This window comes from Eublepharis macularius, chromosome 13 (assembly GCF_028583425.1).
Source record: "Eublepharis macularius isolate TG4126 chromosome 13, MPM_Emac_v1.0, whole genome shotgun sequence".
Classification (NCBI taxonomy): domain Eukaryota; kingdom Metazoa; phylum Chordata; class Lepidosauria; order Squamata; family Eublepharidae; genus Eublepharis; species Eublepharis macularius.
The window spans coordinates 36,140,412-36,717,127 of NC_072802.1; the positions used below are offsets into that span (position 1 = coordinate 36,140,412).

Below are 576,716 nucleotides of genomic sequence, written 5' to 3' on the forward strand. Positions count from 1 at the left end.
ATTCTCAGTAATGGGGCAATGACTGTTATATCGCACAGATAAATATCAGAAAGGAGGAGATGAACATCTGAACTGTCCATATGAGAGTAATAAAGCAATGCAAATCTTCTGAAAAGGAATGATTAAGAGCTTTATTATTTAACGGTCAGGACTTCATATCCCTCGGGTACTGCCTACCGCTGAAGGTCCATTTTCTGAAATGATGTAAAACAAAAATGGTGCATGTTGGGGACGGAGGGGAGAGCCTTTTTAAAAAAAATTGTATCAATAATATTTTATTTTAGTTAATTCCTTGCATGCTGCATTCTTTATGTATGTATGTGTCAAGAAACCCAGTGTAGTATAACTGAGCGAGTGAACTTTGGCTAATGGCACACGCTCAGCCTGTTCTACCTCACAGGGTTACTGTGAGAATAAAGTGGAGGAGGGGAGAACAATGTTCACTTCCCTCAAGTCATTGTACAAAAGGTTAGATAAAAATGTGTTTGAAAAGAAACATATAAACTAAACAAGGATCTTAGTTTTTTTTAAAAAGAAAAATCTGTAACACAGCTTGATCTCATATTTCAGACCATTCTTTATTTTTAAAAAATATTTATTTAAAAATACTTCTATGCCTTCACATGCTGGCTACAGCTGAACTCCCCCTCCCTAGTAATGTCAATTGTCATGCAAAGCCAAGTGCCCCGTGACGAACCAGAAGTCGGGGCAATAGGCACCATCACACCCCAACTCAGAGTTGCCCTTTCACTTGCCACCTCTCCAGGGTTGCCTGGTTCCCCTAAGGACAACCCATGCAACAGGGGGCTGTGGTGGGATGGGGGTACTCACCCCCATACATGCACCTCATGTGTGCAGACTCCCACATTACTGGAAAATGACATCATTTCCAGTGCGATACAGAAACAACGGGTCATGCCAGGGCCAAGTGTCGGAAACATTTTGGTATGTTTGGGGGTGAGTTTCAGAGACTTGGCCCCGGTATGGCTAATTGCTTCCACATATCACCAAAAATGATGTCATTTTCTGGCAATTCAGAAGTGCACACCCCCATTTCAGCCACATGCCACCTGGGCATAGTGCCTATGGGTCACAGTTCCTGTGTTAGCCAGTTGAACAGTGGCAGGGAGCAGTGGCTGTGTGAGCAGGGGAATCTCTTGCCCCTAGCAGGGAGCTGCCAATCTTATCCCTCTCCTGTGTTCAGGGGTTACAGAATTCTTTAGGAGGCCATTTTTATCAAAAGTCTAAATAATTCAGGAGGGCACTTCTTTAATAAAGGAAAAGGAATGTAGTTTAGTCCAGTATCTATCCTGCTCTTACTGCACTGTCTTCTACTTCTGTAATTCCATTTTCTGCATTGTTCCTGATATATCATGTCCAATACCATTCTCTTTTTGTACAGCAGCCAAGGGATGCTCATCGCCAGAGAATGCCTGCTGCCAGCAAGTCCTTAAAATACCAGATACTTATATGTTCAGTATTTTTCTCAATTTTCCCCCCAGATAGCTAGTGGAAATACCAGACTATCTAGTCAATAGCACCCTAGCCTTGGCTTTTGTACATGTATGTTCCTCCATTTTTCACCAGCAGATAAGCTGGCTGGATCCATCCCTTTTGCTTTTTATAAATGGTGCAAACTTCTTCAGGGAATGTGGTCAAAAATTCAAGTTGCCATCCATAAACAATATACCACTTTTCTGTGAAGCCCATGCAAAGGATTTCACTGCTTGGAAGCAAGATTAGCGCAGTAACTGGAAGAAGTGGTGAAGCAATTGGAAGGGAAACTATGCCAGTAAGATGTGTATTAGGGGTGAACAACTGAGAGAAGCATTCCAGATCTTGTCCCCTGAAGATGGAGAACCTGATTGTCCCAAACCAGAGACAAAAGCAAATGCCATTTGTATCAACAGAAACTTTTCTGCAGGCCATGTTGTGGGGTAGACTTAGGGCCTTGGCTCTTCGTGCCTGATTTCATTCTCCACATAATTATCCAGGAACAGAAAATAACATAGCTAACAGCCATTTTAAAATCCCCCCCCCAACCTTAGCTATCTAATTCTGGAAATCTGTTTCCAACAGGATATCTTCCACCTGAATGTCTATTTTAAAACAGCATCTGTTTTAATGCTCATGGAAGCAAAGTGAGGCATAAATTAATTGATTAATAGCTATAAGTGTGTGAAACCAATCATTTTACTGAGTGCGTTCCTTAGGCATTGGGTTGCTGCTCTGCCAGAGCTGCTATGTGGCTTGTGTCTGGAGAAGGTAACCAGCCATAGGTAATTAGCTAAATGCTATCTTCAGCTACCCAACAGCTAAGGCAAGGAGGAGAGAAAGCTAAGACCCAGAGCAAGTTGCATTGCTTCCAGACTACTTAGTAGACAGGTAAATGAATAAGGTTGTTTACAGAGGTGGCCAGGACGGTCTCCTATCAAAAACTCTATCTGCTGCAAGAAAAATTCAGGGAACTGCTGTGAATTGCCCAGCATATCCATGTCTTTTTTAGAAGAAGCAGCACAAACTAATCCTTCCTGTATGCCATTTGTAGACACTGGAGTGACTTGTGGGTCCCCCCACTGTATTGTAAAAGTGAGGCACAGGAGGAAGCAGCTGTCAGTTAGGCAACATCAGTTCTGTTTGCCACTATTTATTTTTAAAGCCTTGCGAAAAGGATCTTAAAGGGCATTTAAAGATTTATAACATAATCTCCCTATAAATGGCTAATCAGACCCTGCTTTTGCATGAAAACAAATTTTCAGTAGCTGCTGGCAACGGCAGATCCCCGGCCAGAGAGCGCTCAGAAGGAAATGGCAGCCCTGGCTGCAGTATCACATTTTCACCAGCAGATGGGGCTACCCTCACTTTTAAGAAGCCCCAAACAAAACCCAGACATCTGTTTGGAACTTGTGAGGTCCTTTAGGTTGTCCACACATTTCTTTCAAGACTGGCTGTCAAAAATGTTACAGTGTAGAGAGTGTCCCCTGCAGATCGCTCAAAACCCCTCCTTTTGTGCAAGGAGAAAGTTTTGCAGCCCCAGAAAGCAATGCTGAGCTATGGCACTAATCATGGTACAGGGAGGTTGACAAGTATGAATTACAACCCCTTTATTTTTTTAAAAAAAGATCCTTAGAAAATGGTCTTGACAAAGGGCATCTAGTTCTGGACTGGTGCCTCACAGAGGAATACAAAAGCTTTAATGTGTCAAAATGAAAATGCCCCCCCCCCCCTTCAGACTTGTTGGATCAACAGCAAATAGCAAAGGTTATGAGTAGGACTTCTCATGCTCTTGCAATAATTGAGAATCTTCTCCAAAACAGAATTTCCCAAATCCTCCTCATTTTTCATTGGGCACAGGAGAAACCAGTAGAGAGATGCCTTTCTACAATTGCCTTCATCACTCAAATATGTTAAAAATAATTTATAAAGTTATTATTTGTTACAATTTATTATTTACTGTGTATTCTCACCTGCATGGCTATTAGTCCACATGGGTTCTGTGACCTCAGAATAAACATTCCCAGGGTTGGAAACGACTATGGGGAGGAGAGGTGCAACCATCAGCACCTTTTGCTGCCTGCCTGCCTGCCTGCCTGCCTGCCTGCGTTCATGACCACTGCCTCTCTCAGAGGGATCTGTGAGTCTCTCTACACAATACTTTTGACACGTGTTCTTCACATGTCGGGTGATGCAATGTTAGCTGGGAAGTGTAGTTTTAAATGACAGAGCCAGTGGAGATCGCTCAGGAGGGGACGGATTCTCTCACAGCCCTCACCGGCTCTGGCACCTCCTCTTCCGGAGTCTTTGCCCTACAGAGGCTTGGTTAATTCAAAGTTTTAAGCAGTGATGTTTAATTATTTCCCCTATATATTTTGCCACAGAAAGAATAACGGAATCATTTGTATCTAATAGTAACTATGTCACCTGGTCTCTCATATTAGGTAGTTCCATATTTTTAAGTAGAGGGATGATTAAGCTAGCCCTCAGCTCATTAAATATGGGACACTCTATAATCATATGTTCAATGGTTTCAATTTTATCATCTGGGCACCTGCACGTTCTGTTAGCATATGGTACTTTCTTGTAGATACTCTCTAAAACGGTCAAGGGAAGAGCATTCATTCTTGCCAGTGTAAAAGCTCTTCTGAGCTTTGGGACTGTTAGATGATAAAAATACTTCGGCAGTTGAATCAGGGGGGCAATACCTAAGTAAAGAGTTGAACGTACCCTCCGTGCCCTAACAGACATTCTAGTAACGTCCAACTTCCTGACACACATTTTTATTTGCCTAATTATATCTTTGGTCTCTGTAGTCTTGACCAGGGCTCATTCAGAGGGGGAATGCGCAGGAATGGCGTTCGTGTAGATCTGAAAAGAGGTCACGTGGGTTTTGGCCCCACCCACATGATTCCTTTTCCTCCCCACTGTCTTCCCTGCTGCTTTAAATTCATTCTGCTGCTTTATTTTCATTCATGACTTGTGAGTGAGTGAGTGAGTGAGTGAGTGAGTGAGTGCAAGCTGGGCTACTGGGCCTGGATCTCCAAAGGAGGGTAAGCTGCTGCTTTGAATTCATTCTGCTGCTTTATTTTCATTCGTGACTCATGAGTGAGTGCGTGCGTGCAAGCAGGGCTGCTGGGGCTGGCTCTCCAGAGGAGGGTAAGCGGCTTTGAGTTCATTCTGCTTTATTTTCAGGAAATACCTGGAGATTTTGGGGGAAAGGGGCCTGAGGGGTGGGTGTTGCCTTCTGACACACTTCCAGTGATCTCAGAGGGTGCGGCACATGCTAATGAGATATGCTAATGAGTTATGCTAATGAGTTCCTGCAGTTCTTTTTCTACGAAATGACCCCTGCCATATTGTTTGTTATTCCATTTCAAACTCACCAACTCTGAGAAACTGTCAACTCACAGTGTCACTTGATTGCAACAAAAATTACAACAAAAAGCAGGCCATTCTGTGATTTTTTTTGCACAATAAACATGTTTGTTTTGTAATTTATTGTGTACTGCTATTGTCTTTGGTATTCAAGTTTCTAGCTCCGTTGAAGCTTTAAACGGCCTTGGTAAATACTGCTTTGCGTTCTGGAAACATCATTTCTGTTTACTACTGGAATGGGAATGAACTGTCTCCCAAACACAGAATAGTTAAAGTTTGCAAAAGGCAAAAAATCCCCTGGCTGAGCTGGATATTAATAGCAAATCAGTGAGGCCTAAATGTCTTTCTGTACTCTCTCTCTATATATATACACACACACACACACCAAATGAATCCCACATTACTTAGTTTTCAGAGGAAAACGATGTATTCAAATGTAATCTACAACAAGGTTGGTAGAAGTCAATAGGGTTTAAACTCATTGAGATTAAAATCCATTTGACTTAACAACCAAATTAAGTCATTCTTTCCCTCCAACTCGAGAGTCCTTGGCAGAACAACATTACTTTCAAATTCTAGTTGAACTTTTGAACCCCGCCCCCCCCCAAACCTGAATTTTGATGTAGACAGACTCTTCCTCTGTGGCAAAGGTGAAGACGTGTGACTGAAGTTTTTTGGGAGTCTCTGTCTCAGAAACAAAGGCAGGAACCAAAGCCAGGATCCAAATGCAACTTCTTGCATGCTTGCCCAAGGCCTGGGTCGTCCCGAGTGGAGTTATTTGACTTTTTCTCTGTGAAAGGCAGGCCCCTACTTATTTACTGATTGATTCCATTTGTATCTTACTAAGTCCTTTAATAAAAAAAGAGAAGAGCCTCAGGGTGTCTAGCAACACTTCACCGTCAAATTAATGCAATGTGATAAAATTAATTAAAAACAAAACCTAAAAGCCAGCATAAACAACAATTACAAATTCATAACAGCAGTAGATACTGGGTGCAGTGAATTCACTGCAGGAGAACACTGACTGGGTCTCCGACTATGGTTTTCCCTCACAGGACACCTGATGGAAATCAAGGACTTTGAGACAAGAATGTTAAAGCTTCACAGAGGCTGCAGATGTTTGCAGGATGGATGAGGTCCCATAAATTGCTTCTCTCTGCTGGGGTTGATGGGAAAATCTGGGGTTGCATGTAGGGATCACATTCCCCTGGTGGGGGATACCCCACTCCCCCCTTTCTCCCCCCTGCAACCACTTACCTGGCTGGGGGGGGAAAGGTGGGTAACGGGCCTCACTGACGTCATCACGCCACCCCAAGAGAATGCCCGTGCTTTGCAGTGAGCTGATTTGGGCCTCATTTGGGCCCCAAATTGGCCAGCTGTGATGCATGTACACCTCCTCCACCTTGCACAATGGGCCGTGCACAAAAGGACAATGGTAGGAAGGAAAAAGTCGTAGGCGCCAAGTCCCCCACTCCTGCCAGGAGGGTAAGGGGACCTGGCAACCTTAGTTATGTGTTGACATGACAACCCTGTTATCAGTAAAGTCTACTTCATATTGTTGGTACTGCTACAACCAGGCCAGTGCTCCGAATGGCCATTCTGGAGTCCAGGCTCAGAGTCTATGTTTTCTGGCAAAGGTCCCTTCAATGGCTGAAGCCAGAGCAGGTAGAAAGATCTGCTTCACTCAGCCAGGGAAAAGCAGAAGGCTCGGTAACTAGCACTGAAATCAAGCCTGGCCAGTCCAGGAGCTTCATATTGTCTGTCAACAAGGTAGATTTTACACGCTGCTCTTCCACCTGAATGGAATGAGAGCAAAATTATATATTCAGGTATATTCCGCTTGAATATACCTGAAAACGGCTCTGAGGCCTAAGCCTATTTAAAATCTTGGGTTGCTGTTGAGTGGGTCCTAGACTTGGGCTGTGAGGTGCAAGCGTTGGACTCCTTAACAGATAATCTCTGGTGTCTGTCTTTTCATCGTCGTTGTCATCATCATCATCGTTGTTGTCATTGTCATCATTGTTATTGTTGTCATCCTCCTCCTCAACAACAACAACAAATACAGCGTGCCTTAAGCAATCAACTTTTCCCATATACTACTTTGCCATTTAAGATAGCTCTTCCGGTGTGTTGTTTTTTTCCCTTTTGAATTTTCTTCTGCCGCAATATTCAAGCCCATAGGGGGAGTCCCTGCTGGAAACAAAGGACAGATGGATTGTTCTGAATAGACTCCCGAACCTCCCTGAGGCCAGCAGTGTGATGTTAATGATTGCACCACAGTAACATGTAACACGTACCTTTGTGTGGCTCAGTGTAAACAGCACTCAATATTATGATGTAAATGAGAAATCAGCAAGATGCAAAGTGTGAATGGAAACACAGCAAGGCACTGAAGGAACGCAAACTCAGTGAGGTACAACACGAAAGGAAATAAGGATTCGTCTACCTTCCAATGGCATATGTCAAATTCGGCACAGCAGATCAAGAAAGCTGTGATGTTCAAACTGCTGGGTATTGCCAGCTGGAGAAGATGATGTTGGAGTAGAAGGATGACTGACTCAGTGTAAGGTGGCTTCATACTGTTCAAATAGGAAATAGGGGAAATGGCATTGCTATGCTACAGAGTCCTTGGGGTCATGGCCTGCCCATTCACAGAGGCAGACGAAACACTCTCAAATCCCAGAGCTGCCTATCTCAACTAGAAAAATGTCTTGGAAAAAGAACCTTTACCTGTATTTTGAGTGACCACAGGGGGACCATCCCATCTTTTTCACCATGGAAAATCTGGTTGGGATTCTGGCGTCCTTTCCCCACTCCTCGTAAATAGCTTTAGATGAGAGGGAAAGGGGTTGTTTCACCAAGGGTCATCCACCTTCTCTCCTTCACTGGGTGCCCAGACAATTGTGGCTAGTCTTGCCAGCCTCCAGGTGATAGCTGGAGATCTCCCAGGATTACAACTGATCTCCAGGTGACAGAGATTAGTTCCCCTGGTGAAAATGGCTACTTTGAAGGGTGAACTCTGTGGAACTATACCCCACTGAGGACCCTCTGCTCCCCAAACCCCACTCTCCTCAAGCTCCACCCCCCAAATCTCCAGGAATTTCCCAACCTGGACCTGGCAACCCTAGTTGCGGCAACTTCCTTGGCCTGGCCAAGTGAGCTTTCACTTGCTTGTGCTTCTGACCTACCCACCTGCATAGTTCTCTCTGTCTCTGTCTCTGTCTCTCTGTCTCTCTCTTCCTCCAGTTGTCACTGCAATGGCGGCCATTTTGCTCTCATCCAGTTTGCCTGGCAAGTGTTGAGTCCTACTGGGGTCATTCTTTCCTGGCCTGCAGGAAGGCCAGGGCTTATTGGATAGCTGCTTCCATATTGCCAGTAATTGGAGTTCCCTGGTGGGTTTCTTGCTGCGTTATTGCACTGCCCTCTGGCCTTCCCAGTATGGATGGAGTCTTTCCCTTCAGGAAATCCTACTCCAGTCTCTGGACAGGCAGTTGAGCAGCTTGTTCATATCCAGAAATACATACAAAGGCCGTCCTGATCTCCATTGGCTTCTCAACATTATGGACACAGTTGTAAAGGGGAGGAAGGGAAGAAACAGGTGAAAATGAGAAAACCACTTCCCGGACATCCTTTGACCATTTAATGTGCTATTACTACCCAGCTCCACATACACTGGGGCCATGGCTCATGCCAGAGCATCTGCCTTGCATGCGGACAGCTCAGTCCCCATCATCTCTGGTTAACAGGGTCCAGTAGTGGGAAATGAAGAGTGTCTGCCAGTCAGAGTAAGCAATACAAAGTTTGATACATCAATGGACCAATTTTGTATAAGGCAGCTTCATGTGTTCAGAAGAGACGGAGAGCAAAATTTTAATTTCCCCAGAGTATTAAAGGAAAAAAAAACCTTCCTGGGTCAACCTTGCACCCATCTGGATGATTTTAAACCATTCTCATTTACATTGTCAATGTCAACAGGCTGGTGCAGGAAGTGAAAGAAGAAGCCAAAAACATGTTGCGTTAGTTTCTCTACTCTCCATCTTCCCAGGGAAGGCTTTGCCTGGTGACTGTTTCTGACTTTTGATTGACACCATCAATGTCACTGACTAAATGGAATCCTTGATCAAATGTGAATTCTCCTCTCAGTCAAAGCTGTGTAATTTTTGACTGATGTAAGGGAGATAAACTGTGTGATCCTAGTTTGTTCGTGTTTTTGTGGGGTGGGGGAAAGAGTATTCAGATTATCAGATGTTCAGATAAAGAAGAACAGTGTTTACACTGATAAAGCATTGCAAGCGGGCCACGTACTGGAGTCTTGAATAAAACATTAAGAACACCGAGATTTGGAAAAGGACTGAGGCTTGTTTTATGAAGTAATATATCGTGCAAAGAATGAAGGATGGTAGAGCCAAAAAGTTCCAGGGGCAGCCTGTTACTTTGAGGCGAGAGAGATTTTATGGCATCTTTGGTAATAATTGGCTGGGAAGGCAGCATGGTATAGCCCGATCTCGTCAGATCTCAGAAGCTACACAGGACTGGTACTTGGACGGGGGACTGCCCAGGAAGGCTCTGCAGCTCCGCTTCTCACTTGCCTAGAAAACCTCTTGCTGTGGTCAGCACAAGTCAGTTGCAACTTGATGGCGCCTACATGCATTGGTAATAATCTATCTGTTTAGAAATGTACTGGCTAAGCAGATGAGGAATCAATTTGCAAGAGCAAAGGAAGGTCTATATCTCAGTAGAAGATCACAACCTTTATATGCCCAGGAGCAAAGGTTCCATCTTGACCCGATAGGATCTCAGATAACAGATAACAGAGCATGAAAAGCTCTGCCTGAGGCCTCAAACAACCAATAATAATCTGAGCTGGCATTATTGAGGGAGATGAACCAGTACACTGACAATAAAAATCAGCTCCATAATTTCCATTTATCATATTTATTGACTTCCAATATTACAAACTGCTTTTCTGCCAGAAGAGCACCAAAAGTTGCATGGTAGCCACCCAACAACCACAGTCCGGTGCCCTCAGACTGCAAAAAAGAGTTTTCCATTTCTACTAGCTGGAAAACTCATAGCAACCTTTTTCTAAACTCAGGCAAACTTTCCTCCAGTTCTTCCCTTCATTCAAAGAAGAAACAATGTCTTTAATCCCTAGCCAGCCAAATGGGATGTGATACATACACTTTTGTGGTTTGGAGTACTACTGACCATTACGGGCCATCAGGACCCTGTGAGTCATCACCAAGTGCCAATAAAGAGTGACACTTTTGCGTAATCACAGAGCATGTTACTGCACTTGGGCAGGGTGTTAAAGGCAACACATAAAGTTCTTAGGAGTAATCATTTTGAGTTTTCTTTATTTACTTCATTTATACCCAATGGGGACCCAAAGTAGCTTACATTCTTCTCCTCTCCTCTATTTCAGCCTCACAACAACCACGAGAGGCAGGTTAGGCTGAGAATGTGTGACTTATCCAAGGTCACTCAGTAAGTTTCCACAGCAAGAGACGGGATTCGAATCCAGTTTTCTCAGATCCTAGTCTAATCATTGTAGCACTTTCATATACCAGAATTTTGCAGATAGAAAAATATCTCTTAATTTCTTAATTGCACGTGGGATAGACAAAGATCAGTGAACAAAACCATCCCTTTTTCCTGTGCTGGATTCCTGGGTACTGCTTTTATGACTGTAGAAGTTCACTCTTCTTTGCAGCATTGCAGATGGGAATCTAATGCCTTTCACAGCACCAGAGCCATCACCTCTTTTGGTTTTATACCTCATCCCACTGCTAATATTTTGCTTACCCTTTGAATAACAGCTGCAACCCAGGCTGATGATTTCAATGATTCCCCCCCCCTACCCCCCACACCAAATTGTTTCCTTAATCTCTCCACTGAATGCCTCCTCTGTTCAGTTGATATTCCCCAGGTCCCTCCCAGCTTGTTTGCACATTAATTATTCTACATCTGTCCATATTTCCATCTATCAGAGGTTCAAGACTTGTAAATCTTACGGAATTTGATTCACTCTGCTGATATCCACAGCAGATCCAAGTGTCTGTTATTGAGACGTTAGTGGAATTATTGCGGAATTATGCAATAATAGCAGATAGTATCTCTTTGAATAACAGACACCAGAGAAAGGGCTATTACATTCATGCCTTGCTGGTGGTTTTTTCCTGGAGTCATCTGGGTGGCCAGTGTTGGAAATAGTGCTGGATGCTGGTCTAGATGGACTGACCTTTGGTTCGATCCAGACTTCTTATGCTATTAAACTTTAAGGTTTAGACTTGATGTTATACATGGAGAGTGCCCTCAAGTCAAAGCTGATTTATGGTGACCCCTAGTGGAGTTTTCAAGGCAGGAGACTAACAGGTGGTTTGCCATTGTCTGCCTTTGCAACTCTGGTCTTTGTTGGAGGTCTCCCCTCCAATTACTAATCAAGGCCAACCTTGCTTCGCTTCTGGGGGCCAAGCTACACATGACGAATGACACTTGAACAGCAAGTGTATTTCTCCCTGTTCACTTGCCCTCCACTCAATCCACTTGCCGTTCAAGTGTCATTCGTCATGTGTAGCTTGGCCCTGAGATCTGACGAGGCTAGACAAGTCAGGCTGGTGTTACACATAAATGGGTGTAAAACTTCCAAAATGGGGCAGCACATTGGGAACTTCTCTTGTCAGTTAAATGGCCAGTCTGTCCCTGCTGCAAATCAACCCTGTGCTCCTTTCCATCCTGAGGGGTTTATGTTCTCATCTGCTCATGGTTGCCCCCTCTGAATGCAGTTTTTACTTACAGAGCAAAACAGAGGGCCAAGCTACACATGACGAATGACACTTGAACGGCAAGTGGATTGAGTGGAGGGCAAGTGAACAGGGAGAAATACACTTGCTGTTCAAGTGTCATTCGTCATGTGTAGCTTGGCCCAGAGGGAGAGATATTTCACATGAATCTGCCTTATACTGAATGAGATGGACCAGTGGTCCGTCAGTCACTATTGTCTACTCAGTGACTTGCCAGGGTGGAGATCTTTCTTATCCTCTGGTCCTTTTAATTGGAAATGCTGGGGATTGAACCTGGGACCTTCTGCCTGCCAAGCAGATGCTCTACCACTGAGGGTCAAGCTGAGGGTCTGGGGTTGTTCGGGTTCCCCAGACCCAACTCCAGTTCCCTGCAGCCACACAGCAGCTGGGGGGAATGGCTGTTAAGGAAAATAAAGGAGAGCCCAAACAGCTGCAGAATGTCTTTATTGTTAACCCATGTCAAAATAGCATGGGAGGGAGGTTTCCCCCCTGTTTTTTCTGCTCCTTGTGGATTATTCTGTGCACGTGGAGCAGCAAAAATCAGGGCCGGCAGGGCCGGGGCGGGGGGAGTCCTCCATGCTATTATGACACAGGAAAATGGCGTGAAGGGGAAGAGAGGAGGCCATCCTCACCTCTTGGAGGCATTCTGAGGCCATTTGGGTTATCCTTTATTTTTTAATAGCCATTCTCCAAAGCTGCTATGTGGTTGCAGAGAATTCTCAGATTGGGTCTGGGGAATCCAGACCCAATTCTTTTAAAAATCTGCATATCTAGCTTGACCCTGAGCCACAGCCCCTCCCACCACTGTCCTTCAGTAAAAAATTTAAAAACTTGGTATCTTAAAGCAATGGGAGATATTCTCAATTGGGGAGAAAACCATTGGCTCTCGGTCCTTGTTGAATACATGCTGTTTTTGGAGTTTTGTCCTTAGCCTCTGCTGTTCCAATTTCTTCTTCCATTTCTTTCTTGTATATTAATCTCTGCAGTAAAGCTTCCTGAAATATCATTTTAAAAGATACGCTAAGCACACTTGCCAAATTTCCCTTATCTCACACAACACAAACTGAAATCAGTCACCCTTGCAGCTGTTACCCCTTTGGGATACCACCCTCCCCCAAACCATTCTCCTCATCAGCCTTATGAAAAATTCAGGCACCTTTGCTGTATTTCATTTTGCCCAATCTATCTCTTAACACCCACACGACTTCACCGTTTCAAGCAAGAGAAAATGTGTGTATCTAATAGCCTAGACCTCAAATCACCTCTCATTTATCTGCAGTGGCACAAGTTTTGATCTGCGTGTAAAATGTTAGATGTGAAAAATCCTCAGCTTACAACTCAACTTCCTCTTCCTAGACACAAGCGTATCTCTTTCCCATTTACTATTTGCAATCTCTAGAGAACTTTGGCAAATACTGTCAGAAATAATACAACCATTCAACAGATTACAATTAATGGTCAAACAAGTACAGTGAATTTATTTGCTAATGATAAAGCATTCATGTTGACCAGTCCAAAAACTGCGTTCCAAGAACTTAATAAAGGAAAAATATCAATGTCGTGGGCTTTCAAATTAATCAAGATAAATCAGTTTTGCTATGTGTTAACATGCCACAATCAGATAACTGCTGAATAGGGTACTGCAGATTTATTATGCAAACTGTGGTGTTTTCTTCTGGTACAAGGCTTCCCTGATGCAAGAGACTCCTCCTGCCTAAGGAAATGGTTCCTTGCACTGGGAGAAATCAGCAGAATGGATCCATGGGATTCAACTACAGCTGTCAATCCTTTGCCCCCAGGTCTCGTTTCCTGTCACCACTTGGAATGGCAGTGAGAGAGGGAAAAAAGACCATTGGGCAAACAACATCGTGTCAAATCTGGGGAAAACGTGGAAGTGTTGTCAGATCTCTCTAGGAATTGCTGGAAACTCAAAAGTTTTTACTTTAGAGTTTCTGGCAATTCCTAGAGAGGTGTTATGTAATTTCTGTTTTTTCCCCCAAAGTGACATCATGCTGTCACTGATGGTACCCCACTTCCCCTTTCCCTGGATCTCCGTCTGGTTGCCAAGCCGTGTCTGGCAACCTTCGTCGGCCATGAACTTGCTTAGTCCTCATCAGGTCGGCTTTTCTTTTTAATTTTCAAATGAATATTTTCCTGTATATCTGGAGAGTTCCATAAACAGAACCCCCCATTGTGTCTGTGGGTGGCCTGGTGGTGGTGCCGCTGCTGCGACTGGCACGAGCCACTTATTTAGCTGTTGTACAACAACAACCCCAGCCATAATAACCTGATTAGAACTTGCTTGGCCACGGACATCTGTTGGTTTTTTGGATAAGAATCTGTGGTACAAATAAATACAGGAATTGGAGCCCATGGCAAAACTAATATAGCCATTAAAATGATCTGGACAGCTGGTAAAACCAGACGCTTCTAAAATAAAATGGTACACATTTATTGTGTCTGTGAATGAAGAGCCTTACATCATTAGACCTCATTTACATTATAAATTCTTTTGGTTAGATTTGTTGATTATGTTAAGATTTCACTGAGCTCTGTTTGTTAGTCATAATTTATTGTTTTTTATTATGATGTTTCATTTCATTTTGATATCACTGTATAATGTCGTTATGCATCTATGTATGTTCCCCCATTCCTGTTACCCTTGTACTTCGGAACTGAAATCGCCTCTTAAAAAACAAATGAGCCGACTGTTAACTTTAAGCCTGCCAATTAAAATTTTCTTTCTCCAATTAAAACTGGCCATCTGCCGATTAATCAATTAAAGCTTTAAGCTGATTAAATCAATTAAAGTTTATAGCCTTCATTCAAACAACTCTCCTATTTGTCAAGAATTGTCACAGCCCTGCTACTTCTTCCTTCTCTCTTGAGGCATGGCACACTTTATGATAGTGCTGGGGGAGCGTGTGGTGAAATATTAAAATAACTCCTTTGCCAAAGAGGCTGTCTGCTGCATCTCTGCATGAGCCACTGTTCTGGTACCTTCTTCTTCAAAGGTAGGCCTAGAACTGTGCCTCATTCATAGACACATGGGGTAGGCTCCTCAGAGGGTGAGGGTTTTTTTTTTGGTTTTTCATACTACAAAAACCCCCCAAACTTTCTTTGCGCATTAAGGTAACATGTGCTTCCAATTTTAATTCTAGGAAAAGTGTCCCCGAGAACCAGGAGTGGGAATTGCAGATACGTAATCTTGTCATAAAAGACAGCAGCTTCCTGGATTAGGACTGTAGCATTAGGGAAGGGGCGGGGGGTTAACTCTTCCTCCCAGTTGGAAATGCTTCTCCGCCAGGGCCCTTATAAGCCCTGGTAGTGAAAAGAGACAGGAGAGGTAAATCAACCTTCGTTCCGTATAAAGCACAGCCTGGGGAAAGGACATGGCTCACTGCCAGAGCATGTGCTTTGCACGCAGAAGGTTCCAGATTCAATCCCTGGACGGTTTCTCCTGTTAAAAGGATAAGGAAGTAGATAATATGAAAGACCCGGAGGAGCCCCTGAGAGCCGCTGCTACCAGCCAGAGTAGCTAATACCAACCTTGACTCAGTGTAAGGCAGCTTCATGTGTGTTTATTTTTGATCAGGGAAATGATGCCGGGGCAGTTAAGCTCTTCTTTTCCACTACCATGGCCCTGATCCAGGTTGCTTCCCATGCAGCTGCTTTTTAGGTATACATTACACATCTGGAGTTCCAATTACAGTACTCCAGCATCATGTGTCGTTTGACCCTCAGTTATCAGAAATCTGGGAAACAATCCTTTGTGAAGAGCCCAAATCCAGTTGCCAAGTAAGGAACATTAACCAGGCAAACGATCAAGGCCTAACAGAACAATCACGGTCCTCCTCAGATGAGACTTCTGAGTGTTTCAATTCTCCCAGGAGGGACTCCATTGTTAATTCAGCCCTGAAGTGAACGTACAGAAACTTTAAATTGCTAATATATTTCACAGTGCAGAAAGATACCGGAGCAGCTCTGAAGAGCTGACAGAACCTTAAGGTATTCTCTAACAGCTTTTGATGCACTGATGCAAGGCCTTTCTCCATATTCTTCCTTTAAACATATTATGGATGCAAAGTATCAGCATTTCTTAAATGCAAGCAGCAGCCTCATGACATAAGGAAATTTCTTACTGGCCCTTTCAGGGCTGGGAACATATAAAATTGCTTCTTGAAGCCTGCCCAGAAACTCAAACTTAATTTATACAGTATTGAAAACATTACAAAGCATAAATCAGTTCAATTTTTAAAGTCCCTGTACGATATTTTCAGAATGGCCAAGTTCCTTCATTTCACATGGACTGCCTCCAAAATTCTGCCAGCACTCCTGGAAATCTTAATAACTTTGGAAAAAGAACAGGTTTTCTGTTGAGGCTCAGATTACCCGGTCCCCCTTCCTTCCCAGCAGACAGGCCTCTGATAAACACGCAGGAGAGAGGTAGGGAAATTACTTCATTTTTTGGTGTCCTTATCAATTACCAACATCTCGATGGCCAGTGTTTTTGCCAGCAACACCCCATACTCTCTCACTTACAAAGTCTGGTGCTCTTAAAAGCAACCTAAACACATCACATTTTTGATCATCGAGACAAAAGCAATGGAAAGGGTGAACGTATTAATGAAAATATGCTAGGGGTTGGCTCTTGACCCATTTGTTCCACATTAGGAACCGTGCCAGTGCTCCATTTCACAGATGTAATATCTTGGCTCTGATTCTGTGCATGTGAATGCCCCAAATCCCCCACCCTTGGATGACCTCCCAGCACAGCATAGGAGAGAGGAAGGAAAACTCCAGAGATTTAGATATTTTCTTTGGTTGGCTTTAGAATGGAGAATTTCAGCTGTTTAAATCTCCATTTTCTCTAATTGGGTTCTGATCTAAACATGATAAGTGTGGGACAAAAGACTTTGCACACCCCCAACAGCTTGTTTAAACTGGGTCCTCATCTACTGCATATGCAAAGTTAGTGTACTAGAGATCCATACCCAGGAACAGGATGGCATGCAATGACTACATGTGTAACAGGCTCATTTTAAAGTAGATGACAGGCACCTGTTCTACCAGTGTCTCTTTTAAATCAGGCCATATTCAGAGTATTTGGGTGTCTGTGGGAGCAATCCTAAGCAGGTGTAATCAGAAGTAAGCCCCATGTTATTCAATGAGGCTTACTCCCAGTAAAGTGTCCTCAGGACTGCAGCCTGTATGTACAAAAAACAGGGGCTAATGAAATGCCCTGTGGCGCAGAGTGGTAAGCTGTAGTACTGCAGCCCAACTTCTGCTCATGACCGGAGTTCGATCCTGGCGGAAGCTGGGTTCAGATAGCCGGCTCAAGGTTGACTCAGCCTTCCATCCTTCTGAGGTCGGTAAAATGAGTATCCAGTTTCCTGGAGGTAAAGTGTAGATGACTGGGGAAGGCAATGGCAAACCACCCTGTAAAAAAAGTCTGCCAAGAAAATGTGATGTGATGTCCCCGCATGGGTCAGTAACGACTCAGTGCTTGCACAGGGGACTACCTTTACTTTAATGAAAGGTATTGCTAATAGCAGCAAAATAAAAACGGTATTCTGATGAATTGCTTATTCAGCTGCCTTAATAGTCCACAATATATAAGATCAAATGTTGTTTGTGTGTGTGTGTGTGGGGGGGGGATCACCTATACTTTTCAGACCCAGATTTGCATAATTCAGTCCTCTACCCTGTACTGGAGTTAGACATGTGGTGTTTCTTGGCAGATGAGTCAATATGAAAAAGTTCCCTTAAACTCAGAACATTTGAGAACCAGTACTGTTCAGCAGTTAGGGCAGGGTCCCCAACATGGAGCCTGTGTGTTCCATGGCACCTGCCAAGTGTTTTTAGAAAGTGGGCAGAGCCAGTTGGGGCTTTTGCCAGCAAGACTTCTGATTGGCCATTGGAGATTTAATTGGCTGTGCAGATATTTTTAAGTGTCACATTGGCAGCAGCTGCCATCAAAGCACAAGGATCTTCACTGTGTGACTGAAGATAAGCAATGGTTGCCATTTTATGGCTGGCTCCCCCTCCTGGAGCAGCCGTTTTGTGGCTGAGCCCACCACACCGCATCAGAATTCCAAAGGTACCCACTATCTCAAAAACCTTGAGTGTTGCATTAGTACTGGAGAGACACAAGTTATCATTTCTCTGATTTCAACTAGAGATGGGCATGAACAGCATTACGAACAAAAAAAAGCCACGTACAACCCAATCTGCTGTTTGCGAACAAGCTGTTCGTGAGGCCCATTCTAAATGAACAGGTGGTTGTTGCAAGCCTCGTTCGTTGCATTCATCAGCTGTTTGTCAAGCCAGACAGTCTGGCACCTGCAATCAATTTCCTTGGCAATGTAGGCAGGGATTGTCTGAACTCTGTCTGAACTCCTGCTGTTGCCCTGGAAACCCCAATTTAGGGACTCACGAACAACCACGAACATGACCCTGTTCATGAACATGTTCGTGGTTGGATGTTTGTGGGGGCTAGCAGGCTCTCCTCCAGCCATCATCCAAGTTTGGTCAAGATCCCTACCGCACTACTCCTAGAAACCTGACCTGAGCTGGTACCAGGAAAGGTATCCCAACTTAGCCTGATAGGCAGGTCTTCCAAGTGTGGAGCTCCAAATTTGTTACAAGGGAGCAAAGACCAGGGGGGAGGGGGGCTCCCAGTTCTGACTTTCTTTGCAGACAGTGGAGAGGGAAAGACAGCTGCTGTTGGCATTTTGATAGAGAGACAGGGTGAGTGCATTGGAGCTTGAATTTTCTTTGTATGTGGTGGGATAGGGATCTACCCCTTCAGTTTCCAGGGATGCTGTCAGGCTCTGAGACCAAGCTATTATTTATTATTGGTACCTTTCCTGCTGCCTGCTCAGGTAGGGTTTCTGGGAGTGGTGCAGTAGGGATCTACCCCTTCAGGTTCCAGGGCTGCTGCCAGGCTCTGGGGCCAAGCTATTATTTATTATTGGTACCTTTCCTGGTGCCTGCTCAGGTCAGGTTTCTAGGAGTAGTGCGGTAGGGATCTTGACCAAACTTGGATGATGGCTGGAGGAGAGCCTGCTAGCCCCCACGAACATCCAACCACGAACATGTTTGTGAACAGGGTCATGTTCGTGGTTGTTCGTGAGTCCCTGTTCGTGGATAGCAACAAGCAGCAAACATCATGTTCATTTTTTTTTCTGCTCGTGCCCATCTCTAATTTCAACACACACATTGCAAACTCATGAATCATGAAAAAAGTATGTCTGAAATGTAGTTGATAGATCATATCATGGAATTGGGCTTTCAGTATAGGTTGGGCGCCTGAGAGTTCCAGGTCCTAGGAAAAGGTGTACCCATTTCCCCCCTACTCCCCCATGCTCAGGTCTTACCTGAGTTCAAGTTCCTTGTCAATGTATTGGTTAATATGAAGCCAACCACGCATTCTCAACTTAACCAATCTCATTTGGTAAGTGTGAAGATACAATGGTAGGGGGAAAGCTATATACGGCACTCTGAGCTCTTTGGAGGAAAGATGGAATAAAGATCTAATAAAATAAAATGAAGTAATGCCTCAATAAAAACTTCTATCATATCACTTTTGTGTGTCACAGAATGCAGTGAACGAGTCAAGTCAGGAATGCGAGTCACAGTTGGCTAACCTGTGGCAAAGGAAAATTTCATACATTTCCCCACTTCTGTAATATAACCCATATGCATGCATGCATCAACTTTTTTAGAGCCTATGGAAAGTATTAACCAGTATATGCTGGAATGCACGATAGAGTCCACTGTTAACAATATTAGAAAATACACTGCACATTATTATTTGTTTAAAGGTGAAAGAGCAGCTCTGCACTTCCCCTCCCTGTCACCGTTTTTCAATGAGCACCTTTTACCCCGCAAAGTATCCAATTCAGCCATGAGGCCCACACGATCAGTTACCAGTGACTTCCTTTGGCATCATAAAGGTAGGATTTCCCCATAGGTGTTTAGGGCTCTTCATTGCTGAATGGCTTTTTACAAGGCTGTTATTAACATTACACATTTCATGGGTGACTGAAGTCACTCAATCCCCTCCATTGATGTTTTACAACACATGAGGGTCGATTATTAATAGCCTAGTAAAATAATACACAGCCTGTAGTTATCTTAATTCAATAGCCAGTAACAGACCAACCTACAGTAGGATAGTTTAGACTTGTAGGTTTCCTAAGGTCTTTGGAATGCAATGCACATTCATGTTAGGTGAATAACGCTGAATGCAGCTGCAATATAAGCAATAATGCAGCCTTGTATAACCAAATGGAAAACTATTTTCCCACTAAGTGTAAAGAAAAGAGTACCCAGAGTGTGGGGTGCGAAAACAGCACACATCCAAAAGCGAAAGTTTGTTTTCGTAACACGGAGCAATACTCCAAATTGTATTACTCAAAGCTATTGAAGAAGAGGCAAATAAATAAGCCATAAAATTATAATAAAACTTTTTTTACAAGTAATATTCAAACTGTGTGGCAACCTTTTCTTTTTCTCCCTTTGCCACTGTTAAAATCATTATTTAACACAGTCCGTTATAGCTGCAGAATGTCATGAGTGTATTCAATATCTTTTATGTGCTTTACAAGGTTATTAGAGAATTTATTTTCTCTTTCCCTTACAGATCGGAAGGGTGGGCAGTGATATATGAGCGCTCCCATTTTATTTATTCGTCAAACTGTTCCAGATGTGATCCCATCACTTATCCAATGACACATCGAACCTGCTGGACGACCTTTACGGTGACCTCTTTACAACATTTGCCTTTATGCGCTTAAAGTTATAACAGCTTGCCACAGGCTGGGTTTTGCTGGGAGACAAGAGAATTGATTTCTCCCCCGTACTTCTTTTTGCCTGTATCACTTAAAAAAATAATAAAACAGGAATTCCTCAGCTGCAGTACAAAAACCAAATCCAGGTGGAAATCTAACCCTTGGTAGTATCCTTCCTCCTTGAAAGATCTTCCAAATATTAGTCCACCGAAAACAATCCTGGAATGTGACATCCCCAGTTGTCCACATTTAGTAAATAATAAATCTTGCCCCCACCCCCGCCACCATTGGCTGAGTTCTTTAGCTGAAAAGGTGTATCCAGATGCCACAATGTCTAGTTTTCTATAACCTAGGTCAGAGTTACTACGAAAATTTCACATGAAATGAATTTTGAATCAAATTGGTAGTAGAGCTTCCCCTTTTGGCAGAACACTTGAGGAATTTGGAGAGAAACCAAGAAAGGAGGAAAATTTTATTCCCCCGCCCCGCCCCCAGGGGCACACATCCTTAGGTTGTCATCAGACATCCCCTTGAGTGAAAATTGAAGTGACATGTAGGTTCACAACAAGTGAGAAGTTTTCATTAAGAACAGCAAAATTTCTTAGGTGAGTCCCACAGGTCCATATGTCAGGATCGGCCAGTAGATATGTTAACACTTTACAAGTCTACTAGGACATGACAGGAGAGGTGGTCTAATTTCACCTCCAACAGCCTCACATCACAAAGCCTTCTAGTGGCTTTTGTTTGCATGTTCAGCCGCCAGACATCAGGTGCCGAGTAGCCAACTGATCACAGGGTCAAATAACGGACCTGCATGTGTGAGCTGGTTTAAACTGAATCAGCTGTTCTAGAAGTTCTTTTTGTGGTGATTAATTTTCAATGGTTCATTTGCACATGGTAGTCATTATCTGAGTCCTGGCCTACCGAATGCAGACTGACTGGGACAGAGTCACCTGTCTACTCGCTAGCCTGCTATGGATCAGCAACAAGCTGAGAGTGCGGATACTTGAGTGAGGCAGGCACCCAACATCGTTCTGCCCACACTCCTTGGCTGCAGTTCATGGATATCCTTTGGATAAGGGTTGCCACAGGCAGCCATTTGCAGCGGCTGAGGTGATGAGCCTCAATAACTCTTGCTGTTAGAAATGGCTGCTGCCTTTTCCCCCAGTGCCTTTCATTTCTTTTAATCCAACCTAATCAGCACCCAATGCAGGCCCAGTTCCTTTCTGAGCGTCGCCAGCAAACCCACCTCAAAAATAAATCCTTCTAATGGAAAGTGTTAGGCAACCTTCATGCCAGGTGTCATGACCAATTCTGCCTCAAGCTCCAACCCCTCCCCTTCTTGTCATCTTTAAGAAATCATCTTTCATTTTCTTCTTTCGTACAACATGCTGCTTGCCAGGCATGACAACTTTTTGAAATTCAGTTCAGCCCCTGTCCTTGCAGGGAACGAACAGATTGACAGATGATGCAGAAAGCTGAAAATGGTGGGGGGGGGGCAGGGGGTGGAGGAGAAACAAATGTACAAGGAAAGAAATAACTCATGATAAACACTGCAGAAAATAAACTCTTAAAAGAAAGCTGGTGCTGCCTTTGGAGAAAGCCAAGTCCTTTCCATAGTACAAAAGTCCCAGTATAGTGTAAAAGTCCCAGAGAAACCTAAAAAGAGCCCTAGTGCATCAGACCCAGGTTCCATCTATACCAGTATTCCGATTCCAAAACTAGACGCTCCTGGGAATCCTGCAAGCAAGAAAAGAAGGCAATAGCCTGTCCCCTGTGCCATCCCCCCTGCAGCAACTTGGCGACACAGTGGCTCAGTGGCACAGCACCATCTAAACATGGAATTTCCATTTTGCCAATATGACTAATGACCATGGTTTAGACTGATCTCCCATGAGCTGTTTTCAGTGGGGGTTATGTGCATTGTGATTCAGGGAAAAGGAAATGTACTCCTGAGGTAAAACCTCAGATGACAACTCTCTTGAGTTGAACACTCTACATGATCATATTGATAATATGTTTGCAAATTGAAACAAGCCATATTTTGCGAGTTTCCACCTGCAAATTTGGCAGCGTTCATCACCCTGTAGGTAGCAACTAGTAGCCACTACGGGTGCATTCTCAGAAATAACTGGATTGCTGAGCTTGATGAAAACTATATTTTTCTAAGAATAATGTTGGAAAGGGGAGAGAGAAGAGATCTTACCATTTAGGGGGAATGTAATTACAATCTAAGCTAGCATAATATTTAGGGGAATCTTACATAGAATATATGGGATAATGAGAATGGTTAAATAGATATATTATTACTATATATGTATATTATTACTACTATATATCATAGGTATGTTATATACAATATAAAACGATGGGTTAATGGATCAGATTTAATATAATATCAGGTTTTTGTGTTATACTATGTTGTGTGCTGTGTTACATTGGTGGCATAGCATACAATATATGTTTTATAATATATACTATATTGATAGTATATTTGATGGAGTATATGTTTAAAAGAAATAGAACATGTTTAAAGTAAGAGACACTGTGATCCTTGCTACATACTAGGTCATATGGTTATGCTATATTGACACAATATATATCATATGGATAGTATGCTTGATAGAGTCTATGTAAAAGAATCAGAATGTGCTTAGAGTAAGAGATATTATGATTTATAAGAAAATGTAAATGAAATAGATTTAAGCAATAAGAAGGGTTAAGGGTTGGAAAGCTGTTGGAAGTCAATAGGGAGGGGGTAGGAAAAGGGTGGGGGATAGAGGGGGGGGAAATGAGATTAAAAGAAAACTATAGTTTTCTCAGACTCGGTTTGGGAAGCTGCAAAACCCCTGGCATGAAGAACTGCTGGGGAAAGTTGGGGCCTATTCCCTGTTTCAAGAGTCACCCCCTACAGGAAATTATCCCCCCCCCCTTTGGAAAGATAAGGTTTGTACTCTGGGAAGCAGGGGATGGCAGAGAGTGTGAGAACTGAGGCACATGTGTATTTTAAGACGGTTTAATTGAAAAAATCACAAATAATTTCCCACAGATTTATACTCACAAAAATGCAGATCGTTTTGGGGGGTTTGGTAGGGTGTTTGGTAGGCATGAAAAGAAATGATGCTGCTTTCTCAGACCCTGCCTGCCAACTCCCTTTTCATGCCTTCTGAGAACATCACAATCTTTACAGACCTTCAGCTCTGCCTCCCGTATGACAGTCTCTTCTCCCTGTCCCTGGGATGTAGTTTTCCACTTGAGCAGCAGGGGGAGCAGCACATCAAATCATGGAGGTGGGCCCTGAAGAGGCGTGGTTTGTCCCCTTTTGGGAGATATTACCTATTTCCAGCAATGTTACCTATTTCCTGATAGTCTTTTGAGGTGGCAGCTGGTTGACCTTTCTAACTTTCCCTGTCCCAAGGTAACACGCTTAACTGTCACTACCTCATGACTAATTACATAATAATATATTGTGTGCAGCGGAATAATTGAATTGTTGGCTGGGAGACTCCACATGGCTTTCACAACACCATCAGTACTGAGCATGGTATTCTGCATCAGTATTCAGCCTCCCCCATTTAGAAGTGCTATCCAATATCTTACGAGATTCTCCATCAAAGTTGCCTCTCTCTTCAGATTCTTAACTCTTTCAAATTACCACCAGGAAGACCTCCTAGTTCATCCATGATGGCCTTCTTTAATTTAAAGTCATTGCCTCTTCCAGCGTACTGAACTTGGCCAACCTCAAATAAGTCTTCCTTTTTTATTATTTCCTCTTGAGTATTAATTGCCATCTCTCCCATTCCTTTTCTCTATTTTGCCAAGCTATTTAGTTTAACTTGCTTTAACCTTTCTTCTGACCCTCTTATCGAAAGGTGGCCCTCAGCTGACATAATGGCTTGGAAATGTTAACAGTAGCTGAAGGCGTTTCCTATAGAGTGCTCTTTCGGAGAACAGAGCTGGCTAGGTGCACATGATCCATTTCTTCGTGAACTCCATAGAACATAACAGTCACATCGCCATTCGCCAACAGTCAAGAATATGATTCTTTGAGGGCAGCTGCAGGACGTTCAATGCTGAACTCCTGCTCAGAAAGGGAAGTTGGGATTAATACACACACATATATCTCTGATTAGAAGGTTACTCTAATCTTAATCTTCAAGAACAGGAGAAACGGTTGATCTTCAGTGAATACCTTTAGCAGATGGTTCCTTTACTTGCATCCACAGATTCAACGGTAGTTCACCTGAGCATTCTTTGTGTGGTCTTCTGACTAGTATTTCATTGTGCTAGTGGGTTGTCTGAATAAATCATCATGAGTACAAAATATGCTTTGGTTCGTGACCCCCACAAATTTACAATTTGGATCAAGTAAGGCATATAAAAAATTGTTCCAGCAGCCTGTATCAGGGCTATATCAGCCTATTGGCAAAGTAACTGAGTGGGTGATATTGCTAGATGGGTGGGCATGGCTATTTTGAGAGGAGGCTTGTCTTCCCTCAAGAAGTAAATTGTTCAGACTGAGGAGCCAAGCCACAGTCTGAAGCAGAGCCCTATTGGACCTCCTTGTGTCCCCTGATAACTAGAAGTGACAGAAACACCTTTTGGTCAGCTGTCATGAATGATCATGTCTAAGGCCATCCAAGAGCATTCATTGATCAAGCAGTGGAATCTAGATTTTTTTTTTAAAAGGTTGCAGTATACATAGAACGTTTAGGTGAGCTGGTGCTCTAGATCACTTAATAAGGACTGAGCAAGGTTCGAGTCCAGCAGGATTAGCCACCTCTTAATCACAGTTCTAGTGTTTGCATCCATCACAGAAACTCAGCCAAGAAGCTGATGGATCCCATGTGGTCTAACCATCCTTATTACTTTTGTTGCCAGAGCACTGATAGTATTATATGAGGTAACATTTGAGCATCTCCCCATTGCTTTTTGCATGGCTTTTGGAAGGCAACCTGTCCTAAAGCAATTGTGAATTTTTAAAAACGTGCTGATTCACAACTGCATGTTCATCATTTGATGACTGCAACATCTACTGGAGGACATGATGGATACAATACCACAGGCTGACCTTTCATTTGTGCCTCCTATCCCTTCACATTTAATGCTTTTCAATGGAGTCAGGTCACATGTTCAGCTGTCTGTCCACAGTCCCAAGCTTAGTCATGCATGTTCTTTGTTTGTTGACTGCATCATCAAGAGATGACATGCACGTGTGAATGGGCCATCCTTGGAAAAGTCTACAGACAGATCTTTTCAGTTCCATCTGGTACATTAGTAGGAATTCAAGTGCACAGCAAGAAATCTAATACTGAGAAATTAAGTGATGTACATTTATTCATTTAACTTCGCACATATTTATCCTGCCCTTCCTCCAAAGAGCTCAGGGGGCATTGTCCCCACCTCCATTTAGTTCTCACAATAACCCTGTGAGGGAGGTCACTCAGTAAGCTTCAGGGCAGGGTGGGAATTTGAACCTGGGTGTCCCAGCTCCTAGTCTCACACTTCAACCACTGTACCACCTTGGCTGTCTATCAAGCTTTTGTGTCTTTCTGTGTCATAGCAAAGTGGGTTTTGTTGTTGTTCTTGTTAAATTCGGTTTCTTTTGTGGCATTAAATGCAGCTGGACTAGCTCATGTCTGATCTGAACACCTGCTTTCTTTGTTGAGGGGGATTTTCAGATGTGTCAGTAGCATGTCTGTGTGTGCCAAGTGTTACTTACAAATTCATCATTCACAGATGCTTATTGTTTCGTTTTTGAGAAATTGGATTTGACTAATCAAAGAGAAATGTATTCTGAAATTAAAGTTTGTTTCTAAAATGTTTTGCGCGCTCATCATTCAGCGGAAGGAGACTGTGGATTCCAGGCAGCACGAGTTATCTTAAAAAGTGCAATGCCCCCTCTCAAAATTGCCCAGATAAAATCAATGGTAAAACAAGTACTCATAAATCAATACACCATGTAAAACCAGAACAGATTTCCAGTTTTAAAATAAAACCTGCTGTGAGTAAACAAAAGGACTTCTTAAAAAGAACTTTCTTATGGGACTTCTTAAGTGACAGTAAGGCAGCCCAGCGGCTGACCTCTGCTGGAAGGCTGATCCAGAAATAGGAGGCCACGCCTGGGAAGGCCCAAGAGTGGTCTGTGACTGTTCTAACTAACCTGAGGCATCACAAGAAACTGCTTATCAGAGGAGGGGGACTGGAGTGATTACTTGGGAACTTGCACATCCAGTTCAGTCTAGTCCAGACCTTCCTTTCTCCCCATGTACAGTTGCTATCTATGTTCTCAGACACTCAGCCTGTTCAGGAAAGTCATACACAACACTACATCCCCTGTTTGCACTGGAACAGTCACATGACAGATGGTTGCAGCATTCATACCCATCACACAACACCATATTGGTCAAGTCTTTTACTTTACCCTGCTGATCCTGTGGCCCAGCATATCTGGTATTTTCTTGAAGAAGAAAATCAGTGCTAGCGAACAAGTGTTCCTGAAAGACCCACTTGTTGACAGGTCCAGTAGTGCAATGCACAGTCATATGCCTCAGTGCCCAACAGGATGAATCTGTTCAGTCAACATAGCTAGGAAGTCTGAAGGCAAATGGGAGGTATAATAATAACTGTTCATATATACTGCTCTTCTAGACACATCAGTGGCCCACTCAGATTGGTGAACAAATTCAGTGTTATTATTATCCCCACACTACATCTAGGGAGCTGGGGCTGAGAGGAGTAACTTACCCATGGCTTACCTACTGAGCTCATGGCAGTAGTGGGATTTGAACCAGCAGAGTGCTGATTCACAACCCAACCAGTTAACCACTATGTTACAGCAGTTCACAGCAGGTAGCTGGATTGTGATGGCTGACCCCATTTCAAATCCATCCAGTAGCTCGCATGCACAGGGATTGCTTTGAAAGTTCTGGAACCTAGATTTCTCCACTCGTGTGTTCTATGCAGCCATTCAACTGAACGTTCGTAGTTGTCAACTGGGTAACTTTGCTCACCGTAGATAAGCTATCTGCCCTGATCTGGATAGTTCAAGCAAGCCCAATCTCATCAGATCTCAGAACAGAAGCTAAGCAGGGTCAGTCTTGGTTAGTAATTGGATAGGAGACCTGCAATGAAGATGCAGAGGTAGGCAATGGCAAACCACCTCTGTTAATCTCTTGCCATGAAAACTCCACCAGTGGTTGCCGTAAGTCAGCTATGACTTGACTGTACTCTCCACCACCACCACCACCACCACCACCAGATAGGCAATCTAACAGGTCTACAGCCTGGCATAAACCAAGTCTGAACCCTGCAACGTGCTCCAAATCCTCCGTCAGGCATATGGATGCTAGGAAAGACCCCTTGAGGTTCTTTGCCAGACAAATTGAGAAGAAAACAGGGGGTGGGGGTCGTCTTTGGAGGCAGAAAGTGTGAATGCTGGTGCTCTGACCTTACAGAAACCAGAAGCTTCATATCACAGCCGGCATTTTGTCTCAAGTATTTCCCCATAAGTTTTCCAGTCTCCCTGCCATAATGTCACAGCATCGTTGTCTCCTGCCGTGGAGAACAACCGTAGTTCATTAGACTCATAAATCCAGGAGGAAGGAAGCCTTTTCGAGAGCCATGAAACAGCCTATAACATACACAGCAGTGGGAGCACCTGCAAATTAGTAAGCCTGTGCTTTCCTAAGCAATTTTTGCATCTGTTGGAGGGAATTATTATAAAGAGCAATGACTGCGTTAAGCGTAAACCAAGCCAAAAAAAGAAAAAAAAACCCTGTCCAGGTTTCCTTTCATAGAATAGTTTAAGCAGCAAAACTGAAGTGAGAATTCTTGGCAGTCTCCAATTAGTTTCCCTTCTGCCAAGACTGTCTTCATTTTAGGAGTGTCTTCATGGCCGTTTTGAAAGAGGCTTATTTATTTGTAATTTTCTGTTTAGAATGCTTGCAAACCTACACCTGCCATTGATTGATTTCTCAAGGAGGCTAATAAATACATATTATTGCATAATAACAGTAAATATCATAAATCAATAAATAGCCAAATGATTAAAACATTAAATGACACAACAATAAAAACCGGCAGCAATAAAATTTCAAAAAATCAGCCAGACTTCATAAAAATATAAAACTAATTTGTAGAATAAACCAATACAAAAGCAGCATGAAGATCAAAAAATCAATGGGTGGTGGTGGTGCTGTGGTTCAACGGTTTAGCATGTTTTGTACAGGGAAGGTTCTAGGTTCAATCTCCAGTTAAAATAATCATTTGATTTTATTATCCCAGAGAGCTGTTGACAACTATAGTAGACAATACTGTCCTTGATCTGAATCAGTAGAAGACAGTTGTTCATATATTCATTTACAGTGGGGAAAAGACAACAAAAAGCAGAATCAATATTACAAAGTATGGCCAATAAGTCGCAAAATATGGCCAATGTAAAAATTAAAAACTATGTAGAGAACACAACCAATTCAAGAAAATACCCAGTGCAAATAACTCAACAAACTTGGTGCCAGATACAACAGATGGCTGTGTCAGGAGCATTCAAGAATGAGATGTCACAAGAGAAAAGGCTCTGTGCTTTGTGGCCAGCCACCCATTTCATTTCAGACCAAGAGGGCAAACAGAGAAGAGTACTCAAAGATCACCTTAATTGACAGACCTTTAGTTCACAGATCAATTGTTAGACACAGTCAGCTTTTGGAAACTTCTCAAGGGTTCCTCAACAAATAAGTCTTTAACCTTGCCTTAATGGTAGCTTGCCCACAACTGACCTTCCCCAGCAAAGCACATTACAGGGGTGCATTTGATCACATTTTCTGATTTACACACAAGCTAAGTAAGCTCCAATTTAGGGCATCAAATTATGAGGGAACTCTAACAGTTCAATCCTAAATAGAATTACTCCAGTCTAAGCCCATTGAAATCAATGGCCTTAGACTGGAGTAACTCTGCTTAGGATTGCACTGTAAATATTTTAAAATGGTAAATTTTATTGTTAGAGTAATACTTTTTAAAAGTAATGCTGTGGGGCCTGAGAGTGGGGCTTTACACAGCCTTGCTACTACCTGCATGAACTGATACATATGCAACATACATGGCTTCCTCATCAGGCGAGTTGTTGTGGGATGTGTTCCCTAAAAACAGAAAATTAAAAAATTACTTTCTGGATCGCTTACATCCTAGTTCCTAAATTAGGTTTATAGATTAATTACTAGAAGATAGTTGTCTGGTCTCTTTATGTTAAACTGGAAGAAAAGATAATGATATTAATGTCAGGGATATTAAATATTAATATATTTAATATTTGTAACAACATTTCCTTACAAAGTGCTCAGTCATGAAATGAACAGAGATCTAACAGACTTTTACTAAATCTATTAGCAAGATGTCACCAATTTACAAAATATAGACAGCTAGCTGACAAATATTACTAGGATGATTTGGGGATGCGGGAAAATCAAATCTCATAAGACAATTTAGAAAGCTGAACCTGCAGTAATGAATCAATTCAGAAATTGGAAAGAGTAATGCGCTAGTACCTAACTCATTTACATAATATCAAGCAGAATACATTGACCAGAGGATGGAGAGGTTCTTGTGCTGGCAGTAGTATTCTTTCATATGTGGTGGGAGTGCTCCACATGTGTAAATTTCTTTCTTTATTTATCATTTCTAGTCCACCTTTCTCACTGAGACTCAAGGCGGATTACATAGTGTGAGATAAGTACAATCCGTAGCAAGGACAAGGGCAGGCATTTCCATACAGTGTCGAGGACATTTCCATAAACAGTGTCATAAGGTAGATGAATACAAGTTTACAGAGGCATAGCATTAGCAAGGATCCAATACAGGTGTATTGTCGAAGGCTTTCACGGCCGGAGAACAATGGTTGTTGTGGGTTTTCCGGGCTGTATTGCCGTGGTCTTGGCATTGTAGTTCCTGACGTTTCGCCAGCAGCTGTGGCTGGCATCTTCAGAGGTGTAGCACCAAAAGACAGAGATCTCTCAGTGTCACAGTGTGGGAAAGATCTTTCCCACACTGTGACACTGAGAGATCTCTGTCTTTTGGTGCTACACCTCTGAAGATGCCAGCCACAGCTGCTGGCGAAACGTCAGGAACTACAATGCCAAGACCACGGCAATACAGCCCGGAAAACCCACAACAACCATCCAATACAGGGTTGAAGGATTGCTGAAACAGAACATAATCCATTCTAGGATTGACATTAGACAACATGACGCACAAGCAGTATATACGAGTACATATTCAAAGTAACAGATAATATGTAAAGCAACATAATGGTGGAGCCCATGGTTCCCAACTCATTGGCGAAACATCCGAGACCTGCTCCATTACAATACTGCCCTTCTATCTGAGTAAAAAAGCCTTTTTGAATAATTCAGTTTTGCATTGTTTGCAGAAAGCCAAGAGTGTGGGAGCTCATCCTGACCTCCTCAGGCAGGCTGTTCCATAGGGTTGGGGCCACCACAGAGAAGGCCCGTGTATGGGCTGCAGTTGATTTTGCCCATGTGCAGGCTGGCACCTGCAAGAGCCCCTGTTCAGATGAACGAAGCTGCCATGGAGGGACATAGGGAGGGAGGCGGTCCCGTAGGTATGTCGGGCCAAGGCCATGAAGAGCTTTGTATGTAATAACCAGGACCTTGAATTGAGCACAGTAGCTGATAGGTAGCCAATGAAGTGACTGCAAGATGGGAGTAATGTTCATGCTCCTGCTTGCACCTGCTAACAGTCAAGCTGCAGGCATTTTGCACCAATTGGAGCCTCGTAGTTAACTTAGATGGAAGACCAATATATAGTGCATTACAATAGTCAAGTTTTGATGTTACCATTGCTTGGATCCAGGTGGCCAGGTCAACCATGTCGAAGTAAGAAGCCATCTTCCAGGCTACAGTGAGAATGTAGAAAGCATTTTTTGCAGCTGCCTTAACTTGTTTTTCTAGTAGTAGCGCTGGATCCAGTATAGTAGTAAATAACATCGTACAGTGTGCTTATGCCAGATGGTGGATACTAAACTACCATATGCCTCCTGTCATGAAATGCTTTACACCCCAAAATTACATCAAAGAGCACTATCATTAGATTTGAACTTTGTACAGGCTCCCAGTCTATAAGGGATTCCTTTCTGGTTAGCAAAGGAAAGACACAGGAGGATGAGTCACTTCTCCAGTACAGAGGGCTTCATTGCCATGGAGATGCAGATGGTTTTGGCCAGAGGAGAACAAAGAGCTACGAGGTCATACCTCAGCCAGACAGTCACACCCAGGATACTGAGCATGAGATGGTAGAAAGTACCTCTTCCTTCAGGACAGGAAGAGACAAAGGGTGGGCAGAAGGCCAGTAGCAATACAACCCCTAGACATGAGAAAGAAGCATCCATTTTTGGTGTGGTATCTTGTCTGGCTCTTCCAAGCAGCCAACATCCATCTTGGTGTAGGACAGTAACCATGACCATGCATTGCTGAACTAACCAGTGGAACCCCAAACAAAGGAACCAAGGTAATGGATCAATTCTGTAAGCTTGCAACTCCAAGTATCAACAGCCTATCCTTATCATTATTTTGGGTACGTGAATGGCAGGGGAAAAGGATTTGTGGCTTATTCCCAATTCCTTTTATCCTTGTTCAGTTTGTTGCTCTTCTCTTCTTTTCATTATGAACTCAATCTGAATGGTCTCTGTGATTCACAAGGTCCTGATCAAACATGTTTACTAAGAAAGAGAAGGGGAGGGAGCAGCTGTGATCCTATCCTGACTGAATGAGCAAGGAATTCCAAGGAACTCTGAGTAGCATATGTGGTTTCATGAACTAGGTTAGGCTGAGAGCCAAGCTACAAGTGACGCCTTACACAGGTTGGACTCTTGTCAGCTTACCTCAGGTTTTGATGGGAAATGTAGGCATCCTGGTTTTACAGCTTGGCTCTCCGTTACAGCTGCAAGACCAGAATGCCTGCATTTCCCATCAAAACTTGAGGGAAGCTGACAAGTGTCCAACCTGTGTCAGGCATCGTAGCTTGGCTCTGAGAGAGAGTGCGTTTTGCAAATTAGGCCACCCAGTGAGGCTGAGGTGACATTTGAATGCAGGTCTTCCCAGCCGTAGTCAAACATATTCCCACCACACAGATAGCAGGATACTGATTTTAAAATGTCCTCCTGATAAAGATGGCTTGACAAATATATGCAACACAATCATCTCCCAGTTTTACAAGGCCCTTTGGTGCTCTGTAGCAACCAGCCCATGAATGTGTTTACATGCGGGCATGCAATTCTGCCACGGTTGTGATTTATTGCCAGTGATGCTAAGATCCAGCCCTGTAAATTTTTACAACAAGCATACTTGAATTATGGGTTGAGTCACCATACTGGATATTTTAAAAAAAAAACCTTCTCAAAAACTCTCTGCAAAGATTTAAACATGCACGCTTTCCAAGACTTGGAAATATTGCTGTAATGTGCCTATGTGATGCTTTACAGATTGCAAGTTCAAATCCATTAATCAGCACGTGTCTAATGAATCTGACAGGGGCATCCTACATTAAGGATAAGGAGGAAAAAACCCCCGGCAAGCCCAGTTATGTAGTTAGAGGAGAATTTAATGAACAAATAAGTGACCTTTGCATTGAAGACGGATAAAGATTTCATGCCAGATTTGGCATAATATACACTTCAAATTAATGGAGTATTTATTAAGGAATCCCTCCTTTCACTCCTCCTTGGAATGAGGGACCCGTTTATATTAGCAGTTATCTGATTAGCAAGGATGCAGCTTGGACCACGGCCATCGGTCTCTTGCTAGCAAATCAGGGATAGCATGTCAGAAGCAAAATTGGGACTTCAAGCAGTCAGTCAGGTAATAATTAGTGAGTATGTATGAGAGAGAGGAATCTGGGCTGGTGAAAGCTGTCACCACCACCCAGCCATGATTCAAGTTCGAGGATTCTTCACTGAATATTACTGAATGACAAACAGGGATATGCCACTAAGCCATTCCTTGTACCTGTCATTCAAACTTGCATATTCTTAGTTTGAAAAGGAGGATCAGCATTTCCCATTTGACATGGACTATAACAGCAGGCAGTCACTCCTCTGAGCAATGCTCCAGAAGTGTGCATAATGAAATAAGAGACAACCAGCTCCCGACCTGAGCATTCAGGGATAAGTGAATGTTTCCTGTCTTTTTTGGCTTTTTAAAAATTTCTGCTTCTGTTTTGATTGATGGTTTCAGTTCTTAGTTTTTTCACTGTTGGTTTTGCAGATTTCGTTGGATTTTGTACTTGGGTCGCATGATCTTTCATTGATGACTTATATGCACAGGGGACATTGTACAGACAAAGCATAATGCTGATTTATTCATGCACAAATAACACTGAAAAAATGCATACATTTTCCAGGAATGACTCAGTGTAAGAAAAGAGAAAGTAGCATGACAATAAGGAATCCACAGAGCCAATTTGCCCGAAGAGGAAGCAAAAAAAAAAAAAGACTGGAGATTTTTGGGTCAAAACAGAAAGGATGATAACTTCAAAATCCTCCTTTTCCAAGTGCACATGATGAAGCTACAATGGTAAGTCTAAGCACTTCTCTGCCTGGTCAATGGCTCAGATATGAGATCTCCTGGGGATCTTGTATGAGCTTTAAATAGGTGGAAGGAAAAACAGAACATCAATGTCACTGAATATAAAGAACATTTTAAAATGTTTTATTTATTATATTTTATTTATACCCCACCTTTCTCCCCATTGGGGACCATTTTGTCCTTGCAACAGCCATATGAGGTAGGTTAAACTGAGTGCATGTGATTGGCCCAACATCATCCGGCAAGCTTCTATGACATAGTGGGAATTCGAATCTAGATCTTCCAGATCCTAGTTTGACACTAACCACTACACCTGCCGGATCAATGCGTCATCTCATCCAGCAAAATAACCAGCCAGATGCTTCTGGGAACCTCACAGACAAGACAGGCAGGCAAGAGCATCTCCTGTTGTATATTCCCATGCAATTGTTATTCAGTGGCACTCTGCCAAGGCTGAACAGAAAGAGTCCTTTTAGCTGTCATAGTTCATAATCACTGATAATAATAATCTGTCTTCCATGAATTTGTCAAATCCTCTTTTAAAGCCACCCATGCCATTGGACATCATGCAGCAGTGACTCCATTACTGAATTATGCATTTTGTACAAAAGAGTTCTCTTCTGTCTTTCCTGAAACTATGGCTGAATCAATTTCATGGGGAGGTGCCCGACTCTACTGTTATGAGAAAAAGAGAATGTTAATTTCTTTGCTTTCTCCACATCACCCATTACCTCCATTACATCCCCCTATATTTGCAATACATTGAGGGTAATGCAAATAATGCATTTCTCAAATGGAAGGTTGTTATGGCAATGATTGGCAATAGGCAGACCAGGGCACAAATCCTGACCTATGTTTTGTAGACTTCTGTGCTCCACTTAACGGCTCTGCTGATTATGAAACAATAAAGAGGCCAATTTTTACACAGTGCTTAAAGAAAAAAAAATCTGTTCTAAAAGCTTTTCCAATTCTGCAATATTCAAAGCAGAATTCTGCAACATGAACAGATTGTACAAATCAAGCACAGATCACGCATGACGATTACTCTGTTTTTACAGTCTGTTCTGCAGTTCTTAATGCATTTTATTCTGCAGCTGCTGGTCATTGAAAGGACGTGACGCTCTTCAGTGCACTGTAGTGTCAAACTCTGAACCCTGAAAATAATCTTCAGCTACTTTCCTGAGATTTCACCAGGCATTGGTCACATGCTTCCCAGTATCTCCCTGGAAACCTGGAGGCTAAAATGTTGGTTTGAAAATGAAAGTGGAGATTCTTAGGAAATGGAATTCTACAGCGGGTACCTCTTTCCTACATTCCTGTGGATTAGGAGCACAAATGGCCTTTGATGGGAAACAAATCTTATAATAGGCAATTGTAGGGAAATTATGGTATGGCTAACCTGCTGGATGAAATGCCTAATTTTGAGCAGGGTGGTACCGGGGTTTAGGTAGACCCAGAATTCATTGCCTAGGTCTGGATGTCCAGTAGCATAGGAGAAACCACAGTAAATACCTGTTTGAAAAACCTTTGTTGTTGGAATTTGCCAACCAAGGAAACATCTACTGCTAAATATCAGGCGCTCTGAATCAGCAACTAAGACTGCAATCATATAAGGACATTTTCTAAGAAGTAAGCATCACTGACTATTAGCATCTGACTTACTCCTGAGAAAACATGATTAGGCATGCTCCCTAACATTATCTGAGTTATTTTGAGGATGGTCTAGATATTCCCATGCTAGTGTAACCCCTATGACAGGGGTGGGCAAATTGCGGCCCGCGGGCCACATGCGGCCCGCTACAGAGTTTTTTGTGGCCCGCCAAGACAGTAGAAAAGTGTGATAGGGTACATTTGTCTCATTAAACTGATTCTAAAATTAAATGTGGTTGCAGCTATAGATGATATGAAATTAGCACAATAAATAAATAGAATAAAACTACCACTATTTTCTTTAATTTATATTTATTGATTTTTATGATACAATTTGTACCTTTTCTGAAATGCAAAGTTAACTAATGAATGCAATCATTTTAAAAGGTGTGGCCCTCCGCTAACCTCCACTCCCACAAAGTGGCCCCCGAGCCAAAACAATTGCCCACCCCTGCCCTATGAGGTTATTGGTTTAGCCCAGTAGGGTGGAGTCAGTAGCTACAGCCAGGCAGCTGAGAAAGAAGCTAGTGGCTGGGGTGCAGAATTCAGAATTATTCTGAATAATATTTAATATGCTCTTATCACCTTGAATAAGGTAATCAAATGTTGTATGTGAACAGTATGACTTAAAGTGGTGCTTCTGTATTGTGTTTGGTGGGTGTTGCTGGGATTGTATTATTTTTGCAGGGCTGTAATTCCCCAAGAAGAGGACAGAAACCTGGGCTACAGTTGCTTCGAATTGGAAGGATAGTGAAAAAGGACTCTGTTGCTTAGTGGAATCAGGCAAGTCGAAATGTTTACCTTTTCGAAGACATTGTTGGTTTAAGCCAGTTTGGTGTAGTGGTTAAGAGCGCGGAACTCTAATCTGGAGAACCGGGTTTGATTCCCCACTCTTCCACTTGAAGCCAGCTGGGTGACCTTGGGTCAATCACAGCTCTCTCAGAGCTCTCTCAGCACCACCCACCTCACGGGGTGTTTTATTGTGGGGATAATAATAACATACTTTGTGAACTGCTCTGAGTGGGTGTTAAGTCATCCTGAAGGGTGGGATATAAATTGAATGTTATTATTATTATATTATTATTAAATTTTCTGTATGGTTGCAGTTACGAGTTTAGAAAAAAATAGTTGCATTGTATTAATTGTTAAAAGGTTTTAAAAAGAAGTTTTTCTTAACTTAAAATTGTGTTCTTAACTTAAAAGTCTGCTCCCTAAGCCCTATAGAACCCATACAAGGAGAAGTCACACTAGCGTCCTCTTTCCAAAAGCAGAGACCCATCAAATTCCATGTCGACAGCAACTACTTGATCTTTCATTTTATTTATACCTTTCAAATGTTCTATCCAGCCATGTAGTTTATTTAGCCTCTTGGACTGGCTTATATCTAGGAACCAGAGAATAAAATAAGCATAATGCCAAATAAAAAAGTGCTCTATCCACCCAGAAAGGGCAGGTAGCATCCTGGGGTGGGGGGTGGGGGCAGAGGATCTGACCCATAAGCAGTTAGTTTCCGATTCCTGAAAAAGTGGTTTCTGCAGAATTCATGCTTCAAGACATTTAGAATGGAGGGTTCAGTCACGCACGTTGCCCTTCCATGCATATTCTGTAGAACAATCTCCTGTCCTGAAAAGAGCAGCTGTCTATTGAGGACATATTGGTGATTTTATGAACTCTTCCGACTAAAATCAGGGCAGCCGGCAGCCTTTGTCGAGCAAGATCGAAACCATTTCTTCGCTAATTACATTACATTGCGAGGAAATTCAGCTGCCCCTGCCCAATCCAGTAATGCCTTCTGCGAAAAATGATATTTCCATCTACCTTTATCGCTCCATTTACAAGCCACAGATCTGTGTACAAAAGCTTTACTTTAGCAGAGTCCCGCACCTTATAAAAAAGGAGCAGGGCTGGTTTGCAAATGGGTTTATAGTACTCTGCATTTCCCTGGAGGAGCCATCTCCTTCCTCTTGGCCAGACACAGCACCTTGAAACGACTGCCAACTTTTTAAGAGTTCCTTTTTGGCTATATTCTTCTTTTCATAGCAGTATTTGTGGCTCCAGACCAGGTTCATAAGGAACAAAGTGTAAAATTAATCAATGGATTGATGCACTGTTTAGAATAAAAACATTCAGCCTCTGGCTCCGTTTTCTGCCCTTCCAGCCAAATGAATGCATGAGCCTGTATGAAATGTAATTTAGTTTGTTCCTTTGCTGCCTGTTGATTTTTCTCTAATTCATTTTCCTCTTTGCCTCTTATTAAGTCTCCTTCTGTCTGGCTAGTCTTAACCCTCTAGTTCCATGGCAGTGCAGAGACCAAGAGCTGCTGTAAGGGACTTTAAAACTGCTCTGAGTGAGCAAAAATATTGCTAAATAAGCATTTAGCAAACCTAACAACTCTGTATAAGAAACAAACCACTGTTAGCTTAAGGGTTTGATAATAACAAACAGGTTTCTTTATTAGTCAGAGAAGCAAACAAAGAAGCCTGCTCCCCTCTCCAAGTCCTTATAGGCGCCAAGGAGCATCCGCTGACCTGACAGCCTATCAGTGCAATAAGGATCCCTTGGCTGAAGCAACTGTTCTCCTAGCAGTGATGGTACAAAGCAGTCCTAAATAGGTCTACTCAGAATCTAACTCAGGTCTACTCAGTGGGGCTTACTCCTGGAAAAATGTTCTCACGATTGCCCTATAAGTTCCTTAATTACCGTTCTTTTGAAACCCAGTTCAAGCCCAACTTCCAGCTCTGTTCCAGATGCTGCCCCCACTAATTTGAGTTAAAAGGTGGGGAAAAGCTGCTCCACCATTTCATTAACAAGGAGGGAACAAACCAACTAAGGAACCTTTTGGAAATTATCCCTTTGCAGCACAGCTTCTTTCCATGCTTTGTAACAGGAGTCCATACCATAGCTCCTTCATACGCTGATGTTGCCCCTCCTGGGAAAGGGGGTGGTTGTGTCTTACGGGTTTTTAGCACTTGCTTTATGACAGCTTTGCAGCAGTTTTGCTGCTCTGTAACCCAGCAACATACACATTGCTCTCAAGCAGCAGCCAACACTATTTTCATCATCTTCAGAACACAGGGTTGCTAAATCCAGGTTGGGAAATTCCTGGCACTTTTGGGAGTGGATTTTGGAGAGGGTGGGATTTGGGCGGAAGAGGGACCTCAGCAGGGCTTAATGCCACAGTCCACCCTTCAAAGCCACCATTTCCTCCAAGGGGACTGATCTCTGTGACCTGGAGATCAGTTTTAATTCTGGGAGCTCTCCAGCCATCATTGGAGTTTGGCAACCCTAAGGACACAGCAATATGGGAAGGAGCCATCTGTAGCAGCTCATAGCCAACTAAATATGATGCTGCACGGGCCCCAAAACAGTTTATCCGGTATACTGAGCACCATGGTGTTTGCATTGCCTGCCAGCTAATGTGCATGCCCTAGCATTTTGCAGAATTGGACCCTATACCCCTAATACAAATGCAGAATAATTCATAGATAATATGTCACCTGCTTAGCTAAATGTGCAGAAATCAATGCATATGGTAGCAACGATGGCTTCTCTTAGCTGTAGTTCATTAGGAAATCATATTTTAATTCCTGTTTAATTACAATTCAATTACTCCCATTTATTACAAGTAATCCTAAGTGAGGTAAAAAGAAGAGCTGTATTGGAAATTAATGAAAACGCTACCAAGGTTCATTTGGAAATCACACAATAATTCCAATTTAATTATATTGCAATTACCTCCACTTATTGTAAAAGGAAGTATGAGAACAGTCTAGGTCATTGTAGAAAATTCCTTCTTAGGAGTGACTGAAGGCGTCTGGATTTCTTTTTATTGATTAACCACCCCAATGCTCTTGCTTTCATTATAGAGGGCATTAAAATAACAACGAGCCATTGCACAAATTAGCGGAACTCAGCTGCAAGGTACTAGAAGCAAATGGGACCCCAAAAATATTGCAGCATGCATAAGGACAACTTCTGGCTAATCCCATAAAAGTCCCTAAATAAATGACATTTTCAGGGCTTCATCTTAACTAACAGCACCATCTTAAGCAGTGTTACACTCTTCTAAGCCCATTGACTTGGACTTAGAAGAGTGCAATTTTGCTTCACGGCACTGTAAGTATTGTCCGTTTTTTAAAAAGATGTATTGTCAGGCTTGAACCCACAACTCTGCAGGCCAGTCATGAATTCTGCACCACCGGGGCTTTTGGCCAACAGATGGCACTATCCAGATATCAGAGACCAGAATGGTCTTGAGCCTAGGAACCAGCTGATTCAGAAAAGCCAGTTCTATGATTTCCAATAGTTCTGGAGAAAAATTTCCTTTTAACCAAAGCTTAATATATGGAAATGGGCAGCTGAAGCTTTTCATGGCATGGCAGTAAATAACATCACCTGGGCTGCTTCCAGAAGATTTCCCCCTGGGTGAAAAACAGCATGCCCCCACTTTACTGGGGAGTTTTCATACCACACATCACGCTCTTTTCAAGCTTAGTTTCTGGGACTTCTGGAGCTGCCTCTTTGAAGCCAGAGAAAAGAAAAAACCTCCTTTGCTCCAACTTAAAGGGAAAATGGAGTGCCAGCTGCAGGCAGAGCCTCCATGTGAATGCTCTATCTGCAGCCAATTGGTGGAAAGGACGAACTTCCGGTTTGGGATTCATGGAGGTCTAACGCAGCTCCATTCGCGGAGCTGACCGGACTGCCGTTTTAACCGGCCGGAGGGGTGAAAATAGCCCGCGGCCGACTGCTCTCAGGCGGGGAGCAGGCAAAGAACGCTCAAGACCCTAGGGTGAGCTAGATCTCGGACGAGGGGGGGCTCTACCCAACGAGTCTCCCCCCGATCCTTGAGGTCCCACCTTGCGACGGGTCGGCTATAATCTCTGCGGCAGTTTTGGGGCCAATTCGGCTGGCATAAGACCTACATACCCAAGCTTCGATTGGGGAAGGAAGCTGAGAGGAGAATCTAAGATCGAAACAGCGATTACAACCCGAGAAAGGTGAAGAGAAGGTAAAGATCGCTATCTTTTGAAACGGGACAGATTGACAAAAACAGAGAGGAAAGAAAGTAGATTTTTAAACTGCAGCAGACTAGTGAAAAGGAGGTGAAGACTCGGCAGGAGTTGTATTTTAAAAGAGACTAAGTTTAAAGAAGTTATTACAGAAATCGGACTATTGTTTTGAATACCTGTGGTTTTGGAGCTGTGGGAAAAAGACACCATCGCGAGACCTGCTGTGGGAAGACGGGAGACAGGAAGTGCGTAACAACAATAGAGTGGCTGGAGAGAAGCGGCCCTTGCCGAAGGACAGGAAGTAGGGAATCGCCATTTTTGAAAGGGGAAGGGTCGCGGCTTCAGCGGAAGAGGAAGTAGGCCATTTTGGATTACAACAACATAGAGAAACCATAGAGAAAAGACGCCCGACATTTTGGACACTTTAAAATTTAATTTTGGCAAAGACCGGGACATTTGAAAAAAGAAAAACGTTTAATTATACGCCACGGAGTTAAGGAAGAGAGCAGATTCGTGGGAGCGAGCTAAAGCAAGCCCCACGATGTCGAAAAAAGAGTGGCAATCGGCAATAGAAAATCTGGATAAAAATTTGGACAAAAAACTTGTAGACATGATTAAAGAACTTAAGGACACGAAATTGGAGCTTATTAAGGAGGTTAAAGAGGTTACACAGACAGTAAAGTCGGAGCTGTCAGAAGTGAAAAAAGGTATGGAAATGATTAGTAGTGAATTACAAGGAACGCAGCAGAGAGTTAAAACAGTAGAAGACGCGATGGAGAACTTAATAGACACGCAACAAACGGAGATGAGACTGGTGAAGGGGAGGATGTCAGTTGCAGAAACTAAACACATGGAGAAGCAGCTTCGTTTTCGTGGGCTGCCAGAAGTGGAAGGGAAGTCAGCGCAAGAACAGATGACTGAGGTGTTGGCTGAATACCTGGGGAAGGAGGAGGAGGAAGTTGTGGCTATCCTAGATGTGGCGTACCGTGTGAACTCGAGAATTGCAACCCAGAGGAAATTACCAAGGGATGTGATTGTGCAGTTTACAACTAGAAACATGAAAGAGAGGATTGTGACAAAACAGTTTCAAGATCCATTGGAGATTGATGGCAAGACGATCATCATAATGAAGGAACTGCCCAGATCAGTGTTATTGGACCGGAAAAAATATAAAGTGCTAATTCAGACTTTGAAGGACATGAATATCAGGTACAGATGGGAGCTACCGGAAGGAGTGTCCTTTGAGTTTGGAGGGGCAAAAAAACGCATCAGATCTGAGCGGGAGATGGAGCGATTTATTAAGGACAATGAAAAAGACTTACCAACAAAACTATGAATATGGAGTGTAAAGTATTATCTTGGAATGTAAATGGACTAAACTCACCGAATAAGAGGAAAAATATTTTTCATTGGCTACTAAAACAAAAATGTGATATTGTTTGTTTGCAAGAGACCCATATCAGAAAACAGGATGTAAAATACTTAAAATCTGGAAAATTGGGCAAAGAATTTGTAGCGGCCTCCAACAAGAAAAAAAGAGGAGTGGTGTTGTACATAAAAGAGGAGCTGCAGCCAAAATTTGTTATGAGAGATGTGGAAGCTAGATTTGTAGCAGTGGAATGCAATTGGAATTTAAAGAGAGTGTTGGTAGTCGGACTTTATGCACCTAACGGTGCAAAGGAAAGTTTCTTTGAGGATTTAAGGAAGCATCTAGACGATCTTGCATATGACCAGATAATTCTTGCTGGAGACTTCAATGGAGTGACAGATTTGGAACTAGACAAAAAGACTACAACAGCACAAAAGAAAAGAGGACTATTGCCAAAGCTCTTTTTTGAGTTGATTCAACAAGAGACTCTCGAAGATGTATGGAGGAGAGAATATCCTAAAACCAGACAGTTTACTTTTTATTCTGCAAGGCATTTTACACTATCAAGAATTGATATGATCTGGGCCTCAAAAGACTTAGCGTTATGGACTAAGGAGGTAGAAATAATGCCGATGGTAGGCTCAGATCACAACCCAATTATGTGGAAATTTGGAAAAAGGAGAAGAAGGAAAGCCTGGAGAATAAATGAGGACTTGTTACAGGAAAGAGAGAATATGGAAATACTGAGAAGAGAGACAAAGTTTTTCATACAATACAACGTGAATAAAGAAGTACCAACCAACAAAGTTTGGGATGCGTACAAGGCGGTTGTAAGGGGCATACTAATGGACTTAAATGGCAGAGCAAGAAAAAAGAAAGAGGAGAAAAGACAAGAGATTGAGGAGAAAATAAAAGCCAAAGAAGCACAGTTAAAAAAGAGACCAGGAAAAAAGAAAATATACCAGGAAATCAAAATTCTTCAAGAACAGCTAACAGCAATGAGTAATAAAGAATTGGAGTGGAACCTTAAAAGACTGAATCAAAAAGCGTTTGAGGGTGCTAACAAACCTGGGAAATATTTGGCATGGCAATTGAAGAAGAAAAGGGAAAAGAAAATAATAAATAAAATCTGTGAAGAAAATAAAACGTATTTGGAGCAGACTACCATTAGTAGAGCCTTTTATAAATTCTATGCTAAGCTGTATAATAAAAAAGAAGTAAACAAAGAATCAATAGCATCATATCTGGAGAAAACCAAACTTCCAGAAATCTCGGAAGCTTGGAGAAATAAGTTGAACAGTGAAGTAACTGACGAGGAAATAAGCAAGGCAATACAATCCGCAAATCTAGGAAAGGCGCCAGGGCCAGATGGACTTACGGCTAAATTTTATAAGACAATGGCCAATGAACTGGCACCATTCCTAAAAGAGGTGATGAATGGAGTTTTTAGGGATCAAAGGATTCCAGATACTTGGAGTGAAGCGAATATATCATTGATCCCAAAAGAGGGCCAAGACCTGACCAACGTGAAAAATTACAGACCTATATCACTACTTAACAATGACTATAAAATTTTTGCGAAGATATTGGCGGAGAGATTGAAGGGGTGGCTCTCGGAAGTCATAGAGGAGGAACAAGCAGGCTTTTTGCCAGACAGACAAATAAGAGACAATTTAAGGACAGTGATCAATGCTATTGAATATTATGACAAGCGTTGTGACAAAGAGGTTGGTTTCTTCTTTGTAGACGCTGAAAAAGCGTTTGACAATTTAAACTGGGACTTTATGTTTGCCACTATGGAAAAGCTACAACTGGGAGAAAGATTTGTCAGAGCAATTAAGGAAATTTATAGAGACCAGACTGCAGCAATTGTAGTGAATGATGAACTGACTAAGAAATTGACGATTAGTAAAGGAACAAGACAAGGTTGCCCGTTATCTCCATTGTTGTTCATTTTAGTATTGGAGATTCTGATGATACAAATACGACAAGATGAGGAAATACGAGGAATAAAAATAAAGGACTATTCATATAAGGTCAGAGCATTTGCAGATGACATAATGTTAATTGTAGAAGACCCACTGGAGAACATGCCAAAAGTGATAGATAAGATCAAGGAGTTTGGAGACTTGGCAGGTTTTTTCATTAACAAAAAGAAGTCAAAGATATTATGTAAAAACATGACTAAGCAGAAACAACAATTGTTAATGGAAACAACGGATTGTGAAGTAACTAGTAAGGTGAAATACCTGGGAGTTGAGCTGACTGCAAAAAATATAGATTTGTTCAAGAATAATTATGAAAAATTATGGACTGAGATAGAGAGAGACTTGATCAAATGGAATAGACTGAACTTGTCATGGTTGGGCAGGATTGCAGCAGTTAAGATGAATGTGTTACCAAGAGTAATGTTTTTGCTACAGACAATACCAATCATCAGAGACTCTAAACAATTTGAAAAATGGCAGAGGAAAATATCAGATTTTGTTTGGGCAGGCAAGAAGCCTCGAGTGAAAGTAAAAGTTTTACAAGATGCAAAGGAAAGAGGCGGAATGCAGCTGCCCAACCTGAGACTTTATCATGACGCAATCTGCCTAGTTTGGTTAAAAGAGTGGATGACATTAAAGAATAAGAAACTATTAGCCCTAGAGGGATATAAAAAATTTTTTGGATGGCACGCATACCTATGGCATGACAAAGTAAAGGTCAACTCGATGTTCCTGCATCATTTTGTAAGGAGAAGTTTATATACAATCTGGAAGAAGTATAGAATTTACCTACAAGAAGGAACCCCCTTGTGGGTGGTTCCATATGAGGTGATAGATCCGAGAGCTGTTGATAATGAACAACAATGTTTAACGTATAAAGAAATAACTAAAATTGAAGTATCTAAACTTAGAATAAAGACGCAAGAGGAACTATCACCTAACTATGATTGGTTCCAGTATAGACAGATTAGAGACTTATACAATTCGGACTCTGCAAAGGGGGGCATACGAACAGAGAACTCGGAACTAGAGCAGACCCTTCTTAAAGAAGACAAGAAAAGAATATCCAAGGTATACCAAGTACTGTTGAAATGGTATACTGAGGATGAGATAGTTAAAACACAGATGGTGAAATGGGCTATAAATTTCAATAAAGAAATAACAATGGAGGCATGGGAATACTTGTGGAAAACTACAATGAAGATAACGACATGTACTAATATTAAAGAGAACATTTACAAAATGATTTATCGTTGGTACATGACACCAAAGAAGATTGCGCTAGGGAACTTGAATACTTCTAATAAATGCTGGAAATGTAAGAAACATGAGGGCTCCCTCTATCACATGTGGTGGTCGTGTGAGGTAGCTAGGCAGTACTGGGGGGAAATAATAAGAGAAATGAGTGAAATTTTACAGTTTCAAATAAATAAGAACCCAGAACTCCTGCTACTAAACTTGGGAATGGAGGGAATTCCAGCCCATCATAGGACGTTGATATTTTATATGACAGCAGCAGCTAGACTTTTGTATGCGCAAAAATGGAAAGTACAAGAAGTGCCAACTATTGAAGATTGGATCTACAAATTGCTGTATATGGCTGAAATGGACAAGATGACAAGAAAGCTGAGAGATCTGGACTCAGGGCAGTTTAACACAGACTGGGAGAAGCTGAAACAATATCTGGAGAAGAAATGGGAGGTGGGAGGAAAACTGTGGCAGTTTGAGAACTACTGAAGTATAATAAAAGTATAAAAGAGAGGGGTGACTTTACCGGGGGAGGAAGAGAAATGTGAATTTATAAGCAGTTAGATTAATAGATTGATATATATATAGATATGTATAGGTTAACTGATAGAATATTGATAGAGAATAATTAATGATAAGGTTTAAACATGAGGATTGAGTAACTAACAATATTTTGTATTGTCGAAGGCTTTCACGGCCGGAGAACGATGGTTGTTGGGGGTTTTCCGGGCTGTATTGCCGTGGTCTTGGCATTGTAGTTCCTGACGTTTCGCCAGCAGCTGTGGCTGGCATCTTCAGAGGTGTAGCACCAAAAGACAGAGATCTCTCAGTGTCACAGTGTGGAAAAGATGTAGGTCATTTGTATCTACTCAGGAGGGGTGGGGTTGAGCTGAGTCATTCTGTAAGAGTTTCCCAGGGTGTGGAATGCTAATGGAGGGAGGCTTCACTGTAACCTGAGGAGGTTCTTTTGCATATGGATTGGTGCTTGATGTGCTAATCTTCTCTGCAGGGCTATTGTCGGGTGTGGAGTGTTTTGTTGGCCTGGTGTTTTTCAGAACTGGAGCCCATGCTCTGTTCATTCTTAAGGTTTCTTCTTTCCTGTTGAAGTTTTGCTTATGCTTGTGAATTTCAATGGCTTCCCTGTGCAGTCTGACAAAGTAGTTGGAAGTGTTGTCCAGTATTTTGGTGTCCTGGAATAAGATACTGTGCCCTGTTTGAGTTAGGCTATGTTCAGCCACTGCTGATTTTTCAGGCTGTCCAAGTCTGCAGTGTCTTTCATGTTCTTTTATTCTTGTCTGGATGCTACGCTTTGTGGTCCCGATGTAAACTTGTCCACAGCTGCAGGGTATACGGTATACTCCTGCAGAGGTGAGGGGGTCTCTGCTGTCTTTTGCTGATCGTAGCATCTGTTGTATTTTTCGGGTGGGTCTGAATATTGCTTGAAGGTTATGCTTTTCCATAAGCTTTCCCATCTGATCAGTAATTCCTTTGATATATGGCAAAAACACTTTTCCTGTAGGTGACTGTTTTTCCTTGGTTGTTTGATTCATCCTGGGTTTGATTGCTCTTCGGATTTCATTTCTGGAGTAGCCATTTGCCTGAAGTGCGTGGTTTAGATGATTAATTTCCTCATTGAGAAAGCGCGGCTCACATATCCGTCTTGCACGATCCACTAATGTTTTCATTATGCCTCTTTTCTGTCGGGGGTGGTGATTGGAGTTTTTGTGTAGGTACCGATCAGTGTGAGTTGGTTTCCTGTAGACCTTGTGACCTAACTGAAAGTTTGCTTTGCGGATGACCAAGGTATCCAGGAATGAGAGTTTTCCCTCACTTTCTTTCTCCATTGTGAATTGTATGTTCAGGTGGATGTTGTTGAGATGATTCAAATGTCTTTTGGTGCTACACCTCTGAAGATGCCAGCCACAGCTGCTGGCGAAACGTCAGGAACTACAATGCCAAGACCACGGCAATACAGCCCGGAAAACCCCCAACAACCATAACAATATTTTCTTTCTTTGATAAGATTTATATGCACCAAACTGAATGTACAGAAAAGTCAAATTGATTGATTATGTGATGAGTAATAGAATTACCATAAAAAGATGAAATGAGTAATATATAGAGAACAAATCAAATTGTTTGATTTGTTTGATTTAAATGTGGGAAATTCTTATGGTTTATGATATATAGGTTTATGATATATAGAAATATTCAAAACTGGAAAATGGGATAAATTGTTTACCTAAAGACGTACAGTTTGGGTGTATAATAAGAAAAGTAGTTAAAGATGTACTGCTTAATATAATGGAGAATGTATATCTGTTTTAGACAGAGGAATTTAATAGAAGTAAGGGAATAGGGACAGAGGGTGGGAAAGCTGTTGGAAGTCAACAAAAGGGGGGGAAAGGGAGGGGGTTAGAAATGAAAAATTTGGGGAAAATTGAATGTAATGTAAAAATAATAATATTCTAACCCAATAAAAATTTTTCTAAAAAAAAAAAACAATTGGTGGAAAGGACAAAATTTAGTGCCGGGCCTGCCGGCTTCAAAATGCCAGTGCTGAGCTCTGATGTACCTTGCTTTAGGCCTATTATGGAATTTTTCTCCCTTTAAAAACTGAGCCAGAACTCAGCTGTTGGGGAAGGGGAGATTGCCAGCCTACAGGGGAGCCTAGATGGGTCAACTCTTTTGCACTGATGTGACAAGGAGGAAGGTAGTGGGGGGTGGGGAGGCACCAGTAGTGAGCGAAGCAGGGATGGGGTGTGTGGATGCTGTCTCCCTGCACCTCCATCTAACTTGCTACTGCTTACACAGGGGGGTTTCCCTCACTCCCATGCAGAACCTAAGTTTGCCAGCTCCAGGTTGGGAAATTCCTGGACATTTTTGGGATGGAACCTGGCGAGGGAGGCATTTGGGGAGGTACTTCAGCAGGTATAGTGCCATTTAGTCCACCCTCCAAAGCTGCCATTTTCTCCAGGGAAACTGATTTCTGTGGCCTGGAGATCATCTGTAATTCCAGGAGATCTCCAGCCACCACCTGGAGGTTGGCAAGCCAAGAGGAACCAGCCTTGGTAAATATAATCCAATCAAACTTCTATTAAAAGTACAGGACATTTTTCCTTCAGGCAGTGGGCAACATTAGTCCGTTGCCACTGCCTACTTAGACAGAGATGTCCCTGAGTAACTGGTCAAAGCTGGATGCGCTAAAAACCATTGTTTATAGATGAGGAAAGGGCTTAGGCCTGGGCGCAGCCTTGCTGTTGCTAAGGGCACCTTTGTTCAGTCATCACTTTCTCATGAGTGATCCTCCTACTGGGACTTGTCTGACCTGGCTACACTGATCCATGCTTCTATAACCTCTACACTGATTGTATTAAAACATGCTATGTGGGACTGCCCTTAAAGAAAACTAGGGAAATTCAGTTCATGCAAAATACACCAGTTATTGTCTGAGGGCCAAGCTACACATGACGAATGACACTTGAACAGCAAGTGTATTTCTCCCTGTTCACTTGCCCTCCACTCAATCCACTTGCCGTTCAAGTGTCATTCGTCATGTGTAGCTTGGCCCTGAGATCAGCTCATGTTTGGCAACATCTCTATAGTCGGCTTATTTCCTTCCGGGTTCCATTGAAGATACCAGTTCTTTCCTTTAACCTGGGCACAACCTGGTCTATCTAATGGACGCCCCTCTCCCATCACGAACCTGTGTATCAGCTACACTTCTCCGATCACCCTCTTCTCTCCGTGCCTTCTTGCAGTCGGGTCTTTTCCTTCTCAGCTCATTTTAGGCCATTCGTGGTCATTAGGCCAATGCTGTGGAACAGCCTTCCTGAGGAGGTTCAGAGTCGGAGTCCTTGCCCTCCATTTTGAGGAAGGTTTGTAAATGTGGTTTGAGAAGACTTTTATTGGAGTCTTATTTTAATTATCATTAGGAAGGTTGAGTGGCTGTTTTATTACAGTTTGTAGGCTAGCTTATTGTTTGTTAATATTATTTTCATTGGTTTTATGGTATATTGCATCTGTTAGCCACATGCACAGTTTGGTGTAGTGGTTAAGAGCGGCAGGACTCCAGATTACTGGAGAACTGGGTTTGATTCCCCACTCTGCCACTTGAAGCCAGCTGGGTGACCTCCAGGCAGTCACAACAACTCCCACCCAAATCAGTCATAGCTCTTCCAGAGCTCTCTCAGCCCCATCCACCTCACAGGGTGATTGCTGTGGAGATAATAATGACATACATTGTAAACCGCTCTGAGTGGGTGTTAAGTTGTCCTGAAGCACGGTATATAAATCGAATTTGTTGTTATTATTATAATAAACACACTGCATAGCTGGCTGCACATAGTCTTAGCAGATGGTTCTAGGGTGTTGACTTGGTGGTTCCATCCAGACCGTTTTCCCTTTGTTATCTTGAACTAGCGTGGCATAGTGGTTAGAGTGTTGGACTAGGATCTGGGGGGCCCAGATTCAAACTCCCACTCTGCCACGAAAGCTTGCTGGATGATCTTGGACCAGTCACACCCTCTTAGCCAAATCTACCTTACAGGGTTGTTGTGAGAATAAAATGGAGGACAGGAGAACAATATGAGCCACTTTGGGTTCCCATTGGGGTATAAATAAAGTAAGTAAATAAATAATAAATATCTTCAGTTCCGTCCTGACGAGTATCCCACCCCAACAGTGTGATGTGTTCATCATTCAGGAATGGTGGGGGGGGGGTTGGCTTGGGGTTCTGATTTGGCCAGCCAAAGATCCAATTTTCCAAACTCTCACCCAAACCAGTTGACGCTACAGATTCTTTGGTGCAAGTCTTTCTCAGTCTCTCTATATAAGTATGTATGTCAAAAAAAGAAAATAGTTAGATAATTAGTACCCCATTCTTATTTTATTCTGTATTTCTCAACATGAGATAACTGTACATCTCCGAACTGAATGCTCAGGATTTTTTTTTAAAAGATGCCTATTATTTGGAAGAAGGCAGGTGCGCAGAATGAAAAAAAAGAGATCATAATTGCTACCTTTCTGTAAGACTTCTGATGCTTAATCTTTGATGTTTCATAGAATAAGCTTTTTATCTCCCGTGCTATGATTATAGGGGACTTTGCTCTCTGCCTCCTACAGAATCCATTGTTGATGGATACTCAACCTGGGATATCAATGAAAGTTTCTTTAGCCTCCTAGAAATTTGAATTAGGATTATGCCTGATTTCTTTCAGAAGGAAGGCTTGTTGTGAGGGCTGCCATTAATATTAATCACTACTATGTCATATACGATTGCAGAAATGGAATGGAGTACAGTTTTACCATAGCAACCTGTGGGCTGCAGTAACTTAATTTCTCTCATTTAAACAGCCGAAGTTAAGCAAGAAAACATTAGGCTGTTTCTAGATTGTCATGGCATTCTCGGTGGTCTTCATGGCAACACATCAAACTGATTTATATTCTATATGCAATTTTGTGGTTCTAGATATATTCATACATGCTCATACATGCATTCTCAGGATTTGCTGTCTTTTAGTTTTAATGCTGTTTTTCAATAGTGTAATACTTTCTATAGATACGCTTATAGATGCCCCTGAAGAAGCATCGGTGAAACATATAGGGGCAGTATATTTGAATAAAACAATGCCTTTCCCCACTGCACCATCATTTTTTATTTTATACTGAATCAGACCATTGGCCCATCAAGGTCAGTACTGGCTACTGGAGATGCCAGGGATTGAACCTAAGACCTCCTGCGTGCCAAGCAGATGCTCTTCCACTGAGCCATGAGCCCACTCCTAAATATGTAGGTAAATATAGGTAATAAGTCTATCTCTCCAGGCTATGCCTGTGATCTACACTACTCAGGAAAAAACTGAACAATTCTGACTACCATAAGGAAGGAAGAAAGCATGATTGAATGCTAGTCCCCTTAGGAACATTGTCTGCACACAGGGGTCAAGAAGAAGAGCTATGAACTGGTCTTCTCCTTGACATACTGGAGGGAGCTGAGCATGAAGTTTTCACATTAAGCCCCCCCCCACACACACACTCCTGTACTTGTGGCTCTAAACAGAAGCATGATAAGAAACCTCTTTGGAGAGAGCAGAGCCCAGATCTCTTGCTCTCTGCTTCTTCAAATGCTGCCAAGCTTTTCTCCCCTTGGAAAACTAGATATTGACCTAACAACTCCCAACAGTAGCTGAACTCTCAGTCAGGGTTAGGTTGCCAACCTACAGGTGGTGGCTGGAGATCTCCTGGAATTACAACTGATCTCCGGGTCACAGAGCTTAGTTCCCCTGGACAAAATGGCTGTTTTGGAGAGTGAACTCTATGGCATTATACCCTGCTGAGATCCCTCCCCTCCTGAACCCAACCCTCTCCACGCTCCAACCTCAAAATCTCCAGGAATTTCACAAACCAATGCTGGCAAGTCTAGTTAGGGTATTTGCCTTGACAAGTGTCCAAACATACCGACCCCTTAAAGCTGGCCCTGGGAAGACTGTTTGAATATATAATTCCCCCTTCCCTATGCACACTCGCAATACTTATGCGTTTACCTTGATTTCAGCCTGTTAGCAGAAGGCCCCATAAAACCAGCAAGATGAGAACCAGAGCCAGGTTCTTATTTGGGGAGGGAGGGGGGTTATGAAGGCAATTGGCTCTTCACTCTGTCATAGAGAAAGATACAGAGAAGTCCAGAACTTGGGGCGTACAGAAGGGAAAGAGAACTGTAGTTTCACAAGGAGGAAAGCATGTTAGAATGCATAAATTTAATTAATAATCACATATGCAAAGAGAAGTCATATTTTACACTGAGTTTATAAGCAAGCTATAATTTCACTTAAAGCAATAGCAACATAGAGTAGTTATTACTGCTATTATTGATTTGGTTAATTTAATATCAAATTATAGTCCTTGTTAGTTTGGTTTTCTCTCTCCCTCTCTCAGTGTTTTGAGAAAGATGTAATTTTACAAGTGTGTTTAATAGGGCTCCTGGTGTGTGCATGTGTCTTTGTGTGTTTATTACTGTATTCATTGTTTCACCTCACTGTGGCAAAAGAAAGCAGAACTGCCACTATCAAATTACTTCAGCAGTATGCAGATATGAATAATCCAGGAATACGTAGATTTACAAGGAGGGCTAAGGGATTGTGGCCACTGGTCCCGCCCCTGCCTTCTCGATTGTGTCTCTCTGTTCTTTGTTGAGGTCAGAGAAAAACAGAAGACACCACCCCAACTATGTATATTACAGAAACTGTACAAGATAGTTTGTTGCATATAATACACGTATTTTTATGAACAGTGTATTTTGTGTACTCAAATATATGTGTCAGATGGGGCTATGTTAAGTATTGATGGTTGTTGGGGGTTTTCCGGGCTGTATTGCCGTGGTCTTGGCATTGTAGTTCCTGACGTTTCGCCAGCAGCTGTGGCTGGCATGTTAAGTATTGCTTGTTTTTTTTCTGTTTTTTTTCTGTCGGTAGTTCTTTGGAAGTATGGTTTGTGGGTCCCAACTCCCACTTTTTGGGTACTTGCACCTCTTCCCTTTCTTTTTTGGTGTCAATCACTGCTCTAGCAAAGGCCAGGAAATTTTGAAGGTGGTGTCTGGGAAGGGTGTGATGTCACTTCTGGGTGGGGTTGCCAGCTCCAAGTTGGAAAATTCCTGGGGATTTGGGGGGTAAAACCTGGAGAAGGCAGGGCTTGGGGAGGGACAAGACCTCAACATGATATAATTCTGTGAAATCTATCTGCCAAAGCAGCCATTTTCTCCAGGTAAAATGATCTCTGTGGCCGAGAGATCAGTTGCAATTCCGGGAGATCTCCAGCTACCACCTGGAGGCTGGTAACCCAATGGGTGATGCGCTAGGAGTTTTCCCTAATATCTATGGTAAAGACTATAGAGGCATGGAGATATCCCTTGAGCATCATTATGGAGGCCATTTTTCTCCTGCTCCTCATTTCTTGATGGCAGGGAACAGGGGCCAAGTGTGAAGGATTTGTGTGCTACAGGCAGCCAAATGGTAATCCCGGTTAGTCAGGATTCTGCCACAGTATGGTCTCAGGGCCAAGCTACACATGACGAATGACACTTGAACAGCAAGTGTATTTCTCCCTGTTCATTTGCCCTCCACTCAATCCACTTGCCGTTCAAGTGTCATTCGTCATGTGTAGCTTGGCCCTCAGTCCTAGCCTAAACCATTATGTGATAAAACTGAACTTCAGTGAAACTTCATCTCAGACTTCCAGAGTTCTCAGGTTTTGTTTGAAGCTTTTGCCTAGACAAGATGAGACTTCCATCTAAGCCTCCTTCTGCAGCTCAGCCAAGAACAGGAGGATCAAACATAGCTGTCAATATGCAGAAGCAGATAAAGAGAAAATGAAAAGAGAGCTGCCCAGACTAGCGCTCCTAGCATTGTTCAAACAGATATCTTAATCAAGGGGAAATAAACAATAGCAGTTTTTGAAATCTGCTCGCTAGAGCTGCATTCTGCAGGAATCTCAAATAAACTAAGCCTTGTTGAGCAGGTTTTTGAAGAAGTTTTAAGGACAGTTCCCTTTATTCATATTGGAATGCATTGGGGATACCAGTCCTTGCAACTTGCTCTGTTTTTCTTCTAATTCCCTATTTCTTTCCCCCAAGCATTTCCCACAAGAGCATTTTGGTGAGTCAGACCACTGAAAGGGGAAAAGGGGAGTGCAAGGTAGCAGAAAATCTACCTGGAGTGAAAGGGAAGGTGGTGGTGCCCAGGGTTTCCTAAAAGCACATTCAAGACCTCTTACACACTCACTGATCCCCTAGCCTCTCGAAGACACATAGCATAGGAGGGTGGGAGGGAGGAGAGAAGGATCATGATACAGAACTGCAGTTCACATTTCCCCATTTTAGGCATACCCATTTCTGCTGTCCCACCTAAGAGCCAAACTTCCTGAGCAGGGAAACAACCCATAGTCTAAACCAGTGATGGCGAACCTTTTTGAGCACGAGTGCCCAAACTGCAACACAAAACCAACTTATTTATTTCAAAGTTCCAGCACTGCAATTAAACCTGAATACTGAGGTTTTAGTTAAGAAAAAACAACTCATACAGTTGTCCCAACTAATTAACATCTCTCTCTCTCTCTCTCTCTCTCTCTCTCTCTCTTTTACTCACTCACTCAGGAGCTACAAATGAAAATAAAGCAAGTTAAATCAAAGCAGTTTGCCCTTCTTTAGACCAGCAGCCCTGCTTGCAAGCACTCTCCCCCTCTCTCTTTCACTCACTCAAGAGCCACGACTGAAAGTAAAGCAAGTTAAATCAAAGCAGCTTACTCTTCTTTAGAAAGCCAGCCCCAGCAGCCTTGCTGCTGCCTCCGCTTCCTGCTGCTAAAGAGACGGGCAGCAGAGAGGCAGCCTTGAGGAAAAGGAATCACGTGGGCAGGGCCAAAACCCACGTGATCTCTGCTCAGAGCTACTCCAAATGAGCCCTGGACCTAGTGATGGGCGACTTGGCCCGCGTGCCTACAGAGAGGGCTTTGTGTGCCAGCTGTGGCACGCGTGCCATAGGTTTGCCATCGCTGGTCTAAACTAATAAGGAGGAGGAGACACAGAACTATGCTATGTCTTGTACAAAGTCAGTGGGCTTCAAAGGGTGAACTCTAGTACACTTGGGCTCCTAAGGATATGCAAGTAGAATTCTCCTTTGCACAATAAAACTCTTTTGGTTTGGGCAACAATGGGGGCAAAACAGAAAAGCCACCCTCTCTCCATCCACTTAGCATATTTTTCTCCTTATCCTCTTGCTTCAGATTTGCTGGCCATGCTAGCAGTGCTGCATTCAAAGGCAGATTACATACTATGCAGTAGATCCATGACTCTATCTCCTAATATTTTACTTTTTAATGAAATGCAGCTTTAGGAAGCTTCCAAAGTTATTGGAGCAGCTTGTGTGCATGCACAGGTATGTGTGTAAATATGCACTTAAACCTTTTCTTTATGGGCCAATTTCCAAATCAAGATATCCCCATGCTGCCCCTTTTAGCTACCTGACTCTTGCCCCCTCATAAGAAAATGGTGACCAGTAATTGGGGTGGGGTGGGGATATTTGAACTGGGAAATTAACTAGGAGAAAAGTTATTCTCCTGGGCTCTGTTGCATCCATCAGATTGGAATCTCCTTTACATTTTGTTGCAAAAAGAAAGTACTTCTCACCCAATTATGAATGTTACAATAGATAGAATTTGGCCCTTAGCAATTCTGAATTTAAATATCCTATCAACCCCCCCAGCAATTTGAGTCTTCGTGAATTCAGTGGGCCTGCATAAGGTTATAACCTTAATTTAGAAGGGAAACCCCTTGGAATATAGAATTCTTTCTTTCTTAAATATTACAGGAAAGATTGCTGGCCACATAAATAATTAGTAAAAGTCATAATTGGTCTCATGGAGGAAACTTGTCAAGCAAAAGACTGATTCTGTAAACAAATAAAGAAGCTTAAGACACCTACTTGCATCTAGGCATATGCTGATGGAGGAAGAAAATCACTTGACAGGCATAAAACAGGGTTACAACCTCAACATCAAAAATAGCTAAGGTGGTTATGCAAAGCATTGTTTTATATTGTATGGAGAGATTGCAAGCTGCCAAATTGCTCAGTATTCAAGCTGTTAAAAATCTAATTCTGGTATTTACTCAAATAATTTCTGAACAGTCTGCAACAAGACTTTCTCTAACTTACTCAAAAGTTGAGCTCAGGAGTAGAGATGGGCACAAACCGGGAAAAAACTGAACCATGCGGTTCGTGGTTCGTCAAATTTCACAAACCACAAACCACCAACTTTCACAAACCTGCCCCTGGTTCGCAAACCAGTTCGTTTGGTTCATGAAAACGTCACATCCAGGACAGAAAATCACCACTTCCGGGCCAGCAGAAGGTCTGCAGGAAGTCCATCCCCTGTTGCCTGGGAAACTGATTGATTGGCACCAGGCTGTCTGCAGTCATGAACCAAAAAATGAACAAAACGAACCAGCCTAAAGTTCGTGGCGGTTTGTCAGAAATGGGATCTGACGAACTGTGGTTTGCGAACCATGAACTGGCCTGGTTCGTGCTTAATTTTGGTTCATATTTCAGTTCGTGCCCATCTCTACTCAGGAGTGGGTTATCAGCATAATTTAGCAAATATATATGTAACCAAGAAGCCAGTTGTTTGGCTCAACCTAAGAAATATTCAAGGACTTGAGATTTAGTGTGGCTGTAGCAGCTACAAAGTTGTTAGGTCTTTGGAACATAAGCTTTCATTTAAAGAGACTTAACAGCTGCTCTTCATCTCTTTCCTTCCTGTACCATTCACGGTTGTGCAAAAGAAAAGGAAGCTGGCAAGAAGGTTGCCAGCTCCAAGTTGGAAAATTCCTGGAGATTTGGGGGGGTGAAACCTGGAGAAGGCAGGGCTTGGGGAGGGAAAGGACTCCAGCATGGTGTGATTCCATAGAATCTACCTGCCACAGCAGCCATTTTCTCCAGGTGAACTGATCTCTGTGGTCTGGAGATCAGTTGCAATTCTGGGAGATCTCCAGCTACCACCTGGAGGCTGGTAACCCTATGCAGAAGTGAAAGAAACTGCACCTGCAGACATTCCTCTTTTGCGCAAATATTAAAAAGTATAGGAGACCCTCCTCATCTTCCTTTGAATCTGGCCACCGCATTTAAGCATAGGGAAAAGAGGACTGTTTCACCACATTTTCACTTAATGTTTTTACTCATATGACAAAATTAAGGAGACACAGAAAATGAACATTTCCTTCTGATGCTCATGAACTAGTCACAGTCTATAATAAAGTGTAGGTTTGCTTATTTTTAAATTGGTCTCTCTAGCTGTCCCTTTAATATCAGCTGCATCAGTTATCATGTGCTGTTATTTAGCTCCATGCCAGGAAAACCTTCAGCTGCACATTTTCACATATTAAACCTCTTTTAAAGGGATAGGGCATTTTTCCTGGCCAGTTGGCAACCTTAGTCAAGCCCTAAATGACCCCCCCAGCCCTTTTTTCCTTCTGATCATTATTTATTACAATCCCACCCTTTCTCCAAAGATCTCAAAGCAGCATACATAGCTCTTTCCTCTTTGGTATTATTTTTCAACAATCCTGCGAGGTAGGTTAGGTACCCTCAGAGGTAGTAAATTGCTTAAGAGCATCTAGTGAGCTTCTGTGGTTGAGGTCAAGCTCTGAAGGCTGTTCATTCCATGATCTTATTGTCCCCAGGGAATGGCTTGCCAAAGAGCACCCAGCGAGTTTCATGGCAAAATAGGAGTACAAACCGAGACCTCCCTGCTTGTCTAGTACCCAAGGCACTGGACACTGGGCCTTTTGTTCTCCTTAGAAAACAGGAAAGTCATACTTCTTCCAGGCCATTCACTCCATGGTCTTAATTCTTCCCCTTTCCAATATTTTACAAATGCTATTATTATATTGTTGAAGGCTTTCACAGCCAGAGAACGTTAGTTGTTGTAGATTTTCCGGGCTGTATGGCCATGGACCACAATGCCAAGACCACAGCCATACAGCCTGGAAAATCTACAACAAATAAATTCTATTATTGTTACTGTGCTCATGTAAAATAAAGATGCTCAGATATTTATATAGTGGGCTCTTCAGATTAGATCCTTTATTGTGACTTCTTAACTGTGAAGCAAAAAAAAAGAATCTTATTCAATGAGTTTGTTCAGTTTACCTGAGACCTTGGAGAGCCCCTGCCAGTCTGAGTAGAAAGTATTGGCCTTGATAGACCAAGATTGTGACTTGGTATCTTGGGTTCTGGGTTCCCATTTCTGACATGAAGCATTGTGAATGATTTTGGGTTACTCAGCACCACTCAGCTTAACCTACTTCACAGTGTTTTTATGAGGATAATATGAGGGGGTGAGAGGAAAGCCTGAGAATTATTCAAGTGTCAAAATGGACAAAATACAAACAAAAATCTCTCATGAGCTGGATCTTGTCAATTGTGAGTGGGACTTTGTACACTGAACAAGGTTTTGCAATGCTTCCCCACTGTAACCCTCCGTCTCAGAATCTACTCCTGCAGATAGGGGGGAGGGGTGTCCTTTGAAATAGTGCTCAGTACATTGTATGCGGGCTGCAGCTAGAAGGGGGTTGGAAAAAATAGGGCCTCCCACCTTACAGAACTGCCTGCCTTGTACCCTTTGGATGCAATCAAATACACTACAAACAAGCTTTGAATACCTGGAGACCAGTGATGGAGTACGTCATGGAAAAATTTGACCCTCTTGTATAGACTTGGATGATTTGAAACTGAATAATTAAACATTTGTTTCCATGATGTGTATCAGCGGATCTTAATTAGACATGGGCATGAACAGGAAAAAAAAACACGAACATGGTGTTCATTGTTCGTTGCCATCCATGAACAACGAACATTGAGAAACACGTCCTGTTCACGAACATGTTCATTGTTTGTTATTCGTGGGGGCCAGCAGGCTCTCCTCCAATCATCAAGATCCCTACCGCACCACTCCCAGAAACCCTACCTGAGCAGGCTTAGGAAAGGTACCAGTAATAAATAATAGCTTGGCCCAGAGCCTGGCAGCAGCCCTAGAACTTGAAGAAGTAGATCCCTATCCCACCACACACAAAGAAAATTCAAGCTCCCATGCACTCTCCCTGTCTCTCTCTCAAAATGACAACAGGAACTGTCTCTCCCTCACTGTCTGCAAAACCAGAGCTGGGAGCCTCCCTCCCCCCTGCTCTTTGCTTCCTTGTAACAAATTTGGAGCTCCACACTTGAAAGGAAGACCTGCCTATCAAGCTAAATTGGGCTTAGATTGGGGTTTCCAGGGCAACAGCAGGAGTTCAGACAGAGTTCAGGCAGTCCCTGCCTCCAGTTTCCAAGGGAATTGATTGCAGGTGCCAGCTTGTCTGGCTTGACGAACAGCAACGGAGGAGGCTTGCAACGACCACCTGTTCGTATAGAATGGGTCCTCACAACAGCTTGTTCGCAAACAGCTGATTGGGCTGTTCGTGGCTTTTTTTAGTTTATTGCTGTTCGTTCCCATCTCTAATCTTAATATTATGTGTTCATGTATATAAAATAGGATTTTTTTAAAAAAAACTTGTCCTTGGTGTGATTGTGTCCCCATTTTTATTAGAAATAGGCAGTCTTTTCCCTTCTGAATGTAATGATGGTACATATTAGCCAAACTACGTTGATTGCAGATTGGTTCTATTTTTGCTGGCTTCTCTCCTGGTGGTTTGGTCAGTTTGTGTGAAACATAATAGATCCTTTCAGAAAACTCATAAATAATAGATATAGGCAAATCTTCTTTGTTTTAAGACACAGCTTGTTTGCCACAGCTGCCATTTTGCAAATGCCAAGGCACAGAATTCACTGGCTTGCTTAGCAGTTAACGGGGTTGCCAACTTCTCAACCAACCTCTGCAGCTGCAGCTTCAAGAATGGCTTGTTGTGCCCACATTTGCAGGTAATAATGCTTATCATGCTGTGAAAAGCTGCCCCCGCTGATGTCTGCAGATCATGCTGTTTGTTAAAAGAGGGAGAGCAGGCCAAGCCAATAGCAACCTGAAAAGGGCAGTTTGGCACACCCCAGCCAAGGGAATTGTCCCAAAATATCAGAACGGTGCCAGTGTCTTTCTTAATGGCCCCTGCAATTTCCACATCCTCTTTACGACAACCCAACAGTGAACCTTTCTGCAGAGACAAGCTATTTCAGATGGTAATTGGGCTGCCTGTTCCCTATGCATACAGCGATACTAATTTAATATGTAACAAGAACTTAAAAGCTAATCAATAATGAAACACAGTTCTCTATCAGTGGAGGTGCTTGTTGGCTCTGGCAAAGCAAATTTTGCAACCCAGCTTGTCTCTGGTGACAGCCTTATATTTATTTTAAAACACAGTGCTGAAACATTATCTGCCTCTGGGTTGCCACTTTGGGGACAAAAGTATGGAATAGTGGGGGAGCAGAGAATGTACGACGCTCAATTGAAAAGCACATTCATATTTGATAAAGAATGACAGAATTCAGAAGGTTGCTTACCGAGACCCAGGGAGTGCCATCCCTGCTCATAGACATTTACTTATTTACTTTATTTGTACCCCACTTTTCTCCTCCGTGCGGACTTAAAGTGGCTCATGTCATTCTCCTTTCCTCTGTTTTATCCTCAGCCCTGTGAGGTAGGTTAGGCTGAGAGTGTGTTACTGGCCCGATGTCAACCAGTGAGCTTCCATGGCAGGCTGGAGGTTTGAATCTGGGTGTCCCAGATCATAGTCCAACACTCTAACCACTATTGCTTAAAATTTAATTTGAATTTGCCTAGCTTCATGCATCAGATAAAACTATACTTTTTTAATACTGAGAGAGAGGAGATTCCTACAATGTTGTATTCCTTACCTAGAATGAGTAGTTTCTTCACCTAGACTATTGCGGAATTTGTGGGGAGAGCGGAGCTGTGCATGTGGCGGCGTGTGTATGTTGGCGGAAACAGGTTTAGTTAACAAAAAATTCTCAGACCCATCACCAAACTACAATTTCCAAGATTCTTTGGGCAAAGACAGATGTACATTTGCAATTGTGTTATTTGCCCTGTTTCAGAGCTGAACTAAATAGTTTGAGCCGGACAGCTTCATATGTTTAGATGGTGTGTGAGAGCATCTGGCTTGGATTTGATGAGCTCAGGAGGAGCCTCCACCATACATGGTTGAATGAGCTGGCTGGCAATGGATCTGACTAATACAGAGGCAAGCAGGATAGCTGTGGTGCTTAACTCAGCTGCAATAGTTCCAAAGGCTGGAGGAAGAAGGCACGGTCAAAGGCAGACAGGTTGTTAAGTCAGATTATATAGAGGCAGCCAAGGCAGAGGTCATAGCTGTGAGCAGGCTGAGGATCAAGTCCACAACAGTAACAGACCCAAGAAACAGACAGAGCAGCACTAGATCCTTCATTAATAAAAAAAATTCCAGAACCGAAGAGCCACCTCAGAGGCAGAGCTTATACAGCCCCAGCCCTGCTCTTATTGGCTGATGTTCCCAGGGGGTGGGGGGTTCTGGGAAAACAGGGTGGCGGAACCCTCAAGAGGGAAATGAGGAAGAAACACACAGGATTCTTTGAAATAATATTATTTTCAAGCACTATTGCTGAGTATTTTCAAGAGGTGCCGGAACTCTGTTCCACCGCATTCCCCCTGAAAAAAATCCCTGGATGTTCCTAGAGTGGCCACTTGCAGAATGAGGTGGTGCCCCCCTTCAGACTCAAATGGAGTGCTGCGCTGGTGGCTGTGATCATGCAGGGAGTAAGGCACTGGGCTCTAGCTCCCAAGGTCTTGGGTTTGAGGCCATGGCACTTTCCAATGTGTGAACACTTTAGCATTTAGCATCTTCACACACATGATCTCAATAATCCTTACAACAGCCCTGTAAGGTAGAGAAGTATTATTATGCCTATATTGCAGATTGAGGTGGGAAGGTGTGGCCACTCCATAAGTTTATGGCAGAGGCAGGATTTGAAGCAGGAACCTTGTGGACCACATCTCCTTTGCCTAGCTATTACGCTAGCCAACGGAGTCCATCATACCATTTTCAAGTCTCTGAGAAAAAATAGCCTGTGCAAAGCTAAGAGTCGCACAGCTTATATTAAGCTAAACAATTATGGGCCATTTCCACACAGGGATTTTTCCCACCATGGAACAAATGTGAACTTCCATACATCATGCTCATTTGGAATGTGGCCTGTGGGCTTTCTGGTGCTCTCCTTTAAATTGGGGCAAAAGAAAGCCTACTTTGATCTAATTCAAAGGAGGAACTGTAGGATGGCTGCAGGCGGAGAGTCTATGAGAATACCCCATCTACAGCCAATATGCGGAGAGGGAGAATCTAGACTTTGCCTTCAAGATAATAACTGCGTTTATATACCGCTCATCTAGACAGATTAGTGCCCCACACAGAGCGGTGAATAAAGTCAGTATCATTATTATCCCCGCAATACAGGTGAGGGGCTAAGACTGAGAAGAGTGGCTTACCTAAGGCCACCTGCTGAGCTCATGGCAGTAGTGGGATTTGAACTAGCAGAGAGCTGATTCACAGTCCAACCACTTAACCATTATGGTGCAGCCGTTCTCTGGATGAGCTAAGCTTTGCCTTTTCTCCCCCGTTTTGGCTATTTAAAGCCCCCCCCCCAATCACTACGTAGCTTTACAGTGTGGCTCAGCTGGGAAAACAAAGGAAAGGGTTTGGGTTTTTTTTGCAAGCCCCGTGTGGTGGTGATGTGGTGATGGCGATCTTCTGCACAGATGCAACAGAAAGAAAGGGGGAGAGGGAGGGCAGGGTGTCTGCAGCAGGGAGTGGTGTGGCAATGGGGCATATGAATGCTGTTGCAACATTGTTTGGAAGAAACTATTATCTGTGCATAGCCTAATTTGTCCCATCACAGTTCTGCTGACGTTTTGTGGCTTCTTGCTGCAGCGTTATTTCCTATCCCATATTCTGTGGTTTCCCTCTAACTTTTTTTTTTTTTGAAAAATTTTTATTGGGTTAGAATCCATTATTTCCACATTTACATTCAATTTTCCCCAATTTTTTCATCTCTAACCCCCTCCCTTTCCCCCCCCCTTTTTGTTGACTTCCAACAGCTTTCCAACCCTTTATCCCCTTTCCCTTACTTTTATTAGCTTCCTCTATCTAAAACAAATATATATTCTCCATTATTCTAAGCAGTACATCCTTAACTATTTTTAACATTATATGCCCAAACTGTAAGCCTTTGTTTCCATCTTAGATAAACAATTTATCCCAATTTTTCAATTTCAGGTATTTCTATATATCATAAACCATATAGATCATACATTCGTTTATATCAAACAATTTGACTTATTCTCTATATATATTACTCATTCTATCTTTTTATAATAGTTCTATATATCTCTCCTCACGTAGTCAATCAATTTGACCCATCTATATCTTCAGACATTCAGTTTGGTACAAAACTTGTCAGAAAAAAAAGAAAATATTGTTAGTTAATCGCTCCTTATATTTAGTCCTTATAATTAATTATTTTCTCTATGTTCTGTTTGTTAACCTATATATATCTCTATATATGTCAATCTATTAATCTGACTGCTTATTAATTCACATTTATCTCTTCTCCCCCCGGTAAAGTCTCCCCCCTCTACTTCAATACTTCAGTAGTTCTCAAACTGCCACAGTTTTCCTCCCACCTCCCATTTCTTCTCCAGGTATTGTTTCAGCTTCTCCCAGTCTGTGTTGAACTGCCCTGAGTCCAGATCTCTCAATTTTCTTGTCATCTTGTCCATTTCAGCCATATACAGCAATTTGTAAGTCCAATCTTCAATAGTTGGCACTTCTTGTACTTTCCATTTTTGCGCATACAAAAGTCTAGCTGCTGCTGTCATATAAAATATCAACGTCCTGTGTTGGGCTGGAATTCCCTCCATTCCCAAGTTCAGTAGCAGGAGTTCTGGGTTCTTATTAATTTGAAATTGTAAAATTTCACTCATTTCTCTTATTATTTCCCCCCAGTACTGCCTGGCTACCTCACACGACCACCACATATGATAGAGGGAGCCCTCATGCTTCTTACATTTCCAGCATTTATTAGAAGTATTCAAATTCCCTAGCGCAATCTTCTTTGGTGTCATGTACCAACGATAGATCATTTTATAAATGTTCTCTTTGATATTAATACATGTCGTTGTCTTCATTGTAGTTTTCCACAAGTATTCCCATGCCTCCATTGTTATTTCTTTATTAAAGTTTATAGCCCATTTCACCATTTGTGTTTTAACTATCTCATCCTCGGTATACCACTTCAACAGTACTTGGTATACCTTGGATATTCTTTTCTTATCTTCTTTAAGAAGGGTCTGCTCTAGTTCCGAATTCTCTATTCGTATACCTCCCTTTACAGAGTCCGAATTATATAAGTCTCTGATCTGTCTATACTGGAACCAATCGTAGTTAGGTGATAGTTCCTCTTGTGTCTTTATTCTAAGTTTGGATGCTTCAGTTTTAGTTATTTCTTTATACGTTAAACATTGTTGTTCATTATCAACAGCTCTCGGGTCTATCACCTCATATGGAACCACCCACAAAGGGGTTCCTTCTTGTAGATAAATTCTGTACTTCTTCCAGATTATGTATAGACTTCTCCGAACAAAGTGATGCAGGAACATCGAGTTGACCTTTACTTTGTCATGCCATAAATATGCATGCCATCCAAATATTTTTTTATATCCCTCTAGGGCTAATAGTTTCTTGTTCTTTAATGTCATCCATTCTTTCAACCAAACTAGGCAGATTGCATCATGATAAAGTCTCAGATTGGGCAGTTGCATTCCGCCTCTTTCCTTTGCATCTTGTAAAACTTTCACTTTCACTCGAGGCTTCTTGCCTGCCCAAACAAAATCTGATATTTTCCTCTGCCATTTTTCAAATTGTTTGGAGTCTCTGATGATTGGTATTGTCTGTAGCAAAAACATTACTCTTGGTAACACATTCATCTTAACTGCTGCAATCCTGCCCAACCATGACAAATTCAATCTATTCCATTTAATCAAGTCTCTCTCTATCTGAGTCCATAGTTTTTCATAATTGTTTTTGAATAGATCTATGTTCTTTGCAGTTAATTCGACTCCCAAATATTTCACTTTACTTGTTACTTCACAATCCGTTGTTTCCATTAACAATTGTTGTTTCTGCTTAGTCATATTTTTGCATAATATCTTTGACTTCTTTTTGTTAATGAAGAAACCTGCCAAGTCTCCAAACTCCTTGATCTTATCTATCACTCTTGGCATGTTCTCCAATGGGTCCTCTACAATTAACATTATGTCATCCGCAAATGCTCTGACCTTATATGAATAGTCCTTTATTTTTATTCCACGAATTTCATCATCTTGACGTATTTGTATCATCAGAATCTCCAATACTAAAATGAACAACAATGGAGATAACGGGCAACCTTGTCTTGTTCCTTTACTTATCGTCAATTTCTTGGTCAATTCATCGTTCACCACAATTGCTGCAGTCTGGTCTCTATAAATTTCCTTAATTGCTCTGATGAATCTTTCTCCCAATTGTAGCTTTTCCATAGTGGCAAACATAAAGTCCCAGTTTAAATTGTCAAACGCTTTTTCAGCGTCAACAAAGAAGAAACCAACCTCTTTGTCACAACGCTTGTCATAATATTCAATAGCATTGATCACTGTCCTTAAGTTGTCTCTTATTTGTCTGTCTGGCAAAAAGCCTGCTTGTTCCTCCTCTATGACTTCCGAGAGCCACCCCTTCAATCTCTCCGCCAATATCTTCGCAAAAATTTTATAGTCATTGTTGAGTAGCGATATAGGTCTATAATTTTTCACGTTAGTCAGGTCTTGGCCCTCTTTTGGGATCAATGATATATTCGCTTCGGTTTCCCTCTAACTTGACGTCTTTAGGCTTGCCTGTATTTCCAGCTGTGGAGGGCAACGACGGCCGCTGCTGTTAAAATCCCTGCCTTTTTTCTCAAGTCAGCCATCCATACGCATTACAATTTTCTGAGATCTTTCCCATTGCACTTTCAGCTGGCAGGATTTCCTGTCTTGTTGATCTCCAGCGCTCAGCATGGATGACATTTCAAAAATGTCCAGCCCAGTCTTGGGGATAAGTGGTGTGTCTTTTGGTTGATTTGTTCTTCTAGACAAGTTGCGTCACTATCAGTCATACTCAGAACGATGCTTCACTTTTATCATTCACTGACTGCATGACTTCCGACTCAGCGCCTTTTCACTCAACAATATTTTCCACAGTGTTAATTCATCTGGATCGTTCCTGCGAGAGTTTACGTCTGGAGATGTATTCTTCTAAGTGTTGGTAAAGCATGTGATGCAGGGATAGGTAACTAGGGATGATTTCAAAGTTCTCCCCCCTGTTGGTTCAATTTAAAAATACGTACTTCTTTCTTGGGCAAGTCAAATCTGCACATATTTTTCACACCATTTTCTGTTTCCTGTGTTAAAAAATTCCCGTTTCAATGTTATGCATTTCCACAGCATTCCTTGGGCATCGTTTTTTTTATATAAACAGCATATAACATATTCATGATGTAAAATGACATAAAAGAAACAAATGCGTTGGGAACTCCAGCAGCAGCAGCAACAACAACAACAAAATGAGTAGAACAAAAAGTATCTTGGCAATAACATACTCCTCACTCTTCCCCAGTATCAAAAGCAGCCCAGGAATTACCTAAGATTTTTTCTTATAGTTTCAGTTGCTTATTTTTGTGTGTAAGCAAAATCAAGGCAAAGGATAATATAATGGTTTGTAATTGCTCCTCCTCACAAATCATAATTTGTTCACAAATGGCGAATTTCATACTCAAGCTCTTTGTATTTTTCTATGTTCTTTTAAATGGGGACACAAATACTTTATGGATGAGCATTTTTGCATTGCTACTTGGCAGCTTATATGCAAGAGAAGGCACAAGTCCAGAAGGAAGCTAGGAGGTCTCTTCCTACCTGCCCAATCCACTTAGAAGAGTGTCAAAAAAGAGGTTCTTTACTCCTGTAGCAGCTGCTTTCTTGCCCACCACCTTGCTTGGCTGTGTTTGGGTCTTGCCCAGAGTCAAGCAACTAGCCTTCCTAGTTGTTTTGCCTGGTTTGCCACCTGAATCCTGATAGTGGTGGGGTGGGGAGCTGAGTGTTCTTCTGAATACAAATATGTGTGTATGTATGTTGTCACACTGCTGCTGGGGAACTGTGGCTTGTGTACAGGGAAGGGCATTGCATTGCTTAGGCAACATTGCACAGCTCCAAGTATGTCACATGCCATGATGTCTTGTCCCATGATCCCAATTTTAAGTGCCTACTGCTCATGCTGAATTTCAAACAAACTCAAACTCTTGAGTCAATCACATCTGACTCTAGTAGTGGAGTCTGAGGTGCTTGACTCAAGAGCAGGCTTGCCATTTGTCTGCTGGCTGCAGGTAAAAGCCTTGTTCCTGCCCTCACCTGTCCCACTCTCAATGATTTGAGGAGTGGTAGAAAAATGAGTGGAGGATACCATTGATGGTGATGCCTTAAGAATTTCCACAAGCTCTATGATAAAGACTGTAGAGGTTGGCGGGACTCTACCATGTTACCCAGAAGTGACATCACACACCCCTCATACCCACTCCACATGGAAGTAATGTCACATATTCCATGATGCTCCAGGAATTTTCCCACTTTCTATGGTCTTTACCATAGAGTTTGTGGAAATTCCTAGAGCACCACGGAATATGTGCCATTATATCTTCTCCAACTCTCTCCTCCCCAGGTACAACTCCCAAAATCTCCCTGGAGTTGCTGGCACAAGGCTGGTAACCCTACTCAAGAGTAAATGACCATTGTAAACAAGGTAAGTTCAATTTTTGTGCATGTTAAGAGCAAGGACTGTACCATCATGAGAAATGAACAGCTGAGACTGAGAGAGGCCTTACTTCCTATGATATACTCACATTTCTTTTGTCTCATTCTTGCCTATGATCAAATAGCTTTGGTAGTTTTTTGAAATACAAAAACTTTCAAACCCTGCTTAGCAGATGCAAACGTGGGGTACTCTTCCAATTGGCCTTCACCGTTTCATCTCTGAAAAACTATTCTGTCTGCAGCCTTACTGTTGTCTTTTTGTTCCCATCTGACTGGGAATTCAGCAATCTATCTCCACCCCCCGCCCCATCTTATTCGAGATGTGTTTTCTCTGCCCAAAATCCATTTGTAGCTTCCTCAAATTGTGCAACAGCTTTGCTAACCTGAACAACGTACAATCAGCATATTCTTCAATAGCTTGTCAGCTTCTCACAGCAAATCATTACTAATAAATATACTCCTAATAGAACACCCTTGGCACCTTAAAATGAACTTATCTGCATCCCACTGAGCAGCAACTTGCATTGACTGCATCCTCTCTCTTCACTGCTTGTTACCATGACTGAGTGCTTACCCACTGGCAATGTTGTTTTCCATAATTCCGTAACTAATCAATGCCCACCCACAGAACCAAAAGCAGGAACCTCTGCTGCCGTTTTGTACAAAACTCTCCATAACTTCCTAGTAACAACCAGGGTCATGCTTTTATCTTGCAACTTCAAAAAGGATTCAATAGGCTCTACAACCTCATTCCTCAACAAGCAGAGTTGCTAGTCTTGCACCTGTGAATCCTGGGAGTTATGGGGAATGATCAGTCACTGATGTCACTGCCAGGTGATCACTCAGACACCACAATCCCTGTGACACTCTAGGATTTCCCTGAATCTCTATGGTCAAGAACATTGGTGTGGCATTTTGCTGCCTTTTTATGATGCATGTATTGATGCCCCCTTGATTCCCATAGTGTTCTCTTATATTTTCGCTGCCACCAAAGGTTTTTGCCTTGATTTTTTATCAAGGTTGACTTACTGTAAAAGGTAAAGGTAGTCCCCTGTGCAAGCACCGAGTCATTACTGACCCATGGGGGGACGTCACATCATGACGTTTTCTTGGCAGACTTTTTACGGGGCAGTTTGCCATTGCCTTCCCCAGTCATCTACACTTTACCCCCAGGAAACTCGGTACTCATTTTGGCGACCTTGGAAGGATGGAAGGCTGAGTCATCCTTGAGCCAGCTACCTGAACCCGGCTTCCGCCAGGATTGAACTCAGCTCGTGAGCAGAGCTTGGACTGCAGTACTGCAGCTTACCACTCTGCGCCACAGGGCTCTTACTGTACTTACTGTATATACTTACTATATACTTACTGTATCGGGCAGGATTTTAGTCCAGTGGCACCTTAGAGACCAACAAGATTTTCTGAGTGCAAGCTTTTGAGAATCAGAGCTCCCTTCTTCAGACACTCTTGAAAGCCTGAAAATCTCTAAAGTGCCTCTAGACAAAAATACTGCTTTCTACTTCAGATAAAAACAGCTATCCACCCAGCTATCCACCCAACTATAGGAAATCTTAGCTATAGAGACTAGTATGACAGAACCATCAGTGCGTGGGGGTGGCTGTGAGGTAAAAAACAAATCCTTTATGCTAGATGAAGCAGGTGTTTTGCTTGATCAGAAATAGAGTTTATTTATAAGTATAAATGCGTAATGGTTGTAGGGTATTTGTAAGTGTAATGGTTTCAGAATAAGTTCATAAGATTTTTGGTTTCGAAATATAGTATAGATCCTTTTTTTTTCACAGATCCAGTCACAAAGAATAATTTTCCTCAACGTTACCACTTAGGCTAAAAATAATAAACAAAGACGTGTATCTCTCAGTTCTTCACTCACAGGACAACAGATCAACTCTCTCCTCTCACCTCACAGACTTCTATACAGATTGACTGAAACTGACAGGCTCACTGAACTAGACTGAATCAGTAAACTAGACTCTTCGACAGACAGACCACTTTCCCTCAGCGCTCTGACTAAAACTGCACTTCACTCTGCCCTCTAGGATACAGCTACCAGCCCATCATAGCATGCTTCACTCACCATTCCCTCCTTTTTGCTTTAGAGGCTTGCATTTTAAACTACAATAACAAATATTCACACTCCCTACATTAACCAGCAGAAACAAAACACAAACTATTTATATGGCAAAACATTATGATCAGGGCTCATTTGGAGGCGGAACATGCCGGAACAGCATTCCAGTAGATCTGAAAAGATGTCATGTGGGTTTTGGCCCAGCCCATGTGATTCCTTTTCCTCCGGGCTGTCCTTGTCTGTAGCAGCAGGCAGCAGCAACTGCAGCTCCACCACTACCACCTCGTGGTTTCCCTGCTAGGAACCGGGGTGGGGCGGGGGCGGGGGCATGGGCCATCCTTGAGGCCTGTAAGCGGTGAGGGCTCTCCAAAGGAGCGTTAGCTGCTTTGAATTCATTCTGCTGTGCTGCTTTATTTTCATTTGTGACTCGTGGGAGAGAGAGAGAAAATGAGTGAGTGAGTGAGTGAGTGCAAGTCAAGTGGGGCTGGGCTCCAAAGGAACTTAAGCTGTTTTGAATTCATTCTGCTCTGCTGCTTTATTTTCACTTGTGACTCGTGAGAGAGAGGGAGAGAAAGAGGGAGAGAGAGAGAGAAAATGAGTGAGTGAGTGAGTGAGTGAGTGAGTGCAAGCTGGGTGGGGCTGGACTCCAAAGGAAGGTAAGCTGCTTTGAATTCATTCTGCTGCTTTATTTTCATTTGTGACTTGTGAGAGTGAGTGAGTGAGTGAGTGAGAGAGAGTGTGAGTGAATGCGTGCATGCAGGGCTGGCTCTCCAGAGGAGAGTAAGCTGCTTTGAGATCATTCTGCTTTATGGAAATACCTGGAGATTTTTGGAGAAAGGAGCCTGAGGGGTGGATGTTGCTTTCTGACACACTTCCGGTGATGTCAGCGGGTGTGGCATATCCTAATGAGATATGCTAATGAGTTATGCTAATGAGTTCCTGCAGTTCTTTTTCTAGGAAATGACCCCTGATTATGTTAGAAATTGGGGGGATTCCTAGAGTGTCATAGGGTGTGTCTTACTGCTCAATCGATTGAGGACAGGCAATTTATTGTAAGCCTGTCAATAAGTAGTCTTTGGTTTAGACTGGACGTACAAAAGGACAAGACTTTTTTGCCATTCCTCACCAAGAATGCCCAGGGATAGCAGCTGTTGGATTCTACTCATGCTGGCCAGACAGGAAGTAATTATAGTTGCCATAGCCAATCCAGAGGCTTCATACTGCTTGTCATTTACAGGGCCAGTTCTATACTCCTTTCTTCCCTTAAAAAAGACTCTGAGCTCAGAGCCCAGGGCAGCTAATATGGTTACTAATTTCAAAGTGGGGCCTGAAGTACTCTCAGAATTACAACTCATCCTCAGATTACACATAACATTTCGGATGGAGAAAATAGGATCTTTGGAGGGCAGAATCCATAGCCTGGGAGAACCAGAAGTCCTAGAGTGTCTACAGAAGGTGGATGCTCTAGGAGTTCCACTTTCCCTATTGTATACTATACAGGAACTGGCATACTAGGAGAAACTGGTTGATTGATTGAGAAATTTCAAAGACACTAAAGGCCAGAGGTCAACTGGGGACTGAGAGAGGGATGGGACTGCTGTTGGCTGGCATCATCCTATAGGTCCTCAGAGTGATTTTTCCTCCTTAACACTTAGAAAAGCCTAAAGAGGGTTTTTAAAAGGCTGAGTGGAACATAACTGGATAGCAGCCAGTTATCTCAGAACAGATATTGAAGATTGAATGGTTAGTATATGACACACAGAATACATTCGTGCAGAAGTCTACAAGGGATGTTAGGTGAGAGAAAAAGGTACAGGGGGAAGTGATAGGATGTGGGAGATTTAAATGTTGAATTATGGTAGGAGGACATGATTGTATAGGAAGGGAAGGAACTGTAGACTTTTCTTATTATTTATTATTATTTATGTCATTTATAGTCTGCCTTTCTCACTGAGACTCAAGGCGGATTACACAGTGCAAGATTAGTACAGTTAGACATAGAGCTGCCACTTACCTAGTTCTGCTGGGGGGGGGGGACCTAGCGACACTCCCTGTCCCTCATCCTTGGTCAATAGAGTGGTGGAGGGAATGGGCGGGGCGGGGGGGGATCGCATTGATCATTCATCATTGGTTTTACCATGGAGATTCTGACATTCCTAGAGTGTCATCTTTACTTCTGATCAATCTCAAGTGCTATCTCACAATTCTCCATGCCCCCGTGCTTCCAGATATTGTCAGCCAAAGACATGCAACCCTAGCTGGACACAGTACCACAGAATATGACATCACAGCACATTATGGTACAGCACATGACATCACAGCACAGCATATGATATCTCTGCTGACCTTGCTCCTCTCCCCAAGTCTAGGTACACCCCCAAATCTCCAAGAATTTTCCATGCCAGAGTTGGCAGCCCTCCTGATTAAGCTAATTCTTAAGCCCAAATGCTACAGTTCGTGCCACTGGCATGTAGTAGAGGCAGGACCCTCTAAGTGGTGGTGCTTTGTCACTGGAGTGCCCTCCCCAATTGGCACTGTTGCTTTTATTCTTCTAGCCTCGTGTTTAAGTAGTTTTAATCTCCTGAGCTGTTTCTTTCATGCTGTTGATAAGTTTTGCCCATAGCTGCTGTTGGTTTCTTTGTGCTGTTTTAAATGGATTTTTAAAAGAAGGCTGATGAACAGCCATGGATGGTAGAAATTTTTCTTAACAAGCTACATGTATGTGGGTGTGTATGGGTCAGGACTCAGGAGTTAGATAGCCAGAATGGATCTGAGAGGCATATCACTAGAGCAGTAATACTGCAGTTGGAGATGGAGGAAAAGCAAGAAATCCTACAAGATAAATCGTTGAAGATAAGGACAGATTTCCCCTTTTGTCATGGAAGACTTTTGTCTTGTTAAAACTTGGTGCTATCTCCGATCTCTGAAACGCTTAACACTCGCTTGGGAATTAATATGAGTTTTTCATGTAGTGGCGGTTGTGAACCGTAATGAGCTCTTTAACAGTGTAAATAAAAAGATCTAAAGATTCAATAAACTATCATGCTACAAAATGACAATCATCTCGGGCAAGAGGGGTTCGGTATTCGAAAGCATCTCGCAGCTGGAGACAAATGATTCTGGATAACATTGTAAATAACCTCTAAGCTGCCTCCTAATTAAACGGATGCTTCCTTTTCTCCTGGGCATTGAATATATGAACCAATTAAGAAAAAGATTATTTCTTCTTTTGGAAACCTATGCCAGCCCTCCTTAAAGAGAATGAAGGAGGGGGGAGGGAGATTTCTGCGATGGAGACCAAAGTGATGTGTTGGGTCTACAATAATGAAGCATTTCAGCTTTAAGCAAATTTTGCACCTGTAACCTGGAGAAATATAGCCGTAGCACTTGAAAAATTACTCCGATGCTGCAGAGTGCCATGAAAATTTATCTTGGAGATGATTTTATTGCATGGTTACCCCAGCCAATTAAATCAATAAATCTTGACTGTCAGGGAGGTTGGCCCCATGCCAGGAAGAAATGAAATGCACAGAATCAGTAAATAAAAGGTTTCTGACAACTCATTCCAGGAATTATTTAGCAGCAGAGTCTTTAAGTTGTTGATTTTTATTTCCTCCCCCTTTTCTTTTTCTTCCTTTAAAAATTCAAGTTGCTTCTGTCTCCGACATTTATCGACATTCTTTCAGAAGAATGATTATGTTAACCAACACAGAGGAACTTATTAAAAAAAAAAGAGAGTGGGAAAGAGGAATTTTCAGTCTGATATATTACTCATCTACAAATGCAGGATCAGAAGGACTCCCTTGCCTCAGGAGCCAGATGCAGTAAGTTCTTTGGAATTATCTAGGTCTAGGTCAGAGTTTGTGAGATGGTGTGGAAGCCAGGAAAAAAACATTGCTGTCAGATTCTCCCGAGGTCCCAAATTACTGTGGTGTGGGAGATTTAGAGCACTATACCAAGGCTGGCTGGAGCTGTAGGAAGTCATGCCTGAGTCTCGACCAGGATGCTTTTTAGGTCAGAGTCCTTGAGGTCAGTCAGTGTTGCAGAAGCTGGAAAACTTCTTCGTTGCAAAGGCAAGGCTCCTACTACTTACACCTGTCTTGGACAATCCAGAAGTATCATACTGCCTGTCGGTCTCAGGGGCTGCTGTTGTATGTCCCTGCGTGAAGAGGGCATTGAGGTTTGACCATGGCCGAATCCACACTTCCTTTTTGTTTCCGCATCTTTTTCGCAACCACGGCGCTGTTCAAGCAGATACTCACACACTTTCCCATTCCACGTGTTCCCCGCCATCACCATGCCACAACTGTGCCTCCTTTCCGTACCATGTGATAATGGCGGAAATCTGTTTTTGCCTGGCCCTTTTTTTTTAAAAAAAGGTGCATACCATAGCGCAAAGAAAGGTCAGCATTCTTTCATAGCGAAAGAAAGGTCAGCATACCACAAAACCTACTTTAGTGAACAGCGGTTTGCGCAGGAAAAGAAACAGATGATGGTCCTTTATCTTACCATCAGTTACTTTCCGCTCTCGGCTTTGAATGGAACCTGGTTCCCCCTATAAATACTCTGGCTTTTCCCTGGCTCTGCCTACATAAGAGTCGGAATATCGGTATAGCGCAAAATAAAAAAAAGGGAAGTGAGGTGCGCCGTCAACGCTGATGATGGAGGAGGGAACCGCCCACTATAACGCTTTACTCAGTGGCATGTGGAGAACTGATTGCGCCACGAAGATGCACTGGGAGGGTGAATGTGATGAAGCACAGCATGGTAGCGGAATGAACCCAACTGCCATGACTGCGCAAGATAAGCAGATGGTGAGTACGTGTGGATTTGGCCCATGTATATAAAAACATATAGTTTGAACATTTATGTACTTGGGGATCAGATCCTGCAAATCCTTTCCGGTACTGGTGGCTCTTTCCTTTAGCACAAGGAGCCTTCTCCAGATAACAATAATAATAACATTCGATTTATATACTGCCCTTCATGACAACTTAATGCTTGCTCAGAGTGGTTTACGAAGTGTGTTATTATCCTCATGACAATCACATCCTGTGAGGTAGGTGGGGCTGAGAGAGCTCTGAAGAGTTGTGACTGACCCAAGGTCACCCAGCTGGCTTCAAGAGGAGGAGCAGGGAATCAAACCCAATTCTTTAGATCAGAGTTCTGCCACTTTTAACCACTACACCAAACTGGTATACCAGAGGCCTATTGTGTTAGTAGAAGGCCCCTTCCACATGAGCAAAGGGCTTTCACTTGTCAGACAGGTCCATAGGAGCCAACTCATTGCTTTTCAAGCATTCAAAGTAGTTTATCATAGTGTTAACAAAACACACAAAATCAGAATAAATCCACAATTTAAAACAGTTTAAGAGACCACCCAACTGTTAAAAAAATGCTTCATGGACTGATTCACTGAAGACCCAGCAAAGTAAACCAGTCTTTCAGACTTTTCAAAAAAATAGAGGAGAACCAGCCCTCCTTACCTCTTCAGAAAGGTGGTTCTATAAAACAGAACCGTCACTGAGAAAGCCTGCATCCAAACTGCCATATAATGGATAGGTTGAAGGATCTACTATGTCTGGAACAGGCCCTGGAAATGCCACTGCCAGACAGCTGAGCTGCATGAAGGGGCTGTGAATAGCAAGCCCATGTGGGGCTCAGGTATTCAGGCTGTTGGCAGATGAGATGCATGGATGTCAACTTCCAGGTGGGGCCTGGAGATCTCCCAGAAACAGATCTCCAGACCAGTTCCCTCAAGAAAATGGCTGCTTCAGAGAGTAGACTCTGTGGCATTATATCCTGTGGAGATCTCTCCTCTTCTCAAATGCTTCCCTCCCCAGGCTGTACCTCAAAATCTCCAGGAATTTCCCAAATTGGCAACCCCATGTCGATAACTAGATTGTGGCTTTAGTTATTGGGCCAACTCTCATGGAAACAAAGGATGGTCAAGATCTGGGGTTTTTGTGGAGATATAAACCTATGTAGTTAGTGGCCAAGAATGAAATTTCAGACTGATACTTCTAGAGACAGCAAGAGCAGACTGAAGGGAGGAGAATGATTAGGGTGAAAGGATCACCCTTCCCTCCCTGAGTGATTCGTCTAAAGAGGAACAGAAAGATGATGGGTAAGTAAGGCTGCATCTCTGTCTCAAGCCTCACACACATTAACCAGCCCTCCTTTTTTTCACCTCAGTGGGCTTAGAGGGCCCTCCAGCCATGGTTTGAACTCTGAAATTCATTGCAACCACGTAGCTTGTCTTCAGGAACTAACCTGAATTATCTAGAACTCAAGGTCAGCATCCAGTACTGGAATATTTGGTGGTGGTGGAGAGTGCCCTCAAGTTATTACTGACTTTTGGTGACCCCTGGTGGGGTTTTCATAGCAAGAGGCTAACAGAGGTGGTTTGCTATTGCCTGCCTCCACCACCCTGGCCAAGACCACGGCAATACAGCCCGGAAAACCCACAACAACCATCGTTCTCCGGCCGTGAAAGCCTTCGACAATACACCCTGGTCTTCGTTGGAGGTCTCCCATCCAATTACTAACCAAGTCAGACCCTGCTTAGCTTCTGAGATCTATCAGGTTCACCTGGCCTATCCAGGTCAGGGACTAGAATATTTAGCATCATCATATTTTTAAAACACAAAGAGTGTCTCTGAGTGTGTGCAGAATTTATTTCCTATAGAAATCAGGAGGTCAGGATTCTGGCTAAGAATCTCTATCCACCAGTATCTACAAATCTGTATTGTTCAGAAATTCCTTTTTTTCCTGTTTCCTAGTGGGGAAGGACCATAACTCAACACATGCATAGGAACCCAGATTCAGATCCTGGATTCCTTGAGAGCCACCACCAATTACTAGGTTGGACGGGACTTGAAAGGCCAGTAATTTGGAACAAGGCAGTTTCCTATGTTCAGATTTGCTGACCCAAAGGATCAATGGTAGTTATGCAGGCTTGATTATGCTGCTGCCCAAACAATTTTTGATGTAGAAAAAGGGACATGTGGAAAAATGAAATTTGCTTCCTGCTTGCAGCCTAAAAATAACAGGTGCAACTGGCAAGGGCTAACCCCCTTAGCGACAGACACTCTGCTCATCCAGAGGACTGTAACTGTGATTTCCACCCTCATACCATTGATTTGCATTTCTGGCTAAACCCATTCAGCTTTTTAAAACATTTGTTGGCAAGCAACTTCCCATTGCAGATAATTCCCTGTCAGCCCATCAAGAACACACAGGGTGATTACTGTAAAATTAATGGGTTGCAGCTCAGTAAGATCCTTTTTATTGAGTTCTGGCTTGACAGGCAGAGAATGCAGCATTGGCGGGGAGCTGGTGCAGTCTCCTCTCTCGAACAATTATAGGGAGGGTGGAAATTCACAACTTTGGCTTATGCCAGGACCTGTATGTTACTCAACCCAGAGAAGGGGCCCTTAGTTCTGTAGGTGTGTGGAGAATTTTAAAAAATATATATCATAAGCAAAACAGATGTCATTATGGTGAGAGTTGGTTGGGGGAGAGGGGTATGCAAAAGAATTACTGGAAGATGCAAAGCATCTTTTCTAGGGATGGTTTTGAGTTTCTCATCCCTATTATTTTCTTGCTGAAAATCCTTGTTTTGATTTTGTTATTCCCACTTCTGTATTGAACCTGTTATTCTGGATTTGCTTATCATTCATTTCTGATTTTCCGTACAATACCCCCCATACTCCAAAAAACTATGCACTTTTCCTATGTTACTTGTATATTATATGGTACGATACCTTATAATATATTATATGCCTTAATGATATACATTATATGTATAAATTGCACAATGTAAAAAAAATCTATAAAACCAGCTGTAAAAAGAAATGAAACTACTGACAAAAGAAGGTACCAAACACAAGATTTGCTTATTCCTGGATTCTTTGCATGGAGATGTAGTACAACTCTCTCCCTCCTCTACCCCTGGTCTCTAACTAGGCCATCCAGAGATGAAGTGGAAAGTTTTCACTGGATCCTACAAGATGAGTCTCTCTACGTAAGACGCCTTGCTGCATGCTTGTCAAGTGTAGGGAGACACAAAGTTAGCCAGGAAGATTAGTTTTAAAAGACAGAGCAGGTGGAGATCACTCCTCAGAGGGTTTGTTAATTTCGTCACCTCTCCAAAGGCTCTGTCAATTTCACCTCTCTACACCAGGGTAGTTTAAAAAGAGGGAGCCAGCAGAATTGTTCCTTAAAGCATTTGTTATTTTCATCTTCACCTCCCCAAAGGCTCAGTCAATTTCACCTCTCCAGTCTAAAAGTGTGTGAGATCGAAACCAGAGGGCAGTTAGGAATGGAAATGGGCTGGAGCTGCCTTCCAGAGTCGGGCTTGGACCTGAACAGGTTCTAATAGGCTGAAGTTTCCCTTCTGGCATTTCACAGCCCCTTCACACAGCTCCAGTGCCTTTGCCTTGCCGCCGGCTCTGTCTTTTTACACTATTCTGGCTACCATTGCACCTCCTGACATGTGCTCTTCCCGTGTCAGATGTCTCATGTAGAGAGACTTAATGGCAGTCCTTTCAACTGTAGATTTGTAACTGAAGATATACTTTAAGTGTCATGGGCTGTTTTCATCCCAAATTCTTTGCTTTTCATATTGACGAATGGCTACTTTTTTGGGAACAAATCCAGAAACTGAAATATTCGTTTTTGAAGCAATCTCCTCCCTTAGAGCTGTTTGCTCAAAATACAGAGCGTAACTCCTACTGGAGAAGCCATGGGGAAGAGAGCATGGATGGATGGATGGATGGATGGATGGAGAAAATTTTGGCACTGCGTCTCCAGAGTGCCTGCTCAAGGTGGCTTTCAAAAAACACAAACAGCATAATAAAAAGTTAACTATTAAAACATTTAGAATTAAAAACCCTACTAGGGCATTAAAACAGCACAAAACAATGAGCAGCTTTTAAAAAGCCTCAGAACTGGATGCTCAACCTGCTGCTTTCCCTCTTCAACTTCCAGCCCAGGTTCCAGATCTGGATTTCAGTCCCGAACAACCAATTGGGGATCTGGGTAGGGGAAGGGGAAAAGCAGGTGGCAAGGGAGTGGGTAGGGGAGAGCAGTGGATCTGGGAAGGATTAAGCCTGCTTCTCTCATTGATGATGTCTAGAAATCTCATCTTCCCAGCACCATTTTACAGCAGAAAAGAGACAGTAAGGATTTAAAAGGGTGGAGGATGACTCAGAAATTGTGTTCTGAGCCACTGTTTTTCCAGGAAAAATAAAGACCCCCCAACTAGGTCACAACCAGAGTAACCGCACAGTATTTTTTTAAAAAAACTTTGTAACAACTTATAGTTTCTCTGCTGGGCGTGCAAATATACAGATGCCACCCTGAGGGCTGTTTTACCTGCTACAGGTGTGTGGCTTTTGAAAGCTAGCTCCATGTGAATTTGAACCATGGGAGTTAATGGACTATGTTTGACTAATGTAATTTCATTCACTGTGTGTTTGGGTGGATATTTTCCAGCCTCCTGCTATCATTGCTTGGGTTGTTCAGTGGCACAAACAAAGCAACAAAACGTAAGGCTAATGCGAGCCATTCATCATTCATTCACAAGTATCTCAGAAGACCTCACGGTCAATTACAGATCTGCGAATGCAGAGAATGACAGAAACCGATGATGCCAAGCTGCTTCTCTTTCTTCCTTTATGTGTGGCTTTAAAAACGACAGTGGCTACATTTAAAAAAAAGTTAATAGCAAGATATTGATTGGGAGGCCTGAGTTCTAATCCTAGCACCTCCTGAACAGGCTTACATTTCTTGCGACAGCCGATTACAGAGGCAGTGAGAGGCAGGTGAAGTGACATTCCCCTAAGGCATCACTGAGAACTACAGAATAAGGTACATTTTCATAAAAATTTTATTTTCCTTTTTTTTTAAATAATTCAATGCGCTGGCAGTATAATTAATCCCTCTATGAGAGACACAAATGTACCAGTTCAACCAATATTATTTTATACAGAGACAATTGTGTTTAAAAACAACAAACAACACTGAAAATGTTTGTACAGAGTATTACTTTAAAAAAAAGAAAATGTAAACAAAAATGCATAATTGTGCAACACATTGGGAATACAAAGGAAACAGGCAGGATACATACATTTTTTTACATAGAGAAAAAAAGAAATCAAACCGTTGGAACTATACAACATTTCAGTAATTGCTTGACATTTTAACAGTTACTGTACCTTGATCTGTACAAAAACATCTTAACTTATACTTAAAACTTTTACAAGGATAACATGCTTTGTTCCAAACAAAAGACACCTTGTGGAGTTGCAAAGATTATGGAGCTGATGGTTTTCACACACAAAAAGGGGCTGTTTGGTTGGACTGTGAGCTAAAAGGGGTTGGGATTCCCCTCCCCTTCTGATCAATTATCATCTAATTTCAATGGTTAGATAATCCAATGTGGGAAAAAAATCTGACTTTGGTTGGTTGGAGGGCTATGAGGCCATGGTGGCATTGCTTCCTTTCCCGTAACCAGAACACAGAATATACAACCCATCCAGATAGTGCTGAATTTACTTCTACATACATATGCACATATAAGCAAAACAATCCTTCACCCAACATCTGAGCCTTGTTTTTGGCAGTCATGGAAAACAGGAGCAAAAGTCTCGCATGGAGCTACAAACATCTCAACAACTCTAGAGGAAAAAATAGAGTCGTTCCAAAGAGCAATGTCTTTTTAATTCACCTTCATTGCTGTTTCAGTCCCCCGCCCAATTTAAAACATGGTGGAATTTGCACCACTGGGTGCTTCTCATTGAACTGATCCTCCACCTCCACATAGGCCAATGTAAAATGACTTTCAGTTGACATCAACATGAATCAAGTGACAGAATGTGGTACAGTCCTCTTGTGTGATTCCATCACATCAGAATTCATAATAATGCTAGAGCTTATAGGTCATGTAGAACTCTTGTAGGAGCATTATTGAACAGGTCCTTTCCTGACATCACTGTTGAGATTATGTAAACCCTGTTCTGATGTCTACAAATGAAGGAGTTGGGGGGCCGTGCTAACCAGACCCACTCTGACTTCGGTGCATTTAACTGTCCTGTATGCACAGAACCTCAAGTGTTCAGTGCACACACCCCAATGCATGTAGGCTCCTTAAGATGTGATCTGAACACTGGACCAATGGAGAGCATAGATTGTGCATTCAGAAGCCAATGTACGTATATGAGACTCTCAAAAACAATGGCAGGTGTATCCCCTCTGTGCATTCATTTGCATCCCTTTGTACATATGAACAGGGCTATAGAAGTATGAGAGGACTATATCACACCAATATCTGTACCTCTGTATTGATTCTAAGAAGCTTTGTAGACAAAAAGCTTGACAAAGGGCAAGAGTTAAACACATGAAGGTGACTTATACCAAGTCCCATGTTATTTACTCTGAGTGGCAGCAGCTCTTCAGGTTGAGGTCTTTCAGATCACCACTACATTGTTCTTTTAAATGGAGATGCCAGGGATTGAACCTGGGACCTTCTGCACAAAAAGCAAATGCTCTAGCATCAAACCACAGCCCCCCCCCCTGCCTATACCACTGTAGCCAGCATATGGAGAACTGTGTGAATGACTATCCTCTTCCATACATAAAAAAGAACTTCCTGAACATGGAAAATTTTGGTCGGGGTAAAGGGTTATAATGTACCCTGCTCTTTGACATGCTGATTTTATACACATACGATCCTTCCCTTATTATGGGGGGTGCAGTGAGTTGTCCAGCCCTCCCATCTGTACTTGAAGCTTTATCAAGTTTTAATAAGCTGATTTATTTGCCTAGTGAAAGTCCTGGAAAGGCGAACCAGTGTTTTTAGTTATTTCAAACTTCACAAAACTACCCCCAAACTTTGGGCTTTGAGAACACATCTCCCACTCTGACAGTCTTTTGGAACAAGAGCCATGACTTTCTCTGCAGAGGGAGACCATTTCCAAGAGAATGGATTTAGATTATCCACTTTTTGCTGCAACACAATGGGATGTTCAAAAACAAGGTTATCAAAAGGCGGTGGTCCTTTTTAGCTATTCTAAACAACCCACCAGAAAGCCTGAGAGTGCAGAGATATTTCATTGCAGCAGTTCATTTTAGCAGAGGTCACATGTGAATCTATGAACTTCAAGAAACAGCTTGGGCCATTTCACACAGCACAGGTTCACAGAGCAGGACACAAGGGATTGAAAGCAAAGGAGAAACTAACTAATGAAGTTTTCCTAGTTTGAACCTATGGTTTGCTTTTATTACCCCCCCTTCTGTAATTCTTTAGATTTGTAACTGGGACCACCGAATGCTTCTCTGGTTATCTGTTTAGTCCTGACATTATGAGACCTAAACTCAAGTGATCACATCTGGCAACTAAAGTTTGTATTATGTTGTACCCTGGTTATTGACTTTGCCTAGTATGACAGGACAGGCCTCTTCATGCACTATGGGCCCTGGGGGGAAACTGACTTGTGAAATTTGCAAAAAATCCTTGAAGTACCCTTTGCATATAGATTCTTCTTGCACAGATCCCAACGAAATGAACAGAAGGTAACACAGCGGCATCACTCAGTGACTCCAGCATGGACTTTAGTGAAAGGAAGGGTCCAGCCTGAAGCACACTGCCTCAGAAGTGAGTCCCTTTAAGATCAAGTTAATTTGCTCCAAAGTAAATTTACTAGGATTGGGGTTGATTGATGATTTGCACGGTAGAGGAAGCTTAAATTTGGGCTTATCAATCAATCAGTCTTAAATTCACAAAAACATGTTAATCACTTTGTTGACTGCAACATCAAGTATTGACCTTCTTGCAAGAAACAGTCAATCGCAGTCCAAATGACCACCCAAACAGAGATTTCATATCACCTCAAAATCATAATGGGTTGAAGTCCTACAACTCTCTGAGATATGAGAGTTCTTGTTCCGGGGGACAAAGGTTTCATCTTGGAGAAAAGGACCTGTTCTTTTCGAGCAAGATCCCTCACTTAGCAGAACGATGTCATAGGATCCGATCCATTTGTTTTTTTCCATGGAGGCAGTTCACACAGCAATGATAAAACACTGAATGGAGAAAATGATGCTCTCACAGGCAGTCCTTAAGAAATCCTATCTTTTACTGAACTTACTTCTGGTTCAAAATGCAGCAATTTGCAAGCTTTTGAATTACACAGGCCATGTCATTAGCAGATAAATAGTTCCAATGAACAACCTGCTGTAAATTCCAAAGCTCGCAAACATGGACACTATTAAAAAAACAGCCCTGGAAAATACTATGCAGGTTTTGTATGGCAACTGTTTCAGATGGTTTGATTGTAGTTCATGGGCCAAACACAAGCTGTAACTTCGCAGTGTAATATATCAACCAACTAAGGAGAAAGGGAATCAGTAGGCAGAGAGAGGAAGGAGGGAGAGCCTGAGGCTCATTTACAGAGTACTAAATCATGGTTTTGTGTTATGTCTGAAGCAAGTTTGTGCCCGGTCTCCCTGTTTCTTACAGTCCCGATTAAACAAAGATTGTTGTCTCACACCAGATTCTAAAACTCCCACCAAAGGTATCTGATCTCTAACCCATCAGTGCAGAGCACTTAGAAGCACTTTCTTTGGAAATGCAGAATTATTTCCTTCTACCACATTCCAATTTCATTGACATGGTCTAGGGATAAGCATTTTGCACACTAATAAAGTTTGGGACATTTGCCTTCAATAAGATAAAGCTGCCAGGAAAAGGGGACTGCGCTGCTTTGGGCTGTTTTTCTCCCCCTGGAGGCATATATTGGCAAAGCTTCAAAGTGAGGGCTATATACTGTGACTGATTTACTCTTTCACAATTGACAGAAAGTGCCATTCATCCTCAGAAAAAAAGGCAGAGGGGTGAAATCCACTTGGTTTAACAGGGCAATAATTCAAAGGAGTAACCTTGGTCAATACTCCCAATGAGGTTTTCAGGAAAGTGAATGAGAACTTTTCCTAGAGCTTGGGTGAATTGCAACCACATTTCTCCCCCAACATGTTCTTGGCTCTTGGACCTGTGATGCATCCTGCCCTGCAGAAACTGAACAAAATAAGAGTGTCTACCTGGGAAGAAAACAAAGACTTAATCGTACTAACCATGGATGGAACCCAACCCAGAGTCTGACTGTCCAAAGTGACCATGGTTTCAAGCTTCCTGGCTGCATCTGTTTTCTGCCTGCTCAGCACTCTCATCTCTCAAAGCTGTGGTCTCCAGAGAGAAAGAGAGTCAGCATTGGCCATCTTTCTTGTTTAACAATTCAGCCAGGATGCCAGACCGTTGTTAGTACAAACCATAGTTTGCCAACTCACTTCCAACCATAGCTTCCAATTCTGGTTTGCTATTGAGCTTTACTGATGAATTTGCCCCGTCACTAACATTCAGCTTGCCTGGCATCAGGTGAATGAACAAGTACAGAGAAAACAAGCGATGAACATGCATATGTGAACCAGAATAAGGTCACGAGCTGTCAAAAAACAAGATATGCTCCCCTAATCTGCCTAGGTAACAGATATGTGAAAGCAAGCTAAATTTGGAGACAGGCATCCATTTACTGAGCATTACATGGAAGAAAACCAACACCCTCCAATCCTGCTGAGTGGTTGCGGATAATGCTTTGAGGAAAAAAATGTCATCTCTTCAGATAGTATTTCAAGTTGCAAATATCCTTTGTCAAGTACACAGTGGTTTAGGATTTCCACTTGCATTAAACTAACAAGGAAGAACAATGCACTTAACTGGACCCAACAGGCAAGTGTTTGTCAACTGGCAGGGCCAGAAAGAGGATGGAAAACTTTGGTTACTGCAACCCCTATCAGTACTTCAGTTGTAGTACTAAAATAAAAGAGAGGTCTGTATGTTCAGGAAAAAAAATCCTTTATACCAAACATTGTTCTTGCAATGAAATGAATTTGCTGCGACTCCAAGTCAGATTTCTGAACTCCTTAAAGTACAAAGAACGTTAGGTGGGCTAGATAATCCTGGATTGCAGAAGTTCTCAAGAAACCCCAGATAATCAGCAGGGGCAGAAGGGAATTCCTCCACTGAGTTCTTCCTCCAATTGGGGGGGGGGTCACAGAGAGGGGTGGGAAAACAGGCAAAAGCACAGTAGCATATCTGTGGATCGGGTGAAAAACAGGCGAGCAACTGTGCCTGATTGGGGTATAGATGACCGGTCCTTCCTCACTGCAGCCAAGGAAGGCATACAGCGTATGTGTATGAGAAATCTACCTCTGAAAACTGGTTTCTGCACAAAAATTACTACTCCCTGGCTCTGGATGTCTGGCAGCAGACTGGTGCAATGGAATAATTATTGCAGAGTGCATTTTTCATTTTGGGGACATTCCTATGATTTTCCTGTGGCATGAATACAAAGGAACATTTTAAAAATTGGAACAGGGATCAAGTATTAAATATGCACAAATGCAAGACTTAGGTTCAAATCCTGGCCGTGTGAGCCTTTGAAATGGTAGTTACCAAGCAGTAGAAAATACAGGATTAGCTACAATTGACTCTCCTCTTAATTGTTATCTACCACATACGGAACATTATGCCAGAGAGATGCAACACAGAATGGTATTTACATTGTCATGAAATCAGATTTTCCCCCCAAGTGAAATTCACAGTTAAATTGCTAAATTGCAAGGACACTGCAGCAGAATGGTATCAAGTTTATTGACCAGGACAACAAATTAATTTTGTTTTTAGACCCTGTGCTGTTTGTACTAAAAATGATGGAGCCTATATTCATTGCATTATTTTTAAAAAGAGGGGGGAAATATTGGGGGTGGTTGATGTATTCACTTTCGGTATGAAGAGGTATGGGGCATCTTGGTCCAAATTCATGAGAATTATGAATGGGGTCTGATTCTGAGAGAAAAGGCTGCCCCTCCTTTCCTGCTGCAGCCTGCTCAAAAGGCATTAATTGTGGCACAGGTAGCTGGAGTGGGAGTCAGTGGTAATCAGAGATCTCTCCCCTTGCATAAATCAAGCTGATGCTCAACACTCTCTGGATCCAAACGCTCAGTGACAGGACTATGTGGACACCCAGTCCCCTCACCTGGAAGCCCTATCCTGATCCATGAAGGATGGAAACTCTTCGTGGTAAAGGAAATGCAGTCTGCAGAGGGGGAACTGCCCTTGTTATTGCTTCAGGCTTGCCTCTGGAAACAACAGTGGGAGTTGTAGACCAGTCATACTCTCCCTGCATGTAAAGCTCTGATGAAAATATGCCTTGTAGTCAAGTAGAAGCGCCAAAGTATTTAGCTTGCACAAGGAGGGTTTTTCCTGGATTGTGCATGGAAGGACAGGGGGAAGTGTCTCTCTGTGTGTGTGTGTGCGTGTGGGTGTGGAGCATGAGCTCATGAAGCTCTATATTTTATGTCTGGCTATGGAAGCCCCATACAGGCATCTCCTGCCACTCAGAGCACTGGAAGCAGGGACTGCATTATTCCATTAGCATCCTAATGTATTCCTTTGCAAAGGTGTGCCAGTGGCAGCATCCCACACTGAGTTGCATTCAACCAGGAACTGTCCCCAAAACAACTACTTACCATAGAAACACAACTGTAGTGAGTGCAGGAAGCTGGTCATGTAGGGAAATGGGATTTGGCTGAGAGGGGAAGAGGGAGGCAGCTTGAGTACTACTGGTACCACCCTGGTGCACATGTGTACTAATCAGATTTTCAGGGTATGATCTATTGAGAGGCAGTTCCTTTCTTCAAGTATCTGAAGTAGAGGTGGGCACGAACCAAAGAAAAAAATGAACCATGTGGTTCGTGGTTCATGGCGTTTCCACAAACCAGGAACCACGAACTTCCATGAACTGGGGCAAGTTCACGAACCAGTTCGAGGTCCGTGGGGTTTAAATGCCCCTTTCCGGCCGCTTTGCAGCAGCATGGAAAGGGGCACTGGTGTTTAAAACAAACCAAATGAACCAGGAGACCAGTTAGTGGAAATTAGCTTCCACGAACCACGAACTGGGCCGGTTCGTGAGTTTTTTTGGTTCGTATTCCGGTTCGTGCCCATCTCTAATCTGAAGAAGGGAGCTCTGATTCTTGAAAGTGTATACCCTGAAAATCTTGTTGGTCTCTAAAGTGCCACTGGACTCCAATCCTGCTGTTCTATTGCAGACCAACATGTCTCCCCACCTAAAACTTTGTGCACTAATGTGTATTGCATTTATATTCTACTTTTGCTTTAGGGAGCTCAGGGCAGTGTACACAGAGGTCCCATGTAGTCTTCCACCTGTTCCTTGGCTAGACCCAAACTTGAATAGCTTTAGCAGAGTTGCTGTATCAGATGCTCAGATACAGTGGTAGACTTCCCAGTGGCTCCTTCAACACTGCAGTGCCCAGCAGTCAAGTGCCCATATAGATCCTTGACTGCCATGTGGTGGAGAACAATCTGGACTGCAAGCCGCAGAACCGACTCCTTCCAGTCATCTCAGATTAGAGTTATGTAGATAAACCCGAAAGCATGGCAAGCCAGGTGCTTTTGTATTCAAAATATGGAATGAACAGGAGCTGCAGTTGGCTTAAAAATGGCGTTGTGGTGTTGTGCTACAAATCTAAGTCAAGTCAACAGAACAGAACCACAAAATCCCATTGCTTAGGAACTGATATGACAATCTACCAAAGCCCCTAGCGCTATACACTGCAGGGGTAGAACCATGCAAGATGTTTGTTGTTCTGGTTTTTAAAGACAGAATTTCTGAAATCTTAAGAACGACCTGCGTCAAATGATAGGTCTAGGGTTAAGCAGTGAATGACATGGTCTGTGTCCAAAGGGCAATTTCCAATAGGACAGGCTGAACTTCTAGTTATTTGTTTTCCGAGGGGACTTTTCATAAGTGCCCTCAAAGATTTAAGACATTTTGCTCAAGAATCTGTATCTTCAACAAAGTGCAATACTGCAGGGAATCTGCCCTTCCATAAAGCACATTATGGATGGCAAGAATGGCAGGATCCAGGAGACACAAGGCAAAGAATAAGAGTCCAAAACTGATTCAACGGTACAAACATGTACCCTGCTCTGGAGCCATATTTTCCGTTTATGGTGAGTTCCACTTCTGACAGAGGAGGATATTTTCTTTCTTTTTTTGTTTTTAAGGAGCAATAAAAGCAGTAAAAATCAAGCTCTATGAATAAAATTCCAGAAAACAGTGGCATTCCACCAGTGGTCACCTGGGCGCCGGTGGAGGTAAGAGGATGGAGCTGTGATGAATGGGATGGCAGTCACTACAACAAATGCGCTTCAATGCGAAGCCAATGGAGTCCTTGCCGAACATAACGGACCAAGTTGGTCATACTGCTGTGTTGTGTTAATGGACCCATCACGGAGTCCAGGTCTGTGAAGAACTCTGCAAAATAAGAAGGGCAGTCATTTTCTACCACTTTTGGGAAGAGAGTATAAAAAAAAAACATTAGCCAAGTATAACAACATGAACAATGCGTTCCTTAAACTTATTTGTTTTTCATGCTTAAGCACTAAGCAGGCTTAAAGGTATTTCAAAGTATCATCAACAATACATTCTAAAAACAGTGCTAAAATCTCTGTTAAGTCATAGTATATAGCTGGGTGACCTTGGGTCACTTACAGCTCTTCAGAGCTCTCTCAGCCTCACCCACCGCACAGGGGGATTGTCATGAGGATAATAATAACCCACTTTGTAAACCAATCTGAGTGGGCCTTAAGTTGCCCTAAAGGGTGGTAAATAAATCAAATGTTATTATTATTAAGGGTAGGAAAACAAAATGGTACAGCATGATACAATAAATGTTGACTTCAAAATAAGTGTCATTTCAGTGGGATTTACGGGGAAGGAAGTGTGCACAGATCTGCAGCTTCCAGAATGTATACATGCAAAGTAAATTGTTATCAATATAAAGATTACCCTCTCTCTTTTTAAAAATAAGGGCATAATCGTAATACTGGGATGCCTTGTCAGACAGATTTCTTCCTTTTCAAACCAGTTTTATGTTTGTGTGTTTGTAGATTCATAACTGCTCTGGAGATCAGACAGAGGGAAGACGTGTCATTGATGCCACACGCTAACCAACAGGTGTCCACCACTGCTATAAAGCAATTATCATCACTTTCCCTTTCAAAGGAGGAATCTGTGTTTCCTGTTTTCAATCTGAAACACACCTGAACTCAGCAGAATGGCTTTTTTTCAGCTTGTTCCCCAGGAGGGCAGGTTTTCCTTTAAGGATCCCCATGCCTGGTATTATTTGAGCAAAAAAATAAGGAGGGGAATGACGGGAAAGGAAAAATGTAAATTGGAATTGCAGCTGCTGATTCTCTCTGCACTTAAGTTTCAGAACAATAATAGCTGGGTGCGTTTTCCGTCTGCTGGCAGAGCACATGAATTGCTCTGGTTCAGCGCTAAGCAGAACATTTAACGACTCTGCCATCGGGTCACAAGGCTATCTCCATTTGTAGTCAAATAGCATTCTTTTGTATGTTTTATTAAGAGCCTCCTGTAAAATATGCTTTACTGGTGTCCCTAATTGTTTTTCTTTGAATCAATTTTCTTCTTTATTGGTCTGATCCAGCAATATCGAATGACTGGGTTGGATCCAAGGTTTCCAACTGCTGAAACATTTTTGATCACTTTTGACTGGTGACAAAGGGAGAAGCAGGGACCTCTTTGACCACCGAGAAGGCGATGTTGGCCATAATGGGACCTGCCTTGACAAAAACCATGTAGTACAGGGCAGCAGTAAAGAGAATTGGGCAAACCTGAGTTTAAAAGCTGGTGGGAGCTAAGCCAGTATCTTGTTCATCAAAGATATGCAAACGTATATAATTTAGAATTATATGGAGGGGGAGGGGAAATTAAATTCTGTTTTTTAAATTATCAAATATATTTAAAAGTTTTTAAAAAATAAGCACTCTATAATTTTTCTATAAGAACACCATTCTGAACTGCTATTGGTTAGATGCTTCAGAAATAATTTACTTTCAAATGTTTGAAAAACAATGCATGAAGAAGGAAAAGGCACAATATAAGTAGTATGTTGCTGGATCAGGCCAACGATCCATTTATTTCAGCACCTTACATCTTGCAGCGACCAACCAGATGCCCCCAGAAGGTTCATAAGCAGGTCATGGAGGCAGCTGGTATTCAGAGATACACTGCTTATAAACATGGAGGTTCTACTGAGTCATCATGGCTAATTGTCACTGATGAATCCATCCTCTAGGATTATACGCATTTCTTATTATCCTTATCCTCCATTAATTCCATATTATTCAGAGCAAACATTATTTTCTTTACTATATGGATCACATGGAAGGAAGCTGGCAGCTAATTCCAACTTTTGGGCAAGTGTACCCAAATTAAAAACAAATGGCCCATCCCCTCCTTTGTGCACACTGCGGTGTGTGAGAGACGATCACCGTGGGGATTCTTTTAAGTCTTTTCCTATACTATATCACCAGGGCTCAGAGAGGGGCAGGGCCTTGATATTGACATCTGAAATGCAGACTGGCTTTTAAGGGTTAGTAATGGCCAGATGTGTTGCATTGCTCCCCACACAGTGGTGGCAATCTGGCTGAGAAATGGAGGAGGGTTCTCTGTTGAACACCTGTGAGAATCTCTATAGAGCAAATGGGAGGAGACAGGTTGTGCTTGCACTTTTATCATTCAAACATGCACCTTTTCAGGGTAAAGGTATAATACAGAGTGTTGTACCCACTCACTCCTCTTAGCAATGGAGTTGTGATCTTTTGATGGAAGAAGTCTTTCTTCCTCTTCTGTGGAAAAATAGCCTCTTGTGGCAGAAGAAGATCCCTTGCTTTTGAACAAGGCAATGAGGTTAGCTGAGCAGAGTGGTAGGACATGACCCATTTTTATTCAATTAAAAGTGGGTCCTGCCCAGGTGGGTCCCCCCATGGGTCAGTAATGACTTGGTGCTTGCACCTTTAAAGAGAGCCCCATGGCTCAGAGTGCAGTCCTGCAGCCCAAACTCTGCTCATGACCTGAGTTCAATCCTGGCCGGGTTCAAGTAGCCAGCTCAAGGTTGACTCAGCCTTCCAAGTCTGCCCCCATGGGTCAGTAATGACTCGGTGCTTGCTCAGGGGACTACCTTTACCTTTAAAGGAAAGGTAATCAAAATCCCCCCCAACTTTGCTTCTAATCACTCACATAATGTTCAACTTGTTTCCACAGCCTCATTTGGAGGACTCCTCCTTTATTACATGATTTGTTTTTTGAATAATGACATAATTTTGTGGCACCTTAAAGACTAGCAAATTTATCGTGGCAGAAGTTTTTGTGAGGCTCTCCCCCCCCCCCCCATCAGATACATGAAGTGTTACGTTCAGTTGGCAGCAAATAGGAGAATGATGGTGAGTGTTCTTACAAAGGGGGCCCAGTATGCCAAGGGTCTAAAATGTAAAGTGTGTTACAATATATTGAAGAACATCAATGAAAAAATCTAGTCCAAAGAATAAACGTTCCACTCAAAGTGAGTGTGGATTACTATCAACTTTTGGTATATTAGCAAAGTAGGATGAATACAGATAGCGTAAGAAGGAAAATTACTTTTCATACAACACAATCCTAAGAAGAGTCACAGTGGGTAGTGTACTGATTGTTAGCGATCCACTCCCAGCTGGAATGGAGAGTCTCTCTACACGAAATACCTTGGTGCTTGTTCGTCAAGTGTAAGAAGATGCAATATTATTTTATATATTTATTTATTTATTTATTTACCTTATAGGCCACTCTCCTGGTGAGCAGGCTCAGAATGGATGACAACAAAGTTTAAATCTACATCAAAATTTCCTTTTAAAAACCATAAAAAATATACAATTCAGCAGTAAAAAACAGTATTAAGCAGCAGACCATATTACTCAGCCAGGAAGTATAGTTTAAAAAGACAGAGCAGGCATAAATTGCTCCTCAGAGGGTTTGTTAATTTTATTTTGGCCTCCCAGAAGGCTCTGTTAATTTCACCTCTCCAGTCTAAAACTGTGTGGGATCACATCTAGAGGGTAGCGAGGAATGGAAATGGGCTGAAGCTGCCTTCCAGAGCTGGGTTTAGACCTGGAGAGGTTATAATGGGCTGAAATTTCCCTTCTGGCATTTCACACCCCCTTCACACAGCTATAGTGTATAGCAAAGCCTTTGCCCTGCTGCCAGCTCTGTCTTCCTGGCTACCATTGCATCTCCTGACACGTATTCTTCAGATGTCAGATGTCTCATGTAGAGACACTCTGAGTCCAACACTAATAGGGTCAAATTTACATCAGATGTCCAAAGGAATGATTTCTCACTGGGCTCTTCCTTTAATTTGCCTTTAAGATGACACAAGACTCTCTGTTCCTTTGGTGGCAGCAGACTCCCTGTCTGGAATTTTTCAACTTGGGAATCCAATCCCAGTTAGAAAACATACAGTATCATTTATGAATGTACACACTGTGACTTTTCTAGAAAGGGGGGCGGGGAAGCAGCTTGATTTTATATGGCTATTGTTTGTATACGTTTTACCTGTGTCCCATTCATAAAAAAATACAGTTTTTATGTTGTTTCATACTTGGAAAAGGGGGAAGGAGATAAAGGTATATAGGTATGATTAGCAAACAGGGATATTCTCCTAAATTGCAGCAGTTGAGGCAGACATCCAACTAGCCCCTCCCAGTGGAGGTAGGATATGTGCCCAACCTTACACTAATTGCATTTTAACCACCCTGCCATGTGGGCTCGAGGTGCTGAGATGTAGGGTGCAATACAAACTGCCTTTTAAGTTTAATGTTGTACCATATGATTGCTCAGGGCTTTTTTTCTGGGAAAAGAGGTGGTGGAACTCAGTGGGTTGCCCTCGGAGAAAATTATCACATGGCTGGTGGCCCCGCCCCCCTGATCTCCAGACAGAGGGGAGTTTAGACTGCCCTCCGCGCCGCCAAGCAGTGCGGAGGGCAATCTAAACTCCTCTCTGTCTGGAGATCAGGGGGCAGGGCCACCAGCCATGTGACCATTTTCAAGAGGTTCCAGAACTCCGTTCCACCGCGTTCCCCCTGAAACAAAGCCCTGTGATTGCTACCAATGTTTTTAATTGTTCTTAATTGTTTTTATGTATTTATGATGTAAATCGTCTCTGAGCCCGCTTGCTGGGAGAGCAGACTATAAACTAACTAACTAACTAAATAAACTGTGGAGACCAGCCACACCCTTGATGATCATCCTCACTTGGGATTATCACCTTGGGAATGATTGTACTAAGCCACAAGGATGCAGAATTGAAAACTAGCATCTCCTCTCCAATCACAAGATGGGAAGTGTCATCCCTGGGTTATAATCGGACAGTGGACTATTCAATTCAACTCTAAAGCAGAAGAAGAGTGAAAGGGGCACCTTTATTCTCTTTTGTCAGCTTGTCGGCCATGTCCCAGTGCTCGTAGCTCCGCAGTACATTGTTGGTGATGTTGACATGGCTGGCTGCCATGTGATGGATGCGCTGGGGAATGGTTATGGTCCCTGCAGAAGAGGACCCTGCGGTGGCGGTGGCAGTCCCAAGAGAGCTGATGGGTGACGGGCTCAAGGATGCAGGGGATGGCGTTTCTGTGCTCCTGGGGAAAGGAAGAGAAGGTCCAATTCAGTATTAGGGAAGGCATCCCTTCCTTCAGGAATGTGGCATGCCACTTCTTCAGACCTGCTTGAGGCAGCTCACAATGAGACAAAAACAATCAAGACAGTAAAACAAGGCAGTAAAACAAATCGTGCGATAAAACAAGCCAAGCCAGGAGAATAAAAACAGATCAATAAACACATGCCCATAAAAAAGAAGCCAGCCGATTAAAAAACCCAAGGCATAAAAGCACATTCAACAAATGTAGCAGTCTAAAAAGATATTAATAAGACAAGCCTCACACTAAGTGCAGGCTATAAAGCAACTAAAAAGAAACCATATTGTTAAAAGCCGGAGCCGTGAGAAACTTTTTGCCTTGTGCCTAAAGTAAAGCAAAGTAGGGACCAAGTGCGCCTCAAGTGGGAGGGCATGTCAAAGGCAACCACATGGTTTGCTTATGATACTGGTGGCGGTGGTCTCAGTGCCACATTTTTAAGAACTGGGTTGAGTTTCCCCTAGAAGCAGATTATGAAGATGGCTGAATGTGGGCACCTGGGCAGACTTCCAGCCTCTAAAGCAGACACAGACACACAAACAAGGCACTCATCATCTTCCTGTCATCCCATATACTTGACACCACAGCTCAAGGAATATGCAATATCAGCACTGGCCAGTACAAAATATGTGCGACCAGATCTGAATTTGCCTTGTTGCCATGGGAACCTCCAAGAAGATTTTTTTTACCCAAGGGGCCTTCCCACACCTTTTGCTTAGCCATATAGCACTGAGCCAGTTGCAAGGAGAGGCAAAAGGCAGACATGTCGTTGGCTGTAAATCCTCCTGCATCAAGACAAGGAGGCAGGAACAAAATCCAAGTGTCTGACAATATCTCTATTCTAGATTAAAACAGCAATTTTCTTTCTTTTAAGAAGAGTTAGGGACTTCAAACAGAAATCCTAGGGCTCTCACCAAATTACAGATCCTAGGACTTTGGGGAGTAGCTATGACAGTTGAAACTGGGGGTAAAACTAGTGTAAGTTTGGAGCATTTCTGATGTTTCCGCAGCTGCTTTCAGCAAAACATGGAACGTGCTGTGCTCTGCTTTCTCACATGATCAGTCTCATCAAACTGAATGCCGCCTTGAATACATACAAATACACAAAGCTGATTTCGCCTAGTCCCGTCTACTTGACTGGCAGTTGTTCTCCAGAGGTTCAGGCAGGGGTCTTTCCAGAGAGAGAACTTTGATAACTCAAAATGATAATAAAAAAGCCCTCTTCAAATTTTCTCTTCTCCCTCTGAACATTATTTTCAGACGGCTAAATTAAAAAAGAATCCAGCAACGTGATACTTTTTCAGTCCCCAAGATTCCCAATGGAAGCCCATCACGAGCCCTAAGGCTGTGGCTAATTTGCATATTTTATTAACATCATTACAAGGCTTGACAATTAATCTGCTGGATATTGTGACAAGTTCAGTTCTGACAGCTGGATTCTCCCCACCCCCACTCCAAAGTGCATACTTTTTTGTGTGTGTGCTTAAGATTCAAAAATGATGATCTTTTTTAAGGTAGTTGTGAAACTAAGGAGGAAAAAAAATCTCGAAGAAAAATGCGCACGCTAAAAACACTGTAAATTATTAATAGTAATGTAAGTAGAAGTAGAAATGTAACTGCAACTGGTACACAACAGTATGGTTCAGGTGGAATGACAAAAACCCTGGATTTCTGCTTCAGGAACAGGCATGGAGAATCCTTAGACTTGCATACTCTTTCCTCCCCCTCTCTTCTCTTGACGGATCCAGCCAGCTAGTCAGTTATTCCTGACTTTGAAGAACACTCAGGGCCAAGCTACACATGACGAATGACACTTGAACGGCAAGTGGATTGAGTGGAGGGCAAGTGAACAGGGAGAAATACACTTGCCGTTCAAGTGTCATTCGTCATGTGTAGCTTGGCCCTCAGTTTTCCAGTACATCTGAAACCATAAACTACGCATTGCTCATCTCAGACACTGTCTGGTATGGGAGGAGACCGTGGGGGAGTCTGCACCTATCACTGCTCATTGGGTCCAAGCCAGTTAAGCTGTCGATGTTCTTGTTATAAGTTGCAGATGCTGTGTGCCAAGAAAAACAGTGATATAATTTTGGATCTGGGCTTTGGGGCACGGAGGATTTTTATCATTCCTGGCGATTTCTGAATAGGACATTACTGATTCAGGATTCAAATCCGTGTCATTTTTTGGATTTTGCAGTTTGGTCAAGCAGATTGAAAAAGGAGTTTGATTTTACATGCCCCAAAGGAGGTACCTCTCTGTGTAGACATATTTCTCTTGAATGATTCCTAAAATGGTGGCTAAGTTGCAGCCTACCAGAAGAGTGCTGTCCAGCCATTGGTATTAAAAAAACAACAACCCCTATCTAAATTCATTTCATTTTCCTACTCCTACAGTGACTGACAATATATATTTTTTTACTTTCCACTGGAAAATCTGCATTTGCCATCCTTCTTTGTTGTGGTCTGTTGTTGGTTTCCTTTCACATAGTGAGGAAGGCTTTCTTTGCAGAAAAACCTCCCTGTCCCATCCAACTGCAGCCCTACCATTATTCCCCAAAAGGGACATTTTCAAGGGGGCTAGAGTGGCTATTTTTCAACCAAACGACACCACAACTATAGAGAAGCTAGTGCTTAGTGCTGCCTGTCCACTAAAGACCACCTCTCCAAGTTTCAACTGAATTGGACCAATGGGTCCAATTCTTTGGGCTTCTGACCAAGGTGCCTCCAGCCATCCTACATACAGAGGGAAAAACAGCCCTCTCTCCCCCCAAAGCAGCGAGGTAAGGAGAAGGAGCCAGCCAGACTCACACCTCCATCGGGCTCTGCATCTTGTCTGCGCAGGCTGGGAGCTGCCTTCACATTAAGAGTAATTCAGCAATGGAATCAGCTGCCTAGGGGTGTGGTGGGTCCCCCTCATTGGCAGTATTCAAGGAGCAGCTGGGCAAATACTAGTCAGGGATGCTTTAGGCTGTTCCTGCATTGGGTGTGGGGTGTTGGACTAGGTGGTCTGTAATGCCCCTTCCAACTCTATGATTCCTTGGGCCACTGCTGGGGAAATTTGTAGAATCAAAGAAAAACAAGACACTTGCTGAAGGTAAGAACCTGAACACAAAAAGCAACACAGATTTTTCAGGGTGGGTTCATATTTCCAAAGAATCCTGGATTTGTGTTACTGTTCCAGAAAATTTTCATGTGTTTTTCAGCTCAGGAATTTTGTAATGCAGACCACTAGTTTCCATCCTGGGTTTGGGATCCTGGTTGGTGAGGAAAGTGCACACTAGAGGTGGATGGTTCCATTGTAAAAATAGTTTGGCCAAAGCCTGGAAATAAGCAGTTATCATGCCATGAGTGAGGGGAGGAGGAAGGGGGGGATCACACAAGCCTGAATATCCCCCAGGCGTGTTTGTGTCATGGAAAGCCATGTGTTACCATTATACCTGGACCATGCAAGTGAGAAACAGGAACGGGTATTTGTTTTGGTCTGGAATTAATCATTTGTACCTGAGTGGTGTTTGGATTCAAGTTACTAGCGAAAATCTTTGTGTCAGAATTATAACCCCTTTGTAAAAGGTCTCATAGTGGTAATGATTTTCCTAATGGCTGTAAGGGAAACACTCAGTCTGTATTATTGGCTTATCCTCAACATAATCAGCACGAAGAGCAATGACAGTCTGCTATGCAACACAGCCCACCCCCCGATGCACAAGGCGCCACTGTGGAAAGGGCACAAGGAGTGACACATACAAGCAACGGAATCAGAAATATTTCTAAGGGACCCTTGAAGAACCATTGATGAGATTCGTTTCCATCTGGTGCCAGTTTATCCGGGCAACGATTTAGAAAAAGCTGAGTTTTAAGTTACCTGTTTGTTGCAAAGCGAATGCTCTCATATGGATTTCCTTTTATTTCTAACACCAGCAATTAAGAAACATTTGCTGACTAGGATAGCTCTGTACAGCTGCCCACTAAGGTCATGCACATTTAAGGAAAAGTCAATGAAAACTTTTCTTTGGCAACAAGATTTCACAAACTCTTCTCTTAAATGTGTGCAGCCGATGCAAAATCCCACATGCCACTGTCCAGTAACATGACTCCAGGGTTATCTATGCTATCAATACAATTAGTTTTATACCCCTTTAATTGTTATCCCTTGCCAGAAAATATCCCGGGATGTGTAGTTTGATGAGGCTACTAGAAAACTGCACCCTACCCTGGATGGACAAGCAAGTTCATCCTCATCAGAACTCAGAAACTAAGGAAGGACAGCCCTGGTTAATACTTGGATGGGAGATCACCAAGGAAGTCCAGGGTTACTACACAGAGGCAGTCAACAGCAGATCACCTCTGCTCATTTTGGTCTCTTGCCTTGAAAACCCTGTGGGGTTGTCATGACTTAGCTATGACTTGACAGCACTTTACACATACACACTACACATGCACACAAAAGATCAGCAGCTCTCCTAAACAGAACTACAATTTCCAGAGTTCCAAGGAAGACTGTTAAGCGTAGATTTGAAATGGCCCTATCTTGTTTTGTGAGGAACATGGGTATGTCCTCTTCCAAGGGCAGTGAGCTTGGGCACAAGTTACATTTGCCAAAGAGATGTCCCCAGATATGGCCTCTTCCTGTCCATTTACTACATGTCCCATTGTGACATTTGGAAATGACTAGGGTGGGACCATCATGCTGGCTGGGAATCTCCAAGCTTCAACTCCACATTTGTGATGTTTGTAGCGGAGTTGTGGAGACTGATAATGTGATCGCCTATAAACACTTCCAGCCGAGATGGCCATCAATCACCAAAGGGAGGGCGCTTCTGACATCTTCATGGCAAAAGTAACAGTTGCTCCAATCCTCATGCGCTGCAGCTACCACAAGATTGGTTCAGACCATTGTATGATTCGCTGAGAACTTACAAATATGCGGAGCTGGAGTTGCAAGACATTTGTGATGAATCAAAGTCTTCTAAAAGGTGGACAGAACTTGGTCATGGTGAGTTGTGATTGTCTTTTGAGGAATTCCCCACGGGGCAGTTTTAGGTATTAAAAAACAGCACTGAAAAGGTGTGATGAACAGGCTGCTTTCCACCATACAAACAAAAGTTTTATGAATTGATCCACAGTGGAGACCCTAAGAATTTTCTGATCCTTGCTCTCCAGACATGCTAAGGCTTCTTTATCCTATGAAAATCTACTGATGGATCTTAGGGCTAATATAAGACCAGGTTTGGCAATATAGCATTCAGGATAGTCTTTACAGCAATGTAGGTAAAGATGAAAGGGAGAACAATTTGCACAAGGTGCTGCAGTGAGTGAGCGGGGATTCGAATTCTGTACCCGAGGCTGCACCTTCTGAAATGCTCCAGCTGAGCACTATGTTCATCCAGCGGCAAAGAAGTCAGCAATTAGTTTGTTCTTCTTGCTCAAAATCAGCCCCCGTCCAGAGCACGCCTACACAAATTGCGATGCACCAAGCCAAACACAGACTTCGCCTCCCCGATACACAACATACTTTGTACATTGTATGATAACCTATCCTGTTTCCACAGTCCAAAGTAGCACCAAAAGAAGTTTTACTGATCCCCGATTAAGCCATTATAGATGGACGCTTGGCTGTAGTGAGCATGGTGATTCACATGTTGGGAAGACCTGGTCCATGGTAAATGAACACAAAACGTGTGTCAGTGGTGTGGGGTGAAGGATGCACATGCATGGCTGATTGACGCTTGAATATGATTCCAGGTTTGAGATGGGAATATTTTAGCGTTAATATAAGGGTTCGGATAATTGGTTGACTAAGTGCCTTCATGTTATTCACCACGATTACGCCTCCGGTTTTATTAAACAGCACTTACCATATATCAATGAAATATTCATTGGTCTTTCATTACTGAACAAATCATTGAAAAAAAAATCATTGCCCTGGAGATTAACTGTACTTTGGCGTCCTGGAACGACACTGTACTTTCTATCCAATTAACTGCTATTTTTATGGCCCTCGTTTGGCTTTAAAAACCAACCTGATGAAGAATTTGGGATCAATCAATCCACATGAACCTTTTCCCATTCTGCACAGCAAAGTGTAACTTGAAGATTATTGTGCTGTAATACAATAGTTTATTACACATATATATATTTAAAAATCACCATATAAGCCATTAACTACTCATTTCCATGAACAGGGAATACTCACTTTCCATTGCCTCCCCAAGGAGAAGGGGCCTGTGAAACTTTGGAAGAATTCTGTAAGAAAAACCAAGATTAGAAATAAAGAGAGAGTTCTTTGTTCCCTCCGCAGCAGACACAAAGGAAGATTTAAATTGCATTAATATTGATTACCACAAGACAAGGAAGGTACTTGCCATTTCAATAGCAAAGCTGAATGTTATATATAGAACTATCTCAGAATAATAATCCCTTTTAAGCTAAAAAGGAAAAAACAACAACCCATGGATGGATAATTAGCAGGCTCTAACCAGAAGTATAGAAGGCGATGAAAGGCACAATATACCAGAACTCCAGCATAAATCAGATGCCTTTTGCGAAGAAGTGGTTTAATTATCCTTATCTGAAATTCCTTCTGCAATGTGTGCTTTTCACCTTGCGGGGGAATTGGCAAACTTTTAGTTAGAACACAAAACCTGAGAAAGTTAACTTCAAACAAGGGGACACTGCATCCCATAGGTGACAACTCCCAGTAAACTTGCACCACGGGTGGTGGCAGACCTTGCCGAGGTGGCTAAATTTGGAGTCTCTTAGTTTGAGATACACAACAGCAGATGTCCCAGCTGCATTTAAAAGACTTGCATCCCATCTCTCAGCATAAAGGTTTCCAAAGCAGCTAATGACAATAACTTGTTAAATGGTTAATTTTTAAAAAAAAACTACAAAGAATTATACATTAATAATTTAACAAACCAGTCAGCCAGTCCATCAGAACAGCCATATATAGAGGATGAAGAAGGAAATCAATGAAATTCAAAAGTCTGTGTGAACAGAAACAATACAGTCTGACACTGAAAGCTCCATAGGCTAGGCACTAGTCACATGGCTGTGAGGACATTCCACAAGGGAGGTGCCACTACAGAGAAGGCCCTGTTTGTAATGGCCACTCACCTTACTTCTAAACTTATTGGGTTGAATCCAGGCAGATTTTCCATTAGTGAAAAGGGGAGGAAGGGTCCCTTTGACCCTTTTGACCACTGAAAAGGCTTTTTGGGGATCGTGGGACCTGCATGGGCAAAATGCATGTGGAATGCAGCCTATGATGAGGAGAATTAGGTGAGGGTGAATGGAAAGCTCCCTGGATTGAGTCTGCTGTTATCACCTTTTGCCCACTTGTAAAAAACTCCATATAGACTTTTCTCCTTCATAAAATAAAATTTAAGAATCCATTATAACTTAACACTCAGCAACTCATTTTTTTAACCCTATCTAGCATCTCTGAGCAACAGATTGTTTTGCTTGGCCACACTTTGTAGATTATGTACAGAGGCAAACCTAAATTTACAATCAAGCTTCATACAGCCTCCTCTCCCAGCTTGCCTTTGTCTTTCTTCCTGGTTCTGGTAACCTGGTTGCGAGAGAGTCCTGGCCTAGAGTATGAGAACCCCTGCTGTTAAGACGTACATGCATAGCCACACCTAACTGGTCCTCATACTTAGGGCTGGGTGGCCCCTTAAGTTCACAGCAGCCATGTGATCAGCTGATCTTTCCCTGGGGCTGGGTGTTACAAGCAACCAACTCTCTATGTGGCCAAGAGTTTAGGTAAGCAATTGCCTCTGCAAAAACTGTTGTCTATACGGAGGCCTTGTAGGCTGCCTGCATTATTTGGGTGATGTTGTGGTGTGGGGATGGAGCAGAACAGACATCATTCTACATTAAGAGAAATGAAGTAAGATTTTGTTCACCTTGAAGTATTCCATCAGTGATCTGGAGTACTTCATAGCATGGTCCTTCTTTAGTTTAAACATTCTCAGGTAGAGAAGAGACAAGCATCGGTAGCTGTGTGATTGAAAAAACAAAATTACATTAGTTACACTCATTAATGAAACTGCAAATTCTAGGCATAACAAAATTCTAGGCACAGCCAAAGTTAAGCATCATTTTGGGTTGGTGCAGCTATTAAAACCAGTGTTCTCCTGCAGAGCCGTCCTAAGCAGTTATAGCCTTCTAAGTCCATTGAAGTCAATGGGCGTAGCTCTGCTTAGGGTTGCACTGATAGCCACAATCAATTCCCAACAGCCAATTAATAATTAATTCCCAGTCCCCAGCATCAAAATAGATCTGCAGAACCACTCACTTTCATATACTTTCCAGAATTAATGTCTCTTGATCAGGCTATACATTACCTTGGCATGAATATTACTCCGGTTCCCCTTTACTTTTGAATTCCAAGCAGCTTCAAAGCCGTTGTTCAGGAAGCCTCAAAAGGTAGCCCTACATCTGGTCTAAGTTCCACTGATTTCAGTAATGAAGACTTCACAATCTATTTAACTTTTCCATGGAAATAAATGCATTGAAATGCGTAACACAGGCTGGCTCATATAGTATATTCTCGAGTCATTATAGCATCAGTATATTGGGCCCTTAAAATGCTATTTAAAATGCTGATCTTAAACTAGACTACATCTCCAATGCAATCCTACGCAGAGTCACTCCAGTCTAAGCTTATTGAAATCCACGGGCTTAGATTGGAGTAACTCTGTGTAGCATTGCACTGTTAGTCCAGGATTCTGCAGTATCCAACCAGATGCCTTTAGAAAGATTACAAGCATTGCACGAAGACATTAGCCCTCTTTCATTATTCCCACCTAGCACCTGCTACTTGGAGGAAGACCGCCTCTGGACCTGGAGGTTCAATTAATCTATCATGAGTAGATAAGACCAAAGTATAGCAACCTGTTTCCCACAGTAGCTAACCACACTGGCAAGCTTATAAATAAAGCATGAAAGCAATGACCTTCACCTTCTGCTCCCAGCCAAAGGCCTACGGAGGCACACTGATGTGGAGTTACGAATTTTTTTTAATCTGACCTTTCTGCTGTAAAGACACTTAAGGCAGTTATCCATCAGAAGTTTAAACTATTAGAATAATAGATCTAGTTAAAACTAATATGACATTCTAGCAACAAAACCATAAAACTGTTAAAAAGAAATGGTTACATATTATCTATAAGTGTGATTAAAAACATAGATACTCTTTATCTTTAGAGCAAGATTCAGGTCCATTAGCACCTTAAAGTCCAACTAGATTTCTGGGGTATGAGCTTTTGGGAGTCAAAGCTCCCTTTGCCAGATATGAGGACTGGAAAAAGGAAGTAGTGTTGATAACCCAAGCAGGGGGTAGGAGGAGTATTGTAAATTCGAGTGCTAGGAAGCTAGCTATAATACATGTTGCAATTAGCTCTATAGAGCTGGGGTGAAATGCAGGCAATTAGCATCTGTAATGGGAGAAATATCCTATGTCCCAATTCAACCCTGAGGGATCTATTGTTCCAAATTTGCAAATAAACTCAATTTCAGCAATCTCGTGCTGTTATTTTCTTTTGAAGTCGAATCTCCAGGAATTTCCCAACTCAGATTTGGCAAGTTTACTAGTTGACAATGGTTCGTATAAAAGCAAGCAGTCTTTAAGATACCTTTAATCCTACATGGTTCATGTCCCCTTCTAAAGACTGAAAATGTTAGCTAGTTTTTCTACAGAAATGACAGGGATGGGGTGGAGAATAAAAATTTAGTTAGTCACTATAAGGTATCTATTGGTTAGATATCCTTTGCTAGTATCATAGTGAAACAAACCATTTCAGGAAAGCTGCTTTAACCATTCAGGAATTTATAAGGCTCCTCACCATAAAACTGCTAGCTTCTTGTCTCCTTCTGTAGCAGAAGAGCCTGTGAAGTTTTTCAGCCTCATCGCATACCTTTAAAGAGAGAGTGGGGAGAGAAATATTGAACATTTTAAATGATGCTTTGAAGAACACAGGTGACAGAAAGAACTCCTTTTAAAAACCTAGTATGTTCTCTGAGTGCTGGGATCCACCTTAAGAATCCTGGAAGATCAACATTGACCACGAGCTCATTTGATGGGCCAGAAGAGCCCAGAAAAAGATGTTTGAGCCTGTTAGTGTTGGCAAAATCTCAGCTAGCTGGATAAAAATATTGCTTACCATTTACATAATGTCGAACGGTTTCAGAACTTTTTGCGTACATCAGCACAGCAATTCTTACAGCAACCCTGCAAGGTAGGTCAGTAGCACCGTTCCCATATTGCAAATAAAGGAGAGCAGTTTGGCTAAGACTGCCTTTGGAGTATGTGGCTGATGTATGGTTTGGACTGGCAACCTGACAGAGTATCCATGTAGCCATGAAGCTTGCAGAGTAATCCTGGGTCAATCGCTTTCTCTCAGCCTAACCTACCTCACACAGTTGATGAAAAGATAAAATAACAACAACAAAATTTGATTTATATACTGCCCTTCAGGATGACTTAACACCCACTCAGAGCGGTTTACTAAGTATATCATTATTATCCCCTCAACAACAATCACCCTGTGAGGTGGGTGGGGCTGAGAGAGTTCTGAGAGAGCTGTGATTGGCCCAAAGTCACCCAGCTGGCTTCAAGTGGAGGAGTGAGGAATCAAACTCGGCTGAATGAAGAAGGGAGAGTCATGTCCGCATCTCTGATATCCTTGGAAGGAGATAAAAGTGTGCTATATATATTATGTATACCAGCTAGATCCCTAAGGGAATTACTGAGTTGGTGTACAGTAATTGGTAGAAGGAAACACCAAGACTCATTCCAGTTTGCCTATGCAGGGAATTTTTTCCGCATCCAAACCCGCTTCCATGCTTCCCCTCAGGGTGCAGGGAGGAGGAGCCAGTAGGTTTGGGGACGGACTGTGGCTCGGTGGCAGAGCACAAATATTATGAGCTGGAAGAAGGCAGGTACATACAACATGTTCATTGTTTTCAAAAACCTAAAGGCAACTAGGAGTGTGCAATCTTGGATGCCAGTTCACATTGGAGAGTGCCAGACTGGACCCAGGAAGTTGGACTTCGATAGGCCGGATTATTCAGCCGCAGGCAAGCCCCACACTGCAGCAGGAGAACGGCGTGAGGCCAGCAGAGGATAGGAGGCAGCAGGCAGAGAGGATTCCCATACTGCCCATCCACCCCTGCCTGAGCTCCAAAAGACCCCTCCAGACTGTGATTCTGAAAAGCAGGCAGCTGCAGCAGAGGAGGCAGGAGAGGAGAAGAAATGAAAGGTGCTCCTGCTTCCTGGCCACCACCTCTTTCTCCTTCAGGGTGGGGAGCAGACCAGCATTTCCTCCTCTGTCTTCAGCTGCAATGGCTGAGATGCTACAGCTCCCTTCTTAAGGGCTGTCATTGGGGACAAGGAGATGAGCCCGGGGTGTGTGTGTGAACAGGGTCCTCACAGTTTTCTGATGTGCCTGATTGGGACTGCAGGCCGTGGAAGAGCAGGCAGTGTAGATTCCCATCCCCACCCTCCACCGTTGCCTGAGCTCCAAAACACCCCTTCAACCTGCCACTGGCAGCCTTTTAAACTTTGTAGCTCCAGCAAGCCTCACTGCTTCTGCCACTTCAGTTTGGGAGGATTCTCTGGTTTGATATTGAGGTTTTCTAATTCAACACTGGGATCCTCTGGGTTGACACTGAGGTTCTCTGGTTCTGTTGCTGTAGTGTGGTTAGACTGGGCTTCATTAGTTCATCTTGCATCGGGAGTGGGGCTTGCATTTGGGACTAGCTCTTGCCCAGAGATTACCTTTGATTAAGGTTTTCCCTTTGTTGGGAAAGCCCTGGAAATGTTTCCCCAGTAGGAAACAATGGAGAGTGGCTAGGTGCACCTTGTTCAGGGACTCAAAGAATTGGACCCCCAAGGTCTAATTTTTCTCAAACTTAGGGGGGGGGGGTGCCTTAGTGGGACAATTAGGAGCAGGCTCTGCAAATTTGGTGGAGTTTTCTCGAAAATTTCCCCCACAGTCCCCCATATAGTTTTCTCCATAAGGAATAACGGCTGGATAAATTCGAGAGTAGAGAATCTGACCTGGATTTCAGGGATACTGAATTTTCCAGCTCAACCAGTTTTGAGGGGGAGGATGCACACCCCTAAAGGCAACATTTTTAAGCCCATACTTTTAAATTGTTTGCATATTTTTCTTTTAGGGACACCATATGGCACCTTATACCTAGTTGGGTCACTGATCCATTTACCCTGGTAGAGAAGGCTGCCAGCTCTGGGCCAGGTCTTTCCTAGCCCTGATCCCTAAGAGCCTTTTTGATTGGAGACGCCAGGGATTGGCCCTGGTCCCTTCTGCATGCAAAGCAAATGCTCTTCCCATGAGCTACAGACTCCATTCTGTGCAACTGCTCCCATCCTGCTCCTGAATGGTAAAAGTTTCCCTCCACCCCACTCCTCTGACGAAGGTGCATGCCCCCCTCACTCCCGTTCTGTGCATTTCGCCTCCTGAAAATCAAATCGTCACATAAAAACCATTGTTCTGAGCCTTAATACAATTTCACAGGTACTTGTGTTAGAATAAGTAATAGAGTTCAGTGTTGCGTAAGAAAGTTTTAAGGTGTCCAGGCAGTCTCATTTACAAGGGGCTAATGGAGTGCAAGCAAATGGCACCGCTTTTGCCACACCACAGCACAACCACCCCTGTCATCCCCTTCATTATGCACTTTATAGATAAGTCGCCTTTCGTTCAGAGCCTCCTTCTCTCTCATGCACGCTATGATTGCTCCCGTCATACCTCGTGGGTCAGGCCAAATAACAAAGATTTGCATCCCTTGAGGATGTGCAATCTTAAAACGGAAGGGATTTAAAGATACAATTAGTCTAAACAGCCTTGGCAGTCATATTTTTGGCATCCTGAGTTACTGCGATGAGTCGCTCATTTTCACAAATCAATGTCATTTGTATGCTTCCAACCCTCTGGGAGATCTATAATTAACAAAATGGATAAAAAAAAGGTCCGCTTCGGTCAGTGCAATGGAAGGAGACAGCAACACGGCTCCCTCGTGCCGAATATTCCAGCCTGGAAAACATGACATGCTGAGCATGATCCAGGCCAGGACTGAACTAGACGTGTCATTTGCAACACACTCCTAAGTAGAGTTATGCCTTTCTGAGCCTACAGAAGTCAATGGGCTGAGAAGGGTGTAATTCTGGCTAGGACTGCACTGCTAATGCTCACTGTCTAGGATTCTCTACACCTACGTGGTGCTCTGTGCCTTTACACCAATGCCCTCTTTCTTCCTTCACATCCCTACCCCATACCATGAAGCCTTTGACTTAACCTTGATAATCCTCATCCACTTCTGAAACTAATCCTTTGGCGTTGTATATGATCATTCTGTTGCACTACAAACTTCTTTGTAGTCTCTTCTTTCGGTTTAAACCAGAGCTGCATGCAAATACACAATCTAAAATATTTACAAGGCATATTATTTCCCCAAAGATAACAGCTTCCTTTCAAATCCGGTACATTTCTGCTATGTAAACAAATGCTCATTCATAATGCAAAGCATGAACTATTTCCTGACTGATGCTTCTTGGTACTCTCATGCATTGCAGTCTTTCACGCTCAAAAGCTATGTCGCGAAAAGAGTATCCCAAAGAAACTGGGGGCCGATTCATTCATGCACTCACATCCCTTGATTCTATATGCTTGTGGTGGTTAATACCTATATGAGCACTTCACAGCCGCCATATCAAGTGATTACATTCATGTATGAATGAGCCATTACAGATATAATACCAAAGACAAAACATATATCACTTTGAAAACCCAACAGATTTCAATGGAATCAAGCAGGGGTCATTTCGTAGAAAAAGAGCTGCAGGAACTCATTAGCATAACTCATTAGCATATGCCACTTTCCTTGCCATCACCGGAAGTGTGTCATTCACGTAATTGATTTGCATATCCCACACCTCCTGACATCACCTATCCTGGCTGTTTTGGACCCAATCGTGGCCATTATGGGCCAAAATTGGGCCCAAAATGGCAAAAGGGGCTGAAAATGGCCGAAAAGGGGCCCAAAATGGTGAGGATCGGGCTGCTGCTGAGCAGGAGAGTGATCCAGTATCCATCAGAGGCCCGATCTGGGCTGTTTCAGCTCCAATCCAGGCCGAAATGGGCCCCAAATGGCCAAAAATCAGTTGGGCGGGGCCACCTGACACGTGACCTCTTGGGAAAACTACCAGAACTGCATTCCTGCGCGTTCCCCCTCAAAATGAGCCCTGGAATCAAACTGGGTACCCATTTTACCGACCTCAGAAGGATAGAAGACTGAGTCAACCTTGAGCTGGCTACTTGAACCCGGCTTCCGCCAGGATCGATCTCTGGTCGTGGGCAGAGCTTGGGCTGCAGTACTGCAGATTACCACTCTGCACCATGGTACTGTAGCTTACCATTCTGCATGGTGGCACATAGTGTTAAGATGCAGTACTGCAGCCCAAGCTCTGCTCACGACCTGAGTTCGATCCTGGTGGAAGCTGGGTTCAGGTAGCCGGCTCAAAGTTGACTCAGCTTTCCATCCTTCTGAGGTCGGTAAAATGAGTACCCAGTTTCCTGGGGGTAAAGTGTAAATGACTGGGGAAGGCAATGGCAAACCACTCCATAACAAAAAGTCTGCCAAGAAAACGTTGTGATGCGACGTCCCCCCATGGGTGAGTAATGACTCGGTGCTTGCACAGGCAACTACCTCTACCTGTATACATAAACCCACCCCTTAATGACTATGTCTGATAAATGTGTGAAAAGCAAAACAGTGCAATCCTAAGAAGAGTTAATCCAGTTGAAGCCCATTGATTTCATTGGGCTTACTCCAGTCTAAACCCGTTGATTTCAATGGGCTTAGACTGGAGTAACTCTTCTTAGGATTTAACTGAAAGAATTTGAACTGAGGTGATATGAAAGGTTTGTCTTTGGGGGCCCATTCACACATGCAAGAAGCTGCTTGATACTGCAGTTGACAAGCGGTGAATGTGCATTTGTGAATCAGGTCCAAGTCAGATTTGATTTTACACCTCTGTGTAGTAATATCAGTGTAATCATTTCCATTGGTTCGAAATTCTAACAGGGGCCACCACTTGTTCACAGTGGTCATGGAAAATACCTTCTTATACATCACCAGAAATATTCCTATTTTAAAATTTATTTGTATTTAAATGTATTTTTATACTTTCCATACTTCCTTTTCATTCTTGCTAGTGCCCACAGTGGTGTATAGTCATACAAAAATTAACAACCATCATTATTATGAATGTCTGAATTATTTCTGAAGTCATGCAATATCTAATTTACTAAAATATAACAATGGAGTATTTAAAAAATAGTAACTCTGTGTTAAAACTTACAGCTTAAAAGCTCACAAACAGAATCCTTGGTAGAAGAGTACTGTCTTAGATTGCTGTCTACAAGTATCTAAAGACTTCAGTTGATGGGCATCTCTTAGTAATTTCAGAGAGGTAGTGTTACTATCATCTCTGGAGCACCATTGTGAATTGAAACAGTATACTAGCTAAGACATTTTATTTATTTAGGTGATTTCAGCCTGCTTTTATTTGCTCCATGAGGACTCCAAGTGGTTTAGAATGTAAAACAATGAAAAACCCTTAACAAAACATGTTACATTGATCTTAAACAGTAGGAAAATTCATTCATCTGTCCATCTGTCTATCTGTGTGTTGAGGTAATCACTAAGGGTCCTATTTCATATCACTTCTATTTGAGAAGTTAGAACACCCAAAAAAGGAATAGCGCCTTCTTGGTGGTGGCCTTAATATTATGGGATGATCTCCTTCCTGGAATTGTGTTCATGTTCTTCCCTCCTGAAGTTCAGGTGCTTATGTAAGGCCTTTGGATAAGCAGAGGGACCAAATCTGAAAAACAAGCTACTGGAGCTATTGGTTCAGAATTTCTATCAGTAGCTTGTGATACTGTTATTACTGCTTCTACCTTATTTTTATATAGAATATATTGCATATATTTTAAAAATAATAATAGGTGAGCCACTTTGGGCATTTGTGAAAATGTGGGATAAAAATATAAGTGCGTAGACAAGTGACAGCACTCTTTAGCTGTCCTGATATTGCTGCTTTTAAACATGGTTGCCCATCTTAAGTGAACATTGATCCAGTACAGGTTCTGTGATTAACTTCATGAGTGTCTCTTATTTATGAATATTTACACAGAAATGAGTTTCCCAGTCAATAGATCTATCTTTACATCTGTCAAGCTGGAGACTGTAGTGTACATCCAGCACAGGAAAGATTCTGAAAAGTCATCTTAAAATCAGGAGAGAACATGAACATCTGGTATCAAATATTCCTTCCAGTACAAATGGTGGCTATCCTCACAGGCTCTCACTGAGTGGTTCACACACACGTTAGGGAAGCAGGATGCACTTCTGAATGTGGATGTCCTGTATTAGCTTTCATCTGATGAGTGTTCAGAGCTTCAACCTGATCCCAACCTCATTCTGCCCCAATTATGCTGTTGGATCCAGGTCAAAAACTGGCAGATAGGGAAACTGATAGAGCAGTGAAGCAAAATACGGAGCACTGGCCCAACTGTCAAGGCAACAGGGATATATTTCCACCAGCACTACTCCGATTCAGTAGCCCTGTTCACAAGTTACAGTGAACACATGTAGAATCCATATACAGTATACACTTGATTTTTATACGTATGTAGAGTAATTCTCTAGTTACATGCAATGCATGCATAGCTGAATGAGTGACAAACCCCATATTTATCCAGGTGCTGGTCCCCAGTTTATAAAGTGAACGCATGCTGGCTCTTTCTTACAGATGCATGCATGTACAGGCAGGATGTATGTGTATTCACCATAACATGTGAACAGGGCTAGTGAGGGCAACTGAGAAGACTTTGTTTGCCGTCAGTGAAATCATGATGTAGCCAAGTCTGACTGGCTGCTTGGATTGTGTGATTTCAATAATTTTCACTATGTAACATCTAATTAGCTGGGATCATGCAGTGAAGAAGTTCAAAGAATAAAAAGTGTTGAAGTAGCAGCGGGGTGGGGGTGGGGTGGGGGGCAGGAATGGTTGCGAAGAGCCACCAAAAATTCACAAAAGCACAGAATACAGTGATATTTTCACAACCTTTTTGCCACCTGCAAAATGGTAACTTTCACTTCAAAAATCAGACCTTATGAAAATACGGCATAGTATGAATTTCTAAGCGACAGCTAGAAACATGAATCTATGTTTCCAGAAGGCAAACTGAATTTACTTGAGTGTGTGCATATATGAGCAAAATGAGTGCACATATGCTGTGACCTTACCTGCAAAATTTCATCCTGGTATAATATTTTTACATCCAAATTATAAACCTCTGGGAAACAGGTTTTATAACCAAGATCCCAGTGGACTCCCTTTAATGTTTGGAATGATAAAACTAGCCCTTTCAAAAGACAAGTGCCATGGTCAAATGGAGAAATTACTATGCTTTCCTTCCACCCACTACATTTCAATTTTAATTTTATGAATATTGCAAATTATATAACACACACATTATAACCTCTAACGGGGCTCATTTATAAGAGCAGTGTCCATCAATTATAAATTTTCCATGACATTAATAAAATGGCAAGAAGAACTAATTATGATGACTTCTGAGACGAAAGATGCCTTGGACTAATCATTAATGGGGTCGAAATGATACTTTTAAAAAACGCAGCAAGTTCTAATTACGAGTGAAATGAGATTATGAAAATGATCACAGAAAAGACATTAACCTGATGAGTTCCACAGTCTCCGAGTACATGGTGTACGGAGATTTCGCCTCTAATGGATCACGCTCCATAGCATTCCCACACTCAATGAAGGAAAGGGCAGCGTCAGCATAATTCACAGCTTTGCCAAACTTTTCCAGCTGAAAAGAGAAAGAAGGAACCAGTTCATAGTAAGCTCCAGCTTTCATTTCAAGACAGGCATAAAACCAGGATCAGCACAAAGGCTCATTGAAGCTGGACTGTGGTTTTGTCCAATGCAGCTCTTGCTATTTTTGATGTGCATCTATGTGAGAATATTCTTCCTCTTTGTGAAGCTTGCTGTGGGAAGGAGGCATGAAGAGCTGTCTGCTGCATTCCTAAATCCAGAATGAAAATGAGATCTATTTACGTGCATGACTTTTCCTATGTTGGAACTAGATAGGAACAGGGTGTTGCAGCAATCTTTAATGGGCGTAGAGGGCCTTGGCAAGTGTGATGGCAGGGATGGAGTTAAGAATCAGGTTAAGTAAAGAACTGTCCCTTCTAACAAAGAATATTTGGAAGGTTTGCTGTGGTCATTCAATGCTGCCAACAAGTTGTCATTCAGCAGTGCCTGCCCTGGCATTCCAATAAGAGAGCAGAGGATGTCAAACAACATGCGACAGGAATGAGCTGCCTGCAGGCACCGACATGATGCACGATGCCTTTTTGCATTAGTGCTGCATGAGAAACAGCCTGGATTCTGCTAGGCACAGACAAAGGTAACAAGATGGAAGGCTCGTCGACATGCTGAGTGAATCAGGCAGTGTGGGCACAGTGCCGGTGAGGGGAGCGAATTGACACAGTGTAAGGAGGCTGTCATGAGCCCGGGCCAGCAAATATTTGCTAGAAAAGAGAAGGCAGCAGGATGGTGCCCACATAACTTGTGTGTGCCTTTAAAGGTCAGTCAGCCACAGGAGGTGTTATCCACCTGCTTCCGTGAGCCTTCTCAACGGGTAACATTCTTAAGGAGTAAGCTCTTAAAGAGTCAGCAGTCAGCCTGGGCAACCTTTTTGAAGCAGGCATGTCAAGAGAAATGAATGTTCAGCAACAAGCAGAGGATGTGGTCCGAATCCAGAGCAGGAACCTTAGGGCCACAGTCAATCAAGGGAGAACAGACAGACTCAGGCACACCCAGGCCTGGCCCATGGGCCTGGGCTGAATAACAGGCCACAGTTTGATTACAGCACAATAGTCTTAAAGAAGAGTGAGAGTTTGGTGGGCAGAAGCCAAAATTTGGTAGGCCTGATATGGACGGTATTATTACCTCAGGAAAAGAGGCCGCCACCCACCTAAAAACCTTGTCCCCATGCTAGCTACTATTCTGTCTGACTCCCTTATTCATGCATTTATTTACTTTAGGGATTTTTTTTTGTTTAGCCTACATGTGGCAATACATTAAAGCAAAGCAGACAAAACAATAAATCAATGAAGATCCAACTAGCAATAAGAAACATTGCAAGTGTCAGAAACATTACTAAGTTTATGTGTTGTAAAGCTGGAGTGAATGGGGCAGGTTTCATTTGGGGCCCAAACTATGATAATGAAAATGCCTGGTTATGCTGGAGGGAGCATTTCCATAATCAGGATGGCACCACAGAAAAGGGCCTTCCTCTGATAAATGCCCATCTAACTTGATGGTGAGGGAATCTGAGGGGAGGGGGCCTTGACAAGTGATATTAAAGGAGCAAGTACTCCTGGGGGGCTTCTAGTCTATATATATATAAAGACAAGTGTCCTGACTGACTCATCAATGCCCAGCCCAAACCCCTGTACCTAGAAACATGAAATTTGGGGAGAACATTCTTTCATGATATAAACACTCACTAAGAAGGGATTTAAAGAAATTTGCCCCCTAAGGGGGTAAAAAGGGGTCAAATGTGTTTCCCCAAAGGGATACAGCTTCCCTTTGTGGCTGGCAGGCTGCTGCCTGTTTGCACCCTTACCCGCTGCCAGCTTGGCCACTCTTCCCTGATTGGGCCAGCCTTTCAAGGTTATTTGCATATGTGGGCTGATTGGGGTTCACAACATTCTACACCTCATCCATTCCCCACCCCCGAGACAGTTGGAACACAGAGGTCATTTGCATATGCAGACTGATTGGTCCTCACCCCCAAAGTATGCAGTTGCTATTGGGAGTCAGTGAATGTGTCGTGAGGTGTGTCTCCCCTTCACCCCACCCCCACCCACACAAGTATCAAGCTAGTCATCTATAAGACAATGCCAACAATGCCAAGACTTTGAACTGTGCTTGGAAATGAATGGGAAGCCTGTGGCTTTTCTCCCCAAGAGAACGTCACAAACTTTAAAAAAAATCCCCAGAAATCTTGATCCAGCAGCGATTTCCTTTTCTCTACCTCACCCTTACATCTTCTCTCATCATCCTCTCTTTCTGCTGTTCCTCCTTGACCAGTATGCTTTCTTGGAAGAGATGTCTTCCCCCCGTTTTTTATTACGTTTAAAATGGTATTTAGAATTCTGTTGGCATTAAATATTAACAACCATTTGGTTTGGATTGATGCTGTCAGCCTGCAACTACCATGAGGGTTTGAGTCTGTTCCAGAGTTTGATCTCTTTTGCAAGTTCTGTGGGCGCATTCGAACATGACCTCAAACCGGAACTCAGATTAGAGCTATGCACAAAAAGAGCACTCTGAATCTTTAGTCTTTCCTATTTAAATCAAAATGTACAAGCTGCAAAATAAACTGGATTGTTGGGAATGGAAGAAACCTGCCTAGCCCAGCCCCAGGGACTTTCATAATGTTTAGACACTCTACCTACCTAGACCTCCCATTGTCCTGCCTGGGTTGGGGAACTACCCACCCTCAATGCCAATTTCTTGCTACCGAGGAACTGAGGAGCAGAAGAAAAAAAAAGACTTCCCAAAGTGATACTTAGTGTCACCTGGAAGTGACATCACATCTTCCCAAACTCCTCCCTCCCCAGACCCACCCCCATCTCCCAGCACTTGCAGAGGCAGTGCTGGGAACCCTATTTCCACTCTGGCTATCATCTACCCTGTCTATCAGAATGATAAACAAGTTTATAGATAAATCCAACTTGGAACCTTCTGACTGTTGCTACTTATTGAGAAGACATGCCTGGGAACACCCTGCATTGCTGCAGATCTGGTGCAAATATAGTTAATGAATTAGGAGAATAAATACTATACTTTATTAACGCATGCAGATTAGAAGTGGCCCTCTCTGGTTTATTGTGATACTTTGCAAGGTGCAGTGCAGTGTTAAGCTGATTGCCATGCTGCCAAAAAAAGCAACTTGGACACTTACCAGGGCATCTGCTTTGTGCTTTAGCTTCTTGGCCTCTTGCATGTAGTAATCTGCATTGTGGAGCCTAATCAAACAACAACAGTATGAACAGTAATCAGCTGACAAGGTTTGAGTTTCCATATTGGCTAAAGCCAAATAGAACACTGTGTTATTGCTAACCTTGGTTTATTACTCTACCTTGGTTAAGATCACATACAGTGAAACTATGGCTTGGGGCATATACAGGGAAACATCAGTGAGACCTAAAGACATCAGAGAGACTTTGAGGAAATTGCCTAATAATGGTTCAATCAATGCAAGATTTAATGCTTAACCATGGTTTCACTTCAAACTCTGGTTTCCCTTTCTGGTTAGTAGACAACCCTGAACTACTATTTAGGTCTTTCATTCCAGATCTTAATGCTGAGTCATGGCTAACGAAAACAAGCCATGGTTTAGCATGATGCCTGCAGACGGCCCATGGTTGTCAAATAGCTGATAAAAAGCGCTGACTGGTTTCCAGGACAAACTGGCCCCATTTATTTTTGTTTCCCTTCTGTCTTATCAGCGCAAAGCTGCAGGATGCAAAGCTGTGATTGATGATCTGGCAGCAAAATGGCTAATAGTGGAAACCCGAAGCCCAAAGGGGCCTATTAAACTTTGCTGAACAGAAGGAAAAGAGAAACGATTCACAGTGATTAACCATAACCAGCTTCTATTAGAAAAGCTAAAATACAAAATAAAAAAAAATATGTATGTATTGAGGGCAGGGATGGGAGAGAAGGAATTTGTCAACATTATCCACAAAAGATGCTTAATTATAAATGATACAAAATGTTGCTTTCAATAGGAAGAAAGCCCATTGTCTGAGATGATGGTCCCCTAGAATCATACAGACAGGCATACCTGAGAGGCAATTGCTCTGTGACAAAGTGCATGTTTTGCACTGCACAGGGTCTTTCTTACAATACTTTACACCATCAGTTCATAAGATTTCTGGTGGCCAAGCTGAGAAAGACATCTACAGGGGAGAGAAGTGCCTTCAGTGTAAGTAGAAAATACTGAATGAGACAGATCAATGGGAGTGGGATCCACACTTTATGTGGCAGACACAACTTCTACAGGTACATCTTCTGCAGTAAACATACAGTCCTTAAATACCTGTGTACTGGTGCCTGGGAACACAAACTGTATGTGGGTGTTTAAAGATCTGTCATAAATGATGCACAGACTCCCCAGGTCTGACTCATTGTAAAACAATGTCAGAATACCATTTCAGTGAACTTGTTTGTGACATTATTAGAACTAACAGCAGAGCTGCAGGAGTGGTGGTTGCTTTTTGGCCAGGATAATGCTAGAAGGACAGAAAAGACTAGAGTTAAACTGCCTTGTGCAAATGGCTTTGGTCACGGGCCCTTCCTCTCCCATCTCTGACTGCGAGCATCTTCCATCTTTCCCCAGTCTATCCTAACATCCATTAACTGACTGCCATCTCTTGATTTTTTTAAACTTTTTCTCCTCCCCACTCAAACACTAGGAATTGTGAGCATCCAATAGAAGTTGAAGGGCAGTTAGTTTGGGACAGACAAAATGAAGTCCTTTTTAATACAGTGCATTATTATGAGATTCTCTGCCATAAGATGTAGTGAAGGCTACTAGCTTTAATGGAAAATAAAATTCATGGCCTATAGGTCTATAAACAGCTATTAGCCATGGTGGCTAGCAGGAGCCTCCATGTCCAGAGGCAGCATACCTCTGAACAGCAGTTCCTAGGAAGCAATGAGAGGGGAAGGTTATGACCATGTCCACTTGTGGACCTTCCAGGATACTGGAGCGGCCACTGAGGGGAACAGGATGGTGTAGCAGATGGACTTTTGGTGTGATCCCTGGAGTTAAGGACCATAGATTTCACCACAATATTGCCTTACGTACTACCTGTTTTCTTAAATACGTGCTCCTATGAGCTACTTGTGCTTCATGTGGTCTAATGTCAGCCTGAGAATTGCTTATGTTCTGTCCCACCTAGAGATGGGGACAAAATGAACCACGGAACAGAATTCCATACGGAATGGCTGGTTTATGGAACAAATGAATTTTTCCAGCCATTCTGTGGCCAGGTTCGGAGTTTCACAGACCCCATGACAGTTTCAGCGGCTGAACCCAGTGCAAGGTCTATGAAACTGACAGCCCCTGCACCCAAGAAAGGGGCTGTCAGTTTCACAGACACTGCACCGGGTTCAGCTGATGGGCTGAAACCAGCGCAGGGTCTGTGAAACTGACAGCCCGTTTCTCCTGCTGCCCGAGCTGTCCGTTTTACAGACCCACAGCATGGGGTCTGTGAAACGGACAGCCTGGGCAGCAGGAGAAACGGGCTGTCAGTTTCACAGACCCCGCGCTGTAACCAGTGCGGGGTCTGTGAAATGACAGCTTCTTTCTCCCACTGCTCTGGCAGCAGAAGAAAGAAGCTGTCATTTCACAGACCCCGCGCCGATTCCAGCATGGGGACTGTGAGACTGACAGCCCATTTCTCCTGCTGCCCGGGCTGTCCGTTTTACAGACTCACAGTGCAGGGGTCTGTGAAACGGATAACCCGGGCAGCAGGAGAAATGGGCTGTCTGTTTCACGGACTCCGCACTGGAACCAGCGGGGGGTCTGTGAAACTGGCAGCCTCTTTCTCCTGCTGCCCGGGCTGTCAGTTTGTCAGTTTCACAGACTCCGCACTGGAACAGTGCAGGGTCTGTAAAACTGACAGCCCCGGCAGCAGGAGAAAGCTGTCATTTCACAGACCCCCTGCCAGTTCCAGCACGGGGGTCTGTGAAATGACAGCTTCTTTCTTCTGCTGCCAGGCAGCAGAAAAAAGGGGCTGTCTGTTTCAAACGCCCTGCACCACCTTCAGTGGTCAGTGCAGGGCGATTGAAATACCACGGAACAACAAAGCATGAACAGGGAAAAGGTTGCAAGTTTGTGGCTTCATTTTCCGTGGAATGCTACGAACCACGTGGTTCGGGGTTTTTTTTGTTCTTTGCCCATCTCTAGTCCCAGCATTTCTTCTGTATTGGATTCTTGTTAATGCTATGTCTTTGTAAAATTGTGTTTATTTACCCTATGGCATTGTTTATGGAAATGTCCCTGAAACTGACTGTACTAATCTCACACTGTGTAATCCGCCTTGAGTCTCAATGAGAAAGGCAGACTATAAATGACATAAATAAAAATAAATAAAATAAAAACCCTTACATTCTTATGTTCTTAATATTTTGCTCTTATCACTATTTCCCAACAATTACATTTATTTGCCTTCTAGAATGGCAAACTTTTCTAAACTTTAAAAACCACATCCTGTAATATGTACAGCGAGATTTATGTAAGTATGAAGACACTCTTTAATTTGCACAGTGTGGCAAAGGGTTCTTTCCCCCACTCTCCCTTGGAGAATTTGCATGGCCACGTAATCGAATTTAGACCTTGTTAGATGACAGGGCCCTAGCAATTTAAAGTCTGAACCAGAGATGACTGCAAGGCTTGACTCTCACTACCTACATGTCATCAAATGTGATTTTAGGTCTTCTTGGCTCAGAATCCCCATTGGCAAAGGCAGGTGCGGCAGACCAGATATCATTGTCTAGATGGCTGGAGTCAAGCAGAGTGTTTGAGGGCCTGCTGTGGGAGTCTTCCTCCTGTGGGAAAGCAATTTTAATTAGCAGCTTTGGCTTTCATGCTAATAATACCTTCATATGTCACATAATGCAAGTTGGTGCGCCTCTAAATTAAAATCCAGGCACATATTTTGCATCTTGCGGACTCCATGTCATAAGTCAAGCTCAGTAGATTAATTAACCGCCGCAGTTACAGATTGCTCACACACATGGCATCATTAACACCCACTTCCAAAAAGGTGTAATGTCAGCATGGGTGCCTTGTAGCATTGCTTGCTTATTAAAACGGAAGAAGATGAACAATGAGCGAAAATTCATAGTATCCGATGATTAGTACTGGAGCTGGGTACAAATGGTGGGACTGCCACGGAATATAATTCAATATTCTCCACCCCCTTCCCCTAAGTCACATCAGTTATATCACATTTTAATTCTATTAAACCATTACATAAAAAGAGGTGGGTATATCAAATAAAGATGTAGTTAAACATACACACCCACAAGAATCAAGGGAAAAATGACTTTTTTAATTCTGCAAACCACATTATGTTGCTATTCACTGGAATTGCACAGTTTGTGAAACCCACCAGGAAGAGTTGCCAACAGCCCTGTAGAAAAAGAAGTCCTGTCACTTTAATATTTATTTTTTTATTTTATTCAATTTGTATTCCGCCCTCCCCACACCAGTAGGCTCAGGGCGGATAGAGCCTTAATGTGTAGAAATGTGCAGTTGAAGCTTTTCAAGGCGCAGAGATAAATAATATCCCAGTAAGCCTTTATGAAAGGAACAGTTTTTCTACAGACCTGTTAGTAACTCTACCACACAGCCTGATGCTGCCCGTCAACTTTCTAGCTTTGCTGCCTGCCTGGGATTGTGGGAGGAGTGTGACCTGGTAGTAGAACACCTGCTTTGCAGACAGATTACCCCTGATTTAGTCCCCAGCATCTCCAGTGTAAAGGATATTGGATAGCAAGCATCATGAATGACTCTTGAGAACTGCTCCCAGTCAGAACTGGCAATGTAGAGCTAGTCTGACCAAAGACTGCAAGATTTGAGTCTAGCGGCACCTTAGAGACCAACAAGATTTTCGGAGTGTACGTTTTTGAGAGTCAAAGCTCCCTTCTTCAGACACAAGTGGGAATTGTCTTGGAAAATTAAAATGCTTTGAGTTCTGGTTTTTGAGTTTCATGATTTATAATTTCAAAGACGGTGTGTACAATCATGAAACCATGTGGTATCAAAGAGAATTAAGAATATTAAACTACAGAGTAGTACAACTATGCCAAATTTGGAAACATATTAAAGGTCTTTCCAAGAATTTTGTCTCCCAGTGGTGGATTATTTTGCTGAACAAGAAGTGGTTCCAGCAAATTCATACTTTCGAGATCTGATTTTTTTTGTTGTTGTTTGGGAATTCCCTAAATGCTTGCCCAATGTTTATTTAGCAACGATGAGAATCTGAAGGGATTCAGTAGGTTATACAGGTTGCATATTTTGTTATTGTCAGTTTTTGTATCAAGCAGTTAGTGTTGACTCCATGCTGTACAATTATTATTAATAAATCCTTTAACATAAAAGGCAAACCATGTTGCCGATGATGCACATTTTATCCTGGTGCACCTACACAGGAGCACCAGGATAAAAAATGCATCGTGGCCAATATGGACTCCAGAGGGCATCACAGTGGCGGGAGGGGCGGGCAAGCCGGCTTGCCCCTCTGGAGGGCGACACAGCCACGGGAAGTCCAGGTGAGCCGGTCCACTCCTCCATAGCCACGCGGTTTTCTGGGGCCCGTTTTTTTAAAAAGGCTCTGTTGATAGTTAATAGGCACTCCCGGTGCGCGTGCGCGCGCGCGCTTACCCGGGTGCCTGGCTTTGCCCTCATGCACGGAGGGAGAGCGGCTGGCTTTCCCGGGCATCCGGGAGCCTGACGTGGGCGTGGTTTTAGAGCCGTTATTGGCTCTGCCCGCCTTCCCCCTCCGTGCAGTTGCTGGCTGGCTCGTGGGGGAGAGGACGTGCGGCCGCGTCTGCTGCGCTGCGCTGAGGCCGCACGCCGGGACGGACTTCGGCCGACGAGCCTTTGCCGAGGCTTTCCTGTTGAGGGAGAGGGCTGTCGGCTGTGAATCCGGTCGCGGGGACTGAGCGTTCGTTGCTCTAGCCCCCTCCCCCCCCGTTTTTCTCCCAGGGCTCCGGGTTCTGGGCGGGTTGGGGGCGGTGGGGGTGGTTGTTCCCCCCCCTTTACCTGGTTCCGTTTTTCGGCGCCGTTTGCCCTCAGGGCCTGTTTCTGTGGTCCTGCAGGGAAGGGCCGGTCCCGCCGCCCTTCTTGCTGCGCCGCTGCAGTTGGGACCAGCGGCTCCTTGCCCTACAGGGTGGCTGCCCTCTGGGGTGGTCTGGTTGGCACCCTACCTCTTGCCCCACCCCCACCCCTTTCCCTCTGGTGGCCCTAGGGTGGCCTTTGCCTTTTCTTCTCTCCAATATAGTATTTAAAAAAAAAAAAAAAGAGAGAGAGAGAGAGAGAGAGAGAGGGAGGGAGACTGAGAGTGTGGGGGTGAGTGTGGGGGAGAGGCTAGGTTGGGAGGAGGTTTAATCGGCTGTATCTAGTAGCATACGCTGGGAATTTTATCCGGCCGTGACCTTAGGGCACGATTTGCATTACTGGCCCTGGTATTATTTGTGTTGCTGGTGAGGGCCTAGTGCCTGGTGTGTCGGTTGGCATCTGCCCCCCCCCTTGTCATCATGCCTCCAAAAAAAGGGGTAGGCAACAGCAAAGGCAAGCAGCCTGCTAAGCGCCCCAAAGTCAGCGGGCCTCCCCCTGATTCGTCCTCTGATGAGGAGGATTCAGGGTCTCTCCGGCAGGAAATTTTGGCCAAGTTGGCCTTATTGGAACGGGCAAAAGGGGTTTCTTCTGGTCAGGTAGTTCCCGGCAGGGCCGGTAGGGCTTCTAAGAAGGTTTCCCGGGCCACTTTTCAGCGCGATGTCCTCACGCGTCTTTCTGTTCTGGAAAGTTCTACAGGTGGTGAGATGAGCGGTGCGGGCGTGCTTCAGGAAGATCTGGACCGAGCTGGGCCTTCGGCACGGGCAGAGGATGACACAGCCGAGGTGTCGGAGGTTCCTCCAGTAGCGGTGGCAGTGGATCAGGTGGAGCCCGAGGGTAAGTCCGCTTTGACACAGACATCTCAGACATGGCCATGGGGGCCTGTAGGGTCATCATGTGGTCCCACTAGCTGGGGATCTCAGTTGCCACATTCTTCCTATTCTAGTCATCCGGCTTGGCCAGGTATTCCCGGGCAGCTGCAACCTGTAGGTGTTGGGCCATGGCAGCCTTGGGGTCATGCGCCTGTCCCGGCTCAGCAAGGGCTGGGGGGACTTGGTCCGGTCCCTGTTACGCCTGGTTCCATACCCGCCGCGCCGGCTTCTTCAGCCACTGCGGGGGGTAGCCCACAACCGTTTGGGCAACCGGCAGCTTTCTGGCCTCCCTATCTAGGGGGTCTTTATTATCAGCCCACCGCCTTGGGGTCGTTGCCCTACCGGGCCATGCCGTTTGGTGACGCGGCCCTCCCTTTGGGAGACCACCTGACCCCTGCCACCAGGGACAAGATATTGCGTGGTGAGTTCGTCGACGTCTTTACTCTTCTTTTCCGGGAACTGGAAAAGAAGGATAAAGAGGACATGGATGAACGCGATAAGGAGAGGATGAAGAGGCGTAAGGTGGATCGTTCCTGGTCCAATTGGCTGCCGGGTATGTTGATCTATGCCGGGGTTCTTGCCCGCGCGCAGCCTCACAGGGCTGCCCCCCTGTTTCAATATATTGATATTATATACAGGGGATATACGGATTTCGTTGGTGCTGCTTGGATGCAGTACGACGAAGAGTTCCGTATGCGTGCAGCTTCTGATCCTACCTTGCCGTGGGACCGTATACATCAGCAGCTTTGGCTGCAGTTGATGGCCCCCGCCAAACCCAATTTGGGCGATAGGGCTGACAGTGGGCATTTGTTGCATAGGCCTGCCTCCACCTCTGGTACCCGCGCCTCAGCGGGGCAGCCGGTTCAGCCCCGGCTGCTTTGTTGGGACTTTGCCTATCAGGGCGTGTGTTCCAGAAAAGGGTGCGGGTTTAAGCATGAGTGCCCACGATGTAAGGGCCCCCATTCATTTCCGGCCTGCCCCCGCCCCAAGCCTCGGGGTGGCGGGTATAGGCGCCCAGTAGGCGGCTCCGGACAAGTTGCTCCTGACAAAGGGTCCTTCTCCCATAAAGCTGAGGGCTCTGGCTGAGGCCTTGCGGAATTATCCTGACAGAGTTTCTGCACGGTTTTTGTTAGACGGCTTCACTTATGGTTTTAAAATTCCGTTTCAGGGCCCTCGGGCCCCTTTCATGTCCCAAAATTTGCGTTCAGTTAAGGGTTTGGAGGGCGTAGTTAGGCGTAAGATAGACAAGGAATGTGCTGAAGGGCGCGTCTTGGGCCCATTTGCCGCCCCTCCGGTGCCCAATTTGAGGGTTTCCCCCCTGGGAGTTGTGCCTAAGAAGGCAGCGGGTGAGTATCGGCTGATACATCACTTGTCTTTCCCCAAGGGGGATTCCGTTAATGACGCCATTCCGGAGCATTTGTGTTCCGTTAGGTATACGTCATTTGACGAGGCGGTTAGTATGGTTAGGAGGAATGGTTGGGGTGCGGAAATGGCGAAATGCGACATAAAGTCAGCATTTCGCCTTCTCCCTGTGCACCCGGGGGACTTTGAGTTGTTGGGGTTCTCCTTTGATGGCCAGATTTACATGGACAGGGCGCTCCCAATGGGTTGCTCTGTGTCCTGTGCGGCCTTTGAGAAGTTTAGTTCCTTTTTGGAGTGGGCCTTGCGTCAGAGGCTGCGAAGCCGTGACTCCGCCCACTACCTTGATGATTTTATTTTTTGTGGTCCCCGGGGGTCTGGACAATGTGCCCGCCTGTTGGTGGGTTTTATGGCGTTGGCGGAGGAACTCGGTGTTCCGCTGGCGCATGAGAAGACCGAGGGGCCCACGCAGGTGTTGACTTACCTAGGGATCGAGATTGATACGGTGGCGCAGACATTTCGTCTCCCAGCAGCCAAAGTGGCCGATTTGCGTGAGCGGTTGATTGCCATGCGTGGTAAACACAAGGTTACGCTACGTGAGCTGCAACAGCTCGTGGGTCACCTGAATTTCGCTTGCAAGGCTGTGGCACCTGGGCGCGCCTTTTTGCGACGCCTGTGTGAGGTTATGGCAGGTTTGCGTTTGCCCCATCATAAGGTTAGGTTGTCTGTAGGTGTTAGGGAGGACCTTCAGGTGTGGGAGGACTTTCTTGCCTCATTCAATGGAGTGACTTTATGGCGGGAGGAATTGCTCCTGGAGGCTGAATTGCGGGTGGCTTCAGACGCTTCCGGGGCTTGGGGCTTCGGTGTCTTTTTTAGGGGACACTGGTGCGCGGAGCCTTGGCCAGCTGGTTGGCGCACTACAGGCGTCACTAGGGATCTCACGTTTTTGGAATTTTTTCCAATCCTGGTTGCGCTTTGGTTGTGGGGGGATGAGCTCGCCAACCATGTTGTCCACTTTTGGTGCGACAACATGGCAGTGGTGCACGTGATCAATTCCCTCTCTGCCAGATCTCCCAGGGTCATGGGGTTGGTCAGGCCATTTACGCTCCGATGCCTTCGCCTGAACATTTTGTTCAGGGCTAGGCACGTCCCTGGTATTGACAATGGGGTGGCGGACGCTCTGTCTCGCCAGCAGATGGAGCGCTTTCGCCTGCTTGCACCCGGCGCAGACCCCTCGCCATCTCTGATGCCTGTGGAGTTGTGGAGTCTTGGAGGGACGAAGTGCACAGAGCCATCCGTCTAGCCATCGCACCCAGCACGAGGAGAGCGTATGATCGCGCTGTGCGGCAGTTCATGAGCTTCCGTATTGAGGCTGGTTTGGAGCAGTGCTGGCCCATTCCGGCTGAGCACCTTATGCAATTCTGTGTTGCGAGACGGGCTGGCGGCCTATCCGTTAAGTCCATTCGGGGGCTCTTGGCTGCCCTGGCCTTTATTAGCAAGGCTAGGGGAGTTCCGGAGATGACCGGCGACTTCAGGATTCGTAAGATGCTTGAGGGTTGGTCCCGGGAGGCTGGCGCGCGGCAGGATGCCAGGCAACCTATTTCGCCAGCCATACTGAAAGGATTGGTGGGCGCCTGGCAGTCGGTTTGCCTATCGGGCTACGAAGCGGCGCTCTTCCACGCGGCGGCGCTTACGGCCTTCTTTGGGGCTCTCAGGGTTGGTGAGTTGGTGGCTCAGTCTCGCTTGGACCTCTCTCAGCGGGCGTTGCTACTTCAGGATGTACGGTTTGTGGGAGAGAAAGTCTCTTTAAGGATCCGGTCGTCCAAGACTGACCAGCATCGTAAAGGGTCGACAGTTTGGTTGGGCTCTTGCGCTGACGCTGAGTTGTGCCCGGTTAGGGGCTTGCGGGCGTATCTCGAGAAGAGGGGAGATGGCGAGGGTCTTCTCTTTCGCCATTGCGATGAGTCCCCTCTCACCAGGTATCAGTTCTGGTCTGTCACTGGGCGGGCCTTGGCTAAGTTGGGCCTGGAGGGCTTCAAGTTTGGTACCCATTCTTTCAGAATTGGGGCGGCTTCTACCGCCGCTGCCATGGGATACACTGATGCGGCTATTCGCAGGGTTGGGCGGTGGCGTTCGGCGGCTTACCGGGGGTATGTCCGCCCTCTGCCTGCCCCGAAGTGAGCTGTGTTGACTGTTCTTTCTTTTAGGTGCTGTGGTTCGCCGTGGGAGGTGTCGGATCCTCATCTGCGGGCACAGCATGGTCTTCTGGGCCGCCCATCAGGCCAAGAGGACCCACCTCGGATCCCAGCTTGGCCTCAGCCGTTGGGCCCAGATCGAGTGGCAGGGCCGTCGGGGCCTGCGTTGGCCGGGCCTGTTGCCTCTCCTGTTTGAGGGAAGGTCTGCCCCTCCGCCTCATTTTTTAGTTATACATTTAGGAGGTAATGACTTAGGTTGGGTCAAGGGGAAGGCTCTTACGCTGCAAGCGCAAGCTGACCTTCGGTTTATTTTGAGCCGGTGGCCGGGCGTTCTTATTATCTATTCGGCCATCCTCCCCCGGCGTGTATGGAAGGAGGCTTTGGATCATGATGCTGTCGAACGGACTAGGCGTAAGGCCAATAAGGCCATGTTTAAGGCTTTGGGTGAGGGCCTGGGGGTTTATTTACCCCATCCTCAAATTAGGGACACGTACGCCGACCTCTTTCGGGGGGATGGTGTTCACCTGTCCTTTAAAGGTAATGAGATCTTTCTTACGGATTTGCGGCAAGGGTTGAGGTTGGCCCTGCAGGAGATGTGGGGCGTTAGGGCCTAAGCAGAGGCTTGGCCCTAACGGTGGCAGGTTAGCTGGGGTAGGCAGAGCGGGCTGGTGAGCACCCGGTGGCACATCCCCATTGGTGGGGAATGGGGGTCTGTCTCGGATCGGCTGGCGGGCCTTACGGTTGCCAGCTGAGAGGGCAGACTGCCCTTGGGACCCCCCGGAAAAGGCATTACCTCGGGCCTTACGGCTGGGGTGTATGGCGCTTTAAAGGGGGGAACCATTAGCCTGGTCGGCTGGGTTATAGCCATGCAGTGGATGGCTTGCGCCTAGGGCAGGGGGTGCTCGCCCATGCAGTACGAGGAGCTGGTCACAGTGACCCCCTTGCTCGAACTGTACCGCTAGTTTCACCCTTGCCGTTAGTTAAGTCCCAGTTCAAGTGTTCAGGTTGAATTGGTCAATAAAAGGCCCTGTTTCACCCAAGCCTTGTGTCCGTCTCTTCTTTCCGAATATGTGGGCAAATAGGCACTCCCGGTGCGCGTGCGCGCGCGCGCTTACCCGGGTGCCTGGCTTTGCCCTCATGCACGGAGGGAGAGCGGCTGGCTTTCCCGGGCATCCGGGAGCCTGACGTGGGCGTGGTTTTAGAGCCGTTATTGGCTCTGCCCGCCTTCCCCCTCCGTGCAGTTGCTGGCTGGCTCGTCCCACCCTCCTCACCCTTGGATTGGCAGTACAGGTACAGCCGGTCGCCGTTTTGGGGCCAGGTAGGAATTTTTTCACCCCTCACTGGATTGGCAGTTTGTGGGGGGTGTTTTTCGCCTACCTTGTACTGCCTGGGTTTAGGTGTAGTTTTTGTTGTTGGCAGGTTAGCTGGGGTAGGCAGAGCGGGCTGGTGAGCACCCGGTGGCACATCCCCATTGGTGGGGAATGGGGGTCTGTCTCGGATCGGCTGGCGGGCCTTACGGTTGCCAGCTGAGAGGGCAGACTGCCCTTGGGACCCCCCGGAAAAGGCATTACCTCGGGCCTTACGGCTGGGGTGTATGGCGCTTTAAAGGGGGGAACCATTAGCCTGGTCGGCTGGGTTATAGCCATGCAGTGGATGGCTTGCGCCTAGGGCAGGGGGTGCTCGCCCATGCAGTACGAGGAGCTGGTCACAGTGACCCCCTTGCTCGAACTGTACCGCTAGTTTCACCCTTGCCGTTAGTTAAGTCCCAGTTCAAGTGTTCAGGTTGAATTGGTCAATAAAAGGCCCTGTTTCACCCAAGCCTTGTGTCCGTCTCTTCTTTCCGAATATGTGGGCAAATAATTTTTTTTTTAAAAAAAGAATATTAAACTGCAGGAATTATATGTATTCTTCTGTAAGTTTGTGTACTTTGTTTTAAATGGCAATGTTCTCAGTAGTCACTGAAAGTCTGTAACCCAGGACTAAGACCAAATTTGGTCTACCCAATAGCATATACCAGAGGCATAGATCTATAGCAGGTCTAGCAGTTTCTCATTTGTTATTTATATGAATGTTTGTATAAAGGTCTTCAATGGTAGTAAGCAGAAGCAATGTTCCCTGGAGTCCATGCTGCATCTTCTGCCAGAAGAATACAGAGACTCTACGATTCCTGCCTTCAACAAATGCTATGGATTATCTGGAGCCAGGATACTAGCTAGGCCAAGTAAAAGGGAGATGGGACTATTTTTGATCTTTTCTTTCTTTGATTGCAATTCTCTTCAGAGTGTTGTATTAATGAACAAGTCCTTGGTAGAGTGAATTGGAATGTTTTGATCTGGGAGGATTCTACCTAAACCCATCCTACCCTGTATTATTTTCCTGGTGCTTTCAGTTAAGTTATTTAGGATTTGCAGGAAAAGTCTTGTAAGGATATTGAAAATCAGTATCTGGCAGAGTGCTTCCTTGGTATCCCACTTGGATCTCTCCCTGCATAAGAGTCCCGATGCTCTACAAATGAGGGGGTGGAACAAGCTATTGGTTCTGTATGGATTGTGGGGTGGATTTAGACCCAGTAGTAAAGTTGAGGTACCTTGACTGGGGTGTCTGGGTAGGGAAAGAGGAAAGGACTCTCTGAAGAACTCCAGCTCATCATCAGTGTGTTGTCAAGTTCAGGACTTGATATTTCACTCACCAAACAGCAGTTCCTTATGCCAGAATTTGCTCTGGGTTTCCTTTTAACGTTACTTACACATATTTCTTTTGGGTTGGAAGAAGATTTGTTCTCGTTTTTCCTGTGTTTGGAGCAGCTATTGGCCTGCAAGGGGTTTGCCAGGTTGTTCTCTTGGTTGAAGGAGCTGCTGTCGTTCCGTCTGGATGCCGTCTCATCTAGCAAAGGCGATAACGGTGGTGGCAGCAGCTTCTCTTCTCTCTTCTTAGTCACCTTTTTGACTGTATTGTTGCTGCCAAGAAAAAAAAGAAAACTCTTTTACAACTAGGACTCATTTGACATAGACACATGCAAAGAAGAGCCTCCTGACAGGTCACAAGTTACTTACATCTGCAGTGTCAAGAGGACTGTTTTTTTTTTTAATTGTAGCATGAGTCAGAAGATGCAACATTCTTGCCCTTTCAGGCATTACTACTTTTCGTGTGTGTGTGTGTGTGTGTGTGTGTGTGTGTGTGTTCTTCCTAATTGAACCACTCCAAGTGAAAGCTCTGAAACTGAAAGCAAATGCTACAAAATGCAAAAGGGCCAAGAAGATCGTGATCGCTTAAAAAAGACAGCCATACATAGTGACATCTTGGAGCCTTTTAGCGATGGTCAAACTCCTGTTGGCTTGCTCCATGCGTGCTACGTGTACAAGGCAACGACCCCAGAGTGCAGCAAGGTAGGTACCAGGCTCCCAATCTCCCGCCGAGTCATAGCTCACCTTTCTTTATGGCTCAAGGGGGCTTACAATTTCAAAATAAGAAATATACAAAAAATACATCAGCCTCCTCCTCCACAACATAATTCCCCAAACTTAAAGCTCATCAAAAGCAGTCACAAATAAAACAGCCTTACAATGCCTCCTACAAAGGCCACTATCATGTCCTCAGGCGACCTGTTCCACAAGATGGGAGCCAGCCATTACAGAGAAGAAGAGGGCTCTAGCAGATGTCAACAAGGCCACTTTAAGTGGGGGAAGAAGTAGAAAGCAGCAGTTAGAAGATTGCCAGTGAAATCCTAAGCAGAGTTACTCCACTCTAAACCCATTGATTTCAATGGGCTTAGACTGGTGTAACTGTTTAAGATTTCACTGTGTGGTTGGTGCAAGAGGACACATGGGGACCAGACAGTTCTTTACATTTGTGGGTCCTAGGACATAAAGGGGTTTAAATGTTATAACCAGCACTTTGAATTGAACTTTGCCCCCTGAAAGAAGAATAACCAGGTGAACATACACATGCACAGGCTAAGAGAGGGTGGGAGGATCAAGTTTAGCTTGCTCTATTGCTGCTGAAGGCTTCCTAGAAAGGGATGGATCTCTAGTTTACAGAGCCATGCGCTCAATGAGTTGCCTACTACAGTGACTGCCATGGATCCTCAATCTACTCTTCCTTGTCACCCGAGACCCAGAATCACAGCAGGGAGGGTAGACTGGGGATCACCCTGGGTCTAAGGTTTGGTGTGATTGGTCATTAAAACATCCATGAACTCAAGCAGATGTTTGGTGTCTGCTCAGCCATGATATAGGACATGAACATTCCTGCTGTGACCTCAGGTCAGACATATTCTTACCTCTATATGGCATTGTCCCCAGAGTCCCTCCTTTGGTGCCTGTGTTTTCCTGAGCTAGAGAAGATGTGCACCCAAAGTGGCCCTGAGGAGAAGACATCTCTTCTACAAGCTTCTACAGCTACAGTGCTGCTCCCTTTGGAGAGCCGCCCTCATGTATCTTTGTAGTAAGACGGGTGCCATGTATCCTTGGAAAACATATGTTTTCCCCCACTAAAAAAACATGACTGCTGTTTCATCCTTTGCTGTCAAAAAAAAAGCCAAATAGATCTACCTGGCTCCTTAACATGTTAATTTGGCCATGGATTTTTTAAAATATATTTTAGTTACTGTCCTAGTCCAGTCAATGAAGATTACTTGAATTTTAATCTTGCCTTAGACAACTAATATTGCATTCTACAGTCATTTACTTTTCATGATTATTGACTCAAATTTTCAATAGCAAATTAAGTCAACAAGAATTTATGTCTTCCTCTTAGTCAATTTAAGTCAGTGTCAGGCATTTATAGATTTACAATACCTCAAAGCAACAAATCAAAGAGGAACAACCAAAGCAAAGCAGCTTGATTTCTCGATCGGGGGAAATTCAATAGCCTCACCTGGCTGTATGTTGCATCACTCCACCAGTTTTAATGATAATGACGTCCATTTCAGTTACTGCCTAATAGCAGCCATTATCAAATAAAAACCATTGCTGTCAAATAGGCATTTTATTACCATTGTCTCTAATACGATACATCCCTTTATCTATCTGTCTGCCAAAGATACAAACCCAAGATCTTTAAATGAAGATATGTTACATTTAATCATATTAAAGAATTTGGGAAAAGATGCAAAATTGCAGCATTATAACAATACACATGGATGAACTCCATCCTGAAACATGATTTCAAATACAACGAACACTGTTCATCTCTCAATATGTGTGTCCAGTTATGCCAACTTTACTTCTAATATGATATATTCATCTGTACATAGACACAATATTTTAGATTTTACCAGGTATTTATCTCACCTTCTTTCCAACAAGCTGTTGTACGTATTTTGGCTGCCACAGATAATGCTTTATTATTTCTAAATCAGTGCAATCAATTATTTCTTCAAGATAGCACAGAAGAATTTCTTTAGGACTGAATTTTAAATGGCACTCCTGTCATTCCATTAATTCATCTGAGTATCTTATCCCAGAATATCTGGTGTAAGTCACCCAGCAAGCTCCATGGCATTCAAACTGGGTCCTCTAGATCTTAGTCTGACACTCTTAACTACTATAGCAACTCAGGTCATCCAGTAAGGTTCGTGGTTAATTGGAATTTGAATTCCTCTCTTCCCCCATTATGAAAGGCCACTGGTTTGCACTAGTGATTCACATTTTACTGGTACTACGAAGCAGCATTTCCTTTGGGCTCAATCCTTCACTGTTCCAGTAATAGTAACAGAATCTCACAGGAAATGTACTCCATCGGTGCTGTACTTCCCTGGGGGTTGGTAGCATGGATGTGGGCTTTCCCACGCCTAGGTGATGATGCTATATCATTATAAGGCATGATGATATCTGAGAATCAGAGTGGTGTAGTAATTAGAGCGTTGGATTGGTGAGACCCAGGCTCAAATCAGTGATGAGGCTCACTGGGTGATATTTGGCTGGTCACTCTCTCTCCGTCTAACCCTCCTCACAGGATTGCTTTGATGATAAAATGGCGGAGTTGATAACCAAGGGCTAGATGCAGACAACTTCTTTTGCCAATTCCTCTCTTTACTATATTCCCCATCTCACATGGCCTTTGTTATGTGCCATCAAGTCACTTCCAAGTTATGGTGTGCAGTACTAGAGCTTAACTGGGGAAATTGGAGTTCAAATTTCTGACCAATCATGAAGTTGGGAACCTTGAGCCAGCAACTGCCTAAGCTACCTCACAGGATTGTGTTGAATAGGAAAGCCCATGGCAGGCCACTCGCACTGGAGGGAGGGTATAGAATAAACCATACAAGTGTCAGGGAAATCTCCATTTTACTTCCTGGTGCTACAGTTGCTTTCAATCCAGTCTGATGCATCTTCAACCCAAGATGGTTTTTAAGAAATATGTAACTGCTATTTTTTATGCCTGTGCCAAAGGTACTCACTTTTTATGGGAAACATTTCAGCTGTGTCAAAAAATTCTCCTTCCTTTGACAACTTTTCAGCAATTGTATAAGTGTTCCTGTATTCATTTATACAACACTCTCTTAGAGTGGAACTACAAGTGACAAAAGGCACAGGCTGGACACTTGTCAGCTTCCCTCAAGTTTTGATGGGAAATGTAGGTATTCTAGTTCTGCAGTTTGGCTCTCTGACTGCTGTCCAATGGACTTTTCAACTGTCATTTGTCCAACATTCCGCCAAGCTGCCTACATTTCCAATCAAAACTTGAGGGAAGCTGACAAGTGTCCAATCTGTGCCTTTTGTCACTTGTAGTTCCGCTCTTGGGGCCAAGCTACACATGACGAATGACACTTGAACGGCAAGTGGATTGAGTGGAGGGCAAGTGAATAGGGAGAAATACACTTGCTGTTCAAGTGTCATTCGTCATGTGTAGCTTGGCCCTTAGTCCTCTGAAATGGCATCTCCGCACAGGCAACTCTGATTGGCTATGCAGTGTTGTGACCTCATCACATTTCATTATGGGATCTCTGATTGGCTGGGCTCACCCATTTGGTTAATCCAGGAAGAACAAAGAGCAACAAGGAGATAAACATAAGCACTAAAGCTGTAGCAGCTAGGGGAAACTACAGCACTGAAGAGGATATGGTGAAATATTTTTGTCCCTTTAACAATGACTATTTTTGGTGAGAAAATCAATGCGGGAGAAAATTCAGCATAGTCCTAATTATATAACTTCAATGAAGTCACTTGTTACTAGCAATTATCTTTATTGTTTCTTTGCTCTTGGCTTTTATACACTGGCTACTGTTCTTGGTTTTACCCTTTCCAGAAATTTTCATGATTTGCATTTGATTGCATGCTCCCCAGGTATCCCCCAAATTATCAAACAATTGGATTGGGTTAACTATGAACTCAAAGGATATTAATAGCAATCTGTAATGTGATCATGGTCTCAATTCAACATAACAGATAAGGAAGTCGAAATTTTTTGCTTGGCAACTGGAAGCATCTGGGACCAGGGGAAAGAAAAACTAGCATAGGGGAAATAACTATTGATGAACACAATTATATTTTAACAGAGGATACCAATGGTTGCAGAGCCCTAAGGAATTAAATTAATGACCTAGAAAACAAGCTCAAATTAAGAAACATCAGGTTGGGGGTAGATCCCTAGGGCTTGATGAAGGCAGGAAATAAAAGGGTTTTTTAATAGATTGTGTTGAAGGATAAACTTATAGTATTTCAAGGAATGTCACAAAAGAAATTTCCAGCATACTTGGTAAATTCATCTAACCCCATGCAAACTATCTGTCCCTATTCATATATGAGAAACAGAGGATTTAAACAGGGTAAATCTGGATTAATTCATTTGCATTAAGAGGAGTTAGCAATTACAGAATTATAAAAGAGATTAGGAACCGCCTGATTTTGGTTCACAATGGGTTATAAACCATCAATTATATGTTAATTTCAGGATTACTTAATAAACATAAATATTGCTACTGCAATCAAGATTCCAGAAGAATTGGTGATTTCTCAGCTCATGAGAGCATCAGTCAAAAGTAAATCCTTTCAAATCAAGAAAGGGATAAAAGGGGGGAGGAGGAATCTGGTCCTTTATGGATGATGTCTATAGAATTAGCTAGATGAATAGACTTGAGGGAAATGACAACAGAGAAAACTGAAAATGAGGAATATTGTTATCTAAGCCATTTACGAATTTTTAGTTCATTTTGATATAAGGGAAGAGATCTGATGGATCAGACCAAGAACCTATATATTTTCACAGTGGCTAGGAAGATGTCTTTGAGAATATGAGAACCACAGGTCATAAAGGCAAGAACTCTTCCATCTATTTGGTTCCAGCAGCAAGTAGTCTTTAGATGTATGCTGCCTCTGTCGACAGAAGGTTAATTTAGCTTACCATGGCCTACAGTGCCATCTTAAGCAGTTACAGCCTTCTATGCCCACTAGCTTCAATGGACAGAAGTGTGTAACTCTGCATAGGGTTGCACTACAAAAGACTTATACTTCATGTTTAATCCTTTGAGAAAAAATCCCTCTAGTATAACTGCTGTTACCGTATCCTGTGGTATACATTGTATGAAATGCTTTGTTTTGTCTGTCCTAGAGGCTCAATGGCAAAGCATGTAGTTTGCATGTAGAAAGTCCTAGGTTCAATTCCTGGCCTCTCCAGGTAAAAAGTAACAGATGCTGGGAGACCTCTCTGGTCCTGAGACTTTAAAGTGCTCTTACCAATCAGAGTACATAGTACAGAGCTATATGGACCAATGTTCTGACTCAGTATAAGGTAGCTGCCTATTAGGGTTGCCAGGTCCCCCGTCCCCGCCTGGCAGGAGATCTGGGGCTCAGCTCTTACCTTGAGCTCTTCCTTTTTGCATGTTCCCAGCTTGTGCGATGATGTCACTTCTGGGAAGTGACATCATCGAGCGGGTCACGGGCCATCCTGGGAGTACTCCTTACTGCCAGTCAGATAAGTGGGGGCAGGGAGTGAAGGGTGAGAGTGGGGGATCCCCCACCCCCAGTGGGGGACTGGCATCCCTACTGCCTAGTTCATACTTTCCATCACTTTATTGAATACCTCCAAATGCTTTATCCACATATCTAAGCTTCCTCACCAGAGAACCTGCTTGAGGCAGCATTCATGGTTCTCCCTTCCTCGTTTTATTCTTACAACAACCCTGTGAAGTCTGTTATACTATGAGAGAATGGTTAGCCCAACAGCATGATCCAAACACTATCAAAATAACTTTTATCCTGTTTGTAATTATTTGCAGAATTCCCATTAATTACTACACAGATGATCGCCAATACTGGTAAAAATGGATTCTATGGGATATTTATTTATTTATGTTGTTGTTTATAGTCTGCCTTTCTCACTGAGACTCAAGGTGAAGTACATAGTATGAGACAATGTCTCAAACATACACTAACAATGCAATACGGTATTGACTGCAGAAATCTGAATGCACCCAGAAATCTGACATAGATCTGAAACAAAGCATTATATATTTATATGAGCTTCTTCCTTTCTGGTTAGCATGACAAATGTCTACCTGCATGAACAAAAGTACCTGTTACCAATAAAGCATGAAAATTGTATTTTTTTTAATATAAAGAGACCCTAGTCCACTACATCCACATAAGGGAGCCAAATATTCCTTTAAAAAGAGGAAAGAGTCAATGGGTAAAGACAAGCCTCTCTCTATCATGTGATTCTGAAGAGCCTTATTATAAAGTATCATCTTAAAATCAAGGAAAAACTTACTCTTTTGCGTTGGTTATTCTGTGATTGGGTATCGGGGAGATGCAGGGCGGAAGCAGACAAGACATAGATGACTCCTCCAGGCGCTGTTTCTTGTTTTCTCCAAACGCGTCCAAATTTTCAGACTGCTTCAACAACAACAGACAGCAGAAAATTATGGCTCTAAAAACTTTGTCTCACTTCGCCAGCTTTCCCTCCCATTGCAGATGATAAAAACAATCACAGTGTATGCCCCTCCAAATAACTGCAGCTAGGGTTGAGCCAAAATTAGCCAACTAGATTCAACTTTGTTTTTGTTCAGGTTGAAAGACTTCTGTTTTTGAACATGGTATTTCAGTAACTCTTTTGAATGTTTCTCACAAAAGGTGCTTGCAGCTTGACACTTAAACAGGTAGCTCATTCAGTGTACCTTTGAACCGCAATCTGGAGAGGCAATGAATAATCACAGGATTGTTTGATGCTAAGCTAGCCTCTGCTTAGAGTGGTTGCTTCTACACAGGGCCAATTCCCTATTTTGCTCTCATTGCCACTGTGAATACAAAGGCATTCGCAGAAGTGGAGCCTCCATATAGGATTTCCTGTTTGACCCCTTACCTCAGGCAGCCTTTTTGTTTCTCTCTTTTTAAAAAAAATGGTAGTAGGATATATAAAGTACTGGTTTAAAAAGTAGCCAGCAAAAGAGATGGGGAATGTGGATGTGCACAGGGAGGTGCGGAAGTCTGAACTTCCCTGATTATACTCTCCTCAAACCGGCGTTGAATATGATGTTTCAGAAAAGTCTGGATCAAAGCAGGTTTGGGAAACTGCAGTGCAGAGCTGGGGAAGGCTGCAATGTGCAGAAGACCCAAAAAACTCCACTGCAGGACATCTGGGGTGGTGGGGGTTGAATGCAGAGCAAGTGGAAGTAATGACTGTTGATTCAACCTATATCATCATCAGCCCAGCCTGGTTCTTGGAAACAGGTGAACTACATATGAATTGTTTTTATTTTTCAAAAAACAAAATGCAAATGTGGGAGCTTGACATTTAAAGCAATAAAATAATGTAGGGGGAAAGAGGCCATTTAACTTTCTCACGTTTTTTTCTTGAAGAAAATCACTCCCTCCACAGCTGGGCACACTTATTGGTACTGGTGAAAAATATGTATATCCAGAAATTTGTAGGGGGGAAGAGCTCCAAGAAAGAATCAAGGGTGGAAAGGGGTTAGGGTTGCCAGGTCCAGGTTGGGAAATTCCTGGAGATTTTGGAGGAGGAGCCTGGAGAGGGTGGGGTTTGGGGAGTGGAGGGGCCTCAGTGGGGTATAATGCCATAGAGTTCACCCTTCATACCAGCCGCTTTCTCCAGGGGAACTGATCTCTGTGGCCTGGAGATCAGTTATAATTCCGGGAGATCTCCAGCTACCACCTGGAGGCTGGTAACCCTAAAAGGGGTTCTAGTTCTTCTCCCATGGTATCAGTCCCTCTTTTCAAACCGAAGCTCCTGCAGCTGCATTCTGTTAAAACCATCAGGATGAATACTCAGAGAACTATACATAATGTGTAACTTTGCTCTTTGAAGGTTGTCTATAAGATTCCTCCAGTTCCACAGGGGCTATATCTCCATTTAGGCTGGATTCACTCTGTTGTTTCTGGCACTAAAGCCAGCACTTTCAGTGCACAGTTGGTTCCAATGGCAAATGTTGCATTTGTTGAGATAGATAACATCTTTTTAAAAAAAATAATAATCCTGAAACCATTTTTACTCAACAAGACCAGAAGTACAGCCATTTCCCATTCAGGAAAAAGTCTCACTCAGGTGCAGCCAATATTCATTTTTGATATAAAACCTCTGTTACCTTTCTAAAAAAACACATTTTAGTTTGAAGCATGCAGTCGTATCCCACAAGATAAGGTTCCCCATGGGCATAAATAACATAAAATACATGATAAAGCATCGTCTCTCTCGAGTCACAGTAGATTCTGCATTATAGGTAGCTGTTGCAAAGAGAGGATGGGTAGCTACTGAATGGCATTTTGATAAATCACATTTGTTTATGTAACCAAACCCACATTTCCCAATGTATATTAAAAGGCAGAACTTAGTAACTGCAAGGAACAAGAACAGTCTGTTGATTTTAATGGAGGCATGCCGGCTCTTGCAGTAAATCTGGACTTAATGCTCCAGACAGTGAACAACAGGTCATCAAACAAAGATACAGCAACAACTTCAACCCAGAAGGGCAACGGTCTCTTCAGTTACCTTCTAAATCCACTCTCTTGTTATGTTCCTCTCTGACCTCCCATAGTCAGGGTTTACAAACTTAGAGAGCTGTCCAGGTTTTCTAGGCTGCATAGCCTAGGCATGAAAAGGGAGACCATTTCTCACCAGCAACACCTAAGGGCTAAACTAAGCATTTTTTTTTTAACAAGTTGGGATTGGGTTTCCCCTGACCCAACTAGCTGGCCCCTTGGTCGCACAGCAGCTGCAAGGAACTTCACTTTTTAAAACCTACAGGAGCTTATTTGAATCAGGACAGTGGTGTGAGAGGAGAAGGGGTCTCCTGCTTTTCCTATCTTTTCCCTGAGTTAATAGGTCCTGATAGGACCTGTTAATAGGTCCTGCTTGCAAAACTTGTCAAGGCCTAAACAGGGAGACAACAGGTGGGTTGGAAACACCCTCTGCCATCTTCTCAACTCCCTTGATTCCAGCAGAAGCTGAACGCTCTGCATAAAGTTGTCTACAAGCTGTCAGAGAATTCCTGGCAGCAGAAGGCAGTATACCATTACGAGAAACTATCTAGTGAGTTTTATTAATTAGGATACCTCTTGATGATACCTTTCTGCATGGGCATGCACTTTTATCATGCTCCCTGTAGTCACATGACATCAAAATTGGTGAAATAACTCCGAGTGGTTTCCCACTGCAGAGGAGGTAGGAGCCTTTCTGAGCCTGTTTGGGTTCCCCTTTAAAAAAAAAATAGAAGCAGTTCCCCGCAGCTGCTGTGTGGCTGCAGGGAGAACATTAAAACAAGTGCATGCTTGTGCAGAACAATATTGTCTAGAGGTTTCCTTAGATGGACTGAAAGGAAGCAAATAGTCTGCCACTTGCTTCCTTTTAGCTTGAGTTCTAAACCAGGGGTGTGGGGAGGAGTATTGAGTGTGAAGGATTTGAGTCCCTGTGCTTCCTTTAGGCCTGTGTCCATTCCCCAAGTGATGGCGGGGGGGGGGGGGGCTCTCCCTTTGCATCTGAAATTAGCCTGGAGGAGAAGGGGGAATTCGTCTTTAAGGATGTGCATGGTCTGGTTTAGGGACCCTCAAAGTGGCATCTGCTGACACTTTTCTTGGTTTTTAGAAAGTGGGCAGGGCCTGGTGGGGAGCTTGTCCAGATGGGCTGTTGGTTGGCCACTGGAGATCTGATTGGATTTGCAAATTTTTAAAAATTTGTTTCAGCAGCAGCAGCAGCCACCACCACAGCATAAGGTCCTTCATTATGTGGCTGAAGGCAAGCTGAATGTACGCAAGTAAATATTTTAAAAAATATATTAATTTTAAAAGGCATCCTGTTAAACATTCCTGCTTGGAATGTTGAAGAGTTATTATTAAGATTTATTCATGAACTCACTCCCTGATATTTTGTGGTTGGAACTACCTTTTGTGACGGCCATTTTGTAGTCAGTTACACCTCCTGTGGTAGCCAAGTTGTAGTTGTGTAGTTGTATCAGAATTTCAAAAGTGCTTTCAGCCTTAAAAAGGTTGGGGTCTCCTACTCTGGATCATATCTTAGAAGTCAAATTTACCTCCCCCCACCGCTAAAGCCCCTATTAAGTTGTGAGGAGAACTACTAATACTGGATTAAAGGATCACTAAATATGGGGAACTAGTTTCAGAGGACCAATTTTCTTCAGTTTCACCTGTGAAACTTTTGTGAGTTGCAGCTTGTTTTCCTGATGCACAGTTTTCCAGTCATAGAGCACTACCTGTTATTAGAGCCATTTTATATGGCCACCTTCACTCCTACCATGGTAGAGCCATGGTTGGGAAGCTGAATAAACTATACAGTGTAAGGATTGTGCACCCCTGGTTCTTACAGGCCAGTTGTGATGCTGGGTACTTTTTGAACTCCTGTCATCTTACTAAGTATTGGGAAACAGTTACAACTGGCAAATAAATGGAACATAGACAATGACCAAATGTTCTTAATGTTTCTTAAAACACATGATAATTATCTTTAGCAAATACAAAAAATAATAAGAATATAAAACTTTTTTTAAAACTTTGCTTCTGGTATTGCAATTTCTCTTCTTACTGACTTTTTTTTTTTTACATAATAGTGTTACCAAAAAATTCGGAGGCATTAAAACTGAATATAAATGGGCAGGATTCCCTCTCGCAGCTGAAAAGGTTTATTGGTAGAATGTAGGAGGCATTTATGTGTCCTCAGAGGAGCTCATCACCAGTGGCTGAGTCACCTTCTGATTGGAAGCAGTGGCTCATGCAGAGGTACAGCGGACACTGAGAGTGCATACGATCTCATTACACATAAAGAGGGATGTACATATACACCCTTCTTTTTGTCCCGCCCTTTCTCATTTCTGGTGTCCTGATTCATTTGTTACCCTTATGTCATTTTTACATCATTTAGAAGTTATATTCCATTTTTATGCAGCTGATGCAAAAATAATGTTAAAACCATGTTGATTTTCATGGAGAAAAATTGGTGTAAGGGAGCAGAAAATGACAACAAAATAAAGAATCACTGGTTCAATTTACATAACTGAGAAGCAAAACTGCAACAAGGCTGTCCGAATCAAAACAGAGGGGTTACAAAATTCAATCGCATCCCTATACTAGAGATGCAGCAAAATTAAATGCTCCTGAGTGGTCGAATGAGAAAAAAGACAACATAATTCAGAGACACAGTGGGCAGCCTCCTTGGTGAGTGGGTACCTTTGGACTGAAAGCAAGATTTGAGTCCAGGAGCACCTTAAAGACGAACAAGATTTTCAGGGTATAAGCTTTCAAGAGTCAAAGGGCCAAGCTACACATGACGAATGACACTTGAACGGCAAGTGGATTGAGTGGAGGGCAAGTGAACAGGGAGAAATACACTTGCCATTCAAGTGTCATTCGTCATGTGTAGCTTGGCTCAAAATCTGCTTCATCAGAGCTCTGACTCTCAAAAGTTTATACCCTGAAAATCTTGTCAGTCTTTACGGTGCCACTGGACTCAAATCTTGCTGTTCTATTGCAGATCAACATGGCTACCAACCTGAATCGATTTGGATGAAAAGGATGCTTTAATTTTGTAAAGAATTTATCTCATATGCCATACAATTAGTTCATTTCCACAGATTAGTGTGCCCCAGCCCAGTTTGGGAATTACTGATTTCGTGCCGTCAGTATACATCATTCATCTGTACAGGAAAAGCTTTCCAGAAGTAGACTCAAATAATAAGCGAGCAAAGGTTAGCTGTCCTAAAACCCTCCCTTTCTTGAGAGATAGCAACCACACATTCTCCCATCTGCTATAAAGAGATGGATTACCTTGTGTTTCCTTTTTGATTTAGTGGAGAGTTTTTCGGCAGCTGGTGTTGGGGACTCTCGTGACTGTCGCCTGTGCTTCATGTTAACTTCGCGGGGTTCTGTTTTTCCAGATGTGCTCTCAAAGGGGTCTTGTCCAGGGACCCGAGAGAGTAAACTCAGGTCTATCTTCACCCAAAGGTATTTGAGCTCTTCAAACTCTTTGAGAGGGGAAAGGGGTTCATTCTGCACAATCGGGATAGGCGAGAAAAGCTGCTCCTCTAAATCGTTGCCATTTTGGTCTATGGAGGTACTGCTACTGTTGCTTGTTAAGCTACTTACGCTGAGGATGTTACTGCTGGAGTCCTTGGCTTTAATGCTATTATCAGGGCCACTGCAGGCCTGTATGTTTTTTGCCTGCAGGCCCTCTTCTTGGTCAGTGTTTGAATCAGAGGTGGAGGAATCTGTTTCCACAAATTCCCGTGACTTAGGAACAGTTTTGCTGGGGCCTCGGTACTTCTTCTTCTCAGGTGCCGGCCCCACGCTCGTCCTCGGCTCTTTCCTTGGAGCGGTCTTCCCGGTGGTTACCTTGGTGCGAACTTTTGGCTGTTCTTGGGAGTCTTGTGTTTCCTTCTCTTTGGGTGTGCTGCTGGTATTATTTGGTTTGGGCCAGTTGTAGTCTTCTGCACTGGAAGTCCTTTCTACCTTTTTGGGTTGTTTTTTCCCAGTAGTCCTTTGGGAGGTGGGTTCATTGTGAGCTGGCGATTTCTGCTTTGAACTTTTTGCTTCTGCTGGAACTTTCTGGGCAACCCGGGGTTTGGCTTTCTCACGAATGGGACTACGTAGCGCCCGATCTTTGGAATCGGTCAGGGCCAGGCTGCTGCTCAGCTTCCCTTTGTTTTGTCCTTCGATTGTTGGGTTGCTCTGAGGTTGCGAGCTATTCTCACCGTGGCTTTCATGCTGGTTGCTGATGATGGTCTTATTGTGGGGATTGACTTTGTTCAACCATTTGTCCAGCTGCCATTTGTTAGCAGAGGGGGGTTCAGGCTGCAAAAGGAGAAATGATGAACAAGCAACTTTTAAAAAGTTAAATGAACACTGCATTCCCAGCAATGACTTCTACTGCAGTCAGGCAATGGCTATTGCTTACCACCAGGGCTTTTTTTCTGGGAAAAGAGATGGTGGAACTCAAAACCGCACAATGACATCACTTTGGGTGGAACAAGGGGGGAGTTTTTTAAAGTTTAAATCACCCTTGGAGAAAATAGTCACATGGCTGGTGGCCCCGCCACCTGATCTCCAGACAGAGGGGAGTTTAGATTGCCCTCCGCACAGCAGCACGGAGGGCAATCTAAACTCCCCTCTGTCTGGAGATCAGAGGACGGGGTCACCGGCCATGTGACCATTTTCAAGAGGTGCTGGAACTCTGTTCCACCATGTTCCTGCTGGGAAAAAAGCCCTGCTTACCACATTGCACTATAGAAGGATAGCAAACTTTAAAAAATTATATTTTTCCTAAGGTTATTACAAGCCAGTGTAAACGAAGAAATCTGAACAAAATTCATAGTGAACAATGGATAAGGGTTTAGATCATCCTGAAACCTACAGGGCCTTAGTCTCATGTACCTGATTGCACATCTTCTTCTAAGTGTCTTATTTCCTATAGATATGATGGAAAAACCCTGCTTCTTTGGTACAAATGTAATATATTGGGGCAGAGTAGAGCATTTTCAGTGGTGGTCCCCTCACCATGGAAATACCTAGTAAGGCTCAATTGGCAGCATCTCGGTCTTCTTTTAGGTATCAGGTGTGTGCCATTTTTTGTACCAAAACACTTTTTAAGCAAGAACTGTTTAATGTGATTTTATTATAATTGTGCCTTTACTTGAGATATTTCTGCTATATATAATAATAAAGTAGTAAGAACTCTGCAATTACGTATCGTAACAATAAAGCTGATGCTCTATTATTGTGCTGAAGAAAGATGATGAGAAAGCTGGGATATAAATACCTTACATTTATGCTGCAAACTGTGTTAGGTACACTGCAAAGAATGCTAACATAAACGTTATGAATAAATAAATAAATATCATGCCAAAGCATGATCAATAATGATTACCATTCTACAGCATGATAATCCATAAAGCCTTCCTTCCCTAACTCTCATGTAATAGGCTGAGATTATCATCAAAGTAGCAATTTCCCAAACTCTATAAACCACTCTTGAGTGGAATAATTTCAGTCTTAAAGAAATTATTTAAAGTGATACCTAGACCTGTACAAATGTAAGAATATTAATGTCTTGGGTGATGTGATAATTGTTGGTGATACAACAAAATGTTGCTTGTATAGCTTCTGCAGAAAGTTCGCCTCTGCAGCCATATGGAACGAATGACTAGCTGGGTGATTCTTAAATATCCACTCCAGATATTGAATGGATATTTATGAGATGACCAGAATGATTAAATGCAGCGTTCCACTGTGTACTGATTGTGAATCAAGATGGTCATCTCGCGACAGAAGAAAGTAATGGAAGTCATGCTCTGTATAAAAATAACCATGAGAAGTCTGGCCACCCTTTTTCGGAAATGGTGAACCTATGTGCTCATTTAGGGTTGTTGACTCCTGAAACAAAAAATGGGTCAAGGTCTCAGAGTCCCAGGATGGAGTGATGTGGGTACAGTCCAGTGGCCTTCATTCAGCAAACTAGGGAGAAGAATACAAATTTTAATAATTCTTTTTTCCTAAGGGAAACAAAACCAGCCTTGCCTCTGGTTTTTCTACCAACTGGGCTGAATGGACACTAGTCAAACTAATTTTTTTTTGCTCTCTGATCAGGTGGCAAGCTTAAACGATTGCATTAGTTCTTCACACTCAGGTTTTGCATTTACAAAAGCCAGAGTCCTTTGTAATAACCATTACTACCTGCAGGAATGAACTTCAGAGTGGATTGTATGACAGAGCCTTTAGTGAGAGAGACTAGCTCAGCACTGTCTGACTAGCAAGTGCCTTCCAGGCTCTAAGGCAATGAAAGTCTCTCAGTACCAGTATGAGTGCCTTTACATGGAGATGCTCAGGACTGAACTTGGCAGCTTCTGCAATCAAAGCACATACTCCTTCACAGAGACAAAGCCCTTCCCCTAAAGGGAGGGGGGGGTAACATTTGGTTTTACCTCTGGAGTTCCACTGCGGGACTCTTCATTGCATTCACTGTCACTGGAGCTGGTTTCGCTGTCTGAATCAGACTCGGAGCTGCTCTCAGATTCACTGGAGCTCCCAGAGCCTCCACTGGAATGTACTAAGATGGCGCTATGTGTTGTCGGCAATGGAAGGCCACTGTATAGGAGAAAAAACAAGCCTCTCTTAGATCCATCTGTTCACCCAAATTTGGTCTTCAAGCATTTAACCACATTTCAGTCCATGATCTTGAACAAGTTCTCGGTCAGTTGTGACACCCAACTGTCATCCCTTTACAAATGGGTAGAATCCAGACTGGTCCCCTTCACCTCTATTCTGTTTCTCTACCACCCCATATGAGGGGCAGCTATGCTTAATCAAACCCATTTGTTCTTTCTTGGACTGCACTTGCTCATCACTGGATACTGTGCTATCTTTGTACAACAACAACTTATCCCGTGCGGGCAAGCCATCCAGTTGCTAATGATTGCTGTAAAGCAATGACAGTGCAGTATCCACCAAAGTGCAGATGCAGATTTTCTTTCTTTCCCAATATCTTAGGCCAGCCTGTGGTTTGTGAGCAGGATGTGTCCCCTGAAGCAATATTTGTCCCATGGCATCCCTTCCAAAATTTGAATCAAGCTGTGGTAAAAAGGTCTGCTTGTAGCTTCACTCATACAGAGAGAACATCTATTTTCACATTTCAGAAGACAAGGCAAACTTTAATGTTATAAGCTGTTTTTTTGCAACTACAGTATCCCCCTGACATAGAGAGAAAGATTATTGGAAAGGTCAGAATGACACCCAGGGACAGCTTGCTACAAGACAAGCCCAAAGAAAATAACAACAGAACACCATTGGTGGACACCTACAGCCCACAACTCAAGCCAGTCCAATGCATTATGAATGACCTACAATCTATGCTGGATTGTGACACTTTCCTCACACAGGCATTGGGGGGCTGATCTTTTCTTGCTTACAGACAGCCTGCTAACCTGAAACAACTACTCACCCACAATGAGAAACTACTTAACACTAACATGGACTCTGGTAGCAAGGCCTGCAAAAACCCAGATACCAACTTTGTTCTCCGATTCGAGCAACACCATCAGTGGACCCAACAACATCAGCCATACCATCCTGGGTTCATACCCCTGCTCATCCTCCAATGTCACGTGTCAGCAATGCCCCTCCACTCTCTACATTGGACAAACTGGCCAGTCTCTTCGACAAAGAATAAGTTTGACATCAGAAACCAAAACATTCAAAAACCAGTAGGGCAACATTTTAACCTTCCAGGACATTCAGTTGCTGACGTAAAAGTAGCAGTTATCCTGCAGAAGAATTTCAAAGGGAGATTAGAAAGAGAGACTGCTGAATTGCAACTGATAATGAAGCTCAAGACAATGCATCCACCTGGAATGAATCAAGACATAGGCTTCCTGTCTCATTACCAATGCTAATTTTTCCACACCCATTACCTCTCTGCATACTCCACCCTATTCAATCACCCTTGCCATTGTCATTCACTGGCTATTATCATCTGGCTTCTGCAATCACTCCACTCTCCAAGATATAAGGACAGATGGACTCACATTCTAGCTGTATTTGAAGAAGTGAGCTGTGGCTCTTGAAAGCTCATACCCTACCACAAATTTTGTTAGTCTTATAGGTGCTACTGAGCTCTTGCTCTTTTCTACTGCTACAGACAGACTAATACAGCTACCCATCTTGATCTATCTACTTTTAATTGATTTATTTGAATAGAACAGCTGTTTTTAATACTCCATTTTAATACTCCATTTAATACTTAATATATTCTAGGGCATGTTGTGCTGGCCTTTGGACCTTGGCAATATTAAGAGAGCAGCATGTAATTGTTTTAAATAAATTAAAATAAATAAATAATCAAATGGGAGAAGCGGGTTCAACACGCATACCCCAGTGCATCTGCATACAGTGAATGTGTGTCAAAAACACTTTCACCCCACTTTGCAATCTCTGTCCACATCCTTGGCCTGTTTCAAAAGTGTAGGGTACTACATGGAATCCTTAATCACTTTCCTCTGAGAAATCTGGTTTAAAGCACTGGAGAAGGCATCAGATTCCGTGGGAATGAGGATTTGGAAGCTCTGATATTTCAAATGGTCTGTGATGCTGGCATTGTTTTTCTTTTAAAAAACAAACCCAGAGATTATGAGCAAATGGACCAATAATATGTAATTTATTGTCACATCCAAACCTGTTAGTCTGTAGCTTGCAAAAACAAATAACGATCATCTAAATAATTTACCAATTGAAATGCACAATCTTCATTTTTATTTATTTATTTATTTTTGGCCAACACATTTATAATTCATGTTCAAATGAAGGACATTAGGCAGCTCTAATATTTGAATGTAAACACTTTAAAAATTAATTTTAACGAAGGCTATGGGTTACTTCCCCCCCCCCCCCACACACACACAAAAGCAGGCTGTACAAAAGAGCTATAGGCACATTACAATTCTCTTGAGATGTCCTGGGGATTCTTTATTTGGAGCTATTTTTTCATTCATGGTTTCGCTAACTCAATACCAAAATAAAGCTCCTCCATATCACCGTTTCAAACTCTAACCCATCTTTTATGCATCTCTTCCCAGCAAGCCACTGCTATTTCTGGAATAAAAGCATGGTTTAAATAATTGGATTTCTATAGCAGTAGGTCATTGCTTGCCGCAGTCACTCCCTATTGACTTCCAGTCTGCATTCAAGGTATGGGTGTTAAGCTATCAAGTCCCAAATGGCCTAGACTCAGTATACCTTTTAAAAAAAGATGGTGATAAGTAAACCATCTCTGCATCAAGTTAAGATTGCAAGGCCATACCAGAGATGGCTTCTTATTGGTTGAGGGGAAATATTTTTCCCTTGGAGACTCACCAAAGCTAGTGCTCAAGTCTTTTGAAAGTGGCATAGCACATTTTTATTCAAACTGGATTTAGTGAAAGGTGTAATACCATTAAAATATTGTAACCTGAAGTTTTTTTGTCCCATTAAATAACAAACAGATGACTCTGGTTCCATTAAGCTCTAGCCAAATGCTCATATTTATATTATCAAGGGTATGTCTCAAGGGAAAGCCTGCATATTTCATGACTGTTGTAATAAGGAGCATGTAATGAGTTTCTCTGCATTGTGCACTCTTCTAACCAGACTTTAGTCATGCAAAAGGTATGCAGCAAAAGGTGTTCATATTTTTATCTTAGAAACAGAATATATGTTTTTGTATCCATTCACCTACTAAAAAAAGGAATACCTGATGATGGATTTTAAATTTGCAAAGCTGACACAGCCGAATATTAGAAAGCTGGCATCATTTGTTAGTACTCCATTATGGGATATTCAATACTCTGCCCTACTCAATATCATGGGATGTACGTGTCCAGTTTCAAATCATCACCACCAATCCTTGGAACTGTTTGTGAATTCTTTTATCCCTTTATCAAGCTTTCTCAATCCTTCTCTTTCAGAAAAAAGTCAAACATTTCATCACTTTTTCAGATTTTTAAGCAAACAATGGCACGATAATGATTCAAACTTCTAGTGCTCAAAACAATCAAGGCACAATATAAGAGGGATGTCCATAAGAATTCATAGGAATCAGGGGTGGATTAGGATGTTAAAAGCCCTGGAGCAAGCTAATACGAGTAGTCCTTGTGGTGCTGGCTCAGAGGCGAGTAGTGACAAGTGTAGATCTGCTCTGCTTGGCTCAGCTTAGTCTCATCCACCAGTGGCCCCGCAGAACTGTAGCTTACCCAGAACTTTCTTGGGAAGTTCAAGAGCCAACCCACCCCTGTGCACTATTTTCTTGTCTGCTGACATCAATGAACCCTTTCCTGTTGTCTCCAGCAGCAACGTTTCAAACCTTTTGTGTTCTTTGTTGAAGTGATGAGCGGCACAGTAATTGTCACAGGGTTTAAATGTGACAGCAGTACTACCCCATCACACAAGGCCTTTTCTGTCATTTTTTGGAGTATCTCACTGAAAGAACCAGAAACACTATTTGCAATCTGCTAACTCCCAATGCCATTTTGTTTTTGAAGCAGAACATCTGCACAGGGTCCCGTTCAGAGGAAATGCTGACTTAGTGTTGGGAAGATAGTTGGTTGTGCATGCTTCTGGTATGCGTGGTTGAATACCCTCCAAAGTAATGAATGAAAAGGGCTACAGAAACGGCATCCTTTGGAGTGATTCTAGTAATAGCTAATAGAACTAACTATGCTGTCCATGACTATTCCCCCTGGCCCCTTGATGCTTGGTGATGTTTCTTTCGGTTGGAAAAATAACAGGCAGGTTCTTCTTTTCAAGGCCAAACTCAATTGCTCCCCCCCCCCCAGTTTACTCTTCCCCAATCCTGCCCAACGTGCTGCGCTCATGTACAGGGAAGGGGACAAGCGAATGCCCATCCCTTCAGTACAAGCACAGAAACAGCCATGATGACTCTAGAAGCTGGAAAGTTACACAGCCAGCGTGGTGTAGTGGTTAGAGTGTTGGACTAGGATCTGGGAGCCCCAGGTTCGAACCTCCACTCTGCCATGAAAGCTTTCTGGGTGATCTTGGGCCAGTTACACCCTCTTAGCCTAACGTATGTCACAGGGTTGTTGTGAAGATAAAATGTGGGAGAGGAGAACAATGGGAGCTGCTTTGAATTCCCACTGAGGAGAAAGGTGGGATATAAATAAAGGAAGTAAATAAATAAATGCAGATTCATGATCTACTAGACCACCATCAAACAACCTCAGTAGGACTTGTGAAGCACCATTTTCCTCCAGAAAATATAACCGGACTCCCTTTCCTGGTATGTTTGCTTTCATACCTGTCCAGTCCCAGTCTTGTTTCCTGGCATGTTTACCAATCATGCAAGTAACACTCAACCCTTTGTGGGATGCTGAGGCTGCATACACACTCTTTCTCTGCTGGAGTTCTCCAGTAGTCAGTCTGCTGTCATGTTTGGAAGTTATGTTGTCGAAGCTACCAGAGTCACCTGTATGTTGGCTACAGAACAGGTCTCAGTAGTTCATTGAAAGCAATGCAGGTGACCAGGGCTTTCTTTCTGGGAAAAGAGGTGGCGGAACTCAGTGGGTTGCCCTCGGAGAAAATGGTCACATGGCTGGTGGCCCCACCCCCTGATCTCCAGATAGAGGGGAGTTTAGATTGCCCTCCGCGCCACTGAACGGCGCGGAGGGCAATCTAAACTCCCCTCTGCCTGGAGATCAGGGGGCGGGGCCACCAGCCATGTGACCATTTTTAAGAGGTTCCGGAACTCCGTTCCACTGTGTTCCTGCTGGAAGAAAGCCCTGCAGGTGACAAATATATCAGGAAGATAAACCATGTGGACTTTGGATTGTCTTGAGATTCATGAAGGAACAACTGGGGAGACAATGGCAATCATTCTAGGAAATGTCTAAAGGGGATCATAGTCTTTAATTTTTTGACAAAGACGAGATCAAAACAGTGGAACTAGACCTAACATGGCCTTAATTTTTTTTGTGGTAACACCACAAGCTACTCTATGCCAAACCATATTGCTAAATCTACTTCAGATCATCAATAATGCTTTTCTGTCCACACAAAATACAGCAAATTCATATTTGACTTTGTTCTTGGATGACCAAATTATGACTTTGACTACATCATGACATTTCATGCGGAAGACCCTACTGCCGCTAAACAAAATCTTTTAAATCAGAGCCCCCCCCCCCGCCCTTTTCTGTCACTTAAATTGTGAGCTAAAGAGCAGCTCTGCCACGCAATCAGCTAAGATGAGAAATACCCTTTTTTCTCAATGCCATGCAGAAAGAAAGATAAAGGGCATCCTGCAAACAGAATGATGTATGAGTGATGAAGAATGAAGGAGGTTTGTACACAGAATGTTCACAGAGAATAAGCTACAGAAGTGGGAAATCTTCATTTTGAAGATAAATTGAAATGGAGAGATTACGGTCTTTTAGGAGGGGGAAAATCTATCACTCAAAGGAAAGTACAGGTTGAACTGAACTTTCTCCTGGAGGCAGTTTTCAGCCACATACTTGAAAATGATTTCCTATGAAGATCAAGGGTTCAAGTATTATCTAACAGAAGTGCTGCTTTCTCTTTCTCACATACATGAGAGTCAGGCAGGATCTGTTAAAAGAGGAGGGACTCTAGGTCAATGGTAGAGCACATGCCATCCAAGAAGAAGATCCCAGATTCAACCCCTCTACCTCTAACTACAAGGATACCAGTGAAGTTTTTTTTTCAAGTGAAAAGGAAGAAGAGGTGCTCGCAGCATCTGTATGTAGTTTGGAAGGTGTTAAGGGACTGAGGCCTTTGGAAATCAGACTCTCCATTGTAGAGTCTGATCCTGCCCATAGAAATCTCTCTCTGCCAGCCGTGCCCAGAAAGAACTACTACAGTCAACTGCAATGGCTCTCAACATGTCTGAGTGTTGGAGTCAGTGATCTGACGTCAGTGGTCTGGACTCTGGAGTTGCAGGAGTTCTTACTTAGAGCAGAACCACAAGTGACAAAAGGCACAGATTGGACACTTGTCAGCTTCCCTCAAGTTTTGATGGGAAATGTAGGCAGCTTGGCAGAATGTTGGACAAGTGACAGTTGAAAAGTCCATTGGACAGCAGTCAGAGAGTCAAGCTGCAAGACTAGGATGCCTACATTTCCCATCAAAACTTGAGGGAAGCTGACAAGTGTCCAATCTGTGCCTTTTGTCACTTGTGGTTCTGCTCTAAGTAGCAATTTCTCAAACAACTGGCGATTCTCCAGGAGTCCCCACTTCATTACACTGCACACCACATGCACACTATTTGCATGCAAAATTGTTTACAGAGGTTTAAACGTGCAACCCATTTCTGAAAGGAAGTTCAAAACCCTGGTTGAGTTCAACTTATAACTATTGAGACTGTTTGAACATGGGTCACTACACCAACTATGGTTAGTTACAGCCAAGCTACAGATGTTTTTGTTTTTGACAAGTTGGGCCTATTTTCCCGGACCCAACTTGCTTCCCCTGTAGGCACACAGCACTGATTTGGTTAGGGGTGATGGGAGGGGAGGAAGAGAGGCTCAGTCTTCCCCACTGCCTTCTTCCTGAGCCCAAATGACAGGGAATGATTTATGCATCTTTGGAGTTGCACACGGAGTACTGGTGTGTGGACCTGAAATGTACAGTAGCACAACATGTAAAACTGCAAACCATCTGTGCTGTTTATGCAGTGTAAAAATGTACAGCTAAAATGTACAATTTCTGTGCTGTTTGGAGCATAAGTAAGATTGTAAGTGATCTTCTATGAAACAGAGCCAGTGGGATGCTAGAGTACTGGGTGAGGATCTGAGAGACCCGCCTTCACATCCTCCCTCTACCAGGGATCTGCGGGCAGGTCATTCTTTCTCAGTCCAACCTACCTCACAGGCTTGTTGTTGTGAGGATAAAATGGCGGATGGGAGAATGATATTGTAAGCTGCTTTGGGACCCTTTTGGGGACAAAAGCAGGGTATAAAAAATAAAATTTTCAGAATAATTTACATTGGGAAACATGGCATAGTATAGTAGATACTCAAGAGACTGGGTTCAAATCCTTATTCAGCCATGGACGTTGTTGAGTGGTCAAGTAGGAGGACCAGTCCTTACTCCCAGCCTCTGCCCCCACTGCTATTCACCTGGCTGGTGGAGGGGAAAGGACCCAGGGAATGGACTAGGAGGCAAGAGACCTTCCAGGCCAGCGTGCAGCAGGTGTGCTCCCCACAGGTGTGATGACATAACATCTGGGAGTGATGTCATTGCATCCAGTGGTGGGCATGCTCCCGCCCTTCACAGGGGCCAAAATTGTGAAGAGTGGGAGCATGCCTGGCACCGGGCTTGATGATATCACTCCCAGAAGTGATGTCATCGCACCAGGGGGAGTGTGCATGTGTGCAAGAGAGGGGTCTAAAAAATGAGTGCTGGGGCCCCCACTTTCCTGCTGGAAAGGTAAGGGGCTTGACAACCCTCAGTCAAAGTAAGGCAAATGAGTTACTATCTGAGATTTTCCCATGACACATGGTGGTTGTGAAGTAAAACGGGTAATCCTCATGTACACTGAGCTTCTTGGAGGACAGGTAGAATGGATGAAGTAATGAAAAACTCCACTAATGTCACCTTGCCTCAGATATACACCACAGGTTGGGCAATTCAGAGCAAAACTCTTACATCTGAGTAGCTTACTCCCCTCTCCTCCTGCCTTTCTAGATGGCCTATTTTATTAAACATTGTTTTTACATTATATTTTATTGCTCTCTCAGGAAGACCATTACACTATGGAAAACAGTAGCAGAACAGTCAGGAATCAATCTAGTTTATAATACCAAGAAGCAGAATACACAGCAAGACAGTTTTCATCCAACAACTGCGCAATGAAGTTAACAAACACAAGCCACCTCCCAAGTCTGTCCATAAAGTAAATTCACAATGAATAAATAAAACAATTTCCAGGCACTGTCAAGTTTAATTCTCCTTCTCTTGTTCTGAATAGGTCCCAGAAGATCTGCATGATGCTACTTCTCTCACTTTCTTCAAATCCCTCCTCAAAAACGACCTTTTCTGTGAAACATTTGGCACTACCCCTTAGCCCCTCTCCTATACTGAAACTAAGCACATAATGCCTGACTATTCTTCTATTTATTCTGGCCTTAAGCAAACTCTGTTGCTTCCCCTGAGGGACTTTTTAAATTGTAAGCTCCTTGGAGTAGGGACTTGTACTCTATAAAGAACCATATAACATGGGTCTTTACATACATAGCATGAAGTATAACCAGTATAGCATGGAAACTATATTAATAAAGCCTGCCAGAACTGTAGTACTCCTGTTTAGTTAAACGTAATCACACTAGAAATTTCTCTGCTTTTGGCCTGAACTTTTGCAGCAATTGATTGGTTGGATAGCTTAATACTCATCGTCACATTTGTGGAGTCTAATCCTATGTAGAGCTGCTCCAGTCTAAGCCCACTGATTTTTAGGGCCAGTCTAGAGGGGATGGTGCCCATAGGACTGACCTCTGCATGTCATCACCATTTTAAAGCAATTTAAAAATGTTATGAGGGTCTCATACTGGTTGACCCGTAGCACAGCAGGCTGAGCTGCTCTTGTTCCCCCCTTTTACTTTTCAAGTGCCAAAACAGCTGGGGGTGGGTGGGTGGGTGAAGCGGTGGAGAGCACCTCAGCACGTTGTGCACTTTTAAATCCCTTTAGGTCCCTGCTGGATTTTTACAACTCTTTCAAATGGCAGCAGCATACATGGGTCAGACTGTGGACACTATTGGGTCTCGTTTGGCCTCAATGGACTTAAATAACACTGCATAGGGACTGACGTTTAAAGGCTACAATGCCAAATGCCTATACTAAAGGAAGACACTACCATTAAAACAACTGGGTAGAGATTTGTTCAAAATTAGTCATAAGAATACATGAACCGCCATGCTGGGTCCAGCATCTATCTAGTTCTGCATTCTGTTCTACACAGTGGCCAGACAGATGATTCTAGAGACCTACAAATAGGGCATGGAGGCCAAAACCTCCCTGGTTGTTGCACTGCAGCACTGTATTTAGAGGTATACTGCCTCTGAACAGGGAAGTTCCATTTAGTCATCACTAACACCATTGATAGATCTATCTTCTATGAATTCACAACCCCTTTTAAAGCCATCTAATGATGCCATCCTAAGCAGAATTCCACCTTTTTAACCCCACTAACTTCAATAGATTTAGACGGGTATAACACTGTTTAGGATGGCACTGTAGTTCAATGGCAGTAATGATATCCTGTGGCAATGAATTCCATATGTTCATTGCCTCCATTTTATTATACCATCTCATATGCTTTAATGAGCATGCAAGCAAATTCCGTTGCCATGGATGTCAATGTCTCTTCACCTCACATGTAGCTCAGATGCACAACAAAAGGCCAGGTGGCACAGCCCAAGAGATTTGGCTCAAGTTGCTGACCCTACACTTTTTGCTTTCAGAGCTGAAACTCCACTTCATTGTTGATCGCAGCAAACATTTTACAAATACCAGTAGCAACCCCACCCCCTTCAAACAATCATGTAATTTAAAGGAATAAATTATCAACATATTTTCAAGCCTCCGCTTTTGCTTCGTGAATTTCCTTGTTAGAGATTCATTTTCCAAATATCTCTTAAATGATTATGGAGATTCTGTGTGCATGACTTATTTTTCAGCACCATAAATGAAGAATGAATGTGCAATTTACGCATTGCTTGTTTCCCCCGCTTGCTGCCGAAACTGTTATTACATTATTTTCAACACATCATTTGCTCTTAATATTTTAATAAACTACTTTAAAGGTGAAACAGAATAGTTGCAACAAAGAGAATTCACGTCACTAAAAATTATTAATCTCCCGAATAAACGTAGTCAAATCTAAGCACTGTAAATATATATGGTAATCAAAAATGTCACTTAGACAAGGGCTATCAACTGATTAAGAAAATTTTCTCTCTGCCGTAATTTCCTTTTGACCCAATTAAGCGATTGATTAGATGGAAACACATTTGCGTCTTACCAAGGCTCCATGTAGGCGTTTTTTTAAATAATGAATGGGGAGTAAAAAAGTTTACAGTTTTACAGTGTTACCTTGAATACATTTGCACCTGTCTGCTAAACCCATTGAAGTCAATAGGCTTAGAAGCATATAACTACTTAGGATTGCTCTGTTAATGTACAAAACCTACTATTCTTTGCTATAAGGAAAGGCATTCGCGTTTTCTTTTCCACATCCAGTTTTATGATATTTATAGAAAGAGTCAAACTACATCACTGGCTAGGACATTTGCATCTCGCTGTTTCTCCAAAGAGTTCAGAGTGTTGTGCACGATTCTCGCTTCCTCTTTTTATCCTCACGAAAGCCTTTGTGAAGTAGTTTAGGCTGAGCATGTGTGACTTGCCCATCAATAGGATCTCCAACCTCCAGCTGGGGCCTGGAAATCTCCTGGAATTACACATGATCTGCAGACTACAGAGACCAGCTTCCCTGGAGAAAATGGCTGCTTTGGAGCATGGACTACATGGCATTATATCCCACCATGGTCCCTCTCCTCTCCAAACCTTGCCCTCCCCAGGCTCCACCCCTTAATTTCCAGGAATTTCCTAATCCAGATTTGGCAACCAGCTCATAGGCTTGAGCTTCATGGCAGAGTGCAGCTTTGAACCTAGGACTCCCAAAATCCCAGTCTGACACTAAGCACTATACCACACAGTCTGTTAAGGACATAGGATTTCCAAAGTGTAATTGAGCTGCAAAAAAGCAAACATTGCAAGAGGATGAAATGGATTTGCAGCCAGAACAATGGAGAATGGAATGGAGATTTATACTCTTCCCCTGACGTCTCTTAAAAAATGGCCCTTTCTGGGTTGCAGCAAAAGTCATGACAGGTATGATGTGGGTACTCACCTTTATTTCTTGTGAGGTCTTAAAGAAAGGGTGCTGGCAATTGGGAAAATGGAGTGGGAAGGGTGAAAATTAAACCTCCTCTCAAACAGCAGTCCCAATCCATCTCTTCCCCAACATCTTTGGGTAGATGTTTTACATGTTGGGCAGTCTGATCATGGATCTCCTATGTTCTGTGTAGTTTGACCTTAATACATGGGAACAAATAAACTGGTAGGTGCTACCAGATCTGAATCTTGCTCTTTTACAGCAGACCAACCTGGATACCCACCTGAAACTGTCTGGTATGTCAATTCGCTGATCAAAATTGGACCCCACAAATCAACCAGTACAATTTGTTATTGATCAATTACAACTAGACATGGGCACGAACAGCAATACGAACGAAAAAAACCCATGAACAGCCTGTTCATCTGTTTGCGAATGGGCCGTTTGTGAGTCCCCATTCCAAACGAACAGGTGGTCGTCGCAAGCCTCGTTCGTTGCGTTTGGTCGCTGTTCGGGAAGCCAGACACTCAGGTGCCTTCAATCAATTCCCCTGGCAACGGCAAGGAATGAACTCTGTCTGAACTCCTTCTGGCTTTCCCCCTTCAGCTTCCAGCAGACAGTCCAGTTTTTGCCACTCAAAAGAGAAAGAGGCAGCTTTATTGCTTTATTTATTTCGGTCCACGACCAGCTTTAAACTAGTAAAATAAGACATTCCCTTATTTGTTAAGAATTATACAATTTAAACTTCAGTTAAAAAAGTACAAATATAAATATTATAAAATCTAATTAGCATATATCACATATCTTACAACAATTATCATAAATATAAATATAGCCCCGCATAAACACTTAAAAATTAGAAAGCAGAGATCTTAAACAGCCACCATCTGGTAACCTCCTAAAGTGGTCTGAATTAAAGCCCAGATACGCCTAGTTGGTGTTTGTTGCGTAATTTGATCACTATTTGAAATAGACAGCAAAGGGGGGGACACATGGATCATACCTTTCCCGGGCTGCAATCTCTCTGAAACTTGGGGGTTCTTCAGAGGACAGTGAGGACTATGTCCCCTGCAAATCTGGTGGGTATTGGACATTGGGAAGGTCAGTTTTGTAACCCCTCAAAGTAGCTCCCAACAGGCAGTACAGTTTTTGCCACTGTGAAGAGAAAATGACAGCAAAGGGGGTGGTGCCGGCTCTCCCGGTGCGAGAGGGATGGAGAGAATCTCCACTGGCACCAGGAAGGAGCAGCCCCGCAGTGCCGGCTCTGTTTGCAGACAGAGGGACAAGGAGATTCTCTTCATCTCTCTGACAGCAGGCAGAAGTGGCCCCGCGACACCGCCCGCTCTGCCCACTGTCAGAGGGACCAGGGGAGTCTCTCCTTGTCCCTCTGACAGCGGGCAGAAGCAGCCCCACAGCGACACAGGCTCTGCCCGTTGTCAGAGGGACGAGGTGAGCCTCTTCGTCCCTCTGACAGTGGGCAGAAGCGGCCTGCGGTGCCAGCTCTGCCTGCTGTCAGAGGGATGGAGAGAATCTCTCCATCCCTCTTGCACCCGGCAGCAGCAGCCCAGTGGCGCTGGAGTGGGGCAGGGGGGTGGGGGCTGTGGGGGCCATGTGGCAGGAAAGGGCCCTTTAAACTATCAGCTGGCAGGTGGCAAGGGGCAATCCCCCCCTTCCACCTGCCAGCTGATAGTTTAAAGGGATCTTTAAAGGGCCACGAACACGAACACCAAACATGTTCGTTAAGGTGACATGTTCGGTTCTGTCCGTTGTTCGTGGATGGCAACGAACAATGAACAGGGTGTTCGGAATTTTTTTTCCTGTTCGTGCCTATGTCTAATTACAACCAATCACACCATGAAACCCTGATCTAAATCACAGTGATAATTATCATCTAAAAATACCTACAATTCTATTTATATATTTGTTTATTTATTTACATTATTTATAATTTGTCATTCTCACTGAGACTCAAGGTGGATTGCACTGTGTAACTCAGTATAATCAATGGCTGGGACATTCAATTAAAAATACATTCAATAAACAATACAATAGAAATTTGAAAGCAAGCAGAAATCTGTTACAAAGCCGAAACAATGTTGAAACAATTTCCTGGGATACCTGAGTAAAAAAGTCATCCAAGCAAACTCAGTTGTAGGATATATATAGCAGGATATGTGGAACTGCAGTCCTTGAGATTCTATTTGTTCTTTTATTTATTTCTTTTGGTTCGCAGCATGTGCAAGAATCAAGGTAAAGCACGTTCATATGAATAACAAAAATGCTGATTGCTGTAAAAATTATACATTATTCCAATAAAAAGCTATCCTTCCTTTTACATTAAATGCAAAATGCAAAAACACTCAACAGTCATATGAAAAAAAGAAAGATCTTTTAAAGTTCTCTTTGCATTTCAACATTAGCTTCTGATCACTATTTATTTAGGTTAATATGCCCTCGTAACAACTGGCTTTCCAGGGTACAAGAGGCCACCTGATTGGTAAAAAGAAAATATAGTCTAATTTGGATTAAATACTATCTTGAAGGATCGGGTACCAAAAGACAGAACTAAATCTCCCCCCCACCCAACTAGAATATCTTGTTAATTATGACATTCATAACACATTAAGAACAAGAAGGTGTTTCTGCTGAAGATAAATGGATTTGAAAATCCTTCTCAGCATTCCCTATTAATCAAAACGGACCATTAATAAACAGTTGCAGTGGGGTGGAGGGGAGGAAATGACAGAAATTACAAGAATCTGCTCCCATGCTTTGCCAACTATTATCAGTGTCGTGTTTAAGGCCAACATCTTAAATCTTTGGCACGAAAGCCCTCCAAGTCAAAAAGGCTCCGTTCTTCTCTAAAGAGACTTCCCAACCCTTGTTACTTTGAATGACAGTAAAAGAAACAGCAGAAATCCTCTAAATCTATTTGATAGACAAGTATGCCTTCCAGCCTGTATCCACTGCCATCGTTGTCACCAGCACCACGTCAAGGACCCAACTGGGAAAAGAACTGAGCACCGACATCCACATCAGCATTTCCCAGATGGGATATTCTTGTGCTTTTATATCCCCTCTGTTCTTACATAGTGGCCTGAGTGTGGCACACTCCTTAAGGCCTCTGTCCACAAGCATCCAGTATTCCTTTTCATGGTTAAGACTGTAGTAGAAAAAAAAATTGTCCTAAAATACAGTTCAAAACCTACAGTTCAAAATGAACTTTATCAGATAAAATGGTATCAGGGCCAGATTATGACATGTATAAGGTCCTAAATTCTGTCAAATTTAAGCACCAAAAAATTACCCAACATAATCTAAGGCTATAAACTGTGGCTTAATTCGTTTGTGTATGAATCCAGGGCTGAATGGAAGGCTAGGCACCACATAGACTCCTTTGCTGCACCCGGCACTTTTTGCCATGGTGTGATAGCTGCGCCCTTTCCTTGAAAAGATCTGGTTCTCAATACAAGGGGGTTCCAGATCCCTGGGAGCACTGGGGAGATGGGAACTGTGGAAATCAGCATCACATGACACTGTGATGTCACTTCCGGGTTCATATCCAGAAGTGATGTCATGGTGTCATGCAGTGCCCTAGGAATTCTCCATAGGAATTAAAGAAATTCCTAGAGAATTGCATAATGCTGGTTCTTTCTCCTCCCATTTTGCTCCCGCTACTCTGTTGCGCAGCAGTGGGAGCCCAGAAGTGGGCAAGCTGGCAATGCTAATCGATATCCGTGTTCTGTTCACACCTGGTTTAAACGGCTGTAATACAGTTTGCATGGATCTGCCTCTGCAGACTCTGGAAATTTAACTGGTTCAGAATTCAACAGTGAGATTGTTGGCAGGCATCACAGAATGCATGTCTGTCTAGTTTCAAAATGAACTATGCTGCCTGCCAATTTGTTTCTGCACCCAATTAATAATTTTGGTTCTTAAACAGACTGGGATTAGGGCATCCGAGGGGCCACCTACTCCCATATGAACTATCAGTTACCACCTTCCACAAAGTGCATTATTAAGAGCCGGTGATGGGCCACCACAGACAGGGTCAGTTCTGTAGTGATGCCTCAGCTTTAAAACACCCTCCACACAGTTGTTTGCCTGGCACGTAGCTTGCTATGCTTCAGATGCAAATTAAAAACCCTTGGATTCCCCCCCCCCCTCAGACATAGGGTTGAATGAATGTGCAGGATCCCCCCCCCGCCCTTACCCCAATTGCTTCTCTCTCTCTCTGTGTATTCTCTTCAGTCTCTAACTTTCCACTGGTTTATTAATGCTACTGATATCACTCCGAGATCCCAGCAGTTTCTTGAACTTTTTATCTGCTGTAGGGGGGGGGGTCCACATTAGGTTCACACTACACATTACGTCCACGTTATGTCCTAAGCAACCACAAAGCTGTCCCATTAATCTTTTAAATAACTCTTCCCCATTCTCCTTTATGGGAGAATGACTGGAAGACCTATATGTGGTACTACCTCTCTTTCTTCAATTTCCTCCATTCCTGCATCTTTATTCCTAACCGAGATATAGTTTTTAGCATACTGTGCCCACATAGGCCTGATTCTTTTTGCTGTGTTGTCCCCCATATCCAGATTTGGGACTACAGTCTCCTTGCAGTATATGCCTGCCTTGTTTTATTTATTGCTGTAAAGCAATATGGATAGTTATGGATTTGTTCCATGTTTTGCCTTCCTAAATTGCATGCAATGCAGCTGCAATCTGGGAATATTACCATAACATATAGCAAAGAAGCATGCATTTATGTACAAGGAACAGTCATTTTCTTGCAGGGTTGTTGTGAGGATAAAATGAGAAAGGTTCCAGGAGTACCCTGGAAGAAGGGTAGGATATAATAACATGTTAAGAAATAATCGTTGCCTGGAAAGCAATCAAATCTCATCTCTGCCAAGAACTCACTACGTGGCCTTAAGCAAACCACTTTCTCTTGGCCTCCATCCCACATGATCTGCAACATGGGGATTATAATTCTCTTGACAGAGTTGTTGTAATGATGACTGTGAGAATAACACTTTGGATAAACGAATGAATAATGTGCCATCAAGTTGCAACTGCGTTTCCCCATCCATGGGGTGTTCAAGGCAACAGATGAGCAGAGGTGCTTTGCCACTGCCTTCCTCCGCACAGCAATCCAAGCCCTCCTTGGTGGTCTCCCATCCAAGTATTGAGCATGGCTGACTCTACTTAGCTTCCAAACTCTAACGAGTTTATTAGGTGAAACTGGGCTATTTGAGCTGCAATAAATGCTAGCTATTATTATAATGTTCATCACTGATTGATAACAATGACAAACAAAACCTGTGAGTAAAACTGTAGCTATTCAATACCTGAAGGAAGGCTGCCATACGTATGAGCCCAGCTATGTGGCATGACCAGCATCATCATCCTCTTGTAACTTCTCAGAAAAGGGAAAAAAGAGACATGGTAACACGTGGTGACCTCATAGTCAAAGGCCACAGGCATCTGCTTCGCATGTATCCTGCCATGCAATCACATAGGGCAGAGATGGGGCTACTGGTAAAAATGGGATCCCTGTGTCTATGTCTCCCCTCCTCCATCTTATAATTCTAGTAAAATTCATCATCAGGCATTGTCAGAGGCAACCAATGAGGTGCAGTGGAGAGGGGAAACTCACAGCATGTTGATGTCACTTCACGGAAATGAGGCGAGGATGAGATGCGGGGATGCTAGTTTTGGTGGCAGCCTCACGTCTGCCATGTTGGATTTATTTCAGGCACGCACAAGCTACATGTTCTTCCAAATGGCATTGCAATCTCATTCTGCACTCAAGGAGAATTGGCATACAGCAGTTGGCATGCTGCTTTTGTAGGGCTTGACCATTTCAGACTGCAGGCGATGTATCAATCGAAAAGACAGAGGGAAAACTCCTTGCACGTGGAAGACTAGAAAGTCATGGAGAAAGGTTCTAATATAAAGATTAGGCTGACTTTACAACTTTCTATGTTCAGAGAAGTTTCTTTAATCCATGGAGAGCACACAAACATGTGGATTCTCTAACTGCAGTGGCACAGTCTGGCCAGAGCCACATCACATGATTCTGCTGACTGTGCAGTTCGGGTCTTAGTTTGTAAATGATTTCATTGCAAAGGCTGAGAGCAGAATGGTTCACTACTTCACAGAATTGGACTGTATCCAGAAGCAAAGTATAGATGAGTGCCTTGCAGATAGGGTTACCAACTCCCGAAATAATAAAATATTGTAGCATCTGAAGAAAGTCAGGAGTTGAGTCTGGAGTTTTTTTGCCATCTTCTGGGCATGGAGCAGGGGTCACTGGGGGTGTGGGGGGAGATAGTTGTGAATGTCTTGCATTATGCAGGGGATTGGACTAGATTATCTTGGAGGTCCCTTCCAACTCTATGATTCTATGAGTCCCAATACAGAGCCTAAAGTCAATGTTTTTTTGTGTACTCAGGAGGTAGAAGCTAGCAGCTTCTGGTTCGTCTGGGGCTGAGCTTGGAGATTTCTAGTAATTTTCTGAGGTGGGATCTAGAGTTTAACACAAATGTTACTGATTCACACATGGTATATATCTTTTAAAAGCATGGCTAACCACCAAGTGGGAAAAACCAAGGCTTGTCCCTTATTTTCTGGTAAGTAGTCTAAAAGCAAGAATACTGGTCAGGCAGATTTTTTTTTTTGCCTGGTTGGTAGGCAACCTCACTTGTAAGGGTATTTTTATTTCCATTTTTATAGTGTTTTCTTGGTATACTGTAACCTGCTGTCAAGAACTCTTTGCAAAAGTGCACAGTGCGTGACTCATCCAAATCCTCTGTATGACTCATTTATATGGGATAGACCTCCTGAGGAGTTTTAACATTAAATAAAAAAGGGGGATAAAGAAAGAAGGAAATGAAACACTGGCTCTACAGGATAATAACTTGTTCCAATGGCATGAATAATTATCGAGGCCATATAAGATGAAAGTGCAAATTCAAAGGGATTTCAGCATGTTGCTGCATCATGACTCTGTTCGCAAATGATGAATAGCAACCTAGCTCTACCCTTCACTATGAAGCTGCCACAGTCCTTGCTATGGATTCCAGCAGTCCTCCATTAAGCACAGAAGCAGTGTGGGAAAAATCAAACTGATTTGGAGGATGAGTTTTAAACGTTAGGAAAATATTACCCTCTCTCTTCCCTTTGAGCTACTGAGAGCCAAGCTACAAGTGACGCCTTACACAGGTTGGATACTTGTCAGCTTACCTCAGGTTTTGATGGGAAATGTAGGTGTCCTGGTTTTACAGCTTGGCTCTACATTACAGCTGCAAGACCAGGATGCCTACATTTCCCATCAAAACTTGAGGGAAGCTGACAAGTGTCCAACCAGTGTCAGCCATCACTTGTAGCTTGGCTCTCAGTCCTAATTATGTTTGCCCAGATGGAAGTCATACTGGGGTGAATCCAACGATCCTCCAAGTCAGCTTTCTCCAATTTAAGGGGCTCTTCTTCCAACAGAAGAGTTACTTGGGAGGAAAGCTCCTTGGGCTGGAGGAAGGCTTCAAACTTGAACCAAAAGGAAAAGTGGGGTATAAATATTTAATAAACAAACAACTTTGCTCAGGATCCACACCAGTGAGTTAAATGGAATCTTCACAGCAATCCTAAGCCTTCGATGTGCATTTACTTGGGATTCAGTGAGATTTCTGAGCAAGCATGCACAGGATTATGTTGCCTGGCTGCCATCCTCAACAGGACTTAACTCTGATGTAAGGATGCTGTGCGGTGCATTCGCTACAGTGCCAGTCTAGGATCTGGGAGACCTGTATTCCCCCCACTGCCATAAAACTCTCTAGGTGATCTTGGACCAGTCACACTCTCCCAGCCAGGATAATATGGGGAATGGAGAACACGCAGGCTTTCCTTATTTCTTTGGTGGAAGGCCAATATAAAAATATGATAGATAGATAGATTATGCATAAGGTAATCAGGTGCAACAAAGATGAAGTTTCTCAATGTGAAAAACAGGAACTAAAATCAGGGCTGACTGTGAAGCCCGCCAGGAGGATTCTCTGCAGTGTGTGTGTGTGTGTGTGTGTGTGTGTGTGTTGGTCTGAACTGTAAATCGTGCACCACTATTTCACTATGCATAGTGTGTATTCTCTGTTTTCTCCACCTCACTTCACTGCATTGTTTTCTATTTATGCAATACATTTTCCTGCATTTTTTAACGTTTCATGTTTAATATTTTTGCTTGTTTCAAATTTCTGTAATCCTAGTCCTACCACATTGCTTATTAGATGTCTTAGCATACTGATTGCATTGACTTACACTGTGTAATCTTCCTTGAGTCTCAATGAGAAAGGCGGACTAGAAATAAAGTGAGTAACAATAACAGTAATACCTCCTTTCTTCACACTTACCCAGGAGAGTGGCAGCGACTATTCTTTCCATAGAGAGGGGAAAAAACACCACCACAGGTACTCGTATAAGAAAATCCATTGTTTGGTTTATATTAAAGGCTGTTGATAATTGGCAGACCGGGAGGATTTGGTATTTTTTGCTGCCAACTGGATGCTGATGTACATACTTATGCATGACTTGGATTTTTATGCTGTCACAAGCCCTCTAGGAGTTCTTGCTTGAATAAATCTGGGGGGGATGGACTAGCAGTGGAGAGGGGCTGTTGGGGAGGCAACTGGACCCAGTCACATTCCTAATGATAAGAGAATATAAGGGGCACAATTTGGGCTGGAACTCAGTTGAACCAAGCCTTTTTAAAATATCCCTAGAACAATTCATTTACTCAAACCTGGAGTAAAATAGGATGGGGAAGGGGGAGAGTGTGCACATGACTGCAAAGAAATTTTTGTTTGGTGATCTGATTAGGGAGGAAACGGTGTTGGGTTTTTTTTGCCATTTACTCATTGCGGCTTATTAATTTGTTGGTTCGATGGTTTTTATAAGCTCTAATTCAGTCCAGGTCTCCCTCCAGTATCGTATTTTATGCCGATATGGGAATGAAATAGAAGGATGATGCAATTATAGCTTGCATAATATGCAAGGAAATACGGTAAATACGACAACCAGCCCAAAAGCTGCTTAGCAAAATGATTTTAATATACTAGGCAGTGTGAAAATGTAAAAAAGAATCTGTAATGACAACAAAGATTAGCCATTTGCTCTCTAACCTTATTTACAGAAGCAATCAGAGGTATTCAGGTCGAGTTAATGACCCTGTCTCCAATTAATTCAATTGTCTACAAACAACAGTGAAGCAGCGGCTGTATCAGGGACAATTGCAGAGGGAATACACACAGCTCCATTAAAAGTGACAATAAGAATGCATTTATTACTAGGATGGAAAAAAGTACCCAGCACTATTGTATCATAAATTCCTGATGTTAAATTATACTCCATGCTTTAACAGAAATTCAATTAGTGTAATAATAATAACTACAATGACAAAAAATAAAGGAAAGGAGAAAACAAAACAGAAAGAAGGAAAAAGAGAAAGGGCGTCGCTGTGCCAAAAAATCCTCCGACTAGAAATTTGGCTGCTTAGTTACAAGCAGTTGGCGGCTTCGGCAGTTTCTCCTGTGCAGAGCTGCTCTTTTGAAACTGTGCCAGCTTCTCCCTCCCTCCCCATACATTTTATGAACAAGTTGCAAAATGAAATCTGAAGCTTTTGAATCCAATTATGAAAGGCATATCGGAATCTATCATTGGTTTAAAAAGCCCCTTCTTTGCCGCAGCGCTCGGATTTGTATAGTAATTGAGGTAAGCCCAGGTGCTGTTCATTATCGGCCATTGTGTACCATCTGAATTCTGGGAACGGCAGAATTAAGACGGTTTAAAACTCTGTGTGAATAACAAACAAGCATGATTTGGAGGTTGTTTATACAAGCCCGGACATCGCTCATCTGGGGCTCCTAAGACACCTGCTTACCCTTTTGGAAACCAAAACACTGTCATTGGCGTTCGGGCTGTTATTTTTTTTCTCCCAAAGATCTTTTTTTTTTTGCAGAAGCAATACATTCCTACCCTCCCCTCAGGCTGTTATTGACGACAGAACTACCAACAAAAGAAAAAACAAGGATATAACAATTATCCAATGTAACGGGGAGAGCTGAAAGCTTTAAAGCCATGCTTTTGCTTGAGAGGATTCGGGCGCAGGCTGCCTTTGGAGCAAAATAAGGAATTGCTTTTCACTCGGGTTGTTATTTCCAACTCAGAATCAGTTCTAGATGCAGAGTATCATGTCGAGAAGCTTATTCCTTTCCTACCACTTTCCCTGACCTTTGCATTTATGACTCACAGATACAGAACTAAATCCCACTTGCAGTACTGAATGTTTCCAATGATATTTGGCCCTGTAAATGATGGTTGGAGAAACTCAGACCCAAGGAACGATTCCAGTCCACTTGCTTTTTTCTGTCTGAACTTTTAAAATCCCCCTTTTGGTCCTAAGTAATTTGTTTAAATGGATCTGGTCCATTCCTAGCAGAGCCTGGAAATACTTAGTGGTTTTCTTATGTAGGGCATAACATCAACAACACTCCTGTATTGATATTCAGGGGCATACTGCTTCTGAACACGGAGGTTCTATTTAGCTATCAGGGCTAGTAGCAATTGACTGAGCTCTCCTCTGTGACTCTGTTCAGCAGATACCTCAAAACTTTCTATATCGGCAGCCATCATTACATCCTGCAGCAGCAAATCCCATATGTGAATTCTGCCCTGTGTGAAAAAGACTATTATCTTATGCCAAATCGCATGGAAAAATCCATTGGAGAGGGGGTATGAATTTCCCCTAATGTTTTCCAAAATACAGATGACGGTGTGGTGTGAATGAATTTCAATGGCTCTTGAGCAGAACATCCCAACAGACTGTGCCACTGAAAAATACTTAATGATTGTTATATCATTCAATCACAAAATGTAAATGGAGAAGTATATTTGCTCCTTCAGGCAACACTGCCCTTTACTTCTCATTGTTCTTGTAACTCCGTAAAATAACTCCTTTGCTCGTCTTCTTCAAAAATCACCTTTCTGTGGAAATTTTTGCACACCCTCTCTTAAGTGCCCACTTCCCTATCACAACTTAGCCAGTGTGGTGTGATGATTACATGGCTGGACTAGGACTTCAGAGACTCAGTTCAAATCCCTACTCAGTCATAAAGTTTATTGGGTGATTTTGGGTCAGCCACACTCTCTCACCTACCTTATACAGTTATTGTGAGGCTGAAATGGAAGAGGGCAGAACCATGTGTGATGCTCTGAGATTCTTAGAGGAATGGTGGGATAAAAATGGAACAGATATACATAACTAGAATGAGCTTGCTGTCTACTTTATGTTGAATTTTAATCTGTAAACTCCTCAGGGAAGGGACCTTTTATCGTCTAGTCTACACACTGGTGATGCAAGATTAACCTACATCTCTAACATTTGCATGTGCCCACTGTGAAATTTAAAAAATGCGTATAACTCATCAGGGCTTTTTTTCTGGGAAAAGAGGTGGAACTCTGGGTTGCCCTCGGAGAAAATGGTCACATGGCTGGTGGCCCCACCCCCTGATCTCCAGACAGAGGGGAGTTTAGATTGCCCTCTGCGCCGCTCCAGCTCCAGCTCCAGCGGCGCAGAAGGCAATCTAAACTCCCCTCTGTCTGGAGATCAGGGGCGGGGCCACCAGCCATGTGACCATTTTCAAGAGGTTCCGGAACTCCGTTCCACCGTGTTCCAGCTGAAAAAAAGCCCTGTAACTCATGTCTCGGATAGAGGTTTCTACAATTCTAGGGAAAACCCAAAGTTTGTAGGAAAACACTTTATTTATTTATTTAATTTTTATCCTGCCTTTCTGTACAGTGAGGACCCTCAAGATGGTGAACAGTTAAAAAGACATCCATCTATCCATCCATCCATCCACATATATATGCATGTGCTGTATGTCAGTATGTATGGATAGGCAGAGAGACAGACATAGATATGGGAAAATGGAGCCCTTGCAAGGGGTAAAATGGCAATCAGTGAGGGAAGGAGTGGGATATCTCCTCTCTGGGAGGCCAGGTCTTCCTGCCATTCCCTGCTACTATTCAGCAGGCTGGCAAGTAGGGCTCCAGGCCTTCCACTATGACAGGAAGTCTCCTGCTGGCAGCTTTAGTGGCCCGCTGCAGCTGTGAATGGTGGTGATGCTGTAGAGGTGATGTCTGCTGCCTTCACTGCATTACCTTTGGGCTTTCTCGAAGTGATGTAGTGGCACAGTCAACATCACACCCCTAGGTCTCTGCTCCCAGCCCTCCTACCCTACCAGTAAAGGAAAAATGAAGGGGTGGGCTCTTCAGTATTGTGTTACTGCTTGACATCACTTCTGGCATGAAACTACAAGTGATATCATTGCATCAATGCAACACTGAAGAGCTTGTCCCTGCACCCCCCCACCCAATTCTTCTGCCAGGGTACCAGCTATGGCGGGCAACCCTACCCCTATTCTAATAATGATAAAAGTGGTACCAGCAATAACAGCAATAACAAACTGCAGTACATCTAATTATTCAGAGATATTCTATATTGTACGGAATGTACAGTACTGCCAAACATGACAGCTGTTAATAAAGCCAATAAGAACAGAAAATTTAAGCTTCTGTAAGTTGTTCATTTAATAAAACTAATGTTGTTTTATAGGACTTCATGGAAGGTACAGTGGACTCTCTCTCTTCTTCCATATCATTATCACTGTCAGAGAAACGTAAAACACTGCAGGAATATAAATAAATTGAAAAGGCTCGTAGACAATATTCTACTGTGGGCCTCATTTGCACTTTAAAAAAGATGCCCTACAGACCTTATGTACTTTTAAGATTCATCTGAAAGATACATGAAGAAGTCTTCCAGTCAAAAAATGTACATATTTAATGGAATTAGATCTCTAGGCTAGAAAAATGTCAGAAGAAAAGGAGAAATATTAAAGTGAATGCAGGGCGCACCTTTCTAGTGCTTTTCTGCTTTGATAAATATCTTTTGGGATGTCATTTGCTAGAAAGTCATGATTTAATGAAACAAAAAAAAAAGCAAGCCCCTACAGTATATAATGTAGTCAGTGTACCTCAGAAGTAACTTGATGTTTTAATATTTGGCACCCGTCTTATTTTGCCAGTCAGAGCCATTCACATTTGCTTTTTCTGTTGCCCCCCTCCCCAAATACAAAAGTAGAGATTTGCGTGAGGTGCGTTGAAAGAGTATATGACTAGGAATGAAGAGATCTGGGTTCCATTCCCTGCTCAGCTACAAAACTTTGGGCCAACCAGTCTCAGCCGTATCTCCTTCACAGGGTTGCTGTGAGGCTAAAATGGAGACAACTGTGCGTCCTGCCTGAACTCTTTGGGAAAAGGATGGGATGAAAATGTAGTGAATAAATGAAATATGCCGATTCGGTTTCGTTTTCACAGCCATGTCGGACGCTCCTCTCGGCAGGTCCGAGAGGAAGCGGCCGAGCCGCCTGGCCGGGCGGCTGATCTGCAAAGGTTAGCCCCCAGACTCTCAGGCAGGGAGTCTGAGTCCGGGACGCGGCGGGAAGAGCCCTCTGAAATCGCCTGTTTGTCCCTATGGAGGCCGGCAGACGAGCGCGGCACCCAGTGTGCTGCCGGGCTATGGAAAACGGCAAGGAGCAGGATTAGGCGAAAGCCTGCAAGTAAGCGAATCCCTTCTGTTACTACAAGCGCATGTGAGGAGTGGTGGGGTCTGAAGGTTAGAAGACTCGGATTTTTCCCCCCTCATAGAGTCTCGGAAGATTGGCGGTTCCCCCCCCCCCTAAAATGGCAGCGAAAAAGCAGAGTCCTTCTCTTGGCAAGTCAGTTACGGCGGCCTTGCAGAGGGGCGAGACGCTCGAGGAACTGGTTAAAAGAGCGGTTATGGAAGCCATAAAACCCTTTGTTGACAAGCTGAATGAAACAGATCAAAGGGTGGGCTTAATTGAAAGTGATGTGAAAGCCATTAAAGAAGCAGCGGGGGGGGCAGAGAAGTCTGCCCGGGAAAGTGCGAGAGCAGCGAACAGGGAATTAAAGTTGGTGGAAAATCAGCTGATCGGATTGCAAGTGGAGCGAACACAAACCATTTTGCGTCTCCAGAATGTTAAAGAGGAGGAAAAAGAGGATTTATGGGATCTCGCCTCGGAACTTTTAGCGACACCCGCGAGGGCAACTAAAGAAGAAGTGAAAAGCGCCATTTTGGGAGTCCGTCGGGCATCTTCAAAATATGCAATGAAGCGGCAGCTGCCTCGCGAGATTGTTATCGAGTTTTCATCTAGGAGGGTCCGGGACAGTATCCTATATAATTCATACAATGCGGAATTGGACTTTCTGGGAAATAAAGTCAAGATATTGAAGGACGTTCCATTTTTAGTGCGGAAGAAAAGATTTAAGTACAAGATGTTGGCAGCTCTCTTGAGGGAACGGGATATAAAGTACAAATGGCTACTCCCGGAAGGAATCGGGTTTAGTTATAAAGATAAAGCTTACAAGATTAATTCGGAAGATCAGCTAAGGGATTTTGTGGATAAAAATTCAGAATTTGGAGCAGACACCAAGCAAAGAGAAGAGGATCCGAAGCCTGAAGGGAGGGGGGAGGCAATGAGCGCTCCAGCGGTAGCTGCGCAGAGGGAATTGCACCCGAGGCCCAGGGGAGGGAAAAAGTTAATTTGAACTGTAATTTGTAATTCGTATGATCAACCACTCCGTCACTATTTTATTAAGCTATTTTTTACTATGGCAGTATGAAGGGAAAGCATTGAAATGTAGTGTTTAGTGTTTGTAGGTCACCTTCCCCTTTTTTCCACCCCTCCTTCCCTTTCTCTTTTTTTCCCCCTTCTTTCCCATCCCTTGTGCTATTGTAGTCTTTTGTAGTTACTGTCTTGTAGGTTATGTATGTATGCAGTAGTTTTGTATGTTAGATATTGAAAAATAAAAAATATTATAAAAAAAAAATAAATGAAATATGCCAGCTGGAGGAGTATTCTAGGGGAGGTGGTGGCAAGGGGAAAGTGGTGAGCAGAAAGGTTAACCATTCGCCCCACCCTGTCCAGACCCCGATCTGGCCCAGATCTGGCCATAAAATCACATTTGGGGTCTGAAAGAGTGAAGCAGAAACATGCTACTGGATTCCATCAGCCTCTTCTCTCTAGCATCCCCGACACCCAAAAAGGAAAAGAGGGGGGGGGAAAGGGTGAAGTCATCCCGCAATGTTCCCAAGTGGATCACAGTGCATTAGCTTTCCACATTCGTAACACACTGTGGCAGTCTCTCTCCTGTGGCACAAGTACATTGGTGTCGCAAAAGGGTAAAGCCACGTCAAGTCTGCAGCCACTGCTATGCCATGACCTTAAAAGAATTCCACAATATCAATTCTCCTAATGGTATTAAAGCAGGCAGGATTACTTTTCATCTGTCCGTAGCAAACTGATTGAGTGTAACGTAGCCAGGATTTCATTTCCCAGATATTTATTAAAGCAGCACTGCTCTTTGAAGAGAAATAGTAGCAGAAGAGAAATCGGGAACTATTTTATTGCCTACATTTTTTAAAAGAAGGGAACTCGCTTCGTATTAGCCCCAATCAACCATTCATCATAGAGATCTTTTTAAAAAGATGCCCAAATGAAATCTAATTGGTTAATCCAATCACTCATTGCTTAGATCAACCATCCCAAAAAGTGGATTGATATATTATTGAGAAAAGAATATGCAACAGTATGGATAACAATCATGGTGGCTGAATGGAGCCTCCATGTACACAAGCAGTATGTCTCAGAATACTAGATTCTGGGCAAACAGCTGTGCTAGAGCATCACTTTCATGCCTTATTTTGTGAAAGCCCAAATCATCTGACTAGCCCCTTTTTTTTGGCTGAGATAGACCATGGTCTGATCCTGCAAGGCAATTCTTATGTTATCCTGTCTGCTTTTCAGAGTTGTGTATTGGTTGGAGGCAAAGTCAGGAACAACTTCAAACAGTATGCTTGAATGTCCCCTCTCCCCATGTAAAAATCTTCGCATGTAGAAATTTAGTGCATATACCTTTTTGTCTTGATATGTTATGTTTCCATGTAATGGGTTTTTTAAAAACTCAGGGAAGTGTTGGACTTAGGGGATCTGAGTGAAAATCTCTACTCCGAATGAAGCTCAGATGGGGTTTTGGGATCAATCACTCATCCTAACCAACCTCCTAGGGTCGTTGTCAGGATTAAATGGGACAACTACATACATGCTGTCCTGAGTTCCTGGGCAGTCAGGAGATAATGAATGAATAGAGAGTCTTCATTCATAAATACAGGCTGGCAAATATTGCTTAATGTTCCATTAGAAATCTTCATATCATTGCTAATACTGCTGGCATGAAACCTTTTTGTTTGGTAATAAATGACCCTGAGAAGTACTAATTGTTCCGGAGGTACTTTATTGACTTCCAATAACTGGCGTTTCTTCAGCTGCTCTGATTATAGTTATCACTTGCTAGTTGAGGAATGCAAAATGGCACAAGTTCCTACCTTTAACAAGTTTTAAATCCCCACAGAATTGTCAGCAACAGCCATAACCACAAATTGGTTTGCAATTTCCCTCTCTCTCCCTTCCCGGCAAGTCCTGCATAGTTACATGATGAACCTTGCTTCAAACAAACTGCTTCTGACTTTTATGATCCTTTTGTGATCTAAATGGCTATCTCGTAAGTTATTCCATTGAAGCGGCTGCTTTTTTTTTTTTTTTTTTACCCCCAATTGCTTTTCAGTGTGAAATGGAATTCTGAAGATTTCTGGGGACCGTTTCACACACTTACGGTATTGATTTGCTAAACCTGATGAGAGGTTTCTGCTTAATATACAGTCTGCTATAAGAACAGAGGCAAAAGCTTTTCTTTTTTTAAACACTCAGATCCAGTACTTTCTATAAGCTAGTCTCACTGACAGTAGCTGTTGCCTCTGGAGCGGGTTACTTTTAATACAGTTTTAGAGCAGAGTCTTGCAAATATCATCAAAAAATATAATCTCTAAATCCTTTGTGTACACCTAAATAGAAAAACATAAGTGATTCTGATCAGTCCTGTCCTGCAAGCTGGAATATAGCAGAGGAAGCAGCCAAATGCCTCTCCATCACGCCTGGATATAGCTGCAGAGGAAAGCTCTACTCCTCCCAGTAACTAAGCAATGTCACACTGAGAAGAGGCAACAGCTAGGCATTCTCTTATCACGCCCGGAATTTGCTGGGGATGAAAGCTCCACTCCTTCCAGAAACTATCTGCCATAAGCCAGGCAAGAGGCAGAAGAGGCAGCAGCTAGGCATTCTCCCATCAAGCCTGAATCCTGCTGTGGACGAAAGCACCACTCCTTCCCAGCAACCAATTGCCATTGATAATAGCAGAGCCATCAAGAATCTTCCTGCATCTGCTGATAGACGGTCAGCTGGACACCACTCTGGATGATCTGACCAGCACCTTGGAGGCTATGACTGGATGATTAAAGCAGAGCAGACTGAAGTTGAAGATGGAGGGCCTGTACCTAGGCTGTGGACTGGTGGGCTTGGGGATCCGTCCCCTATCCCTCGATGGGGTGCCGCTTGTGCCCACTTCATCAGTAAGGAGTCTGGGTGTAGTCTTAGATGCTTCCCTATTGATGGAGGCCCAGATCACAGTGGTTGCCAGGTCAGCATTTTACTATCTTTGTCAGATCAGGCAGCTTGCCCCCTACCTTTTGTCCTGCGACCTGGCACCAGTGATCCATGCAACAGTCACCTCCAGATTGGACTACTGATCCAGAGGAGTTAGCCATGTTCATCTGTAATAGCAAAATAGTAAAGAGTCCAGTAGCACCTTAAGAACTAACCAATTTTACTATAGCATAAGCGTTCGAGAATCACAGTTCTCTTCATCAGATGCATCTGACGAAGAGAACTGTGGTTCTTGAAAGCTTATGCTACATTAAAGTTGGTTAGTCTTTAAAGTGCTACTGGACTCTTTACTAGATTCGACTTTATAACTCACTCTATGCTGGGCTGCCCTTGGGCCTGCTCTGGAAGTTACAACTGGTCCAGAATGCAGAGATGTGGGTTTGGACAGGGACTCCATTTCGGTTGCATGTGACACCTGTCCTGCACCAGCTACACTGGTTCCCAATGGAATTCCGGATCAGGTTCAAGGTTCTAACCATTAAAGCCCTTAGTGGACTGGGACCAACATATCTGTGGGACGGCCTCTCACCCTATACTCCTCAGAGGGTGCTCTGCTCAGCAGACAAACATCTACTGGTGGTCCCTGGCTCCAAGAAGGTCTGTTTTGCCTTGACCAGGGCTTGGGCCTTTTCAGCTTTGGCCCCAGCCTGATGGAACTCTCTGTCTATGACAATTTGGGCCCAGAGGGATTCGCTATCATTCTTCTGGGCCTGTAAGACAGAGATGTTCCACCTGGCATTTGGTGGCTGAGGCAAACGGGTCTCCTATTCAGCCTCCGACCGGGGGTGGGGTGTCCCCTCCTGGTTCTTGCTTCTCTCACCTGTTGATTGCTACTGGCCACCATGGGTCCAAAATAGGGTTGCTAGCTCCAAGTTGGGAAATTTCTGGAGATCTAGGGGGTGAAACCTGGAGAAACCTGGAGAAATTGGGGCTCGGGGAGGGAAAGGACCTTGGCATGGCATAATTCCATAGAGTCCACCCCCCAAAGTAGCCATTTTCTCCAGGTGAACTGATCTCTGTGGCCTGGAGACCAGTTGTAATTCTGGGAGAGCTCCAGCCACTACCTGGAGGCTGGCAATCTTAGCCCAAAACAACTGTATGCAAGACTGCAATGTGCGCTGCTGAGGGTGAGTTGTGAAACTGCATCTGCTCTTTTTGTGCTACCAGTTTTTAACTGTTTATTTTTGTGGCTTTTAAATGGATGCGATCTGCTCTGAGTCTGCTTACGGGGAGAGCAGACTACAAATTTAATAAAATAAATAAATCAGGCCTGGAGCAAAACCTGACTGAGAATCTACTCACCAAACAACTTACAAAATTATCTTTTAAGTTATATTTATATGATGGTTAACATTTTTGTAAACTGTTTTGAGAGCCTTTTTTTTTTTTTTAGAATTGTACGTCTATTGAAGACTTGGAGATAAATTGATCTAGTCACATGACCTCAGCCAGCTGAGGGGAGAGCTAGAGGTCAGGAATGAGTCAAAGTTGTTGGATCTTTGGTGGTGGGCAAATCAATGTCCTCCTTTGAATAAGATTTGAGGACTGCCAGTTGATGAAACTGGAAAGTCTAATCTCCCCAAACAGAACGATCTAGAAGATACTCAGACTTTGAATGTCAAGAGAAAGAGTGTACAGGTGTGAAGCCACAGAGAACCCCTCTCTGCCAGTTTGGTGTAGCAGTTAAGAGTGCAGGACTCTAATCTGGAGAGCTGGGTTTGATTCCCCACTCCTCCACTAGAAGCCAGCTGGGTGACCTTGGGCGAGTCACAGCTCTCTGGAGCTCTCTCAGCCCCACCCACCTCACAGGGTGTTTGTTGCGGGGATAATAATGGCATACTTTGTAAACCGCTCGGAGTGGGCATTAAGTTGTCCTGAAGGGTGGCATATAAATTGAATGTTGTTATTATTATTATTCTATTTGCTTCCACAGGCCTTTTATTACAAGGGTAGGATTGCTGACGTTTGTGTAGATCTGTCAAGCTCAAACTTCCCTTGATGTTTTGGATCTGTGATTGGGCTTCCAGATGTGTAATTTAACTACAAAAAGCAGCTTTGGGGAGAAGGATATTAATCAGAGTTTTTCCTACTCCCCATGCCCCATCTCAATCAAAAACAGTCCTCCTGGGCTGCTTTAAATGTTGGGAGGGAATAAGTACCTGTATTGCTCCTGCCTTTTTTCTCCACTAGGGCTAAAGCAACCAGGGGGAGGATATTTCTTATTGGGAAAACAGTACAGGGGAGGACGAATACCCCACTTCCCTAGCATCTCATGCCCAAAGCATATCAGATCCTCTGTGGTTGCTTTTTGTAGATATATTAAGTCTAGGAATCTAACACAGATCTGTAGCATCTCCTGTCATTTGACTATAAAGTTCTAGGGTGAGTAGAAGCATCACTGGCTGACCTTCCCATCTGAATGTGGTGCTACCATGCTTCATTCACCCTTCTCTTCCTTTCTAAGCTCTATTTTTCCACTTGTGCAAATACAGAAAATGGAGTATCATAGCAAAGGAGCAGGAGGAATATGCTTCCTTCCCCTTATGAGTCCTAAAGGGCATTAATATCTACGAAGGATGGGATCCAGCAGTCCAATCATCCAGCATCTAAACAGCACAGGAAAATAGTCTGCTAAACCCGTTGCTCAAAACCACACCTCCCTCCCTATTCATTTCCATTACCCCAGTGAATGAAAAAGAGATTGAGAACCACAAACAAGCATAATGCTGGTGGCTCAGCATTCAGCCGTGCAAAAATGAGCCAAAAATTGCCTGTCTCCCCAACCCCGAACTGCCTCTCTAATCCCAACAAGATGCCAAGATTGTCTCTCTCGGCTGCTGATCTGATATCATGCCAGTCCTGTTTCAGAGACCCGCTTGATCTCTAGAGCCCCTTTCCTCTAGGCACAAGAGCTTTGCCCTTGCTTGATCTTGGAAAGCATCTCTCAGGCCACAAGAGTTCATTCTTTCACATCCATATGAATGTTTCTTTACGCAAAAGAGAATATTTGCCTGCCAGGCTCTAGGCAGAACTTTTAAAACTCATATCCTCATACAGGACAAAACTGCCATGACAACATCCAATGCCAACTATTAAAAGATTGGCAAAGAACTTCATTAGCTTTTGTTGTCTGGCAAAGAAGGATATACATGTTGTAAATAAAACAACTTGCATGTGGTTCTGCTAATCAAAACCAATTCTCCCGGTGTGAGTAGAGGGGTTTCAATAGACACAACTCGTTTGGAGATGGTGGTTGAAAATTGACAGGAGACATGAGAGTTAATTGCTTTCTTCACATGACCACATACCAGGCAAGAGAACTGTGAATTTTCTGCATTGTGCAGGGGGCTAGATTAGATGACCCTTGGGATCCCTTTCCAACTCTTATGTTTCTATACACCTGAAATGTATTTTTAAAAAGGCCTTGAGAGGTCTGTGGTATTGTCTGATTAACCCTGAGAGTTGTAACGCATATATGAACCTGTAAATTACACATTATTAAATGTTCTAAAACTATTCCTTGAATCCTGCAGTCCATGCGGCTCATATTTTTATCTGTATGTATATGGTTTGCTTTATTTAGAATTGTGTGGGAAGGTTTTGGAACATTTGCCAGGATATTGATGTGATTGCCTATGACAGCTGAGTGAAGTCTAGACAAATTGTTTGTTGATATTAAATAAGTGAAGAAGTTCCCTAAGCAATATCTAGTCCTTGGGACAAATGTGCAAGCCAGAAATGGCCAGAAAAACATTTAGTTTGCACAATTATTTTAATAATAATATTGTGGCCAGCTATGATTTGGCTGATGTGAAATTATCACCTATTATATTTTTATCCCCCTGCCCCTTTCTCCAAAAGTTCAGGGCAGCAATGACATACCTTTCCCTTATTTCATCTCCACAACCACCCTGTAAAGTAGGTCAGATTGAGTTACTAACCCAATATTTTTAGGTGCGTGGCCATGTTGATCTACAGTAGAAGAGAATGATTTGAGTCCTGCTAGCCCAATTTTACCCTATGAGCTTCTTGACAGAGCAGATATTTAACCTGGGATCTCTCCAGTCCTAATCAAACACACTACGCATTACACCACCACACCAAATGCCCAGTATATTTGCTTGTGATGAATCCAATCTCCCCCTCAGCTTTTAAGGAATGGCACCCCTTCTTCTAATTTTGCAAAGAACTCTTTCACTTGATAAGATTTTGTAGGGGTATGTTAAACAAAGCCATGGAGTATGGTGTCAAGACATGGGCACAGGGTTTACTACATTTGTACATATGGTTTGCATGCTTGTGTATGCGAATGAGAGTACATGCTTGTATACGCACGGCAATTTCTTGAGAATAAATAAAATCCTTATGAGTTTTGAAAATATGCACTCAGCTATGAGAACTGAATAGACAGAGAGGATACCTCCACATGCAAAATGCTGGAGGGAAACACTGGGGAAGGGCAGACAGTCCCCATGCTTTACTTATAGGCTTTTGGCTGTCATCTAGCAGGTCCCTGTTTTACACAGAATGTTGTAGGGTTCTGGATAAAACATCTGGTAATGTCTATTAAGCATGGTCATTTAATGGAACCTCCAAGTTTAAAGGCAGTCTACCTCTGAATAGCAGGTGCTGGGGACAAAGAACAGGCCAGGGTTGTTGCCTTCTCTCTGGGCTTCTCAAGAGTATCTGGCTAGCTATTGTAGGAAACAGAATGCTGGATTAATGTGGAAACCTTGTAGATGCAGCTGTGCTCTTCTCATTTTTTTAAAAGGTGGGCATATAAGAGAGTCAAGGATGTCACTTTCTGCAGTGATATATGCTAACGAACCAAGGAGTCAAACAATAAATCTCTATTTATCATCCAGTTTGGAGAGCAAATACTTTCATAAAGTGTTTTTGTTAAAAATAACCTCACATGAAAATAGTTCTGTAGCCACCTGCTACTGCCCTGTCATCACCTGAGCTGCTGATTCTGCCTTATACCGCCAAGCCATCAGTTTGTCTAGGCCAGTCCTGTCAACTCTGATTTGCAGTCGCTCTTCAGGAAGATCTCAGGTGGAAGCCTTTTTCCAGCACCTGATCTCCTCTCCAGTGGAAGTGCCACAGACTGAACCTGGTGGTTTGGGATGTGCAACATGTACTGTACCAATGAGCTATGTTGCCTCCAATATTCCAGTGGAGTACTCATTTCACGCACCTCTATGCTTTTTCTAGGGAGCTCAGCATACATGTGATGTGCCAACTCAAAACTACATATGTTGTGTAGCTGAAGCTTTTTTTAAAAAAAATTGAAAAACAGCTGGGGTGAGAACCTGAAGGACCAGGGTGGGGAGGAGACAGCGCTCCAACTTTTCCCATCAGGCTGTTTTCTTGCCCCAAACCACCAATTAGCTGCTTTTTTCCCTTGGGGAGGAAAAGATTGAAGAGAAAGGCCCCCTGCTTCACTCAGGCAACAAATCTTCACTACGTGCCTTCAGAACATACTCTGGGCCAGGGATTCCGTTTGAATAAATTGGATCATCCCTCTTGGCTCTTCATTTCATTCATGCAGGTCCCTTGCCAGTTTAAAATTGGCAGTGCAGCCTCCAGACTGGGAAAGGTTCCCCACCTCTGGTTTGGGCAAGCCCACTCGAGGAAGCCTGGGCAACCCGAAGCGTCAAACAACTTGTTTTTCTATGGCTGTTCTGGACAAACTTTAAACACGCAGTGAATCCACTTTTAAATTCCGCTATCCAGATCAAAAGCTTGGAAAATCTTTAAAAAGAAGCAAGACCATCTGTGTCTTCCTGCAGCTGCCAGATTCTAAATTGTGGTCCCTTCCCTTCTAATTCCACAATTTCTGGACAGATTAATGGACACCTTTCCTCCAAAATAAATAAATGTGAGAAGCCAGTTTTCCTTTCCCTTCAAGTCCATTCCCTAGATTTTCACCTCACGAATGAGCACATTAATTCAGGAATGAGTTCAGCGGTGATCCCATTTGATGGAGAGGGACTGCCTGGATATGCCAATTTTCTTCTTCATGCTAAAAGCCCTTGAAATTGTTTTTTTTTTCCTTAAGTGAGAGAATTCTAAAGTGCAAACAGCCTATATAAATCTTAAAAGCTAAAGGGCTTTGCTACACCTCCCTTGATTTATACGCAACCTGCACGGGGAAATGCATGTTGATATTTTATCCACCCTAGTCATTCGTCACAGCGTGTATTCATCTGCTTATTTCCTGAGAGAGTAGCTTGAGGTGCATATTTAGATTTTTCACCTTGCTAATTTATGCCAGCTGACGTTTAAATTACCAGCTTCAGAAGAGAGCTGAAAAAGCAAATGTTTATATGGTTATTTGGAGCAAAATTTTTGATGGTACCTACAAGATGTAATGCCCATAAAAAGTAGCTGTTTTGAATTTGCACCCATTATAGCTTCAGGCTTGGCAAGGCTCATGCCAGGAATGTTGTGGGTCAAGCACAAATTCCTGCTGCCCACTTATACCACCATGATTACTGGTCTGAGGGAACTGAGGAGGTAACTGCTGGCATATGGAGCTGGGATACTTAAACAACAGCCCAGAATTCTCCTGGCCTGGAAAATCAGGTGACACCAGAAGGCCAATCCCATGCCACTGACTCACAGACTAAACTCACTCTGAATCTAAGCATTGTTAAAAGAGCCTGTCAGGGTTGTCCTCTGTGCTACTGCACTACCGGTCTTTCTGCTTCCTGACTACTACCTGGCTTGCTTGCCTTCATACTGACAGCAGTCAGTATAACAACAAAAACAACAATATTATATACCGCCTTTCAGGACAACTTAACACCCACTCAGAGCAGCTTACAAAGTGTGTTATTATTATCCTCACAACAATCACCCTGTGAGGTGGGTGGAGCTGAGAGAGCTCTGAGAAAGCTGTGACTGACCCAAGGTCACCCAGCCGGCTCCAAGCGGAGGAATGAGGAATCAAACCGGTTCTCCAGAAGTTTGCCTGGCCTTGAATGCCTAAAATCTATGCATGGTTTAGACGAGAAGTTAATAAAATTTGCTAGTTTCTGACATTAGACTGATGTTATCATTATTTTTTTTTAGATGCAGGACATTCTAACAATGAAATGATGTATACTGAGAAGATGGGTGCATGACAAAGATCTGGCAAACTATCTGCTCTGCTACAGTACAAAAACCTTTTAAAGGGGCAAACGTTTCAGGTCCCTTCATTTCCCTTAAAATCCCTGCAGATGTTTTGCTGGAGTATAGCAGGAGCCAGTTTTGTTTAGTAGTCAAGTAAGGCGGGGAAAGGGAGTTCTGCTCTCCTACGTTTCAAATCACATGTGATTATTTCTCAAGAGCACCTATATTTTTGGCTGGCTTGCTGGTTCTCCACACTGTGTTCTTATAAACAATCCCATGTTGTTGTTGTTTTTTACTATCAACACATAGCAACGTCACAAATCCCTTTGCTGAAAAAAAGCCAATCGATCAAACTGTGTTGAAAACATTGCTACAGTTATTATGAAGCCAGAAAAAGTAACCAAAGTCAGAGCTCTTCAAATGGATTTTTAAAGAAATTTAATTTTGAATAGTTCCAAGAATGGAGATTTAAATCTTGCTGAGTTTCTGCCCTACTCCGTCATAACCCCTCCCTAAATTTCATACGGCATATCTGAGTTTAATTCCTTTAAAAAAATGTCAAGAGACTGAGGAAATACTGGGGGAGAACTAAACTCTGGAAAATGGAAGGAATCCATAGAAGTTGATCTTTCCTGTGGCTCTTGAACAGCCACTGCTAAGGATCAATGGATCTTCTTGCACATTGTACCATACAGCACAGTGGAGCAGAGGGGGAACTGGGTGAAATTGGTCCCCCTGCTCTTATATGTGCAGCAAGCATGGTTCTAAGTTTACACTATGCATGTAGGAACGTGGGGAGGGGGATACTTTCTCTGTTCGGCTTCCTTTTTGTGACCTCTGTTGATACATAGCCTATGGTTTAAGTGGGTCTCACAAACAGCTATGCCAGGTACCCACCAGTAATGGGCAGACTCCTGGCATTTGCCTTTCTGTCCAAACGGGCCAAAATTGGCCTGCTGTGGAGCAGTGGAGTGCTCGCAGGGATGGCATATGACCTTCTAGGAAGAGATGTCATCATGTAGCCTGGAAGCATGTGCACATGCTTCACGCATGCACGAGGATATCTTAAAGGTGAGTGCCAGGGGACTTGGCAACCTTACTTCTGGAGTAACCGGTAGTGCCGTCATCGCACAGGGTGCAGAAGCATACACGTATGAGAGCAACATGATGTAAATATTCTGTTTTCCCTATTCCTGCCCTTCTGATGGTTGCCAGAGGTACCTGGGAACCCTACCCACACACCTTAAAGAGTTGCTGTTGGTTAGGACAAGCTCTGCTTCTGTGCACTTCCATTCATAGGACCTAATCCAACATAAGCAGTCTATAGATACCAGTGTGGACAGATTCTCTGGGCTCACAGACACACAGAGAAAATATTGTTAGATGGGACAAGAACCAAACAGAGTCAGATCCTATACATATTTAGATCTCCCATCCAAATTAACTAGGAGGCTCCAATTGGTGCAAAATGCTGCAGCGTGACTGCTATTAGGAGCTAGCAGGAGCATGAACATCACCTTCATTCTACAGTCACTCTATTGGCTACCTATCAGCTACCGTGCTAAGTTCAAGGTATTGGTTATCCCATACAAAGCTCTTCATGGCCTTGGCCCGGCATATCCATGGGACTGCCTTCCTCCCTATGTTCCTCCACACCAGCTTTGCTCATCTGAACAGGGTCTCCTGCAGGTGCCACCCTGCACATGGGTGAAATCAACTGCAGCCTGTACACAGGCTTTCTCTATGATGGCCCTGCCCTGTGGAACGGCCTGGGTAAGGAGGTCAGGAGATTCCCCCATTCTCCTAGCTTTCCGCAAATGATGCAAAACCAAATTATTCAAAAACCAAATAATTCAAAAATTATTGTAGGGAGGGGCTCTCAGATGCTTCACTAATGAGTTAAGGACCATAGACTTCACCACTGTTACCTTATGTACTGCCTGGTGTCTTAAATATGTGCTTCTATGAGCTACTTGTGCTTCATGTGGTCTAATATCAGCCCTAGAATTGCTTATGTTCTGTTTCAGCATTTCTTCAACTCTGTATTGGATTCTTACTAATGCTATATCTTTGTAAAATTTTGTTTATTTACCCTATGGCATTGTTTATGGAAATGTCCTTGATACTGTATGGAAATGTACTTGATACTGATTGTACTAATTCTACACTGTGTAATCCACCTTGAGTCTCAGTGAGAAAGGCAGACTATAAATGACATAAATAAATAAATAAATAAATAAATAAATAAATAAATAAATAAATAAATAAATAAAATATTCACTCAGAATTCTGTTTTCTTGATTTTGACAGGGCTTATCCTTAGGTAAATTGAGTCTAGTTAAATCTCTAGGCCAAAGGAGGGAAGACTATTAAGGGATAAAAAAGAAATCCCACAGAAACATTTTTTTTTTTTAAAAAAGGGTGGTGGTGGGGTTTTAAAAAAAACAAAGTTGAAGCATACCAGTGACAGTTAATCCAAGATTTTATACAGAAAAGTATTTTGACTTCTTTGAGCCAACACATTTATAGCTGCTGCAATGAAATTTTAATTTTGTGCTCTAATGAACACAAATCGATCCGTACTCTGTGTTGGCAAAACTTATGATGGCTGCATAATTGAGAGAACTCAGCTGAGTTTTAAAAAACCCACAGAATTGTTGCCAAGTGCCAAAAGATTAAAATGTAGGATGGACAGCCATTGCAGAAAGCTGCAGCTCTCGCTACGGTTGGCTAACAGGAGGCGTTCTAAACTCTCATGGACAAGTTTGCTGTCATCTTTTTTTTCATTTTGGGTAATTGCAGACAGTTGATAGTTAGGAAGAAAGCTCATCATTTTTCCCCCCAAAAAGCAATATTTAAGATATTATTGTAGCTGCTGCAGTTTGCTTAGAGGGAAAGATATTTACACTTTTCTGGTCTACTCTCTCATAAATGTAATTGCATTTGCTTCATTGTAAAGTCTCTACTTTAGCAGGGAAGTGATATACACCTGCACATTTAAGGACTAAGGAAATACCTTGCTCTCTCTCTGTGGATGCAGCCTACAACACAAATGGCAAATTGCTGGTAATCTGTGGGTTCTACAAAGCTTTATGGTACTGGAACTTTGGGGCCGGTTCATACATCCAGTGGCCCCTGGATATAACTAGCCCTGGGAGCACTCAGGGCTGTTACTGGGCTTACTATTCAGATAGACTCTTATAAAGGTAACTAACAACTGTGTGAACTGGAGGCACCACTAGGTTGAAAGCATGAAGTCACCAATAATCTGATATCATGATTCTAGTGAATGCAATCATGCAAGTTATGGAAGGTTTATCCTATACTGAATTACTGATTCATGCAGTCAGTGTATGAAACCCTAGCTGAGTTGCAAAGTTTCCAATGGCCCTGTGAGAAGCATAACTACATGCATCAGCACTGAGAGAGAGGATAAATGGTACACTTTACCAGAGCCTTGTTCAGGGAGGTTTAGCCAACACAGCAAACCCACAGTCTATTTTTGACATTTCAGAATATAATATAAAAAACAGGGTTGCGCTTACTTGTAACTGTTGTTCATCTAGGTCTTCGTGCAGGCACACATTAGGAACTGCACTTGCGCAGGCCAGCCACTCGGAACAGGATCTTTCCTAGCTTTTAGGCTATTAAAGGGGGGCGATCTCCCCCGCAGCCGCTCCAAGCCAGTTTTCCCCGCTCAAACAGCCACGTGATCCGGGAGGTCGCCCCTCCTGTCCCCAGTTCTCCTGAGCTGACGCAACCCTCAATTATGTACAAGAGTTCAGCAGCGGGGTGGGGGTGGGGGGGAATGTGTGCCTGCATGAAGACCTAGATGAACAACAGTTACAAGTAAGTGCAACCCTGTTTTCATCTACGGTCTGCAGTGCAGTCCCACATTGGGAGAACAGCAAGCTACTCACCCAGTGGTGGGATGAACTCTCAGCTGAATAAGGATTGAAGGACTGCTTGTCCCACTGCTGCCTCATTTTGGGAATTGACATCTACAGTATAATGTTTCACAACTGTATCACCAGATGTCCAAGTCACAGCCTGGCAAAAATCCGCAATTGGAACACCTTGGAGAAAGGCAGCTGATGTTGCCTGAGCCCTCATGGAATGAGCCCGAAGAGTAAATGGATAGGGTACGTCAGCAGCTCTATAGCATTGTCTTATTGCTGACACCACCCATCTCAAAACTGTTTGAGAAGTTGCAGCCTTCTCCTTGTTAGGACCAGAATAGCACACAAAAAATGCTGATTCTTTGAGAAAGGCTTGAGTCCTGTTCTTGTAAAACAGGATGGCCCGTTGAACACCTAGCGCATGCAGGGTACGCTCCTGGGGGGTGGTGGGATTGGGAAAGAACACAGGAAGTGTCATCACTTGTGATGCATGGAATATGGAGACTATCTTGAGCAGACACTGAAGACTAGTCTGAATCACCACCCTGTCTGGGTATACCTGGAGAAAGAGGGACTTGCTTTCAACTAAAGTCACACATGCTATGGAACGGACCAAAGTCGAAGTCTCTCACGACCGGGAACGCTTCTGTTGTTGACCCTGATGAGACTCAGTCAGATCCGAAAGTAGATTTCCTTTTGGGTTTGATCTCGACGCCAACTCCCAGGTTGGTTTGGATAAGGTTCTAGTCAAGCGCTCTGCTGGGGCAGATACCTTAACAGCTGGGCTTCTGGAACTGGACCTTGCTTTCTGCCAGAGCATTGCCTTCAAATGGGAGGTGCGATCGCCTCTCACATTGGGAGTAAAGAGTTGATAAAACTTGCATTTCTCCACAATATGTCCTTCCCCAAGGCATGCTAAACAGAGCGAGTGGCCATCTGTTTTTGTCATTTTAGTACCACATTCCAAACATTTTTAAAACAGAGATTTGTCCACCATCTCTCCTCAGCAACAAAAGGCGTGCAAGTCAAACAAAATGAGATCCAAGCCAAAGGCTTCGCCGATCCAACAGGAAGCGCCCAAACCACGCTCTCTACCTCTTCTCTCGTCTTTTTTTAAAAAAGCAAATACTAACAACTAACTACTAAATGAATTACGAAATTCTAAACTACACAACTATATAACTACACTAACTACAAACAGGAACTATAGAACAAAGCCTGAACGCAGAGGAAGAGCAATCCAAGGTGTCTATTTCTTGCGGCGGCAGAAAACGAACTGGGGAAAGGAGGGGTTGACCTCCACGATCACATGGCTGTTTGGGCAGGAAAAACCGGCTCGGAGCGGCTGCGGGGAGGTTGCCCCCCCCTTTAGTAGCCTAAAAGCGAGTAAAGATCCTGTTCCGAGGGGCTGGCCTGTGCAAGCGCAGTTCCCAATGTGGGACTGCACTGAAGACCGTAGATGAATCATCTGTTGTGTCATGAAATGATCTGGACAAAAATGTTACAAGTCTCTGTCAGGACCAGAGAAACAAAGTTTAACATAAATTATCAATCAGCCTACAGTCTACTATATAAAAGCAAATGCTCACATGGAAAGTATCTAGGCAAATTTATTTACTTCATTTATACACCACTGTTCTCCCCAAAGGAGATGCAAAGTGGCATACAACATTTCCCTTTCTCCATTTTATCCTCACATCAATCCTGTGATGTAGGTTAGGTTGAGACTGGGTTTGATATTATTTTGGACCACATCTGGCAATCCTATCCAGTCCAAAAGAGGGGCCAATGGAAAGTTCCCCTAGTCTGACACCCCAGTACTTCCCTTCTGCATCCCTGCACACCCAGTGGATCCAAAAATCAAGTAGAAGTGGAACCAGTAAGCAGGAACTATAACACCATCTCACTCTTTAGTAATTCCACTATTTGACTTCACTGAGAGCAGAACCACAAGTGACAAAAGGCACAGATTGGACACTTGTCAGCTTCCCTCAAGTTTTGAAGGGAAATGTAGGCAGCTTGGCAGAATGTTGGACAAGTGACAGTTGAAAAGTCCATTGGACAGCAGTCAGAGAGCGAAGCTGCGAGACCAGGATGCCTACATTTCCCATCAAAACTTGAGGGAAGCTGACAAGTGTCCAATCTGTGCCTTTTGTCACTTGTGGTTCTGCTCTGAGAGAAGCAAGGCAGAGCTTGTAACTTCCAGGTATAGATCCCGGAACTTTTCAAAAGAGGCTAACCAAGTAGATCAGTGTTCTGAGAGAGGAAAATCTCACTGGTAGAAATGGAAAACGTTAAGTCATGATTGACTACTAACTTTCAATGTGAGAAGGAGGCCTACAGCACTTTTCTGATGATAATGAATAAACACCAGGGTTATGGAGGGCCCGCTGTTTTCACTGTGGACCATTTCATTCACTGCGATTGCCACAGAGACCCATGCTCTTGGAGTCCTGCCCCTTCTGATGTTAGGTGGGTGCCTTCTGGAGGATGGGCCCTTTCTGGCACCCCAACTCTGGAACACTTTCTCCAAAGAGGTCTCTCTGGAGCCTTTAGAAGTCAGGTAAAAATTGTTCTCTCAGGAACTTTATAGTTGTCTCTGAATGTTACTGCTACAGATTTTTTTTTTAAAAAAACATTGCTCGTTTTTTTAATGACTTCAATTTTTTTAAAATCCAGTTAATGTATTTTAAGTTAAAATATTTTAATGTATTTTGATGATTTTTAAACGGCTATTGTCAGCTGCCTCAGAAAGGTGGGATATCAAATATATTCTATCAATCAATAATATTGTGCTTGCTTATAAAGATCATATTTCAATCATAACCTTCCACACCTTAACACTATAATGACTATAGTGTGTTGCTAAGCTCTTGTAAGGAATACTAATTTCATAAGTGGTATACAATCTGCTTTCTAGGTTTTCTTTTACATTTACTCTCCCCGCCCCTTGGAAAACATCTGAATTTCAGAAGTCTTTGCCTGATGCGCTTTTGATTTAAAGACAAATCTGATTCCAGTACAAAGTCGCTTCATATCACTACACTGGTTATTGGAAATTGAAATTAACTGAGGGCCAAGCTACACATGACGAATGACACTTGAACAGCAAGTGTATTTCTCCCTGTTCACTTGCCCTCCACTCAATCCACTTGCCGTTCAAGTGTCATTCGTCATGTGTAGCTTGGCCCTGAGAGGAGCTCCCACTAACTTGTATGAGATGCTGCTGCCTTTGACTGACACAAGGAACTTGATAAAGATAATCATCTCACTGACACCCACTGGGAACTCAGCTGTGACTCTACCGCAAAATGCAGAAATCTGTTTCCGAGACCCAAAAGAATATTAAGGTACATCCTGATTATTTAGGTATATACAGAGCTCTGGCTTGTATGCACACATTACATTATTGCAGCATTTATTGCAGAGGAACCAGGTCCTTCCACATTACATGTGGCATGTCCTAACAATATTCTAGTGGTAGTTTGTAATTAACTTCTGGTTGATTCTTGTTTATTCTTCTTAAAGATAACTCTGGGATGACTTTAAGGCATGCAAAATAGTTGGAAATCAAGAATGGAGCAAATCATGGGGTGAACATAACAGGCATGATCCAAACACAGAGCTAGCTTCCTTCTCCTCTTTGTCACAGAATAGTCAGTGCATGCAATGCAAAATTCCTGTCATTAGGGCAGCACATTCTCTAAATCCAAGAGATGAATGGGGTTGCAGCTCATGGAACGTATTAGAGCTAGCTGTTCCCCAGAGCTATCAAATACGCCTACTCAGAACAAGAGAAAAAACAAAGCCACTAGGAAGAAACAAATATTGTCAATCATTCAGTTGATTGATTAACAGACAGCTTCTGTCACATCAATAGATGGATCAACTGGCTGAAAGAAATATTGTGGTTTCTCATTACAGAAGCTATTTTGAGTTATAATCAATGCATATGCATACATTGGACAAAATATATAGATATCTATAAAGGCTTATTCCAAGGGGAAACAATGATGCCAGGGTCCAGCAACAGAAATCTGTGGCTACAGCTGATGCAAATGCATCCAGATGCACACTAAAGTGCTCACTCAGTTTCCTTGAAATGCTGTCTAATTCATTTATTTAAAGAGTATTACTCTGCTTTCTTCCACGTTTAAGGCGGATTGCAAATTAAATTAAAAAGATTCATTGTGCAAGAAATAAAAGTAACTCAATAAAACTAACTAGCAGCAATAAAAATAACAACAATGTAATTAATATAGAAGTTTTACTTCTAAAAAGCAGCTTGAAGAGATATATCCAGAAGGCAACCCAAATCATAACCAACATATGATCACAACAGAAATGTTACCCTAGAGATGTAATGAAATTTAAGAGAACTCTGGTTCAACTCAAACATTGGACAAACACATGAAGTTGCTTTACAATGAATCAGACCAAGAGTCCAGGATTTCAAGCAGACGTCTTTCATATTGCCTACAGCCTAATAATTTTAACTGGAGATGCTACTGACTGAACCCAGGACTTTTTGCATGCCAAGTCCATGCTCTATCGCTGAGCTACAGCTCTCAAGTTCAAGGTTCTTTTATAGATTCTCCATGCTCCTTTTCCCTGTCCATATTAATAACATTCATCAGAAATATGTCCATCAAAATTGACATATACACGGCATATAAATAGTACATACATGGCCTGACATGTGAATTAAAGGAAGGAAGGAAGGAATGGTGGGATAACACACATTATTAACTTGCAATGAATGAATCAATCAACTAATTGCACCTGCTAATGATTTTACTTCTGAAATTAAAAACAACAAAAATAATTACTTTGCTACCCTAGTTGGAAATAAGAGGCAGACACAGGCTTGGGTACTAAGGACCACTTTATTAAAGCAACAACATAACAAATAACTGTGGCAACAAGGGGACTAACTAGCAGTACATGTCAAGCCAGCGGTCGCCATAGGACCTCCTTGTACCTGTCTGGGCGAGACCCACTGCCTCGGATGCAAGCCATCCATGAGACATGGTTTGGGCCTGGCCAGCCAGGCAAATGCTTTCCCCCATAAAGCTCCAAACACCCCAAGCCATGGAGCCTGAGGGAAGGACTTGTCCGGGAGGTCCCATCAGCCAGTCTGCCCTCGCAGCTGGGCCGTGGAGCCACAGCCACTCCTGACAGTCCCCATTCCCCACCAATGGGGATATGCCAAGGGTGCTCACCAGCCTGCTCTCCTTTTCCCAACTCTAACCTGCCACCACCAAGGCCAAGCCTCTGCTTAGGCCTTGGTGCCCCACAGGTGGCGTAAAGCCTCCAGAAGCCCAGCCGCAAATCAGTTAGAAAAATGTTGTTGCCCTTGTAGGAGAGATGAACTCCATTGTCCACAAACTCAGCCCTTATACCCGGATGGGGCAAATAAACCCCCAATCCAGTCCCCAAAGCCTTATTCAAAGTCTTATTGGCCTTGTAGCTTGCACCCTCTATCCCTTTAGGGTCTAAGGCCTCCTGCCAAACCCTCCTGGGAAGTATATCGGACCACGTGATCAAGACACCAGGCCATTTTACTTCTGGATTTAAAAACAACAAAAATAATTACTTTGTCATTTGTCCTTTGGAACATTAAAGTTCCAATTGTTAGCCCGTTTATTTATATATCATATTATTCTCTACTTTTATATATTGTTTAGGACTTTTCATTTTTATCATTATTGTATCATAAATCTGGTTTTCAAGAATACCCTTACCTCAGAAATCAAAACATCCACACAATGGGGCCATCCAGCACTAGATCAGATGTTTCTGCGAAGCTGGGAAGTTTGTAGAAAAATGTAAAAACTTTAGAAAAAATAGGAGGATGAAACTTTGGGTGGCATTTTGGGCGGCATTTTGGGATGGCAAATGAGGAGAGAAACAGAGGAAGGGACAGGAGGGGGAAAACAGCAACTGTTGGGGATGTGACGGAGAAGATGGGCAGCCCCAGCCAACGAAAGTGGAGACAGAGTGAGTGGAGTGAACAGCCAAGTGGCTGGCCAAGAGAACTGGGAAATTAAAAAAGATTGGAAGGGTGAATGGTGGATAAAGTGGCACCAAAAGTGGAGAAAGAGCAGGGGGAGGTGCAGCGGGGAAGACCACTGGGTAGGCAGTTGGGCAAGGGGATGAGAAAATAGACAAAAAAGATCAGGAGGGTGGGTGATGGGGGAGGAAAGAGTGTAGGGGGGAGTAGACAAAGGGGAGATGGAGTAGACGGAGGGCAGATACGAGGGCAAGTATGGTAAGCAGGGTCCAGTGGAAGAGCAAATGAGATTTCCCTTCTCTGTGAGGCCTTGCAGGCCCCCAGCTTGTATTTTACATTATTTTTTTAAAGTTAGCTAGTCAAGAACTTAAGTTAGTTCTTGAATGGATCTAATTGTACTACTCACTATAGTATAAAATGTCTTGAATGTTTGACATGCTGAGGACACAGGGCAAGAGTATCAAATTTCTCATAGAATTTTCTATATATGAACTTCCCTCTCCCCAATGTAACTGGAAATTTTCACTGGCACCCCCGAATCTCCTACCTGGCCTTTCTGAATTAGCCCTGTCAGAGTACTCCTCCAGCCCTGTCACTTCACAGTCACTGAAGACGAAGAAACAGGAGAAGTAACATCTATGTGTCTTTCCTACCCAGCCAGAGGCCAAAGGCCCCCTGTCTGACAATATGCATTCCTTCCTCTTGACATGGACCAGTAATCTATGCGCATGTCTGAATGTAGGTCCCTTAGTTAATGCACAGCACTGTCAAGATAGCCCACTCCTATAATTAAAAAGCTTGCCAGCCAGCCAGCCCTGATGGATGAGCCAATACTTGAATAAGCATTACATCAGTAAGGTGAGAATTAAATGACTCAACAAGACTTTGATGTGCGACAGGGAATAAAAACACAGCTACAACAAGGGTGTCACAAAACCTTCATTTCCTAAACCTGTAATCCCTTCTGTTTTCTTTCTTTCTCTTTGCAAATTGTATAATACTGGCTGTTCTCACACTGGGATTTTTTTCCAGGGTGGCATATATCATGGCCCCACGTTATTTGGGAGCTTCCACACAATGCCACACCCTTTCCATACATGGCTTGTGGGGCTCCTGAGGGCGTCACTTTTAAGACAAAGCAAAGAAAAAACTTCCTTTGCTCCAACTTAAAGGGGAACCAGCACGTCAGCAACAGGCACAGCCTCTGTTGGAAAGCTCTGCCTGCAACCAGTTGTGGAGCAGAGCTTAGCATTGCCTTCAAAATTGTGTCCCTTCCCTTTCTGTCCTGTCACAGAAGTCTAAAAACCACCTCAGCCAAGGCTCAGCTTTAAGTTGCAGCATAGCTGTGTGTGTGGTGGGGTGGGTGCTGGGCTGCAGGGGGCTGGCAATATTGTTGTCAGTTTGGTGGTTCTGTGCTATGACATGATGAGCAGGAAAGAGTGGGGAGAAATGGTACTATCAATGAATGGCATAAGGACAGGGCATGTGAATGCTGTTTCCATCCCAGGGGTTTCCACATGTTATTCCCCATCAGTTGTGGTTCTCCTGAGTTCTGCATGCATTTTTTTGCCTTTAGGTTTTGCTTCAAGTTTTTTGCATCTCCCCCCCACCCAAATTTTTTTCTGGTCTGTTTGAGACCACTTTTACCTCAATCTTTTTTCCTTGTGTGTACTGTTGTCCAACCCATTCTCACCCACCTCCAACCCACTTTTTGATGACTGGATATTCATCATAGTTGAACCTGCCTCTGCCTTCCTTTGCCCACTTCCTGGTTTTGTTTTAATCTTTTAAATCATCAATTTCATATCATATCAACCTACTATTATAATACTAGATGCAGCAGGTTCTCTGAGTTCCCAGATTTCATTTAAAAAAAGTAAGTTTCTAGCCTATTTCATTACAGAGATATGCCTTTTCCCTTATATCTCCATAAGGGAAGTGGCTAGAGACTTTAAGAACATGAAAGCTGGGAATTCAGAATATTCTTTAAAAATTGCAAAAGCCCTGGTGGTCCAGGGGAGAGGTGTGTCCATTTGTAGCACAAGAAAAAGCAACGTGGTTTGAAAGCACACAGCCACCTGCACAAATAAAATCTGCCATTTTCCTGCCACTATTAATAATAGTAACAAGAACAACAACAAAATAAACCACTCTTGTCAGGAAGCTGAGTTAAATTACTGAAGTCTTATCTGACAAGTTCTGAGGGGAAAAAAAATAAAAACAACTCAAAAGCAAATGTTCCAAATATGGCTGTTCTTCTATCCCGCCAGAAGGGTTGCTAATGAATTTATTGCATGAATGCTCAGACAGATTGGGAACTATAGCTATGCCGGCCAGCCCAACATGGCCCTGGCACCAAAAAGCCTATTTGTACCATACAATGTTTCCTCTAGAGTATGATTCTCATCCAGAGGTGATTTTCCAATAAAATCAGCCTCAATTATTGCAAGCACAGGAGCAGCCCTGGAGGGAGGATAAGAGGCAATTCAATTGTTGGAAATGCTGCATGAAGCAGAATTAACCTTGCAGCGCTATTATCCTCTGAAACATTTAGCTACTTTCTCCTCTTTCTTTCATATTAATTGACCCTAAACAGAAAGACTACATGTATTTTTATCTTCATTTATGAAAAAAAACATCAAAAGTTGCTTAACATTTCCATGCAATTTTTTTTAAAAGACCCACGATTTGAAATTGCCTTTCATTATATATGTTGCATATGCAGGAGAGCAAAGATGCTATTGCCGTTTCAGATGTGATTCAATGTGCTTTCAGAATGACAAACTGCACAATAAGAGCTGGGAGCCCAAACTTGACACTGCAACAGACACGTGGTTGCTGCTGAAATCAGCAGTTGTGTATCTAACTCCCCACTCTATGGTGTCTGGTTAACACTTACTGTGTCTTGATGTCACATTATTGCACGTTCCTCATCCCAATAGCTGGGATGGCCAAGTAGCCCACTTTGGCAGGCAACTTTTGCCCTTGGCCTCAGTCTCATGCTGGTGCTCAATATGGCAGTGGAGGGTAAATGGGAGGGTGGTGCATTTCTGACTGCATAAGGATGCGTAATAATCCTCAAACAATGCAAAAACGAATTATTCAAAAAGACTTTTGTATTGTTGGGAGGGGGTCTCAGATGGTTCACTAAAGAGTTAAGGACCGTAGACTTCACCACTATGTTGTCTTATGTACTATTTGTTGTTTTAAATATGTGCTCCTATGAGCTACCTGTGCTTCATGTTGTCTAATGTCAGCCCTAGAATTGCCTATGTTCTGTTTCAGCATTTCTTCAACTCTTGCTAATGCTATATCTGTGTAAACTTGTGTTTATTTACCCTATGGATTGTTTATGGAAATGTCTTTGAAACTGACTGTACTAATCTCACACTGTGTAATCTGCCTTGAGACTCAGTGAGAAAGGCAGACTATAAATGACATAAATAAATAAAAATAAAAAACAACCAGAAGTCACCATAGAGTTTGGGGGAAATCCGAGAATTTCCTGTGACAAAGTGATGTTACTTCTGGTTATGCAGCTTGAAGTGATGTCATGATGTTATAGGATGCCTTTTAGGTAAATCTCCACCCCCACCCCCCCAGTCTATCAACAGCTGATACCATGGCACAGACTTTATATGATGTTAGAAATAATGTAAAGCAACATAGTCACAAAGTTTCATAACATCCTTATTCAGTGTCAGGTCTTGTTGGATTAGGCAGTCTACATGCAACTTAGCTGCTTCAGAGCCAGGCCAGCATCAGCAGCTTTACAGGACGTCATTGGTTTCTTATGTCACCTGATCCTGGTGGGCTGACAGTTGCAGTAACACCCTCCAACCACCTGCAGCAGTGACACCACATTGAAGCACAGATCAGCTTTTGCTTGCAAGCTGTTACAGTGAAGCAAGGAGTACTTAATCTCCATCACCAGTAACCACATTTGAGCTCCCTGATGCCTTTTGATCACACAGTTGTTCTGAATGTCTCTCTTTTGGCCAGATTGTGATATAGGTTAACAGGCTGAATTTCTGGTTGGTATTTCTCTCCAAACTGTAAAACAATTCATGGTCTTTTAAAAACTACAGGTAGACATTTCTAGCCACTGTGTGCAATAAAACTGAAAACTGCACAAACTATTTCATGTTTCAGTTCATCACCACTGGCATGTATCTGGGTAGTTTAAAGTGTAGCCGAAGTGGAAGCCATTTAAATTAGAACTTTACTGCACAGGCTGTGCACATTTTGATACCCAATAGGGTAAGCATAGGCTGATTTATCAGTTCGGACTCCGCTAACAATGATGGCTTTCCATTGGTTATCTCCAAGGCTGATAAAAAAGTACCTAGCAAAATATGCTGAGAGGGTAAATCCCCAAAATAAAGGCGAAGGAGAAAGAGAGTTAATATTCTATGCCTAAAGTAGTACATCTGTAAGCAGCTGCATCGACTCTGGACTAAATCAGAAAGGAATGGCAAAGAAGGGAGAGAGATCTAAAGAGACAATCAAGCACAAATAAAACCACATGGGGATAGCTGAATTGTAGGAGCTTTGCAGAAGTCAAAATTTACATTAGTATTGAGGGATTAGAACAATAAAATCAAAAGGGATTTAGAATGTATGTTTCTTTGCAAACAGTTTATAAAAACAAGTATCTTATAATTCCTTCCCACCTTTAACATGTCAGAGTAATAGAATCATATTCAGATTTTCCAAGAACCCCAAAGAAACAATAGCATGATAAAAGTGCAATTGGTTCTTGTGATGCATTATATTGATTACCAAGACAACTCCATGCTGCTGCAAATATGTGCGTACATGGAGAAGCTCTATTTTCAGGCCAGAACAACTGAATATATGAAACACAGAGTTGCTACTCAAATCAGCAGACCTGTCTGTAGCTCCTTCCTACCCCTTTGTAACATATAACTGATTTACCAGTGCATTTCCCTGTCAACATGATACTCATAGAATTAAATGGTCTGGAACAAGGATACTTAAAGTACCTCCAGCTATAACACGTGCCTCAGGCCATGTGACCCTCACTTCTGAGTTCAGGTAGTGACTAGAGATGGGCATGAACCACAAAACCCCCGAACCATGAGGTTCATGGTTCGTGGATTTTCATGAACCAGGAACCACGAACTGGCACGAACTGGGGCCAGTTTACAAACCAGTTCATGGTTCGTGGGGTTTATATGCCCCTTTCTGGCTGCTTAGCAGTGGCAGGGAAAGGGACATTTGACAGTTTAAAGGGCCCTTTCCTGCCTTGCAAGCGGCAGGGCCCTTTAAACTACCCAAACCCCAGCCCCCAGCTCCCCAGCCCCATACTTACCTTGCCCTGCGGGCCCGCGGCATCCTCCCTCTCCTCCTGCAAGGGGTGGGAAGGCCATTTTTGGCCTCTTCTGCTGCTGCGTGGGCTCGCAGGACGGCGGAAACGGCCTCCTCACCCCTCAAATGGCTCCACGTCCACCATTTGAGGGGCAGGGAGGCCATTTTCTGCAGCCATTTGAGGGGCGGGAAGGCTGTTTTCAGCCTCCTCCACCACCCTGTACACCCACGCAGCAGCAGAAAAGGCCAAAAACAGCCTTTCCACCCCTCGTGGGAGGAGAGGGAGGACGTTGCAGGCCCATAGCCCAAGGTAAGTGTGGGGTTGGGGCTGGGGGGTGGGGGCTGGGGTTTGGGCAGTTTAAAGGGACCTGCCGCTTGCAAGCCACAGGAAAAGTTTATATGGCCATTTCCCTGGGGAAATGACCATTTAAACTGCCTGTTTACAACCCAAACAAACCAGTAGACCAGTTCGTGGAAGTTCGTGGAAACAAGCTTCCATGAACCACTGGTTTGTGAACCATGAACCGGCCTGGTTTGTACGTTTTTTGGGTCATAATTCGATTCGTGCCCATCTCTAGTAGTGACTAGTGAAGAAACTGGCTCCTCATCTTTGGAAAGCCCCTGCCTCAGATGTCAATCAATCGATCAATCAATCGATCGATCGATCGATCGATCGATCAATCAATCAATCAATCAATCAAGTACCTTTAATGGCATACAAAGATCTAAGACAGCAAACAAGTCACTATAAAATTACATACATTTCAGAAGTCAATATATTTATACAAAACTTGTATGAATCTTAAACACACCCACTAAAAACTCTGCAACCACTTTAGAAATCACTGTATCATTATCCTTTAACAGAAAACGACAAAAGGATAGATTGTTATGGTGTTTAATATGTTTTGGCAACCTATCAAACAGCATTCTCCGCAACTTACCATATAAATGGCATTCCAAAATTATATGCTGGATGGTATCTGGGCAGTTGGCTCCACACAAACAATGTCTTTCAGAAAAGGGGATGTCTTATGTCTCATCAGTTTTAGACACTGGAATAAATTATATTTATTTATTTATCCAGGCATCCTGTTGGTATGCTTTGTTTGAATTTGGTTTCTGCCCCTGTGCAATGAGAGTACAGTTTGAGCTCTGTCTTACAGGTTTCATTATAGTTGGTTTCACCATGCTGTTGTAGTTATCAATGATTATAGTTTATTTTTAGTTTTTACCTATTGTTGATTTTATTCCATTGTAAGATTTTGTATTTATTGATCTCTGTCCCGGAAACTTGAAGTTGGGGGAGGGGGGGAGGCAGCATAGAAATCCCTTAAATATCTCTGATGAGTTATTCCAGTATGACTAGAGTAACTTTGCATATAAGAGGATTGTAATGCAAATCATATGAGCACCAGCCAATTCAAATAGGAACAAGGAAATATCCGGAGTAATGACATAAGAACACAAGGTCAACTGTATTATGCATTACAGAAGGAAAGGAGCCACCTTGATACAGGGCTACAATTGTCAGCAGCAGCCCTGTTTTTTTTTATAACTACTTCTGTCTTCAGGATCTTAAAGTCTCATCCTTGTTTTCTTTTTTCGTTGCTTAATTCCAGTTAAATCAGCAAGCAGCTCCTAATGCCCACTGCACGGTAACACATCTTCAAAAACTTTAACATAAATCAATTGTAAATTGACTGAAGCTAAAACCAAATTAGTAGAGGGAACCTAGCTATGTTGGCCTCCGAGAACGAGGGCCAGCGATATTGCATTGATTATTGACAATCCTTGTACTTCTTCCGTGAATCTTACAGTACAAGAGAGTTCTGCCTACAGCCATGAAAATACAAGACGATCTATTTTCTTTTATTTCTTTGCTAGTGGGAGGAGATGAGGAAAAGGCAACACATGACTTGTGTCTGGCATTAGCCTTGCGTCTTCCATAGCATCCGGTGCCACCCTGAAGTTATGTTTTACTTTGAACTTTCTTTACTGTTGCACACATACATGTGCACGTGCAAACACACACAAAAAGGAAGGCAAGAATGCCTTTTTAGTACATAAAGTGCTCTTTGGCTGGCTGAAGCAGATAATGGAAGTTGCTGATTCACCAAGACTGGTTTCACAGGGATATGAAGACCTATTTATATTTAACAAGACATTTTAAATAGAAATATCTGTTAACTGAATCATTCTGGTTCCCTGCCCTTTGGGCCACTGAATCATTTGGAAAAGCTACCATCTTTTCATTGTCCCCTAAGGCACTGTATTTGGCATGCAAGGGTGAGGCACACATGATTCTCCTCCAGTGTAGGCAGGCATGTCTCAAGTGGATTCGATTATGGGATCCCATGACGGATTAATCCATTTCATGTGTACAACATTCAGAAACGGCAGCAATCTAAACAGCAACTTAAGGCGTTATCTCAAAATAACGGATTGCACAAACAAATCCCTGTGGCTATTTTTCTCGGTATGTTAACATTAAAATATAAACCTGATAAGGAAGTGAGAAAAGTCGATCATTTTGGTATCAATTCTAAGGCCTCAGCTTCAAAGAACTTTCATTTCATCAATGCAAAACATCCTGCTTTTGATCTCTAAGGTTCAACCCCCACGCTAAACGATTCCTCAACATTGAATGAAATTTGATTCTAGTCGACAGCCACAATGTCAGCAAAGTGTAAAGGCAAAGAATATTTTTACACTAATGACAACTGAGAACCTTTTTTTCGTTCCCCCCTCCCTTTTCATATCGTAACAGATGTCAACTGCAGTTAGATTCAATTCAACTTATTAGTGCATGGCTTTTAGCCAAAAGCCATTCACATTTGCAGAAGTGTACTATCACATATGTCTTAATAACAGAATCATGTTTTTAAAAATGTATGTGATAAGTCACATATGCTAAGAGGAATCTGTGCATCTTTCACTTGTGGTGACAATGGGAGCCGATAAACATTAACAGGGGATCTTCCATGACATTTGAAACCACAACAAAAGTGACAGCATTCAATTCCGACTTCTTAAAAAAAACCCTCTTCAGTGCTTGGCCAAGAACAATTGCCTCTTTTTGGATACACAAACTTCAGTGTTTTATCATCTTTGTTTTCAATTTATTTTTTATTGCAGAGAATTCTTTCCACATCAACTCACCCACCATGAAACCCCTGAGTGTGGAAGAGGATTCTGGGGGGCACATTCTAGGGTGCTTACTTGGTTCTTGTGAGAAACTGACCTGGTCTGTTGGGCTTCATGGTGTGAACTGAGAAGGAGGCATAGAATATTCTCTGCTCCTTGTTCCTTTAGCCTGGAACTACTACCCTGAACATGTGCATGATGAAAATTCACTCATTTCCTTCAAATCTCTCCTGAAAATACACCTTTTCTGTGAAACTTTAGCAATCTTATAGTTTTCATCCTCTACTGAAACTAAGTCTTAAGACTGTGCAGCTGAAATGAATACACATGTTCCCTCTGTTTATGCCAGTCTCTTCCTCTCTCGTCTCCCTTTGTAGTTTTCAGTGTCTTAAGTCTTAATTAATCTTTGTGATAGATACCTGTTGTAAAGCACCATATACTTTGATCACATATTATTGTTGTTATTATTAATTATGGTAATCATAATCAGTATCATTATTAGTTTCACATCACAAGGAGGACCAAAAATGGGTAGGCAGACCAGGGCTGGAAAGGACTGTTTGCCATTGTCCCTGTTCTCACCAAGAAACCCTCTCATACATTTCTGAGGATTCTCAGGGTTCTTTAGGGCACAGTTCACAATAGGCTTAGCAGTAGAGAAGGGCACGAACTGGGGGAAAAAACTAACTGTGTTGTTCATGGTTAATTGAGTTTCACAAACCACGAACTTCTACGAACTTGCCCCGGTTTGCGAATCAGTTCATTTGGTTTGTGAAAATGTCACTTCCGGGATAACAGAAGGTCACTTCCAGGGCTGCAGAAAGCCCATCCCCCCATTGCCTAGGAAACTGATTGATCAGCGCCAGGCTGTCTGCAGTGACAAACCAAAAAAACGAACCAAATGAACTGGCCTAAAAATTTGTGGCGGTTTGTCAGATATGGGCTCTGATGAACTGCTGGTTCGTGAACCACGAACTGGCCCTGTTCCTGATCAATTCTGATTCGTGTTTCGGTTTGTGCCAACCTCTACTTAGCAGGCCTCCCTCCTCTGGGCTCTGTCCTCTTGCTGTCCCTTCAGGTCACTTAACCGGAAATCACATGTCACCATGATGCTCTAATAATTAATCCCAACTAGATTGCTTGAGTGCTGCAACATCCTCATTTCCAGCTGGAAGTAATGTTATGATGATACACGATGCCTAGTCCTGTCCCCCAAGCTCTCGGCTTGAGACCTGACCTTTTTACTTGAACAGATGCCCATTTTTCTTGTCCCAGACCTTATTCTAAGGAGCACTGGCATTACAGGGAAGGGTAAAAGGTAATAAAACAGCTTCATTATGAGAGGGAGAGAAACCTAGTTATCCTCAAGTAAATCAAAGAAAAGGAAAAGATTGGTTGCTCAGCAGATGGCACACGCCTAGTTTTGGGGACAGATAAAGACATATGGTCCTACCATGCTTTTTACTATCTGGTTTGGAGCAATCAAGGAAGCAAAATAAAATCTTAGTGGTACCATCCTAGGGTTGCCAGCTCCAAGTTGGGAAATTCCTGGAGATCTAGGGGGTGAAACCTGGAGAAAGAGGGGTTTGGGGAGGGAAAGGACCTTGGCATGGCATAATTCCATACAGTCCACCCCCCAAAGTAGCCATTTTCTCCAGGTGAACTGATCTCTGTGGTATGGAGACTAGTTGAAATTCCAGGGGATCTCCAGCTACTACCTGGAGGCTGGCAACCCTATACCATCCACCAGGAATTTCTCCTGAACAAATCCCACCAAAGCTATGGGAAGCAGCCCCAAAGTGCAGATCAGCTTCCTGCTGGATCGTCTCCCACAAAAACTAGAAGGCTGTCTCAATATCCAAGTGAGCAATCCAATTAACTGCCATGAAGAAGGTACACACAAACTGGACCAGAGAGGGGGGAGGTGATTATGATAACTGCTAGAAACAACCTCATTAAGGAGGCTTTTCTGTGCACTTTGTGGACCTTGGCTTTAAAGGGAAAGTTCAAGTTGGCCCAGGTGGATAAACTAATAAAATATATAGAAATACTGAGCAGAATGTAATTAATATGCCTAATTTAGTCCCATGGGAACTAATTGAAGCAAAATCCATGAGCACATTCCAAAAGAACTCAAACTGAAAGGCAACAGAGTATATAAATTATACATGGACTTGGGGAGATCTGACTGGCCAGCTGCCTCATTCCTTTTTCTGAAATCTCAGGCTTCATTTGTGTGACCATTTTCAGCAAAGACAACAACCCCAACGAAATGCCACAAAATTTATAATTGTGTGTTAGGCCCAGTTTAGAAGTGATGTGTATCTCATAAAAACATACTTGGATGGGGCTACAGGGGGTTGAGGTGATGCTTAAATCAACACGTCAGCTCCTATTCATGGAGCTTAAGCACACGGTTGCAGGATGCAACTGTTGTACTACACAGGTGCAAACAGGCAGTCTGGTATAAACATGACACTGACTGAGTGTAATCCTTCCAAAGTTATTTCTAAACTGGGTCTTATAAACTTGGTAGTTTGAAAACAAAACCACATGTCCAAAGAACTGCCAAGAATATTACACTCCTATAATGCAGAGTGTACGTAGTGCAATCTTATGTAGAATTCCTCCAGTAGGACCCATATGACATTAGGTATTACCAGACAGGAAAGCACAGGAGGTGAATAGGTCTGCCAGGTCCCCTGCTCCCAGTCTCCACCAGTCCCCACCCCTGCCACTGCTCACCTGTCTGGGGTGGGGAGGCATCCAGAAATGGGGGAAGCAGGCTGGCATGCATGCACCTAAAGCATGCCCACAGCATCCCTTGGCAATGACATCATTCCTGGTGCAACCTGGATGTTATACTGGTCAATGACTGTAATAAAGACCGATTGAGGTCGCACCAGGGCCACTTTTTAAAAAATCATCTGAAAGCCTTTGGGGTTGGTTTTTAATGCTTGGTGGTGCCTCATGTGATCCATTGCTTCCATGTAATGCTAGAAATGACACCATTGTCACGGACCATTCACAAGTGAGTTCCTTGCATCCCCTGATGCCCCATTCCCCCAACCCCCCCCCTCCTGGTTTGGAGAAGAGGGGACCTGGCAACTCTAGGGGTGAATGATTATGACATTGCAATATCTAACAACATGTGGATCCAGCCATGGCAATAGTCTTGCTACCCCGTCTCTGAATGCACTCCTTTGGAATGCACTCCTTTGGAAGTCCTAAGGGTGTTCAGTCTACACCTCCATGGTGCCACCCCCAGTTCCTTCACATCCCTATTCAAAATCTACCTTTTCATGACCTGAAGACTTTAGTTTTAACACTTAGTGTCTTCCTCACAACAGAAATGAGACCCAGACACTCCTGCCTGCTTTGATTCACGTGTTTCCTCTAAGTCTTGCGTGCCTTTCCCACTCTGTGTGGTTTGTTACTCTGGACTCTCCCTTCCCTCCCTCTGTCAAAATGCAGACTGTAAGCTCCTTGAGGCAAGGATCTGCCTTTCTCACTTACCTTCCTCCATGGAAATGCCAAGTACATTTATGGCGATGCATTTACAACAACCAAAACTGCAATGTACACTGCCACAACCATCTGGGAAGAAGTAACCAAAAGCCATGTGAAGGGCCTGTGAAGCAGGTGTTGGGTAGATTGCTTTAATCTGCGGGTAGAGGGCTCTGAAAGCACATGGAAGCATTCTCCATATGTACAAGCATTTTGCAGCAACAGGCTAATAAGGTGCTAGCACACTGGTGCAAAATATTATTCCCGCGTGTCTCACATCATCCTCTCTGTTATTTCCCCTCTGTCAGACCTTCCCAGAGATTGCAATTAAAAAACATAATCTTTTTAGCATGGGCGCACTCCCCCTCAAGGCGAGAAGAACTCTGCTCTGAATGTGATTATAATATCATTTAGCAGCTATTCATAGATGGCACATATTAATTTATGTAAACCAGGGACAACTTGGGGCATTCAGCCATCAGGGAGCCATGAGAAATCGAAATCCTGTCCTTGCTGATCAGGGACTTTTTAAAATCGCTATGACTACAGAGTAACCTGAGTCCTGATGTCTGTTTTTATTGCCCTGATACAGTTTTTTTTTAATCCCCCCTTTTCTTGAAGTTCATGAAACCTGATTTTTTTTCCAATGGACATTCAAGTAACTTACTTTACAGGAATGTTTCGGGGCTTTGTCTTCTCTGCAGCCTGTAAATAAAGAAAGGAAAGGGAAAGAATTGTTAGCTGACCTTAGCAAATGTGACCTTTCACAGAAAATGCCAGATGAATGGGGGAAGGGGAGCCAGAAAGCTGCATTTCTGAGAACTGAAAATGAGCACAACAATACAGGCTTCCATAATTAAGGAGAAAGCTCAGCAGGGGAAGCTACAGTTTATCAATTTTAATGGGTTTGTGCTGAAGTAAAAAAAAATTTGCAATGCGACTGAACCTCACAGATGAAAATGATAAACATATGAAATAATCAGTTGGGTGTTAACTGTCTAGCTTAACTAAAGCCTCAGTTATGTTTACACCTGGCCATGTGGGAGCTGCTGCTGCACAATGCAATCCCATATATGCACATGAACAGCATGAATAGGGTCCACCGTGTGGGTCCTCCCATGCAACCGATACCCTTCTCAGAATATAAGTAACAATTAAAGTTTAGTAAACGCTTCTTTTTTGTTTCTTTTTATATATATATATACCGCCCATCCCCAGGGGCTCTGGGCGGTGAACAGTTAAAATCGATAAAAACAAGAACTAAAATCAATATACAAACAATAAAACAAATTAACAAAGTGCAATGGTGGGGAGAACCCTCCCCCACCCCAAAGGTGGGAGGCCGACATGGCACCGCCCCCTTCAATCATCGAATGCCTGGCGGAACAGCTCTGTCTTACAGGCCCGGCGGAACCATAATATGTCCCGCTGGGCCTGGGTTTCCATTGACAGAGCGTTCTACCAGGCTGGGGCCAGGACTGAAAAGGCTCTGGCCCTGGTTGAAGCGAGGCGGGCTTCCTTAGGGCTGGGGACCACAAGTAAATATTTATTCGCTGATCAAAGCGATCTCTGGGGAATGTACAGGGAGAAGTGGTCCCGAAGATATGCCGGTCCAAACCCGCTCAGGGTTTTAAAGGTAAGAACCAACACTTTGAACCTGATTCGGAATTCAACCAGAAGCCAGTGCAGCTGGCGCAGGACAGGTGTGATGTGTGACTGGTAAGGTATACCAGTCAGGACCCGTGCCGCCGCATTCTGGACCAGTTGTAGTTTCCGGATCAGGCCCAGGGGTAGCCCAGCGTAGAGTGAGTTACAGTAATCTAGCCTGGAGGTGACCGTTGCATGCATCACTGTAGCCAGGACCTGGGGCGTCAGGTAGGGGGCAAGTTGCCTGATCGGACGAAGATGGAAAAATACAGACTTGGCAACCGCCGTGACCTGGGCCTCCATCAATAGGGAGGCATCCAGGAGCACACCCAGACTCTTTACCACTGGCAAAGTTGCCAGTGGTGTCCCATCCAGGGCAGGGAGCTGGGTCCCAACATCTGGCAGCCCCCGTCCCAGCTGCAGGACCTCTGTCTTCACTGGGTTCAATTTCAGCCTGCTCTGTTTCAACCATGCCGTCACAGCCTCCAAAGCTCTGGCCAGATTGTCTGGGGCCGTGTCTGGCCGGCCGTCCATCAACAGAAAAAGTTGGGTGTCATCCGCATATTGATGACAACCCAGCCCAAACCTCCGCACCAACTGGGTGAGGGGGCGCATATAGATGTTAAAGAACATCGGGGAGAGTATCGCCCCTTGGGGAACCCCGCACACCAAAGGGTGACGGGGCGATAGATCTCCCCCAAGCGCCACCCTCTGTCCCCAACCCTGGAGAAAGGAAACCAGCCACTGTGAGGCTGTCCCCCTAATCCCCACGTCGGCAAGGCGGCTGGCCAACAAATCATAGTCAACCGTGTCAAACGCTGCTGTGAGATTGAGTAACACAAGCAGCGCTGACCCGCCTTGATCCAGATGCCTGCGAAGGTCATCTGTGAGGGCAACCAAGGCTGTCTCCGTCCCATGGCCAGGACGGAAGCCAGACTGGAATGGGTCCAGGACTAGAGCATCATTCAGGAATTCCTGCAGCTGTACCGCCACCGCCCGCTCAATCACCTTGCCCAGGAACGGGAGGTTCGACACTGGGCGGTAACTGGATGGGTCGGTGGGGTCCAAAGATGTTTTTTTCAGGAGGGGCCACACTACCGCCTTCTTTAATGCTCCTGGAAAAACCCCAGAGCTCAGGGAGATGTTAACAATGGCCTCCAAATGGTCCCGTAGCCCCTCCGAGCTGGCCTTCACCAGCCAGGATGGGCAGGGGTCCAGAGGACAGGTGGTTGTCCTCATCCCCTGCAGGATCCTGTCAACATCATCCTGAGAGAGCAGCCTGAAATGGTCTAATACGGACCCAGAAGACGGCCAAGGGGTCTCCAGTTCCCTTACTGTATCAACAGTGGGTGGCAGGCCACGGCGAAGGGACAAGGTTTTGCCCGCAAAATAGCTCGCAAAAGCCTCGCAGCCAATAGTTGAATTAAGAATTTGGTGGTCTCCCTGAGAGAGGGAGACCAAGGACCGAACTGTTCAAAATAATTGAGCCGGGCATGAGCCAGCGGACGCAATGGAAGCAGCAAAGAAATCCCTCTTTGCTGCTTTCACTGCCACCTCATAGGCTTTCATAAACGTCCTATAAGATGTTCTTGCCTCTTCGTCGCGCCCCCGCCTCCACACTCGCTCTAGTCGTCTCAGAGACCGCTTCATCTGGCGAAGCTCCTCGGTAAACCAAGGAGCTACCCGTTTGCGGGCTCGGAGAGGATGGCAGGGGGCAATAGCGTCGATGGCTTCAGAAAGACGGCCATGCCATGTATTGTATGTACACAAGTTAGAGAGCCTGTGCCAAGGGATTTTGTTTTACCATAGAGTCTCCAAAAATTCCTAGAAGGGTGTGATATCATGTCTGGATTTTCCTGGAAGTGACATCACACTGTCACCAATGGCTTCTCCCCCATGTCCTGGCCCTCACTGGTTGCCAAGTATGGCAACCCTATATACGAGGGAGAGAGCAAGTGAGTGATTTTGTGGTGTAAGTCAAAGTTGAATGTTGTATGTGGAAAATAGATTAAGTATTAAGGAGTTTCGTGAATTCCCTCCTCTAATATTTGTAAGAACTCTTTTCCCAGGACTCCACTGGTTTCATTTTTAAGAACCACCAATCCTTAGGAAATCCAGAGAAACAGATAGGATTTTTATTGTCTTGATGTCTTGTTAGTTATTGTAATGTTTATTTTTATAGTTTTACTTTTCAAAATTTTGTAACCTCAGGATAAGGAGGTATACAAATCCAAGCAGACAAATTCATTTGTAATCATTGCTGTGGTTGAGATATTAATTTTAACTTGTCCACTGTCATTCCTGAACAACCACCTCAGGAAAATTATATCTATCATGGTAGAACAGACTCGGTCTCCAAAGTCATTTTTATTAGACAGCAACAGAAAAGGGCATGGGATGACCAAATGTTCAGATCAATTTCCTCTTGTGAAACCTTTGAGAAAACACACTCCAAATCTTCTAAATGAGCAACTATTCGGGCCTCTCAGCCTGCACCGCCTCAGATACACAACCTGGTTCCAGTTTATTGCTGTACCCATTGATCTGTATACAGTCCATTTATCATTCATGAAAAGAGCCGGTGATCTTCACAGTATATTAGAAGAAACAACTCAGATCATCTGTCAACGGCCCTCTTATTTCTGTTTCCCTCTCTGCAGGGATTTCATCTCCTTCCATTCTTCTTGAATTAAAATGTTGCTAAGCAACACAGCTGGGGGCATGGATGGCAGAATGGCTATAGTCTATCAAGCTGTTTAAGCTGCTGGAGATTTCAGTGGTGATGTCTTTTGTATATAGTTTATATACATACTTCCATGGCATAATCTGGAACAAACACATGTGGCTTCTGAATTCTGCGGCCCATGTAAATCTATCCCTGGTGCCTTTCCATATGTTTGCATGTTTCTGTCTTCTTTCTTTCCCTGAACTGCTCTGTCAGCAGGGATGGCAGAGATACCATCAGAAAGAGAAGAGAAGCTAATAGGATGTCTCTGTGTGTGTGTGTGTGTGGTGGGGATCCTGCAGCATTTGATAAAGAATCCCCCTCTCCAATGTCCCTTCTCCCCCTAGTCAGTGGGCAAATGCAGAGCAAGGATAGCAGAATTAGCAGGCCTTACAGTCTTTGTGACATCACCAGACACCAGCCTAATCTTTTCCCTCCACCCAAACCTATCTGTTGGATTACACAACTCTTTATGTCAAATTGGCAACACAGAAGTGAAGGGAAACCATCAAAGAGGCAGCAAGGATAAACAGGAGGACCGAGAGAAGGCAGAATGGAAGAACCAGCATTCCTAAAACAAGAGAACTGGAAAGGAAGGTAGGAGCAGGAATTTGCCAGTTTCCAGGCAGTGGCAGGCAATCCGCCACTGGTGCTCCAAATTGCCTACTGCTGATCTATGTGGCAGCAGGAGGAAAACAACGGTATAATGTGATTGGTATGACCCTGCACGGAGTTTCATTAGGAACTGACATCATGGTGTCAGTGACACTGATGTTTTCTTCCTGTCACCACATTGCAAGAGCCTGGCAAACCCTACCTGTCAAATGAACTATAATCAATCTTCAGGCTTACATACCCATAACTTGGTGGGCATTTCACTAATAAATAAAGAGTTTCTTCCCTGTTGCCGCTTTTGCTTACAGTTTGCTGTTATTTTTCTATGGACCACAATGACAACCTACAATCTTTGCCTTTTCTCTTCCTTCTCTTCCATGCATAAGTTGGATTCTTATGATGGTTTCTCATTTGCTGGCAGAGATCTTTGCATATGGCATTAGCAGGCATATATTGTGAAAAGATCTGGCACTTGTTTGGATCCTTTGGGGTTTAAGGCTGAGTGGAGGTAAGGCTTATGGTGAGGGACCAGCCCTTTTTGGTGATGGCACCCTTGCTGGGCCAGGGACATTTTAAAAAGTCAGTGAAATCCTCATTCTGGAAGGTGTTTGTCTTACCAGTCAACTCTGCTGTGGAGAAAATAAAATGTCTTAAAAACAGAGAGATTTTTTGTGGTAGAAGGGTCTGTGGACAAGAGACCCTTGTGAAGCGTCACTTTGTGAAGGTGATGAAGTGAGCTCTAGTCAACAAAAGCTTAAGCCATGGCAAAGATGTCTGCTGAAATAATTCTATAATAATAATAACAATATTTAATTTATATGTTGCCCCTCAGGATGACTTAACATCCACTCAGAGAGGTTTACAAAGTATGCCACTATTATCCCCACAATAACAAACACCCTGTGAGGTGGGTGGGGTTGAGAGAGTTCTGAGAGAGCTGTGACTGACCCAAGGTCACCCAGGTGGCTTCAAGTGGAGGAGTGGGGAATCAAACCCGGCTCTCCAGATTAGAGTCCCGCCGCTCTTAACCACTACACCAAACTGGCTCTCACTACACCACCCCCCACAGACTTTGAGGGGCCACCAGACCTCTTTTGTGTTTTTTGCTGCAACAGATACTTTCTTTGAAATGTATTAGCTGCCAGGTGGTTTATTTTGAGAAGCCCCCCCCCATTTTAATATATTGAGTTAATTTTACATGTTTTTCAGAACTGGTTGTTTGTGGACTTAACAGCCTTTGGAGGTGACTGGTGAGATGACCATTATTCAGTTACATGTTCCTCCCCCCCACACCACAATGAAATCAAAGTAAGATTGGGGAAGGGTCCAAATTATGCTTTAATGCAGAAATGTATTGTATGAAAATACACCATGTGTAGGAGGTCTATCAATTACAACTAGTTATTCTTCTCTGATCAGGAAGAACACATTATTTTTGTTCCTCTTTCTTTTGTAGCTGCGATTCTTTGAAATATATATCTTCTGTATAACTTCATTATAAGAAAATACTATCTCCAAATTACTTTTCTTTTCCTCCCTGGGATGGTTAGCTATTGACTCAAATTGTCTGTGTTGAGTAGTTCGCTCTGCTTTGATAATTAACTTTTGATCATTACTGACTTTAATGGCTCTAGTCTAATATTGTCATAGGCATCCTGCTCAATTACTTTAGCACTCATCACCTTTAATCTTTGAACAAAATGATCTCACTGAACCTCCATCAGCCTGACTACAGAGTTAATAATTTCTGTTTCTCATCTTCATGGGCTAAGTTTGATTTCTTCGAGACATGATGTGAACTTTTGATTATTAATTTAAAGGATTTCAGACACCTTCTTTCCTTCTTATTCAAAAAAATAAGATATCTGTGCAATCTATGCCAGAGTAGGCTCTACAAATATATTTTTGAAATCTAAAAAAACTGTGCCTTATTAGGAATTTTAAACGATAGGAAAGAGTGTCATCCTAAACTGAGTTATACCCTTTTAAGGCCTCTTCCGCATGGTGAACTTTACATTGAGCTTTCTGCGTATTCAGCGCATGAGAATCGGATCTGCTTTATTCATTGGTTCTGGCCCCATACTGCTTCAATTCTTCAATTCCACACTTTGAGGAAGTTGAACCAAAGTGGTGTCTGTTTTTTATTTCTGCACTAGAAAAATGCCCAGATTCTGCTGGGGGGCTTGAGGACTTGTAAATTTCCTCAGTTGGTTGCTAAAGAAACTTACAAAGGATTTTTTTGGGGTCTCTTTTTTACGGCACCAATGATGCAATGTTGCCATTTAATTTTTTAAAAACAGGAAAAAAACTTGATTTGTTGCCGTTCAACCAATCAGGATGTAGGAGAAGGGGAGGGCAAAAGGTTGGACCAGGGCCAGGCCTCAAGCTGAAGAAAGTATTCTGTACTTCAAAAAGGCTTTTTTGACTTTGCTGGGGGAAAAAAAATCAGGGTATGTGTGCAGGGAGAAAAGCTGCAGAAAAGCCGAGGAAAGATTGATCCTGTGGCAGTGCAGAATGCAAAAAAGTCTGGGTAGCAGTTGGGAGATTGAATAGGGGTATTTTGACCATGCATGCGGAAGTCTGGAGAGAAATCGATGCACTATGGAGCCAAAACCAATGAAGAATGCCCATGTTGAAAAGACCTAAGTTGCGGTTGTCAGCTCAAGGATGATAACTAGCAGGAGACTCACTTCTGAGTGGGAGCCCTCTCTGGCAATGCCATCACTTCTAGCATGACCCAAAAGTGACATCATCACATTGCTGATGAAGATCTAGCATTTAGTCAAAACTCTATGGTTTAACCATATGGTTTAATTTTATGGTTAAATTCTATGGTTTAACCATAGAAATTTTGGTAAATGCCAGACTGATACTTGATGTGATGAAGTCATTTTCCGATTGCACTGAAAGGGATGCCATGGTGTTGCCAGAGAGGCTGACTGCACCCCCACTTTTCCCTACAGGTTTTCCCCAGCCACCCAGCTGAGCAGTGGCAGGTAGAACCAGTGAGAGGCAGGAGGTATCTCCTGGCCTCCCTGCCCCCTGCACTCAGTCTACGTCTAAGGATTGCATTGTTAGCGACCGGGTTCTCGGGGCCACAGGGCATATGATGTCGGGGGATTTGTGATCAGATGTCTGATGTGCGATTTAACCTCAATAACAGTAACATGGCTCTGATTCTATTAAGCCCCCCCCCCTGCATTTTGAGGCTAAATTACCCGTCAGAGGATTTGATTGTGGAGCCCCAATGCCACATATAGACTGGCCCTCAGTGAGATGGTAAGCCTAGACCACTATTACAGGCTTGGATGACTGCAGAACAAAAAAAATTCCCGGTATAGATAGAAAACTGGCATGTTGTGTAAAATGTGTCCAGACTACCCTTCTCCTTGGCTTGCTTGTTTTTAATGTGCTGGAATATTTTTGTGTGTTTTCATGTGTGTGTGTGGAGGCAGGGGAGTGTTCCCATCGTGAGAGCTGCAATCAGAAACTGTACAGCCCAGACACAACTTTACCACCCCAGTGAAAACTAGATGTAAATGGGAGATTCCACTGTGAAGGACAGGAACGGAACTGAAACAGCCTAAAGTGCACCCTTGGGATATTAAGAGGGTTACATCATGTATCTGCTGTTAATTTTTGAGTTGGAAAATGTACATTAAGATAATTAACGGTAATTGGAAAATGGAAAGCAGATCGACACAGACAGTTTTGCCACTTTATTTTATAATAGCCCTATGATTTTGTTTCTACAGTTATGTCCCAGTAATATGACATATGACTGAAACATCGCAGGTATCCACATCTTAATTAGAAGCCATTGTGTTGGTGTGGTTGAAAGTTTTGGTCTAGGGCCTGTGAGACTCAAGTTCCATTTCCCACACAGCCATTAAATGTCCTGGGTAACTTTAGGCTGGTAATTCTCTTGCAGTCTTGCCTACCTCACAGGAGAAGAGGCTAAATGCTGCCCTGAGCTCCTTGGAGAAAAAGTGGAATTAAAATGTGGCAGATTCGCTGGAGTTAAGACATTTTTATACAGTGGAGTGTGTGTCTGTGAGTGTACTTCAGTACAAAGGTCTGTTTCAGCTTTCCTTTGGCCCTTTCGGTAAACAACAGAGAGAACTTTGGAGTCAACGTCAGAAATACCTTCATGGATTAGAACAGCGGCCAATCTAGGGCAGCATTCAGCTTCAAACTGGAGCCAACTTATTGCTTTTGAAGGGCCAAAAAACAAGCTGCCCTTGATGCTGCCACTCAGCACTAGTATTCAGAGTTTCACCAACACTGCATATTTACTTGCTTACTTACTTACTTAGTAGGGGTGGAGAGTGTTGTCAAGTCATAGCTGACTTATGGCAACCCTTGGTGGGGTTTTCATGGCAAGAGACTAACAGAGGTGGCTTGCCATTGCCTGCCTCTGCAATCCTGGTCTTCGTTGGAGGTCTCCCATCTAATTACTAACCAAGGCCGACCCTGCTAAGCTTCCAAGATCTGACAAGATTGGGCTTGCCTGGGTTATCCAGGTCAGGGCACTTACTTACTTCATTTATACCCCATCATTCTCTCCAATGGGGGCCCAAAGTGGCTTAGACCTTTAGTTACCAGGGCCAGTAGCTATTGGTGGACCCATTGTCCATGAATGTGTCCAATCCCCTTTTAAAGCCCTCTATTCTAACAGCTATAACTATACCCATTGTAAGATCATGATACTGTGTGGATTAATGATACCCTTGGTTGGCATCCCAGCTAGTTTCACACCAGTGCACTTCTTGGCCCATCCCTTTTGAAGGGGATGGGGTTCAGTGGCATAGTCTATGCCTTGTATAAGGTCCCATATTCAATCACTGGCATTTCCAGCTTCAGTGATCAGAGGTAGCAGGTAATAGGAGAAGATCTGTCTTTGCAGAGACCCTGGACAGCCACTACCAATCAGACTAGACAATCCTGGGCTAGATTGTTATAAAAACAACAACAACAACAAAATTCAATTTATATACTACCCTTCAGGACAACTTAATGCTCACTCAGAGCGGTTTACAAAGTATGTCATTATTATCCCCACAACAAAACACCTTGTGGGGTGGGTGGGGCTGAGAGAGCTCCAGAGAGCTGTGACTAGCCCAAGGTCACCAAGCTGGCTTCACGTGGTGGAGTGGGGAATCAAACCCAGCTCTCCAGATTAGAGTCCCACGCTCATAACCACTACAGCAAACTGACACAGTGGAAGGCAACTTCTTATGTTCGTGACTCTGCACCACTGATGTATAACTGAGCTTCATCCCCCTTCACTAGTATGATCTTATTTTGCTTTGCATTTATTGTTCATAACCATCTTTTTAAAAAGAGAAGCTTAGCTGAGTAAGAGAGGGTCCTACCCAACAACTTGGGTTTGAACCTAGATATCCCCAGTACAAGTCCAAAGCTTGATTGAAAAGCTCATGGAAGCCAAGGTGGCATACCGATTTTCATGACACTAATATTAGGCTCTTCACAGCTAAAGCAACAAGAATCTGCCCTTCATGCCCTTTGAGGTACAGGGAAGCTGGTACATCTGCAATGATTCTAAGTGGCTACGAATAGATGGGTCTCTCCGGCTCGGTGCGTTGTTTCCTGAGGGGCTGTGCCAGGAGAATCTTCTGCCTTTTGCTAATCTCCTGTGACATGAAGCTGGCAACTCTGCACTGGGGAGTCTGAGTGTCGCAGTTTAGGTCAGCCTTACCCTGAGGATGGTGCAAAGGCTGGTTACTGAAAGGCCGCATGTGCAGCAACAGCTCTCATTTTCCAATTGCATAGCATGTCTTAGATATTCTGCATTCACATGAAGCCTACATTTTCCTTCTGGAAGGCAAATAGCAAAGTTGGTCTAATTGGGATGACTTTTCTAGCACAGTTAGCAACTGGATACATGGTGAGCTCCCAATCCATGGTTAAGCAGTTACCATCTGAATAAATCCACACCACCACCACCAACAACAACTGTGCTTTTATACTGCTCTACTCAGATCAGTGAACAAAGCTAGTGGTATTATCCCTACAATACAGCTGGGCTGAGAGCTTACACAAGACCACCTGCTGGGCTCATGGCAGTAGTGGGAATCAAACCAGGGCCGTTTCCAGATGGCTTACCTGCACCCGGTACGTCGTGCCACGTTGCAGGGAAAACGCGAAATATCACGTTTTCTCGCGCGAGTTTTGCGTGACATCATGCAAAACTTGCGCAAGAAAACGCGATATTTCGCGTTTTCCCCGCAACGTGGCGTGACGTACCGGGTGCAGGTAAGCCATCTGGAAACAGCCCAGCAGAGTGCTGATTCGTAGCTCAACCTCTTAACCACTATGCTATATTGTACTTAATCATAGGAACACAAGGATTGATGGCCCATTAAAAAAACAATTTGTCTACTCAGGTGTCTCTAGGAGCTCACAAATAGACAAAAAGCAGATAGCATTTCCTGGTTGTTTCTGCAGAGCATCTGGTGCTCAGAGGTAGACTGCCTCTGTCCATGGAGCTTCCATTTCATGGTCATGGCCAAGCTATTGTTCAACACAGTTTGAGAAGTGTTGCAGTACACAGCCAGCTTGATGTAGTGGTTAAAGTTCTGGACTGGGATCTGGGACACCATCTATGATCCTTTAACTGGAGATGCCCTGGATTCAACTGGGTACCTTCTGCACATGAAATAAAACACAGCCACTGAGTGAGAGCACATCACCTACATTGCCCCTATGAGAAAATATGACGTCATGTTTAAAATGCTAAAACTATGCTGTTTGAAGATAAATTTGGATGCATTCTTCATGGCCTTTCCTTCTCAGATAGAGAAGGTCTCCAAATTCATGAAGGATTATTTGTACCACTTCAAGCTGTCCCAAGTCCTCATTTTCTCTAAATTTTCAAAGACTGACATTAGAGAGCTTCTCTTTTGGAGGGATTTTTATCTCCGAGCGAAGCAGCATCCATGTTGGAAATCATCGGTGGGTTTAAGCCTGAACTCTTCTCGATAAGGAACAGATAACTAATTCTGACTTCTACAAGGAGCCTCGATGCAAGGTGACATCCCCGGGGGTGCGAGGGGGAGAATCTTCACATTTGCCTTTTCCACAACTGGCTCCGTTTTGTGTTGCCATTCTGATTGTGTCGAAGAAAGCCCACATGGGTTAAATTCCTTTTGCCTCACTGAGAGACGTATCAGAAAGGCATGCTCTTGCCCTCTCTTTGCTTGCAGCTGTTGCCCTTAGATTCTCCTTTATGATGGTCTTCTTTATCTCGGTCCTCAGGGAATCCATAGCAGCCCCTCATCTCTCTCCTTCTCTCAATCAATGAATAACTCTCCATGAAGAAAAGGCAAAGGCAAAGGAGAACAGCAGCAACATTGCTGAGAGACAGAGAAAGAGAGAGATGCAAGGCCTTGCTGCCATTGTTGAGTAAGCCTCAACTGTAGACTTCGTATGCAGGACTGAGGAGCTTAAAAGCAATTAAATACATTACAATCCATTATAAAGAGACACCAGGGCAGCAAATGCAGCTCTGCTGATTGTGTTTTTCCCGGGTTTCTCCTTATTTCTTGCATTTTTCACCTACAGGATTAAAGATACATTTGCCAAGGGCAAATAATCTTCTGTGCACAATTACTTCCGAATTCTACAATAATCTGTTAATTGTAAAATTGTACATTTTATTGGTTTAATGGATACATTGACCAACCTAACTCTTTATTTAATTAATTGTTGGCAGAAGAGGCATTTTGAGATACTGCGGGCAAATTTTAACCAACACGGGTTGAGAGTTAAGGTCAGATCTATACATCTGTGAGCTTATTTTCATGTAACAGGGAACAGAAAGGAAAATATTTAAAGATGGCCAATTGGCCATTCCTTATAATATTATATTTTGTTTCATCGCTCTCTGTGTTGATTACCTCCTATGCATGCCGCTAGATCTTAAGACTATCTTTCTTTTTGCTAATTACTAGAGTTGTCACCAACTTTTGCCTAAAACAATATTTCAAGGAAAAATTGGAGGCTTTTAGCTGGGCAAAAGATCTGAGGAATTTGAAACAGAGCTTTGATAAGGCAGGCAAAAAAATTCTCAACAGAGTATAGCACATCACATTGCTATTAGTGACCGATTGCAATTATCTGCTTCAGATGATTAAAGAAAAAGAGTAAAACCCCTCATTCGCCTATATTTTTCTTTGAAAAATACTTTAACCACCAGCTCTTTATTTGTTATGGCGACATCATTCTGCCAGGACTACAATGAAACTCGAAGGCAGATAAACAGTTTACATTCAAATACTTTATCAAAGTTATTTGTAGCTAGGCTCATCCTAATCCATCTGATTTTTCTATAACTTTGACAAGATGACCTTGCTCCCTGTGTGTGTGTGTGTGTGTGTGTGTGTGTGTGCGTGCGTGTGCAGTATTGATGCCATTATTGTGAAATGGCTCTTCAGCCTTTCTGCTGATAACAAAATAAATAGAAGCGGTGGGGTTTTCTCAGGGAGGTAAACAAGTTGCTCAGAATCCAGCTTAAAAATGAAGGAGGAGAAGTGGGACCAAGAAATGGATGGGAAAGGAGGAGCTGTTGTCAAAAGAGTTTTGTCTGCCATATCTGTTTACAACAGCATTGCTGTAGCGTCTGAATTGGTGCCCTTTTCAGGAATGTATTTAAAAAAGGGGAGGGAAGGTGACACAGTATAGCCCAGTTTCATCAGATCTCATAAACTAAGCAGGCCTCATACATGGATGGGAGACCATCACGGGAGACTTTGTAGAAGGTGGCAATGGCCAACCAACCCTGCTTCTCAGTTGCCTCGAAAGCCCCTTGCAGGTGTTGCCACTAGTTGGTTGTGACTTGACGGCACCTACGTAAATATTCTGCATTTCCACCATCCGTTGAAAGGAGGCAAATACAGACCTAAGGCACTAGAGCCTCTGAGCAATTAAGGAATTCACTTTTGCAATTATCAAATGCAAACATGGCAAAGAAAGAAAAACTAAATAAAATATTACAGCAAGATCAAGAACAAGGATTAAGTTGGAAGTGGCTATGTAGCTCAGGGTTACCTGAGAACCACACATGTAGAAGTTAATCATTTAAGCAAAAGCGGGAAAGAAGACAGAGAGAAAGATAAAAATCAATTTCAACAATTTGGTCTGCCAAAAAAAGGTTTAAATATATAAAGTAAGAAAATGAGTCAAGTGACTGGTATCACAGTTGTTGTGGTCCAAAATATACAACATTCCGGCAATGTGCTTTCAATTAAGGACACACGTTTTAAATGTTAATAGGGATAGTCTTCAGGCAGAATGCAGAACAAAGAAGAAGGGGCTGGAGAAAATTAATAAACTACAAGTACTAAAAACACTAGATCTTGCTACAGCTCACCAGAATGCTGAGCTCAGAGCTAATTGGAACAGATCAAAATTGCTTAAAAGAACCAAAGTGTTTGGTTGTTTTCATATCAGCTCTCCAAATTCCTAAGTTCACATGGTGGACACTTGGCCTCTGGAAGGACTTTGGATTAAGCATGTGCTCAGAGTCCTGCACTGGGAAATGAATTCCCAGACATGTAGGGTACCAATTTGGATTGGAAGCAAGGCACATGTGGAGAAGAGACTCAAGCCTCCTACCTTCATACTGTTTTCGGAACCTGAAACAACCCCATAGGGCAGTATTCGCTCTGCAGGGAAAACTACATGTATTGATGGCTGTAAAGTTTGCCCAGTGGGGAAAACAATGGTTCCTGGGGTAATTTCAGGTCAGCAAAACAGCACTGGAAGGGGAGCTTAAACCCCATCTTTGCACACACCATGGTCCTAATACAAATAGGGCCCTTGTGACCTGGGAGTTGAGTTCCCAGAGTTAAACTCCACACACACATCTGTTGGCAGTATATGTGTCTACCACGTGGACTTTATAACACGTGAATAAGACCCACAAGCAGATTTTTCTTTCTTTCATGGTTTCAAACTATACCATACAGCTGTCAAGGACCAACACTTGTCCTTTGATCCAGAAAGAGAGCTCATATATGGATGATGAGATGTGCTTCTGGATGCATATCTGCATCACAATGCTTACTTGGGCCTGGCGGGATCATTTCGATGCTTCTTTTGATACAGATGGAGATGTGCATGCGCATCCAGTGCTGCTAACAGTCTGTGTGACTGGATGCTCATTAGGCACGCATCCTGGCCATTGTCATCCATAAAGAGCAAAGCCATCGTTTGCTAATGCACAAGGTCATCTTTGCATGTATGGTTTGGCCAGGGGAACGTTGTCTCTGTATTGCAAATGATGCATTCCCCTGGATTCCATGCAGCCGGAGAACCATAACATTTTAAAATGCACAAGCTGCTTAAGCTCAGTTTAATGATGCCGCTTAATAAAACATTAAGCAGATGTTTACCTGCTGTTAAGAATTTGTGCCTTGTAGGCTGGCCAACCTGCATTGTTTTTTTCCCAAATCATAGAAATGGGACCATATTGGCAGAAAACTTCAAACCATTTGACAACACTTTTAATAAAGCCATCAATAGAATTTTCTTTGCTCAAAAAAAACCATTTGATACTGATTATGCCGTTTGTACTGAAAGAGAAACACAAGGTCTGTATCGTTAGATCTTTGGGAACAGCAAGGATTGTGTCAATACCAGCTCCTCAACTGTAAATGAAAATTGATTCCAGAGAGAGGCCCTCATTTTCTGTCTTTGTTTGCACCCAAGTGAAGGGCCAAAATTGATTGAACTGGGCACACCAGGACTGGGGTATGGGTGAAAGCGTTCCTGCGATATTGTAGCTCAGTACCCCTATTCTCCCTCTTCTTTAGAGACTTCTGAAACAACTCGCTTAGTAAAATGTGGAGAAATGTTTCAAAGGAAGCCAGAAAAGGACTACTCAGCAATGACAACCAACCTACTACCTTTGGTAAGGATCACAGAAATATGTAAAGAAAGAAGAAACACAGGAATTAGCCAGGGTGGCATCAACAAGAGTACCTTCAGGGGGGTAAAAGTTGGGCACTTGAAACAAAGGATGGATCATAATTCATTCCAAACAAAGAGGACATTTTCACACTGCTTACCTTCAGTCGCAATGAGCCGGAACATTGCGCAAAAAATGCGGAAGATCGCGTTTTCTCGAGCGAGATTTGCGCGACATCACGCAAATCTCACACGAGAAAACGCGATCTTCCACATTTTTTGCGCGATGTTCCGGCTCATTGCAACTGAAGGTAAGCAGTGTGAAAAGGCCCAGAGAGATCTGAATGATTAGTCTCACACCTGAAATGTCATCCTAAGTACAGGATGGGCAGAAAGGGTGGCTGTAGAAATCAGAAAAACTACAGAGTACACGGGGTTGACCTTGAACACAATCTAAAAGATTCAATTGGTATACAGTGCCTTTGGAAACAATCCTAAGCTGGTCTACTCAGAAGTAAGTCCAACTTTATACAACAGGCTTACTTCCCAGAAAGTATTCTTACGATTGCCGAGCCCAACCTCCTGGTAGCTGCTAAGTGGACACACTTATTATACTAATTCTGAAACACCCTCATCATTTTCCAGTTTGCTTCCAGTCTCAGCTCAAGGTGCCAGTTCTTATCTTTCAAGCCCTTTACAACCTGGTGACCATATACATGAAGGGTCTTTTCCTTCCATATGCCAGCTTAGATGCTTCCAACAGATTGTTCCAGCGGTCCCCCCCTCTCCCCCATCCATCAGGATCATAACCCCTGGGCAAAATCCCATGCCTTCTGGGTTGTAGGAATGGCTCAATGGAATGCCAAAAGAGCTGTGAAAGACATCACAAGATCTCTTTTGCAAGCCCTTTTTAGACTGATTACATTTTAAAAATTTTAACTATGAGTACTAAGGATTTTTATTGGACCTTTTAATTGACTTCTTAAATTTATAATTTTTAAAAACTGAGTTATGTTTTTAGGCATTGCATTTGTATTGGTTTCATTATGTAACCCTCTAGGGATGTGGGATAAACTGAAGTAGAAATTTGTGAAGCTTTTAAAAACTGGCAGCTGAGAGCGAACAATGGTATGTTACCTGTTCATTATCATCTTCATCACTGCTGAGTTTCAGATCATCTTCAAGCATTCTTTAAAAAGAGAGAGAACAAAGAGTTACATGAAATGAATCCATTTCGGGGGTAATTTGCCCCCCCCCATTCAATGGCTAAATTCTCCCTGTATTTAAAAGCAGATCTGGGACATATAAAGAAGTAATTTCACAGAACATACTGTACTGATTTACAAAATTAATTGATTTACAACCATATTGTATCACAGTGAATATGTAGGATTTGGGGGGTGGAGAGAGATGACCTGCTGAGAATCCAGTTACTACATATGTTTACTGCCAAGTCAAATGCAGGATATTAAAGTATGAGACGATACTACCAGACCATGTGGCTACAACTCTCACTTGATAAATGCAACAATTCAAAGATGAATGTCACAAATAACTGTCAAAGGCACTTAATCACCTGAACACAGACTCTTAACAGCTATCAGTTCAGGATTGTCCAAGATAATTCTGAATTCTTACAATATGCGTATGTGTGTGAGGGGGAGAAACTGGCACACATAAGCTTCACTTCCAGATGATATATTTTGGCTGTTCTTGGTGCCTCATACTGAGCTGGAAGATTGTTTCATTTAGCTCAGAATTTTCTGTTCTGACTGGCATTGACCCTCCAAAGTCTCAAACAGAGAAGGGCTTCTCCCAGTACCTACTACCTGTGGTCCTTTGCCTAGAGATGTCAGGGACTGCTCTGGAGTCATTCCGTGTTCCAACCAGTGTATCACAGCCTATCCCTGACATACAATTTGCTAGCACTAATACTCCAAGAAGACCAGTGAATCATATTCTCATTAAAAAGTCTGAATTTCTAGCCAAGAAATAACATACAGCGGGATACCTACAGAGGACATGCCATTTTTAACACCCTATGACAAACTGAATGCCATGCCAATCTACTTTGGCACAGTCTTTCTTGAGGTACAGCCTATTTCATCAAATACTTGAAATGCCTTGGAAATCAGAAGTTGAATATCTGTAGAGAAAGCAGCACAAAAGAATAACCAGTTTCAATGTGGTTGAGAAATATCAAAAATTGACACTGCACAATCAGAAGTGACCCAATTGTCTTACAGCCAAGGACAGATGGGGGGAAAGTCCTAATGGATTTGTGATCCAAATAGTCAGTGCTTATGCATGTCCACTCCTGCTATTGCTAGAAGATGTAGAGTGCAGCTATCTGCACTCTACATCTGCACTCTGCATATTAGATCCAATTATTAATGCCATTTAATAACAGTATGGGACAATGAGGGAACCTCTTTACAGTGGTCTGTTTTCCCAGCACCATTGTAACACGTCTGTAGAGGAAAACCACTTTCCTGTGCTTTAGCTGTCCCTCCTCTGGGGACTGGGGACATGTGTGAAGGAACAACCATCATTCTTTTAAGCCACACCATTCCTCTCCACAGACTTAGCTAGGGAAGTGTGGGACAAGAATATGAAGAAACAGTGTATCCAAGTCACATGTGGCTTGGGAGTTAGTATTCTAGTTGCAGAGCTGGAAAAATCGAAAAGAGTCCAGTAGCACCTTTAAGACTTATCAACTTTACTGTAGCATAAGCTTACCCTCCAAGCATCTGACGAAGAGAACTGTGATTCTCGAAAGCTTATGCTACAGTAAAGTTGGTTAGTCTTAAAGGTGCTACTGGATGCTTTTCGATTTTGCTACTACAGACTAACACGGCTAACTCCTCTAGAGCTGGAAAGAAAGACAAAATGAACAATGGCATCAGGAACTGAATTTAGGGTGACCTGATTGACGGCAGGGATTGTGAACCGCTACCCAGTGCTTGCCACAGGGGAAAATGATAAAGAGTCTATAAGAACCAGCCAAGGAAAAGTCCTTGCACAAATCATCAGAGTGGGTCAGCTGATACTTCCTGACCCCTGTAAAGGATTTCAGGTCAGGCTTCCAGACCTGAGCAAGACCTGCTGCCCACAGACACATTTTCAGCTTGCACTATCTTTGTAGCATTCTGCCTTCCACTGTCACGAACTGGGTCAACAACTGAGAAAACATTAATAACATTTTAGAAGAGAGTGAAATTTGTTAATGAGCTCTAACTCAACAACTATGCCATCTATTCTCTTTTCCATTTTTCTTTTCTTATTGTATTTATGTATGACGATGTTTAAGGCCAGGCATAGAATGAAAAGTGCATTTGTTTCTGAATGCTGTCCCTTTTATATTCATTTTTTATTATCTTCATTTTCAAAATATACACATACGCAACAAACACATATAACCAAATGGGTGTCCTAAACCCTCACTTTAAATCCCTCTTCTTACTTTTGAGAAGTGCAAGAAAGAGCGTTAACTGGTTTGTAAGTCATCTGTCTTTTACTGACCTCTGTTGTCTGGTGGCTCAGCTGTTACAAAAAATCTAGACCTGAAAGTACTGATCATTAACCTCTTAATCAATGACAGATGCTTCTGTCAAGCGTAAACCCATAAATGTGTGGCTGAGATCAGAGATCTTTTTTTCTCCTAAAACAAGAGGCCTTCAGCAAATATTAATCTTTAACAGTTTGGATGCCAGTGACAAACGAGCACTTGGCTACTTGTTTATCTAACTGCCATCTTTACTTCCACTGTGGCATTAGTTGCCTCTGATGATCATGACAACAGATTGCCTGCACCTCTATTTACCCTTGCTTTTTATCAGTGTGGTACATTACATTCTTCTCAAAGGGCAAAAGTGCCTTTAAGATTCAGTTACAAAAATAGCACCTCAACAATCAGGCAGATGGCTAATATTCTCTGGATCCTTCCTAAACCCTCCCTTTAAAACTTACAGCCCTTTAAAGTATGCAAAACCTAAAAGGGAAAGCTTTAAGCAACATGCTCTGAGTTTATTTTTTCAAAAATATAAAGATCTAAGGGAGAAAATGATAATTCTTTTGTTTTTAATTGAGGCCAAAGGATTTTCCTTCTCCCTGTTCAACACACTCTATTTTATTCTCTTACATGTTCAACCTCCCTACTTGACACACTCTGGTAGAAATAAACAGAGAGGATGAAGGAAACTGGAGATCAGACAAATGGAAAGAACAAAGCGAGATGAGTAAACCAAACATAGGGGCTTATACTAAGCATAGGCCTCTAAAATAGCTGATTAAGAACTGGACAAAATGCTTTGCAGTCAGCAAAGGACAAGTTTATTAAGTACTAAAAAAAAAATTCACATGAACATAAAAGATGATGAGCAAGAATGAGAATTACCAGAGCTAGTTTCTGACAAACTTAGTGTGCAGGGTTTATATCTTTCCTTCAACAGTGATGTTTATAAGAGAAAGGAGGAAAAATGGATCTGGGACTTTCTTGTGGCTTAACATTCAAAGGGTATCGTTCTCTCTTTTCTTCTGTAGCCACTGATGCGACATAAAGAGTTTGCTGTGTCATCCAGCCCTCCAATTCATTGGTTAAACAACCACAGAACCCTTCCATAGGGCTGTGGTGGCAGATGGAATTATTAGAAGTAAACTCAGTAAGCTACGTCTAGATCAGCTACGCCTGTACAGAAAATTGAAGCATTTGCCCAATACCCTAGATGCGGAAGGGCCTGAGTGACCTTCCCTCTTTCATTCATAGCAAGATTAATCTTAGATAGAATTTGCAGATTTTTGTTCTATGTCTATGTCAAATCCTTCTAGAGAGAAGAGGAGGTATAAAATGTTTGGAACCACACGGGCATTTTGGTGGGTCTATATACGAATGTTTCTACCTTTACTCTTAATATATTGCACAGCACACAGTTTATAAAATTCATGATGTGGGACCAGTGAATTGCAGTTCTGACTTGGTGTAACACATGCCTTTGTTGGTGAGAGACTGTGCATCGTGGGATTTGTAGTTTGGATTTGTACTTGTAGTTTTATATTTCTGTGGTGCATACATATTTCAAAATCCACAGATTTGCCGTGTAATTACATGCTGGAAGAGTGGGAAGGCTGTATTCCATCCATGGCATCCAGTTTTTTAGGGCAGCCACATTTAGGGTTGCCAGGGATCCCAGGGTCCAAGCAGGGGTGCATTGGGCTGAAGGACAGCAGGATACTTACCTCCCATGTATGCATAATGCAAGCACGCTTGAGCTCTCCTCTTGGCAGAGGAATCCCCAGGGTTTTTTTTCAGCTGGAATGCGGTGGAAAAGAGTTTCGGAACCTCTTGAAAATGGTCACATGGCTGGTGGCCCTGTCCCCTGATCTCCAGACAGAGGGGAGTTTAGATTGCCCTCCATGCTCCTCTGTGCCGCTAGAGTGGTGCGGAGGGCAATCTAAACACCCCTCTGTCTGGAGATCAGGGGGCGGGGCCACCAGCAATGTGACCATTTTCGCCGAGGGTGATTTAAACTTTTAAAAACTCCCCCCTTGTTCCAGCTGACCCAAAGTAACGTCATTGGCCCTGGGAGCATGTGTGCACTTTGCGCGCACACATGTGGTATCAGGGGCACCACCTCCCGCCAAGAGTTGCCCCCTGTGCTGGCAACCCACTGAGTTCCACCACCTCTTTTCCCAGAAAAAAAGCCCTGAGAATCCTAGTCCGTGCTGAGTGAAAACCACCCCTTTGGAGGCAGGTTTCACTTTCAGCGCACACACGGCATGGTTCCTTCCTTCATCCATTGGGAAATTAGCTCAACTGAGGAGGAGGGAGTGCATGAACAAGCTTCCCCTCACCCCATGATTCCCTCCCGTGCTGGCCAAGTGAATGGACTGGGGGGGGGGTGGCAGGTGGGGAAAGGGGGATAGCAAGTTTAGTCACATTGGAATGTAGTGAGGAAACTGTGCTTACAAAAAAATTAATGTGGAGTTGCACAACTCGTAAGATTTCTTTATTAATGATATGGTCTGAAGTGGAATTAGGGTTGCCAATTTCGGTCTAGGAAATTCCTAGAAATGGGGGGGGGGGGTAAAGCCTGGAGAAGGACTTCAGCAGGGTATAATGCCATACAGTCCACCTTCCAAAGCAGCCATTTTTCCCACGGGAACTGTTCTCTGTCATCTGGAGATCAGTATTAGTTCTAGGAGATCTCCAGCCACCACCTGAAGGCTAGCTACCGTAAGCAGAATAACATCTAGTCTTTACATTCTGGAGGTATGGATCAGCTCAGATTTCTCTTAGTTCTCCTTCGCAAGTAACTGGAATTTGATCACGCTCAAAGCCTCACGCAGAGGTCCGGATGTAGTGAAGCACAGTTGCAGAGAATGAGTGATATCTAAATATACCCTTGTTTGCGGCCTATTGCTAAGGTTTTCGAGGAGGGTAGCGGCGCGGGAAGAAATACCCCAGACGAGCGCGTGGAGGAAACTGGCCAAATTTTATTGACAAGAACAGCAAACATAAAGCAAACAGGAGCATTGGCAGTCATGAGGATCGGATCCCACAAAACATCGGCTGACCCGCCTGCCAGCCGATGACCCCTCCCCCCTCAGGCCCGTGCTGAGGGGGAGCCTCCAGGAGTGGCATTCAGCGGGGAGATCATCTGGGTGTACACCCCTGTATGACCCCCCCCTGCCACCTGGGAGTGAGTCCGCCCTGACAGCCCCCGAGCTGGGCATGTACCTCCGTCCTCACTCCCAAGATCCCGTAAGGGGATCCCCTTCCCGGGGACCAGGGCGAGCCCTGTCCCTTATTCTTTTACAGCATTTTTGCACTTTATGTGACTTTTATTCACTAATTTCAAATGTTCCATTCTTGAACAAGGTGACTGAACAGGTGATGGCTGAACAACTTGAAACTTTCCTGGATGAAATAGATTGTTTGATTCCTTTCCAACTTGGTTTCAGGCCTGGTTGTGGTCTGAAACAGCCTTGGTTGCCTGGATGGATGATCTGTGCCAGGGAGATGTAGATTCTCTCACTGGCTTTAGTTATTATTGATCATGGTATACTTCTGGACTACCTTTCTGGGTTGGAACTGGGATATACCACTTTGTGGTGCAGGGTAGGGTTTAGCAGTGCTTTTTTTTCCTTTAAAAAAAGGTGCTGGTACTAATAATGTTCTCTCTTCTGACGTTCTCCCAAGAAGAGCCAGCATTCCATAAAGAGCCTGAGAAAAACGCCTTGGTTTCAAAAGGTAGTGCTGGAGGACTCTTGCTCTGTATCTTGGTTTTTAGTTTGTTGTGTCCTACAAGGCTCCATCTTTTCCCTTCTGCTTTTCAACATCTCTATGAAATTGTTGGGTGAAAAATTACGAATTTTTCATGAAGCTAATGAAACAGGCCAAAAAGTCATGAATTTTGTGATAATTTTGTGATAACCGCGGCCCCACAAAACATGATTTTGCGACACACAAAACGGCCCATTTCGTGATGAAATTTGCTTTGTATTCCGATTTGTGCTCGTGTCTAGTTACCAGGCAAGCTTTGCACAGAGCAAGGATTTGCACCTGGGTCTCCCCAATAATAGACTGGCACCCTATCCGTGGCATCATGCTCGCTCTTACGAAAAAGATTCATAAACAGTTATATGAGCTCCATGATACCAAACCATCGCTAACCTATGCAACACATTTTTGAACCACCAGACAATGTTATCTAGTAATAATCTCATATCTTAATCAAAGGCAATCTATTGAATATAGTAAAATAACATTGGTTGCAGGCTAGGAAGATGAATAAAAAACAGGATGGACTGCCTCAGAAAGCTCCCTCAGAGAGCTCTAAGGATGTTACAGATTCACTTTATTTCCTATTCTGATCTCGTCAACATTATTATTGCATATACATGTACTTGTTTTGCCTTTTCATTCACAGCTAACACACAAGACACTTCAGGGAAATAAGTGTGCCAGAGAAGAGGTTTGATCTCATTATTAGAGCAATGACATTGATAACTGATAGCATATTCCTTGAACCCCACCTTCCTGCCCTTCACAGGGATGGGGCACTTAGCTAGTCTGTAACAGCCAGTTCCTAAAATATTCCATGTTACTCTCTGGGCTGCCACACTCAGTGTATACCAAAGAGACAGAAAGCTCAGAGCTGATTGGTGGGGATGAGTTCTGATAAAGGACTGAAGTGCTGAGCCAAGGAAGGGAGCAAGCCGGAGGCAAGGGTCATAGGGCGTAGGCCAGAAAAAAGGTAACGGCGGAAACAAACTCCCTCCTTAGAATTTGTCCCTAATCCACTCAAGACTTTTGGTTTTTATATGTGTGTTCTTTCTAAGGTTGCCAGGTCCCCTTACCCTCCCAGCTGAAGAGGGGGCAGACCTGGCACTTACCTTGAGGATCTTCTCTCACACACAAAATGTATCTTCTGAAAGTGACATTATCATGCCTGGTGGTGGGTATAGTCCTGTGCTTCACAGGAGCTAATTTGGGCCTCTGTGAAATGCAGGAGCATGCCTGCCGCCGGGTACAATAATGTCACATGAGGAAATGATATCCTTGCTCCTGGTGGAGGTTTTTTGCCTCCTGGGCTCATTCCTCAGGCTCTTCCTCCCAATTGCAAGGTGAGTGGTGGTGGGGAGCAGAGGCTGGGAGTGAAAGATCCCCCGCCCCAACCGGCGGACTGGCAGCCCTAGTTCTTTCTCTCCAATCCCTTACAGACAGAAAATACTTGCCCTGTTCATTTTCAATGAATAGATGGTGTTTGGAATTCTTTTGCTACTTATATAATTTGCACAGCATTTTTATGAAAATGTAAACTAAATCACCATTGTTCTCATTTTACAGTGAGGATTTGAAGAACTTGCTATATGTCCATAGGAAAAGGAGAAGACTAAATCCAGTTCTCCCAGATCAGGTACAGTGCTTAGGCTGGAGAGACTGGGGTTCAAATGTTTGTGCAATCCATTGACTGTCTCCATTTCCACGGGGATAAAATGCAGCCTCACACTGAGCTCCTTGGCGAAAGACTGGGATGCAAATATTATTATTACAGAACACATTTCAAATGTATTTTTCTGCATTATGTAACATTGGTTGGTCAGAGTGGTAATTTGAGTTATCAAGCAAAGGGATAATGGAACTCAGATGTTTCGCAAAAATGTCCAACACAGTGAAGCTGTATTTTTAAACCATTTATCAGATGGAGTTGTATGTATGTATGTGTTTTATGTATGAAACCTTCTAGCCATTGATTTCCTTAAGGGATTTTATAGTGGGGGTGGGTGGGTAGGAGAGTCCAGGGAACTTGAAACAAATGGTAGAGCAATCCCATGGAGAAAGAGGAACATTTGTTTTAAAACATTCCCTCTATAAATCTTGAAATTTGATAGTTGCTCATTGGACAAAATGTGCAAGTCATTTTTAAAACGTTCCCTTCTGAGATTTTTCCAAGAGTTATCCTTTTTCTTAAATAAAAAATCTCAGGAGAATAAAAAAGGCATTTACAAGCATCATTTAGCCTGTTATTCATGATCACTTGTTCAGAAATTATATACATACACAACTGCATTTGATTAATCATGCCTTTCTGCTAGTTTTGCTTTTGTTCTCCGCCCCCCCCCCCTTGCACCACAACCCCAGTTTTAGTTATCTTACTGCTTGTAGGACAGAATGATATGGTGGATGAAACACTTCAATTTGGTCTTCCAAGACTAATCTGTGAGTAGAAGCAGGATTTGATGTGCAGAAGTCATGCATTAATTTGTGTGTGCCTCCAGTTAGGATCCCTTCATCCAGACACAACAGGCTGCCCATAAAATTCCTCTTGCTGGCTCAGATCCTGCATAAACTGATTGGATGGGTCAGCTGTGACCATTCGCATCACCTAATTTTAGGGTGGGGGAGACATCTAATGTGGAACTAAAATATGTGGTGGGGCCAAGCTGCTGCCTTCAACGCTCAGTTTTCCACATGCAAAATGGGGATAAACCGAGTCCTACCTTGTTGGAAAGAAGGCAGATGCAGAATTTTTTAATATGCTAATACCATACAGAAGATGAAGAATGTTATTAGTACTATGTATACTTAATTAAAAACAAGTATTTCTACAGAAACAATATAGTTCACATATTCAACCTAATGAAACATTACTTCAATCATTACATTTTAAAAAATATATATATGAATTGTAAACTGAAGCAAACAACAGTGGAAGAGATTAACAGGGCCTGGCAATAGAACTCCAACTAATGGTGCCAGGGAATCCTTGGTTCTAACCTCCACTCAGAGTCTCTCTACAAGAAATGCCTTGGCGCGTGTTTGTCAAGTGTAGGGAGATGCAATGTTAGCCAGAAGCGTAGTTTAAAAAGACACAGCCCCGGAGATCGCTCCTCAGAGGGTTTGTTAATTTCATCTTCACCTCCTGAAGGCTCTGTCAATTTCACCTCTCCAATCTAAAACTCTGTGGGATCACAACCAGAGGGCAGTAAGGAATGGAAATGGGCTGGAGCTGCCTTCCAGAGCTGGGTTTGGACCTAGAGAGGTTATAATGGGCTGAAGTTTCCCTTCTGGCATTTCACTGTCCCTTCACACAGCTCCAGTGTACAGCAAAGTCTTCGCGGCTCTGCCTTTTTAAACTACTCTTCCCAGCTAACATTGTATCTCCCGATACATGTTCTTTATGTGTCAGATGTCTCGAGTAGAGAGAAAGTCAGTGATGAAACTCTTTGGCTGACAGGAGTCAGTCACTGCCTTACAGGGTGGCTGGGAGATAAAATGGAAGAGGGGGAGAAGTGTGTGTGATATGCTCAGCACCTTGGAGAAAAGGCTGGATCAAAAATGTGAGAAAGAATAGATAGACCATGTATCCACTGATGCACGCTGATATAGCTAAACTCTGATCTTAGGAGTAAACCTTTTCACATTTAAGTAGCAGCATTCATGAGAGAAAGGCTGTGCGCACGGATCAAAAGTTGTAGAGTAAGACCTTTCAGTATGACGGAATTTAAGCAAAGCTGCTCCAATAAAGTTTCCAAAAGAGCGCGCCCCCCCCCCCCCATACACACTCCACATCGATGTGAATGGGCAGAAACCTCCCTGCCCAAGGAAACTAAATCTACTCTTTTTTAAACTTTTTTTCTTCAAAGTAATGGGGAAGGGGTCTTGTGTTGCTAAGAAACACTCCATTTTGTGTTGTCACACTCAATCTGCCTTAGCACCATATCAGTAATTAGTGTAATTACAGCTGGTGAGAGGAAAGTAACCCCTGTGGTTATCTATTAGGTAACTCACAATCAGAGAGTGCACTTCATTACTCATCTCTCCCTATCATCTCCTAATTTCAAAAGGATTAAGCAAAATGAATTCTTTTAGCAAGAGAACGTCTTTATCTAGATAGCCATTAATCTCCATGTGCAAAAAAAAGCTCTTCTAAGCAACTCAAATATAGTAGTTACTAAGCAAGTGGGAACTACTGCTTTACTGAGGTGCCATTCTTTGATTTCTATTACAGTAAAGAAAAAAAAAAGGTCAGTTTCACTGACTACAGAACTTCTGGAATGACTCGCAATTGCACTCCTATGTTACAGTAAATGCCCGACATGGAGTGGATGTCAGTGGGATGGAATTAGGGCTGCCAGGTCCCCCAGTGTGGGGGTGGATCCCTTGCTCCCACCCTCCAGCACCTGCCACCAGTCACCTGGCTGGTGGGGGGGGGGGGAGGCAGAGGAACAAACCTCCTGGGCACACTCCTGGGGTGGAGCGACGGCATCACTCCCAGGAGTGACATCATTGTGCCGCCCTGGAAACACAATTTGGGCCTGCTGCAAAGTGCAAGAGTGCTCCCAGGCCCTGTACGATGACGTCACTTTCCAGAAGTTATGTCATTGCACCATCCCAGGAGCAAGCAGGTGTCAAGTATGTACACAAAGACCACAAGAATGGTGGGTGCTGAATCCCCCCCTCTTGCCTGTGACCTGGCAACCCTAGATGGGATTCACATGTTGAATACTGACAATCTAAAAAATGTTGTGGATATCTGAAAGTGAGAGAATACCAGTGAATGTTCATTGTTAATTAAATGCCAGTGGTGTATACTGACAATCTAAAAAATGTTGTGGATATCTGAAAGTGAGAGAATACCAGTGAATGCTCATTGTTAATTAAATGCCAGTGGTGTATGCAGAAGAAATGTGTATCTGTTTTCAGGTACTCACATTCATTCAGGATCATTAGCATCCACATGTGAATGCCACCATTCACCAAATCTGGCACATCCACTGCAACTTACATACTTAGAAAAACAGGCACCTGAGATCCATCTCAGGAGACAGCCTGTGATCTAGCTGTGCAGATAATTCATTCTGGGAATTCTGGCAAGACTATACCAAAATGTAAAAAGGGAGCTCTTTCTTCATGTTGCATAACTCAAACACATAATTCACAATAACATCTATTATACAAGGTTAGATTCAACGACTTCCTTCTGCCACGTTATGTCCAATAGCTCCTCTCCCCTAAGACTTTCTCCAGTGGAGAAAGCTGTAGTAGAAGGGAGTAGAGATGGGCACGATCTCCATTACGATCAAAAACCCCCCACGATAATGGCAATCTCCCAATCGTGACCTGGTGGATCGTTGTCTTCCACGGCAAACGATCCAGCAGTCAAGAGGGGGCTGGACCGGGGCGATCATGATAGGACCGGGAGGCTAGATATTCAGGCGCCAACAATCTATTCCCCTGGCAACGGAGGCAGGGGAATGCCTGAGCTCTGTTTGAAACTTGATAATATTTCCCCTAGCGAGGAAAAGTGAGTGAAAAGGTGGCTTCCTGAGAAAAATATAAGCAAAGTGATTGGGAGAGGAATGGGTTAAGAGAGAGAGAAAACTTTGAGTGTGGCTATCAGCAGAAGCTGTTTTGCGCTTCATTCAGTGCATTGAAAGAGTTAAGAAGAGATCTCTTCTCAGTGTTAACTTTTTCAAACACCCCTTGCTTTGAGAGCAGCTATCAAGCTGTTTTGCGCTCCTCTCCTGACTGAGTTTGTTCAGTGCGTTGAAAGAGTTAACTGAAAAGAGATATCTCTCTCCTCCTGGCTTCTCAGCCCAGTGCCTGCTTTTTGCAAGAAGTTGGTATGTGATTTGATGTTTCATTTGTGTTTTTCCTATTTAAAAAGCCATAGGATCCGCGAGGATCCGTGTGGATCCTGGTTTTACTTTCTTCCTGTTTAAAATATGCTTTTGGAAGACTGGCTGCTTGCTTTTAAAATCGCGTGGGATGGAGGATTCTATCCCTGCTTTTTTAAAAAAGCTGGCTGAAACTTGTTGACAGGGTGTCTCTCTCTCTATTTGGAGAGGCAGGGACAGGTTAAAAACTCCCCCCCCTGCTTTAAGTGTGTGTGTGTGTGTGTGTGTGAGAGAGAGAGAGAGAGAGAGAGAGAGAGAGAGAGAGAGAGAGAGAGAGAGAGAGAGAGAATGTCCCCTCCCTGAGGGGAGGTGGTTTGTCGCCGGGTTAAAAACTACCCCCCCCTGTTCTAAGTGTGTGTGTGTTTGTGTGTGTGTGTGTGAGAAAATGTCCCCTACCTGAGGGGAGACGGCTCATCGCCGGGTTAAAAACTCCCCCCCCCATCTGCTCTAAGTGTGTGTGTGTGGTGGGGGGCGCCCCTCCAATCCCAGATCGGAAACGGGACTTGATCGGAGTGAATCGGTGATCTGGGGTCGTCACCAGAGCAGATCCACGAACAGCTGATCGGTATTTTTTTTTGGATCGTGCCCATGTCTAGAAGGGAGTCTTTGGATCCAACTTGCTGGAAAGGAATTATCAGGTCCAACCCATGATAAGGGCTTCTCGAAAAATTTGAATTGGAAAATTCCCCAATTCAAATTTAAATGAATAATTTAAATAATGTTAGCTAAATTTAAATAATATTAGCAAAAGAAGGCAAATACAGCATGTACAAGCCTGGATACAGTACAAGCACTCGGTTTTGTCCATGTTTCATATCCTACATTGAGCCCATCTAACAGGCAATTGATTTTCATTACAACTATAAATGGCAACTATAAATGGCATATATTTACATATTTGGGCTGGAAAATTTTCCATGGCAAGATATCTAAAACATTCTTAAAAATGTTTGTTTCAGTGATCCATACTATATCCAATCCATTGTCTTCAAGGTGTCAGGTGCTGTCACAACCTGACTTCCTATAGGTTCTCTCGAATCCACATTTTAAGGAAACTTTAGTGGCATCTTCCCATAAAAATTCTCCAACAACTTCCCAGAATTCCCCTTGCAAAATCCTATGGTGTCAATGTGTAATTTTTCTTTTGGGGGACATCCATGGCAAAAATATATTTAATGTAAAGACTCATATCCAGCTAACTCCATTTACAAAGCCAATCTAATACATAAGGGGTTGTCTTGGCAGTTGCAACAAAGTTAACAGTCGCATAGACTGAAGTAACTCTGTTTAGGATTGCACTGTAAATTAACAGTTGCTCGGAACTGAGGCGCTATTTGTGGCACATTCAAGGACATTAGCTTCCTTTGTAAAATGTTGGTCTTTTGTGATAGAGCATTGGAGTATCTTGCTCAATCTCCATTTTGAAAGTTCCAATATTTTACAATGATTTGCCATATGGCAGCTGGGATCCCCAAATCCAAACACCATTGGGTTTGTCTGGCTGTTGGGATTCTAATTTATGTTTATGTTAATTTCAATAGGACTTACTTCCAAATTTAGGATTGCAGCTTTGAAGTTTTTATCAGTTTGACACAAAGAAAAAATAAGGCTTGAAACATTACTTACACGCTTCCTTTGTAACTGCTTCACTAGACAGCTGAAACCTGCCTTTTCAGACAGCTTAACTCACAGTACACAGTGTCATAAAGATAAAAAACGAGGGACAGAAGAAAACTATCTGTGTGGGAAAGCTGTGAGGTAAGATTAATGGCATTAAAAAATTCTCAATTTTACCATGGGGCATTTTATTGATGCAAACAGTTTAATAAAATTGGGCGGGGGGGGCACGCATCATGTTTTGCCTGGAGGCTGGATAAAACTTGGTCTATTATAAGAAAAGAGAGACCACATACATTGGAATGGTGCCAGTCTATAAAATATCACCGTATGTTGCTTTTAGTTTTATTTTATAACATTGTTAAGCATAGGGAATTAATAACTGCCTCCTCCACAGCTGGGGGTAGAGGATTCTGGAACTGAAAAATACATCCTAAAATAAACTGAAAGAGCTCAGGTAACAGGGACTTTGCTTGGGTTTTGACAGGCTCTAGACCCAGAAAGAGAGCTTTGAAACAGTTTAGCTTATCTGATGTGGCAGTGTCTTGCCGGTGCCCTTCACAGATCTTTACAAATTAAAGATAAACACAGAATTTTCTTCTATAATTATTCCTTCTTATAGTGGTAGAGAGTGCTGTCAAGTCATAGCTGAATTATGGCAACCACCACTGGAGTTTTCAAGGCAAGAGCTGAACAGAGGTGGTTTGCCATTGCCTGCCTCTGCAACCCCAGTCTTCTTTGGAGGCCTCCCATCCAATTACTAACCAGGGCTGAACCATGCTTAAGATCTAGCAAGATGGGGCTTGCCAGGGCTATCCAAGTAAGGGCATTCCTTCTTTTAGTGGAAAATCAATTTCTAGGTCTTCAATCTTCACTCACTAGACCCCTCTACCAGCGCATGACCTCCAGCCTGACCACACCCTCTTTTTCCTCCTCCATTTTTTCTTAGTAACTATTTATATTCCAGGGCCAGATTGAGATAAAGCTGATGTCTTAAACGATCTTAAGAAACCGCTCCTCGTAACATTATCAAAACAGTGGTAATTCAATCATTTTAATTTTGTATTTTGTATTTAGAGCTTTCTCATAATCTGAGGCTTTAAACCATAGTTTACTTAGTTTGTGCATCAATCCAACTCTCTGTATGGCTTAAGAAACTTAGTTCTGCTAACCCTGATCCTTGGAAGAGACAACGTGGCTTCAAGAGAAAGGACTGATGTAATTGGATTGCCTTGATGTAATAAAACCCCTTGACTGCTCCCAGACATCTTAATTTTTTCACCGGGCATCAACCTCACTATGAATTAATTTAACCTCAAAATAAAATCTTCCAGCTAAGCGGCACTTCAGAAGAGTGACACAGAACATCCCATCCTGAAGCTGTCAAGAAAGCTACTGTAGCTGATAAAGTGGAATGGCATTACAATTTGTTTGTTTCCCAGAGTAGAGTGAGGGCACACTGATGGGCTCAGCAAAGAAGTAACAAGAGTTTTCTGAGGTTTTGGTTATGGTCCAAGAACGAAACATGGCAAAAGTCTTCTGCATTTGCTAAGAATACATATCATGAAACAGGAAAGTGACAAATCAATAATTCTATTAAAGTTCCTGCAATCATCTGACCATCTTTTAGAAAGAATAGATGAGGAAAACGTTCCCGTTTTCATTTTTAGATCTCTAATTCTGAACCTGGATTTAGAGCGTGGATCAAATCATCTGTAGAATGGGGTTGATGCCAGACAGTGGGGAGGTCTCCAGAAAAATCCAAAAAGTGGGAGAGAAAATGAGAGTTTATTTAAAATAAAAAACCTACAAACTGGAGAAAGAATGTGTGCACCTGCACATATACTCTTTATAAAAAGCCACATGAGATCTTGTAAGATCACAGTTGGAATTACACTGTCACGCAGCAAGCCCAATATAACCAGACAGGGCTTTTTTTCTGGGAAAAGAGGTGGTGGAACTCAGTGGGTTGCCCTCGGAGAACATGGTCACATGGCTGGTGGCCCCGCCCCCTGATCTCCAGACAGAGGGGAGTTTAGATTGCCCTCCGCGCCGGGCAGCAGAACGGAGGTCAATCTCAACTCCCCTCTGTCTGGAGATCAGGGGGCGGGGCCACCAGCCATGTGACCATTTCCAAGAGGTTCCGGAACTCCATTCCACCGTGTTCCTGCTGAAAAAAAGCCCTGCAACCAGCCATTTATAAAAAAAAATAAGTGATCAAATGGAGGAAGGATGATGGGTTTATACATTCACTTGTATTGCATATGCATATTGTATATTTTTATATATAATTTTTATCGGATTTTATCCAAAGGTTGATTTTCACCAGCAGAAAGAGGGACGATTTTCAGCAAGTCAAAGATAGCAAGACTCAACTGAATGAGATTTAAAGGGCAACATTTGTAAGAAACAGTTTAGACCTTGTGACAAGAAAGAGATCTGGAAGAAGAGGTTTGAATTTTCCAGCTATTTTGATGAAAAAATTGTTTCCGTACAGCAAAGTTTTCCTGTAAAATGGACTCATTTTTCTATGTTGTTTGTGCATCAAATTATACAATATATACAATGTATAAATTACATATATTGCATATAAATACCATATAAACTATACTTGAAACTACTGAACATGCTTATACCATACAAACAATCTATAAAATCACCAGCAAAATTCACAGAATCAAAACCACTGACTCTAAATGGTAAGATAACAACAACAACAACAACAATGTCCAGTATAGAGAACATTTGCTCGTCCCTGTTCCTACTCTTTCTTGTAACATCTTAGGCAAACACAACATGCTTATCTGACATGTGACCTTATCGTAGTGTGACTACTAGCCCTCCTCCTGCCTCACATCACTGGCTGCTGGTCCCAGGGAGAGGGCAATGCACAGTGACAACAGGCTACAGATTAGTATTATGAAGAGTACGCAAAGCTGTACTGTAGAAATGGTACATGTCCTGCCTCCCCTCTCCAGCTGCAATCACGTAAGCCTCCTGAAATCATTCCCTAGTGGGTCAGTGGACTCTCAAGAATGTGATGGGAGTCAAAATGGGATTCAAAATGAGAGGCTGTAGTGAGACAGGAGAATCAGCAAAAATTGCCTTCTTTGTTCCACAAGCAGAGGTGCCCTATTGCAAGAGGAAAGGCAATTTAAGATCCAAGTCATAATGTACAGTACAGCTAAATCCTAAAACAACCCTATAGAGGGGTATTTTTTTCCCCATAGAGCATGTTCAAAATAAGAATTGTGATTTTAAAAGACTTGTGAAAGAAATTACTTTATGTGGTTCCCTTCTGGAACCTGTGTAATGCCAACTTAGAATGCAGCTGTGAGGCTGACATGCAAGATATCGGCAGAGTTCATGGCACAGTTAACTAGAGAATTAGGAATAATTTCATATAAAGTACGGTCATATCCTTTCACGTGTTACATTAAAAAAAAAGCTCTCCTAGAAGATAAATGAAAACATATTTGTTCACCATCTAGGATTTGTCCTTGATTTGGATACTCGTTTTCCTTGGCAGGCTCTGTGAATGTAATATTACTTGATAACCTGATTGAAAAATTTGATCCTATTGTTTTATAAGGGGCTCCAGTCAGTCTATGCACATTTTACCCCTAAGTAACAGTACAAGGCTTGTGTTTCCTCTGGCAGTTTTTTTTTAAATGGTTGATGTATTTGGCTACAGACCCAATCTTGCATAGCCTGGAATCTGAGAGAATTTCCCTCAGCATGTAGAATTATGGCCCTGAAATAAATCCACAGTCCCTTCTGTGTAAGTAACCATGTTCTACAAAATAGTTAGCTCTTGCAGAAAGTTTACCTCGCAAAATTATAACACTTAAAAAAAATTAAAAATCACATTTTTGGCTCAGGTTCAGTATGGCAAAGTGTTTCCTATGACTTTTCAAAGACTTTATGCAGGCCTCTGAAGTCGATTCAGTTGCAGATTTTTTTTAAAAAAAAATTCTCCCACCAGCCACTGGAGTGCCAGTGGGCAACTCTCAACGGGGATGGGAGATCTTCTGCCCCTAGCAGGCACAGTACTGCCAGGTCCTCTGTCATGGCAGGGGATCCTTTGGGCAGAGAGAGAGTTTCACCAGGCCAGTGCCAGGGCTGAAAATGGACTGGCCCTAGTTGAAGCTACGCCAAAGTCCTTGTGGCCAGGGACCACCAGAAGATGTTGACTGGCTGGACGAAGAGTTCTCCAGGAAACATATCGCAACAGTTGGTCCTTCAGGTATGTAGGTCCCAGTCTGTTTAGGAGTTTTGAATGTCATAGTCAGTACCTTAAACTTGACCTGGAACTCAACTGGGAGCCAGTGCAGCAGGCACAGTACACGTCTAATATGTGTCCTAACCTGGAGTCCCAGTGAGGATACATGCTACTGTATTCTGGACCAGCTTTAACTTCCAGATCAACCTCTGGGGCAGTCCTGCATAGAGCGAATTACAGTAGTCCAATCTGGAGATGACTGTTGCTTGGATCACTGTTGCTAGGTTGCTAGCTGAGAGGTAAGGAACAATCTGCCTGATTTGCTGAAAATAATAAAATGCAGACCTGGCAACTGCCGTGACCTGGGCCTCCATTGACAGGGAAGCACCCAGGACCGTGCCCAGGCTCCTCACCATTGGCATAGGCGCCAATGGCACCCCATCCATATTCCTAAACCTGTCAACCTGCAGAAGTGTATCTTGCCCCCTTCACTAAGAGACTCAGCACAAGATTGCCTGGCAAGCAAGCACAGCTACTGATGAGGTTAAAACCTCTTCCAAAATTAGCAGGAGAAGGGCTATGCTCCTGAGGATAACTTCCAGTCAGTGACCAAGTCCTAAGATAAAAGCAAATTCAACCATTCATAAGCTAAATAATTTTCTTACAAATTATTTTTTTGGAGAAGGGGGGCTATTAGTACTACTGTTACTGATATCTCCATGTTCCTTGAACACTGTGCCCGTTTTGTTATGCTGTACTGTTTTGCACCAAATGCAGATAAATAAAATCACTGCCAGAACTAAATAAATCATGTCCTACTGAGTGGGCCAAATCTGATTGCTCTTTTTACAAAGTTCCTCAAACCACATTGGTTTCCAAGAGAGAATGTGGTCCCCCCCCCTTCTAGCTATCATAAATAGGGGCCTTCCCCCACCCTTGATTTCTCTTGCTTTTTGTTGTTTTTAATCGACCACCCATCAGGGCTGAATTGCCTTGTAACTGTCACTGGAGCGCTCATTTGACAGAGATAGCTGCTATTGTTAACACGAGCCTTCACTTCAACCCATTTAACTTCCCTCCGTTTGACAGCTTCACAATAGCTACCTTCCATCCATAGAAAACTGTGATTTAGTAGAGAGGGAATGTGGGACAACAGTCTGATCTGTCACTCAGTCTCCTGCGAGTTTACTTGGCATAAAGTTCCTTCACAAAACTGCAAGGTTGAAATACTGCACAGAAACAAGATGGCCGTTACGACAGGCTTGGTACATATTGCAGGAGAATCTAAGAAGGTGCATAATACAATCCACAGTGCATATCACCACAATACACCCCTTTCTTGTCAGTAGATAGTTTTAAATAGGGCAATGAAAAAGCTACTTTGATTCCCCCCCCCCATTTCCATTATTTTTTTTAAAGCTTATCGTTTCCAAGGCAAAGATTTGGTTTCACTTCCTCTTATTTATTCACCTCGTAATTGTTCCACAATTGATCTACGACAACTCCTAGTGGAAGCCGTAAGTCACAAGTAAATTAAACCTTTCATTGTGATACTCATTCCTCATTTTCTATATGTGCTGACATGAAAAGGTATTGATAAATTAAGAATCTGTATATCCTCCCTTGTGGACAATTAAAAGCCTCCAAATTACACTTGACTAGGCATAAAATCTCACTACAAATCTCAATGAGCTTTGCCGACAAGGCAGTGTGGATTTAAATACTAATTTAGGAACCTATTCCTTTAAAGGTGGTGGTAGGGTTTCAATGTAGATTTTCAATTTATTATTAAATGGGAAGATATCTAAGTAAATTAACCCAACTGAGCATTTAGCTGCCAAATTATTTTGATTTAAGCAGAGTTCTAACCTCTCCGTGAACATTTTTTACCTAGAAGTAAACCTCACCATAACTTTTATGTATGTAGGTTTGAGAATACAACTGTATTCCCTCTAAAGTCATCAGAATTAAGGTCTGGAATGAAAAAGACAGAGAAGGGGATCATGATATGGACCAAGGACATATGGGATGGGAGCTGCCATAAGCAGGAGAATTGTCCAGTTTGAGCAAAAAATCTGACTGGATCCAGCTCTAAGACTAGAAGAACACTGCGGCACCATACTAGGAGTCCATTTAGTCTACTGTCTAGATTCCTACACTGGCCTATCAGCTGCCACAAGGAAACAAATAAGGATGAAGCCAATAGTCATTCCTTGCTGTTTCTCCCTGGTCTGACTTAAACAGATCCAAAGAATCATGGACTTGCAAGCCAGTGTGCTGTAGTAGTGAAGGTATCTGACAGGGATCTGGAAGACCAGGATTTGAAGCCCTGCTCTGTGCCAGGAACTTGCCATATGACCTCAGACCAGTCACTCTCTCTCTCAACCTAACCTACTTCACAAGGTTGTTATGAGGATAAAGCCAGGAAGAGGAGAACAATATTATAATGTTACTTATTTGGTCTCGATTGGAACCATATAAGTAAATCATACTTTTATGAACGCAGAGGCTTCCACTCCTATAAGAATCAGTTGGACCCTACCCCACAGGAAGCCATTTATGAAGGCATAATGCACCAACCAACATGGCATGAAAGGCTGCAGCTGGAAGCCATGTGGCAAACCTACCTACCTACCTACCTACCTACCTACCTACTCATCCATCCATCCATCCATCCATCTTTAGCCACACATATTGAGGAAATGCCTTTGGATCCTAATTCAGAAATATATCCAACAAAGCATCAGGCCTGCTTAACCTGCTAATTCCATTGGGCTTAAAATGCCTAAATCATTGTCAGATTGTGATCAACGACTTTGATCCCTGACCTGCAGATTCTTGTATGCTTTCTTCATGCAACTATGGAAAGGTTTTCAGCAAAGGGTTCCCAGGGTTATCCTGGATGATGCCCCCCCATCCCTTCTTCATGCGGGCCAAAGATCCATGAAGCTTTATAAATTATTTAGTAAAGTTTTTGGAATTGATTATAGCTTCTAAAGGTCATGAGTTGCTGCTGGAATTCAGTGTTCTTCAGAGAACACTCCATGCACACATACGCACAATGTACATAATTGTACATGCACAATTATGCACAATGTACATAAATTAAGATGGGCAGCTGGATTTTGAGATGTCTTAGAAATCATTCATGTAGGGTTGCCAACCTCCAGGTAGGGCCTGGAGACTTCCCAGATTCCTCCAGACTGCAGAGATCAGTACCCCAGGAGAAAATGGCTGTTTTGGAAAGTGCACGCTATAGCATTAGACCCTGCTGTGGTCCTTCCCCTCCCCAAACCCTGCCCTATGCAAATTTCACCCCCAAATTTCTCAACCCAGAGCTGGCAACCCTACATCCATGTGTCCCAGAGCCTTAGAAACTATTTCAGATTTCCAAAAGACATTGCCATTATATCCATCGTTAAATAAGAACCAGCTTGTCAGGCAATATTAGAGTTAATGATGGCTAAACCTAATAGAATTCTTGCTTTGTTTGGGGTTCCCCCCCTCCCCACTCCTTCTTAGACTGCTTTACATTAGAAATGACAATATTACATGAAAAGCTTCTGTATTGTTTATAGGGAGAAAAAAGCTTCAATTTTCAGGGGCAGCTAACACAAAGCTTTATCTGATTTATTCAGCAATCTATATAAATCTGCTTTTATGTTTTATTTGATTCCAGCCATTAGCCTGTGCTTGGAAGTAATTCTAAAATATACATCATATCAGCAATTCAGCATACTACACCACATTAATCTACATAAATCTATACCTGTTTGCAGGGCCTTGTTGCAAGCTAACCTCACTGCATAGTAAAGAGGGAAAAAGAGATTACAGTAATTCTGCTTGTGGGTTTTCTAGGAAAGTCAAGGTTTTTTCCCCCACTCTCAGTCACTGGCAGGAATACAAATGTTCTCAGCTTAAAAAAATGTTATGTTTAAATTAACTGCATCATCATTAACATGGTTTTATGTTTTCAATTTCAGAACGAGAAATTGCATATTACGACTAGTATTTCCTCTGTGTGATTGATTTCAAGTTAGAGACTTGGAACGGGAAATCATTTGGAACTGAATACACAGTTTAGAAACTTTGCTCCTGACAAAAGCAAAGTCTATCATATTAACAAAAAAGGGGACAGGGGAATGAGCTCACTCCCCTTGGAAAAGCTGGAGTTCAGCTGTCTGGGCAGAAAGCTTTATTTCTTAGAATTCTGGAAAACTTTCTGAGATTGCCTGTTACAAAGTGACCTGGAAATAAGTTTTCAGTGCATTCACATCTTATATCCATTTATTCAAATCCTGGGTTTGGGAGAGCCATGACTCAGAGTCTCTCTATATGAGACCCCTGGGTGCATGTTAGTCAAGCGTAAGAAGATGCACTGTAAGCCGGGAAGGGCAGTTTAAAAAAGAGGTGGAGATCGCTCCTCAGAGGGTTGGTTAATTTCATCTTCGCTTTCCCAAAGGCTTTGTCAATTTCACCTTTCCAGTCTAAAACTGTGGAATCGCAACCAGAGGGCAGCAAGGAATGGAAATGGGCTGGAGCTGCTTCCAGAGCCTAGCTTGGACCTGGAGAGTTATAATGGGCTGAAGTTTCCCTCCTGGAATTTCACAGCCCCTTCACACGCCTGCAGTGTATAGCAAAGCCTTTGCCCCGTTGCTGGCTCTGTCTTTTTAAACTACCCTTCCGGGCTAATACTGTTCTTCACATGTCAGATGTCTTGCATCGAGAGACTCTCAGAGGCAGAGCTGCTGCTTAACATGAAGAAGGCCCCAGGCTCAACCCCCAGCATTTCCATTTAAAAGGACCAGGAAGCAGGTGATGTGAAATATCCTGACCTGAGACCCTGGAGTCTGCCAGTCAGAGCAGACAATACTGACCTTTGATGGAGGAATGATCTGACTCAGTATAAGGCAGTTAAGGTATGTTCAAAACAAAACCCTTATTTTTGCTAACAACACTAAATATAAGCTTGTTCTTTGTTTTAAAGATTTCAGCAGCTGGGACTCCTATGATAAATCTGGCCCACTGAAGCATAACCTCTGGCCTTCCAGGTGCCAACTCTGGGACAAAAGAAAAAGAAACAGTTGCCAGGAGTTGCCAGCAGTAGAGGCGGAGTTGGGTCTTTGGCCTTCTGTACTATCTTGACCGTATTCCCCAACCGGCCTCCCACGAAATTTTGTTGCTAAGGATTCATTTCAATTTAATTTGGTGAAGAACAGGGTCACTCTCCAAAGAAATGAATTACTAGATCAGTCCAAGAAACCTACTAGTCCTACAGGATCTGGATAGCTGAGTCCACAGAGCATTAGAGGCCCTAAGAGTCCTCTCTCTCTTGTCTTGCAGTCGTATTTGGGAGCTGTGCTGCTTTCTTAAGAGGGAACTAGATGAATTCACAGGAAGGAGTTGCCTTGTAAGGAGTCGGACCTCTGCTTTTTTTTTACTTACTTGTGGTGGGGGGAGGATGATACTGTTGCATATTTAGTGAGAGACAGAGGTTTTAAAGGTGAAGTCTCACTGCTCTGACCGCAGTGAGGGACACTGGCTTTGATACCACATTGGTTATCCATCTGCATAGCCTCCATTTACTTATACAGCATGGTTGGTTTCCACTAGCCTCACTCTGTGTTGTGGTATACTTGGCTATCACAACTAGAGATGAGCACGATCAGCATTACGATTTGAACCCCCCCCCCCCGATAATGGCGTTCGCGCCATCGGGACTCAGCTAATTGGTGCTGTCCACAGCAACCGATCCAGCGGTCGGAGGTTTGCTTGTTTGGGGCTTGATCGGATCGATCAGTTTCTGTTCGGGATTGCAGACACTCAGGTGCCAGTAATCTATTCCCGGGGCAATGGAGCCAGGGGAATGCCTGAGCTGTGTTTACCCTCCTTCTGTTGCCCTGGAAACGCGAATGGAAGCCCAGCTTTCCTTGATCAGCAGGGCTTCCTTCCAACCACGGAGCAGCCAGCAACGCATCACCATTTGGGAGAAAAGAGGGGAGGGAGGGGGAAGGGGGTGTTCTGTAGCCACCATGGGCACTCTAAATGTTTTTTGCTTTTTTAAAAAACGGGGCTTTGTAGGAGGAATGGCTGTTTTTCTGTCTGTCACTCTCTGTTTTTAACCTGCTTTTAAAACACTGTATTTTGTGGGAAAACCTCATTCACGGCTCTGTGTGTGTGTTTCAAATATGCTTTTGGAAGACTGGCTCCTTCCTTTTAAAATTGGGTGGGGAGGAATGGAGGATTCTGTCCCTGCTTTTTTTTAAAAGTTGGCTGAAACATGTTGATGGGGTGTCTCTCTCTCTATTTGGAGAGGCAGGGATGGGATAAAAACTCCCCCCCCCCGGTCTGGTCTAAGTGCGTGTGTGTGAAAACGTCCCCTCCCTAAGGGGAGGTGGCTCGTCGCCGGGTTAAAAACTCCCCCCCCGCTTTAAGTGTGTGTGTGTGGGGGGCGCCCCTCCGCTTTGGCCTCCCCGATCCCCGATCGGAAACGGGACTTGTTCAGTGTGGATCCGTGATCTGGGGTCATCGCCAGCGCATATCCACGAACAGCTTGATCGGTATTTTTTTTTGGATCGTGCCCACCTCTAATCACAACTGAGCTCCAGACTACAGAGATCAGTTCCCCTGGAGAAAATGGCTGCTTTGGAAAAGGCACAAGATCCTATAATCTGGCATAGTACCCTACTGAGGTCCCTCCCCTCTTTAAACCCTCCCCCCCGCCAAATCCTTTCAGCCTGCAGTTGGCAACCTAACCAGCCCTGTTTCTTCTTCAGCCGAACTCATATATTAGGAAGAGATTTAAAAAACAAAATACCCTTACAGGAAGGGGAAATGCTTTTGATGTTCACACCCTTTCCCCCTACCCCCCCCCCCCCGCCTTTTCCTCTTCTGCTTTTAAGGCTTCTCCCCAGCAAACACATATATTGAGACAGCTGGCGCAAGCTGATTCGGCAGAGAGAAATGTCTGTACATATCATTACCAGTGATGATAGGCAATAAGCTAGAAAGCTTTCTTTACCTGGGCACTGGATTCTAAGGTGGGGGGGGGGGAAGGAAACTGAATTTGAACTTGGTCTCTGTGATGGTTTACTGGCATTTTTATAGCGGCTGTTCCTTTGAGGGGGGGGAAGCCTCTGCCATTATTTTCTGGGCCGTATTTCAACCTCAGGTCACAAAGGTTCACAGAACAGTCAATTAATCAACTGGTTACTGGGATCATAAAGAGCGCCTGGCAGCCATTTCCCATTCAGCATAACCAGTAAAATAAAAAGTGGAGGTTAATGGAGGGAAGGTTTGGGTAGGTGTTTGGCTATGGCTAAGGACACCTTCAGTAGCTATCCTTGTGGAGGTTTAGATCTAAACAGGCTTTTCTTAACGAGGCCATACAAAATCTCATAGACAGCGTCGCCCGTATCAAGCCCATCTGGTGATATGAAGGACTAAAAGATTTCTTGATAATGGAGTTAGGGTTTCCAGGTCTCCTGGGGCCCAGACCAGGGGTTGGGGAGGGCATGTGAGCTCTGGAGGACTTCCTTGTTGCGCTGGGAATGATGTCATTCCTCGTGCGACAAGGAAATCCTCTGGAATACGCAGGAACACGCTCCGGAGCTCCCAGGCCCATTCCCCGCACCCTTTCCCCCCTGCCGGGCAGGTAAACAGGGGTGGGGGGAAGGGCTGGGAGTGGGGAATCGACTTGAGGCCCCTATAATGGAGCCATATCTGTGAAGTTTCTGCTTAGGAAGTCCTGTTTGTTGGTAACATTTTTTGGCTGCCTTTCCATCCAGCTTAGGGTCCCCAAGGTGACAAACAATCAAAACGTTAAAACAAGCTTTGAAATGCATAGTGTAAAGCAGTTAAAAAGAACAAGCACCACACATACACAGTTAAAACACTTATACAGGAAGCAGGGTCTGTGAGGCTCTCTCCCTTTCCTATTTTAGGCAAAAATTTAAAATGACCTACTTCCTGCCCAAAGTTTTAATTGTTTTAAACGTTTCAATTCATGTTTCTACATCTTTGTACGTCTTTTTAGCTCTGGTTTTAACAGTTCTAATGACAGGCTGTTGTTATTGTTTGACTGGTTTTAACTGTTTTAAAATGTGGTTTTATTGTGTATGTTTCAGTTTGTTGGCTACTTTGCTGACCCTGATGAGGGCAGTAAGGTGAGATATAAATTTTGTTAAATTAAAAAAAAAAACTTTAGGAGTGCTTCCTCCCTTCTGTGAAAACCCCTTTAATCAGAAAAAGCGCTGTTATTTTTGGAATGAATTTGTTCATTTTTGTGATGATCTATTTTGGACTTGATTTGTATTGATTATTAACTTTATGTATGGCTTTTTAATTTTGGCACGTTGCTTTAAAGGCATTGCCAGGAAGTTGGGCAAGAAAAAAACAATGATGAGGATGAAATGCTGCTGGCCTGATCTGGACTAACTAAAGATTTTATAGTGCCCAGTCAAATCTCCTGATTGTCTTGAGAAATTGGGAGATTGGTTAGAATTTCCAATTTAGGGAAGGCCACAACACAATAGCAGAACACATACTTTGCAAGCAAAAGGTCCCAGCTTCAGTCCTTGGTTTCTCCAGTTGAAAGCTCTTAGGTGTTGGGAAAGATCTTCATTTAAGACTCTGGACAATAGCTGCAGACTAGGGTTACCAGGTCCAGGTTGGGAAATTCCTGGAGATTCTGGGGGTGGAGCCTGGAGAGAGTGGGGTTTGCGGGAGGGGCCTCAGCTGGGTACACTGCCATAGAGTTCACCCTTCATAGCAGCCATTTTCTCCAGGGGAACTGATTTCTGTCACTTGGAGATCAGTTGTAATTCCGGGAGATCTCCAGCTACCACCTGGAGGCTGGCAATCCTACGCCAGACAGAGTTACTAAGACCAGTGTCTGACTCGGTACAAGGCAGCTTTATATATCCAGTTATCTTGAATTTCATTTTTAGATTACAAGTAAGTCTTTTGGCAACCCAATAGGGTTTTCAAGGCAAGAGATGTTCAGAGCTGGCTGCCTTCCTCTGTGTAGCAGCAACCCTAGACTTCCTTGGTGGTCTCCCATCCAAGTACTAACAGAAGCTTAACTTCTGAGGGTCGAGCTAAACATGCAGGTTTTTAAACTCGGGTTTCTGCAGCCATACAGCGGTTAAAAAGTAAATGGCTGTTAAAAAATTAAGGAGAGTCCAAACAGCCTCAGAATACCTCTGTGAGGGGAGGAGGGCTCCTCCCTCCCTCCTCAAGCCGTTTCGCCCATGCCAAAATAACCTGCGGGGGAATTTCCTCCCCTGTTTTTACTGCTCCATGTGCACAGAATACTCCAGTCCCAACTCTTTAAAAACTTACACTTTAACTTGACCCTGAGATCTAATGAGATTTGGCTACCTTGGGTTATCCAGGTGAGATACGCATATTTTTGTCTTTAAATATGGGTACCTCTCCTGGATCATCCAAGGTAGTTAGTTTTTGTCATCTAAGTGTAGCACATCTGAGACACTTTTTCAAAATACAGCATTTGCATTTTCACTGAGCATCAAGGGGTCACTATGTAGTTCCCAAGTCCACAAGATTATCTTGATTTAAACTCAAATTGTGTGGCCAGGGAAGGGAAGCGGCATACTTGAAATCAGGGCTTTTTTTCTGGGAAAAGAGGTGGTGGAACTCAGTGGTGGAGCTCAGGACCGCACAATGACATCACTTTAGGTCAGCTGGAACAAGGGAGGAATTTTTTAAAGTTTAAATCACCCTCTGCGAAAATGGTCACATGGCTGGTGGCCCCGCCCCCTGATCCCCAGACAGAGGGGAGTTGAGATTGCCCTCCGTGCTGCTGGAGCGGTGTGGAGGGCAATCTCAACTCCCCTCTGTCTGGGGATCAGGGGGCAGGGCCACCTGCCATGTGACCATTTTCAAGAGGTGCTGGAACTCCGTTCCACCACGTTCCAGCTGAAAAAAAGCCCTGCTTGAAATCAAGGGGATTCACCTCTATGCAAAAATGGAAACTTCTCTAATATTCTTCAAGGTAAAGTGAGTCCTCCTAACTCTATAAAATCATCCTTGGAGAGAAATGAGATCCAATACTTAAAGATTAACAAATTGGTTTGTGATGTTCAGATTAAGTAATTTTCTGAAGGAAGAGCCTGTACTGCCTGACTTTCAGTGCCATCAGACATAACAATTCTACCCCTCCCTCTTCAACATTTCAAAGAATGAGATTGCAATTTGCTATTAACAATTACAACGGGATCTAATAAAAGAAACACTTTAAGCATCCATCTGCATTCTACCAACTAAGTACAGTATGTTCCAATCTACCCAGATGATGGAGTCAGTATTAGAATTCAGTCTTCTCTTTTAGCCTCACTGCAGGGAGACAAAGAATGACTGTAACGAACTGTGCAATTAAGCACAGATTAAACAAGGAGGGACTGTGGTGAACAGAAAAAGAGAAATCCTGTAGGAAGTTCAAAAGTTACAAAGTTTGGGAGAATTGTCAACGCAGAATGACAAAACACAATCCTGTGAAGCTGCCTGTAGCAAGCAGAGATCAGTCCACTGCTATGAACTTCCTGCATCAGTAATGGATTGGCCTCTTCAAACCCCTAATGGTGTACAATATTCTGGAGAGGAACAGTTCCTTTGGGGGAGGAATTTCCCAACTATTTATCCTCCATTCCAATTCCTTATTGGCTTCTAACTTGTATCTTTCAATACCATATCTTAAGGCAGGGCTTTTTTTCTGGGAAAAGAGGTGGTGGAACTCAGTGGGTTGCCAGCACAGGAAGCAACTCTTGGTGGGAGGTGGTGCCCCCGGTACCACATGTGCGCGTGCAAAGTGCACGCATGCTCCCAGGGCCAATAACATCACTTTGGGTCAGCTGGAACAAGGGGGGAGGTTTTAAGTTTAAATCACGCTTGTCGAAAGTGGTCACATGGCTGGTGGCCCCGCCCCCTGATCTCCAGACAGAGGGGAGTTTAGACTGCCCTCTGTGCCGCTTGGCGGTGTGGAGGGCAATCTAACTCTCCTCTGTCTGGAGATCAGGGGGCGGGGTCACCAGCCATGTGACCTTTTACAAGAGATTCCGGAACTCCATTCCACTGTGTTCCAGCTGAAAAAAAGTCCTGTCTTAAGGGCAAACAAACATAGGGGAAAGACATCCCCTCTGGGGCCTGCTTGCAAACACCAGTTGGGTTCTAGAAAGTCCAGTGGTCTGATCTTGCAGAGCAGTTCCTATGAACGCTACCATATATTATTACCCAGAGTCAGAAAAATGAACAGCAACACTGTGAGTTCCAGAAGTGTTTTTGAGTAGGTTTGCCAACTCCAAGTTGGTAAATTTCTAGAGTTGGGGCATAGGGTAGGGTTTGGAAAAGAGGGACCTCAGTGGGGTTTTGTTCCATAGAGTCCACCCTACAAAACCGCCATTGTCTCCAGGGGAACTGATCTCTGCAGTATGGCGAGATCAGTTGTAATTCGAGATCTCCATGCTGCACCTGGAGAAACCCATCTTTGGGGCACAGACTACTATGCTGAGCAGTTAGCTGCAGCAGAAGTCCCAGCCAGGAACACTGTTACATGCATGTTAATCCATGGTATGGCTGGCAACTGTGATTCTATTACAAACTACAAAATATAATATACTTGGCATTTATTCAGTGATTTAGAGCAGGGTTCACTGACATGACGCTCATGGGCACCATGGAACTGAACAGTACTTCCCCTGGTGCCGGCCAAGCTTTTCAGAAAGTGGGCAGGGCCATTATAAAGCAAATCTTGTTATTGGCTGCCTTTGTTCAAATGAAAGGGTTTCCCAAGACTATGACAGCAACCCCAGCCATTGGAGGATCAGAAGGACAGGTAAGTGCTTGGGTTTTCCTTAGTCAGTGTGTGGTTCCATTCCCCCTTCAGTCTTTCCTTCATTCCCCCCCCCCCCTGAATCTTTCTCAACCCCCCCCCCCCCAGGCTTTCTATCATTTCTTTTTATTTCCCTTTCTCTTTCTCTGTCTCCTGCCTGTGGCAACCATTCTGAGTTTGACTCTGCCTCCTGTGGCAGCCATTTTGGGGTAGTGCTCACAAGCGCCTCTCAAAATTACAAAGGTGCCCACAAGCTCAAAAATGTTGAGGATTCTTGTTTTAGCGTATTCCATATCCACTATTTTTCTGTAACACCATTCCGTAAGGTAGGTATTACTATCCCCATATGGCAGATAGGGAATAGCTGCTGCGAGTTCTGTCTAAGTCCACGCAGAGTTGAAGTTTAATTGGTGAACTTCATGATCTGCATCTCCGTCTCTCTGTCTCTAAAGTACCAATTGTATTTTAATGACTAATTGTTTATTATTAATTTTGGTCTGAGTATTGTTTTGATATTGCTTTTCTACTGTTTTATGTGTCATGAGGTACCATAAATGCTACTGGTAGAGAGGATCAAGTAAAATAATTTAAATAAATAAATGTCATTAATTTTTCTTTGACACTACACCAGCAGTCATCTGCCAGACCTTCTTGCACTTCTCTTTGAATAGGCTTATTTTTTTTTCAGGTAACTTTGCTTACTGTCCAAATTTTATGATGCTTTAACTTTGCCCTTAATGGAAATTTTAGCGGTGCATAGAGAGGATCATAAATAGAATAGCACTCTTAAACCATAAAGCTAATATAATACTTATTAGTTATTACTATGAAACTAGAAGTAACCATGATGCTACATATCTCATGTGAGGCTCATATTGATTTCTAAGCTCCAGTATGGGGGAGAGGGAACAGGGCACCATTCATACTCTATAGCAGCTTAAAGACAATACAAGCCGCCCATCTTAATGTACTTTTTTAATGCCATCTTTCCCCCCCCCTTGTCCATGGATTTTGTGCAGATCCGCAGTGCCATCATAAGCAGTTATACCCTTCTAAGTCCACTGACATCAACAGGTTTACCAGGATAAAATTTTGTTTAGGTTTGCATCGCAAATGCTTTGATGTTTTGGTGGATTCATTGATTATGATTCTGTACTACTTAGCTTTACAATCTAGCCATTTCTTCTCTAGTAGCCAATGAACAAGGGCCATTTCACATCAGCAACTGACTACATGACAAGTTCAACATACCTTATAGCTAAGAATAGGACTGCCAAGTCCCCCAGTGGGAGCTAGGGATCTCCCACTCCCAGCCTCTGTCCCCCTGCCACTACTTACCTGGCCGCTGGGGGAAAGGGCCTAGGGAATAGAGATGGGCACGAATCCAATTATGACCTAAAAAAAAACACATGAACCAGGCCGGTTCGTGGTTCGCGAACCACGGTTCATGGAAGTTCCTTTCTACGAACTTCCACAAACTGGTTACTGGTTCGGGTTTGTTTGGGTCATATTGGGAAAGGGACAGTTTAAATGGCCATTTCCCCAAGGAAATGGTCATTTAAACTTTTCCCTGCAGCTTGCAAGCGGCAGGTTCCTTTAAACTATCAGCTGGCAGGCGGTGGTGGGGATCCCCCCCTTGCTGCCTGCCAGCGGATAGTTTAAATGGATAGTTTACCTTGATGATTCCTGCGGCCCACGGCCTCCTCCCCCTCCTCTTGCAAGGGGTGGCAAGGCCGTTTTTGGCCTCCTCCACCCCTGCTCAAGCCCGCAGAGGGACAGAGGAGGCCGAAAATGGCCTTGCTGGCCCTCAAACGGCCACCGTGGCGTGAAAATCCACGAACCACAAACCTCATGTTTTATTTTGGTTTTTTTTTGGTTTGTGCCCATGTCTACTAGGGAACAAGCCTGGGAGACCAAAAAACCTCCTGAGTCAGTGTGCAGTGGGCATACTCCTGCCGGGTGTGGTGTCACTTCTGGAAGTAATGTCATTGTGCTCCCATGCTTCACAGGGGCCAAATTGGCCTGTCCAGGAGCACACATGTCCACTTTGCTCGAGCGTGAGGGGATCATCAAGGTAAGTGCTAGGTTCCGCCACCCTCCTGCTGGGAGTGTAATGGGACCTGCAACCCTAGCTAAGTATGTGACAAAGGGTCCTTTAATGGATCTGCTGTGTGGCCACATTGATTTTTCAGACTATGATTACATGTGTCCTCTCATCATACAAGGAAAACTGTTTGGGCCCCTCAGCAAAGCAGTGCACTTGCTAGTTTACTGTGCAGCAAGCTGTGATGTGTCCTGATGAACCTACTGACATCTTCGGGCTGAAACAGAATTTCAAAAGGCTGCATGGTTTGATTCAATTCTGTTTCTCCATTGTGAGAAATGAGCCTCTCAGTCTTCATTGTAACACCAGTTTCTCTTTCTTGACACCCAAATTTTCCCCCGTTTTAAAAAAATATTTAAAGTGTTTACATACACAGTAAGTCAAGCAGAATATAAATAAATTCCAATATAACTATCATACTGAGAATTCCAATAAGGACCAATGAAACAAGAGGACCATAAATAAAGGAACATAAACATTCTGAGATATTAGTGTTGGCCTTCTATTCTAACACCCAATTTTTCAATGTTATTTTTTGTTTCAATGATGTATTGATGATGCAAAAAGGCATAAATGTAAATTTTATTTATTTATTTAGATTGTTCCTATGATGCCTCTTCATACAGCCATGCAGTTCAAGACTGCTTACAAAGTAAAACACAATGAACTTGAGTTGCAAGCTTCCTACTCTGAATAGCTGCAAGAGAGAAATAAATAATACTAATAATTTTTTTAGAAAAATGCTGGTGTGGCTTGTCACTTGGGGGGAAATCCAGAAGTGATTCTAGGAATCACTGCAAACTCCATGGTTTTACTACAGAACTTCCAGTGATTCCTAGAGTGACTTGATGTCACTTCTAGGTTTTCCTGGAAATGATGTTATGGTACACGTGACTCTGTGTCCCTTCCATGTCCACACCCTCAAAGATCCTGTCAGTTGCATGGCCTGGCAACCCTACAATGAATGCATAAACACCACAAAATTGTAGCAATTACAGCCAGTGTAGAGCACTGATTAGAATGTTGAACTAGGAACTGAGGGCCAAGCTACACATGACGAATGACACTTGAACGGCAAGTGGATTGAGTGGAGGGCAAGTGAACAGGGAGAAATACACTTGCCATTCAAGTGTCATTCGCCATGTGTAGCTTGGCCCTGAGAGACACAGATCTGAAACCCCACTCTGCCATGGAAACTTGCTAGGTGACTTTGAGCCAGTCACACAATCTCAGCCTGACCTATCTCACGGGGTTATTGTGGGGATGAAATGGAGAAGAGGAGAACAATGTAAGCCACTAAATGAAGTAAATATATAAATAAATAAAAATTCAGCAAAAACATAAAAACAGCCTAAAACACATTGCGCCATAAAGCACTTTTCATACTATATGCATACTGCAAAAACAAGTTTAAAAAATAAACCCTTAATTAAAACCTAGGGTGAAAAAGAAATGTTCTAGCCGGGTGCACAAAAGGTAGTAGGGAAGCACCAGGCTAGGCTCAAGATGTAAAATGAATTAACACAAACAAAAAAATCATCAATGACTACAATAAAAATGAGAACCAAAACTGATGGCAACATACAGAACCAAAAAGAAATGAAAATGGAGATATTAGCTCACCTGTACTGACATGGTTAAAGAAAAATTTCAATCATGAGGACAGGGTTGCCAACTCTGGTTTGGGAAATTCTTGGAGATTTAGGGCCAGTGTTTGGGAAGGATGGAGGCTTAGCAGAGATGCTATGTCACTCTGGGACTTCATTTTCTCCTAAACTCCATGGTCAGGGCTGGCGCAACCATGGAGGCGGGTCCGGCAACTGCCTCAAGCGCTGAGGCACTGGAGGGGGCACTGGGGGTGGGGGCGTGCACTGTGGAGCTGGTGGCGGCAGTGCTGGTGGCTGAGCTGAAGGGTTGGAAAGCTGCCTGTGCACCACTCCAGCTGCCTGTTGCGCCTGGACCGAAGCTGCTGTGCCCAGCCGGGGGTGCGTGCTGGAGGCGGCAGTGTGGGACAGTCTGAGCAGGCAGCCTCCCAGCCTTTCTACTCAGTTGCCCCGTGCTGCTACCACAGCCACCTGCTTGCAGCTGCAGGCCAGGTGCAGCAGGCGGCCAGGACAGCGCGGGGCCAGGACGGTGCGGCGCGGGGCACCCGTGCGCCATCCCAGCTACCTGCTGCACCAATGGGGCTGGCTCGCAGTGGCATACTGCATGATGATGTCACACGCAGTGACGTCATCATGCAGTCCAGGTGCACGTGTGGCCTCAGACACCAGAAACTCTGGCACCGGCCCTGTCCATGGTACACCCAATGTCTATCCTCCGAAGCTGCCATTTTCTTCAGAGAAATTGATCTCTGTATTCAGAAGACCAGATGTAATTCTGGGAGAATTTCAAGCCCCAAATGGAGACTGGTAGGGCAAACTGCAGAGTGGCTATTATAGGCTCATGCTGACAAACCCTATCTATGGACATGTGTGTTTACAGCCTACAGTACTACTAGCTTGCTGAAGGTTTCAAACTGAGATCAGCAGCACATTCAACAAAGAGCGCAAAATAAGAAAGCCTCCAAGTACTGATTGGTATTAATGGCTGGAATCAGCAATGGAAAAAAAACTTGTCATGTAAGCAATATAAACAGTCAGCCACTCCTGTTTACACTTGCTTTAAAAAAAATGCCTTCACTTCCTTTTGTCTCTCTAAATTAAATACGTCTCTCATCATAGAATATCTCTTTAGTAGAGTTACAAGGGAAAAGGGGGCGGGATTATTGATCCGATAGATTGTAATGGCCCTTTTTGAGCCATCTCCATCAATCATTTAAATGCATATTCAATGAGCTTTAATCTGCAAATTTGTCATATTTGGAAGTCATTATGCTTTAATGGATTTATTGTGTTTGTTTTGTGGTTTTTTAAATATGATGCATGAACTCTGCTTTCTTCATTGTGCGTTCAGTCATTTTTATTTGATGCAAAATGTCTGAATGGAAGACAAAAATTACTGCTTGTAATCAAACAACACACAATTTCCGATACATCACAATTATTAGTTATCAAAGAAACAAGAATACAATTCAATATTGTTAAGCCGCTGACCATGCAAATAATTGCTACTTATTTGGGGACAGAGTGGAATCTCATTAATTTGAATAACTTCAGTATTTGCCTAACCAGAAATCTGGCAAAAAGAAACAAAGAAGCAGGAGTGCTAGTTAAACAGCATTATGTGGACATGAAGTTAAATGGTGCATGGGAAGGATATAGAGAATTCATTTCTGGTCAACTTTCCTGAGGGTGCCATTGCCATGCCACCAGCTCAGCTGGTTCCTGATCTGAAAGGATTTGTGACAGAGGTCATCCCTCTTTGAGAAACCACTGCTGGGCAGGGTTGTGTGTCTTTACAATGTGGCTACTTGGGTTCGTCTGCTACCAAAACTAGACATGGCATGGATCAGGAAAAATCCACAGACCATTGGTCCGTGGGTCCATCGCGTTTCACAGACCACGGACCATTCACAGACCTGCCCTGTTTCACAGACCGGTTCATCGGTCCGTGGTCCGTCATTTCTGGGGGCCCTAGCACTGTCCCCTTTGCACTCAGAGACACCAAACTCACAGTGTGTCTTCAGCAGGCTCTCCTCCAGCCACCCTCCAAGTTTGGCCAAGATTGCATATCAAATGTCCAAATTACAGACTCCCCCCCAAATCAGCCACCCCCAGGAAACTTCCAGTATATAGAATAGGAGCCGCAAATGCCAACTGACTTGCATTGGCTTGCAGCAATTGGCAGAGCCCTAGGCTAGTCCAACACCCCACAATCAAACAAGAATTGAAAGGGGGAAAAATGAGACAGAAGAGTGAGCCCTCAAGGAGACCAATAAGCTTACACCCAGAGCCTGAACGCAGCTCTGTGACTGGGTTGAGGCACAGCCCTAGGCTAGCCCACCACCCCACAAGCAAATAAGAATTGATATTTAAAAAGGAGAAACAAGAATAAGCCCTCAGCCGAGGAAACCAAATAAGCTTGTTCCAATCCAGAGCCTTGCTGCAACACAAGTCCCAAGCCTCCCTCTGGCGCAATCTGAAAAAAAAAATTCCCACAACCAACAGTTCCTCTGAGCTGGTAACCAGCTGGAAAGTGAAACCACAGCTCTGTACCATGTCTTATATACTAAACACTCACATAGAGAATAATGGGAGCTCTCTGATTAGCAGCCAGAGCTGCCTATCAAGGTTTTCAGAGTAAGATTGGTGTGTTTCAAGGGCAGCAGAAGACCTGCAGGTGGCTCCTACATTTCCTAGGAAATTGATTGCTCAGTGCTGTGATGTCTGGTTTCATGGACCAACGGACCGATGGACTGGCCAAAGTTCATCGCATCCATGAAAAAAGGTGCGTTCCACGATCTGCCAGTTCGCGAACACCAAACCAGCCCAATCTATGTAAAATTTTGGTCCATAGTTCGGTCCGTGCCCACCTCTAACCATAACCCATTCAGACTAGGAACTGTCCGTATTGGGAGGTTTAACATCTATTGTTCCCTGTACCTCCAAGAGCTCATGAAGGCCTTTCTTTGAATGTGGCCTAGTGTGGCGTAGGGGTTAGAGCATCAGACCAGGGTACAAATCCTACTCTTCCATGGAAACTCACGGAGTGATCTTGGTACAATCTGCCCCCCAGGGCTGTTGTAAGGATAAAATGGAGGAGGGGAGAACTTTGGGTCACCACTGGCTAGAAAAGCAGGGTATACATATGTAAATGTATAATAGGCTACTTCCAACTCTTAACCACTACACCAGTTTGGTAAGAGCAGCAGGACTCTAATCTGAAGAACTGGGCTTGATTTCCCACTCCTCCGCTTGAAGACAGCTGGGTGACCTTGGCTCAGTCACAGCTCTTCCAGAGCTTTCTCAGCTCCACCCACCTCACAGGGTGATTGTTGTGGGGATAATAATAACATACTTTGTAAACTGTTCTGAGTGAGTGTTAAGTCGTCCTGAAAGTTGGTATATAAACTGAAGGTTGCTATTTAATAACAACAACAACAACAACAATAACAACAATAATAAATGGGCAACATCTAAAAAATATTGAAGGAAAACGTGACAACAGCCTAACTTGGGCATAGTTGAAGATGGGTACAATCAAGAAAGAAACTGAAGGTCTGATCTTTGCAGCACAAGAACAAGCATTGCAAACGAATGTTATGAAAGCCAAAATTCAGAAAATCAGTGAAAATCCAAAATGTCGACTTTGCCAGGAAAAGGATGAAACTGTGTCCCACCTTTTTTGTAAATGCAGCAAAATTGCACAGACGGTCTACAAAGCTAGACATGACAGGGTTGCAAAGCTGATTCATTGGTCATTGAGTAAAAAGTATAATCTGCCAGTATCAAAGAATTCATGGGAACATCAGGTAGAAAAGGTGTTAGAAAACGATCAAGTCAAGATCTTGTGGGATTTTAGAATACAAACTGATCGACGCCTTGAACACAATACACCAGACATAACAATTGTGGAAAAAGGAAAAGTTTGGATAATAGACATTGCAATTCTGGGGGATGCCAGAATTGAAAAAAAATAACAAGAAAAAACGATTAAATGTAGAGATCTGGTGATAGAAACCACCCGACTATGGAAGAAGAATGCAACAGTAGTCCCCATTGTCATCAGGGCACTGGGAACTATTTCAAAATTTTTTGCAACTTATATGGAAAAACTGCAGCTTTCTGACGTAACACCTACAGAATCGAAAAAACGGCGTTACTTGGAACTGCGTACATATTTCACCGACACCTGGCTGATACTTAGGTCTCTGGTGGAAACTGTATCAGCTCAGCAAGGCCAATCAGTGATAACATGTGATCTTTATTTATTATTGTGTTGTGTGTAATTTGAATAATAATAATAATAATAATAATAATAATATAATCATCATATTTGGAGACTTGGATGTGTGTTGGGAGGGGGTAGGGGACCATGTGGCAGGCTTTCTGTTCCCTCCCTGCCAGCCCAATCTACAATAGTTTTCTCTCTCTCAATTAAATATTTATCCCATCTTTCCTCTAACGAACTCTGAGTAGCATACATTTCTCCTGTCACCTGCAAGACAGGTTAGGCTGAAAGATAGTGTCTAGTATCTGGTGACATCCAGGGCTGAGTGAGGGTTTGAATCCAGTGTCCACTTGTAGCTCAACACTAACCACTACACCGGGTTCGATTTCCAGTCCAGATTCCCATCACTACCACTCATGCAACATTTTTGCATACAAGCTTGCAAGGTCTCTCTACTCATGACAGAGCACCTTGGCTACCTAGATTTCCTACAAGATATGAGCTTTTGAGGAAATCTAGTTGGTCTTTAAGGCACTTGATCTGGATTGTGCTCTTTGACTGTAGCCCAACATAGCTACCCACTTGAAACTAGGCTACCAGGCATAACCCCTCAAATGGGTACCTGGCACATAGAGTGCTATGGTACAGAAAACAACATTAGACAGCCAGATTTTTCATTCTGTTCTACAGGTGGAGATTACATAAAAGTTCCAGCCAGACCTGTCTCTGTTCTGCTAGACCTTTTTTTTTTAGTGAGCTGTGAATTCTTCGTTAAATGCCCCCATTTCCAAGGATAAAAAGGGATTAGTCCACTGGGCATAAAGCACAATAATCTCAGACGAAAACAAATATTTTTTAACAGCACAGATCTCCTTTATGATGCTAGTCTCTTAACTTGGTGCTTATGGAGTTCGGAAATGGCACCTTGGTGGTTTATCTTTCATAGTTTGCTCTATAATGTGTTTACAAAGTCACTGTTACAGCTATATGCTTATATATTTTGATAAACAGCCCATGCCACAGTAGTGTGTCTTCGGAGAGTTTGTTCTTACTTTTTTTTCTAAAGAAATTCTATTTGAATGTTTATTTAGCTTCATCCCTGACACAGAACTGCTCAAAGGCATCAACTCCCACAGTCTGTAGGCAAACATTAAAGAATTAAATGGGAGGGGAGGGGAATTGTGACTCGCATAGGAACATAATTAACCAATTTCATTTCTTATTAAAGCAGGAAGTGTGTTTTAAGTCAGGATGAACCAAAGTTTCCCATTTCATTGCTTTTCCTATCCATCTATATTTTTGGCAACTCTTTTTGGCATTTTGCTCTTTGCTGTTGGTTTTCAGGATGAGGACACATGTCATGTGCATTTCTTAATTTCTGCCAAGAGTAGGTAGTTAGCCATCTCCTTTCTCTTGCTGGTCTTTCTGAAGAAGTCATAGCACACTGTATATGATTTCTGCTGTTCTGGACTCTCACAAGGGTGCCTCTTCTTGCAATGGTTTCGGAAATGCTTGAGCCATGGCCAAAACTCCACCCTGCCTCTCAGCCACCCAGAGACACTGCAAAGTTAGCCATCTGTCCTAAGGGCTGCCTCAGTGGCTGAGTATCTGCTTGATATGCAGCAGGTCCCAGGCTCAATCTCCACTACACATAGTAAAAAGGCTTAAGCAGTAGGTGAGGTGAAAGACTTCTTCTGTCTGAGACCCTGGAGAGACCCTGCTGTAATTACTGACATTACTGACCTTGATAGACCCAAGGTCTATCAATAAGACAACTTGTGTGCTGTGGGGGGCGGGGAGCAGCTTGCTAAAGGGGAGCTCCTTCCTTATGGCTGCCTGTTTCCCATGGTATCTGCGAGCTGGGGGCAGGGAAATCCATTTATACGTACAACGTAAGAACAATATTAGTTTGCTGAGAATGAAACAGCATTGGGAATTGCATATCTTTACCTGGAATAATTCAGGGCAAAGAAACAGAAAAGGATGTGAAAATAAAGGTTTGATAAACACAAGGGATAAGTGACATCAAAATGGAGATTCGAGGGTCCTTCAAACAGGGATGAGTTGTTTGAGATCATGCCTAGTACTCCATTCATTGAACAGTCCTTGCTGCTGTTTGGAACAGCTTCTGGCTGTCCCCATCTTGCCCTGTGGTTAACTGGAATGGAACAGACCACCTTGCTCCCCAGTGGGTAGCCCAGTGCATTGTCCCATCAAGCCTCTTCTCATTCCAGCCCACCCTCCCCTCCTCTGGACCATTTCTCTGTTCCTCTTCAGTGCAAGCCACACCAGACTGGATGATTGCAACAGGCTCCGTACAGGGCAGCCTTTGATGGCTGTTTGGATATTTTAACAAGCGCAAAAAGCTGCTGCAAAAGTTTTGAAACTGGGGCCTGCCCTGGAGATCATATTTCACAACACTGTATCATTGCACTGGTTACAATTTGTTTCTGGGGCCAGTGCCAAGTGCTGGTGTTTGTTTATTTCATGTCTATCCTGTTATGTTCCTAGTGGCCTTCCATGCCATGCACTTTCCAACCGCACCCAAGGACTTTTAAAGCTGCTGCTGCTGTCTGAATCTTTCAGCTGCCCTCCCGCTGTCTGGGCAACTTGTTATTATGGAAGGCCACTAGGTTCTCCCCTCTCTGTCGCCACACTGCTGGACTTTGGCAGGCCCTCCTGCCTGCCTGCTCCACACCTTGCTATTACTGGCATTCCCAGGTGCTCACCTGCCCTTGGGCTAGAGTGCCTGGCACTGCATTTTTTGAATGTTTAGAAACAGCCACAGAGCAGAGCTGTAGGATGGTTTGCATGGCAAGCAAATGCCTAGGAAAGAGGCCCTTCTTTATCTGAAATGGTGATGAAAGTTGGAGATAACTGGAGTGACTCTCTTTAAGAGAGGTCTATCTGGCCTCATCTGCAGCAGGTGTTGATGAAGCCTTTCCAGGTGTTCCTTTGAATATGCAGTTTGAATATGTACATGGATGTCACACCCAAAAGGGCACTTTTGCTCATGATGTGCCACGAGTCAGATGGCCAGTACGAGGCCTGAAATTTTAAAGACTATAATGGCATTGGTGAACATACCTCACACACATAAGATTCTACTTACTGAGACATGCCAATGTGTTGGTACACAGCAGAGATATTTTCTTTAGCATTACTTACTTTTCTGATGCTTTCTCTCTTGGACATTTTACACACTGCCTCTGTCTCTTTAAATAACTCAGACAGCACCTCCTCCAGCTAATGACATCATAATAATGTCAACAGCTAACATTTGACAGAAGTCTGTCTCCCCTTCAGAAAGGTTAGTGATTTGCCCAGGCTTGCGTGTTTGCCATGACTTTCCTTTACTTATTTCTTTTACAGAATGGGTGGGACCAAGCTAGGAAGGCCACAGCATACACATGAAGTTCATAACAGCTGGTAGGGGAAGGGCCATGGTTCAGTGGCAGGGCATATGCTTTGGGATGCAGAAGAACTCGGGTGCAACCTCTGGAATCTCCAGTTAAGGGCCCCCCAGTAGTGTTGGGAATGACTTCTTAGCCAAATGGTCATTGCTCATCACGGTAAATAGTATTAAGCCTGATGGACCAGCTGTCTAACTTGATATCTTTCAACATTTTAATCATATTTAAAAGCAACTACCAGGGGACTTGATTTGGATATGAGGCAGTTCTGGGACACGGAGGGATTAAGTTTTCTCCCCTGCAACATTTGCCCAGATAGAATTTACCCCTCACCACATTGCTATTAGTCATACTAAGGGGGGAGAGATGGTCTTTTTTTATACTAAGCTAATTACAGCCAGCAGAGTGTGTGCATGTTTCTGTCTAAGGAACAGTGATGGGGAATGGGTTAATCTTCCCTCCTACACTTTGTCCCTTAAATAAAATTAACAATGTTGAGAAAGTGAGTCAGAGATGTCCCAGACCTCATTGTGTCCTTAGGGTCAGTATCAGCCATGCCCTATCGTAATCTTGCTTCTGAATCTCTCCTGCTTAGTTTTCAAAGTTGCTTGCCGTGAAGCATGGGCGGGGGGGGGGGGGGGAGTTGCTGTTTTATCAAAATAAGTCTAATCCCTTTTTCGTTCTGTGACTTGTTTGAAGGTTCTTTGGATCTTGGGTGCTATTTTAATGTTTTATTACATATGTCTATTGAGATCTGTCTTCCCTCCTTTCTCCTCCCACTCAAACATGATTCTGTGACCCACTTAAGACCTAGAGCAGTGGCCATCTTAGTGATTCTGAAGTCCTGGGCAAAAATCCAGGATGGAGCTCCTGAATCACTATCACCCCCCCCACCCACCCTATGCCAGGGTCAAGGAAAGGGTCATCCTGTGTGAGGCGGGCAGGAGCCACTGCTGCCAGAAGAAAACTGCCTGCTGCCTGATCCCCATATCAGGCAAGCATAAATGGCAGCAGAAGCCTGTCATTCTTTTCCCTCCTCCTTTGGTGGAGGTGGAGCTGTGGGTGGTTGGAGCCCCTCCCAGCATGGGGCCCTGGGCAGCTGCACCTATTGCTGCCCATTGGCTAATACCACCCCTGATCTGGAGGCAACCCAATTCTAGGTCTTAACCAATCAGCTGAAGACCAACAGCTCAGATCATTACAGATGTTAAGCTGGAATCCATCTTTACTGCCTAATCTTGGCTGGTTGCCACCTCATCTCATCCTCTTTGAATCCCATAAATTGGACGAAGGATGATTTGAATTTCATGCTGCAGAGAGCTCTTTCAATTGAATCACAGCAGCTTTTTTCACTTTAAAATAAACCTTTCTGAGATACAATCTTTTGTTCCTCTATTTCTTTCTTTTCTTTTTTTTTTAGAAAAAAAGGAGAAAGCAGATTATTTCAATTAAGGACCTGTCTTTGACAATTGTAAGCAACCTTTTTTCAGAGTTCAGAACAGCAGTCGCAGTTTTAAGTTTCTTTTTGGTATTTCTGTCAGGATCTAATTTTCGAGGCACTGTTGCCATGGTAGCCACTTGGAATTTTAATCTAGTACTAAAGGTCAAGACAGGTCGCCAGTTTTGGTTGGTCTTCAATATTAGAATAAAGACACATGCACTCGCACACAAAATAACCTTCAAAGAATCCATGGGGGAGCTGCCAAGATTCTAAACTATATGATATATATAAACCTTAAATTTGGTCTGGAACTATTAAAATCAACGCTAAATCAAATGTAAGAAACCCTGGTTCATATTTTCTCTCTGCCTCTCTCCCTCCTTGGAGAGACATTTTTCTTCAACAGAATGACGTTGGTGGAGTAGCCTTTTGGAAATGCTGCCAAAGTCAGGCAGATCTCAGCATCAGCTTACAAAGAGAGCTCAGGTGTACCAAAATGAAGACCTACAGCAACTAAGGCACAACTTTGTAGTCCAATTGATACCTCAGCTTTTGGTACCATTTGTTTAATAACGGAAAGAAAATGAAGTCATTGTTATCTTTCCTCCCTGACTTGTAAAGATGATACCTTTCTGTTCCTGGTTTGTAGGTAGGAAAAAGCCTTCACAGACAGACTACAGGCTCTAGGTTACTTCCTATCTCTCTTAGGGTTTTGAATATTTACATATTTGTCAAAATCTTTATCAACGATGGTTGTTGTGGATTTTCCGGGCTGTATAGCCGTGGTCTTGGCATTGTAGTTCCTGACGTTTCGCCAGCAGCTGTGGCTGGCTTCTTCAGAGGTGTAGCACCAAAAGACAGAGATCTCTCAGTGTCACAGTAACACTGAGAGATCTCTGTCTTTTGGTGCTACACCTCTGAAGATGCCAGCCACAGCTGCTGGCGAAAGGTCAGGAACTACAATGCCAAGACCACGGCTATACAGCCCGGAAAATCCACAACAACTATCGTTCTCTGGCCGTGAAAGCCTTCGACAATTTATCAATGACCTCTCCCAAAATAGATTCAGTCCAATATGCTATACAGTACACAATCAAAATTAAAACCATAAAAATCCCAGCATGCAACAAAGCACAGTGGTTGGTCAGGCTACAAATCAGCACTCTGCTGGTTTGAATCCCACTACTGCCATGAGCTCAGCAGGTGCCTTGGATAAGCCACTCCTCTCAGCCGCAGCTCTCCAGCTATAAAATAACACTGATTTTGTTCACTTCACTGAGCAGGGAATTAATCTGTCTAGAAGAGCGATATATAAGCACAGTTATTATTAGTATTAGTTATTATTATTATTAATGTAATTGTTATTATTATTATCTTTTCCCTCCTCCTTTGGTGGAGGTGGAGCTGTGGGTGGTTGGAGCCCCTCCCAGCATGGGCCCCGGGCAGCTGCCCCTATTGCCCATTGGCTAATACCACCCCTGATCTGGAGGCAACACAATTCTAGGTCATTCTTTTACTTCCAAATCAGTTTGTACCATTCTCCACTCCACTTTATTCTCTCAATGGCCCCGTGAGGTAGGTTAGGCTGAGTGTATTTGACTGCCCCAAAGTCACCCACCAAGCTTCCATAGCAGAGTGGGGATTTGAACCTGTATTTAACAGATTCTGGTTTGATACTCTTAACTGCACCACTACAGTGGCTCTTATCAAAGCTCTCTTGAAGCCCTTCCTAAAAACAGACATAGTATTCTACTCCAAATGGCAGCCCATTCCGAAGTTTTGCAGCTAAAAAAGAAAATGCCCCAGAATGGGCTGTTATTGATTGCACCTGGTAAGGAAATGCTGCTAGAAGGAGCACAGCTGGTACCAGCTGAAGTTCTGATGGCAGACGTTATGTTCCTGGGCAAGGTCAGGTTTTGCGTCTTGTCAAAAGCAAGGTGGAAGTAAAGCATCATGTGCTGGGAGCTGGTCAACATATACCTAGTGGTTTCCCATTTCACTTGCTGGGAAACCTAGCACACCATTCCATTCCACCAGGGCCTCAGTTCAGGGCACCCTCAATGATCTTGACACGGTGAAAGTCACTTAGTCGTGGTCTTTCTCCTTACTGACTACTCAGGCATAAGGAAAACTCTTTTCTCTGCCTATCTAGATATTTATTACAGTTTCATCCCAACATTTTTCCAAAGAGCAAAAAGGGACATACAGTCCACCATACAATTAGCCTGTGAGATGGGCTAAACTGAGAGAGAGAGAGAGAGAGAGAGAGAGAGAGAGAGAGAGAGAGAGAGAGAGAGAGAGAGAGAGAGAGAGAGAGAGAGAGAGAGAGAGAGAGACTGCTTGGCCAAATGCCACCTTGTGAGCTTCAATGCAGAGTGGGGATTTGAACCCTCTCTTCCTGGCCCTGGTTCGACATGCTAACTACTATACTACACTGCCTTTCTCAACCAGACTGTCACCCCTCTGTTTACTCTACAGATGGGCATTCATCCTTCATGCAAGGTTTGCATCCCTGTACCCTGGTTCCTCACCAGCTTCTATGTTTAAGCAACTTCATTTCTGGCTCAGTATCCAGATATGTTCACAATACGTGAGCATGCAACTTCTACTTGGTTCCTGGCATCTCCAGCATACTACACACCTCTAGAATCAACTCACCCAAGAATACAACCACTGAGTTGCCCATCTATCTCCAAAGGATACCATACAGCAGGTTCTGTCCTGACCTCTGCATCTATGCCAAACATGGATTTAATATTTTATTCCCGAAAATTCTGGTTCCATTAGCTATCTTTACAGTATAAAGGAAGACTTGTGGAAGCAACATCAGTGCCAATATACCTTTTTAGTATCTACAGCTCCTAAGGAGAACAAAAATGGTGGTCATCAGAACATGAGTATTCACCAGTGGTACCATTTACCCACTTCGGATGGGTAACCTCCCCATGGATGCCCTCCCATCCACTCTTGCATTTGGGCTGGCAGGACAAATATGAGGGGACAAAAATGACATTGTGTACTGTGTCTACATCCATTCTGAGTCAGGCAATGCTCTGGAATTTCTCCAGATCTCTATGGTATTACCACAGACTTTGAGGGAAAGTCCAGAGAGTTAGCTGACATGCTGAAGTCATGTCTGGGTATTCACCAGGAAGTAAGGTTGATGTAGCATGCCACATCAGATCTCCCCATTGCTCCACCTCTGAAGCTTCCTGGGGTGCCAGGCAATAGCCTGGCGATCCTAGCATTCCCAGTGGTCAGCCAATGACCAGAGGAGTGTACAGATTTTGTTTTTGCCCATCTTAAAAGCTGTAGGCTCAATTTCTACATCTTTGTTTTCCCAGCAGGGCCATCTGTTCTTGCCCCCTTTAAAGTACCAATTAGGCCTGAGATACTCATGTAAATTATTCAGCACTTGATTATTAAAATATAACCAAATTAAATTCTCCTTGTCACAGAATCTTTTAAAGTAATTTATAAATACGTCTAGAACAGCCCATTTGTCATACTGGGCTAGCAGATATTTTATTGTGACAGAGAGGTTAAAATGCGTGTTATCCATTTGAATAATGAAAACAAATTAAAAGACTCATTTGGAAATTATTTTGAAGAATGGCCTCCTCTGCAGAGATAACACCAATCTTAATTATTTGTCTGTATTAAATATAATCTAAATTGTTTATTGTGATGGCTGCACTGAATGTTTGCCTATGAACATTTTCATTGCAAAAGGCGCACCTGCCAAGGATCCTGGTTGTGCCACTCAGTTCCCTCTACCTTTCCAAATGCCTGTCTTTTTTCAAACTTGTTCAAAGCCCGTATGGCTACCTAACACCGAGTCAAACCATTAGTCTATCCCATTCAATGTCAATCTACACTGATTAGCCATAGCTCTCTAGAGCCCCTGACAGAGAAATGTGTCTCCTAACACCGTTCCCTTGAAGCCCGGTCTACATATTTAGCAAAATGAGGCAGCAGAATGGGTTGTACCTCATAAGATGGTAGGAGAGAGGAGTACCACATGCTTAATGCACGCTCATGTAAAAACTGCTGAAAAGTAAAAATCAGCACAGCTGGCAGATGTACTGGTTTCCCATTTACGGGAAATAATTAATTAATCAGAACCTTAAAAACACATAATCCCTCACCTGTCTAATTCTGCCACTTCATTACTCACTTGCACTGTAGATCAGGCCACATAGCCCATAACCTGAGATGCTGGAGACTGAACGTGAGACTTTCTAGATATGATGCAGTTGCTCTGCCACCTAGTCCAATCTTCCATTGCTTCTGCTCCGTTTTCTCCTCTTCGCTATGTGATCGCAATCAGGGATGATGTATGTGATGACATCACAGCGTTACATAATGAGTCAGATTTGGTTGGTGATGATGTCATGGGTGACGAAGTCAGCTGAGAGGGAAAGTTGTGCTGTTTGGATGAGTGACCCTACAGACCCCAGCCAACTAGATCACCAGGGCCGTTTCCACACAGCTTACCTTTTGCCAGAACACAGCGTCTTCCTGCACGAAATCATGCCAGGAAGATGCTGTTATCGTGCAATTTCATGTGAGAACACGCTGTGTTCCAGCAAAAGGTAAGCTGTGTGGAAACAGCCCAGTTCTTCTAGAACAGTTGCCTGGGCCTGTCTTTTACAGAAATCCCTCAAAATAACTCAGAGGGTATATGCTTGCTTTCTGCAGCTACTGAATGTGGTGTACTGGTTATAGTGTCAGACTACAATCTGGGAGACCCAGGTTCAAATCCCCACTCTACAGCAGAAGCTTGCTGGGTTACCTTGGAACAATCACATAAACTCAATATAACCTACCTCATAGGGTTGTTGTGAGAATAAAATTGAGGAGTGGAGAATGATGTAAGCTGCTTTAGATCCCTAATGGGAAGAGAGTGAAATAAATGAAGTAGGTAAATAAATGTGCTTACTTTTCAACTAGGCTGTATTTATTATTTGGACTGAACCCTTGAAGTATTTCTTACAATTCTACAGAAAATGCTTTTTTCAGTCCTAATTGCAAACTGTATATAAACATAACTTAGTGGCAGGTTCAGGGCTTGGGTGGAAGACTTGAAGGATGGACAGAAGCTGTCGGATTCTCCCTCCCTCTCTCAAATGACCTATTACTCCTCCTTTTCACAGTTATCTGTTTGCCTCCCTTATTCTATGCAACGGACATCTACATATACTCAAAGTTCTTCTCTTGGCTTGTCTCCTTCCTTTATTTTGTAAACAAGGGACTGTTTAAATATTTGGTCCCTGCTGTTTTGTTGCCCCCAAATCACTACTTCAATTTCTTTTCTCCCTTGTGCAAATCAAACTGTTATTTGTGTGTGCGTTATTTTTGGTTTCTTTGTACCAAACAACTTCTGTCAAATGTATGCAATTTTCAATGTTTTTTGTGTATCTATCAATCAGCATTATGTTATATATATGACATACAGGCAGGGCTTTTTTTCAGGGGGAACGCAGTGGAACGGAGTTCCGGAACCTCTTGAAAATGGTCACATGGTTGGTGGCCCCGCCCCCTGATCTCCAGACAGAGGGAAGTTGAGATTGCCCTCCGTGCCGCCGAGCAGCGCGGAGGGCAATCTAACCTCCCTTCTGTCTGGAGATCAGGGGGCAGGGCCACCAGCCATGTGACCATTTTCTCCGAGGGCAACCCACTGAGTTCCACCACCTCTTTTCCCAGAAAAAAAGCCCTGCATACGGGATATATACCAATACTGTGTAAATTCTGCATTAAAAATATAAACGGGTATACACGATACAAACACCTCTTAGCCCATGAATACTCCACTGTGGGCATTCATAAAACGATGCTATTTATAAAACATTTATAAAACGATGCTGTTCTGTGGAGTTTGCCCATTCAACTACCAGCCATCAAGTGTAGAGAAACCAAGTGATGTGCATGCATGCGTGAATCAGCCCTCTCAAAGGCTGGGTTGGATCCAGTGGACCCATTCTTTTAACAGTGATGCTTTCCCCCAGTGCAAAGAGCCTTCCCCTGTCACAAGAAGCAGAAGAAGGCTTCCTGCACCAGGGGAGAGCACCACCATTAGAGGCACACATCCTCCTGTAGTGACGGCTCCAAATATTTAGCTGCAAGCAAACAAATTTCCAAACACTAAATAATATGAAGTGTGTCAATCAAATTATTTGTCAATCAAATTTGTCAATCAAATTATTTGATTGACAAAGTTCAGACAAGTTCATATACTCTTTGCACCACACATAAACGTAAAGCATTTGCAAAAAGCGTAAAGTTCGCGTGGGTGAAAAGGGAATTCAAATGCAGCACCAACTAAATTCCGGCATTTAATGTTTCTTCTCAGCTTCTAGATTATGCAAACGTATTTTGATTTGAATGTTCTGAACGGCAATATTGATTGTTGTCACATTACCCAATATGAAAAGCTTGCAGTAAAAACCCTCTTGACGCCTGATTGCTCTTCATAAGGGGCTCACGCTGATTCATTTCAAAGAATGAATTACCTTTAATTCATAGTACAGCGACGCTGCCAAATTTTGTTTTCTCTGCTCCCAGGTGGCTGCCTTTTGACATGGTGGAGAAGTTCCAAACAGATAGGATGAAACACTCTTTGAGAGTGAGAGATATCGTGAAGCGTGTTTCTATTTTCAAAGACCTCCATCAAGTATACTTGGAATCTTTGGGCTTTGGAATCTAGTGGCAATTATCATCGAAAACTCCTGCTTTATAACAAGAGACCCCATGGCATAAAACAAGCTCAATAATGGGCCTTTGCTCATTTTATAGCTCTTTAAAGGCATCCTTCTGATTTGGGCTTTGTTAAAAGTGTTGACATAGCTGAGCCAAGCAGCGACGCTCAAGGCAGAAATCTATTGAAACAAGTGGAGGGAAATGTCCTTACTCTGCCATGGAAGTTTGCCATGGTAACTTTGGGACACTCACACTGTCTCAACCAAACCTATTTCACAGGGTTGATATCAGAATAAAATGGGGCAGACAGAACAAGGTTGGCCTCTTGAACTCCCTGGAAGGAATGACAGGATAAAACTGTCCTAGATAGACAAGTAGGTAAAAGGATAGAGAGAAAGGCACGTAGACAGACATATACCTACCTAAGGTGCAAAATGCAAGCAGCTCTTATATATGAACAGTTTTTAAAATACTAGTCAAAAGCTTTGCATACTTGAGTCGTCAAGAATCCATATTTATCAATCTGAAAGTTATTGGAAAAGGTTTTCTTTTTGTGTTACAGAGAATGTAATATATGGGGCAGCTCTTATTGCTTCACACAGCAGGCAGGAAATTGTATTTGGAATACTTCCTGCACACGGAAAACTAACATGCACACCTAGGAGACAGGTGCCAACTCTCCTTCATGACATGATGGCTTTGGATATAGGGTGGTTTTGAAAAAAAAATCCCCTCTGCCTGCATCCCAGTTAAGGAAGGGCTGTACCACATCATTCTGATGATCATGTAGGTCAGCTGAGTAAGTATAACTTCTCCAGGGCTTGAAGAAGGAATGATATAGTGAGCTACCTGGCACTGTGTCACTGTAGGCCACCTGTGAGCTACCTTGCACCATGTGGACTTCTGCCCATTTCAGCTAGAAAAGGAATGGTGTTTGTGAAATTTCCCCCTGCAGTTATAGGTGGTATAAAGTGCCTGGATTGGCTAGTATATATACTAAAAACCTGGACTTCTCTTCTTGCTTGATCAACTTAGCAGCATTTTGCCTTGGGTCCAGTTTTATTCTCTGTCTCCAGCAATATGACTCCTGGGTTAGTGAAAACATACTCCAGGCTACAATTTGGATACAGCTGCTCACAGCCCTGACCTAGTCTTCTTGACAGCTACTTTGTTGTTTGTTGCATGGGATGTGCTCCCCCAAGCACTAAAGCCTCATTCTCATGTTTGCCCATATCAACAGTGATTGCTATTTTCAGCAGCAGATGTTTTTAGTGGCATCCTTATAATAATGTGTTAACTGAGTACACTTAGGAACCTATTTGATGGAAAAACAAGGATAACATTATGACTTCTAACATCCATTCTTTCATTCCAGCTGGGCTTTTAAGGGACGTTCTCAAGAGTGCTCGGCAACATGATAGACAGTACAGGATGTACTTGGTTTAAAAAAGCCCTGGGTGGCTTCCAAGTGGACCTGCACCAAGCCTTTGCAACCAAACAGAACAAAAGAACTAGCCATTTTGAGTGTAATGTGCTCTCCACGACAAAATGCAAATCTATAGGGTCACCAAATGGTGAGTGCCATCTTTCAGAGCACAAAGTGGTTGGTTATCCTCCAGCTCACCGCTTCTTATTTGAGGCAGAGTCACATATCATGATCATGAGAACATCCCCGTAAGGTAATGCTATGTTTAAGGAGTGGTGTCATTACACAGCGAGACCGTTGGCTCACACCAACCGGCAAGAGGTCAATTGAGAATACTGTAAAATGGAAGTATCTGGAGGACCAGAGTTTATCAATTGGATGTAATTGGTGTGGCCCTGCACGTCAGTGTTGCCAATGATGCTTGGGTAAAGTTAACATTCTGGGAAAGAGCTGAGCACATGTTTAATCCTTTTAAAGTCAAATGTGCTTCACTTCAGCTGGACGATGCCGCTACTTATTATTTAGTAGTAGTGATGTTAGTTGTAGTAACGGTAGAGTGGTAGTAGCAGTTGGGGACTGGTAGTAGCAGGAACAGAAATCATAGTGTAGCAACAGTAGCAGTAGTAGAATAGTGTAGTAACAGAAGTAGCAGGATGGGAGTAGTAGTAATATTAATAGTAGTAGTTATGGTATTAAGCCAACACACTTTTCAGTCCCATTGTTTTAAATTGGCTCATGTTAGTGTCTTGATGGGAGAACGGCCGTGTGTAAAGCACTCAGCGCTTTCTTTTAAAAAGGAAGAGCACAGTATATTTAGAATAACGGGACAGATTTAAGCTCATGAGACCACATTATTATAACAAGAGGGAATCCCTTCCTGAGCTCAGGTATGATGCCGAATTCCATTGACTACAAGTGGGAAATCCCATCTGCAGACTGGATTTCTGCAGCCTTCCCAAGCAAGGCAATTCAATAGGAGTAAAAAAAACCATTTTGATCTATTATACAATGGAGATGAATTCCTAACCAATACAAACACACAGAAAGAAACACAATAACACACACACTCACAAAGAAGATACATCAACAGTGTATTCGTCAGAGAAAAGAAAAGCAACAGCTATGGCTTAGCTGATCTTCATTTGGAAACTAAAAATAAAAGTAACTCTATATTGCAGCTTTGATCTGTCATGTGTAAAACCCATCACCTTTCATAAGACGGCTGTTCATTCTTCACAGGATTTTGATTGATAGTGCTGGAACTTCAGATCAAGCAGCAGAACAGAGATAGGCTAGTTCATAAGATGTATTCTCCATGTCTTTGGGTTTTATATCAGACTTCCTAGAGAGAGCTTTGGTCCCATTAAATGCACTATATACTACTAAACTGAGAAAGACCCTCCTCCCCACCCTTCACCCAAGCCAGCATAGAACTGTACACCAGGACTGACATGTCTTGGGGCCAAGCTACAAGTGACGAATGACACTTGAACAGCAAGTGTATTTCTCCCTGTTCACTTGCCCTCCACTCAATCCACTTGCCGTTCAAGTGTCATTCGTCACTTGTAGCTTGGCCCTCTGTTACAAGCTGCTGATCACCACATCCAAAACACTGTACAAAAATGGAGCCCCGACACATTTAAAGATGAGCAAATGGTCCCAATTTTATTAATTTAATAGTCTTTTCCAGTAATGGCAGTGGTTCTGATCTCCACTTTTTACTGTTGCTTTTAGAGATTCCTTTGTATTGTGTATACACATTCTGTATGTTGTATTCACAGTACAGTAGCACTGTTATAAATTGCGGTGAATGCATGTACAATCCATGTAAAGAGTACATTTGATTTTTCTTTATAATTACTTTGAGTAATTCTCATGTTACATTCAAAACTGGTACAGAGGGATGTGTGATCGAAACTGCACATTTATCCAGGTTCTGGTCCCCCTGGTTTCGTTTTTAAAATGTACACTGGTTCTTTCTTACAAACAAAGGTAAGTACATTCACTGTAATGCGAAGAGGGCTAGTTTATACGGATGATAGATGTATGGTGGTTTATTGTTGCTCAAATAAACACTGAAAAATGCGTACATTTTACTGGAAAAAATACTATAAGTTTGATTTGCATGCAATGGAGATTAGAAATCTAAACGGGGATTTTCTGGTCAAAACAACCAGGATAAGAAACTTGAAATCGCCCCTAAGGCACTTAAAGGAACAAAACGACCATGTCAGTTACTCTACTGCAATGATGTACATTGATATAACATTGGCACAACTTTGGTACTCCCACACGGCAACTTCCTGTGCTCCCTCGACAGGTTGACATCATCCCATAGAGGCAGACGGTGACAAGTGACATGTGATTCCATGCTGGCTGAACACGTCTGAACATTCCCTCCCCTCCCCCACAAAAAACCCACACCAGAAAACCAAGAGCTGTTTTGCAAAAATGAAACGACAGGAGCTCTTCCACTGCACTCCTATCAAAAGGTATTAATGAAGATGGCCTGCGTCTAGTTGCCTGTGCCCAGAGTCCCTAAACATTCTATTGCCAGAAGCAAGAAATGATTGACATGGCAAGTCTGGGCTTCTGTTTTCCCTGATGGCAAACTGGAGCATTCTCAGATACAATGTGGTTTAAGTTTCTCTTGCCAAACAGAATCTAATAGACAACTGTGAGAGCGGGAAGAAGAATGCTGCCCCGCAGGCTGTCCCAGCAGGCAAGAAAAATGCCTCCATAGCCTCTTAAAAAAGGGAGGAGGAGGTATCACTCCACTCCGTTCCCCCTGCCAAAGGATTTTTGACACAGCCTCTTGCTTCAGGGTTCTGCTCCTTCTTGGCTAAGCCTCCTGTCTCACCTAGTGTTCACCTGGACTCCCTCAGCAAGACCTTTTGCCTTTGTAATGTACCCACGCCGGGTTGAAAGACATGCCTTCAGTCCTGTAGTCACTCAGCGGCCACCACTCCTCGGAAGAACAGGCATGTGGCTTCCTTATGCCCACTAGCTGACACTGGCCAAGTCACCTCTCTGCTTCTGCTCCAAGCACCTGCTGCATTCAGCCTAACCAATGCTTTGGCCATCTTGTGAATGAGAGCTCGGGGACTCCTTCCTCTATTCACCGTACAGCTTAGGACAAAGTTATTTACGCAGCACAATCGAAATAATAGCTGCACCACTCCTGTCACTAAAACGAGTTTCGCACACATGCCTCTTTTTCATTATTAATGTTGGGACACGTGTCTGGATGTGTATACTTGGGCTTTATATGCAGAATGGCCAGGTTCAATTCCTGCTTTTTAATGGATCTCAAGCAGAAGGTGTTGGGAAAGATCTCCATTTCCCCATGACCTTGGAGACCTGCTGCCAGCCAGAAGAGACAATACAGAGCTAGATGGACTTGCTGTCTGAGTCACTATAAGAGCTCAAGTAAACTTTGGCTGAATCCACATTCACCTCTCACCCACATTTTCCCCGGTATTTTTGCGTTTGTCTTCAATCCACAAATTTCTCCCCTCCGTTCACATTCCATCCTCAAATGTGTTGTTCTCGCGCGTTCCTACGGTCACACAGCGACTGGAATATCCGCTTTTTTTAAAAAAAAATTGAACTGACTTTTCCGTTATTTCGATCTCGCTTTATAAGGAAACATCAATGAAGCAACAATCCTGTTCCTGATATCTGTCTCTCATGCACCACATTTCTGACCCTCTCTCTTTTTTTCCTTGCTGCAGCCCCCTCCACTGTTCATGAACTAATAACATATGCCATAATAAACCAACGGTCTAGTCCTCAGTATCAGAAATGGTTTTCTCTGTGTTTTCTTAAATTCGAATGATTGATTCACCGTAATTTCGATATCACAGTAATCCAGAGAAAAATAAAAACCAGTTAAAAAGGATGTTTCGCGAGTCCGTTCTGAGGAGGGATTCACACCAAAATGATTTTTCAAACGACCAGATTTGATTTAGAAACAACATGATCAATAAATCCAATGCTATGAAGTAAAAAACAGTCTTTTGCAGACTACGGAGTACTTGAAAGTTGAATCAGCCAATAGGAACTCTTGGAACGGCCGGAAAGACAGGAAGGGGGGTGGTTTTTAAAAAAACTGCGTAAATTGCGCATTTGCCCGTTCACGTCCACCGTGAAACTCCCAATGAAAACCTGTTACCACATATTTGGGAAAAATGCGAATGAAATGCGTCTGTTTAATGAGGTAATGTGACCGGCACTCGGGATTGCGTGAAGAATGCGGGGAACATGCGACTTAGATTGAGTAATGTGGATTCGACCTTTATGTGTGACTCAAGTTGGTCGGAAGTCCCCCAACCTCACTGTAACCATGCAGGAACTATTGTTCCCAAATGTTGCAAGACTGCTTTCTGATCACAAGTAACGTGGCGAAGAAGGGCTTCTGCCTTCCCTTCTGCATTATTTTCTCTAGATAAAACTAGCAAGATGCCCCCCAGCCTAAGACCCTTTCTTATGAAAAGAAGGGCCATGGTGCATTGGTAAAGCCCACATTCTGCTCGCAGGAGGTCCAGGTTCAATTTCCAGCATCTCTAGTTCAAAAATTTCAGGTAGCAGGAAAAACTTGGTTCTGCTTTGTGAGCCCAGAAAGTGGCTGCCAGTCAGAGTAGACAGCACTGAGATAGATGGACCGACAGTCTGAGCGAGAAGAAGGCAGCTTCATATGAATATTAATGAATAAACATATAAAATATTGTTTTATAAAACAACAGTATGGTGATTTGTAACCACTTGACTGTGGGTTGGAGCAGCTCCGGAGGCAACCTTCTGCAGAAAGGCAAATGGTTCATGCCCATGCTTCTGTTTGAGAAACTCTAGCCAATTCCTCTTCCAAGAACCAAGTGTAACCAGCAGATAAGAGCTTGAGCCTGCCTGTGCTGCTGAAGGGAAGGAAACTGGAAACCAATAGAACCCCCTCCAATCTGCCACCTGATTGGAAAGAGGAAAGTCCAGAGCAGTGACTTATGCAGAAAATCAACAGGCAGCCTCCTTCAACCTATTTAATTCTTCTGTCCATGGAATAGTTCAACCACATTCAAAATAGAGATGGAATGGAATTACCTGCACCCAACAGAGGATAATCAGACGTAGGCAACGAATCATACAGACATAGCTGACAGGTTCCTTTGGGAGATGTACTTTGGGCCCATAGGAATATTTAATTTATTTCCCCCATACATTATATATTTTTTCCCAGAACATAGCACAGTACATTATTTTTGGAACCATAGTGCTAGAAGGTGGAGATGGATCTTATCATATTCAAAAAGGTGCAAACTGGAAGAAAGAGGACTTACGATTTCTGTGGCACTGATTTGGTTGCAACTTTGCCTGCTGGTTCATTCCATTCTGCAAAGAAAAAAACCCACCTTGAAATCATTGCTGGGGTGTTAAGTGCCACCCCGGCTAATTGTAAGCGACGTTATGATGTATCTCAAAACAGAACATAATACGGTATGCAAAATAATTCTTAAAACTCAAACAAATTGCAGCACTAATCTATTTCAGCAGCATGAAAGTTAATTTCTCAACCTTTATCTTAATGACATTGTATTGGATGGAGGGGAATCTGATGGTTTAGACTAAGGACAATGAATACCTACTTTGTACAGTGTATCCTGAGGTCAGATGCTGTGAATCCTATAATGAAAACAAACAAAATGTCAACATGAGTTAGGAGCTTAAGGAGGAAGATCTATATTTACTTATTAGACTAAGAGCACAAAGGCGACGTCAAGAAACGACAACGAATAGCAGCCTGTATCCTTCCCACCAACATTACCATCAGAACATACATTAATCTGGACAAAAAGAGACTTGTTGACTTTATAACAAGGTCCAAGTCAAATGAGATGGGGCCATGGAAAAAGGCATTTTGCCAAGTGGCACAGAGCCCATCTTGTTTTAAATGCACATCACCACATGAACCAGTGCCTGCTCAGACTTCTTATCTGCTGATGTGGCGCAGTGGTTAGGGTGTTGGACTAAAACCAGGTTTAAACTCCCACTCTGCCATGAAACTCTCTGGGTGACCTTGCACCAGGCACACACCCTCAGCCTCACTTATCTCACAGGGTGGTTGTGAGGATAAAGTGAAGGAATACAGAGAATCATGTAAGCTGTTTTGAGATCCTCGGAGGAAGGGTACTAAAAAATGTACTAAAAAAATGAAATTTTCCTTCAAACAGCACAAGGTTGTGTACAGGGTAATCCCCACTTCTGTTTTATCCTCACAAATATCCCAGCCCTGTTCATGTCATAGTGAACACATGTACAATTCATGCATGGTGTTTACTTGATTTTTCTTTGTACATGCATTGAGTCATTCTCACATTACATTCAATGCACATACAGCTGAGTGTGTGATTTAAACCCTTTGTTATCCAAATACTGGTCCCCAGTCTAATTTGCAATGTGAACGCATGTTGGCTCTTTCTTACAAACAGATGAACGCATGTGCCTGCAGGATATCTGTGTGTTCAATGGAAAAAATGACAAGGGATCCTGTAAGGTAGGGTTAGGATGAGAGAGAGAATGACTGGCACAAGGTCGCCCACTGAGAGGAGTGAGGATTTGAACCCAGGCCTGCCAAGTCCTAGCAACAGTCCTAGTAACAGTAATCACTGTGCCATACTGATTCTCATGGGCCAGTCCATGTGCTAAGCACATTTAAATGTGAGGGAAGCCAGATGGGATGCTTAAATGTGTAAAGTGTTTTAATAAGGTCTCACTGGGAGCAGGGCACTCCCACCTGCTGTAACATAGTGGTTAAGTGGTTCGGCTGCAAATCAGCACTCTGCTGGTTTGAATCCTATTATTGCCATGAGTTCAGTAGATGGCCTTGGGTTAGCTACTCCCCAGCAACCTTCCGGTATTATGGGGATAATAATAACCCTGACTTTGTTCTCTGCTCTGAGTGGGGCACTAATAGACTGGTATATAAGTACAGTTATTATTATCTCCTCTGAGTAAGACGAACATGTGGTAGAACACAAGCTTGGGGCTTGCCAATATTCCCCTACCACTCTCAGATCTTTTAGCATGTTCTGCTGCTAACATGCAACAATGCCTACTTATTTGATTATGGGGGAGTTAAATGATTCTTTTAAAAAGAAAACCAAACAATCCAGGCCTACAGCCTAGTGCTGCTTTGTACAATGTGTCAGAACGATAGGACGCTGGAGTCATTAAGACCGTTGCGGTTCCTTCTCCCGGGGCCTGATTAGTTCCTAATATTCTGCCACACTGCTAGTCAATCCCTTGCTAAGCAAATCATGCCATAACAGTAAACATAGCACTTTATATCTGAGTGTCAAAGGGAAAAATAAATTGCAGAAATGAACACTCTCCTTTTCAACTGCATTATTACACTTCTGGTGGGAATATTTAATTTAAAGAGATCTATAACAATGCCTGTCTTTTGCCCCTGCTCCAAAACAGTTCTTACTGCTCTTTAAAATGGCTTTGTACAGAAAAATGGATAGCACAATCTGGTCCAAGCTAAGGTGTTTGAAACCCTATTCATCTCCAAAGAAGAGAGCTAGGCGTGTGCTACATTTTCCTCTTTAATATATTAGTCTGAAGGGCTTCCGGGTCTCACACCTGAGAAAGAAAGACACAGGGCCAAACCAGACATGACAGCAGCCCAGTGGCTGCCCCGAGGATGTTGTTGCCATTTTAAAGTGATTTTAAAATGCCACAAGGGCTTGATGGGCCTGCAGCTTGGCACTCTTGCCCCCCAAAACACCTACAATGTGTGCGTGCAGTCATTTTAACACCTGATCAGATGTGAGGGAGGGAACAAGAGTACCTCACCCTGCTATGCACCTGATCAGGATAGTGCCCTCAATACATTTTAACCTTTCTCTTATGTTTATTGTCTTAGCAATAAGCCACAACAAATCATACAGTAAAGAACAATAGAACAAAAAAACAGCAATATATACAATTATTTATTGTCTGTGTCAATATATTTTAAATTTTAAATAGATTATGTGAGCTTGGCAAGTATTCCATGGGCTAATGAGAAATTGCTAATTTTCATCCACCTGGAAATATGGCAGGCCCAACTCGCCAAGAAAGCTGGTTATGAGTTATGATGACCCTGATTGTTAGCTATGACTAGAGCTGGGCTGGGACCAATGTTTAATTTCCCCCATAGCAATGGATTGGTTTGGTGGTTTACAACTAATAGAAAGGCAGCTCATCACATACCTGCACTTTGTTTGGAATGGAAAACTTATTCTGTTCTGCCTTCCCAGGTGTATGGATAGCAGTGAGTGGTGGAGGCCAAGAATGGGTCATCTCCTAGGAAGGGTAGAAAAAGAAACCAGGAATGTAGTTTGCATTATAGACGCCATGTTTTTGTTTTATCTCTGCTTACAATTTAACGAGTATTCAGAAAGACATTGGTTTATGTCTCTGGTGATATGTTACAATGTTTTCTAGTTGTTGCTTTTTAAAAAACCTTCTGTTTTTAACCAAACCAAAGAGAGATTCTTTTGTGAAACAGAGAAAACAGATTTTAAAAGATGCAGCTATTTAGAATTAGAAGAATGGGTGACAGCGCCAGCTTTGTTAAAAGTAACATGGATACTTATCATGTTTAGTTTGATTAAAAGCCAGCTCTTATCAAAACACATTTTCTGAACTGGAGATGACTGTTTCTTATTTGAAAAATTACAAATTAACTTGCAAACGAATGAAATAAATATATTGGCAAAAGCTCTGCAAGAACTAAACATATGCACAGATTTTTATAGCATGCTCCGTCTCAAGTCAAAACAAGATTCAGATAATTACAATCATATGTAAAGAAGATAATTCCTTATAAGAAGATGGGAAATGCTTTCCTAGTTTCACTTATTTTAACAGGAGTCAGGAGAAAGATTTAACAGACAAGTGGTCGGATTTCTCAAAGGCATGTTGAGAACAGCATCTACTCTCTACATTCAACATTCAAGTGCTTTCCCCAACAGGTACAGGGAAGCCATGAATACAACGTTTGAGGGACAATCTGCACAACTTATTTCAACTAATTTTTAACAAAGTGACATCATCCCAAGGTGACAATGGAAACCTATGATATGATGGATCATATGGTGGGATATTTTGTCCCACCACAGCCAATCCGCGGTATAAGCTGCTGTTATAATGACCTCCAGGTTTCACTAGCACTAGCACAAGAAGTCTTCTTCCAGGTATAGGATGTTCCAGAAAGCACCTCTAAACAAGAACTCACCTTAGGAGTGCCCTATCCCCAAGCCATAATCAATTGTGTCACTTTGACTAGTGATTGTTCTAATAGGAAGTATGAAGATCCTTTCACTGCCAGCGTATGGTAAATGTGGCATAGCCATGGCATAACAGGCAGTTTTACAGGCATGCAGCTCCTGATCACCATGCATAAGCAACACCCAAGTCACTTTCGCACATTTGTCCTCCTTCAACAATGGCTGAATCATGTGTTAAGTCCATCAAGGGCCGTTTCCCCATGTCCTTAAAGGGACAGCCCACTCACCCAGCACTGGTGGCTTTTCTCCTTCACTCCACACTTCTCTGGTTTCAAAGCGGTAGCAGGCTGTTTGGCTTCCATTTTTTGTGGCGTCTTTTATGAGAACACAATTTCCCACACTTTCCTGCGTCCCTGAAAAGGCACAGAAACAATGGAAGCCGAACAGCCTGCTACCACTTTGAAATTGGAGACGTGTGTAGTGAAGGAGAAAAGCCACCAGCTTTCGGTGAGTGGGCTGTCCCTTTAAGGATGTGTGGAAATGGCCTATATCTCTGAGGGACTCTAGAGGGAAGAAATTGCTAAACAAAACCCTGGCAACATTCTGCCCCACTCCACGTGTTCAGCATTCCAATCCATCAGGTCGTTTGTCACCTACATATGTTTGAAAGTATATCCTTAGATTAAGAAATAGTGGATATGGACCATGAAACTCACTGAAGTTCTTTTGAAAGGTTCCACAGACCTCAGCCACCATATTGTAAACAAAACAAAACAAAACCCTCCTAGGCCCTTATGGTTGTAGGAGGGAGTCTGAAATGCAGCTAAATTTGTTAATGAATTGTGAACAAGCAAAAAGAGCACGACTCAAATGATTTATGAATCCATAAATTTTTTCAAGTATGACTCACAACTTTTATATCTAAGCATAATTATTTTAGAATAGTGTGTGATAAGAGCAAGTGCAATGTGACATCGAACACAAAGTGCCCTAGCAAAAAACAAGTTCATGTGTCCGTTTCCTTCAATGACGTATGCAAATGTTACCTTCAGTGTCTAATTTATTCCCAACACAGCTCTAAACTGAATGTTCACCTTTGTCCTAAACCAGCAATACTGTACCTCATCTACCCTTTGGGGAAATCAGCAGGAAATCATACAGGCTTTTAACTTTATTTTAATTTTGGGAGTGGGGATGGTGGTGAACAATAATTCAATTTTCAAATGTGGAAACTTTTAGAAATTCTTTGGGTGTAACGAGAGTACAATCAAAATGTTTTAAAGTGGGATTTAATGGAAGCAAGTCCACAAAACCATCAGGATTTATTTTCACATGGTTTGGACTTCTAAACAATTCCAGAATCGTCTTAGCTGGTGAATGAGATGTAAAGTTGCTTTTCAAAGTGTGGATATAAGCAAATGGCAATTAAGTGAGAAGGGTTTTGTTGGCTTAGAAGTTGTTTTTGCTCAACAGATACATCTCCTTTTCAAGCATCCTCCTTCCTGAAAAATTGTTTAAACATTGTTTTAATTGACTCCACGTGTTTTATTATTAGGACTAGACATGCTTACTTCTCAAGCTTCCCCACTCTTTTAACTAGCTGTAGATGCCCTCGGGTAAGGAACTGGGAAGGATACATAGAGAAGATGCTTAATGAATAGCTAACAGGAAAAAATAGAGCATAATTTTCCTGTAGGACTGCAGGGTCAATGACCCCCACAGTGCTCAAAGAGAATGTAAAGAATCAGAAGGAAAGACATGTAATTCTGCAAGGTGGGTTTGAAGTTGTTGGGGCACAGATGAGAGGTAGAGACTAAGAGCCAAAAGGCCAGAAACTAAAGAAGAGCATTATGAAACTAGACATCTGGATACATTGCTCTTTTCAGAAGTTTGGCTGCACAGTTTTCACCTTGTTACATTTTTGTCCATCACCACCTCGTTCATTCATTAATAATAAGAACAAGGCAAGGCCCCATGAGGATTCACATCAGGGTAGTAAACAGAATCTCCCCCAAACCCAAATCTCTCCTTCCAGAATTCTATAAGAGTTGGATCCACCCATCACCAGACACTGCCCTATTGCAATAACTCAGCTTAATTACAAGAACCCATATCCAATGAAGTGTGGATGCAACTAAGCACCCAGAAGCTTGAGCAAGTCACATTCCCTGTCTCCCTACATTTCCTTTAACTGACTGTCATTTGCTCTCAAATTCCATGCCACATGGAGCATGCTCAGGCCTCCACAGTCTTACTCTATAAAGTTACGTTTTTCTGCGTACCTTCCAAAGTATACTGCCTTCAATTAACATGGCTACAAATTCCATTGAAATAGTAATGTTAGCCTGCGGCCTCAAAGAGAGAGAGACAGAGACACACAGAGAGAGAACCTAGGGTTGCCAGAGGCCCCAGGGGCCAAAGACGGGGTGCAGAGGGATGGGAAGTGGGGGGGGCAGTGGGGTACTTACTTTCCTTATGTGTGTGAAGCATGCATGTGCCACTCACCTGGCTGGTGGGGAGGGAGTCACAGGTACAGAAGTGCATGCACATGCTCCAGCATTCTTCCACTGTGCCAGAACAAGAGGAGCTGCTGGGCATGCTGAAGTTGAGCTAAGTAAAAATTCCCCACTGGAGGCAATTTCTCCTGAGCTCAGCTTTAACATGGCCAATGGCTCCTCCTTTTCTGATGCCCTGGAGGAGTGTGAGAGTGTGCACACGTGCTTCTCCACCCGTGCCTCCCCCCTCCCTCGGCCAGGTGAGCAGGGCCATGGCTGGCAGGTGAGGGGGGTTCCTCCGCTCAGGGTGGGGCATGGCAAGCCTAGTGACACCTTAAAAAAGGTTTATTGAAGCATAAACTTTCATGAGCTAGATTCCATCTAAAAGATAGCAGCAGCAGCAGCAGCAGCAGGAATAACAACATTTACTTTAGACTATTCAAAATGTCTCCTATCCTGTGATCCTTGGAACAACTCTATCAGAAAGTCCTAGGATATGACTCAAAGTTTCAAGGTTTTTCTGAAGGTCTCCAAGGGAAGAGTTAAATCAGTGGAAAGAGTCAGAAGGAAGAAGCCAAGCTATTTACCTCATGGCCTTCTGTAAACTTCATGATTTAAACTGGTGATTCTTAACCCCAGAAATGCACCCCCTCCCACAGGAGGTGATCTTGGGGGGACATTCAGAAAATTTACAGGCAAAAGGTGGGCATTGAGGATTTTGCGGACCGTGGGTGTTGAGGCTAAGAGAGAGGGGAGTATCTAAGGTCACCAAATCAGGTTTCCAAACTAAGGTGAAATTTGAATTGGGGCTGGCCAGGTTTACAGTCCACTTGGGAAACCATTCCACAACACGAATGGTGCAGGACTGTTGCAAAATTGTGAAAGACAGTCCACATTTGTTTGTGTACAAGAGGACTTCTTCATTGAAAGAAAGCACGATAACCAGGCAACCTTTTTAGGAATGTTATATTAAAACTGTGGCGGCAGGGCTTTTTGGCAAATGTAGCAATACATAATACTTCCAGCTATGCTGGTCTGTATAACACAACCGTGTGTATGCTGACTGGCAGCAGGCATTTGGCAGAGGAGAATTTTTCCTAACACCTGAGAATCTTTGATGTGCAGATAGCAGAAACCTTCTGCATACAACATACACAGTCACATTTATTTTTTTGTCCCAAGGAAGAAGCAACCGTGAAGTGTCCCAGACCAGTGAGTATGCCTAACTGGTCTGGGGATTGGGGATTGGGGATTGTCCTTCCCCAATCACAGTGTTCCACTCACATCCATTGAGGGTGCTACAATGGGGTCATGCATGAATTAAAACACTGCACTTCAAACTGATGGTAGAGCAGCACAATACATACCAAAGTCTAATAAGGAATGAAAAAAAGAAAAGAAAATCTAAATCTTTTAAAAAGTTACTAATAGTAACATACAATTTCATCTCTGCAAATTCTAAAACCTTGGCAAGGTTCCTTCGAGTAAACAAAACAACTGTTCTGTGGAAACTGTTTAGCAGCGGCGGTTGTTTCAGGGGTGTGTGATAATTTGTTCCATCTGTCTAGGGAACAGTAAACAAGGAAACAAATAAACAAAAAACTTCCCTACTTTAAACTGATGGTTTTCCTTAAAAAATAAATAAAAACACTCCCAAAACTTGGAGCGTGCCCCAAGGAAAGAATTTAATTACAATTTACAGTTTTAGAACAGGACTGTAAATAACCAAAGGCCTTAGCATCAGTAAGGTCCGTTTCCATTTCCAGATGCAATTAATCCCAAATTCACATGCAAGCACAAAACTGTCAGTTATACAGAAATGGGGTGGGCAATGTTGCAACTGGGTGGGAGGAATCAGTAGTACTGGCATATTTCTATTTTTTTCCTTTAGAAAATGCATATCCCAAAATGTAGCATACAAATACTCCACAAGAAGTTTGACTTGAATACCATGCAGGCAGGACAAACATTTACCCATGTAACTTTGCAAACAACATCCCATCTAAACTTGACCTTCAGTCACCATGCATGAAACATTAGCCCAGAAGGGCACTGAGCTACCAAGCTAGCACTGCACATATAGCCACTATGAGGGTATAGCAGCCACATTTAAAAGAAATGTTGAGCTTTGGCAATGTTGCACATCCCCCCCCCCCAAACCAGTACCACATCATGTTTAAATCCCGCCTGAGCTCACTGAAGTTGCATCAAGGAGATCTTCACTCTCCAGCTATGGCAGCACTGCTGTCCAGGAGAGGGTAGGAAGGAGATGATTAATTGATCCCTCTTCAAGTATCCTGATGACAAAGTGGTATGTCTAGAGGCTTAGGTCAGGTTTACGCACGCAACCAAAGGCTGGTGAATGGAGTTCACTCCATGTTGTGCTGGTTTTCCATATGCTGACAGCTTTTTGTTTAAAAATGTAATTCCTCTATCTGCTAATTCAGAAGGTGGGCTAGGACTTTTACTCCTCATGAGCTAGTTTTTTTACAAACAAAGAGGCTTTTTTCTTAAATGGAAGCACTTGAAAATTCCTCACCAGTAGTTTGAGGAAGTGCAATGCATTTTACCATCTCAAGATATTACCTCCACGTTCTGCTGCAGGTATGAACAATTCTACCCATGGTGCAAAACAAGATGGTATGCAGAAATGGTTAAAAAGATCACTTCAGATTGCAGGAGAAGGAGACTTCCGTTATTAATGCTCCCCAGCAGTACAGAAAACAAATGATCAAAGGGTAAGAACACCTTTCCTACAAAGGGAAATCTAAAGAAAAGATGACTAAGGGGAGACATGGTAGAGGTTTATAAAATAATACACAGGGTGGAGGAATTGAGTAAAGAGAACTTTTTCTCCCTCTCCCACAATATCAGGGCTCTACAGCATCATGAACAGTTGATTCAAAACAAACCAAAGGAATTACTACTCTCCTCAAAGAGTAGTTCACTTGAGGAATTCGCTGCTACAGGATAAAATGTTGCCTTTAAAAATGGAGGGCCCTGACCTGGATAGCCCAGGCTAACCCAATCTTGTCAGACCTCAGAAGCTAAGCAGGATTAGCCTTGGTTAGTAATTTGATGGGAGATCTTCAGCAGAAGTCTAGGGCTGTTACACAGAGACAGGCAATGGTAAATCACCTCGGTTAGTCTCTTGCCTTGAAAATCCCAGCAGGGGTCACCGTAAGTCAACTATGACTTGGCGGCAGTCTCCACCACCACCAAAAAGAGACGAGACCACCAAGGAAGACTATGCAGGCAATGACAAACCAACTCTTCTTCACACTTGCCTTGAAAGCCCCTTGCTGGAGTCACCATAAGTCAGTTGTGTCTTGACAGTTCATGTGTACATGTTAGTAATGAATGCTGAATGGAACTTCCACATTCATAGGTAGTAGCCCTTTGAACACTAGTGCTGGGGGAGCAATAAAAGGGGGAGGCTTTGGCTTCTGTGCCCACTCATGGGCCTTCTGGAGATATCTGGTTAGCCCCTGTGTGGAAGCAGGATTTTGAATTAGATAAATCATTTCTCTGATCCGCCAGGGCTTCTCTTTTGTTTTTATTAAACTCTTGTCTGTTTCACCAAGGGGACAAAAACTAGACCGTGTTAACAGAGCTTGCCTGTGGAATTAGTCCTGAAACCATTTAGTTCTACTCAATGCACTAAGTTGCCAAACCACTGCAACCAGTGTCTAATCTGCATCTTTGCAAAACGTCCAAAACGAGCCAACCAAATCCTAACGGATTTAAATGCATCAGCCCCAGCCAGTAGCACATTAGCACTCAATTTAGAATATAGGAAGATTCAAAACTTGAATTCTCCATTTCCTCTCCGTTTATGTCTAAGTTGTTTTGTATAAGCCATGATTCCTTTTCATTAAGACGGGATAGTAAATTATAATCCAAGGCCATTAAAGTGATACACAGGACTGTATTGCTGCAAAGAAAGCTTTTGCAATGTCTTCTTCAATTTATTTTCCTGGTATTGAAGATCCTGCCAAATGTATCTGTCTTGCCTGCCATATAAATTGCAAACAGAAAAGGAAAAGCTCCCTCCCACTTCTTCTGAGTGTTGTTGCTTCATGGTACTCCTTTGACCGAGCTGTAAATGGGTTATATGAAATAGCTGTCAACCATCAATTACTAGGGAAAGAGGTTCCATCAAGGGATGCAACCTCTCCTCAACTGCTCTTGGTCTTCTAAAAGGGCTTAACATGGTTTGAGCCTGAGGCTAACACAGAATGGCATTTTGCTGCTGTTTGCATAATGGTTCAAAATGGGCTGGACACTTATAATGGGCTTTCAAATCGTATTCTGCAGAATTCTGGGCTGTCTTAGAAGCTTTTTCCAGAAGACACCTTGCCCAACTCTATAATCAATAATGTGAAGCCAAAGTAGCATATTGATGTTTTTTATATGACTTTTGGTATGTCTAAAATGACTGTGGCCCAAAAGGCTTGGCTAGCATCCCAAGTAAATTAAGGGCCAAGCTACAAGTGACGAATGACACTTGAATGGCAAGTGGATCGAGTGGAGAGCAAGTGGAGGGCAAGTGAACAGGGAGGAATACACTTGCCGTTCAAGTGTCATTCGTCACTTGTAGTTTGGCCCTAAGAGTCTTCTCAAGAACACTCCCGGAATTCTCTGCAGTGGGCAAGGATTCCATGGCAAATGCATAAGCATTCCTAAAGCTGATACATTGTTATGGAAAGGGTCCTAGAAGATAGAACTTTCAAAAATCCCTACATCAGATCATGTTCCACATTTTGCTACCTGTTGGGAAAGTCCACTGCATTGTGGGAAATAATGAGAATTTACCCTCCAGATGCCCAGGTAGAACAGAACCCCACTGGACTTTTAAACACAATTGGATCACTTTGTCAATGGCATTTCATAATCCCAGTGTAAATGGAGGGAGAATGTTCCTAGATTCCTTCTGGACTTTTATTCCAGGGTATTTCTTACAATGAACAATCCTTAAAAAAAAAAAATGAAAACACCTGGGTGAGCATCCTTCTTCTCTCTCAAATGATGTGTCTTTTTTTCCAGATAGGATGAAGCAAGAAGGCCCAAAATACTACAGCAAATAAATCCAAGAAGGTTTTGAGTGGTGTGACTTCAAAAAATGGATCGCAATTATTCCTCCAGCACGCATTGTCTTTGTTGCCTCCAGCTGGTCATCAAACACTAGCAGGCTGTTCATTAGCAACAGTTTATCAGGGGGTCACACAGAAAAGCTGGATAGACGCCCATGTAAAGACCACCCAGGAGAACCGTGATTACCACGCCAGTTAGCCCTAAGCAGCAAATGTTATGCATAACTCCAGCAAGTGTCAAGCAGTGACAATTACCAGTTATCATACAAAGCAGCACTGGAGTAAACCTGCCAAAGAATACTTTTTTCCCCTCCCTCAGTACAACGTGCAATTTATTATCATGTTCCAGCAATTACCAAAGGGAGTTGTTGATCTCGCTTTCCTGGAGAGATACAAAGGATAGACTCCGTAACACGGCATTCTCTTTTTTACAAGGATAACTTGTGTTCTAAGCAAGAGACGCCCAAAATGACAACTCTGCTTGCAAAAGGAGACAGAATGATGCATTTAGCGAAATCCCCCCAGCCTGAGGCTTTTCAAAGAGGAACGCTGGCAGTCAGTATAACTGCTTCTGAGGACCGCTCTTGCTTTTCAAACATGATAGCTTCCTTGTAGTTTTCACTTATCACATTAAGAAAAATGGTAATGAGGGGATCATGACAACTTCTTTCTGAAAGCAACAAAGGCAGAATTGCTCAGGCAAAGAAATAAGAAAGAATGATCACAATTTTCTTGGAAAGAGGCCTCCAGTGAGCAACTCGACGGCTGCTCTGCTCTCTTGTTACTTTAAAGCGGGAGAAAAGAAAAATAGCAGACAGCTCCGTGACTACATCTGAGCACCACACCTGAGTTTCAAGTGCTCTGCACAGATCTCCCCTCCGGGCTGCTTGCAATATCACATTCCCCATCTCTTAGAGCCTCTTTGCAAATTGCCTTTCTAGGTGTACACTGAAGATGCTTTCAACATACACCTTAAAGCATAAATTGAAAATCCAACAAATTCATGGATGGAAAAATGAGTAACATGTAGGGATGAACAAATTCCCTTGTCGTTGTTTCTCTGGTTATTTGCATGCAGGAATTCCATTCCTCTGGTCTTCCCCTACTCTCTTGAAAAAATTCCTAAGTATTTTGCCTCCAAATAGAATCTGAATATATTTTGTACTTCACTATTCAATGTGACATTTCATTCTCGTATAGCAGGTTCCTTCTCTTGGTGCATTCAGGAACGCATGTAAGACTGTTTTATTCTGGAGGTCATTTTGAGAAGGGAAAACTGTTTCAGCTGTGTTTTTAACTGTGTGTATTTTTTTCCAGCTGTATGAACTAATTTTTAAGTACGTGTTTTAATTGTGTGTTGGTTCTAAACTGTCACTGCACTTTTATAATGTTTGCGTCCTTGCAGTTTTTGCTGTTTTGTTCACTGCCCTGAGTCTGAGGAAGCAGAGCTGGGTATAAATATTAGGTATTTATTTATTTAAATAGATAAACACAAGTAAATAAAGGTGCCTTTGGCTGATACTGGAGCTGCACACTGTTCCTCAGAGTTGTGAGTCTGTAGTGTGGGGTGTGGTATTGGGAGGTGGGAAGCATTGGCCTCTAAGATCAACAGCTGCTCCCAGGCCTCCGGGAATTCTAGCATTGTACTGAAAGATGCATCAATAAGTATGTAACTAATTATGTATTCACTAATTAGTTGGGAGGTCGAAGGAGGGAGAAAGAGAAAAAGAAAACGAGAGAGGGGGGAGAGGAAGGAAGGAGCAAAGCAAAGCAAAGCAAAGCAAAGCAAAGCAAAACAGAGTCTTTTGGATGAGAAACTCAGCAACAGAGAATTTTGTAAGCATCTTTATATGAGTATACTCTCCAGACAGCCAGGGTTAGCAGCAGCTGTTCTTTTTAGTGTACCCTGCATAGCAAATCTAGGTTTACCATGCATAATATGTAAAATTTCCCACATTTAAAAGTATATGTAAAATGTCCTGAATTTAAAAACTACAAGTCTGAAAAAGTGTCTTAAAATAGCAAAACACGTGTATTAGATCTAGATGTGTATTAGATCTATATCTTTTAAGCATATGTATTAGATCGACATCTTTTAAATTTCCCCAGGTCCTACTCTGTGGTTCAGCTCAGATGGTCCTCCAGACCATGGAGGATCAAATGTAACCTTCAAAACAAATGAAACCTGCAAATCATGGTGGGTCACATACCTCCTCATCCTCCACTCCTGCATCTTCCTTTAATGTCTTGTGCTAACCCTGGTTTTTAGGGATAGCCTAATTGGTAAATAATGGCTAGCAGTTTCCCTTCAAACCAACACCAGAAATTCAGGTCAACCAATTGTCTCTGTTTTGGAGGGGATCACTAGCCATAGTTTGCTGATTTAGAATGAGAGGGAAAACTATGGTTAGCACTAAAAAGAGGTGTGTGAGGGATTAAGAAGGAAGTCATGAAAGCAGAGCTGTACGACTCATTTTCAGTGCTCCAAACCATGGCTGAAATGATCTGCTAAACATGGAATTTTTATCTTGGGTTCATGCCTTTCTTCTCTTACAATAGAAAGATGTGGCTTGGGCCACCCTGAAAGAAATCCCATGCACTCATGCAAACAGGAGAAATTTAATGAATAAACTGGTAAACTCAATTTCTTATTTGCACTGTCTGATTTTGTGCTATTTAAATTATTGTGCCCTTGAATTTAGCCAACAAGTCTTTGCAGGGCAAGTTCTGTTCAGAAGCCATGCACTATTGCAAGACAATCTGCACAAATGGTAATCATTGTTAAAACTAAAAGCTGGCAATGAATCTAAAACAGGAGAGTTTCAAGACAAATGTGTTCAAAGGCATTCAGTTATACTAAATCAAGCATCCTTGACAAACCCCTTCTATCAGAGCCTTATTAGGAACATATCTCATCATCAAGAGACACCATCACTATTCCATTTAGCTTCCAACATCTGCTCTCTGTGATGGAGAGACCACACACAAATCCTAAATCCAACGTCCATCTTTAAATGCTTACTTCCTTGTAAAATGTTTTTGCTCCTGGGCTTATACTTTATATAGGAAGTCTTGGTCAAAAGCTGGCTTTGATAGAGCAGCTATAAAGAGCTGGAATCAGAGGTCTCTAGTTCTTGTATATTTCTTCTCACGGCGCTATTGTCAAGCAAAGGTTGAACGCTCTGAATGGGTAAAAAGATCTTGCTGCCTTTAATGCTTTAGGTCGAGATTACAGGTTAAAGGGAAGGAATAACTGCTTTAAAAAGCAACTCTGAGCCACTTCAGCTTTCTCTCTCTTCTGTAATACTATAAAGAGCACGAAACCATGACATCACACTTCCAGTCCCACCTATTCCTGCAGGCAAGGGGAGCAGGAAAAACTTGGAAGACATCTTGGGCACATCCACACGCCCTTGGCGCGTCCTTGTGTTCGCTAAACATCCGGAAGTATAGCGTCTTTCTAGCACAATCGTGCTAGAAAGACGCTATACTTCCGGGTGTTTAGTGAACATTTAGTGCAATGCTGGGACACTCCGAGGGCATGTGGATTTGCCCCTTGTCCCACATTTCGTAATAATATAATTTACTGTAGCAGTTAGTGGTGGCTAAGTGATCTTGGAATATGTATCTCTGGCCACAGTCAAGGCCAACATAGGAGCTAGATGTCAGAATAAAACAAAATGTGATGCCGGACTTCTATGATCAGAACTCCAGATATCTTATTTGCCCCTTGAATGCAGCATGGGGGTGGCGGTGCTGATATAGATCAGGACCACGGCACTAAGGAGTTTTTTTAAAGCTATCCCCTGCCATTCCTTGACTGATCAAAAATTAATTCCTGGGATGCTTTGAGTCCAGAAGAGGGAGGGGGAGGTGCTCAAAGTACATCTTTTCTTCCCAGGCGAGGAAGAAACCAGATTAGGAAGGGGGAACTTTCAGTTGGGGAAATGACATGTGGGGAGTTGCCCATTCCTTCCCCAATGCCTCAATCCCAACCCTTAGAGCTGCTTTCATGGCCCCACTTTAGGGCCTAGGAACATATCTGGAGTTGCAAACAGAGAATTCCAGCATGATATGAAGCTTGGTGGCAAGCATGGTGCAAAACACATAAATATAAAGAAAATACATTCACAGCAGTAATACAATAAAGTGGGTATCTATACACGCAGACACACACCCTTCCTTCCTTCCCTAGCAGCGAGAGAAGCCGAAACAGTCTTGCTGTGCAATTTACTAGCCTTTTACATCTCAATTTCTACCGCTGATTTGTCTAACATATTGGTGATATCAAAAATATTGCCAGGCAAATGAAGTCGGGCCAGATTTATGACGGCTTGCCGAGATCTCCTAACGCGACCCTGATGCTGCATTGTCTTATGCTCGGTATCATCATCATCTATGCACCTGTAAAAATGATTAGTCTTTCCCACAGAATATAAATTTACTGGGACAGATTCCATCCTACTCAATGCCTAATTTGCGCACAGCTGGCAACACGCAGCATATGTAAAGCAGGGCAACGTGGCCAAAAGGTAATTTCCTTGTGTCAGGCAATCCTCTTCCAGCACAGCAATTGCCAAGCGAGACGGTGCTGAGGTTATCTACACTTTGCTGAACATGAGGGAAGGGGGTTAAAGCTACTGAGCACTCTTCCTTGGGGTGAAGGGGAGGGTTGAAAACAAAGTCTCTTATGGTTGGGATTCTTTTTCAGGACAATTATGTAATACCGATATCTCCAAGTCTCTCTTCCAAGCTCCCTGTTTCCCTGTCTTTGACTTAACCTTCTCCTTATTTCATACATGACTTGTGGGTTCCCTTTGCTTCCTGTGTGTGTTGTCCAATTTGAACTGAGATTGTGGCGCACGAGGAGACAGGCTGCAGCCTTCCCTCTGTGCGCCACTGTTCCATTCGTAATTGGCCAATGCTTCTGTGCGTAACTGAGGTGAACAAACAAGTCATGTGTGATGAAAAGGACAAGGGGAGAACCCAGATGCAGCCTGAAAACTCTGCAACATGTGAATCAGCCATTCGTTCTCCAATGGACGCTGAAGAGGATTTGGGATTGCATGCAGTTCAGGAGGACAAGGGCCTGTCTTCTTGCTCACTATTCCATTTGCACACATTCGTTAACTGAAAGGATATTTTCTCCTTGTTACTCTTACTTTCCTATTATGGCCCATCATCTTCATTTTCCTCCCCTCCTTACATTACTTCACTGAAGAGGATTTGGGATTGCATGCAGTTCAGGAGGACAAGGGCCTGTCTTCTTGCTCACTATTCCATTTGCACACATTCGTTAACTGAAAGGATATTTTCTCCTTGTTACTCTTACTCTCCTATTATGGCCCATCATCTTCATTTTCCTCCCCACCTTACATTACTTCACTGAAGAGGATTTGGGATTGCATGCAGTTCAGGAGGACAAGGGCCTGTCTTCTTGCTCACTATTCCATTTGCTCACAGCTGCAATCTAAGAGCCCATGGCCGGTCGAATGTCCTAAGTTCAACATCCAGTTCAAAGGAGCTCAGATGGGAAGATGCTGGGAAAGACCACTCTCTGCCTACGGCTCCTGCGAGCCATAGAAAGTCAGAGGTGACAATGCTGAGCTGGAGAGACCAGTGGCCAGATACCCTCATAAGGCAGATTCATAAGGGCATAATGATGGGACAGTGATTAGCATCAATAGTTGTTGGCTTTGGATGATTTTTATTCCAATCAAGATAACCACTTTCTCTTCTGTTCAGTCTCTATAGCATTTTCAGTATTCTATCACACTCTGGTGTGGCCAAAAGAGAGCAAGTGGGAGCAGGGCTTGTTCAATGTGTGTTGCCTCAAGCTAGGTACACCCCTTGATTCTTGTCACACTGCCATCATCTGAGCTCAGCCCTTGGGACAATGCCACAGGGGCTTGCCCTGTTGGTGGCACTGTGGGACCCAGGAGGTGATGACCTTTTCCTCCTATGTTGCCTGTGGATGGAGTGAGCCAAGCCCTTGTGCTGCACTGGTGTCCTTCTCACTGTGCCACCCCAAGAAGTCAACTGGGCAGTTTGGCCAGAGAACTGGTTCTCCCTGAGATGGGGCTGTGCTCTTGGAAACAAGCTCAATTTTGCCAAAGATGAGGGACACCCCAAGGCAAAGTGCAAGCCTAGCCCCCGATCTGAACAGTGTCCCTGCACAGTATTACCTCAAAAGTGTCCCTTTTGCTTCTTCCATGTAAATAAATAGCTACCTTTCACTCCTGAGAAAATGAAAGCACTATGTCTGTGAACCCTGCCCTTCAATCTTTGCATGGAATGACCTTGCCCTTATCACCAAGTATGCCACAGAGAGGGGCTTCCATGTACATATAGGTATGGGCTGCATCTCCCCACAAAGGTCCTCCTTGTATGTAAGGGCTCTCTGCTCCCAGATACCCCTCACCCATTATATGACAACAATAATTAGTAAATAAGCTGGGACTTTTGGCAGTTCAAAGCATGTACTGAGCCACTGTGCCATGCCCTTTCCCCACCGTAAGCTTTACAAACTAAAAATAAGAAAGGCCCCTACCCCAAGGAGCTTACAATGGAAAATATGGACTTTTAGTTCACAGATTCTTTTAAAAAACGTGTTGATATATTTTTAACACAAAGGCACATCATTCCTACCAGTTTCCCCAAAACTTTGTAATTGTTTTTAAAACTACCATTTTTTGGGGGGGAAATGATCTGAAGCTGCTAGAATGGAAACAAAAGTGGAAATCCAATCGAAGTCCAGTGGCGCTTTAAAGACCAACAAAATTTATTTCAGTACAAGCTTTTGAGTCAGTGCTCACTCCCTCAAATTTATGAGAGTTGTACATCCATAGACAATATATTTACACTGAGGGCCAAGCCACAAGTGACGAATGACACTTGAATAGCAAGTGGATTGAGTGGAGGGCAAGTGAACAGGGAGAAATACACTTGCTGTTCAAGTGTCATTCGTCACTTGTAGCTTGGCCCTTAGGGCCAAGCTACACATGACGAATGACACTTGAACGGCAAGTGGATTGAGTGGAGGGCAAGTGAACAGGGAGAAATACACTTGCTGTTCAAGTGTCATTCATCATGTGTAGCTTGGCCCTTAGTTACATCATGCAATCAAGACCCGAGAGTGGGGAGATGACAAAAAAGAGAGGCTAGTTAGAAAAAAAAATAACCCATCAAAGAGAAGCCCAATCTATTCCAAGTGGGTGAGGACTGCTCCCAAATAGAGACAGAGGCACAGAAGGTATAGAGAGAGGGCAGAGCAGAACAAGCACACAACCAGATCACTGGCAAGCGGGACTAGTCAATGCACATGTCGCCCTTCATGACTTGTGCACGGATGTTTCTTTGTTCACTGCTCTGCATCCACATCACATTTCTCGTTCCAGGCTTCTGGCCCTTTATTGAGTTCTTCTCACATCTTGTCACAGGTCAACACACATCATATAGATGGGCTACACTTGCCATTTATTTCCTCCCTCTTGCACAAACGGCAAAACGATGGCATATTTATTCGTTTATTTTGTGCATTTATCTCTGCCTTTCAGATTTAGAAGTTCCCAAGGTGACTTAAGTGTCAGCATGAACATGGCAACTCTTAACATCTTCCAATGCAAGAGTGGAGTGTTAAAAGCATCAGAGAGGCTTGCCCTCCTGGCTCTTCTGGGCAATGGTGGAACCCAAAAGAGCGGCCTGCGGTCAGGACCTGAGTCAACAGCAGGTCTGGAGGGACATCCAGCTGGGACTGAGAACACATGGGTGACAAGCTCTGGCTAAAGCCAGGGGCTACAGGGAGACAAGCCAGACCAAGAAAGCAACTTTTTGCATGGCTGCCAAGAGGGACATGGCCTATGGGAACAAAACGTCAGGGTTTGAGGCCGAGAAAGCTGGGCAAGGCACCATTGTGGCACACCTAGAAATTCAACCTCTCTTTTGTGATGGGTAGAGAAAGTTAAGAGCTGCCAACACAGCCATCCACTGCATCTTGCTCTCATGCATGACAGTGGAGCAAACAAGGCATTTGTTCATTAAAAAGGAGATAAATAGGGGAGATGGATAGAAAATGGAGTTTATGATGGTGTGAGGAGGGGTGGGAGGGAATGTTTGCCTAGGAGCTAACAGTAGTTTCATTTATTTATTTTATTTTTAACCCGCCCTCCCCGCAAGCGGGCTCAGGGCGGGGTACAACATTGATTAAAATACAACTTAAAATAAATCATAAAAACAGCAACAGATAAAATACTGTACCCCTTTCGGGGCAACCAGCATCAGTGCACTCTCCATACCCCTTGTAGAGGGAGACCGGTGGAAGGCTCGGCAATGATGGGCTAAAATTAGCCTCCACCATATGCCTGGCAGAACATCTCTGTCTTACAGGCTTGCCTAAATGACACAAGATCCTGGCAGGCCCAAGTGCCCTCAGACAGAGAGTTCCACCAGGTTGGGGCCGGGACTGAAAAGGCCCTGGCCCTGGTAGAGGCCAGCCGAGCCTCCCTAGGGCCAGGGACCACCAGTAGATGTTTTCTGGTTGAATGAAGTGCTCTCTGGGGCACATACAGGGAGAGACGGTCCCTTAGGTATGCTGGTCACAGTCCGTTTAGGACTTTATAGGTCAAAACCAACACCTTGAACCAGATCCGGAATTCTACTGGGAGCCAGTGAAGTTGCTGCAAGATAGGTGTGTGTCCTACACGAAGCCCCAATTAGGACATGCGCAGCAGCATTCTGGACCCGTTGAAGTCTCCAGATCAAGCCCAAGGGCAGCCTTGCATAGAGCAAGTTACAGTAGTCTAACCTGGAGGGGACCACTGCATGGATCACTGTCGTTAGGTCCTGGGCCAAAAAGTCCTTGGCCTCCTGGGTTGCAACAGACCAGAACACATTAAGTGGTAAAGCTTGACCCCTATAAAAGCTTCCCAAGTTAGGCTTTCTCCTAGTTTATTTATGTCATTTATAGTCCGTCTTTCTCACTGAGGGCCAAGCTACAAGTGACGAATGACACTTGAACGGCAAGTGGATTGAGTGGAGGGCAAGTGAACAGGGAGAAATACACTTGCCATTCAAGTGTCATTCATCACTTGTAGCTTGGCCCTCTGACTCAAGTTGGATTGCATAGTGTGAGATTGGTACAATCAGTGTCAAGGATATTTCCATACAGTGTCAAGGACATTTCCATAAACAACGTCATAGGATTTTACAAAAACATAGCATTAGCAAAATAGTAAAGAGTCCAGTAGCACCTGTTGGTTAGTCTTAAAGTTGCTACTGGACTCTTTACTATTTTGCGACTACAGACTGACACGGCTAACTCCTCTGGATCTACAGCATTAGCAAGGATCCAATACAGAGCTGAAGAATTGCTGAAACAGAACATAATCAATTCTAGGACTGACATTAGACAGCATGAAGCACAGGTGGTATGTAGGAGTTCCAATCCCCTTGAGAACTCTCCTGCTCCTGTTGTTCCTGGCCCTTGCCACAATCCTGCCCCGATGCTCCTTGGCTTCTGTCCCGCCTGACTTGGCCTTGTTTTGCTCCCAGGACTTTGCCTCAGCAGGAACTTGGTCTGATACCATCTGCTGCAAAGTGAGTTTTATTTCACAGTGCAGGGCTGTTGCCCAACCTGACCTGGAACCTGTGCACCTCTAAAATCTTCAGCTCAAAGAGAGCCCATGGGCAGCCAGGGTGGTCAGAGCGGCCCTGGAGATGAAAGGCACATGCCCCAGCCGGGGAATCTTCTGACATGACACTGACGCCAAAGCTCTGTCAGTTCCAGCAGCACCTAAGAGACACGCTGGGCTTAACGTTTGTTTACTCAGCTGTTGAAAAGTGGCGATTCTTACTCATTCTTGAGCAAGCAAACTGTTAGGTTGCTAAGTTACCGATATTTGACATCATATCCTTCCCAAGGTGTTCCCACATTTGACAGATTCCCATGATTTACTCAGCCGGGCAGAGCTTGCTATTCACTCAGCCAATGACGTACATCAAAGCGTTTAAAATTCAGATCATATCCACATCCTCTCGCTGCAAAGCTGCCAGATCCCCATGAAAATGCTTGTGACCTCCTGAACACATCTGTGCCCACGCTAGACACTGTGCCGATAATCCAAATGCAGTCATTGCCCTTCCAGTTTGGCACTGTTCTTCTGCATCTTTTAAAAAATGTATATATATATGTGTGTGTGTGTGTGTGTGTGTGTGTGTGTGTGTGTGTGTGTGTGTGTGTGTGTGTGTGTGTTACAAGAGGAAACAATTAACAGGGTGGCATGGAGGGTGGGGACAATGGGATAAACCTATTAGGAAGCTAATTTTTGCTTGGTGAACAAGTCTCCTCAGCTGCGGCTGGCACTTATTAAGTCTATTACTGGGTCCCCCCCTCCCCGCTCACCAAACAGCACACGAAAGGTAACACTGCACATAATTTACTCAGTCAAGGGCATTTTCACCTGCTGATCAATTTACATATTCTCCAAGGTCATTAGATGGAAGCCAGTCATCAGAAGGAGAGAATAAATTATAGACTTTTTGTTCATTTAACTCCAATCATTTTATTCTAATTATACGCAGGTTTTGTTTTGCTCGAGACGATGAATCTTTTAATTAATATCACACCTGTCCAGCTATTTGTTCAAAGTACAGAATGGACGTTGCTCAGTAAAATCAGGCTGCTGTTCGAGTAGATGTCTGTGGAATTTCTCAGGGCTGACCTGTGACATGGCACAGCCCTCCCCACCCCCCCGATGGAGGCTGCCTCCACAGGGATATGACTTCACAAAACTGACTCTGTGGATGGCTACATGACAAGAAGCAGAAGCTCAGTTGCTGGATCAGAAAGCCAGTGTGGCATCATGTGACTAGTGATTAGCATCTGGGGCACCCAGGTCTGAATCCTCATTTGAGTGACATTGAGCCAATCACTCATTTTCAGCCTAAACTACCTCACAGGGTGGTGGTGGTTGTGAGGATAAAATGAAGGATGGAAGGACAATGCTGTAAGTCACTTTGGATCCCCATTAGGGAAAAAGGTGGGGTCTAAATAAATAAGTAAATCAGACAAATGGCCCATTTAGTCCAGCAACCTGTTCCCATTGTTTTTAAATAAATGCTCCAAGAAGGCACAAAAGTAGGCTATGAAGGCCAAAGCCCTCCTTTACTGTTACCCCCATAAACTGGTATCCAGAGATATGCTGCCTCTGAACATGAAAGTTCCACTTATCTCTGTATCCTCAGCCTTGCCCAGGGAGTCCAAGCCCCAGTCTTAGTGGCCATCAGCACCTGCCTGCAGTGTCCGGTAGACTTTCTGTGTGACATGGCGGATGCATCTAGTAAGTGAGCCCCCAAGTACTGTTGCCTCCACTTGGAGATGCCAACAGGAGGAAGTCGAATTCAAGGGCTTCTTCTTTTTATCAATGCAGGATAAAAATTGCCAGAATTAACTGGCTGGTTGTATGTGTCTGGCTGGTCTGGATACTCTATTGTGCTAGGTATGATACAGCTTAAGATTCCATCCCAAGTGATATTATTTATGTAGCAGAATTATTGTTGAGGTCTGTGTGGAGAGGATGGATTTTTAAAGGAGAACCTACAGCTCAGAAGGCCTCACATGATGGAGAGAATGATGGCTTTCCACGACTGAAGAAAAGATCCTGTTTCCTGGATCCAGCAAAGAGATGTGAGGCAGTGCTCCCTTGATTTATATTTCCAAAATGCATGTCTTACCTACTGAGAAAGCCAGACAAAGAAAAGTGCCTCTTCAGTTTATAAAGAGAGTGACTGAATGCACTTTCAAATCCATGTGCTTACCAGGGATTTTCTTGCCTGCTGCTTTTTTAATTAGATAGATGTCTTTATATTCCCACTTTGTCGCATAATTCTGAACTCAACGACCATGTTCCAAAAAGGAAACAGCAATACCGTTAATAAACTGTATATTTTATATATTGCATTTTAATATCTTTATCTTAAGGAATTTAGGGAAGGCTATATTTTATTCCCTGGCCAATTTTAATTTTTGGCTGCAAGTACCTGATCTGGGATTTGAACCAGGTCTTTTTCTATCACTCTGATCCATTGCACCCAGGACCTCAGATGTCATCAAAAGGAAACATTTCAACTTACCCGTAAAATTTCCTCCACACAGTTGGAATCACTGGGAATGTTAACCTAGAGGGGGAAAACATGAAGTTTGTCAGAGAGTAAACAAACTTTTAATAATTACAGTAACAATGAAAGTCACTAACAGTGAAATATTAAACAGAGTTACTTGAGTCTAAGCCCACTGAAATCAAGGTGCTTACTGGAGTAACTCTGCTGAGGATGTTTATTAAGTGATATTTAGCAAATGAACACTCACAATGCCCAAAATGCAAGCCGTTCTAGCATTTTTCAATATATTCATGAATAAAAGTGAATATCACGAGCGATCAATATATGGACATAATGAAACTTCATTTACAATCAAATTGAATACATTTCATATTAATTTGTAACTCCACACATTCCTTGGCATAAAAGGCTTCCTCTATCTCCCAAAAGGTTACGCCACCATAGCCAACTGATTATACCTCAAATGATCTTCTATATATTTTGTTCTCTCTTGATTTAAGGCCAAACTACACATGACGGCATCCTCATGGCCACCACAGAACCACCAGCATTTTAAAGTGATTTTAAAATGTTGCGAGAATATAGCACATGCCTTATCAAGTGTTGAAACAGCCACCACCCCTGCAGCTGTTCGGGCACTTGGAAAGGAGTGCATTGGGTAGGGACAGGGCTCATTTCGAGGGGGAATGCACAGGAACACAGTTCCGGCAGTTCCCTAAAGAGGTCACATGTCAGGTGGCCCCACCCACCTTACTGTCGGCCATTTTGGGCCTGTTTCGGCCTGGATTGGGGCCAAAACGGCCTGGATCGGGCCTCTAATGGGTGGTGGATCACTCTCCCGCTCATCAGTGGCCTGACCCTGACCATTTTGAGCCCCTTTTCAGCCCTTTTCAGCCCCTTTTTGCCATTTTGGGCCCAATTTCGGCCCTGAATGGCCAGGATTGGGTCCAAAACAGAATAGGTGATGTCAGGGAGTGTGGCATATGCAAATCAGTTATACTAATGACACACTTCCGGTGATGGCAAGAGGCATGGTATATGCTAATGAGTTATGCTAATGAGTTCCTCCAGCTCTTTTTCTATGAAACGACCCCTGGGTAGGGACAAGAATTCTGTGTTGTGAGCCCAATCAGGGTCAGGCCCTCTTGGCATTTTGAAATCACTTTTAAATGGCAGTGGGGTGCACACAAAATCTAAGAATCTACATATTCTTAGATTTAGATTCTTAAATGTAGATTCTTAGAATCTACATATGATCTGTCTGGATCAGTGCTAGAGTAGATATAGGACACTGTAAGGCACCAAAAATTAGGAGGGCTTGAGGCATCTTGACTACTGTGGTAGCTTGCAAGTATTGATACCAGCAGTAATCAACCATAGCAGATGGCCAAAGGGTGGCACTGCAGCTTCCAGGACAAGAAGGATCAGGTGACCCAAGGAGCCAATAAGGTTTCATCTGGCTCTCTAAGGATGCTGAATTTGGCCTGGCTCCTCATTCTTGGATTTGTTGCTCTGGAACAGACTGATGCGCTTTTCTACCTAAGTGATTATCTAGTTTCATCTGCTCAGCTGCCTGTAGAATCATCCACTAGTCACACCAGTCACCAAGCCTGACATTAAAGGAGGAAGACCTGCTTCCTTCTCCTGCAGCTGAAATATTATTTGGAAATTGGGAACCACATGAGTTTGTGCCACTTGTGACCAGGAAAGATGATACATACTGATCTACTATATTTTGATCCCTCCCAGGGAGCTCAGAGAAGCAAGTGTGGTAACCCTCCACTATGTTACCTTCAGAACAAGGCTGATACAACAATTTGCCCAAAGTCACCATGGGCTTCACTGGGGATTTGAACTTAGGTCACCCGAGTTCTAGTTTTTCACTGTAACCACTACACCACACTGGTTGTAAAATGGAACCTTAAGAATGGCATAATGGAAAGACAGACAGTATAAATGAACAACAAAGGCAGGAGGGTTATTACAAACTTATTTGTCCAGAGCCATAGAGCTGGAAGGGGCTTTTCATCTATTCCAACCCTCTGCTGTATGCAGGAAGACCAAAGCAAGAGCATCCTTGTCAGTTAGCTGTCCAATTTCTGCTTAAGACCACAAGCAAGAAGAGCCCACCACCCCATTAGGTGTTAGTTCCATTGTTGAACGGCTCTCAATCCTTTGAAAGTTTCTCTCAGTTTTCAGCTGAAACCTAGCCTCCTGTAACTTAAACCCATCCGAACTAGTGTTGGCCTCTAGCAGCAGCGAGTAAGGCTTTGCCCTCTTCCATGAGACATTCATCAAGTACTTGAAGAACACAATCATGCCACTCCTCAGCCTTCTCTGCATCAGGCTAAACATTCCTAGTTCCTTAAACACTTCCTTGTAGGATTTTGTTTCCAAACTCACAAAACATCTTTGTGGTCTTTCTCTGGGCCCATTCCATTTCGCCAACAACTTTCTTGTACCAGTCGCTGACCAGATTTAGCATCTGGGTAATCTACAGTCTCCATAACCCCGATGCATTTTATACAACATGAAAAAACTTATGCAGAGTTTTCTTTGAGGGCATAAGAGCTGTCTTGGCAGATCAAACCACATTTATCAAATCCAGTATTTTGTTTCCAAATGCATCTAGTCAGATGCCTTTGGAGCACACAAGCATGACATAAAATTGAATGCCAGAGGTATCTGTTATGTCCTGGGTCCATGGTATCTTGAACTATCTGGACATTTTAATTCTTTGTGACTTTCAAACAGAGAAACATTCCTTCTTCTACTGTGATCACTTTCTTACTTTTAAATGACTATTGCTCATTTGTCTACATTAAGTCATGCAAATTTAAACCAGCCCAGTGGAGTGAGGCTTCATAATAAAAGAACTCAAGTACGTAACAACATAAAAACAGCTCTGCTGGATCGGACCAATGGACCACCTCCTGCAGCATCCCGTTTCACACAGCAGCCAAGTAGTTGCCCTGGAGGACCAACAATCAAGACACAGAGCCCAAGGCCTTCTCTTGATCTTGTTTCTTGAGCATTGGTTTTCAGAGGTTTACTGCCTCTGAAAGTGGAGGTGCCCTTTTACTCACCATGGCTAGTAGCCATTGATGGACCTCTCCTCTATGAATCTGTCTAACTCCCCTTTAAAGCCATCCATGTTCATGGCCATCACAAACTCTACTGCCACTGAACACCACAATTTAAGTCCTTGCTGAGTAAAGAAGTATTTCTTTTGTCTGTCTTGGACTTTTTACCCATCAACTTCATTGGGTGGCCCTAAGTTCTAGTTTTTTAGGAGAGGGGGAAAAATGCTCCCTCTATCCGCCTTTTCTGCCTCATGCATAATTTTATAAACCTCTGTCATGTTTCTCTTTAGCCTTTGCTTTTCTAAACTAAACAGTGCCAGACAATTCAGCCTTTCCTTGTAGGAAAGGTGCTCCATCTCCTTAATGATCTTGGTTGCTGTCTTTTGTACTTTTTCCAGCTATGCAATATCACCACCACGGAGTAGACTTTTAAATGAGCTCTTGTCCATGCCTTGTTGGATTCGCCCTGAGTCCTTCTCTACTCCTGCTCTATCCCTCTCCCGTGTCTTTTTATCAGCAGCTCCTCAGTAAACCAAGAGTCTGACCAGGCTGTCTACTTATTCCTACTCTCTGCTTCTTGTTTAACCATTTTTAATCTATAAAAGGACCTGTCTCCAGGAGTTGTTGGTGAGGTACCTTGTCAAAGGCCTTATGGAACTCCAAGAATATAATTTCTACCAGCTTACTCTTATTCACATGCTTGCAAAGCTGCTCAAAGAACTCCAAAAGTTTGGTGAGGCAGTCTTCCCTTTGCAGAAGCTATGGTATGAAGATTTTCCCTCAGCAGACAATGCTCCTTGATAGACTTAATAATTCTATGTTTACTCACAGTTTCAATTAACTTAGCCAGTACAGAAGGTGATGGTGGAGAGCGCTGTCAAATCCTAATTGATTTATGGCGACCCCTGGTGACTAACAGAGGTAATTTGCCATTGCCTGCCTCTGCAACCCTGGTCTTTGTTGGAGGTCTCCCATCCAAGTACTAACCAAGGTTGACGCTTCTTAGCTTCTGAGATTCAATGAGATACGGCTTGCCTGGACTATCCAGGTCAGGTCACCCATAACACATAGTGGAATACAAAAAGAAATCTAAAAGGCCTGATATCAGGCTATACAGTTGGGAGACACATACGGAACACTCAGTGCAATCCTAAACAGTTCTTCCAAGTTCATTGAAGGGTGTAACTCAGCTTAGAAGTACATTGTTAATTTCTCACTGCCAAATATAGGCTTATAAGGAGTATTTGGGGGAGGAGGAAGAAACCACATTCTAATGGACAGTTGTGGGTAGGGAGATTGTATTAATTGTCACCTGATGAGGCTGTGAGATATAGTAAAATAGTTTTTTGCAACTATCTAGAACTTAAAAAGCCAAAGATTTTTAACTACCTCCCACCTTGGTTACAATTCTAATTAAGCCACTTTGATCTACTGATGCCAAGAGACATTGCTAAAAGTATTCAACATGGAGGTTAGTGGCCTTCCCTGAGATTCAGAAATCTTTCAAATCTGAATGTCCTTAAACTTCAGACTTCTTAAACTATTCACTAAAATACAATGAAAAGAGAGACCTTAAAATAACTCACTTCCATTTGATTTATAAATTACATTAATTAAATTCTACATTTCCAGCAGTGTACAACCCAAGCACTAACGCAAGATCTAATTAAGGAAAAGTGGAGAGATTTTTTTTTTAAAAAAACCTAGTACACACACTTACATAGACACACACACAAACCAATGGAATTGTAACACAGAAGTAACTGTTTAGCCTCAAATTAATGAGGCACTATGTGAAGCAAGAATGTCCATAAATCCCTAATGAGGATTTTAAACACATTAAAACTTCCTAATACAAAGTGTTTGCCTTTGTTTTTATCCAATAACAAATAAGCCAATAATTTTATGCCTCTAAATGACACTATTAACTGTCATGGCATGTTTTATTTGACAATCACTCCATTCAAATACAGTAAAAACCAATTAATTTGCCTGCTGTGAAATGTTTCTTGATAGGTTTTATGTGGGTTTCCCCCCCTTCCCTCTCAAAGACATGTAAATAGGAGGTCAACGGAGGTGCCTGGTTTTACTTTAAAAGACATGGCAATAAGCTATAGATTTCCTATTCAGTTTGCATTCTAAATAAATGGAAAGATAACCTTGTTTCTGGGGGGCGGGCTCATCAATCACATCATGTCATCCAGGTGAGTAAGGAGTTTCAGAATAATCCTTTTACAATGAGGAAAACGGTCAAATATTTAAGATGTGATTGTTGGACAAGGACAACTTTGTTCCCTCGTTAAACGATGACTGGAAGACAAAGTTGCCAACCTCCAGGTGGCTCCTGCAGATATCCCAGAATTGCAACTGATCTCCAGGTTACAGCTATCAGTTCCCTTGGAGAAAATGGCTGCTTGGGCATGCAGACTTTATGGCCTTATGCCCTGCTGAGATCTCTCCCTTCCCCCAACCCCACCTTCCCCAGGCTCCACCCCCAAACCTCCAGGAAATTCACAAGCTGGCATTGGCAACCCTAAAGTTTAGCTTTCTGCCTTAAGCTGGTGGCACCACTTGTGCCTGGTGGGGGCAGGATGATTCTGGGCAACTGTGTTCTGCATTGGCTCTCAGCCAGGTGGGTCTCCGGTGGCTTTCTGCAGCTCTGCCCCTCCACCCCTTATAATTGCATGGCTGGGGGAGGGTGGGGCTAGTGGAAATGAGGGCCGTAGGGTCCAGTTTGGTCCACAGTTCATGTTTAAAAGGAAGGAGCTGCAGGTGGGGTGGGCATGTGGAGCCCTTTACCAGCTAAGCCTGCACTCCCACTCCATTTTTTAAATATTTTATTTATGTTGTTGCTATTCATCCTTGCTATTTCCACAGAGGATCAGTGGTTAACATGGCCAGGAAGGAATTTTACCCATGGCTCTGATGGGGTTATAGGCGCTGGGGGTTTTGCCTTCTCCAAAGCAAAGTACATGCTATGTATATGTGACTGTAGTGTTAAAAAAGCATAACCATCAAAACTGGCTGTTGGAGTTTAGGCATTGGCTGGAGAATATAGTACAGGGTGTGAAGGAGTGGGCTCCCTGCAGAACCCTAAAGGGGGGACTGGGTGCATGGGTGCATGAAGGTCGCCTTGGGACTGACATGTTGACCACACCCTCTGGAGCAGAAATAGGTTCTCCCACAGCTTCCAGCCCTCTTTCCTTGGTTACCTCAACAGGCAGATTGTCAGCTGCACCCAATGTACCCAACTTATGCTGTACCAAGACCTAAAGAAACAATAATCAATAAAGTTGTGGTCTGATTCTTTCCAGTACAGTGCATCTATGTTTCTCTGCCATTGGCTTGTCCCAGCTCTAGGTACTGCTGAATGCTTAGCTGCTTTTTCTTAATTATGAGTCTTCACAATCAGCTAACTTCTTACCTTCTGACAACACAGGAGCACAAGGTTAAGGTTAGCCCTATAAATAATTTTTAAGAAGCCCCACACCCACCCAGCCATCCCCCTCTACACCTCCCCTGTACAGGAATGCTCTTCTCCCGTGGTAGAAGGAGAACAGCGATGTTATCATGGTTTTTTTATTTTATTTTATTTTTTAATCCAAATTTAATGATGGTTATCATGGTTGAGGATTGTCACTTTAAATGGGGGAGAGGCGCAGCCAGTCACAGAGCACGTGGTTTTATTTATTTATTTGAAATATTTATATCCCGTCTTACTTCCCCAAAGCAGCTCACAGTGCAACAAATTGCAAGGATGTAAAACCTAAAAGTCCTTTAACAAAATGAAAACGAACAAATGAAAAACGCACAGCGAAATCTGCTGAAATGGTTCCCCTTCTCCCAAATGCCATCTGAAATAGAAATGTTTTGCATACTTTCCTAAATGTACCCAGTGAAGGCACCCTCCATACCTCTTCTGGTAGGCCATTCCAGAGAACTGGACTTCCCATATGGAAAAGCCCATGCCCTAGTTCTTGCTGTACCACAAGGAGAGGCTTGAATGTAGCTGGCACGTGGGCTATTTACTTGGCAGGAGATCCCTGGCTCAGTCCCTGTCATTTTCAGTTTAAAAGGTCTCGGACTGGAGACCTTGGCGAGTTGGTGCCTGTCAAGTTCTGAGCTATGTTTCCCAATGGCCTTGATGATGTATGACGGCTTCAAAAGTTCAGAAGACACTATGCTTGCTACCAGCCCAATATGCAAGGAGCAAATTTCTGTGGTGTTGATGCAGGATCACATTACTTATTGTAAATAAGCACATTAAAATACTGCCACAAAGAACTAGGAATATACTACATTAACAGTGCTACTCTAAGCAGAGTCACTCCAATCTAGGCCCATTGAAATCAATGGGCTTAGACTGGAGTAACTCTCTTTAGGATTGTGCTGTAAGTCGCCTGAGTTTAAAATCCTCTGAGAAACCTGTACCCACAAACTGTCTTCACTGACCAAGTGGCAGGAGTGTTTTCTTCTGACTGCCCCATCGCCATGCCCGCCCATTGCACCGGAAAATGACGTTGTTTTCCAGCGTGACAAAGAAGGTACAGGTCACGCCAGATGACAAGTCACTAAAAATTGCTCCCAATCTTAGTGTTTGGGAGTGATTTTTAGAGAAGTGTCAGCCACTGTGACTAGAGATGGGCACGAACCGCATTACTAACTTCAAAAACCCACAAAATTGGCGATCGCGATCCGGCGGTTCGTGATTGTCCACGGCCAACGAACCAGCGTTCAGGAGAGGCCTGGTTCGGTGTGTTTGGCCGCGGTTCGGGAAGCCAGACACTCAGATGCCAGCAATCAATTCCCCTGGCAACGGAGCCGGGAGAATGCCTGAACTGTGTCTGCACTCCTTCTGTCACCCTGGAAACCCGAATGGAAGCCCAGCTTACCTTGATCGGCAGGTCTTCCTTCCAACCATGGAGCTGCAAAGCGGTTACAAGTTGGGAGAAGACACCCAGGGGAGGGAGGGAGAAGGGGGTGTCCTGTAGCCACGGGCACTCCAATCTCATCCCTGCAAACCCTGATAGGCAGCTCTGATGGCCAAACACAGACCTCCTGCGTTGCTCAATGGGACCTGTGCTTATAAATAGCCATCGGCTCCCAGGCTGGGTTTCACTTTCAGCAAGCAGTGGAATGGGACAGAGCTCTTGCTTGCCACTTGCTAGCCTTTGGGGAGAGAGACTGAGAGTATTGGATTTTTGTGGGAGTTTGGATTTTTGTGGGAGCTTGGATTTTTGTGGGAGTTTCCTGGGGGCCTTGGATTGGAGAGGGTATAACTCCAAGATCCCTTTTGCAATCTTGTCCAAACTTGGGTGAGGGTTGTAGGAGAGCCTGCAAAACACTCCCCGGGAATATGGGCTCTATAAGTGTCACGGGGGCTGTTCCGCGCCCCACAAACCACGAACTGGTTCAGCAACGGAAAATGTTTGTTGCGGTTCGCGACTTCGGGATCGTCATCAGCACCGAACTGCAAACCACTGGTTCATTAAATTTTTTTGGTTCCTGCCCATGTCTAACTGCGACCCATAGCTTCCTCATTATGCTGGAAAATGGCATCATCTTCCAGAGCAACAAGGAAGAACACGAGCGCTTGGTGTGTGTGCCTCCCTCCAGGTGCCTTCCCTCTTGCACACCAGGGGATTCCCAGCCTCTAGCAGATGAAGGTGGCAACCTAAGTTCTGCCTTTCTCCATTTTATCCTCCTAAGAATCCTGAGCAGTACCTTGGGCTGAGAGAGAATGGCTGAGTAGAAATCTGAAGCGAGGTCTCTTTCCAACTCATCCAACACTCTAATCAGTACACCATACTGACTCTCTCTGTTTTGGTTTAGTAAAAGCCGTGCTTCACGGATTTCACTATGCACATCTCTGCCATGGAAGAAAGCAGAGAAAGCTTTGATTTTCTAATCCAGGGAGCTACTGCTTTTTGCTATGAATCTTCTCTAACCAAGTACTATATTAGTTCCTGTCAATGAAATCTTCTGAGTCAATTAATTAAGCCAAAAATAATGTCATATTTTTAAAAAAGTTCTTCAAGTATGTTAAATAATAAACCTTGGTTAGATAAACCTGAGTATTTTGGTTCTTTTTGAGGAGGCAGGATTCTAATAGGTTTATTAGTCCATTTTGTCCTTCAAGTCAAGTTATGACAAAAGAGTCCAATTAGAAGGGGAGTAAATCTCTCCAGAGGTAACATGGAATAGTTCACACTCACACATACATAGTTCAAAACTATATTTTCCAAAGCTTCCAAGCAGATGAGCAATAACAATTGTAATCAGGGCTCATTTCGAGGGGAATGCACAGAAACGCAGTTCTGGCAGTTCCCCCAAGAGGTCACATGTCAGGTGGCCCTGCCCACCTGACTCTCGGCCATTTGGGCACATTTCGGCCTGGATTGGGGCCGAAACAGCCCAGATTGGGCCTCTGACAGGTGGGGGATCACTCTCCTGCTCAGCAGCAGCCCAATACTGACCATTTTGGGCCCCCTTTCGGCCATTTTCAGCCCCTTTTTGCCATTTGGGACCCAATTTTGGCCCTGAATGGCGAGGATTGGGTCCAAAACTGCCAGGCTATGTGATGTCAGGGGGTGTGGCATATGCAAATCAGTTATGCTAATGACACACTTCTGGTGCTGTCAAGGGGCATGGCATATGCTAATGAGTTATGCCAATGAGTTCCTCCAGCTCTTTTTTTACAAAATGACCCCTATCTGTCTAGAATCTGTAGTTTTGCGTTCAAGTTCCAACACAATGAATGGCTGGAATTCTAATGGCTGGTTGTTAATTTTAACAGGTTGTTTTAGAAGGTTGTTAATTTTAATAATGCTGTTTCATGATTTTACCTTGTTTTACTTCATATGCAGTCTTAAGAAGTTCTCTGGTGAGACGGCACATAAATTTTCTAAATAAATAAACGTTTTTTCTCAGTTTTGGTGCCCAGTCTGCACAATGGAACTTCTCTCATGCCATAATTAGGAAGACAATTGTAACTCTATCTATCTATCTATCTATCTATCTATCTATCTATCTATCTATCTATCTATCTATCTATCTATCTATCTATCTATCTATCTATCTATCTATCTATCTATCTATCTATCTATCTATCTATCTATCTATCTATCTTGTTCAATGTCTCAATGGGAATGTTATATTTGGATTTTATTGTGATTTTTAATGGTGATTTACATATAAATTTTGTTACACACCTATTCTACATTACCTTGGGTGATTTTTATGGTGGAAAGGCTAGGTCTAGATACTAAAAAATACATAATAAATAGACAAATGGTTATCCATCCATCTCTACATCCATTCATGCTTGTCTTATGGATAAAAGGAGTTAAATACTCACTTGACACAGTCAGGTCCAAAGAGGACAGTTTTTTCCTGCTCCAGTCTCTATATGTGTGTTACAGTTTAAAAATCTGAACTCCAATCCAGAGGATACAGAAGGCAGGCTAGGGAGGCATTCTTGATACATCGTTTGGGTGTGGAACTGTCAAGGGCCACCATGGCATCCATCTACCATTTCTCCATTTAAAAAAAAAAGATGGCTTGATCCCATCGTTCATCCCTTTGCTGATGTGTGATTGTTCCTATTCTAACCAAAGACGACGAGCAGTTCTTTCCCAGACCTGCTGAAGAGCGCCAAGTTCTTTTTTGGCACAGACAAGGCATGTTCACCAGACGTGCGACTGTGACAAATCTAAGATCATAAAAGCTCTTTGCAACTCCATTAGAAAGCTTTCCAACTGTTGGGCTATCCAGAGACAGATCGGTTTTTAAGTGGAAATCCCCATTTATATCAAAAGAAGCTTCAGCTGGCAGCAGCTTTTTCTTTTGCTGGAAAACTCTGAAAAATAGCCTACAAAATGCAAACCAGTTGATACAGAGAAGTCTCGGCGCAGCTGAAGACCATTAAAAAGACAAGGAAATGTTTTCTGTTCTCTCACTGCAGTTTAAATTAACAGTTGAACTAGCTGATGGTTGTTGAACTAGCTGCTTGAAACTCTGCTGATGGGGGAATCAATTAGATAATTAATCTTATACAAACAGCAAATGCCCATTCCTTTGACAGAGACACCAACTAATTATGACATCCAGTCTGAGAAACTCAGGTATGATTGGGGGGGGGGTATCTTTGTTAAGGACACCAGAATTTGAACTGGGAACATTAAGGTCTAAGGCTGGGATGCAGCCCAATAGGATACTATGAATGGAAAGTATGGAAGCCTCAGGGCCATGTCCGCGAATTGAAGGGCAGATTATTTTTTTATACATTTCAAATCCACCCAATCCAACTTGGAAGCAGAGACTGAACAGCTGACAATGACCTGGATGAACACCAGACTACCCTGGGTGTTTCCGGTATGTCTTTGGGCAGATCATGGAAAAACAGAGTAGAACATGGGGTCCTCGGGAGGTTCAGTATGTGACTTTCTGTTGCCATTCCTTGCAGGGCCGGCTTTCCTCACTTTCCAGAGTTTCTGACTCTCCATACTCCATCATGCTACAAGAGTCCAACCTGACATCATTTCAGCTACCATGAAGACAGCTACAAGGGCACCAACATATGCTTCTAACCCAATGCAATTAGTTCGCAATCACAGGAGAGATTACAATATTTTTGTTTTTTTTTAAAAAAAACAACTTAGGTGGGGTGATACACCCACTAGTCCTACACTAGCTGCAGCTCTAACCAGAATGACAGAGTCTGGCATCCCCTTGGATATGTATTAACCCAGCAGGGCAGCTAGTCCAATGGGCATTTTCCTCGATCTGTACTGAGGTTGATATTGTACAACTCGACTGCACCAAAGTCACCACTGAAGGATTCTCATTCCTTCTCTATTGGTCCAGCCAAGACCTATTCCTGGAAACCTGTTAGAATCAGGGTTCCAACAGAGTAGAAACATGTCTCTTGAGAAAATGAATGGCCAAATGGAATTTGCAATATTTTCATTCAAATCATTAGTGTTCCAAATGTGTAAATCTATATCAGTGTCAGAATCATAATCCCATCTATTGATTATGGAGACCTAACTAAGCATATCTAGAATCTCATTCTATGTGTGGCTTCTTCTCTTTAATCTCTCTTTAATCAATGTCTAGATGTACACAAGGACAAAAGGTATTGAGTATCTAAATTAAAACAAGTATTTAGAAAATTCCAGATATCTCAAAATATTTTTGGATGGGTTTTTCTTTTTTACATCTATCATCTAATCTAGATTTTTTTTTAAAAAAAAGATAGAGCTAACTCCACCTGACACTGCTTCATTTGTGACCTTTTTCATCTGTCAAAACAGACAGATTTTTTATCCGGCAAGATTCAACCCAAAGCCTCAAAAGGTGCTGTGCCAGAACGTTAATCCATTCTGCTAGACAGTCATTGAAATTATAATTCAAAGTTCAACTTCCTTTAGCATTTCCTGCTGAAATATTTTTGGCATCCCAGGGCAGAAAGTCGAAATCTGGTTTCCAACAGAGACGATATCTAGCACTTTCTATAAATGTTGGCCGTGAAAATTCCTTATTGTCAAAGAGATCAGCAGATGCCGGCTCCCATTAATTTTCTTTCCCTGACTGCTGCTCACTTTGAGAAGCCTTTCTTTTACCTTAGGATGTTGACCTGCTGCTGGACCCCATCAAGAACAGACAAGAAGAGACACTGATATATTAGGCAGCTGGAGATACTTGAGGGAAATTCCCAATAGCAGTCTTGGCAGACTTTTCTATTTCCATTCATTTTGACTGATGCCATAAACAGAAAAATCAAGATTTGTAGGGAAACCGCTGAACTGGAATCTGTTCAGTCTCTGAGCACGACAGATATGAATTGCCCAATGAATACCAACCTTGCCAATAAGTTTGCAAAGGTATTTAGGCAGCACTTACCCATATTTGTTTCTTGTAAGCCATTTGAGCCCTCCATGTGTTTACTGAATGTGCAGGAAGGGAGAGTGGGAATAAATGTGCTGGCCCATCCCTGCCTCATTGTCTGCCTAGTGTGAATGTGCAGAGGAAGTGATCGTGTACATGCTCCTTCCTCTTGACTGGGGATGTTGCTTTCCAAATGTTGCTGATCACAGGGAAGGAGCATATCCTCAGATACTTCCTCCATACTTTTGCACCATTCAGACAACCCAATGATTATGTGGATGTGGGGCCAGCACAAACGTGCCTGTGCTCCCTCTGCTCATGTTCGGTCAACGTACATGGGGGTCATGTGTAGAGGGCTTGAGGCAACTTCCCTACTGAGTCAGCTGAAGAAGGAACCTATTCACCACAGATGACTAGGTAAGAAACAATTTTCAAGCCTGTTCCAAGCTAACAAAAGTTATTCTGAAAATTATAGTGTTCAGGTGTGGGTGGGACTTTTCTTTTTGTATGAATGACTGGATTGCTCTAAAGGGAAGCTAGGTATCACTCTTATATAAATGAAGCAGACAAGAATGGGGAATCTTTAGTTTATGACTCAATATGACAACAACCAATCAAGCTGTTTCCAAAAACCATGAAAGCTACCATACAAAAGAAACAGGGATCAACAGTTATTAGGTACAGATGAAGGAAGGACATGTAGCAGTCTGTGTAAATATTCTCAGGATAGATTTAGGATGGAATTTATTTACATACCACTTTTGAATTTATTTATTTATTGAATTTATGTATTGAATTTATTTACAACCACTTTTGAACCTAGTGAGCCAGCTTCCCATTATATCCAGTCAGCCACCATTATATCCAGTCAGCCACTATAGCGGCAGAAACTTTGACACCAACCAGGACACGATGTTTGTTAACATGGATCTACTAGGTCAGGCATTCCTTTCCCCTTGGAAGTACATTACAGGGCTATTTGCATGATGCAATTTACTAATCATAGTATAAAACATGATGTGAGAATTGCTTTATGCTGCAATAGTTTCTTTCTTTATTTAAATATCATCTTTGCATCGCAACTGGTTTCCTCTCCCTTATCTGAAGATTATGAAAACTGTTTAGGCTGCTTTCAACTAGTGAATGTAAAAGAAACAAAACACAAACATACAGAGAAAAACTCCAAGCTCATTGGTGTTAGAGAAAAAGATTAACATTCTTCATTATGACCTTACTATGGCAGACAAGTTTAATTCTCTGACAAGCCTGAATTCTGCCGCTAAGATGGCTTGTCTCCAGGGTGAATAAATGAATATTTGTGCATTATTGATAAAAAAATATATGAAATAAATAGCACACTGGTTTTAAAAATGCAAAAAAAAAAAAAAAGAATAAGGAATAGAGGAACACAAGTTAATCTTTAAAAGGCTGAAAGGAGGAAAATATTTGTCAAGTTCTGAATGCCAGACAAGCAAAAATGTTGGCTTAATGCTTCCTTCTCAACTGATGAGGCTCCAAGACTTCATTCCATGTGCCATAGAAAGATAACACGCAGTTATATGCATATGATTTCATCAGTGCTTTAGGAGACAAGGCATTTTCTAAGATTCACTGGGAAACATTAAAAAAATAATGCTTGCAAACAGACTGCATAAAAGTACTCCAAAGCTTACGCGCCCACACCATTGCAAATTAAAGGAACATCTACTAATTCCAAATATTTTAATGGTGTTGAGATCTAAAAATAATAATGAAAAAATCCCACTAATTGGTGAAATGTGGTATTTGAAAAGTAAAATGTTACTTGCGTAGACATATAAGAACCATGTTGGGGAAGTATCTGGAATGTCCAGGCATACGGCTGTTGACTGATCCTAAGCAGCTGACTTGCAGCTTGTAGCGTGCTGCACATCTGGAGAATGACAGATCTAGACTTGTTTAGGACACTTTTCGACAGAGACTGAGCCAGTGGAACGAAGTCACCAGGAGGTCATCCCCACTGCTTTCTGGATGACCTTAGGCCAGTCCCACACTCTCAGCCTAGCCTCCCTCACAGGGTTGCTGAGAGGATAAATTGAGGAAGGATGTATGCCACCAAGTTCCTTGGAGGGGGGCAGGGTAGCAGATAAATTAAGATCACACACTGGATTCCTGTAGAAAGTTTCTTCAAAAGCCATCTTTTCACGAGATAATGGAAGGAATACATTGAAGCAGCTCAGTAATGAGTTCCTTGGAGTTTGCACAATCACTTAAAACACTTTGCATCACCAACCTAAGCTACACTAAAGTAGAAAAACCAATGTAAGACTTTCCTTGTTGACCTCAGGGGATGGGCAGGACAATATAGGAAAAGGCTATCCGGTCCTGTCTTCCTTCACCTTATTCATGGTCTTATTTCCCATGGCAGCAAGCTAGAGTTGGAGGGCTACTGCTAATCATTTTAAATTCAATATTAGAAAGTGCTACTTAAATCATTCTCAAAGTTTTCAAAGTATTTGTATTAAAAATAAGTCGGAGTGGAATTTACATCCATTTACAAACATTTTCGGGGCAGAACGGGGGTATGGTCCCTGATTACTTCTTTCACATTGTGTTCACTGCTTTTTTGTACCACGTCTTCTTTCCCCAACCTACAGCTTTAGAATCACTAAACAGCAACAATATGGGCTTTTCCCCTGATCTAATCCTAGCCAATCAAGGATCACATAGGCAATGGACCAATATAACATCAGCACACATCCAATCAGATCTGGCCTGTATGATACTGTCATGAAATCAAATCAGAGTTAGAGATGGTAGCATTTTATTTGGTGTTTATCGAAAAGAGTTTCACATCCTTGCTCCAAATGGTTGGATATTTTTTATTCATTTCACAGCCCTCCTCTGAACAATCTCTGAAACAATGTGTATGCATGTGTTTCACTGGGGATTTTTTTTTCCATGAAATGCATCCTGTTGCCAAGTAGGCCCCCTCCCCTGCTTTAAAGCCTGCCATGAACTGTGTTAAAGTTTCCTGCGTTGCTGTTTTACTGCTGCACCAAAGACTGCTTTGCACGTGTGTGTTCTGATACACGTGTCAGTTTCCTGCCTGCTTGCTAATTATCTTGCTGCTGCAATAGACTGTGTAGTTCACTGACTCCATGTGTGGTTAACTGCACAAAAGGACTCTTCTCCTGGGCAACTCTGCCCAGACCTGTATCTGGATTTCCAGTGTGTGTTTGGACTTTATTACAAGTGTGCCCCGTGCCTGCATTGCCATCTGCCACGGACCGTGCCTGTTCCCTGCTTTGGACTGTGTTTTAAAGTGTTGTTCCCCCTGCCTCCATGGAAGCCTGCCTCATATGGGCCCAAGCCGCTGCTAGCAGCCGGGCGCCTGCCGGGGAAACCTCCAGCGAGCCTGGCTAGGCGCTCCCTGGTCAGTTCCCGCCTGGAGCCTCCCGCGGGCCGGTCGCCGAGCTTGCCCTCGCTACCGGGCAGCCTGCTATCCAGCCCCAGCTATGCCCAGCCGGCATCCATGTTCTCAGGCAGCCAGAAGACCCTGGGAAGAAGACGGCTTTGGGAAGCCATTTCGGCAAAGCGGGCACACCACGTCCGCAGCGAGAGTACCTCGCCCCGCTCTGCATATCTTAGGAGCCGCCCCGGAGAAGGAACTAAGTGCCGACCATCCCAAGCACTTAGAGAATGCATCTCAAAGAAACCTCCGCATTCCAGAGCTGATGACATCAGGACAAGCCCTGTCCGCTGGAACATCCTTTCAGCCCACTTGGATTTCCCCCACCCTCTTTTGTCCCCTCTTCCTGAGGTGTCACTTATCACAATCAGATTACCAAAGTGGCCCATCCAAGCCATTCAGTAGCCCATTAGAACCTTTGTTTTAAACTGTGAGAACCACCAAGTACAGCACCAGCCCCAGGGTACGTTTTGGGGTATTTAAGCTGGTCTCCCAGACCACTCGGTGCTTAGGCCATTCCCTATCCAGACCTCCTTGCTGTCCGTCTGTGGTTCCAGTGCTGGCATTGGGCCACCCTCGCTGCTGTGTCTCTGCTTCGCTCCAGGATAAGTGAGTATTCCCCCTATCATCGTTGGGAACCAGCTAATGCGAACGTCTCTGTATTTCCTACTCTGTATTTCTTAGATCTTGTATGTTCTCTTGTATGCTTGTGCAAGTTTAGGCTTACGCCACACTAAATACACGTGTTTGGAACTTATTTGTAGTCTGCCTCTTTGTCACTAGAGTGTCTGGGATCGGGACCTCCGTATACATAGGTTATGATCCGCGCTTAATTTTAAGTTACAGACTGCTATAGCTAATTCCCCATTATAATAAAGAGCAGTTCTGGTAACAATCCCCCCTGCTTCCTCAGAGCCTTATTAGAAACCGGAATTCCACAAAGCACTTATGGTCTTTTCTTTGTTTTCATCAGGAATTGTCCCAGATGAACCCATGTGGGAAACCCCGGGACGTTTCTCTTACTCTTGGAACACATCACAGATGTGGTACCGTATGAACTGGCCACTCCCATCAATAGAGGTAGTAAATTATGCCAGTAAACAATGTTATCCCCAAGAAAGAGTGAGGATAAACAGAATAATGTAGGGAGATGTAAACTAGCAATTTTCTCCCTTATATTTTTCTAAGTAAGAGTGGAATTGTTTAGTCCTGGAGGAGCTCCCACTCTGCTTGCACTGCAGCAATAGCCTCCAGTACTGAGCATACTGCAGGAAGCCACAGCGAACAGCTCAGGAGATGAAACAAAGAAAAGGCCTAATTACCATGCAAAGCACAGCGTCTCTCAGATGTGATGGGAAACGTGGCCGGTCCTGGGGAAATTTCAAAATATGACCACCCAAGCATAACAGAGAAGAATGGCAAAAACCAGGCAAACAGCTACGAGGGAGGAAGACAATTTGGTCTTTGGAGAGGGTGCGTTTAAACAAATACCTCACAGTGCTATTTTCTCTCCCCCTCCCTCTTAAGAAATACAGAAATCTGTGCTAATAAGGCAGGTGTGTGTGTGTTTGAGAGAGAGAGAGAGAGAGAGAGAGAGAGAGAGATCTACAGAGAAAGTTGAGAAAAATAAAACTTAACACATCACTGGAAAAAATACATTGTTTTGGTTTTCATCAAGCTCAACCATTCAACATTATTTTGTGCAACTATCCAATATCACTGAATATAAAAGGCACACAATAATTTTTTTCCTTAGAAAAGGAGACAATGAACTGAGAATAAATGATGTTCTGTGCGTTGAGAAAGTGGCTGATATGTTAACTATAGGGATGAAGTCCAACATTTACTCCAATCCATTTCTGTAGGAATGGATGAGAAAACCTGATTCAAATTAATGGAGACCACACAATTAAAGGACCATAGGCAACTGGCTGAGGTCCAGGGAGAGAGTGGAAGAAGACTTTTTGAGATCATTGTGCACAGAGAGGACGTTGGCCACTTCCCCGCCCAAACCACAAAAATGACCAGTTGGGATGGTACAGTGATAGCTGCTGAAGCTTGGCTTCCTCTCAGCTGCTGGTAGTGTGAGAGGAGGTGACAAGCACTGCTTACGCTGGGGCTAGGACCGAGGTAAGCATCTGAAGGACTGGCAATGCTGCTGGGGTGACAAAATACCTTAAACTGGCCTTGATATTGGAGGGGCACCCAGATGAAAAGCATTCAGTGCAAGCCACATCTGCACTGAAAGACATGGATTGGGATTCACATTTCCTACCCTCATTGCAAGACAGATGCAAAATCCATCATCCCACCAGCTATCTCAGGCTACACGTTGCAACAGCTGCATAGGACTATCTCTGGATAAGGCTAATGTATTTTAGACTTTGGTTACAGCTGTTGAAAGACTGTCAATAAGGTATCTTGTGCAATGGTAAGCCTGAAAACAGGACCTTCATTTCGGGTGAATAGCCATGTTAGTCTGCAGTAAAACAGCAAGATTTGAATCCAGGAGCACCTTAAAGACCAACAAGATTTTCAGGGTATGAGCTTTTAAGAGTCAGAGCTCCCTTCATCAGATATCTAAGAGAGCTTTACGGTGCTACTGGACTTGAATCTTGCTGTTAAATAAGAGTTCGTAATTTTACTTTTGTACAGCACCTAGCCATTTTAAGATAATTATTACTTGCACCTACATCTCAGGAGTTTCAGAGTTATCAGATAGATTGTTACATTCGGGAATGTCTGGACTGCACTTCCAAAATACATATTGAATTTATTCAAGTAATAACTTTCATCTGGCAAGTGCCTTGGCTATCAGGAGAGGGAGAAAAACATTACACAAAGCTATACTAAAACTAGTAGGGATTGTTTATATTTTAACAGAGAAGGAAAATACCAACATTTTCTTTCCATTTTTCCCTTACTACATGCCCCATAATTCAGCAAAGCTTCTCTACTCAGTCTGTTAGAGAAGGAGCAGGGCTTTTTTTCAGCTGGAATGCAGTGGAACGGAGTTCCAGAACCTCTTGAAAATGGTCACATGGCTGGTGGGCCCGCCCCCTGATCGCCAGACAGAGGGGAGTTTAGATTGCCCTCCATGCCGGCAGCGTGGAGGGCAATCTAAACTCTCCTCTGTCTGGAGATCAGGGGGCGGGGCCACCAGCCATGTGACCATTTTCTCCGAGGGCAACCCACTGAGTTCCACCACCTCTTTTCCCAGAAAAAAAGCCCTGAGAAGGGTGTTTTTTTGTGGAGGGAGGAAGGTGTTTGAACACAGAGACATGGTTGTGAGCATTTTGGAACCAAAGTAGCCAGAACTGCTGACTTTGAGGAAGATCAACAGCAATCAAGTGGCCCAAGTAGCATGTTGAGAATAAGGGCCAAGCTACAAGTGACGAATGACACTTGAACAGCAAGTGGATTGAGTGGAGGGCAAGTGAACAGGGAGAAATACACTTGCCGTTCAAGTGTCATTCGTCACTTGTAGCTTGGCCCATAGATGGACATAAATGGGGAGAGAAAGTCTATTATTGCACATATCTTGGTGAAAGGGATGAGCCAAGCATTTAGTTTTTCAACGAAAAAAAAGTTGGGGTTCTCAGGTTCAGAATGGAATTCATCGTGCTGAGTCAAGGCGGGGGAAAGAACCACCATCTACTGGACTAAAACCACTTATGAAAAACCGTACTGATTACTTACATCCATCCCCAGAATGAACGTTGCCCAATAAAACTTGCTTGACATTCCAGTTCAGATGATCTGGCAGACTCTGTTCAAGCTCTATTGTGCAATGGGTCTACTTTCTTGTTTGCTCTTACTTCCACACAGCAGAAATTTTATTTATAACTCTTTCAAACCCCAGTTGCCACCCTGCCTTTGGAATCCTCCCTTCTTTCTCCTGGTCATCTGCATTCTCTATTGTCAAGAGGCAATTGAGCCTCCAGGCAAAGATTTAGGGAATCTGTAATGCTGCTCTCCATATCCGTTTCCATGCAGTGGATGCCTCTTTGTGCAGCCACCTCCAACAAACATTTAGATAAAGGAATGTCATCCTTGCAGAATATTGTTGCTTCTAATTATAGCATTAATGGTGCATTTTTCTAGCAGGGTTTCTTTTATCACTACTTGTCTAATACTATCCAAAACCTTACATAGTAGCTTGAAGGGCAAGACCGCACATTTTTAGATTAGGTTCCAAACTTTGAGATAATTGTATCCTACTGTCATTTTCCAGCAATGGAAGGGACTCAGTGGAGGGGTGTGTGACTTTTGATGGTTCACCCATCCACTGCAGAACATTGACTTTGTCCTCTGTTCGAGTTGTCAACCTCCAGGTGGTGCTTGGAGATCTCAGAGGCTTACAACAGAGACCAGTTCCCATGGAGAAAATTGCTGCTTTGTAGACTCTATGGAATTATAATCTGCTGAGGTCCCTTCCCTCCCCAAAGCCCTCCCTCTTCAGGCTCTACCCCCCCCCCAAACTCCAGGAATTTCCCAACATGGAACTGACAACCCTATCCTCTCTCCATGTTCACAGTAGTTCCCTTACCATGAGAAGGAGAATTTCAGGGGATTCAGTGAGATACAAAGGAACAGAGAGGTGGGAAATTCCAGTTTCATGAGGGTCACACTCCTTGTGGTTCACTGGATGTGGTTCGCCGGGCCTGTAAGATGGAGCTATTCCGCCAGGCATATGGCTGACGCCGGGCGGTGCCCCCCCCCATGGAGGGGGGGTTAAACTATTCCCCCATGTGAACACAGATGCTGCTGCCACACTTATTATTATGGTATGGATTTGCTCTGGTAACACCACTGTGTGATACACTAAACTTTTGCTATGTGCTGCTTAAATTTTTTTTTAAAAAATTATTTATATGTAATAGATGTAGATGAGATGATTGTGTTTTTTAAGGTGTTTTTAATGATGTGTATATTTGTATTCTGTTATCCGCCCTGAGCCTGCGAAAGCGGGGAGGGCGGAATATAAATACAATAAATTAAATTAAATTAAATCATAGTCCCTCCCTCCATTTTATCCTCACTACAATCCTATGAGGTAGGTAAGGCTAAGAAAGTTACTGGTCCGAGGTCACCCGTGAATTTTCTTGTATGAGTGGGGATTTGAAACCAGGACTCCCAGGTCCTTGTACAACACATTATCCTCTACAGAACAAACTCTTATTCCATTCACAATGAACAGACTGATGTTTTCATACTGTAAGAAAGTGAGATATACCACAATTTAATGTTATGCTTCTTCTTAATTTTGTGCACAGTATGTCCATTTGTTCCCCCTTCACAGTTATTTACTTGGAGCATTTGTACCATGTTTTTATGCCAATGTAGGCACCCAAGGTGGCTGAAAATGCTATAAAGCTCATTTGAAGCCAATCTCTGCAGTACCACTGGAGGACCTGGAGGGACAAAGTGACCAGAATTCTTCCCCTGAACCTTCAAATGGTCCTGCTGCTTCAGATAGTCTCTTTAGAAGCAAGGCAATACTGTCCTTGAACACATGCGCTCCTGTTGGGCAAACAGCACGACCCCTAAGAAGCACAGAAGGAGGTTATTTCTTACCAAAATTAAACAAAGGTATGCGGGAATCTAAGGGAGGTACGTGAGAACAAAATGTGGGATAACTGCAACCACACAGTTAATATTGCAACCATTTCCCTGGCTGTATATAGCAAAAGAAGAATATAGCTGGACCTTTGGCAGCAACCATGCTAATTGCTACACAGCTGGTTGTATTTTTTTTTTTAAAGAATGGCAATGTCACTTGCAAGTCTTTCGTTCTAGATCTGAGCCACAGGAAAGTCAAAGGAGCAAGATGAATCACTCTTCTAGGTCTGGTGATCTCATCCCTTAAGTAGCGCTGAGAATATGCACTCGGCTTTACCAGGCTTATCACTCTTGTTCAATGAGATTAAACTTGTAAATCTCTGATATCTTTCCACTTTGATTCTGGACCACTCCAACACTGAGTTTACAAGAAAATAAAAAAATGGAATCCTTGATTGAAACAAGAGCACTGGGGCACTGTAAAACCTTTCAATCTTCTGCACATGTAAAAGCTGGCTCCCGTGAGATGACCCACTCTTCAAACTCGAAGCAACAGACAAAAATATACAAACCCAAAATACTCAGAGGACTTACACAATGTATATTCACCTCCCTTTGGATCCAGAATAATATGAATGCACACTGTTGGATTTCCAGTTACGGGAGGTAAACAAGGGTGTCTTGTTGGGTTGAGGGGGAAATCGGTAAGAATCTCAAAGGGAACAAAAAGAATTTTGATCTAGTTACTAACATATGGAGGGGGTAGCATATCTATTTAGTAGTGTGTGTTTGGAAGCCCTGAAATAAAGCAGAAGACATCCCAGTTATCTTTTACCAGGCTACTCTCAAGCCACAGCCTCTGGAATTCATTATTTTAATATGTTATTTATTGACATATTCGTAGTCTGCCTTTTGCTGATGGCTCACAACATTTCTAAAACTGCAGCAACAATATAAACAACAAAAACAGTCAATGCAACTACATGAGAGAAGCCAGGAACACTGGAAATCAGGAAGCCAACAGTACATAACAAACATCCCTCACAACTAAAAATTATAAACCAAATCCTCTCTTGAACGTCACTGTTTTCAACCCCTGTCTAAAGGCCATTATAGTAGAGGCCAAGCAGACCTCCCTGGAGAGGGAATTCCAAAATTTCAGTGCCATTACTGGAAGGGCCCTGTCACATATGGTCACCAAATGTACCTCAGATAACGAAGGCACATGCAACGCAGTTTCCGATTAAGTTCTTAAAATCTAGGTGGATCCAGCACTTTGACGGAAACAGTGGCATGACATCATCCTTGTAGCTTGCTCCAATAAATAAGCTAGTAACAGCATTTGGAATTAATTGTGCTTTCTGAACCTTTCCCAAAGGCAGCCCCATGAAGTGCATGACACAGTAGTCTAATCTAGCATCACTACAGCATGAGTGTCTGTTTTGCCAGAGGCAGAGGCTCTTCTGTGTATCTTGGCCAACAATAAAAACTTCCATCTTGCTACTGGGATGGCATATCATTCTGGTACAGATGCAGGTCCTGCACATGTTATAGAAACTTTTAGGACCTTGGCTTATACTGTTAAGTCATATAATGATCTTACAGGTAAACAGATTATTGATGTTCAGCAGAACATTTCAAAAGATGATGACAGCAAGGAAAATGGCTTTGCCTGTGTCTTGTTAAGCCTTGGAGATGATGGCCTGATGGCCCATTGGAGCTAAAAAGGCTAAGATGCCTATTCAGATAAGATAGGTGAAAAGCCTTGGCAGGAAAGCCAAAGCTTTTCTTTATTAAGGCTTGTAGAGGAACCAAACTTGATTCTGGAATTGAAACAGTGGTCCAGTTGATCTGCCCCCTAAGATAGTAGAGGTTGATTCTCCTCTCCCAGGGGTGGAAAGAGGCAGAGGAACTGTGGAGTCCACTGCCTTAGATATAGGCCAAAATGCATGGATATTATACCTCAATCAACCACAGCAGCCTGGTGAAATTATTGCCACTGGGCCAGGGGATGGTGGTCCTACTGGGTATTGCTAGCTGATCCTAATGCTCCTGTTTGCCTTGACAGATTCAAGTTGCATAAGCATTAAAGCCGATAGTATCTGGCTATACATAGCATATATTCTGCTGTATAAAGCAGAACTGCCTACCAATAGGAAGGATGTTCCGTTATTGTTATCTTATGTTATCTTATGTTGTATATATAAAAGTACGTGGCATGTAATTGAAGAAACCAGATATGGTACCCTGACAACACCAAGGGGTGAAATGTAGCACAATTGCAGAAGAACCCTCAAGGAGGATTAGGGATATGGAGCTGTCAGGGGGTCTGATTCAGACTTCAAGAATACCAGCACTAAATACCCCTAGCCATAAGTAGCTGCAGGATGATCTTCTCCTTGTGACCTCTTAAGGAAGGGTTGAAAGAGCTACCAGAGAGCCAGGTTCAGACAGGTGCAAATTGCCAGGTGTTGCGGGTCCTGGAAGCTGTGGCTGGTAAGCAGAGGCCCAGTATATAACAGGAAAAGGAAGAGACCTCGTTGGTCTGCCTGAATTGGAGCGACTCAGTGGTCTGCTGGGTGTTGTAAGTTAAAGGGTTTTTCCCCCATTTAAGTAACCCCTAAGTTGAGGAATTTGTTTTGTTTCCCCTGTGGCAAGGGAGTGCTGTATGGCTGGTTCTTTCCCCCCAATTAAAGCCTTTATCTTGCCAAATATCTTACTTCAAATGAGTTTTTCTTGACCTCCCAAATCCTCAGAAGAACCCCTGCCTCTGGCAGAACCTCTTGAAAATGGTCGCATGGCTGGTGGCCCTGCCCCCTGATCTCCAGACAGAGGGGAATTTAGATTGCCCTCCGGAGGGCAATCTAAACTCCCCTCTGTCTGGAGATCAGGGGGTGGGGCCACCAGCCATGTGACCATTTTCTCCAAGGGCAACCCACTGAGTTCCACCACCTCTTTTCCCAGAAAAAAAGCCCTGAGAGTAACCATTTGAACCAAACTAATTCTAACAGGTCAGAAGCTAAGTGTTCAAAAAAGAGAGAGAGAACATATTTTTCATTCTTATCAGCTTGCTGAACAAGATAAACAGGGAGTGACGGCTGGAGTCAGGATCACTCTTAATGATTTTACTTTATTTAAGGCTAAAAACATTAATTCCCCACCATTGTCTTTGTTTCCAGGAAAGATGAGATGAATGATGAATCCTGTGGGCCTTTGAAATAAGAGCACTCAAAAGAGATCTTTTCTCTCTGAGAGTAATATCTGAGATAACTATTATTTTGGAGCAAGATTGCATTTCCCCCTTCTACTTTCCTTATCATTTTTTACTGTTCAGTTGCACGAAAAATTACCCAACCTGTTGGAATGGGTTCTTGACCCACACACTGTTACATTAAAGGGTATAATTTAATGCAATCTAACTAAATTAGCATCAATTAGACAGGCTAAATTAAAGGGCATGTCACTAATAAATTTTATGCTAAACATATTCCTGATAATAAGCTCACTCAAAAAATTGCATAATGAAATAACAGTCTTTTTAAAACACTAAATATGAATGTATAAAAAGAGGGAACTCTTGCAACCTCATTCCATACCTTTCAGGATTGCATTGGGGCAATATTAGAAAGTGATGAATAATGCAGTGTTTAAGTAGTAAGTCTATACTGCAATTAAGCAAGATTTCAGGGCAGTATCTCTGAGCCCACAAGCAAAGCTGCTGATCAGAGCTCAAGATGCAGGACTGACAGAGGACATATCTCAAGATACAGGACTGATAGAGTAGAAGAATTAAAGGGGTATTCTAAAAAATCCTGCGATTCCTTAGAAATTTATCAGTGATTTCCCAATGAGCAGGTCTGTTTGCCCATTACCACCAATCTTCTGCGAGAACCATCAGCTGAGAAAAATGTTGGGTGTTTCCTGGTGTTTCCTTCATGCTAGTGTATGAAATAACACTAGCATGAACTGAAAGAGTATTCTCGAACCCTTCCTAGGACTCTGCAATGCGCATTTCCTTGACCGTTGCACTGGGATTCTCTGGTAGACAGCCTAGTGTAGAAAAAGTCTCTTGAAGGTGTTGAAAACAAGTGGATTAGAAGGGTGCATAGGTTGTTACAAGGTTTACCAGTTGGCCAATAAGGAGGTCCTTAACGGAAGCTGCAAAATAACCATCCGGTAATCATGTAGCCATTGGATTAATGCTTGTTAAAGCCGGCTCCCATCTTAACCGGAGCTGCAGATAGGTTTGCAAATTTTGATGAACAGAGAACATGGTTAACATTTGCCATGATTAGTACTGGTTCAGAATGTAATGCAAATTATATCTAAGGCAGCTGAAGGGAGAGAGAGTGGAATTTGCACTGCAGAAATAAGTTCTTAAAACTGACTCCTAGAGTTTCCAGATCTGGCTTGGGAAATTCCTGGAGATTGGAAGGTAGAGCTTGGGGAGGGTGGAGTTTGGGGAGGGACCTCAGCAATGTATAATGCCATAGAGTCCATCTTCCAAAACAGCCATTTCCCTCCCCCCCCCCCAGGGGAACTGTTCTGTGTGGCCTTGAGTTCAGTTATAATCCCTGGAGATCTCCAGCCACCACCTGGAGGTTGTCAACCCTTCTGACTCCTGATCTGCAATTCTTGTCTGCCCCAAATCACAGATTATTTATGGTGTGTAAATCAGAACTCCCAAATTACTGTATATTGGCCTACATTCTCTGGGGTTTTGGCTCACACTTTAAAAGAAAAATTAGAAGCTAAGTCTTTGTTCCGTATTGTTTACTGTGAGCCACTGAAGTTGTCTGAAACTTAAAGCTTGAGAAAACTACTGCACATTAGAGACAAAGAGAGTTCAATTTAAAATCCACTCCACCAACCCCAATTGGAAACCAAACCAAACGAACGAAAGATACCTTCTTATTTTGGCTGTGTCGGAAAAAGCCAAAAACTCTCTATCCGTTTGGTTCATTAACCTATAACTGTACAAAAGCAGGAGTCAATTACATTGCCACATCAGGTGTGTGTAAAGATAATTACCCTGCAAAGAAGATGTAAGGATGTCCATAAAGGCAGTGAAATGTGACCTATTAAATCAAGCTGAAGCCTATTATGGGTCAAAAAACACATTTGTGGGGCCAATAACCTCATGGCTCTGGGCAATCTACCATGAATGCAGCACGCGCCTTTTTCAGATAAACTTGAAATCTCTCCTTTCCATCCCTGTGTCAAAGCTCTCACTAGATAATGGATAGTCACACTGGAACTCACACGTTCCTTGTTCCACCAGTATGCCTGCATCGCCATTAACTTCCTGCAGGTTTTCTACAGCATAGTTTGAGACGCTGGTCTGGGCTTTAAATACCAGTCTAAGACCAGTTTCTCAATCATGTTTCCTATCATATTCTTTAACACTGATCAAAATGTCCTCTAAATTGTTTGTTCAAAATATTTAAACACCCACCTTTCTTACAGACTACTGGGGCTGAAGGCACATCAAGAAACTAAACTGAGTCTAAAGAACAACACCCCCCCCCCAAATAAATATTAAAACAGCTAACAAAAGAACAGCCAGCAAAATGACAACAGATTACATCTATTTAACAGCACAGTTCTATGCACAGGTTCTCCAGACTGAGTCAATGGGTTTAGACTGCATAGGCTTGCACTGCCAGACAGCCACAACAGACAAAGAGTCCCCAGATCTTCTTCAAGCTTAAGGGTCTCCAAAGGTCCTTTTACACAGTTCCATTTTACATCCCTTACAAAATTCCAAGAGTGTCAAGGCCCTCTTAAGATCCTCTGGGAGGCCATTCTAAAGGGCTGGGAAGGTGCCAAAAAGGCCTGTAAAAGGCCAGCAGCATCATGCTCTTGGGGGTGGGGGGTGGAACAGCCAACATATGTTGCAATGTTGAGCAAAGCTGCCCCAAGGGCTCATATTGGGACATTGCCTGTGGGTTACATTCGAAAGGCAGTAAGCCTCAGAGAGGCATTCTGAGTACCTCTACGCTTTCAGAAGTAGCACCTGATGCAAGGGTTTCTGTCACTGCAGAGAACATGAGGGGCACTACCTGTGTGAATGCTCCTTGGGGGAGGAGTAACAGCACTTCTGGGGAAACGTTCTGGGGAACCTTCCATCTAAATGCTAGTTTTTCCACAGGCAAGGGGAACGTTCACAGGGCAATCCTAAACAGTTACTATCCTCCACTCATTTACTTCACTGGATTTAGAAGTGTGCCACTCTGTTTAGGATTGCATTGACAATCATGTAGTCCTCCCCCTGCATTCTGAAAGGGCATGAACCCAGGACTAAGATATACTTATAAAACTGCAGTTCTTAAAACCTTTTTAACATTTAATGTTTCCTGAAAAACCCTTTCTATTTATGTGATGGCTTGCAAGATGAATGCCACTAGATGGAATGGAAAAATCTACAGCTGGAACAATCCCACTGATGTCAGTATAACTGCGCTAGTTTATCCCAGGAGAGTTTTTAAGAAGTCTCCCTTCTTGGAGGGCAGGTGGAATTTTACATTCACCCCTTGCAAAACCATGCCATGGCCCATAGGGACTCTGGTGCTAAGTAAAAGATGTGTCAGCTCATTCTAAAATCTATTAACATAAGAGTCTTTAATTTGATTTGCAAAATACTGTAACAAAGTCTCATCTAAAGTTGCCTTAAGGGAGACAATCAGGGTTGCTGGAGATTAAATTAACCTAACTGATATTTGTCCTGTGCTGCAGGTTACCAAAGAGAAAACCTTGGTGCATTAACTCCAGTGTTCTTTACAAAGTAGTGCACCCTAGATTCACATAGGAATTCTGTCTTTTAAAACATACTATATATGTATCCTGTGCTTCAGCTAGCCACATGACTGCATTGCAGATATATAGCTTCCAAGAAATGATTGGACACAAAACAACTTCTCTTGCTTTATTTTTTTTTAACTGCACACCTTAAATACAGGACTTTGGCAAGGTTAAATTGAAGCTCTGGTAGTTGTTAAGAGTTTCAGTGTAGTAGAAATTGCAAGTCAAAAGAGCATTCCCTCCAATGAACTCGCTTGTAACAATAAATGTGGACTAGGGCATTCTAACATGTGTAAATTGCCTAGGTAACCGACCTCCTTTCTTCCAAGTCTCACCAGCAGCCTCCAGGCTGGAATCACAGGGCCAAACTACGCCTGACACTAGTTGGACACTTGTCAGCTTCCCTCAAGTTTTGATGGGAAATGTAGGCGTCCTGGTCTTGCAGCTTGGCTCTCCAACTGCTGTCCAATGGACTTTTCAACTGTCACTTGTCCAACATTCTACCAAGCTGCCTACATTTCCCATCAAAACTTGAGGGAAGCTGACAAGTGTCCAACTAGTGTCAGGTATCACCTGTAGTTTGGCCCTCAGTTACCACAGTTTGGAAATCTCATTCCTGACTAGGGCTGCCAACCTCCAATTGGTGGCAGGAGATCTCTTGGAATTACAACTGATCTCCAGGCAACAGAAACAAAAATGGCTGCTTTAAAGAGTGGTCTTGATGGCATTATACCTTCTGAGGTCCTTCCCTTCTCCAAACCCTTCCTTCTCCAGGCTCCACCCTAAAAATCTCCAGGAATTTCCCAACCTGGAGTGGGCAACCCTATTCCTGACTGAGATTGTATCCATTAGCCAAGGTTGGAACTCTTTCCAAGCCCCAGGCAGTTTTTACTCATGGGATTTTCTACCTCTAATTATATTCCCTAATCTAACTCTGTCCTCTGACCATATCCAAAACCTACCAACCCACATGATGTTTACATAGGTCAACAAACTGGATCATGTGAGACTTCTATAATAATAACAACATTCGATTTATATACCGCCCTTCAGGACAATTTAACACCCACTCAGAGCAGTTTACAAAATATGTCATTATTATCCCCACAACAGCAAACACCCTGTGAGGTGGGTGGGGCTGAGAGAGCTGCTAGAAGCTGTGAGTGACCCAAGGTCACCCAGCTGGTTTCAAGTGGAGGAGTGGGGAATCAAACCTGGCTCTCCAGATTAGAATCCTGCACTCTTAACCACTACACCAAACTGGCTCTCCTGTAGGTCAGTTGACCACCTGTGGAGTGACTGCTGACAATCATGGGATTCAGCTAGCCATATAAGTGCATTATCATATATGTATTCTAGGGTTTTCCTGGTTGTGTACCTTTTATGACACACAGGCAGTGTCCATGCGACTATCCTTAGTGCTCTGGGACAAATAACAGAATCCTCGATAATAGAGCCAGTATGAGGAATCAGCATTGTTGAGCAGCTGCCAAGGCCTCAGAGCAAAGTATAATAGCAGTGATATCACCTTGCCCTGTCTGGGTTCTCCTGGAAGGACTGGGTCTGCCCATCCAGCCTCCCTTCCCTCATATGCATGCCACCTTCCTTTTCTCCCCTTTCTCCTCTACCACACAGTCAGAGAGCAGAGCCATAGAGAGGGCTGCATACTGCTGGGCCACTGTTACATCGCCTCCCTGAGTGATCAGTAATCAGCAGCTGCTAACCAGAAGGACAAGGGCAGGTGAGCCAGTGGTGAGAGCTACATCTGGAAGCATCATCTCTATTGCCTGGGCAGGCAAACAAGCCACTCCTTGCTTGCCTCCTACTCTGCCTGTGTCAGGGATGTGCCTAGAAGAGGCCAACTGGACAGCCTCTTGCCAAGGGTCCCCCAAACCTGGAACTAGCCCTGTTCAAGGGCTCCATAGATGTGCAGGAGTTCCTTGGCACATAAGCACTGTGGGGAAGTTCCCCACAAGTTGGGAAGATTGGGAAACTGCTAGAAAAAGCTTTTCAGCTTGGGTGCCTCCTAGTGATTCCTTCCTACTAACCACAAGTGATCAATAAAGTATCTACTGACAAGCTTCAACAAGCAAGATTTCTGACCCTCATGCTGTTTTCCTCAGGCTTGAAAGGGAATGGTAAAGACGCAGATATAAAATGATTAGTCTTGAAATGGCTCCTGTCTGCAGATGACTTTTTTTCTTTTAATTCTCCGAACAGTAAATTCATCCATAAACATGCCTGCAAGCTCTGGGCCATTACATGTATTTTGGCTCAAACCTGGCTGCAAATCCTGGGCTGCGTCGTCGTCTTTTACCTGGAATTGCATATATGCATTCCTAAAGAGGGTGTATTTCGTTTTCTCATTAAAACAGGATGTTCCCACAAAAGATGCTCTTTAAATCACACTTTGTGCGCTCTTCCATGATGTGATTTGTCTCGATTAAATTTGCTTTTCTTTAAGCAGGTAATAAATATAGACCGGTTTCCCCCATCTGTATATCTTTTAATCGACTGCAGTCATTTAACCTAGACCCCCTAACCAGATTAATAATAGAAAACGTGTCATAACAATTCCTTACCCCTGGATGAATTATCATTATTGTTTTGGCATTGAAAATCCTCTCTGTTACCTCAAATTACCCTTCTTTTCAACAGTGCACAATACATGAATCATTTCTCTAATCGTACTTGGTAGTAAAAATCACCTCCCAGTACAATAGAATCATCTGACAAGCTCTTTTCTGACAGCATGCTAAACTATCATATTGGTGTATTCCCAAGGACCCTCAACATCAGTTTTCTCCCCCCCCCCTTTCTCTGTTGTAAGTGGGGACAAAAAAAGGAATGGGGTAATGGCAAGTGAGCACCTATGCATGCAAGAACATTTCCTTATCTCAGTTCTTTTCTTAGCCAATAACATTATGCAAAACTTTGACTCAAAAGAGGTTAGAGATGATCTTGAATTTCTTATCCTGTTTTGACCCCAAAATGACCATGCATCTATTGTATTTCCTACTTTTTGCAATAAAACTCATGACTTGTAATTTTGTGTACTTGTCTGTTTTCCTTGCACCAACTGCTTTTCTGTAAAATGTACATCACAGTGTTTACTGCATCCCTAAATCCACATTATACATGACAGATGTATTATATGTAAAATGACATATGTTATATGAGTAAATACTGTACAAATTATGTATACAACCTGTACAATATGGATACACAATACAAAACCACCAGAGAAAGCAGAGAACTGAAAATGATGATAAAAATAGCAACAAAACGAAGAACATCTTTTCATCCCTAAAAGAGATGCTACATGGAATAACGTCTATTTACTCTGCTCTAAATATACAATAATCAGAAAATATAATTTGTATCAAAATGGAAGTTTAACACTGTATTAAAAATGAAATGCCTTGCTTTTTCCCTCAAGTTTGTCCATCATCTTCTTTGTTAATAGTAATCCCAACCAATGAAGGATCCTATAGTAAACCTTTTGGTGTCAAACATCTGAAAAAAACATGTATAATCTACTTTGAGCCCATGGGATAGAAACCAATCAAATAAAGAAATAAAATGATGGCATCATAATTCTACTTGGGAACCAGATGGTAAAATTTGTGCTACTTTGTAAAATATGATACATTGGAGCAAAATCAATTACAATCACTCTGCTACTCCCAGTTTTGAGGGAAATTGTGATTTCATAGGTTCCCAAGTTTTTACATCAGAGGTAAGAATCCACAATAGTCTCACAGGACACAAAAGGGAAATAATGTGTGAATTTGGAGAGCAAAATGTTGGTAGTTTCAGAAACCAAATGAACAAATGAGCCAGTTCTGCTAGAGTCTCTCTACACAAGACATCTGACACATGTTCTTCACGTGTCGAGAGACACAATGTTAGCCAGGAAGCGTAGTTTTAAATGACAGAGCTGGCAGAGATCACTCTGGAGGTGCAGTTAATTCAAAGTTTTAAGCAACGAGGGCAGCAGGGCAAAGGCTCAGGAAGGGGAGGCAGTCCAGCATACCAGAGGCAGCAGAGAGCTGTGAGAGAATCCGTCCCCTCCAGATCGATCTCTGCTGGCCCTTTCTTTTAAAACTACACTTCCCAATTAACATTTCATCTCCTGGCACATGGAATACTTTCATTTTCACACTAAGGATTTCTCTGTAACTGACCAAGCTACAAACTGTCCTTAACATCCAGAAATAAATATTGCTTTTTCAAGTGTTGCAGCATGCCCTGTTTTCAGAAGGTTCTCCCCCACCTTAAATAGCCCTTACTGAGGCTGAGAGGCAAAACAAAATAATCCTCCCGGCCGCAACCTGGCAACTCTACCTCCAGCACTTCTGATGCTCTAAAAGCTGGATAGCTGCTCCCTAGCCTCTCCCTTATGGAGATTCTTAAACCACATTAAAAGTAGTGACTGGGTTTCAGCCAGTCTTGTGTCTGTGGTGCATGTGAACATAGCACAGCTTTAATGCTTGAACAAATTGAGCAGAAAATGCTTCAGCTCACCCACTGGGCATCCCACCGCTGAAGGCAACTTGATCACGATGATGTTACCTTTGACTGACCTGGTACACAACAGGGGTCAGTTGGAGCCCTTCTGCTCAATTGACCAATGCACCGCTAGGGGTGGGTGGGTGATCACCATATTTTGGAAGGACACACAGAGACCCAGCCAAACAAGGATATCAGGTTACAACCTGTGTTGTGCCTGGCCGTGTGTAAGAACAGTGGGACAAAAGGAAGATGGCCCATCTGGTTGAAGTTCACTATTATTACTGCAGAACAGAAAGCAGATTAAAGAAAAACAGAGGCAGCAAATCCTATCGAAAAATGGGAAGGGAAATAACAGCCCAAATGGTGTGACTATGCCCTTTTTAGTTCTTCTCGCTTTTGTATGTTGTTATGATTAAAAGAAACAAACTGGCAACACAAATAATGAAAATGGGAGAAATTCGCCCACTTTTGTTAGCGGTGTTGCTGATTTGTTTCTTTCTTTTACACAATTTATTAATGCTAGCTATATATGTCCTTTATATAATAGTAATAGTAATAGTAATAGTAATAGTAATAGTAATAGTAATAGTAATAGTAATAGTAATAGTAATAGTAATAGTAATAGTAATAGTAATAGTAATAGTAATAGTAATAGTAATAGTAATAGTAACTGCACTTATATACTGCTCTTCTAGACAGAATATTGCCTCACCCAGAACAGTGAACAAATTCAGTGTTCTTATTATCCTCACAATACAACTGGAGAGCTGGGGCTGAGAGGAGTGGCTTACCCAAGGCCACCTATTGAGCTCATGGCAGTCCAAGATTTCGTTAAAAGTAGCATGAATGTAATGGGGAAATCTGACATCAAGAGAGTGAATGGGGCAAAAATAAAGACTCACAGGTATGCAAAGGAAAAGTGAAATGAAGGTGGGATTTTTGAGTAAAAACAGTGGAGCAGTGAAATCAATAACATCAATTAAGCTCTGCATATAAAGCTCTCAATATGCTGTCCATTTACATCTTGGCATTAATTTTGAAAGAGGATTTCTTAAAACACCTTACTAACTTCTGGAGAGAAACTATTTTTTACAATATTCAAAATTGTGATTACTCAATTAATGTCTAATTGATATTAGATTCAGGAGACATAAAAAAAACAAGAACTTCCTTACAATGCATAACAGACTCATGAAATTCCATTGCCATAAGATGTAATGATAGCCCTGACCAGGGCTTTTTTTCTGGGAAAAGAGGTGGTGGAACTCAGTGGTGGAACTCAGGACTGCACAATGACATCACTTTGGGTCAGCTGGAACAAGGAGGGAGTTTTTAAAAGTTTAAATGACCCTGGAGCAGCGCGGAGGGCAATCTAAACTCTCCTCTGTCTGGAGATCAGGGGGCAGGGCCACCGGCCATGTGACCATTTTCAAGAGGTGCCAGAACTCCGTTCCACCACGTTCCAGCTGAAAAAAAGCCCTGGCCCTGACCCTGATAGCCCAGGTGAGCCTGATCTCATCAGATCTCAGAAGCTAAGCAGGGTTGACCTCAGTAATTGGATGGGAGACCTCCAACAAAGACCAGGGTTGCAGAGGCAGGCAATGGCAAACTACTTCTGTTAGTCTCTTGCCATGAAAACTCTACCAGAGGTCACCATAAGTCAGCTATGACTTGAGGGCACTGTCTACCACCACCAAGATGTAATGATGGCCATTGATTAAGATGGCTTTAGAAAGGGATTAGAAAAAAATGAATGGAGGCTAGTTTTACTTATGTCCATTAGCTGCTAGAGTGAACCCTCCATGTTCAGAGGCAGTGTACCTATGAATACCAAATATTGGGGCAAGGAATAGAAGTGGGCTGCTGCCTTCATGCTGCTTTTGTGCTTCCAAAATGTCAATACTTTCTGGATCATCATTCCCTTCTTTTTGATTGGGTAAACAATTTTGCTGGGTTTTACGATGCCTTTCCCTCCTTCAGCAAAAGGGGAGCATTAAAATTAAATAATTAGCCCACTTGCTCATCTATTGCTGTTCATCATATGTGGGACACTGAGAGTCTGAAAGAATAAGAAAGTTAACTCTTTTTCAGTTTACAAAGGTTGCTCTGCTTGGTCACCCAAAGATGGTTCCTACTTTCTACAAGTGACCAGGTGATTGGCAATTTAGAAACCACTGTTAATATTAAAATATCAAATTATAAAATCGCGCTCTATACAATAAGAGAATCACAACAATGTCCTTGTTATGTGATTTTCCATTGCTCTTGAAGATCCTTGTAAAGATGCCACCGTGCTTTTCTTGGGCTCTCTGAATCATACTATCGCACTTTGAAAAAATCCCTCCAATGTCAGTGGTTTCCACAGATACTATGGAATCTTGAACTTGCATGCACTATTCACCAGAAATACTATAGACTGTGTTTTGATCCATTGAACAGCCCAAGGAAGACTCTGATCTGATTACTGAATCCACCATCATTTTGCAGTCATTCTAAGTTAATAATAATAACATTCGATTTGTATACCACTTTTCAGGACAACTTAATGCCCACCCAGAGTGGTTTACAAAGTATGTCATTATTATCCCCACAACAAACACCCTGTGAGGTGGATGGGGTTGAGAGAGCTTTGAAGAGCTGTGACTGACCCAAGGTCACCCCGCTGGCTTCAAGCAGAGGAGTGGGGAATCAAACCTGGTTCTCCAGATTAGAGTCCCACTGCTCTTAACCACTACACCAAACTGGCTAATACAAAATAACTTCTCTCTATGCAACTATTTAACTACCATGTTAGTATGACAAAGTGGTGTTCATCAAAGGTGGCATGTTGTAACACTAATTCTGGCTATGAGAAACGTCACAATTCACATTCTTTCCAATTTATGTGCAAGAGGAGGCAGCAGAAATGTCCTGTCTTATTATCATTATCTGTTTTGGCTATGACTTTGCACTCACTGATGTAAATGAAAATGTTCCTGTCAGATAAAGATAATTTGATTTACTTTCTCTTTGCTCTTATGATTCTGCTGGCTAAGCAAGTTTCACTTTTAAACCACATCTGTGTTTTATCACAACAATGAAAAACATCGAGGGTGCTGAAAAATAGTAAGCACAGGGCTTCTGCTTTGCCTGTCAGATGACAGCACACACTTGGCCTGGCCAAATGAATTCATATTTTAGCCCACAGATTATGCAATTACCCAAATGGATATTAAAACAGTGAACTTTTTGAAAGTGGTGTGAGCAGGCAAAACTTGTTGCTCTAATTGATCCCTTTGCTCCTAAAGATGCATGACCTTTCTGTGCCTTGAATTTGGACAAACTGCAAATTCTGGATGGTATTACTGTCATAGGCAGACTAACAGTGAAATCCTAAGAAGAGTTACTCCAGTCTAAGCCCATTGATTTCAATGGGCTTAGACTGGAGTAAGTCTTTTAGGATTGCACTGTCAGTGTTTCAATGGGTAAGTGAAAGCAAATGCCATAAAACGTACATTTGCCATAAAACGTACATTTAAACATATTGTTTACATATGAGCACAGAAAGGAGAACTGCTGGATGGAATCATCTGGCCAGCTGAACAACATATCTGTGTTGCTTTTACCTTCTTCTCATTTGCAGGTACCAAACCCCAGGGGTTGCCATAAGTCAGCTGTGACTTGACAGCACTCTCCTAATACTTGGGTATGGCAAGAGGCACAAGCCAAGGGACAAGAGCCAAAGGGCTCTTGGACTTTTGGTTTTTAGCCCATGGCTTCCAGTTGGCACCTTTGGATTAGCCAGCTATGGAATCTTGGATCAGCCCAGGGCGTAGGTGGTGGTTCTCTGTATTTGCTGGTTATTTATACTGTTGTGCACTATTTTGGGGTCCCTCTGGGGAGAAAAACAGGACACAAATATTTTAAATAAATAGATATGAGTAGACCAGAGTGATAATAAATTAATGCTTTAACCTCCACCCTGATCAGGATACCCCCTCCCCCCCCCCGCCCCGTCCTACTAACATTCTGTTCTTCTAAGCATCATATGTATAAAAATGACAGATCTTGCCAAAAAGAGGTGGGGGTGGACAAGAAGGGCTTGTACAGTGTTACTGAGATCTCAGTTCATTGGTTCTGGATATACACAATGACCTCCTGCAGCCTTTCTGTGTAGGAATTTGGCCCAGGGAGGCAGAAATCAAACTCTGCTGCAGAACCTGTCACCTCTCATCAACTTGTTATTTAGAATAACCTGAGCAGGGACAACCCTGTTGTGCTTCGAAGAGAGCAGGATGACAGTAGCCAGAGCTTGGAGGTCACTGGCTTAAATCTGAACTAATCCACTATGTCAGTCCAAAGGCCGCCATCGGGGCACTTTCAGCAACAGGAAACATTCCTTTGAAGTTTAAAATCATAATTAACCATAGGCAAAGCATGCAGCTACATTTTCTTCTTTTTTTTCCAAGATGGGAATACAGTTTTAACAACTTGAGATAATTGGCTAAATACACTGCAGCTGGAATTGACCGGAACTCCATCTAATGTGAATAGAGATCAGAATTCTTTTGACAACAGCAAATTAGACGGCAATTAATAAACTTTAGTTATCATCATGATCAGATTAACCGGTCAATCGGGGAAGTGATCCTTTCAATTAATTTGTGTGTCTGTAACAATAAGCAGGGCATTTTGCTCACCAGCGGCCAAGGACATGCATTAAAGCAGGAAAAAACCAAGCGCTGTATTTAGCCTGGGTCACAAGAACAGATGGGCTGCAATGCCGGATCAGACCAAAGGTCCAACCAGTCCACTAATGTGTTTCTAGTTACAGATTGCTGGATGCTTCTGAGAAGCCTACCTATAGGCTTGTAATTTCTCCCCTTCACCTAGTATTTAGAAGGCACTTCCATTTAGATACCATGCTAATCACCTTTGATACACCTAAACTCCATAAATCTGTCTAGCCAAGTTAGAGGCCTTTACCTTGTGCCACTGAATTTCATAAGTTATTTATGCACTGTGTGAAGAAATACTTTTCATTTGTCTGTCTTGAATCTGCTGCTAGACATTTCCATTGGGAATCCTGGATACTGGTATTGTAAGAGAGCAAACAGTTTTTTTCTACCCACTGTTCCATAGTAATTAGAATTTTATAAACTACTTTTGTATTTGTTCTAAATTTTAAAAGCCCAATTGCTTTAGCTGATCCTCATGGGGAAGGTTGTCCAGCTTGCTTGTTCTGGTCACCCTTCCAGCTCCAGGATAACCGTTTTCTAGATAATATATTCTTCAATCTGCAACCCAATCAAACCCTTCGAAGCTGACTGAGTTCAGTGGATTTAGAAGGATGTAACTTTACTTACGATGGCACTGATACTGTTCTAGCTCTTTTGCCTTTCAAATCAAATCAATTACCTTTATTGGCATTAGAAATAATAATAGTCTACAATCAGAGATAGGGACAATCAGAGACAGGGACTTTTGCCTTTCTTCTCCAAGCCAACCCAATAAAAAAAGTGCATAAAGAGGAGAATGGGTTCTCCCAGATAATGCCCTGCAACTTCCCTCACCAGCTCCTTTAAACCACAGGGGGGGGGGTAACTGGTTACTGCTTAGAGTTGCCAGGCCTCCTGAATCTCCCAGGGGGGATCGGAGCCTGGCTCTGACCTCCTTTTTGATGGGGGGTGCACGCGTGCGAAGCGTGATGACATCACTGTCATCACGTGCCCCCCCCCAGCACACCCACACTCCACGGGGGCTCGCATTGGGGGCTGCTGTGGAGCGTAGGAATGCTCCTGCACTCCACAGTGGCCCAAAATGTGCCCGCGGATCAGGCCCGTTTTGAGGCGCTGCAGAGCACAGGAGCACTCCTGCACTCTGCAGCGCCTCAAAACGGGCCCATTTTGGCCTGGACTGGGCCCATTTTGAGCCACTGTGGAGTGCGGGAGCGCTCCTGCACGCTGCAGTGTCCCAAAACAGGCCCAATCCATGCCAAAACAGGCCTGATCTGCAGCCGTTTTGGCATGGATCGGTCCCGTTTTGGGGTGCTGTGGTGTGCAGGAGCGTGCCTGCACTCCACAGCAGCTCGAAGTGGTCCCGATCTGGGCCAAAACAGGCCCGATCCGCAGGCACACGCAGCTCCGCAGGGACCATGCACAGATGGTGCGCCTCCCCTGCTGGCCAGGTAAGTGGGGGCGGGGTGTAGGAGCGAGGGCGGGGGATCTCCCGCCCCCACCGGGGGTCTGGCACCCCCATTACTGCTCATGTTTACTTATGAGTAGGCATGACAACAATTCTGCTACCAGCAACATGAAATTATGTCCTTAGCACAGAATAAATAGGAAACATTTTTTTTAATGTACATGTTTTTTTCTTGGGAAGATGGGAATGTATAGGGAGAGAAGGGATGCATGGAACCCACAGATGAATAGATGTGGATATGATAGAGACCTGAAATATGAAGTGGAATAAGTGAAGGAGGCTATTGCCCCTGGTCAGGGAGCTTCATCATATCATCAGTTGCATCATCAGTGACATCATCAGAAAAATAGGCTATAAAATTAAAAAAATGGAAAGCGAATATTCTTTGGATACAGCATTCAAATGTTTCCAATACCATTTCTTTGTATTATCCTTGATATATTCTGTCCTCCTCTTTTTCGCTTTTGTCAATTTGTTTGTATTCCATGTCCAGCTTATATTTTTATACCCAATGTATCCTTTGTTTATAAGCAAATATATATTTCATTTATGTGTCATATACCATGAGGATTTACTGATGCACAAACTATGTCAAAAGACTTGTATACTGAAAATACTTGGCGTGAGGAAACCGAAAATGGAACAAAGTGATGATTCGTGGGTTTCACACAAAAGAAAAGGAGAAGTTAAAAGGAAATTGTCCTCAACTATGGATTTTGGGGGTGGAGGAACCATAGCAGATTTTGCACAAAGACATCCAGGGGTCTGTCTCCAGCATGCAACAGACATGACGTAGACCAGCCAGCAGCTCGGAGTTATCATCACTTGTTCGTAGTTCAGCTACAACCAGACTGCTTTGTCAGGTTGATGAGAAGGGGAAAGAACTGTGTTGTGAGAACAATCACAGCACAATGGAAGGAAGAAACAGCAGACTGCAATACTCTTGAAAATTAGTCATGTCCAATACAGTGAATATGACTAAAAGTCCTTTATTCAATTAAAGAAACTGCTGACACATTCTTGGCAGGATGTCAAAAGTGCATTTAGGAAGACAATTAAAACAGCAAAATGCAGTCACTATAATTAGAACTGTATCTGGTCATGCACTGAACCATTTTCCTTCCAAATGGATGGCCCCTGAGAATTTTTGTTCATAAATATATCTCATATATAATATAGATTTAACAAGATGGTTATTTTCTACAGGGAAGGCTGGTGAAAAGCAAGAAATGTTGCCTGAAATTAAGCTATCTGGGTCTTCCTCAATAATTCATATTGTATTTTTAGACTTCATTGGTACATAGTCCTGATTTAAATCTGATACTGGGGACGACGGCTTACCCGTGAGGTGTTTCATGGTCCCAGTGTTAGGAGTAATTTATTACATTTTTTTATCTTATATGTCTCCCAAGGAGCTTAGGGCAATACACCTGGAGGTCTTCCCCCTGTGAGGTACGTTAGGTTGAGAGAAAGCAATTGACCCAAGGCCACCCAACAAGATATGGTTTAACATGGTTTGCATCTGGCTGTCCCCAACCATAATCCAAAGCCCTAACCACTTTGTCAAACCAGGCTCCTACATATATAAAACTGCTATACATTAATACTCTGCTATATATTAGTACTCTGATGCAATACTGGCCTGGACTATGGATCTCTGGCATGCTAAAATTGCACCCCTAGCAACTGAAGCTCAGATTAATTGAGAGGCTGGTGGCACGCGAAGGCACACAAGTTAGTTCTTCTTGCTTGCAAGCCTCATATTTTAAATCAGGTCTTAGACCTTCCAGATTTGTTGACAAGACTTCCACTTCTTTTTATTTTATAACTTGCTTCTCAGGTGAAAGTCTATCTTCCATCTGTAGTCTCGGTGATTAAGGTCAGTCAGATTCTATACGGGACAACAAAATTTTGCCAATTCAAGCAAAGGAGGAAAGTACCTGAGTTTAGCATGTTTTATTTTGGCTTCTGATATTATAAGTGTCCACATAAATGTCACAGGAAGACATCCCCCACTTGCTGAAGATGACAATATTAGAAGAATTGTGTCAATTGAAGGGCATGATTGGACTTCTGAGATATGGATTCTGCCAGAAGATGGATTATTTGTAACTGTAAAGATGGAATAACCATGGGTTCAATCCTGTAGATCTGTTCTGCTTCCCCTAAATAGCCACTTGTGACAGGGAAGGCATTGTTGGTAGAATGAATGCATAGGATCCAACCACATAAAAAGTTCCCCACGCCAACTTTTTCTATCATCATTTGTCCCTTCAGACTGGTTGCCTCAAACTTCCATTAGTTTTCCAGTCTATTGCTAACAGTCAACTGATTAAGGAGCAACTTTGTTCAGGGGTTGGTTTAGTATTGGTGGCAATGACTTCACTCTAATAAGCATGCATTTATAAGAGGGCCCATTACTGATAGAATCTTCTATACATTGGTATTTAAATATATTACCAGTCCTTGAAATGATCCCATCAATATGAAAATGTATTTCCAACGTCACATCAGTAGAATCCATTCCTTATAGAGTTTTGCAGATATAAGTGGAAAAAAACCCTACCAATGTATCGATAATCACAATATTCAATAGCGATTATAAAATACTTGAGTCATCTATACCATCTATAGCGAATTGGTATACTTTGGGATATCTTCATTATGGACAAAATAGCTGATCACTTGCAATCCACTGACAATCCACAATACCAATCAACATTCTTTGAATAGTGGTTACCTTTCCTATATCATATTAACAATACCAAGCAATTACGCAACCCCGATCCACGTATTTATTTATTGGTGCAACTTGATCAATTATGTTGTAGTCAGTAAATGCTTTTTAAGACTTTAAAATATATTTATCGCTCTCTCTTCTAAGGCATACTTATGCTCTATACTTTGTAAATAGTTTTTTGTTTGTTGTATAGTGTTATAAAAAAATTGGGAAAATTTATAAAAATAATTTTTTAAAAAAATAAAATACTTGAGTCAGACTTCAACGGAGAAAGCTTCTACATTTGGATTTTTCAGCTAAAGAAAAGAGGAAGGAAAGTGGGGGGACATTTCAGCCTGAGCCATGCTGGGATTTCATTTTTCCCCTTCCCATCCCACGCCTCTGTGTGAAATTAATGAACAGTCTCCTAACATTACATCTACATAATAAACACAGCAATCCTCCAAGACTACAGAAGAAGTTAAAATTGGGCAGTACACAAGTCGTAATAGTTGTACTGTAGAAATGTTGCAACTAATTAGCGATGTGCTGGTTAAACAGACATGAAAGAATTAAATGAATATAAAAATTGAAGGAACGGGGAATGCGAGAGCTAGTGTAATGTGAGAGGAGGACTGAAGGATGGAAAAAAGCCATCAGGGCGATGATAGCAACACCCAGAATAGATATAACTCTTCTTCCAAATCAGTACTTTTTTAAAAAGTCCTTTGTGGTTCCTTAGAAGTGTATCAGATACTCTGGAATAAGAAGATCAAAAAGGGTGGATAAGTATCCCGGAAACAGTCCTAGTCGTTCAGTTGCTATTTTCTTCTTCTCTATGCATTCACAGATAATGTTAGGTATGTTGTATATTCTAGACTCCATCCTTAATTTATGCAGAAAGATGGTATTGAAAAATAGTGCCCAACTGAACATTTATACCCTGCTTCTTCAAAAGTTCCAAAGCACTTTACAGTATGTCAGTGACACCATACAAACTCTGAATGAGTTATTACTACTGCTACTTTCTCTTCTTATTATTTGAATGGATACATGGATGATTATTAAATGAAGAAAGAAAATAAGGAAGAACCAGAAGAGAAAGTTGCATTATAATGGGTGACTTCAACTACCCTCACACTGCCTGGGTACCTGTATGTTCAGGTCATGGGGAAAAGAAAATTTGTAGATACTGTAAGTGGTTGTGTGACTTGTAGCAGTCGGTCATGGAACCAACTAGATGGAAGGTAATCCTGAATTTGCACCTGAGTGGGGCTCACAACAACCTGGGCTGAGATGCAAGTGTTGCTGCTCCAAATGGGAACAGTGATCACAATTCAGCATTTATGCAAATGAAAGGAAGCCCCCAAAGTTCAGCACAGTCATATAGAAGAGGAAACTTTTTAAAATGTGGAGATTAATCCAAAGGAAGCTGAAATGGAGAGTAAAGAGGATCAGATCTCTTCAGAATGCTGGGAAAGATTTGGTTCTCCCAATAAGTAAATATGAGTGAATATGCCCTGTTGCATGTTTCAATATAAACTTTTTATACCCCTTTATATTATCATCAATGGTTTCAGTTCTCTGAACCCAGTTTACCACTGGGTTTGTAGATCTGTTTGTATACAAACGAAGTATGGTTCTTATAGGCAATTTGCAAGTTATTTGTGCCTTCAACTGTTTGGGAGGGTATCTTTTGAAAAGGAAGAGGGCTGCCCCATTTACTGCATTATCTTGTTTTTATTGCATTTTTTTCTAATTTCTGGAATCTGATTTTTGCATTGTTTATGGTATATAATGACTTATACTTTTTTGCTGCATTGCTTTTAAATTTTGTAATTCATCTCAGCTAGGAACACAGGCTATAACTAAAGTAAGTAAGCAAGCAAGTAATTATAGTAAAAGTATCACTTGAGGGATAACTGAGATAGAAGTGGGTATTTTCCTCCTTTAGATCTAAGAATCACGCCTGCTGCATCACATCCAAATATTCTACTATATCACACAAAGGATCCATTAAGCCCTTCCTCCTTTTTTCCCACAGTGGTCAATCAAATGCCTCCCCCCGCCCAAAGTCCTAAGAGCTGGGCAAGAGCTCCTCCAGAGACTGCCACATCCCTAGTACTGGCATTCTGAATGCTACTGCCTCCAAGCATGGAAGTTCTAGGTAGTCAACATCGCTAACAGCCATGAATGTGCCTACTCTCCTAATCTAGCGGTCAACATCGCTAACAGCCATGAATGTGCCTACTCTCCTAATCTAGTGGTCAATATCGATAAGAGCCATGAATGTGCCTACTCTCCTAATCTAGTGGTCAACATCGCTAAGAGCCATGAATGTGCCTACTCTCCTAATCTAGTGGTCAACATCGCTAAGAGCCATGAATGTGCCTACTCTCCTAATCTAGTGGTCAACATCGCTAAGAGCCATGAATGTGCCTACTCTCCTAATCTAGTGGTCAACATCGCTAAGAGCCATGAATGTGCCTACTCTCCTAATCTAGTGGTCAACATCGCTAAGAGCCATGAATGTGCCTACTCTCCTAATCTAGTGGTCAACATCGCTAAGAGCCATGAATGCGCCTACTCTCCTAATCTAGTGGTCAACATCGCTAAGAGCCATGAATGTGCCTACTCTCCTAATCTAGTGGTCAACATCACTAAGAGCCATGAATGTGCCTACTCTCCTAATCTAGTGGTCAACATCGCTAAGAGCCATGAATGTGCCTACTCTCCTAATCTAGTGGTCAACATCGCTAAGAGCCATGAATGTGCCTACTCTCCTAATCTAGTGGTCAATATCGCTAAGAGCCATGAATGTGCCTACTCTCCTAATCTAGTGGTCAATATCGATAAGAGCCATGAATGTGCCTACTCTCCTAATCTAGTGGTCAACATCGCTAAGAGCCATGAATGTGCCTACTCTCCTAATCTAGTGGTCACCTTATGGCAGTAAATTCTACATGTCAACTATTAATTATGCAAAAAAGGGTTTCCTTTCCTTTGATGTCTTGCACATCATTTCCACTAGGTGCTCCTGAATTCTTAGATTATGGGACAGAGAGCAAATAAGTTCTTTATCCTAACGTACGAATTTAGGGTCACTCAGTGGAGCAAATGAACAAACTCTCTCTCTCTCTTCCTCTCTGTTTTCCATACAACATGAGTAATTTCATAAATCTCTATTTTACTTATTACAAAAGCAACAAATGAAAAAGATCAGATGGCCTAAAGGGGGAGGGGAGTGTTTTATTTGAACTGCTTTATTATTATTGTAGGGGGGGGGAAAGGATAAGAGGAGTTTGGGAGGGGAAGGGCATGACTGCCTGCATTTGTAAGGGTCAGCAACCAATTGTTAAACTTGAGAGGCAGGAGGAAGTAAATCAGGGTTTTTTTTACAGAAGTATCTCACTCTTCCTTGTAAATTGTATTCATACCACCACCACCCCAACTTAAGCACTGATTTACATACTTAATTTCTGACAGGTTGGCAATCGGGTGCCCTTCTCTCCTCTCAGTGTGAAGTGAAAAGTCAATTGTTATTCTGTGTATCAGTTACAGTGGTAAAGCCCCTGACTGTATTTTATATAATGTGCTATCTGCAGAAAGGCAGATAAGAATTTGATTTAACATCCAATTAAAAGCCGTCATTGAAAAATTACTTCAAATAAACCTTTTATTTTCTTTAATCAGTCTTCAATTCAAGCCTTCCTCAGACCTAGTGAACCAAATACCAGGACTCATGAATTTTGATTAAAAAATTTGAGCCTATTTCTAACTTAAGCAGATTTTTTTGCTACACAGTTTGATAGAAATTTAATAAATCTATGAATCCTCACCAGCGTCATTTATCATATTTTTTTTTCCACCAGGCTGGCCCATTATGCCTAGGCAGTAAATTACGAGGGAGCCAGCAAACCAAAACTTTTCAGTCTGATACTGAAGAAGAGATATAATCACTTGCATTGAACCATATAATTATAGTAGAATATGAAACTCTGAAACATTAGGTCCCTGTTTTGAATATATAATGGCCAGCCTTTGAGAGCCTGCAAAGATTTCTAGCTGATCTAATATAGTTCAGTTTAGCATCATACTGAACAATTTGCTGTTAATGAAAACGACAGCCGAGCGATATAAACAAGCAGGGAGCCTTTGTCAGAATTATTAGAGAAATTTCCCCCGAGTGAGGAAAAACAAATCATAAAGCCAAGTAATCACCCTTAAGGATTTAGATTTGGTGACTGTTTAAAAAAAAAAAAAAACCTGGGTAATTCAACTTTTACTAGTCTGGGTCTTGGTTCATTTTTATGTGTTTAAAGCTAAAACTGTGCCCTGTAAATGAACACATCATAGGAAACACATTACAGGAAACTGAGATGTAGCCATCTGGGAAGCAGTGTATCTTGTGAGCCAGCTAGGAGGGGGTGGTCAGGTCCTTTAACTGGTTGAGAAAGTTCCTGCGGGGCAGTTGCCCTGGAGGGCTGCTGACAGCTAGGGGAAAGATGAGCCATGTTCCTGTGATGCGGTGGCCCTGTAGGGGCTGCTCAGTTTAAATCTGGCCAGTGGAAGTAACAGGCGCTGGCTTGCCCATTACTTTCTCTTGCAGGTCTCCAGCAGGTGAAACCATACCTGTTGTCAAGATCCAAGAGAAGCAGCTCTTGTGGAACAGCATTCAGTTCTGCACCTTGGGCCATTCTAACTTCCCAATCTGCTGAGCAGCCAGGTAGTCAGCTGATTTACGGAAGCCTCCTAAAATCATATCCTGTGGCCAGCGGATCTACAGACAATTCATTAGCCTGTGGTTGGAGCTGGACAAGGTCATTTCTTCTAGAAACACTATCTTGGGCTCAGTCTGTGAGGAAAATATCTGAGTAGCAAGAATGATTTTGAGATTATTTTGAATTTCTCTTCTTCCCCGTTTTAATCTCAAAATCCCCATTTTGAGTGCTTCCCCCTTGTGTGACTCTAACCCACATTTTTTTATTTTCATGCTATTTTCTGTTTCCATGTACCAAATTTCCCCCATAAAATACACACATCTATTAAATGTTATCTGTCCATCAATAAAGCAGCATTTTAAAATATAAATATATTATGTTTAGAGCAACAGTAGGATGTAGTTGTTCATAGAGCGCGGGACTCTAATCTGGAGAACCAGATTTGATTCCCATTCTTCCACTTGAAGCCAGCTGGGTGACCTTGGGTCAGTCACAGCTCTTCCATAGCTCTCACAGCCCCACCCACTTCACAGGGTGATTGTTGCACGGATAATAATGACATACTTTGTAAACCGCTCTGAGTGGGTGTTAAGTTGTCCTGAAGGGTGGTATATAAATCAAATGTTATTATTATTATATGAGAGAGAGAGAGAGAGAGAGAGAGAGAGAGAGAGAGAGAGAGAGAGAGAGATGTCTAAGTACCATATAAATCAGGGCCCCACAAGCTTTTTGAGCCTGTAGGCACATTTGGCATTTTGACACAATGTGATGGGTCCAACCACAAAATGGCTACCTCAGGAGGGAGAGCCACACACGGATGAAGCCTGAGTGTAGTGACGAGGAGGGGTAATTAAAAAATACACTCAGAAAGAGAGGTTAAAGAAAATTAAACAAACACTGTGGTGGCAACTACCGCCCAAACAATGTTATTTTAAACTGCAAAGCCAATCAGTTCTTCAGTGACAAATGAGAAGCCTTGGGTGGCAAGAGCTGCACTTGGTCCCACCTAGGGTTGCCAGCTCTAAGTTGGGAAATTCCTGGAGATTTAGGGGGTGAAACCTGGAGAAATCTGGAGAAAGTGGGGTTTGGGGAGGGAAAGGACCTTGGCATGGCATAATTCCATAGAGTCCACCCCCCAAAGTAGCCATTTTCTCCAGGTGAACTGATCTCTGTGGCCTGGAGACCAATTGTAATTCTGGGAGATCTCCAGCCACTACCTGGAGGCTGGCAACCCTAGTCCCACCTACTTTCTAAAAATACTTGATGGACTGCAAGAAAGGTGTTGGCAGGCACTCAGAGCTCTCTCAACCCCACCCACCTCACAGGGTGATTGTTGTGGGGATAATAATAACATACTTCGTAAACTGCTCTGAGTGGGCGTTAAGTTGTCCTGAAGGGCAGTATATAAATCGAATGCTGCTGCTGCTGCTGTTGTTATTATGGCGCCCATGGGCAGTATGTTGGGGACTCTGAGGTAAATAGTGTCTAAAAGATTACAAAATATTAGCAAACCTACCAAATCATAAGTGCAGAACAAAAACATAAATGGATATAAAAAGCAACAAAATAGAGAACATTTACTCTCAGACTTACGGTGTAGTAATACGGCTCCCATTGAGGCCACTTACTGCACAGCTACCAAGAAATGAGATACTTCTAATTTAATTGCCAACCTCATTTTCCAAGAAGTTGAGATCTGTTATGAAGAATATGTTCATTTGTGCCTATCCACAATGAGAACCAAAAGAACTCCTTTTTGTGTCATGTTCACTCTTTCCAACATTTGAGTAGAATGGCAAGGCCTGGAACACAAGGGACGAAACCTTGCTGTGGTTTCTCACTAGACCAGTGTTCCTTCCGTTTCGAAAAGGAAAGGCGCTCAGTCTTGAGCATGGGTGTTTTTTGAAGAACTATTTAATAATGCTATAAACATGATATAATCAGCCCAAACTCAACTTCCTGCATTTCATTTTATTGTCACACGCTGAATTACTGAATACAACATTTATTTATTCTCTCCTCTTGGCTTATCCACTGTTTTAAAAGAATTTTTAAAGAGAAATTCCAATGCTTCTGGTTTTGGTCAACAGAAAAGAGAAGAGCAGCTTTTTTAAAAATCACATATAATGAAAAGTTTGTATTATCATTGGTTTGAGCCTAGAAGAAGAAAAGACGATTATAATTGCATATCCAATGGTACTTGAACAACAGAGATGTAGTGTTAGTTGGCATAGGTATAACATTATCTGACTATGAGATAAAAAAATAGCCTCTTGGAACTGAGGCAATGGTGATTTCTGTCTCGATTTTGATGTTCTCTATACAAATCACCCTACTGACCCTATTTTTCAGCAACTTCATGATCTGAGGTTTTTTGTTGTTGGATAACTCAGCAGGAGACAGAATCAAGGCCCACAGATATAAGAGGCTGCCAAAATTCGTGCAGCTTGTCTCCTGCAGAGGACTTGGCCTATTCCAAAACATCTGTAATATCTACTCTTTACATTGTTCAGGAAAGGAGCTTTGCAGCTGCTATATCCCTGCTGAATTGTGTGTATGTGTGCGTGTGTCTATACATATATAGAGAGACACACACACACATATATCCTTCTACTGTTCCCATGAGGATGATTCCAAGGGCCTCCCAAATGGATTCTATTATTCAAAACAGAACAACATCTGTTTGCCAAATACCATCAATTCCTTTGAACACACCTTGTTCCCTTTGTAACATTGCAATACAACAGAAAGTAGTTTTCCTATTGCATCCATGAGGTTCACAGGCATGCTACAGAGAGGGCCATCAGTGGCTCTGGGGTGAAATAATGTGTTTGAAAGGATGTGGAAAGTTCCCCATGGCCCTAGAAGGTAAGAAAGACAGATGTTGCAGATTGGTAGGGCAGCACAAGGAAAGAATCGACCCTTTGTGCACCATTTTTTAAAGCCAGGAAAGACATATACAGGGGTGTATGGAGGACTGTAAAAGGGACAGGTACAGATGGATATGAGGTCAACAGCATGGAATGAAAGGAGACAGAATGTTGAGCTTGGATTAAGAAAGGAGGGGAAACCTGGAGAGAAGAATCAAGTGTTAATGTCTTGAATAAAAATGGGAAGCACCACCCTACAGAAAGTGGGATACTTTCACAGTGGACATATTTTCAGAGCAGTCACTTTTTTTTTTAAAGAAATTTTTATTGGGTGAGTAAAGATTAATATTACAGATTTTCAATTAAAACCTTCATTTCCATATTCTCCCACCCTTCCCCCCCTCTTAATCTAAGACTTCCAACAGTTTTCCAACCCGCTGTCTAAACCTACTACTTATATCTCCTTTTCAATTCTTAACTGTCTTAATACGCTACTGAGATAGATAATATATATTGAATTAAGCAAACCCTAACATCAAACTATCAATTACATTATATTTTTAACTTATCTCCCCTCTTCTCTTGTAAAGATCAGTATCTCTTCCTTTCTGTAAGCTTAATAGTTATCTAACAACCATAATTCTCCCTCTACGTCCCACTTCTTTTCCAAATACTGTTTTAACTTCCCCCAGTCATTAAAAAATTCTTCTGGATTCTGTTCTCTCAACTTTCTTGTCATTTTGTCCATTTCTGCCATGTACAGCAATTTTTGTATCCAGTTTTCAATAGATGGTACTTCTTGCGTCTTCCATTTCTGAGCATATAAAATTCTTGCCACTGTTGTCATACAGAATAATAAAGTTCTTTGTTGCCTAGGGATCTCTTCTAATTTCAGATTTAACAACAGCAGTTCTGGGTTCTTATTTATTGGAATTTGTAAAATTTCAGTCATAGCTTCTATAATATCTCCCCAGAACTGCTTTGCTACCTCACAGGTCCACCACATATGATATAATGAACCTTCATGGTTTTTACATTTCCAACACTTGTCTGACGTTTTGTTGTTCCCATATGCTATTTTCTTCGGCGTTAGGTACCATCTATATATCATCTTATAGACATTTTCTTTGATATTGGTACAAGTCGGTATCTTCAATGTATTTTTCCACAAGTGTTCCCATGCCTCCATTGTTATGTCTCTATTGTAATTTATAGCCCATTTCACCATCTGGACTTGAACAGTTTCGTCTTCTGTATACCATTTTAACAAAATCTTGTAAACTTTAGAAATCATTTTCTTGCCTTCTTGTAGTATACTTTCTTCCAATTCAGAATTTTTCCATTTAAATCCCGATTTTGAACGATCCATGTCATATAGGCCTTTAATCTGCCTGTATTGGAACCATCCATAGTGGGAGGATAATTCGTCTCCTGTTTTAAGTTTAATCATATTTTGCTCCATTTTCAACACCTCCTTATATGGCAAACATTCCTCTCTGTTGTAAATTGTTCTCGGGTCAATAACTTCCAGTGGCACCACCCACGTCGGGATACCTTCGTCTAAATATTTTTTATATTTTTGCCAGACCGTGTATAGGCTTCGTCTAATGTAATGATGCAGAAACATAGAGTTCGCTTTGATTTTATCATACCATAAGTACACATGCCAACCAAAGAGTTTCTTATATCCTTCAAGTGTTAAGAGTTTAGGATTTTCTAACAACATCCATTCCCTGAGCCACACCAGACATATTGCTTCATGGTATGGTCTTATATTTGGTAATTGTAGTCCCCCTCTTTCTTTGGCATCACATAGAACTTTCATCTTCACTCGGGGCTTCTTCCCTGCCCATACAAAGTCCGATATCTTCCTTTGCCACTTGTCAAATTGTTTATTGTCTCTTATTATTGGTATTGTTTGCAGTAAAAACATAATCCGTGATAATACATTCATTTTAATTACTGCTATTCTTCCCAGCCACGACAAATTCAACTTATTCCATTTGATTAAATCTCTATCTATTTGTTGCCATAGCTTTTCATAATTGTTCTTGAATAAATCGATATTTTTAGCAGTAAGTTCTACTCCTAAATATTTTACTTTATGTGTTACCTCGCAGTTGGTAATTTCCATTAACTCTTGTCTTTGTTTCACCATATTCTTGCACAATAACTTTGATTTTCTTTTATTAACATAGAATCCAGCCAAATCACCAAATTCCTTTATCTTATCCAACAATCTTGGCATGTTTTGAATTGGGTCCTCTACAATAACCATTACATCATCTGCAAAGGCTCTAACTTTAAATGTAAATCCCTTAATCTTCATACCTCTTATGGCATCGTCCTCTCGTATCTGCATCAATAAAATTTCCAATATCATGAAAACAACAGTGGAGACAATGAGCAACCTTGCCTTGTGCCCTTCCGTATTTCCAATTTCTTGGTTAATTCGTCATTTACTACAATTGCTGCACATTGGTCTTTATATACAGTTCTTACCGCTTGCATGAACTCTTTTCCCATCTGTAACTTCTCCATTGTGGCGAACATAAAATTCCAATTTAAATTGTCAAAAGCCTTCTCTGCATCCACAAAAAAGAAACCGACTTCTTTTTCACAATGTCTGTCATAATACTCTATTGCATTTATTACAGTCCTTAAATTGTCTTTAATCTGTCTGTTTGGTAAAAATCCTGCTTGTTCTTCTGCAATGAATTCAACCAGCCATTCTTTAAGCCTCTCCGCCAATATTTTCGCAAAAATCTTATAATCATTATTTAACAGTGATATAGGTCGATGTCTATGTAGGTCGTATGATTCTTCACACAGCCTTTTTGTTTGTCAAACAGATTCTTTCCTCATCAATGGAAAAGCTGGTTGGATCCAGCCCCTCACTTCTTTTTTGTGTTACAGAAGCAAAGGACGTAAAGCAGAAGGTATGATTCAGATGAAGTTAAGCACTTTCAGGTCCACCAATTCCAAAAGGAGAAGATTGAGTACGGGTGTCATTTCCAGATTTGTCCTGGAATCATTTTCTGAGTTCTATTTGTTTATTAAAAGATTTCTAGACCACCCTTCCACACTGAAACATTTCTAGTTGAAATCAATGAGTCTCAAAATACTAAACATTACCTGAATCATGTGAACAATTTATAGAAGAAGAATGGAATGGCTTCCTTTGGATTCACAACTGTGTTTCCTTTCAGAAAAGAAATAAGTTTTTCTAAGACCTTTTTTGGACTGTTATCAAAGGCTGCAAAATGTACACAAATGATTCATGAGTTGCTCAGATATAAACTTGTGCCTTTTAAAGAACTCTCCTCATCTATGAATAGAACCAAAGGCATCAGAAATGAACTTTTCATATATGTTTGAAAAACAGCAAATTAGCTAAGAGGGGAGAAGTGTTTATTTAGTAATTCACAGCGTAATATTAAGATAAAACACAGAACTATGGGACCAGTGATGATCTAATCAGTGGGTTGTAACAAACAATTCCCGTCTGATAAGCCTTCGTTCCACAGAAGGATGGTTCCTCTGACCAAAGGACTGTCTCCATGATCTGGAGAACCCTCTAATTTTGAGGAAGCCTTTTTTCATTAAAGAAAGACCCCTCACTTAGCAGATGAGAGCAATTGGGTCTACCCTGATGTTTGGGGGCTGACTAGATCATCACTTATCCAAAATTTGTAAATAAATTTACATAAGGCTACAATTCAGTTTGGAGAAGAAAGATGATTGTGTCTTATGGAAGGATTAAACACCCCAATACTATCCATGCTTTACTCAGAAGTAAGTCCCACTGTGCTCAATAGAGCTTGCCTCTAAGTAAGTGGGCATGGCCATATCCACCTGTCTGGCAGCTCCCACAAATTAAAAATGTGTAAAAATTAGAATTATTATTAAGATCAAGAATTATTAGAATTATTTTTATTGCTCACATGATAAAGCTGAAACCATTGAACACATGATTATAGAGTGTCCCATATTTAATGAGTTCAGGGCTAGCTTAATTACCCCTCTACTTAAAAATATGGAACTACATAATCTGAGAGCTCAGGTGACATGGTTATTATAATATAAATAATTCCGTTACTCTTTCTGTGGCAAAATATATAGGGGCAATAATTAACTATCAGAGACATGATATTAAGTAAGATTTTTCCCTTTTAAACTTCTGCTTAAGGTGATAACTCTATGAGCAGTACCAGACAGACAGACAAAAAGATAGTTAGACTTATTATTATTAGAATTATCGGTTAAGATTAAGAAATCTTGGTCACGATTTTTAATCAGCTGACTATTCAATTAAACCTGTATACCTTTTTCTATATGAAAAAAATGTTCTAACAAACAAAGCATATTTTCCACCTCTTGAATGAGGCAGAAGGCATCATCTTTCGAAGAGGCATTCCTCCTTCACTCATGCACAGATGAGCATGCTTCTTCAAAGATGATGCTTTCCATCTGCTGTTGTTATTAGGACTTGTGTTAAAAAGCAGGTTTTGAATATTTAAACAAATCTGCTCTCCGATAATATCAATGAAATAATGTCTTAATTTTAATTGATTAACCTAACTGAATAAACTAACAACCAGCTATTCCATCTGAGGGCCAAGCTACACATGACGAATGGCACTTGAACAGCAAGTGTATTTCTCCCTGTTCACTTGCCCTCCACTCAATCCACTTGCAGTTCAAGTGTCATTCGTCATGTGTAGCTTGGCCCTGAATCTACTCCAAATGGCTTTGTTGGATTCTACCGTCTCCAAGAGGAGCCAAGAATCCAGAAACACCTTGTTCACTGCTGTACTGCAATTTGAAATTTTAGGTAAGATGTTTTTAAATGACTTGTTGTTAATTTCCTTAGCTTTCAAGGAGGAACATCAGGTTCTAAATGTTTTGCATTTTTAAAAAAGTAGACAGTCAGAATATGAATCACTGGTAGACCTTTGTATAGATGATGCAAGCTCCACCATGGGGCTACCTACAGGCAAAATGAGGCTCAGGAGATACTACAGGACATTCAATGCAATGCAATCCTATGCAGAGTTACTCCCTTTGAAATCCATCAAAGTCAGTAAGTCCCTCTACAGGAGACATCTGATGCATGAAGAACATGTGTCGGGAGATGCAATGTTAGTTGGGAAGGGTAGTTTTAAAAGACAGAGCCGGGGGCAGGTAAAGGCTTTGCTATACACTGGAGTTTTGTGAAGGGGCTGTGAAATGCCAGAAGGGAAACTTCAGCCCATTTTAACCTCTCCAGGTCCAAGGTTGGCTCTGGAAGGCAGCTCCAGCCCATTTCCATTCCTCGCTGCCCTCTGGTTGCGATCCCATGGTTTTAGACTGGAGAGGTGAAATTAACAGGGCCTTTGGGAAAGCAAAGATAAAATTAACAAACCCTCTGAGGAGCAATCTCAGACGGCTCTGTCTTTCTAAACTATGCTTCTCAGCTAACATCGCATCTCACTACACTTAACAAACATGCACCAAGGCATCTCATGTAGAGAGACTCCTAGAGGGATGTACCTCCGCATACGATTGCACTATTTGTCATTTAATCTAAAGAAGATAAGCCCAGCCTGATGAGACCTTCAGAAGAGACTGAATGTTGACAGCAGGTAAGTTTTAGATAAAGGGAAAAGGAGAGGTACAGAAATCAAGCTGGTCAAGTTGCTGAGAAAATCATGGAGGGGGAGATATTTAGTGATGTGGTTCCTCAGTGGGCAGTCTGTCACTATATCAAACAGTACAATGGGTGGCCCCCATTATAATAAGATAGATGTACAAAAGATGGACCCAAAGACAAGGAAAGGGACTCCCTATTCAAGGGACTCCCCAAGTATGCAAAAAAATATGACTTTGTAAGTTAACCAAAAGGAAAAGAAATGCTAAAAAAAATGGCCAGGTGAAGACTAAAAATGCTCTGGAAAGGACAGAATGTTGATAGTAACGGAGAGTCAGTTAAAGGGCAAAAGGGGTAGAGTGGGCAATCCAGCTTGGGCGAGCTCCTGAAAATTTACAGTACCATGGAAGGAATGATGGAGGTGAGCCATTCCCAAACTGTTCATCGCTCCAGCAATTCCTCATGGACCTGCAACTTGTATTAACTGATTTTGTAATCTATTTTGACAGCTTTTCTATTTGTTTTTAGAAGCCACTAATAAACATACTAAATAACTGTTGCATCTTTATGTGGGCAGGGCCAGCGCCACCATTGAGGCGGTGAGGTGGGTGCCGTGGGTGCTGAGGCGCCAAAGGAGGTGCCGGAGGCGGAGGCGCATGCCACGGAGGTGGTGTGCCTGGCCTGCAGCTGCTGCAGCTGGCCAGCCCCGCACCGCTGCCACCACCACCAACACACGCCCCCAGTGGGTGCAGCAGCCATGGGCCAGGCACGGCAGGCATCCAGGGCAGCGTGCGGAACCTCCCCAGCCACCCGTCAACCAATGGGGCTGGCTTGCTGCACGATGATATCATCATGCAGTGATGTCATCACGCAGTCCAGGGGCACGCACGCACACTACGTGAGCGTGCATGTAGGGGCAGCCGCAGGTGCCAGAAACCCTGGCGCCACGCTTGTATGTGGGATATTTGAAAAAGTCTTTCTTGTTCCTTTCTCTTCCCTTCACTCTGTAACATCTCCATGAGGATCTATGCTTTTATCGTTAAACTTTTTTTTGCATGTATGATCTTGACAAGAGCAATGCCCATAGTGTCCTAGAGTTAATTATAACTGTGGATTGGGTATGTGTGCACACACCAGTATATGAATATCATGGCAATAATCCAAGAAAAAAAGCAACCAAAAAAGAGAGTAATTTTTTAAAAATAATTACTGGATAGAGGTGTGTGTGTTTGTGCGTATGTGTATGTGTGTGGGGGAGGAATCATGATCTTTTACAGACTGTTGATGCATTAGAATTTCCAAAATGGATTGTAGTGAAGAATAATGTCACGGCTCAGATCAAGAACCCGACTTTTGGAGACTTATGGAAGAAGAGTAATACTGAATCAAGTATTGGAAAAGCACCTCTTCTGTCAGAAAACCTCCAAGAGGTATAAGATTGAGAAAATCAATAGGGGCCAGATGCTAAAAACTAGCACACAACCAAACAAAAATCTGGGTTTTGCTGTCTCAAGCTGGTCAGAAATAAGAGGTTTGTTTTTTTTTAGGTAACTTGATGGTCTACAAGGAACAGCAGCTGCACATTCAACTGCCCAGAGACGGTACCTTTGGAAGGCACGAGATAAGGTTTAACACAAGACTGCACCAGTGAACTGGAATTAAATAGACGTTAAAAATTATTGAGAACCAAATACAGGGGGTGGAGGACAGGGATGTCTCTGCATTTATTTCCCCACCAATTACCTTTACGGTCAAGTCTACATTATTTTATGGCAGCAGAGGGCAGGCCAAGGGATACGTAGGAGACAAATTACCAGGAAATGGATGAAATGTTTTATGGTTCAAGAATGATTCACGGGTTAAGCATATTATAGAATTTTAAAGGATGGATTCTGATGCACCATTACATGCTTGCTCATGTGGGGAGAAAAAGAAATGTCCCACCCCATTATGGGATCTTCTTGCACATGTTGAAAGTATTGGAAGAGGAGGATCCAGCACTGTGTCTCTCCACAGGTTTCAGAGAGGGACAAACCAAAGGATTAGATAGACAGGTCAGGGCACTCCAGTTTACTGTTTACTATTGTTTACTGCTCTGACGGTCCTTTAATATGCAGATTACTATTCTCAGGATTTCCTCCTCCTGACTTCCTCCCTCTCACTTCCTTCTGTTCCTGGCTTTGTTCCAGGCAACACCTCTCTCCTTCTCCTCCCTCCATCTTGGAAGCATGGATGCAGGCCTTGCCCTGCAATCCATGTCCATCCTTAGACTAGATAGGTAGTTAGGATTAGAGATGGGCATGAACCAAAATACGAACCAAAATTCAGCATGAACCAGTCCAGTTCATGGTTCATGAATCAGCGGTTTGTCAGAGCCCATTTCTGACGAACCACCATGAACTTTAAGCTGGTTCATTTGGTTCGTTTTTTGGTTCGTCACTGCAGACAGCCTGGCACCGATCAATCAGTTTCCTAGGCAACAGGGGATGGACTTCCTGCAGACCTTCTGCTGACCCAGAAGTGGCCTTCTGCTGACCCGGAAGTGGTGACCAAAACGAACCGATTTGTGAACCAGGGCAGGTTCATGAAAGTTCATGGTTTGTGAAATGTAGCGAACCACAAACTGCATGGTTCGGTTTTTCCCCAGTTCATGCCCATCTAGTTAGGATCTGTCTCTCCTCCTTTCCTATCAGAGTATGGAGTTCCTTCAATAAAAGGACTCTTATTTCTTTTCTAAATATAAACCAAGTGTATGCTTTTATTATTTTCTCTCCTGCACACACACCAGCCAGCAGAACCAGCTCACAACCACCTATAATCACACGTCCTATGCCTAACGATAGACTCTGCTAACAGCCCAAACATGGAAACCTTTAATTAGGTTTCTGGGGACTACATAACAATTTATTTATCAGAAAGGCTACCACAAGAGACAGAAAAATTCATGACCTATATCATGATATTGCAAACAACAGTTTCCAGTGAAGAGATGCTTCTTCTCTTTAGATTTATACTACATTCTGTTTGACACGTCTCAGTCACATACAAGTGTGGAAGAGGAGAGAAAGGGAAGACATATTAGACTTTCTGGCACTGTTCTCTTCTATGGTTCCTGCACCTACCACATACACTCTTCTACAACTGCTTTGAACACTCCAGGAAGTTTTATAAAGTGGATTGGGGTGGGGGTTAGCAGCAAGTAGCCTTGTTCAATGGGGCTGTCCTATTTTCAGAAAATATGAATGGAAAAATAGCCACTTCCTTGTAGCAGAAATTGCTGTAACTCAGCGGTCAACCCCATGTGTCCATGTCTACATGCATTTCAGTATCCATGAAAGTAGCTGAGTAAGACCATTTTTTAATGTTCCCAAACTTTCATCGGCTTATAATTTCAGATTTAGTTACTTCTAAGATCTGTAAGCTTTTGTATATATACTTTGGTAATCATAGGACAGCGCATTATGCTTCTCTCCCTGAGCAGACAGTCTCAAGATGAGAAGGAGGGTTGCCAAGTCCCCTTACCCTCCCAGTGGCAGGGGGGGAACCAGCAGTCATTTTTTTCTTCTCTTCGCGCAAACTAAGCACGCATGCATGTACTCCCAGGGCTGTGTGATGATGTCATTTCTGGGAAGTGACATCATCATACTGGGAAGTGACATCACTGTGCTGGGAAGTGATGTCATCATGCCCTGGAGGACTGTTCCCCCACCTTCCCCCCACCCACGCCGACCAAGTGAGTGGTGGCAGGGGTGGAAGGTGGGAGCAGGGGATCCCCCACCCCCACTGGGGGAACAGCAACCCTACTGAGAAGAGGAAAAAGAACATGCAATATAATGTATGAATCACCCAGCAGTCAGAGACATCTTTGCATTTGTCTGCAATCTTACAACATTTGATGAGAAGCATCACAAAGATTTCTTTGTAATATGAACTTGGCAGAATCAAGAAGAATGTTGCATCTGGCTAGAAGTGATTTAAGTTTGAGAACTTCTGATTAGGGATGTGCGTTTCGGCTTTCTGAATGCCGAAAGAAAGCCGAAACAAAAGTGTTTCGGCTTCTTTCGGGTTAGCCGAAACGTTTCAGAGAAAGCCGAAACGTTTCGGCTTATCCGAAAGAAAAAAAGCCGAAACGTTTCGGCTTCTTTAGGCTTTCTTTCGGCTTTTTCAATGGGAAAATGCCTCCGTCTTCCCGGACGCCTGGGGGACGCATTTTCCCACCGAATCAAGCCAAAATTGGTGGGGACCTTCCTCTAACCCCTCTCTAACAACCTCCCAGGTTTCAGACCTATTGGACTTTGGGGGGCCATGTTATGGCCCACCAAAGCAGGTCCCCCTATCCTCCCATAAGAAAGCGAAGGGTGAGCAAATTGTTAGCATGCTGCTGCTCATCTTTCTTCATTATTTCCTATGGGGAAAAAATGAAGAGGCAGGCTTCCTTTGCCAGGGGTGGCATTTTGCATGCAAAATGCCCCCCAACCCTCTGGGGCCCTTCTCCCACCCTTCCTCCCACCCCCCACCAAGGCTCAGCCTGCTCCCACTTGGGGGGGCCATTTCATGGCCTCCCCAAGTAGGAGCTCTGTTCTCTACCACTGACAGCTGGGGGAGGCTTGTCTTGCCAGGGGTGGCATTTTGCATGCAAAATGCCACCCCTACCCTCAGGGGCCCTTCTCCCACCCTTCCTCCCACCCCCCACCAAGGCTCAGCCTGCTCCCACTTGGGGGGGCATTTCATGGCCTCCCCAAGTAGGTGCTCTGTTCTCTACCACTGACATCTGGGGGAGGCTTGTCTTGCCAGGGGTGGCATTTTGCATGCAAAATGCCCCCCAACCCTCAGGGGCCCTTCTCCCACCTCTACTCCCACCCCCCACCAATGCTCAGCCTGCTCCCACTTGGGGGGGCATTTCATGGCCTCCCCAAGTAGGTGCTCTCAGCCCCCAAAGTCCACCCCCTACAGCCCCACACAAACCCAATTCCCCCCCAGCTGCCACACACAGACCCAAATCCCCACATTAGCCCCTCACAGACCCAAATCCACCCCCAGCAGCCTCACACCCATAACCCCAGGAACAGGCTGGCAAAGGCCAGCCCTCTCCCTTTGTTCCCTATGCTGGGAACTTCTAAATTCTCTTTCCCTGGCCAATTCTGCACAGCCCAGGGGTGCCACAATGGTGGGCACACTTCTGAGTGCCAGCTGGTCCCTGTGAAGGAGCACCTGAACCACAGACACCCTTCCTCAAGTTCCCCCACCACCTACAGAGATGGCTGGCCAGCCAGCCCCATTGTTCCCTATGATGGGAACCAACTGCACAACAAAGAATAAAACACGAACAACACAAAATAAAGTTTTTTAAAAATTATTTTCTCCCTTTCAAAGTACAAGTAGCAAAGCATTATGACACATTACACCAGCAGTCCCCCACACAGAAAAATAACACAACTCACTTAACATCAGAGAATCACAAAAGCACAATTCCTGTCAAAAACACTTTATTTCTTGAACAGCTTTAGGTTACACAGCAGGGGGGCACACCAAAGGGCATTCCAGCATTCCACCTCACAAAAATAACACAACTCACTTAACATCAGAGAATCACAAAAACACAATTCCTGTCAAAAACACTTTATTTCTTGAACAGCTTTAGGTTACACAGCAGGGGGGCACACCAAAGGGCATTCCAGCATTCCAAAAATAACACAACTCACTTAACATCAGAGAATCACAAAAACACAATTCCTGTCAAAAACACTTTATTTCTTGAACAGCTTTAGGTTACACAGCAGGGGGGCACACCAAAGGGCATTGCAGCAGTATCTTACAAAAAAATAACACAACTCACTTCACATTAAAGAATCACCCAAAAAAATTGCTGTCAAAAGCACTTTATTTCTTTAACTGCTTTAGGTTGCACAGTAGGAAAGCACAACAGGGTATGAAAGCAGTGTACTACACAAAAATAACACAACTCACTTCACATCAGAGAATCACCCAAACACAATTGCTGTCAAAAACGGTGAAGTGGGTTGTATTATTTTGTGTAGTACACTGCTATCATGCCCTGTTCTGCCCTCCTACCCTGTGCTCTTTCACAGGGACCAGTTGGCACTCAGAAGTGTGCCACCATTGTGGCACCCCTGGGCTGTGCAGAATTGGCCAGGGAAAGAGAATTTAGAAGTTCCCAGCATAGGGAACAAAGGGAGAGGGCTGGCCTTTGCCAGCCTGTTCCTGGGGTTATGGGTGTGGGGCTGCTGGGGGTGGATTTGGGTCTGTGAGGGGCTAATGTGGGGATTTGGGTCTGTGTGTGGCAGCTGGGGGGGAATTGGGTTTGTGTGGGGCTGTAGGGGGTGGACTTTGGGGGCTGAGAGCACCTATTTGGGGAGGCCATGAAATGCCCCCCCCAAGTGGGAGCAGGCTGAGCCTTGGTGGGGGGTGGGAGTAGAGGTGGGAGAAGGGCTCCTGAGGGTTGGGGGGCATTTTGCATGCAAAATGCCACCCCTGGCAAGACAAGCCTCCCCCAGCTGTCAGTGGTAGAGAACAGAGCACCTACTTGGGGAGGCCGTGAAATGGCCCCCCCAAGTGGGAGCAGGCTGAGCCTTGGTGGGGGGTGGGAGGAAGGGTGGGAGAAGGGCCCCTGAGGGTAGGGGTGCCACCCCTGGCAAAGGAAGCCTGCCTCTTCATTTTTTCCCCATAGGAAATAATGAAGAAAGATGAGCAGCAGCATGCTAACAATATGCTCCCTTCGCTTTCTTATGGGAGGATAGGGGGACCTGCTATGGGGGGCCATAACATGGCCCCCCAAAGTCCAATCTGTCTGAAACTTGGGGGGTTGTTAGAGAGGGGTTAGAGGAAGGTCCCCACCAATTTTGGCTTGATTCGGTGGGAAAATGCCTCCCCAGGCATCCGGGAAGACAGAGGCATTTTCCCATTGAAAAAAGCCGAAAGAAAGCCGAAACAAAGCTGAAAGCCGAAAGCCGAAACGGCTAGCTGTTTCGGCTTTCGGCTTTATCCGAAAGAGATTCTTGTTTCGGCTAAAGCCGAAAGAGATTCTTGTTTCGGCTAAAGCCGAAACAAGAATGCCGAAAATTTTTTCCTTGCCCACCCCTACTTCTGATGCCACAATTAGTGGCCTCTGCAGTGGGGAAAATGAGTCAGGAAGGGCAGAAACTACCCAGTTGGAGCAGATGCAGCCAGGCCAAAACTTGGTGGGGCAATAGGAACAATTTGATGGATCCATGGCAGAGTTAGGGAAGACACTGGTGGGTAATGGGTGATAGCATGTTGAGTCGAGAGCAGAAACTCGACTCTTGTAGTTTTTCACTCCTCTTGTACTGGTTATTTAACAGAATATAGTCTTACTGGTCAGATCAGTAAAATACTAACTGCTTGCCAACTCCGAAAGGGCTGTGAAAGGGTTGTACCCATCAACAAAGTCAAGGCATAGTCAACTATAGGGTGCATAAAGATTCCTCTAGCTTCAGCTCTATCATGTTATCTCGCTCCTATGTTGTATCCTCAGGAAAAATTCCTTTGAGAGTCCCTAGATTTGCTCATCAGACCCCTACCTTTAAAAGATCTCTTGAGACACAAGGTAACAAAAAAGAATAGGACTTCACGCTGGTTTTACTTACACTGGAATCCTCCCACTTCCCTATCTTCTGTGTTGCAGTCCAGCCACACTGCCCTCACTAATGTGCTAAAAGTGTTTCAAACACATAAGACATCTTGATAACAGGCCTAGAAAAATACTGCTATCCTTCTCTCTTACTAGCAACTCTTTCTACTGACAAAGAGAACTGTGATTCTCGAAAGCTTATGCTACAGAAGAGTTGGTTAGTCTTAAAGGTGCTACTGGACTCTTTTCTATTTTGCTACTACAGACTAACACAGCTAACTCCTCTGGATCTCTTTCTACCGAGAAATTCTTTTAAGTCAGTGCTCATGGTTCAGTGCAATGAAAAGCAGAAAAGTATTGACTTATGTCCAAATGGACAAAAGGAACAGAGTCTGATATCTGGCTTCATATTTGTATATTTTGAACCAACACTGCTTCGGGACAAACTCTGAAAAGAGACATCTGCATCATGTTCCTTGACAAACTGCTGCTATAATGTGGATCTCTCAGTGCAGAACAATTTGTAAATGTCTCATTAAAATGTACTTTTTGTTCCTTTCTTCTTTTTCACCTCAAACCAGGCTCATCTGCTTCCTGGCTATTTTCGTTTTCCAGGGAGAAAATGTCACATTCCCCTGTCAGACAATATAAATAACCTTTAAAATTCTCTCTTTCTCTCTCTGCCCAGCCTTCTTCCTGATTTATCTTGCAGTCAGAAGGAAATTTCTATCTAGAGAATAGGGTTTAAAAAAAACCTCAGATAATTGGTATCTTTTCAAATTTAGATGATACTCTTTAAAAATAAGAACTTTATACTTTAACAACTGAAACTTTGTATTAATTTTATGCCAGGTTAATCAGTGCATAAACCAGGCCTGCCAAGACAGTCATGTCTACCAATATTATGTATTGCAGCCTGCCCTGTCTCTATGAACTCCCTGTTTTCCCAGTGCCAACAACCAGCAAAGAGGTGACTAAGATGGGGGACTATCCCGATGGCTGGTGGGTTGAATCTGACTTAGTGGGCAACAAGTTGTGCAGGCACGTCTCAATCTATGAGCCTCTATAGATGAGACCTCTTGCATGAGAATGCTCGAGTGAAGAGAGACGCAATGTTAGCTGGGAAACGTAGGAGACAGAGCCGAAGGCTTCATCACTTTCACCTCTCTACAAAGAACTGGGAGATCACTCAGAGGTTTTGTATATTTCTTCTTTGCCTCCCCCAACCCCAACCAGGGCCGAATCCACATTACCTCCGCGCGTCCCGGTGTTGCACTAAATGTCCGCGAAACACCCGGAAGTATAGCGTCTTTCAAGCGCGATTTCTGAATCGTGCTTGAAAGACGCTATACTTCCGGGTGTTTCGCGGACATTTAGTGCAACATCGGGACGCGCGGAGGTAATGTGGATTCGGCCCAGGAGGTGAAAATAACATAGCCTTCAGGGAGGAGAAGGGGGAGCGGGAAATTAACAAACCCTCTGAGGAGTGATCTCCTGGCTCTTTGTAGAGGGGTGGAAGTGACCAAGGCTTCTGTTCTGTCTCCTACATTTCCTGGCTAACATTGTGTCTCTCTTCACTTGAGCATCCTCCTGTAAGATGTCTCCTCTCTAGAAAATCTATGGAGTTACGGTGTCACAGGATATGATGCCATAAATCTCAAAATATTTGATTGCACCAGGTGTGCACCAACAACACTTGGGGTACGCAGATGATGTTGGCTTCTAATGCATTTGAATATGCTTACCCTTATCCAGTATATAAAACAAGATCATGCCATTATACAGTTGCCCATTGTTTAGTCATTAGATCTTCTTTAAGAGAGGGGGATTCAGCTTGAAAAGTCACTAGTATTTATGGTGGGCGGCAGCCAGGTTGAGGCAGAGAACATTAGAAGAGCCCTGCTGGATGACAGTCCATCAGGTTCAGTATACTGTTTCCAACAGTGCCCAACCAAATTCTTCCAGGAAGTCCACAGCAGAAAATGAAGGCAACAGGCCCTTCATAAGAAGCTTCATCAGAATCTCCCAGTAACTTTGATGGAAAATAATACATATGTAAATTTCCCATGATACATATGTGCTGCATAGTATACAATCATTGTGTGCAATTTATTTTGTGCTGTGTAAATATATGAATATAAATATTCTACTGTATCTTACTATTGGTCCATCTAGTCCAGTAATGTCTAGTTTATGGGTGGCAGCTCTTCAAGGTTTTTGACTCATTCCTAGCCCTGTTACCTGAGATCCTGTTTTAAGTGGAGACCCCAAGGACTTTTAACATCGAATGCAGGTACTCTGCCACTGAGCTATGGCTGCTCCTTTCTTTGCCATTCCCCTGCAAGCCTCTGCCCACAGAGACTGAAAGAAGACAAAAATCATACACAATTGAACTTCTAGTATTAATTTAAAAGTGTCACTCTACTACTGAGTGAAGGTAAAAGTCCTACTATAAACTTTGTATTGGACAACAAAGTAGAAATCCAATTCCTTATGATGCTAGACTGTGCCCTTATTGCACTCGTTTCTACAGGTTTTGTGTACCAGCTGCTTTCGTGCATATCTTGTGCTGGGGCTAACCTCTGCTTCCAGCCTAATCAGGCCATGAACTCCCAGCCACAGAAGCAGAGGGAGCCTAGGGTGCTTCTGAAAGCCCAAAGTGCAACCTGAAAAGCTTCCAGATCAGTAGAGTTAGTTAAAAAGAGGTAGTAATTGACTTTTCCTGTGCCCTCCAACAAGGAGGTGTTGTTAGGATAAGAGGGGCAGGTTTCCTTTCCCCCCTCTGGGCCTAAGACAGTAGCGCTCAGCAATCATAAAGGCAGTGCTTACTGAGCACAGACAGTTTACATGCAGCAGTAAGCTGTATAATTATGGTTACCAACCTCCAGGTTTTGCTGGAGTTCTTTCAGAATTACAACTGATCTCCAGGCTAAAGAGATCAGTTCCCCTGGAGAAAATGGCTGCTTTGGAGGGTGGACTGTATGGTATTATACCCTGCCGAGGTCCTTCACCTGCCCAAACCCCACCCTCCCCAAACTCCAGTCCCAACCCTATGTATAACTTTCAAAAAGGATACTGGGGCTTTGGTTGGAGAAAGAATGGGGGGCAGCCTGTATCATCACAGTCTAACTAACCCCTCCCAACACACCCATCCTTTGCAGACAATTCATACATTCACTTGTTTGCAAGTCTGAGAAATCCATAGGAGAATCACAAGCCCATCATAAGACTGGAAGGCATCTGTGCAAAGCTGACAATGATCTGGTTACAAACCCAGAGTGCATTATATGTGATCAAAAGTACTCATTCGACGTTAAAAAAAAGTAAACATCTGGCTTTGCGTATTGGATCACTTCCACATATGAGGTTGCAGCTCTCTATCCTGTTTTCTTTCTAATAACATCTTATACACTACCACGGGTACTAACAACACATGTAACAGCTTGATTGCCAAATAAAAGATACAATCAGAAACAATCGGTTGCTTCATCAAACATGTTCCTGAACGCAGTTCATAAATTCTGGTTACAAGAGCCTCCTTATGGATGACTCATCGTGAATTTAATATAGTGTGAGCTTGCTTTTAGTCAACCGGTTGTATATTTTTACATACTCTTTGGTGTACATGCACTTTCCCGCTGCACAGAGAGATTCTCCACAGGAAAGAAGAGGTATACCATCGCTTGTGAGATTAAGTTGATACTGTTCGTGAGTAAGGAAGCCACTGCATGTCCAGCTGTGCACAGAGAAAGCTGTGTGAAACAACGCTCCCATTTTCTATTTTTGGACAGCTCTAGACCTGCACTTTTCAAATACTCTGGCCACACTTTAGGGATACTACCAAATATTGTAGCCTAACTGTCTGGATTCAAAAAGTGCATTTTTAAAAGGGGTTTTCCCCACTTGGAACAAAACTCAGTGTTCTCCCTCCTCCTCACCATAATGATGTAATTCAATAGAGATATTGGCTCGCATCTGACTACTCCACTCAGCAAAGTTATAAGACTTCCTCCAGCCTTGAAAGTCTTCCTCCAACTTAAGCAGCTTTTCCTCCAGCAGAAGAGCCAATTAAGTTGGGAGGAAAGCTCCTTGGTCTAGGGGAAGGCTTCCTTCTTTGCTGAGCGAAGTGGTCGAATCCAAGCCACTATTGTTAAAAGGGATACGTTGGTGTACAAATGGCATATCATGTATAAAAATGGCAGAGAAATGGAGTAAAAGTGAATCAGAAGTGAATGGAAATAGATGAGATGGAAAGGTTCACAGCAACAGCATACGGAACAAAGAGAAACAGAAAGACGGATTCATGCATCTCCGCTACACTTTGATTTTACAAACAAAAAACTTGTGAGAACAAGATGAAGTCCTCAGACTTACATATCCCCACTCACCCCCACCCTGCTTCTCAGGGGTCCTAGTTTGTAAGAATTCTGGTTTGTATGGTAAGAAGCAGATCACACATTTATAAAAATGCTCAGTTTAATCACCACAATAAGCTGCAGTTTATTGAAGACTTCTTGGTTTTCGAGCTGGATGCTGTGCGTGAATGAAGGGGGCAGAGAACTGCCTCTGAGCCCAAGGACATTCTGACTGGACTTGTTTGCTATGTCTGAATGCAACTTCCCATCGTAAGGGAACCTCTCTATGCTGATTCATCTGCTGATTCACAGAAGGATTTCTTGCTTTAAGTCTGACATTCATGGATGTTTACCAAGTGAGTTGTATGTTGATCTGGTTTTATTATACTGCTTATTGAAACACCAGGATGTGCCACTTGGAAGATTTTTGCACCATTTTAGCAGTGTAGTTCATTGAGAATTTTACCTGATCAGCATAGAGGGTCATTCAAAAAAAGAATTGTATGTGACTGTATATATGTCTTTCTTGTATGCAAATTGACTGATAGATGTATTGATGACTGAGGAAGGCATTTCTTGCTGTAACACATTTGGTCTAGTTTTAATTTTAGCTTACAATTCACAACTTTATGGAAATTTATACACCACATATATTTTTTTAGGCTTTCTGATGAGATATTATTAAAATTGCATATTTCCTAACCATTGCTTTTTATCTTTTGTCTGCATAGCATAGTGGTTGATTGCGAATCAGCACTCTGCTAGTTCGACTCCCACTACTGCCATGACATCTGCAGGTGGCCTTGGATAAGCCACTCCTCTCAGCCCCAGCTCCCCAGTTGTACTGTGGAGATAATAACACTGACTTTGTTCACCACTCTGAATGGGGCACTAATCTGTGTAGAAGAGTGGTATATAATCACAGTTGTTGTTGTTGTTGTTGTTATTAACCTGTTGTTTTGGGTTGAGTTTTCTTCCTCTGGCTTTCAGTTTCAGTCCATCTACTGAAGAAATCATTGTGGTTGATTCCAGAGCATGAGAGAGAGAGAGAGAGAGAGAGAGAGAGAGAGAGAGAGAGAGAGAGAGAGAGAGTAGTCACTCCACACAGGGTCTTAGCTAGGCTTGTTAAGGGTAGGGTTGCCAGATTGCATTAAAAAATAAACTGGACCCTGGAATTCTTGGGCCCTGCTTGATGGCGTCACTTTGGAGTGATGTCATCACTGGCCACTCCCCCAGTGCGCAGGAGGCCGGGTGGACAAAAGAAGGCTGGGCTGGCTGGTCGCTCCTCCAGTGCTTGGGCAGGCAAGTGGGCCTGCTGCTTCCTGGGTGTGGAGGAGGAGGCTGGGCACTGGAAGTAGGGGTAAAGGGGAGGAGGTGGAGGTGGCACATAAAGGCCTGCTGGTGCTGCCACCAGCTTGTGGATGCCAGCAGCCAGCCGCCCCTCCTCCCAAATGCTGGACATTTATATGTCCAGTATTTCAATCACGTTTTCTCTAGACAGTCCCAGAAAAAAAACCAGACTGTTTGGTGGAAAACCAGACACTTGGCAACCCTAGTTGGGGGTTCATCGGTATCTGGCAAAAACTAAGCATGAGCCTGCTACAGCAATGTTTTGCTGTGGCTATACTTTGCAGAGAAACATTAATAGTATTAACCCTTGCAAATGTGTCCCCATTCACTGATCTTAATCCTAATCCTATTATATTGTTTACTGGATGCCCCATCCTGTTGACCTAAACTGTATAATCCACTTTGAGTAACAGTGAGAAAGGCGGGCTATAAATCATGTAAATAAATGCAAAATAAACAATCAAGGAAGTGAACTCACTCCAGAATCCCCAGACTAGTTTACAAACTAAATAAAAAGAAATGGCAAAGAGAAGAAGAATTAATTTATAGAGGGCCCTGATAGAGAATGTCTGGGATGAAAACAACTTGCTTGTTTTATGCAGTTGCTCAGAGATAGGAGTTTAATATATCAAGTGGCATAGGCTCTGCCAAATGCTTCTCACAGCCATTGGTGCTCAGAAGCATTGTATCTCCAGGGAGGCCAAATGGGATAAGGAACACTTCCTCTAGGGAAGGGGCCAAGGCACATGGGGACTGGTCTGACTGCAAGAGAGAACAGACAGACCAGTGAGATTACAGAGCTCAAGGTCCTTGGAGGTTTCTCTGCAGCTCTAGCTCCCAGAGGTGGGGCAAGAACTTCTTTTATGCTCCTGCTAGTAAATCTTGATACTATTTAAAAAACCTTAGCTAGCTTTGGCCTAGATTTTTCTTAAGACAATACAATTTCTATATTAGTTCTTATTTTATCTCCTTAAAAATGGGAGATAAGTTAAGTCTTTTGATCTCAGCTTGCTACGCGAGGGGAAAAAAACCAAGGATTTCTATTTTAGTGTTATGGGTTTTGTATTAGCCATTTGCATCTCTGTTAACCCCAGGCTCCTTCACAAGTGATGGTTTTCTGAAATGAGGATAATCTCAATGCATGACAATAAGATGTACTTATATGAAGTACACTCACTATGTATACTTTGCTTTGTATATTCATTGGGAAGGTACTGTTTACCTATATAGTACAGTAGCAGACCTAATAATGGCCAATATTATTATTCTATAATACAAAAAGGTGGTCAGAGGCTGAACCAACAGTGACTCTTTTAAGGCTATGGTAAGATTTGAACCAGGGCTTCCTAAATGTCAGTCTTTGGAACTGCACTGCACCAGTTCCTGGAGTAAAGCAAAACCATCAGTGCTTTCTGGGCTGACCTCCTTCTTTTGAACTTTCTACAGCTTCTAAGGATTGGTCCTTAGATCATGTCAACGGAAGACTGAAACCAAGACCTCTTCTCTCCAGATAAAGTCTGCATGTAGTAGCCCTCAGAGATTGCTTTAGAGTATGAGATAGGAAAACCTCTTGAGCAGAAGCTCTTTGAGCAGAGGAAACAAAGAACCTGGGAGATTGTACACTCTGCTAATGGCGGTGTTTCCCCCCTGCTGTGCCAGAGGAAGACATGTCGCATCAGAGAGGCAGTTTGGTGTAGTGGTTAAGAGCGCAGGACTCTAATCTGGAGAGCTGGGTTTGATTCCCCATTCCTCCTCTTGAAGCCAGCAGGGTGACCTTGGGCTAGTCACAGTTCTCTGGAGCTCTCTCAGCCCCACCCACCTCACAGGGTGGTTTGTTGTGGGGATAATAATGACATACTTTGTAAACCACTCTGAGTGGGCATTAAGTTGTCCTGAAGGGCAGTATATAAATCGAACGTTATTGAACGTTATCAGGGGAAAGCACCATGGTTAGTGGAGGAAATCCATGGGATCCAGTCCACTTTCTATCATCCAACCCATTCTCTGTAACATGGCTTTATTCTATTTTAGCTACTTGTAAGATACCTTGAGCCACATACATACATTCTCAAATGCTCCCAACAGAGACGTTTGCTCCAGTGACAACTGAGATATCCCTATTCAGTGACATCTATGCTCCAGTGACATCTATGAGATGCTTCAGTGACATTTATGCTCCAGTGACATCTATGAGATGGCCCTATTCAGCATTTTCCAGCATGATTTTAGCCTCATCAGTGTCTACAGCTGATTAACAGTTTAAGGATCACTGCACACAACTGCTCCTGCTTGTGGGCTGGGTGTCAATGGTAGCATGATGCACAGCCCCTCCATCCACTCTAATCACATGGACAGAAGTTGCAGGTATTTCTGGGAGCCAAGTAGGTACAACCACAAGACAATGGCCAACCATGCCACTCGGGTGATGCAGATGTTTGCACATGAGTTTCCTCAGCACTGACATAATATACAGTATTGTTAATGTACAGTGTACAATCAATCTATTAAATGCAGTATGCATATAAGTTTGGCCAATCATTTCACAATCAAGAAGTGCCCAACGTGAGATACAGGTAATGCTGAACAGGTCTAGCTTAGTGTATACCTACAGTTCCCATAATGCCTGGATGATGCAGAAGCCATCACACTTTCTTGGACCGTCTGAAGTCTCCTAAGCAAACCTATATCCTTCCTATGCTGGATGAGTCTTGATCATTTCATTAAAATGACTGGCGTTTTAACTGATCAATTTAATCTCTTTCTAAATGGCTTGTTTCCAAACTGGATATGGTGGACTCCATCCTATCCCTAAATGTGAACATAGTCTGATTGATTGATTGATTGATCGATCGATCGATCGATCGATCGATCGATCGGCCTTCCTCTCCAGTGGAGACCCAAGGTGGCTTACATCATTCTCCCCTCCTCCTGTGAGGGAGGTTAGGCTGAGACTGTGTGACTGGCCCACGGTCACCTAGCAAGCTTCCATGGCAGAGTGGGGATTTGAACCTGAGTTTCCCAGATCTTAATCCGTTGCTGTAATCACTACACTACACTGGCTGGATATCACAAGACTCTATTTCCTTTTAAACAAAATCCATCCAACTGTGGATGTCTAAAGGGTTCAATCAAAAGGTCCGTCACAGAGTTTTATACTGACATTTGAACTAGGTGTAATGTTTTGAAAAACCTAATTATTTCTGAAAGCCCAGCACAATATTTATCCATTTTGGGAGGTCCTGTGCTTGGGGGGGGGGCACGACAACTGTGACTTAATTATTAGCCATGGTGAGGTGGCTGGAGCATCTTATAACAGAGATTGCATTTTTCTGGATCTGAGTCATTAAAATATGCACTAACATGGCCACAGTGTTTTTAAATAGCCAGCATTCAATACTGAAAAAATAATTAGTTTTCAATAAAACTTGCTTTTTTTTATTACCCAGGCAAAGTTCTCCAGTGACTTTTAAGGAACTGCCAAGTGAAATTTAAAAATGAAAACAGAGCCTCTTGCGCTGGCAGCTAGCCAAGGCGAATGAAACACGAACCCGCTGGTCAGCGCCAAGCATTAAGCATGCTGGGCTGAGGCAAAGTGATTAAGTTGATCCACAGGTTTAACATTACATAAACCAGGGAAGCTGCTCCCCCCCCCTCCCCAAACACTGTGCTTGAGGGAACGGGCTTGCAGCTTCCCACCTGCTTCCCCCTCCCTTTGTTTCCAACTGGCCAGGAAATTAAAAATAACTCAGAAGAGAAAAGAATGATTTACGTCTAAGAAGTCAGCCCCCATAGGTAATGTTTAATCACAGTCCACTGTAAGTCACTGGATTTAAAAACTGTGTTCCAAGGAACCCCTGTGGACCTTAACTGGAAGCCCACAATGAGAAGACCCATATGGTGGACACGTTTACCTGAAAGACAGCTGGCCTCCTGCTACTGATCTTGCAGTAAAATTGCCTTATCGGGCATATCCTAAAACGGATCACCTAAGGCAATGATAGCAGCTTGACGCCTACCAACTTTCCCCATTTGCAGAAGAAGTGCTCCCTTTCGACCCCCACCCCCCTGCTGCCACCTCCCCAAGGCAGTAAGAGGGATGAGAACAGAGCAAGATTGTTCCTGCTCTGGCTTGTGCCAGCAGAAAAGCTGGTAGGATCCAACACAAGCCAGAGTGGTATTACCCATGAAGACAATTTCCTGACCTGAGTCATTCAAAGACGGTAGTGGCAGAGCACGTTTCCCACAAAGACCTCCCAGGTTCAATTCCAGGCCCCTCCAGAAAACAGGGCTTGGAAAGACCTTCCGCTCAGAATTTGGAGAGCCACTGCCAGATCGTACTGACCAACACAGGCCAACAGTTTCAGGCAGCTTCAGATGTTCATGTGCAATGCAGAATTTTCTGCAGCAGATGCAGAGGGGGTGTCAAACAAACTGGCATGGCTTAATTTCCTTGAGAGCAGAAAAGGATGAAAGCCACCGATGCCAGTGAATTAAAGCCCATACGCAGGAATACAACCAGACTCACGGGAAGCAGCAGTGTGACCAGTCATATTTCTCTCCCTTAGCCAAGCTCAAGACACAGGTATCTACTGGAACTAGGTGAGACCCATAACCCTCAGGGAGGAAGAGGTTTGCCGTTGGACAATGCGCTACAACAGCTATGTGCTGTTCAATCTGTGCAGGTGTTTGAGGACCATTACCACCCTGAGTACCCGATAAGGTGTGATACGCATTTTAGAATTCAAATCAAAATGAAGCACAACCTTCGTTGTGTCGACATATCAGTGGGATGCTTAATTCCATGCAGTTCTCAGACAAACATTCTGATACTTTCCTGAGCACCTGTTGACCTTCATCAATAGCATTTATTTATACTCAGGCACCAAAAAAAGTATCAGTATTTAAGGCAGAGGATAGTGGGGCCACAATCTTACCCAAACATTCATCAAAAGAACCACTGTAGAGAAAAACTGTGTGCCAAAACATGTGATCCCAAAGAACATGGCTGTAAAATTCCCAATTGTGGGTTCCGATCTCCACATTCAAATCCTGAAAGCCGCTGTTTGTGCTAGCATCTGTATTCTGACAATGAGATCAGGACCAGTGGTGTTGAAGACTTGCTCTACTAGATTAAGGCAGCATGGAAATATTATTTAGAGACCCTCCAACAGATTTAAAGCAGTTCTTCCATATGCTTTTTTTCAAAAGTTACAATACAAAACCATTTCATTTCAAGTAACTTTGAGGTGGAAATTATGCATGTTTTATTTTTCCGTTGTGCTAATCTTTCCTATTACTTTTAAGTTGTCTTTTATTTTTTGCTATGTTTTCAAGACCACGGATGCTCTTTAAATCAATACATCTCAATGTGAAGAGGAGTTCTTTTAGATAAAATTAAAAGACAATGAACAAACTCAAGTTTTTAAGTCTTAGATTCCTTTTTAAAAAAACCTGCCCTGGATTTTCTTTCAATTAAAAAAAAACACTTTTGAATTAATAAATACTTTTGAATTAATAAATACTTGTGAATTAATGGCCACAAATGGAATGATGAACAGAACAGACACTCGAACACTCAAAACTTGCTGTTCAATTGCTCTAGCAAAAGAGTCTAAAATTCTAAACTACTGCCTTACTACCTCCATGTGAAATAAGTCTAGATCACTTAACTTTGTGGAATGGATCTCCTTTCATGGAAAGAAGCCAATTACACATCACAGACACCCAGACTAATCCTATTAAATATCAGAGAGGCAGGAAATTAGGTGGAAAAGTGCAAAAAGTAAAAGAAAGAAAAATGTAAGGAAGGTGAAACAAACAGGAAACACACCAAAGGAAGAAACTGAGGGTGTGTGAACATAAGGATGGATTATTTGCAATCAAAAACAGTCTGCAGATTTGTTGCTGATATTATTCATCTCTAGTTTACACAGCAACAAAAGCCAAAAAAACGGCCAAATCTCTGCCTTGAGGAGCTTCCAGTTTCCAGTTCAATAGCACGACAATTCACAGAGTCTGGAGAAAGTGAAAGTACATGCCTTGTATCTTTGCTGTAACTAGAGTTATCCTAGAGTTATCCTCCTGGCGAAGACCGGGGACCTGGCACTTACTGAGGGGTTATGTCCTTGCACGCATGAAAAGGGTGCATGCGCTCCCACTAGGTGCAATGATGCAACTTCTGGAAGTGATGTCATCAGGACTGGGAGTGGGCATGCTCCTGTGCTTGATACTACAAAGGAAAGATAATTTATGGAGCTATGGATGCGGTATGCTGACGGAATTGAATTATTTTTCCTTTGATATATGGTGGCCTGAAGAAAGACATTTTGGTCTGAAACGAGCGAAGAAAAACTGCCGGCTTGTACTCGTTGCCATCTACCTACTTCACCACTTATCTGCTTTGAGCGCTGTCTCTTTGAAAACGCGTTCACGCCACAACTTGAACTCTTAGAAATTGTATATTTACCTATTGTGGCCAAAGATTGTTTTCAATTGGAATCTTGGCTGGTGCCTTTACACAGCTAATTGCTCCGAGTGCTTAATATGTATTATACCACGGCTTGAATCTCTATGAACCATATTCACCCATTGTAGTGAAAGATTGACCTTGACTGGGATTCTGGACGCTCATGTTGTAGCGATCATGGAGTTTGTACTTGTAATATTGTGAAATATATATGTAAATTGCGAGTACTATTACGATTGTGCTTCTTTCACTTCTTTCTTTCCTTTGTAGTATCTGTGACTTGGAAGTGGAACCCCCCCCCCCTCCTTTCTGATGCTCCTGTGCTTCACAGGCCCCTGAGAAGAGCGGTGGCATGCCTGCCACTGGGTGCAATGACATCACTTGAGGAAAGGATGTCGTTGCGTCCAGCAGGAGTGCACCTGCTGAATGCTGGCCCAGGAGGATTTTTGCCTCCCAGGCCTGTTCCCCAGGCCTTTTCTTCCCATCAGCCAGGTGAGTGGCAGCAGGGCGGGGGGGGGTGAGGGAAGGCTGGGAGCAGGGCATCCTTTGCCCCCACTCAGTGACTGGCAGCCCTAGCTATAATTGGTGCTGGCTACATGGAAATCCTGTATGGATGGTCAACACTGCATTTACCTGGGGCCTGAGTCTTTGATCACATGAACACAGCCTAAACCTGAACACTGTTCACAAGCTACAGAGGACGTGTATAGAGGTGTGGCAACTCATTCAGTCCTGTTCTCTCCACGCACATTCACTCTCCCCAGAATGTCACTTGCGGGGTAAAACAACAGAGGAAGAGGCAGAAATCAGGAGATGCAAAGACAATATTGGGTCATGGGGGAGGAGGACAGAGGAAGTGTACCGGGCTTCGTTTTGGATGAGGCAAGAACGTGAGAGCCCTGACCTGGATGGATCGGGCAAACCTGATCTCATCAAAACTTGGAAGCTACATTGAGTCACTGGCTAGGAGACCCCCAAGGAAGATCAGCACTGAAGAAGCAGGCAGTGGCAAACCACCTGTTAGTCTTTTGCCTTGAAAACTCAAGCATGGGTTGCTATAAGTCAGCTGTGATTTGAAGGCACTTTCAATCATCTACTCAAGAACTTGGGCAATTCTGACAGAAAAAAAAATGGTGTCAGGATTTTGTGCGTGGGCGCATGGGTGGAGGCGGAGGGGTGGCACCACCCAGGAATTCCAGGCAAGAGTTCAAGGCCTGAAGGACAGCAAGGGAAAATTCAGTTCTGACAATGTCTTTCAGAACCTTCTCCACAGAATGAAACTCTCTTGCTGATCTTTATCCTCTTTCTTCTCAGCTTGCTTAAAAAAAAAAAAAACCAAAATCCTTTCTGCATTTTCCCTTTCCAAAACAGCACATGATACAAGAAGGAATGCTGTCCTTTTCCCCATCCATTTGCTCGGTGGCGCAATGGCCGTAAACGTGCATGGAAATGTGATTAAAAATGCTCTTGTTTTAATTCCTCTCCCCCCTCCCCCTCCCCCTCGCTATGGAGCAATATAGGGCAGGTGACAGGCCCAGCTGGAGTGCCTCTCTTTCATTTCTCGGCGACCACAAATCAGACATCTTGGGCTCGCAGCAGGACAGGCTCTACTGGCAGTAATTGGTACCATCTGTAGCTGTCAGAGCTCTGCCTGGCATCCCGGCATTTCATCTTCCCAGCCCGAGCATTCATCACCAGTCCAAAAACCCAGCCAGCTGACACTGAAAGATTAACTTGAATTGATTTGCTTGGATAAACTCGCCTGTGTGTGTGCGCCCGCTCCCTCTCTTCCCTTGGTACCTCGCATTCCTGTTTAATAGCCATCCCAATCCCCCAGATGTTTACAAGACAATTGTCTACTTTAGCTCTGTTCCCCCACCCCACCCCACCCCATCTCACTCCTAATGTGTTCTCAATGATTACAATTTAGAAGGAAGTAAATTAAGAGAAAAACACATGCACGTGATCGCTATGGCGCTTAACGTGGCAGAGAGATCAGGCATATTATGGACAGGATGGTGTGTATGTTTGAGGGTCTGCTTTTCAGGGGAATCAGACCGCTTTGCCATGTCTAAACTAGCCAGTGACAAGACCAAATGGAGGAGGTGCCAAAAGGAACAGATGGAAAGAGAGAAGGAGACAGAGGCTGCCCACCTCTGCCATAAACCAGTCGAATAATAATGGGCCATTTCCCACCTTACGCAGATGCAAACTCAGGTTTGGCTCTGACTGCATATTCTTCAAAAATCTTACAGTGCACTGACTTCAGAGGACTGAGAAGAACATAGTTTGGTTTAGGATGGTATTGCTAAAATGCCCAATAATAACAATATATACTATATATAGTATATTTACTGTCCTTGTTTGTGGTAGTAAGACTCACTGTTACTGGGTACTGGCACCTTTGGGGGGGGGGAATCTTCCAAGTCCTGAGGGGGGAATTGGTGGAAATGAGTGCAATCATAGATGAGTACTGGTGCCTTTTTAAAAAACAAAAAGCACTGGTTTTAGACTGCCCTATTCTATTGCAAAACTTAGAGTCTCTCGATACGAGACATCTGACACATGAAGAACACGTTTGGGAGATGCAGTGTTAGCTGCGAAGGGTAGTTTTAAAAGATATAGCAGGCAGCAGGGCAAAGGCTTTGCTACACACTGGAACTGTGTGAAGGACCTGTGAAATGCCACAAGGGAAACTTCAGCCCATTGTAACCTCTTCAGATCCAAGCCCAGCTCTGGAAGGCAGCTCCAACCCATTTCCCTTCCTCTGGTTGAGATCCCACACAGTTTTAGACCAGAGAGCTAAAATTGACAGAGACTTTGGGAGGTGAAGATGAAATTAACAAACCCTGTGAGGAGCGATCTCTGCTGGCTGTCTTTTTAAACTATGCTTCCTGGCTAACAGTGCATCTCCATACACTTGACAAACACGCACTGAGGTGTCTCAATTTGAGAATCTCAGTGAGGATAGGAGCAGAAAAAAAGGAAGTTGTTGTTATTGCAGCTCCACTCAGAGAAAGAATCTGGACTATTAAACTGTGTGCCTGTTTCAAACTAGGCTGTCTCCATCTTCTGATGCCTAGCATTAAGGACACAAGCACTAGGATGACTCGCATGTGTGAACGAACCATCATAGACCAAGTGCCACAGGCTCTGATCACATCCAGGTTAGATCAACATGAAACTCTCTATATGGGGCTGTTTAAGAAATGGTGCAGAAACTTTAGCTGATCCAATATGCAGCAGCCAGGCTGCTGTCAGAGATAGGATAAATGGATCATCTTACTATAGTGCTTAAAGATCTGCACTGGCTGCCTATTTAATTCTAGGTACAATTCAAAGTGCGGGTTCTTTCCCTACTGCCTGCCCTATCTTTTAAAACTACCCTTCCTGGCTAACACTGCATCTCCCAAACATGTGTTCTTCATGTGTCAGATGTCTCATATCGAGAGACTCTAAGTTTTGCAGTAGAACAGGGCAGTCTAAAACCAGTACTTTTTGTTTTTTTAAAAGGCACCAGTACTCATCTATGATTGCACTCATTTCCACCAATTTTGCAGGAGGTCAGCAGGAATCCGCAATGTAGTGATCCCTTGCTTTATCAACTCAGTGATTTGTCCTCCCTGCAGACCCTCCCAGAATCAAGGCAGGCTGGGCTCTGTGGCTGTGTGCTTTGAAATGCCCAAGAGGAACACTTAGGGGGAAAAAACCTCTCCCTTGACAATGATTCAGGAGTTATGTTGACCACCAGTTTACTATTTCCAAAGGCATTTAGAAAGGGAAACATGACAGAGGAGAGGAAGGAAATGAGACAGACCATGAAGTACTAATTGCAAGTAAAGTAGCTAGACAAGGCAACTGGATTCTTGCACATTTTATTAGAACAGAAACCTTTCCCTGTCTCATCCTCTCTCATAATTAAAGTTACCAATTTGTCAGGTAGCTCTAGGAATTGCCAGAAACTCTATGTAAAACCATAGAGTTTTTGGTGATTCCTATAGCTACCCAATGTCACTTGCTGGTTTTCCCCAGATATGATGTCATGGTGCACATGGCGCCAATGGTTCACACCTTGGCAACATGGACCATCTGAGCGAAAGTCCCCAAGTTCATAGGCAACTGCGACCATACCAGTTTCTAGACGTACCATCCCTAGGAACAGAGTAGGGGGAGAGAAAAGTCATAAATATGCTTTTTTATAAATTGCAAATATATTTAAAGTTATGCAGAAGGCTTCCATGACAGCCTGCCTTATCCCCACACAGAGTTCGATGGGGGGAAAATATATTCCTATGTGGTTTTGAAGCTTCGCTAGTTATTTCCTGTTCCCGTTATCTTGTCCCTTTTACAAAAGGCAAACATTTACAGCTCACTGGTAAACAGAAGCTAGCTACATTTTCTGTACTGAAGCAACATGCCTATGAAGTTGGTTGGACTCAATTGTAGCAAACCATCTGAAACAAATACAGTGTCTATACCATTTGCCTCTCTCATAAACAACCCCAAGAATCCTTCTGGGCAATAATCAGAGAAACTTGAATGTTTAAGCATGCGGTCTGTCAAGGTTGCCAATGAAATTTTTTAAATACTCTTGGAATTTTTAACAGCAGCTCAACGTTTTAGATGTTAGCAGGGGAAGTTTATCCTTGTGCCACAAACAACATTGCCAGCGTACTCTTCGATATCAGTATAGGGATGTGTTTTTGGATATTAACTAATTTAATATTTAATATTAATTAGTTAATTTAATTAACTAATTAAAACCCAAACCAACATGCCCTGTTCAGATAATTATAACTAATCTAAACTGAAAAATTAACAACATCAGATTGATAAATCTTAAAATTCTGGCCACTATTCTTGAGTTTGTCTTATAGTTCAAAATGACTGGGATGGGGAAAAAAATGAGAGTCACAACTTCTTCCCATCCGTATTATTGATACATGTGGGCGGATGGCTACATGGAAATAATCTTAATGGTAAAACTGCACCGATTCCTTCTGTGTGATGCTACAGTGCAACGTACCTGCCCTCCTGTGCACTGGAAAAACACCCCTCCAACACTGACATACATGTAATGACATCAAGATTGCTGGTTAATGGTGTATTATCAATTGGCACATTAGTAGCATAAAAGAGGTGGGGAAAGGTGCAAAGGAGCTGAAGGAAATGAAAGCTGAGTCAAATTATATGTGCCCTCTACAAAACTGAGAAATGAAAAAAAATGGAGGTTTCCTAATTGCATTCAGTTCCATTTTGAAACTACAACAGATACTTCAGAACTCCAGAATCTAGGGAGAAATTCAGGGGAGGAGAAATTCAGAAGCATCCCTACTGTTAAAGGGCACAGGAGCACATCAGGCCATTTCCCTGGTCAGTTGGCAAGCTTGGGGGTCTACGAGACTTTGGGGGCTACCCCTGGAATGATCAGGCTGGCTCTAAACATGGATGAACCATACTGCCTTTAAAAAAATCCCCTAACCACACACCTGTCTCTATATTTTTCCTCCCTCCCTTTGGCTGTTGCACTTCATCAGAGGTTTACATATTTCTTAAAAGCGGATAGCAGTCATCTGCAGAGTGCCGTTAAATGCATCACAGATATGGAATGCTCTTGCAGGAGGTTTCATTAAGTCTAACATGATTTACGGGACATAAGACACATTGCTTCAAGATTTTTATATCACTGCAGTAAGTACTCCTGGGATATTTCGACCCACTTGAAATTGTTTTAGCTACGCTATTACCAGGGTCAAAACGGATGGCAGCATATATCAATTAGATTGGAGCAATTTTAAAAACCTGCTTCTGGACACTTCAAAATTCACATCCTAAGTTTTTTTTCCCCTCCCATAGTCCTGGATAGCAATCTTAAAATGGAACCATTAAGGCTGCAAGATTATGCATACTTACTTGGGAGTAAGCCCTGCTGAACTCAGTGAGAGGCTTAGGCTGTGAACATTTAGTTCTCAGCACACATACACAGGATTGGGGCTGTTCAGCTCCATGCACACCTGAACGTAGCAGGACTTACGTGACAGGCATAGGATCAAGCCACACTGGGAAATATGATGGACCTTTCATCCATGAATTTGCCTAATTCTTTTTAAAAAGCCATCTAAACTAGTAGCCATGACTACATCCTGTATCATTAAAATCCATAAATTCATTACTCTCTGAATGAAGCAGGATTTGAGTCTAATGGTGCCTTAGAGACCAACAAAATTTTCAAGTTGTAAGCTTTAGAGAGTCAAAACTCCCTTCAACTCTTACTCTTGAAAGCTTGCACCCTGAAAATTTTATTGGTCTCCAAGGGGTCACTAAACTCAAGTTCTGCTGTTCCACTGCATACCAACACAGCTACCTACCTAAAACTATCTCTGAGAGCCAAGCTACAAGAGACGAATTACATGAGGAGGAGCATATGAAGGGAGTCACAATGTTAGCCAGGAAGCTGAGTTTTAAAAGAGATTGGAAGGCTTTGTTAATTTCCCCTCTCTACAGAGTCAGAGAGATGGCTGCCCAAAGGGTTTGTTAATTTTCTCTTTGCCTCTGGAAGGCTCTGTCGGTTTCACTTCCCCTTTTAAGAGGCAAAGAAGGAATAAACAAACCCTCTGAGCTCCCTGGCTCTGTAGAGAGGGGAAACTGACAAAGCCTTCCGATTGCTTTTAAAACTCAGCTTCCTGGCTAACATTGCGGCTCCCTTCACATGCAATTCATCTCTTGTAGCTTAGCTCTGCGTGAAGAAATACTCATTGCTCATACCTTATGAAGAAAACAGAATTCTCCCTCCCACCATTTTTGCAGTCCAATTCTAAAGTAATCCCATGGACGTTCATTCCACAATGTTCCTCCAAGTCAACTGCTCTGGCCCACATCAGGTTTTGGGGGTGCAATTAAAAGGCAATAATTTTTCCAATTATGTAGTTTATTACTACTTTGCGAGGAGAGAGTCCATTGGGGTTGGATTTTCTGTCTGGTGCACCAAAACATCTTGGGCCATCTGTACACATGTGTGTGTGGCAGGGAGCTGCACTTGTGGTCACCTCTGTGCAGGTAACCACATCCTTTCTTGGTTTTCATGAACAGCTCCTCCTCATGAGCACCCCAGTGATATGCCTAGAGGTAGGCTCCTCGGAGCCACTGCAAATATGAACTGGTCCAGAGAGTTTAGCTTTCTTTTGAAATTTTACAGCCTTCCTTCTCTTCTGTCACATTGGCTACACCTTCCTTTGTGTCTACCACCAGTGATTCAGAAGGGTTGCTCCTCAGGTCAACGCCCATGTCACATTAAGCACGTTGGCCAATGATCTTCACTATCCGGAACAGCTTCTCACAAGAACTAAGGGGGAAATCCATCTCATTCAACAAAAATACTTATGGTTTAATGGTGGACCTTCTTCAGCATGAATTTCAGAATACATCTACTAGAAAATTCATTATATGAAACATTTATCCCATGAATAAATTAGAGCTCTGGAAACCAGTGCAATAAAACTTTTTTTTTTTTTTGCTGCTAGAAAGATTTTTATGAATAAAATAAATGTGAAAATTAGTAATATTAAATATGATTCTCTTTAACCCAGACCAGTCCCTCATACAATTGTTATGACATCCACTGGCATTTTGGCCCAACGCTGTGTAGCTGGACTAGAACAGTTTAAACCTGAATACAGATTTACAAAAAAATAAAATAAAAAATAAGAGTGGTGCAGGCAAGGAGGTCACTCCCGTTCTCTTCGGGAAAACAGAAAATCTCTATAGATTTGAGTGAGCAAACTAGCCTTTTCTTTACTTGTTGTTCATTACAATTTATTATAGACCAATGTGGCAAGCCTGCAACAGTATTAGGTGTTACCAACAAGTATGCTGTAGGTGCAACAGAGGGCCAAGCTACACATGACGAATGACACTTGAACGGCAAGTGGATTGAGTGGAGGGCAAGTGAACAGGGAGAAATACACTTGCTGTTCAAGTGTCATTCGTCATGTGTAGCTTGGCCCATAGATTCTAAAAGGACCATCCACTCCGATATATACTTACCTATCAGTTCATAAATAGGCGATCTTCTCTGGATGGAGCTGTCCACTGGTGTGGGACTGACAGCGCACAGCAGAATCTTGCACCATCAAGTTTAGAGCATGTACCACCACACATGGCAGGTCCAACCCACCACATCAGGGTGCCCCCTTTTTTGCCCCTGGGAGTAGTGTCAGCCCCATCCAGAAGTCACGTCCGGTAGATATTAATAGATAGACCAAATCAGACTGGAAACCAAGGAGGGGCATGTGTTACTCTATTAGTCCCAAGCATTTTTGTTTTTTGAGTCACAATGAAGCAGAAAGCTTTCTGATATGCCATCGGCTTCGGAAGTCACTCCCCGGGCCATCGTATTTCACAACAGAGGTTTCAAAAACATGAATGGAGCCAGGCATGCTGTCTAATCCTAAGCTACATCACAGGCATCCTGAGGATACAACGGAGGAGAGAATCTTGTGCAATGCTTTGTGCTTCTTGAAGGAAGGTCAAAATAAATATATGATCGAAATAAGATCTTCTGAAGAAGCACCTCTCCTTTTCAGTTGATGTATATGGCGATTATGGAGAGAGATTTCTGAATGATAGACCTGTCATCAGTGGAACTCCCTTCTTTCCCTTTTTTCCTACTGTAAGTGCCAAGTGAAAAGAAAAAAATTACATTCTGTCTGCTTTTAACATGATTCTTTTGATGTCCTTGCCATTTTCAGGCTTTGTTTTTCTTCTGACACCTTTCCTGATGCCCACTAAGGGTCTACAGAAAGTGGGTGGAGCCAGGTACAGCTGATTGGCCCTCAGAGATGTGATTGGCTGTGCAGATTTTTAAAAATGTTGCTTTGACAGCAGTTGCCACCACAGCACAAGGCTCTTCCCTGTGTAACTGAAGGTAAGCTCAGTGTTTATGCGAGGCAATATTTTAAAATAATATGTTCCAGGGCTTTTTATCAGCTGGAACATAGTGGAACGGAGTTCCGGCACCTCTTGAAAATGGTCACGTCTGGTGGCCCCGCCCCATGATCTCCAGACAGAGGGGAGTTTAGATTGCCCTCCATGCCGGCAGCGTGGAGGGCAATCTAAACTCCCCTCTGTCTGGAGATCAGAGGGCCGGGCCACCGGCCATGTGACCATTTTCACCGAAGACAATTTAAACTTTAAAAAACTCCCCCCCCCTTGTTCCAGCTGACCCAAAGTGACATCATTGTGTGATCCTGGGAGCGTGCATGCACTTTGCGCATGCACATGTGGTACCAGGGGCACCTCCTCCCACCAAGAGTTGCCCCCTGTCCTGGCAACCCACTGAGTTCCACCACCTCTTTTCCCAGAAAAAAAGCCCTGATATGTTCATTTTAAACATAGTTCATGTTTAACATAGCTTCAGCCTGAAATGCTGAAGGGTGATTATTCGAGTTATGCGTTACCTCACTCCCTGACATTTTTCAGTGGGTTCCACCTCCCATGGTAGCCATTTTGTGGTTGTGCCTACCATCCTATGTTAGATTTCTGAATTTAACCATAGGCTGGAAAAGGATGAGATCCCTGCTCTGTAACAAATACTTTCACTTATTATAGCTTGGATGGGAATCTTAATCAATTTTCAGCAGCGATACCATGGCGACTTTACGACTCTGACTCGCATCCACTGCAGTAAAGTTATCTGAACTGCCCTTAACATACAACTAGTAGCCAAATCGTGGAGCAAAAGAGTCGTTCTCAGGTTTGCATGGAAGAATATACATTACCTATGCAAGAGTTTTCACTTTAAACGCATACTAAAATAAGGTGTTACCTTGACTTTTAGACTATGCTAATAACAACAACATCTATACAATGTTTTAAAGTGTTCAAAGTGTTTCATTTGTAATCCCTATCAATGCCCTAGTATATTATCCTCATACTGCAGATGAGGAAAAGGTATCTTGTGGCAGCAGAATGATTCAAAGATTCACCGTGGCATAAGTTTTGTGTATGTTATCGTGTAATAAAGTGGGCTGTGCAACATAAAGAATGTATTTCATCGTAACAGTGTCACCGTAAGCAGAGTTGTACCCTTTTAAACCCAATGACTTCCTACTCTACTTAAGACGGATCTGTAAATGTCTTAGGCTGAACTCCTAAGAACTCTTTCCTATTGAATAAAACAGGACTGCTTAGGATTACTTTTTTACTCTTCAAGGTGCTGCAATGCTCTTTTTTTTTAATGGTAACATAACTGACACCTTGCACACTGCAGATGGGATGGGACTGGGGTAGAGGCTGAAAGCAGTTTTCTTACTCCACAAGTGAGTATAAGGCACAGCTAAGAGCCAAGCTGGGAATCTTCTGTTTCACCCCTTCAATACTTACCAGTGCAATCCTAAACTGAGTTATCTCCTTCTAAATCCACAGTGTAACTCTGTTTAGGGTGGTGCAAGATGGATTTCAAATGAGACAGTAAAGTTAGAACACTATTCTCCTGGCAGGCCCAATACGAAAGTCAGAGTAACTGCTTTGAAGGTAAAATATATGCAGAAGGAAAACACTCTGTACAAGGGACTTGAGTAGGAAAGAGATGAAACGGAGGAAGGATTTCAGAGAAAGAGTGTGTGGAACTAAATGCAGAGTGCTTAATAAATCTGAAGAGTCTGGAAAAGGTTAAGAATTGAATTATTATGTGCTGCAGAGACTTACACATGGAGTTCCAAGAGTACTTTCACATGCCAGCATCCCGGGAGGGCTGTAGATAGTTCGTAAACCATCCTTCACACTCTGCCTTTTACACCTGCAACATCCCCATATTATGTACCACCAACCCTCCTCACATCGGGACTTTAATTTCCCCCCAGGCCAATATTTCTATCACAGCTCCTGTCCAGACTCTTACCTTGCTCCACCGTCTTCTCTCCCAAACGACATCTCCTTGGAAAAAAGCCATGCACAACAGTACTCTGCGTGGCCCACAAACTAAAAGGATCCTACCAAAAGCAGCATGGCAGGAAGAAACTGCTGTCAAGAGGGACCCTCTCGAGAAATAAGCATCAGCCTCATGGAGATAGATACTCAAAGGAGACACAAGCAGGCTGTACACATAAAGCAGTAACACTGGAGTTAATTCGCTATGTGTCTAATACCCTTCATACACTAAACGCAAAAAAAAAAATACAGTAATTTGCGTAATGGGTAATTAAAAGAGTTAGAAAAGTTAGGAAATATATGTGCTTTCAGTTTATTGTAATTAGTTGTTAAGTAGTGCGGGCATTTAGAAACATTTACTGCATTTTTTTTAAAAAAAAAATCTCCTTGCTTTGCATATAAATTGAAGCTCTGATCTCCCCTTCCCCACCCCCGCCCCTTCCGCCTTTCCTAGTGCTCAGGGCCTTCAGTTCCAGTGAGTCAATACAGCACAGTGCACAGCAGAAAAATAATATCCTCTATTTCAAAGATTTATTCTTACACTGTATAAGCCACTGAGTGAGTCAATAAAGCTGGGGAGTAGAAACAGGGCCAATGTCAAGAGTTGGCATGGCTGGAGATCAGCCAAGGTCCACAGTCTGGTGGAAAGTCCACTAGCAATGCGAGGTGTGCAGCCCATCAGCTTTAATCAAAAATGAGAAATAACTCCAGGGGAAACTGGGATAATCTTTGATATCATAGTGGAACTGATGTGGAGTGGAGGACTGTGATTCTCACTTCCTTAACAACAACAACATTTGATTTATATACTGCCCTTCAGGACATCTTAAAGCCACACTCAGAGTGGTTTACAAAGTGTGGGGCTGAGAGAGTTCGGAAACCCCAGGTCACCCAGCTGGCTTCGAGTGGAGGAGTGGGAATCAAACCCGGTTCTTCAGATTATAGAGTCCTGAGGCTCCTAACCACTACACCAAACTGGCTCTTGAATCCTGGAAGTGCTTTTCGAGACATACAGGCCCCAGAAGAGTTCAAAGTACTTCTCTGCTCTCTCTTTCTGAAGGGCATGTGTGCCCACAAGGAGCACATTGGGGGAAGAAGATGCTGGATCACATCTTGTACAGGGACTCTCAAATCCTGTAGCAGGCCCTGAGTCAAACAAATGCCTTTCAAGGACCCCCAATATGACTCACAACACCTCTGCCGTACTCCAGACATCTTCACCATCAAGAACCCAGCTAGTGCAGGCAGCATATTTGTTTACAGACCCAATTGTTATTAAGTCAACTCATATACTGGAGGCAAGCAGCAAAGTAAGGCAATGTTCCTTGCTTTGTGGCAGGAAGTGAGCTTGGGCAGAGGATCTCCATTCCCTTGAAGTGTTTTCTTGCTTGGAAGAGATCCCTAAAAGTCGATAGCATTGAGCATAAGAATGTAAGAGCAGTTGTGCTGGAACAGACCAATAGTATATTTAGAGTGCAATCCTAAGCAGAGTTACGCCAGTCTATGCCCATTGAAACCAATGGGCTTAGACTGGCATAACTTTTCTTAGGATTGTGCTGTTGATCTAGCATCCTGTTTCGGACAGTGGCCAACTAGATATCCCTGGAAGGCTTACTGCCAAGATACAAAGATCAAAGCTTTCCCTCCTATTACTGATGTCCAGCATTGGTAGTCAGAGGTCTAATGCCTCTAAACATGGAGGTTCCATTTAGTCATCATAGCTAATAGCCATTGATGGATCTACCCTCTACCTGATGGGTGGTAAGGAAATTTAGACATTGACGTTCATCAAACTGAAGTGGAAATTACTTTCTTACAGACTGAGCCCCTGGGCAGATGGGAGTTTGGTCATCTGACTCATACGAGTTCTATGGCAATATTACAAAAGGCATCTTGCATGCATGTGAAGTGAGAAGACGTCGTGCCAGATTGCACAGCCCTAATTGACTTGGGCAGCGGTGTAGAAAGGGTGTTACTGCACCCCAGTGCTTTCTCCTTTGTGCTAACAGACTGCCGCTCACTCCTTGGCAGAGTGTGAAAGAAGACTGTTTATATTACACAAAGAAAGTGGTAGCTGCTTGGATGCTTTTTTTAAAAAAATCAAAGCATAATCGGGTTTGGTTAGTGCATACTATTCATTATGTCATCACACTACTGTTTTACAGCATGAAATGTGCTAATTATTTTACTACTGAGTTGGTCTCATTCAAGACGTTCATCTACTACTAGGAAAGGTACTGAATCACTCAAATATAGGATTGGCAGGCTAAGCCTGGGACCCAGTGGGAGGGGAGGGGGCAAAGAAATGGGTGCGGGGCAGGGGTGATGTCACAGCACATGTCCAAAACTGTAGAGATGTGGAAAGTGCTAGAACAATGGTGCAATGCCATGATGTCACTTCTGTTCCTCAGAGTAGCAACAGGAGCCCAAAGCAATGGGAGCTCAGTGACAAGAGGTCTTCCACCATAGGCCACAAATGTAAGTCATCCTTTTCCAGCTTCATCCCACCTACCTAAGCACCCATCCCAGATAGGTATGTCCTCCCTTATAAGCTTATTGTAAAATTACAAATTAATACCATTATCAAACCAATAATGAGTTTGACCCGAAGTGCCTCTATTTTATCCTCACAGCAACCCTGTGAGGTAGATTAGGCTGAGAAAGAGAGTATGACTGGCCCGAGATCACACAGCAAACTTACATGGGAGTGTGGGGATTGGAACCTGGTTCCCCCGGATCCTATTCCAATATCCTAACCATTATGCCATGCTGGCTTTAGACAGAGCTATATGGAGCTATAAATGTAGAAAGAAAGGTTTTCATCAGACTCACAATTTCACACTGGGGGGAGGAAGAGATTTCAATGCAAAGGGGGATTCCCAGAAAGAGTCCAAGAGCTGCTCTGACAGACATTCACAGATAAGAGGATGCCAAAGCTCTATCTAGTCCAGCAGCCCATTTCCCAAAGTGACCATAGTGTTTCCCTGAAAGCCTACAAGCTGGGCTCAGGCATCAAAGCCTCCCTCTGCTGTTGCTATCCCAGCAACTGGAATTTAAAGGTATTTTGCTTCTGAACATACAGTCTGTCTACACAAGACATCTTACACAGAGACACTCAAGTGATTTACTTTCTGTGTGGTCTTATATTCAAGTGCATTCTGTCTCCCTAGCAGTGCATATGTATCCACAACTGTAAGATCTTTCACTTGAGCGTCCCTGTGTAACAGTCTCTCTACACAAGACATCTTACATGAGAATACTCAAGTGTAGAGAGATGCAATGTTAGCTGGGAAGCATAGTTTAAAAAGCCAGAGCCAAAGGCTCTGTCAATTTCACCTCTCTACACAGCTGAAAAGATGGCTCCTCAGAGGGTTTGTTAATTTCCTCTTTGCCTCCCAAAAGGGAGGAGAAATTGACAGAGCCTTCAGGGAGGCAAAGAGGAAATTAACAAACCCTCTGAGGAGCCATCTTTGTGGTTCTGTAGAGAGGTGAAATTGACAGAGCCTTCGGCTCTGGCTTTTTAAATTACTCTTCCAGGCTAGTGTTGCATCTCCCTATCCTTGAGTGTTCTTATGTAAGGTGTCTTGTGTTGAGAGATTTGTGGAGAGACTGATAGTGGCACCATTATGCTGTCATGGCTGAAAGCAAATTGAATATTCAATTTTTTAAAAAGGTGGGTCCAGATTCCACAAACCCAGCTTGGGTTCATCATGACATACAGCAGCTGAGGGGAATGGCTGCAGAGAAATGAAGGGCTCCTCCCCCCCCCTTCCAAAGCCATTGTCCTTTGTGGAAACAGCATGGGGGGAGTTATTTCTCTATTTTCTTCATATGGAGTTTTCTGTGCGCATGGAACAGCAAAAATAGGGAAATAACTCCCTCCAGCATTGTTTCCATGTGGAAAATACCTGGAGGGAGGGGGGCGCAGGAGGTTAAAACATTTAAAAAGCAAATGTTTTCGTTTGCCCCTAATAACTGACAGTGGGTTTGATTAATGCCCCCTTCAAAGCCATCTGAGCAAGCAGCCATCAGCACATCCTCTGACATGTTAACTAGATGTTTTTGTAAAGAAGTACTTTCCTTTGTCTGACCCGAATATACTGCCTTTTCACTTTACTGTATAGCTCTGAGTTTTAATATTATGAAAGAGGGAGAAAAATTCTCTCTCTCCGCTTCTTCCGCCTCTTGCATAATTTTATAACCCTCTCTCACGTCCCTCCCATAGTCACAGTTCCTCTGAAGTAAAAGTCTTGAAACTCTTTAACCTTTCCTTGGAGGGCATGTGCTCCTGAACAATTTATATATTCATTTTTTATTTATTTAAAACATTTATACCTGACACTTTCAACTTAATGGTTACCCAAAATTATCATGTAGTCTGAAACAAGGTGTGAGCATTATACATACATATCATAGCCTTCTGCCCACCTGTCCTTCCAAATGAAGGACCTTTAGCATTCATGCTAATATCTGCAACCCCCAAATGGTCTCTCCTTAGAGTTGCTTCACAAAGGATGAAACCTTCATTCATACTTTGGCAGCCCATGTCTTCTCAGATCTAAGTACCTACTGAGTCTTCTCATTACCCATGCTTTTCATACCCTGGGGGACTCAGAGAAACAGCACTTTGGCTTTGGAGCCGAGTATTCCACCTCATGAAATAAAATACACACAGCAAGTGATTTAATGTTGGACCAAAAAAAGTTTTACTTGGCTTGGAATTGGTCTTTTTAAAAAAATGACCCTTAGCTTTAAAAAAAAAACAACCCATCCTGCAATTCAGATTGGTATGAAATTAGTTTCATTTTGTCCATGTATCAGTAGTCTCCTTCAGCAGTAATGAGATATTATAGCTTCCATGTGTGGGGAAAAGCATGAAAGCTACATTAGCCTAATGGTGCAATGCGGTGGCGGGGAGTGAGGGGGATGCGTTCAGAAAGGCGGTTATAAAAATAACCATTTTGCTGGCCAAGTTCCCCTTTCAACAATCTCTCGGGCCTCAACATTTGAAAAACCATTTTGGAGGAATGAAGGTAAGTAAGGGGGAACGAAGTTCAATCATTTTGGTGATTGGAAAAACAGAATCATCACCCCCCCACACACACACACATAAAAATCACCTTACTTGTTTGTGGTCAACGGGAGCCCCATGCTGCTTTTTGGCTTCCATACTGCTCAGGCTAATTAGGAATGCTATGCTAGAGGGGGGGAAAGAATAACAGAACACAGCCCTCCTAATCCTCCCCGAGAATGTGACACCTTTAACCCAGCTATAAACCACTGACTGCAACGTCCCCCCAGGGACTCACTTCCAGATGTGTACAGTCAGAACGCTGTAATGGTCTGGCCAAGTCCCATCCCACCTGCTTCATGCCCAGAGTGAGCAGCAACATGGGATCAGCAGCTCCACAGGACAGCAGGGATTTCTCCCCCCCCCCACTCCAAGTCAGTCTTAGCTGCTCAAGTGAGGGTAAATTCCCAGACTTCAAGCTATAGCTGTCATCACCATTAATAGAATGAAACTTGCAAACGTGAGAATGGACAGGTCCCTGTCCCAAGGAATATACAACAAAAGAGAGACTAGAACTGGTATAGAGGGTCAGTGCAGTGGGGTTTTTGCCAAGGACTGGCAAAGGGCCCAATGCCAACCGAAGATGCTTGGCTCATGGCACAGGGAGAGTACCATTTAGAGAGGACACATACTATGATTACTTATGCAAAGGGAAAAGAAACTCCTTTCCTTAGAGACTGAAACTGATCATTTGCCTCTCATGAGGACTACAAAACAAAGGAGCATCGCGGCAATTATAGAAAATAAGAAACCCAAAAGAAGAAAACCTAATTGACCATTAACAGGTTGGTTCCTGTTTAGAAAGTGAAAGAAAGACATCACATATGATGGAGTAAAGCCTATGGCATTCTTGAGAAAGATCATGAAACAAGGATCAAGCCCGGCTCCTTGTTGAATTGCATGGCCACTGCAGTCTCTGAACCACATGGCTATAGCAACCTTCTGCAAACTATAAACAACACACTTGAAGAAAATTTGTACCTTACATGGTCTCTTCTTGTTAACTGCTAAACTAGAACCTTTCTGTTGGAAACAGAAGCCAGAAACGGATGTTATGTATTTATATTGTTATTGGATGTTATGAATTGTAATAGGATGTTGATGGTGGATCATTGTGAATTTAACTGATATTTTGCACTTGCATCTTATATAAACACATACAGATCCACAATTACAAACTGCAGTTCTTTAATTGCTCTTTTAAGTATTGGTAAAGTGAAACGTTTATTCCCTAGTAAGTGTTTATTGCAGGGGTTCTCATAAGGACTATGCAGGACAGTAATTTGGAGCACTTCAGCAAATAAATGGAACAACTTATTGTGCCTTCTTCTGCAGTGCTTTATATCCATTCTGTAACTTGAAAGCTTACATGATAGTCTTGTGACAGCTGCGTTTCTGGCTGGTGCTGCCTGGAGGTCCTCACTAAGTTTTCACAGCCATCTTGAGCCTGGAGAGTCAAATAAACTATGGCAATCTCCAGCTCTTTGTGAGTCTTGCTCAAGATTAAGAAAGCCAGTTCTAAGGTTGTCAACCTTCATGTGGGGCTTGGAGATCTCCAGATTACAAAGACCAGTTCCCGTGGATGAAATGGCTGCTTCGGATGGTGGACTCTATGGCATTATACCCTGCTGAGGCCCCTCCCCAAACCTTGTCCCCTCCATGCTTCACCCCAAATCTCCAGGAATTTCCCCTCCCAGAGTTTGCCACCCTATAGGACACAGGTTTAAAACCAACTCATCCAAATGACATTCAGCACTCTTCGCTGGATAATACTCCCTCCCTCTTGCCCCCAATCTATCCAATCACTCTTAAGGAAAAATGCATTTTACAAATGCCAAATGCAGCTATCATTTGGGGGGCGGGGGAGAGAAGCGAGCAATAGCTGTAAAGATGGGTCATAAGTTGTGTTAAAGCACCAGGGCTGTTTCTATTTAATTACTTTGAGGTGTTAGTCTGCCGCTACAAGGTCACAAGGTCTTTTTTTTCCTTTTCCTTCAACTTGCTCTCCCTCCGTTCAACAAATATGCACACACTTCTTAAGTGAATCAAATGCAGTGTATAAATATTGGCTGTTCTCATGCTTGCTCTCTATCCCAACTCTAATGGGCAAAGAGCTTCAGTGAGTTTAAGAACTCTTCCAAGCAAGCCTAGAGGGCCCCGTTTAGAGATTGCATCTCTGGCAAACAGCTCCCTCCAGCTCTTCAAACAAAGCTGAAATTACGACCTTATGTTATTATTTCTCAACAACTCTGGACTTTCTGATGTAAACTCCTCTTGCCCTTTTCCAGTGCAGATTTGACATCCTGCCACTTTTGTTTAAAACACCCTATGAAAATTCATCGCTAGGCTTATTGGAAAAGGCTGCTTTGTGGGATTATAGACGCTGCATAGTAAATAAGGTATGTGTTGATTTATACTCTGCCACCACCGGATTTAGAATGGCAATGTGATTTCAGAACAGCAATGTCATAGAAGATCATGGGGGTTCCCCGGTTCCTTGAAAGACCTGCGGATGGTAAAGAATTCAACAGGGAAGTCACACCGGGAGAATGGAAGGTTGTAACAACTGTAGTTGAAGGTTCAAAGCACATGAACATCAGAGCATACAAACCTACAGTTGCTACCTATGCATAGCTGAGTCCCATGCAAGAAGATAAAGGCATCACAGCCTCAAGGCACAAAAGAGATGGGTTGGTTCAGCACAGCCTGCTCGTGATCCCATCGACTTGATGGTGGGAATGACAGCAGGGAAGAGGCAGGCTTTGGGCCAGCTCCTTTTTTATGGAACCACCTTTCCAAAAAAGAGAGGAGGGTGAGTTCTTCCCATCTTTCTGGAGAGACTGCAAGATATATATATATATTTAATTTCCAGGTCACTTAATAAAAGAAATCGGATGGGTGAGCCTTTTTTTTTAAAAAAAAGGTCTTCCTTGAGATTTTATGCCTCTCGAGAATAGTAGATGAAGCCATTTTGAAAACTGGGAAAGCAGCATACAACTTTTTTTACATAAAAAAAATCTGTGCAGGAAACAAATCCACTAACACCTTCCTGGCACTGAAACAGAGCGGAGCAATTGAAGAAACTTGGCATGGTTGGTTTTTGGAACAAGCGAAAAGGAATCATGACATATTGCCCCTGAGGAAGACATTCTGTGAGCATGTGCCGGGATCTGTTTTCAGTTCAATAAAACAATTTCCTGCACCTCCTTGAATGACTCTTTAGGGTTTTTTGGGGGGGGGGAGGGGGTGTTATCGTTTAGACTTATATAAATTTGTATATTCACCTCATTTTTTTCTTCCCTTCTCTTAAAGCAAAGTGCCATTTAGATATAAGGAATTTCCTTCCGCTACCCTTAAGACCATCAGCTCTGTTTGGGAACGATTCTTCTATGCCTCTAGCAACGTTCTTTCTCAGCCCTGACCTTAGACTAGAGCTGCCAACTCTGAGTTGGGACGGTCCTGTAGATTTGGAAGTGGAGGAGGGCAGGATATGGGGAGGGGCCTCAGCAGGGTATAATGCCATAGAACCCACCCTACAAAGCTGCCATTTCCCCCCAGGGGAACTGATCTCTGCAGTCTGAAGATCAGTTGAAATTCCAGGAGATCTCCAGGCTCCACCATGAGGTTGGCAATTCTCCCTTGGAATCCTTTCAGTAGAGATGTCAAAAATTAAACCTGTGCACTAAAGTCACTTGCCAACACATGGTTTCTTCCAATAATTGGCAAATCGTCATATATTTGACTACATTAAGATAATGAAGATGGGCTGGAGAGCTTGTGGTTTCTAATGGAGGAAGGTTTCACTCTTGGAAATGTAGCAGCCATACCCTGGCAGTAAGTACACAGCAATCTAAGGCTTATTATTCACAGCCTTGAACTTGAGACTGTGGCTGAATGCACTGGCTAGCTGCTGAAGCCAAATCAGCTGAAGTCAGTGGAAGCATCCAATCCAATTCATGACAGGTGGATTTTGCAATTGCTCCTCCATTCCAATGTGAAATCTTACTGGAGTTCCGCTTTCAGAACAGTCCTATGCAAATGTGATAGGCAGTTTATAATTTCCAATGTTCAGATTCTTCTGACTCAATTACAGGCTTTGAAAACCAGAAAATACTGCTAACAAAAAAGTCTGAGAATCTTGTTTCAAAGAGATATAGATGAAGATTCTAAAAAACCCCAGCTTAAAATGATAGAGCAGTTGTGTAAAAGGGATGCAAACATCTGGCCAATATTAACTTTTTGGAGGCACATTTGAGGAAGGCGAAGTCTACAAAAATGCAGACAATATAAAGTACATAGATTTATGTTTAAGGAGCCCCATGGTGCAGAGTGGTAAGCTGCGGTACTACAGCCCAAGCTTTGCTCATGACCTGAGTTTGATCCTGGCGGAAGCTGGGTTCAAAAACCAGCTCAAGGTTGACTCAGCCTTCCATCCTTCCGACGTAGGTAAAACAAGTACCCAGTTTCCTGGGCGTAAAGTGTAGATGACTGGGGAAGGCAATGGCAAACCACCCTGTAACAAAAGTCTGCCAAGAAAACGTCCTGATGCGACATCCCCCCATGGGTCAGTAATGACTCGGTGCTTGCACAAGGGACTACCTTTACCTTTACCTAGATGTATTTTTACATAATAATCCACGCTAGCAAAGGACCAAGGTTTGCTTTTCACCTTATTTTAGTCTGTGTGTTTTGGAGTCTGGCTCCTTCCTCATATCACATCATGTGATTGATTTGATATAAAATCAAAGAAGAGTGCCCTTTTAGCTCTATAAACTCTATCTCAGATTTTCAAGGGTAAGAATTGTTCCCTTCCTAAACTTAACCTCTAGAATATGACCCAATGTAAGTTTAAATTAAAAAAAAATGTTACAATAATTTTTGTCATCATCATTTCAACCAACAGAAAGGAAGAATTAAGGAATTCCTCCAAGACTTCGACAACTTCCACCCCCTTTCAGCATGGACATGGACAAGATTATTCAGCAGATTCTCTTTCTGGATACCACAGTAGAAATACAAAATCCTCTTATGCCAGAACCCCTCTGACATATATCAACAAATATCAACATGCTTTAAGCTACTGTTCAGAGCACACCACACTAGCTACTGCCATGCGCTACAATACAACTGCATTCATTACAGTTTCTCAGACAGGAACTTGCTTGTGACAGTTTTGCACCAAGCACCTACAATGCACATCCAATGAAATGAAGAAACAGACTGTCAGGCTAGTATCACAGAGTTGCCTATACAAGACAGGCCCAGGAAAGAAAACAGTGAAAGAACACCACTTGTTGTCACGTACAGCTCCAACATGTCATCAGCGATCTACAGCCCATCTTGTGTGATGATTTGCTCTCTCATAGACCTTGGATGCTAGGCCTGTCCTCAAAGACAGCTTCCTTACCTAAAACAGATAATCATCAACAGCAATGAGGTACCTTACTGAGTGAAAAGCCCTAAACCAGACCTGGAAGCCACCTTTGTCCCTCTGTCAACGCAGGCAACACTATTACAGGGCCTAACAACGTCAGCCATGCCACAGAGGGTTCCATCTGCTAATCTCCCAGTGTGATACATGCCGTCAAACACTTTCTGTCAACTATGTCTTTATGTCATCTACAAAGGATAAAGCGGCCAGGCTCTATGCAAGAGAATAAACAGACACACATCTGACATTAAAGATAGCAACATTCAGAAACAGGTCCGAAAACGTAACAGTAGCCTTGGATGCTCTTCTGCTGACCATACATAATCACTACCATCATTGTTAAAAAAAAACCTTCTCCAGCAAGAATTTACTTGGCGACAATTTGTCAGCAAACTTGACTCTATTCAATTTGGGCTTAATTAGAACCTCCTGTCTTTTCAATATTGGTGTTAATTAGCACACCATGGCTAGAACCATAGTTAACAGTTGCCCACTACACATGATCCCTCCACACATTGACTAAATTGGTGAGGAGGGTAACCCACCACCATGCAATCACCAAGTCATCTGCACAGTGTGAATGCATGGAAGAAGTGTCCACATGTATGCTTCCTCCCCATGAAGGGGGATTCTGCTTTCCAAATGTTACCAAGCACAGGAGAGGGAGTATATGTACAGACACTTCCTCTCCACACAGGAGTCATGCTCAAGAAATGGTAATCTATGGTGGCAGAAGTGGGATGGAGCTAGCACACTCGTGCCAGCTCTCCATCAGCATATGGATTGTGTGTACAGGGCTAGAAATGGAGAGAATTCCAAAACTGGGCATGATCAGAGAAAATGACATCTCTCTCTTGGCCACCCACTTAAGGGACACTCAGAGAACAGCCCCAGAAAAAGATCTTAATTTGGGGCAGGTCCTTAAAGGAAGGAGGACCTTTAGATAAATTGTAAGAAGTGGGGCCAAAAGGCCATGAAATGCAAACACATTTCTTGGTTGAATCAGCAAATAAGCCATAGCAACAATACAATCATTTCACCAAAACAAGAAATTTCCACATATTTCCATAGACATTCAAATACATAAATAATCATATAAAATATCTCCTAATAAAACTATAATAATGGACCTTACAATTCAATGGCTAATGACCCAGAGTGGAGCAACTGGTGTCTGGGTCAACCATGCTTATATCAGCATGTCCATTTTTCATCTTTATCATTATGACTTCAGCAACAAACTTTGCCATTCAGAAAGTAATGAATGTATCCCTCTGCCAATAGTTGATCCACACACATATATAAATAAACAATGTTGCATACAAATGCATCTTACTACCTTCCAATGATTGCCTGCTACGGAGTTTGCTTGCTAATCTGATGACAACCCTACAGTGTAGACCCTCTAGTTGAACTCAGTTAATTTGAATGTGTTCAGATTCCCCAGACTTAGCAGCCTCGAAGACTTCAACGTACATTGTCCTTTTGCCCATGGGGCAAAGGAAATCTTCCCCAAAAGATAATTTGAGAACTCTTCTCCAAAAAATATTTTGCTACCATGTTTTGCAGAACATAATTGTAGATTAAGCATTTCCTTGGATCTCTAAAAGGTGATCTGTTCATTGGAAGGGTGGAAGTGGTCGTTGTCAGGGCTCATTTCGAGGGGGAACGTGCCGGAACACAGTTCCGGCAGTTCCCCAAAGAGATCACATGTCAGGTGTGAGTCCTGCCTCCTGTCCTTCTACTAGCTTGTTAACTGGAATTCTCTTAATTCCTCTTTGCCAATGTCTCCCTGAAATCAAGCAATCCATTTCTGTTCCTCTTTGGGGGAACTTTAGCCAGTTACAAATCAGTTCCTCTTTCATGAAGATGATTCCATTTAGATCTCTAAGAAGTAATGTATTTATTTATTTATAGATTGTAAGCATAGTTGAAAAATTAAGAACAAGGTGAGCCATTAAAGAAACAATTAAACAGGGCTCATTTTGAGGGGTAATGCACAGGAACGCAGTTCCAGCAGTTCCCCAAAGAGGTCACATGTCAGGTGGCCCTGCCCACCTGACTCTCGGCCATTTTGGGCCCGTTTCGGCCTGGATTGGGGCCAAAACAGCCTGGATTGGGCCTCTGACGGGTGGTGGATCACTCTCCCGCTCATCAGTGGCCTGATCCTGACCATTTCGAGCCCCTTTTCAGCCATTTTCAGCCCCCTTTTGCCATTTTGGGCCCAATTTCGGCACTGAATGGCCAGGATTGGGTCCAAAACAGCCAGAATAGGTGGTCAGGGGGTTTGGCTTATGCAAATCAGTAATGCTAATGACACATTTCCAGTGATGCCAAGGGACGTGGCATATGCTTATGAGTTGTTCTAATGAGTTATGCTAATGAGTTCCTCCAGCTTTTTTTCTACGAAATGACCCCTGGTCGTTGTCATAGGTGGGTCACTGGCCCAATGCAAGCCATAGTTGGGAAATCAGGAGCATTCTGTGCTCTCACATACTCATTTCCACTTCCTCTTTTAATTTTCAGCAAAAACCAGGATGAAGTACAAGAACCACATTTGAATTTTCATTAACCATACATTAGTTAACTCAAAACCATTCTTACCTGCAAAGCACAGTTTGCAAACGTGGTTAGAAGTAAGTCAGCAAATGGTGATTTGGCACTGACCATGGTTGATGAGGGGAGCAGAAGAAGCATCTGAGCCCACCAAGGAGAACCATTTAGTCTTTCTTCCGCCATCCTCTTCCAAAGACTCCAAGATTCCTATCCTCTTGAACATTCCCGTATACTGGTCAGGTCGGAGCTCTCTGGATCCCAAATCTGTCCAAGAGATACTCTAAATGGCTTTCAAATCCACTCTGGGTGTTTCCGCATGGGTTATTTGTGCCTGGATAAGGGTGGGATCTAGGGATCCCCCACCCCCGGCAGGGGAATGGCAACCCTCGTGGCTGCTGTGTGGGTGGAAAAGTTCTTATTTTCCTGGTTCTACCCACACAGCAGCTATCTCCCCCACATAGCCATTCCCTCTGGGAGCTGTTGTTGATGGACACGAACAGCCTGCTGTTTTAATAGACTTATATAGATATACTTTTATACCAAAATATGCATCCGGTGCGCTGAATCCCCAGCTCCTGTGTTTTAAAAAATAAGTCTCTAGATGCTTTCCTGACAGAGATGTATGCAAAAAAGCACATCTTAGCTACAGAAAAGCTTCTTTTTAAAATGAAAGCTGGGAACTCAAAGAACCTGATATATATTTTAATACAATGGATTATCAGTATAATGCTATTTAATCACCTGAAACATTACTGTTGAACTGTATTCTATGATTCCAAGAAAAATTCAGGTTATTGTTTTAAACTTTATTACTTCTGCATGTATAAATTTTTCGAGGTTTAGGAAACACAACCATTTTCTTGATTTGTGCCTGTGGCTGGAATTTTTTTTTTAAAGAATTGTACTTGATGGTTAAGTTAAATATTATGCAGAATAGTAGAGATGGTAAAGCCTTTGAATTTTTGTGGAAATCAGTAGTCCATCCACTAGAAGTACATTTCTGACTTTGTTTCCCTGTAATCGTGTTTGGTCCTCTGTCCTGTAAAGCAAGTTTGGAATTGAAATAATAAATAATCTTGGGGAGGGGAATAATCTGCCAATTTTAAAAAATCTGCCAAGGAAACCTGCTGTGTGGAAACCCTGACCACTACACACCCACAGCAGCAAGACGGAAACTACGCAAGCCTATCCCAGTGTGGGAAACACTTCCGTTAATGGCCTTGTTGACCCACAATATACAGTAAACAGCAGGCTGTCCATGTCCATCAACAACAGCTCCCAGATCCCCTCTTGCCCCATTTCACTGGCACTTGCCCCCATGGTTCAAACTGTGTCTTTAATGCAGACAGACTATTATTCTCTTAATTTCCCTGAAGCAAAGTTTAATATTATTTAGTGCCCTATCCACAAAGTGGCAATTTTAAATAAGAGAAATGTTAGCTGCAAAAATCTAAGATTCTTTTTTTTTAAATAACCTTTATGTTTTGTCCATTAACTGGTGCTAAATTAAATTGGAATTGAAACTGCATTATAAGGGGACATGTATTAAAAGGGAACATATGATGACCACGTGGATGTCACATTAATCCATTATGATAAGTACTTTTCCAGTAAAAGCAAATCAATTCATGGTGACCCCAACACTTAAAAGAAAGTGAAACCTATGAATACAAATGGCAAAGCAGCAGAAAACCATTTATACTAATCACTCCACCTTTCACTGGTTCAAAAAGAATCGGTGTAGCCTGTGCTAAAAGGAGGATTACACAAAGACACACTTGTGGACATTATTCCGTCATCAAAGTGAGGGCCTATGCAAATTGGGAGGACTGAAATGTCAAATTTCATGGGTCAGTCATGGCAAAAATGGGAAATTTCACAGTGAGGCACATTTTATAATGGAGGGACCCGGCATGCATAAACTGCAAACACTGGATAGATTCTAATTCCATCTGACCACTTCCTGGAGCAAAATGTGTTTCTATGTTACAATATTTATACTTCACCTTTCCTTTTGAAATCTTTCTTCAAATTAAAAAACTCTTCTATTGGAGGAAGGGCCCCTAGTCTGGAGCAAGGCTCCTTGTAGGATGTTTGGATCCACCCCAGTGACATTTCAGCTGCTGAAGAAACAGACTCTTTAGTAGTCTCAAACTAAGCAAGGAAAATCAGCGTGTGTTAGCAGTTGTCCAGCTTGTGCAGCTAGACTGGGCATTGCTGTACATCTCTAGCAGCATCGCCAAGCTCACCTGGGCCCTGCTGAACTGGCTGGTTGTGTCTTTTGACATGGATGGGGTCAAGGGGATCTAGGAATTCCAGGTCCCCCAGTGGGGACGGGGGATCTCCTACTTCCATTCTCCACCTCCTATCACCAATCACCTGGCCATTGGGAGGTAAAGGAGGGGGGACGGGCCTCCCAGGTGTGCTCCTGAGGTGGCGCAGCATCAATCCTGGGAGGGCTGTCATCATGCTGCTCCAAGAGCTCTCCCATGCTTTGCAGCTGGGTGATTTGGGCCCCAAATAGACCTAATTGGTCTCAAACGGGCCAACTGGGCCCGTTTGGGGCTCAAATCAGCCCGTTGAGAAACATGTGCATGCCCCTGCACCTGCATGATGCCATCACTTTTGGGAGTGATGTCATTATGGGGGTCATGCACACACTTTGCATGCATACTAGGAGTGAAGAGAAGGTGAGCGCTGGGTCCTCCCTCCCACTGGGAGGGTAAGCAGACCTGGCAACCCTAAAGGGATCAAAAGGATGCACTGTCAAAGTCTTATATCTTATATCAAAATGTTTTCTGGGGAAGCAAATTTGTTTTTTAAATTATTTCCTTTCCCCACAGAGAATGCTAAATTAGTCTGCTTCAAATGCTATTTCTGTTCATTTTTAAATGTTCAATGCCATTTCATGCCCATTGTGTTTCAGTGCTGCTTTCAGGCCATTTTAATTGTTGCAAGGCAAACCTAGGATCATTTTAGACTCTATGGCACTTTTTCGGAAATGCTAATTCTAATTGTTGTAAGATTTTATGGGTGGTATTGTTGCAATTGTTTTACTCTCTTTATAGACTTAGAAACTTGTTGAGAGGTGGCACAGAAGTACAGTAACCAAGCAAACAAACCAAGGTATAAAGGGAGGTATTGTCATTAAAAGATCAATGTTACTATCAATGGTTCATCAAGCTAAGTACTATGTATTTGGAACTGCTTACACAGTGAAGCTGAACTATGGCTCAGTGGTAGACCATCTGCTTTGCAAGCAAAAGGTCCCAGCCTCCCAGATTAAATCCATGGCATCTCCTGCAAAAAGATCTCAGGTAGCTGGTGACTTCTGGCTAAAGGCACGGGAGAGCCATGGACCAATAGTCTGACTCGGTATAAAGCATCTTCCTGTGTTCAATGCATCTTATGAACCATGTATCAATTAAGGTCCTCTAATTGCCACTTTCTGGTTGCAACTAAAGATGGGCACGAACAGCAATATGAACTAAAAAAACCCACGAACAGCCCAATCTGCTGTTTGTGAACAAGCTGTTTGTGAGGTCCCATTCTAAACGAACAGGTGGTCCTTGCAAGACTGTTTGTTGCTATTCGTCAAGCTAGACAGTCTGGCACCTGCAATCAATTCCCATGGCAACTCAGGCAGGGATTGTCTGAACTCTGTCTGAACTCCTGCTGTTGCCCTGGAAACACCAATCTAAGCCCAATTTAGCTTGATAGGCAGGTCTTCCTTCCAAGTGTGGACTGGAGCTCCAAATTAGTTACAAGAGGAAAAGACCAGGGGGAGGGGGGCTCCCAGCTCCGGCTTTCAGGGAGAGACAGCTGCTGTTGGTATTTTGATAGACAGACAGGGTGAGCGCATTGGAGCTTGAATTTTCTTTGTGTGTGGTGGGATAGGGATCTACCCCTTCAGGTTCCAGGGCTGCTGCCAGGCTCTGGGGCCAAGCTATTATTTATTATTGGTACCTTTCCTGCTGCCTGCTCAGGTAGGGTTTCTGGGAGTGGTGTGGTAGGGATCTTGATGGCTGGAGGAGAGCCTGCTGGCCCCCATGAACAACGTGACAGGATCGTGACAGGATCGTGTTCATCAGTGTTCGATGTTCATGGATGGCAACAAACAATGAACACCATGTTCGTTTTTTTCCTGTTCATGCCCATATCTAGTTGCAACTTTTGTTAAGGTGGCCCATTTGGAATCTACTAGAGCCTTTTTTTTTCCAGCTGCACCTCCCATCTTCTGGAAAGGGCTCCCTGAGGTGGGGAGTTTTGCACTGTCCTGATAAGTTTTTAGAAGGCATTGCAATTTATTTGCTATTGTTTTTAAATGAGTTTGAGCTGCAGGCTTCAGAGTGGGTGTGTAATGTGGCTTCATTGCCTTGCATATGGTTTTCATTTGGAATTGTAAGTCACACTAAGCCACAAGGGAAAGGCAGGCTAGAAATATTTTAATTAATAAATAGGTACTTTGCACACTGAAAGTGCAAATAAATGCTAAGCAAATATAGCTGCGGGACAATACAATGTAGTACTCCTTTAGTTATTCTAATCAAATTGTTCTTTTAGTGGTTTTGGGCAGAATCAGAACAGAGCAAAGAAGGAGGAGTGTACAGCCTATTCACAAACAGCATTTCCTTTACTGGGAAAGGGAGTGTTCATGTGAAGATTTTGTACACAACAAAGTTAATTTATGCATGTGGGTAATGAGACAGAGCCTTTCCAGTGATGGCTCCAAAGTTAACAAGCTCCAAAAGAGTTCCCATCACTCATTTCATTTAGAAAACAAAGGTTGCGCTTCAGTGTGCATTTGAATTCGGATGGATTTTTCTCATCGGAGTTCATTTGGTTAGTTTCTGTGCCAGATAAGATCAGTTTTGTTTTGTCACTTGGATTTTACATTGTGCAAGTTACCATAAGGAACTTTTAGGTTAGGTGAAAATTGGTAGGTTACAAATGTTTCGAGTAAACAACCAATAAAGAATGCTGTTTCCCATAAGGCTCTTCCATATCACTGGAAAGGGGGCTGCTATGAGGCCATTTCATTCAATTTTTGAAACCTCAACAGGGTTCAAGATATCAGGGTCAACAGTTTGTTGGCCAACGCCATTGTTCACAACAGGCCAGAATTGATTCAAGACTGCCCTTTGGCTCAAATGGAATTTGTCTGCAAATGCCTGTGATTTTTTAAAAAAGTGTTTCTTAACTTTCCAAGCAAGTGCAAAGGTCAATCGGGATGTAATTATTTCACCTTTCAGTCCAATGATCAGGCTTCTGTTGTGATGGATCAGAGTAAGCTAAGTGCCACTGACATTTTCAAAGGACAGCCGTGCACACACAGGCGGAGTTACTGACCATTTTCAAATCCTGCAAGCTCCCCTTCTCCTGTTATCCTTACTAATGACCAGTGGCTGATCAAGTAATTATTTAAAAGTCATGGATTTTAAGCCAAAGGATAGATTATCTGGCAAGAGAATTGCCAGTATTTTTTAATCAAAAAGCAGCTTAGAGAGAGTTACTGTACAATTTATGAAAAAGTTCATGTTCATATCATTCCAAGTGCATAAGAAGTTAGCATATTTATGCAAATGTGAATAGCATCCATCATTTCTGAGGAAGCTCTAGGCCTGAATTCTCCATATGCAGAATCTGTGGGCAAAATTTAAGCATTTATTTATTGAATTTAACTGTTGTCTCTAAAGCCATTTACAACTTAAAATACTGGATTGTTGTGTTCTATGATTTTTGTCAGCAGTTTCTCTTTACTACTTTGTTGCTGTTGGTTTTGTAGATTTGGTTGTATTGCAAACACATGTTGGATGGTTTCTATAGGCAATGCATATGGTACATATACCCTTGCTGACTCAGTTAACAGCCTACAGGTTATACTGGATCCAACATCACTGCTGAAGAAGAAAATCAATGCAGCTGCAAAAAATGCTTTCTTCCAGCTCAGAGAAGTCGGCACCTTGACAGAGCCAATCTGGTTAGATGGATCCACCCCATGGTAACTTCGAGACTAAACTACTGTAATGCACTCTACATAGGTCGCCCCTTAAAGTCTACTCAGATTTCACTTGGTGCAGAACACCACAGCTTTGTTATCACCAGGCCTAGGGTTGCTAGGTCTGGGTTGGGAAATTCCTGAAAAATGTGGGGGTGGAGCCTGAAGAGTGTGGGGTTTGGGGAGAGGCCTCAGTGGGGTATAATGCCATAGAATACACCTAGCAGCCATTTTCTCCAGGGGGGCTGCTATCTGTCGCCTGGCAATCAGCTGTAATTCTGGGAGATCTCCAGCCACCACCTGGAGGCTAGTAACCCTAAGCTAGGTGGAGAATATAAATTACTCTCATTCTGCAATCAGTCCATTGGCTGCCATCAGTTACCGGGCTATATTCAAGATTTTGGCTATCACATACAAAGGCCTTCATGCCTTGGTCTCTCATATCTGTGGGACCCTCTCTCCCTGTGTTGTAGATCAGGCTGAGAAAAAGCCCAAGGTCTCAACAAGCTTTAAAGTGTGTGTGTGTTAGAGGATTAAATCCAGGTCTCTCCAGTCCTTGCTGGTCACTCTAACCACTGTACCACACCAGCTCTCAATACTTCCCTCCCTCTGTTGTCTTTTCCATTTTAGACTGTAGCCACTTCCTGGACATTGTTTATGCAACAGTATGTAAAGTATTTATTTGTTTGTTTATTTATAGTCTGCCTTTGTCTCTGAGACTCAAGGAAGATTATATAGTGTGAGATTAGTACAATCAGTATCAAGGACATTTCCATACAGTGTCATGGACATTTCCATAAACCATGTCATAGGATTTTACAAAGACACAGCATTAGCCAAAATCCAATACAGAGTTAAAGAATTGCCGAAACAGAACATAATCAGTTCTAGGACTGACATTAGATAACATGAAGCACAGGTAGTATATAGGAGTACATATTCAAAGCTACAGATAATATGCAAGGTAACAGTGGTGAAGTCTATGGTCCCTAACTCATTGCTGAAGTATTTGAGACCCCCTCGCTACAATACTTCCCTCCCATCTGAGTAAAAAACCTTTTTGAATAATTCAGTTTTGCATCGTTTGCAGAAAGCCAGGACAGTGGGGGCTCTCCTGACCTCCTCAGGCAGGCCGTTCCACAGGGTAGGGGCCACCACAGAGAAAGCCTGTGTGCGGGTTGCTGTTGATTTCACCCATGTGCAAGCTGGCACCTACTAGAGACCCTGTTCAGATGAGCTAAGCTGCCGTGGAGAAACATAGAGAGGGAGGCAGTCCCGTAGGTATGCCAGACCAAAGCCATGAAGTGCTTTGTATGTAATAATCAGTACCTTGAACTGAGCACAGTAACTGACAGGTAGCCAATGCAGTGCCTGTAGGATGGGAGTGATGTTCATGTTCCTGCTTGAGCTGCAGCATTTTGCGCCAATTGGAGTCTCCTAGTTAACTTAAATGGGAGACCAATGTATAGTGCATTACAATAGTCAAGTTTTGATGTCACCATAGCACGGATCCAGGTGGGCAGGTCAGCCATGTCAAGGTAAGAAGCCACCTTCCAGGCTAGAGTGAGATTGCAGTAAGCATTTTTTGCAGTACAAAGTATGTAAAGTATGTAAAGTATGTAAAGACTAACAACAGTGCTGAATAATGGACACATTATTCAGAGCATCAGCACTTCTGCTATAGAAGAGGAAGGAGAGGATGTTCTTGGTATGTCCCCCCTCTTCCGCCACGGGGATAGGCGACAGAACAGCTGCAGCAGAAACACTAGGAGAAATATCCAATTAATTGAGTCACTCCAAAACTTAAGAAACCTAAGTCCTTCCTTTTTCCTTTAAAAAAAATTAATTTTTTATGTTATGGTAAACAGATGGACTGAATCTGAACGATTGTTATTTATTTGTTGCTGTCAGCTGAATTTATGCCTCTCATTTTATCATGAGCCGCAAGACTTCATAAAAGTGTATCTTATTTCACTGATCTTTAATAACCTGGAAACCTGTAACACAAACCTGTAATGAAGCACCCCATATACTCCAAATTAAAAATAAATAAGTGACCTCAAAGAGGTTTTCCTTCAAAGGCTCTTTCATTTTAATGGTTTGGTTTATATACATATAAACAAGGCAATACACTGGTAAATATTTCCAGCATCTTAGATTATATAATGCGAAGGAATGAGCTGTACAGCTATTTATTCTGAGCACACGATTTAGCATTTGTTTATGCAAACCATATAATTGGAAACTCTGTCCATTTTTCTGCTTGTGCTAAATATTCTGTGTATAAATACTTTTTCATAGTAGATAAATAGGGTTTTTATTTAGGTCTTATCACCTTCATATTACATATTCATTGATTTCTAAACTGCTTTAAACAGCTCAGTAGATGTGAAACATTATGAATTCCGTTTTGGCACCTTGGTATTAAATTTGCATATCAGGTCACGCACCGCTTGACATACATGCAAAATTGCACTGCGGCTACTTTATTACAACTCACAAAAGAGATTCAGGAACTGCATGCAGCATCAAAAATAAATTAAAAGGGATAAAAGACCCAATGGTGAGCCACTTTTCATTGTTTAGGGGTGTTTCAAGCAGTTTATTTGTTCCATCCATAAGTGAGAGTTAATACAAAAACATGTTTTAATGTTTTTTTCCCCCTTCCTTACGAGATCTTAATTGTTTGAGATTAAAAAACAGTTAGTGAATTTGGGTTCCTGTTTCAGTTCTAATGTTTTTACTCTTTTGATTGGCTATCAATATAAAATGAATAAGTGTTCACACTAAAATAATCTTTGTGAAGTAGCTGGAACTCTGAAATGCTAAATAACAATAACAGTAGTATCCTGACCTGGATCGCCTAAGCAAGCCTGATCACATCAGATCTCAGAAGCTAAGCAGAGTCAGTCTTGGTTAGTAATTGGATGGGAGGCCTCCAGTACAAGACCAGGGTTGTTACACAGAGCCAGGAGAAGGCAAACCACCTCTGTTAGTCTCTTGCTTTCAAAACCCCAGCAGGGGGAGCCATAAGCCAGCTATGACCTGACGGCACTTTCTACCACCACAGTAAAGAAGTTGTTGTTATTAGGTTGAATTTTGCAATTAGTGAAGTAGACCTTCCCTACTTTCCCCTTCCAGCAGCAGCAGCCCTACCCATGACCCTTGAGAAGACAAAGTTGGGGATCTGGAGACCCCTACAGACAAAAAGCCACCCATCATAAGAGGCGTTGCTGGAAGAACAGGAAGAGGGGGGTAGTTTTACCCCTCCTCCTCATGGAAGACCCCCCCCATTTTGCATAGGTTTCTTTGTCCATGGGAGACTCCCACCAATACATTTATATGGACCACAGATGGCTTCTATGGGAACTGAGAGAAGATACTCTGCACTCACAGGGGCAACCCAACTGTGTGGGACTTCCATATCACGTTCCATATCATTGAGTAGATTGTACGTGGAAAGGGGTCATTGTGCTGTTGAATCAAAGTGAATTTATAGAATGCATTTTGATACATTTGACCTGATTTGCATATGATCTGCAGAGGCAGCCCCTCGCTCACTGATGACAGACAAGTCCCAGCTCTCCAGATCAGTAATCCAGAAGTTCAGTTTAAGAAATTTTACACAGTTAAGATGAGGAATCACAATCAAGACGTAATACCTTCAAAGTCATGATGGAAAATAATATAAAATATGGGCCTTTCTTTTGTTACCAATGCTTTAAAATCCACTAATATTGCTTTGGTATATTTGAGTTCATTTCCTAAATCACAAGGTCTACAGAGTTTGCGCTGTTGGAAACCTAATACATGCAAGACTGCTGAGATTTACAGCAGGTTGCACAAAATTATTACCAGCCTCACTTGCTAGAGACCTATAGGGCATGTTTCAGGCCCTGTATTTTGGTACACCAATTTTGAATTGCATGGATTGATTAAAGAAGATTCAATCTCTGCCATTTTGACCTGAAAATTCATTCAGATCTCCATTTCCCCTGTGCAACTCAAAACCCTGGAGTTTTTATTTTCACACCATTTTCTTTCCTCTCAGAAAAATGTATGCCTTTTGGACATTACTTACGTGCCAGTAAATCAGCATTATATTATCCCCATAAACTATGGTCACTGCATTTATAAAAAGTGTATGCAAAACCTGTTTAACAATGGAAACAGATCTGCCAACTCAAAGTAAAAAGTACAGATTCAAAATCTTTGACAAAAATATAAATGAAGTTTTTAAAAAAAGAATCATAGAATCATAGAGTTGGAAGGGGCCATACAGTCCAACCCCCTGCCCACTGCAGGATCAGCCTAAAGCATCTCTGACAAATATTCATCCAGTCTCTTCTTGAAAACTGTCAGTGAAGGGGAGCTCACCCACCTCCCTAGGCAGCTGATTCCACTTTTGAACTACTCTGACCGTGAAAAAGTTCTTCCTAATATCCAGCCGGTACCTTTGTGCATGTAATTTAAGCCCGTTGCTTCGAGTCCTACCCTCTGCTGCCAACTGGAACAGCTCCCTGCCCTCCTCCAAATGACAGCCTTTCAAATATTTAAAGAGAGCAATCATGTCCCCCCTCAATCTCCTCCAAACTAAACATTCCCAAGGCCCTCAGCCTTTCCTCATAGGGCTCAGTCTCCAGAACCCTGATCATCCTCATCACTCTCCTCTGCACCCTCTTGATTTTGTCCACATCCTTTTTGAAGTGAGGCCTCCAGAACTGCACACAATACTCCAGGCGCAGCCTGACCAAGGCAGTATAGAGAGGGTCTATGACCTCCTGTGATTTTGACGCTATGGCCCCTTTGATACAACCCAATGTCCCCTTATCCTTAGCATTGATCTGTAGTAGGCTTTGTGAAAGGTTGACAGCAGGAGGTACAACTGGTTGGCTTTAAGCCATTCCAGCTCTAGATCCCCTCTCTCCAGTCTACACAACAAGATCCTGCCTTAGTAGTATATTGGGTTGCCAGGTCCCCTTACCCTCCTGGAGGGAAGGGGATGGCACTCACCTTGTTTTCAGGCCTGATTCGACCGGTTTGGGGCCAAATTGGCCTGCTGCGAAAAACAGAAGTGCTCTCGGGGTGGTGCAATGTGTCACTCCTGGGAAGTGATGTCGTTGCGCTGCCCCGGGAGCATGCTCAGGAGGCCCATTACCATGCCTTTTCCCCCTGCCAGCAAAGTGAATAGTGGCTGGGGGTGGTGGGTGGGAGCAGGGGATCCCCCGCCCCCTACCTGGGATCCCTAGTAGTACAGGAGGAAATCTCCAGGTTGATTTTGATCTCTTGTAGAAAACGACCATTTGGTATATTTTGGTCTGCATTGGAAAAACAAAACAAAACTGTAGTACTACTTTGGAAAATAGTAATAATAGTAAATACAACTGAAATGAGTAAGACAGTATTTAAAAATACTACTACCTCCAAAATTGGGTCATCAGCCATCCTGACCCAAGTTAGTATGTTTTAAAATTCTTTTTTCATTGTTTTGTATCAATTAAAAAACATTCATTTGAATACAGCATTCTTCTTTGTAAGCCATTTGGAACTTTTTTTAAAAGCTGAAATCAAGAAAGTAATCCTTAAGACAAACAACAAATAAGTGTGCTTTGTATTTCAACATTGTTACTACAATGTATTGATTGTTATGATCTCACAGTGGATGGGGATTAGCGCTCCATCCCCTCCCCCATGTCTAACTTTTGGCAATTGGACCATGGTGACATTCAAATGATGTCATGTCTTGTCCCAAAGAATGGTTGGAAGGCACTTTATCCAGCAAACTTCCTGAAGCTAAGCAAGATTGGCTCTGATCAGGATGAATGGGATACCTCTTGGTAATTCTAGGTACATCATCTAACATTATAATATTTTGATGTTATATGCTTCTCTTCCAGTAGGTATCGTCTATGTGGATGGCACTTCTGATTAGGTATATGGGACTCTTTGGAAAGATTTCTTATATTGCATAGGCCTCCTATCCCATCAAAACATTTTGAAGCGTTACTGCAAGTCACCACGTTAAATCCCCATATTCTTAACACTTGGTAAAAATGTTTAATTTATGTTTATGTATTCTTATTCAAAATGTTAGTTAACAGCCTGTAGGGACCTAGTAATAGGATCATTTCCCCCTTCTTTTTTATGTTTATTAGCTACATTAATGACTGTTTCTGCAACTCTGCTACAAAGACTCATGCTAATGAATGCCAATTAATTCCAAAATGATTTTAAACAAAGGGTGATGAGAATAACCAATCAACCATGGCAGTGTAAAGAGCAAGCAAGGCGCTCTGACCTATTTTTCTTTCCTTCCTTCTCGTTGTCAGCTAGTTTCACTATTCTTCCAGCCCACCTATAAATTTCACGTACATACAATGCAACGTTCAACATGATCTCTCGCTCTCATACACACATGCATACACAGAGTGATTCGCTTAATTGATTTGTTCTGTTGGAATAATCAGTCAAATTTTTTTGACTACCAGTTTCAATAATGTTCCCTTGCAGTCTTCAGTTGCTTCATCTATTGCAACTGCTCTCCTTGCATGAGGTTGACTTACCTTAGATATTCTCTGCACTTGACAAAGAGGACTCTATGCTAGAATATGTTGCATTCAAACCTTGGGAATGGAACTCTTCCACCTGCATGAAAGATTTTTCTACTTCTTCCATGAGTGAAAAAATATCTTGAGAGCCAACTCATAATTTGGACCCAACCCCAAGAGTTCAAAGCGCCACTGGATTTTTTGTTATTTTCTGCTGCAACAGACTAACAGGGCTGCCTCAAACAGAAAGGGATAAAAGGTAATGAAGAAAAACTGGTTACGTGGGACAGAGATAGTTTGGAGTAGATAAACCTAGGTTCCAATGACTGATTAAAAAGATACTGATGGGAAAGCACTTTGTATACGAAATTGTCTCTCTCTGTAAGGGCTTACGTTGACAAATAAATCACTACTAGTTATTTCATTTCACTGTCGAGTTTGATTGGCCTCAGAGGGAGCTTGCTCTATTATCACAATGGCCCCCATTTTATGCAACAACTCGACAAAGGAGGTCCCAGTTTACTCCTTCTCTTTTACTGCTCCATCCTTAGCAGTTACACCCTCCTACATCCATTGATTTCAGTGGTCTTTAAGATGTAATTCTGCTTAGGACAGCATTGAGCCTCCTAGTAAGCCTCTTTGTAGCCCTCGGCTTGTGAAGAAACACACCGTTTTCTCCAGAAGGTGAATCTTCTGATTTCAACTGTTTCAGTTGTGGCTAACCTTGCTCTTTTATTATGACTGTTTCCTTGATTTGCTTTTAAGCTTTGCTTCCTTGCTGATCAGTTGTATTTTTAACTTATTTATTACTGTTAGCTGCTTTGAACAGATGTGGAAATGAGGTTTATAAATCTGCAAATAAAGAAAGAAAAATGGCTTACATGGCATCCTAAATTTGGCATCACTTTAACTTTTTATACTACCCCATGTGCCCAAGAGCTAACTGCATAATAAAATGAAAAAGGCACCCCCTCAGTTGAATTGAACTTACCACCCTTTGGCTATGTCCAGCATTCAACAATGTGACCTCAGCTCATTTAAATGCCACTATTAGATCAGCTGTCTATTATCCATCCTGCCATAGTTTCCTAATGATTTCTAACACTGGCCAGGCATGGTACACCTGGTAGAAGGGGGGGAATGTTTCTTTTTAAACAATGCAACAGCTAACCAATTCAAAAGGCTAATAATTAAATTACATTTAGCTGCCGGCTATTATTATTCTGCACCGCTCTCCCACCAAGGCAGCAACGGTGATACGATTTAAGCAGCAATCTAGCAGAACACTTTTCATTGCCTGTGATTGTTGTGCTCAGCAAATTGGCTTGCATCCTCTTTGACTCTAATTTGGGTTTTTTGAACAGTTAATTTGAACTTAAGCACCTATGGAAATGTCATTATCGGGAGGTGTCTATGTTGGAATCCTCTTTTGAGTTGTGCTGTTTAAAACAGACTCAGCAATGATAGCCTCTCTTAAATGATTCTTGTGCTTTCAAATGTGCCATTTATCAGGGGTTTATCAGACAACTTCAAAGGAAAAGGGCCTTGGAACACACAACAGCCTTCTTCGGCTGAATGCGCAACACACACAAAAATGCTAACTGGGAAGGGAAAGGGGGGGGGAGACCAAACAATTATTTGCTCTGATCTGTCATCTCATTTAACCACATATTAATAACATGAGCTCCTACTGGAAAGTCCCTCTGGAAAAAGTTTAGAACTGATGACATTGTTATAAAGGTCCCCAAGTTCTACAGAGCCTCTTTGAAGTATAGGGTTGGGGAAAGCGTGGCAATGCATAGGGTGGCTTTCTCTCCCCTTTCTAACAGTAAGGACAATTGCTGCTTTGTTAAAGGTCATATCGTGGTCACCCAGGCTAACTGCCACCCCTTGAGTTACTAATGCAGGTGAGTGTGTGGAAGGAGTTCCTGCTAACATAATGGGACTTGTTGATCAACCAAGAGAGCAATGCAATATTTTCAAAGTGGCACACTGATCAAACTAAATGGCCTGGGATCACCATTGAAATTCAGCCCTGAAATGAACATCAATTCTCCTATTCAAGAGAAACATGTGAAAAAATCTAAGGGAAGCCCAAAGAGTTTCAATAAGGCTAGCAAAGTTTCCTGGGGGCAGGGAATAGGGAGGAGGTCTACATTTCCCAGTAACAACAAAAACCAACGGGAGATTGTGGTGGTGGTAAATCAGCAGGCACATCAATATTCCAGAAGAATGTCAAGAGAGCTGTGGGGCAGCATACTACTGTCCCTGGAGTAGGGGGCAAAGAAATTGCTCTTGGGTGACTAGACCATCAGGGAATGGTGAGAGATGTCAGTGGGGGTGGGGGGGAAGGACCTCTGGTTGCAAGGTATGCATTTGGTTCCTTACCCGTCGTTCCTTACCCGTCCAAGAGCTGCACCAAGAGTAGCAGCCCTCCCTTCCAAATCTCATTTTACAGGGGCATGCAAAACAAAGTGTGATTGAATCAGACTCTTGACAGCCAGAACTGTGCTTTTGAGTCTCTTCCTGAAGGCCCAGCTAGCTGACAGCCACTTGTAATGAGGCACTGAATTAATAATGTGCGTATCCCTTAACAGACACGCGGTAGTGTCACTTTTCCTTGTTGAGAGGAAAGCCATGGATTTAACCGTATCTGATGTCAGGAATGTTAACTGTATTGAGTTGTGACATAAACTACCCACATCAAAGAAGGAACACTGAAATCAGACAATTGTTTACGGGATAGGACGTTGGGGGTGGGGCAGAAATACTTGCAGGTTTTGTTAAAAGCAACAGAGTCAACAGAAATAAGCTTTATACTAGTTAAAGTCAATTATCTAGGCTGACAAGCCAACTTACAATGAATTTGCTGCTTCTCAACAGCCAATGGACGGCAGAAAAAGATATATTTTTTAAGATGCGGGGGGGGGGGGGGCGGAAATCCTATGGTTCAATAATCTAGCAGATCAAAAAAACCTTGAAGTATCAAAAATGTGATTAGCTTCCCCAAGGGATGAATTTTCCATACAACTTGAGAACATGAACTGCCGTAGCACAGTGGTTAAGTGATCTGGGTGTGAATGAGCACTCTATTGGTTTGAATCCCTTGAGTTAGCCCCAGCTCCCCAGCTGTATTGTGGGGACAGTAATAACACTGATCATGTTCACCATTCTGAGCGCAGCACTAATCTGTTTAGAAGAGTGGTATATAAGCACAGTTGTTGCTGTTGTTGTTATGTGAACACTGTCCACCTCTGGCCTAACAGGGCAGGATGTATCCTTCTGTACAATGTATTTCAATTATCCAGGATACAGATTTTTAGAGAAAAAGGCTAAAAAGAAGGCCTGGTGCACAAATATATGCTCACCTGCAAGTTCAAATGGGCCATGAGAAGCCTAACATCAGAAATAAGATCTGGCATATTGTCTCACATTATGTTAAATACAGCACTTTTCAATGAAGTCTGGTTAATTCTTTTAGCTGCTGATCTGAAACGTATGGTATAGAGCATAATGTACTGTATATTAATGAAATGATTTGAATTCATGTAGGAACCAGTTCATAGCATATGGAGACTGGAATGTAGTTACCATAGTCAGAACTCTGGGGTAGCTGTGTAGGATTCCACTGCATCATGGAAGCACTGGACATTGCTGAAATATACAGAGATGTGACAGCATTGTTATGGCTGTTCATAGAATGTAGTTGGGTTATTGGAGATTATTGTTACTTATGGGCTGAGTTTTAGCATTTGATATGTTTTTAGCCTGTTTCATCGAGTCTCTCTACCCAAGACATCTGACACATGAAGAACATGAGTTGGGAGATGCAATGTTAGCCAGGAAGGGTAGTTTAAAAAGACAAAGTCAGCAGTAGGGCAAAAGCTTTGCTATACACTGGAGCTGTGTGAAGGGGTTGTGAAATGCCAGAAGGGAAACTTCAGCCCATTACAACCTCTCTAGGTCCAAGCCCGGCTCTGGAAGGCAGCTCCAGCCCATTACCATTCCTTGCTGCCCTCTAGTTGCAATCTCACACAGTTTTAGACTGGCAAGGTGAAACTGACAGAGGCTTTGGGGTGATGAAGATGGAATTAACAAACTTTCCTAGGAGCAATCTCTGCTAGCTTTGTCTGTTTAAACTACACTTCCTGACTAATAATGCATCTCCCTACACTTAATGAACACTGAGGCGTCTCATGTAGAGATAACAACAACATTCGATTTATATACTGTCTTTCCGGACAACTTAATACCCACACATAGCGGTTTACAAAGTATGTAATTATTATCCTCACGACAATCATCCTGTGAGGTAGGTGAGGCTAAGAGAGTTCCTAGAAGCTGCGACTGACCCAAGGTCACCCAGCTGGCTTCAAGTGGAGGAGTGAGGAATCAAACCCGGTTCTCTAGATTAGAGTCCTGCTCTCTTAACCACTACACCAAACTGGCTCTCATTGATTGCTGCTGCTGTATATTTTTAATCCTTGTGTCCGGACAAATTGAGCCTTATTGGAAAGGCAGAACACAAATATTGTTAAATAAATAACTAAAGTCATATTTATTTATGCAGCTGCTACAGCTTTCTCATTCAACCTCAGGGGCTAGTTGCTAATTTTTAAACAGCATTTTATGCCAGGTATCTGACTCATGCTGAGGTTATCTTACTGTGCCATCCTGAACAGAGTTACAACCTTCTAAATCCACTGAAGTCAAGGGGATTAGAAGGGTATAACTCTGCTCAGGATGGAACTATTAGTTAATATCATGGTTTCAGCTGTGGGCAGTAACAAAGTCAGCTTTATCAAGCAAATTTTGCATTCCTAGCACCAACCTCATCGACTGTGAAGCATGTAATCAGTTGCATTCATTACCTAAAGAAACCAAAAACCTTTGGCAATATTTAACAGCCCCAAAACAAGGCTGGCTAGATTCATCCTGACGTCCTTGTTTCTGTTGGCTCTTTCAGAAGTGAGGATTACACATGCAGCCCTGGGAATAGAAGCTATTGATTCATGAAGAGGAACTTTCTAGCTCTCATTGCTTTGTCGATGAGCTTGAAAACATGTGGCCAGGGATAGCTACCATTCCAAAAGGCTTGGAGTTGCCCTCTCTTTTTTAGGTGGGAGATTTCCATGTGTGCGCAATGGAATTTCTGAAGTGCATGTTTCTTGTTCCCTTCATCACATAAACAAACATGCTAGCCTCTGCTAGTTTGATACATGCCTCATAGCCCCTGCATGTTTATCAGAGATGCATGGCACTTAGAAAAGCCAAAGCAGATTAAGTATTTCCAAAGGGCACTGATGTCCATGGGCCGTCCTGCCTCCAGCCATGCCCTTTACTGGTGTGCCATCACATATCAAGACCATGACTTTCTTATCTCTTGAATTCCAACTTCGGCAATATTTCAAATCTCCCATTCAAATAAATGATGAGAAATGAGTATGAAAAGGTATCCATTTAGATTATTTAGACTGGACATACCATTCGCCTTCTGTAGGTTCTAAGTCTGGGGTTTCAAAGAACTAGAAACTGAATGAATCAATCTATCAAGTTTTGTGTCCTGCTCTTCTTCCAAGGACTTCATGGCAGCCTACTTGGGGCTTCCTTGCACCGCAGTCTACATCAATATTATGATGTTGATTGGAATAAAATAAACTTACTGGCCCAAAGTCAACAAGGAGCCTTCGTATAATACCCACCCATAGGTCCAAACTGACACTCTACCCACGACACCACTCAGATTCTATGATTATATCCAAGTAATTGAGAATCTAGCTTGCACATAGCACAAAATGGTACATCACTATCGAAGTACAAAGCTGTTCTCTGACTTCTGCCATTTTCTGGACTCCCCCCCCCCTACTTTGTAAAAGAATTAAACATTTTAAAAGCGTTCTAACACAGAGAGTCAAAGCTTTCCCTTCATAATTGAAACAGGTTTGCTACTATTTTTTTCCCCTGCACGGATGTTTTAAAACCAAACATAAGCAACGTGCAGACAGATCCATTGTTTATTTACGACCCCTGTGACAATCAGTGTGGCATATGTGCCTACAATGTTTGACAGATAAAAAGAGTTATTTACAGAAGCCGTGTTTATTATGTATGAAGATGAAAGCAGCAATAGTATTTATTAAGCCCTCCATTCATTCTCCCCAGAGCTGGCTTCTGGGACAGTTGTAGCATTGCGCAGGGGAATGTTACAAATGCTCTCTTCTATCTAGCTTACATGTCATTTTCATCTCCAAGTGTTAATGTCAGAAATGAGCTTTGACACTGTTCAGGAAACTATGAAAACCATTTTTTAAGGTTTTTAATTGTGTTCATATGTGTGTGTTTATATGTACACAAAAATGTGTGTTTGGGTTTTGCCAGCTTTCTGTCACTCTCCTCCACGTGTCACATTCTAGTATGACCAAGAAACAGAACAAAAGGGGTCATGTAAAGGTTCATCAGGGACAGAGAGGAGACTTCGTTCCTCATGATATGTATACCCTGCCTTTATCTGGGTATCCTAAATCCTATTCCAAAAACCAGGGCTAGTTCTAGGAGAGCCCTGGGCAGAGAGTGCTCAGGGGGCCACCATGCCCACTATTGGGCTCCCCTTCTTGCCCTCCCACCCACATGCCCCCACTTGCCTGTGCATCTTTCCTTCACCCACTCGTAAGCTTTCCCACTACCTGAAGTCCCAGCTGCCCACACTGCCTGCATGCCCTTTCCCAATGGCACTGGGTGGTGGATGCAGCTACGAGTGCCATTGCCATGGGCAGTACCTCCTCATTCCGATGCAGTCGTATTTGGGAGCACCTTCACATTCTGCCACCCCTGCATGTAATAACTAGAACTGAAGTAATGTGCCACCAATGCCACCTGCCTTGCTCCTGGCAAAACAGGGAGCACCAGCATAGACAATAAGGGTCTGCTCCCTCTTCCTCTCTTCCTTGTAGAGTGCAGCCAACAGGAGGGTTTTGTTTGCTTTTAGTGACACACCACGTAACCAGATCTGATTGGCTACTTTGTGCTGTTGCGTTGTCATATTCACTATGGCACAAAATTCACAAAATGTTGAAAATGGGTGTCCAAGCACCAGAGAAACCATGTCTGCAAACAGGAGCAGGAAAGTATACAGCAGACTGGGGAGTGGGAGTAGGTTATGAACATTTTCTCTCTCCTACACACACATTCCACTTCTGCAGCATATATCGAACTTCACTGGTTCTTCTTTTCGTAATATAGCTTACAGTTGAGAGAAGAGGCTAGACTTCAGAGCAAGCTGCAGCTTGCCCATAAAATACAACAGAAAAGCTATATAACAACAACATCCTGGAAGACTCAAGAAAATATCAAGCACACAATATTTCAAAGATATGCCATCCCTCTTTCCCCCAAGGAAACCCAGTCAAAACGGCACTAGCATACTGAGGCACCTGAAGAGACAGGTACCGTTTCCATTCTTACAAGTCCTCAGTCACAGAGAGCTTTCACTACTTTCGATGGAAAGCAACATGCAATCACGGTGCGCCCCCCCATCTCATTAAGTGTGCCCCATGCTGATTTTATTAAGAAAACACTAATTTGCATGTTACGGAAAATAATGATCTCAGTGTTTACATTTTAAAACACAGGCACTTAGAAATTGGGAGCATGGAAAGTCACTAACAGCTGACTTGTCCGATGGATTTCAGTGTCACCGCTTGCGCGTCTATGAAATATAACCTGACGGGTTTACACATCTGGGGAACATAATGGCATGGAGTTATTCAGAGGAATCTGAGAAGGGAAAAGCAGCAGGCAGTGCTGTAACTAAAATACATTTGGGCTGACATTATTTATGAGCATCGGCAGGAGTGCCTTAGGAACCATGGGCCCCAATGTAGAAAAGAGCAGAAAGCAACTCAGGTGTCTCTGCATCTGTCACCCGGGAGAGGAACGTAATGGCATGGGAAGGAACAACAAGCAGAGCCAGGCATGCTGTGAAGATCAGTAATTTTCCATTCCCAAACGTGAAAGCCAGTTGTGCAGGCTTGAAGGAAAAGCCAGCTGCACACAGCACTGATTGGCTGCCCCTATGATGTCATCAAGAAACCATATACATTGATTTGAAAAGGCAGATCATAAACTACCACTACCATTTTTATTGTTGTTGTTGTTAGCTGAGGGTCAATAACTTACCATATACCAACATCTTTGGTTTGCCACATGCAACCGTTGAACCAATGACAGAAACAAACTTATCATTTCAATCTTTCAAGAGGCGTTTCCATTAAATCTTCCAGGATTTCCATGACCCTGACATTCATTTGCTGTCCATGATTACAGGTAAACAGAGTGCATTGAAGTGGGGGGAATTTCTTCAGCACGGGCTTTCAAACTGTATTCTGGGAATCCTTTTTTTTAGACACTGATGGATGGGTTCTTTGAATGACAAGATCAATGATGGCACACAAGCTTCCTGAACGCTCCTAATTGTTTCCTTCCTAGGGAAGTGGGTGTGTTCTAGGATACACCTGAATTCCACAAATGGCAACCATGAGGCCCAAAAGACATAAAGGACATAAGTGATGCTCATCATGAAGTTGATATGTATCCTATACACTTCAGAACCCGCTACCAGGACTGCTAGAGTTACCTGGGGCTGCCAATGGAGACTCCCGCCAAGCCCCCCACCCCGTACCACCCAGACACAACTCAAACATCTCATGAAAGCAAATCACACAACCTGTCCCAGTTCCACTGGCCCTCACAGAGTGGGCAGGGTCTCTGGAATTCTGTCCTCCTAGTTTCCTTCTCTTGACATCTCTCCCCTTTGTAAAGCCAGTGCTCTAGCCAGTATTGCTCCTTAGATGACACCCCCACATTTCCAAGTACAGCTTCAAAGAAATTAGTGATTTCTTCACAAGCAACAGAACATTCGGTAACCTTATTGCCAAGTCCAACCGTCTACTTACAGGAATTATCAGTATCAGAAACATACCAGTTGAATAAGAATGGTTACTTTTTCTTCACTTTGTTCATTCAATTCTTTTTTTAAAATGCAGGTGCTGTTACTTCCCTTCCTTAAATGATCACTGCATTCGTTTACACATTTAATCACTCTGAAATGATCATGAAGAGGGACTTCAGGATGGGCTAAACATAAAACAGGAAACTGTGCTATTGAAAAATCCATATTCAAAATCTTTAGTGGCTATAGCTGGGTGGGTGGGGGGGGGGAAGGCTTCCAAGAGGATGGAGTTTGGAATGCTGTAATTTTTGTGTGTGAGCGGGAAGTAACATCTACCTCTTAAAAGTTAGTTTTAACAAGATTTTTTTTAAAAAAAAACATAGCTGGCCTTTAATCAAAAGTTATAATATCATAGATTTAAGGGGCTGTGTTATTTAAAAAAAACTTAGAAGAGGGCAATTCAGAGTTCCAGGTACAATGCTCCCACTGGCCTCACCGTGGCTACATCCATATACAATGTACAATGGTAGGTTTCAACACCTAAATCATTGTTTAATGTATTCTTTCTCTGATGTAGAGATTCTTCAACACCCTGTTTTAAAGTTTAAGCCAGAATACAGAGATTAGATTCCCCCACATTACTAAATGCAATGATCTGCCCTCTAAAATATCTTTTTGCATCTACAGTTCATGGATAGCTGCCAGTTTTGTGTGTTCATCTTTCTTTTCCTGTATCTCCCTGTAATTGTATTTTTGTTATTAATGTGGGCTCATTTGATACCTTCACTTGGAGTTTCTAAGTGTTTTTCCATATTTGTATCAGAGAAAGAAAGAAAGAAAGAAAGAAAGAAAGAAAGAAAGAAAGAAAGAAAGAAAGAAAGAAAGAAAGAAAGAAAGAAAGAAAGAAAGAAAGAAAGAAAGAAAGAAAAAGCTTCAGTCTTCTTGAAAAGGCCAAAAATACTGTTACAAGATCTTTGGTCCAATTTTTGCACATTAAAGCAATGATATTAGCACATAAAGCAGGGTGCAAATGGTTTAAACTATCTGTGCAGGCACATGTGGTCCCCAAGGCAGCTTTCACACTAAAACAATTTTTAAACAGGCCTTCAGCAATTCTGGTAGCAGAGCTAAGCTTGAAAAGGCCACAGTGGTGCGTGTTAAGGGCTTAGAAATGTGAAAGTAATAATAACCGATCAACACATTATATGGACAGAGGTGACAGAATTCTGGACTGCTTCAGACTATATAAAAAGAAGCTCCCTACTGAATCAGGCGAGAGGTCTATCAAGTCCAGTACACTGTTTCTCCCAGAGGCCCAGCAGATTCTTCCAGGAAGATCATGAGTGAAACAGAAAGTCAATAGCCCCCCTCTGCTTCAAGCCATTGAGACACTCCCCCTGTGAACTTAGACAAATTTGTCTACAGTTAAAACCAGGGCTTTTTTTCAGCGGGAACGCGGTGGAACAGAGTTCCAGAACCTCTTGAAAATGGTCACATAGTTGGTGGCCCCACCCCTTGATGTCCAGACAGAGGGGAGTTTAGATTGCCCTCCGCACCACTCCAGTGGCGTGGAGGGCAATCTAAACTCCCCTCTGTCTGGAGATCAGGGGGTGGGGCCACCAACTATGTGACCATTTTTGCTGAGGGTGATTTAAACTTTTAAAAACTCCCCGCTTGTTTCAGCTGACCCAAAATGACATCATTGGCCCTGGGAGCATGTGTGCACTTTGCACGCGCACATGTGGTACCAGGGGCACCACCTTCCGCCAAGAGTTGCCCTCTGTGCTGGCAACCCACTGAGTTCCACCACCTCTTTTCCCAGAATAAAAGCCGTGGTTAAAACCATCAATGCTGTTGGCAACTACCATAATATTGTGGTGTTGTGAAGAAATACTTGGTCCAGAACAAGCTACCTATTAATTTTGATGGATAGCCCCAAGTTTTAGTGTGATGGGAGAAGGAGACAACCTTCTTTCTGTCCTCTCTCTTCACATGTTGGCTCATATATAAGGAATGCTACCCCTGCCCTCCGACATGTAGTGAACTAGCACTCTTTGCCTCCTCAAAGGCTCTGTCAGAAGAGGAAAGAAACAAACCCTCTTCTGGGAGGTGAAGAGGAAAGAAACAAACCCTCTGAGGAGCATCTCTGCAGGCTCTAGAGAGGTGAAATTGACAAAGCCTTCCAATCTATCTTTTAAAACTCGGCTTCCTGGCTACCATTGCATTGCCCTTCACTTGAGCATCCTCATGTAAGAGGTCTCGTGTAGAGAGATTCTTATTTAGTCTCTTGCCTTGAAAACCCAAGCAGGAGTCACCACAAGTTGCCTAGGGCTTGCCAGCACTTTCCACCTCCCAAACGGAATTGGCTGTTTAATCTCTACCCGCCTGTCTCACTGCCAGTGCCCCAATGGTCTCTCTCCCTGGTGTTGTCTAGGTTGATGCTGCCTCCTTTCGAGCCTTTAGCTACATGCCCCTTGGACTTGTTGTCCTACAAGGTGGCGTTTCTGGTGGCTGTAACGTCCGCCAGAAGGGTTAGCGAGTTGGCAGCGCTTAGGGCTGACCCACCTTTTCTTCTCTTCCATAAGAATAGGGTGGTCCTGCGGCCATGCCTTAAATTTCTGCCCAAGGTGGTGTCTGCCTTCCACCTGTCGCAGGAAATTACGCTGCCTGCATTTTTTCCTCAGGCATCTACCAAAGGGGAAAAGGCCCTTCACACCTTAGATTTAAGGAGAGCCTTAGCTTTTTACTTGGACAGGACAAGGGACTTCCGTAGTAGTCCCCACTTGTTTGTCTGCTTTGGGACTAAGGACAAGGGTCGCAGGGCATCGTCACAGCCCCTGTCACGGTGGATTGTGTTGGCCATTAGTAGGGCCTATGCTCTGGCCGGGGTGGTTTGTCCACTGGAGGTCAAAGCCCATTCCACGCGGTCTCAGGCAGCTTCACCGGCACTTATCAGGGGTGTGCCGCTGGTTAATATCTGCAAGGCGGCTACGTGGTCCTCTGCTGACACGTTTGTTAAGCATTATGCTATGGATGTCAATGCAGAGCAAGAGGTTGCTGTAGCCAAAGCTGTCCTCCACTCCTTGTTTTCCTGAAGGGAGGCTGGAAGGTCTTATTGCAATAATTGACAATGACACTTTGTGTATATATGTGTATATTTATTGAATAAGTTGAATGTTATTGAACAACTTATTTATCTCTTGGTCCTTGTACAATGGCTTATGGTACATAATAAAATTGAGTTGGATTTCACCCCACCTTCCTTATTGTATGAAGCTTGGTACTCTCCCATGTGTGGAGGCACAGAAGAACGAAGATGAAAACAGGGTTAACATACCTGTAACTTATGTTCATCGAGTTCTTCTGTGCTGACACACATCCCTCCCTCCTGCCCCGCTGTGAATTCCAATGCAAAATAATAATAATAAATATGATAACAATATCGAGAATTAGTGATTTAAAAGATTATGGCTATGTGTATTGGATAGCGGCGTCAAGGGAGAACTGAGGGAAGGGGCCGTTGGTTGCTGGGAGGACATGTGACCGTTTGGGCGGGAAACGGTCGCTGAGGCGCGCGACTAACGGCCCCTTCGGAGCTATAGAAGCGATGAAGAATTTTCCGCCGGCTGGCCTGCGCCACAGAGTGCATGGAATTCCTTCTCACAACACCTAGATGCCCCTCTCTCTGTTCCTCTGAACCCAGTTAAAAACCTTTGGTTTCTGTTTCCATCTCCAAGTAAAGGAAGTAACATGGATTAGGTTTATAGCTGCATGATAGAACACCTACTTGGCAAACAAAAAGTCCCTGATTCAATCCTTGGAGAGCTGTTGCCACAGGACTGACCTTGACAGACCAGTGGTCTGACTCTGAAGAAAGCAATTCCATTTACATTTAACTGAATTTGCTTGCATTCAGTCCTTGTTGCCCTTCCTCTCCCCTCACATCTGCCTCTTTAAATTTTACCTTGTAAAAGTGTTGGGGGCAGAGACCTAACATTTGCTCATGTTAATAGCTCAAGGGTTCTGTAGCTGGGTATCTTCTGATTGGTCAGGCAGCATGAACTGTAGGGTGGGGGACAGTCTTCAGGCCTCAGGAGGAGGGAAGGTGGGGCCAAGTGGAGACCCGGGCCTCCAAACCGGAACCCTACAAAGAGACCCATGTCTGCAGTCTGAGGTCTCTTGATGAGCACCGTCATCTGGCCTTCATTACAAGTAATGCAAACGCAAAACTTCTCACAGTATTTACAAATAAAAACCACATGGCTGGGTCTTGTAATACAGTCTGAACAACTCAGCTCTGGGTTTGGTTTTTGGCTGTAGATTTTTATTGCATTTATCTCTCTCTCTTTTGAAATGTGAACCAGGCCAAGGGATTCCAGCCTAATGCTTGCTCCAGCCCATTATTCTTCATCCTCTGAAGGGTTTTTTTATTTTACAGGAAAGGGGAGCTTTAAATATGGAAAGAAAATCTTCCCTGCAAGCCGAGGACATCGTGTAATGTTATTTGGCAAATCAACACAAAATGAGAAGTTAGTTAACTTGGGGCTCCCACACACACACACTTTCAGCCTTCCATTCAATTAAATAAAGCCCCTCTTACACTGACTGCACCCATAAAGTTTTATAAGTCACATACAAAGCTTCTTGCATTTACTGCTTGGCTTGAATCAATACGGTTATCTACCTGTCAATTTTTCGTGGTCTTTAATCCAGAAAGAGAGTAGGCACCTACATATACAGATATATAGTTAAGGAAGCACTAAACTAATCAATACATTTTGTGATAAGGGAACGATTTGAAACACATATAACAATAGCTTATCATTTCAGTGTATACTGAACCTGTCAAAATATTTCCCTAGAAGTAATGTAAAAAAAAGAAGCCATCCATCACTCATGGCTTAAGTGGTTGCTGACGGAAGCATTATGGGACTTTTGGCTTTGCTGTTGGAGTGGTAATTCAGTGTTTGATTGCTTCCTATACATTATAACACATAAAGATCCAGACTAAATGCCATATGTCTTAGGAAGCATGAGATACGCCTAATTTTCACCCTAACCTGATCGTCTCTAATTTTCACATGGTAAGGGTGCTTGCGTAAATGATTTCCTATGCAGGATTTTTAAAACTGTGTTTGAAATAGTCACAAACCTATGTGTTATCTATCAGGGAACCTTCTCTTAGGCCTCTTCCGTATGGTGAACTTTACATCAGGCTTTCTGTGTATTCAACCCATGATGACTGGCTCCGGTTTTTTCATCAGTTCTGGCCCCGTACTGCTTCAATCCTTTAATTCTACACTTTGAGGGAGTTGAACCAAAGTGACGTCTGTTTCTAATTTCTGCGCTAGAAAAATACTCTGGTACTGCTGCAGGCTTTGAGGACTTGTCAGTCAATTGGCTGAGGACTAGTCAGTTTCCTCAGTTGATTGCTGAGGAATCTGGTTCTCCAGATTAGAGTCCTGCCGCTCTTAACCACTACACCTAACTGGAAAAAAACCTTGGCCACTGTTAAACCAATCAGGATGCAGAGGGATAAAGAGAGGGTGAAAGGTAGGGCCAGGGCAGGGCCTTACACCGAAGAAAGCATTCTGCATTTCCAAAAAGCTCTGTTTTGACTTTACTAGGGAAAAAAGTCTGGGAAACAGTTTGGAGACAAATTCAGGGTATTCTGACCACGCAGGCAAGATATTGATGCAGTATGGGACCAGATCAGATGAAAAGCCCTGTGTGCAAAAGATCTTAGATGGAATATGTGGGAGGGATTGGATCCACACAGGTTTTATACAGTGTACACTTTACCTGCCAGGCTTTCTGTTGAACTGTAGGAAGACTGCTTCCCCGTTCTCTGCTTTTAAGCTGAAACAGACCCCCTTAAATCAGAGAAGGGGAAAAAAGGAGAGCATGTCAATCAAGAGAAGGGTTAAAAAATTAAGTGAAAGTGGAAAAGGTGATATACCATGGCTGGCAGGAGAAGAGGGTAACAGAATAATATAACCCATAGGGGAAGGGAGAGGTGCGCAAAAAAGTGTCTGAAAAATCTGCCACAGGAAATTGATATATTTAGGACATTAACCATGATACAAGGTTAACATATGAAGTGACTCTTAGGGGCATGGAAAGTTGCTAGGGGCAATCATGCATTCTTGACTCTTCTCTGAGCCTTTCAATATATGACAAAATAAGGTAGGTGGGAGGTAGGGTTGTAACGGGGAATGGAATTTCTTTTTCCAAAGTTTTCTTTTTTACATAAAACAAATGGTACCTCTTATTCTCTTTACCTCTTTCAAAGGATGAATTCTTTTTGATTTCTCATTAATTTATCTTTTCAGTTTTTTAAACCATGTGATAGTGTAGATTTCGTCACCTGTGGATTTCTGCTTGTTGTTGTGCCACAGAAATATAAAGGGTAAAAAGCAGTCTGATGCAGCAAGGATATGTTTAGTGAAGGCCTGGCTTGTGTTTAATTGCATGGGTCATTTCGAAGAAAAAGAGCTGGAAGAACTCATTAGCATAACTCATTAGCATATGCCATGCCTTTTGCCATCATCGGAAGTATGTCATTAGTATAACTGATTTGCATATGCCACACCCCCTGACATCACCTATTCTGGCTGTTTTGGAACCAATCCTGGCCATTCAGGGCCGAAATTGGGCCCAAAATGGCAAAAAGGGGCTGAAAAGGGGCTCAAAATGGTCAGGATCAGGCCACTGATGAGCAGGAGAGTGATCCACCACCCGTCAGAGGCCTGATCCAGGCCGTTTTGGCCCCAATCCAGGCTGAAACAGGCCCAAAATGGCCAAAAGTCAGGTGGGCAGGGCCACCTGACATGTGACCTCTTTGGGGAACTGCCGGAACTGGATTCCTGTGCGTTCCCCCTCAAAATGAGCTCTGTTTAATTGTTTCCTTAATGGCTCACCTTGTTCTTAATTTTTCAACTATGCTCACAATCTATAAATAAATAAATACATTACTTCTTAGAGATCTAAATGGAATCATCTTCATGAAAGAGGATCTGATTTGTAACTGGCTAAAGTTCCCAAAAAGAGGAACAGAAATGGATTGCTTGATTTCAGGGAGACATTGGCAAAAAGGAATTAAGAGAATTCCAGTTAACAAGCTAGTAGAAGGACAGGAGGCAGGACTCATTTCGAGGGGGAATGCACAGGAATGCAGTTCTGGCAGTTCCCCAAAGAGGTCACATGTCAGGTGGCTCTTCCCACCTGACTCTCGGCCATTTTGGGCTCGTTTCGGCCTGGATTGGGGCCAAAACGGCCTGGATAGGGCCTCTGACGGGTGCTGGCTCACTCTCCTGCTCAGCAGCAGCCCGATCCTGACCATTTTGGGCCCCTTTGGGGCCATTTTCTGCCACTTTTCCCACCATTTTGAGCTCAATTTTGGGCCTGAATGGCCAGGATTGGGTCCAAAACAGCCAGGATAGGTGATGCCAAGGGGCGTGGCATATGCTAATGAGTTGTTCTAATGAGTTATGCTAATGCGTTCCTCCAGCCCTTTTTCTACGAAATGACCCCTGACAGGAGGTATAGCTGCCTTGTACTTCCTATGCCCCTTGCTCTTTTAGAATGGGGATTGCGTAATCTTCTTGCAGAGGGAAAAAGTAGAAACTCTTATTACATGGGGAAAGCTTCATGTCTCATGGCAAGAGAAGTGAGGCAATTTCAAACAAGATGGAAAAGCACAGAAAATAGGAAGTACAACATAATCATACTTTCTGTCCCCCTCTCAATATTTTCCCTGAAAAAAAACCCCCATTTCTATTCAACTCTTTCTATTCAAATTTCTGTTCAGAACTCACCACCCACTAATCCTTGAAATTTGAAGAATGTGTGTTCCACATGTCGTGTAAACTTACAGTGGAGGCCAGTATTTTTACACAATCACTTCCTTACAGGCCCTGGACCCGAGCAGCCTCAGCCGCACTCTCTGCCTTCATTTCCGTTGACATCATGTGTAAATTAATGCTGCATGTAAACATTCTCTTTCTGCCTTTCTTCTGCCTTATGCTATATTTTCTAAACTGCTGAGCTAAAGTATCTGCCTGAAATGTCTGGTGCAATGTTGCAACTAGACTGGCAGATTGTCATGCCTGGCAATGTTCCTTCTGAACCAGTTATGCAGGTGCATCAAGTCCTGTATGACTGGTTTGTTAACCACCAAGGGGACTTCCTTTCCTGGCACCTGCCAAGTGTTTTTGAAAGTGGGCAGAGCTTCTGCCCAGCAGGACTTCTGACTGGCCACTGGATATGTGAGGGGCTGTGTAAATTCAGCAGCAGCGATTCACTGGATCTTCATTGCATGACTGAAGATAAGCGTGTGTACATTCAGGAAAATGTTTTTAACATGTTCATTTTAAAAACCATCCTGGTAAACACGGCTTCTGCCTAAAATTCTGGAAAGTTACTGCAAGAGTTATGTAGGACCTCACTCCCTGATTTTATGGCTGGCTCTACCTCCTGTGGTAGCTATTCTGCGGTTGCACTCATCATTGTGTGTCAGAATTCCAAGGTGCCGGTGGACTTTAAAAGTTTGGACCTTTGTACTAGGAGATGACCTTTGGTCACAAAATGTGCTTGGACAGCTCCAAAAGGGGCCCAGAATACTGTTCAATGTGTCATGAGGTAAGGTTTTTTCCTGCTTCCCTCATACACTAAGAAACAATCATTTTGGGAATCAACACACAGAGCACTGGTCTCCCAAATGTTTTACCTTCAGAAGAACCATTTCACAGTTGTGGGCTGAGCAACTCTGACCAGTGTGGAGGATTCTCAGGTGTGTTTGGGGGGACTCGCTCAATTCATATAAAACACTGATCTGGCCTGCTGAGTATCTTACTATTGTCTTACCTAAGCCAAGACCCAGAAAATATCAACATTCTCCTGTGGCAGTACAGGGGACAATGTGTAGTGGATGGCTATCCATATTATTATTAATTAATTATAATTATTAATTGTTATTAATTATTAATCATTGAGGAACCTCTGCTGAGCATTTGAGGAACCTTAAAACACTTAGATAACCACTGATGTGAGGAATTTTCTTGCATCCTGTCTTAAAAGCCAAAAAAAATATATTTTTTTTAAATGGTCTTAACTCTTGTGGTCCAAAACACATGTCAAAACTCATGCACCACTTCAAAGAGTGAACATTTTTTAGTACGGTTATTTGTTTTTGAACTGCCAAATCACTTCAGAGTTCTCACAGACCTGATTCATCTTTTCTTTACTGAATGCACTTAATAATTTGTGCTCAAGAATCAAGTGGAATGTACAAGACACCCCCTACTAAGTTAGTAAACTTGAAAAAAAATGGTAAGCATCTAATTCTTAAAGGCTTAAGTGTACCAAAGCATATCAAGATTCTGGATTTCAGTGCTGAGGCCCATGGATCAGAAGAAAAGAGCAATCTCTAAACCTTGCACATGTTCAAAGAGAGGTACATGCTTTAATAGGGTCAGTCCAATTGAAGGCTCAGTCATAAACATGTAGCATTTCGGCACATCAATAGCGAAATTTCAGCACAGGAAATTTTCCTATATACCTGCCTTTATTTTGTGAACATTGCTTATATCTGCTTTAAACTTACATTTAGGAATGTTGGAAGAAGTTGTTTCTATGAACTATAAGGGGGTCTAAATGTACACAGTGATCCAGGAACCAGCACTGGTTGTTCCATGTTCTCACTGCTGTGCAAATGAATTGCTGTGCAAATGCTGTACAAATGAACCTATCCCTTCCTCCAATGTGCTCAGGGTGGCTCAGTTTTATTACTCCTCCATTTTATTCTCAGAACAATCTATTGGTTAGAGTGACTGGCCCAAGATCATCCATAAAGCTTCAGAGCTGGGGGTGAAGGGGACTTGAACTTGGGTCTCCCTGATGCAGTTCCTTCAGTCTACTTGTTGCTATCCAGTTTCATGTTACTCACCCAGTTGTATTCAATGGAAGAATGTGCTTTACTGTGTTCGGCTACGGACTACAAGGCCAATAAGCAACTCCAGTGGTCCTACTCATACCGAATGGAGAGGAAATCCATCAACCTCATGAAGAAGCCGAGTGGTCCTACTGTTTCTGGCTTGCTGCCCTTAACAATACACTGAAATGTGGTTTGCCTCTTGAAATTGTGCCTAATTATTCCATATTGGAAAGGACACATTAAATAACATAATATTATGTAAACTGTTACTATATTACATGATCATTAGTACTTAACCATGTCATCTTACTTTCAGAGACAATAGTGAGACTATAGTATCCCTCCTCCATTGGGGAAAAGTCAAAGTAAAACGATAAGCTATGTATTTCCTCATCGCTTTTTGGGTTTTGTGCCTGCGTAGTGATATCACCAGAAATGACATCACTGGAAATGACATCATCGCACAGTCCCCTCATACACTATTATGAGGGGAAGGAGGAGATGAGAGTTAGGTCTCCCCCACTCCTGCCGGGAGGGTAATGGTAACCCTATGTGGTGCTGAAAATAACAACGCGTGTGCAATGGTGTGGCTCCAAATTATTCAGGTGTAGCTAACCTGCAGCACGCAGCATTGTCAATACACCCTAAAATCCTGCTGTATTCTTAGATCTTCCCTTCCAAATTTGTTAATGGATTCAGTTTTGTATTTAATAGACAGCAAGAACGAACACATTTATTTGCCTTTGCAACCTCATTATTTTCTTTGCATGCAATTATTTCCTTGCCAAACAATACTGGTGACAAATTGCAATAGACTACTCCAGCAGATTTTTAACCCAAGGTAAAAATAAACAGAAACATCTGTAAAGCAATCTTGTACAAAGCTACGTTTATTAACAAATACATTTTTCTAATAAAACACCATCTGCAAGTAACCCTCAGCTTCCACTTGATATAAATAGGCCTTTTTACGGTTTTCAGATGCTGTTCCCAGAAAATTATTCCAAGCCTTCCTGCAAAACACATCAGTCTTTGTTGCCCTCTGGAATGTTAATAAATAATGGCAAGGGAATTTTTTTTCCTTTAAAGCAGTCAAACAAATTACTGGCTCAAAACAATTATTTCAACAGGGGGGAAGAAAAGCTGACCTTTTGCAATAAAGTACCCTAAGAACACATCAGTGCTTATAAAAACCATGACCAGCCATGAAACAGATATTTAGGAAAGAACTATAGAAGAAACCTGTTATTTCTATCTGCTTTTGAGATATGCACCAGATATGTACCACCATGCTGAGAACCTCTTAAAAGGAAAATAACTGTAAAATACATATTGCTTATCCCCTACATGTTAATTTTCAATAGCTGCTTATCTTCAAACCATGTATCCACAATTATGACATGCTATGCAAAGTCAAATTTTCCACCTAAGGAACCCACCTTTTTAAGGAAGTCATAATTAAGTGGCCTGAATAAATTATTAGCATTATGACTCCATTTAAGAAGTCTCCGTTGATTAATTATATGAGGTGTAATCAATTAACTGGCCCAATCTGCATAAATTGGCCTATGTAAACAGTAGAATAAAACAATTGTTTTGAGGGGGAGAAGCATTTTCTGTTTTGTTTTTAGATAAATGCATCAGAATTGGAGCTGTCTCCTCTCCAATGGGAGAGAGAAGTCTCTACTAAGATGGTGCTTCCCAGCTACATATTTTAAGTGTTTCCACCAGATTAATCAGGTATGCCCATTCTATAGATGCAGTCTTATGAAATAACGTAGATCTATATGCTTAATTTGCAGAATACACTGGTTTTTTATAACCTTTTGGGAAGGATAAGGCTTCCTAATCACTAGGATTCCTCCCAGGGCAGACACCCAACAGAGTTACCTACCCATTCCTAGTCCAATCTTCTCCTGTTTTTTTTTTTCTCTCCAAGAACTACCCTTTTTAAAAAATGTTCTCTCTACTCCCCTTAGAACTAGAAATGTGCTTTTGAAAACTCAAAAGGTGGGATCTTTTAGTGTCTCTCAAACATCCGTTAGTTAAGGTGTAATTTTGTCTGAATTAACATTGGAAGCCTGCTTCACTACTTCCCTTTACAAGTTTACTTTTAGAGGGTATAAAAGTATGAAATGCCTGCATTTAGAGGAGCTCACCTTCATTGTTTCTGTATGAGTCACTCTTCTAGACATGCCTCCTCCGAGGGCAGGTAACTGCTGTGCCTCTACATACGGAACAATTGAACAATCCAATCAGGACTGATGCTGAGAAGTAACAGAAGCTCTCAGCAAAGGCTGTTTCAAATGAGGTAAAGACCATACTGTTGAACCCTGCAGAGATGCAGCAGGTAGCCTCCACTACGGAGGGTAACTTCGGGTTTAATCAATCAGTTTCTCGTGGCCCACCAGCAGTTCCTCTGTGGCCCACTGGTGTACTCTGGCACAAGCTACATCTCAATAAGATAATACTCATTCCACACAGCCTATTCTCCATGAAGGTTTTCTCAGTGGTAAGTCTCACTGAATTCAATGGAAATTGCTTCCAAGTAATACATACAGAACTGCAGTCTTAATTCTACACTCTTGTAAAATGAACCTAGATGCACAGAATTCATATAGCCGGGTTGCTGCTGGATAAAATCCCTTACAGATAACAACGACTTGAGATTCTGGGTGGTGCTATACATTAGTTCAAGACAAAACCAGCATCATATAAAAATACCTGCCATTCTGTCAATATTCCCAATAGCATCCTTATAGTGCCATTTCTTTAAACAGGTCAACAATCCAAACTCAAACAACATCTAAACTTCTTTAATCACAGACTGAAACATATTGATCGCAGATCTGTTCTTAGGGTTGGGTAGCAGGATAGTCACAGAGAGGCTCAACAGGATCTGAGTCCGATTCTTTTTAAAGCAACATAAAGCAAATCAAAGAGAGTTGAACAACAAGCTAAAAAATATATACCCTTATAGTCATTTGCATTAAGCAATAAGCAGGTTTCAAGCCGATGTATTGTCGAAGGCTTTCACGGCCGGAGAACGATGGTTGTTGTGGGTTTTCCGGGCTGTATTGCCGTGGTCTTGGCATTGTAGTTCCTGACGTTTCGCCAGCAGCTGTGGCTGGCATCTTCAGAGGTGTAGCACCAAAAGACAGAGATCTCTCAGTGTCACAGTGACAGTGACAGTGACAGTGTCACAGTGACACTGAGAGATCTCTGTCTTTTGGTGCTATACCTCTGAAGATGCCAGCCACAGCTGCTGGCGAAACGTCAGGAACTACAATGCCAAGACCACGGCAATACAGCCCGGAAAACCCACAACAACCAGGTTTCAAGCCATTGCCAATTTTGGCATAGATCAGTTCTGCAGAACATGTAGTTGAACTTTACTGAGGATACACTGCTTATGTGCTGCATCACTTTCACATTCTCCTCTAGTTTTTGCAGTCCAAAGAAGCAACAGAGGAAGGGTTGGATCCAGCCAGCTTTTTCATTCAGTCTCACCCAATCCCCTCCCCTCCTGTAGACCTCATCCCACATTGCTTTAGTACAAGGAGTTACCATGATTCCCTAGCACAAGCCTCCTTTCTTTTTCACTGATATAAAAAACTGGTTGGATCTAACCTGGATTCTCAAAAACCTGGTAAGCTGCCATGTGCAAATGGTCTTCATTTGTGTTGATAAATGACAAGTTGAACACTCTCACATGGATAAGCCAGGTAGCTAGATCTCGTCAGATCTCAGAAGCTAAGCAGGGTAAACCATGGTCAGTATTTGGATGGAAGGCCACCAAAAAAGTCCAGGGTTGCTTTGCAAACAATGGCAAACCACCTCTGAACATCTCTTGCCTTAAAAACCCCACAAAGTCACCATGAATTGCCTGCAACTTGGTGGCACACACATACAGATCATAAATTGAATATAGCAGGAGTTAGTTCTCCCCACTTCCCTTCTTGAGAAGAGTGAAGATTTTTTTAAAAAAAAAATCATACCAACCCTAAACCATGCAGATTTAATTAAAAGAGATCAAATTTCCAAAGTCCAAATCTCTGCAGGTATAGTTGAAATTAGCAGCAGTCCAATCGTAAATACATTTCCTTAGAAGTAATTTCTGTGGTTTTAGTAGAATTTATTTCCAAGTTGTTAAGTTTACAATGGCCAACAATAATAAACAGTTTAATACCAAGCTTGCATTAAATTTATTTTAAATATCTGATTCACTGGTTTAATTTATTTAAATAAACTGTAAAAAAACATTTGCTTTCTGAAACTGGAAATAAGGAAGTGGGAACCTCAAGTCCATTCAACAAAATTAGAATTTAACCACTATTGTGTTACTAACAATAGTAAGTAATTAATGGATAGCCATTCCAATTAATGACCGCAGCCTAGCAAAATGAACCTGTACAGATAGCTAGCTAGTACCTTTGCCAACTACGAAAAATGAAAATACAGCTTTGCCATTCATTTTCTATTAAAGAGTAGGATTCTTGTGTGCTCATTAGCTACAAACCAAAGCAGAGTTACTCATAATTAAGTTTAATTATATTAATGCTATTATACAATGGTCCTTTCCCCCTTGCCCCAATTTAGGAGCCAGTGAAACTTACTTTTGAAACTAGATGGGCATGTGAGACGTGAGTATTGCAGTGAATAGGACAGCAAGATCTGAGACCAAGAGCACCTTCGAGACCAACAAAACTTCCAGGTTATAAGGTTTCAAGAGTCAACGCTCCTTTTGTCAGATATCATTTGATCCTCAAAAGTTTATACCTTGGAAATATTGTTGGTCTTTAAGGTGCTACTGAGCCTGAATCTTGCTCTTCTTCTGCAGACCGATCTGGCAACTCACCTGAAACTATCTTCAGTGAATGGAAGGATTCTGTTCTCATGGGTGTGCTTGCTCAAGTCTGATCTCTTCCCTTTTAAATACTTCTTTATTGAGAGAGAATGACAGTCAGGCCTAAGGAGGAATCTGACCTGGGACCTAACCCTAACCCTTCCTCCAAAGACTCGCTGGCAACTGTGATTACACAACTGAGTAAGGGATTTAAAGGAGGTAGTAGCCAGCTCCTAGCTAGTATAGATGGCAAAAGGATAAATTTGCATCCTGACCTCTTCAGCAACTTTGGGTCCAGTCCCCATGACCAATTTCTAAGGTGTACATGATCATGGGATGTTTGGATTTTTGCATCCCCCATCTTAAGCCTACCAATTTCTGTCTTATATTACGGCCACTAGCTGCTTGCAATTTGGAAAAAAAGTAACATTAATAATTGGATTAAGAGACTGACAATATAATCAGAAAGCAAAGAAGGACTACCCACTGAAATAAGGTGGAAGGGAAATCAGACTTACTTCACTAGCTTGAGGGATGGTAAGCTTTGGTAGTTTACTCTTCGAGCCCGGTCCAGTAGCCTTTCCTTCCAGCAGTGATCCGAAGGGCTGGTTTCCATACACACCTTCAATTTCTATTGGTGGCTTCAGTTCCGGCGAGTCATTGGGAACTTGGTCCTGGCCATCCATTGGCCTAACATAAGCAGTAGGCTTTTGTTGTGTCATGCTACTCTTACAATGAAGGCCTGGAGGAAAGTTTTGAGTTGCAAGACTGTTGTTTGCAGACAACAAAGAGGTGGAAGGGAGTGGGGATCCAAGGCCGTGGCCCAGAAAATCGAGATCTACTGGAGACTTGGAATGGCTGCTTTCTTTGTATGAATGTTCCACCACCGTTGATTTGGAATGATTATGCCTTCTCGAGTGCGATGACGACGGCGTCGTGTTGGCTTCCTCAGCTCCTCCGGTTTTATGCTGTTCATTTGGACAGGCATACAGGTCATCGTACCTGCCTTGCAGCTGCTCATGAGAGGTGCTATGTTTTGTCCTACTTTGCTGGCTACCAGATTGACCTGCCTGGCCGCTGCTGGAGGTGTGGCCGCCACGGGACCAGTCAGTCCTGGATTTCCTGCTGCTTTGGTGACCATGCAGCAAGACAGAATTTGATGATATGGAAGGCGGAGGAGGCATCGATGCTGATGAGTGGGGTGGGATCATCCGGTTTCTTTGTTCTGGGAAGAAGCTCTGCTCATTTTTATCTACTGGGGTTTGTGGCACAGTGTTCTTTGGGATTCCTACAAGGTGACTCTGGTTTGAGTGGTTCGTCAGAAAGTCCTTCATCTCGTCATAGTTCCCCAGAGTATTCTGGACGCGGTTGGCAAGAGCATCCCCTTTGTTAGTCTAAAATATAAAAAGAAAACAAAAAAGTGTCTCAGAATGAAGGCACTGCTTATTATCACTGCCTAATAGCTAGAAGCTGTTTAAGGGCAGCTCAGGGTATCTTACTTGAGAATAAATCCCACCAAGTTCAATGGAGTGTATTTCCAGATAAATAGATATATAGCATTTCAACTGAATTTTTATTTCTAATATTCACTTATTTAAAAAAATCTGTTTTAAATATAATTTGGAGTCAAAACAGACAAGATGCTGGGAGACGTGTGCAGGTCCCCTGAGCTGAGTCAAGGCCATGTGGGAAGAGGAGACCAGGTTTAAGAATTCCACCCTTGTATGTTTTCACTAACTGAAATCCACACTCCCCCTCCCCCTCCAGCATGGTTATATGTCCTTTTCAGAGAAAAGTGGGCAAATGATGGATGTGTGTCTTTTTTACTTTAAAGTGCTAATAACAGATGGCAGCTGATTTCAATTAATGAAGGGGTTAGAAAGGTTTCGAACATTCCACCCCGCAAGGCCCTGATCTAACTCAAGGGACTTTTTGCTTCAAAAGATACTGGGAAATCTATGATCTACATCTTATCCACTTTGACTCTTTGTTACAGAGAAAGACAGAAAGAGGCAAGGGTGTTTGGTGCCTACTTGTGATGCGACATCCTTTACAATCAGCAGCTGGAGGCCCCAAGGTCAAACACAGCTCCTGTAGAGTGGCCCTTTTGTCCACCCAGAGATACGCATGGAAAGAATGGTGACTCTGGCAAGAGCTCACTTTGCAAAAGGAGGAAAGGGAGAGTTAGTCATCATGGACAAGAGATCCATGAATGGCTCCTACTCATGAGGACTAAAACGAACCTCCATATACAGATCAAGATGGGTAGTGGTTTTAGTCTGTCTGTAGCCGTAGAAAAGAGCAAGAGTCCAGTAGCACCTATAAGACTAACAAAATTGGTGGTAGGGTGTGAGCTTTCGTGAGTCACAGCTCACTTCTTCAGCTCACTTCTTTGTGAGTTCATACCCTACCACAAATTTTGTTAGTCTTATAGGTGCTACTGGACTCTTGCTCTTTTCTACTGCTCCATACACAGAGGCAGCAAACCTCTGAATACCATTGCTAGCAAGAAGCATCAGGGGGAAGTCCTTGGCCTCTATGCTGCATGTGTTGGCCCTCCAGAGCAAATGATTGGCAGCTGTATGAAATAGGATACTGGAGAAGATGAACCACTGGTCAGGTCCAGCAGGGCTCTTCTTATGTTTTTATCAAGTGCACCCGCATGTGCATGCGCTCTCTCTCACACACATGCATGCACCTAGAGGTGGACCAAGAGCCTTATTGTAGATAGTATTCAGTGGAACAAAAACAAAATGTATTTTTCTTTTCACTGCTATGGACTCTTCAAATGTGTCTGCCTTGCTGGGTCTTCAGCCGCAAGCCAGCTTGGGTATTAGACAAAGTTAACTTGAGCATTTAGAAGATCGTTTTTTATCAAAGAAACACATAAATACAGTTGTCGGCTGTATTTGGAAGGGCCGCTCTGCTCTGTTTCCTGGAACTGCACAGCATGTGTTTTGCAAATCAATGATTCACAGTTATTTTCTGTAAAGTGCAGAGATTATTAAGCAAATTCTGGCTGGTTTTTTGGCATTATTATGTTTTCATTTTCAGTGTTTTCCTACTCTATTGCCCAGACTGGATCTGCTTTTCTTTAAACGTGCATTTTTTAAAAAACACAAGAGCTTATACACATTTTAAATCTTTGGCTGCAGCGCCATAAGGAAACTGCTGCGTTGAGTTGCAAGCCTACATTTGAGCAGTGGCTGGAAGTGATTCCCTAAAGGTAGGTGAGAGTTTATCAGGGAGACTTCATCCTACCTCTAAGACAGAGAGGGAAATAGCTGGGAAAAACTAAAACTAGCACAATCATGCAATAAATACATTTTTTCAGGCTAGGACGGATGCAAGTGTTCTTCACATTCTAAAAGACCGTGAAACTTGATTCCATCACCATCCAATATCCAGAACATTACTGATATGAAATAACAATCTTAATCATCCCCTACCAAGATATGGATGTAATACATCTTGAAAAATCAAGCCACCATCTTGGACCTTCTATGCTAATTAGAGCAGAGAAGCCTCGAGTGGCATCGATCCTCCCCTTGTGCCAATATATGAGCAGTGACATCAAAGTGATGGAGGAATTTTCTAGGATGGCCTGCACTGTAGTTGATTGAAGTGGTGGGAAAGCAAAGTTCCATCCCTTAGCCCTAACTGAATGTAGAAAGGAGAGGGCAATACACCAGGAAACAACATCAACTGGGCTGTCCCACAGTTGCAAAGAAGATGCCTGCACGTTATCCCAAGTGTTGAACAAGAAAATACACATCTTTGAATAGAGAGGCGTGAATCTGGTTTTAATCAAAAATAATAACAACAAAACTCTTCTCCAGGTATGGGAAACACTGTAATCATTCCTACAGTATGTATGCCTGATTTTACAACATTTTCCAGAACAAACATAAATATGTGACAGCCTAGGAAACTAGGACAAGAGAGAATTCACATTTGGCTTCAAGGAGATCCAAATGCATCAGCTTTGGACCAATGGCAGCAGCCTATGGGTTGAGGGGCCCAAGTGTCAAAGTGAACGCTGAAGGAATCCTGCATGAGACAGGATGCTGAACTAGATGCATCACTGATCTGATTCAGTAAGACTCTTCCTATCTTCTAAGGCTTGAGTAGTGAAGGATAACACAAGTGGGTTGGAAAAGGCGGAAGAGTTGGAGGTAAAGAGCTCATAATTCAGAGCGTGGACTCTTCAGTCATGAGGGTAATTCGATCAATGAGAGGTCAACAAATGTTCACTCTGGGGCCAAAATCTCCCCCCATCCAACTGGTAAGTCAGCAGTAGAGATGGGCACGAACTGAAATCCTAATCAAAGTTCATCACGAACTGGGCCGCTTTTCGGTTCGTGAACCGGCAGTTCATCGGAGGGTAACGAACCACCATTTTACCACTTCGTGCCCATCTCTAGTTAACAGTAAAACAAAACAGCAATAGGATTTCCTGACAAGCCTCATTGGGGTGGGGAGATAATGGGGCTGGGCCTCCCTCCCAAAATGCCTTCTCAAAGTGATGTCTTCCAAGGTTAATTGCTGACCCGAACTTCAAAGAAAAACAACATATGTGGAGCTGCTTTTATAGTGAGTCAGACCACGAGCCCATCATGCCCAGTACAGTCTATTTTGATCAGTAGCTGCTTTTCAAGATCTTGCCTGGTCTTTCCCAGATCTTCTAGATGTGGTCTTTATTCACAAGAGGTTCTGGGAGCTTACTAAATGCAAAGCATAGGCTCTGATGCTGAGCTACAGCTCCTCAAAAAAACAATGACTGTGTACAACCTGGCATTATTAGCTGTGTATTCTAACCCACTGAACTAGCCAGATGACTGAAATAAGAGCCAAAACTATAAGAGACAGCAGTCAAGGGTCCATCCTGTGGCTGCCACTGCCATTTTATAAGCATTTGTAGTTCTTTTAAAATTGCCACAAGGCCCCAATATGGGGAGTGAGCATGTTGCAGCAGCTCAAAGAGCTGTTTTCCCCAATGTAGATGTCATTGCCGTTTCAGCCCCTGAAGAGGTGCGGGGTGCGGGAGAGAAATGAGAGCTCCTGGGGGCCACTACACAAATATCCTGGATCGGGGCCTCACAGAAATTTTAAAAGAACTACGAATGCTTCTAAAATGGCACCAACAGTCATGGAATGGACTCGTGGCCACTGTCACTTGTATTTTGGCTCTTAGATACCTCTGTTGGTTGAGTGTCAGGGCTGCAATGGGTGTTCAATGTGCTGTAATAGTTAGAGCATAACTACCATGGCCTTTCCACAAATCCTCATGAAGCTCACAGGATGACTCCGTGCTAGCCACACTCCTTCGCAGGGTGGGTGGAATATATGGTCAAAACATTTTCAATTACAGCACTTCCAATGGAGCTTAATGATTGTGGAAAGGGGAAGAGGGCAAGCTCCTATTTTTTCTATCGGTTTCTTTTGAGAGAATGTAATAAAGGAGCTGAAGTAAATATTTAGTAAGATAATCAATTGTGCAAGGCTAAGAATCACACTGTACACAAGAAGCATCCCTTCCCCCCTCCCCACCACCACCAAAAGGAGCAGCTTAAGTTGGTCATTTTTAGTGGCAACCCCCCCCCCCTGCATTCCATCTAGGCAAAGAATAAACTCTTTGTGCCTGACCTGTCTCCTTCAACCCGAGCTGCACAATGAACTGTTTTGGGCAGCAGCCAAAGCGAGTCTCAGCTCAGCCCCCCAAATTTCAAACAAGGAGATTCCATTGTGCTTAAGGGACTGGGAGGAATTACGATGCAAATGCCAAACACTCCTTCACTTGTTCTTCCCTCCATCCCTCCCTGTAATACTGCTGAGACAGCACATGTGTACAGGGGGCCTGCTAGGTTGCTGCCATCTAGACAATTCTGGTCTAAAGGGTCTAGTTACACTGTGTACATTTTACTCTGCTGAACTGTCTGCAAAGGAGAGGAAATGGAACGTGAAATGGAACGTCCAGTTTCCCAGCAACATTTTAATTTTAAGGCCGCAGGAAAAGGGACTTTTCTCCTAACCATTTAGAAGTCAGTCAGCATTGGTGTTTTAATTCACTTATTCCATTATTGGTTATCATGCTCTTCCTTCAAGGAACTCAGGTCAGCATATGTGGTCCTGTACCCTCATAACCATGTACTAGTATGTAAAGCTGAAAGATGATTGTGATCCACTCAGTGTTATCACTCAGCAAAGATATGATCAATATCACATTCAAAGCCCTTCATGGCGTCGACCCCTCATATCTGTGCAATCATCTCTCCTCTCATGTTCTGCCATGGGCGCTTCACTCGCCTGGACAGGCCCTTCTGCAGATACCACCCTGCAGTTGGGCAAAATCAACAGTTGCCGGCACACGTGCTCTCCCTAGGGTAGCCCCCATCTTATGGAATGGCCTGCTGGTGATGAGTCAGGAAAGCTCCCACTCTCCTGGCTTTCCACAAACTACACAAAAGTGAATTATTCAAGAAGGCTTTCTACCCAGATTATAGGGCTGTGTCATAAGAAACGGTTCAGAGAAATGCCTTGGTAAGGGACAGGGACTGTACACTACTCTGTTGGGTACTGTCTGCTGATACAGAGATGTGTCTAGTAGGGAGTTTTCCGTATTGCTAAACATGCCGTGTAAATTAATTATGCTTTGTTTCAGAAAGATTTCATCTCTGTGCTTGGCTTTATGCTTGCTTTTCAAATTTTCTGCTACCATACCATATTGTATCTCTTTCACTGAATGTCCTAACTGTTGTTCATTATTGTACTCTGCTCAGTGAATAGCCTAGCTGTTGCTTATATTGTATTTTCAGTTGCACTATGTAATCCACCTTGGATCTCAGTGAGAAAAGTGGACTATAAATTATTATTATTGTTAACAACGACAACAATAAAAAGATCTCACAGATCCTAGTTCACCCAACTCTGGCTCTTAAGGATGAAATCTCAAAGCACATTTACAAGGGACACTGAATGTGATGGAACTGCTGGTTAATATAGTGATGCTAAACTTAGTTACTCCAGACTAAGCCCATTAGATGCTGTAGTATCTTCGCACAGGACTGCACTGTAAACATCCTTAGAAATGGGGCGTAGGGTATTTTTTTAAAAAAGATGTTATTCTCAGAATTTTGAAGTGGTGTAAGACATCTTGGTTGGACAAGACAACCAATCTAAACAAATGTGCCTGAATACTCATCCAATTCTCCATTAATCAGCAGCGTTTGACACGGTTGACCATTTGGTCCTGGTCAACCACCTAGTCTCACTGGGGGTAAGAGCTACCACCTTACAATGGTTTGCCTCTTTCCTCCAGGGATGCTCAATGAGGGTCATTTTCAAAACTGAGATCCTGCAGCTGGGAAGGACTTCGGCTGTGAGGAATTTGCCATTCCAGTTACTTGATGAAGCCCAGCTTTCTGCTGTGGACTCTGTGAAGAGTTCGAGGTTTTGGCTTGATTCTAAGCTTTCCATGGACAAACAGGTGTCCATGGTGGCTAGAACAGCATTTTTCCATCTTCGCCAGGCCTGACAACTTTCCCCGTATCTGTCTCAATCCAACTTTGCCACACTGATCCACGTGACGGTCACTTCTCGTTTAAACTACTGTAACTCGCTCTATGTAGGGCTACCTTTGAAGATGTTCCAGAGACTTCAGGTGATGCAGAATGCAGCCACTAACAGTGCAATCGTAAGAAGAGTTACTCCAGTTTAAGCCCATTGATTTCAATGAGCTAAGACTGGAATAACTCTTCTTAGGACTGCAATGTAAATTGCTGACCAAGTCACTATGGTCCGCCCATATAACGATCTTGAAGCAGTTGCACTAGTTACCAATTAGCCTCCAGCTCTAATTTAAGGTGTTGGTGGTTCTCACCTTTAAAGACCTTCAAAGTCTGGGACTCTCATACCTTTGGGTCCACCTCTCCCATTATGAACCTCTCCTTCCTGCTTTGTTCGCCTTTGCACGGCTTGCTGGTGGTTCCGGGCCCTGGGGCGGCATGACTTTCTTTCACTAGGAAGACAGCCTTTACAACTGTGGTACCCTCTTTTTGGAATGCACTGTCGGAAAGCACTCATGCTCGGCAGGACCTCTTGATGTTTTGGAAACTCTGTAAGGCAGAACTATTCCAGCGTGCCTTTGCTATCTAATATTATTTTGTGAGGCAGAGAAAATTGCTGTGCATTTTTGTCTACCTACAATTTTTATTTTATTGACAGGGTTTTACAGGCTGGGGTTGGGACTACAGTGGTTTTTAATTACTATATTAGGCTGCTTTATTGTGATTTTTGTAAATATTATACTTCTGTATTTTAACCGTTGTAATTGTTGTGAACCACTTGGAGATCTTAACTGATGAGAAGCAGCATAAAAATTGAATAAATAAATACCATGGACAACTTTTGACGAGCATTATGTAATTTGTTGAATTTTATATTGACTGTAACTTTACCTTAGAAGAGTATGAGAAATAATAGAACTGGAGGGAATACTGTGTGAACTAAAGGGTGTAAGTGCTGTTGGAGGTCAGAAGGGAAGGGAGGGGAGGGGAAGGGTGGGTTGGGATGAAATATGTATTTTGTAGGAGAAAGAGATATTGAAGTGATTATGTTTTTCAACCTATCCAATAAAAATGTTTTTTTTTAAAAATTGAATAAATAAATAAATAAATATGTATGTATGTATGTATGTATGTATGTATGTATGTATGTATGCATGTATGTACGTATGGTATGTATGTACGTACGTACGTAAGTGCGTGCCGTCAAGTTGCAACTGACTTATGGAAACCCCAGTAAGGGACTTTCAAGACAAGTGAGAAGCTGACGTGGGTTCCTCTGCAGGGACTTCCTTGGTGGGCCCCCTCCAAGTACTGACCCTGCTTAGCTTCCGAGATCTGATGAGATCAAGCTATACCATACTGCCTTCCCTCCTCCGGATAGTCTATCAAATGTAAATAACAAATTCCAGTTTATACAGAAAAAACTATGGTTTGTTAAATTCTTGCCTCTGTTCCCCAGCAGAAAGGATGTTCTTCCTAGACTGTTGTCCCTGCAGTTAGGGACAGTAAGGGTAGTGCTGCTCAGTTAACTCTGGTTTGTGAATTCTGACATCACAACAAACTGTGCAAACAAACTTGCTACAAAATCCTAAATGAAACATTATTTTCATTGGCTAGCTGCATTGAAACATCACCTAACTTGGATTTAATTAAACCACTATTTATAAGCCACCTTCCATTGTAATTTCTGAATGCAGGGTCTCCCCACTCCACTGTACTTTTTCTGAGAAAGAAATCTCTGTTTTCAGCCTTATTTTCTGAACACAAGTTGAATCTCTGCTTCACTTCCCTCAGGAAATGTACTTTCTGAAGAATTTCAAGACATAAATTACATGTCTGGTTTGTGACTCACTACTTTTACCTCCTCACAGTCATTCAGAGATCTTGTTAATTTGGAAAATGTGTACTTCCCTGGTTTTTGTTGCTCTGTTGCTTAAAAAAAAACCAAATAACAGACCCCTCCCCTTATTACTAGTTGGCTAGGGTAAGACAAGTCTCCAACATCAGGAGACATCTAAGGCCTGCGTGTGATGCTTTAACTGAAGTTTGTGTTCCCTCAATCATTTCCTCATTCTTCTCAGAAGGAACTTTAGCAGTCAAGATGATAAGGCCTTATTTTAAACTTAGCTTAAAAGGTGATGAAAAGAGATTTGCCTCTTAAAAGATCTATCTGTATTTACGGGACCCTTCCACACCATCTGGGACCCGTTTTGAAGCCAACTGGCTTAGGAAATCATGTTAAAAAGCCAATTGGCCAATTAATAGTCTTAAGATACAGGTGATTCTAATCAATGTGGCTATAGCTATACCACAGTTCTCTGCAGAAATACTTCAACCATATGCAATTGATTGCAAAATCTCTGTCTTCATATCTTTCCATTTTTTATCTGCTCCCTTCTTCTGTACATTTTACTTTCGATCCCTTTTATTAGCCCATATAGTTTATTTGGTATAGGGACTAGGGTTCCCAGACGGCTGCCAGTAAACCGTCAAGAACATCTGGGGGTCAGGCAGCACATTAGCACACTGACGTCACTTCTGACAAAAAACAGAAGTGATATCATGGGATGGTCAAGGATGCAAAAAAACCTTCTATAATAAAACTGAGCTTTTGCAAAATCCTAGCACATCCCAGGACTTCACTTCTGGATTTTGCTGGAATTATGTAATGTGCCAGCATAATGCTGGTGCTCCCCATTTGTCACCAGTTTGTCCTTTTGGCCTTTCTCATGCTGGTAGGCATGAAGTTTGCATGACAAGCTTAATTGGGGCTCAGGGCTCATTTTGACCATGTGAACTCCCCACACAATGTTGCTTGGTTTGAGAACCAGAGTGGGGGGAAGGACACATTCAGAACAGACTCAAGTCTCTGGATCTTCATAGAACATCCTAATTAACTTATGGAGGTATAGCACTGGCAGCTAGCTTAGAAGGCTGCTATCATCCTCATCGTTCTCACTGTCATCTTCAGTTATAGCCCACCTTTCTAATGAGAATCAAGGCGGCTTATAAAATATATGGAACAATTCAATCAAACAGCAATGATCTCTACTAAACAAAACAGTGCAGTGGGGCCAAATGGAAAACAATCCAAGCAAAAAAACACAACTTAAAAAGTTTGACATACCATACTGAGGAAAGGGTAACAAAGGAAGAAGATATTTAATTGCAGTAGAAAGGGGAGTGATATGTACATTACAATACACTACTTATGGCCACTTATGGCCACTACTTATGGCCACTCCTGCTGGGATTTTCACAGCAAGAGACTAACAGAGGTGGTGTGTCATTTCCTGCCTGGTTTTCTCTGGATGTGGGGTGGCCCATTAAGAAAGCTTTGCTGAGATAAGTGGAGTTGTCACGGTGGAAAAAAGAAGGAGAGGCAGTCCTGCAGTTATGTGGGTCCAAAGCCTAGCTGGAACCTTTAACTGAACCCAATAACTGATTGGTAACCAATGAAGTGTCTGTGGAATGGGAAAGATAAGCACATTTCCACTAGCAAGGGGATTAGACAAATTCATGGAGGACGGGTTCATCAAAGGCTATTTGCCAATGATGGCTAAGTAGAAACTCCATGCTCAGGGATCAATTACCTCTGAGTACCGTAGGAGGGGTCACAACAGGGAAAGAATATGACCTCTGTTTTCAGGCTGGTGGACCTAGTGGATGGATGCTATGGGAAACTGCAACATAAAGATGATACTAGAGTGTCTGAAAATAGCTTAGAGCTGGAGAGCACAACATGCCTCACATGCAGACCCTTTCAGTTGCCTTCGCTCCAGCATGGACACCAGCCGCGTGCAGCCCATCAAGCTGGCCTGGGTCACCAAAGTGCTCGGCCAGATCAGCTCCCAAGGCCAGTGCACACAGGTCCGAGTGCAATTCATGGATGATACTAGTCGTTCCATCATCTGCAATGTGGAAGGCCCTGTACAGGAAGGAAGTGCTGATGCTGCTGGAATCAGAGTGGGAGGCTCACCACTTGCTTTGACCTGTCACTTCCTGCCATGGCCCCCACACTTGTGGCCTCTGAATCCTTGAGTGTGACCTGTTGCTGCCTTCCAGTTGAGGATCTCTGAGACTTTGGATGCAATTGAATAAAGTTTCTAAGTTCCTTCCAGGAAAAAAAATGCCTCACATACAGAATGCCCATATATGATCGTTGGCATTTCCACCTAAAGAGGATCAAAACCCAAAAAGGCTTTCAACATTCTCCTGTCTGCTTTTATTCTCACAACAACTCTATGAGGTAGGTTAGAGTGAGTGTATGTGACTGACCCAAGTTCACTGGGTCAGCTCTCACGGCAGTGTGGGGATTCAGACCTGGGTCTCCAAGATCCTATTCCAACACACGCTAACCACTACACTACTTTCTTAACTATCTAGGGATTAATTACTAGGTAAGAATGATGGTCCAATAGCTCTATGCTGGATCTGAAACCACTCACAGATTAGCAGGCATTCATGCCAAATGCTTGAAAATGGTTGGTAAGGATCCCACACCTTACCTTGAGACCTTCTTTGTGGGAGAAGAAAAGGTGGGATATAAACATTTCCCCAAGCTACAAATCTTCCAGAGTGGTTCTTTAAAGAAAGGATGGATTTCAACTGGAGTCTATCTTTCTAGTAAATTACTCTTTTGATTCTTCTCCAGTAAGATTTCCCAATGGACTTAAGGGAAATTGCAATTTTTGCAACTTCTCAAACCGTACCGGAAGGCTGAGTTCTCTACTACAAATCCCATCAACTCTAACAATCCAGGGACTTCAGAGCCGCTTACATGACGCATCCTGCCAACTGCACAAAAAAATGGGAATTGTGAACAAGATACATTTCATTTTTACACAGTTATCTGTGAGAATTGGAGCATCACGAAAAATTAGTGAAGATTCAAGAAGAAAACATACAAATGTAGTCCATAACTCACCTGTTTGGGAGAAGGAAATAGTTACAATTTGGGCTGTGCTGAATATGCACTGAATAACAGCTTTTGAAGGTTGAAACTTTCTCCAGATACTGCTTACATTATGTGGCTATTCATCTTCATTCCTATCTAGCACCAATTTCTTTCCCTTCTGGGGTGGTTGCATCTTCTTCCTTCCGAGATTAGTCTCACGGGTGATTCTATCTAGTCAGGGTCAGGGATCAACTCAACAGACATGATGATGTCACACAGCTACGTAACCAAATCAGATTTTAGCTGTCTTGTTGATCTTTATGAGGGCAGAAAAGTGAGGTATATTTTTTTTAAAAAAAATGAATATTTTTTACAACATGATGTAAATGAGGGCAAGTGGGGGCAATTTAAATAAGTTAACATTTTCAAAAGAAGTTCTGAAAAACTGCTGAAAAGGAAGAGTATTTTATTAACCTTCCAAAGCCACAGTCTTTCTCCTCTCCCTTGGCAATCTCCCTAATTGAAGGAGGTTAAGAACCACTCAACTAAAATTATGAAAAATTGACAGATATTATGTACTTTCAAGAAAGGGAGACAAAATATATTAGGATATATGAAGCCACTGATAAGTTCTTACACTATTGTGGTGAAAACAGAAGGAATCAAATATTTTTTTAGCTTGAATTAACAGGCTATGGGAAACTGTATTGTGGGTGATAATATTTTTAATCGGTGTATATTTGTGTTTTGTGTTTGCTAATGAGATTTTAATAGGGCTCATGAGAGTAATATTGTTGAATTATTATTACTATTAATGATAAGTAATTTACATCTTGACTTTCTATTTTTTTCTATAACTTAACACCTTTTTAAAGAGGTTTGGATCCTACTAGGTTTTCTGTCGGTACAAGAGGGGAAAGGGGTCCCCCTTTGACTCCTCAAAAAGAGCAGCAATGGAAGGATTCTGAAATCACATGGACAAAAAGCTTAGCGGGTCAAAACTCCACTTCTTCCTGCGATAAGAGAAAACTCAGAAGGATGTGTGCTATTTCAGACAGGCAGGCAGGCAGGCATTCAGACAGACAGATGAAGGAAGGAAGGAAAGAAGGAAAGAAGGAAGGAAGGATTTTTTTAAAAAAGAAGAGCCTCAATATTGCACCTCAGAGAAGAAAATTTTAGTGAATAAAAATCAGTTTCAAAATCCTGCTGGAGTTACCCAGTTCACATCATGGAACGCCCTTTTAGCACTGAAGAGACAAATGCCCAGTTCTCGTAATTCAATGAATGGAGCCCCTTACAACTTTATTTATATTCAGACATGTAGCATATAGATGGCAACTGTGGACTTATTTTTTTAGATACTTGGAAGCCTTTTATGATTATGTATAGATTTCTCACTATTGTGGTCATATGCTTATTTTTTATTTTTATTTTCAAATAAAATGAAATATTTTAAAAATGGGTAAGACAGAGTGATAATGCTAGCTGGGTCCAACCCAATGTCAGCAATTATTAATGTTAGATATTTTAAAATTTATGAAAAGGTGTTATGTTCAAAGTAGTTTCTGTTGTTTCAAATTGAAAATAAAAATATAGCTTAATAAAGCGGGGAAATTATGGAATGATGCTTCATGTTAAAAAAATTAATCTTTTAATGTGGAAAAATAGCATGTCCAGACATTTTCCAAGCTTTCCCACAGGCACGCTGGCTTTTCTATATGCAGGGTTTCTGTAGTATGGAAGGACATTCAGTCACAAAACGCCACACCTGTCATTTGAAGCAGTATATTACCAGACCACTGGTTTCCCACTTCAGCAAGAACTAGACCGTAGTTGTTGATGTACAAATTCCTCTTATCATGGTGATTTTGCACTCAACAAATGAACATAAAACAAGGTTAGAAATCACAGTCCCGGGAACTGCCACTGAATTGTTTCACTCCTGCTACTATCAGTATATAACATTTATTAGGAACCATGGGTATGCCAACGGCTGGATGGATGGAATGCAAAAGTACATAAATGTCAGCCTAAAGGGCTTACAACCTGGAGGGTTTACAATTGCCACAAATAATTAAACCACTCAGTGTATTAACGTGGAAGCTTATTTTGTAGTGCATGAAACCCAAAGGGTGCCCTCAGCCGTGTCTCCCTCTCAGAGGGGCAGACGTTTAATTAATGCTTGGGAAGGAGAGAGAGCAGTTTCAAATGAAAGATGCCAAGAGAGAGGAGCTTATTTACCTTGTAGGGTTCCCCAAAGAGATTAAAGCCAGAGGCAAAGAGATCTTCATCCTGCTGGACTTCTTGATTTCTCCGCTCCCATTCTTTTCTCTTAAGTGCATTCCGATCTTGTTCATAATGACTTAAATTAAAACAAAGAGAGAACAAAGAAACAGCTTATTATTCTTTTGCCATTTCATCAAACAAGTTTTAAAAATCAGTTTTCAGGGGGAAGTACATAAAACTGCACCTCTACAATGATAGATTTAAGAGTGTGTCCCAGGATCTTGCTTCATATGGTGTTGCAGTGTTGATGTTTATCCAACTGTGTGTGCGTGTGATGTACAATCAAGTCACTTCCCATTTACAGGGACGCTATGAATGAAAGACCTCCAAAACATCCTATCATTAACAAACTTGCTCAGATCTTGCAAACTGGAGGACACGGCTTCTTTTATTGAGTAAAGCCATCTCTTTTTGGTTCTTCCTCTTTCCCATCTGCCCACTGCCTTGAATGTTCTTCAACATCTCTGCTGAAGAACCTCAGACCCATCAGATTCTTCCAAGCTCTGCCCTTATCTCCCAGCTCCTGCCCTAGGTTGGCCTATAACTGACCAGGAGGACTTCCTGCCATGGAAATGCTCCACTGTCAATATGGCTGAAGTCTATTGAAGTCAATGCTTAGAATTGCATTGTAAGTTGAACAGGCTCACATGCATTCTCTATTGAAGCAGGGCAGACCCAAGAACAAAAAGTAACATGAGAATTGCATTCAAAATACATTTCAGTTGGCATGTATGCTGGCAGAATAGCGTATCATTGAAACAGGATTATAGACTTCCATAATAAAATCACATTAAATTACATATTATATAAACCCACCAAAATACTGATCCAAACTCAACATGTCTGATCTGTCAGTAGCTTTCCAGCAGATACAGGTTGTTGCTACCTCAACTGGAGATTGAATTTGGGACTTTTTGCAAGTAGGAGCAGGTGCTCCTACCACTGAACAATGGCTTCTCTCCAAACACAAGCTATCTTCACAGCTACATAACATTTTAAATTGTTCTAATAGTTTAAACTGTTCTCTGTATATCTCCTGAAGCATGAGTATCTGTTGCACATGTGGAAGGCATTTTTAATAAACAAAATTTATGCATTCAGAATATTTTAATAGCAGTTGTGTTTTAATAATAAAAAAATTACTTTTATTGCTGTTTTGCATGTTTAATTAAATCCCACTATCCTAATCCTGCCTGACATAAATCATTAGTAAAACATAATTATATAGTATAATAAGCAATACAGCATTTACTATTTTCTAGTAGGTTAAAAAAAGGATTAATAAAAAATCAAGTTCTATAATTGCTCAAATCGATGTATGTAATTATAGTCTGTCCTTCTTGGTACCAAAAAGATACAATAAGAATACAGTTGTAAATCTGATTTTTTTTTAATGGTTGTGTCGACAAGCCAGAGTTCCTCTTTTGTTTAGAAGACAAAACCAGAAAATCTGCTTTTCAGTTCCATCATCTACATATCAAGGCTTCATGCTTGATAACTCAATCACAGTTTATTTAAACTGATTTCCAGTTGCCAATCTGCACTCCAATTTAGAAGATTTGCTGGAGCCACCATCAAAATGTATCTTTAGCAACAGCGTTAAGTAACACATGCCTGGTAGAACTCTCTGAACCAAAGCCGTGTCTCAGTATGAACATATGAAGTTGCCATAGGCAGAGGCAGACCACTGGGATGTCTAACCCAGCATTGTGTACTTCCAGGCCGTTTCCCCACATCTTAAAAATAGCGCCCCACTCACTGAACGCTGGCAGCTTTTCCGCACGATTTCTGACATCACCGTTTCCAAAATGGATGCAGACAGTTATGATTCCGTTTTTGTGGCGGCATGATCAGGCATCTGTTGAAGCCAACAGTCTGCTTGAGGGACCCCTGCCAACTAGAGATGGCAGCTTATCTACTGCGGAAGGAACTGAGAATCCCTGTGATGTCTTGGGCTTCTCTGGGGCAATCCCTTGTTTATTGCTAGGAGAAACTCTGGGAAGAATATGAATTTTTTAGCATTGTCTGCATTGAATAGGATTGAAGGGGGAACAGCCTCAGGCTGTTCTATTCTCCGGGAGGATGTGTGTGCATGCATACTTGCACGACACAAAGAGGTGGCATGCTTAGTGATAGGAGGGCTACAGGGAAGGGGACATGCTGCCTCAGATCATACAAACTCAGAAGCTGGCCCTGCTAACATCTTAGGCAGGTATCTTCTGTAGTCCAGCCATGTAAGGTCTCTGTAATTGCCAAGGATTGAATTTGCATGTGGTCTACATGTTCGTTATGGTTCCTTCTTCCAGAACAGCAAAACTATGCTGGATCAGGTACCCCAGTTGCCACACTGATGTTTTATCTGGTTTTAAATTAATATATTTATGTTATATTACATGTGTTGTGCTCTACTCTGAGCCCGTTCATGGGAAGAGAGGATTAGAAAGGCAACAAAGGGAAACAAACAACATAATAAATAAATAAATAAATTTTTAAATAAATAAATAGGCATGATAAACAGTGCCTTTGGGGCAGTGCTGGCATTATGGAACTTCCTTGTGTCCTCCTTTATTCATTTCACCATTACTGATTTGGCTGTTTTATCAGGCTTAGTTATCTGATATGCAATGGAAGCTTTGTACAAACAGTAGCTGTGAAATTTAACTTTTTTTCAATATTTGGGTTTTTTCGTTTTGTGATATGATGTTCTCCAATGTGATTCAATGTCCTGAATAGTAAAGCGTGCTGTCAATGATCAGTTATCGTCATCATCTCTTGCAGCCTTGAAAGTCAGTGTGGTGGAGTGGTTAGGGTGGCAAACTGAGATTAGGGAGACCTGGATTCAAGTTCCCACATAGCCCAGACCGCTATCTGTATGACCCTGGGTAAGTCACTCCACTCTGCCTCACACGTCTCTCACTGTGTGCAGGTGTGAACTTTTAGCCAGTCAGGGCAGGGAGTCTGGCAAGTGGAAAGGAAGAAAGGAAGTTATTTTGAACATTAAAAGGGGGGTTGTCCTTGAGAACTCACCCTCAGATATATCCCCTCCAAGCCGAGTTTCGTATCCATCCCCATCTTTAGCCCGTGAAGCTGCCACATGACAGAAGGAAAATTATTCTCCTCAAGGGTCTGCTTCTGCTTAAAGGGTGCCAGTTGCTGATCCCTGATTTAAAAATGGCAACCATACTCTTTTTATTTAGGTCAGCTAGATTTGCTGTGTAGGATTTATGGAATAGCCCTCTTCCCATATGCCTTTTAACCATCAAGAGGCATCTTCCACCCAGCTTGCCCATTTTAAAGCACGGAACTAACAAACACATCTTACTTTCTACTGTGATTGGATTGCGCAGGAACGGTGTCATTCAAATCACGTGGAGATAAAAGAAATGTGATGCGCAGAGCCAGTTTCCAAATATGGAATGATTCTTCTTCAAGGATTTTCTCTGCCATGTTTGCCAGGCTCCTGAGATCTCTGTCACGGGCTAAGCACCACATTCCATGTTCCATTGTGACGTCATGAAGCACATTATTAATGTGAAATCAAAGACCATTCGCTGTTGTCCTCGAAGAGCGTTGTGACGTCATCCTGTCATAAACTCACAATGATTCTGCCTCCAAATCCAAGACCCCACAGAAAAGCTGCTCACACCCAACTTTTATGGAGGACAACATTGTATTAATATTCTCAGAAGCCTGCACAGAAGCCTGGTATTCATGTGTAATGTATGAATCTACTCTCAGGTATAAGTCTTTGATGCTTAAAATCAGTTTGCTAGAAGTTTAACAGTGCAATTGAGTGACTACAGTCCAAACCAGCTGATATCAATGGTTTTAGACTGGTGTAATGCTGCATAAGATTGCACTGTGAGTCAGGAATGGAATCCCAGATGCCAAAGATGTAAAGAACATACTCATAGAATCATAAGAGTTGGAAGGGGCCATACAGACCATCTAGTCCAACCCCCTGCCCAGTGCAGGATCAGCCTAAAGCATCTCTGACAAGTATTCATCCAGCCTCTTCTTGAAAACTGCCAGTGAGGGGGAGCTCACCACCTCCTTAGGCAGCTGATTCCACTTTTGAACTACTCTGACCGTGAAAAAGTTTTTCCTAATATCCAGCCGGTACCTTTGTGCATGTAATTTAAGCCCATTGCTTCGGGTCCTATCCTCTGCTGCCAACTGGAACAGCTCCTTGCCCTCCTCCAAATGACAGCCCTTCAAATATTTAAAGAGAGCAATCATGTCCCCCCTCAACCTCCTCTTCTCCAAACTAAACATTCCCAAGGCCCTTAGCCTTTCATCGTAGGGCTCAGTCTCCAGACCCCTGATCATCCTCGTCATTCTCCTCTGCATCCTCTCGATTTTGTCCACATCCTTTTTGAAGTGAGGCCTCCAGAACTGCACACAATACTCCAGGTGTGGCCTGACCAAGGCAGTATAGAGAGCGGCTATGACCTCCTGCGATTTCGACGCTATGGCCCCTTTGATACAACCCAAGATTGAATTAGCCTTTTTTGCCACCGCATCACACTGACTGCTCGTATTTAGTTTACAGTCCACTCTTACCCCAAGATCCCTTTCACATATACTACTGCCCAGAAGTGTATCCCCCATCCAGTACTTGTGCTTCCCATTTTTGTGGCCCAGATGTAATACTGTGCACTTGTCTTTGTTGAATTGCATCCTATTCACAGCTGCCCACTTCTCCAGAGTATTCAGGTCTTGTTGAATTTTAATTCTATCTTCTCTAGTTCTATCTACTATTCTATTTTATCTTCTTTAATTCTATCTACTCTTCCACTCATACCGTTTCCTCACAAAATCTGTACTTAGCTAATGTGGTGTAGTGGCTAGAGTGACAGTCTAGGATCTGTAAGACCGAGGTTCAATTCCCCTCTCTACCACTGAATATTGCTGAATGACCTTGGACCAGTCATATACTACTAGCCTAACCTACCTCACAGGGTTGTTGTGAGGAAAAAATGGAAGAGAGGAGAATGATGTAAGCTACTTTGGCTTCCCACGAGGGAGAAACGGAGGGTAACAAATGAAGCAAAATTTTAAAAGTCCTCTGGTATCAAATGATGACTTTTTATATACACTAGCAGTGTTTCAGTGGGCAAGTATTGGTGAGACCCAATCACAATATCTAAGATCAGGATTTTACCCTTTCTACAGTTGTTTTTCCGAACTGGATCCTACTTGTCTCCCAGAACTCACTGGAAACCACTGAGAAATGGGCCTGCTTGTACTTCCACAGCCTCAGCTTGGATAACATTTTTTGGTTCATGCCACAGCACTGGCTCTCAAACTTTTGGAAGTGGAACCAACTTTTCAAATTCTGGGACCCACTTGCAGACAAAAACAAAAAAACCCTCCATCCTGGTTATCCCCTCTATAATATTAATTGCAGGGCTGCTGCCAGGGTTTCTGGCGGATGAGGCCAGATACCTGCCCCCACGTGCATGCAAGCACTTTATGCACACGCGCACACCCGGACTATGTGATGATGTCACTGCATGTGACATCATCACGCAGGGTGTGCCACTGCGAGCCGGCCACCCCATTGGCACAGTAGGCAGCTAGGATGGTGCACGGGTGGCCTCCCAGCCCTCTCGCTCAGTTGCCCCGCACCGCCCTGGCCGCCTGCCACACCTGGCTGGCCCGCAGCTGTGTGCTGGCAGTGGTGGTGACAGCACAGGGCAACTGAGCAGGAGGGCTGGGAGGCTGCCTGCTCAGTTGCCCCGCTCTGCCACCGCCAGCACACGCTCCTGGCCAGGCACAGCTGCTGCAGGCCAGGAACAGCAGGTGGCCGGGACGGCACGTGTGCATCCTCCTATCCCTCCCACTCAGTTGCTCCATGGGGCAGCTGAGCAGGAGGGCTGGGAGGCTGCAGCCACCAGCTCCATGGCATACGCTGCCGGTCAGCGCTCGAGGCAGCTGCCAGCACCACCTCCATGGATGTGTTGGCCCTGATTACTTGCAAGAATCATATAGCAGTTCACTGGATAAGTTTCCCTTGCATTTTAAAAAGTACTTATAAATATATAGCACTACTGAGCAATAACATGCTGTATTTCACATCCGTTTCACACTTCATGTGTAGGCAAACTCAAATTTACCTTCTCCTCTCCCAACTCATCCTGTTCTACTTCTTCTACCCCGGCCTCATGACCCACCCCACTTTTGAACCTTGACCTACAGTTTGAGAACCAATGTGCTAGAGAATGATAAAGAAACAGAACTGGCTTTTATATACCAGATGCACATGTATGCTTCCATATGAAGAAAACGCACCTTCCAAAGCATCAGGCTATAGCACCGAACAATGCAGTCTCACATCTCTGCTGGGAATGAATTTAATCTGTATTCAGCCTTTCTGCACCAGGAAGATAACCAAACATCGACAATGCTTGCCTTTCCAGCTCAGCAGGCCAATGTAGTGAAAGATTCACACAGCGAGATATAATGAGCTATGAGCTGTGCTGTGATGGGGCTTTTGCCGTGTATAAAGTCACCAATTTCTCACCGAAGCCACAATTACTAATTTGAAGCGCTGTCTAATTAAAACCACAGCTATGTATTTAGCCTCTTGTTATACCTACTGCAGTTTTATAATTACGAGCACCTCTTTATCTACTCAATTAAAGTTCTCAGGATGCAGACAGGTTGTGCTTGAACCCATGAGCTTCATCAAGACTGGTGGCGACCACATACCTATCTCCTTTATTATTTCTTAGGCATGCATTCTTATTTCACATGGAAGCAAGACAGCACAAAAGCACAAGAAATGATATTGAAATACAGAGCAGATTTATTTTAATTATGAATATCTGCTCATTTGGATTTTTGAGATGTTTGGTGGGGTAGGAAAATCTACCACCATCAGCTCAAAAAAGTCCCAGATTTTGGAAACATTAATCTTTTCTATATCATTCAGCAAAACTGTTTATCCTGCTGTTTGTTTCTGCTTCCTGATTCAATCACAAAAGCGATCCCATCCAATCAGGGATCACAGTGTGAATGTAACAATGCTACGATATTGTGTCTGCTGTGATTACATCACCAGACATCAGTATATATAATAATTATCAACCAGATTTGACTGCACAATGCTGTCACAGAAAAGAGGGAACAAGAGGGAGAGAGATTTAAAATAAAAAGCAAACAATTCGACAAACGCTGGCGTAGCGGTGATTGCCAAAAGCTGGCAATGTTTTCGGGACGCTGGTTGTGAAAAATGAGGCAAAGTTTCAGAGCCGAGCTACAAATGACACCTGACACGAGGAGGACATGGGTCAGTTTCTAGAAAGTTTTGACAGGAAATGTAGACGTCTCCTCCAAATGCAGCTGCCGGCTCAGTTCCTTCCCAGCCTGGCTCACCTCTTCGGGGGAGAGTGGGGGGTGCTTGTTCCTGTCTGAGAGCCAAACTTTTCCTTAGGGCCACCACGCAGGGAGCAGGGCTGGGTGTGTGTGACTTCAGCTGGGCCACGGCCCACTGCCTCACTGCATCAGCGCCCCGCCGGAAGGCTCAATCCCGCACGCCCTCCCCCGCAGAGAGTTGGTCTCTCTGGCCCTTTTGTGCCCTTCGGATGGCCTAACCCACTGGGTCCAGAGCCAGCTCTGGAGGTTTAAATGCCACTTGCCTCCCGTGCAATTCTGAGAGCTTGGCTCTCAGACAGGAGCAAGCACCCCCTACTCTCCCCCAGGGAGGCGAGACAGGTTGGGAGGGAGCTGAGCTTCCAGCTGCAGTCAGAGGAGACGCCTACATTTCCCATCAAATCTTTTGGGAAACTGACACGTGTCCTCCTCGTGTCAGCCATCATTTGTAGCTTGGCTCTAAATTCAGTCTTCCTTCGGCATGTTGGGATATTAATCTTCTGAGTTAGTTTTCCACATGCTCTTAAAGAGATGGCCCACTCACCAAAGTCTGGCGGGTCTTCTCACTCCATACGTCTCCGATTTCAAAGCAGAAGCAGGCTGTTTGGCTTCTGTTTTTTCAGCGCCTTTTCTGAGACTGCAATTTCCTGCACTTTCCTGCACCCCATAAAAGACATCGAAAAAATGGAAGCCAAACAGCCTGCTTCTGCTTTGAAATCGGAGATGTATGAAGTGAGTGAGAAAACCCGCCAGAGTTTGGTGAGTAGGCTGTCTCTTTAAGAGCGTGTGGAAAGGGTTGATGTGTTTGCTTCATCATCAGATTTGCTCAATATATTCAAGGGCAGAATCTGAAGATGGCTGGAACATCCTTAACAACCCCCCAAAAATTTAATACCCCTGACTCACCTCTCTTTTACATCAAGATGACAGGATGGGGTGTTCAGAGTTCTCTAAAGGCATATTGTGATCTGGGAATGACCTGAGATAGTTTATGCAGTGAAGAATCCTGGGGTTATTTTGAAGGTGGTAAAGGAATTCAGCCACACACCCCTTCCAGCTATCTTATTAATTATCTTATTAATCTCTGGGGTTCTCATTAAGACACAATTCAAACATGATGCATACAGTCTTCACTATACTACCACAAAATCCCCACTAAGGAAATCTTTAAAATCAGCCTACCATCAAAATCCCACTAAACATGCACAGGGAGAGTTTGATGTGAATGCATGTGCATTCAAACAGGCAATTATATCACCGTGTTTCTACGGTTGCAAGCCCCTACCCTTGGTGAAAAGCAAGAGACTCACCTGCAGTTGTGGGGAGGGGGGTCCACCATTTACATCATGATAGCACTGGTAACGTGCTCACTGACATCGCTCCCATGTGACTGAAGTGGCATCAGCACATCACTGGAGATGCTCTGTTTTTTTGTAAGGGCATCCCTTGCCACTTTCAACTTAAACCAGAAGTGGTGCTAGTACACCACCAGTGTATGAGGCCTACCCCTCTCCCCCACACACAATTTCTCCCAGTGGCGTCGAAGGCACCAGCAGATGCCCACCTGAATTGCTAAGAGATTACCTGCTATAAGCAGGCACCTGGCAAGCCTATTTGCATCATGAACTACTATAGGCCTACATAACATGACTGTACCATTTGCCTGCCTAAGTGCTTCATTTGACTCACAAGCAGGGCTTTTTTTCAGCAGGAACATGGTGGAACTAAGTTCTGGAACCTCTTGAAAATGGTCACATGGCTGGTGGCCCCGCCCCCTGATCTCCAGACAGAGGGGAGTTCAGATTGCCCTCCGCACTGCTCCAGCAGTGTGGAGGGCAATCTCAACTCCCCTCTGCCTGGAGATCAGGGGGCGGGGCCACCAGCCATGTGACCATTTTCTCCGAGGGCAACCCACTGAGTTCCACCACCTCTTTTCCCAGAAAAAAAGCTCTGCTCACAAGGGTATGTGTGTCTGCTTCTGGAACAAGTTTTGCTCCTTCCTAAAGACTCTGTGGTTACATGGCAGAACGTCTGAAGCAGAAAATGACTTTTCATTATGCTGCTTATCATATGACAGAAAAACTTATTTTAGATTTCTAGGTGCCAGCACAGACTGTTCGCTCTCTCTCTCTCTCTCTCTCTCTCTCTCTCTCTCTGCCTTTCTCACTGATACCCAAGGTGGATTACATAGTGCAAGTGGATACAATATAATCAATAGCTAGGACACTCAGTGAACAAAATACAATGCAATCTTCAGTTAGGACATTCACTGAACAGGTAAAATAAAGTATGGTACCATAAAGCCCAAACACAGAGATGAAATCTTTCTGAAACAATATGTAACTACTTTAAATTACATATTGTGTACATATGTGCCATATTTGTATACATATGTTACAACTGAATTACGGCAACCCTAGCAAGGAGCTTTCAAGACAAGTGAGAAGCAGAGGTGGTTTGCCATTGCCTTCCTCTGCAGAGAAATTATATCTTTAGCAATGTGGAAACTACCCAGTAGGAGTGTATCTACATCAGCAGACAGTACCCAATAGCATACTCTATAGTCCCTGTCCCTTACCAAGGTATCTCTCTGAACTGTTTCTTCTGACACAGACCTACTATCTGAGTAGAAAGCTTTCCCGAATAATTCAGTCTTGCATACTTTGCGGAAAGCCAGAAGAGTGGGAGCTTTCTTGACCTTCTCAGGCAAGCCATTCCATAAGGTGGGGGCTACCACATAGAAAGTGAATGTACAGACAGCTGTTGATGTTGCCCAACTGCAGGTAGTATCTGCAGAAGTATGAGCAAAGCTGCCATGGAGAAATACAGGGCAAGAGGCAGTTGCACAGTTACGAGGGGCCAAGGCCATGAAGGGCTTTGAATGTGAGCCCAGTAACTGATGGGTAGCCAATGCAGAATGAAAGGGATATGCATGCTCTCCGTCTAACTCCTGAGAGTAAACAAGCTGCAACGTTCTGCACTAACTGGAGTCTTCAAGTTGGCTTTGAGAGGAGATCTATGTAGAGTGCATTACAGTAGTCTGATCTCAATGTTACCATGATATGAATCCAAGTGGCCAGATCAGCCATGTCAAGGTAGGGGGCCCATCTTCCAGGCCATCTTCCAGGCAAGTCTGAGTTGGAAGAAGGCCTTTTTTGCAGCAGCATTTACTTGGAGAGAGCAATTTTGGGACACTAGGCCTGCATAGAGGAGTAGAATAATATTTCATAAGTTCCATGCACTGACTAGGCAGACACCAGGAATTTTTCTAGCCCAGGGAAAACACAGTGTGGTATTTTTCTTTCCAGATTTTCATGTTGTGCACACTTTAATACATAAACCCTTTCTGAACAACGATACCTCTTGGATTGACGATTAAGTGGCTAAACCACTAAGATCAGAAATAAAATTGCAAAAGAAATAAAATTGCCAACTCAACCCCCATTTTCTCTGAGATCCAAGTGATGAAATTGCTTACGTATAAGAAGTGCACATCTTCCCCTCCCCTTGTATGTATTTTTCAACTGGAGCTATTAAAATGAAAACTATTCTGGAGAGGAAAAGGAGGAACATGAAATATTTAATTTACCTAAGAGATTTTCATAAGGCAGCATTAACTTGCCAGGAGCGCTGCTGGCAATTCTATTCAGTATTCAAACATGTATTTTATCACATCCCTAGGCCTGCAAGAAAAATCTTACATTCTGCTTCTGGATGAAGGGTAGCAGGATCTGTGTCCAGTGGCATGTTAGAGACCAACAAGATTTTCTGAATATAATCTTTTGAGAGTCAGAGCTTCAGAATGGTAGAGATCTTCAGACAATATGTGAAATTTGACCCTTGTCTAGGTTTGCTAGCCCTTTACTGGCAATCCCCAGGAATATGGAGGGTGAGGGGCAGAGACTTTAAAGATGTTGATTCCTGTTTCAGAACAAGAAATGGTGTCATGACAGCCTAGGAATTTTTTTTAAAAAAACTCCCTTACCATAGAGTTTTAAAACAATTCCTAGAGTGTCATGACATCACTTCCTGTTCTGAAACATAGATGCAGAGAAGTTAGCCGTGTTAGTCTGTGGTAGCAAAATCAAAAAGAGTCCAGTAGCACCTTTAAGACTAACCAATTTTATTTTAGCATAAGCTTTCGAGAATCAAGTTCTCTTCGTCAGATGCCTGATACAGAGACTGGTTAAACACAGAAGAGCAGGAGAGGGAAGAGGCAATTAGGGGGGGAGGGGGAGGGAGCAATCAAAACATTCCTTTGCTAGTATATGTAAACATCTCCTTTTGGTGTGTGTATCAGTTGGCTTCAAAGGAGTTTGCCCTGTTAATTTGTAGAAGCCAAACAGCTAGACCATCCAATTCCAATGCAGTATGGGCCTTCGATAACCACAGCTCTCCCTGCCAGATGCATCTGACAAAGAGATCTGTGGTTCCCGAAAGCCCACGCCAGGTACCACTGAGCTCCCCCAGACCCCACCTCTGTAAAGGAAATCTGTTACCTGTGGTAATGTGATAACCATTCATAGTCCCTATTCAGTCCCAGCTTGACAGAGTCAAATTTGCATATGAATTCCAGTTCAGCAGCCTCCCGTTGGATTTTGTTTTTGAAAGGTTTCTGTTGAACTACAGTGACCTTTAAGTCTTTGATGGAATGTCCTGGTAGGTTGAAGTGTTCTCCCACTGGTTTCTGGACGTTTCCATTTCTAATGTCAGATTTGTGTCCATTTATTCTTTTGCGTAGAGGTTGGCTGGTTTGTCCAATGTGTTTGACCAGTCTCTGTATCAGGCATCTGACGAAGAGAACTTGATTCTCGAAAGCTTATGCTAAAATAAAATTGGTTAGTCTTAAAGGTGCTACTGGACTCTTTTTGATTTTGTTCTGAAACAGTAAGTAATGTCATGATACTCTTGGAATTTTAAAAAAAAACTATAGTTTTACCATAGTAAATTTGAAATTCCTAGAACATCATGATGTCACTTTTTGGTCCACAACAGGAAGTGACATTCAGCTATCTGTTCACATCATTCCTCCTTATGTGTTACTCCACTGAGCAAGTGCAAGAAACAGGGACCTTTACCAAGACACTTCCTGCCATAACCTGGTGAGTCAATGACACACAAGTGGGGCAATTCCTGGTAACACACAACCGAACAAAAGTGGGAAGCCACCCGGGAATGATAAGGCAAAGAACAATACTCCAAGTTTTTATCGTGTTCAAAAATCTTATGCATTTGTCATGAAGTAAATATTAATGATTTCAAATATATACAGCTTAACAATATTCCTATTACAAAGGACAACTCTCTCCCATTCCGTGTATTCAAAGGAAACAGGATACAAATCTTATGCATTTGTCGTGAAGTAAATATTAATTATTTCAAATATATAACCTGGTGAGTGGCAACCTTACTCGTGCTCTATTTTTGTTTGGTTTTTGAAACTCCATTATTTCTGTTTTCCTGGCCCCACTATTTTCAGTTGAGCCTGAGACTCATTCCAGTCCATATCAACCACAGATGGATAAATGGGTAGACTACATAAATGGGTTTTGTTTTCTCTAACCCAAGGAAAACAGGGATTTGCACTGATGTATGTCACACACAGAAAAAAACCTGAGTGAAAACTCGTTAGCAACTTCAAGACTGTAAGAGAGGGTTCAAAGGACAGGAAGAAAGTTCTCACAACAACAATTTCATACATCTTCACACAAGTACTGTACAGTACAAAATCTGCTGCTATATATCAAGTAGCTTGAATGCTTCTAGTTCTCATGATGCTACAAAGGCATTCACTGTGACAACCAACAACTTTAAAATGGAGATCTTTTGGGGAAAACTACCACTCATGCTAGCACCAATTCTATTTCTTAACAACATTGCCTCTTAATAGAAAGATTAATCTAATTAATCACAGCCCAGCACATTAATTAAGGAAATGGTAAGCGATGTATGTGTACACATTTACCCATCACTTCTGTTTTTCCAGAATGAATGTCTTTGTTAAGTAAATATCTATCACTAAACTTCAAAATCAATTATGTTTGTCTATGAAAAATAGATTGTTCTATCTTTGATGTTCAACAGTTACATACAGAAACCCTCAGGATGACCATTTTTTATCTACACCGAAGTGCTAAATCTGTCATAGATTTGCATAATGCCACAAATGGCAGCATGCTCGATACAAAGAGATTAAATTCTCTGTCTGAAAACAGCACCCAGTGGGCCTACCAGCTCTTTGCGGAAATGTTAGTTGCAGGGTTAAATTCAGGGCATATATTTATCTCTCTCTTTCTCTTGCAATTTGGCTAAAGCCTATCAAATCAAGTTTTTTTCTGCCATGTCAAAAGTTTGCCAGAACAGTCTCGTCTCAATGTCAGTTTGGAACAATGATCTAAGGAACTTTCCAGGTTCAAAGAAATATCAAGATCACCTACACTCCCAGTCTACTTTGCAGAGTGGACAAACTGTGGCTGGGTTTCCCCTCCTGCTATATGTGGGCAACAAAGTGACTTGAAGGCATACAGTTGTGTTATGCTGTTTAAGCTAAGGGTGGCTTAGTGTGGTAACTACCTGGATGGAAGTCTTCTTAGGAACCCCATATAACCCACCCTAAGTGTATATTCACAAATCTATTCCATTTTTATCCAGCCTTCCTCCAAGAGCTCAAGGCACTGTACATTAGGGTTGCCACGTCCCCCTGTCCCTATCTTCTGTTCCTTGTGCATGCGCAAAGCGTGCCTGAACTCCTGGCCTCATGCAATGATGCCACTTCTGGGAAGTGATGTCATCACATGGGCCACGACCTCCCCAGGAGCGCTCCCGTGCTCTGCGGGGGAAGACCCTGAATTGAGCCATATTTGGCCCTGATCAGCCTGGAATGGGCCACTGTGGCACACAGGAGTGCTCCCACGCTCCACAGTGGCCCATTCCAGGACAATTCTGGCCAGTTTGGGCCCGATCTAGTCTGGATTGGACCCACAGAAGCACACTGCGCCACCTGGAAGCATGCCCCCAGGAGGCCCGTGCCTCCCCCACCAGCCAGGTAAGCGGGGGATCCCCCGCCAGTGGGGGAATGGCAACCCTAGTGTACATCTTTCTTTCCACCTCCATTTAATCCTTATCTTTTCTCCACAGGTAATAGGGTCGTACTATACAGAATGGTTTAGACAGTTACTTGGCTAAAGGTTTAGGGATTGTGGTCTATGCTACGTGTATATCTCAAGCTGCTTCAAGCTGAAATGTTTTCACATTTCCAGTTGGTTCTAGATTTCTACAGTACACACCCTATTAATTATTGGATTTCCGATCCTGTTCATTATATTGACTTCCTCTGTGTAATCTGCCTTGAGTTCCAGGGGAAAAGGCAAACTATAAACAAAGTGAATTTTAAAAAATAAAATAAAAAATTAGCTGAGAACCTGACTACTCCAGGGTCACCAAGGAAGCTTCGTGGATGAGGACTGAACCCAGGTCATTTCAGATCTCGGTTAACACTCAAGCCATTATGCCACATTGGCTCTCAATGCTATATCAAATGCTGACATTTGAATAACTGTCATAAATACAACACAGAGTGAACTTTGAGATCATATCAAAGCCCTTCACACGTTAGAATGCACGTAAATGATGGACTCTCTTTCCTCATATGTGCCCATGCACCATTGTGGTTGCAACAACTGGACTCATTGACAATCCCAGTGACAATCAAAGTGGAGACAATGAAAACCCGGGGTTTTTTTAATAGCAGCCCCTTATCCTGTAGGGTCACTTTCTTGAGGAGGTAAGAATAGGGCAACTAACTTCTTGCTTTCTCAGTAATGTGGGCTTCCTCTGGGCCATATCGACCCCAAAACATTTTAAATTGGCTCTACCAAATTTTAGTCCATGTGTGGGATAAGCCTTGTTCTATCACTAAAGCGGGGGGTGGGGGGGTGGGGAGTGCCTCTAAGTCATAAGAAACGTAGCCAGCCCATACTTTAATATTGTATCTCTTTTTTTGGATTACACCATTGTATAGGAGGGAAGGCAGCATGGTATAGCCTGATCTTATCAGATCTCAGAAGCTAAGCAGGTCAGTACTTGGATGAGCAACCTACCAAAGAAGACTCTACAGACGAAGGCAATGGCAAACCACCTCTGCTTCTCACTTGCCTTGAAAGCCTTTGCTGGGGTTGCCATAAGTTGGTTGAGATTTGACGGCACATATGCACAGACCAATGTATGCTCCATAACAGGGAATGCAGAAGAGAAGGCTGCACCAACATAGAACCAAGGAGGAGAAGGATAAAACAATGGTGCAGCAGGAGTTTTTTTAACTCCACTCCTGCATCCCTGTGTGTTTCACACCATCTGTTTCTGTATTCTCACCATAATAAAGGCTGTCATTATTACTACAGCGTCCTTATTATGGTGGAAACACTAAGGGACAGGCACCTTCCAGATTCCCTGACAAAGCTGCATGCAAAACACATAGGGATCGTTGACTGGAATAAAATTCCTTTCCCCACTGCACAGTTGCTTCCTTCCTTTCTGCAACAGTGGAAGCCTACCTGCAAGAGGACACCAATCTTCTCAAAGACCATTCCACAAAGAGGTTAATTTATGTGACAAAATACAGAAAGCAAGTGCAGTGTGGTAGGTAAGAGTGGCTGCTTCCACACGTCCTTAATGGGACGGCCTGGCAGGTCATCTCCTTCATTATACACATCATCGTTTCCCATGAGCAAGCAGGTCATAATGACCCTGATTTTAAGTGTTTTTTGTGAGACCTGTTTTGGTCCGTGTTTATTTTTGATGCAGGTTTTCCGCACGATTATCCTACCATATCAATGCATGTGGAGGCTTTTTTGCACTTCAGAAGAGCCCTCCCACAAATCTCCAACACTTCCTCTCGCCATTACCCCCCCTTTAAACATCGCACATGCATGTGGCTCACATGTGTGATCATATAATCCCCCCCTCCGATTTTTTAACTTTTTTAAATAGTCCTTGCACTATTACAATATCTACGTTTACAAAGGGAATCATACTGCAGTGCTTGCTACATTGGATCAGTCAGCAATCAGACTATCAGTCTAGGAACAACATTGAGAACAGAATGCCATTTCTGATTTTATTTTAAACTAGCAATAAGGCCCATTGTTAGGGAAAATACAATGGGCCCTAGCAGCGCCCCCCCCCCGCACCTCCCCCTGCGGCATCAATTGAGGGAGGGATCAGGGAAGAGATCGGGGGCTCCCTCCTCCTCCAGCCCCTTGGCTGCCACTCAGCTTGTGCATGGCCCTCCCAAGGCCCTGCGGAGGCGGTGGGGAGCCCTGCTTCCCAGGCACTGTGGGATCTTGAGGGACTCACTGCCACACTGAACTTTTCTGGGCCTCTGTAAGCCCCAAGGAAGCAGCAGGGAGGCAAACCGTTTTGCCCTTGACTCGTTTCTTATCCCTGCATACTGCGCCTGTATGAGGATAGGGAGGGAGTGGCTGGGAACACAGTTTGTAGGATATGGAATTGCATGATCACACTACTCCACTGTTTGCATATTTATGAAACACTTTTGTATTTAAACCTCTGAGCAGGAAATCAACAGTAGAGAATGGAGTACTATGCATGCCCAGTTTCTACAGAAGCTGAAAGACAGGACAATGGTATAGCACAATCCCGCATGCACTCAAAAAAAAAAAAAAAGGAAAGTTGGGTGGGAATGCGCCAATGTCATTTGTGATAAAGAACGTGTTTTCTGTTTTGGGAATTTTTTTTTGCGACAAACTCACACAAAACATGCATGTGAAAGGTACGTTCTCGAAGCGGATCGGGAAGACGCAGCTTTGGGACAGGGAATACCCGAGAAAACTGGAACAGGTGGAAGTGGCCAGTATCAGTCTAAGAAAGCATAGATTCCAATCTCCATTCAGCCATGAAGCTCCCTGATGGCTTTTAGCTTACTTTCAATCTGCCTGATTTTACAGAGCTTTTTGTGAGGATTAAAATAAAGAACGGGGAGAATCGAGGGTGCTGCTCTCAGCTCCCTGGACAAAAGGAGGGATAAAAATGTGATAAAGTGAAATAATGTTCTGGTCTCTGATCCATTATCTGGATAATTAATTATTTAATAATCAACAAGCTTTCTCCCGGGAATGCAGAAGCTAATCACTCATTTCTGCTCTAAGGGAATCCCAGATTCCTTTATTAACTTTCACATGCCTTTAGACATCTCAAGCTTTTCCAAGGAATGCAAAATTATTAGCCAAAAGGGACATTTTTAAAGCTTCTATTCCATGTGGTAAGTATCCCAAAATACTGCATGAAACAAATGCTGTAACTCCAAATAAACCCCAGTTCTTACAAAGACCCACCACTTCACATGAAAATCCATAGCTCCCATTAAAATACTGTTTTGTTTATTTTAATGAGGGCAGAAACCAGGTTCATTTTCATCCATTCCTGGTTTACTTCCATTGAGAGGACTTTAGTCTCCCATAACAAAAATACATGGACTGAGAATGATAACTGGAGGTAGGGGGAAAAGCCGCCATTATTAATGAAATGAAGAACCCCATTTTCTTCATCTTTTTAAAAGCAAAGAAATTCTGAACTGAAGCTGAAATTCCATCCTCCTTCCACTCCTACACAACAGCATTCAGAGTCTCCTTAAAATCACAGCAGGGTACCTATCTAACACAGCCCCCTAATCCGCATCCTTTATCCAGGATGTCATTTATCTGGTGCCAAGACTCCCTAATGAATTTCACACATGTGTACTTAAAATTTGTTACAGCTTACCAGTTTAGTATGATAAGCAATAAGTAGGATACTGGATTTCTGGCCTTTCCCAACCAAGATATATGAAGGGCTAAACCAATGTCAGAAATGTTTTATTCGTCTGCTGGGGCTGGGGGAAGAAAGGGGCTGAAGCAGTTTCATTTGATATGTAAATTTTCAGATCCAGGTAAACATGGAATTTTTGAAAACGGATTTGCCGCGTGATTAATTTAATGCACAAATGAATGGTTTTTACTGCAGCTGTTGTATTTCTTGAGCCCTCCCCACTCGGATTCTTCAGTTTCCCAAATATCTAAGATAACATGCCAAGGGGGTTTTTAATAGCCAAATACACATTATTAACATAATCCCAGTCCCTGATGTTGTTATATGCATCATCTTTCAAGAGATAAAGTCTTTCTTAATTTAAAAAAAATGTAGAATGGTGCTACATAACCATCTTCACTGAAAAATAAATAAGATTAGAAAGGATATGATCTTGCGTCACAACTGTGTTTTGTAAGACATTTGGAAATATTTCTAGCAACATTCTTCTTGAAGAGAAAATTGTAGTTATTACTATCAGTCATTACCCTGTTTAATAAATAAGTCGTAATGGCGACTCAATTCATTTATGATTCACACCCTTACGCAATAGTGTTCAACAATCATATTTTCAGTGGGACCATTCTGATTACAAAATGATTGGACTCTGATTTACACAACAATTACCCACCTTTGTGGAGGTTTTGCTGACTCCCAGGGCTGACATCAATGCAGCATAACCACATAAACACTTTCTTTTGCACTGTTTTATTTTTTGAAAACACAGACCGAGAACTAATCATTCTGAAAAACAATACAACGCGAGACAGGAAGCAATCTGATTCTTATAATCAGCCAAGCTCTAGGATCTTACTTGTTCATGAATAAGCCTCTGTTGCCATTTACATGCAATACAGGCCTTTAACTTGCAGTTACAACCAAGTTTAAATTTAAAACTTATCTTAGGGACATTACAATCATCACCATCATCATTATATTTAAAGAAGAACAACAATCTTTGTAGAAGCAGAAAATTCAATGAAATTTTGACCAAGACAAGAGTTTTTACTAGCGTTAATGCATATGTAATCAGGGACCATATCCCCCCAAAGCAACAAAATGACCCCAAGCATTTTGAAGCAACCATATTTTAAGGGTCACCTTTTTCCCATACAAAAACGGCTCATTCTTTAAGGTACATTCTACAGTTGCCAACTTCAGGTTGGAAAATTCCTGGAGATTTAGAGTAGAGCCTGGGGTTTGGACAGGGGAGGGACCTCAATGAAGTATAATGTCATATAGTCCACCCTCCAAAGCAGACTTTTTCTCCAGAGGAAACTCATCTCTGTAGTATACAGATCAGTTGTAATTCTAGATTTCTAGGCCCCCAGCTGGAGATTGGCAACCCTAAAGTCTGAGATCCTGCTGAGATGGTACCCCCCTCCCAGCTTCAGAGGTCAGGTGGGTGGTAACCAGGGACAGGGGCTCTTTATGGAATGCCCTCCCCAGAGGCCCTGTGGCACAGAGTGGTAAACTGCAGTACTGCACTTCAAGCTCTGCTCACGACTTGAGTTCGATCCTGGCGGTAGCCGGGTTCAGGTAGCCAGCTTAGGGTTGACTCAGCCTTCCATCCTTCCAATGTCGGTAAAATGAGTACCCAGTTTCCTGGGGGTAAAGTATAGATGACCGGGGAAGGCAATGGCAAACCACCCCGTAACAAAAAGTCTGCCAAGAAAACGTCGTGATGCGATGTCCCCCCATGGGTCAGTAATGACTCGGTGCTTGCACAGGCGACTACCTCTACCTTTACCTTTTTATCTCCCCAGAGGCATTTGCATGGTCCCCTGTCAACATTTAGGAGCCAAGTAAATGTTTTGTTTTCTCAGGTCTTCAATGAATGCTTAAATCTCTGACTTTTTATAATGACGGTTGCTGTTTTTTTACTGTTTATTGTTCTTTTTTTTCTGTTGTACTATTGCTTTTAAAAATTAATGTGTTTTTGCTCTTTGGATTAATCCTGTAAAGCTGCTTTCAAGGATTTATTGATTTATTTACTTTCTTTATACCCCATCTTTCTCCACAATGGGGACTCAAAGCAGCTTATCATTCTCCTCTCCTTCATTTTACCCTCACGACTATACTGTCAGATAGGCTAGGTTGAGAGAGTGTGATTGGCCAAAGGGCACAGAAGAGTGAGCTTCCATGACAGAGTGGGCATTGCAACCTGGGTCTGACAGATCCTAGTCCAACACTTTTAACGACTCTACCACACTGGCTCCCTAGAGGCTTATAATTGAAAGGCAAAATATAAGCGTTTTACAGAAATCAAAGTCTTTCCATATACCTTAATAAAATTCCCTTTCACAGTAATACTGTTTCTTGTAGGCCTTCAGCTGGTTTAAGACAATAATTAACTAAACTTTGGCTGATTAAATGACGGGGGCCAATTTTAAGTGAAGCTAATATTCGTAAAAGAGCAGTTTTTCATTTTTTAAAAAAGCAGTTTTGTTTCCGCAGTGTGACTGCAGGGAGTCTTATTCTTCTAACATTGAATGCTCTACCTTGTGAAACTGTTAACTATCTCAGACTTCCTTCAACATTCTGTAAAAGCCACCTATGCCAAGGTTTTAGTAACAAACCAATTGACAAGAAAACTCATTTACAGTTTAATTTATTAATCAGGTAGGATTAGAGTGCAATCCTAAATACATTAAACCCACCAACCTCAGAAGGCTGCAACTCTGTTTAGGATTGCACTGAAAATAAAGAGTTGCTGATTGGCTGGCAATTCCGGTTTCTTTGAAACTGCATCTGGCAATGGATAGCACCAATTAAGACTTTATTCAGCTGCCCAATTTAACCATAGTTAAAAACCAATACGGATACCTGGTTCCTCCCTTTTCCCTTCTCCCAAAATGAAGGAATAGTACCTAAGATTGGTTATACACAGATTTGAGAGTTCAGCTTCACAGGGCCGTTTTCCTTCTGCTAACTAGGATGCTTAAACCAGGATTAACTGTGCAATCCTAGGCAGAGTGGCACTCTTCTAAATGCATTGATTTGAATGGGCTTAGAAAAGTATAATTCTGTTTAGGATTGCACTATAACTCTTGGTTATGAATCCAGGGGTTTGGGGGATTAAACCGGTGTCTGCATTCATCTATCAGGGGTAACCGGAGTTAGCCTTAAACTACCATTCCTTCATCACGCTCTGAGGAGGAGCCATTTGCATTAGCCTGTTTAAGTCAGAGTCAGGCACATTTTTTTGAATTGTATTTACATCAGAAGCCTGAATACGGCAACGGTTGCTAGCTTTTAAACTTGTCCCTCCAGCTGTCCCTTTAATACAAGTTTGACCTGCAAGCAATTATCAGGTGATTTTATTTAACTTCATGCCATGAAAAGTTCTGGCTGTCCATTTCTAGTAATTAAACATCTATTAAAGGGACAGGGTGTTTCCCCTCTGTCCAGCTGGCAACCTTAAGAACGGCCTATGAGAGGCTTCTGCCTATTAAAAATGAGAGCCTGATTCCGCCAAGCACTTTTAAGACCACATTCCTAAGCACACAGCAACGGCAAAGGCTCAGGCCTGGTGGAGTTAGAACTGGCAGCCCCGCAGATCAGTAATTCATTTCCTGCTTCCTGCATGACTGCTGGTACACGGAAGGAAGCAGAGACCACAAGCCATTCCAGATTGGACTATCACAACAACCCATAATCTTTTTGTTCTGCTATCAAGTGATACTAGAAGTCCAACCCAGTGTCACTGGCTATTATAAAAACACCCAGATCTGCAGCTTCCCTTCATTTTGAGCACTTTGTAGATGAGAAAAGCTTTCCAGGGTCTTAAGCCCTGAGCACCTGACATTAAATCCTTCTGAAACTAATGGAATTTACTCCCGAATTTTACAAAAATGGTTAGGCGCTATCAGCCCTGCTAAAGAAAAAAGATCACCATGTGCTTGAATCTCTCGGGCTGAATACGATGAGACTTGTCAGTGCTGAACTTTGGTTGGATTGTGTCCTAACTGAATAATACGCCATAGGAATCAGCAACGTCGAACAATCAAGTGTTTGGTTACAAAGCGTTTCCATTGCCCTGCCAAACATATCCATTTAACAATAGGTAAAACGTATCCACGTAGAGCTATGGCAGCTTGCCCAACCTTGGTTAACAGGCAACTCCTTGTGGGCAATAATGCAGGTAAAAGTTATCACATTAATAGGATTACTCCTCATTTTACTCATCAATTATAGATTGAAAGAGAAACATACCTAGGCCTTTGAAGGCTGTAGATGGATTCACATTGATCTTTGGGCTCCAACAGTAACACAAACAGCACTGGAAGTTTCAATATAAATGGATCCACTGGTTATACAGGACACTTCGCTAGACTAGATTAATTACTTTCCAATAAATTATTTCTCTCTCTGTTGAAGCCTTCCTTAATTGCTTCCACTTAGTATAGAAGCATCCGTTAGTGGGGGGGAAAATACATGAATACGATTGCTAGGTGTCTTGCATTTCAAATTGCAAAATGTGTATCGCTCCTTTTCTATCAACCTCTCGCATGAAGAAAGCAGCAATGGTCCGGCAGACGCAGAAGCCCTTCACGCCCACCAACAAGGTCCTTCTTATCTCACAATCTGTGCTTCCATTTCATGAGCCAAAAACATAGTAGCCACTCAATGCTCCATGAAAGTGCTTCCCTGTTTTCGATTCAGTATATTTTTTTCAAAATTCCACCCTGCCTTCAAGGTGCTCAGGGCAGCATACTTAATTCTCCCCTCTTCCATTTTATCGTCACAGAAACCCTGTAAGGTAGGATAGACTGAGAGACAGTGACTGGCCTAAGGTTCTGTAGTAAGTTTCACGACAACCGGGAATTTGAATCCAGATAACCCTCTCCAACTACTGCACCACATATGTGCTAAAAACTGGGATATTGGTCATCTTTCTGATATCGGATCTCAAGTCTATACTGAATGTGGAACCTGATAAATAAAAAGTAATAGATTAAAGCTCTAGTTAAAGCTAGGAATAAATCAAACCACAGCAAGAAAGTCTGGGGGGGGGGGCACGATAGACCAACAAAGGTCACATGGTAAGGCCTCATTCCCTTTAAAAGCTTCTCATTCTAAAAAGTTCTCATTCTCTCGTTTGAGCAATAAGAGGGCTTTGATACTGCCATTTCTGATTACTGTCATTCAGACCAGTGTAGGAGCAAGGAAGGAAGATGTGCCAGCAATGTTATGAAAGGTTTCTTTAGTTTAGTTTTAGTAATCTCAATTTACTATCTCCAGTGTCTCAGTATAAACCTTTATAAATGGCACTTCCATATATCCAGACTTTTAATTATCCAAACCAATTTTTGGCTGTCCTCCAGGCCTTTTGGATAAATGAAGCAGGACTGCAATGTAATTATAGATTTTTAAAACTTAGCTCCCCTTTGAACTAGGAAAAAAATTATATATCATTATGGATTCCCCTGTTAACTGAATGCTTGCTTGGCCTGTTTTTCTTCCTTATTCTAACAAACTTGCACCCATAAGACCATAGGAGAAAGGCATGTTTTGTCATGTACACGGTAGTATCAGAAAAAATCTCCTCCTAATGTTCCCTTTCCCCCTATAAATGCATAGGACTAGAAGATTAAGAGACTCTTCTTAAAATAATCCACAAAGTACCATCTGGAAATTAATTTTGAAGAAGAGTTTATCAAGTTAATTCCACTGATAGGAACAGACAGATTTGAGGCAATTAACTAAATATTTGGTTTTCCCCTCAAGTTTCAATTCATTATAGCAAATTAAACATTTCTCCCCACTTGAAAGTGTTGCAGCGCTAACATAGAAAGCCTGAAGATGTGTGTATTATTGAATTGCTGTTTTGAAAGGGATCATTCTTCACTAGAATAAAAAAACCATGATTTAACTGGTACCATTTAATGTAATTATTATAATAGATTCATGTTTTGGTTGTACTTGTGCAAGGAGGTTGGGGGGGAAAGCAAGCAGAGACTTTATTTTCTTATCTGTAAATCTCTACAGCTTCTGGACGGGAAGCAATCAGCTCATCTCCATAGGGGTTAGACATCTTTCGCTCAGCCAACTGGCAGAGTTCTTGGAAATCCTCTCAAAGTCCACATCCCTAACAGGCAGTTGCAGGCCCCAGCCTCTCTCAGCCGCACAATCCTGAACCTAACAGGAAAAGGGAAGTTTGGTCGCCAAACCCAGCATAGCAACAGCCAGGCATATCCAGATCTATGCTGTGCAGTCCTTTGTGGTGAGCCATTCAGGACAGCACCTCAAAAGGCTCCCAGGGTGACTATACACAACCACTGGTTTCTCCTGACCTGGAAGGTCTTCAGGCTTACAATTTCCTGGGCTGTATCCATGTCCGCTTAGCCGTCACAGCTGGTTCTTATACAGTCTGGCTCCTGTACCCATCTCCCTAATTTCTCTAATGTCCCCAAAATTCACACTTCCTTATCATACTAGTTCTCTACACTAGCCATGGCACCCATATCATCTTCTGATGCTATCGTCTGCACAGTATAAAGATATTTGTTCACAATTGGTTTCTGAAGGCTTGGAAGTTCAGAGTAGTGTTAGCCACCTGGAATTCAGGCTTCTCCTGGCCACATATATGACATACTTGTCATGCACAGAGAAGCCTGGAGACACATCTCTAGCATTCGGCATTCTGGAGAATTTCTCGGGGGTGGTGGTGATCGGTATTTGGAAAGCCAAAAATGGAAAGGGCTTGAAAAAGAACCAGGGCACTTGTGTTGCCTAAGGTGGTGATCGGTATTTGGTATTTCAACAAGGGAAAAAATGACTTGAATCCGAGATAAGCTTCATGCATGAGGCCTCTGTGACAAATGGCTTTGCTATGTCCTGCTGAGATGCATAAGGCGGTGCCATGTTTTCAAGGGTGTTTTATTATTTTGCAGCAAAATGGTGGCATTTTGAGGTAGGGAACAAAGTCATCTCCAAAAGAATAGTACTCTAGTGAGGGGTGGGGAGTGGGGGGACAAATAAAGAAATCATCTTTTGCTGCAAAATGGTGACCCCACATTTTCATCCCTAAAAGACTGCTAAAATGGGAGATATTTTGACCGCCCCCTTCCCCGGAGCTCAAACTGTTTTGCAAAAAAGACTCAGCCCGACATGTAGATTCCTTCTAGTGGAACGAAGGAGATGCAGAGGGTCTGGATTTTTTCTGAGACCAGAGATTCATGGGAGTCAAAGATCATCATCAAATGGAAAATCTGCTGTCTACTACTGACACAGTTCTTCCAGGTGACAGCAAAACTGTCTTTTCGTAAGCAGGGACACTTCCTAGGACAGAGGTCACCAAGAGGACACAAAAGGGAAAACATGTGTGGTGTGCCTGGAAACCTCCGGTAGGCAGCCAGAAGTGTTGTGACTAGGGTTGTCAGCTCCAAGTTGGGAAATTCCTAGAGATTTAGGGGGCAAAGCCTGAAGAAGGCAGGGTTGGGGAGGGAAATGGACCCCAGCATGGTATAATTCCATAGTGTTAAAATAAATAAATAAATAAATAAATAAATAAATAAATAAATAAATAAATAAATAATCCCATAGTGTTCACCCTCCAAAGCAGCCGTTTTCTCCAGGGGAACTGACCTCTGTGGCCTGGAGATCAGTTGTAATTCCGGGAGATCTCCAGCACCACCTGGAGGCTGGCAACCCTAGTTGTGATGACTCCTACCACCAAGGCCATGTAATTCTCCACTTGCATCCTGCAGTGGTATACTGGCAGGTAAGCTGTACCATGTAAAGTCTGAACAACTACTTTGCCAGCAAGCTGCTACCCACCGTCTTATCTCCTTAATCCCTTCAGCTTGCTCAGAACAGATCTTGAAAGCAAATGCAAACAGATGGTTAGGACTGGCAGCCTGGAGGAAAAGAGAGTTAGGCTTAGAGTCAAAGGAGGGAGCCAATCACTGAGATGCCTTACCTGCACCTGAGTAGCTAAGCCACTCCCTCTAAGGTTAGCCAAGCTACATGCATTGATTTTATGAAGCCAGATGGGATGTTGTTGGCTGCTTGTGTTATCCAATCCTTGCTAGGTTGGAAGGTGCAGTTCCATTCTCTGGCCATCAACGAAGGTGGTGCTATGTTGCAGAAAAAAAATCAGACTGGCAGCTACATCTATTTGCAAGGCTCCATGGCTGCATGATAAGTAAATTGCTTGGGCTCCACTGGCAGAATCACTGGTTTAAAACACTTGAAGCCTTACAAGGGCACTCATAAAATAGTTCTCCACCTTTTATGGATAATTTGCAGCAAAGCAGAATACAGTGAAGCCACATTCTCAGATTATGTACCAGGACTCCTTTTAGCTTCTCAATACAATGCAGCTGTTATCTCATCCTAGGGAAGAGTCACTGGCCGGGAATAACTAACTGCTGTTACAGCAATTTGCATTTCATTATCTACCGCTCTTGCAAAGTCACGTTTTGCATCTACCATTTCCCTATTTTAATGGTTTCAGCATTTTAATTCATGATTTCTGTTCATGTCAAGTCATGAGGTCACAATCGGGCAAATCTCTCCGGTAGGAGAAAAAAACCAGATGTTGAACATATCATGTTGAAATCAAAAGATGGAAATAGGCCTACGCCAAATTAATATAGAAAGGAGGGAGAAATCTGTACAACAGAGTGATGCAGAATTTTCCTCCAGGCCTGATTGGCCAGGGATCCTGGTTTGTTAGTTAGTTTGTTTGTTTGTTTTTGGTCCCTTCTTCTGGTCATGGAGCAATGGTTACTGGGAGAGTGGGGGAGGAAGTAACTGTGAATTTCCTGGATTGTGCAGGGGGTTGGACTAGATGACCCTTGGGAGACTAACTAACTAACTAACTCTATTTTTCTATGATTACCATTTCCAATCTGCAACAAAAGATTTGATGCCTCTCATCTTTTTCTTGTCCCTGCTTAGAAAAAGATCTGGCTTTGTTTTACTTAATAAAAGTTTAGAAAACTGAAATAGCTGGAAAGAATTCCAAAAGAGCAAAGGATCCTAGTGCAAAGTGAAACAGACTTTCCTATTCAGATTTATGATGCTATTCCAGGATGTTAGTGAAACAGTAGAAACTCAAATATATTGATGCTATCATTGTATTGTTTCCATGGATCTAAAAAGTATTTGGCATGGATCATGTTCTCTGAAGTTTTCCTTTGTTCTTGAGATTTATTTATGCAGGTCAAAGATCACCTCTACCTGCCCATATCTGTCACAGATGGCTAAAAGCACTACAACTTACAACTTGGGATGGAAGGAAAGCATGTGAAATGAACAACCAGCAGCAATCTCCCACCTCCCCTGCATGAAACTCATGCAGTTTGATGCTGGAGGCAGAATTCAGAGCTAATGGTGGCTTCGGCATCTTCCTTCCTACACACCAGGCTAAGCTTCTCTCTTCTTTTGTACCGCCTTTCCCAATGGATACACCAAACACGTCAGCAGAGCTAATTATCACCGACGGCCCAGTGAGCACACACAGAACCCTGCTGATTACCAGCAGGTCTGTACGAAAGCATGCAAAAGATTCGTTCCGCAGCAAGACGAGCTTTTCCAGAATAAAAATGGAAAGAGTGGCCACCTGAACAGTCAGGGGATCTTAATTTGTGCAAACTTAGAACGCTCATCTATCTTAGAAATGGAAGCAAGAAATGCACATTGCTGCTCTTTTCACCATTTTGTAACCAATACAGGCTGTTTGTTAGGGAGTTGGGGAAAACAAGGCTTAAAGTTTTTCTGTTTAAGACTAAGATGGGAGCTTGGAAGCACTGGACAAGGGACTTAGAAGGGGGAAAGAACATGACTGGGTTCGTCTGAGGTCAAGAGTAGGGGAATCAGGGGTGCCCATTCAGAGCTGAATAATGAAGGGGGTAAGATGAGTCTCTGCATGGTTTAAAAGCCCATTCTTGAGTACTTGAAGCTGACCTGGTGGTGGAAAATGCATTCGAGTTGCAAATGACATAGGGTGACCCCATTGGATTTTCAAGGCAAGAGACATTCATAGATGGTTTGCCATTGTCTGGGGGAAGGAGGCAGTAAAATTAAATTCAAATTAATTTTCCCTACTCTGAAAAAAGGGTTACTGATATACTGCTGAATCATATAATTAAAACAACAGGGAGCCAGAGACGGATCTAGGGTTGCCAGTGCCCAGGGCAACCCGAGCCTGCCCCCTCTTGCGCACGCACAGCATGTGCATGCTCCCAGCACTGCATGATGATGTCACTTCCATGACATCATCGCGCAGGGCAGAGCATGCCGCCTGCGCGGCAAGCTGGGTGCCCCGGCATGCCACGGAGTTGGCGGAAGAAGCGTGGAGGGCTGGGAAGCCGCCAGTGCCGTTTGCCTGCCCCGCAGGACAGGGGGGCGTCCGGCCACCCCCTGTCCTGCGGGGCAGGCGAACGGTGCGGGCAGCCTCCCAGCCCCCCCTGCTGCCTTTTGTCTGCCCTACAGGACAGGGGGCATGCGGCAAGCCAGCCCCCCGTCCTGCGGGGCAGGTGAAAGGCAGTGTGGGGGGCTGGGAGGCTGCCCGCGCTGCCGCCCGTGCACTCCCGGCTGTTTGCAGCTGTGCCCAGCACCACCTCCTTGGTGGCGCCGGGGGGAAGACTACTCCCCCTGCTCCCCCTCAATCCAGCCCTGCAGAGAGCACAGTCCCCACTTCCATCAGATCATTCACTGGCTCCACAAACACAACTTACACTGAAACAACTGATGATAAAAACAGGTTCTAAGCACAAAATAAGTTCTGGGGTAGGGATATAATAATAATACATTATAATAACTACACTTACATACCACTCTTCTAGACAATTAGTGCCTCACCCAGAGCAGTGAACAAGTTAGTGTTATTATCCCCACAATGCAGCTGGGAAGCAGGGGCTGAGAGGAGTGGCTTCTCCAAGGCCATCTACTGAGCTCACGGCAGTAGTGGGATCTGAACCAGTAGAGTGCTGATTCACAGCCAAACCACTTAACCACTGAGCTACAGCAGCTCACAGGGGCTGGCTCAGTATTTAGTGGTGGAATTCCACAGAAGAAAAAAAGTATCATCTGGAATACAGTTATTGGGGGGAGGGCTGCCCCTCATTCTAGACCCCACAGGGGCCAAACATCACATGATGTTGGGAATCTGTAATTGGATCCTTGATATGTAGTTGAGCCCCACACCCAAAGCAGCAGCTGGGAGGATGGGAGATTAATTCATTCCCCAGTGCACTATTTCCCCAAGCAAATCCAACCCCTCTTGTTGGATCCTTTTCGCCATCGTAGGGAAAAAAGACAACCGCAATAAAGGAGAGTCTCTTTGACCAAGGAAATAAGATGGGCACCCTGGCACCATAGCTCTGATCCACATTGGAGCACTTCCCCTGCCAGTGCAAAAGGCTTCTTTTTAAACCTAAATTATACTTCAGGAAATCTGATCACGGATCCCTGACATCACAAACAGTTTTGCCCAGTGTCGACTGGAGTAAGCTTAATCTTACCCCAATAGTCTTCCTGAGCAGATCCTTTTGCTTTCTCTCACATAGAAGGATGGCTGTGGCTGTTTACTCACAGGGGGAAAGGGAAAACAAAAAGCACTGGGGAAATAACATTGCAGTGAGAAAAAAACCTGCCAATCACCTGTGAATTTATTATTTACATTTTTATCCCATCCTTCCTCCAGAAGCTCAGGGTTGCATAAATGTTTCTCTGCTACCCTCTTTAATTTATTTTATTTACTTATTTACTTGTTTACTTATTTATTTATTTATGTCATTTATATTCTGCCTTTCTCACTGAGACTCAAGGCGGATTACATAGTGTGAGATTAGCACAATCAGAGGCAAGAACAAGGGCAGGCATTTCCATATAGCATTAAGAACATTTCCATAAACAGTGTCATAGGGTAAATGAATAAAAGTTTACAAAAACATAGTATTAGCAAGGATCCAATATGGGGTTGAAGAATTGCTGGAACAGAACCAATTCTAGGACTTACATTAAACAACATGAAGCACAGGTAGTATATAGGAGTACATATTTAAAGCAATGGATAATATGTAAGGCAACATAACGGTGAAATTTGTGGTTCCTGACTCATTAGCAAAACATCTGGGACCCCTTTCCTACAATTCCGCCCTCTTAGCTGAGAAAAAGGCCTTTTTGAATAATTCAGTTTTGCTTTGTTTGCGGAAAGCCAGGAGGGCGGGGGCTCTCCTGACCTCCTCAGGCAGACCATTCCATAGAGTAGGGGCAACCATAGAAAAAGCCCATGTACAGGCTGCTGTTGATTTCGCCCATAGTAATTTTATCCTCATAGTAATAAATTTTATCCTCATTTTATCCTCATAGTAATAAATCAGTAAGGCAGATTAGGCTGAGAGAGTGGTTGGCTCAAGGCCACTGAATATGCTTCATGGAAGAGTAGGAATTTGAAGCCAGGTCTTCCCATACCTACTCCAACCACTACACCACACTGCATCTGTGTGTAGTGAAGAAACATCTTCCAGGGACTACTGCAACGTAAGATCCTCCCTACATGTATTCCCACCCTATTATGACAAGCAGGCAGTTTTGTTAGTATATTTAGTGACTAAATGTTATGTATTGACTTAGCTTCTGTCTGAGCTAAGGCTCCTGAAGTCTTCATTACTATTGTTTCATGCAGGCAGCAGCCAATCAGTTCTGTATAATAAAGACCAATCTCTGTACTGTAAATAAGTTACTTTGTATATAGTTAATGCAAACTAAGGTTCTAGTTATGTGTGTCTATTGGTTGTTTCTTGAAAAGGGGTGTGGCTTGTGTGTATATATTTGGCTCCTGTTGAGCCTGTCTCTGTCTGTCTGATTCCAGTACTCAATAAAGCTGATACTATAAGCTGAGATCTCAATACTTAATACTGGCGACAAGGATGGGATATTGCTTGGGTAGGCAGCCCCAAGACCAGAGCTGAATCACTGACTGTATGTTGGGTAGGCAGCCCCAAGAAACGGAGCTGAATCACTTGCCAGTGAGGAATTATCACCTCAGCCAGGCCTGCACACATTCCCTCTTTGCTCCAGAGCAATAAATAGCATGGCCGTCAAGGGCCAGTTCAAGCCGTTTGATGCAGCCGCTGAGGACTGGAACTCGTACATCTCTCAATTCCAGTTCCACCTCAGGGCTAATGAGATCACTGGTGCCGAGTGTGAGAAAGCCAAATTCCTCAGCGTCTGCGACCAATCCACTTTTGAAACTGCCCGCACTTTAGTGGCACATGAAGAGCTTAAAGAGGCGTCGCTCAAGACAATCAAGGCCAAGCTGAAAGACTACTTCTTGCCACCGCCCTCAAAGATCCCGGAGAAGTGATCACTACGTTTGTCACAGTGCTGCAGAAGTCAGCACGGCTTGTGAATTCGCCAACCTCAAAGAAGCCCTCTGCGATCGATTGGTGTGCAGCCTCTGGGATGAAACATTACAGAGATGGCTCTTCACGAAAAAGAACCTCAACTTCAAAACAGGCTACAAGGAGTCCATCGCGGTGGAAGCAGCTGAGCAATCCACCAGAGAGGTGTGACAATTGCGGAGCCCAACCTTACCTAAGAGGGCAGAACAGGTGCATCATGAGAGCCTCAACAGTGACCCAGAAGTGACTTGCAAGAAGAGGGGGCGCATCGCACGTGGGCATCCACGTCACCGGAGTCAAACAAATCAACCAATCAGATATTGAGGCAGTATGCGCAGAGTTTCCTGCTGTGTTTGATGGCTTGTTAGGACACTGCACAGGGCCTCCCATCTCTTTCGTCCTCAACCCTGCAGTGCTTCCAATCTGTTTGATGGCATGTCGAGTCCCCTTTGCATGCAAACTGCGCATCAACAAAGAACTAGAGTGATTGATCGCCCAGGGGGTTCTTGAGCTCATATTGCATTCCCATTGGGAGAATCTGATTGTCACTCCCATCAAGTCCAATGGGGCAGTACACATATGTGCTGACTACAAATGCACCATAAACAAGGCTCTCCAACAGCACACATACCCGGTGCCTGTGGTAAGTCACCTCCTGGCATCACTAGTGGGAGGGGAAACATTCACAAAGATTGACCTGGCACAGCCTATCAGCAGCTCCCTGTGGACAACGCCACTGCAGAGGCACAGACCATCATGACCTATCACGAAGCATTCAAGGTCAAGTGGCTTCAATCTGAGGTCAATGTGGCCCCCGTAATTTTTCAGGGACTTATGGAGGGTCTGCTGAGGGGCATTTCAGGAGTCATCCTGTATTTCAACGATGTCCTGATTGCAGGGGCGTCCTCTACCAAACTCGTCAGCCGCCTTCGGCAAGTTCTCCATTGTCTCCATGACACCAGGCTGAAGATGAAAAAGAAAAGTGCCAGTTTGGCATGCCACGAGTGGAATTCCTGGTGTTCCTAATTGATGTCGACGGCATTCATCCAACAGACAGCAAGGTGCGAGCTATCACCAGTGCACCGCCGCCTCGCTCAAAGAAGGAACTTCAAGCATTTCTAGAGCTGAACTTTTATCACTCATTCCTACCACACAAGGCATCACTAGCCGAGCCCTTACATCGATTACTGGAGAAGAACACTCCTTGGGTTTGGAGTCAAAAGCACGCTCTTGCTTTCGCACGTCTTCCTGATTGTCGTGGACTCGTTTTTTAAATGGCTGGAAGTCATCTCAGTATCAGCCATGACATTCACAGTCATCATCCACTCATTACGGTGCCTATTTACAACCCATGGAATACCAGACACCATCGTGTCTGACAACAGCACCCAGTTCACATCACAGGAGTTCCAAAGGTTCCTTGACAACAACACCATCAGACACATTATATCGGTGCCCTTCCACTCATCTACAAACGGACAGGCAGAACAGATGGTGAGGTCCACAAAGGACTTGCTATGCAAGTGGGGTCACGAGGACTTGAGCCTGCGGCTAACTGAACTCTTGTTGTGGTGGCACATCACTCCGCATGCCACTATGGAATGAAGCCCCTCAGAACATTTAATGGGACGTTGGCTAAACACTCTGCTCGATTAGCTCCACCCAGACTTTGCTTTGGATGCCCGGCAGGAGCCAGAAATATTAGGGTTTCCCAGGAAGTTCCAGCTGGGTGACCTAGTCTATGCAAAGAACTATGGGGACAGGCCAGTCAGGTTTCCGGTATCTGTGATAGTGGTCACTGGGCCGGTATCCTACAAAGTGGCTGATACTGCCAGCAAGGTCTTCAGGAGACATATCGACCAGCTACGGCAGAGGTGGTCAGAGCGGGAGCAAGGGCAGAACAGAGACTTTTTGCCTTGCACCACTGGTACAGGGACTGAGCCAGCTGCGGTACCCGAGGACTGCAGGGACTCTCCAACTGAGGAAAACCGAGACCGGCCTACACCACTGAGCGGGGCAGAAGCTTCCATGAGTGAGAGGAGCTCCTCTGCTGAGGGGGCAGAGCCTGTCATGGACACTGAGACACCAGTCAGTGGGCCTGCGAATACAGGAGGATTGTGTTGGTCCTAGAGGTTCGCCTTCCCCCAGCATACATTGGCGACTTTTATTGGAACAGGGTATCCCAAGCTTAGGGGGGAGGGGTGTTATGTATTGACTTAGCTTCCATCCAAGCTAAGGCTCCTGAAGTCTTCATTACTATTGGTCGTTTCATGCTGGAAGCAGCCAATCAGTTCTGTATAATAAAGACCAATCACAGTACTGTAAATAAATTACTTTGTATATAGTTAATTCAAACTAAGGATTCCAGTAATGTGTGTCTATTGGTTGTTTCTTGAAAAGGGGTGTGGCTTGTGTGTATATATTTGGCTCCTGTTGAGCCTGTCTCTGTCTGTCTGCTTCCAGTCTTCAATAAAGCTGTTACTATGAGCTGAAATCTCAATACTTAATACTAAATACTATACAACAGCTGAGGAAATATCACGAAATATGTGCCATGTGTCAAACTGTGCTCCATTCTCCTTGCAAAAGAGAGGGAAGGTAGGGGGAGAGAGAAGGAAAGAGAGTATTGTGTAGTGCATGGTTTTATCACCTCAGAATGTCACTTAATACCTTTTAATACGAAACAGGGCTTTAAAGCCCTGTATCATAATTCAGTGGAACATCCCTTATCTTTCTCGATAGCAAATCTCTAGTACCAACTACATGTTATTGTGTCTTAGGGATTGACATTTTGCATGAGCATGCTGATTTTCTCTTCAAGGCCTAGACAATTGGCGCTTTAGACGCAGAGACACTTAAGCCAACAATGGCTTCTCGCACTCCGAGGTATTCCTGAAATTGCCAACGTGAATTTCATTCTTTGCTCCCCCCCAATCCAACGATACTGAGAGCAAGCAGGGTTTTATAAATAAAATAAAGTAAAATAAAATAAAAATATCAAATGAGACAGCCTACTTCCCCTCCCTTGTACTGTCAGACTGATTGAGGAGCCAAGTCAAAACAACTGTTTGTACTAGGAAGCCGAAAAAATGCGTTTGGAGATTGAGGACTTCAAAGTGCAATTTCATGTACTTTGCCTGCTTAACTGAAGAATGGTGGTTTTTATTGCTGCTGCTGTTTTTTGCTGTTTCATATTGTATATTTTCATTTTATATAGACATGAGAGACATTGGAATATTTGTTGAGGGGTGGCATTAAAAAAAATCCTTGTGAGCAACAGTCTGATGCAGCTAATCCAGAGTTTACCCTGGCCTCAGTGATACCATCAGAAGTGAATCACTGAAGGCCGAAAGTGATACCAGCACAGGAAAAATGAGATGACATCATGACAGGAGACTTTAAAAGGGTTCATTATGTGCACTTGGCTCTCAGCAGAGGTTCTGGTGGCAAAAATCCTGGGGCATCCTAGACAGTGGAGATTGCCTGCCCTCAGAAAGAGTGAACTTTCTAGAAGCATTGGGCCAAGGGAGAACTCAAGACTGTCCTCTAAAGAAACTGGATATGGGTTTTTCTACAGGCACCCCAGCATGAGGTAACCCAGGGTACTCTAGCAACCCAAGGAGGAAGAGGACAACCTTATTCCCACATGTTTAAGGAACATGAGTTTGGGAACATTCCTTGCTTATAATAGGGTAAACTTCCAGCGTCCTCAAGAGCGCCAAGGTTGAGCCATGTGCTGAAGGCTGGGGCTGTGCCCTCTGAGGCCACAAGGAGGGATACCTTCAGAGGTCACTTTCTTAAATAATAAATAAAATTGTTCATCATGTGGTTGGACCGTTTCATTTGCATAAAGGTGCATGTGTACCCATTTTTATTAGGCAAGGAACTGGAAATACTTGTAGCTAGGCAGCTCTTAGCTGGACTATCAAAGCTAAGGAACTAGAGCTCTATGTGGAACTAACTACCTTATATTCTCCACAGATTCTGAGGTATACTTCCATTTCATCTATTTGAGGAAGCCTCTCATCTCTTCTTGCCTGGCTAACATTTCTGGATGCCTCTGTGGTCTGTTTACTTCTTCCCCTCCTCAGCTTTTCTTGCCGTGACTTAGCATACCACCCTTTGGTCCTTTGCCAAAGACTGCCACCACTCCAGTCTTGAGATCTGGCCTGCCCTGGGGCTTCACAACCCTCTGCCATACTGTTGCCAGATCTCAGGCTTTGTCCCTGAAACTCAGGTTTGGGGGCTCACTCTCATGGTCATCAGCTAGTCCACACATTTCATGGCTTCTTTCTGTCCATACCTGCTTGAGGTAATTATTGCACATGTAGACTGGAGACAAGAAGAGGACCATCTACTCTCATACATTTTCTCCCATACATTCCTGCCCAGGACTTAAGATCACAGGGAGAGGCCCTGTCCTGATTGTCCCACCAACCAAAGCAGCTCAGTTGGTGGATACATGGGAGAGGGCCTTTTCGGTGGCAGTCTCAAGATTGTGGAACAATCTCCTCAGGGAGGTGCACCTGGCCCCCTCACTCTCTAGCTTCAGGAGGCAGCTGAAGACTTGTTTTATTTAGGACTGCTTTTTAACGTATTTTGAACTGTGTTTTAATATAAATTGTAAACCACCATGTGCACCTTTGGAGGAAAGGTGGCTAATAAATATGTTAATGAATTAATTAATTAGAGGCAATAATCTGGTACTAATAGCCAAACAGCATTAGTTAACTGCCATGCTGCTTTGTGTGTGAACACATAAAGCTGCCTTCTGTTCAGTCAGACCACTAGTCTATCAAGGTCAGTACTGTCTACTCTGACTGGCAGCTCCTCTTCAGGGTCTCAGATAAAGATCTTTCACATCACCTTTTAATAACATTAATAATAATAATAATAATAATAATAATAATAATAATAATAATAATATTCGATTTATATACCGCCCTTCAGGACGACTTAACACCCACTCAGAGTGGTTTACAAAGTGTGTTATTATTATCCTCACAACAATCACCTGTGAGGTGGGTGGGGCTGAAAGAGCTCTAAAGAGTTGCAACAGACCCAAGGTCACCCGGGTGGGAAGTGGAGGAGTGAGGAATCAAACCTGGCTCTCCAGATTAGAGTCCTGCTGCTCTTAACCCCTACACTAAACTGGCTTTTACTGGCAGCAGCTCTCCATGGTGTTAGGTCTTTCACATCACCTGATCCTTTTTTTTTCATGGCAACACTAGGGATTTAACCTGTGACCTTCTGTATGCAAAACAGATGTTCTCCCACTGAACCATAGCCCCACATGGCTCACTGTGTGCATGGGGTGAACAGTCCATTTCTTCAAAGCCACATGATTACGACAACATTTGTACACAGATACATATAGTACAATTCCTAGCGGGGTGTTGAAGTACTACCCTTAGTATTGCTGTTTAATGTGACATCCTCAGGCCCTACATCATGACATCACCAGGTCTAATCCCATGGCTGGCTGAGTTCGGAATACTTCTAGCCATTGTCAGAGGCTGGTCTTGCCCAGGACTGCAGACAGAGCATTTGAGACCCAGTATGCGCAAAGTATCAGGTCTATGAACAGCATTATGAACGTAGCCAGAAATGAACTTGCTTACCACTGGCTCCCCCATCCCCCACCCCAAAGAATTTAATTGCTGCTTGGTAAACGTGTTGGTGCTTCCATGAATCTTGTAATTCAGAAGTAGTACAAACAACAACAAAACCACTATTTGTGTATTGCAACACTTTCTGTGCTTGTGAGGAGGAGGGGAAGCAAATATAGCATATTCAGTATTCATGGAACATTCCGACACGTTTTCAGCAGTAGATATTTTTAACTCTCTCTCCATACGTAAAATGTACAAATACACAAAAGGAGGTCTTAATTGGCCCATTTTATGCACCAAGGAATAATGGTCTTAAATGGGTTGAAGAGAATGCCACATTTATCTCTCCAGTGAGGGGAAATTTGATGATTCAGATACTAAGAAGCCAGGAGAATACAGTCACAAGTGGAATATATAGTACTCCTTTTCAATATATTATGTATTCCATTCCTGCTACAGCCCCCTAAAGGCAAAAGTAGAAAAAAAAGGCAAAATCTAAATGTTTCATTCCTGTTCAACATAAGTCATCTTTTCCCCTTCATCCCCTTGGTTTCTTTTTAAATCTTTTTTCCCAAAAAATTGTGATTCACAAGCCTTCCAGATGGTTGTTTTAACAAGTATAGTAAACTTTCAACTATAAGAATCACCTTAAGTAGTCTTTTTTCCTCTCAAAGAAGGCAGCCCAAGGGAGGCTCCCATTTGAAACTCAAGAGTAAAGAGAATATTACAATTTATTACAATTTTTCCAGGGCGCTCCTATTGAACTTAGTATTTCTGAAAAAAAGATTTTTAAAAACAATTTCTATATTTAAATGTGCATACATTTATCTATCTATCACATTGGCCGAATCCACACTACCGTTGTTCTTGCGTCAGTTTTTCACTTCTGCAGCGCCATTCCTTCATCTGTTCACATGCATCGTCTCCAAAGCCGTCATTAATTCGCCATGGCGTCGCCACAGCCCATTGCACTTTCGCCGCGGGTTATCTTTTGATGAATAACTGCCCTCCATTGAATTCCGAGCCTCTCTTGACCCGCCTCCCAATTAAGGAGTAATTCTCCGCCTTTGTCCCCACCCCTTTTTTTAAAAAATAAGAGTACCGTGTCGATATGGCGACATCTCATCATATTAATCTCATTTTAAAAAAACGGGCAGACCTCAAATATCAGAGGAACAATTTCATATGTTAATTCAATTTATATATTGGGGGGGGCATCCACATGATACTGAAATCATGGCTCATGTTACGCCCCGACACGGACTGTGCCGACAAGTTAGGCACAGATTTCAATTTTCCAAAGACAAAATGAAGCTCTGCTGTGGGATGCTGCTGTAGGTGATCGTGACTGCTCACCCATTCCTGGATGATTTCAACCAGCATGCAGGCTGTGATGTTCCAAGCGCTCATCGTAAGTGTCTCGGGTGATTTTTTAAAATATATTATCTTAATGGTGTCGTTGTACCATTGAACCAGGATGCTTACTTGTCGATATAGCGTCAATTTGTCCTTTTTAAAAAAAAAAAAAAACCGCGGAGCCGTTCGGGTTTTTCCCGCCCCTTTACCCGTCTTTTTGAAAGGGGATGTGATCAACGGATTGCGCAGGAGAAGCGCTATTCAAAGGGTGATGTGGACAAACAAGCGAAGAATGCGCAATAACAGATGGAGCAATCATTGCACAAGAAAAGCGGGAGCTAAGGTAGTGTGGAATCGGCCATTGTTATACAAGGAGCTCAGAACAGCAAACAGTATTCTCTCCTTCCTCACTTTTATCTTCACAACAATATGGTGAGGTAGGTTAAGGTGAGAGAGAGAACGCGACTGGGCCAAGGTTAGCAAAATGAGCTTCACAGTAGAATATGAACCGAACTCGCCTCTGCCAGAGTTCAGTCCAGCCTCCTCACCACTATACCACACTGACTATGAATTAAAAATGGATTCTCTTAGCTTTTAAATGAGAACATTCATTTCCACTCTTAGCTGGTAAGAAGTAGCAGGGAGAGTGTCGGGATCTAATAAGAGGAAATGTTCAACATGTACTTGCTATTCAAAATGGTAGCTATGGATCCAGCTCATCTGTCAAAAAGGCCTAGTATGACGATATGACCTTGCCTCATATCAAATCAGACCAGGATCCATCTGGTCTACTGTGACCAGTAGCAGCAGCTCTTAAAGGTTTCAAGCAGAGGGAGGTCTTTCCTACATCTCATATCAGAGACCCTTTAACTGTGTCTACTAGGGAATGGAACATGGGAGGATCTACTCAGTTTGAGGCTACAGTTTTTATGGGGTGAAGAATTTATTTTCCCAAAATGTAGTTTTTTAGACATCATTCTATTCTCTCCCCCCCCCCTTTTAAAAGCAGGATTTTTCTTTCCTTTCTCTTTGAAGGTAAATAACAACAACAACTGATCTTATATACTGCTCTTCTACACAGATTAGATCCCTGCTCAGAGTGGTGAACAAAGTCAGTGTTATTATTATCCCCACAGTATAGCTGGGGAGCTGGGGCTGAAAGGTGTGGCTTACCCAAGGCTGCCTGCTGAGCTCATGGCAGTAATGGGATTTGAATCAACAGAGTACTGATTTGTAGCCCAACCACTTAACCACTATGGTATAGCAAGGTACTCTTTTGCAACTTTAGCCCTTGCAGTTATTTTATACTAGCAACAAAGGCCATTGTGGGAAAAAATACAACGAGCTCTAGAAAGGGGAGGGCAGGCGGGCAGGCATTGCCGCCTGCTCCGCACCTGATCCCAGCTGGGTGAAGAGGGGGCCAGGCATTGCCTCCTGCTCTGAGCCTGATCCCAGCTGGGTGAAGGCGGAGAGGCGGACATTGCTGCCTGCTCTGCTCCTGATCCTGGCCGGGTGAATGCGGGGAGTGGGCATTGCCCCCTGCTCCGCGCCTGATCCTGGCCAGGTGAAGGCGAGAGGCAGGCATTGCCGCCTGCTCTGCGCCTGATCCTGGTCAGGGCTTCCTGGTGCAGCATGCTCTTTGGAGGGACAGGCTGCCTCACCTGGGCTTCCCGCTGCTGCAGCGCCCTCTGGAGGTGCACCAGGGTAAGAAGTAAATTGTCTGGGATATGGCTTGCCTTTTATATAATGGGATTACACATCGCAGGGCAGTGCATTAGCAGGAAGATAGGAAGGCTTGGGAAAAATTGTCTGCCTCTGAGCATCTACAGAATGAAATTCTGAAATTTTTGCAGAACCTCCCTTCCAGCCCTCCTCTCTTGGAATTTATCTTTGATCAAAAAGGAATTGACTAGAAACTGGTTCCAAATTCCTAAAAAGAAAGAAAGTAATGGATTGTAGGATTTCAGGGAGAAACTGCATAAAGAGGAATTAAGAGGATTTCTCTTAACAACCCTACTTGAGACCTACCACTGAGTGGCAGCCCTTCCAGAACATACCCAAATCCTGAGCTAGCTATGTTGCTACTATTCTTTGTCCCATTTCACATCCCATCAACATTCTCCTCTGTCAAATCCCAGTTCCTCATCCACGTTTGACCTCTATTCTAAACTCTTGTAATTCTTCCTTTTAGAAGACTCTCCCCTTCAAAACTGGAAGATCGCATTTCTGCTTCAAAAAATGTCATAGCTGCCCATAGTTAACCACTGAGGCATAGCAAGAGGTTATAGATTACCATATCTTGTTTTTTAAGTATTTTTGCTCTGTTATAATATACTCTTATGTTTATTCTACTGTCTTCTGTGTTTATATGAGTTCTTACCCATCCAGCTTGTGCAAGTAGGTTTGTAAGTCAAAACAAATGTAATAAATAAGTCAACAATGCACAAAGCCAAGGGCATATAATGAAGAAGGCATGCTCTCAGCTGATTGCTAAGTTCCCAAGAGGGTACGTGAAGGGAGTAATTTAAAAGAGGCTCTTCTCTCACTACTGGCTTTGCAATATCCAGATGACAACATTCTCCAGATTAGCATATTGATTATGAGAGAATCCAAATGCCTTTCACCTAGCTATTAAAACCACAAGCTGTGGTTTCTGGGCGATTCTCTCTCTCCAGCTAACATTTCCATTATAACCACCTTTGCTGTATGGATAGACAGTGAGAGGTCCCAGTAGAGTCAAAACCAAAGATTCTGGAAGGATAACCTATAACTCACTGCCCCATCAAGGCAGATTGCCAGAGAAGTGAGTAGTTTATTTGCCTCCTTCCATATTGTTCAGCCCCCCAGTTAAGATCCTTCACTCTCTCTGCCCCTGCCTGAAGAGGTAAGGCAGGTGATGACCAGAGACAGGGTTTTTTTCAGTGGTGTTACTTTGCCTTTGGAACGGTCTCTCCTTTGAGAATCACCTGGCACCTACAGTACTTTCTTTTAGGTGACAAGCCAAAAAAAATTCTCTTTACTCAGGCTTTTAAACAAGGGGTTTCTTTTCAGTTGTTTCATAGCCTATACTTACCATGAAGCCAGTTTTATTAATATTATTTCTAACTGCTATGTTTGTTTTATATGCTTTTATGTCCCGGGGCTATTTCAGTGCTTAGTTTTTTTTTAAAAAAATGGTGTGTGTTTATTGATTTGTTTTTATTTATTTGTTCTACTGGTTTGGCTGTTTTGTTGACTTGTTTTATGATGTGACTAAACTGAACTCGTTATTGGTATTGTTTTTAGTTGAGCTTCCAGATACAAATTTATATACAAATTTACCAAAATTAAACAAGTGCCTCTGTGCTATATTCCAACAACACCAACACAGATGGCCAGAGAGTGGTACTGTAGGCTACAAGTTTAACAGGGGTCAGGTGATAATAGCACCCCCAAGGGATGCATCTGACTGTATATAAATAAACCTGCTGACTCTGGATTGGTTCAAGTGCAGGCTGCTCTCAGGTTGCATGTCTTCCCTAGGGTTGTGAACTCCAGTTTAGGAAATTCCTGGAGACTTGGGGGTGGAGCCTGGTAAGGTTGGAGTTTGGGGAGGAGAAGCAGCCGTACAGAGATGTGATGCCATGGTACAGTCCACCCTCTGAGCTGCCATTTTCCCCAGGCGAACTGATCTCTGTAGTCTGAAGATGAGTTGTAATTCCAGGAGATCAGGCCTCAATTGAAGGTTGGCAACTCTCGTCCCCCTACCTGCCCAGCCACTACCTGACTTGCCTCCAGACTGCCAGTCTTGCCAGGGAGTGGGAAATAGTAGCCATGTCATTCCAGTCATCCAAGTTCACTCACATAATAACAGTGTGCACTGCTCTTTTAGATAGATTAGTGGCTACTCAGAGTGGAGAACAAAATCAGGGTTATTATTATAATGCCCACAATACAGCTGGAGAGATGGGGCTGAGAGGAGTGGCTTACCCAAGGCCAGCTGCTAAGCTCAGGGCAGCAGTGGGATTACAAACCAGCAGAATTCTGATTCATAGTCCAACCACTTTATCACTGTGCTATAGCAGCTCTCATATTACTAGTGTCCCCATTCTCATGCTACTCTGAAGCGGATCCCATGCCTACGAAGGCCTAACAACAGAAGCAGCCCTAAGAAAACGGCAATATATTGTACCAATGATCTTTTTATTTTTTGAAAAATATGAAAATGCTGGATAGCCTCTCTCTTCCACTACATGCATTCAGACTTAAGACCTTTTACGCACAGGTTATTTGCTCCCCACTCGGCCCTATACTGTGTGGGATGTTTTTTTCTGATTTATGCGCAACATTCAATACCGTCACTGTAGATCCCGATAGTATCCTGAGGTTTGCCCAAGTTTAGTGGATGCTTTTCCTGTGACTTTTTCCTCAATGTAATAACATGCCAGGTCTGTCTTCCATGTAGATGTTTACATTCACTTTTCCTTCATCTGCCCTAGACCCATCTGCTGTGCTATGATTGATTTGTTTGGCTCCTCTGCCCCTTTCCTCCTCCTCTCTTTTCCCTCCCCTTTCCTGCCCTCTCTCTCTCTTCTTTCAGATTCCAGGATTTTTTTTTAAAGGCTTCAGCTCCTTGTAGACTCAGAGCAGAACCACAAGTGACAAAAGGCACAGATTGGACACCTGTCAGCTTCCCTCAAGTTTTGATGGGAAATGTAGGCATCCTGATCTTGCAGCTTCTCTCTCTGACTGCTGTCCAATGGACTTTTCAACTATCACTTGTCCAACATTCCGCCAAGCTGCCTACATTTCCCATCAAAACTTGAGGGAAGCTGACAAGTGTCCAATCTGTGCCTTTTGTCACTTGTGGTTCTGCTCTCAGTCATTCCATCACATCCCACAGTCCTTTCGACTTGTTTTGGCCATCCTGAGAAATGTCTCTCTGCTCAGTGCTTACATCCTATCTATACACATGTAATCTAAAGGTTTCTAGATGACTCGAAACCCAAGTCATTTCTGCCACACAGTGTAATTATAGATCACTCTGCTTACAATTACAACAATTAGGATCACCCAGAGCAAAAAATGCAAAACGGATTATCAAGGCTCAGGCAGCACCTGTGCCATGAGGAGATCCCACAAGATTTCACAACAGATTCTAGCTTTAGTGGCCAGGAAGATACTGCCTTAATGTTGCAGAACAAGATGGTCTCAGCAAGACCTGTATATGCTACAGCTGCTGGAGGGCAGAAAAAGCACTAGTGGGTATAAAAGTGTTATAGTCATTATGGAGTTCAGCCATTTTTTTAAAAAAATTCTAATTCTTAGGGATTCAAAAAGATGATTGAAACAGGCAGGGCTCCCAAGGGCCGAATCCCAGCATGGCACTGAAGGGCAGGGTGTTTTGGCACTCGGTAAAGCTGGATAGCCAAAACCAGGTAAGAGGGCTGCGGGACAACTGGGTTTACAGAACAAGCAGCATGTGAAATTTTTAAAAAATGATGCAATGCTAGCTAGTGGAAGGGCAGAGAAGAAGAGCGATTCTAAGGTGGGATGTTGGTGATTGGTTGCTTTATTAGTTTAACAGTTATGCAAAACAAATTTGTGCAATGAGGCAAGCATTTTCAGAGGATTTTTCTTCCAGTTAGAATGCTTTCCCCAATAGGGGTAGGGAACTGTTCAGACAATTAACACTAGAGAGAAATCCGATACCAAGGCAAAGGTGCATCATGCACCAAACAAAAACAGGCCCAATAAATGAGCTTTCACTTCTGAAAAGATCAGGAGCAAAGCAAGAGTGAGAAAAGGGCCTTATGCTTTGAGAGAAAGAAAGTAGCCTTTTCAATTCTGCTCTCCACGAAGACAGAAAATCTCCAACAAAAATATAAGGAGGATATGCCAGTGCGGTTGGGAATGTTGATTCTGCTGATTCCAGAAGACATTTATTCTGTTTTGTTTTCTCCCGAGGGTAGTTCAGGTTGCTCGGATTTCTGAATTTACACTAGCAGAAGCTAGACTTCAAGGTATACGCCCTGCCAAGCAACTAAGAGCTTCTAGGGCTGGTGTGCAGGGAAAAATGGAGCATCCCATTCCCATTTATTAGACACACAGTTTCAGTTTCAGATTTGACATTAGCTGAGCATCATTGTCTCCCCCCGCCCACTTCTTTCCCCAAATGGAAGTTAGTCCTTGCATTAACTTGCACTTGACGGAGTTAAGAGAGAGAGAGAGAGAGAGAGAGAGAGAGGCTAGAAGAGAGGAGAATAATCAGCAGGTAATATTTCCCTTCCTTCCAGCCGACAGCAAAGCTTCATGAAGTGTACAGGGTTCAGTTATTCCCAAAGCAATCTTTTGTTACTGACAGTTCTGTGTGCAACGCTATGGTTTGTGGCTCTGCTTTGCCCATGGCAAGTCAGGTAGGAGCCTCGAGCATCTGTAATTTAAAATTCAGCTATGCTCCATCAGGTAGCCTTACCCGCAACAGCATCCATTTCTGTTTTTTTTTTATTTTACAGACATACACAAGCAGGGTTTTTTTTTGTTTTTAAATGCAATTTTTCCCCTTCTTGGCCCCCGAGAGTTAACTCTGAAGCTCTCCCCCCAACTTCAGGCCTTAAAGTAAGAGGCGCACATCCCATATATTGCTTTGTGAATCTTTGAGCCCACCTTTGGGACTGGCAGTGCTAGGGGCTGTTGTAGGCTTCGCATCTGCATGGCTAGATTTTGTACTCTAGCCTCTTACCAGAATAAAAACATTTCTCAGTTGAAGTTTCTCTCCGCCTCAGTGGGTTTGAAGAGGCTCATTAGACATCGGCAAAGAACCTCTAAGTAATTCCATAACCAAGTAAAGCAGCTGACTTCAGTGTGGAGGCTCAACCCTGTCACAAAATGGTAGTAAAAAGAGCAACTTGAGCATGTACAAAGTGCATTTCATTATGCCTGTAAAACAGCAGGGATTACAGGAAAGAACAGCTAATCAGCTTCCTTTTCAATCCCAACTCTTCTCAGTTTCTGCACAGACTTATTCCAAGGGTTGACAAGTAGCCTGAGAATGATAATTGGCAGACCATAAAGGTTTAATCCAAGATTTAAATCTGTGGAGCTGAATCGAAAATATTAAAGATGGCCTTTCTTCTAGTGTGTTTGTTTTTTATTTAGCAAACTGTAAACCCCCACAATTCCTTCAATGTCCTCAAACTAAACTATTATACTAAGGTGATCGCAATATACACATTCAACCAATGAACATCCTTTGTCCTTTGATTTTTTAAAAAAATGACTGTTTAATAACTTCTGGTTTATGAATAATTATTTAAAGATGAACTGCAGGGCTGCCTCAAGATATTTTTGTTTTAAGGTGTTAACCCCCAGGAGCAAAATATATACATGCCACATCATGTACAGGGAGGAATGCCCCCCTCCCCATTCCATGCCTTTATTGCTGTTTCTCTCTGAGAGCTGAATTTAACTCCTCCTTAAGTCTGTTTTAACTAAAATGATTTCTAAAATGAACTCTGCAATTGGATCGTGCTTGTTGGTTGCAGATTTTAGTTCATAAAGTCTGTTTGCATCTTCTCCTTCTTTACCATGAGCAGTGAACACATTTGCATGGATAAAACACCAAATAAGCAATGATCCAACCTGGAGGTGATAGTGTGTGTGTGTGTGTGTGTGTGTGTGTGTGTGTGTGTGTTTAATGCAGTACATCAGCACACATCAGCACAAACCCACCAAAAACAAATCAAGATACAGCTGTACATATAATCGCATAAATATTTTTTGGCTTCAGGTGAATACATGCACATTAATAAAGGGGTTGGAGCATATGCAGTTTAGCTGAAGGTACGAAAAGCTGCACATACACATCATTCTGTAGAAAATAAAAAAAAATTAAAAATGGAACAATGGAGAATAGCAAAAAATCACTCAAAAAGAAAAGGAAGTAACTTGGAACTGAAATTTCCAGGGAGAAATTTGGAGGAGGGGGATTTGGGGGAAGCATTCCTAATAATGCAAACATACATGAATTTGGGAGCACTTGGCTACATCCATCACATGCAAGACTGGTTCCAATCCTTTCCTGATGGCTGCTCAGGTGTACACAGAAGTATGGATCACACTGAAAGTGGCATATGAATGTATTTTGTACCTGAATATCTTATCAGAATACAAAAACCATATTTGAAGCATCCCTTCATCCCAATGGGATTTAAGAGATTCATTATCCAAAACAAAAATTGTCTAACAGCTCAGCAACAAAGAGTAGGTGCCGATGCCTATGTAGTTGCTACGACTGGAGAATACCAAGACAAGAAATTGCACAACTGTGTGTAACAAGCCAGCGACAGGCAGAGATTTTAATTCTCCTCTTGGCGTCTTGCCGGCAGACTTCTTTACAAAGTAAATATTTAGCATCAAGAGAAACTGCCTGACAACAATTTACAAGAGTTTCCAAGTATTGTAGATTAGATTTACCTTAAACCATTTGACAGAATCGAGTTGACATTTCTGAGCGTTAAACTTCTCTGGAGACACCTGTGCCTAGTTCCCCACTAATGCCACAGACCAATTTCAGCCTTCACTTACACAGACACAAGTTCCATCAAGGATGTGTAAGATGCTCTTCTGCAACAGGACACAGTTTGGCAGTGTGTACAATTTATTTAACACTGAGCCAGAAAATTGCCATTTCTCCCCAAGAAAACAGAGTGACAATAACTCTTCCTTCAAAGCAACTTTCCAAATCTGATTTTGTATTGCTAATTAAAGATTGAAATTTACTTAAATTATTGGGTGGGTTGTCTAGAAGAAATGCTGTGATTAAATATCGATAAATATTAAGACCAACAACAACCGTAATAAAAATAAACACACTTCACTTTTCAGACAACAGTATTCCATAGACAGAAATATTGGCACCACCCTCAGGCTTACAAAGCAAAAACAACACATTAGACAGACACACAAAAAAAGGAAGGAGAGTAGAAGATAGAGGAGAAAGCTCAATTTGACATATAAAGCTTGTTACATAAAGCATATAAAGTTTGTTACATGCATATAAAGCATGTAATACTGTCCAGTGTTATTAATGGGTCAGTGGGGAAAATATAGTGAGGCACAGTGATTGGTTGAAACATCTGGGCACATGTGCAGGCGCCAAAATGGGCAATCACACAGCCTTTAAACATACATACACACACAATTCAGTTTCTCTGCACTGGATGGCATACAGCTGGATAACATGCAGACCTCATGATCTGAGGTGGCATGGGGCAACACAGAAGTTCTTCCCTGTAATATTTTACCTCTAAAGGATCATTCACATGCAGAAGTCATCACTGGGTGCTACTTCACTGATTTTATCAAGATTTATCTCCTGCTTTTCAGTCAAATGATCTCCAAGGCAGCTAACAAAAGAGAAAGAATCCTGGCTTCAGGGGGAAGGCTACTTTTGTACAAGGCCAGCTAACATATATGTATGAACGTACAGGGCTTTTTTTCAGGGGGAACACGGGGGAACGGAGTTCCAGAACCTCTTGAAAATGGTCACATGGCTGGTGGCCCCGCCCCCTGATCTCCAGACAGAGGGGAGTTGAGATTGCCCTTGGAGGGCAATCTCAACTCCCCTCTGTCTGGAGATCAGGGGGCGGGGCCACCAGCCATGTGACCATTTTCCCAAGGGCGACCCACTGAGTTCCACCACCTCTTTTCCCAGAAAAAAAGCTCTGTGAACATATATGCCCAACCAGTTCTTTGGCTGTGCTGAAGTGCTATCCGTGAAGGGGAAATGTTGTATGTGAAGCTGCTGTCTAACTTCCCCTGGACTTCAAACAGAATCTGTCATACAACAAACCTTAAGAACATGTTTAGAATTCCCATTGGAGGGAACAGAACCTTAAAAGTGTTTAACTTTTGGCATGGTTGCCTTACATTTGCTATATGGTTCCTGAATCCTTGCAACACTCACAGGGTAGTCAATGTATGCATGACTTGGAAGCAAGCCCCGTTGTGTTCAGTGGAGGTCAGTGTTTGCAGTTGCAGCCCTACAATGCCATCCAAAGTAGATCTGTTCAAAACCCTACAGTTCAGTGGGGGCTTACTCCTTGGAATGTGCTCTTACGTCTGCATTGTAAATCGCTCTGGAAGACCCAGCATTGTGATTTTTCCATGAAAAGTCTGGCTGCACAGAACGCTCTTATTTCCAAGTCTCCCTTTTTCATAACAATATTTTATTGCATGAATAGCAAGGGTTTTCTTTCTTTTTTTATACTAAATTTCCTAACCCTTTGACATTATGAAAGTGACTAGCTTCAGTATGCATGCTGGGATATAAGAGGGCCACTTGACACATTGGACTGCCTTCTCTCTTGGAACATGCTATGGAAATTCAGATTTTTAAAATGTGGGGAGGAGTAACTCAGATCAAAGTCAAAAGAGCCAAGTAACATGCTGAAGGAAACTAGAGAAGACCAACAGCAGGGAAGATGGGAAATGGAGTTAGGTTACTAGCACTGCAATCCTCTGCAGAGTTACTCCAGTCTAAATCTCTTGGAAGTCAATGGTCTCCAACTAGAATATCTCTTCCAACAACAACAACATTCAATTTACATAACGCCGTTCAGGACAACTTAATGCCCACTCAGAGCGGTTTACAATGTACGTTACTATTATCCCCACAACAAAACACCTTGTGGGGTGGATGGGGCTGATAGAGCTCCTAGAAGCTGTGACTGACCCAAGGTCCCCCAGCTGGAGGAGTGAGGAATCAAACCCAGTTCTCCAGATTAGAGTCCCACGCTCTTAACCACTACACCAAACTGGCCGAGGATAGCACTGTAGATTACGAGTTCATCATTTCAGCACTGCCTAGAGAGTAATTGTTATTACAGATCAATGTAGGAACTATGTTAGGCTTAAGTACCTCTGCTTTAACAGTCCTCTGTTTGCACAATACTGTCTTCTAGAGACATCAGAAAAGGTGGTTGAGGTCTCAGTATGCACACATACTGCATTTAGTTAACAATCAATCAAGGATAGCAGGAAATGGACAATTTTATACAAGTATCTGGAACAAGGCATGAATGCCGGCAGGATATGATGACTGAACACACAAAGCTGCCTTACAACAAGACACAGCACTGACCATCTAGCCTAATCTACTCTAAGCAGCAGTGGATCTCTGACATCTTCAGTGGAGAGATCCTCTTGCTTTTATCTGAAGATGCCACAGATGGGACCCATCCCCTGTTCAACAGCTCAGAATGAACAGATATAAAAGTCCACTTCTGGGCCCATCAAAGACAAGGACTAGTGACTGGAACTGAGATCAGAGAGGTCCAACAAAAGCATAGAATTCACAATCAGGAGAATTCACAATCAGGAGAATGGAGAATTCACAATCAGGAGATTGGAGAATTCACAATCCCGTAGAATTCACAATCCGGAGAATGGAGATCCAAGAATTTGTTTAAAAATAATTTTGACAAATTCAAGGAGGATAGAGCAATGGCCATTAGCCATGATAGCTAAGGAGGATCTATGTGTCCAGAAGCAGTATGTATCTGATTACCAGATTCTTTGGGTTAACAGGAATTGACCATTATCAGAATAATCAGCTCTCGCTTCTCAGAGGCATCTAGCTGGTCCTAGTGGAGACAGAATACTAAACTTGATATGAAACAAACCACTGGTCCATTTAGCCCACTATTGTCTACTCCAACTAGGAGTAGCTCTTCAAATTTTCAGACAGAAGTCTTCCCTAGCCCAGCTTACCCAAGAGACATTTTGAACTGGAGATAAAAGAGATTGAACGTTGAGTCAAATGCATATATGGCATAAACTCTATTGCTGATCTCCGATGACCATCCCAGTCTGGTCCAAGAGGTCAGTTTTACAATGAGGGTCCCCAAACAATAATGAATTTCCATAAAAATGGTCCACTGTCCAAACTCCTTAAACATTCATTTGGCCTTAGGGTATAGGTGGAGGTCACATGATAGAGATCTGGTTCTGGCTGGTACCTAAATGGGAACCCCAGGAAAACCTCAGGGGACCCCATGAATCCTGCCCTGAGTTCCATGACAGAAGGACAGTTCCAAGTAGACAGGATGAATGAAATAAATAAATCAATTTGCTCTAAATTGTGAACAGTGGCCGTTTTCACATGGCTTACCTTCCCTCGGAATGACCTGGAACATCGCGCAAAAAACGCAGAAGATCGCATTTTCTCGCACGAGACTTGCACAATGTCACGCAAATCTCGCACGAGAAAACGCAATCATCCGCGGTTTTTGTGTGATCTTCCGGGTTGTTCCGAGGGAAGGAAAGCCATGTGGAAACGGCCAGTATCCCTATTCAAAAACAGTGCAGGGATGGGGAGTTTCCCCCTTCCTGCTGCTGTATGTACACACAATACCTCCACATAGCGCAGCAGAAATTTCTTCCCTTCAAGTTGTTTTTGCACAGGGAAAAAAACTTGGGAGAAAGGCAGGAGCTGTTTCTTCGGTGCTACTGGACTCTTTTTGATTTTGCTACCACAGACTAACACGGCTAACTCCTCTGCATCTGAACCCATTTGCACTCTCCATTTTTATGGAAGCCAGTCCCTGGAGCTGACATGTAGCTGCGTAGAGCAGAGGGTGGCTCCGTGGAGAACTTGAAAAAGGAGTAACATATAGAGTGACCCTATCAAATGTACCTTGAAATCATGATCTAGGAAATCCTTTTTCCTCTTCCCCAACTATTTTTATTAATTGATAAAGAGTTCTGGAGAACTCAGAAACTTGAACAATGTGTTCTGTTACTTTGGTTGGTCTTAATAAAAGATATTACATGGCTTTTGTTGTCACACAACTTCTGGCCTGCCATGCCAAATGCAGCCTATTCGCCATAGGCAGTAGATAGAAAACCTCTTGACAAACATGAATACACAGTAGTACATTTCTAATGGATTCTAGTACCTTTCTTCGTGGATTTTAGCATGTTCTAATACACATAGGTTCCAAGACGACGAACTGTGGACTGTTTTGCCAAATGTGTTCTTTTCCATCCTGTGAGGAAAAGGTGAATTGTTGACAAACACTTCCTCCATCCGATACTTCCTGTACGGGGGCTTGTGCTTTTAATAAAGAAGCAGCTGCCACTGCTGAATGATTAATCAATATCAGTAAGCTGACATCTTAAGAACTCGCTGAACTAAAGCATTTCTTTTCTTTTCCCCTCCTGCATTTACAAATAAAGTGCTCAACTATTTGACTAAAGCCTGTCAACTTGACTGGGAAAAAATATCAGAGTCCTATTTAAATGACATTTGCAGAGAATGAGATTTTATCCCGGTCACAGCTCCTTATCGCTAATAATAACATCAGATTAGTGGATTTAGGCCAGAGGAGTAGAAGTAGGGCCCTTTTTTTCTCCCCCTGCCTGAGCCTGTCTTAAAATGGCTTTTTCAATCTGTCTAACCAAGCTCTCTTCTGCCTGCATTGGCGATAATTAGATCTTAAACGGAACTTCAGTGGATACCATGTGGGACGGCACGACAAAGACTCATTGTTACTCAGTCAGCACAAAGCATTAATCAAGTCCGACCGCTTCTCCCCCAAGATCATAATACCTGGGTACTTTTTGTCCTCATCAAAAAGACATCAAGCTACCATTATGTTAATGTGTTTCAGTTCACAAAAGAGGTCTGAAGACTTCGGACTTGCCTGCATGAGGGTTTTTTTAAAATCAGGGTTCAGCACTGAAGACAGTTTCATATCCATCTAGACTGGACTGATTTTTTAAATTAACTTTGGCATCTCTTTAGATGCAGCAGAGTTGCTCAGAAGGGCAAACTTACCAAGATTAGCTGTTTTCAATAACTGGTGCAGATGAAAAGTCAGCAAACTGATGAACCTTGCTTTTGCTTCTCTTACAAATATTGTGCTCTACGAAACTTCACGGCAGCTATGTACTGTAATCAGCAAGATATAACAGCTCTACTCAGCCCCAAGTTCCATGTTTAGCAAACTCAGGCCATCAGCAAAACCAGGAGGTTTGTCAAGCCCTTGGTAGGGCACCACAAGGCTGATTGGTTGTGTTGGGCTTGATGGTTGAAAAATATTATTTATTTGGTTTTTATCCATCCTCTTCTTTCTCCAAAGAACTCATGGTGCAATGTCCCCCATCCTCATAACAATCCTGTGGGGTAGATTAGAGTGCATGAGAGGCCCAAGTGCACTCAAACTCCATGGGAAAGTGAATCCACATCTCCTTAGACCCTCTGCCAACAGTGATTCTTTTTGTGGAAAGCCCTCGCCCCTCCTTCGACAGTTCTACAGCCAGTTTTTTGATGCATTGCACAGCACACATAACCTACTTACTAATATGTGATTAAATGGTTCCGCCTCCCTTGCTAGTTCCAGTGGGGTTAAACCATTCTTGTGGATTATAGCTAGTGGCAACTATTTTCACAACTCTTTGACCAACCAACACCATGGATTTAGGAGTCCAGGAAGAGCTGTTTTTCCCTTTAAAAGGTTCACACCTTCCCAAGAAGCCCATATCCCTTTGCAAAGTTTCATCTTAACACCGAACTCATCCTTCAGATATTAGCCTGGAGTACTTCTGAGACAGCAAAGGGCAGCATACACAAACACCACTGCATTAAGATGATAGCAGAGGATTATTATAATTAAGACTTTGGCTGTTTTAATTAATAGCTCATCTTTAAATGTTCGGGGGTGGGGGGATGACAATATAAATACCAAATCCTCTTAAGAAGCATTTCTGTAGTGCATTTTGGAACTTATCAGAGCTTCAATGCTTGCCTTTTGCTTTTCATTTTAAAAGTCATTTTGCCTTTTCAACTCTTCCACTTAATGATAATTTAGCTAATAACTGACACTTCTCCCTGTTTAGTGTACATCTATGCTACAAGTTTAAAAGCAGCTTAATTGTTGTGGCTTCCTGAAAACAACCTCAGGGTCTGACGTCTGTAGAATTATTTGAGAGGCATTCCTAGCCAGCATTTCTGGTTCAAAAATGATTACCAGGAACAAACTGAGGCTGTTAGTAGCCACCGTAGGTCTCCCATTTACTTGCTCTGGGCAGGGAATTACCTGCCCTCAGCTCCAATTTACTGCTCTTGCGGAACTGAGGAGTACGAATAAAAAATGATCCCCATATTGTGACACTATACGAATTTCCCGTTCTCTGAGGGAAGGACCATAGAGATGAGGGGAGGCAGCCTAGAACATCAACCAGAAGTAACAACACATCCTTCCCAAACTCCACCCTCCCCAGGCACTCCCCCCACAAACACACACACAAATCCCATGGCATTTGCCCAGGTACTTCTGGGAATCCTAGGCCAGCCCTGGATACAGAAGTTTGTGTGTCTTCTTCCACCCCAGTCCCTGGAGGTCTAGCCAGGGCCAGAAATGTTGTGCAGAGAAGATATTGCTCTGTTGATAAGCTTCTGGCATTTTTACCAGGCTTGGCTGTTCCAGAAGCTCCATATGCCTACCAATCAGCGAGGCTAAGGAGGTATGAAAGGGCAATAGGGATGTGAATGAAAGGAGTATCTAAGGACTGAGACAGTTGGTGGTAGCTCCAACGCAAGGTTCCTGCTTCAAATCCCAGCTTCCCTTAGAGTTCAAAAACATTCCACAATAATAGTGTAGGATGTTGGGGGCATCCAGCTGGATTTTTTTGTACATCAGATGCTCCCAAGCCACCCATGTAGGGTTGCCAGGTCCAGGCTAAGAAATTCCTGGAGATTTTGGGGGTGGAGCTTGGAGAGGGCAGGGTTTGGGGAGGAGAGGGGCTTCAGAATGGTATGATGCCATAGAGTCCACCCTCCAAAGCAGCCATTTTCTCCAGGTGAACTGATATCTGTCACCTGGAGATGAGTTGTAATTCCGGGAGATCGCCAGCCACCACCGGGAGGTTGGCAACCCTACACCCATGTGATTCCTCCAAACAGGCACACAGGCTAGACTATTGTGACTGACATGTATTATGAAAAAAATCCCACTACTGGAGTCACTATCTTCCCCTCTCTCCTCACATCCAGTTTTCTAAAAATCAGCCTTGGGGGAGCAGACACCTGGACAAGCCATCAGTAAACACTGCAAGCCTGACAGCAGCTGCATCCCAAGATACGACAGGTCGTTCTTATAGAACAACCCTATTTATACATCATGCAAATCTCTTAACTGTTGTGATAGTTTCGTTATTAGCAAGTTAACCACATTTTTTAAAAAATCAGTTATTTAACAGCAAGATGAACTTTATTTATGTGTAAGAAGACAGTTTAGTTTTAAACCAGTAAATGATAAAGACATGGAATCAATTGTTGCATGCAGCTCAAAGCCTTTGTGCAGGACTCTGAAATCAACTCCGTTTGGAAATCAGAAAGCTTTTCTTGTTAGCGGCCAGCCAAAAAAATATTTAACCCAATTTGTGGTTGTCATCTTTGGAATTTGAAAATACCGCCCTTAATAGGTGGACAGGAAACGTTAAGTTAGGGTGGGTGGAGGCAATGCACAGCTTAGAGGGGTAGAGCCAAGCTGAAATCTGACTTTTAAAATATTTTAGCATTTTGTTTGCATTACGTGTTACTTTTATTCCTGCCTTTCACAGAACTCAAGGTAGCTCATGTAGAGTTTCTCAGGAGGTCTCCCATGCAGGCAGACTTATCTCTGCATAATTTTAACAAGGAAATATGCCCTCTAACCATATCCCGATACCCAATATTTTAGGATTTTCTCTGTTTCTCTTCTTCCTTCCAAATCTCCTATCTCAATTGATCAATTTAAGTGGTTTGTGATTTCTTGTGAATAAGGTTACCAACCTGAAGTTGGGGCCTGGAGTTCTACTAGAATTACAACTGATTTACAGATTTTAGGTCCCCTGAAGGAAATGACAGCTTTGGAGGCAAATGGACTCTATGGTATACCAAAGAGTATAGGAGAAACAGAAGTTCTAGAGCAATATTCTCACTGAGCTCCCTCCCGAGGCATGGACCCAGGTCACCAGGATTTTCCCAAGTCAGAGTCAGCAATCCTACTTGAGAACCCTTTAAAGGGACATGGATCTCTATCCAGAAATACAGACATACTCTTGGAATAGGTAGGGATATACATCCAAATAATTTAATCAATGTATTGGCAGTCATCATGCCAATCATATAATAATAGAACTCAAGTGGGATGAAGAGGTACATGATTGGATCTTTTTTGTTTTACTTTGTTGCTCCTTGGAGTATGATTACTTTGTGATAACTATGAATCCCTGCCATGTATGTGCGCGCACATGAACTCACACACACAACGCACACAATCCTTGTGTTTTATTATTGCTTAATTAATTACTAGATGAAACACAGTTCTGTTTCTACATCTTCATGGAGACTTGCATTTTTATGAACAGAAACGAAGTGTGTGTGCATGTGTGCGGATGTAAGTACAGACATATATATAAATAAATGGAGGAAAAATAATGACTACATACATATATTTAGTTTGATTAATCATGAAAATAAAATCTGTCATTAAGGGATTAGAGCAAAGCCATTTTACTCCTGCTGATCATGTTCAGCAATTTGAAAATTATTTTATGATCCTGATCAATGTAATTAATGAGAATGTCTGTTAATTAGTTACACTAGCAGGTGGGCCATGAAAATACTGAAGAATAACACGCGGAGTAAGATTTCCAGTTTTGCGAAACTGAAAGAAGGTAATGCATCTAACAGCTCGTTCTGGGCTGTGGCCTTTCAATTTATGCCACACTCTATGATAGCCATTTATAGATGTAATGGAGAAATCACCTACACCCCCCACCCTTTAAAGAGAAATCCCTTCACTGGCTCTCATACAAAAATCTGAGATCGGGAAACAAGATCTGTTATTCCTAAGTAATACGAGCTTCACAAACAGCATCTTGTTAATTTAGCTAATCTCAGCTGGTCCTTTTTAGCCTCCCTAGCTCCTCAGGAGAAAGGATCTTGAACAGAACACACCCCTGGGGACTGAACTTGAGAGAGAGACTAAAAGCATTAACTGCTTTGTGGTGTTGTGCTCCTAATTAGGAACACTGAGAACTTAATCACGGTTATCAACATCATGGCGGAGTACCTTGAGAGATAACGGTGGACACAGAGTTCAGCTCTTATTTTGCATGTGTGTTTCTCCAGAAAACACCAAGAGGAAAGCCTAACAGTTCTTTAGGAAGGAACTATGCATAAAGCTTAATTAGGAAGCCATCTCAAGTCTCTAGCCCATATTTTAAATCCCCTCTTTCATGCGCCACATGTTTGCCCATATGCCCATGCTTGTCCACGCAGCTTGTTCTATGGGCTATCCCTCCTCTTATCCCTCCTCTTTGCTCTTTATACCAGGAGCAGCATTCCCAGGGTCTAGTTGATGCCGTGTATCAACCCTGGCATCAGTTTTCATTGCCAGGGCTTAAAGCTGGAACATACAAAATAGGACTGAGAGATAGTGCCTCAAAGCTACTGCTGAGGAACATCACCATCTGAGCAAGATCCTTTTTCCTTTAATTTACCAGTAAAAAGTCGCTGTGTTTTCTCAGTGTTCCCAGTGGTCACAGAGCTAAGCAACAAGAGATGAATTACACAAGGAAGAGCATGTGAAGAGAGTCATAATGTTAGCCGGGAAGCTGAGTTTTAAAAGAGATCGGAAGGCTCTGTCAATTTCCCCTCTCTATAGAGCAAGGGAGATCCCTGCTCAGAGGGTTTGTTAATTTCCTCTTTGCCTCCAGAAGGCACTGTCAGGTTCACCTCCCCTTCTAGGAGGCAAGGAGGAAATTAACAAACCCTCTGAGCAGGGATCTCCCTTGCTCTGTAGAGAGGGGAAACTGACAAAGCCGATCACTTTAAAAACTCAGCTTCCTGGCTAACGTGAGCATCCTCATGTAATTTGTCTCTTGTAGCTTGGCTCACAGATTAAGGGGAAAGGGATCTTGGTCAGATGGTGATGATTCCATTACTGACTTGCACCCGTCTATCTCTTTCTTGAAACAAAGCATGGAACACTCCCTTCTCCCGGTTCACATGCTATTTCCCAAGGAGACTAATTGGGAAATATATGCTGCTCTGCTTTGGGAATTATGCAGGATGACTTGTTGTGAAAGGACCATTTTGCCTTATTCAGTTTCTAAATCGGAGTTTCCAGTTAGTAGTCATACACTTGAAAAAAGTATGATGATCCTTTTAAAAAAACAGGCTACAGGCTTTAGAGAAAATGCATCCCAAATGTCCGGATCCCAAATCCCCCACTTCAATTTGTTTCCCCCTTGTGCCTTTTGAACCTGTGGTTATTTCTGACCAGTTTCCTGTGATTTTTTCCCCATAAAGCATTCATATTTTACACTGTAATTGGTGCATCATTAAATCAGCATTAAACACAAACATATAAGTGACATATGTTGTATATACAGATGCTGTATGAAAACGCTACAGGGTGCATACTCAGTACAAACAAATTTACAAAACCAACAGTGGGGGGGAAGAGAGTCAAAATCATTAACATATAAATAAATATAAAAAGAACTGAAAGAGGGACTATTTGCTTGCCCCTGGTGTGAAATTGTGTACTGCTAAGGGGGAAATGCCTAACAGAGCTCTTCTGAAGAACAAAATAAGAATTCTACCCACTTTGAACCAAGCATGTGATAAGAAGAACCACACTGCCCCATCACACCTCAGGCCCTCAGGGTGCAAAGGAAACCATCCAGCACCAGGTTAACAAGAAATAAAAAATCTTTCCACATAGTTCTGCCAAGCGTACCTGAAGCAACGTGGCAAAATCATTCCTGTTTGTTGTCAGTAAAGAACCCCCTGCTGAGCCTGAGCGACCGATCAATTCTGAGACATGGCAGGTCAACCTCGAGGTTCTGAACTACATTGTTTGCAGAAGATTTCTAGTTATTAGAGCCAGGAGGGAGGTTAGGAAGCTCTTTCCCCTTTGAAACAGGCCACGATATTAGCAAGCGCAGAGGTAGGAGAAGAAAGTGGACTTTGAAGCGTCTAGTCAAACGGTCTATTTCAGCAGGGATCAGCTTTATTGAAATGCTCAGGGCAACCTGGCCAAGAAGCCCACAACAGTTTACTAGCCCACAATTAAATTCCAGTCAACATAACCACGCACATCAATACTGATGTCTAAAAGAGCTGGTGGGGAGGGATCTCTAGTAACAATGCACTTGCCAGGCGAACAGTCAAAATTTCACTGGCAAACATTTTCAACGACACCTGAATCATGTCTCCAAAACACCCCTAAAACTTAGAGTGTCTCTACACGAGACATCTTAATAAAAAGTTAAAGATCTTACAGTTCTTCAATTGTGGATACACATGCACTGCTAGGGAGACAGAATACACTTGAATATAAGACCATACAGAAAGTTAGTCACTTGAACGCCGCCCCGCCCCCCTAAGATATAGTGCGTAGAGAGATTCTTAATCTCACTCTGTTTTGCTCTTGATCGCTGCCCCTTTCGGCAGCAGCTTTAACGCCTTTTTTAAAAAAGGTTCTTCTTGCTGCCTTCTTGCGTGCCACCAGGGGCCAGGTAACCAGTGTGACACCACCATGCCACCACATAGCCAGTTAAGCTTGGCAGTATCCGCACACTATGAAGCCCAGTCAAAATGACAAGCTGAGGACCTGCAATTAATTATGGCGAGGAGGGGAGCTAAATGGTCAGAAATTTTCTCCACTAAATCTGGAGGGCTCTCCAGGATTGTTTAAGCTCTTAAATTCCAGCTTCCCCATCTCCCCTCACAAATGGCTCCCTACTGCACTCAACATTCTAAGCATGCTCAGTCCACAGTTCCATATCACACACACAGAGACAGAGCCTGGAATACTCTTTCCCCCTCACTTTCCTTTTCCCTACTAAGCCATGATGCTCTAGCGTGTCTTGACAAGGATGTGGGGGAAATCCCTTTACAGGGCTAAAAACAAGGGATGGCATGTGGCAATGAGTGGCCCTGTGCCAAACTTAGCTTCACCCCACCCCCACCCCGCCCCATGGTAGGCTATGGATTCAACCCCCAGATGGGTGCTCCACCTATAACCACCCACAGTTTCTTCTTGAAACAGGTGAAAAACAAGGTCCCCCCCCCTCTTTCAGTTTCAAAGGGACAGTCCTGGAACACCATGAGCCATGTCCAGAATGCCCATGACATCATGTGGATTTTCCCCTTTAATCCAGAGGCTTCTTGTATTCCATACAGGGTGAAAAAAATATGGAAGCAACCATGCTGCACTTATTCCTAGGTTGGGCCAGGCCAATCCCTAATTCAAAAAAACATTGTTCAGATTAAAGAGACCTGAGAATTTATAAGACCACGTGAAACCTCATTGTCACCTGACTATTGCTGAGATGGAAGATACACTACATTGGTGGCATTTCAGCACAGTAGAGAGTCCAGAAATTTCTTCTCCTGGCAGTAGCATTGTTATGTGGAGTGCAATTTCTTTTTCTGAAATTTACTTTATTAGATGTGGCCATTGATTCCTCTAATTCTCTTTTTTTCTGTTTTAAACAAGGGATTTCTCTTTCATTTCTCTTTGGTTTCTCTTTCAGAAGATTTGACTTCGAAGAGCAATCAATGACTAGGGTTGCCAGGTCTCAATACTCACCCGGTGGAAGGGGGGATGGACTTGACACTCATCTGTCTGATGAACCTTGCATGTCCCAAGCGAAGTACGGGAGCACTCTTGCAGCTAGCACAATGACATCACTTCTGGAAGTAATGTCATTGCATCTGTTGGGAACACGTGTGCTGCATACACACCTGGGGTTCCTGCCGGTGGCAGACGATCATGGGTACCTTGAAAATGGTCACTGGTCACCAGCGACCAGCCGGGAAGCGGGCAAACTGCTGGAAGGTTGCTCGCCACCAACAGGCACCTGGGATCTCTATGACCCCTTTTGTAACTTCAGCCCTTGCCGTTGTTCCATGTTACATACCACAGGGAGGCACTCTATCAGGAGCCTAGGAAGGTTTGGGAAGACACTGCCTGCCTCTGAGCATCAACAGAGTGAAATTCTGAAATTTTGCAGAACTCGCCTTCCTACCCCTCCAGATTTCTTTTAAATTAAACCAGAATCAATTAGAAAGAGACTCCAAAGTTCTAAAAAGAGGGGAATAAACGGACTGTTGGGTTTCAGGGTGAAATTGGGTAAAGAGGAATTAAGAGAGTTTCTCTTTAGCAATGCTACTGACAAGCCAGTCTGGTGGTGCAGAGAATAAGTCACTTGGATCTAGCTGTCCAAGATCTTGATTTGAGACCAGCATGCCTTATGTTTAATTCTGGCAACACTAAGTATAGCAACAGATGGGGAAATGCAGCTGCCATATGCAGAGCTGGCATTATTTGTTGTCCTGGATAAGAGCCCCAAAGAGGTAACCGGCTGGAGAATATTATCACCAAGTCAATGGGGGGGGGGGCAGCAACTGAATTAACAGGCTACTGTACAATTAATCCATGAGATATGCAGTAAGGATCCAGACCTTCATGACCATCTCTCTGCTTTTGAATGAGGAAGAGGATGTGCAGTTAAGTGCACAATAAATTCACATGCAATGCACACAAACATGGTGTGTGTGTGTGTGTAGGGGGGGACAGGGTTTTGTATCTCTCTTTAAAAGATGCAGGAAGGAGGAGGAAAGAATTCCAACAAAAGACAGAGAGGCTTTTAAAATAATTTTTCTCTGTGCTTTTCTGTAACAGCTTAATGCTAATCCTAGTGGCTGGTATCCAGATCCCACAAAAGCCAGCCTTAGTCATTTCACCTGCTGACTCTGGCACTAAATATCCTCCACACACAAGCGTTGAGTTGAGCCAAGGGGACGCCGGCCCTCTTTGGATGAAAGGAAATTGGTGTGGGCAGCCTCCAGAGCACATTTTAATAATCAGGCCGATCATGGGTGCGCAGCAGCTGCTCTATTGATGGTGTTAGACAGCAAAGAAAGAAAGATGCCAGCACTGCCCTCAGATCTGACATAACAAGGGAAACATCAGTCATTTGGCTAAAAGGCTCATAAAGGTTCCATCAGCTGTGACATGGAGGATTCCATCCTGTGTGAAGCTAATGAGGAAATGGGGCAGTGTTAGCATTCTCTTTAGACAGTAGCAAGTTGCACAGGAGCTGTGTTTCCTGACTGAGAGGGGGGGAGTGGAATCAAGACTGCAAAAAGGGAGCATGTCTTGACAAAGGGCTGTCAAGCAGTGGAACAGTGGAAGAGTTGTTAGTTGATTATCCCGGTGCCTTTTAACTGATTTAATTCAGTGGTTACTCAGACTGTGTTGTGGGAAATCCCGAGGGCTCCTGAGAAGCTTATCGGGGGTTCTTTGGTGAGATAATCTGTAATGATAGACATGTTTTCCTGGAGCGCAACTGGAATGATGTGCAGTCACAAGGGAGCATTGGATGTATCCTACTGAGTACATTTTACCTCTCACAGGGGATACAGAAACCCAAAAGGCTTGGTGGGCACTCTGTAGGAAATGACTTCACATCCGAGAATATGCTTCACAATCCTGTGCAGCATGTCCTTGGCAGGTGACTATATCTGGACAGATTTATCGCAAGATACCTAGCTGGAAAATGGCTGGATCAATCAATTAGACACATCTGCCAGTCATCACAAAGTGCAAGAGCTCCTTCGAAGATGCTGAAGGAAATGTGAGATAAATGACAATTCAGCAAACAAATGCTAACACTCTGCCACCTTGTTGCAAGGCCTCCAGTCCAGGTAGAACAAACACCTGTGCAGCAGAAGTGATACTGCAGTCCCATTCCCAACCTACAATTGCTTATTAACTCACATTTATATTCTATCTTCCTGGCCTCATGGAACTCAAGCTGCCAAAAAGGAGGCTCCAGGCCATGAGTAGACCAGACCTCCTTAGTTTCAGCAAGACTGCTGCATGATGTGTTCTCCAGTCCTCCCCTGGAATCTATTTACATACCTTCCAGCTACTTTATGATCATTCTGCATGCATGTACATTTCTGCATGTTAGCTCTGAGCACACAACCCTTCGACACATTCAGCAATTTGCAGAGAAGGAGAACAGGTCCCAACAAGCTTGCATGATGTCACAGTAGAGTTACCAGGTCCCCTTAGCCTCCCAGCGGGAGGTGCGGAACCCGGCACTTACCTTTTTGCTAGGCCCATGATCCTCCCCACACGCACTCAAAGCGCAGGAGCGCTCTCAGTGGTGGCGCAATGACGTCACTTCTGGGACATGATGTCATTGCGCGAGGCTTCACAGTGGGCTGATTTTGTCCTCAAATGGACCAAAACAGGCCTGACTGGGGCCAAAATTGGCTTGCTGCAAAGCGCAGGAGTGCTCTCAGGATGGCACGATGATGTCACTCCTGAGAGTAATGTAATTGCACCACTCTGGGAACGCACCTGAGAGGTGCCTTCCTCCCCTGCCAGCCAGGTAAGTGGAAATGAGGGGCAGAGGGTGAAAGTGGGGGATCTCTATGACACAGGGAGGGCGTGTACACACAGACATCTCCTCCATGTATTCACACCATGCAATGACCCAGCAATCACATGACGGGGCAGCTTGCTGGGTCATATGACAGGGCCACTTTCCCTCTCTGCATTGGCTGAATGTTCAGAGGGGCCATTACTTAAGGCTACTATCAGGAACTGTGTGCAGTTTGTCCACATGTAGGGTCTATATACACAGCAGGTAGAAGACATGGAGGCTGGTGGTGGGCCTGCCTCTACAATCCCATTGTGCATACCACATGCTCATTCTATAGGGTTGCCAGGTCCTTCTATCCTCCTGGTGGGAGAGTTGGGACCTGGCACTTATCTTCTGCTGGCTCTCAGCTTCTCCCCGCGCACACACTCCAGAGCCAGCATGATGACGTCACTCATGGAAGTGACATCATCATGCCAGGAGCGTGGCAGTGTCACTTCCGTGAGTGACATCATCGCATCAGAGGCAAGTGCCATTGCCATGCCAGGTGGGAGAGCGCAGGGTACGTGCTCCTGAGGTGCCTGCCAGTGGTGGGCATGCTCTGGGAGCTTGCCCCCTCCCACCGATTGCCCAGCGATCAGTGGACGAGAGGGCAAATCCCCGGGAGTTTGCCTGCCACCGGTGGGCACCTGAGAATCCTATCATTCTACCTAGACTGAACATATGAAAAGAACTATTGTTAGAAGAGAAAGTGCATTTCCATCCCCACCCCCCACCCCCGCTATTACTGCCATGCCTTAGAACCACCAGATTAAAATAAATCAAATACTTAAATCTTAGGTTAAAAAATCACCTTCAATGACAAACATTGACCTTCACCAATTAATCAACTCGATCTTCAGCTGATCTGCCAAAAATAGCCTGCAGCCCTAATTCTTTCTTGAGTGGACATTTGAACTTACATATTTGAAAAGATAATGAGTTCCAATAGCTATGCACAGGGACACCTCCATCAGAGATGTCAGGGGGGGCGTGGCATTAGGGGGACGTGTCTGGATAACACATGGAGTCCTAGAGAAAAATCTTCATCGGCGAGCCCCTGCTATCTTCTTGGGAGCCATGGCTGCTGCACCAGCATTTACCCCAGTATACCCATGCATGTATTATTGGTAAAATTTGGAGACAGATGAACAGCTAAGACCTCTTAAGCGACCACCTATGTAGCAGTAATTCAAAATTGTTCCAGCTATTTCTGATAATAAGGGGACAGGAGGAGTTTTTATTAAATTTACATCGTCAAAAAGAACTACAGAGCTCAAGATACTACAGTACCTGCGGCACCACCTGCAGCTTGTAAATCGCCTCTAACCTACTACATACAAAAAGCAACCCGTTTGGAAGCGGAGTGGGTTTTTTGCTCTAGTTTGCCAACCATCCTGGCAACAGTCCCCAAATGGGTTTTTTTAAAAAATGCTGTCTTCATATTGGCATACAGATTACAACAGCATTCCTGAACAGATATAAACAATGGCACTTTTACTCACGTTGAAAGTTAATACCATCACAGCTTTCCACTGTTTTGGCTGGCTCCGTTTGCGCTCCAATTTACTCAGTAATAGATCTATGCCCGTTTACACTAATATAAGTTAAGATTTGTTGTGCTGGGATTAATTCAACGCCCCCCGCCCCCCAACACACATACTTTATATCTCACAGCTGTGCTCTATTAATGTGGTATTTTTTTCTCAGTTTATTTTCAACCTTGTCTGTAGTGTTAACAAGCCTGATAGTTACAACAACATATTGGGTTGACTGGCATCTCTATGTTTGTCACCTGTAAAAAGAATCTGGGTAAAATTTCCTTGAAAAAATAATAAATGCATGCCCTAGAGCCTTTTATTTTATTGCAAAACACTAAATGCTAAGCAAATTCAATGCTGATGTTGAGCCACATATTAACAGCTGCTTGTATTAACAGAATGACCCAAAGAACATTCACACACAGTGCTACCTGTAAGAGGAGGCATTTAGCACCATATTTCAAAGCTTTGTAACATGCCAACATGCAAATTAAATTCTTCGCTCCAAATGTCAACAGCGAGGTGATTTCCTGCCATCCCGAGTATCGTTTGCCTGAAGCAGTAAAAGTTGCGCAGTCAATCTTATCTTATCTCTCTCCTTTCCAAACACACACACATCATTTGCCACAAAGCACGCATGCCAGGCCACACATACACCATTTCCCCACAGGACAGGGAGTCTGTCATTCATATTCCAAAAGCAAATATGTGCTTCAGCCTTTGGAATGGAAGGGACGGGGAGAAAAATGTACAGAAATTGAGATATTTTCTCATGTCGGAGCTGCCTGCTTAACGGGAGAGAAAACTGTCCAGTTTGTTCAGGAACAGCTTTGAAAAGGCACATAATTAATCCTGCCAGAATTAACGTTAGTTAGCGCCACTGACACCATTTCAAGAAAGTCAAATTAGCTTCTTTAACACCCTACTGAGAGCTACTGTAGCAAATTGGCTAAGAGACGGAGCTGTGATCCGCAAGGCCCTACCTTCAAATTCCGCTTCTCATCCTGGTAAATTGCTGTCTCCCAACTTGGCACCCACTGGCAATCTGGAAATAATAATAATGATCTACCTGACAGGGTTGTTGTAATGAATACTGGAAGTTCTCACAAAGCATTTTGAACACTTAAAGAAATGCTGAAGTCTCTAAATGCTAAAATATAATTGTATTCTAGGCTGGTCCTCACATCTACATTTCAAATGGCAGCCACAAATGGTGCACTGCAAACACAGTCAAAGCAGGCTACAAAATGCACAGAACCATGAGGACTGAACTAGGCGATTGAGAAAAAGGCAAGAGGGGGAAGCATTAAATCCCCGCCCCACCCCCATGCATCTTTGCCAGTCCTTCATGACTGATGATGATGGAAAGATTCTTTCACAGTTCTCCCAGTGTCTGTTTAGACCCTGAAAGTCCCCCTTTACCAATATTCTAGAATTGGAGGAGTGAGTAGTCTGTTTCCTTGGGCATAACTTCAGTTCCCATGTGAAGTCCAATCAGAGTGGCTCTGAATCATCAGAGCATCTACTCTCCAAACCATCACACTGGAGAACCAGTGTGGTGTAGTGGTTAGAGTGTTGATCTGGTAACCCAGGTTCAAATCACTGCTCTGCCATGGAAACCCACTAAGTGACCATGGACCAGTCACAGTCGCAGCGAAACCTACCTCACAGGGTTGTTGTGAGGATAAAGTAGTGGAAAGAAGAATGCTGTAAGTCACTTTCGGTCCCCACAGGAGAAAAAAATAATTTAAGGGCCATAAAGTTGCAACGAACAAAAATAAAATTAAATGAATGAATGAATGAATGAGGCTCCATGAATCCTCTGCAGCACCCAAGGGTTCCCTGGCAGACAGACTGATGCCGCGTTACTGGAAGATGGGATGTTCAAAAAGCCCTGGCTCTGCAAGACACAGTGATTCACCCAATCACCATCACAGCCTGATGGAATCAAGATCTAAAACCATATTAGAGGCTTCCTTCTGAGGATGTCTTTCAAGGCAGACCAGCTGCCCCTCAAATCTCTTTAATCTCCCTTCACAAGGGCCCTTTTTAAACAATCTAGGAGGGATGATGAAAACAGACGGCAAATGCCACAATGCCAAAAATAAACTTTCCCCCCTGTTAACCAGAAAGAAATGTGTTTGTGTTTTTCTTAGTTTCACAGTCATTTAAAATATAGATTCTGAAAGAAGCCGATGCAGCACTCCATTTCTAACTGCGGGGAGTCAAACCATGGCACTTTTTGAATTAGCAACTGGATGGATGGCAGGCAAGGATTCAGCCTGTGCCCTGCTACCTGGCTCTGGCCAAAGAAGGGGAACTCCTTGCTCCAGAAGGCAGATCCCGGAATTTTTCATGAGGCTCTCTTACTAGTTAAGGTCCAGTTTCATTGTTGGTTTGAGCACTGAACAGACGTGCTTTCCCACTACTGACACCCTCTCTTTGCCTTTGTATGACCCTGCCAATCTAGGGTTACCACTGCCAACCTCCAGGTGGGGCCCAGCGCTCTCCAAGAATGACAACTGGTCTCCAGACTACAGAGATCGGTTCCCCTGGAGGCAATGGCAGCTTCAGAGGGCAGACTGCGTGGCATCACTTCCCCACTGAGCTCTCTCCTCTCCCCAAACTCCACTCTCCCCTGGCACCTCCTCCAAATCTCCTGGACTTTCCCAAACCAGAGTTGGCAAACTTATAGGATCCAAGTATGAATGTATATTGGCAGAAATCCCCTCCCACATTTCTTCTAAAAACCCCTCGTCCAAGTCCACGCTATTAGGGCATGTCAGCATTTATGCAGCAAGGACCAACCAAGGCTAAAAAAACTTGACCTATACAAGCCTCTTCCACTTTGATGTGATCTGTGAGCACAAAAGGGCAAAAATTATAAAGTGTAAATAACTAATGGGCAGGGAGAGACTGTTCAGAAAGAGAAAGTGCAGAACACATGCAACAAAGCTTTTGGGATTGATGTTGAAGATGGCTCCTGCTTTTGTTACTTTTCATGTTACCAGATATTATGCTGATTGAGCCCTCTGATCTGCCCTGGATCAATCAATAATGCCCCCCCCCTACTTCTCTGCAGTTTATTCCCAAAGATCACTGCACTAGAACCATGCTCACGCCACTTGCTTCAGAAATCCCATGCAAGATTTTCAGCAGTGCCGCAAACGTACAGGTGTTTTGCACAACTTGGTCGGACATTCCTGAGTAGCATGTCCTCTATGTTTCCTCAGTTACCATACAACTTTATCTTATTTTATTTAATCCCTTCATTGTTAGCCCACCTTTCCCATGGATCCTCAGATGGACTGCAAAATATTTTTTAAAAATCCAGACAGGATAAGACATCCATTAAACCTTGCAGTAGGACAAGGGTTATACATTTGGAAAACAATGCAAAAAAGGAAAGAAGAAAAACTTGGCTAAGGACATACCACAATGAAAAAAGTGGGTTACAGATGTGGAAGTCAATGCAGTAAAAGCTAGCTGATATATACAATAAGCACTGCAATAAACTACATGCAGGGCCAAGCTACAAGTGACAAATGACACTTGAATGGCAAGTGTATTTCTCCCTGTTCACTTGCCCTCCACTCAATCCACTTGCCAGGCTAGAGTCTTTCGTCATGTGTAGCTTGGCCCACAGTCTATTTATGAAACTGATCTCCTGAGCAATATTGGTTCCAATTCCTTATGTAAATAACCTCCTGAACATTTCTGTTTTGTACATTCTGGCCGAATCCACACTTCCATTTTCCTCCGTTTTTTCCCCGCATAAAATCCGCAGGTCCCGTTTCAATTCACATACTCTAACCGCACATCCGGATTTCCCGCGGTTTTTTTCGAACGCATATTTCATGGGTTTCTTGCGCGTCTCTTGCGCAGCAAGCACCGCGGATGTGAACAAAAGAATCCGTTTCTCCTTGTTTCTGCCCAATCCAAACCACTCCCATTGTCCTTTTTTCCCCTCCTCTGTTGCTGTGCCTTTCACCCTGTAAGTAAATCACTTGTTTTATATATTTTTTTTTAATTTAACTTAACTTATATCGCTGCTCCGCAGCCACGAGTCGACAATATCCCGAAAATGAAAAAGAAATTCCAGCTCGGGAAAAAATCCTTCCCAAGACGCCTGCTCAAACTTTCACTCTATCACCACCCCCTTTTTTTTTTTTTAATTTTTTTTTCAAGATTTCCGTTATGACGAGAAATCAAAGCAACCATAAATATATAGATCGAAACATAAACATGACGATGATCGATTTTTGGTAAAAGTGATGACTGCCTTTGATGTTCAATCTGTGCTTCATTGAACAGCAAACTCTAGTATCCTGTAATCTCACACACCGCCAATGTTGCCCCAACCGTTCCTTTTACGTTTACCTGATTCATCGATATGTCGACAATTTCAACCGTGGAAAAAAATTAGGCGCGAAATGTAACGGTCGGAAAGAACGGTTTGCGCATGTTCGGAGCCACTGAGCAGGCGACATTCGAGCGGTGTGCAGCAATCAATGATCACTCGACCCCTTCAATAGAGCCATTTGATGTCCACAGTGTCTCAAGGTGGGTTGAAAATATCAGAGAGGGAGACCCCAAACATGTCAGCAGATGCATCCTCCACTGCCCGTTCCGCCACTTGGCGTGAACGAGAAATATTAGATCTTTTGGACTTGTGGGGCGAGGATAAGGTTCAGGAGGCCTTGCGCAGGTCGCATAGAAATATTGACTGCTATCATAAGATTGCCTCACAAATGGCTGTACGTGGACACAACAGATCCGCTCTGGAGTGCCGCAACAAAACCAAGAGCATGCGCTTGGAGTATAAAAGGGTCGTGGCTCATAATGGCACATCGGGTAATTCCCCAACAACATGCGCTTACTACAGGGAGTTGCACAGCATCCTGCGTGGGGACGCAAGCGTAAAGCCAAAGCGCATAGCTCGAAGCTTGAACATTGCGGTTCAGGAGCTTCCAAGTCGCCCAGAGTTGATCCCATCAGACGGTTCAGAAGAACTCTTCTCTCATGACCTTGTAACCGTGGACTACGATCACATACGAAGCTCCACACCTGCTCCAAGAGGTAACAAGGGGTGTGCGTGCCTTCGTCATGGTCACCGCCTACTGTGTTGTTGATTGACCCAGCAATAAATGTTACTGGACTGTGACAATTTATTCTTATCCCAATCCACAGCTCAATCCTCCGTGTCCACAGAAGAGGGAACCGACTGTGAGCTGGACAACACAGTTGATGGACTGGCAGACAAAGGTGAGATTAGTGGGCTTGACAATGCAACACATGCCACAGTTTGCACATAGCATCTTCTCACGCATCGAGATTTTGAAATGGGTAACAAAACATTCAGTCGTGTATGGGAGAGCAAGGCAATGATGCAAGGGCCCCTCATTCATGTCTAATTGCAGCACACCGGAAACGACCATCAGTGACTGTGAAGGGCTAGGAAAGATGTTTGTGTGCCACTAGTGCACGTCGCCATTCCCTTTATCAAGGAGCGGTCTCCTTTTCCTCCTTGCAATACTAATCTGGACTACAAGGGTTAAGTTTGAGTAGAGATAGACAGAACGTGATTTGTATCAGCTTCACCGACAGGTCCCATGTCCTGTGTGCCCGGCAAACTGACTCTTTGAAATTTTTATGGCAAGATGTGTCCATGAATGGTTAGCCATCTGAGGGATGACTGAAAACTATTCTTTCATCATCATGCCAATCCTGACAATTTTTGCTAACCCCTATGTCATTCTCTGCCCTTTTTTTTTAATAATCTTGCCCAAGAATGGCCAGGACAGGGTTCCTGAATAGACAAGGTGGTTGCTGTTTGGTGGTGTGAAATGCGCTGATTAGTACTGCAAATTACCACCCGATATTGCTGTCCAAGGACAGGCGCTGTCTTTTTAGTTGAAAATGGTAATGATTATCAGTTTCTGAAGTGCATATCATGTGTGAAATCAGTCCTGGTGGCACATCTGTGCCAGGGTGACAACTCAGCTGGAACATGGAGATCTCAATGAACTGTTGCCGATCATCTTGCGCTTTGCTGCGGAAACAGAGCTTTCCCCCACAGAAGTTTGAATGGCATTCAACAAGACGTTTCATCTATTGGCCCCCCCTTTGGAAAACAAGGATGTCAGGGTGTCTACTAAAACCTTGCTAACTGCATCTCTATGTGTGATTCCAAACTGACTCTCTTTTTTTTGTGGTCTCCTCAGAAAACATGGCGCCTTGCAACGATGCACAGGAAGATTGGATTGGTGTGCGGGAGTCCCCTACCTCGCCCAAGGAATCAACAATTGGTAATTCACTCTGCATTTTCTGTCTCTGATCCTGAAAAGATTTTCATGAATTGATTTCCGCCACAGTATGAGTTATGTGTGTCACACTTCTACCAAAAATCAATGTTTTCATTCACAGAACGCGCAGGATCTCCAGCATTAGAACCAGCAGAGCTCTCACCAGGAACACGTCTTTCAAAAATCAGAAACAGAAAAAGAAAAAATGCCGCTCTTTATGGTGTGGCGGACCAAATGCTCAGCCAAAACAGGACTTTGCACCGAGAGCAGCTTAAGGAATGGAGAGCAGAAAGACAGGAAAATATGAGGTGGTTGGAGGAGGATAAGCGGGTACAAATGGATTTTCTGGAGGAAGCAAGGAGGGAAAGGAATGATTTGAGGGAGGCATGGAGGGAAAACCTTGATATAATGAGGGCTGCAGTCGGCACACTGCAAACGCTTGGGGAATTGATGGTGCAGCAAAAGCAGACGGTCAATCCCTCTGACATGGCACTCAGAATTCCTGAATCACAGCCATCAATTGTCAGAGCAGCCGGTGCTAAGCGTTCCTGTGTGGGCAAGGCCCGGGAGAGGTTGACGTTGTAGAATTGTTTACAGAGCCCTCTTTCATGTTATGTTGTGTGTTGTGTTAACCATCCACTGTCAGGGAAAGCATTTCTAACAGTTACTATCAAGTGATTGCCCATGTCTGAATAATAGCGATGAGTGATGCAAAGCTATTAGACAAGATTGCGGTCAATGCCCCTGATCAACAACCACTGTTGGCAGTTTCAGCCTTGACATTCCACCCACAGCCCAATGATCACTTATGTGGCGAACTAAGAACTCAGCTTTGTTGGTTAAACCCAAAATAAGCTGTTTGTATGTTGCAAACTTGAGGACAATCTTTCTGTATTCTCACCTCCTCTTGTTCTGTCTATGACTGACCTTCACTGGAGAAATAAAGGGGAGCATCGGTCAACATGGTTTGGTGGTGGTCTATACTAAATATCTCCAATAGTCACCCACAAGGGGAATGAGAACCGTTTTTTGTCTCCTTATAACTCACTTTGAAATAACAATCCTTGGTTTTTGTATGTCTTGGAGCGTAAAGGTGAGCTGATGCTACTCGTGAGAATGTCAATCAGCACGGCTGATACAAGGGTCATGTTAGCAGATCCACCTTATCAATGTGTGGGAGGTGTGATGTGATCAAGGAACCTATCGTGGATCAATGTTGTGGATTGTTGTTTTGTGGGGAATTTTCCAAATTGAAGTCCATTGAGGATTGCTTGGGAAAAAGATGCCTGTAAGACGGCCACAGTGGTAAGACATCACTCCAAATGCCCTTCCTTTGGAAAGAATAGGGGCACACAAACGGATTATTAAACTCTGAATAAATTTTTATTAACAAACACACAAACTAACATCACACAACAAGAAAGATACGTTAGGCTTTTTAACAATTGCCTATAACTATGATGGGACCAACTATTAACATTTCAGAAAGTGATCTGGAAAGGGCCAAATTCAACAACTCAGACTGGACAAAAAAGGGGCTCACAAACAAAAATCAACTAAACACCCTCCTCTGTTGGAGTTGCACCCCTGTTGGTCTGTTCCCTCTGCCGTTCCCGCCTCTCCATCCGTGTCATTCTCCTGCTCAGCCTTGTCAGTCTGGCATCGAACGAGGACATCCTATCCATCATTTTGGTAACTGTGAAAACAGTGTCAAGTGAAGTGTTAAGCGAATGTAAATGTGCCCCTCACATCACATTTCCAGTAAGTGTATCACTGCTAGAACAACAGACAACAGTCATGTTTAACAAAACTGAGATTTCCAGGGATTCAATCAAAGAATGCATGATAGCGCTTCCTTCGCTGTCATCTGTTGGAGCATGGGGTGGCCCACACACCATGCAACCCACAATTTTTATTGCTATCGGGCGGTTAGAGAGAAAGTATGTTTCCTTTCCGTCAACAGATGACACATTGCAATTTTGATGTTTCAGAGACCTCTAGGTGACCTCGAGGTAAAAGAAATGCACCTCTGGATCAGTGAACGGTTTGAGTTTTTGGTGGGTGGGGGTGTGTTCGCCCGGCCTTATCAGTACAACAATAGTGGAATTTAGCTGTTTCTTTCAAAAGCAGCAGGTGTTCCAAAACCCCCCAAAAAATGTTCAGTCTGTGCCGTGGCGATATGCAAGGTACAGTGATTGTGCTGGACAATGTGGTGTTGGAGAATCACCGGCAATGTGGAGTGATGTCCTGCAACCCTCAGGTGTGATCAGAACATGGAGGTGAAAAAAACACTCACTGGTCCCTCCAATTCTCCCCTCCAGGCCGTGAAGCAGGCGGTAGACATCCTCCACCGTGTGCTGTTCAGTTGGATGCCGCTGTGTGGAGGATGAATGGGGCTGTGCCTCAGCAGGATCAGCTTGGAAAGAAAAGGGAAATACACGCTGTTCAGTTATGACTTCTGCATAGACATTGTGCGCAGTGTTGTCCACAAGGGAATATGCCTTACTTTGCAAAAGGGTTTTTGTCTTTAATTTTTTTCATGGTGTTCAAAATGGAATTGCATGTCAATCCTTTGGCATGGATGCGGATTGTGCTTAGAGGTTTGTGCTCATTCTGCAGTTTCCATGCCAAAAGGAAAATTTTGGTGGGTTGAACATCTGATTTTCTTTTGATGGTGTGCTCAACGCTTATTGATAAGCGACACGGATTAACAGCACACCACTGTACAGGGAACAGTTCACCACAAAACAACATGATGTGAGAGGGAACCAGTCAATGTGCAGATGTGATCCTTTTAAATGCCCCTTTTAGGGTTTCTAGTCTGGGTAATCCACATTACAAAGATAAAGCTATTTGTGATTTTCGACACACACGACTCCATCATGCTTACAGGTGGCGGGAGTCTGAACCTGGGCAACATCAACAGGGCCAGGCAACTCTTCTGAGTAGTCCTCCTGGACACCGCTGGTCTCCCCTTCTGCTGGCAAGGCTTGCCGCTCGTCCTGGCTGCGATGAACCACTAAAAAAAAATTAAACAAAGAACAGAGATGCTCAGATGCCTTTTTATGTTTATGCAAGCTACAACAGCCACCAAGAAAATTAGAATAAACTAGTGACATCCCATTAAGTGGTTTTCTTGGCTGTGTGATCGAACATGATTTTTTTCATTCCAGTATATAACACTTAACTGCTGATCCTTTATGAGCCAAAGAAAAAAGTACAGTGGTTCCTATCACTGGATCAGCAACAAACCCCCCCCACCCAATTTTCTTTAATTTGTAGACAGGAAAAAAGGAACCTTTTGTTTGGTGCAGCATTTGGGCGTGGAAGATGCTTGGGCACTCCTTGTGTATGTAAGAGTGCTTGAGCTGGATGGCCAATGCACCTGCGGATTGAATCTTTGTGAGGCAAGTCTGACTACGAGTACCGCTTTATTAAAAAAAAAATTGGGCTGGGGGCAGACCATCCACTAATCGTTCAAATGGGTCAGGCAGTCAAAACGAGATATTGGGTTCTCTTATGTGACACTTGAAAAGGCAATGATATATCGATTCGATGTTATTTTTTTTTCTTTTATTCTCAAGGACACCCCAGACACATGTTGGACACTTTGCAGATTAGGTCCTCTGGGGAGGGACAGGACTATGGAATGAAGCAATGATGCAAAGAGTTTTTTTTGCAAATTTTAAAAAAAAGCACCTTACCAGAATGACGGCGGGCGATCCAGCTCGGTCTCCCGGCTTGCTCCCAGAGGCGGAGCATCGTGGAGAAGTGTGCAGGGCGAGCGCTTTGGCGGGGAATGCCCTGCCAGGCCTCCAGGGCGTCGAAGAAGGCACCCTTAACCCGCTTAAACTTTGAGCGGCATTGCTCCGCGGAACGGGTGAAACCGCGGGCACCCATCTGCCTTGATAGCCTGAGAAAGATCAGGCGAGTAGGCAGATGGGTGCTTTTCATCACCCGTTCCGCTTTTCCACTTCTCTCGAGGAGTTCCAGCATGGCCTCGACCTCCGCTTCCCTCCAAAACACTCCCTTGCCGCTGGGCGCCATTTTTGTTAGTGCTTAATGCCCTATCGATAAATTGCACTTCTTCTTCTGCGCATGCACGAAATCGTCTCCAGCTCTCAAAAAAGGCGCGAATAAAAACCATCCGTTATCATCTTGCAGAGAGTGCTGCGCACTTTAACGATTGATCGAAATTTCAAAGTTTAAAAATAACGTGAATGGCGAACACAACTCTATCAAATTGTGAGAAAGGAAGGCAAAAGTTACCAAAATAAATTGGACACTGCGTGGATTGTTTGCAAGACATTTCAACGGGATCTGAAACAAAACGTGTGGGATTCATTGGCTTTGTACTTGAGACATTGGAGGCAACCTTTTATTGGTTTACCAAAAGATAAAAAAATAATGTGAACAAACCGGGGGGGGGGTTGTGTCTTGTCTTTTTTCTCCCTTTTTTATTTTAATTTTTCTCTGTATGAGTCAATATTTTCAATGGTAGTCCTAGGTGAAATACACCCTTGGCTAGTTTTTTTCAAGACACGGCAAAGGGGCACACGTAGGAAACCGGTTTTGCCACTGTGCAGAGACCATCATCTTACCCAATGTTGCGTTCTGGATCATAGGATGTCGCATAACAGTGCATGCATAAGTGCAGGATAAATTTTTGTTTTGATCATGTGGGAGTGAACCCCCACAACGTTTGTGCTACTGATCAGAGTCTTCAATGTATTGAAAATGATTCCTGTGGAGCAATCTTCCCTTTCAATAATTTCACAGTCATTGAACCAAGTAAATCCAAACTTTATTTTCAATAAAGAATCATGCATTCAAAAAGTAATTTGAGAAGGAACATTCTTGACATCAGAGCATTAAACCCACTATGTATGATGTCCATGCTGTAACCCACGAGCCATCCAACTCGACACCACCTCACGCACCGCCTTGCCCTGATCCAGATGGTTGTCTTGCATTTCCCCATCTTGTCCTGCCACCCTGGAGATGAGCAGTGGGTCTACATCGCCCACCCCCCCAACGATGTCGTGCCCCCTATCCTCACAGAGGTTGTGGAGGACCACGCAGGCGGTGACAATTGACACCACGTTTTGTTCTCTGGCCAATAGTCTGTGGGACAGGCACCTAAACCTGGCCTTCAAGCGGCCGAAAGCACACTCCACCCGATTGCGCGCTCTAGCAAGACACCGGTCAAACCTCCTATGTGCCTCTGTTTCCGCAAATCTTCCGAATGGCTTCAACAGCCAACGGCGCATCGGGTAGGCACCATCTGCAAGCACCAAGGGAGGCACATGAACTCCATCGACACAGATGGTAGGATTGCCAGGCACAAAGGACCCAGAGTCCATAGCAACACAGAATGCGGAGTGAGTGAAGACGAAGGCGTCGTGATTTCGACCACTCCACCCAATCTCCGCATCGATGAACCTTCCCCGGTGATCAACAGTTCCCTGGAGAAGGATTGATGAAAAACTTTTACGGTTCCCATACTGGTCGGGCCTTCCTCCAGGGGAACATATGGGGATGTGTGTGCCATCAATGGCCCCAATGCAGTGTGGCATCCCAAGTTGCAGGAAACCGTCCATTATCTGAAAAGTAAATCAAAAATGCAAACCAGTCAAGATGTGAAACAAAGGCATTCAATGAACCACATCTAATTGCTTTCTCCATAACCATCATATGGGAATCACATGTCAATGAGAAGACAGTTCATGTCAGCAATGAGGCAGGACCATACCATGTCAACTTCATTGTGCTAAGCCAGTGACAAGAAAACTTTCACAAGTAACACTCACACTCTTTTTGGAAATGTTGAGGCACACACACACACAGACACGCAAGTGGTGGATGGTGCAGCCCTCTGTAATTAAAATCATGAATTATTCAATGTCTACTGGTGTCGATATAACGGTTTAATGAACTAACAGAAAGACATTACCCTCCCAACGTTGGTCCCTAGCCGAACGGTCTTCGAAAGCAGCTTGTGCTCGACGGCCAGACAGAATTCAATCACCAGACTGGCGACGGTGGAGCGACCCACCCCGAAGATGTCACTTGCCACCTGGTAAGTGGAGCCGCTTGCCAGGAACCACACAGCCACAGCCACCCTCTTCTCCACAGATATGGCTTCTCGAAACGTGGTCCGTTGCCTCTCCAGACGAGGTCGAAGCACAGAAACAAGATAGCCAAAGGTGCTGCGGGACATTCGGAATCGGCAGATCCATTCGTGGTCATCCCAGACTTGGAGCACTATCCGCTCCCACCAGTGATCGCTTCGTGGATAGACCCAGCAATCTCTGGGATCATTCAACTCAGCCACAGAACACCACTGGAACGCAGGGTCATTCCCTTCAGCTCGGATCCGGCGACGGCGTCGGGATGCAAAGGCAAGCAGGCGACGACGGATGCGTCTTCTCAGATGAAGGAATCGAGCAGTCGCACGATTCGAACGAGCGATGTATCGACTGTACGATCGAAACATCTCTGAACTGGAACGAAGCAACATGGCAACCACTTGTCCGATCAGAAACAGAACCGTCTCTCTTGGAGCCATAGTGATCGCCCACCGCTCTAACTACCCACAAAGGAAAAACGCACAGCGCACGGCTTTTATGCCGATTCAAATTCACCCGCGCTGAAAAGGGGACCAATAGTTGGAAGGAGCGCTGACGTGAAACGTGGGCATCCTATCGCTGAACACTTGGTGGGTTGGTCCTCGCAATTTCAATTTGCCGATATATTGTCAGTTCGGAATAAAATAAACTTTTGGGAGAAATGCGTGTTGGTGTAATGAATGTTGCAAACGACGGACCTAACCCAAAGTGAAAATTAGGGGCAATCGACTACACATACCAACAAACTATCGATATATCGGAAATAAACAACAATTTTTTAAAAAATGCGTAGTGATGTCATCGCGTATGCGATGGAAGGACACGCCCCGAGAAGCGCATTTCTAACGGGGATGTGAACAGAATTCGGCGCGCAACATCCGCTATCGGAAAGGGTGTGAGAACACCAAAGGGGGAAATGCGCGCTGGAGAACAACAGAAGACAAGCGGAAGAAATGCGAAGGGGAAGGTAGTGTGGATTCAGCCTCTGCCAAATGACAAAACCAGCCAGCATTTTACTGGGTCTTTTCAGTGGTGGTGTCTTGGCTATGACACTCCTTTCAAACAGACGTTCACCAAGTTTGCTGTCTTTTTTGACATTGTGTAAAGATTGGGAAGTGTTAGAGAAGAGACCAACTAAACGTTTCAAAGAAGCAACACTGGGCTTTCCAAAGAACAGTAATATAAGCATATTATTTTAAAAAGATGAGAGAGAGGTCTCCTCAACATAGCGTTGCCGAAGGAGCAGCGGGGGTAAGGGGGGGGGGGGTCGACATTTCACAACAGTGTAGTGATTTCCCCAATATCTGTGATATGTACCATCAGGAAAATTCTGAGAGCATTGCTTGATAAGAGGATGTCACCTCCTGATCTTCACCCCATATGCCCCTCCTGGTGGCAACCATACTTCAACATGACATTAGGCTTCTCCTGCAGCCTGTACATAGTAAGTAATATTTAGCAATGATATAGCATTAGATGAGTGTTGAAAGCGATTCACTTTCATTAATAAACCTTACAACACCTTTGCAAGGCAAGTCAGTTTTATTATCCCCATGTAGCAAAGAGAGGCTAACACTTAAGGCCAAACCAGATGTGATCTTAAAAGCAGAAAGCAACCAAAGGGATGAGATGCAATATGAAGATGCACAGCTGGAGAAGAGGGCATTGAACCCTTCTCCACTTTGCTTCTTCCCCATCTAAAAATCCTCTACTCTCCAGGGCTATTTTAAATCCTGAAAGAGATGAAACATAAGCACGATACTGGTCCTTGGCTTATTTTCTTCTGGGGTGGAGGGGCCGTTTCCAATCAGGGAAATGATTGGGACAAGAGTTACCTCCCCATTTGCCAGTGTTCAGGGGTCATTTCGTAGAAAAAGAGCTGCAGGAACTCATTAGCAGAACTCATTAGCATATGCCATGCCCCTTGACATCACCAGAAGTGTGTCATTGGCATAACTGATTTGCATATGCCACACCCCTGACATCGCCTATCCTGGTTGTTTTGGACCCAATCCTGGCCATTCAGGGCTGAAATTGGGCCCAAAATGGCAAAAAGGGGCTGAAAATGGCAGAAAAGAGGCCCAAAATGGTCAGGATCGGGCCGCTGCTGAGCAGGAGAGTGATCCACCACCAGTCAGCGGCCTGATCCGGGCCGTTTCAGCCCCAGTCCAGGCTGAAACAGGCCCAAAATGGCCAAAAATCAGGTGGGCAGGGCCACCTGACACACGAACTCGTGGGAGCCCTGCCAGTGTTGCTGCTCTGATGCACACTACCTTCCCCCTCATGATTCCACTCACAAACCTCTTGTGCAACAGGTTGTTCTCCCCACTCCGTGGCTTAGCTGTGGCCATTTCGTGGATACAGGGTCATGGTGAAATCCAATCAGCAGCTTCCTAGCATATGCTGTCAGCCACTTTGCTATAGCAGCTTCATGACAAATCAACTCTGCCCCGAATTACATCCTCCTTCACATCTCATTTACATTGTAAAACGGCAAAAAAGGGGGCTTTCTGCTTGTCGAAATCAGCATATATACGGAGAAGAATTCCTGTTCGGTGCACACCTACTAATGATGAAGTGGCCTGATTTTTTTTCTTCAATTAGATGAGCCAAGATGGAAGGAAGGATACGGCAACTAAAGAGAATAAGAAAACGCTTTTTTAAAAAAAAAGAGGAAAGGAAGAAAAAGAAGCGGGTTCATTGAGCCAAGTGGCTCTTTTTATGCTAATAAATTGCTACTTTACTTCCTGATTAATTTCCCCGTTCAAACAGCCAGGAAATCAAAAGGAGAGATTTTTTAGAGCACTCGATGAACTCTGTGGAGATACTGGAGACTTGGACAAATAGCATAAAATGGTTTATGAAACCAGAGGGTTTATGGTCTATAAATAACTTCCGTGTATTTTTCATTCTTTACACGTACAGTATAACAGAGGGCTGGATGATAGCTTTTCGCTGCAGCCCGAGTGAGTTCCTCCACATACACACCCAAGGTAATGACAATATTGATCCTGGAGAGACATGTTTTTGAGGCAGATGGATATGTGCGTGTGCACGTGCATATGTGCATGTGTACATACACACACACACACACACACACGAGATAGGACCAAACAACTGGGAAATAAGGTTTTCTCCATTGTCTATGCAACTTTACATTATTAGTTTCTAATACAACATTTTGAGTATAAGCCACACAGAGAGAGCAAAAAAGGCTTCGTGCAATATTTATTCTTGCTCCTATGATGTGAGCTTTCCCAAATCTTGGAACAACTCACCTTTCCTTTGGCCTGTGTTATGGCTCACAAACACCTCGATGAAAATAAGGGGAAATTGAGTGTGAAAATATTTCTCCTCTGCTTAGGATTTAAAACCTTCTCTTTCGGGGTGAGTTTGGATATTTCCAGTGGGCCGAAATCCAGATATGTGGCACGGCTTGGGTTTCCATGGCTACTGCTCTGAGAAACCAGATTAATTATTCAAGAGGCTCATGCCATTCTCCCGGCGTTCCAGAAGGAATGCCAAGAGATGCACCTTCCCTTTATGGCAGAAAACAGTTATTTAAAGGACTTTGGAGCTGGTTCTAAATACCACCGATATTCTCTCACAGCACCATGACATCTTCAAGACAAGGCTCATAAATATTATTTAAACACCACACTACATCAGTGAGGCAACATCTTCCCTTCCTTCTCCCTCCCTACCCCTGGCCTTGCCATTTACCTCCACAATATGCTTTAATTACTGAGACCGTGATCATCATCTGGCTGTAATCCTATCAGAAACAGAGTCAGCTACTTTGCATGCAGCGGAGAGCCTCCCAAAACCTACGTTTTGCAAAGGATGTCATTTCCAATTTTAAAAAAACCCCTCTTGCAAACAAGCCAAGTTTCTCACCCAAGTTATGACTAAGCGCATCTGTTGCTCTCTGGATATTTTAATAATCATAATCAATGTATCAATATACACACAGGCTTCTTTGGAGACAATATTATCAAATACAACCTTGTGGCAAAGCAAGATTCCTAGTGTAACAAAGTGGTGTTGAATCCAATGGGGATCAAAGCAGCCTAACCATATACAGGGTCACAGCCAATGTTAGTTATGCACATATGTGTAACCAGAGTCACACAATATTACAGCCCTACACAGACAATGTATCTTGGGACAACAAAACATGTGTTAAGCATGACAGAGAACAAATGTGCTGGTCCCAGCCCCCTCCTGCACACATTATTTCGTCTGCAGATATATACTCTCTATGGGGCTTCTTTTACACAGTTGCCACACACTATCCCTCTTTAGATGACATATCCCATGGGGAAACAACAGATACTGAAGGGGAGCAGGAACAGGCACACTGGCCCCACCCAACTATGTATGCTTGTCAGAATATGAGCACAATACTTACATGCATGCTAAATTAACACATCCCTGTGATCAGGTACATACCAAAAAAGAGCATTCCCTATTATGAGTATAGGCTCTAGACAGGCCAGAAACAGAACACACCTGTGGGGAAAAACACGCACACTGCTTCTTACAGTGAGTGGTTTGGCCTCGACTACCAGGGGCCCCGTGGGAGGGGTACAGTGTGACTCCCGGCTCTGAGGCATGCTGCATGCACCCCACGGCCCCCCGCAATATTACAAGCAGCACACCACCCATCATAATGACGGGCATTTTGCTAATATAAGATAAACAGCATATGCCATGTGGAAAACTGTCAACAGGGCTTTCCAACAGCATGTATTCCCCCTTTAGCCTGTCAACATTTTGTCATTTTCTGACATTTCTCTATGGTTTAGAATGCTGTTTCTTCCTCTCCTTTTCCCCTACCCTGATGGGTACAAACTGCGGAAACAATGGAGGGAAGCGGGGAAGGGGTGGGCAGGGTGATTCATTGCCTATTGAATTAAATTAATGGGCTTTGATTCACTGCCTGCCTAACAAATTCCCCACTTAGTGAAATAGCAGAACTGACTATCCATAAGTCTGGTCAAAGACACAATAGGAAGCAAAGTGAAAACCAATATTTTTCAGTTATCTTTCCTTTTTTAAAAACAACAACAACAAAAATCTCAGAACAACAGCATGACAAAAGATTTTCAAACAGAAGGGTAGCTTTAAGCAAACACTCTTTATGGGGCTAGATTATTAGCACACTGTTTTATTTATGCAATAAAGCGATGGATCTATAAGTACATTCTAGCATGCCACGGTAAACAATGGCTGCAATCCTGCTCCCTAGGCATGGCGAATAAAGATTGTAGTATTAGGGCTTGGGTGAAAGCTCCATTCCCCAACCATGCCACGTATGTGCTTCTGCTGCCCCATAGAAACAGCTGAAATGAGAAGATGCCTTAGAGTTTAACTATTGGTGCAGTGTCAGAGCATCTGCTTTGCATCCACAAGGTCCCAGGTTCAATCACAGGTAGGTACGTTATTTGTCCAGGAGCAGCAGACAAACTCCCATCCCTTGGATCCAAGCCCTTCTGTGTCTCTTAGTTCCAGCAGGAACAAAACTGGTGGGGGCGGGGGAGCTACACTGCACACAGAACCAGAATTGATATTGTGACATTCTAGGGCAATATTCCCCAAATCTCTGCTTTTTACTATAGAGATCAAGGAATTCCTAGAGTGTTGTGGTTGTGACAGAGGAGTGCAAGATGCCTTGAGTTACACATAGGAGATTCCAAATTCAGAGAAAACACATTCCTTCTCCAGGAGAAGTGCTACAAACTGTTTAAATTACCCGCTAAGAGGAAAATTAGTTTCCTTCATGGAGACAACCATGTGCCCTGCTACCAGGAAGGGGTAGGAGGGATGGCTATCTGGATGACCTGAGTTGGTCCATAAAGTTCTCAGACATGGGCCCTGATCTGACTAGAGAAAAGGTGCCGATCGATGTGGTTTCACTCCTCAAACTTAGGATAGAGTGAAGGGAAACCCATGTGGGCCAGGAAGGGTTAAAAGGTCTGAACCACCTGAAGTGCATAACCAGGACGAGAAACAAGGTGGAAATAAAGTGGAATCTGGCCTGACCACCCTCTGCCTTGACATTCCAGCAGGCTTGTGTCCATCCCAGGAGCGGATGCCAAGCCAACCCCAGTGACTGTAAAGTTTAGATTAGCCTCATATGTTTTATGTGCATCCTTAGTGCTACAGTACCCCAGTAGTGTGGGTTGGGAGTTAGAAACCACACAGATCCCACACACGCTTGTATCTATGGAGCCCCTACTGGTGCCCCAAGCTGCTGGTAGAGAAAAGCAAAGTACAAAGCTTGAGTGATAGCAACTTCCTCATATAGCAGGTGTGGGGGGGGAGTCCTCTCAGTCACATGTTTCTCTCCTCACCATGACAGTTGTGGCATCACTTCTGGGTACAACTAGAAGAGATGTCATGTGACATTGCTCCAGCTCCAACTTCTGCTCCAGCTGTAGCAAAAACGGCACTTGGCAACGCTAATCCCAGGCATTTCCACTGCCAAGGATCAGTTCGTAGGAGATGTGAGAGACCTCTACCGGAGATCCTGGAAAGCTGCTGCCAGTCAGAGTAGACAATGCTGCTCTACTTGTCTCTGCTCAGCTGGGCAATGGGGAGGGGAAAACTGTGGGGAGAAAAGGGGATATTGGCAACGCAATGGTATCACTTGCATGTGACCCAGAAATGACATCATTGTGTTGGGTGACACTCTAGCATTTACCCCACACTCTATGGTTAAATCTCAACATTGGCAGCAAACCCTCCCCACCCCCAAAGGTAGGCTGCCCAGGCTCCTGCTGCACAGGCTTCTTCCAGCATGAAACAGGACTAGTGCCATACACAGAGGTGCAGGGGGAAGTACGGCTTGCTAGATGTGATGAACAGGAATCCAAATTTGTTTGTATTGTGTATGCATGTTGTAAGGTTGTTTTATACAGCATTTACTCTTACAGTGTAGTTTTTTTTATATGTATATGACTGATTTATGGATGCACAAATTATGCTGAAAAATACATACATTTATGGGGAACATTGGATTGAAGGAAAGATACAAAGACACAAAAATTGAAGAGTCATGAGTTCCGTTTGCGCAAGGAGGAAAATGGGTATTTTCAGGTCAAAATAGCAGGGATTAGAAATCTGAACTCATCCCTAAAAGGAAAGGAAAGGAAAGGAAAGGAAAGGAAAGGAAAGGAAAGGAAAGGAAAGAAAGAAAGAAAGAAAGAAAGAAAGAAAGAAAGAAAGAAAGAAAGAAAGAAAGAAAGAAAGAAAGAAAGAAAGAAAGAAAGAAAGAAAGAAAGAAAGAAAGAAAGAAAGAAAGAAAGAAAGAAAGGAAAGAAAGAAGGAAGGAAGGAAGGAAGGAAGGAAGGAAGGAAGGAAGGAAGGAAGGAAGAAAGAAAGAAAGAAAGAAAGAAAGAAAGAAAGAAAGAAAGAAAAAGAAAGAAAGAAAGAAAGAAAGAAAGAAAGAAAGAAAGAAAGAAAGAAAGAAAGAAAGAAAGAAAGAAAGAAAGAAAGAAAGAAAGAAAGAAAGAAAGAAAGAAAAAGATTCCAGATGGGTAGCGGTGTTAGTCTGTTGCAGCCAAAATAACCATAAAGGCTAACAAGCATATTTATTTAGTAGAAGAGCTTCAACGGCGAATCCAGCAATCCTTACACAGACTCGACACTATCTGATTCGGGCTCCATTGGGACGGAGTGGTTTGCTTACTACAAAAAGCCACTGTCTGTATTTTCAGGTTTGCGCCTGTTGTTCAGATGCATCCTACTCTGGTTATTCATGAACGGTTGGAAGTGGTCTACATTGGCTGCTTACACTTGTGACTGGATCTTTTTTCTTCAGTATTCTCTACCATAATGAAACACATTGTTTTAAGAAACTGGGCCTTCTGGCCTCTTTTTGTAATAACACTTATCCACTTATTACATTTTTATTCCAACTCTTCTCAAAAGAACTCCAGGTGGCATACAGAGAGTTGGACTGAGCCAATATTGACCAGTTACCATTTACTACCCGCCCCCACGAGGCTTTTGTCTATGCAGCCTGCATGATCCTCAGAACAGCCTTTTTGGTAGTCAAAGGGGACACCCTCCTCTATATTTCACCAGTCAAAAACCTGGTTCAATCCAACTCATAATTCCCACTTCTTTTTATTTTTAATTCTCATAACAACTCCTGTGAGAGAGCCCAGGCTGGCCTAGTATCACCCAACAAGTTTCATTTGAACCTGTCTCCCTCCAGTGCCAGTCCAACACTCTAACCACTACACCATCTTCTCTCCACCTACTGCTTGGGCACAGATCTCTCCACGAACTAACCAAATACTTCATGCATCCACTGAAGTTAGGGACGCCGTGTCCCTTTACCACCAAAGTGAGAGATGGAGGAGTCTATAGGCAGGCGGGGGACCAATTTTGAGTTTTCTCTCTCTCTTGCAGGGCGTGTGCATGCTCCAGAGGGCTCAATGACATCACTTCCAGTTCAAAATCAGAAGCAACGGGGTCTTACAAGGGCCAAAATCAACCCCATAGAATTTTCACTAACGCTTCCAGTTTCCAACCAAAAGTGTATTATTGGGGCACGCCATTTCACTGTGTGCTCTGGTGGTTCCGGGCATGGGTCTCTCCTCCTTTCCCCCTAGCCAGCTAGAGGAACAGGGCTGGGGTGGGGGGAAAGGTGGGAGTTGGCATCCCTAAACGAAGTGGGCTTTCATTCATGAAAGCTTATGTCACAATAAATTAGTTGGTCTGTAAGATGACAGCATACTTTTTGTCATTTTCTTTAAAAAGCTGGCAACTGTACTTGCTTCCCATACAAAGCGCTCCACTGATCGAGACCAAAGATAAAATACAATTTCCTTGACAGCAAAGCATGAGCCAAGCATATTTAACTCTGCACCATTTCATAAACTGTGTGATGTTGCAATAAAATCTGCAAAAAAAAAATGTGATTAAAGATTATACTGCATGAGGAAAGCTAGGTGATATGGGAAGTTAAAATGCAGTTTCGCGATCTCAATTATATGCTAAGCAAATAAAATAAACATGCTATTTGCTAATTAAAGTGTACTCTAATGTATCCTAGAACTGCCATAAATTATACCAACATTTAATTTTTTGACTGTTTAACAACAGTTTATGACTCTGCCTTACCAAATTAAAGGCAGGAGAAAGAGAGCAACGGTTTGCATGGATATATTGCTCCTTCCCTCTTCATTTTCTTGGGATTAATTGCTGTTGATTTTTTTCTTTACGAATGAACTGCACCCCATTATAAATAACCATTACAATATTTTACTGCTATAAAATATTCCTTTCAGTTTTGCATTTCAAAGCAGTAATGCTGTCCCATGCCACAGCCAGTGTAGTATAGTGGTTAGAAGTGAGTCAAGGAAGACCGGGTTCAAATTCCCATGCAGCCATGAAGCTCACTGGATGACACAAGGGCACCCATTCCCACTCAACTAGTAAGCTGTCTCACAGGGCTGTTGGAAAAACTGATCATTCCACCCAGGTCTTTTTCTTTATTTACTTCATTTATACCGCACACTTTTGTCCCCTGATGGGGGCCCAAAGCAACTGACATCATTCTCTTCTCCTCCATTTATTTCCGCAACAACTCTGTGAGAAAGGTTAAGCTGAGGGTATATGGCTAGCCCAGCAAGCTTCCCTGCTAACTGGGCATCCGAACCTTGGTCTCCCAAATCCTACTCCAACACTCTAACCACTGCACCACACTGTAGCTCAACTCGGAGCTCCTTAGAAAAAAGGAGAAGAGATGTAAAGATCAAAAATGAATTGTAAGTTTATTTATCTTATTCAATTTATACACCGCCTTTCCACCATATTTAGTGCTCGAGGCAGTTTATAGTATACCTATAGAATATACTATTAAAATAATATAAATACAAACATTAAAACTGGTAATACAATATTAAAATAAAAATACAAACACTAAAAACCAGTAATAGATTAGAATACAAACACTGAAATCCAGAAAGAAAAAAGTTTTACCTGATTTATTTCTGTCAAGTCAGACTGCTAATAAAAGGGTACAGGACTGTATTTATAAAGACGTGTTGTGTATATATGTGTGCACAGGACTGGATCTGCAGAAGCATTTTGCATGTATGTTTGCATACATACACACATTCATTTTACACCAATATCTAGACTTCTTGCATTTTTATTCAGAAATAAATCCCTCCCATTCTAAGAACCATCTGAGAATTCACCGGCTAAAGCATTCCAAAGCACAGAAAAGGAACCAGGCTCCGTTAATGAAGCTCACAGCTCAATCCACAAACTACTTAAATTAGCTTAGCCCCCACTGAAGTGAAGTGGTACCATGCCAAGTTTTGCTAAGGCAATACAAAAATCAATTGGACTAAGCAGGCTTAGGGGGAGATACACTGGCTTGAATAGTTTACAGATGCCTATAGGCTGTAAATCATAGAACTACAGAGTTGGTGGCTTCAAAGACCTTTTCCGACTCTTTGTAATTACGCAGGAGTCGCTGGAGCCAGCAACTCCCACACAGAGGTTCTAAGTGCAAAAGAAAAATAAAAGTGTAAAGAGATGCTTTAACATCAGACCTGGGATGGAATCAGGAGGACTATGTACGGTATGTCTACACTACCTACTTAACCTGCTTCTGCTGTCATGGTTTTCCCTTTACACTTATTACCTTATTAGACACTTTCACCACGTTCACACTATCATAGTTCCTATGATTCAAATGGAAGCCAACAATTTTTAAGCCAGTATAGACTCTGAGCATGACCCCACTAGCAGGCATTCTGGTTCCTATACTTACCCAGCCTTCACTTGAAGACAGAGTTGCCAGCTCTGGATTGGGAAATTCCTGAAGATTTGGTGGTGGAGGCCGAGGAGGGCAGGGTTTAGGGAAGGATCTCAGCGGGGTATAATGCCGTAGAGTTCACCCTCCAAGGCAGCCATTTTCTGGTTGAGTGGTTGGACTGTGAATCAGCACTCTGCTAGTTCGACTCCCACCATTGCCATAAACCCTTGTGTAAGCCAATCCTCAGCCCCAGCTCCCCCAGCTGTATTGTGGGGATAATATTAATAACACTGACTTTGTTCACCACTCTGAGTAGGGCAGTAATCTGACTAGAAGAGCCGTATTCGTCGTTGTTGCTCATCTCTATAGTCTGGAGATCAGTTGTAATTATGAGAGCTCTCCAGGCCCTACTCAGGTAGCAGCACCACTTTCCCTCACACCACACATGTTATAAAATGTGTGGGCACACCCCACATAAAAGCCCATAAAAATAGAGCGTTTCCATTTTTAAAGGAAAAACGGTCCATGAATCAGATCTTGATGTTTACCTATCTCTTTCTGCCGCATGTTCAATTATGTTGGGGAAGAGGGGCTGCAGCTCTAAGATCTACTCCTCTGGTGCAAGAAGATTATCCCTGGTCCAAATACACACATAAACCAGTCAAATTACTTTCCGTTTTTACCTCACCCTCCCTCAGGGGAAGCACACACAGTGGTTCTCCTCTTACTTTCACAACAACCCTGAAAGGCAGGTAAGCTAAAAAAGACTGCCTCACACAAAGTTGACAAGCAAGCAGTATGGCAGAGCAGGGACTCGAACCTGGGTCTCCCTTCTCCTAATCCAACTGTGTAACCTCTATATCAGCTCCTAGAAGGGACTTTACAAGCACTACCTTGAACCACCCAAGTGCGAGGCTGCTTTGAACCATCCGGCGTTTTAATCCAGAATGTGCCAAGATAATATTCAGTTTGCAAAAGCACTGAACCTGTGCAGATACGTTATCCTGTTCAATTCATACTGACAATGTTTACAACCCCATAGGTTACTAAATACAGTAGGAACATTTCAAAACCTGCATTGTCTAATCCTCTAATCCCTTTCTTTTATGTCTGCCTTGATGGCTGCAAGATCTGACGAAGCTTTTACATCTTGGGATCCCATTGCTTCTAGTTGAACAACTGTGGAGCAAGATTGTGGCAAATGTCGCCTTGTCATTGAGAGGATGTATTTATTAAAAAAAGAAGAAGAAAAAGAAAAGCACACAGAGTGAGAGACTATCTAATATTCAAAGCCATGGATTGGCTGGCTACCAGCTCATCCATTTTGATGCCAATAGACAGGGGGCTTCTGCTGTCTCCGTTGAAAATAAATGTCAAACCAACGTGGCTCTTTTCCAAATTTCTAGATATTCTTAGGGAATATTTAAGCCTGTCATGCCCCAGACATCGGCAAACATTGAAACTGGACATTATGCTGAGCCTGAGCAATAATTATAGGAACGCAACAATGCCTTTGAAGCAGCAGAACTGTCTGTTTTTAGCTTAGCAACATTATATTGTCTTTGATTTCAAAGGCTGACTCACACAGGCCCTGTGCAGATGTAACATTTTACCATGGTTTGCTTGAGATATACAAGAATCAAATTTAGCCTTCTCTTAGTCCTGCACCATGTTTCCAAAAGCCACAAACTGTACTTAACCGTAGCTAAGAATTGCATTTACATACCCAAACCATGTGTAAAGACTGGCGGAAAACCAGTGGAATTGCAAAGCATGGGTTACATCAACCATGGTTCAGCTTTACGTCTGGACCAAGCAAATCAAGTTTATGGCAATTTCTCTGCCTGCATAGTAAGTAACAATGTAGGAGATTATTCCAATGCCTGGGAGAATGAAGATGACCGGGTTTCATCCTATACATGCCACACATAGGAAAGTTTCGCTCAGAAAACTGGTCCCATTATACATTTGGGATTTTAACCAGGGCCAAGGCAACAAACCATGGTTACAGCTAACCATGAGCAGGTGTTTATTCTTGCCTCAAGGCACTGTGAAACTAGAAACAGCATTGGGGAGAATGTTGGGTATAAATGAAGGAAATAAATAAATTAAATAAACACAGCTTCTCAACCTACCAGTAGCTTTTTGTACTACTACTTCTCCGCTGAACTAGCCTTCCTAAACTGTACACTTGAAAGAAATCTTCCTCATCACTATCCTGTTTCTATAGAAACAAGAAGGCATCTCTGCTCTCCTCTTAAATCTCCCCCAATAATGCATGGGGGGGGGGGAGAGTTCACAGTGCCATACTGAACACTTACTTTATCCTTGCAGATAACTCCATTCTTAGCATCATTCACTCAATTAAAGAAAGAAGATGCTGGATAAAACAGTGAGGCAAACTTAATATTTAGGCCACATCATCTTTTACACTAATGCGTCTGTGGTCAGTATGTTTCCCCCTCCACCTACCCTCAAGGGTCTTTTTAATGATTCACGCATTTTGGAGGTAAAAGGTTTTAAACACTGGCTCACAAGAGTTAAAAGAGGTCAAGAGGATACATACTTAACCACCAGTTGACTTTTAAAGTTAGAAATCTCTCAGCCATTGCATAAAATCTCTCTCATCACTGCCACCATCAATTACTCTTGAAAATGACAGAGTTCCTAACCACAAAAGGAGCCACATCGTCCATATGGCTGCCCGAGCTGCACTCTTTAGATAGCTATTACATTTGCTTGTTTTCTCAGTGTGGTTCTTCTTGAGAGACAGGATTTGCACAGGAATTACTAGAGCTTGTAAATATTGTATCTGCCTTCTTGTAATCACTAGGCAAACAGACTGTCAGAGTTAGGAAGGACTTTTGAAAGGAAAGCTGTTTGTGTGTGTTTTTAGGAAGCATAGGACTCAATCATTTCAAAAGGGAAGAATGAATCCCCAACGATCAAAACCGTATCTGAATTATTTTGTTTGGCAAAAGCATTGATAACAGAGCCACCATTGTAAATTGTTGCTGGACTACTCATCTCTGATGAATAAAGTGACTCCAGGTGAAGAGGTAGACGCTGACAGGAGAGGACTCAGGATAGAGTTATAGAGCAACTGGTGTGTGGAAATTGTTATCATGGTGATAGCTCCTAATTTACTTGGCCTTGAAAGGGGATTAGACAAATTCAAGGACGAGTCAAGGATAGAGAGCCAGCATGGTACAGAGGTTAGAGTGTCAGACTAGGTTCTGAGAATCCCAGGTTCAAATCCTCATTTTGCCATGGAAGCTTACTGGTTGACCTTGGGCCAATCACATACTTTCAGCCTAACCTACACCTTACACAGTTGTGAGGATAAAATGGAGGCGAGGGGAATAATGAAAGCCACTTTGAATCTCCAATGGAGAGAAAACTGGAGCAAGAATAAAGTAAAATAAGATAAATAGTAATTAGCCAAGATGACTAAACAGATCCTCCATGTTTAGCGGTGTGGTGGGGAGGGACAATCACAGGAGATGGCTTTGGCCCCTATGCTGCTGCTTTTAGGTCTTCTGAGGGCATCTGGTTGGCCACTGTGTGGAACTGAATGCTGGACTAGATGGGCCCTTGGTCCGATCCAGAAGGGATGCTCCTGTTTTTATACAGAGACCATTTTGTGACTCAGATGTGAATAGCAGGTTGTTTTCATCCAAGCTGTCAATGCAAAACAAATGACTTATGATCACGTTCATGGACAGGTGGGTTGCGTAACACTTTCTGAGAGCTAGCAATTTTTGTGGTCTCACTTGCAAGTTTGAGCAAAAACTATGAAATATTGTCTGCATAACAACAGGAGGATGTGATTTTCAGTAACCACAAACACTAATCACAAGGGTAACCCACATGAATGGTGGGAGACCTACTTAAAACATTTGGGCTTTTTGGGAAAAAGGATATTGAGGGAGGCGGAACAAAAGAAAGGCTTCAGAAAATGAAGCACGACATAGGGAACATGGAAAAAGAGGTTGATTTCTCCCTCTTTCTTTATAGGAGAACGGGGAGGGGGCACTCAATGAAACTGACAGAAGATTCAGGGCCAAGCTACACATGACGAATGACACTTGAACGGCAAGTGGATTGAGTGGAGGGCAAGTGAACAGGGAGAAATACACTTGCCGTTCAAGTGTCATTCGTCATGTGTAGCTTGGCCCTCAGACAAAAGGAAGTCCTTCACATTGTGCATAGTTAACTTAGGGATTTGTTGTCGCTTGATATGCAATAGCTTCTGGCTTGGTTGGCTTTTAAAAGACAAATTCCTAGAAGGCAAGCAGGTATACCAATGGCCACTTGCCATGCTAAACTAAATGGAGCTTGTATATTCTTAGATAGTCTACCTTTGAATATCAGATACATACAAGGAAGATAGGCACCTTGGCTCATCTAGTTATTGAATGCCCAAATTTAAGTGAGGAGAGACAAAGATGGATTAACTTCAACACTTGAGAAGAATGAGTTCACAAATATTAATCAGAGCCTTTATCGTCTTTTAAAATATAAGGACCCATATATTACCAAGTCATTGGTATCCTACCTTTTAGTAATTCAGTCTAAAATTAGAATTTTTTTCTGATTGGAGTGAGATTCTTTTATCACTATTATTGGTAACAGTAGTTCTAATATTTTGGTTTTTGTTTGTTAATGTGGAATCAGGCATAAGGCTACGGCCAAAGAGCTCTACCAGGAAAGGAAAGGAAAGGAAAGGAAAGGAAAGGAAAGGAAAGGAAAGGAAAGGAAAGGAAAGGAAAGGAAAGGAAAGGAAAGGAAAGGAAAGGAATATCAGATGCATGGGTGGGAGGGAAGCATGTGGACTTCCTAGAAGCATCTGGTTGGTCATTGATGGAAACATGACACTGGACTCGATGGACCCATCAAGCTTCTTCTTATCTGCTTATGTTTTCCTTTGTTACAATGACTGAAATGTTTTGGTTGAAGAACTCGACCTATATACACACCATTTCCCAGCTGCAGATCCTCACTAAATAATGATAATACCCAGAATTTATCTGGCACACTCAATCTTAAAATAATGAACTCAGCGGAGCATTGCATGTTACACAATTTCAACATGGAAGACCTCTTCTGTTTACAGATTACTATTCAGCTGCATGCACACTGTAAAAGAATTCTATGCGCAGATGTGCTGGCTCTCATTGGTTGTGGTTTCTTACACATTATGATCTTTCTATGACTCAAATTAATTCTTATAGTACTTGCCTTGGGCAATATGTAAGGTCTAAGAGAGGCTACTCCAAATACAAAAAAAACAACTACAACACTTTCATCACCATCAAGTGACATAAAGGAAATTCAGATCTGAAACTTGTTATGAAACGGATTAGATAATTCGCAGAAGATTGGGACATCTCTCGCATTTTTAGCATGCTCTTCCTGTGTATGTAGTTCTCCTTCCTCATTATATCCTCATGTTGCAGGCAGTGGATCAGGGAAGCTCTCTATAGGCCGCTATCACTCTGGTACAGGTTGCTTTGGAAGGGCCCATAGCATCCAGCCAACCCCTTTTGTTTACTTTCCCCCGTAGATTTTACTTTATATATAACTGAATGAGGCATGATGACTAGAGTTGGGCATGATCTGGATTACGATTTAAAAAACCCCACGATAATGGCAATCTCCCAATCGTGACCTGGTGGATCGTTGTCTTCCACGGCAAACGATCCAGCAGTCGGGACTCCGGGGCGATCGTGATAGGACCGGGAAGCTAGACATTCAGGCGCCAACAATCTGTTCCCCTGGCAACGGAGGCAGGGGAATGCCTGAGCTCTGTTTGAAACTTGATAATATTTCCCCTAGCAAGGAAAAGCTCTTCTCAGTGTTAACTCTTTCAAAAACCCCTTGCTTTGAGAGCAGCAATCAAGCTGTTTTGTGCTCCTCTCCTGAGTTCGTTCAGTGCTGAAAGAGTTAACTGAAAAGAGATATCTCTCTCCTCCTAGCTTCTCAGCCCAGTGCCTGCTTTTGCAAGAAGTTGGTACGTGATTTGATGTTTCATTTGTGTTTTTCCTATTTAAAAAACCATAGGATCCGCGAGGATCCATGTGGATCCTGGTTTTACTTTCTTCCTGTTTAAAATATGCTTTTGGAAGACTGGCTGCTTGCTTTTAAAATTGGGTGGGATGGAGGATTCTATCCCTGCTTTTTTTAAAAAGCTGGCTGAAACTTGTTGACGGGGGGGTGTGTGTCTCTCTCTCTATTTGGAGGCAGGGACGGGTTAAAAACTCCCTCCCCCGCTCTAAGTGTGTGCGTGTGTGTGTGTGAGAAAACGCCGGGTTAAAAACTTTTTCCCCCCCTCTGCTCTAAGTGCGTGCGTGTGTGAGAGAGAAAATGTCCCCTCCCTGAGGGGAGGCGGCTTGTCGCAGGGTTAAAAACTTTTTTCCCCATCTGCTCTAAGTGTGTGTGGGGGGGCACCCCTCCAATCCCAGATCCCAGATCGGAAATGGGACTTGATCGGAATGGATCGGTGATCTGGACTCGTCACCAGCGTGGATCCACAGACAGCTTGATCGGTATTTTTTTTGGGATCGTGCCCATGTCTAGTGATGACCCAGGCAGAATAATAAATTTTATTTAAAAGGGTCAGTAATAACTAGTGTTCAAAACTTTGTAGAATAAAGACAACAGTAAAGGTTGATGAATAAAAAAAATAAAACACCATAACGTGTCTATCTAGACTGTTCCTAGCTGTCTCTTGGTGATTGGCTTCAAGCTGACTCACCCCTTCTAGATGAAGGATCCTTCTGTCTGCAGCAGCCTCTCCTTAGCTCTGCTCCATAGGCATCAGCACCCTCACACCTTGGGCATAGGGTTGCCAGGGACCTGGAGTCCCTCGACAGGGGGTCCCCAGGTCCCTGTACTCTCCCGGTGGGGGACTGGGAGCTGGTACTTATGCTCTCGGCTCACATGATGATGTCACTTCTGTGAGTGATGTCAAAGGGGGCCCTTTGTTGCCACCACCACTGGCTCTCACCGCGGGCTGCTCTCATTTGGCACACAGGGGCTGTGGCGGCGAGAGGTGGCAGCAGCGGCAGCAGCGAGAGCCAGCGGCAGCAATGGCAGTGAGAGCAGCCTGCTCTTGTTGCTGCCACCACTGCCTGCTCTCGTGGCGCAGGAATGTGCCCCCTGCCAGCCAGGTAAGTGGGCGCAGGGGGGAAGGGTGTGACCATTTGCGTCAAGGGCGATTTAAACTTTTAAAAACTCCCCCCTAGTTCCAGCTGACCGAAAGTGACATTATTGTGCGGTCTTGAGTTCCACCACTGATTTCCACCACCTCTTTTCCCAGAAAAAAAGGCCTGTGCAGAAGTGTGATGATGATGAATTCCCCACAAATGTCTAGCCTTTAAGGTTTCTTGAAGCAGTTTACAAAATCAAAACAATTCAGAATAACAGTTAAAAATACAAAAGCAATAGCATAAATGTGAGGGAACTAAAAGCTTCTGTGAGTCAGAAATATGCCAAGTTATGCTGGAATCAATTTTGTTAACTTTTAAGGGGGCAATGGATTTATGTTTAATTTTGGTGCAACAGACTGTCATGGTGACCCCCTTTCTGGAATCACACATGACAGCAGAATCAGGGAGTGGGCCTTCTGGCTGCCCTTTGCTAGAAACAGGCCCTTGGTGTAGTCCAGCATGGTTCCTCTCAGATTCTTTTGTTCCTAACTGTGTTTAACTACAAGTATATTCTAGCCAACTAAGATCTATGATGCAACTCTTAGAACAGAAAATAATTCACTCTTGAGAAATACCAATTTGCTTTGTTTTTATCTCCCCTTCTCTCTGGGCATGTGCTGCAACACCTTCTCTGGCTTTGCCATTCACAATGAAACTCCAATTGCTGTATATTTGCTTTGACCACTTCTTGCAAGGTTACATAGCAAAGCCAAGACTATCCCATCGTTGCCCATTGATTTATCTGTAAAACAGTAACAATAAAAATGATGAAGGGGACTCTATGCTAGCTAGCCTTGTGAAGGAGTTTATTATTTAAGCATTAATGACCCGCTCAGAGGTCCTTACTGACCAGGTAATGACCAACTAAAGAAGTTAAGGGCCCTGCAGCTAAAAACCATCATAAAACCTTGCATACAGGACAGGCCTGGCTTCCCATGATTCTGTTAGGAAGCTAAGTGCAAAAGAGAAATGAAATACACTTCTAAGAGGCATCTTGCCTCAGCCCCAGTGCTTTATGCTTGGCGCAATGAGTATGGCCCAATTCCATCCACACAAATCATCCCTTGTTTACACTAACACCTATAGCTGGGCAGGACAGGAATTACTGCTGCAGAAAAAGCAACCAGTCACGATACTTTGAACTCAGGTTTTCTGCCAGCAGGAATGTTTGTTTGTTTGTTATTTAAAACACCTCTCTGCCACCTTTCCACACAAACAGGGTCCTGAAGGTGGCAAAAATCATTAAAACAACATTTAAAATAAAGTATAATTAAATAAAAACATATAAACACATGTAACACCAAACCCTAGGAAGGAGGACCGATAACAATTAGGCGGGGGGAAGTATGAAAAACAAAATTTTAAAAGTCTTCACCCACTGGCAGAAGGAAACAACAGACAGTTCTAAAGTTCTGGCGCCACAACTGAGAAGGCCCGCTCTTCGGTTGCCGCCCATCTAGTCTCAAATGGCAGGGATAACTGAAGCAGAGCCTCCAAAGATGACTGGCATGAATGGGTAGGTTCATAGGGAAGTAGGCAATCCTTCAAGTATGCTGGTCCCAAGCCACACAGGGCTTTAAAGGTCAATACCAGCCCCCTGAATTGGTCCTAGAAGCAAATTGGGAGCAAGTGCAGATGGAACAACAGTTGAATGACATGGTCCCTACAACCTCATCAGTCAACACATTGGCAGCGGCACTCTGTACCAACTGCAGCTTCCAGAAAATCTTCAAGGGCAGCCTCACACAGAGTGCACAGCAGTCATCTAATCTACATGTTAGCATGGCGTATGCCACAGTGGCAAGATTGCTCAAACACACACACTCGTACGACAGAAAGGGCTGCAGCCAACTTTCCTACCCAAGATGGTAAAAGGCACCTCAGCCATCACTGCCACCTGTTTATCCAACAGGAGGGCCAGGGCCAGGAGCACCCTAAGCTATGAACCTGCTCCTGTAGAAGTGCAACCTCATCCAGAAAAGGAGATACAGCATTTCCTGAGTCAAACCTTACCCCCATTAGTAGCACTTATGTTTTGTCAGGATTAAGTTTCAGTTAGTTAGCCCTCCTCCATTCCAAAACTGCCTCCAGGCACCTGTTCACAGCTTCCACAGCCTACCTGGGATCTGCTGGAAGTGTGAGATAAAGAGGAGTGTTATCTGCATATTGGTGCCAACTCAGCCCAAATCTCCAAATGACCTCTTCTAGTGGCTTTACATGGTTGTTGAAAAGCATGGGTGACAGATGGAATCTTGTGGAATCCCGTAGGACAGAGGTCAAGGGGGAGAGCAGCAATTCTCCAAGCACCACCCTCTGAAAGCTGCCAAGAGGTCCAGGATAGGTATGTGCAGTTTGGTTTGGAATTTGAATAAAAATATCAAATTTTAACTGATTTGGTGAGAACTGGTTATTCCGAAGCAAAAAAATATGTATTCCAAATTTTTACCAAATTTTCCGTAAAAAATTGGTAAAATTCAGCCATCCTTTTCTATGTGAATATCATTCTGGGAGATAACTGGTGGATGGAGGGGGTCATTTTTCAACCAAATTTCACCAAATGTCTCAGAAGATGGGTCCCTTATGAGCTCCCAAAGAAGATGTCCCCACCCACTCTTCATTATTCTCTATGGGGAAAATATCTGGGGTCTATTTGGGGGGCTGGAGTGGCATTTTTAATAAAACTTCACCAAATTTGCAGGGAACCTACTTGTGACTGTTCTCTAAAGACCCCCCCCCCCCCAGGTTTCAGGAAGATCAGACCTGGCGTCCAATTCTGTGGGCCCCTGAACAAGGTGCCCACCTGGGGAAAAGTTAAAGCTGGCTCCCACTGCAGAAACAGACTGGGACAAGGCTGCCATGGCCAAGGCACACTCCCAAATGCAAGATGAACTCATGTCAGGGAAAGTCCAATAGACCCAAACTGAAGCTTGGGAATGGAAACCCCCCAGAACTAAAGTGAAGCCAGGGGACCAACATCAAACCCTAAAATCACATCCATTCCACCCAAACCAAAGTAAAGCAAGCAACACTGTTGCCACTTAGCCCAACAGAATCAGTATCATTTAGAGCAACCAGGTACTAGATTCAGCCATGGGGGAAACACCACAGAACAGAACCAAGCAGTATCCAGTCACAAGCACAAGGGATTCTCTTGCTTCCGTTTGCTTCTGTTTGGCTAAGTTTCAGCAGTGTCCCTTGCTTCACTTTGGTTTGGGTGGAATGGATGTGATTCTCTGGTTTGATGCCACCCCAGCCCCCCAATATTTTTCCTCATAGGGAATAATGGCGAGTGGCTGAGGGATACCTTCTTTGGGGGGTCTATGAAATTGGACCCCAGGGATCCAATTTTCACAAAACTGGTGGCGTCTTTAGAGGACAATCGGGAGTAGGTTCTCTCCAAATTTGGTGATGTTTGGTTGAAAAATGACACACGCACCCAGCCCATTGGATAGCCCTCCAAGTGATCTTCTCATAGAAAACAAGGGTCGAATTTTACCAAGGGTTTTTTTTTTGGAAATATCTGAACCCAATTTTCTCAAATTCAATAAAAAAAATCGGATCCCCCCCCCCCAAATTTGGTGCCCAAATCTAGTTCAGAAGAATTGACACCGCTGCACTCCCCCTGTCCATCTCCCAGCACAGGTCATCCACCAGGGCAATAGAGGCTGTTTCAGTCTCATAGTCAGGCCTGAAATCAGACTGGAACAAATCCAAACGAACCACTTCATTCAGGAATCTCTGAATATTTACCAAACGGTGAGCTTGCTTCTAATTAGGAATATGTGACGTTCATTTGCCACAAAATTTTAATCCAGGAAGAAATCAATGGCAAACAAAAGACCTCCTTGTGGAATTCTACTAGCTTTAAAGCCTTACTAGACATCAGAGGGGAATACCGCCGACTTGGGTTACCAAGAGCTCCCGGAATTACAACTGATCTCCAAGCTACAGAGATGAGTTCCCCTGGAGAAAATGGCTGTTTTAGAGGGTTGACTCTATGGCATTATACACCTCTGGGGTCCCCGCCTTCCCCAAACCCTGCTCTCCCCAAGCTCCATCCCCAAATCTCCAAAAATTCCCGAACCCAGAGTTGGCAACCCTACTGCTCACTCAGGTCTCATTCACATGCCTCTCTGGTAATATCTCGTAAAAGAAATGCATATAATACCATGTTGAGCACTTCTGCATCTCAAATCCATTGGCTGGAAGTGACCTCCCCCACCCAAATGGAATGGTATTTCTTTTAATAAACATTGCTAGAGTTACATGGGTTGGCAACAGGCATGTGGCCTTTCCTCCAGTAAGATTTTGTGAAGCCATTTGAAGAACTCTTTTTAGCTTCCCTCAGGTGTTTTATTATATTTTTATTTTTTATCTGGAAAATTTATATTCCACTTCTCTAGAGATCTGAGCAAGGAGGCGTACAAATAAAGCAATACCATTAAAACAAACCATTCATAATAATTCAAGATATAAAGTTAGCACAAAACAAACAGCTTAAAATGATATTGATCAAACAGTTCTCATGCAAGGAGGAGACCTTAAAACAGCTAAAAGCGTATCCCACCCCCACCCCCACCCGAGTTAAATGCCCAGGTGAAAAGGAATATTTTGGCTAAGAGAAAAGGAAGGCACCAAGCAGAAGCCTCAAAATCTTCCTCAAAATATCTGTATCAGCAACCGTGCTAGTTTTAAATATCCAGTACCCAATGTTGGCTCAGCAGGGATTTGAGTTACAAGTTCTACTCCATGTATTTCCAGTAATATAAAACCCCATAATCTGGGACAAATTCAGCAGTGGCAGATATTTTGTACACATCTCTTGTTACTGTTCAAGTTTTATCTGTTAAATGTACTCAGGAATTGCAACTTGGACGGGAACTTATACTCACTTCCTACTGTTTCAGCTACTGAATGGTATATGTGAAAATGAAATTAAAACAGAAGCTTGGTAGCAATAATTCATGTTCAAGGTAAAGTAGCAGTATATTGCCCCATAAAAGAGCAGACAAGGTTTGGAACAGGGCCCCGGACAGTCCCTGCCTTTTGCTGTCAAAGGCACTGAAGACACTTGGGCCCTCATAACTGCTGCTCAGCCTTACAACCCCATAACATCATTGATTTGGGTCCTGATTTATAGCATCATTTGTCCTTGGTAAGAGCCACTCACCAAGACTCCTCAGGGGAGAAAAGGTAAAATAGTGCCTAGCTGTGAAAACTTTTAAAAGGGTGGGAAAGAAAGGATAAAATGGACAGAAAAATCAAAAGAGTTGTATGGCATCTACAATCTGTACTTTTTTTTTTTGCTTGACACAAATCAGCTCTGTGTAAAAGTTTTATCTGTTTCCCATCTGTTTCCATCATCAATATATCTAATTCTCAACTCGGACCCCATCTGTGAATACTTATATCTGGAGACTGGGGCCATGAACAGACAAGACAGACTTTTCTACAAACCTGAAAAAAAGCCCCAGGTTTGCAGAAAAATGTGAAATCTAAAATGAAGGGGTGGGATTTAAAACCACAAACTGATAAAAGGAGCAGCTGTAGCATTAAGAAATGCTCTCAGTGGCCATCACTAGGCAACCAAAACAGTATTGCCAGCTGTCCAGCCTTGGTTTCTGTCAGTAAAAGGTGGGAGAGGAGGCAGGGCCCTTCCCAGGGCTCTTTTGGCCTTTGAGGGAGAACTCATTAAGGTCAGTCTCATCAGCAACAACCGGGCAAATTGATACCACCTGACTTACATGATTTACTCAGCACTGGTTTTTTGCTATGGTTCAACAGAAGCCACGACACCAAAACCGATGCAGCTAGAGCTTCAGAGTAACAACTGGGAGACCAAGGTTCAAATCCTCACCAATGCAGAAAACCTATGATTTTATTCATATAAACATTTTATTCATATGAGTCACATAAACAGTCTTTATTCTTGAAGTGGAGACTCCATTTTCCATCCACCATGCATTCTGATATCCCCACTCATAGTTTGGCTCTACAATAAACAAGCATTTCCTACATGCCTGTTAAAAAACATATGCTTTAGGTGATTTTCTGCGACTGAGTTTTTATGGTTTGTGAATTTTAATGATTGTAATGATTTTATCATGTTTAACTTTGTGAGCTGCCTAAAACAGGTCTCTAGAGAGGTGGTATATAAATTTCCAAAATAGATAATGTTAAGCTAGGGAATGTACTCACCCAGGTGGTATGAGTTGAGGTGCACGTGTCAGGGGATGCTAACTAAATAATGTGTTTTTTTATTCTGGATCATATCATTGGTTCACTTAGTACAAAACTATCTGCTCCAACTAGCACTAGCTTTCCAACTCCTCAAACTGAAGGCTGCCCCATCCTTTCATCCATTTTTAAAATAGAGATTATAGGGACAGAACTTGATATTACCCTTCTGTTACTTATATTCTCTGAAGTGGTCTTCCTAGCCCAGTATGATTTACTTCAACTGAAGGTGATGGGTATTGAACCTGGGGCCTTCTCTATGCATAGCAGGCAATTTTGCACTAATCTACCGCCCCATCTTTTTAAAGTACCCCCCTTCTTGATAGATCTCCTCAAGATGGTAGCAAAGAATGGTAGCGAAAAGGGCATGAAATAGCCTAGACAAGCATCGATTAAATATTGTGAGCAAAAGTACTTCTAAATATATCTTGATTAAAATTTAGTAAGTTAATCAGGGGCACAGAAAGTTGTTTCTGGGGCAATCTTTGGCCCGCAGGCTACCTATTTGCCATTCCTGAAGAAAATAACAGCTAAAAAATAACCTTACTGTCTGTGGGTTAATAGCAAAATAATGCTGACCTTACTATGAAATGACTCTTGCCAGCATCCCTACAATTAATCTAAGCAGCATGCCATTATGGAAAGTGCTGCTTTTGTAGGCTGATTCCTAAATGAAGAGGACTTTTTTTGTTTTTGTTTTGTTTTTTAAAAGGAACGCCAATAAAATGCATTTTATTGCCAGTTGCGCACAGAAAAAAAGGCACGATTTGCTTAAAAGGGGGATTAGGTCCAGAAGCAATATCTTAATCAAATCTGAATTTCTTCTGTAAAACAAATCTTTGGGCTTGTGCAGAATTAGTAGCATCTAATGCCTTAGGATAGAGACATGCAACTGTGAGCTAAAATAACGCGCTGCTGGAGACACACTCAGCCAACCTGCTTTCAGCCATTTACAAGTGCATCTCTCTCACCTCCCACCTACACACCTACACATTATATGGCCATAAACCACCAAGGCAATGTCTAAATTATACTCCGGAAACTCCAGGTTAGAAACAGGCCTGTGAAAGAATCTGCCTCACGCAGCTTACTCATTTCTGCAGGAACAGAAGGTTCCGACTGCATCTTGGATGCAACTTGTTTTAAACAAAGCCCCAGAATGTGCAGGCATAAATTAAGGCATTAATGGGGGTTTATGCAGCAAGAAGCAAAAAAAACCAACAGCCAGGTGGTTGGAAAAAGAAAAAAAGATAAAAGAAACCCAACTTCTTAAGAAGAATGTTGAACGGGCAGTTTATATATAGAATACTGAAAGAATTAACAGGACTCCCAAGAACCTCATGACGGGGGAAGTGGAGGATATCCTATGATGGCGTAAGACAAAAGCATCTTTTTCCTCCCATAGCCAAGAGCCAGTGAGATTGGGACTGCAAACACAGTCTGGATGCTCTAGACTTGTATTTAAGAGCATCATTGAGCCATCAAGAGGTGGCCAGTTTCATCTGTGTACACTTTTTTGCAGTGCTGTAAAGAACCATGCCAGGCTCCTTCCAACAACCCTGCAAGGTAGGCTACAAAATTTTTCATCACCTGTTGAGACTGAACTCTGAACCTCCCACTTGGGGTCATGCTGTAAATCTCTGTGTTCAGCCTTGTTAACTCCATCTCTTTTGCACTGTCACAGGCAGTTAGGTGTTGCAATAATCCAGACAGCATCATCAGGAAGTATGAAACCTACACAGAGGCTTAGAAGCACAGAGAGCTTTGCAAGATTTACAGGCCCAATTTGAAATCAAAGGTTATTCTATGTGCCGCCATTAAAGACTGCTAATGGCACTTGATGATATTGATGTCACTCTTTATGTAACACAGCGTAATTAGCAATGCTATTACTCCTATACTTCCTTTGTTGCCCTAATTGCATCACAATAAACATAATTTACTCCAGGGTACAGAAAAAAGCGTAGCGTGGTTTTCTTTTTCCAAAACTCACCGAAGACTTCGAGCCAAGCTGTACAAGGCTTCCATGCCTTTACAGCACCGATGATATGAGCAACTCTGAGGTTTCCTGACCCAAGTGACAAACACAGAAGGCAATATATCAAACTGACAGTATCTCCAAGGAAGGAGCGAGAGAACCGAAGAAGGGAAGAAAGGCTGAAAGTGTGAGTGTTGCAGTCACCCACGGTGCTCGTCTGGAGCGGGTGATTGATTACCCACCCAGAATTGGTAGAGAGATCCACAAGGTTGAATCCAGAGATTGGAATTCTGTCTCTGATGCCAAGTGTGGTTGATGGGTGAGAGGTAATGTCACAACACCTTAGATCTTATTGGGCGTATGTTTTGCAATCACTTGGTCAGTAGGTGTAAACTGGAGCTCCTTTTGTCAGATGCATAGAGGGTTATATTTATGTGACAGGTGTATACATACACAACTACCAGAATTGGACAGGAATATGTAACAAATCTACCTCCTGGCAAACTGAACCTTCTGGGTACTTTTTGTAATAACTCCACACTCACACTGTTCTGCTCTTGGTAGCTTTGGGCATATATAGCTCTGCGTGCTGATTGAATGCAACACTTTGTGCATCTAATGAACGGGGTGCAGGCTGACAAAAGATTCAGCCACAAAACTGTGCGTTTTTAAGGTTGCCAAGCAACTCTGATATTTTAGCTGCTGCAGACTCTCTCTTACAATTTGATAGGTGTACAAAGCTTATAAATGCTTCATTGCACGGGGACGGGCATTCGAGGATTATATTTACTTGCAACAAGTATATATTTGGATTCTCTCCATCCCCATTATACAACTCAAAGTAGTTGGTCTCCCACACAGGCCTTGCCCAGATCTCCAGCAAGACTGCACCATTATGGGCCCTATAACCAGCCCCTGGGCAATGGACAGCTCAATGTTTGCCAGCTGACTTTGGCTGTAGTCACATAGTCTATGTAACCAAGTCTGAATTGCATCATTGGGTCATCTGCTATCAATGGTGGGAGTAACAGTGTGTCATTGCCTCGCCCTGCAGAAATCAAGGTAAGTAACACTTGCACATATCCCTTTTTTCAGCACCTCCAGCCCTGATGCACACACTCCCGAAAGCCTCCACTTTCTCCCCTCCCAACTAAACTATGCAGCCTCCCACTGCAATTGCTGCATCCAAGTGCTCTAGTTCTCAGTGAGGTGACAAACTAATATCAGGGACGTACCACTTCAGACTGCAGGCGGGGGCTTATAAGAACAGTTAATGCTTCGGGTAAAATCTTCTCCTTGCAGAAATCCTGTGCTTCACCGGTGGCTGCCCTGGGCTTATGCCACAGCTGTGCCCATGCTTTTTAAAGATATTTATTGTGCATCAGTTTTTGTATTGTGCTTAGCTTTTAAATATTAGTGGTTTTAGATATTTGTATATGGTTTTAATGTATGTCCTTTTCTTTGTTGTTAGCTGCCCTGAGCCTGTTCGTGGGGAGGGAAGGGCATAAATTTGATAAAATAAAATAAAACCAAAGCCTGGTTTACACATGCTAGAGAACGAGATGGTGGAATCAAGTGACAGATTCCTTTAGAGAAATCCATCACCTGATTCTACCATCTCATTCTCAAGCATGTGTAAACCAGGCTCTGGTTTTATATATATATACAGGGCTTTTTTTCAGTGGGAACACAGTTGAACGGTGTTCCGGAACCTCTTGAAAATGGTCACATGGCTGGTGGCCCCGCCCCCTGATCTCCAGACAGAGGGGAGTTTAGATTGTCCTCCCCTCTGTCTGGAGATCAGGGGGCGGGGCCACCAGCCATGTGACCATTTTCTCTGAGGGCAACCCACTGAGTTCCACCACCTCTTTTCCCAGAAAAAAAGCCCTGTGTGTGTGTGTGTGTGTGTGTGTGTGTACACACACACACACATTTTATTGAAAGGTTTTTTAAAAAATATACAGCTTAAAACAGATAAAGAAAAAACAAAAAGAGAGAAAGAAAGATATATGTATATTAAAAAGACAGGAAAAAGAAAAAGAAGCTATATATGAAGAACTTGCTATTTTTTTCTATAACACATATTGGCAAAATTACAGCATCTACAACTGTGGTCTTATTATCATACTAAAACTTCATTTATAGTCCTCTTTCTTTATCTTTTTTCTTTCTTTTCTTACACTTCAGAACCACAGACCATTTTTTTCAGTTTCATGCACAAAGTCAATAAGGGGTTTCCAATTTGCTAAAAATGTGGATAACGTCTTCTCCTTAATTAGAGAGAATCAGGTGATGGATTCCAATCCTGAACATTATATGAACTTCATATAAACACTTCATACATGTAGTAAACCACCACAGCAAGGGAAGCACTTTTCTCTCCTCGCTTTGCTTACTGTGCTGGTTTACAATTTACAAGCAGCTTTTAACTTGGGGGAGCACTCCAAAATGTGAACATCCATGATCCTCCACCTGTATTCAGAAATGATCCACAGCATCTTACTACCTTATTCTCCTGCACATGTGCACTAGGCCTAACATATCAGGAGAAGAGTGCCAGCCTAGCCTTTTCCTTGACATGACAGTTTTCTAGGTGCAGGGGATTTTTTTTGGATAAAATGGGTATTCATTGTTGCAAGTCTCCACCTATAGTCTGAAAAAGTAAATGCCCAAACACAGATTTACCATCTCAAAGAAAACTAACCCAGAGAAACCGTCCACATATGCCCAGAAATAAATAGGTTGGATCCAGTCAGCCGTTTTGCTCCATCTTGTTCGATTCCCCTTTTTACTACCATTCCCGTCCAACATGGGTTTCATCCATGCAGATCCCATGATCTCATTTTGGTGGGGACGCTTTCTTCTTTTTCAGCAGTGGAAAAGATGGCAGGATCCATCCACACATTCAGTCTGTTTCATTGGAAGGGAGAATATCCTTTTGATCCAATACAGTATCAATTTTCTGGGAGGGACTCAACTCTGAGTCTTCTAAAATGCTATTGTTTCTGTATTTATATAATGCTTTCTGTCCTTTATTCTTCTTCTAATTTCATTATTACTTGGCAATCAATTGGTCGGGGGGGTGACAGGGAGAGATGGTCAGATGTCAACCCCACAGCAAATTTAAAGTGATCTCCACGCGACGTTTATCCCATCCCTAACTCAGGTACGGAAGAAAAATATTAACATTAATGCATTACGTTGGTATTGCTATTTGCTGGGAAGAATGTAAATTTGAACAACAGAGTTCAGAATGCTAGCACTGAAACGTAATTCAATTTATCCATGAAACCAATTTCTGTCCTCAGCGTTTTATGTTTTATGGTATGAAACAGAATATTATTTGCTGTAATGTAGTTTATTTAACCTTAACCTGATGCCGTCCAACAGCAGAGGCAGATACATTCAAAATGTTAATAATACGACATGCCACGCTGATTAAAATTTCAATTGTGTTTCCCCTCATCTCCTTTGGAAAGTTAATGAATTAATGAATCTTTAAGGACAGTCAGGGAGGCCTTCAAAGGAAGATGCCTTTTTGAGTAAGGAGAGAAAGTGGCAGATTACAACTTAATGGCTTCAGAATAATGGTAATTTCCCTATTTTTCTCCACTCGCCTTAGCTCAGCTAATGGCTTCATTAGCCACACTCCCCATCGAATAATGGAAGACCACGTCACATCCATCTTAGTCACATCACAATAAAACCAGTTAAATACAATTCAGCTACCTGCCTGCTGCTTGGCAATCTTGGAAGAGAGAATTAGCGACACAATCAATATAAATTCAAGCATATTCTTTTTTGCGTGCCAAAAAAGAATATTGAGTGTGTACATAAAAAGCTATTGAACTCTTAATGATGCATCTGTGTTGATTAAATAACTATAGGCCAGAATGTTTCGAAATGTGTGGAAGGCTTCCTGAGGGTGACATGGACAGCTGGGAAGAATGTCAAAGGTTTCTCTGCTCGTAAAATGCAAAGTTCTCACTTTTCAGATGTTGTAGGGGGGGGGGGACCTCGCTGGATTCTCCTCCTCCTCTACCAATATCTGAACATGTTTTATCTGTGGTAGGCTGCTAACCAGTAAGAAGCCTTCCCTCCTGGCCAGCTGCCCTTATTAAGCCTCTTGGGAAGCTGCTCTCGGGCTTTTTATTTACTGTCTTCAAAATGAGCTGAATTATTCTGACTCCATGTTTCCTGTGAGTCTGTTGTAGGGTACATGATGATCCGCTAAGCAGATCAGGAGTTGGTCAGCGTCTACACAGGAGGTTCCCAGGGAACTATACATAAGAAGGGCCTGAATTTCATGATGGAAGAACGGAAGGATATAAACATAACATACTAACGAACAATAATAAACACGAACAGCGAATGCTATTGTGATGTCAATACATGAGGTAAAACCTACTAGGCATTATGGGATTGCCATGTCTGGCAGCATCTGTGCAATTCTTGTCACATGAACACATGATGACACTGCCTTATATTGAGCTCGTTGTATCTGAATCTGTTAAGGTCAGCATTGTCTACTCTGACTGGCAGCAGTAATCCAGGGTCTCAAGCAGAGGTGTTAAATATCACCTACTTCCTGATCTTTTAAAATGGAGATGCTAGAGACTGAACCGGGGACTTTCTGCATGCAAAGTAGACATTTTTCCACCGAGTCATGGCCCCTCTCCCTAATCGTGCCCTGTCATGCTTGGCCATGAGGGTACTACCAGATATTTCCATCCTTCTCCCAGTTTCATCTGTGGACTAGAAGATTTCCCCTCACCCCAGCCCTCAAACACATTTGGGAATGCCTTCCTTGACAAGAGGCATTATGATCAAGGGCCTGTACGGAGCATTGAGTTTCCTTTGTTTTATTCTGAGCTACACAAATCTTAATATGGGCTGAAAGTTTTACACAGTATTCGGTAATAAGGAGTCAGCCTCTATTTGAGCATGGTACAGTAACTTGTAGATTTTATAGTGTATTGGGGGGAGGATGAGAGGAAGAACTGCCGGAAGGTAATCTCTTCATTCAGATAGGCTTACTGATGCTGCCACTTTAGATGCCTTTTAAGCAACTGCTGGCCCCTTCTCTTTTCTGACTCTTCCACGGAGAATGGGCAACGGGCAATCTTGTTACCTCGGCATGGCAGAAAGAAGAGAAAAGCACTACCAGTGCCCTGAGGACAACTAGCAGAGCAGAAGGTAAGGAAAGTTACCTGCTGCTTGGCTGAAAACGCACGCAGGAGAAATGGAAAGGGAATGGAATACAATTCCCTTACAATATGCAACACAGCCCTAAGCACACACAAGACCATCTTTGGGAGAGAGAGAAAAAAACATTGTGAACCATTGGGGTGAAGAAATTGTCCTCAAGTCATCTCCAAAATATGCAGTTCTTGCTGGCTGTATTCAAATGTTATGACTTTGCTACTGTCAAGAAAGGAAATTCCTTAAGATAACACGTTCCCTTCCTACCCGTGTATTGCAGGGCTAAGAAAAGATAACTTCATGAACTTATAAGAAGCTACAGTTTGCCGAGATGTCCAAAGTTGGTAAGACGACAAACTCAGATTTATTCTTCTGCAGGCCAAGGTTCTAAAACACATTCTGGTTTCTAATTTGGATTGAAGCAAGAAAATAAGCCACAGTTGGATGCTTTCCCAAGTGGAAAACTGCAGGTTCTTATAATGAACTGCAAGTTCTTACAATTCAGGCGGTCCCAAATTTTAGTGCTTCTGTGACGGACTGCACATTTTATAAAGCCTAGAAGTGCTGTACACACACAACTGCAGGACTGCTAAGAATTAATCCTTCACAGAATCAGATAACTTTGAGTGACGGTCTACTCCAAGGGATCTGGCAGGGTAGTATGAGTTGGAAAGAAGAGGGTCTGTTTTCAGTCCTAGCTGAGAGAGAGATCCAGTGTGAAGTGTTGGGAAATGGAGTTTTAACACTGGCAGGAGAACTGGGGAAAATTGGCAAAGCGGTTTGGGAAGTAAGTGCAGACTCCCAAATGGGCCAAAGAAAGGGGATAGATCTTCTAAGGAGAAGAGGTTTTCCCTACCCAGTCAAACAGGGAGGTAGCTCTGAAGAGTGAAGAGATCCCTGGTTGGGTGTGGTTGGAAACTGCCTGTTTAGACCTTCAGATTCAGTTAGCAACTGAAGGAAAGCACCAGTGTGTGAAGAGAAGGGATTTGGGATACTAGAGAGTAGGTACCAGCATTCCTAACTGCAGAAAAGAAAGAGAATACTAAAGGAAAGTATATTAGAGTGCTTGGGGGAAAACAAGAGAACCAAAGCCTCAAAAGAGAAGCCTTTAAGCATCTGTGAACAGCATAAGAACTGAAGTCTGTGCATGTTCTGACTTTACCTCAGAGATATATGTTGAATTGCCTCAGAAATTTTCAACCCCTGATTTCACCTGCCCTTTCCCCTCTAAAGTAAATAAACTAGTTAGTTATTTTTGGAATTTTCAAAAAACGCCTCTGGTGCCGTTTCTGTTGTAAAAGGACAAGGAAATGTCAGACTTTTATTAATGGGCGAGAGAAGGGGGAGGAAGCATGGAAGCCCAAGGGCTTCCTGACTGACTTTCATCATGAAATCACAGACCTTGTAGAGTAGACAGCAAAACATGACCATGTTATAGCTGGGTGGTATCTTGGGGACTAGTGAGCAGCATCTGGCCCTGCCTGTGCTCTCAGATTTTGGCAGGCTGTGCATAATTAGCTAACCAAGTGACTCGTTGAAAGCCAAACACAGCCCACCAGCCTAGGACTGCAAAAACACAAAACTGTGAAGTAACCAAGAGGCTACAATATATGATGTGGGCTTGGAACAAAATGTTGTGGGCTTGTACCAGGGAGACCTGGGTTCAAATCCCACTCAGCTGGATGATCTCAGCCAGCTATTCACTTTCCACTGAATCTACCTTATTGGGTTGCAGTGAACATGAAGGAGGACAACCCCCTATGTGTTTCCTTGGAGGAAATGCAGGATCACAAATATGATAAATGAACTCTATTTACACAATCCACTATAAGCATTGCTGCTGTACACTCTGGGGCAACTAAGACCACATTCCACAAGCAAAGTTGGCCAGTGATCTTTGAGGAAAGAAAGAAGAAAGGGAAGCCGAACATAGTAGCAAAGAAAAAAAGGGGAGACCTCTACAGTGCTTTCTGAACAGTCTTCTTAAAGCATGACAACTCTTCTTCAGAGTGGCAACAGAACTAGTTTCACCAAGGGACAAAAGATGGAGTCTACATTCCATCTGCTAGAATATTTGAGCTCCTGCCCGCTCTTCATTCCAGCGATCTGTAGAAACTTGCATATTTTGGAGTTTTCATACAAGGCTGTTTGGCTTTAAAAAAAATAGGACAATGATATTGTTGATGGAAGTTCTACTGATTGCCCTTTTCTTTAAAGTTTTTCTCCAATGAGCTGTTTTCCAGATAGGAAACCTGTTATGTGGAAGACAGACTGTTCTTTTCAGGAAGAGATGTAACCCTTTTCCTTCTTGGCTTCAATTACACCCCGGTTAGATTTACGTACCATGTAGGGTCCCCTCAGAATTGGCCTCCTCAGTATGCAAGTGCAACCGCAGGCTTAAATTCTACTTTTCCTATTAAAGTTTTTGTGTTTAATTAAAATTGTCTTTAATTAAAATGCAAATATTCCAGGACTTCAACAATAAATTGTTTACACTACACTGAGAAACAGCTCTCAGAGGCTTTGGAGGAAGTGTTTCTGTTGCAGGCTATACACCAAGACTTCACTCTTCAGTGGAAACACGGATGGATTCTTTTCTCTCCCTAGATTGGCTTAATCTGTTCTAAACAAATGAAAGTTATCCCTATCCGCATCAAGGATGCACATACAGAAGGTGAAACAATCCCCAGTGTTAATCGCCACTAAAACTGTTGGAATGCTTTATTACTTAGGCCTCTTTTTCTAGAAAATGCATTAAATATAAAATCAAGAACGTTTTGTAGGTTTTGCAAAACAAAAGTAAAAAACACCAATTCTCACATTACCTGTGAGTATCTTCAAGCAACTTATGAGGAAGTGGAACTTACTCATAAGTAATTCAAGCACATGCTGCATTTGCACTTAACGGCATACATTTAGTAAAACTCCTAACTAAAGATGCCATCAAATTTGGCTTAAATACTTCAAAGAGTAGTTTGAGATTCTTTCTTAGGTGAAACTGAGCAGGGAGGAAACTGCTGAGCACCATCTTTAGGACAGTATTTCAATGCTTTGGAGTAACAGTAAGAAAGCTCCTGCTTCTCAGAGAGTTCAGTAAGTACCACAAATGACCATGCAACATTAAGTAGCCACTGCTTTAGTTGATCTTAAATGTCAGAGTGTGTGAGTGGTTCCTTATGAGATGTGCTCTCTGAACAAGTAAACTGCATCCATGCTACTTAGATCCCACCCTGCACCTTTAATTGGGCCTGGCAATAGAGTAGAGCAGAATGTTTCCAAATAAGTGAAATATGGACACATAGACTTAAGCTTCTTAGAAGCAGAGTGGCTGCTTTCTGCACTAATTGAGTTTTCTGGACAGTCTTCAAGGGCAGTCCCATGTAGAATGCATTGCAGTAATCTAATCTGGAAATCACCAAAGCATGAACAAGCATGACCCAATCGACCACAGAGTGTGCTAAAGTCATGTCACTAGCTTGTATTTAACCTGTCCTTGGTGGCTTACAAAATAAATGATAAAACATCATTGCTAGTCTCCTGCTGGGAGGGGCTAGTGAAATCCCCACCCTGATTTTTCCACCGGCTGGACCACTGCTGATCTTTCATCTCCCACTCCACAGAATGTTTGGTTGGGGCTGGGAAATTTGGGGCACTGTCTATAATTGTTTTATTACTGAATTGTATGTCTATTTATGGTTTTAATGCAAATTTTACAGTAAATTTTAATACTGATGTTATCCTCTGAGCCCTTTCATGGGGAAAGCAGATTAGAAATTCAATAAATCAAATAAAATAAATCAAATCAAAATCTTTAAGAATTGTGAGAACCATAAAAAATAAACATTAAAATTCAGCACAGGGCATCAAGCTGCTCAAAATGTCTCTTAAAACAGTTCTCAGGTCTTCAAACAGTGAATATTGTTGCCAACTTCTCGTTATCATCAATAATTGCTTTACAAATACTTGCGAACTCCAGGGGTGGTACCATGGCTCAGTGGTAAAATATCTACTTTGTATGCGAAAGGTCCCAGGTTACGATTTCTGACACTTCTAACTGAAAGATTCTACCTGAGACCCTGGAGAGTGGCTGCTACTCACAGTAGATACCGCTGATTATGACAGACCAAGCCGTTTCATGTGTTCAATTATAAGAAGTTAAAGAAATGCAGTCTTTGCTAGCCCAACGCTGATGTTTTAAAAAATAGCGTACAATCCAGCTCAAAAATAGCACTGTAGGGCTTAATTGTAACTCACTTAGCTTAATTTAAACAAATTAATGTAGTCTTAATAATGAGCATATTCAGATGGTTTATTAAAATCCAAAGAGGAACAACAGTATGGGGCTGGATAAGATTAAACAATATTTTCATAAACTAAATTGACTTTTCTGTATGACAATATATCTATACAGAATAAACAGTATCGTTTGCTACAAACAGTACTCACAATGAATTCCAGAACTTTTCACTGTATCCGTCCTCTTGTGTATTAACCTGAAATTCGCACATTAATTAATGTCATACCTACAATCATACCTGTAAATACAGGTTGCATTTGGGAGCAATGCCCCCTTAAAAATAGGTTAGCCCCCTTCTCTGAAATCCCAGCTTTCATTAAGAAAAAAAAAACCCAAACAAAAAAACCTTTTCAGTGTACAAACGTAAGGGGAAATGTGCAAGTCATTTTCCACAGGCTTGCCTGGTAGAAATGGGAGGAGGACAGTGAGACCTGAATAAGTTAACCCTTTACTGACCAAGGCTATTTTAGTGATAGAATCATAAGCCAATGGGTTGAAGTACTTAATATTGACCTCAGAATGGAGCATGCTCAGTGTTGTAGCTTCCCCTAAAGTGGGTTGGTTGTACTCAGCAAACTAGCAGTTCAGCCTGGCCCAGGAAGAAGCAACAGCACCCATAAGGGTGGGGAAAGGCTTGCACAGATCTTGTTGTTCAAGGTCTGCTTTGGATTATTGCAGGTAAATGTTGGCAACCTGTGCAATTATTAGAGACTAGCAACAGAGCCCATTGTAAAAGTAAATACAACAGGCTCTAGCAGCGGACGTAAGGTAAGGTGGCGGTAAGGCTGCACGTGGGGCTCCTCTGAGCTGTGGTTCCCCACTGGCTCCACAGACAGGTCTCTGAGGGGCCATAGAGGCAGCAAGGAAGTGCAACACTGCCCCGCTGCTGCTGCGGAGGCGGCGGGAAGGCTGCCTGGGGGGCAGCCTTCCCTTACACTGTGCCTTCCCACCAGTTCTGCAGGCAGGCCTCCAAGGGGCTGCAGAGTGGGTGGGGAGGCTGCACAGGAGGACTCCTCTGCACTTCACCTCTCTGCCAGCTCCCAGGTAGGCCTCTGTGGGGCCACAGAGCCAGCAGGGAGGCCGTGCAAGAGGGCTTTCCCACACTTCGACTCCCTGCCACCTCTCAGGCAGACCTCTGAGGGGTGGTGGAGCCAGGAGGAAGCTGTGCAGGAGGGCTCCCCTATGCTTCGCCTCCCCACCATCTCTGTGGTCCCTCATAGGCCTAACGCCACTGACTCACTTTTTATCCTAGCACAGGCGCACCGCAGGGCCCTCAATGTGCCTGTGCCAGGATAAAAAGTGAGTCGTCAGGATAACGGCTCAGCTTTTATGTTTAAAGATTCTATGATGCATCATGCGTGTATACAATGTTCCCCTAATTTTTATCCCCCATAACTCAGAAAGTATAAAGCATAGCCTAGGAAATTTTTATTCACACAAGTAACTTTGACATGTGAGATAACCCAGTACAGCAATTCTAATCAAAATCTGAGATGTAGTGATTAAACTTTTTTTAAAATTATGGTGATTTGCCATGGAACAATCCCATTGAAGAAGAGAACAGTAATTACCTAGACCTCATAGCTGGTGAAAAGGGGCTCATTGTACAGCCCATTTTCAAGGGCTCCACCTCACTACCCCATTCTCTGCCATTTGGGCCCTTTGGACCTTGTTGGATGTTGCTCTATTGTTGCTGGTTGTGAAGGGGCCCCCATAACAGTTCAAGCTTCAGGGCCCCAAAAATGTAGATCCGCCCCTGAATCTACCTGCTTGGCATTAGGGGATAATTTCTAGGTTACAGTGAGTGATTTGCCAGCAGGTGTTATTGGTAATCTCCCATTTTTGTAATTAAAGCACTGATCGAGTTCCATCTCCTGTCACCACCCTTCTTCGACTTTTCCAACAGTTTTGAATCTTATCTCCCCCCTACCTCATGCAATCTTTTGACAGAAGAATACAGATATATTAATTAAATCAACAAAGGATACATATGATTGGTACAATCAAATCTGGGACTATTTTATAATGGAAAAAATAGCTGATAGTTTAGCTCACTCTGACAATCCAAAATATAAATCTTGCTTTTCAGAACAATGGTTCCCAATTATTGAACACTTATTAACAAATGAAACAGCAATACAAACAAGACCCAAAAGTGACTGTTATAACCAACAGTTGAACTATTAACATGTATTCATAAACTGGACCAAAATGTATGGTCTGGGAAAATGCCTACTCAAAATTTGTTAACAGTGTATCCATTTCTAGTCAGTCAATCTTTATTACAGTCATAGACCACACAATAATAGCATACAACCTACAGTCAGGGTAAGTCATATTATTTACAAATCTATTCATTTCTATGTTTATTGTTATGTTATGTAAAAGTTTTATAAAAATCAAATAAAGTTGTAAATTAAAAAATAAATAAAAACACTTCTGATAGCATGCCATATGATAGATATGGCTTCTTCTAAGACTTGTACGCATGCCTCATTGTGGCAACTGTTGTAAACGTAAATTGGAGATGGGGGGGGGCAACAATCTGTACTAACAGCTCAATTTTTTTAACACCCTGAAACTCTATGCTTATTGCCATAGAGTTTTGGGGTGAAACCTAGAGTGATCCATGACACCATGACATCACAACTGGTTATGCAGCCAGAAGTGATGTTGCAGCATCATGGGACACCATTAGGTAGGACATCCCAAAGTCTCATGGGTGTTTAGACAAGGTCATCCCCAAGTCTCATGGGTGTTTAGGTAAGTTATCCCAAATCTCATGAGTGGTGCCACCAGGTAATCCTAGTTTTTGAGAGCATGTCCAAGGCCTGCTGGAGGTATGTTAAATAGTGGGTTCAGACATCACATAGTTCAACAGTTCAGCAGGAACACAGACAGACTTTTAGGCAGCAACACACACATATATATCCACAACTTCAATCTCAAACCATTCACCAATAACTCAACACCCAATAGAATCACACAGAACAGGAACCCTTCATTTGCATCAACTATGTACATTATAACTTATTTACAGCTCAGTGATTGGTCTTTATCTTGCCATCCTGATTGGCTGCTATCCGCTATTAGCAGCCAATGATAGTGTAGGCCTCAGTTCCCTTGCTTAAGCTAGAGTTCGACCAATACATTACAGTAGAGGCTCCCAAACTTTCTGCAACCCATTCAATATGGACTGGACCAGCATACCACCACCTCTCTTCCATTAGATGACTCCAAAAGCATGGTAGGAAAGGATTAATTATTTTCAGCAGTTAACACTGCCTACAGACCTGACCCATTACCAACATAGATGGGAACAGTTCCATATTGCTCCTTCTTTTTTACTAAATCAAACTCAATGCAAAAATGGGTTTATTTTTATTTAAAACATTTATATGCTGTCTTTCTACTCAAACAGTCCTCAAGAAAATAGTCCTCAAGATGACAAACAACAGATATTAAAACATTTAAAATGTATTTATTAATGTAAGAAAAACATATACACATATAAACAGACATAAACACATACATAACCAGTGAGGAAGGCCAGTAATGGTTTACTGGGGGTACACCATTGGCAGAAGGAAACAACAAAGGGAGACAGACAAATCTCCTTGGGGAGGGAGTTCCAAAATGTCGATATCACAACCAAGAAGGACATTTCCTGGGTTGCCAATCCAGGGTTGTAAATGTCCACCTGTGTCCAACTCACATGTACCAAAATAAGCATTACATCCACAAGACCGAGTAGAGACACTTTTTGTAAACTATAAAACAGTTTAATGTTCTTCTCTTTTAAGAGAAGGAAACATTTCTACTTAATAGTAATTTCTTTACTTATTTGCAGAGGTGGATTAATCCAGCCACCCTCCACCCAATTTAATTAAGGATTGGCTGTGTGACACTAACAACTGTCATCAGGGCTTTTTTTCAGCAGGAACGCAGTGGAACGGAGTTCCGGAACCTCTTGAAAATGGTCACATGGCTGGTGGCCCCGCCCCCTGATCTCCAGACTCAGGGGGGTTTAGAATGCCCTCTGCACCGCTTGGGATCTCAACTCCCCTCTGTCTGGAGATCAGGGGGCAGGGCCACCAGCCATGTGACCATTTTCGACGAGGGCAACCCACTGAGTTCCACCACCTCTTTTCCCAGAAAAAAAGCCCTGACTGTCATCATCACCCTTTTCTTCCCAACCTCCCCCATAAACCATCATAATCACATATGGAGGTTTGATCAATTTATTTCTCAGTTGATTTTTATACATTACAAAAGTGGCGTGGGAAATTTCAATAAACAATGTAATAGGGTATATAAATGCAAATTTGCAAAGACTCAATACCAGCAGAAATCTAATACCGAAGAAATGCTGAAACAGATCATAAGCAATTCTAAGGCTTATTAATGGCCAGTTGAAAGACTTATTAAACTTATTAAACACGTTAGAACTACCCTGTAGGAACATACTTCAAGCAAAAGATAGTATATTGTAGCATATAATAGAAAAGTCCCTACACCATCGGCCCCATCCATGTAGCTCTGGATCTTTTAAAAAGCAACATCATGGGACAAAGTCATGGAAAAAACATCTTATGTCAGGCAAATTAATATATCAAGGCCATTTCAGTCTCTCTTTATTCAGCTATATAACACAAATCACTATCACGGCCATTTGTAAAACAGATAGAAAACACTGTATTATCTTTATATCTGTCTCAATAAGGTACAATTAGTGCTTTTTAAAAAAGCGGACAGCTGGGCCTCCAATATATAGTAGATACCCATTTTTCGAAGCCCAGTGAAACCTAGAAAATGCAACAATTACCAGAAAGTAAACAGCAGTAATTGTACACTAAATGCCTTTTTAAAGAGCCAAACGGTGCATTTAAGCTTTAACTCCCACTTGCTGTGACTCTAGAACAAACAATGCATTAGCAAACACAGAAATGAGGGGGAAGAAAACACAAAAGCCCTACAGCTTCTTTTCCAAGCAAGGATTTCTTACAATTTCTCTGAGAACTGGAAATATATATATATATAAAAAAAATATTGTCAGCTTAATGCATGATTATGTCTGCAAAAAACTACATAGCATAAAAACACAGTAACTGATCTTGCGATACTCTAATTTCTAAACTCCAAAATGTGTTGTGGGAGGGGGGAGGGAACAGAACTGCAAAGAAGTAATCTTATAGTCTAATGTATATCATGGCATAGCTGATGCTGCTTTTGAAGCCAAAAAAAGTAAAGAAAAACGTAACATTTTTAGGAGAATGAGGCTATTCTATAAGCATCCCCAAGGACACCTTGAGCCAAGAGGAAGTGTGGGAGCATAAATATTTAAACAAATAAATAAAAGTTCTGTTCAACCCAATTGTTTATTGGGATGAACTGGGAGAGGGGGGAGTTCTACATGTCTGAATCTAGCCAGTCATGTGCTGTGTATGTCGGCTGCCACCTTCTCCCCCAATGTCTCTGAGAAACGTTCCTCTTCTATCCCTAGATCATGGTTGCTATTTTAAAACTCTCTTCCTTTTTGTCAAATTAATTAGGTGATAACACCTGGATATATGCATGAACATTTACGCAGCCATTTCAAAAACAAAAAGGCGGGCTGGTCAACTGAGATATGAGTGGGAGGGGCAAGACCGATGAGTGAGCCCAGCATTCAAATAGTTGTTATGCTGTTCTTTTTTTAAAAAGTTTCATCATGAGAAGGAACTGGGTTGACTCCACAGCCAAGGGACACCCTGCAAAACCTCTCTTCCTGCCACAACTGTCATCACTGATGCTCTTTGCACCTGCAGTTTACACTCTCAAGTCACAAGAGAACAACCGAAGGTTTCACATCTCTTGTAAACCACTCTGGTTTCCTCTTTCCTCTTGGCTGGCTGGAACACAACTGCCTTAAAAGGCATGGCTATTTTTGTCCCACATGCATTTCTGCAAGCTCCAAAGAAGTCTCAGGATGTGCTCTTCTCATGTCCTGACAATCAAAGCAACTCAGTCATACCCATAGCTCCTCTGAGGTTGGCAAAACGAACAAGAGAGATTTGCACACACAAAAAATCACCACCGTTACTCAGATGCCGTTTTGCAAGAGCCGTTTCCCCTTTCCCCCCTCTCTCCTTAATATTCAAACTCTAGATCAGCCAATTAAAATTGATAAGGCATCAATTTGTAATGGAGGGATGGACAAAAAATACCTGCCTGACATATGAAACTCTCTGCCACAAATAAGACATACCAACAGCCAATGATTCTGATAACTTTAAAAAAAAATGAAGATGAATTCATGAAGGACCTTCCAGTTTTGAGTGAGGATACTGCTGATAGCTAGAAATAAAAGATACACATCACAGGATGACCTTTTTTGCCATTGTATATCTTGTGTGAGCTTCCCAGAAATAGAGCTAAATGCAGGTATGGAATCTTCTCCCATATCATCACCACTGCTGGTCCCTGTCCAAAGAAGGAGTCAGCTCAACAAAGACAAAAATATTTTATGGGTCTAAAGATTATCTTAGATACGCTTTACAGAAAGGGAAATGATAAAAGCAAACTGTTGCTATTAATCTGCGTATGAATCCTGCACAGATTTACGCCACTGCACTAAAACAGTTGCACACTTACTTATTGTGAGAGCTCATGTGTGCCATTTCTGATTTAAGGACTCACAACAATCAGTATCTGGGCTACATAAACTTGTATGGATTATTAAACAGCATGACAATTATGAGTAATAATAAGTTGTCTATTTTTCAGTTATGCAAACAGACTTTTTTATACAGGATCTTTGTTGATCTCTTGCTCTGAAACTTTGGCTCTTTTATTGTAAAAACGTTGCTGACTCCTGCTGTAAGGCTACAACTCTACTAATTTCCTAGGGAAGAAGCTCCCTAGAATCAGAAGGGGGACACCTGATTCAGAAAGCACGTTCTTCTTCTTCTTCTTCTTCTTCTTCTTCTTCGGAACTACAATACATGTAGATTTATGCAAATTTAATCACCTAGGAAGTCATACAACTAATCGATTCCTTTCATCAGCGACAGCCCTGCTCATAGCCAAATAATATCAATAATGATTCAAACATGCAATCTGATAAAGATGGCTTTAATGGTACAAATTGACTCTCTTAAGGAGACCCAACCAATCTCTGCCAAGGCTATTAAACTGAACTCTCCCTTGTTTAACTGGAAATTACATTTTGCCCAGACAAATAGCATAAGCCTTATCAGGCTCAGTGTAATTAGCACACTTGTTAAGAGAGATGGCAGGATGGTGTCACTCAGGCAGACTGCGACGACAAGCCAGCCTTATCATCAGGGACTCCTACCTGATCTTTTCTGGTGATCTACTCACCCCTTGAATGCTGAATGCAGACACTTTAGCCGCACAAATTACATAAACCGGAGGCCGTCTTATAATGCATCCTCTGTCCACAGACTAGTGGACAGAGGATGCAATCAAAAAACAGAAAAGAGGGCATTTAAAAAAAAAACACAACTGCTGTCTATATATGCAGGCTAATGTTGCTAGCTGCCTGGGGTTTTTACAAACTGGCCAGATTATGTCCTCATTAAAAATTATAAACTGTACGGAGTGACAGGAGCAAACGTTCTCTTTTCTCCCTCTTAAGGGCTGCCCAGTGGAATTGAGTGGCTGTCATTCTGCAGAAGAAAACACTTCAAGCAAGACGTAATTAACTTATGTAATTCATTGCCACAGGATGTGGCCAGAGCCACTTGCTTAGCTAGCTTTAAAGAAAATTCAAATAATTTTTATTTATTTCCTGTCCTCCATAATGGAACTCAAGGGTTTTCCATCAAGGTCCCACTAGAAGTCTCCCATCCAGGCAACTGGCCAGACCCAGGACCACATAGCTTCAGCAAGCTGGCTGTACTGTACACCTTCCAACTGTACTCTGGGCCATATCATGCAAGATAAGCCTGTCAATAGCTATTAGCCACGGTGGCTAAAGGGAACCTCCATTTGCAGTAGCAGAGTATCTCTAAATATCAGATACTGGAGACCAACAACAGGGAATGATATTGTGTTCTTGCCCAGCTGCATGTTTTTTCAGAAGCTTTAAAAAAATTTTTTTACATTATTTATACCCTGCCTCTCTCTCAAATGGGGACCCAAAGCAGCTGACATCATTCTTCTATTTTATCCTCATAACAACCCTGTGAAGTAGTTTAAGATGAGAACGTGTGACTTGCCCAAAGTCACCCAGCAAGCTTCCATGGCAGAGTGGAAGTTTGAAACTGGGAATCCCAGATCCTAGACCGACAGTCTAGCTATTATGCCATGCTGGCATTTGGTTGCCCTCTGCTTGCTGGATTCACTTATGTTCTTAAAGATCTAAAGAAAGACCTACCAAGAAGCAGTGATCCAAGGCCACCCCTTCACTTATCTTTCTATATAAAAGGCAAGCCATATTGGCAAGAGCACCAGGATAAAAAGTGTGTTGTGGCCAATGCAGCCTCCGGAAGATGCCGCTGTGGCGGGATGACCAGGTGAGCCAGCCCACCCCTCCGGAGGGAGCTGCGGTGGTGGGACAGCCAGACGAGTCCACCTGCCCCTCTGGAGGGAGCCAGGTGGCGGGATGGCCAGGTGAGCCAGCCTGACCCTCCAGAGAGAGCCATGGCAAGCCCAGAATTCCTGGGTATTCAAAACGGGCTCTGTTGCTAGTGAGAATATAAGACATAAGGAGAGCCTTGCTGGAACAGACCAATGGTCCATCCAATCCAGCATCCTCTTTTCCAGTGGCCAACCAGATGGTCTGCAAAGACCATGGAAGAGGTGCAGAAACCCTGCCATGGGCATTCAAAGATGTACTGCCTCCAAACAGGGAGATACCATTCAGCCTTCAGAGCTAATAGATAGCCCTGATCTGAATTAGCCTAACTGCATTTTAAAACCAACTAAGCAAGTGGCCATCATAACATGCTGTAGTAGTGAGTACTGCAAGTTAACTGTGTTGTGTGAAGAACTACCTCTTTTGGTATGGCCTGAATCGACTGAAATGTACCCAAGTCCATTCTAGAACCAGCCTTGGATACCTTAGCAATTTGTGCCCTAGATATGTGACCTTTAGCAAGAAAGGATGTCGTTGCAAGTGTCCAAAAAACTAATCAGCAACAGTCTTTTGATCCAATCCAGGGGTGAATACAAACCACCACCAAGTAACTTAATCGCCCAGTGATAACTCCTTGGCAAGCCAGGTGTGATTTAAATGCGATGCTGCCTGAGGCATGCCACATAGCTGTTTCACATGGGTAGCAGCCCATGTTCAAGGAGATGCCATGTGAGCATAAAAAGTCCCACAGGGAGTGCTTTCCCCTCATCAGTGTCACATTCAAATCAAGCTGCAGTCACTGGCATTGCCCTGCCAAGGAAAATACTTTTTTTCTCTTTTTTACTGCTCCCCTGCTTCTCTGGATTTCTAATCAGGTGAGGACATGAGATAAGATTCTCTTCCATACATGGAGGGCAGCAAAGGGGGCTGCCCTACCAAAGTATTACTTGAACACCCTGGGCCTGTTAACACTTGGCCAATGTTCATCTGTGGCATCTCAATGTGGCTTAGCCACTAGGAAGGCCAGACTGAGGCTTAAAAAAAAAGAGCAGAAAATAATGTGTCCTAATGTTTTCACCTTGAAAAGTTGCTGTTTCCCGCTTAAAACAAAACAATAAAATTGGACAACTGAGGCTTCAGTGGCAGGTGCTTCACGAAGTGTGAAGAAAATGAGGCATGCCCCTCAATAAAACATAAGCAAACAGAGTTCGTTTGAGCTAGGAAGATCAGAGTTCTGCCTAGCTCCGTGTCCTGCTTCCAACAGTATCCAACCATGTATCTCAGGGAAGCCTACAAGCAGGCCACAAAGCCTCTTCCACTTTTGCTCCCCAGCATCTGGTATTCTAAGATAGACTGCCTCAGCACTTTGGGGCTTCATTAAGTCATCATGATTTATAGCTATTAGCATGCCAAGCCACCATAGGCAACTCCCCAGGGCAGCACAATCCACTGCAGGGTCTCGGTTTGCATCCAGATATCACTGATGCAGGAAGCAACAGGCATCATGTCCTGGGTCCCTACTAGAGATGGGCACGAACTGAAATATGAACCAAAATTAACCACGAACCAAGCCGGTTCGTGGTTCGTGAGCCACAGTTCATCAGATCCCATTTCTGATGAACCGCCACGAACTTTTAGGCTGGTTCGTTTGGTTCATTTTTGGTTCGTCACTGCAGACAGCCTGGTGCCAATTAATCAGTTTCCTAGGCAACAGGGGGTGGACTTCCTGCAGACTTTCTGCTGACCCGGAAGTGACCTTCTGCTGGCCCAGAAGTGGCCTTCTGCTGACCTGGAAGTGATGATTTTCTGACCTGGATGTGATGTTTTCACGAACCAAACAAACCGGTTCGCAAACCAGGGGCAGGTTCGTGAAAGTTCGTGGTTTGTGAAATTTGACGAACCATGAACCACATGGTTCGGGGGGTTTTCAGTTCGTGCCCATCTCTAGTCCCTACCACCTCTGGCAGGGTCCAACATGAGCCCTTGTGGAGGCACGAGAGGAGGCTGTAGGGGTACTTTGCTTAGAAATGACTTTCAACTGGCCATTAATAGTTTATCATCCATAAGAACCCATGTGTGTCTGGCAGGATCACATAAAAGGTCCGTTCCAGTCCACTATCCTGTTTCTATGGCTGGCTGTTTGGAAGTCTCTGAAAAGAATTCAGGGACCACTGGTAGCTGGCAGCCCGGCATCTCCATAATCAGAGGTTTCCCATGCTCAGGTGTCATGAATTTAATGGTTAATCCTGCCTCTTATCCACCACCCAAACATCAAGACGAGCAAAAATCCATCTACAGAAATGCCAGGAGATAAAAAAAGAAAGGAGAGCTTCGTATTACTGTCTTTCCTAATGAGATAGAAAGTGGCAGATGTAAAAGATTTCATTCAGCCAACAATCTCTTTTATGATATGAATAAACTACTCAAACAGATTTAATCCTTCGCTAAATCAGATTATAAGCGGCAGACAAAATCACAACTTTATTCAATATGCCATTTTATCCAGTGTGACTAATGCATTATTTGTATGAAGTTAAAGTGGAGCTTTAGAAGGGGGGGGGGGAGGGTGAAGTACCCTATGAAATAAATCAAACTCTCTCCTTTATATAATCTTAACAGACAGATCCTATTAAGATTCCGCTATGCATAGCTGTTGGTTAAAATCATTGACCAGTATCCTTATAAATTAATCAACTGAGGTAATGCTGCCTCGGCTGTCAACGTTGACTCCCTAATCTACATTCAAAATTCACTTTGGTTTCTCCAGCCCCCTGGAATAAGTTTATCAAGCTGCTCCTCCTTTGCTGAAGATACATGACAAACAGTCAAAAAATCTACAGAAACCCTCGCATGACAGACCTGCATTTGCGAAGTCCATTTCCCCTCTGAACACATGAACACCAACACTGACGATGCATTAGGCTCATTTCAGGTCACCTAATCTAACCAATCAGCCTGAATATTCCACAGCCAATTCTCCTGCTGCACTTGAAAGATGCTGATCTCCTCTCTGAAATATCTGTGGGGTCTAAAGATCCACCAGCACATAATGCTGGAACTGTACCATCTCTTTCTTGGAAGGGAGCTAGGGTGACAAGAGGGAATTTATATGGGATGGTCCAGAAACCCCAAGTTTGATAATACCCTGTTTAAGGATCCCAGGCAGAAGGGCTAAGAAAGAACTTTACCTGACAACTGCTATCAGTACGAGAGATAAACAATACGGTACAAAGCATTCATACGCCAAGGGACCTGATGAAGACGGGGAGAAAAAGCAGGGCAATTCATATTTTAAATAAGTATGAAGTTGCTTTGCACTCATTCAGACCATTGAAAAGGAGATGATGGAGACTGAACTTTTAAAATTCAAGGCAAGTGCACTCCCTATCCCAGAGACTCATTTAATGTACGGCAGGTAAAGAGCTGCCATGCAACTCCAGGCCTGCAAATGTCCACTAAAGTTACTAGTCCACAAAAGATTTCACTAACTCAACTGATAATAAATACATGGTCTAAAAGAAGGGGATGGAGCATTTCTATAAACTTCCCTACCTGGAAGCGACCAAGCAAGGGGATATTTACAAGCCAGGTCCTCCTGCATTCTGAAGTGGTGCAGTCCAGGATAAATATACCAATATTTTTTACTTCTGTTTTCTGAGCATGTTGTTGTCTCTACTCCCTATTGAACCCACTGCTTTTCCCAGGCCATTCAAGACGTATTTATTTCATTTTAGTCAAGAGTCTGTGTGGTCTCATGGCTTAAGTATAAGATTAAGGCTGGGGAAACGGAGGATCAGAACTCAGTCAAGGAGCTAATGGGGTAACCTTGGACAACTCCCTCAATCTCAGTCTAAAATGGAGGAAGGAAGAACCACAGTTGCTGTCTTGAAATCTTGAAGAGAGGGAAGGAGAGAGAAAAATGTGACAAATGGATATTTTTCATGTCAGATATGGCTTTATTTGGAGGGTATCTTTGAAATGGCCTTCTTTTGAGGATACACATTTTGCTTTTGAGTTTATCAATTACAGGCTAACAGATTTAGCCTCAATACGGTAGGATTAGTTTCTGTGCAACTTGGATTTTATTGTAGGTTTCCTTCATTATTTATTTAGACATTTATATCCTGCTTTTCACCCCTATGGGGACCCAAAATCGCATACATTATTGTTTTTCCTCCTCCTCCATTTTATTCTCACAACCATTGCCACATAAAATAGATTAGGCTGAGAGTGTGTGACTGGCCCAAGATGAGCCTGTGAGCCTCTATGGTATAGAGGAAATTCGAACCTGGACCTCCCAGATCCTAGTCTGATACTTTGAGACTGCAGGCGAATGCAACGAACCGGGCTTCCAATGAATGCTGGTTTGTTGGTCATGGACCCTCACAAACCGCCAGATCGCGAACAGACAATCAGGCGGTTCATGGGTTTTTTTGGTTCGTAATGCAGATCATGCCCATGTCTAATCCTAAGGACACTTTCCTGGGAACCAGCCCCAATGAATAACATGGGACTTACTTCTGATTAAACCTGCTTAAAATTGCTCCCTTAGAATAAAGAAATTCATGTTATTAGAATACTTATACTCCACAAGTCCAAGCTGATATTTGTTCAAAGCAGCCAACATTCACTTACAAGGTCTACAGGAAACCAACTCACACGGATCGGTACTTACACACAAACTCCAATTGCCACCCTCGACAGAAAAGAGGCATAATAAAAACTGTAGACCGTGCAAGACGGATATGTGAACCGCATTTTCTCGACGAGGAAACTAATCATCTAAACCACGCACTTCAAGCAAATGGCTACTCCAGAAATGAAATCAGAAGAGCGAGTAAACCAAGGATAAATCAAACAACTAAGGAAAAAAAGTCTCCCACAGGAAAAGTGTTTTTGCCATATATCAAAGGAATCACTGATCAGATGGGAAAGCTTATGAAAAAGCACAACCATCGTTCTCTGGCCGTGAAAGCCTTCGACAATACAGAAGCATAAATAAATCGATATTAATCAAATTAGATGCATATTTGCACCAACAAAGTTGCCAAAAGGACCTCTCTGAGGAGTGTGCCACAACTAAGAAGGCCATGCTGACCTAGTGTCTTTCATTAGGATCCTGAAATAATCATTTCTACAGCACTGACCTGGTTTATTTCACCAGAATCCTGAAATAATCATTTCTACAGTGCTGACCTGGTTATCTCGCCAGGATCCTGAAATAATCATTTCTACAGCAAGGTTCTCAAAACCATAAGGCTGTTACTGTGCAGTCCTAAGGAGAGTTACATCCTTCTATGCCTATTGATTTCAATTGACTTAGAAGGGTGTAACTCTGCTTAGGATTGCATTCTTAGTTTGTTACTTTTATTAGCCGGTGCATTTTGAATGCATCTTTCAACCAAGGCCATCATCTCATTCCAAGTTGTCTGAAGTGGACTTCAAAATGCCTGCTGACAGAGAATTTGTTTTCCTCCCCTTCCATTCCCCCCCTTTTAATGTCATCTTTTTATCTCTAGATACCTCCATTAGTCTACAGATAATTAGGGTCAAGGAGTTCATGGCCAAGAGACACTGGAACAATTTAAACAACTCTTGATTATTAAAAGCCATTACCAAGCCATATTTGAACAGTAAAAGCTTTCAGTGAGTCCCCCCCTCCCTTCCAGGCACTGTAATGAAGTTGAAAACAGTAGCTATTTTAAGGAAAAGTTTGTTTGCACAGGATAAAACTAAGAGAAACATCTCCTTCCCTTCCTGAATTTAATTTAAAAAGCAGGGAATCCCAGGTTCAAATCTCGTGACCTTTGGCCAGACATTCTCTCTCAATCTAGCCTACATCACAGGGTTGTTGTAGATACACGCATACCTCACAGTTGTGAAGATAAAATGGGGGAAGAGGGCCATATCCTCTGTCCTGAGCTCCCTGAAGAATGGATGGAATAAAATAAATATATATATATTTTTTTACAGACTGACCCTAACTTTAGGCATGAAATTTTCAAATTCTTAGTTTATTATCACATTCTTGCCACATTGACCACAGCTCCATTTGCATTTTTGGTCCCCAAAGCAAACATCTCAGGAGACATTCTGTCAGTATACTGACATACTTCATTTATACCTAGCCGCCTCGCTGACGTGGGTATTAGGGGGACAGCCTTACAGTGGCTGGTCTCCTTTCTCCAGGGTCGGGGACAGAGGGTGGAGCTCGGGGGAGATCTATCGCCCTGTCACCCTTTGGTGTGCAGGGTTCCGCAAGGGGCGATACTCTCCCCAATGTTATTTAACATCTACATGCGCCCCCTTGCCCAGTTGGTGTGGAGGTTTGGGCTGGGCTGTCATCAATACGCAGATGACACCCAGCTTTTTCTGTTGATGGACAGCCAGCCAGACATGGCCCCAGACAATCTGGCCAGAGCTCTGGAGGCTGTGATGGCATGGTTGAAACAGAGCACGCTGAAACTGAACCCGGTGAAGATGGAGGTCCTGCAGCTGGGATGGGGGCTGCCAGATGTTGGGATCCAGCTCCCTGCCCTGGATGGGACACCACTGGCAACTTTGTCAGTGGTGAGGAGTCTGGGTGTGCTCCTGGATGCCTCCCTGTTGATGGAGGCCCAGGTCACGGCAGTTGCCAAGTCTGTATTTTTCCATCTTCGTCAGATCAGGCAACTTGCCCCCTACCTGACATCCCAGGACCTGGCTACAGTGACCCATGCAACGGTCACCTCCAGGCTAGATTACTGTAACTCACTCTACGCTGGGCTACCCCTGGGCCTAATCCGGAAACTACAACTGGTCCAGAATGCGGCAGCACGGGTTCTGACTGGTATATCCTACCAGTCACATATCACACCTGTCCTGCGTCAGCTGCACTGGCTTCCGGTTGAATTCTGAATCCGGTTCAAGGTGTTGGTTCTTACCTTTAAAGCCCTGAGTGGGTTGGGACCGGCATATCTTCGGGACCGCCTCTCCCTGTATGTTCCCTGGAGACCACTTCGATCAGCAGATAAATGTTTACTGG

General features: G+C 43.0%; 2 protein-coding genes and 1 pseudogene across 3 annotated transcripts; 2 read left to right on the forward strand and 1 right to left on the reverse strand.

Moving 5' to 3' along the window:
• Positions 1-87,592: 87,592 nt before the first annotated feature.
• Positions 87,593-449,227, reverse strand: AFF2 (ALF transcription elongation factor 2). The gene is made up of 22 exons (XM_054995827.1): positions 449,211-449,227; positions 448,342-448,462; positions 434,157-435,032; positions 298,192-298,236; positions 277,456-277,548; positions 274,845-274,881; positions 274,539-274,590; positions 218,562-218,613; positions 202,176-202,213; positions 143,334-143,496; positions 140,185-141,207; positions 134,666-134,790; positions 134,024-134,026; positions 127,704-127,914; positions 118,102-118,238; positions 114,583-114,646; positions 111,278-111,414; positions 103,336-103,407; positions 101,395-101,488; positions 99,678-99,727; positions 93,216-93,430; positions 87,593-88,214 (listed from the first exon to the last, which is right to left on the reverse strand). Exons 1-22 carry the CDS (start codon positions 449,225-449,227, stop codon positions 88,093-88,095), a joined length of 3,747 nt encoding a protein of 1,248 aa, XP_054851802.1. The 3' UTR covers positions 87,593-88,092.
• On the forward strand, positions 120,345-126,781 carry LOC129341561 (uncharacterized). 2 transcript variants are annotated; one of them, XM_054996823.1, is made up of 2 exons: positions 120,345-120,361; positions 121,223-126,781. In XM_054996823.1, the coding sequence occupies exon 2, from the start codon at positions 121,239-121,241 to the stop codon at positions 122,487-122,489; it is 1,251 nt and encodes a 416-aa protein (XP_054852798.1). In that variant the 5' UTR covers positions 120,345-120,361; positions 121,223-121,238; the 3' UTR covers positions 122,490-126,781. The 2 variants fall into 2 exon arrangements, with proteins under 2 accessions (XP_054852798.1, XP_054852797.1); XM_054996822.1 differs by lacking the exon at positions 120,345-120,361 and having other exon boundaries at positions 120,772-121,368; positions 123,958-126,781.
• Positions 444,987-445,194, forward strand: LOC129341080 (40S ribosomal protein S28-like; annotated as a pseudogene).
• Positions 449,228-576,716: the final 127,489 nt, after the last annotated feature.

What these genes read in the sequence shown, in the direction of transcription:
- LOC129341561 (XM_054996822.1), top strand. Translation starts at nt 120,954, where the DNA reads ATGCCTCCAAAAAAAGGGGTAGGCAACAGCAAAGGCAAGCAGCCTGCT. An exon ending in GGATCAGGTGGAGCCCGAGG is followed by an intron (nt 121,369 to 123,957) that starts GTAAGTCCGCTT and finishes TCTCGCCAGCAG; the next exon opens with ATGGAGCGCTTTCGCCTGCT.
- AFF2 (XM_054995827.1), bottom strand. An exon ending in CCAACCCAAAAGAAATATGT is followed by an intron (nt 118,239 to 127,703) that starts GTAAGTAACGTT and finishes GCTTTCCCACAG; the next exon opens with GAGGAAGACTCCCACAGCAG. An exon ending in GAGACTGTGGAACTCATCAG is followed by an intron (nt 103,408 to 111,277) that starts GTTAATGTCTTT and finishes CTCTCTTTAAAG; the next exon opens with GTATGCGATGAGGCTGAAAA.